General features: G+C 41.9%; 13 protein-coding genes and 1 long non-coding RNA gene across 108 annotated transcripts; 7 read left to right on the forward strand and 7 right to left on the reverse strand.

Moving 5' to 3' along the window:
• Positions 1–792: 792 nt before the first annotated feature.
• On the forward strand, positions 793–11,727 carry RAPSN (receptor associated protein of the synapse). Of its 2 annotated transcripts, none has more exons than XM_068945665.1 (8): positions 793–2,823; positions 5,352–5,690; positions 6,416–6,574; positions 6,928–7,026; positions 7,124–7,246; positions 9,953–10,006; positions 10,666–10,865; positions 11,605–11,727. In XM_068945665.1, exons 1-8 carry the CDS (start codon positions 2,608–2,610, stop codon positions 11,675–11,677), a joined length of 1,263 nt encoding a protein of 420 aa, XP_068801766.1. In that variant the 5' UTR covers positions 793–2,607; the 3' UTR covers positions 11,678–11,727. The 2 variants fall into 2 exon arrangements, with proteins under 2 accessions (XP_068801766.1, XP_068801767.1); XM_068945666.1 differs by lacking the exon at positions 793–2,823 and adding an exon at positions 4,410–4,437.
• Positions 11,728–11,942: 215 nt separating this feature from the next.
• Positions 11,943–20,651, forward strand: PSMC3 (proteasome 26S subunit, ATPase 3). The gene is made up of 12 exons (XM_068945667.1): positions 11,943–12,276; positions 12,397–12,477; positions 16,348–16,473; positions 17,582–17,686; positions 17,818–17,880; positions 18,408–18,545; positions 18,675–18,818; positions 19,009–19,157; positions 19,655–19,751; positions 19,900–20,045; positions 20,224–20,305; positions 20,429–20,651. Exons 1-12 carry the CDS (start codon positions 12,250–12,252, stop codon positions 20,537–20,539), a joined length of 1,269 nt encoding a protein of 422 aa, XP_068801768.1. The 5' UTR covers positions 11,943–12,249; the 3' UTR covers positions 20,540–20,651.
• Positions 20,652–21,106: 455 nt separating this feature from the next.
• Positions 21,107–34,359, reverse strand: LOC104149243 (transmembrane protein 178B). Its single transcript, XM_068945707.1, has 4 exons — positions 33,956–34,359; positions 26,991–27,104; positions 25,600–25,737; positions 21,107–22,786 (listed from the first exon to the last, which is right to left on the reverse strand). The coding sequence occupies exons 1-4, from the start codon at positions 34,344–34,346 to the stop codon at positions 22,542–22,544; spliced, it is 888 nt and encodes a 295-aa protein (XP_068801808.1). The 5' UTR covers positions 34,347–34,359; the 3' UTR covers positions 21,107–22,541.
• Positions 34,360–37,959: 3,600 nt separating this feature from the next.
• SLC39A13 (solute carrier family 39 member 13) lies at positions 37,960–93,287 on the reverse strand. Of its 35 annotated transcripts, none has more exons than XM_068945689.1 (15): positions 58,538–58,639; positions 57,821–57,988; positions 55,669–55,710; positions 55,394–55,478; positions 54,414–54,532; positions 52,934–53,043; positions 51,225–51,524; positions 50,682–50,795; positions 48,851–48,972; positions 47,400–47,552; positions 42,117–42,206; positions 41,692–41,742; positions 41,332–41,464; positions 41,102–41,201; positions 37,960–39,477 (listed from the first exon to the last, which is right to left on the reverse strand). In XM_068945689.1, the coding sequence occupies exons 7-15, from the start codon at positions 51,490–51,492 to the stop codon at positions 39,402–39,404; spliced, it is 1,107 nt and encodes a 368-aa protein (XP_068801790.1). In that variant the 5' UTR covers positions 51,493–51,524; positions 52,934–53,043; positions 54,414–54,532; positions 55,394–55,478; positions 55,669–55,710; positions 57,821–57,988; positions 58,538–58,639; the 3' UTR covers positions 37,960–39,401. The 35 variants fall into 35 exon arrangements, with proteins under 35 accessions (XP_068801790.1, XP_068801791.1, XP_068801781.1 ...); XM_068945690.1 differs by having other exon boundaries at positions 54,414–54,556; positions 55,554–55,710; XM_068945680.1 differs by lacking the exon at positions 57,821–57,988 and having other exon boundaries at positions 58,538–58,648.
• Positions 93,121–113,788, forward strand: SPI1 (Spi-1 proto-oncogene). The gene is made up of 5 exons (XM_009682771.2): positions 93,121–93,584; positions 100,621–100,714; positions 107,528–107,715; positions 112,145–112,301; positions 112,983–113,788. The coding sequence occupies exons 1-5, from the start codon at positions 93,540–93,542 to the stop codon at positions 113,297–113,299; spliced, it is 801 nt and encodes a 266-aa protein (XP_009681066.1). The 5' UTR covers positions 93,121–93,539; the 3' UTR covers positions 113,300–113,788.
• A 9,079-nt stretch (positions 113,789–122,867) lies between these two features.
• Positions 122,868–188,308, forward strand: MYBPC3 (myosin binding protein C3). Its single transcript, XM_068945708.1, has 34 exons — positions 122,868–123,141; positions 132,747–133,013; positions 135,663–135,758; positions 136,017–136,103; positions 136,254–136,402; positions 137,718–137,835; positions 139,219–139,267; positions 140,800–140,844; positions 143,259–143,315; positions 148,289–148,312; positions 149,003–149,169; positions 150,031–150,163; positions 150,413–150,415; positions 150,870–150,994; positions 151,618–151,723; positions 155,753–155,919; positions 156,485–156,650; positions 157,607–157,713; positions 158,067–158,096; positions 158,257–158,393; positions 159,921–159,998; positions 160,952–161,111; positions 162,525–162,629; positions 165,692–165,880; positions 167,960–168,094; positions 169,298–169,465; positions 170,853–170,941; positions 176,264–176,459; positions 180,629–180,768; positions 181,535–181,694; positions 182,278–182,414; positions 184,839–185,025; positions 186,509–186,551; positions 187,091–188,308. The coding sequence occupies exons 1-33, from the start codon at positions 122,997–122,999 to the stop codon at positions 186,517–186,519; spliced, it is 3,933 nt and encodes a 1,310-aa protein (XP_068801809.1). The 5' UTR covers positions 122,868–122,996; the 3' UTR covers positions 186,520–186,551; positions 187,091–188,308.
• Positions 188,309–198,313: 10,005 nt separating this feature from the next.
• MADD (MAP kinase activating death domain) lies at positions 198,314–274,343 on the reverse strand. Of its 27 annotated transcripts, XM_068945715.1 has the most exons (38): positions 274,210–274,334; positions 259,031–259,219; positions 254,748–255,362; positions 251,700–252,003; positions 251,228–251,359; positions 249,863–249,976; positions 249,099–249,179; positions 247,253–247,309; positions 246,303–246,481; positions 245,491–245,726; positions 244,955–245,111; positions 243,895–243,998; positions 242,820–243,013; positions 241,893–242,224; positions 241,146–241,285; positions 239,898–239,999; positions 237,877–237,936; positions 237,327–237,429; positions 236,084–236,270; positions 235,747–235,897; positions 233,009–233,215; positions 227,910–227,963; positions 224,790–224,887; positions 224,346–224,429; positions 223,328–223,486; positions 221,051–221,159; positions 220,454–220,516; positions 219,939–220,059; positions 219,454–219,559; positions 218,519–218,629; positions 216,048–216,155; positions 215,799–215,963; positions 214,404–214,476; positions 212,469–212,575; positions 206,450–206,519; positions 204,080–204,170; positions 201,581–201,627; positions 199,745–199,846 (listed from the first exon to the last, which is right to left on the reverse strand). In XM_068945715.1, the coding sequence occupies exons 2-37, from the start codon at positions 259,090–259,092 to the stop codon at positions 201,621–201,623; spliced, it is 5,043 nt and encodes a 1,680-aa protein (XP_068801816.1). In that variant the 5' UTR covers positions 259,093–259,219; positions 274,210–274,334; the 3' UTR covers positions 199,745–199,846; positions 201,581–201,620. The 27 variants fall into 27 exon arrangements, with proteins under 27 accessions (XP_068801813.1, XP_068801812.1, XP_068801811.1 ...); XM_068945712.1 differs by lacking the exon at positions 204,080–204,170 and having other exon boundaries at positions 198,314–199,846; positions 241,893–242,173; positions 274,253–274,343; XM_068945711.1 differs by lacking the exon at positions 204,080–204,170 and having other exon boundaries at positions 198,314–199,846; positions 241,893–242,173.
• A 2,386-nt stretch (positions 274,344–276,729) lies between these two features.
• Positions 276,730–307,147, reverse strand: NR1H3 (nuclear receptor subfamily 1 group H member 3). Of its 6 annotated transcripts, XM_068945773.1 has the most exons (10): positions 303,022–303,440; positions 301,707–301,811; positions 289,412–289,655; positions 286,494–286,760; positions 283,570–283,778; positions 283,120–283,299; positions 282,598–282,697; positions 279,990–280,103; positions 279,052–279,146; positions 276,730–278,648 (listed from the first exon to the last, which is right to left on the reverse strand). In XM_068945773.1, the coding sequence occupies exons 3-10, from the start codon at positions 289,527–289,529 to the stop codon at positions 278,502–278,504; spliced, it is 1,230 nt and encodes a 409-aa protein (XP_068801874.1). In that variant the 5' UTR covers positions 289,530–289,655; positions 301,707–301,811; positions 303,022–303,440; the 3' UTR covers positions 276,730–278,501. The 6 variants fall into 6 exon arrangements, with proteins under 6 accessions (XP_068801874.1, XP_068801873.1, XP_009681064.1 ...); XM_068945772.1 differs by lacking the exons at positions 301,707–301,811; positions 303,022–303,440 and adding an exon at positions 307,014–307,147; XM_009682769.2 differs by lacking the exons at positions 301,707–301,811; positions 303,022–303,440 and adding an exon at positions 306,653–306,861.
• Positions 307,148–307,239: 92 nt separating this feature from the next.
• On the forward strand, positions 307,240–317,002 carry ACP2 (acid phosphatase 2, lysosomal). Its single transcript, XM_068945770.1, has 11 exons — positions 307,240–307,487; positions 307,600–307,695; positions 307,770–307,856; positions 310,461–310,613; positions 310,972–311,070; positions 311,238–311,327; positions 313,576–313,708; positions 313,785–313,873; positions 314,475–314,581; positions 314,787–314,962; positions 315,045–317,002. The coding sequence occupies exons 1-11, from the start codon at positions 307,377–307,379 to the stop codon at positions 315,179–315,181; spliced, it is 1,278 nt and encodes a 425-aa protein (XP_068801871.1). The 5' UTR covers positions 307,240–307,376; the 3' UTR covers positions 315,182–317,002.
• Positions 317,003–317,278: 276 nt separating this feature from the next.
• DDB2 (damage specific DNA binding protein 2) lies at positions 317,279–335,521 on the reverse strand. Of its 12 annotated transcripts, none has more exons than XM_068945745.1 (12): positions 333,586–333,774; positions 332,194–332,273; positions 331,726–331,912; positions 329,083–329,213; positions 327,785–327,976; positions 326,790–326,935; positions 323,721–323,820; positions 321,706–321,883; positions 320,032–320,177; positions 319,583–319,747; positions 319,220–319,265; positions 317,279–318,499 (listed from the first exon to the last, which is right to left on the reverse strand). In XM_068945745.1, the coding sequence occupies exons 1-12, from the start codon at positions 333,635–333,637 to the stop codon at positions 318,255–318,257; spliced, it is 1,668 nt and encodes a 555-aa protein (XP_068801846.1). In that variant the 5' UTR covers positions 333,638–333,774; the 3' UTR covers positions 317,279–318,254. The 12 variants fall into 12 exon arrangements, with proteins under 12 accessions (XP_068801846.1, XP_068801851.1, XP_068801848.1 ...); XM_068945750.1 differs by having other exon boundaries at positions 332,025–332,273; positions 333,586–333,719; XM_068945747.1 differs by lacking the exon at positions 326,790–326,935 and adding an exon at positions 324,909–325,075 and having other exon boundaries at positions 332,025–332,273; positions 333,586–333,603.
• Positions 335,522–335,608: 87 nt separating this feature from the next.
• Positions 335,609–360,936, forward strand: PACSIN3 (protein kinase C and casein kinase substrate in neurons 3). 18 transcript variants are annotated; one of them, XM_068945762.1, is made up of 14 exons: positions 336,404–336,444; positions 336,987–337,413; positions 348,514–348,592; positions 349,375–349,495; positions 350,115–350,215; positions 350,661–350,817; positions 351,624–351,859; positions 352,255–352,410; positions 352,958–353,133; positions 353,568–353,688; positions 354,175–354,311; positions 354,939–355,004; positions 355,519–355,679; positions 357,344–360,935. In XM_068945762.1, the coding sequence occupies exons 5-14, from the start codon at positions 350,162–350,164 to the stop codon at positions 357,457–357,459; spliced, it is 1,380 nt and encodes a 459-aa protein (XP_068801863.1). In that variant the 5' UTR covers positions 336,404–336,444; positions 336,987–337,413; positions 348,514–348,592; positions 349,375–349,495; positions 350,115–350,161; the 3' UTR covers positions 357,460–360,935. The 18 variants fall into 18 exon arrangements, with proteins under 18 accessions (XP_068801862.1, XP_068801868.1, XP_009681050.1 ...); XM_068945761.1 differs by lacking the exons at positions 336,404–336,444; positions 336,987–337,413 and adding an exon at positions 335,609–335,730; XM_068945760.1 differs by lacking the exons at positions 336,404–336,444; positions 336,987–337,413 and adding an exon at positions 336,126–336,265.
• Positions 355,689–367,639, reverse strand: LOC138067471 (uncharacterized). Its single transcript, XR_011141455.1, has 4 exons — positions 364,329–367,639; positions 363,434–363,546; positions 362,704–362,805; positions 355,689–356,397 (listed from the first exon to the last, which is right to left on the reverse strand). It is a non-coding gene; the product is annotated as an uncharacterized lncRNA (long non-coding RNA).
• Positions 367,640–367,763: 124 nt separating this feature from the next.
• Positions 367,764–378,057, forward strand: ARFGAP2 (ARF GTPase activating protein 2). The gene is made up of 16 exons (XM_068945754.1): positions 367,764–367,911; positions 368,146–368,264; positions 369,240–369,312; positions 369,863–369,994; positions 370,083–370,163; positions 371,029–371,131; positions 371,783–371,839; positions 373,534–373,586; positions 374,034–374,170; positions 374,732–374,863; positions 375,330–375,458; positions 375,539–375,667; positions 376,098–376,224; positions 376,353–376,443; positions 376,582–376,700; positions 377,156–378,057. Exons 1-16 carry the CDS (start codon positions 367,840–367,842, stop codon positions 377,174–377,176), a joined length of 1,575 nt encoding a protein of 524 aa, XP_068801855.1. The 5' UTR covers positions 367,764–367,839; the 3' UTR covers positions 377,177–378,057.
• A 1,663-nt stretch (positions 378,058–379,720) lies between these two features.
• On the reverse strand, positions 379,721–464,899 carry CSTPP1 (centriolar satellite-associated tubulin polyglutamylase complex regulator 1). Its single transcript, XM_068945776.1, has 9 exons — positions 464,766–464,899; positions 452,858–452,960; positions 435,220–435,350; positions 394,472–394,556; positions 388,850–388,935; positions 386,029–386,224; positions 384,332–384,441; positions 380,883–380,946; positions 379,721–380,347 (listed from the first exon to the last, which is right to left on the reverse strand). Exons 1-9 carry the CDS (start codon positions 464,809–464,811, stop codon positions 380,167–380,169), a joined length of 1,002 nt encoding a protein of 333 aa, XP_068801877.1. The 5' UTR covers positions 464,812–464,899; the 3' UTR covers positions 379,721–380,166.
• Positions 464,900–468,064: the final 3,165 nt, after the last annotated feature.

The raw sequence follows: 468,064 nt of genomic DNA on the forward strand, positions 1-468,064 counted from the left end.
TTCTACCCATTTATCCCTCCTTATTTAGGCAGCCTTATACTGGCACGTTCCATATGAGAGTATGTTTCTCTTCTTTGATTTGAGCTTGATGATTCTCCTAATCCTTATTTTACTAGGATAAGTTTTCATCCTGGTAGGTGGGTGAGTGGATTCCTAAGAGACTAAGCACTGTCTCATAGGAGAATGAAGTGCAACTCAAAAGCAAGGACGTGCAGTCCAACCAGCAAATGCATGACAATGAATATTGATGGGAGCAGTGTCTAGGTGAAGTGGCCCAAAACAGTCAGGGTGATTTTGAGTTATTGATGGGTTACTTGCGGACGGTAATTTTGCATAGCAGTCTGCCCCGGCAGGGAATGATGCAATTTTGTTTCCCCTTTCTTGACTCCCGCCTTGGTTCTTTTACATAGCTGACTCCAACAACTGCTGTCTCTGGTCCTCTAACCTCAGTTTCTCCAAATCCAGAAATCTGATCGCCATGCCATTATCACTGCCTTCAGTGAGGATCAGTCTTCTGCTTCTTGTGCCCATCCCACCACCCACTTCCAGAGGGGTGTGTAAGAATCACTCCAGGGAGGAGAGCCATTTCTTGCTCTCAGACAGACTTTTTATGGAAGCCCTAAAATCTAAAATACCTCTGTAACAACGTTAACGGTAAGCTGAAATGATCTTTGTACGTTAACTATCTGTGCCTAAGCTTTACTGTTCTTCACAGTCTTCTATAGGTTTATTGATAGTTTCTATTTCCAAAGTATCAAAAGGGCACAGAGGCTATGCTGAAACATCTTCTAGTGGATTACCTCTCTGAAAAACAATGCTAAATTAAGTAACATAGATATCACAGATGGGGGATATAAGCTCACAAAAGAGAATAAGCCCAATTGTAGCAAGACTTCTGTATCATTTTAAAAACTCTTCTAGGAAAACTTTGGATAAAACTGTGGATGGTGTCTCTCAAGAAAATGAATGCTATGATGTGAAGCCTCTGGGAAGCTTGTGGTTCCTTATTCTTTTGTCTCTTGCAGTCTTCCATTTTTCATAGGTATGCTACCTAAGGAAGATTCCCTTGGATTTGTGTTGCCTTAAGCAGCCATGACCCAGGCATGGATGGTTCAGCTGGTGGCTTGTGAGATGATTCCATCAGCTGTTACCTTTGCTTGGGAAAGAGCTACCACTGAATTCATGTGGAAGTAGGGCTGTGGCTGGAGACATGCCTGCTTCTGCATGTGGGCCTGTTGTTAAATCTGTGAATTGCTGTTTTCCTCTGTTTAGTCTGTAAAAATGAACCCAAAACCTCTGCCCGGGACTTCTATTTCTGAAAAATGTTAGACTTCTGTGAGGCTTTTTTTTTTTTCTTTCCCAAGTACAGTATATCTTCTTGCAAAGGACAGAATAAATGCAGAGACAATCAAGGCAAGGTCCATTAAAAATGCAGCGCATAAGGAAGTATGAAACCTGATTCCTGGAGGAACCAGTCTACCATCTTTCTCTCTCTCTCTTTTAAAGATGCATAGGCAAGTTTTAAAGCTATTTTCTGATTGGGCTAACAAGCCTTTTCTGTAGTCAGAAGATGTAGAAACTTGTTTTGCTTTAGGTCATTATTATAATTTGTCATAAAAGATCAGCAAGTTCCGGGTGCAGAACTTTGGCAGTTCCTTTGGCAACTCCTATTGCAAATTCTCAGAGAACCATCACAGATGTCCAGTGGCAGTGAGCAGCCATCCCTCAGAAGCAAGTTTTCACAGTGATTAGCCTCTCATTGTCCCTGAGAAGTTAAGGAGTCAGTGGCTTATTTGCAGCAAATCTGTGACAGAGCTGAACTTGACCACCAAAACAGTCCATATTGCCTGCCGAGCCCCTCAAAAGGGAGGCTGACTTTTGTGCCTGGCAAGGTAGCCGGCACACTGTCGCAAGTATAATACTGCACGTATGTGTCTGCTGGAGCCTTCAATTCATTCTCTCCTTTTTAAGACGTATGTTGTTCCCAAAGCTGCTATCCTAGCTGGGGCTGCTATGTCCCAGGCTAGCCCACCACTACCAGTGCTCGTTAAAGAGGGTTGATTAGTGAGAAAGAGGAAAAAGAGGCAACTGAGACATCCCTGTGACTGCAGCTGATTGTCTCTCCCTGGAGTATTTATAAGCTGCATACCAGTGGGCCAGGGCAGGCGGTTGGCTCGCTGTGACCTTGGGAGTTGGGAAGCCTGACCAGCATTCCTGGGAGCCACGTAAGCCAGACTGGCAGGCACAGCTGTAGCCAATGCGGGGGAACCCAGCAGTGGCTGCTCAGATTGAGTTTCACTCCTGTCGCTGGTGATTTTTCTCTTTCTCTCCCTGTTATGCTTTTGCTCTTTGTTTATGGGATTGGCAAGGTGAATGCACTGATGGAGTCTTAGCGAGCAAGACGTTTGCCTAGTGGATTTGGGATTCTGTCTTCTGTGCTGAGCAAGCCCTTCTTGTCATTGCCTGCCACAGCTCCAGCACCCTGACATGGCTGGGATTTTATGACTCCAAGCCTTCTGAGCATGCAAACTGCCCTCCGCTATTAGGGCGTTTTATGTTGTGTTCTCTCTCAGGCACTTCTTTTGTGCTGTCCTTAAAGGTTAGTGTATGAGGCTTTTTAATGCAGAGGAGATGGGTCAGGACCAGACAAAGCAGCAGATAGAGAAAGGACTCCATCTCTACCAGTCTAATCATACCGAAAAGGCCCTGCAAGTCTGGATGAGGGTTTTGGAGAAGTCTGCGGATCCTGCTGGCAGGTTTCGGGTTTTGAGTTGTCTCATCACTGCTCATGCAGAGATGGGCAGATACAAAGATATGCTGAAGGTAAGGCAATCGAGATGAATGCATGCCATCGTGTCACACCCGCTGTGGAGAGTGGCTGGAGATTAGAACGGGAGATCAGGGTTTGTATTTTGCATTTAGGAAGATGTACCACCAGCTTGGTACATAGAGTGGGCTGCCTTAATCACTGTGTTGACCAATAGTTCCAGGCTCGAAGATACACAGAATGCTACTTTTCAATGTCTCTTGTCCTTCAGGTTTCACAGGTTAATCAGGGTCTCCGGTTAATCACGGGGACTGTCATTGATTTATTCCCCCACGTACATGCACCATCTGATCTAGCTTCACAGACAGATATGAAAACAGGGCCTCTGCCCCACTGAAAGATGTTTACAGTGAATACAGCACTGCACAAAGAGATTTCCAGGAGTATTCTGTAGAACAAGCAGCAGTGTTGAGAGATGCCTGGTATCTTGTTGTTCAACTGCTGTTTGATATCTAATATAGATCTTATGTTGTTTTTTTATTACAATTATTGCTTTCTATTGGGGTGATTAAAAGGAGAAAGAGGGAAAAGGATGTTTTTGTTTGGGTTTTTTTGAGAGATGTTGCAAGAGGGGCATGACAGATGAGATCAGAGAGGGGTTCCCAATTGTCAGGACAGCACAGAAGAAAGGAAGATATGAGGCTTGATGAGAGAGCGGCAAAAAGAAGCTGAAGCTAAACTTCAAGAGCATGAAGATAAACATATTTGATTAAATAAACAAAAAGAAGCTGACGAATGGATCTGAGAAGTGACAAGTTGAATAGAGAGTAGAGTAGCAGGCGACGTTTGAGATGGTGACTCAAGAATCTGGAAGGCAGGACAAGCAGATGTTGCAACAGTCTTAAGAAACTATTCCAGCCTGAAGTAGGGTATTACTAAAGGGCCTTGATATTCTTGTCCTGTGTTTTTTGGTTGCCTTTTACTAGACTGGTAATTCTTCAGCACAAAAAAGTCTAGAGGGTACCCGCGTCTCGTATTGAAAAGTTGTAGAGACCTCCATTTAGAACTTGGTGGGGGGCATGTCTTACTGGTAAACCCATGTATGTGTCAAAGCCCTATCTTCAAAGCAGATACTTACATGCAAGAAGAAGGAGGAGTATTGATCAATGCACTTGGAAAACATTTGAAGAAAAACAACATTCTGAGAAAAGATGTGGGATTAGGTGATAGCAGAGAAAAACAAACTGATTAGGGAAGAGAGAAGCCAAAAAGGTAAGATGTGACTACCTGAAGGAAAAATCAATGGCTTCATGGGAACATGAAAGGGGCGAAGGAGTGGGCCCAGTAGACCTAAACCGTCATTTGTCACCCGAGAAGAGAACAGAAAACAGGATCAGAGTAGGTGAATTTCAGTTACTCCCAGTGTTGGGAAGGAAAAACGGCTTCAGTGAAACTGAGTGTACAAGCAAACAATAAATCATTGGGAGAGGAAATAAGAGTTGGAGACAGACAGAGAGAGAGAGAGAGAAGGAGTCTGTGAATTAGAGATATGAAATTAACTGTGATTTAAGAAGGGTTAGGATGCTCAATCTCTTTTGGAAAGAAAAAATTGCTTCATACCAAGAAAAAGAGGCTGTGGCAATCGGGAAGTAATGAAGACTTTTAAAAAGGTAAGGGAATGTGGGGAAGCATAAGTTAATGCATATCACTGAGTCCACACAGCAGCTTTCCTAAAGTGCTAAGAAAAGAGTGAACAAATACACCAAAACACAGGCAATTAGTTTTTTAGATTTTGTGGAAAATGTTCTAACAGCTTAAACTATGTGTGGTACCATTGTGCAAAAAAGGAAGCAATTGGCGACCTTGGGAATTGCTATCAGTAAATGAAACTGTTATCTCTAACAGATTAACATACTGAGACAATTGCTAAATATTTACCATCACTACTGGTATTAATTCAACCCAGCACTGAGCTTGGTTCATCACAAAACACAGAAGAGAGTCCCTGCCCAGAAGAGTTTGTAGTCTAAATAAGAAGACTTTGAATCATTTAAGAGAACAAACGGTATGCAGTAAATCCTGGTGGTTGTAGAGCAAAAACTGTCACAACAACTAAAGAGCAATTTGATGGTAAAAAATTGATTAATGAAGTAGCTTACTTGTTATCATTTCCTTATTCATAGAGTACTTCTATGTAATATTTTAAGAATTCCATAGAAAATGAAATAAATTAATTTGAATGTAAGAGAACTGAGCTGGATTGTGCCGAATGTTTGCTGCCTCACGTTCTCTTCAGGGCCATTTAACAGCTTTTTTCCATTAACTGCCAGCCTAGTTCATCTTCCTTGCCCAAGAGGCTCTGTGTAAAGAAAGAGAGAGAGGTTTCTCTAGACTACTCATATGCCTTTTAAACCACCAGATAACTGCTCAGTTTGTACACTGCTTCTTAGTCCCGTGCTGCTGGACTTTGTGCCCTGCTCAGAGATGAGCCACTTCTCCACGACAGGGTGCCCCTCTGTGGATGACTGACCTGTGTTTAGATAAATTATATGCTTTTCATAAACACTTTCTTTTCTACTTAAAGTTTGCAGTGGTACAGATTGACACAGCACGGGAGCTGGAAGACCCAGATTACCTTACGGAGAGCTACCTAAACCTGGCTCGCAGCAATGAGAAGCTCTGTGAATTCCAGAAAACAATCTCGTACTGTAAGACATGCCTGAACATGCAGGGCACCACCGTGAGCCTGCAGCTCAACGGCCAGGTGAGCCTCAGCATGGGCAATGCCTTCTTGGGCCTCAGCATCTTCCAGAAGGCTTTGGAGTGCTTTGAGAAAGCTTTGCGCTATGCACACAACAACGATGACAAGATGCTGGAGTGTCGCGTCTGCTGCAGCCTGGGGAACTTCTACGCCCAGCTAAAGGTACGGTAATTCAAGGGGAGCGAGGATGGGACAGTGATTGTCTCATGGACTCAGGAAAGGTGGAAATTTTAGAGAGTAAAAAAAAAGATGAAGGCTTTTTCAATTTTGCAGTCTCATGAAACTCAAGAAGGGTTTTGGATGTTTTTAACAGTTTTAACGTGCTTATTGTAAAATAAGATTTCTTTCTAGAATAAAACTTCTAATGCAGAAAGATGCTTAAAAATGAAAATGCATTATGCTATTACTTACTGAAGATTTGGTGAAGATTCTTCTTCCGATTTCCTGCCACGACGACTAACCAGCCTCGAGATATCGTGGCTAACCATAGGAAAAACATGAGGGCTCTATGTAGATGCTGAAAGCAGAGATGATGTAAGAGCAGAGAACGTTTCCAGTCTGTGGTTACAGAGCAGGGTATATCATTCCTGCAGTGGAAAGCTTACAACGTAGTGCATAGATGTCAGTCGCTGTGTCATTGCCTCAGTGCCCTGAACCCACTGAATAACATGAATTCAGCATATGGCAGTTCCACCTTCCACAGTTTGATATGCATGTTAATACTGAGACTAGGGCACATAGAAGGAGGAGAGCAGGGGGTTGAGAGGTGTACAGAAAGCTGCTAGCTGTTGCAGTGTTAATAAATCAAAAATATTCAGTGGTCACCCATTTTTTTGAGCTGCTCGCTTTCACTCTAACTACCGTCTGTCTGCTTGTCTGCTTTACAGGACTACGAGAAAGCCTTGTTTTTCCCATGTAAAGCAGCTGAGCTGGTGAATGATTATGGAAAGGGCTGGAGCTTGAAGTACCGTGCAATGAGCCAATACCATATGGCCGTGGCCTATCGGAAGCTGGGACGCTTGGCAGATGCTATGGACTGCTGTGAGGTATAGGGTGCGCACAGATGCAGGGCCGTCAGAGGTCTCTGCAAAGGGATCTTACCTGGAGGATGAGATTGGGAGGAAGAGGGATACCATGGCATGCTCACTTGACTCTAGATGTTCCTGCTGCTCCCCAGTCCAAGAGCTGTGGTTTCAGTAGCCCAAGGCGTCTGAAAAGTTTGGGCCTATAAGTGCCCTCTGGTTGGGAGCATGTGAACAAGACTTCACTTTCATTAAAGAGACCGTAGCATTTCTCTGGAGTTGACCCTTCACTGGATGCAGTGCTTAAAGCCTTCAGGCCCCTCTTTGTTCGGGACCAGGAGCAAGCTCTTTTACTGACCAAAGATGTTTTATTTCAGGAGTCCATGAAGATTGCCCTGCAGCATGGTGACCGGCCTCTGCAGGCGCTTTGTCTGCTCTGCTTTGCTGATATCCATCGCAGTCGCAAAGATGTGCAGGTACAGCCCCTTCCTGCCAGGAAGGGCACAGGGGATGGCAAGGAGGTATAAAAAGCAGGCCCTGGCAAAACGTGTGTTTTCCTCCCTGCTTCTGCAGACAGCCTTTCCTCGGTATGATTCCTCCATAAGCATCATGACAGAGATTGGAAACCGCCTGGGACAGATCCAGGTGCTGCTAGGAGTCGCTAAATGCTGGATGATCCGGAAGGAGCTGGACAAGGTCAGTTACAAGCTGCTTCGACAGGAGTTTGTAGGACAGGACTAGGGCATGCAGTCTCTTTCTGAGCTGCATGCCCATCAAAGTACAGTAGAGACCTGTACCCCTTTGTTCTACCAACGCAGTCTGTTACTTACACAGTGACATTTCTCTGAATGGTCCCTCTCAGCAAGGAATCTGTTACTAACAGGATGAACATCCCGTCCTGGGTCAGCCTGGTAACTTACAGACCTGTGTCATTAGTCAGTCCTGAAGGCTTTAAACACTACACTGAGAAACCAGTAATGAGAGGAAGGAAGTCTCCTCCTGCAGTTGTAGACAATCAGCTTATGCTCTGAAACAGATTCCACTGCCTACCTTTTAGCTAAATAACTAAGCTCATTATCGTGATAATGATGATAAGACAGCTCTACAGCTCCACCACGTGCTTTGCAAAGAGACGTGGCATCAAATTCCTCGAGAAACTTCACAGGCCTATAAACTGTGATGTAAAACAGAAATGAGAACAGAAAATCATTGGGGAATAGGCAACAGGTCGATATAGTACAAAGGGGTGAAGTTACTTATTTTGAAAATGCTTTAGGCAGTGTCTGAGTGTCTTAAAACTCTAGATAGCTCTAGAAGCAGCAGATTGTACTGCAGGGACGTTACTGGGGGCTGCAGAATGAGATGCTCAAAAGTTAGCCTTGAGCCTACCAGTGAGCAGCCTGGAATGATGCCACATCAGGATACCGTTTTGGGCACCGATGCATGGGAGTTTAACTCTTATCACTTACATTAGACACAAAGAATTTTAGTAAAACAAAGCATCTCAGTTAGCAGAAAATCAAGCATGTGCCTGTCAGAAAAGACAAACTCAAAGTGCTGCCAGCATCTGAGTGCCCTACAACAGGGAATCAGTTGGGTGAGATAAAACTTCAGAATCCTAGCAAGTAAACACGAGATTTGCTATGGAAGAAGAAACTGTGGACTTAGACATTTTGCTTAGTGGAATTTCTTCCCAGCCTCGTATCTAATATTCAAAACAATGGGGCAAGACGCAGCAGGTAGATTTCTAAATAAGAGAATATTCGGTACCATCTCGGAGCGCTCACCTACCTCCTAGGTCCACTTATCCCATCTCTGGCCATTGCCAGCCTCAGATATCACAAACAATTGTCATCTGTGAGAGCCTGGTGAGGGCTTTGCAGAGAGTCCTAATCTCACCAAAGCCCATAAAAGAAGGGAATGAGCAGATGAATCTCGGGTTCTGTCCAGGCATCGGAGGGAAGTCCGCCCTGGTGGCCAAGGACTCTTACACTGTTGCAAATGTAACCTCCTCAAATGTCACAGCCCTAAGCAATGCCCAAGCCTGTTCCTCACCTTGCCAGGCCCAATTTCCATTTCTCAAGCTACTCACCCCAATATTAGTTACCGAATAAAGCAGTTTGCTAGCTTTCCACTTGCAGATTCCCCATTCTTGTCCTAGCCTCCTACACCTTCCTAGTCTCCTTGGCCAGCTAGTCCCAATTTCCTTCAGTTCCTTTTAGTTTGTGTAGTCAATACCATCCCAGTTCCTCCCAGTCTCCTCTCACAGCCTCTCTGCGCAGACCCAAACTCTGCGCAGTCCTCACTTTCTTGTCTCAGAAAAACCATGCCCTGGACTTCTCAGCATCTCTCCCCCAACCCCGTTTGCTTCTTGGATCACTTTGATCCTATTCCCAACCTTTAATTTCAAGGTTTCCAGTACACAGTCGCTCTTCCCTGCCACAGCTCTCAGTTCTGTTCTGTCCTCTACCTTTCAGTTCCTGCTTTCTTGTTCTGTAAATTCCTTATCCCAGGCTGTTGCTGCCATCACAGGTCTAATGCCATCTCCTCTGCATTCAAAGCACGTTCTTTCATCTCATCTGGTCCTCCTCTCCCAGTATAGTAGTAATGCCACATTACAGGGTGGAAATTTTATCATGTACCTCCTGAAAAGACTGTGTCACAGGGCAAACAACTTCTTCCCCTCAGACAAACCTGAAGCAGGTCTCAATAGCTCTGGAAAGCAGAGACTGATTATCAAAACAGTAAGAAATACTGTCATGCCTAGGGGAAAGTAGGGACTCATTTGGTGTAACAGCTGCTACACCAAATACTTTTCCTTCAGATTCAAAAAGACTGATAGCAACACAGTCCTACATCACACTGTGCGTAAGTAGGACAAAGTGGGCATATGGATAGTAGCACAAAATAGAAGGACATGGTGTGTTGGTAGTTCTGATCCCTTTCCTTCCCCTCTTGTACAAGTGAAATTGGAACTGAAGTTGCCCGAAGGTTGCTGAGCATGTAGGGTGGGAAGGGAACAATGTTTGCTTTGCTTGTGCTTCATCCCAACCCTGATGACCACGTGCAGTTGAGTTTAAATAAGTCTGTATCCTCCCTGCTTGGAAACACCAGCCTCTGCCAACGTCATACCCTGACTTTGTGTTGTGTGGCTGGAAGAGAAATGTAGGTCTATTTTGTGAAAGATTTGTGATCTTTCAGAAAGCAAGCTTTTCTTATGGATGAGCTTGGGTGGCAGAATATCTGCCAGAGAGCTATCTTAGGTCTCCAGAGCTGCAGGGATGCTTGTTTATCCCAATGCCATTCTGTACCTCTTCCTTCTGAGTCCCATCATGCTATTCATACAAGTTTGTTTTTGATATATCAGACTGAGAATTGATAATGTGTGCTCTCCATTCACAGGCTCTAGAAAGCATTGAAAAGGCGCAGGAGCTGGCAGAGGGACTAGGGAACAAGGTAGGATCCCATAGCTTCTCTTCAGCAGTGTCTGTATCCTTCTCTCGGGCAACTTGAGAAGACAAGTGTTAAGGTATTCAGACTTGTTATTGCTTGTCACCCTGTCCATATTAACCAGTTGGTGCTTGGGACTTGTTTTATTGTGAACTGTTTAGTTGTGAGGAGTTGCACAGGTGATGATCAGTGTGCAAGTCTGAAAAGTGAGGGAGGAGTCAAAGTGGGATAAACAAATGGGAATGGGAGCAGTAGAAACGGGGCATGGAACAACCAGAGAGCTAGAGGATTAGGGGTCTCTTCCTTGAAAAGTATCATTGGCCTGAGCAGCAGTTGAACTGTGTGCTGGTTGGAAGCAGAGGGGAGTGAAGTGCTGTGTTTCTCAGGGGTGGCTGAGGAATACCACCTTGATGAAAAAGCTGCAGAGTGCCTCAAATGTGGAATCCCCTTGTGTGATAGAGAGAAGAGAGGTTAATGACAGGAAGTGCTCAGATACTAAATGTCTTTATGACTGATCTTGTCCCTTGGGCAGCTTTCTATGCTGATGGTTCTCTAGCTGGCTGTTGGGGCTGTAGGAGACTTGTGGTAGCGCTCTCTACTCCTCCCGCAAGGTCCGTCTTCACCTTGTCATTCACTTCTCTTCTGTTTCTGCCCTTTATGCGCAGCTTGGCCTGCTGAAGCTCCACTGCCTGTGTGAAAGGATCTATCGCACAAAGGGGCAGCAGCGAGAGTTGCGCGACCATGTAGTGAAGTTCCACGAATGTGTGGAGGAGATGGAGCTGTACTGTGGCATGTGTGGAGAGTCCATTGGGGAGAAGAACAACCAGCTCCAGGCACTGCCTTGCTCCCACTTCTTCCATTTAAAGTAATGAGCTGGAACTACAGGAGGGGTCCTTGACATGACATTAGTCATAGAAAAGTGAGATATTCGTACCCAGGGCAGGACAGCTCTATGCATGCTGCTCCCTAGGTCTTTGTCCTGCTTACCCATGCCCCACAGGATCCCACTGCAGCGAGTCTTGGATCTCACAGCCTTGAAGTATGAGATTTGGCCAGAATTTCCATCCCACTCCCACTTCTGTTCTCTAAATGATTGTCCACTGATGCCCTTGCCTAATTCACAGATTCTTATCTCCCTTAATTTCTCTTGGGGAATCACTTCTACAGGCCTGTGGGTGGTTTGGATTTTTCTTCCTTGAATACCCCATCATTTCTGTCTCTGAACTGAATATGGTGTTCACTCTGTAATGCTGTCATGAAGAAATAGGTTACCCATGCATCGTTTTAGAGAAAGGACATGAGTATAACAAAAGAATTAACCCTGAAAGTTAAAATACACCCTCAGGCTGACACCAGAATTAGGATTAGGCAGCCACTCGCGTTTCCAGCAGTAAGGGAAAGTAACGCTGTTTCCTCGCCGTAGGTGAACTTGTTGAAACGCTTCTTGGAGAGGGGTGGGGGTGGAAAAGACACGAGGTCGTTGCCCAGGCCTGAGGGTGGCCTTTTCAAATGGGTTTTGTAATCAATACCCTCCCGGGGGGGGCCGGCCGGGGGGAGGTTGTACTCCTCCCTTCCCCCTGCGGAATGACCTCCTTGCTTTGCAGGTGCCTCCAGACCAACGGCACGCGGGGCTGCCCCAACTGCCGCCGCTCGTCGCTGAAGCCCGGCTACGTGTGAGCCGCCGGCGGGGCGGGCCGCGGCCGCCTCCCCCCGCCCCGGAGCCTCCCGGGCTGTGCCCGGCGGCGGCCCCGCCTGGGCCCCGCGCCGGCGGATTGAGGGCCGCGGGGCCCTTCCTCGGGCTCCCCCTCCTTCCCTCCCTCCTTCCCCTCGCGCTCCTCTGTACGGGGACTGACTGTAATAAACGGTCGCGCCGCGATGCCGCCCTGTCCGCCTGCGCTGCGCTGCGGCCCGGCCCGGGCCAACGGCCGGCGGGGGGGGGGGCGGCCCTTGCGGCGGGCTCCGCCCCTGCCCCGCACCAAGATGGCGGCGGGGCCATCACTCAGCAGATTTGGCCGCCGACACGTGACCCGCCGGCGGTTCCCCCTCGTCGGCAGATTCGGCAGGGCCGAGTCCTCGGCCTGGGGGGCGGCGGGGCCGGGGCCGGGCCAGGGGCGCCGGGGAAGAAAAGAGGACGAGGAAGGCCCTAGCCCGCCTCGTCGCTTCGTGGCCTGCGCTCGGCGCCCGGCGCGGGCAGCGCGGAATCTGCCGCCCGACTCGCGGCACCCTGTTGGCTTGCTCGCTCGGGAAAGATGGCGTCGGTGTGGGACGAGTCCGAGGTGAGGGGCCGGGGCCGCGGCGCTGGGTCTGGGGCCGGGTCGGGACGCGAGGTGGGGGCCGGGGCCGGGGCCGTGGCGTGGGCCTGGCCGCGCGTGACGCCGCCTTTGTGCCTCCGGCAGGATGGCGTCGGCGAGGAGGTGCTGAAGATGTCCACGGAGGAGATCGTGCAGCGCACGCGCCTCCTCGACAGCGAGATCAAGGTGAGCGCGGCCAACGGCCGCCCCGCGCGCCGCGGAGGGGGGCGGGGGGGCCCGGTGCTTTTGGCGGAGGGGGGAGCCTTCCCTGGGGGCTTAGCCCGGGTCACAGGGACGAGGATAAAGGTAAAGGAGAGGCGGTTAATTAAGCGGGGAAGAGCGGACCGAGGAACGGTCAGTCGTGAGCGCAGCAGGGGGAAATGCGTGAGCGTGAGAGGAGCTGAGGAAGCCGAGAGGACAGTTGTTCTTCAGGGCCGCAGTAGCTTGGATGCTTCAGAGAAGGGTCTGCGAGTCCCCAGCTCTTGCGGACACAGAGAAGGGGAGAACCTGTCCCATGGCCAGGGACAGGTAGGATCATAGAATAAATCAGGGTGGAAGGGAGCTCAAGTGGGTTCTGGTCCAACTCCTGTTCAGAGCAGGATCTGTCATGAGCCAGGTTGCTCACAGCTTTATCCAGTTGGGTCTTGAAAGCCTTCATGGACAGCGACCGTATAGCTTCTCTGGACAACCTGTTTCACTGCTTTATTCTCCTCATGAGGAAAAAGACTTGCCTTGTATTCAGCCTGAACCTTTCTTGTTTCTATATATATCTATTGTCTCTTATCCTACTCTTGGGAAAAGTCTTCTCGATATCTTCCTGTAGGTACTGGCAGGCTGCTGCCAGGTCCCCCTGAAGCCTTCTCTTCTCCAAGCTGAACAAGTCCAGTTCCCTAAGCCTCTCCTCACCTGGCCTGTGCTCCAGCCCTTTGGCCGTCTTGGTGGCCCTGTGCTGAGCTCACTCCAATTTATCGATCTCTTTCATGCCTTGGGGCAGCCCAAAACTGGACTGCGCTCTAGATACAGTCTAACAGGTATTGAGTAGAGAACTGTAATTGCTTCTCTCTATATACTGGCTGTCCTCCTGTTAGTACAGCCTGGGATGCTGTTGGCCTGCCAGGGCACACTGCTAGCCCATGTTCTCCTGGCTGGCCACCTGGAGCCCCAGGCCCCTTTCAGCAGGGCTGCTCCCCAGCCAGTCTCCGGCCTGTACTATTGCAAGGTGCTTTTCCTTCCCAGGTGCAGACCTTTGCATTTGTCCTTGATGACTTCTGTAAGGTTCCTGTAGGCCTGTAGCTCCACCCCGTCAAGATCCCTCTGAAGGCCGTTCTTGCCCTTGAGCGTACAGGTCGTTCACCCCAATTTGGCGTCATCTGCAAACATGATGAGAGAGCGCTATGTTGCCTCCTCTAGCTCACTGATAAAGGTGGTAAGCAGGACAGACCCCAGGGTAGAATTGTCCCAAGACAGATCCATTCCACATAGAAGAGCGCTTGCAACTTCAGTAGAAGCTTGTCTCTATTGCCCGATGTTATCAATGTTGAGATAAGGGGTTTTATAAATTTTACAGGGTAGCTTTTTCCTACTGTCACAGACTCTACAAGCAATTATAATTTTTAAACATACTTTATTATACTTTGAAGACAGCAAAGTTAAACGTGTCTTATTTTTAAACTGTAGAGTAGAGTAAGGCATATAAGTAGCCTCCGTTTCATAGTAACAGCATTATAATCGAGGTGGCAGAAATATTTATTGACGCCTTCCCTTGTTGTTTAACAGTTGCCTGCAGTTTTCCTTGGAAGTTTCGCAGGCTACTTCAAATCAGATTTCTGGATTTCTGTGTTTTTATGTAATAGATTTTGTATTTGTTCCTTATAACAGTTCTGTCCTATGGATAGTTATGTGTTACAGTACAGTATTATGCTTAAGCACAAAAAGTTTGAAGAAGATAGGTTTTTAGGAAAGGTGCATTTCCCATTGAATTGAGTCATATAAGCTAATTCAGCTGCAGCCAGTTTTTCTGAGACCATTTGGTATTACAGTCACTTCTGTGAGTCTCACAGTGTGTTTTCAAACTGTATGGTATGAACCAAGAAAGGAGGCAAAACGTATGCTGGTGTCAGCCAGATAGCCCTGTGAAACGCCTGTATTAGGTACGTTAGTCTTGTATCTAAATGTACTGCTGGATGGTGATCACAGAACTATTGTTTGTTCTAACTTTTTTTCCTTCTGGTTGTGGCAAAAACATTAGAAAAGTGAAAATTACATAGAGATGTAAGAAATTTGAGTTCTCTGTGATGCTCTCAGTACGCTTTTTCTTTTTTTATATAGTAAAGTTTGATATGCTAGGGAAGGGCAAGGTTAAGTGAAACTACAAATTAACGGTCATAAATTAAAACAAGAGAGGGTTGCAACTGGATATGAGAACAACCTTTTTCACGGTGAAGCAGTGGATGAGGTTGCCCAGAGAGGTTGTGCAGTCTCCATCCTTGGAGGTTTTCAAGATCTGACTGAGTAGAGAGCCCTGAGCAACCTGGGCTGACCTCATAGCTGACCTTGCTTTGGGTGGGAGGTTGGACAAGAGGCCTCCTGAGGTCCCTTCCAACCTGAATTATCCTATGAGCCTATATTCCATTGTTTTCCTTAGGATCTAGCTATCTTCTGTTTGGGTGATAAGTAATGGATGTTATTCCAATGTTGAGTGTTTTGTTTCAAGGAGAACAAAATGTATTTTCCCGTACTGAAGCAGTTGATATGGTTTGCTTCTCTTACGTAAGTCTTGATACATGCGTTCCTGTAGAACGTAACTGCTCTAAAAAACTGTCATCTCAGTTTCTCTCTGTTCAGTTGGAGGCAGTGGTGATATATCTCATTGCAATGGCAAAGGTGCTGGTAGTCCTGCTGCTGTCAGTAGACATAAGCCTTAATTCTGCCGTTCTACCTGTTCGTGCTTTCAGCTTACTTTGCTACCTTACAGTGATAATTTTCTGTTTAAAGCGTTCCTGACTGTTTGTTCCTATGCTATTTGCAAGTCATCTGCTTAGTGTTCCGGCACACAATTGTTTGTTTTTCTATAAACCCAGACAAAAACAACTTTCAAATGCGTGTATGCATATGCATGCATATATATATACACACACACACACACACATACATATACATATTCATATATATATATATATGCATATATATATGCGTGTGTATCTATCTACCTATATAAAACAATCAGTTGCCTTATCTAGGTCACATTGCAACTTCCTAAGCTGATGCATTGTTAGAACTTAGAGCATAGCACGTGGCAGCACAGAGGCGGGAAGGAGCAGCTGGGTAAAGCGATATGGGAATTTTCAACTGGTAGAGTTGGTAATTGCTCAGTTGTGGAAATTGTGGCCTCTTCATCCCAGTGCTGCTGCACTGGGTATCACTCTGAGCTGCAAAGAAGAGGTCTCATGTTAGAGGCAGTGCTGGTGTTGCAAGCAGCTCAGGATTCATTTGTTCCGCAGATGGAAAATGACAGGCATGTGACAAATGAAAAAGGACAAATCAGAAATGGTCCAGCATCATTTTCCTATGCCTAAAAGCTTGTCTGCTGCCTCCAGCTGCTTCGCTTATATTTGTAGGTTATTTTGGCTACAATACTGTTGTTCAAAGGTTTGATTTTCAGGAATTGGGGATTTTGTGACTGCATGATATGAACATACTGAGTAACATCTGATAGTAGTTTTTCATGAAGCATGTCTTAGGCTCCCGCTTCCACACAAAGAATTCAAGTTCCCAAGCAGTCTTAAGATTATCCAGTGACACTGGGAAGAAATTACTTAGGGGTATTCATTAATTGGAGACCAGAATGGTCTGCATAGCCTTGATTCCTAGCCAGGTTGGGGTAATTTGCTGGCTTTTCCTCTTTTTAAATTAGTTTTCCCTTTCTCTCTCCGCTGTCTCCTCAGACTCACTTTTTTTTTTTTTTTTATAATTGTTACACTTTGAGAATAACGTCAGGCTTATGTTGCCTTAATCGCCTGACAGTATTCCTATCTTTCTTATGCATGCTGATTCCAGATCATGAAGAGTGAAGTGCTGAGAGTGACCCATGAGCTTCAGGCCATGAAAGATAAGATCAAAGAGAACAGTGAGAAGATCAAAGTGAACAAAACTCTGCCGTACCTTGTTTCTAATGTTATTGAGGTGAGAGAGGTGTGCGTTTCTGGAGCAATGCTAAAAGTGTGGAAAACTTATATCTGGAGAGGGGAGGGCAGGGGGGTGCATCCGCAGTTTGAAACATGGTGTCTTCTCAAACTGCTGGTGATTCTGGAGTGAGGACTTCTAGATTTTTGAGTTGGTTTTGTTTGTGACCCAGAAGTGCTTGTCACTTGCCATCTTCTTACCTGGGTCATTCCTTAGGCGTGTATTAGCTATTCTACACCTGTACAAAACCCAGCTATCAGAGTCCACTTAGTGCGGACTTAGGCATGTGTAATTTGGCACATACTTTCTGAAACTTGTGACACAGTAAAATGAAAAGTGATGGCTCTGATACTTAAAAAACTGTAAACTATTCCCAGTTTTGCATGAGGAGGACTTCTGCAGTCCAAGTAGCAGTAGCTAAGAGAAACCTCATTAAAAAAGTCTGAGGCATGAACAAGGTAGAAAGAGAAAAATATGGGTTGGAATTTACAACCTGTAGAATGCTTTCCTTTTAATAGGCATTATGGTGCACTCACTACTGACTCAGCTGATGTGCATGTACGTTACTAGCCAAGTTGCATGAATGCAGGAGTTCCTGTCCCTTAGCTACTTACTTACAACATCTTGTACCTGCTTTGTTCGTTATATGAAGCTAGTTAGGATAACTTTGTAAAAGCCTTTAGAAGGGCCAGGCATTACATCACATTCCTTTTGTAATTCAGTACTTTTACTGATCTGCTTAAAAACGCTAACAGTTTTATTTCTAAAAAAAAAGTAGGGGAGAGTTGGTTTGTTCCAGTGTTTTAGAACTTAATGAACTTAGGGCTTAATGTGAACTGCTATAAACAGAAGAGAAGTTGGTGCCTGTAGCTACTGCTTTGTTTTCCGGGACCTTATAGTGTCTTTCTGTGTGCTATTGTGCTGCTGCTTGATGAGGAAAGGAAGAAATTAATTTTTATAGGAGTACTTTGGTGCTCTCAAATTTTTACTGCTGAAGGATGATGGAAAGTTTTATTTTTCCTACTGTATGTAATTTAGAAGTGTTAATCCTAGGATGGCCACGCTTGTCTGGTTATATTATAATGGAATCTCTCACTCTGGTTTTCAGCTACTGGATGTTGACCCCAATGACCAGGAGGAGGATGGAGCAAACATTGACCTGGATTCCCAGAGAAAGGGCAAGTGTGCTGTGATCAAGACCTCTACTCGCCAGGTAAGACTCTTGTGCACAGTTAGGTGTGAGGAGTGCTGAAAAGGGCCCCATCCTAGTACGGCTTTTTACTCGTTTTTTTTTTTTTTTTTTTTTTCCCCTTGGTTTTACTTAATTTGATTCCTTTCTTATAGACATATTTCCTGCCTGTTATCGGACTGGTTGATGCGGAGAAATTGAAGCCTGGAGACCTAGTGGTGAGTGATGCTGTTTTGACTGTTAGATATGATGTGATCATATGTGTCTCTTCCTTTTGAAAGGAGACAGTCTGCGCAGATTTCTCTGAGATCCTTTCTTTATTAAAATTTTGATATATAAAGATTAAGGATTCCATAATATTTTTAGCATTAAAAAAATAGCATTGGGGAGGGGGGAGGGTTAAACAGACAGGTAGGTGACTAAAATTCAGGCATCTGCGTAGTGCGCTCTTTAAAAAGCAATCTTTTGTGTCATAAATAAATCAGGCCCCTTCCTTTTAAAATGTGCTAGATTAGCTGTAGTGTTGACCATTCTGCCAAGCTGTGGTGATTTGATGAACGTCAGTGTTAAAGCTGCTATTAGAGTGCTGGAGCTCCTGGAGGTCTAGTGAATCATCTTTGGTTGCATGTTTGTTAACAAGTGCTGTCTAAAGGGCCTAAAGCTTTTAAGAAGAAAGTTTTTAAGAAGTTCTTTTTAACTTTTTGCTACAGTTTTTTAAGCAAAACTGGTGAACTTATGTTTACAGGGAGTAAACAAAGACTCTTACTTGATCCTGGAGACCCTGCCTACGGAATACGACTCACGGGTGAAAGCCATGGAGGTGGATGAAAGACCCACAGAGCAGTACAGTGACATTGGAGGGCTGGATAAACAAATCCAGGAGGTGATAATTTACATTTAGTTTGCAGTATGACTGCGGGCAGCAGTCTTTGAGCTTCAGCTTGTAATTGAGGCAGCCTGGATTTGTGGTAGTAGGATGGTTTTATGGCTTAATATGTTTCTTTTGCTGTAGCTTGTGGAGGCCATTGTCCTTCCAATGAATCATAAGGAGAAGTTTGAAAATTTGGGTATACAGCCACCCAAAGGAGTGCTTATGTATGGGCCTCCAGGAACAGGGAAGACACTTTTAGCTCGAGCGTGTGCCGCCCAGACTAAGGTAAGAGGAAACGTTGAAAGCATATGTTCCTGTAGAATAGCTGCTGAAAAAGAATGCCTCCAAGGGATAAGGGGTTATACATCTAAACTAAAGCTATGATGATTGTTTGTTTGTTTTATGAGCTTTTTGTAATGTTCAACACTAATAGTAGCGAGAAACTAGGTATAGGATTTTCTCTTCCACTTCCTAGGCTACATTCCTGAAGCTTGCTGGTCCACAGCTTGTGCAGATGTTCATTGGCGATGGAGCTAAGCTGGTACGAGATGCTTTTGCTCTAGCCAAGGAAAAAGCTCCTTCCATCATCTTTATTGACGAGCTGGATGCCATTGGCACTAAAAGGTGAGGTACGGGCCATGTTGTGAAGCTCTTGGGAGCCGCCTAGCAGTCTCCTTTGCCTGGGTTTGTGAGGTAAGCCTAGCTTAATGCATGGCCTGGTCAGAGACACAAGACAAAAACAATGATGACAGCAGTTGCCACACTCCCTGAGCTGTTGAGTGAAACGCAATGCTACTGGGGAGCCATCTGATGGTCCTCTGCAGTACACATCTGGTAACTGCATCAGGCACATGGAGGTATTTACCCTCATATACTATTTGGGCCCGGACAACGTTAGTCCTGTTTAGCACTAAAGACATAATGGGACTTTGATGCTGCTGACAGTTATTCTAGTCTCTCACCAGCGTAAGACTTGCTGTAGCTTCAAGGAGGCATTGGAAGCGCTTAGCCAGGCAGTGTGAATTGCTGTCGTTCTGCCTTTTTAATGTGGTGAAAATATGAGAGCAGGGTGGAGGTCAGGTTGAAGGTGATAGTTTTTTTCCCCCGTGTTTCCTCCTCAGGTTTGATAGTGAGAAGGCTGGTGATCGGGAGGTGCAGAGGACCATGCTGGAGCTGCTTAATCAACTGGATGGTTTCCAGCCCAACACGCAAGTCAAGGTGGAGATCTAGCAGAAAATGCTACTGAGGCCCAGAGGTCTCTGGCAGGGGATGCACAGTAATGTCCAGGGAAGAAACATGGAGGATCCCTGGGAAGCAGAGGCCTGTACTCCAGGTGCCTCGGACTGACGATCCTATTTCTACCTAGGTGATTGCTGCAACCAACCGGGTTGATATCTTGGACCCAGCTCTGCTCCGCTCTGGACGATTAGATCGCAAGATTGAGTTCCCAATGCCTAACGAGGAAGCCAGAGCCAGAATTATGCAGATCCATTCACGCAAAATGAATGTCAGGTATAGAGAAGGCATGGTCTCTTGGGGCTGCGTTTCATGACGCATGGTGCCAGCGCTTCAGGACTGTGGGGTGGGAGGCACTCTGTTTTGTTGGGTATTTATTGAAGGATACTCCATACCTTGTTTTCTATTGGCTACATGTTCTCAAGCTTCTTTTTCCCCTCCCCACTCATATCAGCCCTGATGTGAATTATGAGGAACTGGCTCGCTGCACAGATGATTTCAATGGAGCCCAGTGCAAAGCCGTGTGTGTTGAAGCGGTAAGTTTTCCTCTGTAGCAGCCAACACTGAGAGGAGGGAGATGTGTAAGCTGAAATGGAGTAACTTGCTTTGAACTGATTGGGTGCTCACATGCCTTCTCTAAATATGCTCTCATTGGGCAGGGGATGATTGCCCTCCGCCGTGGAGCTACGGAGCTCACACACGAGGACTACATGGAAGGAATCCTGGAGGTTCAAGCAAAGAAAAAAGCCAATCTGCAATACTATGCCTGATCACTTAACCCAGTTAAGGTTGTGGCCTTGGCAGAGGACAGGACAAGACTGGACTGTACCACTTACTTTCTATCTAGAAAAAATAAAGCTTTTTTTCCCCTCTAAAAACAAATCCTTGATGTGTTGGGGCTATTGCTGTTGCTGAGTGGTTCTCCATCTACAAAGGGAAGGGGAGAACCTCCTGTCCTTCGTGCCCATCCTGCTGCCTTTGGAGCCTCCTCCCGCTAGAACTGGATTAAATCTTGCTGTGCTACTTCTGGATGAGGAGTAACAGGTAACGCTGCAGTAAGCGTGCTTTGGAGTAGACTAGCTGTAGCTCAGCCAGAATCCTCTCTTTCCACCTGTGCAGCCAGCGTACAGACTACAACAAGGGTCTTTCTTACCAACTTCTGAACAGTCGTTTTGCAAGGGAGAGGTGAACAACATTCACACGTGAATGGTGTTTTAACTTTGTTATCTAAGCTTCACTCTGGATGCTTTAACACTATAGTTGATAAATGTATGCGAGCTCTCTGGTGAATTGTTCTGGTAATTAGTGGGCAAGAATTCACATCTCCATCCACTAAGCAAGTCTTTCAGTACTTTTAATGCCAGTTGAGAATTACAACTTCCATTTAAAAATTACACTTCTCATAAATACATTGACTTTATCATTAAGTATCTTACATGCCACTGTATTGTATTTGAAATACAATGTAAACATCTCCAAATGCTGGCCATCTCATCTTTACCTGTGCAGTTTTTGGAAGCTTGGGAGAGGGGTGGGGATGTGAAGGAAGAAAGAATAGATGAATGAAAGAAAAATGCACCCCACAGTACTTTGGCTGATGTTCCTGAGTTAGTGCTAGTACTTACACTGGTTCCAAGGCCCTTACTGGTCATTTTAGAGAGGGGAACTTTGTTCCAGTGGAGCATGTGTGTTCTGGACTTGCTGTGCTCAGGAGGCATTTGACATTATAAATGGGTGAGGGGTGAAGTGAGCAGAAGCCACGCGTTCCTGAGGAAAATACATTGCAGTTCCTTTGGACGTTAATGTTGGGGGGGGGGGGAACTGTACATTTTCTGCTATTCTAGCAGTACTGCAATTTGAGCTCAGGGGGAATTACTCATCTCCTTTCACAGAACAGGAGTCACACCTACAGTTAGCTAGTGTGGTGAAAGTTGATCCCAGCCGCTCAAACTATGACTTACTTTCAGAAATATACCCTGGCCCCTCGTGCAATAGTTATAAGCTGCATGTTGCATACATCTCCCCATTAAAACAAGGGCACGTTAGTCGAATGAGTAACCTTACCTGTGTAAGAAGCTGAGGAAAAACTTTCGCCTTCTTTCCTAAAGCCAGTAAGAGTTCACCAGAGTCTTGCTGCTCAGTTACAGCAGGCTCCTTTCAGAAACAGTTTTAGTAGTGACGACTAAATAGTTGCTACTACAGCACAGAACAGCACAGCTTTCTGCTTTAGATGAAGTAATACTAAGGACGGGCTAATTCTTTGGCCTATACCTCGGCTTAGATCAAGGTTCTTTTGGGAAATGATGGCCTGAGCCAACACTAGACATGTCTGTTGCAAAAGTGTTCAAGCCAACTTCGCATAGCTCCTTGCCCTAATTTGGGTCTGAATTATAACAGACCTGCAGCAATAGAGTTGGTGCGTAAACATCCCTTACAACTGGACAAGAACAAGACCATGGGGTACAGTTCAAAAACCAGCACAAAAAAAGACACAGCCTTGAAATTAATCTCTTGTAAACAGAAGACAAAACAAAGCAAAAGAACTGTCCCCCCGCCCTTAAACCGTCAATGAGCACATCAGCAATAATTCAAACCTGGAGTTACTTGCAGCGTCTATGTCCAAGACTGGAGTCTGTAGCAGCATTCCACAGGCTGGTAGTTCCACAGCTATGGCACCGCTCGCCACACGCTGACATGCCACCTCTTCCTGGTGTTAACCCACAGCTTTGCCCAGGCTGCGCTTTCCAGAGTCTCTCCTCACTCCCTCAGAGGTCACACAGCCCCGTTTTCTTGTCTGGGTTTTTGTACAGGTGCCCGAGAAGTGTTGAGTGAAGGGGCCAACGTGCAGAGGAATCCAGCCAGCAGAGTGAGGCCCAGGCCTCCCCAGGCACAGAACATGGACCAGCCATAGCCATGACTGATGTCCTCTGGCAGCCCATAGACATAGCGAGGATAGCGCGATAACTCAAAATTGATCCCAGCTACGCATGTGCAGAGTGATATGATACAGCATGTACCTGCAGGAGACAAGCAAGAGGCTTCTACGCTGCCCTCAGCAAGGTTAATTATGTGCTTCCCCCCCCCCCCCCAAAACACAAACACCTTTGAAATACCTGGACAGGGTGAAGAAAGTGAAGAATTAAAATATTACACCTTTTTCTCCTGCCAGCCATTCTTATAAGGCCAGGGTGGGAGGGGGGACAAAATATATAGGATTACAGTATACTTCACTTCCCAAATAAGGCAATATTGCCTTAGGGCCCTCTATTGCAATTTAGATCTCAGGTGCTTCTAGTGCATCATGCTTCAGTTCACCTGAGCTGTTATTTATTTCCAAAGACGCGTCTCAACGTTCCAGACGGCAGTTAGGTCATAGCACCTATGGAAGTTAGTTAAATAGCTGAAGCCCAGGTCTGCCAAGTGCACTGCTTGGTTTCTGCTGCGACCCGCTAAACTGCCAGCTGTAGCCTTGGCCATAGAACCTGCCCAGGTTTTTGTCATCTGTCTGTTTTGCTGCTGCTCATTCACTAAACACCTAAATACCACTCAGAGTCATAAAGTAACAGTTCTCCTCCATGGCCCAGTCTTGCTGGTATTTGCAGCCCATAAACCCATGCCTGATCAACCCAAGTAAAAACTGGAGGGAGGTGGGGAATACATAAATAAATAAATCTGCAGCATAAGGCACACCAAGTCTAAGTCACTGAATCAGAGATAAGTATGCAAGTTTTAAATGGCAACAGCTGTCATTATGCACTGTCAAAATATTCTGTAAAATTGAAGTGGACTACTTTCCTCAAGAAAAACTGCGACTGCCATTAAAAAGGAAAAAAAAAAAAGCTATCTTTTTGGGTTCAGGGCTCGCAACTTTCTACATAGATAGATATTAAATTAATTATATAATTTTATGTGTACACTCACACACACGCACGTACGTTTCAAATCAGAGTTGGCAGATTAACATTTTAGGCAGGGCTCATGCCTCTTGATTGGTGTAATCAATTCACACCAAACAGCTGAATGCTTTGGCATGCTCAGGCTGATATTTCTGAAATGAACCAAGTAGGTCTTTTTTTTTTTAATTAATCCTCCCCTCCCCTTGTCCACACAGCCATTCTTGCTTCAACCCTTATATTAAAAAAAAAAAAAAAACAAAAACAAAAAAAACCCACCACCACCACACACACAAACCCTCTTTCATGTTGCTCTGGAAGCCACCACTAAATCTCCCCTCCCCCTTTATTTTATTCTTCTCTAAACAGATGTTTTGCTGCACTGTTAACTGCAGCGCCCGATAGTTCTTTGTGAACCATAACAGAAACCTGCTCTGGCAGAGGCAAAGGTTGGGGAAAATGAGTGATGTGCAGAGCAGTAATTAGCGAGACTTTTGCCTGATCATCTCATTAATGGAAAAAAGGGAAAAAAAAAAAAAACACACACGCATGTGTTAGGTGTGAAACACTAAATCCTGTCTGTTTTCATCCTGCTCTGGCCTAAGTAACGCTTGTCCAAGCTGAAGACAACTTTCTAAAACATCCCTGAAGCCTGTCAAACTGAGAATTCTAATACTGAACTGAAGGTTGAGACGATCATTTTATTCTCTCCAACTCTGGATCTGTGAATAAATGCTAGTAAAACGCTTACTGCTGACAGCATGCCCATCACAGCAAAATCTTAGTGTGGTAGCACCCAGAGGGGGGCCCAGTCTACCCCTTCCACTGACAACACTTCACTCCCTCAGTGCCGTGTGATAAAGAATGAAAGGAAACGGCAACTAAGTGTGCAAGGTGACCAAAGACAGAACAAGCCTGAGTTCCAGTCTTCCCAGCATCACTCCATGTCAGCAGGGTGGTTTTCTTGCAGGTCCCCCAAAACCCTCCTCAAGGAGTTTCGCTTAAGGCTAGGGAGGATTCTCCCCCCTTCTCCCCCACTTCCCCAAAGCGGCACCCAACAATGTTAAAACTACTTCTTCAATTGATACAGCTGCCTTTATAACCCTGAGTTCCTTGCTTGGCTCCGTTATAGACGCTGATAGCTAGCCTCTTAGGTAGCAGCTTTGGCTGGCTTTTAAGTAGAGCCCCTCCCTCTTTTCCTACTTGAAAGTGGCCTACTTACTTACTGCTTACAATATTTTAAAAATTCCTGTCCTCACAGTATCTCAGTACCTCACCCTTTTGGTACATTTGTTCCTACTATGCCCCTTTCAGGTAAGGAAGAAATACTGCCCATTTTTGAGATGGGCAATCAAAGTACAGAAAGACCTTTGGCCATGCAGAAAGTCTGCACGCAGACTGGAGGAACAGAGAAAACAGCAGCTGCGAGCGCTGAGCTCATGCCCTTACCCCTGGGCCAGTCTTCTCCAGACTTGGCTACATGTGTCCTGCAGGACAGGCAGGCTTTGGCTGCTCTTCTTACTCAGAGAAGCGAGCACCACACACTGGGTGGAGCAGCAGACGGGGGCTCTTCATTGATTTTTCTTTGTTGTTAAGATTCTTTAGGGAAAACCACGAGACAAGCTTTCTGTCAGGAGCAGCAGGCCACACATCCATTCAGAGCAGGAAAGAGGGCTGTGTGCCCAGGGGGCCCCCACCTCTGCCCTCCCCATCTCCAGACCAGGAGGCCCCTGTGCACATACAGTAGGGGCTACCCAGGCCCAGGTCCCGCCTCAGGGCTGAAGTGCTCGCCCCTTGCTACGCTGATGGTTTGCAGCACTCCAGAATCACTTTGCGTGTTTGCTGTCAGCTAACTTCACCTCTCAGAGCACCTCCCCAGCCAGTAATGCCAGCCGTGGTGGTTTCAGGAGCAGACTGCAAAAGTGAAAGGCTCTCACCTCCCATTAGGAAGAGCAGCCCAGCCACGTACTGCATGAGCTCCTGCTGCTTGCAGCAGCCCAGCACACCAATAATCCACCCAAAGAGGATGATGGAGACTGCCATGCCAATGAAGCCAGCTGTCATCCTCCGCAGGTCTGCGGAAAGAGAAAGGAGAGAAGCAAGAAGGAAGAAATAGATGGAGGCACCTGGACAGGACAACAGGGGGAGAATCCAGACAGCTTTAGGTTTGCTGTTCTTAATGTTTGTACTCTGCTCATGGGCACCTCCTCCTGTAGCTTCTTTGAAATAAATACTTTGTGCTTTACACTGAAACTTAGGGAATCCAGCCAAATGGACTCCCTTATGCTGGGCACTGTACAATTAGAGAACATACCTGTCCTGACCAAGAGGAATGCTGGCCAGAGCAGCACAGGACAGCAGCAGTGCATTATTATCAGCAGAATGAATTCTGCAATGGCTTGCAAATGGCAGTACTGTCTTTTTTTTTTTTTTTTTTCCTCCATAGTGTGTTTCTCTGGGGTGGAGTTTGTTGGGTGAGTGTTAGCTGAAGATAGAAACAGAAGAAGTGAGAGGGGATGCTGAAGGGAAGTAAAGGACTAGCAAATGAAAGGCAGGTAGTGTGAAGAGAAGATAGGAATACCATGAGGACAAAAGCAGACAGCAGATCAATACGTTATGAACGGAACAACTACAGTAACAAGCTCTAAAGAAACTGCTCAGACACCAGTGATATGAGCAGCACCTTGTTATCCATTATACAGTTGCTGTTCTTTTTCTCCTGCTGGTCGTCAGTCTCTAGTTGGATTTCCTCAGCATTGAGGAACACATCACTGGGCTATGCAGACTTAAGGGAGGCAAAGAACAACAAATATGAGGAGAAGCAGGGGCAGAAGACACTAAGTCATTTTTGGCAACAGACAGACTGTAGTTTTCAGTCAGGTGTCTGGGAAGGACTTGGGCAGGAGGTGGCTTGTGGGCAGGGAACTGGCAACAGGAGGTTGTAAAGACAAACAGAGAGGTTTTCAAAAAGTGCTGCCTGCAGGGGAGCTACAACAAGTCACCAGTGTGCATATGGCGAATGCGACAAGCTCTGTAGAGAACATACAAGACTGCAGCACCTTTGCCGTAATCTGGACAGGAATTACCTACACCTGGCAACACACTACATGCACTCTCATATTCTTGAACTCAGGTATTCTTGAACTCACCCACATGAGCCACTCCAAATCACATGTCCCCTTCCAATTATACTGTCAGCTGCTTTCCCATCCTCTCTACCCAATATGTATTTATGCTTAGACACCTGCAAAGGTAGAGCCCACACCCAGCATTGCGTTAAGGCATTAAATATTCTGAACGTGCTTGTATGCTGTTTCGGGTTACTTACGGAGAGCATGCCACTCATCTTGCCGGATGGTGTTGGTAATGTTAACAGGTAAGTTGCGTGGCAGGGAGCTAGAGGTGTAGTGGTACTTCACAGCAGTGCAGCGCTGAATAACACCTGTAAGAGAGGCATCAGCGTGAAACAGAGCGAAAACCCTGTGCCTTGCACTTTGCTGCTGAATTGGCTGGCCCAGCAGAGCCAGGGAAGTCTTAGTTCAGTAACAACGCAAATATAATCAAAAAGGAACTGCTACTTCAAAGGCTTTAGGGATTAAGAGGGGAAGGAGTCTTGCTACAAAGAAATACTGGCCAAGAAGGAACAGGGTGCTGACCCAGGAAGAAATGGCTGAGAGTAAACAGTAATGGCAGACACCACAACTGCTCTGGAGACTTCCTAAGGAAACTGGTATGACGCTTTTTGGGATGGCTGAGGAGACACAAACGTGTTGGAGTACCAACAGGATTGTTTTGTCTCTAAGGAGACAGGGTCGAATCAATTCAGAAAATTTTGAATGAATACTGGGAAGTAGACTGCCTGGGAGAAAAGTTTGAATTCACTCCACTACTTGTTAGCTCTTTGCTTTGCTTTTCATGAACAACAGTGCCCAGGTAGGCCTAATCCCTCCACAGGTTAAAGAAAAGTGTATCCTAGATGCAAATGTGAACCTACATACGCACTCTTCTTGAAAGGGATTTTTCCATTTATCAGATCAGCAACAGAGAAGATACTAGGGGCAGGGTGTCTTCCCTCCCTTTTATAAACATAGCTGGGGTACAGCAGGGAGAGAGCATGAACACGCACAGTGGGGACAAAGAGAACAGCCAAAAAGATAAAGAGCTAAGTGTTACAAAAAGTCCCTTAAACAATGGCTACAGGGTCATTACCACTATTTGAACACTGGGGCAGAAGAATCGTTCAAAAGCAAACACAGAACTTGGCCAGTGAGTTAATTAAGCTGGTGAACAGTCATTAGCAGAGAGCAGCTAACTTCAGCTTTGCATAAGACAATAGGAAAAAACAGAAGAAGAAATAAGCTTTGCTTTGTTCCCGCAGCAGTGGGAAGCACAACTTTGTTCTCTAAGAACATTTCACCGGGACTGTACGACCTGGTTCCTGCAAGGAGGAATCCTGCAAGGAGGAAGCTCTCTCTTCACAAGATTAGGAGCTGGACACAAGAGGCCCTGCCAATTCTAGTGACCAAGGCAGGGAGGGAAAGGTGATCTGAATTTCCCCACATTATGAAAACACTGACGTTTATTACTGAAGTGGAACAAGATGGGCAAAGATCACGCCCAAAAAGGGGAAAGATTAAAGGTTCAGTTCCACAGCTGCAAAGCCTTTTCAGTGGGCTCCTTTCCTCAGCTGCACTTCCCACTGCCTCCTTGCCCTGTTGCGGTGCCCTCCTCCCTGGCGCCACGGGGCAGCGAGCCGGCTAGCCGAGCTGCTGCCCTTCACCTTCAGCCGTCTGTTCTCACCCCACAGAGCAGCACACCCTCCTTGCTGTTTTTTCAGCCCAACTCTACAGTGCTTCCTGAGCAACCAGATCAGCAAGACAGCCCAGGTAGAGGGGATGCAAGTTCATTTGCAAAAGCTCCATATACATCTGAATTAAGAAGTCAGGCCACATACAGTACGTTACAGGGTCTAATTAAATTTCACCAACCACTGATAATGTAGTAATTTCAACATGACTTACATGTGTTGTAGAGAAACATGTCCACAGTACAAACTAAAGACATTTTAGTTTACAAGGTGCATAGGGTTCATCCAAAGTAAAACCTCTGCAGTTATACATACTGATGATAAAAGAACTGTATTTGAAGCAGTATTTTATATAAGAGCAAGGACTACTACTTTTGTAGCTCATCAGAGAAGAATCAAAGACTAGAGAAGTACACAACAAAATACTCTTATATCCTATAGGATCAGAGCTATGGACTCCTTAGCTGAAACTTCACTGAGAAAAATCCTTGCTCCATTGTATTACACTAGCTCACATGCAGAAGAAAGCAAAATCACTCCAGTGCTGCTTATACAAAATTGGTTGTTTATGTTTTTGAATATCATTTCTTTCTGCCTCTGGTTTAAAACCATTATTCCTAATTCTTTCTTCTCCAGAATTCAAAGCAGTAACTGTAAGCAAGTTGCACATAAAACTATGCTAAAACATCAAATCTGCAAAGCGAAGAGCTTGGCAGTTGGAGAATTTCAAGGTTTATGTTGCCCACCCGATTTCAGCTCTGACTTCTAACTCACGGTCTTGGTGACAGACTTCAATTATGCTATCACAAGCAATTTTTTCCTATAAGATTCCCATTTCACTGAGGGCACAGGATGGACCTGCTCTGGAGTGAGCCACCGCGGGCAAAACAAGGAAGGCCCCTCACTGGAGGTGCCTGTTCCATTTGCTGGAAACACTGGAACGTGTAGGCCAGGGAGGCAGGGGCTCAGCAAAGCAGCGAGGGTGATCTCATAGCTGAATATCACCCACCTTCTCCTGCAAAATTACTACATGCACCCCAATCCTTGGCAGTCAGATTTTTTTTTATCTGCAGCCACTAGTTCATTTTCCTGGTTTTCCGAGTGAAAAGCTCTGGGTCTGACTTGCAGAGACACGATGCACTCAAACGCACAAAGGTACTCCATGGGGCTTCATTTAGAATCGTGCAGCACTTTGTTCTCTAAGTACTCAAGGAAAAAGAAAAAAAAAAAAAAAAAAGGTTTTCAGTCTCAAAGTTATTGCAGAGTCAAAGTATCTCAAAAGTACCCCAAATTAGTGGGGACCTTTGATCCTAAGTCCTTATATACCTTAAATCCCAGGCTATAAAATGGGGACAGCATCATGCCCTCCACTTCAGAAAGCTGCTAGCAAAGTGATTTCACTGTCGTTTATAACACATTCAGACAAGCCCCATAAGAAAGCCTACCCAAATTAAAAGTTTTGCCCTCAGGCAAAGGCTTGAATAGAACAGAGTAACGTGGTGAGTGAGGAGAAAAAATTAAGTGAATATTGTCTTTTTGGCATACAAAGCAGTTGAGAATGCCGGGCAGAGGTGGGGCATGCGTTCATGTGATTAGATTATCATAATGCATATGTACAAGACAAAGGTTACAGTAGACAGCCTGTTCCTAGCAATTCTTAGTGGCATTAACAGAAAATTATGAAAATGGCACCGCACGTGCAATTTTCTTGATTAAAAAATAAGTTTAAGAAGCAATCAATCACATCGTGCAGTGTTGCATTGACACTTTCATGGCTGAGCTACATGGCTGTGCCCTCCTAGAGCCAATACTTCCTCACACCTTGCCCACACATGCTCTTTTTCCCTCAGGGTTGCAGCCAGATTTCCCTCCCATGCCCTCACACTACCCTTGGGGCACCACGCACAGAGAGAGGAGTGTCCCTGGACAAGTCCTTTTCCCTGACTGACAAGTGAAGCTGGGCAGCACCAGAGGACTTTAGCCATGCAGAAATTTCTGGATCTCCAGAGCAAGCCCCTTGTCCCTGAGCTGCCAGACACCTGAAAACTCAGACCCAGGCCAGCTCTACCATATTCAGTTTATAATCCCAGGCTCTGGCCTCCAGATTTTTCTCAGTTTAGTCTTCAGCTCTCTCTAACTTTGAAATGTGAGGTTTTCTCCTCTATGCTGCCTGCAGGTCAGTGTTAAGAGGAGAAAACGGAGGGGCTCTCACTTTCAAGGTTGATACCTGGCTGAGTTCTTATTTTAGAGCAGTTCTGCTCTCACACAGCTGGGAAAGGTCCTCTCCTCACCATGAGCAAGTCTGGGGAACGGCCGTGGGCAGTTAATGCTGAGCTGCCATGTGGTATCCTGCCCTCCCCTCCCTTGTGCCCCAGGAACAAGTGGCCACTGGAGCCCCCGGACTATTCTTACCATGTCTGCTCAAGACTGGAATAGCGTAACAGCAATGGGATCACACTGTCCACATCATTACCCAATAAATGCCACTAGACCTGGTAAATCAACTTTCTTTTATAGAGCCATGATAACTCTTCCCCAACAGATTGTATTTGCCTATAGCTATGACTAAACAGATTGAGTCAACTATCCCACTAGAATACCTGCTCTATAGACCTTGCAGTCATTCCTGTAACTCTTCCAATTTATCATTTGGGAAGGACTGAAAGTGCAGAGACCAGAGCTGAGCAGTTTTCCCCCAATGGCCTCGTAATGTCACAGACCAGAGCCTCCCTCTGCTTAAACATCCAACGGTTCTACTCGCCTTCCCAGCTACATCATGGCACTAAGTGCTCCTGTCTACCAGTAGACAGTAGACCCACGAGTTCCAGCCCAGATTCTTTTCAGAGCAAACTTGAAAAGCAACAAAATACCCAGTTTATGGACAGTGATGAGTCTTTTTTTCACTTCTTGAATTTACTGGTGTGGAAAATGCACATTGCTCAAATCAACCCACCAGGATATCCAAAGAAGCTTGTTTGATCTGATATTTCCCAATTAATCATTTTCCACTGTCACCACTTTGTAAGTGATACTTGTTTTATATTGACAGATAAGAGTATTTAATAGCATTTAATAAATCCCTACAGGACCTCACCAGTTAACAATTCTGCAGGCGCAATTTTTTTGTTGCTGTATCAGTTATGCAGCCCATAACCCACTTAGCACAAGCTCTACTGGTGATGTACAGGGCTAAAGTTCTTATACCTGGGGCTCTTAGAGTGCCTCCCTGCACACAAAGCCTCAGTTTCCCCTTCAAGTATTTCCATTTCTTGACTATCTTGTGCTAATTCATAATCTTGATTTTCCTCATTTAGTTTGTACTTTCTTGCTTCTTTTGCCTTCCTTCTTAATTGTATTTTAAAAGTGAAACTGTCCATTTTTCACAGTTCCAAAACAGTGATGTTGCATGCTAAGAATTCCATACATTATTCCCCTCTTATATTTAAATATTTTCCCCCTCAGTCTTGCCCAACATTTTTTGACTACTGCTTTTTCCTTTTACATATGTGCGCTTGGTACTAACAGCAGTAGATAAATACTGCACTAGAAATCCATGTAATTCTTTAAACGGATGAAGGCACTTGTGGACTTAGAACTCAAGAGGGACTCAGAAAGGAAGAAAAAAAGCCCTTATTCTAGACACACTAGGAAATGGAGAGTATATATCCTACCTTAAACTGCCACTAAACTTTCACAAGAACTAATTACTACTCTGTCACTACAAGTCTAAAAAAACCTCTAGTGTTAGAAATACACGAAGGCATCACACATCACCAAGGAGCTAGCTGAAACATTACTGCAAGCCAAGAAGAGAGGGGGTCTTCCAGAGGTGCACAGCAGTGATCTTAAGCTCACACCAAAAATAATCATTTGCTTCTGTTCAGAAGCCCCAGACCTAGTAGCGTGCTTGAGAGAAGAGCACAGCAACAGCCATGCCTGACCATCCCTGGAAGAGGCTTAATTACAGCTGTCGGAGAAAAGATAGACACAATGGGAACAAGGAAAGGCAGCTAGTGAAGCAGGTCAGGGGGAAGGCTGAGAAGAGAGTCATATCTATTTGAGGATTTGACTCTACAAGAACTATTAATAATAAACCCTCTCTCCATAAGAAGATATCTAAATCTTTACAGTAATTACTGCAGACCTAATAGTCAAACAACGTAAGGGAAGTAAGGTTTGCAGGGAAAGGCAACCTTTTTTATTAGACCAGTTGAAGAAAGAAAGTAGAAGGAAAATCTTTCAAACTCAGAGTTCCTCCAGTTTTACACATCTGACCATATGTAAGATCATTAACCACCCCCATAAAGCCCGTATGCACGCAGTGTGCAGAATCTGGCCTCTCTGTCCGACAGTTGTATTGCTGGAAAAATCCCCGAAACCCAGAAGTATTGAGAACCAACATGGTATTCCTCCTATTCCTTCCTACCAAGCATTTGGCTTGACATGAAGCAGAAAAGTAGATACACGTTTTAAATGACAGAGTCAGTTAACAGAATGAAATTAATGAGCTGCCTTTTAGTGAAGTGAGACCAACGTGGAAATATAAATTAAAAAGCAGAAAATGGATCTAAGGAGATTAAATAGAGAAAGAAGCTAATCACATAGCACTCACGTTTCTAGAAGTAAGAGTCACTGCTGAGCACTGGAAAGAACGGACAAAACGAGTTGAGCTTCACAGTGCCAGTACACCTACCCATCCTCTGCTGTGTAGGATTGGCGTCACAGTTGGAGGCCATGCTGAAGAACTACTCCCACTTTCTTTTGATAGCATTTCCATTTTGAACCCCAATGGAAGCACTTCTCCCAGCCCCTATTCTCCCTATGCTAATATGCACTTGCTGGATCAATAAGTCCTTTTATTCATCGTTAACCGTTCACAGCATTTGTGGTCCACAAGCTCATTTAGTACGTCATTTATTTTGACTTGGTGGGTCAGCCCACTACATTACTGGTGCCATGCAGTCCAGGAACTCTGTTCACGCTCCGTGAACTGCTCAGCTTGGTACTGTGTGCCGCAATAGCAGAAGATCACAGCTTTCTCTCGGCAGACACAGATCTGCCACGGCGAAGGCCCGACAATCCACTGCAGCAACGAGAATCCCCTGTGCTGGAACAGGAACAACAAGTCCCTTTCCCCTTGCCGTGAACATCCCAGAGCTATGAACAATACCGCTCCTTTTCTGGCCCTCGATAACCGAAAAGCTGCCAGGGATTAAGTGAATGCCCACCAAGGTCTTGCCCTCCGAGGACGCGCTCCCACCCTGCGCTGCGGCGTTGTAGGCAGGCGGGAGCCGTACGAGACCGCGGCGGTGGGCCGGGCCGGGCCACGCTCGCTGGGCTCCGCGGGGCCTTCCCGCTGCTCAGGGCCGCCGGGCGGCACCGGCACCGGCGTCGTGCGGGGCCGCCCCCGGCCGCAGCGGCGCCGCGCTCAGCACCACGGACAGCAGCGGCCCCGCCGCCTCCCCGCCGCCCCGGCCCCGGCCCACCTTTGCGGATGAGCTCCTCGCTGTCCGGCTCGTAGCCCGCGCGGTGGCAGCGCCTCCAGAGCCCCGAGACGGTGGAGTTGAAGCGGCGGCCGCAGTGCGAGTCCAGGGCGGCGGCGGCGGCGGCGGCGGCGGCGGCCGGGGCGGGGGCCGGAGGCCGCCCGGGCAGCAGGGCCCGCGGGGGCCGGGCGCGGAGCGGCAGGTGCGAGCTGGGCGCCGACATGGAGCCGGGCGGGTCGCTGCGTTTGTGGCCGAAGCCGCGGCAGCGCTCGCGGTGCCGCCGCGCGTCCGTCTCGTACCAGGAGTCGGTGCCGATGGCCACGGCCAGGAGAGCGAGGGCGGCGGCGGCCAGGAGCAGCCCGGAGCCGCTCAGCGCCTGAGCCGCGGCCGCCATCTTACCGCGCCGGGGGCGGCGGGGGCGGGCGCTTCCCCTGCAGCCCGGCTGGGGGCCTCCGCCCGCCGCCTCGCCCCCGGAAGGGAAACGGGGCCGGCGCCCCCCGCGCCCGGCCGCCCCGGCCCGGGCTCGGTCCCGGCCGCGCGGAGCCCTCGGGGCAGCCCCGGCCACGTTACGCCGCCGCGGAGACGGGCGGCCCCCGGCGCTCGCGCCCCCCCGGCACGCGGCAGGTGCGCGCGTTGGGGGGGGGGGAGGGGCGGCGGGTAACGGTCGCGGCCCGCGCGCAGCGGCTCCGGCCCCGTCGCTCCAGGCCGTTACACGGCGCCGAGCGGCACCCCGGGCCTTCCCGCCGCCGCCTCCCCCGCGCTGCTCGTCCCCGCCACGCCGGAGCTGCCCGCCGGCGGCGCAGCTGGCCTGCTCGGGCGGCGATGGGTACTGGTAGGAGAGAAATGACGGGATCGAGCATTTTTTTAAATGTGAATGAAATATGAGCAGCACCAGCATTTGCTAGCATTTTGATCGTGATTCCTCCTCATCCCTCTGTTATCATCACTTAAGGGAAAACAAGGCCTAACGCACATAAAAGATTGGCGTTTTCAGCTATGAGAAGCAGGCTACATCCAAGCCATCAGCTAAGTAGAGGTGACACAAAATCCCTTTTGAGCCTGTCTGTTCTGTGGCACTTGTTCTTCCAGCTGCAGCTCTATCAGTTCCCAAGGCCGGTTGTTAGGACATCACCTTGTCAAATCTGGCATCCAACTAAAGTGATCCGAGAGTATGATAAGTCTAAATTACAAAATTAACCTTCATTTCTCAAAATCCTTGGCTTTGCTTGATAAAAAATAGTTTGTCCCTGTTCAAGTGTTCCCTTGTCAACTGTTGAAGTGTAGGAGATTTAGGTCCTTTTTTTCCCCTTCTCACTTCCTGCGCGCTCAACTAGTGAGCATAACCTAAACGCCCACAACGCTTCTCCTGCCGAGGACCCTGCTCAGATCAGCCTGCTGCTTCTCTCCCCAAAGCACGATGCCTGGTGGAAACATGCAGCAACCACGGATAAAGCTTGCTTAAACACATTTCAGCATGACTCTCTTCAACAGTTTGTACTGGACAGATGGGATTACCAACCATGCAGCTGCACATTACTGCCTTGAAGGCAGACAAATTGAAAGGAACTGACGGGGCTGCTGCTGAAAGAATTTTCTAACACATACCAGCTAAATTAAGAGTCTCTCACGTCAGGAATGAAAAATATTTTTCAAGTACAATCACTGCTCTAGATACTGCTCCCCAGATACCACAGAAGATCTTTCAATTATAACAGCTCTTTCCTGGAAATATAGGCATATTCATGTTCCCTGAACCTGGCAATCCTATTTTGTCACCGTACTCTCTACAGGCAATAGTTTCAAAAGACTAGAGCTTCCGCAAGACCATCACCTTAAGAAGTTCCCGTGTGCATAAGGTTCTTTCCGCCTGTTCTCCCCTCTGTACGACAGCAACTGTGCAAGTGCCACTCTCTGTGGAGCCTGTGAACCAGACTGTCCACATTACCTTTGAAAGAAGGAAAAAGGGATGGGGGGAAGGGAGGCTTACAACACAGCCCACAAACAGAAGTATCAGCACAACCACAGAGGGCAGCACAGTGAAACCAGGGACAGACGTTCCAAAAGGTACATTCCTGGCAAAGCCCCCATATCACGAAATCATGCCCTCAGTCACCTACCTGCCTTTATCTTCTTCCAGCTTTTAGGTTGTGGCTTGCTTTCTTCTTAAAAAAGATATCATTTACTACCGTTCGGTATTTATAGCCTGAAAAACCTTGCAAATGAAGGGTGGGATAAGACATACTTTAAACCTGTATTTTTGGAGGACAGAGAACATTCCCTTACAAGCTGATCTTCTGGCTCTTTCCACATATGACTTTTGATGAATAAGTGTCTTTATCCCACCCAGCAGGTAAACCAGCGTAGTGTTAAGTGCTGAGGAAGGTAACTATCAGCTAGGCCTAGAAGTTTTTAGATGAAGAATCACTAATCAAAAAAGGCTGCACCTCTCTCTGGGCAGTCAGTTACTGTACAGGCACCCCCCTCAAGGAGGAGTAACTCACCGGATTATCCTTCTCAGCACACAGACCTGCATTCAAGAACTATGATTCCACATACACTACAACACTCCTGACCCGCAATGCCATTGCACCAGGAACAGCAGTCTGGTTTAGCAACTTCTCTTTCAATAGTGAAAACTCAAGGAGTAGAGTAAAAAGCAAGACAGAGCCCACAGACTTGCCTAGACTACTAACTGAGAGATACTGCTCTGTATTCAAAGGCAAAGAAAAGAAGTAGCTTCAGATCAGAAAACACAAACCCTCACTGCAAGCCATTTATTTCATCTCTATTGTCTCCATGCAGAGCAGAGCAATACAGATGAAATGGGAAAAATGCAAAAGAGCAGCTAAAAAAATAGAACTAGAAGATATGATTCTCTCTGCATTTCCAAAAGTGACAAATGGGGTGGAGGGATGCTCCATTTCCTCCAAAAGCCCTCCATCTTCAGCCACAGGGCTGACACTGCACGCAGCAGAAAATTAACTGGCCCCTCCCATAAGCCTTGTGCTGCCTCATACCAGGATACCTTCCCAAGAACTGCAGACTGTCAGGCTTCCAACTCCGAGAATTAATTCTTTGGTGTCATCCACTTCACATTCCTGAATGCTGAGCACAAAATCTTACAGTTTTGGCAAGACTCAGTGCTGATGCAATAACACCAGTTTCTGGGCACTCACCTGGCAACTCCTTGACTTAAATGCCAGCTTCATTTTGAATAAGACGTCTGGGGAAAGAGCAGGCGTATCTTTCTATACAAACCTGCTTCCTTCAGATTGCTACTACAGAGTCTGGTTAGCTTCAGTCTCCAAGGGGAAAAAAAAAAAAATTACCAAGTACTAGAATGAGGGGGTAAGTATACTCCCACAGTCCCTGCTAATCAGATGAATCCTCCTTCCAGGAAAACAGAAAGTGGATGCTAGATTCAGACTTCCTGACAAATGGATAATAGAGGCAGTAGTTGTCAAAGCAGGGCAACTTTGTAATCAAGGAAGAGAAAGAAAATTGTATTAAGCCTACCTCATTGCTACACTGAAGCTAGTTAGTGATGTAAACCCGGGGTGAGGAAAACAGAACAGGTTTTAGACAGCAGTTCCCGGGGCCAAGAGAACTGCAAACGAGTTCTCCAGCTCTCCTGAAAAAGTAGGACAAGAGCTGTCATAAAAAAAGAACAGTGTCAATAAGGAACGCCTCAGAGAAGTAAGTGCCTCCGCTACAGGCAGCATGCCCGCCTTGTTGCTCTGAGCCAAATCACCCTCTCAAGAGACTAGCCCTGTGCAAACTGGAAAGCTATACTGATTTACAAAAACTGTTTCAAGACAGAGCTGAACTGGTGCAAACTCACATTGTAGCACTTGTGTCCAGTAAGGTCAGTTTTTAAAACAGATTTAAGTAGAGCAAGGATAACCTCTGCAGAAGGGATGATCTAGCAGTTGTGCAGATCTCTGTACAAAACATCCCTGTAGAATGGAGGCCTCGTCAGTCCGTCAGTTGGAATGCATGCAAAACACTAGAAACATCATTTATTTTTATTGGTCTCAGATTGTCAACAAATTGAATCCCAAGCAATACACAACAGAAAACTCCTCTTAAAGCATACTCACTGCCACCCTTCCATACCCTGTTCTCTCCTTACTTAGCACACTTAGCTTTTCCAGACTCATTTGTAATCTTTTCACCAGCAGTTTCACCCTTCCCATTTCACCCTTCCTGAGTTCTTTGCTGCTGTGTCCTTTCCTTTAAAGAACTGTCAGTATTATTTCCTACCCATTCATCCCCAACAGACCAACTCCACTGTGAGGTAAAAAGCCCAGTAGACTACTATCCATATTTTTGGTTATAGCATGTTCTTAAATACTCTACGTTGAACAGAGGAAGAGCCAGCCTTGAATTACCTGTGGTGGACGGGGCTGTATTGTGCTCAGCCCCTGCCCAAACCTCAGCCTAGGGCTGCTCTAGCATGCCGAACAGGGCTAACATGCCAACCTCTCCACCTCAAGAGAGCTCTGAAACTTGGCTTGCGGAAGACAGTGGGTGAGTCAGGTCTTGAGAGCAGGCTCAGAGCCATGCTCAGCTAATGTTTACGGGGAGAGGGAGGTGGGGAGGGAGGCCAGTAGCAGCAACTCCATGACTTGCCTTCCAGATATAGGTAAGCTGATAGTCTAGCAATAGAAGAAACATTTGCTGACCGTTTTTCAGATAAACAGCTATGCCGTGCCGGTTACTGGAGTGGTTAGGGCTGAGGCAAGTAATCTTCAAGCTGAGCCATTTAATTGTTGTGAACTGTCCCAAAGTGCCTCAAGTTTCTGGCTTGATTTCAACATAAATGAATACAAAGTAAGCCAAAAGGGTGGACTACCAAGGCTAATACTACCTTTAGAAACAAGTGATCTCATTGAACAGGCAGAGATCAAGTTGGAAAGGGACCTTTCCCCCACTATCTACAATGCAGGTTTTCATAGCACCATAACTCCCGGTGGGTAGAGCTGTGGTTAAAGCTGTTAATTTATTGTTGCTTTGCCATCCCTGTTTTGTCCCCAACCCTTTGAGTGGTAGGACAAGTCCTTCCTCTTCACCAGCTACAGGGATAGCGTCTTTTGTTTCCATGCAAGAGCTTGAGAGGTGCAGTTCCATCATAATGGATGAATGAAACATTGTCCATTCCCTGTGGAGCAGTCATTCAGTTCATTTCTGCTCACTGTATCTTTTGCTCCATTTAAAAAAAAAAAAAAAAAAAAAAGGAAGCCCTGATGTGTGGGATTTTAGCAGAACAGGGATAGGAGAGCCAGGGAATGAAGTCTTGCGCACCCAGACCTCTTTCTCACCTGCTTCTCATACTAGCAGCCAGATCCACATGTGCACACATAGGAAGTAACAATAGTGTTCCTTATTGCTTTGTCAGCTCAGAGTCACTGTGGTGGCTCTGGGAGGCGTCATGAGGTCTGCACAGAGGTCACTCTGTTGTGAGCGAGAGTAGCACCATGACTGTAATGCCTGTACACAGGAGCAGAACTTGCTGTAGGGAGTTCCTGGGAAAGAAACAGTAAAATTAGGAGGGACCACAGACCAATCTCAATAGGCAGCAGCGTAGAGGCTCCTGGCTGGTTTGTTCTTTGCCCTTCCAGATTCATCACAAGGACAACACTGCAGATGGGTGAAGCCATTCATGCAGCTGAGAAGACTCTTCCCCAGCACCCCAAACAAAGAAGTTGTCCATAAACTGACACGCGTTTGTTCCATTCAGCTGCAAGGCCCAACTCAAGTTTTCAAAAATCAACAAAAGCTGATTAAATCACACACCTACCCAGAAGCCTATTCCTGCCCTTTCTCTTACAAGGGCACCAGCGCTTGTGCAGCACGTTCACAGATGGGCTAGGAACCTCGTTCAGCCAACAACTACACTTGCAAAAATAAAAAAAGCTAATGAATGTTACCACTCATTTAGCATCATCTCAAATATTTGCTGGATTAAAGTAGCTATGTACCCACTGCCTCTGCACACTCTGAACAGCTGTGCCCAGACAAGAGGTTACCAATCGAAAAGCTAGCTCCCAGCCGCTCATTAACATTGCTCTACCAGAGGTTCCTGCTTCCTCAGATAAAACTGTGAAGCTGTCTTTTGAGCACATTGTCCATTTTGGTTAAAAGGAAGTAGTTGAGCCAAGAAGTTGAGCCTCTTAGTTAATCTGCTGAAGTTAATCTGCCTCATTGCAACTGAAATAGGTGAGAATATTCATGAGCAGCTCTGCCAGCATGTCTGAGAGGGCCTCTACTGTGGTACAGATGGGTTTGGAATACAACTGGCCACAGTCTCAGTCAGGCTCCAAGAGACTAGAATGCTACATATGAGAGGCGGCCAAATACACCAGCATTCTCAGGGTGGAAAACGGATGACTGAGGTGGGATACAACAAGACTATGAAATGGTGAATGATAGAGAGAAGGAAACTATTTTTCTCTACTCACACAGCAACACAGGGACATCTAATGAAATCAATAAGCAAGAGGCTAAAAAACAAATAATAAGAAGCATAATTTCACACAGTGCAGTCAAACTACGCAAAATTGTTGCCAAAGGGAGATTGCAGAAGCCCAAAGTAACGGACAGGGTCAAAAAGCAATTAGACAAATATGCAAAGGATAGGTCCACGTATGCTTATCAGACACAAAAATTGTGGATAAGGCCCAGGCTCAAGCAGTCCCTAAGCCACTAGTTGCACTGAGCAGGTGATCACCCAGCTAGACACAGTCCTGAGCAACCTCCTCTAGCCGGTCCTGCTGTGAGCAGGGGGGCTGAACTAGAGGACCTCCAGAGGTTCCTTCCAACCTCAGATATTCTACGATCCTCTGATTTTTCACTTGTCTTGTTTCCTGCCATCTTTCCTTAAGTACATGCTATTGGTCACTGTCACAGACAACATACTGGGCCAGCAAAATCTTTAGGACTGACCCAGCTCGAGGTTCTCCTCTTTTACGGGGTCTTTGTAGTCCCATTAATTCAACACCTAGCACAGCAGTAGTCTTTCTACATGGCAGTCTTGCCCATGGGATTTATTTGGAAAGCTGGCATTCATGTGCTCCCAGAACAGGCAGGGCAAAGTGTTACATCCCTGCTCCCCGGTAGGAAGAAGTGCAGCTAACCAGGAGCACTTACCAAGGATTCTTTTCCTCCAGGAGATCAGGCACAACATTTACCAAGGCAATATACAAGAATCCTCCAGAAGTGAAAGGGAGGATCCAGGCTACTGTTTCCCCTGCACAAGTGAAGAAAGCTTTCATTATTACTGAGGCAAAAATCATGAGAGAGAACAGAGAACGTAGAGAAGATCCACACATGGTTACCACAGGCCTCCCCGCTCCTACAGAAGCCCCAGGGAGCCTTACCTGCTCCTTTTGGTGACTGAGCGCATATTGCAAAGCAGGCTCCTAGAATCCCCCCTAGAGCTGTGGAAAGCTGCATCTTGGCTGCACTCCAGCGGTCAAACCCAGCCCGAAGTAGGATTGCAAAGTCCCCTACCTAAGAAAACCAAGAGCCAACAGTTAATGAACATGAACATCCCCAAACACAAAAGCCATCCTTAACAAGACAAGTGCTCCAAGACTTTAACTTCTCACGCTGCCAGTCTCCAAGCAGCAGCAGCTTTTTAAGGAACAAGAAAACGTGAACCAGACTCAGCCCTTCTCTTTTAGCAGATGAAGCACTCCTTCGATCCCTCAGGGCAGCAGGATAAAAAGCCCTCTCACCTCATGTGGTATTTCATGCAGGAGAATTGCCATTGTGGTTAGGAGCCCCACCTATGACAGAAGAGAGAAGTAAGTTAGAAAATGGTCCTCTGGCTCTGAAAGAGCGAGACTTTCATCAGCATGTTAAGGCCCCTTTCTCCAAGTTAAGACTCTTGTTACTCAGGGTTTAGAAGCATTCAGTGAAAGGGCAGATCAGGTAACCCTTCCCCTCAGGTCAGTACAAAGGACAAAGATGTCCCAAGTTTGAAGAAGCTCTGCCTCAGAGGACCAGGATAGGGCTTCTTCTTACTGAAAATGCTTCTCCATTTTCTCAGAAGCTTCCAGAAAACAGGAGGGATTCTTCACATCTTTGTTATTTTTGCATGTTACATCACTTGAGGACAGGCATCTCCAGTTCAGTATACGTCTTGTGACAGAAACCTTACCTTTCTGCTAACCAGGAAGCTGGCTGCTACTGCTAGGCCGTGTGTAAAGTTATCAATGGTGTTGGCCAGCAGATTGAGGTATCCACTAATCTGCAAAGAGAAGGAAGAGCCCCTGATAAAGGAGAAGACATAACAAGATAAAAGAAAGCACCAGACAAGACCTGGACACAGGTTATACAGAACCACGATCAACAGACACAGATCAGGACATGGCACTTCTGGTGAAGATCTTAATGTCAGTGTGCAGATACAACTTAAACGTGTTCAATTTTAGAGTAAACTATGTTTTAGGGTGGACAAGCATTGTCCAAGACTAGCAAATCTATCTTAGTGGAGGAGAGGGAGAAAAGGCAAATGACAAAGAAGCTCCAGATACAGAGAGAGACAGAAAAGGTGAAAGGAAAGAGACAGCCAAAATACAATAATACATTGATAATAAATCAAACCAATTCTAGGCAACACACACTAATTTACACAGGTGACTGGCTTCAAATATGACCCGACCTGGTCTTCTAGTCATGTATTTCAATATATAACTGTTAAATATCTCCTTTTCAAGAGCTAGCAAGCACAACGCAGGCAAACAAATGCTACTGAAATTGCTTTTTATAACTGAACAAATCTTCAAGTATTGTACTAAAAAAGCTTTTGCTTGTGGGTTTGCTTTCCCTTAAGAAAGAATAAAAAGAGAAAAGACAGTGATGACAGTCACCAAAAATCCACCTACTAGAAAGCTGGATAGCATGTATATGCATACACATGCTGAAAAAAATTTTCTGAAAATTACAGGCATATGCCAACATCCTTCCCCACCCGAGCCTATTGCCATGTTAGACTTCCCTACCATGCCAACCACTGCTATAACTATGGGTGTTTCCAGACAAAGTCTAGCTATTTGGGCCAAACTGATACATAAGGGTACCACCCCAGCCCTTTTGCTCACAATTTCTGTTTTTCCAACATATTTAACAAAAACTACTGTGTGCTGGCTCCAGACATACTGCAGTTCACTAGGCAGCACTGCAGTTAAAATTATCACCAATCTGGGAGGTAGCTAATACATCAGTCTGTTTCTGGACTACAAGAACTAAGCTGGCACACATTAGCTCCAGCTGCAAAGCAGCAATCTGTAGGTGGAGAGGCAGTCTAGAAACTGGGGCATTAACCTCTTATTTCACTGTAGTATCAGACACCAAAGTTTAGCTGGAAGAACACAAGGGCTGATGAGTTTCATAGTCAGGCCACCACACATAGTCAGGCCACCAGAACACTTTTTGGTCTTCTGCTCTTCCCTGTTTCTATTGCACTCTGCTTGGGGCATCCTTCTTCTTGCTATGGTGTGTCCATCTGTGGGCTGCAGCTCAGGTGGGGCTTTTTGTCAAGCGTCTCTCTCAAAAGGTATCACCTTTCTGCACAGCATTTTTCTACTGCACGCTCTCAGGACATTTTTAAAGGCTCTAAACTTTTTAAAGCACATCCATGATTAAATATGAAAATGTGGTATTAAGCAAGGCCTAACAAAGAATCGAGTTTAAGTAATAATCTAAATAACTTCTTCACAATGGATGCAGAACAAGTTCCCTGCATGTTTTTCTAAGGACAACATAAAGCAAGGCGTGCAGACTCATGAACACACAGCAGTTTTAGTTCTCATTCTGCATTTTCAGTCTAATGTGACTGTCTAAAATTTCTCCTTTTCATTCTGGGATTTTATATGATTGAGTTTTCCCCACAGGATAGTAATAATTAGTCATATAAGTTTTGCATACACCCCATACCACTGTATATAGGGGGGGGAAAAAAAAAGAAAAACTTTTGATTAAAACATTAGGATTTTTTCTTGTCAGTGGCTTGGGCAAAAGCTGTCACTGTGAGAAGCAAAGCCTTGGAGTGTTCAGATATAAATTGGGTTGATTTGACAGTTACGAGCGTCTGACATTTACATTCTGAGAATACCTAATAGGAGGTTCTCCTCAGTCATAAACAGTGCAGCGAGATGAAGCGTTTATGTTCATGCTGCAGAATTATTGTCACTGTGCAATAAAACATACATCTACAAATCAGCAAGGACGCCTGTGTCACAGGGCAAAAGAAAGAATGAGCAAGTAAGTAGTAGTCTATTCTCTCAACAAGCAAAAGTATTCTAAAGGCTGTAATGCAGGAAAGCACCAAATTATATTTGGGTGCAAAGGACCCTTCTCACCTGCACTGTTTAAGCTAGAACACATTGTTATAGCCCTAGTTCTAATACATATGGCTCACAGACAACCAGTTGCAGCTTACTAATCTTTGAAGCCCTGAAGGGTGACTCCACTTTTTTGTTTGTTCGTTTGAATAGTACCTTTCTTCTCTAGTTTTCTTTAAAAAAAAAAAAAAGGGGGGGGGGGCAGGGGCTGCTGCGTGCATATTGGAACTAAAGAAGCCTGGTTTGCTATGGGTTTCTCTCTTCTTTGCAAGCGCCTACCTTGCTCATTTGTAACAATATTGTTTCCCCTGCATGTCCTTTCCCCCCCTTGCACTGCATGACAGCCCCTTCCCCACCAGATAAGGGCAGCATGACTTACCTTCCTGCTGATTTGCCAACAAGCCAGTGCTGCTAAACAACGTACAACATTTCCCCAAGTACTTCCTTAATAGGACATTAGCTTGCATTTATCCTCTACCCACATGCTGATTTTTATGGAACTTGCAGAAATGTTTGAGAAGTCTATCCTCTCTTGAACTCAGGTAAAATTAATTATGGGTTCAAAAGTTATTGGAAAAGGAAGGGCAGAACAGAGGCGCAGACAGATGGAACGATTGCTTACGTTGTTTCCTAAGGCAAAAATATCTTGGTAGTTTGGTAATTCCCCCTACCCCCCCACCAGAAAGGATATTAAGATCTTCCGATTACATGCTCACAAGGTAGAAAGCAACAGTTAAAACTATGTGTTGGCAACTTATTAGTTCCCAATTTGTGCCTATCCACAATAGCCAGCAAGAGTAAACAGACATTTTAGGGTCTTAAAGCTAAAAGGGCTCTTACTGATCATCTAGACTGACCTTTTACCTAACACAACTGAGAGGACCTCTTCAATTTCTGCATAAAGCCCACTGTTTCTTAAGCTATACCGTATTTTGTAGAGAGCAGCTTAAATCAAGGCTTAAACCTCACAAATGACAAAGAATCTACTATGTCTCAAGGTAAGTTGATCCACGGTTACAGAGTGGATCAAGTGGTAAATTACCCTCAGTTAGAGTTGTGTTTGATTTTTCTAGCCTGCTACTGTTTTTAACTTCAGCTTCCAACTATGCAAATTTAGTCAGGCCTCTCACAAGGGTATTTGTATATTTTAATAGTCACCCCTGAACTGTCGCTTCTATAGACCTAGAGATTAAAGAAAACCACTTTTTACTGTGTTTTCCAAACTTCAAGTAATTATTTCAGTTCTTTCTAATCCTTTTAAAATGTATTGGTAGTTCCTTGGATATTCTGAATAATACTACTGCAAGAAGTGTCATATAACTGTTTCATTACCGCTGTACAGAAAGAACTCTTGCCCCTTGCCTTAATTGATGTTTCCCACTGACCCATCCTCCTGGCTGTAGCATCATAATAGAAGAACATGTTTAAACAGTTTTCTCCTATGATTCTTGCATAATTTTCCAAGGCACTGACTTCCTGGAGACTGTCCCTATGTTGTAAGTGTGATCTGTAGTCTTTGTTTCTTAATCTATTGCTTAATATTTACTTGTATTGAAACATGTTAAAAATTCAGCTCTTTTGATCAAGTTATTCAATTTACCTAGTATCACTGGCATCATGCAGTCATAACGTGCCATTTAAGTAACAGAGTAATAGCTGCAAATGTTAAAATACACTTTTTTAAAACTATTCTTTACATAGACTGTAAACCAGCAGTGAACAGACTTGAGTGGGGCTGTATTCATCCAGTCCCTAGTTATAGGTGGGTTTTGTGCTATCTCTATAATAGATAATAATCAGTTTTAATACAGATAATACTGGCAAAGTTAACTGCATACAGGACTAGTTTTATTAGAATTTGGGAAAAAGTTAGGTTTTATTTATGTTTCCCAGTATCACTACAAATCAACGTTATGATTGAATAAAAGACAGTAAAAGAGTCTGGGAGACAAGAAAAATGTATCTTCAATAAGACCATACCAATTAGCATTAATTACATTATTATTTTTACATTAGGACAACGCCCTGAGCGATTGCGTTCCCCCATCAGTATTTCATTTCTGCTTGAAACTAGTGGTGGACTAACCAGCCTGTAGTTTATACGTCCCTGTATATAGCTTTCTAAAATAATGGCACAGTGTTTCAAATATCAGCTTCACCACCACTACCACCAAGGGGACAACTTGCAATTTGTGTAGTGCTCTGTACGTACAGATTACATGAATGTGAAAGATACCAAAAATACACAATGATCTCAGCACATCTTTCACATTAACGTGTGGTAAGAGCCACAAAGTCACAGCAAAACAGATTTAAAAGAGAAAGACTGAAGAGCCTCTGACTGACTCCATATCCAGGTTTGGATTAGCTCATGAAACCACATTTTCGTGTCGTAGTTACCTCTCCTACGAGCTTGTACATTTTTTATGGGCTCTCAGACTCAAATTGGAAGTCCTCCTTCGCAAAAGTGGTCTTCTACTCTCTGTAATGTTTACACAGACAGGGCTTCCACAATGTAAAGACAATACAGTAAAACCAAAAGTGAAAGCAAAGTCAATCTCAAGGTTAGCCACTGCCTAATGGTTTCTCTGCCTATCTCCAATCCTATGAGCTTGCTGATATCCCGTTAACCCAATGCTACAGGTCACCTGACAACATAGCAAGCTGATTCAGGAAGCTAAATTAGCAGAGAATTAAACCCACAGAAGCAATAAAAAAAAGTTGTCAGCCTGTTTATCTCCTTGAACTGGCTCCCTGCGGAATCAGATGAGCACCAGTGCAAATACTGTGTTTTGGTCTCAGGATTCAGTCAAAACAGACTATTGTGAAGACATAAGTCTGATAATGTGACTTTGCTTTTCTTGCATAAGCTGCAAGGCAGATTTTCTCCAGTAAGACCGCTGTTTCCTGCCGACTAACTGTGATGGACGCTTTGACAGAGCAAAAATAAGCATAACTCGCTCATACACACTGAGTTCCCCACTCTGGAACTGTACTTTACAGAGACAGCTCTTCCTCCAGACTGAATTTTAAAATTTTTGCCCCAGAAAACATAGGATGTAAAGCATTTAGGAAGAGTTTGCTTGTGGATCTCTTACCTTGATCCTATTGTCTGTCAAACGAGACTGGAGAGAGGAGCCATTACACTGAGCTGAAACCATTCCTGCTCTTTGGGGTCTGCCTGCCAGCTTCTGCAGGGGGAAGCCACTTCCATTGGGAATTTTCCCTGCTGGTGCTTTAAAATCAGAGCCCTAAATTAAGGAAAAATAACTTGTCACTACCTTTTTGTCCGCAACAAAGAGCACAAATCAGGGTCAGAAATCCAATCATCAGCCTTAACCCTTTTGTCCCTACAGCTCAAATCAGTGGCTTTGGTACCACGTTCTAATAACTAACTACCAGAAATGATAAAGATTTCAGAGAGCTTTTTGTCACGTTTGTAAAATGGAATTAATGTGTTTAAACTTAGACAACAAGAGCAAAGACTTCCTCAACCATCAGGAGACGGAAAATAGCAAGAGAGACCAAGAATCCGAGCCAGACCTTATGGTTATGAGCTACGTTCCCTTGGAAAGATGGGGACAAGAGAAATTCAACTCCATCTGGGCAGGGGGAGAAAGTGGGGGGAAGAATCTTGTTCTCCCCAGTGCACCAGGATAACTAAATTCACAGAATTATTCTGTGGCTGGGGTTGTCAGCTTCCAAACAACACAAACTGTTCATCTCAGACTTTAATCTCTCCTAACATGAGAGTAAGTTCCTTTCCGAGTTAAAAATTTCGTGTTAAGTCAGAGTACAATCTAGTTATGCAGTGCCTAATCTCCAGTTTCATCTCTCAAAAGGCAAGGACTCAACAGTCAACAGGAGTTGCTGCTACAAGTTGTGCAGATTGCCAAGGACTAGCCACGCCCCTCTCTTTTGGGGTCACCTTCCGTTATTTCTTTGTTAATGCTCCCCCTTGCTGCAGGATGACTCTTGCCTGAAGCATTACATTGTACAACTTGCCAACCAATAAATCCCTTCTCCCACACAACGTACCAGCTCTCACACAATGTACCGGGGACCTGGAGGGCAGTGAGGAATGCCTTCCAGAGAAAAATGGTCTCTCCGTCCTGACTGAGCCCCAAGAAAGAAGTGAAGTGCCTAGTAGTGAGTCACAATCACCAACGATTGGAATACACATCGGCAAGCTGTCATCCTTCAAAGCTCACTTGAGAAAGTCTCATCTGCAGAGTGCTCCAGCTCCCAGGCCACATAAAAGAGGAGTTCTCTTTTACACACATCACACAGAGAATAAAACCAACTCAGAGGTGAGAAATCTCAGCTAAAACCACAAAACCAAAGCTTGAAGATGAAACACCTTCTCCTACAGCCTAGTGTCAAAGCGGCAAAAAGCTCCTAAAGGCCATTGACAACAAGCTACTCACAGCTCCGGGCCCATTTGCTGAACCTGTCAGATAGGGCAGATGAGGTGTTTAGTACAGCGCTTATGTGCCTGACTCATAAACCAAACACAATAGCACTCCCTCCCCCCTGGCTACTCACTTACCACACCTGGGCAATCCTTCTCTTCTTTCTCTAGAAAGATCTTCTCTAGTGCCAGGAAGGTCAGGAAACCAATGATCACCCAGAGACCAAGAAGTTTCTGCTGCTGAAAGCTCTGCCCTTCTCCTGAGGGACAAGAGAGAAATCTTCATGATATTCCATCACGAAGGCGGCAGTGTTTTCCCATATGGGAACCCATCTTGTCCCAGACAGTTTAAACAAGGGTCCCAAGACAACAAGAAAAAAAGGAGGTGTTTCCACTGTCCTTTTGAGGAATAAGGAGCGAATATAACACAGCAAATCAGTTTCATCTGCTCGTTCTTGCTCTAATAGATAACCTCATCTCAGGACACTCGGACTGAGAGCCCCCACCCCTTTGCTTCAGTAGGGCAATCCAGACTATTTTGTGACAATACTGAGAACTTCCCTAAGCTCCAGAAGCAAGGGGAGATTACATGCTGATATCAACAAAAATCCTGCAGCTGTGTCTACTGAGCAGCAAGCCCAGACAACCCTCCCCATTAGTAGAGCTACAGACTCACCTTCCCCTTTCTGCCACACCTGGATAAGTTATTAAGCCCAAAGCTATAGATTTTCTTTTCATTTGCAGCCAAGCCTGTGAGATAATCATCCATTCAGCCTGGCTGCAGAAATGGAGGTGGCATTGCAGTGGAAGAACAAAGAGACCCTGCAGTGGGGCATGTATGGGTCATGGAAACCTTTGTGCTTCAGGACAGTCTGGCAAAAGCAAACAAGCTAAGCAAGAAGGCAGAGTCATTGGGGAACCACTATAAGGAGGGGAAAAAAAGGACAGCAAGTTCTACTGGCAGTGCCAGAGCCGTGAGGAGGGAAAGGACTAAGGGACCCACAGATCTGCGGAGGATCTGAAATCCCAGGATGTAGGTGCAACGGAGTCTGGGAAACCCAGGGCATCCTTTTCCCTCTCCCACATTCTCAGCGGGGAAAGGATTTCATGGTTTTCACCATAGGTGGCATTGAGCAGTACTTGGCTTCTCATGTCATCACTTTACCGAGGCAGGTATATAATCATTACAGGTTTCAACAAGCCTGGCTATCTGAGGGGTGAAGAGGATATACAAATACCACAAGCACTACCTCAACCCAACCAGCGTTTAGCTTGTGGGCCAATTCCGGGCTCCATCACCTACATTTTTTGTTTTCTTCTCCCCACCTCAGCCAATAAGCCCTAGGGATAGTCAATTTTTCATCACTTCTCCTTGAGCAAAGCTTAAGGGGGCAATTTATTTGGGCTTCAACAAATTAAGGACACACCTGAGTACGTTCCAAGAAAGAGGCTCTGTGAGTAGCACTGTGATAGGGACAGAATTACAGGGGAGACATATCTAATGGGGCAGTATTCCCATCTGAAATGGTGCACATGTTCATGTATCAGACCACACAGATTCATAATTTCCTAATCAGTTTTAAAAAGCATCCCCTTTCCTTAGGGAAAACACTAAATAAACCCAACACAGATTTACAAGAGCCCAAGGAAAGATGCGAAAAGTTCATGGATGAAAAATCCACTGCAGGTTGCTAAACACAAAGAAGGTACATCCAACTCAGGAAGCCTCCAATCGTAAAACCCTTAGAGGGCTGCAGAGTACAGAGAAGAAATATTACACGTGCTTTTGCTGTTCTTATACCCTGCCCTAAGCATTCACTTTTAGATACCAAAATAGAATACCAGTCTAGGCCCATTTTGGGGCTGACCACGCCTGGCTGTTGTTATGTTTTCAGCATGGAACAGACTCAAAATTAACGCAGCAGTAGGCATAGTCTGAGCTGCTTCTAGGCAGAGGGGGCTTTCATACCTGCTGTTGCACTGCATGTGTAGGCCCAAGCTTCAGGAAGCAGGTGCAGAAACACATTCCCCAGAAGCCCACCAATTGCAAAGCTCAACAACTGCTTCAAACGATGTGATGCAGCTAAAAAGGAAACAAAAAATGATCGTAATTCAGCCCGGAGCCAAAACATCTCCGGCTAAGATTTTGCACAAAGAAACCTAAACTAGAAGCATCTGCAAGCCAAGCTTTCAAAGAGAGTAGGGGAAAAATAACTAGAGTTCAAGAAGAAGCCCTTGCACCACCTGGCTGAGACAGCAGTGTGTGGGAGGGTCCTGGACCAAGCAACTCTGACTGCGGTACACGTCCCAAATGATGCTCTTCGCACAAGCTCCAGCCAGGACCAACCCTATCAAATTGATGGGTATGGCCTAAAGCAATCAACCCTGTCTATTTCAGAGGGCACTATTCCTATGACACTGGGATGATCCAAGGTCCTCTTCACCACTGTTCCATTCAGTTACAATCCAGGACTTTCAGCTTCAGAAAGGCTAACCCAGGTAGCAGGCTTACCTTCTGACCGCAGAGCAGCTCCTGTTTCAAAAGGGATCACCAGCAAGGGGAAGACCCCGCTCAGCCCCACCATGAACGAGCCAATAAGGGAACAGATCCAGGCATCCAGCCGCTCATTAATGAAAAGGTTTCCCCAGGACTCTGCCTCTTTCTCACAGAGAGGACCAGAACTAGTGGCAACATGACCTTTTGGGAGCTGCTGAGCTTCACAGGTCACAATCAGAAGTAAGGAGAGTGTCCCATCAAACAGAAGCTTTTGCTTTGTCATCTCTAAGTGGTCTCAGCTGGGCTGGCCGATCTCTGAAAAGAACAGGGGAGAGCAGTTCTGAGAGCATGCAGAGACCCCCTCCCACCATCCAGAGGGAAAGGCCTTAGTTGCTCCATCTCCTCCCTCAGCATTTCAGTGCATGTATACATTCTCCTTTTCACCACAAGGAAAAACCTAAGACTCTACCCAATTTCAACATAGCACTCTTTAGAGCTGTGACAAAGACACTGTTTATCATTAGGTACGTGCAACTGCCCATAAGACACTTTGTGAAGAGGTCTCGCTTCCTGCACCTCTGCCCAAGGTGGGTTGGACCGGGACTCTGCAGAGCCTGTACCCTCAGGTACCCTTGCCCTTCAATATCCTGCGGCTCCAGAGAAAGGTCTTGACCAGAGATGCTACCAGAATAAGTTTCCTCTACCTATTTGATGGGCTGCTGGAAAAGAATCCCCTCTGATACTTTTTTATTGTGGAGTTGGTATGATAGAACCACAAAACCCAAGGGACATGTGGCTGTGGGATGACAGGGTAGAAAGGTAAAGACAACCGAAGGCATCCATATAACGAATTAGGATGCAAGACAGACAACTAAGTTGGAGGGGTAACGTAATGGAGGTCTATAAAGTCATGCATTGTATAAAGAGGGTGAACAGTGTTAGACTATTCATTGTCTCTTCCAACATAAGAAAAAGGCCATGACATGGAGCCAGTGGGGGTCAGCTTCAAAACAAACAAACAAAAAAACCCAAATGTAGCTCTTCAGCAGCAGGTAACGTGTAGTAGCGCTTCTCCAAAAACACTGGTTGGATGGAAAAATTTACATGGATTCAACAGGAGACAGGACAAGCACCAGAAAGACAAATGTATTGATTGCTCATAGTTAGACAATTCATATCTCAGGAATTCCCCATATCTAAAAGGAGCTGGAGGCTGGAAGAGTAGTCAGGGAAAGTGTCATATATACTTGCCCTATTTTTATTCTTCCCTGGAAGGGTACTGTGTTAGATAGAGTCTTAGTTTAAATCTTAGTTTAAATCATCAGAGCTGTTACTAACAACCCTTCAGTCACAAAAAAAAAAAAAACTGGAGAGAAAGAAGGCATGTTAGAAGAGGAAAATAAAGATAAACACACTTTAACTGGCAAATGGGAAAGGAAAGTAAACAATGCAAAGGTGGAAGTATAAGTTTCTCCTCCAGTCTCCAGAAGAGAAAGTTAAAAGTGACTATCAAAATTAATTTGGAAATAGGGTAACAGAGCAAGTTAAAAAAGAATGGATTTAAAGAAATAGTTGTAGATTGACAAGGAATGATGGCATTCACCTGAAAGCATTTAAGGAACCAGCCAAAGTAATCTCTGAAGCATTAGTGACTATCTTTGAAAATTTACAAAGATTATACAGGAAGGCCCCAGAAGGCTGAAGAAGTGTCATGCCTCACCTACCTTAATAAACAGGGAAAAAAGGGGGAGAGGGAGACTTAAGGAGTTACAGACCAGTAACTTCAATCCTCAGAAAGATTCTTGATCAAATTAAGTGATCAGTTTGTAGTTACCTAGAAGATAAAGTGATAAAGATAAAGCTTTAAATAATAAACAAACAGAAAAGGGCCTGAAATCATCAAGATGAAATTCAGGGTGCTGGAACCAATCTAAGGGCTCACTGCAACTGCAGCTGAAAGGGGCAGTGTTGCCCCTTGTCCCCCACTGCTTCATTCACTCCCCCTGCAATGCTCTCACCTGACCCCATGGGTTAGCAGGCTCAGAATACACCAAGAGAAAAACAATTTTTTTTTTTAAGGCTCTATTCTCTTCTATTTTCAGTCCCAACTAGATCACTGCAGGAGGAAGGCCCAACTGCAGTGAGCAACTGAAGAGAAGTAAAAAGACAGAGTCCCACAGCTCCCCAAAAGGAGGACACTGAGATCCAGGCACAGTGACCACAGCTATGAGGAGCAGAAAGGATGCAAGAAGGGACTGATGAAGAGGCCTTTTGGCTAGCTGTGAGAGAACCACTAAAACCTTCTCTGGTAAGAAAATATCTGATCAAGTGTAAACTATACTGACCCATATGAAAGCCAGTACTTTTTTTTTTTTTTTTGGACAGACAGACAGACAGAAAAGCCCTACGTAGCAAATTCAAACCAGCTCGAGATTTTGGGGCATTTTATTGTAGTGTATGATCTGGCTGTAGGAACCCTAAACCTAGCTTTAGCACGCCATCAAACCAATCTCAGTAAAGAGAAGTATAAAACAGCATACTGTGGAGTTAAAAAAAAAAAAAAAAAGAAAAAGAAATGCACATGACATAATAATTACTCCGATGTGCCAGGAAAAAAAAGAAAGACATACACGTTTATATTCAATCAAAAATTAAACATGATTCAACAATGTAAGCCTGCTACAAAGAAGAAAAATGACATCTTGGGACATAGTCAAAGCTAGATAGTGTGCATGACGTGGAGGCAGTGATTCCATTCTATTCCACACCAGTTAGACCTGGGCCAACAGACTGCATCCAGCCTTGCACTCTGTACTCTATAAAATAGAGGCAAAAATCAGAGACATTCCAGTGGAAAGAAGTAAAAACGAGAGTTTAGAAAGTATGACCTGGAAGAAAAGACTAAAGGACCTGGCTATGTTTAGCCTAGAAAAGATAAGCTGAAGAGAATGAGATTGAAGAGAATAGAAGAGTCTGCATACAATAGCAGTCACGGGAAAAGGGGAAGTGCACAACTCTTCTTCATTGGGGACATTGGAGAATCAGCTCAATTGGCAAATATGGTTTGGCTTGGCTAAGAAGAAACAAATTTAAATGATGTCAAAGTGGTGACATACCCAAAAAGGTTATTTATGATGCAGAATCTCCTACACTGGATTTTTCTTTTTTTTTTTTTCTTTTTTTCTTAAGAAAAATATTAAACACCTGATCCAGATGCTGTTTCACTGCAAAGACCGGGACTAGATCCTCTCTTGGAGTCCTTCTCAGTCCTATATCTGTGATTCCCTGAAGTTGGTTAGACTCTTGTTCAGCCTGGTGGGACCCTATCAAAGGAGGCAGCTCTTGATCTGTAAAGTATTATTGGTACAACTCTTCCAAAAGAATATAGAAGGCATGGAGGGAGTGACAGCATTTTCCTTTCTCATAGCACTTCATGTACAGTAACCACCAATTCATGTCAGCCACTGAAGTGGACAGGCGCCAGGTTGATGCTTGCAGTGCTAGTAACACAAGTGCCAGGAGAGCCCAAAGTGCCAGGGACAGTACCTCCTCCCAGTTTCAAAAAACGCAAAACTCCTGTTGTCGCTGCAATGTACCTGGGACACTTCAGGGCCATCTGGCTTCCTTCACTGAAGGAAGTGAAGGAAGCCCCTCCCCTCCACGGCTATACAACCAGACCCACAAAGCTGCAGTAAAACCAAGCAACAGTATCAGCCAAATTTCCCCCTGAAAAAACAAAAGGATTGGAAGTTCTGAAAATATTAGCTGTCCCATAACTGAATAGACTCTCTCCTGTTCTGAGTATATACAGACGCCAAAGCTACTCAGCCACAGAGGCTTCTGCACAGAGAGGTTAAAGGACTCTTCAGGCATATTACACTAGCCACAGCCTTTTTTGCTGATGACCTGCTGCATAAGAACCTATGTTTACAGAACTTCCAGCTTCAAAAACCAGACAGGCATCCCTTCCAACCCCAGACTGGCCCTGACAGACATCCTCTTCCTTTATGACAGGATTACACCAAGAAAATGACTTAGAATAGCTTCTCTGTGAGGAGCAAAGCCACCCTGGCAAAAATCAAGACTTATACAACCACCATATGAGCATGAAGAATTGAAGAATACATGTAGGAAAACAACTGCTCTCCGCAGCTTGGCAGTGATGGAAGTTGGCACAAACTAACCCCTTCTCATCCTGATTTTGTCAGTGAGTTGTAATCCAGGATGTGCACGTGGTTGTCACAAAGTTAACAGCTTCTGAGAATCAAGCTGGAAAAGAAAGCACAACAACTAATACAACAGGTCCATTTCTTCCTTCTTATTCTCCCAACTCCCAGCCCATACCTGCCGCAAGGGACACTTGAAAGGCTCTTTGAGACTGAGTAACCAAAATCCTGATCAGAGGCAAAAGCACGCAGGACAAAAGGCACGTCCAGGACTCTGAAAACAGGCTGCATACCTGGCTTTATGTCCTTTCCTCAGCAAGGAGAGGGACCAGGTTCTAAAAAAAAAAAAAAAAAAAAAAAAAAAAAAAAAAAAGATAAGCAAGGGCAGGTAGGCTGTGGAAAACCGATCCCTAACGCACATTCGTGTCAGCCAACAACATTCCGTGGCCCACAGGTCTTTCTTTTCTTGTTAGTCACACAAAGGAAAAAAATTATATTCCTTCACATCTGACCATCATTATTTTGCAGCTCAAGAGCATCTCCATCTCTCATACAGTAAATTCTTGATGGCTATAAAACAGCTGTGAGGATCTTAGTGAACCATCCAGGACACACCTGCACTGATCTTTGTGTCCAGCTAATTATTCAGTGCATATTCCCAGCCTGTGCTTCTTCCCAACATATCATAATCACTTGCTCTAAAAATATGCGCTTTTTGTTCCGATAGCCCCTTTGCTTCTCTATCCCAAAGCTACACCTCATGAGATGTAAAGTTTACTTAATGTCTGTAAAGTCTCTGAATTCAAACTGCCAGCTGCTAAGCCAGGCATTTAAGGGGAAGAAAGGGAACAACCAAAATGTAGTCCTAGGATAAAAACTCAAGAGAGAGAATAATACACTGCCACTACAGTTGCAGAGGGTGGAAGTCTTCCCACCCCTAACTTTAGGCATCAACATCTGTTTTAGGAACCCAGCTAGAGAAAGCCATAAGCACCTGAAGGGTCTCAGAGAAGGGTGGCCACTATGAGGCAGAGGCATAACTAGGTTTACAAGAGATTTATGTTCTTCTCAAGAGGGGTATATGAGCTATGTAAGAATATTTATTTAAGATAAATAGCCAGTGCATCACCTACTCATTGGTTTTGACAAATGACACCCTTTGGTATCACAGCACTTAACTGTGCTGCAATCAGAACCTGTTCACAGTTTCCACCAGTAGCACTGCACCATGCAGCCTGTGAAGGTCTCAAAGCTGAGCAGTCAGGAGCTGGGTCTGCTTAGCTGTTTCTACAGTAGTCTTAGAATTGTAGTAACTAGAAGGTCTTCCTCGCTCAGGAAGAATAACTAAATGAGAATTTGCCATTTACATAATCACGAGTAAGGGGAAGAGAGAGAACGAACACCAAGTCAAGAAAATAGTTCGTGCCCTCCTCCTAGGAGACTCCCTGAGCTGCCCCTGACTCACAGTGCTCACCGAGCACATCTGCAGCAAGTAGCACATGAGAAAATGCAGATAAAACTTGAAGGACCAAGGTAAAAACCTACTGGAAGAAAAAACGTATTTTTTTTTTTAAATATGAGAGAGATTCCTGCAACGGCCTGCCTTCTCCCCTCCCAGACACTTTGCCTTTTCAGACCACACAGCTTCAGCTCTGTCTCAGCACAATCACTCGCTGCCATACAGATGTTCTCGGGGGGGGGGGGGGGGGGGGAAGCTTTTTGCAACTGTTTTTTCTGGAAGCTGGTTGCCTGGTCTTGCAGTTGCAAAAGAGCACTCCATGGAATGGAAAAAGTTATTTTCCAGAGAGGAAGCATAAATTTCAGCCAAAAAAATTTACTACAAGCCACCTCCCTTCATCAGCCCCGCGAAGAGCTCTGAATTCCTGCTGGAAGCCCTGTCCTCTGCGGAGGCACAGAAGGTTTCTGGTCCTCCAAAGCACACACTTCTCTCCCAGTCACAGGCCACCTTTAGGGAATCCATCACTCCAGTGGGACTCTCCCCCTCTCCCCCATACCTCTCATACAGAACTGTTCTGCACTGAGACTCCCACTTCCACAAATCATGCACACCACAGCATGCATGCATAGCTAAAAATTGGGGATGCACAGGTTTAAAGAACAACAGAGTATTCCAGAACGGAACAGATTAGACACCCTGCAACCCCATACGGCCTTTTCCTACAGGGGGCGAAGGGCGTTAAAACACTGATCAAACACTACAGTAGTTCGGGATACAGTGATATCTTCCCATCCTATGCAGCGCAGCAAGCAGCCTGCAAGGAAAGTTTATAGAGGTGGCAGTCATCTTCACCCCCTCAGGGTAGGTGAGGTTTCCCTCCTCCCAGCGCACTCTCCCTCGGAGCCACAGCAGAGGCCGCCGGGCAGATCTCCAGACCCCACCTAGCAGCCGGCCGCGGGGGCCGGGGTCCTGCGGCCCGAGCCCACCTGGTGCTGGGCCGAGCCTCCGCCACAGCCACAGCCCGACCTGGTTCAGGCTACCGCTCTCTTATCCACAGGCGATTAACACGGCGGCCCCGCTCCTAGCATCGTCTCGGATAACGTTGCGGAGGCTTCTGAGAGGACAGACAGCTCTGTTTTTCCATGAGAGGAATGCTGACAAACGCAAAGTGAGACATATTTGCTGGGGGCAGTAGTTAACCCTGTGCGGGCACCCTCCTGGACGAGCACGCTAGCTGGGCTCCCCAGAGAGCAGAGCCTGTGCCCTTTTGCTGAGCGCGGCGCAGACCCCCGACCAACCGAGCGGCAGCAGGACGACAGCGAGCCGGCTCCCCGGAGGGAGAGCGGTGACACCTCCTCTCGTTACAGCTCCCTAGGCGGAGGCGCGGAGCAGGGCACCCCCGGAGCGAGGCTTCCCCTTAGGATCGCCTGCGCCAAGTTGCTTCCAAAACTTTCTCGGCCGTGCCCCGCCGGGGCTGAGCTCCCAGCCTGCGGCGCTGGCAGGCGCCGGCGGCCCCCCGCCGCTTTCCCAAACTTGCCCCGCGCTTGGCCGGGCCCCGCCGGCGTCGGACCCCGCCCGCTGCCTCCCCCGTCCCGCCGCCGCCGCCGCCGCCTGGAGCTGCGCGGCCCGTCGCCAGCCGCCGCCGCCGCCCGGAACAGCGGGGCGGAGCGGGCCGGCGACCCCCGACCGCGAGCCGCCGTTACCGTGCGCCGCCGCCGCCGTGTCCCGGGCCGCCGCTGCCATCCAGCCGCGGCTCGGCTCGGCTCGGCTCGGCTCGGCTCGGTGCGGGCCTGCCCCGCCCCGCCCGGCCCGGCGGCCCCTCGGCCCCGCCTCCCCCGGCCGGCCACGTCGGTCCCGGCCTCCCCGGCACCAGCGCCGCCGCCCCGGCGGGCCCCCGCCGCCGCGCACGCTTCCGGCCGCCGCGGCGCGGGGCCGGCGCTGGGGCGCGCTTCCTGCCGCCTCCCGGGCGGCGGCGGCGGCGGAAGCCGGGGCGCGCGAGCGGCCTGAGCTGCGGCGCCCGAGCGCTCCTTCCCTCGCCGAGCCCGCGGGCGCGCTGCGGGCCGCGGCGGGAGGCAGAGCCCGCGCAAGCAGTCCTCTGCGCTTGTTACCTTGTATCCGTACTGGGGCGGCGGGTTCTTCGGGGCCCGCTGTACCTGTCTGAGGGAAAACGCGCGAGAAGAAATGGTACAGGCGTCTGCCCGGTGGGACGCAGACAAACGCAAGCTGTGGAAGGGCTGCCCTTTGAAAATGTGGTCACTGGGAATTTGGTTTGGAAAAAAAATGTTATACTTAACTGGATTATAAATTCTTTCGGCTGCAGATGTGCAAAGATGAGCAGGATGGGAAACCTATTTTCGAGAGGAATTTCTGGATGCTAGGGTAGAGGAAAGTATGGCAGCCTCCTCCTAGGACGTATCCTCCACAAGTTTTTAAAAGTTACAACATTTAAACTATCTGCCTCCTCCTTATACATTTTGTAAATAGGTGAGTGCATTCCAACCTCCAAGGTGACTTATTTAATACCAGAACTTCACAAGCACTAGCCCCCTGACTGTTACAGGTGAAGAATATCCAGAGATATTACAGATGTTTCCAGAAACTGCATGTGCTCAAGAAATTAGGTCAGAGGAGAACAAAGATTGACTTTCATGCAAGCTGAGCTAGGAGCTAGTTTGAAGCAATACAGGCAGTTTCCAAAATGTTAATCTGTTATCATTTTCTCTGAGAGACAGAATTTGCTTCTCACTCCAATTGCCAGAAAATCCCACGTCACAGCTAATGCTGACGCTCCTTTCTACAGTCCCACCCTAATCTCGTTACATCATACCAATGTCATGCCTGGGAGCGAGAGTAGGAACGACGTCAGCCATCAGTGCCCTGCGCAGTTTAGCTGCTCTCTGTGCATCCATCTCACAGGAGCACAGTCCTACATGAATGCATTGCAAATGCAGTTTAAGAAAAGTTACATCTTTCTCACTGGGAAGCAGAATGGTTATAGGAAATTGAATTCTCTGAAGATGAATTTTCAAAGGAAGTGAATTTTGCATTTTGTTCTGAAGTTGGAAGATTTATGGTTCCTGTGCTCCACAGCTGTTTTCCTATTGCCTGAATAGCCATCATCTGTCTTCCTGAATCTTACCCCGGTGGCTGACAGTCCCCTGTGCTGATGGATCATATCTGTAATTATCACAGTCACAGACAAGCACTTCCTCAGGTAACCTAAGCCACATGTTGAGGATTTTGGACTATTAGGATCAATAGTGATCTCATGGTCTCAGTGAAGTAAATGGGAGTTTGCTTTTGACTTGAGTGGATAAGGATTTCACTCCAAGACAGTTTTAGTTTGTGTTTCACTGCAAGCCAGGGAAGCAGAGCAGAACTCTGGATGAAGCGTGTACTCCTTCACTCATGTCTTCAAGTGGCAGCTGCCGCTACAGCGTGCATCAAAGGGAGCTTTTTCACAGTCGTTAGCTGCATTCTTAACTACAGTGAATTTTCAGTGATAGTCTAGAGATCAGTACAGCTAAATCAAGAGTCCAGCAGGCTGGGTCCAAAAGCTGTTATTCTGTCACCATAGCTCTTGGATGACTGGACCAGGGAGCAGAACTACTTTGTTCTCCTACCTTCCCCAAGCCACTGAGACTCTTGAGCCTGATGTCTCTGAAAGCAACTTTTAGATTTCTGTATTCTTTACTGAACAATTTTCTCAGCTGAGGAGAAAAAAATTAGATCACTTTTAATGGTAAATTAACAAATGCAGTCACCACATACTCAATCCTCCTCCTCTTTGACTTGAAACTAATGTTCTTGCTTCTCTTTTTCTAGCATCTTTACTGGGCTTCCTCTAGCACTTTCTCATATTTATGAGGTTTGTGCTCTACTGTGACTTTTCTGCCTGAATGTCGCAATGCATTGGTAGAACTGAAGCAGCTTTCCAAACAAAGACGTAAAGCCTGCACAGCTCACTGGCACCCAGGAAGACAAAGACATGGGGTACACCTCATGCCGGGCCCCCCTGAAGGCTGGCATGTTGTGTGTCCACAAAAGCTCAGAGGTATCAGTGGAGCTTAGCATATTTTTTGGACAAATAATTTGTTTACTGACAAATTAAGTTACTCAAGAGTATTAGTGAATTAATGATCAATGCTGCAAACAATTTGATTCACAAAGTCTAAACAAAAATGCATTTTGACATTTTGACATTTTTTATACAGGCCAAAAAGAAATACCAGAATTTGTAGTATATGTCGAATCAATTAAAATTTTTCTTCAATCGAAAGGCACATTTATTGCCCAGTCACCCATCTGAAAAATCAGGTTAGAGCATTTAGGCTGAAGAGTTGACAAAATAAATATAAAAGGAAAAAAATGGAAAATCAGTTATTCTCACACGTCTAGCTGGTTCCTGAGATTATTGGATAGCAAAGTTTGGTAGCTCACAGTTGCTCGGGAGCAACTTGATAAAATGTTGGCCAAAGTGGAAATATTGTTAAAGCTGTAATTCTTAAGAAACACCGCATGGAGGTGCTGCCTGCCTTCAAAATGAGCAACTGAACAACTTCCCGTTTCCCTTTCAGGGTTTGAATGAAAACGGCTTTCAGTGGGGAAATTTCACCAGCAATAGGGCAGGGAAGAAGATACAAGCATATATTAGATATGATCTTTCACAGTGCTACCGGACATAAGCAATTAAACCCAAGGGTAATACATGAGTGGCCTTCACACGATCTCCAAATACAGCAGGAACTTACATGGCATTTTACAGTGACTGCTTGATGATAATTTGTTCCTGCCATTCCAGTTTACAAGCCAGAGCATGCAACTCGGGCTTTGTGTGCAATCAGGCTTTGGGAACGAGGCCTGCAAGCTGTACAGCTAGCTGCCTCTCACTCCAGAGATGAGGTGTTATTCCGGCTCTAAGGGAACAACTCGAGCCCTATGTGTTATACCGTCCCTGCTGCCACTCTGAAGCGGTAGCAGAATTTCTTCTAGCTAAGCACAACCTCAGTGGAAGTTACGCTCTGAGTGTCTAATGAAAAACATACAGAGTATCTACTTTTGATTAAGGAGGCAGCCCTCACTCAGGTGGACTCCCGGCTTTCTAATCACCGCTGGGGGGTGTTTTTCTTTTCTTGGAGAACATTTTGGTAGCTGAATTTCCACCATAAAACTTGCTAATCAAGGGAGGGGAGTGGCTTAGTAAATTCATGCTTCCTCACACCTAACAGTACTCTCTCTGCACTCTGTCCCCACAACATTTTTAAATGCATTTTTTTCTTATTCTACAGTCAGAAACTGCCTTTTGAAAGATAAATAGTGCCAAGGATGAAGTAGTGCTAGGCCCTGAGAGTGCACTTACTGCAAAGAGAAGGTACTAAAGCCTCAATGAAATTTCTGGAGAGAGCAAACAAAAAAAAGTGATGGTGGTACATCTGTGAGACTAGCTATTAAGCCTTGAGGGATGGGGCACGGGCAAGCAGAGAAACAGGATCGACCATGAATGGGGTCGGGCAGGAGGACTGTAACAAGTTCTTCCCAGTGAGAGTGGTCAGGCAGTGGAAGAGGTGCCCAGCTGTCCATCTCCACAGAGGCTGTGGAAGGCTGTGAGGTATCTCCATTCTTGCAGACTTTCAAAGTTCAGCTGGACACCACCCTGAGCAATCTGATCTAACTGTGAAGTTAGCCTTGCTTTGAGCAGGAAGCTGGACTAAACACCCTCCAGAGGTCCTTTCCCACTTAAATTTTTGTGATTCTATGATTTGGAAAAACAATATCTAGAGATAACAAGTGAATCAGAGGAGGAGCCCTCCGAGTGTGTGAAAGGAGCTGTGAGGCCCCAGCAGCAGGCATTTTTGCCTGCTCTTTGGTGGGAGCCAAATGCAGTAATGCTACTGCCTGGAAGTCCTGCTCTGACTCATCCCAGGACACATTTCTGCAAGGCACAGCAGAAAAGGAGAAGTGACTGCTGAGCCCTGAATGGGGGGGAGGGGAGCTGGCCCCATGGAAGCTCAGAACAGGGAATTTTAGTCTTACTCATCATATTATTTTTATATTTGGTTTTTCAGATGTAAACCTCAGTGTTTCTGTCAGCATGTTAACTCTGTGTGCACCACAAGTTTGGCCACTAGCCCCAGTGACTCCTTTACATCTGCTTCCACGCACAGATGAACAGCTTCCAGCTGGGAGCTCGGTCTGACCCACTGCAGTTTGCTACTATTTGTAAGGAATAAATGGACTGCCTGATGACTGCTATTTAGGCTGGGCAGACTCCAGTATCTTGCTGGAGAAAGGAGAAAGATGGGCCTGGTCGGGGAAAGATATAACCAGGGAGCAGGTTAGGGCAGATGTGTGAAATGTGGCAGATGAGCCAAAGACGATTCATGGGAAATTCAGTGAGCTTCATCCTGAAAAAGTGCTCTACCTAGTCCTTCTAAGGGAGGAAAGGAGGGGAAGTCACGTATATGGCCATGAACAATGTGTAGCGCTGGAAGGTTGTAAAGCAGAAGACCTGCATGGGTTCTTTCTTTGTTAAGGTTTCAGAGTTGAATAATACAGAGGCCACAATGACCCTGCTGAGCTGGACCTAAGTATGTGTTTGATACACAGCCTTTTTCTTATATATAAAAGTAATTAATGCTGAGTTCTGACCATTAAGGAAGGTTTTCTTATGTGCTTGATGCTCAACAGTTAAAATCACTGTACCCTGTTTTCTGCAGCCTAACAATCTTCTTCGTGTCTACAGGGTACAGCATGATACCTGCCTTTCAGTTCACAGAGAACAGGCTGCAGTTCTGTATGCGTGTTTCAATATCAGTGTTGCAGACATACAAATATTTTATAACCAAGATTCACACTTTCATTCCTGCATAGAAGGAGATCTGTACTCTCCCCAGTGTGTGCATGGTGAGGTCCATATTCTGAACACTAGTGCCAAGATTCACACTCCCAGCTACAGTGAGAACAGTGAGACCTATGCTGTCACTCATCCTGAACGCTGTAGGCTCCACACTGTACAATGCTACATTCCCTTTAAGTGGAGCAGCAATCACACGGCAGGATTATGAGATTGGTGATTACACTCTAAGGCATGATGTGTAAGCAAGGATTAAATACCAGGGCACTACAATGAAATGAGTGACTGAAGCTCATTGAGGGCAAGGATCTCCAAAGCAGTAATGCTGTGATTCAGAATGATCCCCACCTCAAGTCAGCAGAGCCAGAAACTAAACTTTTCAGCTCCTTGAATACTGGAGGATTCATCACTAAGTGTTCACCACCCAAATTCTAAATCCAGGTATTAGAGTCCAGCCTGGTTTTCTATGCATGAAGAGGCCAAATCAGTGGTTTACAGTCTCCTACCAGACTCTTGTGTCTCATTATTCCATGGGTTCATGCTGATTATGAATCAGTGCAGTCTCCATGTGGGTAGATTACAAAACTCCCCAGTAACTTGGTACAAATAGTTCTGTAAGAACACCAAAGGGAACATCCCCTACTATGTTTGAATCTGGCATGCTGTATAATGGAATAAATCCTCAAAGACTGAAGAAGACTCTGAGATTTCAATTTTTCCATTTCTATTTGTTGTTTAAGGTGACAGAAGCTGTGTAAAACTGGAACTAAACGGAGCGCAATTGGAAGAAAAGTTCATCTGAGGTATTTCAAAGTAGATAGTGGAAGTTTTTTGTTTTTTTTTTTTTACTTTCTTTTCTTTTCTAATTGGCAAAAAAGCCCAGGACTGGAGCAACAGTGGAAGTGCCACAGGCAAGACTGAAAGTCAGTGGCAGACATAATCACAGAGCTGGATTCAGAAAAAGAATAGTAAGAGAATTGCCGCTGCAGTTCAAGCAGCATTCATTGTTACACAGTCATCTGAGAAACCTGAAGTTTTGGCTAACTAAACAGAACAATTCACACGCAACAACCAAGATGAGCAATCCAGTACAGACCAGTGTTTTCCTGGTGCTATAATCAGTGATGAAAAGTTGCAGGCAGAAGTAAATTTAGCAGAGACATCAAGAGGAGGGATTGGAAGAAGGAACTAAGCAGCTGGAGGGAAAAAGTCTATGTAGGGACCAACTCAAAGAAAGGCTTAGGAGGAGAAAATGGGGAGTCAGGCATAGGATCTCAAAGACCAGATCCAGAAAACTGATCTTAATGTAGTTTGATATGGAAAGTATCAGATATAATTGTGATAGAGAACAGATAGCTGAAAAAAGTCAAGAGAAATACAGTGCTGCCAAATCTTTTTTCCCCACAACTTCACACTAAGTGTTTTGTATTTTATCTTTGCTTTGTGTTCCCGGAAGCCCTACCTCTTGGCATAATGAGAGTCCCTGTGGAATCTCAGTTTCTCTTTCTTTCAAAAGTTCTTTTATCATCAGTGCTGGGCAGCTTGAAAAGTTTGAAAACCTGAAACCTCCAGAACTGAAAAATCAGAATACAAAAAAGAGAATCCCAAATTAATACTGCAAAGTTCTACAGATGTTTTAACCAACCATGACATTTTTAGGTTCATCCTTTATCTTAGAGCGTCACAAAGGCACTATAGGAAATGGGCTCTGCCCTGAACAGTGCACAGTGCAGCTTTTTTCCGGCACAGGCATTTACTTACACTGAGCAAATGATCCACATATTAATGGCTGGTTGGCAGAGCCAGTGGCCCCACAAGGATCACAGATCCTGAGGTTGAAAGCTTATCTACCACTCCCATTTCTTGCTATTGCCACAGACCTCTTCTCAGCAGTCTCGGGCCTGGCTCCCCTAATGCTGGGCTTGTCCTACACAGCTGCCCACCCCTGATAACACAGCTGAGGAGCCCAGAGGAAGTTGTACAAGATGCTTTTGTCAACACTCCTTCCCACACAGACCTTCTCCCGTCTCCTTTGTTACTGTAAATTGACATCAGAGCTGCTGAATCATGTTACGAGAGTCACAAAAATGTTATTTATGCTGAAGAAATAGGCCCCCTCCCTCCCATTGCTTCCTGCCTATGTCAAAATGGAGCCACTGATTTTTGTCCTAGCTCCTCCTGCTCTGGCACTGTGGGTGAAGCAGGCTGAGTTCTCCTCATTCAGGCATGGATGACATACACATTCAGACACAACCAAGATTTGATGCCATCCTTCACTGGTCTTCTAAAAGGTAACCTTGATAACCAGACAGTGACTGGACAGTTTACCATGAAAAGCCATTTGGTACCAGTTTCTGAGACACTTGTCTGACAAGGTCAGAGCCCCAAGGGAATTCTTCAAATGATACACTGCACATTTGAAAGTTGGCCTCCCACACAGAAGACCTATTTGCACTGCAAAAATTTCTTGTTAGGGTGCTTAGTTACAACATGCTTTATTCCTAAGCTTGTAGATGGAACTGAACTGCAGTTTGGCTTTACAGCATTGTAACTGGATTCCTAACAAACCAGTTTGAGTGTTGAGGAGAGAAAACAGAGTGGAAAGGGATGCATGGCATAGGACTTGGAAAGCATTAGACAACTTAGAAAGATACAAGAAGGGCACAGAAAAGAAGAGAAAAAGGCAGGGGGAGTCATGGATATAGTCAGTGAGACACAGGTGCCCAGAGACAAGAAGTTATGGAGAAATGAAACATATTGAGAATATGCAGGGAAAGAGGGTAAGTTATGTCAAAGAATGGAAGAAGCCTAGGAGGCCTGGCAAAAAAAACAGGGAAAGGCAGAGATTAAACCAAGCCATCCAAAAAATTTCTAATGATAAACCTTTTCTGCATGTAAAGTCATAAGCATTTAACATTTTTATGTGCAGATAAATACTTTTCTGAATCATGTTTTCATAGCCCAATGAGGTATAACTTCCCTACCTTAAACTAACACATAAACCTGCTATAGATTTGCTAAATTATGCAGAGGAAAATCCAGACTTTGACTGTCTAAATGAATTTATCAAGAAAGGGTGCCTATAGATCTTGCGCACAAATTCAATTAAAACCTGATATCAATTAGAAAAATCTAGGAAAATTCACAGATGAAAAGAGCTAAAGTATAATTTCTTTCAGTGGAATTGGGCTCCTCTGCTGTCCTCTTGTAAATTCTTATTTTGCAACCAGCTAACAAACAGACAAAGCCTTAGCCAAAAGGAAAATACGCAATAAAAATCTCATAGTTTCAAACATTCCAAGTCTATTCAGAAAAAATCCTGTTGTACCATCATTATATGAAGATACACAGAACCATGTTATAACTCCATAGGCTGTTGAACTATTCCCCCTTCGAAATCTTTAGCCTATACGTAGCAAAGACAACACTACTTTTATCACCTATTCCCATTAAATGTAAGAAAAGGGCAGATTCATGAATGAGTGGATGATTTATGCCATGGCAACTGATAACGGGTGAGTGACAAGCAGTAAAAGCTGGAGGAATTCTTTCACTGTCTTTTTCCAGACCTGTACGGATTTTAAACTCTTTTGCGCTCTTTCAACTAACTCTTTTCCTTGTGATAGTAGCATTTAGTGCTTTTTTTCATCAACAGATCTCAAAACATTTTACGATTCTTTAGACACAGTCTTTTACTTCAAACAAAGTACGAACACGTCTCCCCCTGTGACTGACAGGGAAAACGAAAGCATGGAGGGGGGCAAGTGACTGGCTAATGAGTCTAGGAGCCAGGACATTAACCCAATATCCTAGATTACAAACCAGACCCTAAACAGAGGATCATACTCTCCTACGTTAGCATTTTCAATTTCTTTTTTTTGTTTTTTAATGAAATCTACCTTTCCGCAAAAGCAACTGGGAGATCAGAGGTAATTAAGATGACACTTTTGCAATTATTTGACGATTGAAAGAGAACAACAAATGTAGTAGGAGGAGACATCAAGAGAGAGGTAGTTGGGAAAAAGAGCGCTACAATGTGGCTTTTGTACAAAGATAGGTGAGGGCAAAGCAAAATGTCCGGGGTTTAGAGGGTGATATTATTGGACGCAGCAGATTAGTCACCTTTCATGTTGGGGAGGACGTATTTATAGCTTTTTGTTTTCCACATAGTTTGCTGTGGGATTTTGACAGAAGACACACGGTTTTCTATCTTTGGCAAGATGGGGAAGAGGATAGACTCAGCTTAAGAGCCAGACAGGACTTCAAATCTCTTATTTTGCCAACAGAATTAGTAATTTTCCAGTTATGGCTCTTCAAAAAAATTTCCATCAAGTATCTTTAATAACTTGTAATAAGATAAAATAACAGTTTTAATTTTTGGATAGAATATTTTTGGACATTGAATGGCCATGAGATTTATCCAGTTCCATGTGGAATATTTATTTTGTATTTTCTCCTTGGAATTAATTTGAAATAGGTTAGCTTACCAGTGGAAACTTGCAATCAAGATGACTCGAGTGCAGACTTGTCACATAGGCTCTAAAATTTGAACCTGTGTTCATCAACCTTGTAATCCACTCCACTCTGAAGGGATTGAGAGGATAAGTATACGGTCTGCAAAGCAAAACTAGAATATTTGAGGCTTGGTAACAGATGTGCCAAGAGACATGTACCGTCTTGCCTGCTATTTATTTCCTGTAAGATCTAAGATACACATATCCATCACTCAGCACATTGGCTGCAAAATGGCTGTTCCTAGTTGTCATATGTCTGTCCTAGGATGGTCTTTGTCATTTAATGGAACACGCTGTAGAACAACAAAGGAAAAATAATTTTTTGGATAATGCAGATCCAAAAAGAAGACAAAGTTCAGATCCTTTTTAGGAACAAAATGGTAGTTTGACAGGTCCTACAAATACAGAGTATAGGCCTACTTCTGTTGCACAACGGACAAAGTTTAAATTAGAAAACGTGGGGAAGAAACTAATCTCTGAAAAGGCTTTTTCCCTGAGATGGTATTTAAAAAGCACAAAATCTTAAAAGCACTCAGATCTGTCATGAAGGAGCTGCTTTTGCAAAGTCTGCTAAAAGGGGGCTGGCCCTGCTAACAGGCGAGGAGATGGTCTCAATGCACTAATGGTTCTTTCCATCCAAATTTCCTGTGTGTGTCACAGCTGTTGGTCTGTGCAGCTGTCTCAGTGTGTTTTTTTTGCCTACCCCATCTCATGTTTATAAATGGCTTATCATTTTGTGTTGCAGATCAACGAGAAGAAGAATAAGAAATACTACTATGATTTCTTTAACATTTTCCCCCTTTTATGAGCACAAAACTCTCAGCAACTGAATATCTCCCTGTCATATTTGATGGTAATTCTGTAAGAAACACCAGCACATTCTTACTCAGACAAACTTTTCCTCTTGGGCTTTAGATTTTCCTTTGTTTTCTGTTTGTTTTCCAGGCACACATGTTCCAGAATTTATCCCCCTGCCAAGGGCTTTAGAAAGCCTTGAACTCCAGTAAGCACTACCCTTCCCCTGCAGGGATGATTTATAGGAAATGCATAAGAGGAAATAATCACAGTTTTCCTACTTTATTCACTCCGTTCAACAACTTTCTAATCAGGAGGGAGTGAGGCGATGTGACCTTTTAGTGATGGAACCTTATGGGAGCTACCACCAACCAAGTACCATGAATATATCCCCCTGGGGCACATGGGGGCATTGGTTTTAGTCATGGGTGCCTTCAGACAGACTAAAGCAGGTGCTATCATCCCCAATTCCTTCAGCTTTCTCTCATTTCGTTCAGCAGGTGTTAGTCAAATTCATTTCTCATCATCTAGAGGTGAAGGTAACAGCCTGACAAAAAAGAAATGACTGATGAAAAGCCTACCTCCACCACTCCAAAGCCCACAAACCCTAGCATGTAGTAGTTTGGCACTGGTTTACAAGAGCATTGCTCCATAATTTTCAGTCCTCACACGGCACACTGATCTTGTGTTCATGTCATCCTCCTTTTCCGTCTTCTTTCTTTGGGCACATAGACCTCAGTTGCTTAGTGTTGCTTCAGTGTAAAATAACACGTGGTGCTTGTGGTGTGGGAAGGAAGCTGGCTGTGAGAGATAAAGGTTGAGGTTAAGAGCAGACCGACTGTTATGCTCCTGGGGCTTTGCTGCTCTTTGTATAACCTTGGTGTGGCTGAGTGATACAAATCAGCACCAACTCTTCTGATAAAATCCATCCACCAGAGGCAACAAGCAGCCACATCTTTTTGGAGTTATTACTGCCCTGACATTCCAAAATGTCCAGACGATCAAAGGTTATTTTTCCATTATAGCAGTAAAAGAGAGCAACAAAGTCTTTGGCTGTGGCTCAGGAAAAGAAAATGGTCCAGTAATTGAATAAAAAAATTTATCAGAGGAGCTGAAGGAAACAAAAGACTTCTGGGAAATTCCAAGATTGCCTCAGAAAAGAAAAGTCACTGAGAATGTTTGTGCAAAACCACCATCTTCTCCTTCCTTCCCACAAGGACTAGTGCAACTCACTTTGAAAGAGAAAGAAAGAATCAGAGAGCAAGAAGCAGTTCACCCAGCTGTCCCACTCTGCAAAGCCCCACTGCCTTACTTCACCCAAACCAGACGGGCAGGCAGAAATGCAAAATCATGCCATTTATGACCTAAAGAAACAAAGCTCAATCTTTGCATGGGTGGGGGAGAGATACAGTCAAGCTTATCACCAAATGGAACAAATGCAGGGTAGAAAAGGTCTAGTTGCTTTATCTTTTTTTTTTTTTCTCCATGCAAGCCTTGATTATTTTTGTTCCTTCTACTTCATCGAAAAGTGAAGAAAATCAGAAGAGCGTTGTGTATATGTGTGTGAAAATAAAGACTTTGTTTATGGACTATTCCATTATCCATTTTTCAGTACTGGAGTGTTATGGATCAGCCCTATGACATTTCTGCCATAGAAGGTGAGATGCAGGAGGAAAGAGACTTTCTAAAATAAGTTCTTTCTTTCACCTGACAAAAACAGTATCCTCTGTGAAACAAAAAGCGGCATTAAGTGGCAGAGAAGTTAACCTTCATTGCTGAGGTTAATGGTGCTGCTCCGGACTGGAATTATGCAGGTTATACCTATACTGTCATGTTAGCTCTCTGATTACCCACACTGCCCACACGCTGGCTCTTGCATGGCTCTACTCTGGAGGAAACCTTCTGGCTTAGAGTGGAGTTCTGCCCCTAATGGAGTTGTGGAGGCACCTAGCTGAAGTCACTTGCTTCTGGGAATGCAAATCCAAAAGGAAGTCCAGCTTTGCTGCATATAGCCCTAGAGACTGAGACTGATGGTTGTGGAAGCTGGAGACAGAGACTAATGGTTCTGGAAGATGCTGCACCGTCTTTAATAGAATGCACTATTAAACCAGAATGCACTAGAATGATGCACTTTTTAATAGAAGAGACAGGAAGCACTGGAAAAACAGAGATCTGAGCTGATCTCATCCTCAGCGTGGTCCTTAACCTCTTTTCAGAAAATCTGCTACCTGATCTTCTGAAGCTTAATGCAGTAAGAAAGGTTCTTAAGTTCCTGAAGGCTATAGAACAAGCAAGTGTGGATTTTCCAGGAAGATGTATGGCAGCTGCAGCTTCTCCCTAAGCAATGTTCAGAGCAGGGTGCTTGCAACCATTGTGTCATCGGATTCAGACTCAAGCTGTCTGCTCAAAGGGAAAAAACACTGTAAGCATCTGCATAATTGAAACATGGAACAAGCATAATATTAAATGAGGCTAAAACTGCTAAAAATTCACAAAGAGAGGAAACAAAACTCTGTTCTTACCCTGAGTTCAGCTCTATCACATAATCCTGACATAAGGAGGTTGTTCCCTGTAAGAAAAGTTGGTGTAACCAGAATGGAGTTGGTATGTGGAAATCCTCTGTCATTCACAAGAAACAATTTGCATATTTTAGGTACTGATTTTGTTGAAGAAAAGGTGAAACATTTGCTTTAAGCAATACATAAAGCTAATGATTCACTTAAGTTATCAAGTTAAGTGATTATTAAGTTATTAAGTTAAGAATCTTAAGTTCTGATTACATCAAGGAAAGTATTTTTCTGCACTGGTTTAGCTGCAAAAGTATTGCTGATTTTATACTTTATAGATCTGATACAGCTTTGAGAATTAGATTATTTATTGGTAAAATATCTAGTAACCTAAATGTTTCAACAACTGCAGTTGAAATCAAGAGAACTCAGGACCTATGAAAATCTAGTCTAAGCGTCTAAGGAGAGAGCAAACTGTTTCCCTTACAGTCAATGTATCAAATTTCCTACTGTCCTACTATCTAAGTCATCGCAGACACATCCATCCTTGCATATCAACTAGGTTTCTTTTCTTTTCTCTTTTCTCTTTTCTCTTTTATTTTCTCTTTGCTCTTTTCTCTTTGCTCTTTTCTCTTCCCTGCCCTTCCCTGCCCTGCCCTGCCCTGCCCTGCCCTTTTTCCTGTTGTTAATCCTACCTCTAAATTGAAGAGAATTATGCTTCAACTAATGTAATAAAATAATACCTTTTGACCTAAGGCTGAATCATGAAATTGATGGACTGGAATATATCTATATTACCGTGTTAGTTTGAAAGTGATGAGACTGCATTTTTATTTTGAACTTTCAGTCTTCATTTCTTTTTTCTCTTTCTCCATAGCCCTAATCCCTTTTTTGTCTGTCAATTAATACAAACACCCAAACAACAAAATAAGCATATAAACATGAACCCTATTTCACAAAATGGGTTCTAAAGAGTTGCAGCTTAGCAAAATGAAGTTATGAGGGGTTAAAAGAAGCTGCTGACTACTAGAAATGCAATATAGGGTAGAGAACAATCAGAACGATTACCTGACCAGTGAATTGGAGAGAACAAATGGAGGTACGGAGTAAAGTCTACAGAGTATTTTCAAATAAAAAAAAATCAAAACAAATAGATTTGAAGCAATCAACGTGTATGATAGAATGGCCACGGGATAAATGATGTTTCCTGTTGTCCTTACTTCTTTGTGAAGGCCTAGAAAGCTGGGCATCTATGATGCTTACCTGAGGCCTTCTATAACCTTGGCAAGAACAGCTGAAAGAAAAGGTAGAGGAGCCAGTTCAGAGACTGGCCAGGTAGAGCCATAGTTAGGAGGGATAATAGCAGCTTTGGCATTTTGAAAAAGTTCTCTGAAAAAAAATAGGAAGAAATAATTGAACAAAATGTAATCAAATGTAACCAACTTAGTCTTCTATAGTACAGATCTGGCTCTTAAAAAAAGACTGGGCAAGTCCACATCCTTAAGATTGCTTTCCATTTTCTAATCTGCCCTCACATGATACAGTTTATTACAAATTATGCCTCTACACACAGAGGGTGATTTTCTAGCCTTAAAGACGGTTTTGTACCTACTTGACATGCAAAGTGCTATACCAAACCAACCAATCAATGCTTTCTCTGCAGAAAGGCACGGAAAAAAACTCTTTTTAACTACAAGATTCACTCAGCTTCCTAAGCACTTAAAAGTCACTAGTCCTGAACACTTTCTGAGTGCATTTGCATAAAATGTACCCCTTCCCTTCTATTTCTTGCCTCATACATTAGATTATTTTCATACTGCATTCTTGGAGACCACTAAAATATATTAAAAATTTCAGAGAGCATGTACAATTCTAACAAGCACAAAAAGATTAAGAGGACTGAAAACTCCTGGTTTCCCTGATCATCTTTACTGGCTTTGTATGTTAGTGTTGTGAAAATGAATGACAATTTGTGATTTGTCCTCTAAGAACTTAAATTTCTGTCTGCAGAAGTTATTAATGCTCACTTTGGATAGGTCACAAGGAGAAAATCATGTTAAGCTAGAAACAGATTGAAAAGAATGATCAGACCTCTGGAAAACATCTGGAAGTTAGTTGTGAGTTGTGGTCAAAGTTGAATGAAGTAAATGAGGAAGAACTGATGGAATAGTTTGTTTCTGAATGTTTGGTTTCCAGGACTGATTTTCACATGAACAGTCATGATAAGGATCACTCCCTTGCTGAGGTCAGGCTATTTTTCACACTTACATGCCATGATATGGAGTCCTAGAAGTCTAATTTTAAGTACTGGTCCCGTATTCCCAGAATTTCATGAAGACCTCAAGTTTTAAGTGAGCTAGTCATTTTTGTGTGTGGATGCAGAGTGGTAAGATAAATTTGGAGTTAAAGGATGTGCTAATTTGTCCACATAAATATAAACACTGAAGACCTCCAAGGAAAATCTGTGACAAATGTGCGAATTGGGAGATTTTACTAGAAACAAACAGGAGGCCAGTAATACTGACTAGGATCAGAATATATTTTATCTAGTCTGCCACCAAGAGGAAAGGGTAACGGCATCCCAGTTTTCAGGAGACAAGACATGGGCTCAGCGCAAAGCTGAGAAAGACCTTTTTTTCACAGGAGATCATATAGGAGCTCAAAGCATAAAGAAGAATGTTCAGATTTTGCAGAGCAGTATTCTGGTCCAGTAAACCTCATGATTTTATTAATGCTTTTAGATCTCTGAAAATAACTAACAGACAGAACAACCAGTAGGATGAGAGAGGTGTTAGATCAAAAAGAAGAGAATATGGATGTGCTAATATTGGAACTAGTCATGTTGCTAATCTCTGTGCACACTTGAAATGAAAATGTATTTCATGGCAGGGAAAAAAAAAGCAGTTATGAGCTTTAGAAAAATTCCGAAGTATGTGCTGTTAAGAGAGTTAACGTAATGAGGGGAGTTACAAGACAAACTGAAGTCGCCTGCTGAATGACTATGCAAAATGGAAACAATCTGTATAAAATGAAATATTATGAAGTTTTTATTTCAGATCAAATATTTACAGAAGTAACCCGTGCTAAAAGTGTCATAAACAGCACTCTAAACATAATCTGGAGAGCAGAAAGCTGGACAGAGGACTCCCCAGATTAACAGAATCAGATAAAATACTCAATTTACTATAGAACTGCATTTCCCTTCACCACAGAATAAGATCAGTTGAAATGGGACAGAGAAAGAAGACACTTAGGAGTGAGAGCTGAGAGACAAAGAGATATGTCATTTATTCATTCTGCTGCATAAGATATTTCTCAGTAATCCACATCCAGGCAAGATCGCGTAAAGATTTTGCATGCATCTTTGCTGCCTGAGGAAAATCAAGCCATTTTCCTAGGGATCTTTCTCCAGTGATCTAGTGACATTGACTTCAAATTTATATTTTCTTTCTGTATAGGACTTTCAGATCTCTTGCAATATAGCTCTTAATATTCTCTGTCTTCCAGTACTGTTGAAGACCACCATTTCTTTGTCACAGAGACTGCAACTCTGAGCTTCGTGTTTGTTTTTTCCCCTTTCCTTTTTCTTGCATCTAAGCTATGTGCATATCCCAACTTTTTTTTTTCCTCCAGGCCATTTCAGGAATCTGACATTCTTTCTCTGTCTGGTTAGAGCTGTATGAATAATTGACTTTTAGTGGCTGAATCTAAAAAATAAATAAATAAAGGAAGTATAGGAAATTTATTTTAACCCTAAACATTTCTATTGTTTTCTTACTAAAATGGAAAACCCCTGATATTTAATTGTGAGTTCGATGAAACACTTATTTCAAACCATAATTACGTACCTTTTCACTTTAAACTTCGTTAAATTTTGAAACAATAAAAAAACTCAGCTTTCAAAAGCTCCAACTCTGGCCAAAACAATTCAGTGAATTTAACAAGAATTTACAAATAGTTTTGATGGGCCCAAATCACCATTTATTGGACAAATGAAACATCTGACAGAAAAATAATGCCCAGGCCTAGTCTCAACAGCTAACACAGTCTTCCATTCTTGATCCTCTCCTGCCTCTTCCATTATTGCATTTCTTTGGCAGTAGCTTCTCCAACTCACAAATCTTGCTCACTTAATTCAAAAGCCCCCATTAAAATTTTATTTGCCCATCACCTAGCATATAAATTTGCATTTATTGCTCTTTGACTATGCAAAACAAATTTTCAAGATCATTTTCAGGATCCAAGTACAAGAAAAAGCCTTCTCAGATTTCAAATCTTTTTGCCTACTGTATCTCTCTTGCCTCTTTTTCTTGTCGCAGATTATCCCATTCATCTCCTTCAGCCATTCCTAGCTCTATTCCATTTTCCACAGCATCCCCACAGAATGGTATTTCCTACTCAGTGCAATTCACTGGGCTCCTGCTTTTATATGCACATGACACCTCTCTTCTCTGAAATCTTATGATACAGTTTTTTCTCTGCAACCATGAGAGTGAGATATATTTTTTTCTCTAATATGAAAAATACCCAAATCACAAGATATACATATATATCTCCACCCTAAAAACACCCGTTTCTCCCATGTTACCAAGGAAATGAGTACATAGTTAATCATTATGAACAAAACACAATCCTCCCCATCTTCTCTATTTCTATCTTTCAGTCTGTCAGTCCTTCAGGCAAGAAGCTGTCTTACTGCATTACTGTACAAATGGTTGGGACGATACAAAATAATCAAGAACAATAGCAGTCTTCAAACGCTGCTAAGACTAACTCCCTCTGTAGGGGATTTGAGCTATAATGACTGAGAAACACAGGACGCTGGCTGTTAATGACTGAGTTAAGTTACAGGCCTGAGAAACTGAAGTCAGGAATTGCACAGGCACCCAAAGGTCAGCAGATTTCTCATCTCTTTCTCTGTGTACCCTGCAGTGTTCTGTTAACATTTTGCAATAGGTTCAGCAGCTAAGTTTTTTGGGGTGGGTGTAAGAACGCACCACTTCCTGTGGTGGCCGTTGTGCTTCCTGTTTTCTCAAGGCTGATGGAGACAAGCTGGCGGGGCTGCTGATTTTGAAACAGAGGCAGCTGCATGATTGTCTTGTGAGAGCTCAGAATGAATCACCATCCCATCCTTACTGAAAAATCCCAAATCTTTCCAAAGCTGGAACGCTAACTCTGGTAGTTCTGGACTACCTGCTTGTGCATTAAAAAAAGGATGGGGAAAGCCTGCCATCTCCAAATAGTAAAAAGTCAAGAGCCAGATGACAAAAGACTGGTTGAAAAATCACACAACTTTTGGAAAAGAGTTAGTCTGGTCATTTTATTTGTCTTCCAGTCTTTGAGACAGAGCCTATTCTCTGCAACAAGAACAAGAAGTCTTTTCTTTGCTTTTTTAATATGCAAAACACCATGTATTGCAAGGCTTTTAATTAAAAAATAAGTTGGTAACAGTGGATAAACAGGCAGGTTGTTATTGAGACACAGAACTGCCTTTCTGTGAACCTTTGACCAATAATCATTCTAACATTGGAGGGTTCAAAGATGCACTAAATGCATTTTGTTAGTAAAAGAACGAAACTTCTTTTTGGTAAAAGACAGAAAAGGAAGGGAAAATAAGTACACAAAAATCCTCTGATGTAGGATAAAAGATGCAGAATAAACCTATCTTGTTGCAACTTTCTCCAGTTATTATTATTAAAAATTTGCTATCAGTATGAGATATTCTCCATACCTATTTAAAAATAACTACGACATAACCAAACACAAACACACACACACACACACACACACACACACACACACACACGGAAAAAAGAAAAGTAGTTAAATTCATACTGGACGTTGAGCTTCAGAATCACATTGGCCCCTAGATTGTCCAGAAATCTTAGGCTAACACCTGTTAGCTAGCATATGCTAATAACTATGCTTGAGAAATCTTGCATAGACAAGGCAGTGTGCATTTTACCATGCACTAAGCTCACCGAATTAAATATCATCCTTCCCTCTATGCTTTAACTTAACCATCATAGCACTAGACTTTTCCAACAAACTAACATGACATATTTTGAACCTGTTTCAGTTCATATCCAAGCTCCCCAGCCTGCTCCAGAGATGCTCACAATTAAAGCCTTGACTCACTACTGTTGTCTTCATGGCCATGCCCAAAGCAGCCCAGGGCTACATTTTGGAGACAAGATCAATAAAACAAAAGGAGAAAGTGAGAAAATAAGAGAGAAGACCTCTTTCTTCTGGGTGGAAGGAGCAGTGGTGAAAGGAAGGATTGGTGGGTCCCTGCTAGGAAGGAATGTGTGGTCACTCCTAGCATTTGGGGTCAGCCTAGAGAGGAACAGAGACTGCTACTTAAACCAAATTGCTCTGTTACTCCTTGATCTTACTTTAAGTCTCATGCCTGAAAGTGACGGTATGTTCAATCCAACTGACTGACAAATTTAAACATTGTGCTGGATACATTTAATGTACAAAAGAGAATGCCTTCTAGATTCCATTTCCTACCCACCTACACCCTTAATTCTAACAATCTATTTGCTGCTGATCACATGCTGCACTGTTATCTTCTAAAATACTCCCAGATACTTACACATGATTGTCCACTTTCTGGACCTTTGCACCCTCCTGCTCTTCCTAAGTCCTCCATATACTTAGACTGCTTTACACAAATAACTAATACGGATGAATGTTCCTTTGCTTTCTGAATTCTTGTCATGGGCCTTGTCATGACTCTTTTCACAGAGAAGTGAATATGAAAGAGCTTTGGTTCCTCTCTCTGCATTGCATTTGTTTCACTTTCTTCTCTTTTCACCCACTGATTTAATCTGAAGCTCTCTGAGCTCAAGTGTAGGGTTCCTCAGTTCCCGGTTCATAGGATGAAGGTACTGGCTCTGCTGGAGAATGCAAGAAATAGGGACACATCATTAGATATCTTCATGATCTCGTGCAGTGACTCAGCCACCAAGCTTCCACTTCTTTATCCACATTCTATTCTGTAATTTTCACCAAGCCTGCTTAGCTGTATATATACTAGATTTCTCATATAAAACACTAGAAGAAGAAAGGGCACATCCCATTTTCCCTGAGCACACCACTGAGCAAAATATTTCTGAGAATCAGTCTATGATAGATTATAAGGCAACTTTTTTATTTTTCCTTCCAAGTCTAAAACCGTAATTATTGCAGTCCTGAATCACACACAGCTTTGACAATCTGGCACACTGCTCAGTTTGTAGCAGTGTGGCGCTACCATGGTTCTTGCAGGGCAATTCCTTATAACTTCAGCTGAGGTGTTCACAAATTTGAGAAACAGTGTAGAGAGATGCAGACTGGTCTTTGGAACTTGGGGGGAAATGCAATGCTAAAACATGGAGGGCGGTAACATGGAAGACACACCAGTTTTGGATGCCATGATCAGTTATGCTAGCTTTCCCAAAATGTACCTCAGCATTTTGTGGAACTGAACATAGAGGATCAAATCACATCCCTTTGCAGTTACTGATGTCCAACAGTGGCTCCAAAACTTCTGCAAGAGGAAGCAGGCCTTCACAGACCTGTGTGATAAGTCTACCCCAGCCCTTTGGAACCACATCCCATGACTGAAAGAGCCCATAACAACCAGAGAAGCAGGTTGCTATCTGGAAACTGGCTACCCAAGACTGCTACAAGTCAGTGGCTAACCATCAAGTCAACTGTCAGACTGCTAAGCGGGGGAGAGGGAGTTGCAGTGTTGTTATGAAAGTTGTTTATCCACTGATCATCAGCAACAAGAGTGTATGTGAAATAACAGCAGGCTTTTACAGAGGGAGCGTCGAACTTGCATTAAGGTTACTGATGATGCACTGTGTCCATAGTTTGTACTCCAGCAGGAGCCAACGAATATGCTAACTGTAAATAATCCTACTTCTCACTTCTTCAAGACTTGATAAATAGAGACGGATGAATATCAGTGTGGACAGCCCTAGAAAACTGCAGGATGTGGGACTTTTAAGAAAAGCAGGCATATACAAAGTTGAACAATCTGGAAGCTTGTTCTTTCACATGGGGATTGTCATAAACAGACTCCACTCCGGACACTGCTAGTCAGCAGTCTTGTCCTTTGACATAATACCAGGATTTTCACTTCAGATTTTCATGTGGTATAGTCATGAAATAAGCTTGAATTTGTAGCTATCAGTTAGATATATCTTAAGTCTGTTAAAGAGGAAAAGTTGTGGTAACAGAATTTCCCAGAATTTAACAAATTCATATCACTGCATAAAAGAACACATTTGTGAGAAGTTGCAGGGCTGAGCTGGATAACAATTCAGAAAGAAGTAGTTAGGAATTCAGGGCCCAATTCTCATTTTCCAAGTATCCTCTTTTCTCTACTCAGGACCAACAGCATAAGTGAGTATCAAACATACAGGTTCCCAAATTTGGCATAAAATGGTAGGGAATGTGGAAGAAGAGCAAGAGTTTCTCTGCTTATGGGAGAGATCCATAAAAAGATAATATTACTTTTAAAAATAGAAATCCCTTTCTGAGTCTTGTTTTCACTCTTGCTCTTCATGTTGCTTTCCTAATCAAACTGGGTTTTGCAGAGAACAAGTAATATGCTCTCAACACTTTAATCAGAAACTAGTAAAAAAAATACCTCCTAGCTTGGGTTAAACATCTTTCACTCCCTTCTACATAGACAGGCATGAGCATAAAGGTAGGCTGGAGACAGGTGCAACCAAGGCCACTGCAATACATGAAAGGAATAGCAAAGCTCAGCAATAAACTGAGTATAAACATTTTCTAACTGTTTTAAAAACAGTTTTATGTATAATTTGAGGAAACTGGACTCAAGGGAAACTTGACTAAAGAAATACTTTCCTGAAATACTTTGCATTTGCAGTCCAGTCCAAAGGAAATAACCATGCTCCCTTGAAACATGTACACACACTCTGGGGATATACCATCTCTGGATTTATCAGTACTCAGAGAAGGAGTGGCTCTGTTTTAAGAAAGAAAGAAAGTTCCTCACCTGTTCAAAGCTGGTAAACATGGAGCCTACCTGTGGCACACGTGCATGTGTGAAAGGGCTTAAACTTTTTGCCAAATAGGATGCACTCTGCTGGATGTGCACCTTATACAGCTGGAAAGAAAAAAGAAAAGTGGAATCTAGTCCTAACAGACACCTAGTTCCACAACAGATCCAACATCTCATTGGTGAAAGCCATATAACAAATGTGAAGGGAGAAAGTGGCTTGAGGATCCATCTGCATAAAAATAGAAGAACCATAAACTGCAGAAGTGCATAGCCACTTTAAAACTGCTTCAAATATTTTGTTCAATCTTCTGTTTCAAATGGATGTAATGACAAGTTAGCAATTTCTGACTGCTAAGAAGATGACCAGAAGAGTCCTTGCTACAGACTGTAGGAGAGTTCTCCCAATCTGCCGTCTGATCTGTCCATGAGGTCACACAGTAACGTAATGCACGCGTACTGAAGTCTGTACCACAGTCCTTCTAAGCCCTTTTAAGATACATCTAAGACAGGCTGGGAAAAGAGTTTCAGCCTCAGTGGAGTGTGTTAAGATGCTAAAAAAAGAGGAAGGCCCTGCTTACTGACTACATTTTACACCGATTTTCAGAGGAAGGTGTTTTCTTTGTGCTATGAACTGTCGTGGAGCATCTCTATCCTGAATAATGTATTACCATGTTGAGATCTTCAAACTGATTCCTAAGGTAGCTGTGTGACAGCCAGTGGTATGCCCAGACCCATGGCTGAGCCTAAGTTTCCGCTTAGTGTCTTGCTAAGTAGGTGTACCAACCTGCATGAACGATCCGGAAGATACTGCTGCACTCTGCAGTGCGGATAGTCCTGCTGTGGCCCTCTAAACTATTTAGTATTATTCTGAGAATAGAAGGCGGCCCTCAGGATGTATAAGGTGTGTGTTTAGTATCACAACACATAGGAATGAAGCTTAGGGAAAAAATCCTTTCCTTTATTATAATGAAGAGATTATAAACTTACTGACATTTAAGTTACCAGCTATTTTATCTTATACAAGGTTTTAATGCCACAAGATCACCCTACAAGGACGATCTGCTAAGAAAGCTTATTTTCAAGCGCCTCTCATTTTCTGATGTGATGGCCACAATAAATAGTTCTTCATGAAAAGGTAGTAAATTAACAGACTATCACAGATTTGACAAAATTTGATTCATCAGATCTTTGGGTTTCCAAAATGGAGGTGATTCTCCATGGGAAAACAAACATGAATCAAACTTAAGAATATAAAGCCTTGTAAACTCGCAAAGGAGGATTACAAGCTAACATATCTAACTTCAAAAGTTAAGTCTTGATTGTTTCAAGAATATAAAGATTAAAGATTTTAGAAGATGAATGTGGGATGGGTCAAGACTTTGCTCAGAAGCTCACAGAAAATGGTTTCCATTTAATTTTGTACAAACAGCAAGTTAATGGCTTCCTGATTTGGGCTATGTTTTATTCTCCAGTCAAGCATCTTTCATCATTTGTGTTCCCAACACCCAATACCCAACTTTCTAGATGTAGTGCTTTGGGGTCAGGTGAAAAATTTGTCCTTGTTTCTGTGAAAGCAGATCTAGACCCTTTGATAATGACTGAATATGAAGGTGTTGAGGATCTGATCAGGAATCATGGTTTTATGACTACTGCTACAATAGCTGCATCAAGTGTTGATCTTTCTAAGGACTGTTTGGACCAGGAAAATAAACAGAAAAATATTTAGGAAACTTTCTTTCCAAGATAGCAAAAAAGCAGCTGGGAGAGATCCCAAGTGTATGCAACATTGCAAAAGAACTTACAGTATTTGTTGTTGGAGGGAAAGGGAGCTACACAGTGTTCCTCCAAGCCTACACACGCTGACCATGAAGAGAGGCCTGGTCTCTTCCTACCTCATGCAAAGTGGGAATGGAAAGAAATGGGGAATGTTCTCTGCTGAAGACTCTGAGGAAGAATAGGTATCCATCACGCCCTCCTTTCCCTATCAAAGAATAAGTTGTGGAAGGGAATAATTTATAGCCTTGCCTCTCTTGAAGGTTTGACGTTATAAAGTTTCAGAAAGGAAAAAAAAGCACTGCACATCCCACTACCAACTAATAGCTATTTCTAAATATAAAAGGCTCTGGTGACAAAGCTGAAGATACCTTAGTATGTACAGATATCTCAGACACTAAGAGCAAATGTGCCAAAAAGTGAAACTCATGGGATTCATGTGTTCTGCGACTTACCTTGTGCCTCCCACTTAACAGATGAGGGTTGGCTAGTGTTGTGATCTACACTGCAACAATACAGGTTTATTGTTATAGCTAGGGCAGATTAAACAGCTCTTCAGGTTATCCTCAAGGATGATGCCCAATTCTTTTAGGGCTCATGGCAGCCCTGTTCCTAGGACCAGCATAGCTACTGAAAAAGATTATGGCATCTTTGTAAGATTGTCATTTTGACAAAAGAATCTTTGTATTCAGATGCAGAGTCACGAACCCCAGACTCAGCCCTTGGTTCTTGAAGGACTCTCTGACATGTTCTTCTTTCAGGGAATTAACCATACAATGTAACACAAAATGCAGTTAATTTGCAGAGTTGCAGAGGTCTTTCCTGCTGCAATGTCTTCTTCTTCCTGAAGCCTTCTTATCAGATCTACAGACAGTTAATCCCATCTCAGCTACAGTGCAAAGGATCAAAGCTGTGATCTCAGAATGACACAAAATAAAGGAGTATCTAACCCAGATAATTTTAACTGTCAGCCTCTTGCACATTACTTCTCTCCCTGCTTTCTGGGTTAACTATCCAGTTACACTATCCCTTTTGCACAGCATATCTTCCATCATCTGCCTTAGCACATGTAATAACATCCAAGATGCACCCAGATAACCTAGTAGGAGGCTTGCCTTCTGGCTAGAGAACCTCTGATCAGCTAGAGTTCTTTCCCCAAGTGAGAAGAGTCAGTCTGTGCCCCTGTTCCCAATCGAGATCTTCAAGAGCAACCTTTCATAATTCCAACCCCCAGTACAAGTTGATTTAGTCAACAGTGCCTCAGGTCATTCCTCCTACTGGTAATTTGAGGAAAAGAAGCAATCTTCCACTTTTCATAGGACAAGAAGGATAATCAGGTGAAATTCACAGACTGAAGTGGATGGTAACACCAGGAAACAAGCTCAGGAAACCAGCTCATCATAACATGCAAAGGAGGAGTAAAATGACAAATGCTGTTCTAGTAAACTTGTGTTTACTGGCATGCTCTTGAGCAATAGCTTTGGTAACATGGTATATATTCATACATACATACATACACAGATTCAAACACATACACATAAACATACACAAAGACATCCCTTAGAGCTGTAAGACAATTTGCAGGTGGTGTTCAGAAAGGCACAAATGTTGTGAGATTCTCAATCTATGAACTTATTGTTGTTCTTCACAGCACTGTCAACAGCAACTTTGAGCCAAATCTATTTAAAAACAGTAAAGGCAGAGAAGTGAAGTTGCCTTTGGCTGTGCTTTTTTTTTCTCTTTCCCGTTGTAGCTTCCTCTTTCTCTTCACCAGCTCAGCACTGCTGGCAGCTTTTTATAAACCACGATTCCTACTGCTGTCAGCTTGTTTGGAAACTACATGGTGAGCTCAGTCCAGCAGCTACTGCTGTGGGTTTGTGTTTAATTGCAGACCGGATTTGCTTTAAATTCTGTCCCACCACCATCATTTTCACTCTAAAACACGCAAAGAGGTCTGCATATTCAAAAATATTCAGTGTGAAGCAGAGTTTTGCACTAAACATACACAGTTAAAGTAGCATAAACTAGAAGTGGAAATACAGTCACACGTCTGTGAATAAGCGGTAAAGAACTTTTGCACAATGCACATAGGAGTGATGGCTTCTGGAAGGTTAAATCATGGCAGGGCAGTCAGTCATGGAGTTATTCTAGGTTGACAGTAATCTGCACTGAGCATGCAAAGACATATTATGACCAGAACATTCATTGTGAATCAAAAAGTAATACTGAGAAGATCTTCATTTGTAGAAGAATCCTCTACATACCTCAGATACCTTTAACACCTGAGACAGAGTAGATGGATGAATACAGTGCTGTCTAGAAAGATTATAGTTACATGAAGGATTCAGAAAAAAAGAGTAAAAAAGCTTAATCTAGCCATAGCATCAAGGGAAGATTACTAGGAAAGTAGGTAGAAGCAACAATGGGGACGAACAGGAGCAGGACTGAGGACACTGTGAGTTGGGATGGTGCGATGAACAACATCTGCGCTCCGGATGTATTTACTCTGTCCTCTGACTGCTGTTCCCAAGGCAAACTTTTCCATAGGTTCAGTGGAGAGAAATTTGGTCACTAATTTGGGACAGACATTTTATATTTCTTTTTACCATAGCAGAAATTCTACAGCCAGTTAGGGATTGGGGGCTGCTGGTAAGATCTTGGTTGGAGGCAAATGGTACTCGGAAAAAAAGCTATACAAAAAAAAGAAAGTCATTTGCTTCCTCTGATCAAAAGTTCAACATTTTTTTTATTTGCAGATCTCCAAAATGTTTCCATGAAGGTGCATGTGGTCCTACACAGTGAATTTATGCCCACTGAGAACAAGTTGTTTTTTTTTTTTTTTTTTTTCCAGATCTCTCAAAAGTACTTCACGGACTTGCAAACACCTACAAACCATGACTTGAAAAGTCACTAAATCATGACTCAAAAATGTTGGTCTAAACATAATATTTGTTCTAGTTAAATTAAGTTTATTTTGTGTATTACTGAACTGCACAAAACCAACATTGGTAACAATGCACTGCAACTGTGAATAGTGTTAATTTAGTCAGTTAGAAGTTTGCACTGTTTTAAATATACAATCCACTATTTGCATAAATTTTAATTAAACAATGAAGGTTTCATATGTAGATGAGGTCCAGGACTGAAAAGACAACAAACTTGAGTAAGCCAAGAGGTACAGGAATGGGAATAAGCTGACTGGAGAACAGATGAAGCTCCATTTAGTAGCAGTGAAGCACATTTAATCAGCAGCTTTATCTATATTTGCCCATATTGTAGGTAACTGCACATAGTATTGCTAATAGAACTGTAACTATCTCAACCCACTGTGTTATCACTCAGTGGTTACTAACTAGACCTCTCTCAGCAGACGAAGCCATTGAGAAAGTCTGTCCACTTCTAAGCTGGTAGGAATCCTGCAGTCTGGGGACAGAGTCAGCTGAGTTATGAATACTCAGTCGTGGCCCTGGTTTGGTGTCTACTCCTCTGTCTCCTACCATCTCCTACTCAGAAAAGAACCATTTCCCTTTTCTTAACGACCACTGAAATCATTTAGGGAATTTCCAGCACACGGTGTGCAGATTCTGATTCACTGTAGCCCCAGAAAATGTTTAACTCCTTCTGGGAATTATTGCAAATTGATCCAGTCCTACACACTAAGATACCCCAAGTTCCTCTTTCCCTTTTTCTCTTTCAACTATATACAAACAGTTAACATCCAAAGCATTCTGTTCCTCTACACTCCCTCATACACATCTGGCACTGGAATGAAATCTTCCTAGTCATGAAATCTTGGGCTCTCTGCACTGTTAACTGGGTCTTATTTATGAAGGTCTCGTCTCCTAGAATGAGAAGATAATTCATCTTCAGAGATATATAAATACCTCTTGGCTTATTCTTCTGTAACTTTCACTACAATGTTTCACTGCTACCACTAATTTAACATGGTCAAAGAAAACTTCTCATTTTCCCTTCCCTTCTACCTCCTTGTTTTAGCATAACTATTCTTGTTATCCTCAGTGTAAGTTGTCTCTGACACCATACCAATCAACATAAGCCGGCTTTAGGATGCGCAGTTTCCTTTTGCAGGACACCTATACGATCAATTTTTTTCACTTTCTTTTCATTGTCAAAACTATCACCCATCAGTGGCCTGAACTACGGCAGTCTCCTTCTCACTGGCCTTGGTGGCTTCAGACAATCGTTTCCCTTTCTCTCCTTCTTCTAACCTAAGGGGGGGATCAAATCGTTGTTCAAATGCTCTCTTTAGTATTTCTCCACCAAATTCCTGTCGGTTACCACATCAAAAACAAGTTTCTTGTTCTTTTAAGACCCTTCACAACATTGGTCCTCCCTAGTACTTGTTTGTTTTATGTATTATTATATAATACTTCTGGCATAACAAGAAGTTTTAGATAAATACTGAACTGTAGTACAGAAGATTGTTTGCATTTAAAAAAAATTACAAGGCTAAAAGGAACCAACATATGAACCCACGGGAGCAATGGAAAGGTGGAAATAAAGTACCAACCTATATATCATTAGCAGCACAACTTTATAGAAAATATAGAGCCAAAATACTGAGCAAAAACAACTGCAACAACAACAAAAAAAAGATAATTACTTTCAATGGGCCTGAAGTCTTTACATGACTGATGTAAAATCTGCCAAAGCAGTAAGCAAATGGTGGTTCTAAAAAACTGAACAGCTTAAGATGGAGCTGCTTAGCTCTAGACTATTTCAATTTTCTACCACAAGCTTAGTGAATTATGTCAGATTTTCAGCAGCCACTGCAGATATCAAGGTACCTGAAATACCTTCAGGCAAGAAAGCAAAAATGGAGACAAAATAATGTAATCACATCCAACTTAATTTTTTTAAGACTGTTTAAGGTTACAAAGGAAGCTAAAGTAAACTAACTCAAATACAATTTTTCTTACCAGTAACTACTTTTGTAAGAAAATATCAATATAGACAATATGCTACAGAGTTTGTCATACACAGGTCATACACACCTCTAAAGCTGTAACGTGGGGCTTGCATGCATATTTCATCTCTTATTCAGCCAAATGTATACTGTGAAATTGTACAAAGAGCCTTGACTTCCAATGCTTTAGTTCTTCTGTTTATGCAAAATTCCAGACACAGAGTCCTTGTGAAAGCAGTGGTAAAGAACAGGAAGTCCAGTTGAACACCCATAGATCACCCAAAGAACTTATTCATGAGTACTGTCTTTTGAGTTCTGGGAGATTACTAACCGCCATAATCCTAGTAAAATGCATGTGTGAAAAGCATTATTTGCATTAGGAGAGCAAATAGATACAGTTGCCCTCTCAAGAAAGAACTGTTGCCAGAACACCCAAATCAAATTCCAGATAGCAGAAATATTTCTGACACAGCCTGCGGAGGCCACTATGGACCCTGAGAATGGTTCCTTTCTAAGGGTGGGTTTAGATCAGCAGTTTAGTTTAAAAATATAAGTGCACTTTTAAAATTAATTTCTTGATCCTCCCTACTTACTGCAACTTGCATCACAGAGTAGTATTAGAGCGCACCAATTGGATTATTTTCAGATGAAACTGAACCAGATGATGCACTTCAGAACTCCAACTTCAAATGGGAATTTAGTCCATGGGATCAGACTGGAGCCAGCCTGAAGTGACCCCCCCCTTCCTCCCAAAAAAGAAAGTGCAGGATGGTTGCTGAGCCTTCAGCATCAACAGGCTTCTCTTTACAAATATGCTCTTATCGGGCTGTATTGCTTGTTAATGTAGACATAGCTTAAGATACATGGACACACAAAGTCTGCAGTTTGTAGTTCATGTTTGAGCTGCCTGAAATGCATCTGAAGAGAAGTTACTATCCCCACCACAGATCCAAGTAAGAGAGAAAACTATTTATTATTTCATATTATTTCATATCAAATCATCTCAAATGCACCTCATCCTTATAGTTTAATTCTGACTATTAAAGCATCTGACTTTGGGGAAGAACTTCAAGTTAATTGACAGATGAATTTAAATAGAAATGAGAGACTAGACTGTAGGTTCAAGGTACAACTATGTGAAGCGCTGTTAGATACTACTGCTTGCATCTTAGTGACGCTACTGACTGGGATGTAGATTTCAAGAGTAGATGGCATAAGAGCATTCTTCTACATTGTCTGCAGAATGCAGAAGACCACTAAAAACTGACACCAAATCATACAGCTATTTGGACATGCCTTAAAGCCAAAACAACTCTTCCCAAATACAGCAAAATAATCAAATATAGCTGTTATACAAGCAGATCTTGAAGCAGTATGAATTGCCCAAACGGAGATTTTCTTCCTTGCTTAATTCTGCTCTACAAACAGTTTAAAACTTAGTAATAAAATGATAAATGAAGTGTTTTTCATTACTGCAAGAGACTGGTTTTGATAATGTGGTTCCTAAAAAATCCATGAAGCTTTCTGAATTAGTACTGTCCCAAGTTATTCCTCTTCCTTCCAAAGAAAATATGAATCTTCATTCTGATATAGATTTAGTCCAGTCTACACTTGAAATCTTTGCCAATACAGTAAAATTAGGTAAGACTGAGATATTTTAATGACATTTTTATGACATTTCCCACTAGTTAAAGTTCTTGTACAGATGCAGTTGCATAAAACTTGGGAACCACACAAAGTGGACTGTCAAAAGCACTTTTTAGCTGCTACAAACTGCATCAACCTTAAGAGGGGATCCCATATATCCAGAAAAAGTCTTTGTTCAAGTGTAGTCACAGTTAAAAACCTGTAGGTCTCACAAAGAAACATCAGTGAGTGATAACCTGTCACATGGAAAAGGGGAGTATATATTAAAGTGGAGACTACATTCAGACTGTTAAAGATCCCAAAGTAAAGCTCCACATGAGAACAATTTGTAATAAATTCTTATCAGCTGGTAGCTTGCAGCAGCTCCTTTCTAGTTCCTACTCTCTCACTATGGAAATATGCAACAAAGATATTTCAACTCATATCTTCCAACTCAGTAGTCGTATATGTAACAAAGTTAAATGCAGAAGACTGCCCCTGACTCCACAGATTCCACAGTGAGAGAGATCCATAGGCTCTTAAGAGAAGAGCGCAAACCCCACATGGCATCTGAGTGGATGTTAAGGTTGAAGGATGACACGTAAGACCCACAAGCCATGCGATCTCTGGGTAAAACAAGTTCAACAGTAACAGTTCTGGGAAGAATATGCAAGATATAAGGGGATCTCTTGTTTAGAGGTCTGATCTTCCTGTTACAAGCAAACTCAGTAGCAGAGTCTGTGTAAACACCTGTTTCTGATTAAGAGGCTTCAGGATGAGTGATGTTTTATGTGGTTTCAGTAGGGAGAAAAAGTACCTTGTGAGCACCAAACAAGGTTTGAGGTAAAGGGACCTCTTTGTGATGTGGCTGTGAGTTGAAAACCTTTTGCTTTGGTAGCTTGTGGTTAGAAATAGTTTGAAGAATAAATGGGTAGAGGTAGGGGAAAAACTGCCTTCAGAAGTATCTGAGGCACACAGTGAGGTGATGTTTAGGGGGAGAATAACTCAGATTAAAATCACAGAATCACAGAATGGTTGAGGTTGGAAGGGACCTCTGGAGATCATGTAGTCCAACCTCTCTACTCAAGCAGGATCGCCTAGAACATATTACCCAGGATTGTGTCCAGACAGCTTTTGAATATCTCCAGGGAAGGAGACTCCACAACCTCTCTAAGCAGCCTGTTCCAGCACTCAGTTACCCTCACAGTAAAGAAATTTTTCCTCATATTCAGATGGAACTTCCTGTGTTTCAGTTTGTGGCTGTTGCCTCTCGTCCTATGAAAGTTAAATGTTTTCAGAAATTTAATCTTTCAGCTGAGCAGGTTTTTCTCCAGTCCCCCAAATTCCCATCATGGAAAAGGATCCCTAGCCTACTTTAAAAGCCTTTTTAAAGGTCAGATTACACTCTGTGAGGAGCACCAACATCATACAGAGTATAGCTTAGAAATTCATGTATCTTGGGTCGAATTACTTTTTCCTCCTGTTTATTCCAAACAATATTGTTAAACTCATCTTCTTCTGCCACCTTCCCTTCCGAGAATTTCTGCTGGCTCCCATTCTGCTTTGGCATCAAGTTCAGACTACTGGTCCTCATCCTCAAGGCTCTACATAGTTCTCATCCCTGCATCTCATTTATTTCTTCCTCTACTTGCTCTGCCAGCATTCATCACCAGTAAATACCTTTATGCTTTTTGCCAGACCTTCTTATTGCCTGAATCAGCATCACTGATACTATTTTCCAGGCAACTTTATTCCGCCTGTTGTAATTAATTAAATCAATATCTGCCTCTCTAATCTGCCCCCGCACTGAAGACATACCAAAATGTTTTAGAATAAAGGTAAGCATTTAGAATTACAACAAACAAATCTGGAAGCATCTCACTACAGTAAGTGATGAATGTATTTGCATAAACACTCTCCTTCATTAACATGTTTGAGTTTTTTCCATTTTTAAAAAAATATTATTTTTAAAGTAAAACCTTACAGCATCTCAGGATAGGAACTGGATTGGTTTGTGAACTGCTAGGTATTGGGTAAATAACAGAGATTATTAACAGAGACCCTGGAATTTCAGACATAAGTTATAAAGAGAGGGGAAAAAAAAAGTGATAAAAATGACTTGAGATAGGCTAAAAAAGACATATATAAAAAGTCTGGTAATTATTTATATGCACTCAGATATTTTTGATGGGCATTTTGATAGACAACAGTGAAACTATTCTTTTAGATTCTGTAGTTCAAGAATGTATTAAAGCTGTATCTGATAAGCACCTCTCTACTAATTTGGTAATTTCATATGTTGTTGTTCTATGTGTAAGTCATCAAATAAAGCACTGCAAGGACCTGGGCCAAAAGTAGGCATTCTTTTAAGGGTGAGAAAATTCTATGATGACAAACAGGGGATAAAAACCCAGTTAAATCTAGGTTGAATTTTAGCAAGATTGTTACTAGTAATGTTCCTATACAGATACAGTACTGTAAACAAGCATTTTATTTAACTATTAGCATTTCCATTTATGGAGATACTCTCCTTCCTAGGAAACTAATTCAACTTCTGGACTTCCTGCTGTTCCTCAAGCTTTATGATGTCTTATTTTCTTCTAATTCATTACATAGAGAATCAATTTGATTATTTATGTTGATAACCTTGGTATGTTTATGATTACTCCTGGTCATTAATGTTGGTCCCTAAGTACAGTAAAGCTGGTGCAAAGTATGTATCCTTATTAGGTAATTTCCTGTGCTAAGAGACAGCATTGAAATATCCTCCAGTGTATTAAATATAGTTATGTTACACTTTAATAAAAGACCCTCTCTGGAACACACTACATTTTTATGCCTTCCAGTAGCTGTTTAAGGTAGATTTCAGTGTATTAAGAGTCAGATGTCTTCTCTGTTCAGAATAGCATTTTTAATATACGTACAATTGCCACAATGACTTTTATCATCTATTATCCAATTATCCATTTTAAGATTTATTTATGTTACTGTTCATTCCTTTCTGCTCTGTTTTTATTGATTTTTATCATCAATACTTTATTTTGCTTCTCTCCTGTTCCGCCAGGTAAACCTGGTATCTGCTAGGCTGGCATCGAAAGAGAGACTTGAGAATTACCTCAGAGACAAAACTGGACTGTTTAGCAGTTTATTCATTTCTAGGTTAACGTGAAGATTTTTGGTATCAGTAAAATAGGACTGAAATGCATATGGATCAACTAATGCTGATGAAATTCAGTCTGGGGCTTCAAGAGTTAATCTCCCATCATGTTCTCAATCTTATCCCATTGCTAATACGGTTTGCTTGTAGGGTTCCTTAGGGTGGGGAATGAGAGGAACTTGTGAGTGGCCTCTGGTTTTACCAGTGTATGAGGGAGGAAGTTTGCAGTGGCTGAAATTCCCCCTCAGACATAGACCCAGGTGAGTGGTGAGCAGGCTACTTTCAAAAGCAGAACCTGTGGCACATGGGCATAGATTGAAGGGGAACAACCCAGACAAAGAAACTTCACTTTTCCAAAATATTAGTAACTAACTGCAAAGCAAGAAAGCATTTTGCAGAGTGAGAGAGTTCTTCCCTTGTTGCAAGGGCCCAGCCCCTCAATCCTGCACTGTGGCCCACTCACTCATGCCTCTGCCAGAACCATTCGTAAGAAAGGCACATGTTCAGTGCAGCCAAATGCAAGCAAAACAGGAGGATAAAGAGATGGGAAAACACCACATAAGAAGAAGAGCAGAAGAAAGAGAAATTTCAGTATCTGACTTTTCAGATACACTTCTACAGCTCTGTTCTCTACTCACTGTTAAAGGCACTCTTCTGGGATAAGTAGAGGCCATGACATAGGACTTGTTGCCCACTTGCTTTCTCCTTGCAGGACCTAGAAAAGAAATCATAAAAAGCAAATAAGAGGACTCAGTGACTTTCACTGAACTATTTCACTTTATAAACAAGTTTGTAAAGAAAGTCGCACTGGCATAGCTTTAATTTTCTGTAGAAACCAAAGACTATGATAGTTGAGACTGTATACTCTTTTTTCCCCTTCTGCTAATTATTTCCCCTTCTGCCACTTCATTCCAGCATAAGACTATCATTAAAGCAAGTCTGTGCCACTGCATTATTCTCACAGCAGTTGTCAGGACTGTAGCTCTATGCTACATCACTAAACCCGAGAGCAGCGACATCATTATGGTTCATCTCCAGTGGGAAGCACATAGTCTTCCACAGTCAGTAAGAACACTGTACCCGTATGCTTGCTTATTGGTAGTAGGCCTGGGCTCTGGGTTGCTGATTATAAGTAAGCACCTGCCCATGGCAGATCTGGCTAAGGGCAGACTTCCTGTTACAGTGCCGCAGCTCCTTGAAATGAGATTTATGCAAACCGGCTAAAAGCTGTGATGTCACAGCGCACTGATAGACCCAAGGGCTATCTCCCTTCTACAGACATTTGATAAAATCAGGAACTTCAGATACAACTCGGGAAGAAGTTCACCTCAGAGCCTATTAGGGCAAACTATGAAAACTTGTTAGGGTCTTTCTCCAATCCTGAGATCCATTACTGCAAGGGGACTTCAGAGAGTCCAAGGATCTCACTTTCGTTGTGTTTTTTTGTTTGTTTCATGTGATTTTTTAAGTCAGTTATTCTGGATGTTTGAAAACTGAATTAAGAAAAATTCACTCAGAAGTTGGCTGAATGTTGCAAGCTTGCAAAATGGAAGGATTTCCCCTCATTCCCCCTGTGAGTATATGGGGTTTATTCCTAATATGGATGATTGGGCTCAGTAGCAAAAGACAAAGTAAACTAGGTTTTATTATTTGAGAATGTCTCTCTTTTGGTCTGTATTTGTACAGCAAGGAAGTTGGCAATATATAAAGCTAGTGACAACGTTGCAATGAATGGGGAATTAACATTTCCTCCCTAAACTTGTATCTGATTTTGATCTCCAGTTATTTTCAAAGATTAAACTCATGGTATTTTTGTAGGGTATACGTATAGCAAGCCAGTAAAATTTTTTCTTCCTTATTGCCTTTGCAGTATAAGGCCAAGTCTTGCTTCAGGTTGTAATTATTAATTAGTTTTGAGACTCTGACATAGTTTATGTATTAAATATCTACCAATCTATGAGAGAAGAGTTGCCGAATGCTGCTTTTACATTTTGCAGACTTCAGGTCTTTGTGCTCTTTGTAATGATAGAATTCTAGTCTCTAGCTTCTCTTGCTCATATTTTACATTGCATATTTTGTGACTTTTATTTAAAATATAAGCCAGGAAATAACCCTGAATCATTTTGAACATATATGGATGCACTTGAAAACTTTCCTATTTCAGGCAAGTAGTGAAGTGGCGAGAGCAAAAATAAAATGGCCCTTAATTGGGTCTTTCGATATTTTCTCCTAGTTACAAATTTTTCTGTATGTTTATACAGTGTTTCTGTTCTTTCTTTAGCTCTGCAGCATTTTTACACTTTTACATTGTGGTCAGTTTGGGGATTATTATTTGTGAAGTATATAATCTCACTAACCAGCTGTTCAGAAACAAACTGTAATGGGACATCTCAAGATAGAACGGGTAAAATAGGCCCTAACAAGATTTGCTAATTCCGTAGTAGCTGAAAAGATGGTCAGAGAAGGTGTTTTACTTGGCCTTTTACGTGGTAGATGACATATGGTATTTGCTATGTGTGTTCGGAAAAGAGAGTAAGAGACAGTGCAACTCCAAGAGTACTCTAATCAAATTTGTATCATGCTTTCTTTTTGTCTTGTCCCATCTAATGAAAGCTAAAGGCACGTTTCTTTATTTTCTATACAGAAAGATGGCCCTTTGAATTCCTTTCATGTTTTGTATCCACATTGAATAAAAAAATACTTATTTGCGTGAAATCCATTACTCTAGCAGTTCATCAGCTCATGGCCACGAAATCCTTTATTCACCCGCAGGGTGAGAAGACCCTAAGAAACTTCTTTTGTTTTCTTAAATACTCAAGTTACCCAGTGGATCTACTGTAAATATGTCAGGATAAGAATTTGAAAAGAAACTGAGAAAATGAAAACATTACATAAAGATTTCTGAATATGTTATTTGTTGGGCTTAAAAAAACAAGAAAAAATCTTGTCCTCCACTAGCATCTCCCATTATTTTTACTAATAATGTTCATTTTCTGTCTACTCATTTCCTCATAGCCACCCTCTGTGTCCCATTTCTTCACTCTTGAAGTTCAGCGCATAGATTGAATAAATGGAGTGAAAATCCAACACAGTCTGGCTCATATTCTAATTTTTGTTGTAGAAAAGTATTCTGGCTGAACTCTGCTCAGGTGAATGAGGTAACAGGCAGTGAAAATGAAATCACATCTTATAGGAATGCTTGACAGGGCAATTTGTTTTGGGTTTTTTTTGTGATTAATATGTTCAAAAATGAAAGCTTTGTGTTTTGTACTTCCAAAATTGTTTTAAATGTACTTGATCTGAGTACTGACAGTTACAGCCCCACATGGCATCATTATAAAAGTCTGTGCCTCCTGGGACTTTCTTCAGAGGGGCGACATTAGCCCGTTTCTAGACACAGGGTTTCTGTGAAGCACTACTTCCCTCCTCTGCCCCTCCCCTTTCAGTTGAGGGTGGATTGGTAACTGCCTTCCTCTTGACTATGCTAGAAGACTCTTAACCTTCGTTTGAAAAGTGCCACTCAAATGGTTTAAGAGTTATTGCATCTTTCTTTGAAGATTAAGAACTTTATATGGAAAAGTCCTGCAAACTGAGCCCATGTCTTTTAATACATAATAGAATCTTGTATCAGTTGTGCTACTGGGCAGAAAACTAATAAAGCAAACACCTTCCTCTAAAGAGGCCCCCAGGTTACCTGTGAATCCCTAAGTAGCCACCTGTAGTACTCAGCTTGGAATGGAGATATATTTGTATGAGAGCGAAAATGTACCTTATAAGCATTCTGTTTCACATAAGTGCACCTCCAAGGTGGTCCTGTGAGGCTGGCCCAATGAGTGCTCATGTTAATATTTATACTCATCTTTTCTAAAATAGTTATACTGTAAATTTTTCCAAGGAAATAGGTTAATCTTGGCCTTCAAACTTGTCTCAGCAGCACATCATTGGAAACTGTGTGGAGTATTTCTGAATCACATGCCAACGAATAGTTATGTCAGGATAACAAAAAAAGATCAGAATTCAATGCATTTGTAATCACCTGGAATCATCTGACAAAGTTTAAGTGAACAATAGGAATTTTCAAGTTGTTATTCAGTTGAATCCTCTGTATCTCTCTCAACCAATGCCAGCTATGCTCTACCCAAATAGTTTTGTGCCTTTTCCCTTGTTGCAACAACTTCGTCTAGATTTTCAGGATAAAGAAGGAAACTGGAGGCAACTCTCCATTTACCAAAGTCAAAAGCAGATAAAGACTTGTTTGCTGACTTCTTGCTTGAGGTTGGAACATGATTTTCAATAATGTACTGCACTTCAGGGCACGTAGGAAAGGCGATAACTGTAGACCCCAGCCATAAGTTCTTAACCAAGGTTGCTCTTTTTCAGGAAAATGATTGCTAGAACAATGGCCATAAACGTCCATTAAGATCAATTAAACAACTAAATTGTAACATAATCTATTTGTTGCCTTTTGTCTGGGGAAACAAAACAGTTCAGTGAGTGTCATGGAAGTGCTATAAGTAAGTATAAGTAAGACGGTGAAACGTATGTGTGGGTGGGGAGGTTCCAGAGAAGGACTGGGCTAGTGGGTAGTGATTGGTGCAAATGGCAACAGCAGCACATGGTGAAACCTCTTCTCTCTAACTAGAGAAAATAATTTTTTAATAAGACTTAAAGGAAGAAAAATCAGAGAGAGATATTACAAAGAGGCTTGGAGACGGTTTCTCTAACGAATGAAGGAAAACATCCCATCCTCTCATAGGATAAGCCTATTCAAGGAAAACATGATACTCAAACCTTTAAACATGTAATATAAGTCTTCCCATACTGGTTGCTGTACCCTTGTAGACCAGATACCAAGATGAAAAGTGGTGCCAGTTCAAGTCCTTTGTGGAGATGCTTATTAGCATGAGCTAATAAGGATAAACATACACGTATTTCATCCAGTGGGTAACTGAATAGAAAATAAATTCAAGAAAGAATATTCCCACGATACATAAGAGATGCTAAGTCCCAGACTTTCAGAATAAGGTATGTAAAAAAGGAGTGATCTATATAAAAGCAGACTGATTTTTAGATGCTGATTATCTGCAACTCTCTCTGCAACCAGCAATATCTGTAAATACTAAGGAAATCACTTTTGTTTAAGAGTCTAACTATTTAACACATCGCCCTTTAGCTCTGATTATTGAGTACACATCTGAACCTTTAATAATAAACTTTGAATGGTAGAAATACTTCATTCTCAGCTCTCAGCATGTGAAAGTATATTGGTTGTTAGTGAATATATTGAACTGAAATGGGGGAATATGGGAAATCTTCAGGAAGAGACAACTAAGGAAAAATAGAACTAGGAAAGTGAGATATTCTTTCATATCTATTTTGGGATTGCTACTTGGCCTGCCTGCCAAGCTACGGTTCTGTAAAGATATAAAAGTGACAGAGCTTTTGTAGATGACCAGGAGCAGGAGTGAAAATTTTATACGTGGCAAATTAAGCCTAAATTGACTGGACAATTTGTTTGGAAATTTGTTTACTTTTGCCTAAATATGTATCAAAGCTGCAAATTTTGATGCATTTAGATATGGAAAATTTAAATGATTTCAGTTAGTTTCTAGTATTTGAGCTGAAAGGAAACAATTATTATTTCAAATGATACACATTTATATGACTTTTTTTACCTCCATTTCTCCCAAATTACATGAGGTGCATTTTCTTTTTGGACGTTGAGGTCTCTCCTTTCACAGAGCAAGAGTGGTTTCCTTTGAGTCATGGCAAGTTAGAATTTCTGAACATGAAGACTCATATCCTTTAAAGGCAGAGATTTCATACATTCTTCAGGTTGACATGATTTTAACAGGAAGCATATATTTATGGAAAGGAAATGGAGGAGTGGGGTGAATTAATTTGCAAATATAATGAAAACTAGAAATTCCATTCAGAACTTCATCTTCCTATTTAGCCTGTGAAGAATGCAAAACATGGCCTCAACACTTTTTATTGTAGAAGATCAAAGTACACCCTAGGTATAATGAATCAGGATAACTGAATGCATATGACCAGTGGTGATTAGAAAGAACACAAAGAAAATATGCAGAGGAAGCACTGGAGAGAAGGTATGCTTGTACTATCATCTCCTGTGATCACCTCTCTAAAATCCGGAAAATGGGCTACACTTTCCATTAAATATCTATGTAGAGGAGGAGTGATTCTACTAGAATAATACTGATATGGAAAGAGAGACTGAACCTTCTCCCTCTAGAGATTCGAAATAAGAGGAGTCTGGTACTGCTGGATACAAGTAAATGATGATTCTCTCCTTTCATTTAGTCTTTCCCTTACATTGTCTTTGGTTGATGTGAGAGAATATCATTTTCTGATATTCTCTACAGAACAATTATCTACTACCAGTTTATATCTGGAGCTTACAGCTAGGCAAAGAGTTTGGTCCTGGAGCTTTGAGGACTCCATGGATCTGACACCTCTTTAATGTTCATTTCAATTCATCTGTATTCTGGAAGTCATGACATTTTAGGTTCTCTTACCAGCACATTCTCACATGATACACTAATAAAGCACACAGCTGCCAGAGGAGTTCCATTAAGGTTCAAAGTACTTTCTAGGAGTATTTTTTATCCTTTTGTGTTCTAATATTTTAATCTTCTGGGAAGAAGTCTTTCCTGTTATTGATCTGTTTTCTTCAATGTCATCATAGATATGACTTCCCTAGAAAATAACAATCTTTAAATCCTACAATTGCAACAGAATGAACTGAAGGAGTTAACTGGAAGAATTAAATAAGAAGAATTAATGAGGAATGGCAACTCTGATCTGGTTTTCACCAAAAAGAAATCTCTTGCTTTTGCCAGCTGCTTATCTTCCACCTGTAGCTGGATTTTAATGGTAGCTGCTGCCTTAGGTTTCACATTCTCAAGGAAACTAAAAGAGCAAGAAAAAGAGACGCTCGTCTGCCTTTCTGGCATGCCATCTCTGTAGCGTAAACTTAGAAAAATCCTGTGTTCTAAAAATGAGCCAGATTCATGAAGGGAGATAAGGATTTGAGATTTTTGTCTTTCCCAGATTTTCTTGGCTCTTTTGGAGTTCATATGATCTTTTTGGTAGTGGCTGTTAGCCCTCTGAATACAGTTTCCTTTGTCTCCAGCATTCTCCTTTGGGTCTCCTTTGCCCACCAATAGCAGTGGTGGGCAAAACAGCCCATCTGCAGAAAACTGGGCAGTTGACCAGGACAGTAAAAAGGGATGCGTTTCTAGAGCTTATTGCACAGTGGCTTCTGAATGGGTGGCACAGTTAACCATGGCATGTATGGGAAGAGACAACAACAACTGTTTTGAAATAGAGCAGGTCCTGACAAACAAATAGCAAAAGGGTGCAAAAAGAGGTCAGAAATCAGTGTCAAGACATTCAACTGGAGTCACCTGAAGTGTATGAAGTATGGTTAGCATGTAATTTATTAAATTGTTTTAAATATTTGTCCTTTTCTTGAAAGTTAGTTATACTAAAGCTATTAACAGAAAAAATATTCCTATTAATATCTCCCAGCAATAATTTCCTTTCAGAATGAACAGTAAGAAGTTATTAGAATCCTAGATTGTTGTTGACATCATAGGAACTTGCTGAAATTGGAAAAAAATCCTTTAATGAACTTAACTGGAGAAAAGTTTAGAAAAGCCTGTGAACAACCACTGTGCTGTTCTAGTTCTTCATTTTGGAAAAACACAAAAACAAACTTTAAATGAAGCAACAAAGTTGTGCACTGCTAATGATAAGCAATCCACCTTTACTAAAACAACATAATAAATTTAAAAATGTTTATATTGAACTGGTAGGCAAAGGGAGGAACAGAAGCAGGACAGTTTTCTTATGTCACCCATTTTAAGAAGTGAGAGAGGACTTTCATTCTACCACTACACATCTAAGGTCACATTTCTATCCCATATCATTTGGACTTTCTAAGTCTTCTCTGTGCATACCTAACAGCCCTGTGCAGTTGATTTGAGCCAGCAAACTTATATAGTTCATCTTGTACAAAAGCTGAGAAATAAAATGTTTTCATGCCCTCTGTCAATATCATTGCCCTCCCTTTATTAGCAATTACAAGCTGCCACCATTTAGTGAGACCACCTACAAACACCAGAATAACACTCGGGCAAGACACATTTCTGCTTGCTCTTCTGTGCACAGGAGGAGGAAGAAGAGTAAATGCCTGTCACAACTAAAGAAAAGGTTTCTCTGCTGTGCTAGTGTGATGGCTTCTTGGCCTGGACCTGATGTCTGAGATAGCACTCTGACATCTGCTGAAGGTTGGAGGGTGGGATGTCAAGAACTTGTGTAATAACACAGGACAAGTTCTGCTACACAAACAGCAGAAAACTCTTCTCACACTGGGTTTAAGGAGATGGAGTTCTCTTTTTTTGCAAACCAGTGCTTGGTATCAAGCTTTTTATTCCTGCTGATTCAATACATCTTTAAGCCTGCCCATTCTTTCCCTCAGCAATAGAAAATGTGTTGGCAATCCCCCTTCCCTAACTGATGGGAATGATTTTGAAGGGATTTATCTAAGCTTACAGTTCTAAAAATTCCTCTTCTCTTTACAGCCCTCTGAAGATATGGTACCCTTTGAGTCAGACCTCTACCGACAGCCCCACGACTATTACCAGTATCTCAACAGTGATGGAGAGAGCCATGGTGGTACGTTTAAAAATATTTCCTTGGAGCATAATGTCTCATGGGATATTGCAGGAAAGAGATTTAGTACATCTAGTAAAAGAACAAACACGTTGTTTTGATCTATAATGCATAAGCACATATTTTCAAATCAGAAACCTATGATAATTCATGGTGTTTAGTGACACCATTCCAAATCAGCAACCATGACACAGTATTCGCTGAAAGAGAATTTCAGAAAGCACTGAATAATGTAAGGAACTTCCAGGACATTCAGCATATTGCCAAGAAGGTGGGATCTCATGATCTCTGTCCTTCATTATCTTTGCTGTGTTTTGATGTTTCTCTACAGATCAAAACGACTCTGCTTATTTCAGAACTCTTTGAGGACATGGATTTGCAATACTGTACTTCTCTTCTTGTGCTGCCATCTCCAATTCTTCTTTGACTTAGGTCCTAAATACTCTGTTTGTTCCTTCATTTTTATTCTGTTTCTTTGGCATTTAGCCTTTCAACTCCATATATTTCTCTTTCTTTTGATCTCTTTCACATGCTGCCACACCTAGTTTAAACTTTCACTCTTCCTGCAACGCACCCAAGTACTTCCTCTGTTTATATCTATGTAAAACTTCCTTGTAACTGTTTGTATGTAAACCTAGCTCAATATAAAAATACCATATGATTATTTAGTGCTATATAATATATATATTATTTATATATGCAATTTAAAATTAATATTGGTACTGAAGTAAGTTTTGGTGTCTTCTATATCTTCAAGTCTTCTGGGCACTGGACTTTGTATCAATGCAGAGGGGAGACCACTGCTTTGTGAATCTACTCTCTCGTGCAAAACAATGTTCCAGCAACACCACCTGGGAAATACTGGAGTCAGTATTGACTCAGGAAGGAAAAGCACCATTCTGCTGTATCACTCATGGCAGTCATGCCAGATCATGGAGTTTCCCTTAGAGACTCCTACAGATACAGTAACTAGACCCATCGCTGCTTAAGACATCTAACAACTTCATAGCATAGCACTGTTTTATCTGTGGCAGCAGAAGCCATATTAAAGGAAAACAAGTTTCAGAATAGGCTGGATATTTAACTGAAAAATTTGTTCTCTACATTGCATTCAAAAAATAGATATGAAATTCTTAAGACCTGGAGACAAAGAACTCGTTTTGTTTTCATAACTTATCTCAAGGCCTCTGGCAAGTCACACGGATCAAACCCAGCAAATTCCACATGCAAATTCAGGGTTTTTATATTATAATCTGTACCTCAGTTTCCACATCCATAAAATAAGGATAACATTTATTATCTCAAAGGGCAATTGTGACAATTAACAATAAACATAGAAGATGCCACACAGGAAAAAGCACTGGAAAAGTACTCTTCTGTCATCAAATCTAGGCTACCACAGGCAACAACACCCCTCTATCCTTCCTAACCTTATGAAGTCCAGTCTGGTTTACTGCCCATTTTTCTACTGGCAGGCTGTTCCTCAAGTACACTGCTCAGATCACTAGCATGTTTTAACTCTCTCTAACGAACACAACAAAACTCAAAGCCACCTATGTGGATTAAGTACTCTGTTCAATGTAAATGCTGAAGACACCTAAACACTTATTTAAGACATAAATTTGTGTTTTCTAAACTCTTGTTTTACTTATTCAAAAGACTCCGAAAATGTTGTTAAAGTTCTCCTACAGCAAGTGGTTATGGAAAGGGCAACTTAATCCCAATCTGCACATTTCAACTGAATCTTTACTTACTGAAGAATTTTACAATTTTTTAAAAGAATATTTATGAATTTTTACTTCTATAATGCTTAGTTGGTTGTGCTCAAACATTTTATAAGCCATAGTCTTTCTTGAATTGCTCAGTCTAATGAGCAATGAACAACCAAGGGGTATGGAGGGGAGTGACTACTTGAGTGTTAAGTGTCTACTTGACTAGACAGTAAAATGCAATTGAGTAGAGAGTAAAGGGTATGCAGCTGAACATCACTAATTTAATACCTAGGAGATCATTGCAAATAGGTGAAACTGTAAATTTAACTAGCAAAAATAAACCATAAAAAATCCATGTGCTAGATCACAACATGCATTGTTTGCATCTATTTTGTATACTGTAGATTAACTATTTTGCAAATACTGTAATAAACACAGAGATACAGGCGTGCAGGGTAGAAGCTACTTCAAGTGTTCATGTATTAGTCTACTGCCTTTCCCTGAGCCTGTATGCTAGTAGGTCTGTAAATGTAACGTAGCATATTTTGTAACACTAATGCAATCTTGGTAATTACAAAATTCCACTGCACTTTTGTCTCCAAATTATTACTAAACATTATTGGTTTAGTAAAATATCACTGTTTGTACGAAGCTAAATGTCGGCCACTTTTCATTTTGTTGCTAGTTTGATGAAACTTATTAGTTTTTGTGGTTTGGGTTTTTATTTTCATCCCACCTCCTGAAGTAACATGACCATTCAAGATCCTTGTTAGGATTGTAGCCCACATAGTAGTAGAGGAAAATCCAAACATGTGAACCTTAGTCTTAAATGCCATACAGCATGCAGAACTCCAAAATCCCCTTATTTTAAAGTCATTCTCATGATTTCTTGGGGCCTGACTCATGGATTTTCTAACATTTGGCATTAAAATCATAAAATATGTTAATTAGTAAAGTGAGAGCTAATGAGATTCTGCTGTCTTTCTAGATAAGACTGGTGTACTGCCTAGAAACTTGGCATTTCACTCAACACGGTGGTTCTGTAGGGAATCAAGACATGGATTTTGCAGTGTCCTTCGGTACTTTTCTCATTTCCTCTATGGGATTTCTCTTGGCTCGTTTTTTCAGATAGGTAAAACACAGTGGGAACATCTAAGCCATGCAATGAGGCACTGTGTAAAAAACCTTCTCGTAGTTCAAAATGATCTGCATGGCACAGAGCACAACCAATCAGAGATACTAGCTCAGATCTCAAAAGTATAGCCATGTTAACACAGTGATCTTAGATGAGGCAGAGTGCTGTGCTGACATAGCTATCACATTTCCGGTTCAAGAGCTGTCTCATGAATTTCTGTATGGTTTTGCACTGCATGATGCAGATTTAGCCAGTTGCTCCACTTTATCACAAATACTTTTCTTAAGCCTACTTCATATTGTAACTGCTTGTCCTGATGTTATTTATCTATTAAAACAAGAGGAAAGAAATATCTCTGGGACAGAGGACGGCCAAGAAAATTTAGATATGTTTTCTCACTTCTAGAGTGAGAATCTATCCCTACGATGAATATTAACACAATGCCTTTAGATCCACTATTGCTTCCCAGCAGGCTAACATCTCTTCTGCTATGGAAGAGAGTTCAGAACTCATGACTGTCCTTCCTCTAACCTTTCGCTACATACAAGACCAAAACAAACATGATCTCCATAAGAGAAAATTTTTTCACATCCTCTTTCACTTCACATGAAATTTCTCATAATGACTCCATTGTGTAGCTATAGGCTGGATTTTAGTGACATTTTCCTTGACTCAAAGAATATACACTTTCCATTTCTAGAATGTTTCTCTCCTTTCTTTTCTCTTCCCTCCACCTTTACATTTTTGTGAAAAGAACAGAACTGCAACGCATTACTGACATCACCCTAGCAAAGAAGGTAGAAGGAAAGAGTTGCAATGCAGCTGATATAACTCCAATACCGGCAGATATTTCTAAATTGTTTATCTTTTGATGTGCACTAAATTAGGCAGGGTGGTACAACTGGAGAGTGGTTTGTGGAGGCAGAATTAGGAATTTCTCTTTTAAAGTCACTAAAGCAACATTTTTTCCTAAGGATCACTCTGAAATTATACATAATTTAGAACAAAATAAGGACTTTTCTCCCGTCACAACTTGAGTATTTGGATGCAAGTTTGCATTGAGGTAATTTCTGACGTTGTAACATATAAGTATTATGCGGTCACTGTAAGTCCCCAAATGCTGTATTATTACTATTATCATATTATAGTAATATTACAGCACTTCAGCAACATAAAATACAACAGAGAAGAAATTCAGTAATGAGTAGGCTAAGTATTACATAGTGATTACCATGAATAAAGTGTGAATACTGCTCTACAGGTTAATTCACTCACCAAGGAAGAATTTAAAAGGACAAATCTAGAGGCAGCAAGAACCTTGTCACAGGTTCTGATAAGTTAAGAGGTACCTTGAAGTACAAAAACATCCCTGCTCATAAAAATATTTAAGGAGATTCAAAAGCAGACTGCTGGAGCATGCACAAATACTCATGGCTATGCGTGTTGGAAATGCACTGCTTTGTCTCTTGACCACCTTAGTTACTACTACAAAGAAACTTCACAGCTGAAGACCTGTTACTGACACTACTCACTCTCCAGCCTCAGAGAGTTTTATTTGGGCTTTGTTATCCTCAAGATTATTTATGGTTCTCCTTTGCTGCAGTAGATCACCAAAGAGAAGTGGTCTTTGGGAAGAAATATTGCCATCTGATAGAGGACTTTCTGCACAAGAAGCACAGCCAGATCTGTCTAAGGAACAGGAGTACAGAGTACTCTTGTGATGCATTCTCAACAATTTATTATATAGGTCTGCTGTTTACTGGCCCAAAGAATAGCTGTATGTTGCCACCATGGGTGGTTCTAAGTAGAGTAATTTGCAGTAATTTAACCTGGCAAAAGCATGAGTTAATGCAGCTCAGCCTTCTAACTAGACAAATATCTTTCAGACTGAATGAGCTCAAAGCCTCCTACCAGAACACTACCTTAGATGACTCTGCCATTCCCTGGGTTGGAGAAGAGTGAATGTAATATGTAAAAGTACTTGTGCACTTTGCACCCTGTAAGAGCCATTCTTCTCCCAGAGAAAACAAAATTTATCTCTAGCACTAACGCATGAAGAAGTGCTACCATGCTTTATAACTTCTGGCCATAAAATCCATATATAGTCCACAGAAAGCACTAGATAACAAAGTAATGAAATTACAAAGTCAAGACAACAACTCCCACTTTTAAAAACAGATTTCCATCCCTTTCACATGCAGTGACTTGGTTTATCCATGATACAAAAAAGTAGGAAAGGCAGAAAAGTAAGCCCTAGTGTCGAAAACGGTCTGATAAAGCCTCCAACAAGTACATTTCTACAGGCTTGAGCCCCAAAGGCAGCAAAAAGAGCCTACAACTTCCCAGGTACAAAAGTATGTATTATGTCATCTCAAGACATCAGATTGACTCTGAAAGAAGACACATTCAAAACCACTCTCCTGGTTTTCAAAATCTCCAATGGGATTAGGCCTAAATATCTGAAAGATAAACGGGAGAAGAATGAGGAGACAGAAGTTGAGAAAAAGAATGAAACCGGTATTTAAAAACAAAAATATTCGCAGTATGCTAGTATCCAGATAATGTCACACACAGTAGAATCGTATTACAGAATGAGACAGTTACTCCTCCTTTTAGGTCTTCAGTACAAGTACACTGGGAACAACCTGTTCAGTACTGTCCATCATATTATCAGAAGGATGTCAACAGATGGAAGGGAGTTTGGACAAGGGCACAAGTATGATTAGGGGGCCGAATGTACTGATTTATATTGAAAGATTAAGAAGCTAAACATGTAGAACTGGATTAAGTGTAGTTTATGCGTGTACATGATAGCAACCTGAAAAATATGTGAAGGGTAAGATAGAAATAATTTAGAATAATGCAAGGGGAGAAAATGAGGCATAATGAGATAAAAATTAGAAATGTTACACTGAATATCATAAAGAGCTTCTGACTATGCATAAAATGATGCATGAAAAGTTAAATTATGAAAAACTAGTTCCAAGCTCTGCCAGAGCAGAGGATATGACGTTGACTTTGATTTTAAAAAAACAGAGTGCTCACAAACATGTGCATAATTATGCATGCAGCTACTGTACGAGACAAATGGTGTTTGCAAAGCTTCAAATTTCCTCTAACATATTTTAAATTGTGAGCAGAAAATATGAAATTCTGAAAACTCAGGAGATGTTTATATAGAACAGAAATCTAAAACTGAGAATTGTATGGAATTTAATTTCAAAGTAAATAAATCAGGAGACAGTATACTGATTATCTGAGTACTTGTTTATGTCTTCGAAAGAATCTAAATTTGCCACACAGTTCTAAGACAATACAGAGATAAAAATGGTAGAGAAAGAGTCTTCATCAGACATTTGCCTCACTGCACAAGAGTGTTCACAAGACTTTCCCAACAGTTTTTATCTTTTTATTCTCTGATACTGGTACTGAAAAATGTGTAACGTAGTAACTCAAGATCAGAGGGAAAATCAAGCAAAGTCCCATGCCTTTTCTGTAGCATTCCTGAACGTTCCTGAAATTTTGGTACCAGAGTAAAACAAAGCATTGATGAAGACAACTGTAGAAAGAGCTATAATTTGCCTCACTTCCATACCATGAGGAAGACTCTAACGACAGTCTGAGAATATATAAAACAGTGGAATTTGTTGCCTCAAGAATGAAAATGTAAGATTGACAGGGTCTCCTGTTGAGAAAGGTGCCAGCACTAAACCCTTTGGCATCTTGTGCTACATTACCACTGAAATCTGTCACGGTTCCATCTAAAAGTATTTTCCTAACGAAAGTTGCCTAAGTATCACTTGTGAGTCACGGGCATTTAGGAGATTAGGAAAAGAAAACTTTATAGGGATATCTACGGATTGTGACAGGGAGATAGGACAGTAACAGGTGTAGGAAGCAATGAAGGACAGATAAATGCAATGTTTCTTACTTTTGTAGTGACATACAAATTGTTTTTATTTTCCTTAGATCATTACTGGGAATATCATCCACACCACATGCACAGTGAGTTTGAGACCTTTGGAGACAACCACTTCACAGAACTGCAGAGCGTGCAGCCTCCCCAGCTGCAGCAGCTCTACAGGCACATGGAGATTGAACAAATGCATGTCCTGGATTCTGCAATCCCAACCACACACATTGGACTCAACCATCAGGTATGGTTACCAGTTCTTGCTCAGAATTTATGATGATAGTCAAGGGCAGGGAACAGGGTGCATCTGGAAATGCATATTGTTATGCCAAAGATATTGATGAAATTAATTATATAGAATTGCTATTGCACAAGTACTTGATAAAAATTCTTCATTCTAAGGACAAGTGTGGTTTAAGCATTCTTTCCATCTGGATGATGGTTCACAGGTTGCCCCTTATTTAATGGGTCATGTTCCTCAAAATATGCATAAAAAGACAATTCCATTTGGTGGAGGGTTTTGAAATTTCAAAATTTTGTTTAATTTGGAATCAAAAATCAGCAGTTTTGAAATTCTACAGAGGAAACGAACTTGAGAAGCTGTACACTGTCATCACAAAGGTACCTGTGACTCTTAGGAAGTATTCTGAGCCCCAAAATAGCAGGAAAGCTTTAAATATTTCCAAGTAGCCCTGACAATTTTACACGCACAAAATCCTACATGAAACACAAATAAAGACAAGTCACAGGTAGTTTTACCACCATGAAACATTTTGAGGACAACCTACTTATGCTTCTACCTGAAAGTAGATGAGATGCAATACACTGCTTTGTCATTACTCAGTTTTTAAATGGAGACAATCATCTCCCAGTAAAAAAATGTACTCCATTGTGCAATAAAGATAGTCATGGAAGTGCCATGTGAGTACACATTAAAGCTGAAATTATAAGGGAGTCCCTAGTATTGCAAATATGCTAGCACAAGGTGGGTGCAGGAATCACTTTTAACCCGTGGACCCACAAAAACATGCCCAAACTCATTTCAGAGAACAATGAGAGAGCAATGTGATCTTGCGCTACTGATAATTTGCTGAATACAAGACATACAGTAGGACCAAAGTCAGAGAAAGAGGTGTTTACTGATTACAGTGCTGCATAAAATGGTGCCATGGCCAAGGTTTTGTCAGAGAAACTGCTTTCATGCAGTTGTTATTTTGGGTTTCTTTGTTCACAGCAAACTGAAATTGTATACAAATACTCAATTAATAAACAACAAATACAGAAAAAAACTGAATGACTAAGTTACACTATCAACAGCAAACTGAATTACTGAAAGCCCTCAAACTTGTCACCTATTGCTCAGTAAAAAATCAGCAATAGAATATAAGATACAGATACAAACAAAAAATTAGGAACAGAAAGTTACAAATATAAAAAATGTTTCATGGAACAGCAGTCTGTGGGAGGCTTCAAGCCATTTCAGTTGCTCAGTGTAACTGCTGGTATGTAATGACCAACTGTTAACATCCAACCCAAGGCCAAGAATAAAACTTGCCCCATTATGGATTTCTTTGGAAGCATCACCAGAAAGCGAGAGAAAGGGTGTTTTTTCTTATCCTACTTCATGCTACTCAGTTATTACCTTTCATTTCAGGATGAAAGACAGAGAATTAATTTTGTTGCAACTCTCAGTAAAGAGCCCTGCACTCTTCCTCCCTTACCCCATGCCAAGCTGCAGATGATATAAGTAGTCAGTTCACTACTAGCCTCCTCTTCCTTACCAGTTGGGGATCTTTGGGTTTTTTACTTTAACTATAGCAGCTCATGCAAACGGTACTCAGCATGCTCTGAGGTTCAGACTCTGGTGTGTCTCAGCCACAACCCTTGGGAACACATACTATTATTCAAGGCATTTTCAGGGAAACAGAAGCAGGAAGCAAGCTTTAATCCTCAGCTGAATTTGCCAGTTACTAACTGTGCCCATGGCTGTCACGCAATATCATAGCTACAGTTTGCAAATAAAGGAAGAACAAGCAAAGATATTTCTCCAGTTTTCTGTTGATATCACTTTATTTTGCAAAATCAAAATTGAGGCTCAAACTATCCCTGGACAAGATTTCTTTAAAAAGTTTTGATAGCCTGTCCACAGGTGCTCTCAGCAAATAATAAATGAAGAAAAGAACAGTCATTCTGACAGGAGAATGAAAGAAGAGGTAGGAAAACTGTGACAAGAATTAGAAAGAGGAAAACCACACATGGATGCCACAGACTCTGAGAGAGCATCGGAATATGGAAAGTAGCTAGCAATTTCTTCAAGTTTTCCCTTTCCAGAATTAATAATAACCTGGCTCTTTTAAACTTGCTAGCAGGTCCTTTGTAACTCTTTATGTAACATTCTCAGGACACTGTATGTATTGACCTACACTGAGTTTCAGATATTAGGAAAGTAAGTGTAACCAAAAATATAGCAGATAAGGAAAGCAGGGACAGTGTGGATGAAGCTCAGTCAGCTCCCCAGGTCAGCTTCACCGTCCTTTGCTCGGGAGTCACCATTCCTCCTCTCACCTCCACAGCGCTCTCCCACCTTCCCCTCCACCCCAGAGGAATCGTTTTCCCCACCGCTGAACGCGCTCTAAGCTTCCACAGCCGCCTTCTTTCCAGAGGCACCAATCTCTGTTCCCCTCCCCTGTAAGACATTGTCCTACCGTCTCATTCCCCTTCCCCCACCAACACTGTCTCTCCCTTCCTTCCTAACTCTGAGGCCACAGCTTTCTTAACTGTAAAATGTTAAAGGTGACTCTGTGGTGAGGGCTGAAGTTTCGCTCTTGGGGATCTGACAGGAAGCTTACACACTCTTACCCAATCCTGGCCTTCCTGCCATGTTCGTCTCCAGCCAATCTGCCAACTCATTAACCGCCAGCTGCTGCACCCCTAAACCAGCCCTTTGCGCACTCCTTATTGGGACATTTTAAACTGGTGCAAAGCTCATCCAAAAAGCACCACCCAGCAGGGTCTAATATTGGGTGGCTGAGTGAGTCATGAGGTGAACACCCACTCCTCGCTTCAGTGCCTAAGCTTGTGTGAAGGGAATCATGCTCAAAGCATCCTTTCTTGATGGAGGAAAGAAGAGCAGTTCAAAAGGAGCTTGCCGCCCAGGACTATTGATCTGGGACATTTCATAAGAACCACATTTTATTTGCTGCTGGTTTTGGGAGTTGTTGGTGTTTTTAATGTAGGAATTGGGTTCCCTATTCTCCTGTCCCACAGGCTGATCTGTTTCTGACTCTTCAATAAGCTGTAGTTAACTCATGGCAACTAGTTGTGATCCCTAACAAAGTAGAAAGAAATTGAGAATTTACAGAGTGGAAGTATATTCCACACTGCTCCTGACATGTCCCCTATAACAGGGTGAGAGAATCTAACATAAAAGATGGCTTGCTAGCTTTCCAGATGAGAAATCCCCATCAATGGGGAATTTTCATACAGCCCCACTTAGGAAAAAAGAATGTGATCCCGTATGATGTGTCCTTTATCTTGGAGGTAAGCCTATTCCCCTCCACAGGGAGGGAATTCAAAACAAGAAGCTGACAGATCTGTGTAACCCCTGCTCCAGAGCTGGATGCAATCCTGTAGGGATTTAGTGCTGTCAGAAGGTACTACATCCTAGAAAGGAAAAGAAGACAATTGAGCCAAAAGTAGTCAAAGTGGCTAGGGTAGGGTAGAGCTGCTCAGCTAGTTCCATAAAGTCCACTTTAGAAAAAAGTTGTTGTCAAAATCAGTTTTACACAGGGAATAGGTAACAGGGATCAGAAAGTCATTAGACAAATGCTGTCTTGGTATATAATCACTACACAGAAGAAATCTTGCAATATTTTGAAAGCAATTACAGTATTTTCAAAGCAATTATTATCAACATAGCATTTTTTCCCCAGAAGGCCTGCCTACAAAATCTCATTTTAGAAGAATGGTCAAAAAAAAGTCTCATCTTTTACCTCGGTATCTAGATTGCTAAGAATATCAAAGCTGTTCTATTTGTTTTTCAAAACTGTTTAAAAAATACAAAACTGTAGACATATTTTTGAAATATGAATCTGTTCTGAAGCTGTGAAGTCAACCAAGTAATCCATATATCCAGGTAAAGACACCTGTTACACCAATACAGAGTCTTTAACCAGGAAAAAAAAGTGGATTCTCAGCCATTAGGAAATCTGGTACTCTGTGTGACCGTTATCACCTTCTTCTAGGGTTCTCCTACATAAGCAACACAGCTATCTCCACCCCCCAGCAAGAGGAAATGCCTTCTAAATTAGAAAGAGAAGGTTACTGTATTGGGGAGGTATGGGGGGAGGGGGACAATATCACTTGCATAGGATGTAACATATGGGAAAGTTCTGACTTTCACAACCTTGTTCCTCCTTCCCTCTTGTAAAGACTTCTTTAAGATGCATCTTTGTATATGTATAAGTGTTAACTGTTAGCTGGATCGCTTTGTTAGCTGCCTAGTATTTATTTTAAATGTCAACAACTAAGTCACTAGCTATTGCCCTAAATAATCCCATATACCTGTTACTTTCTCCCCCTTCCTCTCTGTAACTTCATGACATCTCCTTTTTTCCCTTGATGTCCCACTCTCTGTCACTACTTCCTCTCTCCACTATTCTTCTCTCCCAAAGGTTTCCTATTTGCCCCGGATGTGCCTACAGTACTCCTCTCCACCACAGCCCAGTTCTGATGAGGAGGACATAGAAAGGCAGAGCCCCCCACTGGAGGTATCAGACGGAGAGACCGATGGTGTGGACCCTGGCCCTGGACTTATGCATGGAGAAACAGGTCAGTAAAAACTATGTGATTTGATTGAGCTGCATGTTGAGCAGCTGTTGTATTACTATGATGATAATGAATGAAACTGCAGAACTGCTGTGCTGGTATTTTGCCTCACTCTCAAAGATTTGCGTTCCCTGACTCCTTGCACTTTCCTGTCTTCAGGATCATTGATGGTCATAACTGTGTCTATATCTCAAATTTCATTTCTTCAAGCATTCCCACTTCCTTGTTCTGCTTTGTTTATTCAGGCTTCCTCTTAGCTACTCCCATTTCCATTAACAGATGGGAAAACCAAAGCAAGGAGGTTAAGGAACTGATTTTCTAAAATATTAAAATCTGTTTGTTCAGCACCTAAAAGTCAGGTTCTGTACAACCTGTCCAAATTAGCTTCAGATTAGCTTCAAATTAACAATGTTTTTCAATTGGCTTCAAATTAGTAAATTAGTTTCAAAACAAGATTTAGATCTTCGGAATTCCTTATTCTCATTTTTCTTCTCCGTACGCAAACCCACTTTAGGTCCTCACAGTGTAACACTTTATTGTTATAAATGTTGCAGACTGAAGAAGTTAGGTGAATTCACAAACTAGCTGGAACAGTTATATGAACTACATAAATTCCCCCGTTTCATCAGAGACTACACACTGACACTTGTGTTCCACTGCCTTTCTCCTCTGGCTCTCCTACAGGCAGCAAGAAAAAGATCCGTCTGTATCAGTTCCTTCTGGACCTTCTTCGCAGTGGAGACATGAAGGACAGCATCTGGTGGGTGGACAAGGAAAAGGGTACTTTCCAATTCTCGTCCAAACACAAAGAAGCGTTGGCGCATCGCTGGGGCATCCAGAAAGGCAATCGCAAGAAAATGACCTATCAGAAGATGGCACGAGCTTTGAGAAACTACGGCAAGACAGGGGAGGTCAAGAAGGTCAAGAAGAAGTTGACCTACCAGTTTAGTGGCGAGGTAATGGGAAGGGGGGTCACTGATAGGAAGCATTATCCTCATTGAGGCCATGGGACCCTGAGCAAGAAAAATTTTAAGACCTCCTGGCTGGATACCAGCAGAGGAGACGGACGCATCTTTCTCTTTGCTTCCTGTGCCCTCTTCTCTACCTTTAAAGGGCCTTTACCATCAGATGTTTCTGGTACGAATTCCCTTCTTCAGCATCTGAGAATCCTAAAGGTGACAGAATTCTTTGCTTCCATCCTGCAAGTCGGACTAGAGTTGGGAAATTTAAACAATGTACAAATATATTATTGTCAGGAAATATTTTTTTGATTGTTTTGTAACTAAAGAATACAGCTGATGAAGTTTTGCCTTCAAAGGTGGTGCTGTGTCATTCACAGTGACACTGCATTAGCTTACAGCTTTCAAACTAGCATTAATACAGGCTCTGCCGCAGCTCTCAAAGCTAGAGAGAAGTTTGCAGATCTTGGAATACTTGTTCTTTTAAACAGTAATAACATGTACATATTTAATAAAATTTGATATAATGAAGTCCTGGTGTTCGCATAATAAATGATCACTTCACAAACAAATCTTGCGTGCTTTCATTTCTACAGATACAGTTCACATCTTATCTGGACAGAAAGTAAATTGGGCTACAGGACCTTATCTGTATTTCATCTGTCCCTACTTTTCAATTTCCTTAGAAACATCACCAATGCTACCAGATCAAGTAGCAAAGATAATAGGTGAGATGTATTACTGCAAAAGAGGCTACAGTATTTAATCAATTTTATAATATATATAAATTGTCATTATTTTTGCCTGTGCAAATAAAGACCTACCTAACTGAATAATTTCTATTCACTTACACCAAGGAAGGCATCTACAGCTCTATCCTATTTAGAACACAACAATTAATTTATTTTCTTCTGTGCTTTCACTCATTTTCTTGCTCCTGTTCTTTCCTCTTGCTTGCTACCTCCACAGTAATATCTTGCTTTTAGCTTATGAGCCTTTCTGGGAGATAACTACTCTTTAATCATGTCTTTACAGAATTCCAGTACCAGGGAATTTTAAGTTTCTAACTGTGGATTTTAGGCCCTACTGTAAAGCAATTAATAGTAGCTAATAACAACTGCAGTTTGTAAATTACACCCAGAATGCAAAATAAGAGAGATTTCAACCTAAGAGACAATGGTAAGGTTACCCAGTACAACTGAACACAGAAGAAAAAAAAAAGTCAACTGACACTGACGATATTAACATTTTAACATTTAACATAATTTAACTTTTCTCGACTGTGGCAGAACTTCAGAAATCAGGAAATGTCACTAAGATTGAATGAATTAAGCTTTCTTTTGCCATTTCTACAAGTATATTGCAATAGCGCAGTTACACAGTTACAGACCATCAAAGAAATCAACAAAATATCCACCCTGAACTCCAGTACACATCTGAAGTACCTGACAAATAATTCACAAGCTATTTATATGCATGACACGCAGCACACATTCATAGTTTCTGACCAATACCAATAGAAGAGCAGTATTTTTGGAAGCTGTTAAAAAAATCGGTAGGCTAGCTGGGAGAGATTAAATTCCAAAATACATGAGGCAAAATGAGATAGATAGGTCTGAAATAAAGAGAAGGCTTTTGTTTAACAATATTAAACAGTAACAGAACATGCCAAAAATGATGATGTGAAAGAAATGGATTAAGTAACTGGAGCTTTTCCAAACTTGCTCCTAGGAGTATTCCCCACTGCAACCAGAAAGAGTTGAAAGTGGTGAGCAGAACTGAGTTCTCTACGTTATATCTAAATGTAGCCACTTTTATCTACACTGACCATCTCACTGTGGAATTAAGTCTGGTGACATCACTGGGCTACCGTGACTCCTTGGAGCCAAACAGCAAGAAGCTACTGCTTTAAAAAAAATTCACAATGTGATACTTTCCCAATCTAATTTATGAACATAATACTTACATCAGTCAATGCCAGAAATCAATTGAGAATTAAAACTAGGCAAGGGCTTCAGAAATTTCTCTATCAAAAGCAGCAGTAATAAACAGAAATTTTCTTTCCATCTTATAAAAAATCCCACAACCCCACTGCTCTTTGAGGACCATGTCTAGTCTCTTAGTCAAACATTTTTTATTCAGTTAGGGCTAGGATTTGTCAAAAGCTGTAAAACTACTAAAGAAGATTTTTCAAAATTGTACTGTGACAAACTATTTATATCATAAAATGTAATACTCACTCAACCAGACTCTCATAAACTCCATCTGCATCCATATTGCAATTGTAGGATGGAAGGTGAAGATGCTACCTCTTTTGGTCCTAAGACAGCCCTCAGAAGAGGGAGGACAAGAACAGCACTCAACTCAACCCTGACAGTCGGGGGTTTCTTCAGTGCTGAGCTAGAAACTCAAGATTTTCCTGCTTGGTTGTAAAGACAACTCTAGACCACAGACTTGCTACTAGAAAAAGAGAAAAGATATTTGCCCTGATCAGACTTGCAGACTTGATATTCAAGAAAACTAGAGGATTAACTCCCCTCTTCATAAAAAAAAATCTTTATTGCAAACACAGTTTGAAAAGCAGAACTAATCATTCTCTGGCACTATTAATTCAGAGAAGAAGGATCATTTCCTCTTGCAGGAAAACTATGATGACTGAAAACAGCTAATCGGTGAGCTAATTGTGAAGATGTTTAGGATATCATATGAGGATATCATATCATTTCAAGATTGTCAAAGAGTCTTCTTAGAGACCCGGTCTCCTGCTTTCCCAGGAAGTCTGACAGAGAAAGCAATAAATGCTGGAAAAATAATACAAAAAATAAAGTAAACGCTCAAGCAGAAACATCAAGAACCTTTAAATGAACAATCTGACGTCTGTGCATTATTTTAGAATATTACTTTAGAGTAGCTGCTTGTAGTTTAATTGAAAGCTTTTCATTCTGTACTGGTTTTGGCCTCAAGCAACATGGAAATGGAAGTGGAAGAATCTGAGTAAAAAATTTTCTGGGGACAGCATTATTCGTAATTAAAACATTTTTACCAATCCTATTGAATATACTTTAACAAGTAGGTATAAAATGGTGTTTATTTCCAAAGTTGAAATCTTTTTCTCTTCCTCTTGGTAACTTTGAAACATTGTTTCTAAAAATATTCAATCTCCATCTGTTTCTGGTTAGGTTTTTCATCTGTGGCGTAAAGAGTCTGAATAATCATGTGTCGCAGCTGTGAAGGAGACCAAATGATGATGCCCTTCAGCCACAGTGCCATTTGTATCTCATCCAACTGAACTGTTCTGGAAAGTAAGCTGTCTAATCAAGCTGAATTATGGCAATTCTGTTGCACATGCAAGCAGAAGCTGTTTGGCTATTTTAGAGAAAAATACCAAAATAAATGTGACAAAATCACCAGTTCAGCAAAATTACAGAGTACCAAGAATACCATTTTCTCTGGAAATGGCCCAGTCACAGACAGGCAGAGGTGCTGGAAAAATATAGGTCAAGTCATTATCTGGACAGATGACCCATGATTAATACAAGCTTACTGGAACATTTTATATCCCGCTGATGTTAGAGATCATCAGTCCCTCTCTCAAAGCAAGCTACACCTGTATATTCAACTTACATATGACCTTTGCAACCTGCTTTAAAGAAACCAACCAGCTTTATTAGTTGCTGACTAGATCCTGATCAAACCTTGCAGGAAGATATTATTCAGAAAACTATTATGGAATTAAATCCAAAATTCTGAACCTCCTACAGTATTGTAGACTCCCTCCAGTCAGCTGTCAGAGGCATGGAAGGTAGAAAAATTGCACTTGCTGTACTTCATCTGCTTATAAATAATACACAGAGATACCATATCTTTATTAGTTCTACCTAGCGCAAGAAAGTTTTAGACATCTTCAGTTCTGAGTTGCTACTCATCTGCAGACAATTGCAGTTAAAGCCATTTGTTTTCTGCATAATAGTCTATATTTATCATACCCCACAAAATCCCTCAGAAGCACATATATGCATATTCTAATATAACATTCTACCTTAGTTTACTTTCTCTACTTGTATCCCTTGGTCTTTTTTTTTTTCTTTCTGCCATCTCTGTCTACAGGGGCGTTTTCCCTCATTCAAATCTCTGCACAACAAAAAACACTTCATGATCATCAAGCTTAATTCACATTAACAGCTGCAACTTCGTAACAAGTACTTTTATCACATGACACAAGTCAATTCAGTTTATTTAATATATTCTCCTAATTTGGTTTATAATCAAACTGCACATTGTAAATGCAGAGGAGAGACTTCATCATTCATGACAATACAATAAATTTATATTTTTCTCTGGCAAAGCCCAGAACAGTGTCTTGTCCTTGGGTATCCCACTCTTAAGCATCTAAAATGTACAGAGGACTGGTAAAAGAGACTGTGATATGACACAGACTACAGTAGATAGTCTATGGGCATAGTCTGCATTTTCCAAGAATCTGCATTTATTTCTCACATATTTTGTGTGTTAACTTGCTCCCTCACCTTTCCTTGTTCCAAGCAATACTCAAAACAGATTTACATAATTTCACATATCCATATAGCTAAAACGCTAAACATGAAAAACTTGCAGTAAATAAAGTAACACTAATGAAGCCACTAATCTCATCCTCCAATCCAAGTAAACAAAGTTCTTTGCCCCGGGAGGCTATAGTGACACAGCTAACTTCACTAAGCTGCACCTTTCCTCTCCAGCAAATTTGCATGTTGCAATTCAGTTGGTTCAGTTGTGCCTGTGGTATGAGGGAGGCCTGTGTATAACTCAAGTCTCATCAGAGTCCTGTTTGAAGAGCTGGGGAACGTGAACTGCTTCCAAAGAACATGAAAACAGCAGTGGGTTGCAGACACTCTTCTTTACTCAGCTGTGTCTACTTTAGCCCCATTTATTTCCCTCACAACCCCTCACATCAGAGTCACAGGATAACTTAGGATGGAAGGCTCCTCTGAAGGTCACCTCATTCATCCCCCTACTCAAAGCAGGGCCAATTAGATCAGGTTTCTCAGGGCAACTTCCTTTCAGCTCCGTGTTTCTTTCCATTCTCTCCACTCATACAGCCACATCCCCCCTTCTTTACGCTTTTAGTTCCCCACAGTGTTACTTTTCACTACTGGGGAGCCAAAGGAGTACGTGAGAATGAGCAGAGCAGTCTATGGACAGGAGAAGAATGAGGATGTGGTAGAGCAGATAAGGTTTAGCAGGAGGTGGTGGAGGAGAAGGAAGGGTGGGAGGAGGTGTTGGGGAGACCAAGGTTATGCAAAGGATTGGGGAAGCGGCTTTGTGGTAGGAAGGAATGCAGTTTCTGTGCTTTAAAGGCTCCCTCTGAGCTTTTGTTTCAGCTCCCCAGCAGCAGAGCAGCAGTGCTCTTCTGCGAGAAGCCCTTTGACCACTGATGCCTTTTTGCAGAATGCTTGGATGCCTCTGCTTTATGCAAAGTCAAGAATGTTTGGGTACTGAGCTGGGCATTTGCCTATACAAATCAGTCTGGGTTTCTTTTAGGTTTAACCAACTAATTTCCTGAGTTTTAAGTGCTTGCTTTTGGAAACATAATTATAGAATTCTTCTTTACACATTCTGTCTTCCACTTTTTTCCATCCACCAGCACTTTGTTCCTGTTTCCTTTTTCAGCCAGTCCCAGTTATCCACTCCGAGGTCTTCACTCAGCTTTTCTCTGTCTCTAGACCCAGCCACCAGACATGTCCGTATTAGATCCCAGTTGCCTTATCCTCAAAGTCAGCATTCAATTTTTGTCAGCTAGTCTTATTTCTTCCTCTCATACCAACTTTTCCGACACTTGCCTCTTCCTGGCTTCTCTTTATGTGAATGGTTCTCAGTTCCAGTACATTTATTCAGTCATTTCTAGTTTTCCCATCTCATATCCCCTTACGGTTTCAGTCTCATCAGTTACTAACTCCTAGTTCTCTTCCCTCCCTCTCATTTGTACCCCAGCTTCCTACTCAATATTCTTGTCTTTTGAAGATTGATTTCAAACCCCTCCCACAACCTCTAGTCTCAGTTTTCTTCTTCCCACCCTACCCTTCAATCACATATTGTTATTTTTGCTTGTCCCACTCTATCACGTCTGTCTCCCTGAAGGTCCAATTCTTTGCCCCCTTCATTCAGATCAGACAGCTTTCCCTTCCATTTTATCTGAGACTGAGAGATGTTATTTGGAACACAAGACATGCTTTCTCTCAGTCTGTGTTTTCTCTCAGTATGCTGTTTCTCATTATGCTTTCTCTCAGTATGCTGTTTTCTCTCAGTTCAAGTGCATGGATTTAGCTCAAGCCCCACAACAGCCCAGAGACAAACGCAGGGAAAAACCTGCTGAACCCTGTACTGGACCACAACTGATAACAGTTAAAACTTTCAGAGGATAAAATCTAAGAAGTTCTCACTAAGCATATGTAAACTGCATTTTTTTCTGTAGTTTATAACATGGAACAACTCAGGTTGATTTTCATGTAGCCAGTCAAAAGTACACCCCTGAACTAAAAGCTACTAAAGCATCAAATGTCTAGAAAGATCCAAAATATGAGATGTACAGTGTAGGGATATAAAATGGTTGTGCAGGAGCAAGCTCTGATGAGCAGGATCAGCATTAACACAGGTCTAGTAAGTCCTCAGAGACCCGAGTTCTGCCAATGAGGTCAAGTGCCTTTGCACCACGTGCCCCAGAGCTTTGTGGTCCAAAAGCACAATACTAAGACACCAAGTTCTTCCTGGAAACAGTCTAGCTGGTTTCATGGGGTGCAGCACTTGAGCAAACGAATCCTGCCAGACCTGTGCTCTGCACATAGCCAGCTCAGCTATCTCAGCATTTGTACCAGTAAATCTAAAACCCAGAAAACTGCAAGTTAATTATACTAACCTTGTCCTCAGACCCTGGATTGCTGAGGTGATATTTTCACAAAACAAACCTGAAAGGTAGAAAGATAAAAAGATACAGACAAAAAATCAGATGGTGTGACAGAAACAAAAAGCTAAAAAAGCCCAGAGTAGACAAGCAGTATATATATTTTCTGCCTGAACAGCTAAATTTGGTCTAAGTCGTAACCATCTAAAAACACATTCTTTTAATAGGAAGTTGGGTAGTCTTATTAGAAGGAGGTGCTGCTAACTTTGTCTATAAATAATAAATCCTTGTGTTTCTCTGTATAAGCCAGGCTGTAACTATCCAAAATCAGGAAGATACATCACATAGCCTGTCACTGCAGGTCATCTATTACTGTTGTTTTTTAAACTTGACTCTGAAATACATGACAAAGCCACTGTCTCAGGCACAGAAAAATAGTTTCAGACTTGTAAGATTGTTCCTCTGACAAGAAAGGACACCCTTTTCCCTCCTATTTACTGTTCTCACAAAACTCCAGATATATTTATTACATATTTCTTTACATGTTCGTGCATTAGTTTCACTGCGGTAGAGGATGAATCTTCATATACTTTCTTAAAAACTGTCTAGTGTTGTGGTGCACTGATAAGAAGTTATCACAATCCACTACACACATGGGTCTATTTTTGGGACAGTGAAGCAATCCCTATCATATATTTCATTTGTATTAGCAGTTTTGTTAGTGAAAGTGGCTCTATAAATAAATAAACAAAATAATATAGAAAATGCTAGAAAAAGGTTCATTAACACTACAATGCTGCCACCTGGTAACCAGAAGTGTAATAGCAGGGAAAACATTTGTTTTGCTCTGCCTTGAACAAGCTGACATATTTTAAATAATATATTTAAAATCACATAATGGTAAAGTTATAACCGTGGGATAGGATCATTTCCCTGTGTCAGATGAAATAATTCTTGTTGCTCTGTTTCACTAGGAGAAGAAGTAACTCATACCCTCTCAAAATTAAACATGATTCTAAATCCTGGAAAGTATCTATGGAGAATACCCAGCTAAGGGACTGAGTCAGCACAGTACTTGTATCAAATACGCCTAATTCTGAGCACAAAAGTAATCAAAATGAAGTCCACAGTTAAAGTTATTCAAGCCCTTCAGTAGCTCGCTGAATTAAAACCACATCCACTACATGTTTACAAAGAGAATCAAATTTACAGTGAGAAAGATATGGAATAGATTAAATGAAATCCTAAGCAAAGAGCCAAAGAAAATACGATGGCAGGTGTTTTATGTAGGTGAAAAATCCATTCAGGAAAAGGAAAATGATACACTCACATTGAGTAAGGACTAACTATTTAAAAACATATATATATATATTTATAGGTTGGGAAACATGAAAGGCATTGGGAAAAGGTTCCCAGGCACTCATAGCAGTCCATAACTCTTTAGCCCTAAAAAAGTTTCTAAGTATCTGTCATGAATAAGCAAGAGAGATTATGAACAGACTAAATCTTATTTACAAATTTTCAGAAAGCACCACAGGGACGAACTCCTGTACGCTCCACTCCCAGCATTAATAAAGAACTGCGGAGTATATTGTTTAGCTTTCCATCCTAATACACACTGGGAACACTCCATCATCTGATTTTATATATATCCTTGCTGACCTATTATCCCATTATACTTTATTTTTCAGATTAGTGTAAACTTCTCTCAAATTCCCTAGGAAACAATGGCTTACAGATGGTTACTACCCACAAATAACACATCGTTTGAATTTAATCTAAAGTATGATTGTATCACCTTTCAAAGGAAGCATGGTTTAGAGCATCCAATACATTTCCAAAGGGAAACATTCACACGCAATTCTTCTATCACCCATCGGATGGCAGGATTAATTCCCCATCTGCTTTAGAGCAAGCAGGACCTTTCCATCACTTTGGAAGTGAGGCCGCGATCTCTGTTATAGACACACCATCTTCAGAAGTTAGTGTTTTATGTAAACCTGCACAGCTTTATTTTTTTGTCCTAAAAGAATAGGAGGTGCTGTGATAAAAGTATAGACAACATTCAGACACTGAGTGACAATTTCTGAAATAGCAATACCAGAATAATTTCCTGGTGAGATACCCTAAGATTTTCTACGTAATTCAGCCAAATTAAAACTTCTAGAGGTATCTAATAAAGCCCTGGAACCATTTTTCAAATGGTGCTAAAAAAAATAAAAACATGTCTGGCAGTTTTCACGAGATTTATGCTGCAGAACAAGTGGGTGGATGGGGAGGGATGACTGAAACTATTTAAGTAGTGTCATGCTTTCCAGTTGTGACTGCAAATGTCAGTAATGTACAAGTGTCTCTGAAAAAGTAAGTTCCTTCCCAAAGGCTCACATTTAGTTCTACAGAGTCTTCAGTAGAAGAGAAAAAAAAAAAAAAACAAGAAAAAAGCTTTCTGAGGAGCCATTCAGGTCTGACTCGATTATAACAATAACAGAGCCTGAAACAGCAGCAAGTATGCAAGCAAACACACACAGTTAGTATAGAACCAGCATACAGGACATATAATTGCCAAATCCAGTTTATAAAATGTGCTATAAACACGGGCAGTGTAGGAATTCTTAATGAATTATATATATGTGAGGACAGAAAAAGCATTGTATGCATGTGCAGCATCAGATTGTCCTCCGGTTTGTACCAATAGATCAGTGGTAGCCAGTCTTGAGCAGTGTGAGCTCTCTGGCTCCTGGAACTTGCTATATTTATCCTGGCTGATGTAGTCTGTCAAGTGTGTCCTGGTGTTGATAAGGTGCCGTAGCTGACAACAGTGGGGAATCAAGGGGGAGGAGCAGGATGGGGGCTTCCACTCAGTGTTTCTTTAGGGGGTCCCAAAAGCCTTGCAGTCTCATTCCTATTCAGCTCAGATCCTGCTTTCTAGATACAACTGGGAGCTTCAGCAGAAACAAAGTGAAGATGCCAGAGCCTGTAAAGAAAACAGGTAAGGATCACAACTGACAGAAAAATTTTGGGCTAGTTTTTGTATGCTAGAGAAATGAGATGCCTCAATAACAAAATAATAGAGAGAGAACAGAAACAATATTTTATAAACTTATTAAAACCGAGATGTCGGGTAATCTTGTAGAGAAATCAGTAACTCATTTGGCAACCCTCAGTCACAAAATTATCTCCAGAGACTTTGGATGAGGGGGGAGGATAGAGGTGAAACATATTGAATTCTCCGATTTTTTCCGTTTCTCACCTCCTCTCCCAGTCACCTTCAGGGCTGTGAAAGAAGCCTATAGTCTCTCTCTTGGGCCTTTTGGGCGGTATAAATATCTCCTGGGGTTTTTTTCATGATACCTGCCAGAAAGTATCAGTAGCAACCTTTGATTGTATTTTTTGGTAGTGAAATCTCTACGAAAATTAAAGCTCACGGCAGCTGGTTCAGAACTTACTCTCTTTAAAATTAAGAACTAAGGAGATGCATACACAGGAAAAAAGAGGAGGTCTAGAAAGTATAAGATGGGGTGCAAGGACACTGTGTGTCTGAGAAGGAGGAAGAAGAGACAGTGGGAAGCACAGCTAGGGAGAGTTTACCTGCAGAACATGTGTGTGGATAGAGAAAGATGGCTCCGGAGCGCTCCATGCCCACAATTAAGTTTGAAAAAAAGATATTGAAAGGTAAAGTTATGATTGTTTGAAAAATGCAAATACAGTATACAGTGATGGAGGAAACTGTACTAAATCTGGGATTCTTCACTTTTAGAGCCAGACTTTCATTTCATTGATGCCAGCGTATACTCAGAATCACTAATATCAGAATGTACAGTACGAGATGCACGGTTTTTTTACAGCACACACTTTCCAGGGTTAGTCAGTAATAGCTGTTGATACTTATTAATGTAGGCCTTTTTGTACTTTGCAAAAGACTGAACAGCCATTGATCCCCTGTTATGCTGGTCAAGGGGAAAATCTGCTGTGCCTGCCACAACAAAAGAGCCTGTATTTGTTAGGAAGATCTTTCATTTTGGCCAAATATTTGGAATCAGACGCTGCCAGAGACAGATCACAAATCCAAACCATGTCGCTCATTAAGAACTGCAAAGCATTAAAGCATGGCTCATTTCAACAAGACTCTCTATGTCCTTCTATACTAAAACTCTGAAGCGACAGTGGTGTCATCAGTTCTTCAGTTTCTACACAACTATCACAACATTTGATGTTCTTAGAGCTGCAGTTTCTGGGATCAGATGAAAGTGCAATCTTATGTAAAAAATAAGTATATACCAGACCTCGGGACTGTAGAGAAAACCTTGAAAATATGAGCTGTAAAGGTTCACCAATCACAAAATACAAGATATCCATAAATGTATTATATTTTTAAAATCACATGATGTTTGAGATTTCTTGAAAGATCAAATGTTTGCGATTGCCAATGATGGCAAAAAGATTGAGTAGCTGAAATTTGACAGTGTAATCTCCTAGGCATTGTTACTTCTGATTTTTAATGGTTTAACTGCCTTTGATAAAGCAGTCAGTTTTTGCATTTGTAAATTCCTTTTGTATAGATTAAAAACTTCATATTAACATTTTGCACCTCTCAGGATGGGCTTCTCTGACTGTGAAGTTGCCCACCTTTGCTAGTTAACGATGAAGAAAAATGGACCTTATTATTCCAGCTTACTTCTCCAAAGAGAAGAAATCTGACAGGCATCTAATATCACTAGTCCTACTCAATTCTTGTGAACAAACGAGCCCAAACATTGTGATGATCACAGCAGGGGGAGGAAAAGCTCTTATTACCCACTCTGACTGAGACAGAACCAGTCACATGCCCCATAACTTCTAGAGCGGATCTTTGTATTCTCCCAAGAGATATTAATCCCTTTGGTTTTCTACTTCAAGTTGTTTATATAGTTCAAACCATGTCAAGACAGGATAATGTTGTGTGTGATCTCAGGAGGGCTGAATAAGCATCTAGCAGTTCCTTCTTGGACAAATCGTGATTCCTGGCTTTTGCATATCACATAGTTATAACACTCTATGAGGATCTCTAGGGTGTATTACTGGAATTAGGGCATCCAGTGTATACGTAAGGGAAAATGCTTCAAGCCAGAGAATAATCAGAAATATTCTATCACATCTGCTCTTTTAACAACCTGTTCACTACGTAAAAAAGAAAAAAAAAAGAAAGAAAGAAAAAAAGAAAAAAAAAGTCTGTAAACGTTTAAACTAAAGCCGTGAAATAGATTTCCCAACAGACATTCTTTTATTACAAATTGTCCAACTCAAATACTTCAGGATGAGGCACTGTCCTATTTCTTTACAGCATACCAGAAGAATTGGAGTGGCTTTCCAGAATATCTATACACTCCTCAACAGTAACAGCATTTAGAACATCAGCAGCAATTCAGTTTCAGAACAAACTATCAAACGTTGAAAAACATCACTTTTTGCAGAATTCAGTTGCAGAAACTTTTTGTTCTTTTATCTCTCTCATTTAAACTTTTCATAGTTGGTCTCTGTTCAAAGGCTGATCTGTTTTTTGTTGTGAAAAAGACAAAAAAGGTTAAAAGATCTCAACCATTTCCGTAATAATATTTTGTGACAGTAAGAGGAAACAGCTGACCTTTTAAACATCAAATTTAGTACATAAACACAACTTAATGGAAAATGTGGGCATTACTAAATCTGGAAAAAGCTGAAGCCTGGTATTAGTCATATTCTCTGAAAATCAGTCCATTTTTGTTCATCTTTTTTATACACTGAGAAGTCTATATTTTGCAGTTCAGGTTAGGAAATTTTATCAAAGGTTTATAAATAACCTGGCTGTAAGTGCACAGCCCTACTGGTATTCCATAAGAAGCAATATTGCATAATAATGAAAGGGATGTAGAATTTTAGTTTGAATAGAAGCTCCTCATTTTACATTCGTAAGCATCGAGCACAATAATGTAAAGAACTTCCATGCACTACAGTAATACAAAAATAAATAATAATACATATAGATATATTTTCATTTTCTGTAATTCAAGGTTTAAAACAAGCCAAACATTATCATCCCCATTCTACAGAAAGTATGATGGACAAATAGAGAGTTGGGTGACTCTGGTTAGTGAAGCTATTCCTCGCCTGTTGCTCATGTTACAGGAATTTACAATCTCAGCTGCTGAAGTAGGCAAAGAATGATAAGATTGAGTAGCTCAATAGCTTTTGGATCAAGGAATGATTAAGCTTGTAATTGCAAGAAGCCACTTAGCTCCTGATTAAGGAATGCATAGCATCTTTATATAGTTCCTGAGCAAGGAATTTACAAGCTCCATTACTGATCTGCTTATCCACAGTTTGGCTTTTAACTCAGTGGAAAAGTAAATGGTATAAAAGGAAAACTAGATGCCAAGAATAAGTACTAATGTAAAAATAAATTTTCAACGTGAAGCCTTAACAAATTAAATAAGTTCAAAAGCTAACAGCTCTTTTTTTAATATTAACTCAATATGTTGGCCATGTACACATTTCACTACCAAATACACTGAATGTGCAGTAAGCCAACTCAGCTCTGTAGGAGAAAACATTAACTTTCTGTGTTTTTCAAATTATACTCATTGCAAATTCTGCTGCAGTTTCTAGCCTGAGCATCCAACCAAATACACGACGTTCTCATAAAAAAATTACATCTTTAGCATTTTTTATTTCAGAAAAGCAGAAGCATCATCTCAAAGCCTTATTCTAACACGCATTCTATAAAAGTGCATATATCCCTCTCCTCCAGTCACAATAAGCCAAGTAATGATGAAGCGCTGAAGTCGGAGCCACCGCTCTGAAAAGCAACATGAAATCAAAAAAAAAACCAACAGAATGGTTCTCCTCTATCACTCTAATGAAAATCACTCCTGTGGAATCCACACTTCTTCCTCACTTTGTTTTCAGATACATCACATATACTTTGAAATTCAGTGATTGTAGGGTAAAGTTTCCATCTCATGCTTGTGATTCTTAACAAGCCAATTTATTTAGAGAAAATGGCTAGCAATTAAAATTATTCCAGTTATTTAAACATTATTTCATATAGATTTTTTTCCTTTTTTTTTTCCTAAACAATCATCAAATAGGAATGTGTCTTCTAGCTTTTAAAACTAACTTTTATTCTTATTAGGGACACAACAGTACTTAGTAGCTACTTAGGAGCTATTTGATACTCCTAAGACACACAAAGACAACAAAAAGACAGTGCCTGCCTCAAAACACACATACCATAGAGCCCAGTAAATCGATACAGCCAGCTCAATGAGAGAGCAAAGAAAACAATGATCCCTACAACGGCTAGTGCCTGGGGAGTAGCTTAGCCCTTTTCCACATCTCTGCACAGGAAAGCATGAGGAAGTTTTGGAGGAGAATAATAAATTAGATTGGTGGATATTAGAAGGCGGTTGCTTCAGAGCAGGTCACAAAATAAGGGAGAAAGCATGGAAATGAATATGAAAAAGCATGAAAGCATGAAAATTTAGTAGGGAAATTTAACAGATGGCAGTGGTAGGAATGCAGAATACTAATTTCATGATTTTGCTTAGGAGAAAAGTTAGGAAAACTGTTTTTGGAACCTAATTGGTTTAATTCTAGTTTGATATGGCCAAAAGCATATGTATTTTGTATTTCTTCAGCCTCATGATTGAAAGTCCTATTAATGAATTGTTATTAAAAGGCAATCTGCCCACAGAGCTCCAACTAGTGAGGGCATTTTTTGATAATTAATGAAGCTGTAACTTATGTAACAAACATAACAGGATGTGCACAGAACCATCTCCAGTTATTACAATGCTCTTGAAAGGATGGCGGCATACAAGTACTGGTAGCAGCAGCAGCATGAGGCACAGACACATTTTCTGCAAGACTATTTCAGACCACATGCTTTCAGCTTCCTGTTCTGCCTGGGGTAGAAATGTGGTGTTTTGCATTTTTCAGAGATTATATGAAGTTCTTTTTACGATGGAAGCCAGAAGTGATTAGGGTAGCCTGGGATATGACAAGTGAGTGCTGAAAAATGAGCAGCTAAAGCCACCCCCAAAGCGGCTTTAGCCCCATTTACTTTCACTACCTCTATGTCCCTCCTCTCTTCCCATACGAACTCCCCACAGCAGTTCCAAGTCTCCCCAGCTCTTATCACTCCCATCCTTTGCAATAATTCCTGTCATCAACAGCACTGGTAGCTCATATGTGCCTTTGCTACAGTATATTAGTAATAATGTCACCTCTTTCTCCCCTTGGGCAGCATGGCTTAGGACTGAAGGGAAAGTAGAACATTAACGAAAAGGGGACAGAGGACATGGGCCACTTGGTCATCTGGTGCCTCAACGCAGTGGCTCCTAAAAGCACATTTGCCCAGAGTTCAGCTGTACATGTGATACTGCCCAAGATCTGTCAGCGCCTAAGAGGTATAAGACACTCTATAACATCACATGAGAGGCATAACAGTTGGGTTTTCCACACTGACGGTGGCAGTAGAGTCCAACAGTATTTTGAATATAGGATGGATATCTGGAACTCTGAGGGTTATATCTGGGTGGAAAACAAATGTTGACATGAGAGAGACTTCCAAATGGGGAATGTGTTTCTGACAGAAGCAGGCAAAAGTAAGGCTCTCAGGATGGACAAGAAGTTTTGAGTGGTGGTGTTTAGGGACATTCCCGATGGGGAAATAGCTGCATTAGACTGGTGTGACTGAGTGCATGAAAATAAAAATCAGTTGGTGAATCTGGATATACTTAAAGTAGCAGCTACACTGAAGGAGAAGAGACTGGGAACAGAGAGTTATGTATTTTCTCTCACTTCTCTTTCTCCTGTTAATGAGCCTATTGTTTCACCCCGAAGGAAGAATGATGGGATTCTCTTCACTCAGCAACCTCTCTTCTGCAACAAAGTAATTTCTGCTTAAGTCTCCTGTTACACATCCCTGATTTTTTCTTTGTAAATATGAACAGTGGAGGATGAAAGGGAATACAGATGGATATACAGAGAGCCACAGCTTTGGACATTGTCCTCCACTGACTCTGAACAACAAGCGCAGGAAAATGATTCTTAAAATCTCCTTCACCTGTGAGAAAGTGGGTTCTCAGGAACTGTTCTTGCAGGCCTTATTTGCTATGGAAGCTTTTGGACTTGTCCAATTTTATGCTTTAGTTGAAGTATTCACAATCATTTCAAGTGGGAGCTGAAAGGAGTCTCTTCGCCAGGAAAGAGAGAGAGAGAAGAAAAAAAAAAAAAAAAGATGGAGAGACTTACTTTTAAACTCCCGCATATGAATCTGTATTTCCCAAAAGCCAGAAATATGATGCGGTGGTGGAGATTTCTCACTGTGAATTTAGTTCTGGCCAACAATCTGTTTTTGTTGAGTCATCTAAAGTAAATGAAAGAAACCTAATCGCTTTGCAGGGTGTGCAGCAGATCACAGAGTTACTTCCAAGTATGCATGTCTTGAAACAGTGCCATTTGTAGGCTGGAACATTCACAGGCCACATTGCTGTTAAGTAATTAATTTATTTATGGATTCTCTTGTGATTAAATAGAAGAGTGATGATGATAACACTCAAGAGACAAAAATATGCCTGTTTGCTGCTTTATCTCTACAGCTAAAGGGAGAGGAGCCAGCTGGTAGATAATTCAGGAGTGGGCTGCAAAATGACCTGGCTCCCCACTGTGTGACAGTCTAGCCACCTTTAAATGTTTTTTGAATTCTAGCCACGAAAGTTCCTGTCTACAATAACTCTTGTGCAATTATTCATGATACCCTGCATCAAAGTATCAAGCTGTGGTATTAACTGTGGTACAGTACTGCATCAGAGGATGTGCAACTGATAATAGGCATCTGAGAAGAAAATACTCTGTTCAGAAACAATTATACCACTTTGGATATCAGGCGTGAGGGTAGAAGAAACTCAAACAAAAGCATGCAGGGACATTTCACTCCCAGAGGAGAATTCAGACACTTATATCCAAATATGGAAGAAAAGCTTGCAGAAGACTACAAAATGAGCTCAGTTAAGCCTATTATAGGCCGAGGTGCAAACCAGCTTTCTTCTCTCATCAAATATATAAAATGGTGTGGGGAGAGAAAACCTGTCTTAGGCTTTTTTGTACAACAAAGTGTGGCAAAATACAATATATACTAAATTCTAAAAATATTTGTAAGTCATTTCTAACTCATTGCTGTTTAAGCAGCTTTGAATCCTCTGCAAAATAATGCAGACAACATGTACTGTATTATCATTACTGTCCAAAGGACATTAGGCAAAATATTTGCAGGTATAACTCCACTGATGTCATTTAAGTTAGGCAATCTGAGGAGATGGTGCAGGAATACAGATTTTGTGCAATGGACAGATGGCATTATTAGTCATATAACATTCATACTAAATTCATACTAAATTTATACTAAAGCACCTGTCTGAACATTAATATAAAACACTTCTTTTAGAATATTTCCGTATCATATTCTCCTCATTTTTAAAAAGCAGCATCCAAAGTGTACAGCTAATTACAACCATTGTTCTTGTGTTTAGAGGAGCTACTGTTGCTGCCCAAGTAGAAGAGACACAGATAATTTGCAAATGATGTGACAGAAATAATTAACTGTGATGGGATTATTGTTATTTTATAAAAGTATGGTTATGAAGAGGAAAGTTAACAAAAAGATGTCATAATGATTCACAAAAAATATTCAGTGTATGAATCAGAATGTTAATAATAAACATGAACATCATTTCTGGCAATTAGCAAAAATATAACAAATGTCATTAAGGCCAAAATATGAACACAAAATGGAAAAATTACTTCAAAATATGGTTTAAAAATCTAAATAAAGATAGAGTAAAGAACTTGGTAAAATAAGTTATCTCAGTAAAACTTGATCCTGAGAAAGAGTAGGATACCAGTGGGCCAAAATCAGGATACATGGCTTGCTTTCCGCATTCCCATCTATTGTGCTACTTTGATTATATATGAGTCAAAACAGAAGCTTTACACTTCTTCATCCTGTACCTTAATCATTTAATTAATTCTCATCAGTAGCCCAAGTGCTTCTTAACACATAGGGGAAATATTTTGATCCATCTTGTAACTAATTAGAAAACTAGTTGTTGTAGAATACTATGTAGGCAAGTACATATAGCTTTTAATACCGAACTGAACATTTGAATGCAAACAACACTGGATATTATTTTAGCTGGAATAAAATTAAAAGGGCCATCATAAAAACATGCTTCTCTTTCCGCAAAAGCCTTGACCAGCCAAAACAGAAGGGCTACAGATGAACCACTAATTTATTGTAGCATATTAGGACTCAGGCTACTGCACTAACTGCAGTCTTATTGGAGAAACAGATCCTGAACAGATCAGAGGCCACTGATTTATTGCATTATGGAAATTCTTCCATTTCCTACCAAAAAAAAAAAAAAAACCTTCCTCTAAGTAAGCAGAGAAAAAACCTTCCCCTAAGTAAGCAGAGAATAATCTCCAAAGAGACTTCAAGTTAGTGTCATCACATATTAAACCAAATATTCAACATAGAAAATGCTACTTTGAGATTTTTTTCCTTCAAAACTCAAACATCAAAAATTAACCAGGAAATCATATATAATCCAAAATTTCTAGGTGTTTTGACAGAAAACTTTGAATTCCAAGCTTAAGTACTTTTGGAACTATTAAATTAGCAACACTTTTTTTTTTTTTAATTTAAACCAAATAACCAAGATTGTATTCTCTGAGATCAAAGAAAAGTCTCATTGAGCTTCTCTTTTCATTAAACAGTAGTTTAGGTGATGCTTGAGTATGAGTATGAGTTAAGTATGGATGCTTGATTTCTTCTCAAAACAGACCACCATAATGACTTCCACCATAGTGAATGATGTAGAGCTTAGGTTCAGGCCTTCAAAGGTATCTAAGTGCCATATCACTATCTAGGCTCCTCACTGATTCCCACTGGTATCAGTAAATGGTACCTAAACATCTTTGCCGATGCAGGTCTTAATCAATAATGACATGTATATGTACAGTCTTTCACTCCCAAAGGATTATGTAATTCAAGACTAAATACAAGTACACAGACATCCACACATGCAAGGACACTTCATTGCCTTATTAAACTAAGTTACCTTGCAATGCAATGTTGTATCTGTTTAATAGTGGTATTATGCAACTGTTAGGACAGAATTAAGAGACTCCTCTTTCCAAATAGAAATGAACGCAAAGAGCTTTATATATAACAATACATATCATATCATCTTGTCATAGATCACTACGTTCACTCAGAAAAAATCAGAGCTCATTGGGGGAAAGAAAGGGGAAGATGGAAAGTGCAATCTGTTTTCAATACATTCCATTTTATTTCATGAAAATATGGAGAACATATGACATCTCAATTAGAGGCAGAACTCAGCAAGTACAAAGACAATTCCACAACTTCTCTGTGGAAAGTGTTGTAATTTGTATCTTGCATGAGCAGGTGGGAGAAAAAAGAGACAGCTGTTGCAGCCACAACCACTGACTACGACAGATATGCCACAATTGCAAAACAGATTTTAGAGCACTCTCTCTTTTTTTTTTTTTTAGTTTCTGCATTTACCAAGAAGCCAAAGACAACAGAGCTGACAGCCGGAAGCACAGCTGTGTTTGAAGCGGAGACAGAAAAGGCTGGCATCAAGGTGAAGTGGCAGCGAGCTGGCACGGAAATTACTCAAAGTGAGAAATATGTCATCAAGGCAGAAGGAAATAAGCATTCACTGACCATCAATAATGTTGGAAAAGAAGATGATGTGACATATGCTGTAATAGCTGGAAGTTCCAAAGTCAAATTTGAACTCAAGGTCAAAGAACCAGGTACAGTGTTTCCTAAACAATTTTAATTTCCTCAGTATTTCCAATCCTAGTTGCTCTAAATTCATGAGTAAGGCCCATGGATATTAGCCTAACTTAAAATTGTAGGATTTCTCCACCAGCAATATGACTGTTTTGCCAAATGTTTTGAAGTTGTAGTAAGGTTTCTGAAAGATCCTCACAAATATTAAGCTGGTGAATGCATTTACTGTGGATAAGACTTTCTGTTCCAGATGACAGAAGTCCATACAGTGAAGATCACAGAGGAAATCTCAGCTCATGTCTCCAGCTTTCCTCTGTAACCATAGGAGGAGTTGAAAAGCAAAGCAAACCAAAGCAAACCAAATCTAACCTAACCTGAATTAACCTAAGATTATTTTCTTTAAATATAAAATTGAAAAAAATGACAATATTATCCAAGTTACACTGTAACGGTGTTTAAGGAGTTCCTATGTTCCCACAAAGTGTCTCAAAATTACCTGCTAATAAAAGCTCATACTTAAGAAGGTCTCGAGCACAAAGAGTAACCTTTGCACTGTTTGTTTATCAGCTACTATTTTTACTTCTGTATGCACTAAAAAACCAGTGAGGTAGAAAGGGAAAAAACTTCCTCAGGTTTCTCCTGGGAAGAACATAAAGAGTCAAACTCTCTATGTAATTGCTACTCCTGCAATAATATTTTATGGAAAATGTCTGCAGGCACTGAAGACAGATGAAATCACTGATTTTTGAAACAGTTTGACTTTCCCAATCCCTCTTTTTTCTCCAAAATTTTTAGTCCCCATTAAGTTCCTTTGGTATTTAATTTTTGATATTTTCCCTTTATATTGTGGTCACAGGCCTTAACCTCAGACTGTTTATATCACCTCCTCTCCATTGCCATCACTGCATGTTTTGGCAACTGTAGCATGACTTCAGCGAGATCTTCTGGTCAGTTGAAAAGATATTCATGAATATGTAATAGGAATAAATTCTCAGGAGACAAGATATCCTGCTCTAGATGAAAAAACAGTGCATAGCAAATTACTAACTAAAGGGCAATCCTAATATGGCTGTCTTTGGACTACAGAAGGCTTTGCCATTAGCACTTCAAATTTCCACTTCAATTGTGATAGTTTCCAGAGCATATAAAGTATGTTTTTACTGGCTTTCTCATCCAGAAAATAAACAGGTCCATATTATCCTAGTTATATCGTCCTCATTGTCTTTCAGGTTAGTTCCAAGTATAGCTCGTCACATGTAGCCAGCCTACAAATAGCAGAGTTATTGAATATGGAAGTGTGATCATTGCCTCAAAGCAATACACTTCTGAAAACGACGCTTTGATCATAGCGGTATCAGTATGCCAAAGTATAGATAATTCTCCTGTATACATTATATATTGATGCTTCAGAATAAGCTTTTCCAAACAGCTATGCACCCAAGTTATGTGAGCACTTATGCTAGCTCCACAGTTAGAATAACGTTTAATTCTTTCAAACAAAAATTGAGTTGAAATTTGTTTGGATAAGATCCAAAGGGATACCTTCTAATTTGATACTTAAGTATTAAAACAAAAAAAAACCTTAAATGACGTTTCCTCTTAAGACATAGATACAATTTGTTAAAAAAGTTAGACATAAACTTTCTGAGAATGAGGGAACCACTTATTTGTACAGATACTGTCATGTTTTTCAGACCCCACTACATTGTTAAGAGTGACTGAATTATCCAATATTTTTTTCAAAAATGATAACCATTTCAGCTCTTTATCATCACAAAAATGGTCTCCTCACCTGCTCAGACACGGCCACCTCTCTTTGTTACAAAGGAACGACTCAAATAAATGATCCAGGATATGGCATAATAAGGCCAGAAATCTCTGGTGGAAAGATATGACAAATAGCTGAGGAATAGCTGGAAGCTGTGCGTGCGACTTGTCGGGGCAGGGGGGGAGGGAGCTCAGACAAGGCTCTTTTGAAGTGGCTCTGCTACCTGTGGAAAAAAAACCCAAACTTTCTTTCAGCAACTGATATGTTTCCAGAGATTCTCCCTCCATCTGCCCCAGTTGCTCACTCTGACTCCCTTTTCATACATTTCTACCCTCTCTTTTGTGACTAATAAATTTGTCTGTGTGGCCATGATTTAACTGAAGGCATAAACCTCCAGGAGCTGGAGGAGGAAATAACAGAGGGATTTTAAAAATGTTTTTTCTACACTGATTACTAATTGTGTTTACAACTTTTCCCAAACTGCACACAGCAATAGCACTTGAAAGAATATCTTCCAACAGTAGAGTTAAACAAACTCTCATGAATAAGCAAACTGTTTAGAAAAATCATAAATGCATCTTTTTTATTTGCTTTTTCTATTTAGACCACTGAGGTCAACAGCTAATAAGCGTTACTTAGCAGCCTACAAGTTTCTACATATCAAGACTACAGTATTTAAAAAAACAGGCATCAGTTCTTTCCAAGCTCAGCCAAAGGAAGAGCCTTGTCATCCAGCTGTCAGTAGGCCTCTTCTTCCAGGCCATCTTCTAAGTTCTAGGAAACCATAACATAATTCCTGTGCATTTCACAATATTTATAAGAGGGTGTTTCTTTGCATAATTTCTTCAGAGAGAAACTGGAAACACAGATTTCTCTAACCTTCATTTACATTCATTCACAGAAAAGACTGAGATAGTCCCTCCTGCTGAAGCTGCTCCTGCTCCAGCTGCCTCAGAGTCGCCTGCTCCATCGGTAGAAAGTAGCCAAAATATAGAAGGTAATAAAGAACTAATGCTGTGATAAGGTCTGGTTCGTTAATAAAAAGGAAGAGTAGGAACAGGGAATCCTTACATTAAATGAGGGGGAAACGGTAGCTGAAAGAAGACCACTAGTGAATCACAGAAGAATAAGAAATCTCAGAAACAAAAGAAACACACTGAGAGATCTTTTGCAATGACTTAACATGCTTACAATACAGGCTATAACAGAAGGTGATGCAGAAAGTTGTAACTAATAATTCTAATGTTTATTCCAGTTCAGTCTGCTGGGCCTCAACCAGAAGAGCCTCTGGACCCTATAGGGCTCTTTGTGACACGACCCCAGGATGGAGAAGTTACTGTCGGTGAGTGCACATCCTGATTCAAGAGATGTTTGTAAACTTCACCTGTTACTTGGCTCTATGTTCAGCTTTCCAGGTACAGAATGACAATAAGTGATCTAACAGATACATTAAACACTATTCAGTCTCATTTTAACCTACTTCCCTTTCAAGGTGGAAATATCACATTCACTGCCAAAGTGGCAGGTGAGAGCCTACTGAAGAAACCTTCAGTGAAATGGTTCAAAGGAAAGTGGATGGACCTGGCAAGCAAAGTGGGGAAACACCTCCAACTGCATGACAATTACGACCGAAACAACAAGGTATAATTGGCAAAGGAAGGTTTTCAGTCTTCTAGATACTAACTTTTAATCTGGGGAAAATACAAAATAACATAGGAATGTTTTAATATAAAAGTACCCAAAGCTATACACAATGCTATATTCATGGATAAAACTCTCTGTTTTGAAGATACAGACAAGAGACAAGCGCTCCATACATTGTTGCACACCTTATCTATGATGAAATGAGAAAGGGTTTGGAGGACTGGGAAGGGGGGAGGTTACATGTACTTAATCTGGAAAAGAGAACAAAGAAAAATTTGATAGCTGTACTGAGTGACATACCAGAAAGATAGGTTTTCATTTCTAATGAAAACAGAACAGAAATTCAGCCAGGGAGAACCAAATAAACATATAGAAAAACCCTCCAGATTTATAAAGCAAAAAGTGATCTACTAAATATATTGATTGATCGTAGCCCAGAAAAATAGGAACAATTTAAAAGCTAGAAGAATATAGACTTCTGTACTTCAGTGTATAAGCCAAATTCTAATCTCGTCTAAAAAGTATAAGGAGTAAACATACCTTTTTTTGCAGTTTAATCCATTATTATCTACCGCAGGATTCCCTCTACCTTTCTCTCTACCTTACTGGTCATATTTAAGAGAAAACAATCAATCTGACGACATCTAAGTAGGATCTATCTTCTTTTTACATGGATCAAACATCCAGCTATCAATGTTGGAATTTACTGTTTTCTTCCATTGGCTATACTACTTCTAATTAGCTCAATAAAATCCATTTCTGCCAGAAATGTGTTCAAGGATACACACGACAGGAACACAAATAGAGTCTGTGCCATGACGTCCCATCATGTGTGGTGTACGAAGCACTACTACCCTCTGCTGGATGGAATACAACAGACCTGCTCATCTGCAAATAAGCCACTCTTTTTTGCTTAATTTTTGAATTTCCTGCATTTACTTTGGGCAGCAACCGTATGTTTAACAAAAACTTTCTTCCTGTTTGCAATGTACATGCAGTTACTATATGTGACAGCTGTGGCAATGTGTGCGTGATCCCAGAGCCCAGCACCCCAGCCCCGTTTGCTCATGTGACATTTTATCCTCTGGAAGACCTGTACTGATAATGCTCCTTAGCTGTTCCCACTGAATGGGGCACACGTAATCTTCATGAAAATAATGGTGTCAAACATTCAGGAGGTTCTTACAGAGGTATATTTCACCCCTTCTCTAGTTCTCTTTATGCCTTAATAGGCAGTATTGTCTCTCTGTATCTATTTTACCATTTCATTTTCTAACTTACAAAGTGTATTTTTCACTGGTCTCTGTTCTAGGTGTACATCTTTGAAATGGAAATCATAGAAGCAAAAATGACTTTTGCAGGAGGGTACAGATGTGAGGTATCTACCAAGGACAAGTTTGATAGTTCTAATTTCAACCTGACAGTCAATGGTAAGATGAATTCTTTCCACCTTGATTTTTATTTTTTTCTTCCTGTATGCCTAGCAACAATTCTTTCTGATAAAGAGTAGCTTCTAGACAAGATGTAGATCTGAGGTACTGGAAGAGCTGTACGTACACTTACAGGGACCTAAAGGTGATGGATGATCTGGATGGGCTGGCAGAGATGCAGAGCATTAGAAAGAACACCTGGATGTCACTCAAGTAAGAACTGTGATGCACTTAAAGAAAGCAGACGGCAAGATGCAGCCCAAATGATCTCTGGCTTTTTCCTGATCTCAGCCCCATTCTCTCATGTTATTTAAAGTCAACAGAATGAAAAAGAGGTTCATTTTTACTTCAGCAAAAGCTTAGTACTGAAAATGAATACTTGAAAAGAAAAAAAAGGAAACAAATTTGGAAAGTTTTAGCCAAGTGACACTATTATCACTTCCTTTCTTCCTGATGAATTCAAGTCCCACAAAAGCTTCTGGTGGTATAAAATTGCTTTAAGATTAGCTGACTTATTTTATATAGCACTGCCCTGACAATAGCTGGACTGATAAATTGATCGGTGACTAAAAGGGAAGTACATTTAACCATGCACTTCTCACCAGTGGAGAAGAGTTTAGGTAAAACAGTGTAAGCATGGGCCACCTAAAAGAGTTGAGGGTTGGGGTCATTTTGTGCTTGGGTGGTTCTGTTAAAGGGACTACAACATTGACTTGTGTCCAGCAACCAATGAGCCTAATAGGCAAAAACAAAAATGTATTGAAGGTAAGCAATGTTCATTTTTAAAGTTTCACTAGCTGGCTGTAGAATTCATTAAGGCTTAGGAGCTGTGATTGAGAATAGCCTTTCTTCCAGGAGTAGCATGCCACCTAGTCATACCAGCAGAAACTTTGAACAGAGTAACCAAGTTCTTTCTATGCAACATCCCAGATGGAGTTTCTGTACCTCTCTATTTCAAGGAATTTACCTTTGCTCTAAGAGGATGGATTACAATTTAGTATTAATACTAAAATTCAGTTGTACCCAGTGTTTTTTTCATGAGAGTTTAAATACCCTGTGAAGCCAGTACTGAAACTAAATTTTACCAGCAGAATAATTGAGAAACAAGAGATAAGACAGTTTGTCATGCTGCAAACTATTATGAAGCATGAGACAGAATTCAGTTACATATTAAACACTGGATATTGAAAGCGGGTTAGTGAAGGCTACATGTTTAAAGAGGCTGCTTCAATCTTAGTGTATGTGATTAATCACCATTTAAAATAAAAGAACTTTGGAACAAAAATGGCTGTAAAGGAAAAGCTTTAGGAACAGCACTGTTTTGATTTCTACATTATTTTTACTTGCCCTCCCATTCTTATTCATCACCCTTTGTCACATCAGAAGCACCAATAACAGGAGACTTGGATATTCGCTCTGCCTTCCGACGCACGTGAGTATATACAGCAGAAATTTATGTAGATCAGATGTGAAATTCATTATTTTCCTAGACAAGACTAACTAAAAGGAAAGTTATCATACAAAGATAGTTATCATACAAGCACAAAGATAGGGATGTCTAGTAAGAAAACATTTCTAAGATTGAAATGCTATACAATTTCTAGAAATCATCTAAGACAGTTAAGATTTTGTACTATTATAATAACTGTGCTTGTCTCCAGTTATACAATTGATAATGTTTATAATCTTACCAACAACTTCAGCAGTCTTTTTTCCCAGTGCTGTAAAGAGCACTCCAGAGGTGACCAACAGAGAAGAAAAAGATTCTGTGTTGTGCCTAGCCTTGATTTCGTCTGGCTCGAAGAACTACATATATCTTAATGCAAACATCTGCTAAACAAAGATCTGGAGTTTGATGTGAGCCCTTTAAGTAACATATCACTGACAACATTAATAGAAGCATTTTGATTTTATTTGTTTTCTCGTTATATAATTATAGTAACTGAATGCAGACAATGATACTGTTAAGTGTCTGTAAAAACTCAGATATACACAGATCCTAGATATTAAGGACTGCAAAGTATTGCATCAGTATTGGAAAGAATTCTCCCCATATCTGTAATATGGTCTGAGTTGATACATGACTTTATGGAATAACTTTCACCTCTACTAGTAAAATGTGCAAAATTGTTACAAATTTTGGTTAAAAGTTAGACAATAACAGCATTTTGCTTCTCATTGAGTATTCCTTCCCCCTTTGTATAAATCAGTTTCTGTTTTAGCTTTTATATACATTTGCAAAGTTATTAGAACAAGCTTATTACAATTACTTATTAACAGTTTCTTTAACACAGGAGACAATCTGGCTGAGGTAACTGCTAGTGTTTTTCCATATAAGCACTATTTTTATATAAGATCTGATTTTATATTCTATTCTATCACACAGAACTAAAAAAGGCTTGCAGAATTTGTCTACGTTCAAATCCATCTATAAGAGCTGACTTATAGATGAGAGGACATTCAGAGCACAGCCACATCGTGTTATTTCACCGCAGTGGAATTAGGCTTCAAGAGTTCTTCTTCTCACTAACATAATTAAAAGAATTATTTTAGAATCTGTTCAAAGTGAGCACAGTGTGAGCAGCTTCAAGATTCTTGTGGACAGTTTAAAGGAAGTTTGATCAAAGCTCTCTTTTCAAACCACATTTCTGCTTAATGACTTTACTGTCTGGCAACATGCAAGCTCCAGGCAAACACTCTTGTAAACAGGGCCAGTCCCTGTGACAAGCTAGGAAGGACCAAGAGGGCTGGAATGCCTGTGCTATCATTCCACTTTGTGGAATAAAGCACAATAACTTCATTTAAAACAAGATGAGTTATTTTGGAGCTGCAGAACTATTAAAACTCTACCGTGCTGATAGTGGAGATTAGAGGATGGATTTTCAGGTTGTTCTTTAAGAAGGAAGCCAAATATTGAACTGAAATATTTACATCTGAAGCTCTATGTTTGATACCCTCACTCAGGAGCCTGGCAGGAGGGGGGAGACGGAGGACTTCAGCCTTCCTCAGGTAGCCTCTGTCTGTGTCAGCAGACAAATTCAAGTCGTAACAATGAACTGTCTCTCTCTGACCAGGAAAAGAAAAAAAACCCACAGAACTAGCTCCAATTTTGATTAAGAACATTTAAATTCTAAGTAGATCATGAATTACAGTACTTAGCATTTATATGAGGTTAGAAAATTAAGTGGTAACGGAAGATGAGCATAAGATAATGGAAAGAATAGCTCAGTGAGAGGCAGGTTCATTTAAAGGAAAGGCATGTGTTTGGCAAGCGGCATCTTCTCACAATTGTTAAAAGGAGAAAAGTAATCTCAAATTATGCATGTCTGCCCCTCTCTTTTACACATTACCTTTCTGTACTGAACATATCCTGACTAAAATTGCCTCTGCTCACAGAAATGTATCATTACCCCTGCATATGAAAATCTATCCTTTCCTGCAACACTCCTAAACCTAGTTTCATTAAAATTTCCCCTCTCACCCTTTTTGGTCCCAATGTCTTCAACCATAACTAAAATAGGAACTCTGAGATTAGACTTAACACTGTGCATGTTCCAAAATGCAATTATTAAGGTCTTACTTTTCAGAAAAGCTGAACATACTGATCTTTGAGCTTTCTTCAAAATCTGATTATAAGTATCATCTGGGAAGCAATAAGGTGTCTAGTTCTTCTCCCAGTTTTAGATTCTGATTTCCTGAAAATTTGATCACAAGAAGCCCTTTTCAAACCTGGAATTACACTAGTGATTTTTATGTATAGCTAATGCCAGGTGCCATTGAAAATCTTCTGAAAGCAGAGAACAAAGTGGCCAAAAATATAGTTGGCTGTAGGGGAATCCATATCCAGAAAATCATCCTTTGCAGCAGTGTACTATCTTGAAAGCAATCACAGAAGTAAAAATGGTACTTTCTTAAAAAAAAGCTCTTCCCACAACATATTTAAATTACACTGATTCAAATAAAAAAATTTTTAAATTGTTGTTTATTCTAACTAACCCTGCATTGGCAAGCAGCACAAAAAGAATGGCACTTTATTCTCTTCCACCTTTATTAACAGTATAGTTAAAATGCCAATCAGTTACTTGTTGAGGATTTTTTCTTATATATTTTTGTATTTGTTCCTGCCATATTGAGTTTTTCTGGCATTCCAGTTTGTGCTTCTGCAGATGGATTCATTCCTCAGAAGCAACTAAAACTGTGCTGCCAGAGACAGCTTTATGGGCTACCTGAACCACTAGTTCAATTGAAGAGGGTAATTTCTGTTTATCAAACAATAGCTCAATATAAGGTGTCACTGATGGAAGAACCCGAATGCTGTGAGATGGCATCACCCAGTTCCTACTCTCATGACGACAGAGATGTCAAAGAGCAGCTGAACCTTGACAACAGAAGACTGACTTAGATGAAGAAAATCCATTTTGACTTTCTAGGCCCCTCCTGAATGCAAAAGAAAATTACTTTTTTTTTCTAAATTGAATATGCCTTTTCAGAAAATAACAGATACAATAACCAAGGAAATTAGTGTAATTTCCAATACTTTCACATAAAATTCCTGAAGTGCTTTTTTAGAGACTAAACCTACTTGAAGTGTCTTAGTGACTTTACACTAAGTTTTCAGAGTAGGTCTGTACTTCAAATGCTCAGAAGCACAGCTAAAACACATCTTATTCGGAACACCAAAAATACTGTTGTGCATTTCACCTGAGTTCACCATGTACCTCACACTGTATTACATATCAAAAAATGTCTGCTTTTAATGAGACTGCTTCTTATTCTCATGAATCAGTTCCTCACAACACTGCTTGCGGTGCTGCTTGCTGAGCTTTTGCTGGTTGAACCTCACCTCAGAATCAGTCAGATCACAAAATTCCTCCTTTAACTCTCCCAAGCATCAATGATGTGACACTTTTTTCAGGCTAATGAACTCTGGGATCACAAAGACCTTTAAGAAAGAATTACAGCGGGCTAATACTAGAAAGAAACTGTGACTCTGGATTTTAAAAATCCCAACCAAAAGGTTGTTTTAGTACTGGCCCATACTATAAAAAATATCCACATCCCTGAAGTTTCAGCTTTCCACAAGTACTAATGATTCTAAAGGAAAATTTATGCAACATTTTTATGATAATCACTATATTTTAGATCAATATGACCACCAAATTAGTACCCCGTACAATTTCCTCCATAGTCATGACATAAGAAATACAAGTTCAATGAATACATTTCTTAAAGCTATATGAATACCAATATGGAGAAAGATGGCCTAATTAAGTGTTCACCTTCCACATCAAGGCATATTTTAAGTCACTGTAAACTCACCTACTACTCCCCTCCAAAAATACATCATCTTCCTAATGATATAGTCACATAAGCCATTCCTATTTCCTTCTGAAACTAATTATGTTTTTTCTGTTACTGTACAGTACCGAGGGACATGAAGAAACTGGGGAGTTGAATTTTAGTGCCTTACTGAAAAAGAGGTGAGTAAAAATCTGTAGTCTTTGAGAAATAAAATAACGATCTTCTGTAGAATAACTCTGAAAACACTACAACTATCCTAAGTGATAGTTTCATCAATTCAGAATCCTTGTAGTTTTCCTAAAGCAACTCTAGCTGGAAAACAGATGACAGGAAATTATAGGAACTTCCCAGTGCTCAGATTCCCAGATACTCAGCATTTACTGCGTTCTTGCTGGGTTTTTACTGGAGAGAAAAAAAAAAAATTATTTTTTCTCAAGATAGCAAGGCTAGGACTAGAGTAATTACATGCTTCCACCAGCAGTTTAATTAAAAAAGAGAAAGGAAAAACAACCTACAATGCCTGTCTATAATGGTGCCTTATTAAGAACTTTCTAAGTTTTCACAATGCTTGGCATTAGAAGGCCGGGAAGATGAAGTCTTTTTATTAGACATCTAAATATTACTATTATGATTACAGTATACTATTATACATATTACACATTACATGCCTATTTATTATAGAGATATATAGCTATTGTTTACTCTTCCAATTCTAATTCTTATTTCCAGCTTTTATTTTTTCTTATTTGCGTGGGATTTTCTCTTCCCATTGTCATCCTTTCTTGCCACCTCTGTTTTCATAACCTCTCTGCTTATGTTTTCTCTTTTTATCACCATCTTAATCTGGATGTTTTGGATTCCACTGTTGGCAACAGAGAGTAAGATTTCTATTTCATCTTACCATAAAATGCATGGGTCAAACTGAATATAAGAGCCACGTGGTTTGAAATAATGCATGCATTTTATCTTGCATATTGAGCATGACAAAAATTAGATAGTGTAGAAGAAAATTAACAACTGCCAATTTATGAGGCAGAAATGCTTTTTAAAAGTTAGTAGAGGTTAGGGTGGACCATTCAGTCCAAATCACTGTATTTTTCTGAAAGTTCTTTCGTTTTGATTATCATTTTCCTTTAGAAGCAGTTTTAAATTGTGCTCAGATTTCCAGATTTTCTCAGTAATATTTGGGTTTAAATTCCCATTGCCCTACAAATTAGAAACAGATAAGACTTATTTAGTCAGAACTAGATCCTTCATATAATTTACATGCTGGTCCTAATCAAATATGCTCTAATGTTTTGTTCCATCCATCCTCAAACGTTTCACATGAAGATACTACCAAAGTAGTATTTCTTTTTATTCTGGGGAAAGCCTTCATTGCTCATTATCACTCTGGGCACGCTTCTTTGTGTTTGCTTACCATTGCCACTCCCTCAGTCTTTCTAGCTCCTCAAGTTATTATAAACACTTGCCACTAGACTGATGCTTTGCAAACCTAAATATACTCAATTTAAGTTTTCACAACCAACTATTTAGGTGGATTTTGTTCTGGATCCGTGTCTAGTCTCTGCTCAGGTATTGATATCACTGTTTATAAAAAATATACAGGATAGAGCCACGTAAACATCTGAAGTAGCCTGGTTATGGAAGGCAATAAAGCCACAATAGCCTCATGTATCCCTCTGCTTAACTTAGCCAAATTTCACCACAAAAACAGACCACATAGCTATACAAAGCCCTGTATTATGCAATATGCAACATATCCAACTAGAAGTGAACTCTGGCTTTGCAGTGACTGTACAACCAGACCAGGGGACACCTAGAAGAAGCAGAAACTGCAACTCCCAAGCTTCCCACAGCTGGCATTGATACTAGTTTCTTGTTTCATCACAAACCTCAGAGAAGTCTGAGACAAACAATGCATTAGAATATTTTTATAGTTCTAAATTAAGGAAAATAAGCTTTCTGGAAAAGTGCAGTGATCAAATCTGTACAGGTTTGAGGGCTCGAATAGAGTAGTTGTACATACATTGTAATTTCTGTAGAAAACGTAAGGCAAGGAAGGATTGCTTAAAAATTTCAAATAAATGGAGGCCAACATGAAAAGATTTGCATAATTTCATACAGTGACTCCATCTGGAAGAGATGTGTTAAGAACTATGAACCCTTCTCACACTGCCTTTCCCTTTTGCTTTCGTAATTAGTTTTGAGCAGACAGAACTCTAAAAAGTAATAAAAATCTCCAGTATTTCCAGAAATGTTCAACTTGTTGATTTAACTATTCATTTTTTGTTAGTCTAAAAATATAATTCATTAGAAGAAGCTTAAATATTTCACTACATTTTGTTTTATCAGTGTTTTTGACCTTTCTTTATTTACAAATCCCTCTTTCGTGAATTTAAGCATACTAAGTTCACTGCTCCTACTTGCTTTTCCCAGCTGCTTTAGAAGTAATCTGTGGATCCTTAGGACTTTGCACACCACAGGTTGAAAACCACTGTTATATATAAATGAGACCCAAAAGGACTAAAAACTCATTGTGTAATAAAAGTATTCTTCATTAGAATACAGAAGGGGACATCATGCTGAAGAACTCTCAAGATCTATGCAGATTCAAGTAGAATTGAAGATTATTCCTTTTTAACATTTTCTGGTTTTTCCCATTTAATTTACAAGTGCACTCTCACTATAATAGAGAAAGCTTCATTTAATGTTTTATCTTCTATCCAGTGTAATTTAATTAACTGGTGTTGACATACAGATGTCATGGGCCAAGGAGAGGTCGCTGGGAGAGGAAGGGAACAGCTGTCACAAAACTATTAAATGGGATAGCGAGCAGAGACCTTGAAGGGAGGTGACAGCTGACAGGGTCCAATCAGTTGACAGTAACAGGATAGGAAGGAACCATCTCTGGGATGTACAAAACTATTTTTAAGCCTCCCACATATGTTTAAAACATATCAGCTGCATATTCCACTTACAACAGGTTCGCTGAGTGTTATCTTAATGTCCCCGAGTGCATAGTTAACCTATGAGGTGATCACTCTGGATAAGGATCACCAACGTCAGGGAGAGTAACTTCAGGGTGGGAGAAACTTTAGGAGTCCAAATTCTCTATTATTTTTCCAACACTGCCTAGTCCCTGTTGGTAGCGGAAGAGTATAGTCTAACCATGGAAAATCTGTATCTTTACTGGATCTAAGACAATGTTTTTTAAAATATAAAATGATGGGATGGGAAAACTCTTGCTCAGAGGCAGAGAGGCATTTTTTTTTCTTTTTCAGAACTTAGTTCAACATAGTATAAATGATAACCCTCTAGCTACATACATGCAACTTACAAGCCTTTTCCTGCAAGTAGAAAATATTAGTATTTACAAGGAAGACTCTACATTCTCTTTTATGCTGAAATTTCTTGTATTTCAGTTTGTCTGCACCAAAATAATATTGCTAGACATAAAAATGTGATTACACTGAGTAATGGAAAAGTTACAGCAATAATTAAGGAAGTTTTCTCAATAGTGAGATATATTAGGCTGTGCTTAGAATTGCTTCCAAACTGGAAAATTTATTTCATGATGTATTCAAAAATAGCTCACAGAAAATATTTTAGAAAAAAACATGAATAATCCTACCTGCACATTTTCGGGTAAAAGGGTATTTACAGATTGGGTAGATAAGTCGGTAGCTAGACAGAGAGACCATCAATATTTATATAATGCCCAAGGGAAGATAAGAACACTTAAATCTAATAAGTCTTTCCTGCCCTCTATGATTTTATATTTGATTTTTAAATACAGCTCACACCATAGAACATTTAATAGTGCTAGTGCAGAGAACTCTCTATGTAGTAAAAATATTTTATAATCCTATTTTTAGGTATTTAAATATTTATTCCTATTCATATACATTTAGAAATATTTTAAGGTTGCTTATTGACAAGATCAGGGCAACCAGCCCAAGTAGTGCACATGCTAAAAAATCTCGGTCTATTTGGCAAATCAGTTTAACTGTCCTGCCTTCAGCTAGGCAAAACTACAAACCATTTCTAGCTGCTCCAAGTAAGTGACAGATAGACAAAAAAGAGGAATTCTGATTAAATTTTGGTTGATGTTGATGCACTGTTATGGATAAGCAAATAATCAGCAGGCTGCACTTGTTGCAAGGAATCCAAACTTCAAACACATCCATCAGTCTAGTGAGCGCTAGTGAGTGCCAACTCACTCCAGAGACATAAGAAGACTTTGTACACCATATTTCAGCTCAAACACACTGAGCTGAAATCCTCTTCTCTTGTCTCCCTGCTCCTTTTCAAGAGGTACATGGATGCTAGAAATCCCAAGCCTTGATTGCAATACTGTAATAATCACAGTCCTCCTGTTAGAAGCAAGCCCTTTTTGGGCAAATACAAGAATGCTAGAAATGTTTGGTTATACCTGCTGTCCAGAATGAGTCCAGTCATGATTTGTTGAAGTAGTAATATTTCTCACAGACTAATGGTATTATTCTTTTCCTGAAAAATGAGAATACAGCCCATAACTCTCCAATTTTCTTGTGCTACCCGCTGCATAGCTTGCCTGCTTTTTGGGGTTTACCACTGAACATGGCTTCGTTACATGGGTGTTTTCTGTTGCACTGGAATCTGCTTGGTCATGGTGATGTCAGGAACAATACGCACTGGGAGTTCCTTTACCTAAGGAAAGTTTTAGGAAAACTTTATATCCTTCAGAGTTGCCAGACCCTCTATGTCACACTGAAGAATTTGCTACATCCTTTCTCTTTTTACCAAAATGCAAACTATGACAGGCAGCAGCTGCATGAAGATATGGTAAAGTAGGGCTACTTATTCCCTGTACAGCCATCACCCATAATTTGGAACAAGCTGAAGTGCTTATCTTTATCATATAAATTGCATAGTGGAACTCTACAAAGTGTGGGAGTGAGTTTGATTTTACCAGGAAACAGCATTTTCCTTAAGCATATTTCAGTGCAAGAGCTCCTTCATCTCCCTGCTACTGAAGCACAGGCTTGTTCCACTAAAGGTGAAGATGACATTGATGGCTTTTTTGTATTAATACGTGATGCTCTCTTTCTTGTCCACTGGGATACTGCATGTTTTTCCAAATGTTTCTCTGCATCTTTCTGGAGTCCAGCAGCTTCTTGCGCTCAGTAAATCGGTAAGGCTTCAACAATTTCTATTTTCTATTTGTAAATTTCTAAATAAAAAAGTATGATGACAAGAAAAGAATGTCTCCTTAAGCCATACAGCCTAATTTTCACTTGGTTTTGCTAAGCTAAAGATTAATTCTGCTATAATCACTAGTCCTTTGCTTAATCTATGAATTAAATAGTTCATTGTAAATATCGTCATTTGCCAGTACCCACCAATCTAAGTGTCTTTATGTTTTACAGCTGACTACAGCCCACATTGGCCTTTATGATAGCCCAGATATTTTTAATAACTTGTGATTCATTTGAGTGTACAAATAAAACGCCCAGAGTAGAAAAGGACTTCCTTCTTATTGAAACAAGCTACCTACTTTGTTTTTAAGGCATTCTCAGGATATTGGTTCAGTTCCTTGCTTTGCCATGTTTCGTGTATGATCATCCAGGAAAACCAGTTTCCTTGCGTTTCCATTACCCACGTGCTTAGGCTATTAGATGGTAAACTCCTCAAGACATTTAAGAAAAATTAGTCCCCAGTTTTATTTCATTATTTTATAGGTATTAATACAATAAGAAGTTAGACTGCTGAAATCTTAACTAAGAAACAGCTTCATCAAGCCAATATGTAGTTTGTCAAGCCTATCGCTGTTTTGAACTCCTCTCAATAGTGGCAATCAGACATTCTAATCCCTTTCTGCCAGAGGTGAAGCAAAAACTGAATCCCAGCCTGATGTTGATGTTTGGGAAATCCTAAGGAAAGCTCCTCCTTCTGAATATGAGAAAATTGCTTTTCAGTATGGTATCACAGATTTGCGTGGGATGCTGAAACGCCTCAAACGCATAAAGAAGGAAGAGAAAAAAAGTACAGGTTGGCAAGCTATACTTCTTCCAAATAAATGTATTCGTATCTTGTTTTTTGTGGGTTCTTCACATATTAACCTCAGTTAGACAGCAGCGAGATACAAGCACATGATAAATGTGAGAGTGATACAGTTTACTTTTCCAGTTGTTAATGGTCTTTACATGTGAAATGCTGATTGCCAAAGATCAAAGCTATGCTCAGTGCTCCGGGCTATCTTAGTCCTAAACTCTGGAAATTCTGAACCTGACCATTTTACTGGTTCCTTCTGCTCTTCCTCTTATCCTTCCCTGAACTTAAAAAACCAAAAAAAACAAACACAAATCTGTTCAGCATGTCAGGCATCAATGACACATTTAAACACTTGTATTTCCATTGGGAAGTTTTCTCAGAAACACTTGAAGCATGACACATTTGGGATTCTTCAGCCTTTTCTAGTCTTGTCAAGTATTAACTACCTCATTTTAACTTTTTTTTTTTTTTTTTTAAAGTTGGAAGCATACTGCCTTTTAGTAGAACTAAGAAGATTGGTATCATTTCCTTATGGGCGCACTTAACTATAACCCTGTTTAGGAAGCGTTGAAGGCCATAGTCATGTCTGTGCTAGATTTAGAATATTTTACTCGGCTTATTTTAGCTAACATCACATGCCTTTCCTCCTATGCTACAGTATCACAAAACACAGAATAAGATGAAGATGATAGAAAGAAATGGTAAAAATGCAAACAGGAATACAGGAAGAGGGGAAGATTTAAGAAGACAGTAAGCAGCAGGAAAGGGAATTTCCTTCCCTGACAAAGGATGTAAAATTAAAAAAAAATGTTAAGAATAAAAACAATCAACATTTTTTTTAACCTTTCTTCATCATAGCATTTCTCAAGAAACTGGATCCAGCTTACCAAGTGGACAAAGGACAAAAGATTAAATTAATAGTTGAAGTTGCCAATCCAGATGCTGATGTGAAATGGCTGAAGAACGGACAGGAAATCCAAGTGAGCGGCAGGTAAACTAGAAATCTGGGATATCCAACAAGCAATGTGCTACAGCTTGGATGAAGTGGAAAAACTATCTATCCTTAGAAAGAATGGAATAAAACAGGGAGAAATAGGAGCTGAGGAAGAATTTACATAGTGCTTTGGTTTTGGGTTATTAAAACGAGAAAATATTCAGTTTACTGTTCTCATCACTGTTTCTTTTTCTTCCCTGTGCTCGACACGGACACGGAACTAAATGCTCACATCTACCTCCTTAGCAAGTAAGTCTCAGATTATCCCTTGCTGTTTCTGTATGTGTTTCAGGGTCAAGGTGACTTTCTTTCTCATGATGTGGGATATATTTCAGTGTAGCTCATTTGTAAAACCAAATTTCAGTGATTCTGTGCTGAAGCCATGACATGGCATTTTTAATGGCATTCAGGTTTGTTATGTGGCTGTGCGTTAGAAGAGCATCCAGAGTAACCAGCATTCCAACACCATTCCTAGGTGTCTCTCTTTTGTATGAAGATTTCTCCATAATTTCCTGAGCTAGTTTTTCAAACGCTGCTGCTATCCACTGTGCCACAATAGCAATACAGGCCTAGAGTCTTAACCAACCTATTTACTGATGTTAGAAAAAAAGTGGCAACCTTTCTTCTTCTCTGCCAGGCAGGGGAGGCAGTGGATGGGTCCAAAAGAGATACTCTGATAATTACATCTAGTTTCTCTTTTCAGATACATTTTTGAGGCTGTTGGGAATAAGAGAATATTGACCATAAACCACTGCTCTCTGGCTGATGATGCAGCATACGAATGTGTGGTAGGTGAGGAGAAGAGCTTCACAGAATTATTTGTAAAAGGTGAGCAATGGCAGCAAAAGTTAGGGAAGAGATCTTCCCTAACATTTAGCATCAAATTACTGTCACCTCCTTCTTCTCTATTTTCTGATTAGTTAATCTCATAGGAAAGGAAATTCTCGAACATATAAACAGATTCTACTATCTATTGCAGCAGGTATTTTTCTTAAAAGATTTTCCCTACAGCTGCAACTGAAAAAGCACACAAAAACAGCACAGTTGTAATTATCATTAGTTTGGAAAGTGATTCTTGTTTTCTCAAAAATAGGGCTAGAAACTAACTTTAAAAATTAGATTCTGCTTGAGATAAACAAGTGCCTCAAGCTTTATAAGCAGATCAAGTGGTACAGAAGATGAATGCCTCTGGTTTAGAATTTCAAAGAATATAAATGAAAACTGATTAATCCTCTGTTTGTATTCTGTCTCATGAAGCAAAATGCAAAAGGTCAGCTGATAACATTGACAACATGATCTGGCATAGTAAATTTTAAATTCCAGCTTGGAGGGTATCAGCATGTATTCTGCCAGTAGTTCTTCCTGCGGAATGCAGATAAAGTGAGCGAGGTCTACGTTTGTAGTTCCGTCTTTCAGAGTACTGCGTTTAATGACAGCCTCTTCATTTCCAGAACCTCCAATCCTGATCACTCACCCACTGGAGGACCAGCTGGTGATGGTTGGAGAGAGAGTAGAGTTTGAGTGTGAAGTATCTGAGGAAGGAGCAACTGTGAAATGGTAAGGAAATAGTAAAAGAAAAAAAAAAAAAAAAAACAGACTATGCCCCTCCATGGGACATTCTCCAAAGTTTGTGGAGAAGATTAGAATTAAAAAGGATGACGACATCCCACATCACCTACTTTCAGAAAAAGATTGAATCTCCTCCTGTATGTCAAAGACTGAGGAGGAACCGAGAGGCCAGAACGTTGCAGAAAACAAATCAGTAAGTGCAGATATTTTATAGTGCCTCCAGAACTTCTTGTTCTGTGGTTAGAGGATGCCACTGATTCTACTGAGCTGCTGGCTTCAAAGTTTTCTAAGTGCTTTACAGCAGTGCCTAACTACTGCGCAAATTAATGAGATCTGTATTGCAATGACATTGTTGTATTTCATGGAATCTTCTGGTCTTCTCCACTGCAGGGAGATTTTTTAAAAGTATTTTTTCTCGGGTAAAAAGGTAGTGTCTCTTGAGATGGAGAGGAAAGGTCATTGACTTATGTTAACATACCTGTTATGTTGATCCTGCAAAGCCAGTCATTATGCATATGCAGCAAGTGGGATTAAAATGACAAATACTGAGTCCACTGAGTCCATTTTGTTCAGCATTCCAGTGGAGGGGAAGCTGGAATGCTCACACTGCTTGGGCAGGCACAGCAGGCAGCGCTCACATACCAGTCCTTACGCACACTGTTCTCACTTCATTTCTCTAACAGATGAAATTCTCTTGTGCTTGTTAACAGCTTCAGCCACACGGTTATCAACTATTTCCAAAATGCCCATTACATTCCTGGAAAGTGCTGTCTCTCATCTGCTCTCTCAAAGGAAGGAACTCAGAATTTAAATAGAGCCCAATGGCTAATACAGAGTGTGCATTATGCTATTAAAACCACATCCACAGGCACACACATGCTATTGTGCAGGAACTGCTTACAGATGCCTGGTCACAAGAGATGGGGACAACCATATCTGTCCCTCTCAGAACACAGTGCAGCTGCCACACTTTGATCCTATGCCTTTGAACCCCTCCAATACATCTCACAGAACTGGTATCTGTGGGATGGGCATTTGGCCTGACAAGGGCAAAACAGCACCTGTTTTCTGCCTGAAATGCAGCAGAGAAAGTCTTCAATGCATAGCAACAGAAAATCAAGTAGCTAGACATACACTGCATTTCATTGCTTTTATTATGGGAGACTCAATCACTGTTCTTTGGCAACAAGGACAAAGGGGAAAAATGTAAACATCCAGGGAAAACATGAAATATGGTATGGAGAAAGAGTTCCAGTTTTATGTCTCATTAGGGAAATACTCAGCAGCTCAAGCCAAGTAACAAGCACTAACTCAAGGCACCTATTACAGCTCTTGGGCCCTTTAAATCTGGGAGATGAACTCACAAGCACATGAATAGGAGCAAACATGTGACTTGCAGAAAACAAATATAAGGCTTCCTGCCTCCTAGACAGGACATCAGACTAGGGATTGGAGACTTCATCATGTGGGTCTCTTATAGTAATCGGGAAAGAATGTTCTCTTGATCACCCAGAAAGATCTTGCATGATTATTACGCAGTGCTATGTAACAGTTATTTCTAAACTTGAGATGTCTTGGAAATAACGCAATTCTTGAAAAAAGAGGTGTAATAAAATATGTAGTCTGGACTTGACTTTTCCATTTCTGGATGCTGGATGTACCATCTGATCAGCTCCAAATGAAAACAAACTATAACAACATAGTACTAATAAACCTGTGTGTTCCTGCTGTTACACAGTACCTACGTCAGTGGTACCTCAGAAGACGTTAATCATTTTATCCTTGCGATATATACAGGAAATAGGAAATTGCAGATAAGAGAAGAGTGGTAGAGTGGCAAAGTTGAGAATAGATCTTTGATCTTGCAAATGTTCAGGACTTGGATAGACAAACCATGGCTGACCTAGCACTGGTCTAATTCTGCTTCAAGCCTGAGGTTGGACTAGATGATCTACGGAAGTCCCTTTCAGCCAATGTTTCTATGGTTCTATAAAATCCTCCTTTTATACCTTATTCACAGTTGTTCTTTTCTGCTTCATTGCTCCAGTTACCCAGGGCTATATTACTTTACATGATGCTTTTCACTTTTCACTGCAGCAATGTATTATTTTACGACAGGCAACAATCTAGGAGTTCTCTCTTGAGTTTTACAGTTTTATCATTCCACGATCTGTCAGTAAACCTCTCTACACACACTCTACTTATTATACACAGTATCAGCAATGTACTAGTTGCTAAAACAAACACAAGGAAGATATTTTATTCCCCTTCGGGGTATTTAAGACACTAGTCACTGCAAATCTATTTTCATTGCTTAGACAAGATTTCAATAAATCTCTTTCTCATCAATGGCTGAATAAAACATTCAAATATCTTTGATGAGTCACATGTCAAAACATATCACCAAAAGATAAATAAAGAATTTCATTTCTGGAACACTAGCCACCACACACTTGCCTGCTTTTGTCTCACCAGCATGTTGAACTTTTGGATTACTGTCCATTCTCAGCAGTTCAGCAAAGGTTTATGCATTGAAGCACTTGTTTCAGAACTAATCTGCATCTACAAGAATATCAGCCTAGAGGAACATCTTGCACATGGCCTCAGACTCTTGCCACTTAGCAATCAGAGGAAATATTATCCTGGCATAACACTAAGTACTCTGTTTCATGTAGCTGTTATAAGCATTCTCTGTTTCCTCCCTAACTAGTGTTGCAGTCCTGTGATCTGGAAGGCAGGCCAGTGTTTCTTTAAATCAGCTGTAAACTCCAATAAGCTGTGCTTTGAGGAACAGCTAGAGTGCATAAACTGCAGGTATTTTGAAATAAAGTTGCAGAACGTATATCCAAATCACAATTTGTAGGTTTCCCGTCTTCTGTTTAAAGCTTTGAGCTTGTGTTTTAATTCAGCAGACTTCTACATAGGCAAACGGTTTCCTTGCATACATCTACTTGGAGATTAGAGCTATAGCGTTTTAACGAGTGCCTAAGTAGCGCTCCAGTTTGCTACCCTGTGAACACATTTGTTAACCTGAGCAGTCATATTGCAATACTGGTAACAAATAAGCAAAACAACACAAGGGAGAAAGAAATTTCTTATTCTAGTAAAAGCATTTTTTACTACTTCTTCTTCCATATGAATAAGTATCAAAGAGAAAGATGTCTTAAGTTACAAATCTCAATGGTATTATTCAAATTATAATGAAAAATATAAATGCTAAAAATGAGTAGTTGAAGAAATTTCAAGTAATTTTCTTGTAATTTATGTTATTTGCAGATTACAGAGGGGAGAGCTTTAAAAAGTCATATATATTTCTGTGTGACCTTGACTAAACAGCTTGAATCCTCTCTGCTTGTTTCCCCTCCATAATGATTGGAAATTGCAATAATTAAATTTCCTCCCAGGCTGGGTGGTGAAGCTTAATTAAGTAATGTCTTTAAAATGCTCTGACATCCTTGAATGGAAAGGGCTACAAAAATCCAAAATGAATCTTCATTTAAATCCATTCTAAAATCTTTCTTTTTTCCTGATGCTCACAAACCATGAATTTATAGTAACTACAATTCACATCAGGAAAAACAAAACTTTTAATCATTTGCCAGCAAGCCCTGTTTTCCTTATGGCACCTTCTAAGCGAATACATTTATTGCCAGCCAGTTTTCTCTTCAGCACTATATCTTGCACAGCATTTAACCTACTGTATATCTACAGCATATAAATAATAACAATGAAATAATTCTTCCTTGTAAGTGAACTCTTTTGAACTAGAAGTCAAATATCTAGTGGAAAATTAATTGTCAAGCTAGTAGGATTCTGGTGCCTAGTAGTTCTGGTTCCACTGACATTTGTGAAATGGTCTCTTTTCCGCTAACTTGAAATACAACAATCAGAGACTGGATTTATCTTGTGTCTTCCCATCTCTAGCAACACTGAGCTGACTCTTAATCATCTTCTTCCACCTAGAAGAGAGAGCCTGAAGTTTCCAGAAAAATGACTCAACCTTTTTTGACATTGCAGGGAAAAGGATGGAATTGAGCTGACACGGGAAGAAACATTCAAATATCGATTTAAGAAAGATGGAAAAAAGCAGTATCTAATCATTAATGAGTCAACCAAGGAAGACAGTGGACACTACACTGTGAAGACCAATGGTGGGCAATCAGTTGCTGAACTAATTGTACAAGGTAGGCACAGGTAATATCACAGAACCAGGGAAGCTAAGTAATGAAAGCAGGCTAAAGGTAACCTTGTCTACGCTAGTGCATAGAGGCAGGATAATCCTTATGCCAGGGAAAAAGATGATTTAACAAATGACATAAGGGTTCATCATACACGCCTCAAGGAGAACTCAGACCTGTGCGCTAGACGTAACAGATACTCCAACAGTAACAGGTGCTTAGCCTTAACCAGGCCTGTTAAAGCCTTGCAGGCTGTGGATTTCCCTTCATATTTTACCTTTCCACAAACAGCTCTAGCTGTTTCTGCTCAGCCCCAGGTTTTTCTGCTCAGCAAAGTCATACCAGCTGTCTACTTTACAGATCTATTCTAGTTTGTTGATTATGTATCAATTATTCCCACAATAGAGGTAGTGGAGTCTCCTTTGCTGGAGATATTCAAAACCAGTCTGGATGTGATCCTGGGAAATATGCTCTAGAGGTCCCTGCTTGAGCAGGGAGGTTGGACTAGATGATCTCCAGAGGTCCCTTCCAACCTCAACCATTCTGTGATTCTGTGATTCTGTAATATCAGAGAAAAAGCTGGAAGTTTACCAGAGCATTGCAGACCTGACAGTGAAGGCACGTGACCAGGCAGTCTTCAAGTGTGAAGTTTCTGATGAAAACGTGAAAGGAATCTGGCTGAAAAATGGAAAGGAGGTGGTCCCAGATGAAAGGATAAAAATCTCTCATATTGGCAGGTCAGTCATGTTTCAGAAGGCATGCACAGGTTTGGGTGTTCATTATAAACTACAAGAATTTTTATCTCAGGGGGATAGGAATATAGAACTAGATTTTGTCTTGGCTCCAGTTAGAAGGAAAAAGTTAAAACCTTTTCATGCACAATCAACATACAGTCACAACTTTGCGCTGGTACGCGTGCATTCTTCCTGTGTTGGTACATTTTGCATGTATGACATCAGTGGTACACTAGCAGAATTCATCCTCAGTTTTCACTGGGATTTCATATTTTCTTGGTATTGAAATCATATAGAAAATATATTGCTGGTAACTGTAAAATTAGCAGGAGTAGTTAGACAGATTAAGACAGCACTTACATGTAAGCTCCTTTACAAAAACTAGGGGTCTTTTTATAATAAACATTAATACATGTACAGTTGTACAATTTGCCGTTCCAGTTCCTTAGAAGCCTAGGTATTACTGTAAATCGAGACCAAGAAGATCCATAAGGTACACAGGTATTATATCTATTAGATAAACTCTGTATTCCATTTTAAATGTACAATAATAGAGGGATAGAGTATCATTTTTTGGCATGTTTTCCATAAAGTTTCCTTTATTCATAATCCGATTAAATGAAAACAGTAAGCAATGTTACAATGACCTTTCTAAGGGTAAAGGACTGGGCTAAAGCAGAGAAACTGCTTCCTGTATTCAAGCTAGCTCAGCTTTGAAGTATAATGCATCTACCTTGACAAGAAAAATAAACTCAGAGACATCACGCTGAGATGAACTTACCTGAATATTGAAAGTAACACTGTCCACAGCCCTAGTGATTGTTGACTGGATGTTAGGGAAAGGGGAGAGCAAACAGTAATCTCTTTCAATAAACTATAGGCTGCACACTATCTCTTGATATAATCCTGTTTCTCCTGGAAAGGTAATGGAGTTGAACATATTTATTCATGTTTTCCAGAATCCATAAGCTAACTATTGAGGATGTAACACCAGGTGATGAGGCTGACTATTCCTTCATCCCTGAGGGATTTGCTTACAACCTTTCTGCCAAGCTTCAGTTTTTGGGTGAGTTATCTTATAATATGTAATGGGAATTCCATAGGGGTAAAAAGATGGAACTAACCATGGTTATACCAGGAAAGGGTATGGAGAATCCCTTTCCTGATACCAGAAGATAGGCACATTACATTGCTTTGTCTGATATTTTGTATTGTCATTATTATGTTATTTTACAAAGTCTGTCTCCCAGTTCATTGCATTCATCTGTTGATTTTGATCCGTTATGGGATTCATTTATATCCATTATCCATTATATATAATGACTGATCAATTTTAAAATTACTTTTTGGGTGCAGAAGAAACACAAATTCTCAGTTTTCAGATCTATATCTCTCCCCCTACCTTTTTTTTTTCCCCAGAGGTCAAGATTGATTTTGTACCAAGAGAAGGTAAGAACAACTATCATTATTTTATATGCAAATAAACATGTTTACAATAGCAAAGCATATAGAATATTTTCATTTTTAATTTAATGCATGAGTATTCACCTCTTCTCATACAAAACACTCAAACCATATTTAAACCTTATTTTATTTGCCTTTGCTATAGAACCTCCCAAAATCCACCTTGACTGTCTGGGCCAGTCCCCTGACACCATTGTCGTGGTGGCTGGGAACAAATTGAGATTGGATGTTCCCATATCAGGAGATCCAACACCTACCGTCATCTGGCAGAAAGTAAACAAGGTAATGTGTAGTCTGGCACAATAGATGAGGCAGGGAAGTCACAACAGGAAATTCATTTTCTTTCTCAAACCTGACTTAGATTTGCAATTCTTACCTATCAATATTTTCATCTTCCTTTTAAAAATAGTTTTTAAACTCAATAAAAAAAATTTTTAAGCTGTAATGCAGCTGTGAAATCTTTGAGATTTAACTGTTTCTGCGGGAGCCATTGTGAACTGTTCTTTTTCTGAATTGTTCCCTTTTTTGTCCATTCCAAAAGTAGGGGCTGAATAGTAGATACATGTACATTCAGACAAAAGGATACCATACAGGTTTATTCTATTCCTACTACAGAGGAGGGAAAAGAAAAAAAAAGGAAAAAAGGTCTTCTCCTGACAGGATGGACATACGCTGGAGATGGTGTTTCTTTCCCAAAGGCTCTTCTACAGTTTATGAAGAAGCTATATCCTTAACAGACCACTGGGGCTGAAGGGTAAAACTCTACTTGGGATACTGAAAATTTAGAGTTTGAGAATTTAGAGGACACTATTTGCCTTATCAGAGCAATTGCAAGACATAAAAGAATTAGCAGCTAAACATGACATGCTAGGAGAGCTCCCTTTCTGGCTATCTCAAAGCACCCCCACCCCTCATAAACAGTGTGCTCTTGAGCTGTAACTAGCATAAAACACAGAAACACCTTGCACAAGATTCTACACCATGATTACACTTTCCATAGAGAGCATGAAAAAAATGAACAGATACAGACAAAATAATATGGCCAATCATATTTATTTCCCCAACTTAATTTCCTCATGATTCTCAAGCATTCGTTGTTCAGGTGAACATATTTAGTAAAATTTAGGACTTCCTTTTGCAATACATAATTGGTATAGAAACAACTAGAAAACACTTGCCTGACTGTTAAAAAACACTTTTTTGACTGTCATGCAAAAGTCTCTCTGAAAAATGAGGATTAGTTTTCAGGCAAATCTTACACCGTATTATTCTAAGAGATGAGATCCGAAAGATGAGGGAAAGAAACCAGGCTGGATTTGAAGGAAGGATAGGCTATACTAATGCAATATTTTGTTTGATGTGTGTTACAGACATGACTGTATTTCTGAGCATTAAAACTTCTTCGTAGACTTAATTCAATTATTACAGAAAGAAATAATCTTTGTTTTTGTAGTTGCACAAGGTCAGTAACTATTACCACAGGACACAGAGATTCACAGCCAGTTACAATTCTGCAGGGAAGTCATGCATCTTTGTTTATGAAGCTGTAAATTTGTTTTTACTGATTTATGCTTCCTTCAGTTCACTGCAGTCTGATAACTCTATTTCTATTTCTGCTTTTTGCTTTCATTTCAGTTGATTTCCTTCCCAGCTCTGCTCGCTCTCATTTGCTCTTCACTTTTGGCAAACCTCTGTATTCGAGCCCCTACAACATACCTATGGATTTTTCTCCTTTGTCTTGCAGAAACTACTTTACTGCTCTGCTCAGTAAGATTTAGCTGACTTTCTGTGGTTTCTTTGCTTATATAGAAAAGCGACCTTGTCCTAAGCAATGATGATTCCATGATTCCCTCAGAAAACAGCAGTGACTTAAATGCTGATAGTAAGGTAAGCTCCTTATTATTTATGCAGACACACAAATATGCTTAGTTTTTTCCAGTTAAATGGTCCTATTCAGAAGAAAGTAAAATTAAAGCTGGTGGATGTTAAAACTGATCAAACAAATATCACATCAAGCCCCACATCCAGGATCACAATGAGTATTATCAAGCACTTTGACATCAAGCACAAGAAACCTGGTGAGTAATCTTAGAATCTAAGATACTCATTGAGGAAGTTTCGTTCTAATCACTGTCCTTTGGTGGATGGATTACAAAGATTCAAAGTAGTTTTGTTTCCTTATTTTTTTTTTTTTAATGTATTGCTGAATGTCCAGCCCGAGATATATCTTGGACAAAATCATAGAGGACACAGGGAAAGATGCTAGGTCATGAGAGTGGGTTATGTACGTAGGAAAAGATGAATGATTTTCCTACATAGCTCCTTTTATCATACATATGGGTTTTTTTTGGCAGAGTCAAAAGTAGATTACAATTTATTATGCAGCAATACACAGGCACGTTTATCAGAATTAGCATTCTGCTGTACTCATCACACATATGTTTTGAGTGATTCTTGTTCCAAGTCTAAAAATACAAAGGGCAGATAAAGAAGAAAGGAAGGCATTATAAACACACAGCAGAAGTTATCCCATGTAGGAATTCAGAGACGTACACAGTAACAACTTTGAAATGTAACTGAGAATGCATAACAATGAGTTAAGGGCCAGCAGATTTGCAAAACCGATTTTTCCAGAAGTTGTTTACTTTATCTGAGCCTTGTGTTTAATATATTATATCTTTTAGATGTAAATAGAACCTGAACTACTGTATTTGTAGCTTTTGAATAATTTCAATAATATTTAATGCTATGAAGATTATTTCACTAGTTACATGCAGGTTCATCAGGTTGTCCCTGGCACAGCTTAAAATGACTTTATCTGTTACTTTCACTGCCCACAGCTTCTGTTCGAATCTGAAGGCAGAGTTCGTGTGGAGATGCATGAAGACCACTGTGTCTTCATCATTGAAGGAGCAGAAAAGGAGGATGAGGGAGTATACAGAGTTATAGTTAAGAATCCAGTGGGAGAAGATAAGGCTGATATCACAGTCAAAGTTATTGGTAAGTGAAGGAAGGAAATAAATAGGCCATGAAAATCTCTCGAGTTCAGTGATATTCACTCATCTCTAAAACTGAAGCAAGGTGCCTGCTGTATGAAAAGGAAAGAGAACTTCCAGTATAAATCCAATCCTTTCTATATTTTTCCAGTTTCACGTGATCCTATCATTTATGTATGATATTCCTTTCTGAAGAGTATTGTTCATGCTACTCTGAGAAGAGAAATAACTTCTTGTCATTTTGTTGTTGTGCTTTATTTTTAAATAAAGATTACTTCATTTATAAGTAGTAAATGGTTAACAGCATGAGGAGATATATAATGTATCTGACACAAGATAAATGTATTGCAGCTGTGAGTCACAGAGGAGCTGGAGGGGAATGTGATTCTGAGTCAGTAATTTTTATAATATTTTCATAGGATTTAACATCTCTATATCCTGCTACACAAACAACAAAAGATCTGGTTATGAACAAACTTAGAAATGATAAAAGAAAATCCTTTTCACCTATAGTATTATAATTTGGAATTCACTGCTTCTTGAAGTCATTAAGATGAATATTAAGTCTGTTTTCATCTTTTGTAAATCTTAAGTCAGGATATATTTATTACAAGTATCTCTATCAGTAACAAAATATGTGAGACGTGCAGCCATTATACTATATAAAAAGTTTGTTCTAGGCAAAGTAGGAGGCCCTGGAGTGAGCTTCTTGTTACAGAATTGAGAACAAATTACTAACAACTATGAATTGCTACTTCTCATTTGGCTAGAGGACTGCTGGAGCTGTTTTCTAAAATACAGCTCAACAGTTCCATCCCATGGGTTTAGGTAAAAGATCTAGTAAATGAGCGTGATGTCAAATGTTATTTCCTGTTAGCTACAATTCAGGTAAGGGCCATCTGTTGTATGCAAAAGATCTCTCCACATGCCAAAGAAGGAAATACCAGTGTATCTCACTAATGTTGGTTCTGGGTTTGTTTTTTTTTTTGGTGGCATAAATACATTTCAGTTAGGAATTACTGGATGCCAATTATCCCTATTACTGTACAGCTGATTATCTTACATTTTACAAAGAGGTGACTATGCCTGGGAAGAACAAGAGATAATAAATAATCAGAGAGATAAATAATCAAATATTATTTAAAGGAAAACCAACCTAATATGGAAGCATCAAAGAGCAGCATTCACTCTGGAATACATAATGAATTTTATATTATATCTACTGTTTCAATCTGACAAATCTGCATGATCACTGTAGAAGCACCACAGTGATGAAAAGTCCTATGTCTTTAATACTGCTGACTAGGAAATTCCTCAGGATGTCTGATTTCTTTTTAAAGAGACCATTTATATAGTCAAGATGGAAAAATGTTAAATGAAAAATGTTTCATTGCATTCATTCTCACACATTCTTCAGATGTTCCTGACCCTCCAGAAGCCCCTAAGATCAGCAACATTGGAGAAGATTACTGTACTGTGCAGTGGCAACCCCCTAAATATGATGGTGGGCAACCAGTACTTGGTAAGAAGTACTAAAATACAACGTCCCCAGCAGTCTCACCTGTATTTTTGCTGCTCCTTTAAAATGATTCAAAATGACTTTAGAAGTTTATTCACTTCAGGAAGGGTGACCTCCAGAAACTAACTGCTCTAGGATATAAATCTTTCAAACCTATTTAGATTATTGCCCTTCAATTTTAGGGAGAGAGTGCCCTCTACCTGTCCCATTGAAATCAGAGAAATATTTCAGCCACTACGTTAATTTTCCCCTTAGATAAAGGTACCAAAATAAATAGGCAGTATCAAAGCAGGAGATGATGTCAAAAGTAACTGAGGTTAAGCATTCCCTTTCAAGACTGAAATTTTAGGTCTGTATACAGGCCTTTGAAACTTGCTTGGAAACACCGAAACAGAGGAATAGCTGCTTCAGTCATCAACTCCAGTCCTCCGCAGTCTCAAGCAATCATGCAATGCACATTCCCTTTAGAAGACTACTTTATAATCCTACTTCATCCCAAACCAACCACATACCATAGGTCACAAACCCCTTCAATCTCTGTAATTACCTTAAAATCTGTACTAGAGGCTAAAATTATAATCTGTTACAGAAATTAAACAGAGAAGATCAAGAATATCATCAATACCATCATAAATGTCTACCGAGCATGATATTTTTTACATAAAACTCCCTGCGATCCTAGGAAGGAAAAAAAAATAAGGTAGGGTCTTGGCCAATTTCAAGGAAAAAATCCTCTAGACTCCAAATCCAGCAGTTTGTTTAATAAGGACAACTGGAGTTTGAGTTTCTTATTTTAAGTACACTGAGACCTATACACAGTCCAGGCTAGGAATGCTCTAAAATTCTTTTAATTTCCTGCATAGTACCTAGAAGAGAACAATTTGTATTTGCTTTTGGATATTTAGACTTCATTTACTTCCACAAGAATGGAATAACCTTATTTAATTCAATAGAAGTTATCTGTGCAGGAATAAACAGGATACTACTGGGCCACACCTTTGCGGTTTCACCTGTTTTGAGAGGAAGCAAGCAAGAAGTTAGAGACTTAAACTGTTATGTTCAAAGCTATATATCAGTAGCTGTTGTGTTACCCCAGTCAAAACCTCCCAGTGTACTTCGACTAGGCAAAGCCCATGATTTGGTTTCGTTTAGTTGTTAGGGCACATATATTTTGGAAAGCAAACACACATTTGGAAAACACACACAGTTTGGAAACTATAAAAGGCATGATTTTGTTAATGTCAATAAAATAAAATAGAATAAATTAATAGAATAAAATAGAAGGAAATATCCAAACAAGAGCCAAGATGTTGTACCGTCCATTCAAACCAAGATATAAAAGCATGCTAAAAAGTTAGTGGAAAAAAGGAGACAACTGCACGCCAGGAGGAACTTTCTGCACTAGAAGCAATGATGCAACCTGTCAGCCTAAAGGAACTTTTGCCATTCACTTCCCAAAACATTCTTTAGACACCCATGCTCTTGCTGAAATTCAATATAGACAGGAAAGGCTGATGCAGGATATCTGTACCTATAGCATGTCAGCAACTCTGCCTATTGTTCTCCACTTCCTTTTAGACCCTATAAGGGTGAACCATACTGCTCAGGTATAACAAAGGGATACCTGCAATTTGATAGAGATAACCTTTGTCAAAAGCAGGAATTAAATTGCCGACCTACAGAGCTCAATTCACCATCTTTTACAATTTGTTTGCTATAGACCTATACTGCCCTAGCAAATCACTGCAACCGACTTATATCCTCTGTGGACTAGGTGCAGAGATAAGCATATCATACATATAAATATACTGAATAGCGATTTACACATACCATGCACTTCCTGATGATTCTGATGTTTTAAAACAAATCTGTTTAAAAGAAGTCTACAAGCATCACACGCAAGCATATCATCTGTAGCAGGTCACTGGAAAAGAATTTGCTACAAACTTTTCCAATTTGATTCCAAACTTTTCCTCCAAATTAAAGATCGAGAATCACAGACAATGTTCCCAGTTTGGGGAGAAAAGCAATTTATGTTGAAAACTGATCATCCAGTCTGGCTTCATCATTCTGAAAAATAACATAGTGCTGTGGAAAAGGCTGCACATGATGAGGGAGTAGGGGGACTACTGTATGGTGTGTTTTGGGGGGGGGGGGGGGGGGGGGGCGGAACTAGTACTATGTGCTAAAGACCTGGACTCTAGGCATACAGACTATATTAAGCTATACTACAGATGCGTGCGTTCTGCCTTGCATCCCACTAGCCTGGGTCTCTGTAATCATGAGGTTCACTTTCCTTCCCAAGGAAACCAGAGCAAGGAAAATGGTGCATGTCCAGGAATCACTCCACTACAGGCCTGAAGAATAGCTCGGGTCTGGGCCCAGTCTGGGGGAGCACTCTCTGATTCCAGCACTTAGGCATGGACAGAGATATTTAGCACAAATTCTGTGATAACTACTTTTAAAAACATGAAGGGAAGTGTCAAACTGCTCTTCCTGCTAATTTTTTGCATTAGGATTGATGATATTAGTCAATAATAAGAATAGTGAATTGCAGCTGAATACAAGAAAGATTTTTTTTTAACTCTATGTCTTATCTTACACAATTTAAGGCAATTTCTCCTTCACTAAAAGGGCCCTCAGAGGAACTGCTGGGTATCATGCATTTCCCTGCCATTAGGAGTGAACGATAGCACTAATGCCAGAAAAGATTTATCATTTATACCAGTTCTACTAGTATGTCTATTTTGCATGCATCTAAGTAGAGTAATACTATTGTATAACATGCAAAATATACTTAAAGCCTAATAACAGACACAGAAAGACTATTTCAAATGGGTTCCACTCTGAAAAGCATAATTGTTCATGCAAGAATGTCAGAGAGCAAGAAAGAAACACAAGAAGAAACTGGAGGAAAATACCAAAGCTTCACACAGTTCAGTTATGTGCAATAATTCTGGATCATATTTGGCTCTTTCATACCATGAAACAAAGGTGATTTTCTCTTCTCCTGTGTGTGAAATAACGTTGCAATTCCTTTACATCATAAGAGATATCCTTTCCAGGCTATATTTTAGAGAGGAAGAAGAAGAAGAGCTATCGATGGATGAGACTGAACTTCGACCTTTTAAAAGAGCTATCCTATGAAGCCAAGCGAATGATTGAAGGAGTAGTTTATGAGATGCGGATTTATGCTGTGAATTCTATTGGCATGTCCCGGCCAAGCCCTGCCTCACAACCCTTCATGCCAATTGGTGAGTTTTACCACATTGTACGTTATTGCTAGGACAAAACCACGACAGGATAACTTTCACTTCTTCACTTCAACTGTCCTCATACCCAAAAAGACTATGTTAAAAAAAAAAAAAAAGATGCTGTTGGCCATCTCTATATTCTGTTTTAATCAAGCTTTTCATTTCTCATCTTCCTCTTCTCCCATCTCTCATTCCCCTTCCTGAGAAGCACAGAGGTTCCAGTTTCATGAAATTGCTGATGAATTTCTAGTTGTTATAATTAGAAGTGTGAGAGTCAAGCTGGGTCTGGAAAGGAGGGGAACTAATTGACAGATTTAGTCACTCTCAGCTTCCCCCATTCCGTTATGGGTGCAAATATCACAGTATCCTACCCAGTATTCCCTTAATCCTGGCCTCCTCCACAGCTAAAAGGATAGCTGGTAAAGAAAATATTTGAGGAATTATTTTCTATAAATAATTCTTCCCATCTCAGCAGTCAGTGTCTCCTGCAGTTCATGAGCTGGGAGCAAACAGAAAGAGTCCTCTGGAAGCCTGCCTGCTACGAGCTTTAAAAAGAAGAGCCACAAAAATACAAATAGCTGGAGATTAAAATGACTAGAGTTGCCAAATTTACAAATATCAGTGAAGGGGGACAGCCTGCTGAAGGAGATTATGTAAAAGGAGATGATGCAGTGAATGGGTCAGAAGGAAAGGATGAACTGCAAGAAGGGTCTGCTAATTCTGGGTTTCAAACACCCAACAACAGCTGGTCTGCAACAAAAGAGGGCAAACAGGAACCTTCCAGAGGAGCTACCGAACCAAAAGGTCCAAAGTTTTCACGGGATAGGCAGAGAATTACTTGATTAAGGATTAAGTTCACACTTATTGCTTCAGAGAAGAGGTTTGGGGTTTCGAATGTGTACTGTGTGGTTGTGTATGCACGCAACGGCTTTTGCCTCCTGTACTTGGTTCACACTCCTTGCTCCAATTTCAATATGAAAAATTTTGACACAGCTACAAAAAGAAAACTGGGTGATATGTTTTTTGTAATAAGTTCAGGAACTAGGATCAATCTCCATGAGTGGCACAGTTTATAAAACTGTATTTAACTTACTTTATATATGAAATATTTCTAATATGTAAAATTTGTTAAGTGTATTCAAAAATGTTCAGTTTATAATCTTTATTTATACTCATACAGTATGTCCAACTTATTTCTTTAACATTATTGCTTTTACATCATGTATACTAAATGTTATGTTCCAGTCATTCCAAATGTTATTTTGAACAAGTCATCCTTCTGTTTGCTTTTTGGAATCAGTGATTTGACAGTAGCATTTATGTGTATTCAGGCTTTGGGATTCTCCAGTAAGAGCTTTTCTTGTTTATTTTTTTTTAATTAGTAAGCAAGAGTTATGTATAAGAAGACAGAATTTAGCTCGTGGTCCCTCTGAACTATGGAATTTAAAAAGAGCAAGGAGACTCCTGGTCTCAGGAGATGTGAAATAGCTATATGTAACAGAAGTGAAATTTTTTCAGCTCCAAAACATTTTTCCCCCCGATTTGTCTCTATTACAAATGCACAAAATGGATCTGATGTTTTTGTAAATATGTAGTCATAACTTTTGGGCATTTTCACCATTATTAGAGGAAAATGAGGTATATCAAATTTAGCCACTGATGAATTTGGTCCTCTGATTATGTTCATTTTTTCACCCCTCATTATGTTCAGGCTCGAGGTACGGCATACAAATTGTATGCATTTTTATTTTGAAACTTTTCTGCTAACTTCTGCTGATAATTTGACTCACTTGTCCATAACTCTTCCTTTTTCAACCAGCTTTTATTCATAAGGGAGCATATGTGAAGACCTACTACTATCTGGACTTCTCATTCCTTTCCTATTATAGGAATCTTGTGTTGCACTTCTGTTAAATGAAGTATTAGGTGTTACAATTTACAACTGTGCTTCAATTAAATGTATTTTATTAAAAACAGATAGTGGTATGTAATTCAGATGCTAATCACTACTTCTAGTCTTTGAATGCTCACAGTTATATTGCTATGTCTCAGAAATTACTTCTATATATTTCCTTACAGCTCCTCCAAGTGAACCAACCCACTTTACAGTGGAAGATGTTTCTGACAGCACTGTTGCTTTGAAGTGGAGACCCCCTGAACGGATTGGAGCAGGGGGATTAGATGGCTATATTGTGGAATACTGCAAAGATGGATGTAAGTAAGCACTAGCACTGGGCAGCAGCAACTAAACATTATTAAAATACTACAATTGCAATAGTTTCACTGCAATATCACAACAAATAACCATATCCAGTATCATTAAAGTTTAACTCTAAGCTACTGCTAACATCCTTGCCAACCATCACCAGACCTACCATGACATGACTGTTAACACCAAGACAGTCACATCAACCTTAATATCTTCACAATCATCATCTTAAATTTTGATACAGAAAAGTACAAAAAGGCCAGCGTAGTTCTGTAGTCACTATTACCATACTTCTGTAGCATTCATAAATTGTATATTCCCTAAAACCATACAATAACACAGCTGTAAGTCAAACACTGCAGTTATTTTCCAGTAACTGTCACCTAGTCTCATTTAATACTTGTAGTCTGATAACAGAAAGTATAATTGCACTGTATCTACAACTTTCAACTTACTGTGATGTTACAACGTGTATGTCATAAAAAAATCAAACAAATGTATAAGCACTTCAATCATGGTATTTTCTCTATCACTAAGCAAAACTGCCAATAACCTAAACTATAGGGTATAATTTATCCAGAAGTAATTTCTAGTCTTTAATGAGATATTAAGATGGAATTATTAGAATCCCTATGACCTCATCCTAGGATGATTTTATCAATAGCACTTCTGTGTTGTTATAATAACTAAGAAAACCCCAGGAACTCTGTTCTATAGCGTCAGAATGAAAAAGTGATAACAAATTGCAACAGTTATGTGCTCTGTTATTGTTTTCAGTACATGTCTCCCACCATTCCATTTGGACATCCACAAGAGATCCACTTATTCCATGAAGAAATGAAAATAAGGCTTCACTTGCTTGCTAAAGATGCCTTCAAAATATTCCCCTCCCCTTCTTGCTAATGAAAACAAATGTAGAGAAAACTCTACCGCTCTAAGCTCCCTGAAGACTTAAAATAGAATGACAAAGAAACCATCCTTACCCTAAGCCATTCGGAATAAAGTAAAGTTCACATGTTCCTGAACTCCATGTGTAAACATACCTTCTGAAACCAGAGTTCTTTTTCCAGCTTAGTTTATTTTATTCTAAGTGTGGTTTTGCATGTTAAATTCATTTTCCTCTAATACAAATTTACTTTCAATAATAGACAAGGCATCAGTTTGGAAGGTAAACAAATTATTATACTATGCATACCCTGTACTTGCAGCTATGGAATGGATTCCAGCTCTTCCTGGCCTAACCGAGCGTACATCTGCACTGATTAAAGACCTGGTCACAGGAGACAAACTTTATTTTCGTATAAAGGCTATAAACCTGGCTGGCGAGAGTGGAGCAGCAATAATCAAAGAGCCTGTTACCGTTCAAGAGATTCTGCGTGAGTATCTAGGGTAAATCTCACTCATCTTTCTCCTTCGGTCAAAACCCTCATCATATACACAATGCAGACAAAATTCTGGGGTTGACAAGCCTACATCTTCTTCTGAGTATAACATATAAACAGTACTTTCAGTTTGATTGTGAGCAAAAAAATCTTCTGATGTTGAGAATATTATTATACTGTCCAGGTCTTATATTTCTGAAGAGTAGCTTTTAAAATAAAATCTTACTTCATACTTTCAAAAACATGTACATTTCACCTCCTGAAATACTGCTCTCAGCATTTAAGAGACATCTTTTTTCAGATTTACTTTTCTGTTGAAATAGCTGTTATAATAACGTAAAATGATCACGCTGCATGGGACAAGAGATGAGGGACTCTTCAAATAAAGCAGTTATTTGTATTTGATTGTCCTAGGTTGTTAATTAACAGCCTATGTATCACCCAACAGCAGGAGATTATAATTCATTTGACTGGAGTCCAAAAGATATCAGGAGCTGCTGACAGTGAATTCGTCAGCCTTGACTAACATGAAGCGTCTACCAGACTGTCACTGACAGTAAGAGGACCCAGTGTAAATGAAACAGAACTGTAATGCATTTCAAAACCAAGTGGGCATAAAGACAGACACTCCAACTATAGTTTAAGAAATTATTTCTATAAAAGCCTGAGGAAAAAACATGGGACACATAGAGAACACAAAAAGCCTCCCAGAGAGGTGAAGGAAAGCAGAGACTGGAAGAAGGAGCATAGCGCTAAGAGCTGCTATGAGAGCAGGTGCCAAGATCTACTTTTGCTAGTGAAAAGTGAGCAGATGCTCTGCTACTCCACTCCTCCCACCCCAACGAAAATCTGTAATTGAGTGACTGAGGAAAAGAATGATTGAGGGCAAGAAAATCCATTGATCGTACCACTTTCTGAACAAGTCCGTAAACATCTCCAAATGGCAATTTACAAGGAGCTATAGTATTAATACAGCAATAGATTAATCATAATCCATAACCATTCTTTTACTTCAGTATACCCTTTGTCCTGTCCCTTCTACTGCAGTGACAAGGTTCTGCAAATAAATGAAGCCCATACAGAAGACTCACATTCAGTGGAAGTCACCTGAATCTTGCATTTTGGATGCAATAAAATTTCACAAGTCCTGCTGTCAATGAAACCTAAGATGTAACTGAGATTTGCTGCTTAATTTGTATCCAGTAGCCATTTGAATATACTTAGAGAACTGACTGATCCCCTACCCTGCATAAACAGTCTTTGCTCAATTTTCTTACGCTTGCAAGAGTTCAAGCCTCTCCTCTTTTGTCTTATTTCTTCTGTAAGTAATATTTCAAACAACAAAAAGCTTTGTGTTTAACTTAATAATCCTTAACTGCAGAGCGTCCCAAAATCTGGCTGCCACGCCACCTCAGACAGACTCTGGTGAAGAAAGTGGGTGAGACAATCAATATTGTCATCCCTTTTCAGGTATGTATTGGTTTCTGGTTTTTTATAGTTATTTATCACTGCTTATCTAAAATATTATTTCCCTTATGCAAGCTCTAATTGCTTCACTGCTTAAGCAGTACTTAAATAAAATACGGCGGATGATATATAACTTTATCTCTCTCTGATTCTTTTTTTTTTTGACAAGTAATATTCTTGTAATAATTCTTACCATTTGTATAGATATAAAGACAATTAGCCACAAGACCAAGCCTTCAGCCTTGGCCCTGCATCCATACTGTAATACCTGTGCCATCCCAGGGGAATCATCAACAAGGAATTGTGACTTTTACAGTTACAGTTTTATCCATGATCCCTCCTTCTGGGGAAAAAGTAACTGTAAAAAGAGAAAGTAACTGTACTCTAGAGCCCTCTTATTAACCATAGAACGCATCTTAAAAAGAGAAATTCACAAAAATGTAAGAATTCAACCAACTACTCTTTTGGAGCCAAGGTACATGATGTTACTAGGACACTAATTAGCTAAAAGTGTTTATGTGCATTTCTGTAAGATGGACTATGAAAACTAGAGTTTGTATATAAACAAACTATCACAATTGGCCCTGTACAGAATCTGTAGGTATGAAAAGAATAGGATGGATACAACTATACATGAGTTTAAGGTGTAAAAAGGTGAACCATGGCAAAGTTCTTCAACAGGGCATGTATGTAACTATAACTGCACTCAGCGCATGCAAAAAATTGCTAACATATACATACACACTGGTTGAATACAAAGCTTAACAGTTACCCTGTCTTTCATTTGCTACAGGTATATATACAACTACAACTATATAAACAATTATAATGACTAATCTTAAAACACCACATGCATATTTTCAAGATACAGTGCTATAATCTCAATATAGTGCAAGAATGGGTATATGAAAGGAAAAAGGTCTTCTGAGTGAGACACATGAATGCAAATTAGGAGCTGCAGATTCTGGTTCTGATGGAGACATCCTGGGTAATCATAGATAAATCGTTTCATCTGTTCCTCATTTATAATTTGAGGAAACTAAAATTTCTCTGCTGTCCACAGTTGATGTTTATGAAAATGTAATCAATGCTATTAGTAAACAGTTTTGAAACTCTCAGGTGAAAGATGCTGGAGATACTCAAACCATTTTTAAGTAAAGGAGACATAGTAGCTTTTTTGTTTGTTTGTTTGGGCATTATCAGTACCAAATATATCAGTATAAGAGCAAAAACTATGGAAAAAAAATATATATACACGTCTTCTGCCTAGTTACGTGAAGAGCTGCTTTTGCACAGAGATATATCTAATCAGTAAACAGCTGCAAACCGGTACATGGAGTAACTGTCCTGAATTGCACGCTTGCATTTCTTTAACATAATCACATGCTTATTTTTTCCTGTCATGTTTCTTATCTCCAAAATTGTTGAAATGGCCCCTTCACTGAGGTCTAATCACACGCAAAATTGAACATTCTACATATGATATTTCTGAGCTGGTGTAAGCCTTTAAAAACATTTTAAAATTAAATAAACAGATATTTTTGCTGTTTTGATGTCTGAAGAAAATTTGCGCAGATATTGACAAGTTGCTCCATAAACAAAGGAACTGATAAAGTTGGAGGTTTATAGATTTGTGTCCCGCATCCCCTGTATTAGCATCTTCCCCGCACAATAACCCACCTCTTTTGCTTAGGACAGCCTCATTGCAACATTCCCCAAGAACTGCCAGTTCTCAATTCCCTGGGCCAGAGAAAGCACACAGGGCATCTAATTCAGAGCCTCGCTTGCCCTGTCTGATCCACCAGCTGTTTCCAAATAAAATGGGTAAAGATTTCGTCTTCCCTGACTTTACTTAATGGGGACACTAATTGAAGTTTGTGTGTTCCACGCTGTCACAAATTTTCACAAAACTATACTAAGCTAGTCTTAGAGATTCCTAGTCCACTGTTGAATTTAGCTGAAATGAACCAACGGATTCAAAAGCTGAGTGGACTGACTGACTGACAAACAAATTATGCAACTGTATAAACTCGATCTCCTTAAAGGTAAGTCTAAGAAAAAATGATAAAATCTATCCATCAACAACAAATTTTACCCTGAGACCAAAACCAGATGAATTTTAATTCAAGAGATTTTTTTTAGATTAGTAAAATAAATTTGTAACTAGTATTGAATTGCAGCTTTATTTTAATATAATAAAAGCTACTTAGAGTACCCAATACTGAGTGATTTTTTTAAAAGCAAGGCAAAAGAACATTTCACTATTTATATTTTGAAAAAGATTAAGTCACTTTTGAAGGAAAAGGCCTCTAAGTAGATATGCCTGCAATCTTCAAATTACAAAAGTATATAGGAGAAAATACATAAATACTAGAATTTCTATGAAATCCTAAGCCACGTAACACAAGCAGAAAGTAAAGAATATTATCTAATAAAAGCGTCAGTGTCTTCTATTATTTATAGTTTCTGTGCAACCCCGTCAAAATCACCTGTCCTCTGTTGTCTCTGCTTTGTCATGCAACATTGAAATTCTATTAAATACCTTGCCAAGGTAACCAAATCCCATTTGCAAATATATTCAGATTTTTAGATGAACATGTACTGACAAAAGCAAATAAGAAGAGTATTATTAGTCCATGTCTTTTTCTCTTGAGTGCCTATAAGTACATGGGACATGCTGAAAGGAGGGGATTCAACACATTCTTACTTCAAAATTAACTACAAGGGGCACTTGATTGAAGGGATTTTATGTGTTACCAGTGGAATAGATTCACGATATTACTGAGCTGTTCCTTGCCCATCATATATGCGTGAATATAAAAATTAAAAACAGCATTTAAATTTGTTCTTTCCTTGCAGTAAAAGTCCCTGAGATTTCGCTGCTGTGCTATTTACTAATTCTGCCACTCGCTGTTTACTCTGGAATTACCTATTACACATTACAGAAATCCAGTCCCCTGGAATATGTATTAGGAACATGCTTTCTATATGTTTGCATTTTTCAGAGTATAAAAGTATATGAACGTATATGAAAACCAATACTTGCAATCTTTCACTAGTTACTCTCAGCACCTCAAATAAGGAGGTATAATGAAAATATGTGATCAATCACACTAAAACACTAGCAGTTGCAAGGCTTAACCTATAGCAAAGTCACTTCTTGTGATGAAGTATAGAAAAAAAGAGACTTTATAATGCTTTGATTTCTGCTGCCAATTTTTACCAAGAAATTTAGGGCCAGATCTGCTATCTACTTTACATTATTTCATCTTGCAAGCATTCTGATAAACTAGTCAAGTATCTAGCTGTAAATGCCTAGACAACTTAGAAATGTAAACCAAAAATCTCTCTTCCATGTAGTTATAACATTGTAAGTGGGTTGTTTCTATTTTGAAACACCACATCATTGGAGATGTTTCTTCTAGCCACAATTATCAAACAGAATCTTCATACCATGTTAAAATATAAAAGTATGTGGAAAGTAGAGTAAATGATTTTGTCAAGATTGATAGTCTGCCATGGATTGCGATAAACCCATTTTCTTGTTCAAGAACTTCTACTATAGCTTCCAGCTGGAGGAGGGAAGCCAATCCTTCCTCCAACTGGTTTTCGTAAGAGTGTTCCATGAAATAAGTTCAAAGTACACTTGAACTGGACAAAAAAAAAACCTTGTAGCTAGTATTCCAGAGTTACTGGCCTGAGGTGATTCTACTCCTTGCAGGAAGCAGTAAGAAGATCAGTGACCAAATGGGGAAGACGAAAGATCCATGAAAATTTCTCATCCGAAGTTCATTATCAGCCTTGACGTAGTATCAGTTTGGTACAACATGTGATGTTTCAAAAGACAGAGACTGAGCATCTACTACAGAACAGCAATTTTTAGGTGGCTTAGAAGCCCCTTAAGTATAATTTTGGCCACGTGTCTGTCAGACTCCTCCTATTTAAGACATTTTTCTAATATCACAGAAAATTTAAATGATGCCGTATAGACTTTCAGAGCAAATAGCAGACAAACCTGAAATAAAGTAGCAGCAAAGCACAAAGGCTTATTTTTATTCCACCTACCCTTAGACACCTAAGCTAAGAGCTGAGTGTCCCAACCTCCCTATGTAGCCTAAAGAAAAAGATACCGACTTAACAGAGTATTTTCCAGATATGCGGTGAATTGAAGAGCTTTCTGGAGATGCTTTCTTTTACTGTTTACTAGAGATGGACAGCAATATGTGTCCCAACTTCAGTGCCTCAGATTACAGTTCCTAAGCTGATCTAGCTGTTGGCTTGGATGATCTCACTTTCGCCTCTCACCCACTTGTATTACTTGTGGCATTCATCTAACCTTGTACTGCACTGTTTCATCATGCTAATCTGACAGGAAATTAAAAAACAACTAAGTGAATTATTTTCTCCTAGATTAACTATAAACAATATGATCTGGTTAATTAATATGATCTGGCCCACACCTGGTTCCTTGGGATTCTTCTTTTGGAGATGTACTGTGGAAGCAGTACTCAAAGTACTTCTGAAGAACTAAATATTATCTACCAGTTTTCCTGCAAATGACTGACTTTGATGGTGATGTAAGCCACAGATATCTTACTGATTCCAAATTGTCATCTTTCACAGGTGTGGTGACACTTCATCTGTTTAGATCGACAGTAATCAAAACAATTTTTGCAATGCAGAAAGAATTATGCAGAAAGTATTACATCCTGAGACTTCAAGATTATGACAAGAATTTTTTGTAAGACTTTGAAAAAGCCTGAGGATAGCGAATCAAATGTTTTAAGGAAGGCAGGAGAAAGGGAAAAAAATTAATAAACTCTTCACATATTAAAGGTTTCTGTTATATAAGATTTATAACATAGATTCAGATCAACCATCCATCTAATGCAGATTCACAGATGCCTGGGAAAAAGTACAAGAGCAGTGCAAATATATTGTGATACTTACTTTCAGCTTTTGGTTGTCCATTTCTTTACCCTCTTTTAAAATTAATGACATTAAGTTACTTAATTTCCTTAATGAATCCCAAATAGCAGGTAATATCTCTTATTTTTCCAGTATCTGTTCTCAATATGATTTCAGTCTTCTCTCTAACTAAATGGTGTCCTCAGGACCTGATGCCACCAAACTACACAGATGAGAGCAGATACTTGTCTGCAAAAAAAAAACAGAAACAGGAAAGCACCCAGAGAGGCTACTCTTGCAGCGCCATGTATTAAACTATGCCTCCTACATTTATAGAACACACACACAGAAAAAGAAAAGTAAGAAAAAAAATCTATTATAATCTAAAAAAAAAAAAACCTCTTTTTTTCTCCCCAGGGTAAACCTAGACCCAAAGTCATTTGGACGAAAGACGGTCAAACACTAGACTCTAAAGATGTGGGAATTCGGAACAGCAACGCAGACACAATCCTCTTTATCAGAAAGGCAGAGCTTCATCACTCAGGAGCATACGAAGTCACTCTTCAAGTAGAAAACATGACTGATAAAGTTGTAATAACAATGCAAATCATAGGTAAGAACCTAACAACATAAGCATATCGTACCAGTTTCCATACTGACTCTATCCAATGATCCATCTCCCCCGGAATCCTTCGACAACACTAGATAACAGATGACTAAGATGAAGGTAAAAGAAGGGCTAACATGTTGTGTTAGCTAGTGTATTTCCCCAGCTTGAAATAATCTGTGTCCTAGAGACATCCTAAAGGAGAGGGATTATCTGTGTTGTCAAATAGCTCTTAATGGATCTTGTTCTTCCATGAATTTGTCCAGTCAATTTTTGAATCTGGGTCCAGTTTCAGAATCCAAACATCCTTTCAAAAGGAATTTCACTGTTTAAGTGTATATACAACTGACTATTTGGTTTATTTTGAGTATCTCTCCTGATAACACCGCTTGATAGCCATACAAGTATTGTATCAGAAAGTATCGTTTCATGTCTTTGACCATCTTTACTACCCTTCTTTCTATCACTGCTGCTTTGACCACAGCTCTGCATAGATCATTTAAGAGAGTTCTGATATTCTTGAGAATAGCCATATTGTCCCCAAAGCAGGAAACGGGAATCCTGGAATAGAGGTACTCTTACTGAGCTTCTTCAGCACTGTGAAGATAAAATTCACTACACTAACATACCTCTACTCTTCTGAGAGCTACAAGTAACAACAATCCTGTGAATTTGCCAAACTCACATTTAATGCATCCACAGAAGTCGGGCAAAGAAAATATTTTTCGTAAGTATCTAGTTAGCTTGAGGCTTAGCGCAGGCTTCTTCTCTATTACACAATTTCTAGTCTATTTTCTAGTATCATTTTATATGGATGGACTGCCAAAGTTTCAATAACATCCTTAGGGATTTTGTGAGATTCACTCTGGAATCTTGACTAATAAGATTTCATTAATTTTCAGCCAGCATTCAATTTCTTTTCACAACAGCTCTATGCAACACTCTAGACAACTTTTATTTAACTTTCCCTGCTGTTTCACACTGCTAGCCCAAATTTCCTCCAACGTACCAGTACCTTTTTGGAAGGAGTATTTTTATACAAGTACAGTTTTTAACATAACTCCTAAAGCTTTGGAATAAAAAATATAAAGCTGACTGTATTTTGCTTAAAGTTTTATAAGATAAAGTTGGCAGAACGAGTACGCAGTGATGCCAAGAACGAACAAGACAGACATAACAAATTGGAGCAAATACATTTTAATTCCACCAGCTGCTTCTGCACAAGAGCAGGGCTATAGTTCTGCCACAGCAGATGGCAACTGAGACAAAATAATCCCAAGGGACAGGGATAAAGGGGAGTAGTGCATCTTAGACACCAAAATACCTTTCTAAAACTGGATAGTGATTCTAGATACACAGGACATTGCTATTACAGCACAGTGCCAAATATCTTCCATTCACTGTTTAGTACTGCAGAAAGGCATATAGACATATACATGTACCAGAGGTCAAAGAGCTATTTCATAAAGAAAATACATGGCTGAAAAAAAAGCAAGTAATCTTACCACACAGACTGTTATGCGTCACACTTTGAGGACGGGTATTCAACTTGTAACTGCTTGGGCAACCTGCTTAATCAAAAGAGAATAACTAAACTCCATTTAATTTCTGACTGAGAACAGAAAGGGCTTGAAACATGCACAAATACTTCTGCAACAGGGGCATCTATTCTGATTTTTGATGCTGTCACTCTTTCATCAGAGCCACGTCCTTTCACTTCTATCAACAGCACTTTTTTCCTCTCCAGATTTTGTATTCTCTTGGCAGGAGAGAAAAATGGGTGATTCGGGCACTTTTTTTATATTAATGACAATGCTTTATTTAGTTGCTGTAGAGAGGCATGCATAGGTCAGCTGGATGGCTGAAAAGCCAAGCCAGCTTTCACAGATACAGTAAGTCAATCACTGACTCTGAGGATTCTATTAATCAGCTAACTTTCCTTAACAGATGTGTACTTGATGAGGAAATAACGCTTGTAGCTTCATGCCATTATCCTTTTTGGAGTAGGGTAAGAATGCAGGTAACCAAGAGCTCTGCTGCTATGGGGGTCAGTACCTGTCAGTTCAACACAGAAGGGAACACTTCTACTAATACCACCTTGCCCTTACTGCCAAAACAATTGCTACAATTCACTCCAGAGATCTACAAAGTATGGACTTTTACTACTGAAATGCAGGAAATTTCAAGGACTTAAAGAAAGATCTTAGGTAATAAAACTCTCTCCAATCTCCGAAAAATATGGTTCCCCTCAACTTCCCCCCCAGTGAATCAATAAATTATGTCTATCACTATGACCAAAGTAAACCTCAGTTCTATATCTCTCATAATTTTTTACTGTTCTGATTTATTGTTCTGATTATTATTTGAAATAAATTACAGTAAATTTCAGTTTCTTTTTGAAAGATGGTAGTTCACCTTTTATCTTTTCCTGCCATTCAGTACAAGTCAGTATTATACAAAATTGCTCAGAAAAGCTCGTGCTGAGGGCAACAGAATATTCCAAAGTCCCTGCTCAAACACAGCGTCCTACAGAGGAAAACATTCTGCTACACACTTCACTAGGGCTAGCTTTTCCCATCCTCCTCTCAGATTGCTAGCTAGAGATGCACTGGTCAGTAATGAGAAAAGAACATTCTACTGTTCTACAAAGAAATTTTGAGTAAATGTTCTTGCAGATTGCATTATCTCATAAAACCACAAAGACCAAGAATAGAAATATCCTTTTAGATAACTTATCCCTCTCCACCTTTTGTAAGATTGTCCTTTACCATACTGTGTCCATACATACCCCCTTTTTCTTTATTCTTTCTTTATTATCTTGGATAGATCTGTCCTTTTTTTTTTTTTTTTTTTTAAGCTGTCAGAGAAATTTCACCAGTTGGCAAGCTAACAAGCACTGAGGGAAAGTGAAAAAGAGTCAGGTATAGAAGTCTAAATACTGCTTGAATCAAAAAGATGTATTTTTCAGAACAATTACACATACATACTAGAAGGCTGGGACAGAGAATCAATTAGTCCAAATGATTTTTCAAATAGAGAAGCAGATTCTCATACTCACTAATAGTGTTCATCTTGAAAGGATGATTTGGAAACATTTCCAGCACTCTATAGCTGATCTGAGTCATATCTCTAAGGCAGCACAGGCATAATCAGCAGTATCAAGTAACACAGATTCAAACATCCCAACGTAAAGTCCTTGTTGCTGTGGAAAACTTGATCAGCCTTCAATGCCACCAATATTGCTTTGGTCCTATTATGTGGAATGAAACCTAAGTAGAAAAGCTCCATAGCATAGCTGATGGATAGCTATGCTTGGTGGCAACACATATCTAGATTTTTGACCACCTTCTAAAAAAATCAACGTTTAAAAGACAAGGAGCACTTGTGGTAAAGTGCACGGACACAACACAGTTTTTGTAAGCATCTTACAGAGAGGTTAGCAGATTTCCCTCTTCAAAATAATACAGAGGCTGTTGTTGTAAGATTCTCTTCCTCCCCCCCCATTTTTTTTAATAAGCACATGATAGCACCAGGCTAATCAGCTTGTGAGTCAGATTTCTTCCAACAGTCCTAGAGTTTCTTATTTCAAGACTGAGTTATATTCCACAAAGAAGAAATACTATTTCCAATTTAGTTTCAGTTCAGAACTGTTGTCTGAAAGGTTTCATCCTATCTGCAAACCAAAACTCTGACATCAAGGGGAAAACTAAATGATTTTGAAGTATCAATAGCATTGGCCAGACTATTGTCTCAACACATTCTATAAACTTAACCAGAAGGTGGTCAAATTTTGTCTTAGGTACAAGCAATAGTCATGGCCTTCCTACTAGTTTCAAGTCCCTGCAAACTCTATTCTTGAGAAAGCTTCATTTTGCAGAATAAAACCTCTTTCCTTGCTAATTTTAAAATATGTATGACAATGATCTAGCGTATGGATGTCAAAAAGGTATAGATAACCACAGTGAGAAGAGTATTTTTTTTAAGTATTTTCTAAAGAAAATGTGAAAGTTTCCCAACTTTCCTGTTTACAGTTTCAACTTCATATAAATGAAATGTATCACTATGGAACAATTATAGATTGATATCAAGGTCTATTATTTCCCTGCATGGGAAGAAATGACAAAGATCACAGATATTGAACCAGAAGCTAAGTTTTTTTTGTGTCTCCTCTGCAGACAAGCCTGGCCCACCTCAGACTATAAAGCTCATGGATGTGTGGGGATTTAATGCTGCCCTGGAGTGGAAACCTCCACAAGATGATGGCAATGCACAGATTTTGGGCTACACAGTCCAGAAAGCTGACAAAAAGACAATGGTGAGAAGCTGTGCTGTGTCAGTGATTCCGTATGCAGTTGAAACGACTACCTGCTCTGGGAACAGAAAGACTTAAGGAAAAAAGTTAGATTCCTGACCCTCAGTTATGTGCCCAAGGTGTTCTATGGCATAGGAGACAGTTAAATATTTAAGAATCGGACCTAAAAAGAACCAAAAGGCTGAGTGTAGTGCTGTAAAAAATGCCCAGTAGGAAATGTAGAAAGAGAGCCTGTCCCATCTTTCTTGGTGACTGGATAACTAACTCTACTCAGAAGGTGGAACCATTTTTTGGCATTATGATACTTTTGGCAAGTGCAGGGAGAAACTGAAGGGGAGAGAGGAGGTGTTGTTAGACCTGAACTCAGCTGCTGGAAACCCTAAGGTGTATACTGGGAAGGCAAATAATGGGAGTGATACGTATGTCAGTCAGACTGCAAAACATCTCTTTCATCTCTTTCATAAAAGTCCCCATCAAGCAGTCATGTCCTGAGACTATGCCTTGGATCAGGCTCCCCAGATATGAGTAGGGCTAAAATGCAAGTAGTTTTTTTTCAAAATGCAAATATTCATACAACTATCATGCTAGCCAGAGAATAAAAGTAAGAAAATAGATTAGCTGATCTTTACAGGAGGCAAAATAATGTTCATTTCTCAAGTTATTGTTAAACACCTGCCTTTTCTTTGTAGCAAGAAGGGTCTCCACACTAAAACTAGCACCATGTCTGACCTTCCATAGCATCTTTCTAAACAGAACTGTCTTTTTACAGGAATGGTATACTGTTTTTGATCACTATCGTCGCACAAACTGTGTAGTGTCAGACCTGATTATGGGAAATGAGTATTTTTTTCGAGTCTTCAGTGCAAATTTGTGTGGATTGAGCGAAACTGCTGCAACCACCAAAAATCCTGCCTATATTCAAAAAACAGGTAACATATATTCTTCAAAACAAAGGTCACAAAAGCCAGTAAGTACTACAGGTATTATATTAGTAAAGGGAAAATACAGTATGGCTAGATGAACCAGTAGACACATTTTAATTACTTAGTAACTAGCACTTATAAAGTATTTTAGCATGAAGACACTTTATCTAGGCAGACCTGCTGTACTAACAACCACGTTGTTTTCAAAAACTGTGAATCATACAGTCCTTCTAAACTGTACTATTTTAAGAAAATAATACAACTGTATTGTATTACTGTAAGTATAACTGCAGTTATACTTACACTCTGGAGTTAAAATTTTAAGATCTGTGAGGTCGAGGCTTCCTCTGCAGGCATATGATTTTCATATTTAATATAAGCTGAAATCTCATGATTCCCAGGACCTTTTACTTTAGCTAAAGCATTAAACATGAAACATGTTTTAAAGAAAGAGATTTGTTATATCACTAATGTCATAGCTTTCAGGCTTCCCTAAATCACACAGGCCAATTAAAATGAAAAGTAGGTTGTACACAACTGAGCAGAATTTAAAACACAATTCTTACCGTCTTGTTTCTTTGAATTGCAGGCACTACTTACAAGCCTCCTAGTTACAAAGAACATGACTTCTCTGAAGCTCCTAAATTCACTCACCCTTTAGTAAACCGTTCTGTGATTGCAGGATACAATACCACACTCAGCTGTGCTGTACGAGGAATCCCTAAGGTACTCGATTACTGTTGTAACAAGCCAAGACGCTACCTTAGAATTCATGCCAGTTCAGTGTAATTACAGTGTAACATGACTGTATTAAGAAAAAGTACATCTCCCCCAATCATTCCCTACCTCTGTCATAATTAATGCTTAACCATAGTACATGGTACATGTTTGTGCGGCTGTGCACAGAACCAGAACAGCGGAACGATCCATAGGACTATCTTTTCTTCTTTTTCCCGGGTTATTTTTCAGCTGTTTTTCAGCTGACAGTGTCACAATGTACACTGTGACAGTGTCACAGTGTATCTGCAAAAGAGCAGATAATGTCATATACCGTTCAGCTAACGATATAATGCATAGGAACAACAATTTTTCTCTTACGTCAGTACTGCCACTTAACTTTTTGAGAGTCTAAGTTATATAGCAAAATTAGCTAGCATATGACCTGCTATTATGTGTGAGGTTTCGGGCGGGGCAGGGGGGAGGAGAGGGGTTGACTCTCACAGGGATATTTTCTTACTCTAAATATATTTTTGAACTTTCTTCAGAGAGTACAGAAAGATGTACTTTTGTAAGAGTCAGGAACAAGCAGCAAAAACTGTAACAGACAGGAGCTAAATTCAGATTTCTCAAAAAAGGGAAATAGAAAGGCTCTTTGCAGTGAAGGAATTTACCATGTTATGACATAATCTTGTCATAAATTTAAATTAGTACCACCTCAAAAATTGCAGCACCCCTTTTCCTTCCCCTTCTGGCTACTTATTTCCACCTTCTATCCCTTGTTCATGCCAGCACAACCCTTTGATAGCTAGACAGCAAAACACGTAAGGTAACTGGTCCAAGTTCAAATTAACTTAGGTAAAAAAAAGATAGTCTTAATGCAATCATTTGCTGCCGTTCACTGGATGAAGAAGGAGCTCCAGACAAAACTCAGATATAAAAAGGAAGCAAGCGCACATAAACAGCTGCAAAAGAACAAGAACCGGAACAGCATAGAAACACCAGCCAAGCGTGGGCAAAATCCATCTTCTAGTAGCCGCCCCAGCTTAAATTCATCATGAAATGGTAGTATTAGTAATGATGTTCCTTCTCGGTTAACTGACCTTTTCGTGCATCTCTACCTATATATTGCATTCAGCTGCCATAGTTTTAAATAAGATTCAAAAAAAAAAACTTTGCATTTTACAGCTGTTAAATACAATAGTCGCAGACCTTTGAATGCCAGCTCTTCCTTCCATATTAACCCAAAAGATATAAATAGTCCTCACTCTTCAGCACACCAAATACTCTTGAAGCAGCTTTTCCAAACATATTTCTGTAGTTGCATTGCCCAAACTAGCGTTGGCCAAAAATAATTCTGTACCTACTGCAAAACTCTGCGATAGGTTTTCTTTTTTTCCCCACAAATAGTAGCTGCTGTTTGATAGAGTATTCCAATTCTGAAATACTGTAGACTATCAAGTATATCTCAAATATGATCTGAATAGTAGGAACAAGCCACTGTTCCAGCAGAGCCTATATTCATGCCCTGATAGCAGTGTTGAAATAAAACACATACACCCAGAACAAGAAAGAAGCTATAGAAGAAGATGTAAAAATTTCTGAGGCAGGAAAAAACCCAGCTGGTATCTTTAAAAAAATTAAGCATGACAATTGGGATGCACTGAATTGTGTATCACAATGCCAAAGACAAAAGTGATTCAATAGATTTGAATGCACTTAAAAAGGTGCAGCAGTTGTATTCCTTCTTTATAGGTGGAGAAACAGGAGAAGCTGTTAAATCTGAAAGTAGATCTGTTTTTATATTTTCAAAATTTTGGTTATAGAAATAAAATAAAAGGTTTCAGAAGTTTAACCGAAGTAAGACACATTGGCTTGAACTGCTATAAAGCCTATTGCTCAACTGATGGCAACAGGAACTTTATTTTGAACACTAGAATTGCAGAAGAGGTACCAAATCATTTGGAAAACTCTTTCCCAGCCCAAACCTAGGCTTCCCAAATTGACCATCCAACATTCATTGCGCTTTCGGACAATTTCACTGTACTAATATGTGAAGTTTAATTCCTCTTCTATAAAATGGTACTTGAAACACTTAAATGTATTTTAATAAGCACAATGAAATAACCCCCAAAAGAAATAAGTGTGTAGCTAGTGCAGGGTTTAAAACATTTGCAATAAAAATAAGGTACAGAGCTACATGTGCTACATGCTATTTGAAAGTTAAAGAAAATATTGAACGCTTGAATTACTAGTTTCATGAGCTTGTTCTTTGAATGAGGAAAGGTTCCTTGAGAAATTATTAACATTGCTATGTAATATATACTCCTCATAATGCATTCACCTTTGCTGGCTAAATTAAAACTGTAAGATTAGCCATAAGTCTTTCATTTTCTAACTTGTGTTTTAAAATTCTTTTTTTGTGTTCTTCAGCCAAAGATATTCTGGTATAAAAACAAAGTGGATCTGTCTGGAGATGCCAAATATCGCATGTTCAGTAAACAGGGTGTGCTGACCCTGGAGATCCGGAAACCAACTCCATTTGATGGTGGTTTTTACACCTGTAAAGCTGTTAATGAGTGTGGTGAAGCTGAAATAGAGTGCAGACTGGATGTTAGAGGTAAATAGATGAATCTTACAGATAACATTAATTATGTAATGAAGAAACAGTAATGGATTTCTCAAAAAGTAACAGCTTCCCTTTATCTAACACCAACTTATTTGGTATATACAAAGTTTGCTAATTACAAGCCCAAGCAAGATTGTGTTTTCCATACTAAACTGTTATGACAGAATTGGGTTACTCGCCAGGAAAAGCAGGACTGAAGACTGACAACTATTACATGCCGAGTTAATAATTCTAGAGAAGAAATTTAGCACTGGAATGGAGGCCTGTCTACAAACCGTGCGCTGTGGATTATGAAATTATCCTTTAAGCTATACTCTGTAATTGAAAGTTTAAGATTCCTAGAAATATCTCCAGAGCCATTAGCTGCAACAGGTGCTAGAAATATGTAAAAGGGAGTACATACTACGTTACATGTAATTTTTAGGTGGACTTCAATAATTTATCTTGCTTGCCAAAAAGGCCAAGAAAAGAAGCTGTACGTTTACAACACAACAATAAATATTTTGACTAAACATTTTTGTGAAAGCCAGTACTAACGTATCGATTTGACAGCAAAAACATGCATAGCATCACTTTAAATGCAGGTCAAAACCAGAAAAATCTATGAAAGTGACCTGTGCAACAGCCACTGGCAGAAACCTGGCTTCGGAGACTGAAGGTATTTGTACATAGCACAGAGTTTGAGGTATTCTGCTCAGAGCTCACTCAGGGATGTGTACACAGCATACAGCGCGCACAGCAGTGCTGGCCATCGAGATCCCTGGTCGGGTCCTGGAAGCAAGTGCTATGGCTGCATTCCTGCTGTGATGAACTCAGGCTAACAACTCTGAAATGCCCAGCTAATGCATGCAGCACCTTACTAAGGCAGCTGTGCAACCTGCAGTTCAACAGTTAGCTCAAGTATTTCTGTTCAGTGCTGTACTGTGCAGTTTGAACATTGCTCAAAAGTTTTCCCCAGAAAGATCTGTTCACTTAAACAGTTAACCTAACTATCACACTGCCTAGCTAAAATGAACCAAAAATCTGAAGGAAAGGTACCATTCATTCTGTAAATGAATACAGATCACGATAGGACACAATCTGGTAATCTGAACAATAAACACAACTGCATTTGTTATAATTTCAAAGAAGACAATAAGTGTTTTCTTCTAAGAGATAGCTAAGACCACCACAGGAGTAGAAAGCTTCCTAGTGACTTCTCATGAGAAACTCTCAGCTCAACTAAAATTATGGTAGGCACATAAGTTTTCACTATTAAATGTGAGAAACTTGCACTTTAGCAACTGCAAGTTAGTATCATCATCTTCTGAGGCTTGCCATAGGAACATTAAATCTCCCTAGAACTGTTACAGAGAAAAAACACATGCTACAAAGCTTCTGTATTTCACCTTCAGCACCAGGTCTTGATTTTTTTTTTTTTTAAATTAGCTTCCTTAAACATCTGATTGTATCTTAATTTTTTTTCATCCCCCAGCACCTCAGTAAAACTCTGAATGTCAGTTCCTCTGCAAGTCAAGGTATGAATCAAAATGATTCAGCTGGATAAATTAACTCTGGGTGTTTGATTAGACATAAGATTAAACAATGTTAGTTACTTATTGTAGAGAGTTTATGGAATTTTGGTAATCATGGATGGGTGCTTGTTTTGTTTTGTTTTTGTTTTGAATAATTATACTAAGATCACATTCCTGCAAGGTACCTTTATTTGGTTTATACTGAAGTCAAGATTTGATATTTTCAGGCTTTAATAGGCTGTGCTCTGTGTGGAAATCTGTGAGAATAATGTAATAGTTTGTTGTCTCTTTTCCTTAACTCACTACAAGCACTCCCTCTAGGGTGCTGTTTGCTGTTTATTAACACAGAGCTAACTGGTATCATTAATCTGTGTGCATTATTTTAACCAAACAAACATACTTTAAATTTTGCATCTATGCATCTTTAAATGATGCAGCTAGAAGTGTAATGTACCTTTAGACTTTTTAAAAATTGAACTGCTATAATAAACAAGCAGTTAATATGTTTGGCAATAAACTTTTCTCCCCATTCTCTATCTCAGCATTGGGAATGGAACTTGAAAAGAAGAAAAATGAACAGACGAATAAAGGATAATTTCAGTTACATTTAGAATCCCGCTCATCTTAAAAGTCATTGAATACTTGCGTACTAGGAGGACAGGGAATAGTGTAGTATCCTACTCAGTCAGCATTTTTTTGAAGACAATATTTCCCTCTTTTCATAGTTTCTTCTAGTTACATTGCCCTAGTCTCCAGGTGAAGCAATTCAGAGAAATCAAGAAAAAAATTTCTCCCCATTACACACATAAGACATGTCTGAAAAAACAAACATTACAATTATGTATGAAATCAATCCGTTCTTCACATCTGAAATGAACATGAGTCCTCAATTCTGCAGTTCTCTCCATTTTCTCTTCTCAGAATTCTGAGATTCTTCATAAAAGTTGCCCAGCGGTAGTGAAATACTAACAAATTATTTGTAATACTCTTTCAAGTTTCATTATACTGATCTCTGCACAATAGAAAAGTAACTTTCATTCCTACTGCTCTTATTGCTAATGGTTCAAATACCCACTTCCACCCACTTCTACGCTCTTGAGCGGATCTTTGTACACCCATGTCTGAAACACACTATTCAACAATCTCTGGCTTAAGCTATTGTTTTGCCTTATATAGAAAATAGTTTCTTTGGTAATTACTCACTATAGTTTTTCTAGTTTTTTTTTTTTAAGACACCAGCATAGATATCTAGTTATTAGATATTTCTGCTACTGATCATAGATATCACATAATAACTTACAGAGATAGTTCTGTACATCAAATGAAACACTGCAAGATATAGCGAGGAAGATCATTTGCACATAAATAAAATAATTTCAAAATGAAAAATTTGTGATGAATGCAATAAGCTTACTGTAACCTAATATCATGAAAGGCTTTTGGAAAAAAAAAAAAAATCTTTGAATGGTTACATATTTTTCCAGGTAACTAAGTCAAGGGAAAATACAGAGTTTCTGGCTTCTCGCCTAATAGTTTGAATAGGGATTTGTTTGTTTTTTTGACCTGCAGTAGTAGTTATTAGTTTCTGGCTGGAAATTGCTTTTTCATGAAACCACAGTACAATGGAAGGTGAGAAGACAAAATTAATCCAGGAAGTGTTGCTTTTTGGAAGAATCAACACTAATGAATTGAAGTAATACTCCAGACTTCAACTATTCTATTGCCTCCAATATGCTAGTTGAGATGGGAAAGCGTGTCTGACACAGCATGTTAATTGTATTAAACAAGTAATTGAACCTTCACAATAAAAACACTTATGCAATGAGATGTGTATTTTTGTTATTTTATTATGGTATCAGAACACAGACGGATACTCCTCGTACATCATATTCAACTTAAGCATGGTGAACAGGTCTGCTATACATTGTGATTATTCCAAGCATGAATAAAAGAAGGAATGAAAATATGCAAACAAGTTTATTTCCTTCTTCTTTTTTTCACAGCAACACTATTATTTTAAAAACAAGGCATATACCACACACAAAAGTCAGAGACATGTTCTACATCATAAGGAACCTATTACCACAATGTTAAGTGGAGAGGATCATCCCAGCATTTATATAACAGTGTCGACAGAAAAGCAGAGATTGAATTGCAAGAGTCTAGATTACAAAGGACAGTTTATCCTGAGAAGTGCAGTAGTGTGAAAATGACTTTTACTTTTGATGCTACCACAATTCCAACGTAAAATTTATTCAGCCTGCCTGCTGCTTGGTTCAGGGTATGTGCCCTTCCTTATAACTATATATCTAAGTATCTCCATTCCTGGTAATTAGGATTAATGTAAGTAAGACTCAGATGAGGCACTGGGGCACTGCAGAGCATTTTTAAAGACATAGTATCAATGCAGCACAGAAATACTGAAGCTAGCCCAGTACTTCACTCGAGCTAAAAAGCCACTTACAAAAACACCAACTAACCCAAACATTTTAAGACAACAACAACAACAACGCTTCTCATGAGCGGTACTCATGCTAGCTCACTTATCTCTACATGGCATTGCCTGCTATCCACATAAAACTTCAGATGACACTTTGGCCCAGGATATTGGGATAATGGGGTTGAACTAGATGATCTCTAGAGTTCCCTTCCAACCTCAACCATTCTGTGATAACGCACATTTTACACCTCTTCATAGAGCATCAGTTCTTTTGCATTTTTATCCTATATTTCAGCATTGTCATCTAAATGGTATAAGGAAACAGAGTCTATTCACACCTGACAAAGGTAAGTTCCACTTAATAACCTTGATTAAAAAACATAAGAGGCAATAAAACTGACAAATGCAAGCAAACCTTACCAGAACTTCCTTTGCTTTCCTTAGTTACTTGCTTTATTGCCCAAATCCTGACCATCGCTCTACAAGAGAAAAAGAACAGCAAACGGAGTTAGTGGTTGACCAACACTTCATCACAGTACAATAAAAAGGTGCATGAAATCTAGAAGAAAAACTCAAAAGCCTAAGTGTAACTAACGTTAAAAAAGCCCAATACGCCCTTCCACTGTAGTTCTACAAACAAGTAAACTTCCAGAGATATAGGATCAGCTCTTCCAAGGCTCCATGAGCTATTTTCCTACAAACCAACCTGCTTTCTTTTAAAGCAGTACCCGAGCCTTATTTAAGAGGTACAAAACCCAGGCCACTCACAGGCTCTACTTCAGGGCAGCGACCTTCTTGTTTTTGTTTTCTTTTGTGGGTTTTTTTTTTTTTTTGCCTTAACTGCCCGCATCTGAACGTAGGGTAGCGGCACGAGCAGGACCGGAGGAGGATTTCAGCCCGCCGAGACCGAAGCAGCGCTGAGGTGACGGTCTGCCGGCGAGGGCTGCCCGGCAGCCCCTCAGCACCAACGGCCGCAGGGCACGAGCTGCCCCCTCCCTCCCTGCCCCAGGGGCGGCCCGGCCCCGGCCCCGGCCCCGGCCCCGAGCAGGACCCAGGGACACGCGCGGGGCGAGGCCCGGCGCAGCAGGCACCCGGCGCCGAGGGCGAGGGACGCCGGAGCTGCGTACCCGGCTCGGGGCCGGCGCGCGATGGCGGCGCGGCCGTTGGGGCGCGTCCAACGGCTGTCGCGCGCCGCGGGGCCCTGCCCGTTAGCGCGGCCGGAGCTCGCTCGCCCGGCCGTGCGGCGGCGGCGGCGCATGTCGGTGCGCCGGGCTGGGCCGGCGGGCAGGAGCGGTGCTGTTTAAAGCCGCACAGAAATGCTGGCAGCAGCGGGCGGCTTCGGAGCAGGTGGGGCAGAGAGACGGGCTGCTGCTCTCTTCGTGCTCTAGTGGCAGTATTAAAGTCTGGTCTGGTTTTTGCGAATGAGAGCATTCTAAATTACTTAGTGCATGGCTAATTAAAACAGTTATGTCGCTTGTCTGTAATGCAGTGCTTACTCGCAGAGCACACTTGACGATGTAAATGCTGGACAGGACGGGAATAAAAGGAATTAACACACCAGTGACCTCACACCAGTGGGGTCAGAAGACTGGTGGGTGGATTTTTCGGCTTAAAATTCGGCCAGTCTTTTCATGGGAATGGGGAATACTGTTTCGATGTTTGTTTTTCACAGAAGACTCGGTCCAGTTTTTGTCCCGTGTCTGGCTTGGGGAGCGCAGTCAGGGTGGGTGACTGCACTTGTTCTGTTAGAAACCGCTGCTCGTGATTCGTGTCAAATTTCACACTTTTCTTTCCCAAAATCTTTTACATGAACGCAAAAGTAAGTTACCAGAAGGCTGCTCTTGGTTTGACAGACTGTTGCCCAGGTTTGTAAAGCCTGAAAAAATTTATTTCAGATTGTGCGAACACGGTAGAGGGGTAAGGTAGAGCTTGCTGGATTTCATCCCCTTCCCGTTTCAGTTTAGCTCAGCTTGTTTGCGTAGGAGTAGTAGCCAAAGGTTGTGTGTGAATTTACAGATGGTGCCCCTGAAAATATTCTATGACAACTCAGTGCAGCATGTATAAATCATACGGGAATGTTTTGACTTGCCTTCAGATTCAAAGGAGGCTAGTAATTAATTCTTTTCACAAATGAGAACTGGATCAGCTAGAGCTAAAGCTGGGAACAACGCGTATGTCTATACTGAAATCCCGACAGTGGCTGTGTTCTGTGGAGCTTTTCAGGCAGCGGCCCATTTTCTAATCTGTGCTCTCGTAAATGCCTAAGTATTAGTTTAAAACTAGCAAACACATATCTTTGGTAATGGTTGCACCTTAAACATGCTCTTTGTTTCTTTCCTGAACTCCCCCCCTTTTTTATTTTGTTCCCCATCTAAAGTAGCAAAATTATAAACCTCTAATCGAGCTATATGCATAGGAATGCCTCATTTGGCTCTTGGAAAACAGTGGCTCTTTAACTGTGCAGAAAACTATACAACTTCTGTAATACGGAAACAAGTTTAGCATATCGTACAAACGAGAGTAGGCAGAGGATGAATTTGACCATCATGAAAATGCATTAAACTTCTGACTGGCTAGTGTGAATGCATTTAATATGTCATCCCTAAAATCACTGCATATGCTCTAGCCTTGGATTAGACCTACCCTTGTAGACAGGGTGTCAACTACTAAATACATTTTCCATGCACGTGGCTCATTGTACGACCTGGATGAATGGTAACCTGTGTAATAAGAAATGCTGTTTCTATCCATGTAGGTATGTTGTTGCAGATTAGGTACTGATGCATTTTATTTAGAGATTCAAATTAGGATAAACTACACCAATGAATACTGGTAACAGAAGGTGCAGTAGTTTAGTTATGCTGCTATAAATACTGTGGAAAGGAAAAGTCCTCAATTTTCACACATTCATATATTTGCTGATAAATCATTTTGCTTGGAAGATCATTTTATTGTAAGGCAGAAATCAGGGTAACACAAGGAAAACTACTCACATTGAGTAGTATCTTTAAAACATTTGGCTTTCCTTAGTAGCTTGTAAGCTCTAAGTCTCCTTGAATTGTTTGAGTTTGCATGAGGACTTCAGTCAATGCTTGACCTCTTGATTGTAGCGCAAATTGATGATCTGTGCCCCTGCTTTCCTACCTTCAGTAACAATACTGAAGTGATACAGTGGGGTGAAATGCAAATTAAGCTGATGATTGAGCTCAAAATATCCCAACAGAATCTTTAAAATGTACCCTACTTGTCATGAGTTTATCCTCCTGTTCCCCCTGCAAGACTTCTTCATCGACTTTTTCAAACTTGTCCATGCTTATTATAAAAATTATTTATATAAATTAAATTCTAGTTGTTGAAAATTACAGTGAGAGGTCAAGAGGTTCCCAGGTATATTATTGTAGCAAAGCTTTTCTAGGCAAGGCTAGTCAGATATTTAAATTAGCTTTAGCACATCTTATCTGCAGGTCTCATTCTGAGAAAGGATTATTGTGCTAACCATTCCAAGGGATTAATTTGGCAGAATTAATAAAAACAGAAGAACATATTAGATTTATAATATTTCTTAATTTAATCATACAACAGCCATTCAAATGACAGCAGTAGGGGAAAAGATGTTTCTGGAATTTAACAAGTCAATCTATATGCCTTTATCGCAGAATTTCTTAGAAATAAAATCCTTATGTGTGTTTAGGAGGGAAGTTTGTCAGTTAAATATTGTCTTGGAGCAGGTTTAGAAAAAAGAGCCGTTCTTGTCTCCTCTGAAAATGACATAGTCACAAATGAATTTCGTAAGAAGAGTCTGGCTTAGGTTAAAAATAGCCTCACTGATACCTTTCAAGTGCCTCCCAACCACAGAACTCTATTTTAGGGAAACAAAAGCTGTTAGTGAGATATCCTTTACTTGTCTTTGGGCAGGATCCATACAGCAGTTTGCATAAGTAACATATCTTAAAACAGGTTGAACTGATGAAAGTTTAAAAGAAACAGATAAGAACAGCTTCATTCATTAGGTCCCAATTTGGAAAAAATATTGTCTAGCACCTGCTTTTCTTGCCAGGCAGAAATGTTGACAATAAGCAGTCCTAAAACCAAAGATAACTATCCAACTAGCTATGAACGTATTTCTACACTGGGATAGCTTTACAGAGGATCAGTAATCCAAACAAGAGAGACTAATCCCATACATATAAAATATCGGTGGATAGCGAAATGTATGGAAATTCAAACACAGCAGAAAAAGTAAGTGGTTAAGTTTGCCCCCCTTTTTTCACCATGGAAAATCATTTGACCTTGATTTTATATTTGTTATGGTTTATATAATAAACATTAAAGTATAGTTTTCATTGTTTGCTTGGAAGTATAAGTTGTGGGACCCAAACATACGAACTCAGGATGTGGATGAAAGTAATTTAACCTTCAGTAAAGTCGCATTTGCTCAGTATCTGTCATAGGCTAATAATTCCTGAAGTATCCAGATCTATTCCAGGAAAGTATGATCACTAAAATATGAATTACTAATATAACTCAAATACAGTTTTGTTGTTGTTTTTAATACACCCAAACCAGCAAAAAAAAAAAATACCCACAAAAAGTCCAGGGTTTTCTTCTGAAAAAGAAGAAAACAAGTAAGGTAGATTTTAATCATAGGAAAATCTTTAAAACTTCTATCCAGAAACAGGACTTGTTCTTCCTCACTGTTGTAAGGAGGGCTAACGGTACTACATGTTTGGATTGCACATTTCCTTCTACTTTTTTTTGCTTCCTACAAACCTTCAGAATTTTTACAATTTGTGCACTTTGCTAGACTACAAAGTCTGTTTCAAACAAAATTAATTTTTTTTCATATCAGATGAAATGATTCAGTTATTTCCAACAAGAAGCACAGGAAAGAATATGTACATAAAAAGCATTGCAAAAGCTTTCCTTTGAAGTTTCTTGCATCCTGACTTAATCTGGATGCACGAGGGATGTACTACTTTGTTACCCTGCTGAAAATAAAATTAAAAAAAAAAACACTCAAAAGCTGAAGGAAAATGATTTTGTACTGGTTCAGTAGAGATTTGATTATTTTCTCCTATTCAACTTGAGCAGATATTTTAACTAATGTAACATGCATAAGCTGCTTATACCTCCTTGTGCTAACAGGTCCCACAAGCTGAACAGACTATGAGACTATCCAGAAAGTGCTCTTTTAACTGCTGCTGGGAGCTATCACTGAATAGCAGAACTAAGACTGGAGAGCCCATCTTTTCTATTCCCTCAATAACACTTGTTAGCACTCCACAAAAAAAAAAATTTAAGTGCAAAGGGGGTAAGAGTGGAAGGGGCCTGAGGGATGAAAGAATATGAAAAAAGATGACAGAGTGCCTGGCAAGAACTGGAGATGAGGAAAAGGCTATGACTGGAAACTGGAAGGGGTGGAGACTGGTTGAGAAACAGATTGGGAAGGAGGAGAGGCCTGGACTGTTTGGGCTGGAAAGTGATTAGTTCAGAGAGAACGTATAATAATGCTCAGCAAGGTAAGAAGAACGTATGAAAAAAAACTAAGGAGAACAAAGAGGGAAACAAAGAGAGACCTCTGAGGAGAAATTGATGTGCAGAACTGAGTTTGACTGACTAAAGAGAGTTGGGGACAAGAAATCAAGAATGTGAGGAAATATTGAAGAATCAAAATAGGGAGACCGGAAGAAATGGGAAGAGGCAGCCACTCTGATATCCAGAATGCTGTGGATGAAGACTGGTACTGGCTGGAGTTAATGAGATACACTGAAAAGAAAAAAAAAAAAAAGGAGTAGGGAGAAAAAAAAAAAAAAAAGGAATGGAAATACAGAACCAGAATTTTCATGTACTTGGAGGAAGCAACTGTTTAGAGTTTTACTGATGTTTTTCCTGCCACTGTTTGTTCCTTTTTATGTATAGCTATTTTGGGAGAAGGGGATTTCTATTTCTATGTAGGTTCCTAAACCACATTTATTACTATAGTAACTGTTGTAAATAGCAAAAACACTACTTGCCCTTGGCTTTTGTGTATATAATTACTTCTTTGTTGGATAGATGTTTTAAAACAAAAATAGTCAATGCTATAACTAGTATTGAAGCTTCAAAGGGTTGTACCCATGCAAACATAGATTATACTAAGCTCAGTGTAACGATTGAGCTGATTTTATCATGCCTGAGCACAAACTTCTGAAAGAGGTCTCTTCAAGTTATACAAAAGGCTGAAAGAGGTCCTCTCTGTACTCTACTGCACTCAAACCTCATTCATGATCGACATGAAGCTTTCAAACCTTCAGCTACTATCCTGGAAAGAGGGGTCATATACCATTATACCATATACCGTACAAGCATCGTCACATTTCTACTGTCTTAATGAAACCACCACACTGTGAATGGCATTAGCAGCTCAGAAGCTGTTGCTCACGTTGAACAGTTTACAGGAGTGTTACAGGATGGGATTGTACAAGAAGCCATTGCTGCTGGCAGAAGCAATGATTGGAAATGTCTTGCCCTGGAGAGAAGCAGGGACCTCTAGCTGAATTCTGAACTCTGGGAGAGCTGGAGGCTCTTCGCCATTGCAGAGGACCTTGCTCCACAAGAGGCACAAAGCTGCTGCTACTTGCTCTTGATTTCCACTTCTTCAGGAGTTTGGAGATGATGTCTTTAACTGAGACTTGGCTTGCCTAAGGGCAGCGACTTGGTTCCTAAACAACACTGAAGGCAGTTGAGCAAAGCCTTTTTTCTCACAGAAGCAGAATCTCACCTCAGAGTCAACATCATCCGACTTGCAGCCATTTGGCAACCAAGGGGAATTGATCCAAGTATTGCGCTTAGTGAGAGGCTTGGCTCTGTTTAGTTCTGAATTCAGCAGCAACAGGAGCCAAAGCCCAGCCTGGGGGCAAGGTGCTGTTTTTTTCCTGTTCTAGGCAGCTGCTTCCTTACTAGCATAAACTTAGTGGGAACCAAAAGCCTACGTGTGGCATGAGCAGCATGACTCTAGAATTACTATCTACAATATCTTTGTAAGAGGAAGCCTCCTGAGAAGGCCTAGAATCATAACTATAACTTTTCCATCCACTTTGATCAACAAGACAGCATTTTAGTTGGAATGGGAATTCTGGATGATCGACTAGCAGCTTAGCTTTTGAATACCCAGGTGAACATATTTATCATGTGTGCCCTTCTACCCTGAAAGCATCAAAGCTGGAGGTTGGGGTTTACCTGAAGCTAGGAATTGGAATGTAGGAAAAAGTTTTTACAATGGTTTTCTTATTGAAATGAACCCTTTCCTTCAGCAGTTTACATCAAAGTCTTCCCAGAGGTATCTTTAATAAACACCATTGGTCTGCGGCGCTCCCTTAGGTAAAATTCTTAAAGTTTAAAACGTGGAATCACTTACATGAGAAACCAACACTGCATTAACAAACAAAACGCAGATAGCTTTCTGGAACAACACGATGAAGATTTGTGATGCAGAACAGTTACGAACCCCACTCTCCACACTGAACCGTCTGGAAAATTAGTCACAAGCCCCAGTGTTTCCAGGGAACATTTTAGTGGTCATTTTGGAAGTCCAACTTCCACAAACAAGGACTTCTACCAGAAAAAGAAACTTGTTCAGGATAAGCAAGTACCAGACATTTGGGGGCAAGGTCATGAATATTTGTCACATAATTACTGCATTCACTATTTGTGTAAGTGCCTTAGAAAGATCACAGGTATTAAAATAAAATGGTTATCATCTTCAAATACTTGAACACTATGACACAGGCTCCTCCTAGTGGTAAAAACAGTATCTATTTTGTTGTATGAATATTCAAGCACTATTTATTATTTTAAAGGGAAGTTCTGGAAGGTTTAAAAGTATCTACATTCTTACCACGGCTGAGGAATTCTTACCTAAAGATCAAAATACGGGGAAAATGAAAAAAACCACATGCAAACTACTGTAATTATTTTTTCTCCAAAGAAAAATTTACATACCTTTTGTGATCTAGGAGTGATACAGTGAAGGTGGAAAGGATGGAAGACGGCACTCTGAAAAATTTACGCTCCGATGTCAGTTTTAAATCCGTATTTGATATCCAGATAACAGCACTGTGTATTTGGTAATGGAAATACTGCAGAGCATGCCTTTGTGTCAGATTAATATGCTACATTCCCATAGTTACAGAACACCTGCTAAGTCATCAAGTACAAGAATGATTTTGTACATTTCAATAATTTCTTCAGTTTTTAAACCTTTCCAGTTGCTCTCATCTGAAAAGCAGAATCTCAGTGTCAGTCTAATTGCTGGGTTTTTTTTTTTTTTTTTTTTTTTTTTTTACTGATTCTTAGTGTGTGCATGTCCACGTGTTTGGTGATGTTAAAGAAATGTCACTCTGCAAGTATTTAGCCACACCTGTTTTTTTTTTTTTTTAATGTCAAAAGGGATGGAGAGCCATTTTTATTATAAGGCACTTTAAAGTCTTACTCTAGACGGCAGTTTCTCAGCAGTCTCAAGTGTACTTCACTACAAGTTTGTACTTTATTATTTTAAGTCACAAAAATACACTTTGAGAAATACAGCGGAAAAAAAAGGGGAAAAAAAGCTGTAGACAGGAAGTGATACTATGCATCAAATTGTTATTTTAAACTCTAATCCTCTCCCTATAATTTTAACTAGGTTGAATATGCTAATAGGTCTGCTACCATAATATTTGCAATTTAAAAATTAATATTCCTTACCTAAATGGGATCCAGTAAGTGGAACACCTATTCTAGAACAAAGTGATTTCAGTCATAACTGAAGGATTTTACTTGTAATATAGTAACATCCAGAAGAATATTAGAATTACCAAAATTCAGATTTGTTATAAGAAAATGTATAGATAGTCTTAGAAGACAAAAGAAAGCAAATAAAATAAATACAAAACAGTCAAGGTAACTTCAGGGCTTTTTAAGTTCCCACTTTGTTTTCAAATTAGGCAAGAATGAAGAATCCTTTACTCATTGCTTTTTACTTCGGGGAGGGGGGGGGGAATCCTTTTCCATCACAAAAAACAGGGAAAACAGGATTTCAGATGTGTCTGTTTTCCCTATTAATGTTTTTCAGACTCCTTCTTTTAAAGAAGTAATATTGATGTTATGATAGAAGAAAACAACAACAAAGAAATCTTTCACAATAGTTACAACTGTTTGTGTGGAAAAAAATGCAGACTTTGTATTTAGAATTTGTTCTTTTTCATTATTTCATATAAGTGTATGATATGTTTTGTATATAATTTCATTAATTTCAGAATAAGCAGCATCAATAGAAAAGCTAAAGCACAGGAGGATGAAAACCCCATCACTGGTTGAATGATATTTTATTTTCACATTCCGACAGCTGTACAGTTTCTATAAATAGATGTGGTACTACAATATTTACATCACGTCCTCACCCATTACTAGTATATTCCATTCAAAATGGTAGACACCCTGACCAATCCAGACCAGGGTTATTTCTGGGTGCATTTACTCAGAATCCTATGTCAAAACATACATCAGTTTGCATCAGAGCATTTTTTTTCAGTTATTTTACATGTAACATTATTTTTCCTAGACAGTCTCTCTTCCCAGCATCCAAAGAACTTTCTAGACAAGTGCAGTACAGTTCAAGAAAAAAAAAAAACAGGGTGCAAAAAACATTCATATTCAGCCTATTTAAAATAAGGAATGTGATGGATACTTCTAACTGAGTGATTTCATTACACATCAACACAGTATTTGCAAGATTCCTTGATACATAGGTACAAACTGACAAAAGCAATAGCTTTAAAAAATTTGAACCAATATAATCCTGCAGGCTTCTGAACATTTTCTGCAGATTGCCATAGAAGTATCCCTGAAGGTATAGTCACAGTCTCAGAACTGCATGTGCTTGCCATGTGCTTCTGCCAATAACAGGTTTACAAGTTTTACCTATCCTTGCTTTCTACTCCCTTTGATTAACTGCTTTAGGTACTGCTATATGCATATGTTAACTCTACTGTTGAGATGCCTGCAAATGTTATCTAAACTAAATTTGAAAATCCACACAACCCAGAAGGTGTCAGAGGGTTTCACAGTATGCTGCCTTCAAAGTTTCTCTGTCTGCACTCCTTTTCCAACTTGAGAAGCAGTCATTTCCACAGATGGACTAATTTAATTGCCAAACTTCAGTTGCCCCATGCGATATTTTGAGACTACGGTAACTAAATTGTTCATCTGTACCAAAAGGATATGATGAATTATGTGATGAGAACTTCATGATGGTGAGTGAAAATGAACAACCTAAAAGGAAAACAATAAAGCCACTACATTTAAACAACATGCAGCACCGGACTGCCTCCACTGTTCACAAACCAGAGAATCTGAAAACAGAAGTCTGCAGTTGTAAAGTGATAAATCTGCAACAAGTATCACTAGAAACAAAAAAACAACTGAATTCAAGTTATGTTAGTCATCTTAAAAAATGAGATTCCAAGGAATGGTCAGAGTAAGTCACCCATAGCTGGATGCTGATGCTCAAAAGTGTCTAATTAACAGCTCACATAAAAACTCCATAAAAGATGAATTCAGAAGGAGACTGAGCAGCGACGTCTTAGATTTTCCTACGAGGCAAGACTTGCAGGATCATACATAGATAATCAAGTTCTCAGAGAAGACAGTAGATTGAGCTCTAGCAACAGCAATAAAAATGGGAGTACTGCACGCCACCGTGCCAAAGGGTAGATATTATCCAATATTGTGATCAACTGGAAACCGGCCGAGGTGGTTTGCTTTTGTTTTCTGCCTCTTTCCCACGTATGGCAGCCACATAAGAGAAGAGACACAACACGGAGTAGCAGATCTCATGAGCCTACAGAATTTAAAAAAGGAGACAAATTCTAGATGATTTAGTGTTTACAAAATCCACTGCACAGTTTATATTTTGCTGCATGTCTTTATCCATGAGACAACTACTTTCGTTACAAAGGCTTGAAAAAGTGCCCCATGCTATCTGCTTACTGAGATGAAAAGAGACCACAAGTCTCTTAACAAATAAAAGACCAGTAGAATACAAGCATTAATGCCTTGATAGCATGATTGCGAGTTGTCTTTAAGAACAATACACTAAGCTATAAAATTGGCCAGTTAACAATTAGAAAAAGCAACCTACATATTTGCTCTTGGTTTGTTGTTCAAAGCTATAAGTAATTTTCTGGTAGTGGTGGAAATAGCTAACTAAAAAAGCTGCAAACTAAACATCCAGTACTGTACCTTGGCTCAGGAGACAGTGAAATTCTTCTTTATTCACAGCTGTAACCTCTTTACACCCAATAGTACAAGGACTGGTAATCCTTGTAATTTTTAACCAAAGCTAGTGAATCAATGGATAATAAAAGCTTTTCTTTTTTAATTAAAAAAAAAAAAGAAAAACAACTGCCCCACATTGCAGGTTTTATATAAAGAATACCAATTCATTTTGTCACTATCTGATAGCAGTGAGTTTCACTGTCTAATGGTACATAGAATTAGCAAGATTTACAATTCCTACTTTTAAATGATTAAGTCTGCTATTACTTAACAGAGAATCATCTTATAGTATAGTGATCGGCAGCACAGTTCAGTGAAGGTATGACTGAGACTTGGTTTCCTTAGACTTGGTATTCTGATGATCTTAGAAGTTCTTGCTTTAAAAAGTGAGGTTTATATTTAGCATCTTTCTAATACACAAAACATGTTTTCTTGTATTACAGGGCAAGCTACAACAGCTGGTGTAAAATACCATTCATTTTCATTAAACTAAATGTTTCATTAAATGGTATAGATTCAGCTATCTGCTTCTTAAATCACTCGCATGTATTCTAGGAATTTTGATTCTAACACATTTCTAGCTTGAAGTAATTTATTTCTGTCTCCTTCCCTTAAAGGATGGTGAGCTTCCATACAATCACCACATGAACACACCGCACTTCAGAAGCTAAATAAATGGAGAAATTCAAGTTCTGATGATAATTATTGGCCTCTATTTCTCCCTCATAAGTATACATATGCCTATTAAAATATTATGTGTAGAAGTGTTAAGTATCATCATCAACCGTTGGTGTTCAAAAGTTTTATAAAAATTGAACACTAGAGCACAGCAATAACCCACCTGCATGGCAGGAATCACTGCTTACACCATTCTCTTGCATCTCACTGCTCACTTTCACATGAAGAGGCAGGAATTGTTCATAAACTCAGTGATCATTTTATGTCTCCTTTTCCATCTATTCTGTGGATAAGGGATTGTGGTCTGCTCTGTCATCATTTTAACAGTTTCATCAGCATTTAATGTGTTAAAATTCAAACCAAACCAGCTATCTTGCATCTTTATCTATCTTAATGAATAGCACCACCTTTTCTGCACTACCCATGAGCTCCTCTAGTTTCATGAAAGCAAGAATCACCAAGTTTTGGAGTCTTCCCTTAATTAAGAGCTAACATACAAAGCAGTTTGTCTTACTGCAGTGCTAGCATCGCACACTCTGCAATCTCAATGCAAGTCTCTTCACCACGTGAAAATGTATATATCCTAAAGAACTACTAGAAGGCAACACAGGTGACTCACCATTGGCGTCTTGTACTTGTGGCTCACCACTTCTTTAGTTTCAGGAACTAAAACCGGACGGGCAAGAGACAAAACAAAAAGTTCAAAAAACGAGAGGAAAAAGGGAAAGTAATAGCACAATGTTCCCATAGGAAAGGGAAAGGATGCACACAGACAGCAGCTGCAGGAGCAGGGCACCTCACTATCCCTCACTTCTGGGTATTTTTTTTTCTCTTCATTTAAAATACATGTGTCCTTGAAGATACTGGTAATGACATAATAGATAACTCAGGCTGACAAAAATATTTCGTTGCCTCTCTTTGGAAAACCACAGTAGACATGTGATGGTTCTTACAGACTCTGGCTTTTCTGATACTGCTTATTCCTGTTAGACAGCAGAATTAATGACAAAATACACTTGATGGTAAAATATGCTTAATGCCTGCTACTATAAAACATAAACCGACAACTCCTTAGAAATTTGTCAGTACTCAGTTCCTAAAGATCTTGCCTTCTAGATGTTTGAATCCTTCTCTATAGCATAACAGATCTCAAAAGAACCGTTGGACACTCTGGTAGGAAGTTAGTGAAATACAGAAAAACAAACAAAAAAAAATTAGGGAGAAAAATTTCTACACTGGAAGACTGTCTCCCAGCTATATCTTGAGAGTTTCTGAAGACATTCTTTCTCCTGTCTAGAATGTGTGCGCGCTGGTATTTACTTTAACATCTCAAAAGATTTTCATTGCTTTTGAACAAATTGGCTTAAAACAAAATATTGATTTCAGTTACATGTGTTCTCAAAAAAATCAGGCTTTATTTGATTTCTAGAAGGCTTTATATATAAAGAGCACTAGGGGACGGATGAAAAATCTATTATAGAGAAAATTTCATCCTGCTCCCTTCACTGCCTCCAATTAACAGAAGGGAAGCAGCCATAATACAGCTAAAGAAAATTTGCCTTTTGCTCTCATTCTGGACTGCATAAAAAAGCAAGCTGTAACCCTCCCATTACTGTGCCTTAGACCCACACTTGGTCTATAAATATTGTTGTGAACAGATCCCATGGGAAATCAATAGAAGAGAACAAAGACCACACTAAGAACATACAAAGGGTAAATTTAAAATGTTAAGATCAGTGGAATAAAAAGACCAACTTTGAATACTTTCCTTCCAGAGTAGCTGCAATTTGCCATGGACTTTGTGTCACAACAAAAAAATTTAGAAGCAGCAATATAAAAGTTATGCAAAACCAGATCATACCAGGCTCACAGAGAAAGAGTAAATGTTTTATTACACATAGTAGTAGTGACAGAAAAAGAAACAGAGGCAAATGAGTTCAGCATGAATAACTAGAAAAAGTCCACAACAAAACCTATCCATGCAGATGTCATCTTTTCAACTATGACATGACACAGCTAAACGTTGGGGAGGGAGGGAGAAAGATCACACTCTAGGGGGCCAAAAGTAGGCAGTGCAGACTGGGTTTGAGAAAGTACTCAAAGTATAAATCAGTGCCTATCAGTTCCAGGATGCCATGATATTGTCATTTCTTAAAAGATAAAGTAAAAAGTACAGTTTATGATCATGCAAGTAATATAACTTTTTTTTTTCTTTAATTTTAAACTCTCCCTTTTCTTTGAGAGGGGGCAGTTACATTAAGGACTGAAAAACAGTGCAAGTGCACACCCAGGCTGCGCTGCTCCAGTGATACCAGTGACTAGAGTTGGGAAGATAACAAGGTGCACATCCAAGCTACCTTACCCATTGGTACCAGACGTTCCAAATTAACTCCACGTCATGAGGGGATAAAGATGGGAGTGAGACTGATGCACAGCCAAATAGGGTAGGATATTAACAGCTGTGTAAGTCTCACTGCCCACTGGATAACATAAAATTGCTCATATACTCTTTAGAAAGCAGGAAGGGGAAGCTGTAATGACCTTGTGCCATGAGGGACGGAGAGAAGGGAAGTTGTAAAGTCCTGTACCGTAATTGAGAATAGGAGGAGAAAGAAGAGGAGACTATCTAGGCAAGGTACTCTCTCCCCACTTCACAGTTGCCTTGTCTTTAAGTGAAATACTCCTTCATAGCTCTTCCAATTGGGAAAACTGTCCCGAGAGGATTGAATTAGGAAGAACAGAAAAAGTTGGTTTGGATTTACGCTCATAGAAGTCAAAGCACTACCACTGCAGAATACAAAAGAAAAAAAAAAACCCCAAACAAGCCTAAAATTAAGAAATTACCAGAAGCACTTTTTTCTAACATTAAAACTTATTCCTGATGTTATTGAACTAAGTGGATGAAGGGAGTAAGTTACAAAGCACCATCCTGCAGCCTTTAGTCCTGTGAATGAAAACACGGCACTAGCAGAGAACGAGATCAGGGGACATCACTTTACCTGCTGGAGAATGAAGGTTTTCATAGCAGCGGCAGTGAAGGGGCCACAAGAAAGTAAAGCACAAGTACACAGCAGTAACTCAAATTCCAGAGGGAAGAGCCTTACGTTTCCTCACTTACTTTAAATCTCCAATTCCATTTGTGGGCAACAACTGCTGACTTCTGCTTTCATTCTGCTCTAAAATCACAGGTTCAACCTCCATGCTGCCATCTAAACCCAATGTTAACACAAGCAGGCCTTTAATTTCCTGCTAACTTGGATAACACTACAGTCAGAGCACTTACGCCTGGCAAAAATCAACTGAAAGAATCTTGCACTGAAGTACCTCCCATCAGATTAGAGTACACATGCTTACCACCCTCTACCTCTCTTAGAGGAAATACTACTTCAGTTACCTTTCACTCTGTATATAGAATCTAATGCAAGGTTCAGTAAAGTGTAACACAGCTCAGTAACTTCATTGTTAAGATCTCTATGAAACTTGGTGAATGCTATTATTTTACTCTTAGCAATTTAAAACGTTAATTTCTCTTGAACAGAACAGACTGACATGCCTTCTCATCTTTACAGCACTTAAGAGCAGCTCTGAGATAGTTGCCCATCTCCGACCAAGAAGAAAAGTTAGCCCCTCTGCAACATCCTTCTCCTTTCTTCTTTCTCTTTATTAAGTGGATGGGCAAATTGTAAATCTCATCTGATACGTATAAATTGGTTCTTGTATGTGACCTCTGTTTTAGCAGGTGGGAGGGAACGGTATTTTTAATTCATAAATGATTTAATTTCTTAGCTTGTATTTGCAGTGTCAAACTCCCAATTTATCTTTTTCTTAGTTCCAGAAGTTTCAAATCACAATGCTAGTTTTGGCAATAGTTCCTTCATTACAAAATTTTATTTAAAAAAATAATTTCTTTCGTATAGTTATTATTTAGGAAGCTACATTCCAGAGTTGTCAACTGCAGCTGATCAGGAATAACTAAGTCAAACATTGTCTTTCTTCTTGTGCATTCTAAACAATTAAAAGAACTTTAAGTTATAACTACCTCTCCTGAAATGATCCAAAAAGTGACTTCCTGTAAGTTAAACATCTCAACAGCTGAAGTCATATTTTTAGCTAATTGTATGGCTTCTCAACTCTTATCTTTGTAAAACTCGTCATTACTCTTTTACAGCCTTAAGCATTTTCTACCAGAAGTGAATCATGCCTGTCAGTTTGAAAATACAGTCTCAAAAGAATTCACAACTGCACAGTGTGGAAAATTTTTGCATGTCTAAACTATCATAAATTTCTCTAGGTGTTACATACACTGATTTGGTATTTTGAATAATTAACAGCATTATCTGAAAAGGGAAGAAAAAATTGTTCATCAATTCAAATCCCAAACTTCTAGAAGACCAGGTTAATTTGTGACAAACAACAAAACAAACTGCAATGACTGAAAAGCCTTTTCAAATACAAATAACTTTGTATCACCAGAAGGAGACAACATATTATTAAGGACAAAGACCTTAAGTTAGCAGCTTCATATTACATTTCTTTTATATTGTAAGAGAGAATCCATCAATCAGGACCTTTTACCCACAGCACCAAAGATCAATCTTGGCAGAGAGCACTGCTAATTTAGATTTTGATTCGCGACCAAAGCGTAGATGCTGATCTACTACAGAAATGATATTGTAAATTTTATCTTCTTTGTAAATGTTTTATTCATGCACCTAAGACTAGACAAATGTCTCATGGATGGGTGGAAGAATAAATCAATACATAGTTGGGGACTGTTCAAGAGAAGTATATCGTTCACTATTCTGGAGAGCTGCATCTGAAGATGCCCTTTTTTCAGACACTAGTTCAGTATAGCCTGAATGATACTAGCACTCAACAGTAGCCCAGGACTTTCCCAAAGTAGACTGTAGGATGACTATATGTAATAGCAATTACTGACTAAACAGCACAAATTCTCCACTCTCCTTAATCTTTACTTTTCCATTCTCCACCAGTCATGCTCTGAAACCAAAAATCACAGACTACAGTGCAACCTGACCAAATGTCCTCTGCCCCATAAAACAAAAATGAAACTCCACATAAGAGCAAAGAGGAAATTTTGCAATTAGCACTAATACTCAGTAATGAAAGAATAGTGTGCTGAGAAGGATCAACTATAAGTCAGGCTTAAAACGTGGTTTCTGAGGAGAAAAAGTAACATACCAAAGAAAATTCCTACACACAAGTCTTTCGTGATTAATTGCTGTTTTGTTTAGTTTGCAAAACTCAGAACACCTTCTTTGCCTGCTAACAAAAAGCATCTAGGCCACAAATCTTAATATGATGAAAATGAAAGTGTAAATGTTTACATTTAAGTCACCCATCTCCCAGTTAGGCAACTTCTTTCATGCAATCATCTACCAACTGCAGTGCAACTCTGAATCTGAAGACTGGAAATTTGAGTTACTGCCATGTAAGTACAGACCTAATATCAAAATAATGTAATTACCAAATTCCTCCAGGACAAAGACTCCTCGCACAGTATTGCACTTTTTAATGTGATTCAGCTCTATGAAAACCTATTAAAAAAAAAAGGAGGGAAAATAACACAAAATTAGTCAGAGGGTTGTTTTTAATTAAAATTAAAAATAAACAAAAATATCACCACAGCAGATATAATCTGGTGTTGTAGCATACAGTACCAGTTTACTTACAGTTTAATATATAAATAAAGGGTGAAATAAACATTCAAAAGACAAACTTGCCACAATGCTAGAAATCAACATATAACTTAAAAGTGCTAAGAAGCGAAGACAGCAGAAGATGAAGTACCTTCCGCTCCTTGCAGGAGGAGAAAGCATGGAAGAGAAACGAAGGAGTTAGTAACTCTGACATATCCAACATTGCTACCCCTTCAGGCACTCAAATGAGTAATTGCAAAAAGAATACCAACACACTGAAGTACAACAGAAGAGGGGGACAAGATAAAAAAAGCAGGCTCCCAAATTTTGGCATGATTTGTAGCCTCCGATTCATCCCAGTTAAGTTTCTGCCCCTCCATGCATCCTCCTCCAGCACAGAGGGCAGGTAAGGGGCACTGTGCTTCCCACCCTGATCCTCCTAAACCATCAAGGAGTCAGATTTAATCCAGTAAGAAACCACTAGTCTTCCTCTTTGCTGACAGAATTGCCATTTAAGATTTAGCTACAGTTTTAGGATACAATGTGTGTGCTTACTCTTGAAACTGACTCCTGAAGAGTCAGTACCAGTTTTCTGCTTCAAACAGCATGGGAGTGTTCAGATCCTTCTCTATTGTTTGCTCGCTTCACACAGTGCCGCTGTCAGGTAAGAAGTCACTTAGAAAACAGAACTGGTTCTAATTCACGTTTTACAAATACAAATCCAAAGAGACAAAACAATTGAACTACATCACTAGGTTTTTCAGTCTAGAACCTAGATGCCACGTTGGCATGAACAAACAAGTTCTCAGAGCATAAGGAGCTTTTCAATATCCAATATAATTCAAGCTATTAAAAAGTCCCTTCTCATATGCATGTACACCCTGGATAGGTTAGATCTCCAAAAGGAGAAGACAGAGCACATGGGTATAAGAAGCTGCTGTACAAAGCATCATAAGGATCAATTCCATATTCCAGATTCTGATATACTTGTTTTTTCAGGTAAGAGAAACACCAAGAATAACATTCAACACCTTAAAGACCCTAACAGGACTATGTTACAGTAGCCTGGACTGATACTTTCAGTTCCTACACACTTACAAAGCCATGATCTTACGACCTTATTTTAAAAAATAATAATTATTGGGGAAATTACATTGACTGGGAGAGAAGGGAAAGGAAATCTCTGCAGTTCTTTTCAATCCAACACTAGTAGCACCCTTTTAGCCCTAGATGATAAGTTACCTAAGAAAGGCAAAGGAAGCCAACACCACAAATCACATCAACTGAGTGTGAGCGTTAAAGAAACAGTCTTATCAGTATCACAGAATCGTTGAGGTTAGAAGGGACCTGTGGAGATCAACCAGTCCAACCCTCCTGCTCTAGCAGGGTCACCTAGAGCATATTACCCAGGACTGCGTCCAGATAGCTTTTGAATATCTCCAGGGAAGGAGACTCCACAACCTCTCTGGGCAACCTGTTCCCAGTGATCAGTCACCCTCACAGGAAAGAAGTTTTTCCTCACGTTCAGACGGAACTTCCTATGTTTCAATTTGTGCTCATTGCCTCTTATCCTATTGCTGGGCACCACTGAGAAGAGTCTGGCCCCATCCTCTTGACACCCTCCCTTCGGATACTTACACACATTGACCAGATCCCCCAGCCTCAGTATTCTCTTCTCCAGGCTGAACAGGCCCAGCTCTCTCAGCCTTTCCTCATATGAGAAATGCTCCAGTCCCCTGATCAACAGGGGTCAGTAAATGGGATCACCATATGTTTTGGACAAGTTGCACTGATTTTCAATCAGAAGGGTTTTTACTATTATTTTTAATCAACAAAGAACTGAAATAACCCCAGGATACTTTTTGCACAGCATGAAAAACTACACTTTCAGTTACTTCATCAGAGAACCTGTAACTTCTCTTGCTTACATTCAAGCACTCAGAGATCTAAGGACAAATAATCAACCTATTTTTTGTCTATTTGTCTACTTTCACGGGTGTTCTATGTCAGTTTATTTGTTAAAAGCTTTTTTTTTTTCTTTTGAGGGAGAGTGACAAGATACAAGACAACAACAGAAAACTTAATTTTTTGTTGCACTCAAATAGCTTTCGTTTTCTGTAATATTTTTCTATGAAGAGTTTCTGCTAGAAGTCTAACACACAAAATTCAGAAACTCAATAGAAATGCTCAGGTGAAGCACTGGTTGTTTTTACCTGATAATAGTAAAGCTGCCTGAAAAAAGATACGATTCCCCGGATGGTCCTGATCTAGTCGAGTGTAATATTAAGGAAAGCTGTATTTCCACAAAAGATGGGAATTTATAGAGTTTGTCACAATTATACTAAGTTATCAATTTTAAGACGACAGTTATACTTATGGGTTGATGGGCAATTTCTCGCTATACATTTTATAATGCTGCACTGCTCAAGGGACAGAGATGGTCTCCTCTCAGTCAGAAAACAAGCAAGTGCGTAAAGGAAATAACAGTTACTTACCCTACAGAAACTGTGGTTCTTCAAGACAGAGCAGTCAGTGTGGATCCTACTGTAGGTGGGCATGTGCCTGCTGCATTATATTATATTTCCATCTGTTTTTACCCCAGCTGAATTCATAACAGGGACAGAGTCGCTGAGACCCAATAGTATAACATACTTTATAGATGTAAGCTCAGAATTTTGTGAATAGTATGCCAACGCCATAGGTACACTTGATTCCTCCTTATTACAAAGGACTTCCTCTGACCTGCCAAGCACAGACAGACTTGAACATTCTTTTTAAACTTATGAGTACTACCAGCATGGTGAGACAATTTGTGAACACCGTTAGTGCTACTGATGGGCCAAAAGAGAACTATCATATGACGGTAACAGGCTGGCCCACCACACACCTAAGACATTTCCTGGGGAATTGACATGAGGCAGTGAGAAAGTACATAAGTTGCAAATCAAGAGCCTTCAGAAATAGTTTGATGAAAGCAAGCACCATTTTAACACTGAAGCATATAGTATAGAACAGATTCCTCCCCGCCTTTTTTTTTTTTTTCCCCTTTTTGAATGAAAAGGAGTAGAAACCCATATTCATATATTCTAAATGAATTATTTCTACGACTTCCAAGCAGAGCAACAAAATCTCTCTTTGTAAGAGGCCTTCTTGAAGAGAGTTGGAAAGAATACCAAGAAGGGAGCTTGGATATGGCGCAAGCAAAGGAAGATGAAGAGGCAGCTATGGCTGATCAGGTCTTGTAGGCATTTGTTGGTCAGTAGCTCCACCCAAACTCAACAGAATTAGGCAATTTTCTACACAGGGAACTGGCTGCAGGATTTTGTTTTTAATTATGCTCATAAATATGTTCCCAAATCAACTGCCTTCGGGAGCTTGATATATAATAAATGAAAAGGACAATTTATCTAGAACAATAGATCTTTTATTAAGGCGGCAGTCTGGTTGGTAAGCATTAGAATGAGAAAGCAAATATCCTTCACCTCCACAGATAATGGAACTGGAGGGGAATTTTTTATGTGGTGCAACTAGTAGTAGTGCTTTACACAACTGCTACAGTTCTCCATTCTGTGCAGACCTTCAAATGGCAGACTTTTGATGTCTGCCTAGACCCTTTCTTTTGAGACTGAAGAAAACCAGGACATACATTAGGTCCACTAAAAGGTACTGAATACCCTTGACAATTGGCAATGTAAATCCAATGGACCCAAGAGTTAAACATATCGAATAAAGAAATTGTATTCTCCAGAACCGTATTGTTTCAATACCCATTTTAAGCAATGGAAACTCATCTGGCAACAGCCTCATTGAAAAATGGATGAAGAGGAGGAAGAATCTTTCAGGTAAGGAAGATAGGTGGCATAACTCCTGGGCCTCACCCGACAACTTGCACATACTGTCTTCTGGAAAAGATGTGGTAATTTTCATCACTGACAGCAAATTAGAATATTCTATTCTATAAGGAAGGATTTGACAAGGCTACTGCTCTAGAAGTGCCGATTGTAACATAGGACCTGTGTGTCTGTGGTGTCAAATTGAACCAGCAGCAGTCCTGTCAGTCTGATAGCAATAATCGGTACTAGATATCTCTACTTTCTTTCAGAATGTCATTCCAGTCTTTCAGAAAAGAGAGCCTTTGAACTTGAGGACAAAGGAACGTTCTAGGATTTAGAGTCTTTCTTCTGGACAGACAATATGCTTGTGCTCAGCATATACTCAACGTGAAGCGTTATCTGTCCTGTGAAGATGCCTCTTCCACTCAAGATACCACACCATTAATGATGTCGCTACCTTCCTATATCTGATCTCCCTGCAACTGCAAATATGCCAGACTGCTCATTCAAGAAATCAAGTCATCTCCACAGACTCCTCAGAGATGAGCAGTTTGAGCTGAGTATCTTTCTCGACTTAGCAGCAGAAGAAAGAGAAGGAGCAAACCAAACATTTCTTGGGGTGCGTCTGTACCCGAGGCAAGAGTAACTTCTGTTATGCCCATCTGTAAATGGCATCAAACTGTTGCTTGAAGAGCCAGTTTTAATCTTCAAGGCTTTAGGCCCGCCATTTCCAATACCTATGAAAATTCATTCTGTAATGCTAATGAGTCTCTCTTGCTGTTACTATTTTGGCATATCCAATAAAAGTTAAACTCCGAGTCATACCGGTAGACACTGTTTCATCAGAAAGTAGAAATACTTTTGAAATACTACAGCAGGTTAGCTGTAAGGCCAGGTTCCACTTTGGTAACAGAAAGGAAGAAAACTGAAGAACGTTCACAACCACTTCATCCTTTATACTAGCACATAACAGCCTGAAGAGGCACATTGTGTTGCTGTGACTTTGGGAAAAGTATTAAATAAAGATTCTGAGAATTTGTGTTTGAGATGCATATACACTTCCAGTGGGATCTACACTGATACACAGTTAAAGAGGAGCAAAAGTTTGAGGGGAGGAGAAAGGGGGGAGGAGGGGGAGAGAAAAAAAAAAAAACTCCACAGAACACTGGCTAACAGAAGCTTTTCTTTCACACACGCACACACTCCTAAAAATGGACTCTACTGTCTAGCACAGCACGCCTTTAATAACATATGCAAAACAAACAAACACAAAGCAAAAGAAAAAACAAGGATCAAAGGAAGCAACAGAAACCACATCCAGAAAGGAAGAAATGACAGTTCTAGTTGTGTTTCCTCTATGCCCACAGCATCTGCTATTTGGAAGGAAAAAAGAATAAGTAATTTATTCTTAATCTTTGTGAATTACAGCAAGGGCCACTTCCATATTTTATTTTCATACTAGATTCTACAGATGTGCCCTCATTTTTAAAAACAAAATGGATTAAATATGATGCAAATGATTGCCATCTATACCCACAAAAGTCAAACACTATCTGTAAGGTTGACTGCTTGTGCCACCAAGGTATGTTCATGATGTGATGAGTTACAGCAGGTCTAGATTATTACTGATCACTTTTTCCTCCTGTAATATGATGTCTACCATTTGGTTTTTGCCTAGACAATTCTGACTCTCAGAAGTTTGCACCTGTATCCATTTTTTTTTTTTCCTTCAATTGATTATAGTTCTCCTAGGACTATCTCATGTCAGAGAACATGCATGTGTGTGTGTGTATACATACATAATTTTTTAAACACAAACACGTGTGTGTATATATATGTATGTACGTACGTACGTACACAGAGTGAGTGTACGATCACAGATCACATGCACACACACACACAGAGTTACACTGCCCCTTGTCCTTGCTGATACACTGGGAAGAGGAAACACAGATGCAGGCGTGCTGCGAAAAGCTTCATGCTCACACAGTCTTGCTATAGATTTCCCTCCTACCTGACTGTGCATAAATTTCAGGTTAATTCCTTCCAGTGTGACCTGGAGAAGACCTCCTTCACCAGTTTTCATATCCTGCACAGGGAACTCACCACCCAACTCAGGGCCTGTAATATGTTAGCGAAAAAAATAAAAAATTCACAAAAAGCAGTCAGCCAAATATATGTGCAAGGCAAAAATATACAACAATAAAAACAATTTTTTCATTTGATGCATATAGAAACAGGGCACTAAGAACAGTAAGGAGCATTTCAGTAGAGTCCATTCATGACAGCCTTCCGAGAACACTGGAGCTTTAATTTCCATAACAAATTTAATCCTGGTTATGTGCAAGGGATCACATCTAGATCAGCTCAGGCTGTATTTATTGTAGCTTATAGTAAGCGAATTTTTCAGATGCCAGCTTTCTTTTCTGCATGGTAAAGCACTGCAATCACACAGTACCCTAGACAGCATACTATTCAGTACAAACACCAAAGCAAGCAAAAGCCAGGGCTAAAGTTTTGAGTTTGGTGATTTTATATGGCGATATCTTATGGTTACAAGAATGAAAATGTCATTATGCTTACAACAACGACAACAATTTAACAGAAGAGATTAAAAGATGAAAATCTAGGCATTTTCATCTAGTTTCTTTTCCATCATTCATTTTTAGCAAGAAAATACTTTTCAATAATATTTTTTTCAATTATTTTTTGTGCAGAAAAACTAGAGGAATTGCTTTCAAACACATCTTCAATACTATATTATTGCCAAATTCTTAAAATAGTTTCCAGAGACATTTTTGCCTCCTCTGCCCCCAGTGAAAGTGTCATCCTCCCCCATTCCTCAACTAAAACGAGACTAACATCAGGATGAAGAAAATGGTTGCTCTTCCAAGCTCCAACAGCTAGCTGAGGGCTGAATACTTAGGATGCTAAATTAAAACACAAGTCATTTTCTCAATCATGCTGATTCCAGACATAAATATACTGTAGATCCCTTAGATTTGGCATCATTTAAGGCACAACTAAAATAGGCTTGTATCTCAAAGCATGGCTCCGAGGGTCCTGGCATCCACTTAAAGAAACAGCTGCAAAAACAACAACAAACCACACCTGAGAACACAAACAAACATTGATGTTACCCTGAATCCGCAAGACCGCAGCAAGTGAGAAGCAACCATCATTAAGAACCAGGTAAAAAATGAGCCAGCTTCACGTTTAATCTCCAAGTATGGGTAGATATAGCACCCGCTGCTCTCTGGGGACTAATAGAAATGGAAAACTACCTGCCCAAGAGCTCAGACAGTGTTAGTCTCTCACAACTGCAAATCTACTTTTCTGAGTAAGGGGTGTTTGCCAAGGAAAGTTTTATCAGTATAATTATACTATCCTGTCCCAAATGATGATGCTAAACCAAAAAGACAGTCTACATGGGAGGAGTCATAATGATAAAAGGATATTGGCTTAAGTGCATTGCTTGGCTTATACCAGTTTGAGACTTTCCAATATAAAAAAGGCTTACACACTGAAAGTCCGCAGAAAGCTACAAATCCATAACTGTAGATTCATTAATACAAACGGACATATATATTAGACTACATTCTCAAAAGAAAGTAAGTGGACATAAGGAGTAGCTTGCCAGCCATGAAGAGAAAGTCAAACTGAAGTATCATAAGGGAGTATTTTCAAGTTACTATTTTACTGGTAGCTAGTCCTCCTTACATACAACTCTTGTTTATACAGGTGCTTGGCTTTTGCTTGGATTTGGAGTGAGGTATACGGGGGAAAACTAATGACAAGAGTTAAGTCTGCTGCATACGCACAGGCAGATGACAAAGCTACCCTTAGATTTCTAAATAAAAGGACATTATGTTCAAATAAATTATTAATAGAAAAGTTGGTTGATCACACATTAAACAAGAAAAATTCCCAACATGCAAAAATCTTTTACCTGGTTTAATGCTTTGCTGCCTTGCTGCGGCTCGCTCCATGCTGTCTTTTACACAGTAGTATAATTCTCGACACTAACATATAAAAGAAGAGTAACACAATGTTATTTTCCAAAATTACTAAGGGAAGAGAACAGCAATATTCCACAAAAAGAACAAGTCCATGGGACTTAACCCAAAAAGTATATAAAAAGCTCAATCACAGCTAATTTATATTTATTCACAGTATTTATATTTATTTTTCAAGCTGTCAAGAGAAGCTATTTCATGTCTAAACAGCACAAGCTAGTGAAGAGTTCATGCCTTAGCACATGTTCATGAGCAATCTAACCAAGCATACTCAGTTTCTCAGTGCAGAAAAAGCCTCAGAACAATATTACAACCCCTCCCTTTTTCTCTGCCTCCAGCAGCCAAGCTCATATAACTGTTATTCACATCAATTTCCTTATGCCATACTCTTCAATTCCTCTTCTTCCAACTCCCCACTGTAATATCAATTAATATTTATAAATTTTACTCTGAGATTATGATTTAAAAAAAATTCTACCTAACACCCATGAAATGCAAAATTAGATTTCCAAGTAACTTCTGTAACATATTGTTTTTGTCCTCCTTCCGTTTGTACTCCACACCTGCATTATGATGACCTCTTGATCTCAGTCTATATAGAGTGAACTTTTTGGAGCAGAAATCTAATCCTTCATATATCTCAAAGATGCTCTAACAACAATAACCCTTCAACATCTTATTTGTAGTTCCAAATCTTTACCTTTTGTTTGTTGTTCATTGTGTGAGAGTTACTAGAATTCTCCTAAGAGGTTTAATCGATTTTATTAAGCTTACAGTTAACCATAAGAAAGGGGCTTTCAAGTTAGTACAGAATATAGATTACATTAAATCTGCAAGACTAAACGTGGGCCCATAGAGAAAAAATTTCCTATAGTCTGTCAGTTTAGCCTTGCCATTAAAAGTGGCACAATCAACTCAATTCCTAAAATATAGTTTTATTTAACTTTTCCCTCCCATAAATATACCACAGGATTTTTACTATCTTTCTAAGCCTGCATGCAGTCAGTTAGTAAAAGTGAGGCTTTCTTTAGCTGAGCAGAGGTCAATTAAATATTAGACTCCCTCTCCATTCTTCAAACAAATTAAAAAAAAAAGTAAAAAAACACTCATAACTTCTTAAAATTACAGTCTGCTGTAGTACTGCCTCAAAGTAAACAATAAGACACAACACCAGCTTCAGATGTCCGTACTGTTAAATGGCCATTGGAGTTCCACAAACACTACCAGAGATATAATGCAATTTTTTGACTAGGACATGAAAAATGACATACCAAGGATTTGATTTTGGTTTTCCCTCAGTATTGGCGTGTGTTAAACAAGACATGTACCTTCTTGGTGTAGAACTTGTTCAGTTGTGTCTCCTGGCCATTTCTTCTCCAGAGGCACAGCACTTTTGTTTTGGGGCAATAAGTCATGTTGATGAGTTTCTCATACCACCAACGCTCATACACAGTTCCAATGTTACTTCTCAGCACAATGCAATCATCACACACCTGGGAGTACAAAATCAAAGATGAGATCTCTGATACTATTTGCTGAATGCTACTGGTTTAATTAACATTTATTCTTGTTGCTACCTCCATGAAGAATATGTCTCCTGTTGTGTCTGTCCCAGCATGGACTACAAAAGTCTGCTTCTTGATGTGGCGGCTGCCACTGGGCTTGATAGAGAGCTCCCGGCCATTCTAGAGCAGAAAATATGCAATCGTTAATGAACTTTCATAATCAATTTCTCCTGATCTACTAAAAAAAAAAAAAAACAGTAGGTGACACTGGAAGCATTTTTCAACGCAGAAAGAAAAAGAACATATATTCTAACATAGCTGATTGGAGATAACTTTAGACAAAGCCTTATGCAAAGAAGTCCAGTAAGTTTAGTTTCAACAAGAGTGATTATGAGAGTTATCATAGCATACAACAACACTCAAGCTGGTATCACACGCAGTGTATGACCATGAGGCATACGTTTCGATAACTGTTAACACTGCAGTAAACTGGTGTGTTTTCTTCCCAAAGAATAAAGAGTATTTCCTATTATTTCTGGGCACAAAACTAAGTTCCAGTTGTAAAAGTGCTCTGGAAAACTAGCTTTCAAAGGACATAATCTGCATCTGCTCTAGCAATGGTTGTGTTAATAGCTGGATAGTTTGATTAACCTATATGTTAGCCTATATTCTGAATGGGCAACACCGGAGGTAAGGTTTATTCTGCGTGGCAACTGATAGCAGGAATAATCGCATATAGAAACTCTCCCCCACAAGTCTTATTCTGACCTGGTAACTCACGAAAAACTAAACATTTGTTACAGTTTTAGTCAGAACAAAGCTTTTTCTTTTCCTCCCCATTCATGTATTTTCTTGGTGAAGTTAAGGCCATCTAATCTGTGCCTCTTTCTTAGCTGTTTAATCAATTTGGGTTTTCCAGTGTTCATCTCGTCTAGTTTTAAGTACCTCAAGCAATAGCATTACTCTTATCAGGGTTTAATAAATCTGACTATGTGTTTTGGGACCCAGAGAAGGGATTGTGAGAAAGCTTGTTTTCATCTATAATTGTTAGGCTAATAAAAGAGATTACCATTAACAGCAAACAATGATTTCAAGACACAGATAAAACATCTTGGCTAAGTTAGCACTAAAAGTTTGTCAAGCCTCTTAATTTTTTCCTTTTTGGATTCCATCTAAACAATAAACAACATAATCACTAAGGATGTCACAGTACTATCACTCTTACAAAAATTATCATCTGTCAGATTGCCCTAAATCAGAAGTTCCCAAAATGTGTTCCGCGCAGTGCGGCACGGTTAGGCAGCTATATGACCCAGTTGGGTCTACCTCACTATGCACAACTCTAGGATAAATACTTGAAAATATAAGCATACCCAAACTTAGTAGCTGACAGATACAAGAAAAAAAAAAAAAGTGCCAACAAAATCAGAATCTTTACGACATAATGTCTTAAAGCTACTGATGAAGGAAACAATGAGATTGCTGTAATTGTTTCAGAGAGAAAGTTACCAGAAGGCCATCTAAGACGACAACTGCAGGATGCTGTAATACCAGATCGATCCTGCACTGATACTAGAACACCAGCTCAGAAACGTGAGCTGCTTGATTCATCAACTTTAAGACCTTGGACTGCACAGTTCTGCAGCATCGAACATTTAAAACAAACAAACAAAACACTAGGAATGGGAAATAGGAGGGCAAAACTTGATTTGTGAATAGGAACAGTGATAGAACATGGGAAATTTGAGAATTTGTTTATTTGTATGGTAGATTCAGAAATTGGGAAAAAAAAAACCATTTATGGATTTTTTTGAACATTGGGAATTCAAACCTACTGGGAGCAAGGGATGTAGAACCAGTTGTCTGTATACACAAAACGCAAAAGTTACCACTACTTAGTAAACTATCAGGTATCAGTTGATTTACAGAAGCTGTCAAGTGGAAGGTATTCAGACTTGATTTAACCATTGTTGTCTAAACGTTTGAGATTGCATTTACTGAAGGACAAGAGCGTCCAGATGGATGTGAGGCTCAGCTTACCTGACTAAATTCCTAGGTCACAATACTTTTTTTTTTTTTTTTTTTTAAATATATCTGAGCCGTTAAACTTTACGCTGAGGTAAATCCCCTCCCATTCCAACCACTTCTCTCCTCTTGTGAGTTCTCATCTGATTTGTTCATACAAGAAAAATTTAAGTTATTATTACTCTTTCATTAAATTGTTATTAGCCTACAACAATAACATATCTGATATAAAAATGATAATAAAGGAATATTAGGGTTGCACAGAACGCTGATACTGAAGTGTCATGTTTGTACATATTTATGTGGAAGCTCTAATCGATAATTGCGTAACATTTTATGAACAGCATCATACAATCACAGTCTTTATACCTTACATATAAAAGCAGTATTTAATAACTTCAATTTAATTATTTTTAATATTTTTAGTGTTGCACAGCCTTTACAGAAGAATTTTCAGGTAACTTTTTTTCTTCTGCTACAGCTCCTAAAGATAAATCATTCATTGATGTTTTACTTACCAGATTGGCAAGCTTATCTAGAATATCATTTATTTGCTGGCTGTGCACCAATCCAATATGTGATTTTCCCATTAGACGACGCACCTTTTTCCTAATATCATTTTTGTTCACCTAAAAAGCAAATAAAAGACAGTTATCTACTTTTCTTTAAGCATGGGCAACTCCTCCTCCCTCCCCATATCAACATATCTTGGTTCCACTGAAAAGACAATAAAACAGCAAATCTCCCACTCAGTTATGTTAGGTCCAGCTGCTGCATTTGATAGCATACTGCATCATAATCTTTTACAGCACTGGTACAGTAGAAATATGCACTACAGGTGTTTCCAGACATGACAAAATTTTAGATTGATTCTTCAGTGACTTTTGAGGGAGGATTTGGATTCCCTAAGAAACTATTCAGATTAAAGGAAAGGTATTGCTAGGAGTCACCTACAGCACTAAAGTGCATCCTGATAGTTTACTGAATGGGGACTGGGAAAGAGGCTGCTTAGCAGTAACTGCAAATTTCTTGTTGAGTTATTCATAGGCATGTTCACACTCTGCCCACGCTCTCCTTTTACTTCTAACTACCATAAGAAGATTTGGAATTTGCAGTTGAAAGGAAATGAGGTTAGGAGATGCTCTATGCCAAATTTATAACCCATGCCCTTAACAATTAAGGATGTACTCAAAAGGGCTAAAAAGTTTCTATTTCAAATGGCAATATATATGCATACTCATGGCATAGAACTGCATAAACTCAGACAACATATCTCAAAGAATCTCCAGGCACTGAAACTTTTTTTTTTCCCCCCCCTCATTATGGTCAGGAAGCATTATATAGAATTCTGTCATCCTACACTGTTCTGAGCTTTTTGAACAGAGGTGCATGGTTTCAAAACAACGTTCGTAAAATATACTACTTAGATTTATCAAAAAGAAAAAAAGATCACCTTTATCATAAGCATATAAGCAATCATATTATGCAGCAGCGTAGCCAACAAGCGGTCCTCATCATCCTCCAAACGCTTTCGATCATGTTCTCCCAGGGAAAGATACCTGCAAGAAGAGCTGGATTTGAAGTAGACTCACAGGCATTCTTCATCCAATTCACTAAAGCACTGACAGAGGACAGAGCACTATTTATAGAAGGTAAGGTAAAGAAAACCTCCAAAAACATTAAGTCAAATGGGTATTTCCCAATAAGATGTTCTGATTGCTAATTAAATATGCCCGTTAACAATTAAGTAGTTAAAGTAAATAATATATGCTCAGTTGGAAACTTCTTAGTAGTCCACTGGGTCTGTTTCCTCTTTTCCACAGCTGCAGGTTCACGACAATTACAACTGCTTCAAGAGTGCCACAGAACTAAAATAACTTGGCTGTTTTAGCCCAGGTGAAATAACGAGTAGGAAAAAGGTCTACCAAAGAACTTCACCTGTCAATCATCTCCTGGGGTCCTTGGTCCATCCCCATTCCTTCTCTCTCTAACATCACAGCATCCAAAAAGGCATCTTCCCAGAACTGCATTTGGTCCCACAAAGTCGAGCGCTCTTTGCCTGCGCAGTGAATATAGGAAGTGAGCATTTATTCCAGTTAAACACTCGAAGATTAATTCCCCTTCCTTCCCACTCCTTGAAAATACCATAAGCCAACACACAAATAATCCATATTCAAAAACACAAAAAATACTTTTTTTAAAATCACAAGCCATATCACAACAGGAAAAAAAAAAAAAAAGAGAGAGAGAGAGAGAGAAGAGAGGACATATCTCCTATTCTAATGCATAGCATAATCTTTTCAAAACCTCCCACAGAGAGACCTCTCATCCCTATTCTTTAAGGGCATAACTTCTTCCATCTCCCGTTAACATTGCCCCAAAGAGATAGGAATATCGCACACAAACACAGATCATGGTAAACACACAGAGAAGTGGAAAGAAGGGATTATTACTCATAGAGAAGGTTTCCATTGCAGCATCCTCTAACTGGTCCCAGACAGATCCTTTATCCCTACCTGCACCATTCCAAACAGGTAGAAATGAGAAAGAGAAAGGATGAAAAATAGGGGAAGAAAGCAAGCTCTGGATTAATGACAAGTCCAGATGAAATACATTAAAAACAAAAAAAACAACAATATACTCCTAAACCAAGGAAACATTCAAAGGGCCATTAGCCTTCTGAGTTTAGTATCCCTTTTTAATGGCTTAAGCTGAAGGATCTGTTTGCAAAGAACATCAATACACTTCAGCCTTCCACACATGGTGAGCTAAGCTGCTTGTCACCCCTTTTTTCCCCCAACAGTCTACAGCATGAATTCAAGTTCAAGAAAAGCATGGAACTTGGACAAAGTACATTTTATGCAAGTTACACCTCTCAGCCATCTTCTCTTACTCTTATTCAATCTCTCCAGCAAATCTCTCCTAGTCTGCTAGTATGGAAAACAATAAACGGTTAAAAACAAAGTATTTGGGAATGTATATATTCCAGCCTGCCACAGACATGACTTCATCTTAACGTCAGTCTATTTCCCCATCAAAAATAAGTTTACCCAAAAGCCCTTCATAGAGATAGACACGCTGGTTCCCATCTTCTGGACCTCTCCCTGGAGTACTGCCTTTGTTATCCTTCACACTCTGCTTCAGGTTATGAGACTTTGCCTGAAAATAATACAAACAGGGTCAGAAAAACTAATTTGGCAGCCTGCAGGATTGTTCTTGCAATCCCCTGCTGTAATTAACAGATGCAGCTTCCAAGCTATCTTTCATACGCACTTTTCCCACAAATGTTCCCAGAAGGAGGTTGCTCTGTTCACAGATCAAGGTAAAGCTATTAAAAGTCCACAGCCATATGAAGAAAAACAAAAAGAGACACGCACAAAGAAATCAGAACACAGAGGAAGCAAAACGTTTCCCTTAGGATAAACTGACGCAAAGCATAACAAGTGCAAATGGACAATCCCAGGCTAAGAGTAAAAAGGACTTCATACGCTACACAAGCAAGACATAAGGCCAAAGTGGTACCAGGGCTAGAGGAGGAGGTAGAAAGAGGGAAACAAAATTATTCAGAAGCCAATGAAAACTAATGAAAGAGAACACTTCCCAATAGAACCCCAACATAAATGAGTCATTAGTCAAATTATTCAGGATTGACCATGACGGTGCTAGACTGCTCTGTACAGCTGAGAAGCCGCACAGTAGCTTTCACCACGGAAGCGTATACAACTTGCACAGGAAGATGCAACAGAAACCTAACCATAACAGATAACACAACCAGAAATAACAAGAGTTCAAACTGTCACCAAGACCCAGGATGGAGAACACCATGTACATAAGCAACAACAGATTTCCAGAGTCAGAACATGTAGAACAGAAATACCGGACAGAATAAAGGATAGTATCAAGGTTTGGAGTTCAGTGATGGATGAGCTATTTGAATTCCCACACTTTGAAATAAAGCTGAATATCACTGTCATTTTACAGACAGGGAGGAAAGGAGGAACAAATATGTGACCTTCTCAGGACTACACAGAATGTGCATTTTCAAAAGCAGAATAAGAATACCCGAGTTCTGTCTCAAATTCATCACACTTTATATATTTATCTTTCAGTTATCATTCATAAAGGTTCAGCCACACAGTCAACTTACTGACATTTAACAAGTTACTACACATCAGCTGGTCTAAAGTACTGTAGGCAGGGACTACCAGCCAGCAACTAATGCAAGACAAAACAAGTGAGCCTTTCCATCTCTCTACCACCAGATAAATTACGTTGTAATACCTGACATTCATCTCACATCACGTACACTAGCTTCTTTGTTCTAAATCCCTGTTGCAGATGTTTTTAAAATTTCACTTAGCTTCAGTAATTGGGTTTTAAATTCCAGAAAACTGAAAAGTGTTTTAAAAAAGTCCAACTATAGAAATTGAGAAGACACCATCTTGCAACTAAACAGGCTGACATAGTTAACGTCACATTCATGCTCTCTGAAGAAACCTGCAGTGAAGCGTAATGTTTTTGTTCGCTGCTTAAAATTAGATGTAAATGACCGTGCAAAGGTTTTTAAGAATCTAATCAGGATTATAAAATAATGAACATAGACCAATCTTTAGGCATTGCAAGTTCATTTCATATTCGGCTGACAGCTCAGCTTAACCAAATCAGGCATATAACTGTTTTCTTGGTAAGAATATGTATATTAGAGGTTACAATAGTCAAAGGCTTTAAAATCAAAAAAAAAAAAATCAAATGCCCTCAGACCACTTCAGTTTTAGTTCACACAGATTCACCAACTTGAAACAGATATTTAAACTTCAGACAGTATTAAAGTAATGCTTTAAAAGCAACAGAACAGCTGCTAAACCTATGATGGGTCATCATTTTCCTACAGCAAACAGCTTTTCCTACAGAACGGTATCAGTTCCTCTTAGTTAAGGTCAAAAAATGTCCATCAATGTTGTTATGTATCTGAAAGGGAATTAAATGTACACTTGGTTGAGAGTAACACTGAATGAGGGAGAATTAAATATTGTTAGAATCTATAACGTTGGTTGAGATGTGAATTTACTATTCTCAAAGGACCACATATTGCACAGGAAATAAAAATGGTTCATGGATCCATAAAAAATTTAGTTCTTTAATATTTTCATATTGTATAGTATATATTTGATAGTGCATATTGTAAGTCAGTGCTGATTAACCCTTACAATAAAAATCAGAGATCCTCTTCCATGCATGCACACACATTGAAATAATTACAGTATGAGATTTAATTTAAAGAGAAAAGAAAAATTAAAAAAAAAAAGGAAAGTCTGGAGTGTCCTTACAAAGATAGAGCTAGTAGCAGAGTTTGTCTCAATTTCGCTGTCTGACACGGTACCCCTTGACCCTGTCAGATTGCCACCATTTTCCACACCCAGGCCATCACCAGCATTGCTACTTAAGTCACTGTCTGCTCCTAATGTCTCTCCAGAGCTGTTACTAACCTGTGGAGAAAAATAAAGCAGTTACCTTCAATAGACAAGACACTGTGGAAAGAAAAGGCATAAAAGAATAAGCAGTACAACTGAAGGCCACCTTTGGCTTCTCTTTTTTTAGTGATATGATCCTCTCATCAAATCCTGCTATGCAGAACAAAATGAAGAGACACTCAAAAAGCCTCTCAGGAAATATAAAGCCTCTCAGGTCATGGCAAGCTAGCTATTAACAAGTACACAGCAGTTTAAAGACGGAAAAAAAGCAAACACCTCCCCCCCAAAAAAGGAAAGTACCTTGGGCTTTATCCCTGAATATGCCACATCAGACAACGTGTGGGAAGGAGTAAGCTCATTCCCTATCTCTGAATGCATTCCTGCCACTTTTTCCCCTCTAGGCCCTACAGTTAATCATATTTTGATATGATTCAAGTGCTTTATGTTAATACACCAGAAACTCTGCACTTGCTCTTAAGGCATTGAACCATCTGCTTTTTTACTCTCAGGTTACACTTTTAAACTTTTATCGTTCACACACAGTACTACATAGGACTAAGTCATATTTATAAAGTGATGCAATCTACTAGTCCCATGGATATACATATATGCCACCAATCCATAGGAACACACAACAGCAAAGAACATCATATATGAAGGATGCAATCTGCTAATAAAAGAGTATGCATACTCTGTCAGGCACACTTGCTTGCCATCCACTCAGAGATTCCAAGAGAGAACTCATCATAGACACGCTATTATGTATACATGGCAGTGTGCAGCCATGCTATACACAGAATGTATATACAAAATGCCCTCCCCCACTTTACCAACCAGTGAATCACGTCAAGCTTTCTCTTTAGGCATATCCTACCACTGTGCTAACTTCAGAATCCTGGCTTGTACTTCGGACCATAACTGCCAGTCCTCCACTGGGAACAGAGTCCAAATCACCCTTCTGCAATTAAACATATAGAGGGGACAGAAACAAAAGACACATTAGTTCAATTTTTTTCCATGAGGGAAGAAAAACCACTTCCCAGTCCTTTGGGTCTTAAAATATAGGCCTTACGTTTCCTTGCTGCATGAAGCCAGCTAAAGAGTCGCTACTGTCTACGTGTCAAATAGACCACGGGGTCATACAATTGATGAGTTAACAAAGATCAGTTCCCTAAAGGAAGGGGGGAAGAAGTGTTACTAAATAAGCCTTTCAGGAATTCTCTGACTCTAGAAGTCTTCCCACAATTCAGTAATAACTAGAAGAATCCTTTTACCTTATCATGTAAGTAAAACAAGCATAGGAGAGAGGAGGACTGACCTGAGAACCTGAGGCCAAACTGAGACCACTGTCGGCACTGATTTGTGATTTTTTCTCATCTGTTTCTCCCAAATCAAAGTGTTTCACACCTTCTGGCCCTGAGCAAAGGAAAAAGTAGATTATTGTATCAAGGAAAACCAGTATGGCAGAAAACATGATAGACTGGAAGCAGGGACAATACCACAAAAACAAATTTGCTTTCTTATTCTTCTGATTTCTTATTCCTTGGTACTGCAAAGAATAAAGCCAGCAGGAAACATCTGCCATTCTTCAAATTTTAGTCTGGATTTCAAATACTCCAAAGTCACAGCCCAACAGTGACTATCACTAAACAGTACCTTTACTAGCTTTTCAAAAGAGAGAAGAGGACAGACAAAGGTCAAATAACTTCCAGTTATAACACCACATGCAGAGCAGTTGCCATTCAACTCTGGGAAGCCACTTAAGTATCCTTTATTTTTATCAGGAATAAATTAAGTATTTAAAGTCAGAACAGTTTTCTGAGCAGCTAATTTGCTCAGTTTCTTGGCTGAGTTTGTTAGGTTGCCCACCACAATTTTCTAGGCAAAACATGGCATGAACACACAAAGCAGACTGATAACTGGTGTCACACTAATAAGAATTTCAAGGAAGAGGCTTGTATGATGTACTTCACAACATTTGCCAATTATATAGCAAATGGCTCTCCAGAGTTTGCAATCACATAGGCCAGTAGTGAGAGAGGGATTCAGCAAGCCTTAAGTCATGCATTCATTAACCTATCCAGTCTGAGAACAAAAAAGGGGGGGAAAAAAAAAAAACGAGGTAACTTTATGATCAATTCTCCATGCAGTTCTCAAATTGCATTATCTATTGTCCTCTGATGGGATGGCAGAAGGAAAAGAAGAGAAAGAAGGAGAGGTAGAGCCTGAAAAAAGTCTGGAAAGCACTGTAAGATGTAAGTAACAAGGCAGGAAAAGAATGCGCTATAGACTGTACACAGAAAACCACTAAGCTCAGAAAGGGGAAAAGACTGCACGCAATACTTCTGCCATATCCATATCTGCCAACTATTCAGTAACAGGAGGTCATGACCAGCAGCTGGAGTATCTGTATTATATACCCATGACTATATCCAGTATCTCTCAGCAAACAATGTCACAGTATCTTATAACCAATAATCACAACGACCTGGGAATTATGAATACGTTTATATTATATGTAATATTAGAGAGGGGGAGATAGTGAAAAGGAAAGAGAGAGGGAAGGGAGGAGAGAGAGAGAAGGATAATATACAAAGATTTGTGGGAGTGAGTTTGAGATGGTATGTAACTCATGAATAGCAAAGCCATAAGCGGGCTGTGCAGATTGTACTAGCTTTCTACTCAACCAAGAATTCTCCATGTGAAATGTTTTACAGAAAGTCTTTCATTTATTATAGTCTCCTGCATATAAATCCACATGCCTTAGTTACTGTAAGTCAAACTGTCAAAGTTTCTAATGTAAAAGAAAAAATATAAACAAAATTTAGCAAACATAAGACTAAAAATATCCTAAGAACTTAGGATTTTTATTTTCCACTGAAACGTGTCACATGACAAGTCTCTTATTTCCAGTCGTTCAAATTGCTACCATTTCTAGTGCTGAATTAATGATGCAACGTAAAGTTTTATATGTCATCACTACAGCAAGAACACTAAACTTCAGTCTTGTGTTTTTACTAATTTAAAAGTTCCCCATCCCACCAACATATTGACTTTCTGTCAGTCTGACTTTTGAAGTAAGTGAAGCTGACTAAATCAGTTCAGGAATTTGACAGGAGTGGGCAATACCGGTAACACAGTTTAAGGAGTGTATTAACCACAATCACATTGCTGTTACTATCACTCTACAGGGCCTTCCATCCCTCCACTTAGCTTGTTAGAGGAGCTGGATAACTATTACACATGAAACATCAAAACCCCAATATATCCCTTCTAATGTAGGCACCTAACTGAAGGGCCCATTTTGGGAGTAGGCATATGCATATGCTACGTGTCTGTCTCACACACACTCCTACCTTGGCAGACATCAGTTCAGATCTTAAATGCAGTAAGCTGTACTTCAGAGGTGGCCCGTTCTGAATTGGCTCCAGAGGCTCCCTTGCACTTAACTGAAGTATCTAACTGAGGAGCCCAAAATTAATATAACAAATCCAGGCCTAATCAGAACGCCAGTTATCTTTACCTGCTCCCCTTACTATTAATTCTCTCCCCCCTCCACTCTGTAAAAGGGGCATCAGCTCTGCAAAGCAGGAATTATGCTCTCTCTTACAGTTGGAAAACACCTACCATATCACAGTTGTTACAAGATATCTCTTGTCTGTATATCATATGTCTCTGTTTATAATAGCGATAACCAAAACAATAAAACGTTGTACTGCATCTGCAGATAACATATATATGTACTTCAATGGATTTTAAGATTCCTGTAGATTTAGAGACTACTATTTAGAGACTCTGCAAACAACCTCAGACTATCTAACTCACTCCTCTCTCTCAAATATGTGATATAGGAGCAAAATCAGGTTGATTCCTCATTATGAATCTATTCTCTAACAACCATCACTAAATACAATTCTTCACATACACCTTCTCTCTCCTCCTCAAAAGCAATTTCCTGTTTGCAGATTGACTGCAGTCAGAAACTAGCTATTCATAGTTGATGCCAGGTAACAAAATTTGCCATACCAGGGCTTGAAAGAACAGAGAATTCTTCACTCCACTAACATTCAATCAAACTACATATTCATGTTACGTACTTGTTGGGCAAAACTAGTCTCTTATTTTTAAGAAAAGACATGGAATGCCTTTTAAAATCATTCCATATATAGCTCATATTGTAAGGAGGCAGGAAGTCCACTTCTTCTTTGAAGAGGGTAACATACGGGGAGTAGGAGGGGAAGACATTTGAATAAAATTTCCCCAGGGCAAACTGATCTATTTGGCCTCCTCTGTGATGCAGGCTTTCCCCTGGCTGATAACTCTTTGCTCTTGCGGGTATAAAACATGTGCCATAGATGCAAGCTCACCCTGCACCTGGGGAGTTGGCAGTTATGGGGAGGCTGGGGGAGTCAGTTTCTGAGTTTTATCATTTCCTTACTCGTTTTTTCCAAAGCTTTTTGCTTTTTCACTTCCTGGTGCTTGTTCCACAATTCTACCCAAGATGCATTGCAAGCAAGAGAGAAAGAGAAAGAGTCAGCGGCTGGTCAGACAGGTGAAAATGGGGAAAAAAAAATCTGAAGCAAAAACCCACCCCTTCGTCTCCAAAAAAAAAAAAAAAAAAAAAAAGCAGAAATTTATGACAACTACTGAGTGAAGGGTTAATTAACACCACTTTGCAAGATTTCAGTGTTAGGAATAGCGCGCTGCATCATTTCTCATTTACAAAATTCAAATGTTAGAAATTACTTCATGCAGTGAACCAACTAAGCAGAAACAGCTATTATGAACACAACATTGCGATTCATCTCCTTTCCCAAGACAGGACTTTAAGATTGTCAGATATTTACTCCTCAAAACGTAGGCACCACAGAAGCTCTAATTGACAGAAATGTTTTCATATCTCTAGTCTGTAACTAGAAAAGAAAACGGCTGAAAAGCAGCAGCAGCAATTCCAAGAAAGTTAAAATTGCAGGTTAATACAATATTTATCTAACATTATATTTTTTAAATTAACACAGAGAAAAGTTTACAAGCAAAACAAATTATTTTCAGCTTGGCATTATTCTCAAAACATGCTTGACACTGCCTATCAACCAGTCCTTCACATAAAAAGCTGAACTCCTCAACATCCATTTGTTCCTATCAGGGTATGAAGAATGGCAAAATAGGAAAGAAGAAAAATGAGCGAGATAGTCTGCTTAATGCAACCTTCCAAAATTTGAATTAGGCCACAGCTCTCCAGCGAAGTCAAGGGATTCTGTAAGAGCATACAACACAGGAAAAAGGAAAAAATCTGGAGTTTGCATGCACTCTCTTCATCTGAAGCTTAGCCCTGAGACGAATTAATGATGGGGCACTTGCACTTTTCTATCATCCACATTCCTCAACCCTCTGAAATGCAATTATCTTTTGCGCTCAGAAACATTCAGTCATTCCAGGTGATGGCCTGCTGGCCCAGAGGCACTATTACAAGCTGGCATGCTTTACTGAGTCTGAATGCTGGGCACTGTCCTCTCTCACTAGCATGGTTGAAGCTGGGAATGCTACAGGGGCACAGACACTCTTGGAAAAGCAGCAAAGGGAAAGGAAAGGAAAGGAAACGAAAAAAAAGCACAATGTTCTATTGGTCTTCTAGGAAACTTGTTGCACAATTAGAAGGCTACTGAAAGTGTCAGGAACCCATTCCACCCTGCAAATGACAGAAATTAAGGCAAGAGGGACTCTAAAAATAATTCTATTTGGAAAAAAGGCCTGCTAAAAACAAAAGGAGAGTTACAATTACGGACAAAGGCTCCAGAATATTACCACTGGAAGTATCATGAGCAAGGAAAATATAAAAAGGGAGAAGGACTAGAAAGATGGCTGCTAGCCAACTGATTTCTATTTCTGCTTTGTGATTGATGGACATTCCTTAAACTTTGATAAGCACATAGACGGATAACATCGCAAATCACTTAGGGATCTAAACAGCATCCGTTAGGCTTATCTAGTTTAGCATACACTGACAAACACCAACAATCCCTTTAAAAGATGTGTTCAATTTGTTTATTACAAAGACTTTGAAAACATCCAGCCTCTTCAATTCTCAGTCTATATGGTTTTACTTTAAAAATCACCAGTCGGAAAGCTACAATACCTGCTATTAATCTGTTTTCATCTGAGTTGTCTGTTAACTCAGTATTTCTTAGAATTATTCTGCCTTAAAGTTTAATCTATGTCAAAGGAGGCATTGAGAGTCCAGAGTGTTTCCTGGCACATTAGAAAGAGCCTACGTTTTATTCTCAACTATCTTATAAAGGAGGAAAAGAAAAACCTCCAATAAACTCTAAAGGCAGAAAACATTATGCCTATGTTCTATGAGCCTGACCTGAACAGGATAGCAGGTCCAGAAAGGATCTCATATAGACAACTTAAAATAGGTAGCACAATCTTTCCTGTTTGAAAAAACTGTAGGATATCTATTGAGCTGCAAGCACTAAACAACTATTTAAAAAAAAAAAAAAAAAAAAAGCAATGCAGACTTCAGAAAATACTGAAATTATCATTGACAGCTACTGTAAGCATGCAATAAAACTAAACCAGCCACTAGCACAAAGGGGGAAACTATCAGCTATCAACTTCAAGGCCATCAGTGCCCTGATGAAAGGTCAGCGATATAGGTAAAGATCATGGTAATTAGAAAAATACAAGAACCCTGGAAGCAAGTAAACAACTGGTGGTCTTTTAGGAAAGGAAGGACCAGATACCATCATCCTCACAATCAATTTCCTAGCTAAGCAATTTGGGCATTAAAGCAAAGCAAAGACCAATCCTCGACTGATAAAAAATTTTTTACTCTTCACCTTACAAGTAAGAACGATGACTACCAACAACTTTCCCCGTTATCAGTACCACATACTGAAGAGATAAATAGGCAGCCAGCTGCCTTCTGAAAAAGAACAAAAGGGCTTAAGCAAGAACACATCCACCTTGAACTTTTGAGAACTCTGCTAACCTCCTGGCTGCGGTTCCTGTAGTGCAAGAAAAACATACAGTTACGATATCTCTCGATCTCAGAGATTCAGTTTGATTGCCATATACACACAGTGCATGTACAGCAGTTTTTGGGAACAAGGGGTTGTACATGATTTTACTTGATCATGCTGATGACCTACTTTCACTCCGGCATTTCCTCTTTTAGATTAGGGCAAATGGTGTCTCTATTTACATTTTGTCTACACAACACCAACTGATTTATTGAGAATTTTATTTACATATCTGTAACTTGAGGCTGAAAGTACCATTCAAACTTCATACAATCACAGAATTGCTGAGGAACCTCTGGAGATCATCTAGTCCAACCCTCCCTCAACGGAAGCAGGGACAACGAGAGCAAGTTGCTCAGGACCATGTCTATTTGGGTTCTGAATATCTCCAAAGATGGAGACTCTACAATCTATCTGGACAACCTGCTCCAGTGGTTTTTTTTTTTTTTTAATGTTTAAACAGAATTACTTGCACATATTTTGTTAATTTAGTAACATTTAAATTTTTACCTAATGCTGCTTCCCTAAAGAAGGAGTTGGTTTAAATAAGAGGAGAATCTGCATTTCACTCCAGACAAGATTTCAGCTTAGTCATGACTTTGACTCTGACCTTGTATATACAAGGTATTGTCATTTATGGGAGATTCTGTAAATGACCAAAAAGAAATAACAACACCAAGCAGCTTTAAATGATAATCCTGCAACACAGGAGAAACTTCTCTTTACTTACAGATCCCAAGAGTCAGACAAACACGGATACTACACTGTTTTTACAGTAATTTCTTGAAGATTGATTTGCACAGCAGTTCATGGCAGGAGATAAAAGCAGTTAAAGAGATAGATAAAAAGGTTTCAGAAAAAATATGGAAGTTTTTCAGACTGGTCTTGTCCAGATTTGGTGAAATCATATCCTTCTTGTAACTTATTTCCATAAAGACAAGTGCTCAAATTATTAGAGCATCAGAACCACCAATAAAAACTTTCCTGTTGCCTGTCCTTGAACACTATGAAATTGTTTAAGACTAATATAACAGTTTTAATAGAGTATATTAAATAGTACTTCTTTTGCAAAGCACTTACGATGCTTCACACTCACAAACTGTCTGGGGTCCCTATGATTTCCCCTTTCATGAAGTAATAATTTCATCCGAGGGAAAGGAGCTGACTGAGCAGTCTAATCCAAAGTAGCTCTTCATTCTTCACAAGGATTCTGACCCAGAGTTTGTTTTATTCTTAGTTATGTCAGAAACGTACCTGCCTTTTCCACTTTTCTATACAAAAGCGATTAAATAGCCCAGAGCCAACCAAACCACTAAGTTGAAATGCTGGAAATCTGAACCTCTTTTAGTTCCCTGGGAGATTTCCAGAGTGAAAGCCTCTTGTTTCTGTGCAATTGCCTCCATGGATAACCTCTTGAATCAAGAAAGCAAATCAAGTCAGAAGGACTCAGCATCAGTTCGGAAGGCCTCAACCTGCAGCTATTGTTACCTGGATACAGGAAAGAACATCTGAAACGTCTGTGCATAAGCACACCGTACACACATTCCCTTGTCTTATACAACATACTGGATGTATAGCCCCACTGTAGCCCACTGCTTTTAGAAGAAATCTTTCATACAACGATATCATTAGAAAGCTTTTTTAAACAGAATATAATAAGCAATGGCTAAAACTTAGTATGACATATTTTTGGAGCTGATACAGGGTTTTCCTCATCTGCTGACAGTAGATTTCTCTTGCAAGCAGGTCGGATCCAACCTAAATCTTATTTTTTCCCCCTTACATCTACAAAGCCCCTCCCTGCCTTTTTTTTTTTTTTTTTTTTTTTTTTTAAGTAAAACAGAATTTTAAGTTCACTTCTAAGCTTTTCCCCAGTTGTTTTCTTTGTTTTCCAGCTATGGAATATGAGTGGAAAATTTTCTAGTAGCAAGCCTAGCAGATGCTGTTTAGAAGGGCGAGCATTCTATTTGCCGCTGCATAGAAGGAAGATCCATCAGTCCTAATCCCTGATACTATAAAGCTAAAATTCATACATATAAGGAATGAAATCTTTGCTAAGGTATTTTTATTATTAACAACTAGTAGATCCTGAGTCACATTTCTATCAGGATTCACCCTCGATAATCTAGATGTAGTCAGGAATGAAGATTTTTGTTTGTTTGTTTCACATTGTCACTTCCATACTTGCCCTTTCCAAAGTCCTATTGGCTCCATATCCCTTTGGCCATTTTCTGTTACTTGAAAACATCAGCCATAGAGGAAAAAACAAAGTTGTCTGAGGAGTAATGATATTCAGAAACAATTAAAACTAGAAAGCTTTGGGGAGAAAGCTGCCCTGGAAAATATTTTTCCAAGAGCAAGAGAAAACACACATGATTATTCCTTGTGATCCAAGGTGTAAATGAAGCATGTTACAGTAGCAATGTAGTGTATTAAAATGAAGAAAATGCAAATAGAACCTAACGCCAAGACAGAAGCCCCTCCTGCACTTCACATACACCTCAGTACACACCAATGGAAGCAATAAAGTTTTCTTCCTTCAGACTCCTCGTGTCAAACTCCCTTGGCCCCTTCCCTGCAGGGCTTGGTGCCTTTGGCATGAGCTGAGGTACTGGGAGTTGCATCACAGGTTTTGGCTCTGCTCTCGGGGTTGATGCAGGATCCTTGCCAACTGGAGTGACAGCGCCATCCGTCGGACTTCTTTTCCTTTTTTCTGGTTCTTTAAAGGCAAAGAACAAAGCATTGCAAAAAAACGTTAAGGGAGAAGGAAAAGATTAAGGGAGGACAGTCAGGAAGGAAAAGACAGAGGGAGAGGATGAGACAAATGGTCTCACCTACATCATTAAAGCTGGCACTGAAATAGCTCAGTCCCACATTTGATCCCATTGGTCAGCATGGCTTGCAGGTAGTCTGACAGTGATGGAAACAGTAGAGGAGAAAGCCCGAATGCTGGTTTTGGGATACCCAAATAGCGCTCTCTCCTGTATATTGGAAACCTGCAAATCTTCTTTGGCACAGTAAGCGTGGTATTTCTTCTGCCGAGTTGTGCAAAATTATAGAACAGCCTAATCTACAGAAAACATTGCTTCCAGAATATAAGCATGTTCCTCTTACAGTGAAAAGAGGACAATCATCTACGCTGGGTAACACTGAATGAAACTTCAGTTAAAAAAACAACAACAAATCCCACACATCAGCTATAGTATTTCCATCATTCTCCCAGACTTCCTATAATCATATGTTCCCAAATACAATTTGGACCATTTCTCTGTTAATAACCTACAATTTGGATTACAGTAAAACTTTCAGAATAGAATATTTAAGTTAGAATTGATTCTCCGTAAAGAAACTCCTGCAATTCCGCACAAATATTCTTCAGCTATTCTTCCAATAGCTGATTATGCTTACAGTGAAAATTTCACACCCTGATGCTTAAGTTTGTCTAGCTACTAGACCTTGTGAAACCTTTATCCACTAGATTAAAGATTTTGCTATCAGTGCCACCTTTCCATAGAGATAATTATAGAAAGAGATCAATGCCTAAGGCTCAGCAGATTGAACACTACCATCTTTCAGAGTAGAAATGTTCTCCCAATTCCTTGCAGCTCTTTTCAGAAACCTTCTCAGCTTGTCAGCACCTTTGCGAGGTGCAACAGTCAGAACTGGAAACACTACACCAGCTATGGTCTTGCTGGTGACATATCCAAAGACAATATAACCTCTGCATCCTAAACCTGTATTCCCAAGTTTACATAAGAAACAACAAAAACAACAAGCCTCCCCTGACACACGTTGGTTTTCAGAGAGATAATGTAACATTGGGAAGTTCACACTTCACTGCCACTTTCCGAGACACTGCTTCTTAGGATACAGTTCCCCATTCTGCTGTCACTGCCAACTTTCCTTGTTCCTCAACATGTAACTTCAGTTTGACCATATTAAAATAAATTCATCACAACCATGTTTTACTAAGGATCTAGAGTCCCCTAGACAAATAACCTATATCCATCACACCCTGTTCCAACAGGATTCATCACATGCAAACGCTGAACAATTTTATGATTACTAGATCACTACTTAATATTGAATAGCATTAAGATGAATGCCAACCTACAGATCATTTCTAGAAACGTATCTAGATTAACACATTGAAATCAGACTGGAGATACTATGTAGTTAAAATTTGACTATAAATCAAGATGTCATGCAATAATGAGAGAAGTGCTTTAAAGATGCATCAATACTTTAAAAGTTTCTATCCATGAATTGTTGTGTGTGACAACAATTAATTCACTTTAAGCTTTATTTACTATCAAACTATGGTGTTTGGCACTGTATTAGTATGACTTCACTTTAAAACCATTGAGCTTTGCACCAGCCATTCAATAATTTTGCTTAGGAACAGTGTCAGCCTAAAAAGGCTTGTAATTACTAAAGTCATCCTCTATCCCACTTTTGGGATTGCTACACCAGCACAGTCCTCCTGACCTACCTCAGCGTTCTAACACGATGGGAAACGAATACCAGTAGCCCACAGAGCATGTGAGCTCATCAACTCATAAGATCCCTGATGTAAGCCATCCAGATTGCCAACTATTATAAGGTGTTTGATAGACGCCACTCCTCTGCTACTGTGAAATAAATAGCTTTTCATCATATGAAATTACAACTGAGTCAAATATCTAAATATAGAGGTGGCATTTTATTATCTTTTGCCCTTTCCCCTTATGCATCCATTTTATTTTGTCTTAAAAATCAGATTTTAAGAAAAAGTAGAAGAACAAAGAGGTACTACCTAAACCAGACGTTCCTCTATAAGAGCTCTTAGCGATATAAGAATTACTGTGTCATGCAAGGTGGTTGGTACAATCTGAAAGTCTGGTATGGTTTCACATTAGAAATGGCTCCCTCCCTATTCAGACTGTCTGGAACGGCTTCCCAAGACTGTGGATGGGACAGTGTCAGCTGAAGGTCCCCACTCGGAATTTCTACCATCATCTGTAAAAGTCCCAGGTTTTTTAATCATGCTGCATAGTTTACATTTTCAACCAAAAAGTCAGTATGGCCATTATTTTGCTTTGGTCAGCTGCATGCGTGTAAGAATTGTTTCAAGCTCTGTTAGATTTCAGTAACAATGGTACAGTTCTTACCCTTTTTCAAAGTAAATACCAGAAGCCACAAAACAGCTAACTTTACGATAAGGAACTTGTTTGCCTCAGTGCCCTATATTCTCATAAACACATTTCTTACCTTTATTGTAATAGTGAGTGTGTGCTATCTCTAGCAGGCCAAAAACACTGGCCATGCCTCCCAGGCCAGCATTTGCATATGACTGCTCCAGGCTCAACACAGTGCACTTCAGCAAGTCCAACATGCCTTTGTAAACCTTGCGGCTGATCTCCTACAATGAAAATCCCAGTAGCGTCACTATTTCAGAAGTGAGAAAGTCATTCAAGAACATAAATTCCAAAACAGTTCTGTAATGTCAGCTTGTAGGGGTTAATTTAACACATTGTCTTTAAAACCTTCTATGAATTGAATCTAGGCATACACCAGGTATGAGGACCCTGCTGAGTTCAGCACTGACCACATCCTGTATGATGTCCTGTCGAGCATCTTCTTCTGACTGGATGGTGCGATTTAGCTTGCTTAGTACAAAGACACGGAGTTGCTCGCTCTCCAGCAGACGCCGGACTCTCTTCATGTTCAGCCAGCCAACACCCTGCCCATCGAGAACATTGTGTACCACCTCCTTCAGGAATTGCTGGTTCTCACTGATGGATATATAGAGAAAAACACAACCAGGCAGAAGTTAGCCCTCTGCTTCACTAGGCTTGCATGGGAAGAGATATATGGCGAGGACACATATGTAAAAAACGCACTTTGAATCAAAGCTAAGTTTACAAGAAAATAACCTCAGCTTAGCTAGGCATGCTGCTAACTGCACACAGCCCAAGCTCTGTTCTGTAGCTGTGGTATCAAACGTTTTACGTTGCCCCTTATTTCCTGTAACAAGCTGTAATCAGCTTTTCCCCAGCCCCCTCTGTCTACTACTCTACTCCCCACCTCCACAGCAATCCTCAGAATCCACAGGAATCTCTTATACCACAACCTTTGCCTTGTCCTACCTGTAGGTTTTCCGTGAAAGGTGAAGGGCAACCCTACTAACAGTACTAGTGCAGCAGCCTTGTTGGGTGTACTGCTTCAGCTTTCTTTGCCACAGGGGAGGGAAGAGTAGGAAGGAGGAACTCCTGTGCAGCCTGCTGTGTCCCCCCCCATACAAACTGCAATTTTTGTCCTTGTTTGCCTCCCATCCCTATTAGCTTACAGTAAATTTCACTCCATGCATGGCTGTTAGGGAAGAAAGGGAGGAGAATGCAGAGGCACAGGTCAGGTAATGTTTACTTGCACCATGCCGAGTCCCTTCCCAAGGCTGAGAAAAGTACTTCTCATGAACTCAGACCGCTCCTTGTGACTCAACTGATCCCCTGCATGGTCCGCTAAACCACTACTGGCTAGACTACCTCGTTTAGAATAGATTCAATTACAAAGATGAAATACTGAGTTAAAGCAGGGTCTTTCAGGACCTAGAATCTTTTTGAAACTCAGACTGAAAGAGGATACCCTGGAGCAGAGAAAAAAGCACATATGTACTATTAACTGAAAGGCCATGCACACCAAATCTTTTCAGACAACCATGTGTGCAAGCTTAGGGCCACAGAAGAGTACAACGTACTTTTTAACAGTTACTTGGCCGCCGTTTCCTTAGGAAGTTGGAGACCTTGGTAACAACAGTTTATACTAAAAAAAAAAAAAAAAAAAAAAATCACCTGGAATTGCTAGTTCGTCCCTGAGGTGATGGAGATTCTCTCTTCACTGTTGGGCTGTGCTTAATGACTGAAGACTTTTGATCCACAAGGGCTCGCCTGTTCCCTAAACAGGGGAGAAAACAGGATAAGAGGAAAAGGGGTGGGGAAGAAAACAATCTGTTCCCAGAACAGTAACAAGCAATGCTAAGGTTGGCTAACACACCTATTAGGATTACAGATAACAGACTTCAAACAAAATGGAAACTCCAAGAAAGCAGCAGCATATATCGTATTCTAGCATCACACATCGGCAGAAAACAGTAATGGGAGTAATGCAGAGAGTAATGGGAGCAGGAGGTGAAAGGCAGGAAAAGTTTGGCTGCTCTGCATGCAGTTCCACAACAAGAATCATCTTCAAATTAGTCACTATATGTAAAAGCATAATGCATTGGGGGTGACTAGTATAGACCATGTGATACTGGTTACCCAATGAGAAAGGTAGCCCAAAGTCAGGCATAAGGAATGCTGGAAATTGGTATATCATGCACAGCTCATGCTGTAGGGAACCCACCTTCATTGCTTACTGGGCCAGCTTCAGTAATAATCTCCATTATAGTATTTAACCCAAATACTGGGACACAAAATATATAATTAGTAGTGTACTACAGTATCTATACTCCCCACCATCAGCATCAAAAAAGGAAAAAAAAAAGAAAAGAAAAGAAAAGAAAAAAAAACACACACTACCAGCTTCTTCCCAGCCCTCCCTCAAAACAAAACCCAATGACACTAGAGCAGGAAGGACGCTTGAAAGCCCAAGACAACAAGGGCCAGCATAATTAATCTAATAGATAGTGCTTGACTTGAAATTTGGCATCATGAAACCAATGTATTGCACCTCCAAGGGCACTATTGCACACACTGCATTTCAAGGGCACTATCAAAAACATCTGCATCACTGAGGAAAAAACAATATCAATGGATGTGCATGAAATAAAAATTACAAAGGAAGATGGAAAGTCAAACAGCAGCAATGAGATGGAGTCCCAGCATCATTTCCCATTACAGAGTTACAAACACAGGAAACCAAACACGCTTGATAAGAAAAAAAGTTACTCAGCAATTTTGTACCCTTACAACAGAGGCCAAAAGACACATTCAAAAACCCGAAGTGCCCAGTGGGAACCCCAAAGAGCCAGCATGCACACATAAGTGAACACAAACACATACACACCCTTGCACATGCACAAAATAGACCAAACTACTCCACAGAAATCTCATCCCCGTAGCTGCATAGTAATATTAAAAGGCCCTACAGCATTACAGTCATTAAGAAAAGAACACCAAACTGCAGAAGATGAGGCACAAAGCACGAACATGGAATGGCAAAACCCATCACTGTTTTCTTCCAATGCATGGAATCAGTCATTAAGAAGTTTACCCATGAAAGTAACCCTGACTTGAAGCATGCTTCTTATCCTGCACAATTGGACATGAAAACGTAACCAACTGGTAGAATGCTGTCAAAAAACAGCTGTGCAGAGTCTCTGCTAGTGTTTTCACCATACCAGTCCTGTTCCTCCTCATTTTACACATAGGGAATGATTACTTGTTCTCAAAACAAAGACCAAAGCAGAAACACAAAACCCAGCCTTTGGCCTTTGTTTCTACAAGGTCAAAGGTCAGCAAAACATCATACCAACCTTCATCCACATCCCTTCCCACTTCCAGATTAAAGTAATCTTTACCGATGAAAATGATGAGGAGGAAAAAAAATAAATAAATAAACCAACATATTAAAACAAAAGCAGTAAGTTCTAATCAGATAGAATAACTCAAAAGGCAAAATAAAACCTTCCCCCAGTTCACCAACTGAAAGGGTCTCAACACCAAAACACTACCACGTCCGCAGTTGCCCTTCTACTATCACACTCAGTGCAAGGATGACCAGGCTAACACTAATTCCCTAGTGTAAGAAGGTAATTTCTCTAGTCTCTGTTCAGTCACGTTATCTAATGATACTGCAGACAAAGAGAAGACGTTCCAGCGTAAAGGTTGTGCCCATAAGTTAGGGACCGATCTTCATTCTGAATGAGCCAAAGTATAGCTACACTTTAACTTTGATCAGGTAATTTTCCATTTGGTGAACTGAAAAGACTATTAACATTTTTGAAACCTACGTAGACCTCAGTCTCCACAGGAGGTAGGCAAGCCTTATCTCCACTTAGGAACGGGGCATCACTGAAACAAGTGGCCTAAAGCTAATCATGAACATAGTGTCAGTGCAAAAGTAGAACCCAGACCTTGGTTCCCATTCTTTATGCCAAGTATTTAAAAGTAAAACAAAACAAAGTACAACAAAACTCAACACTCACTCTGTATCCATTAAGATGGAAACTTGCTAACCTACCCTCATTCCGACACAGCCTAATTGTTGGGAAGAAGTCCATCTGAGAAACAGACCCAGCAAAAGAACTAAACCAAATGACCAAAAATGCCTTCACCCCTAAAACACCTTTTAGGAGTAAGTCCTCAGACTGCTCAGTCACAAGAATTGTAAAGGCTGTAGGAAACAAAGGGAAAAATGGTTACCTTTCAGGCTGGGAAAGGGAGTATTCTTGTCTCTCCCAACTTTGGTTGGTAGGGCTAAGTTGGACAGACTGAAACTTGTGCTGTGGTTTCTGTACAGGCTGCCTATGGCAGAAGAAGAAAACAATTAAATGCTTAATGCTCATTGCACACACTCAAACTTTTAAGATTTCCTGCAATTCACCTTTTTATTCAAGGTCTGTAATGATGGAATACTTCTTTATTCTCTAGAATTTTAGAAGCATGTCATTTCATTTTTGATGCAACCACATCTGTAATTAGACTATTCTGAACTGTATAAAAATCTAATTCATAGCTTTTATGTTGCAATTATTGCCATTGTATCTTTGAGTCTTGTATCAACAATGTACTAACAACATCCACCTGCCTTCCTGCACTTATGCAGGTTATTTCACATCAACTGTGTCTTCTAATTTGATTCTCTTCCTAGGAGCAAAGGAATGGTAGGGTCCACATGAGAAAACAGGATGACAGAAAATCTCCAAAGTATGTAAGCCTGAAGTGAGGACTGTGCATAGAGCCTTGTGAAACCATCAATCTGCCACAGAAGTTTGCTTTAAAATAGAAGCTCTCCATTTATAGTAAGAAAACACAATAAAAGTTTTTCCTAGCACTGATGGGTTTTAGAGATCTTAATTAACATCACAATGCACAGTCATCCGGTTAAGTCTGCAGACAGCCTGAAAGCATCTCACGTGGACCAACAAGCTGATTAACTCTAACACCTCAAGATGTTCATTTAAAACATCAGCATAAGTACTTAGCCTGCTTAGGTTATCTTTTCCAGTCTTATTTTAATAATAGTCATTTCACCAGAAACATCCGATACGCTTTCCCCACTGCCACAAACTCCTTCCCATGCCCCCCACGGTAGCACAAGACTCGACTGGTCATATTTTCTTTCATTCATCAAAAAACTCTGTATTAACAGTTTTCCATATCAGAAGACTATTAAAACATAATTGAAAATTTCTGATCTGCACCTTAAAGTGCCATACAACTCAATAGCCTAACCATATAATGAGTGCTCTAGGTATTTTTCAATAGGAAGTTCTTTGGTTAGCAGCAGCAGAAGTTAAATAGGTTCTGTGGCTCCTAACATGATTTCCGGAGACCTGGTGATGATCAAATAATCAAATCATCCTCTTGACTAGCCACCTCTCTATTGCAACTCTCTGTAATCTCTAACATGAAAGATAAAAACAGCTTAATCAATGTATTAGTACATACTAGCAAAAGACATGATGCCCCCAAAACCTTCACTGCTGTTGTTGGAGACGGTAGAGTTTGGGGAACTGGCCCTGGAGTCTGAATCTGCATCAGAATCATTGGCTAGTTTCAAGCTGTTTGGGCGTAGCAGCTTCTGAGACCTTTAAAGAAATAAGTACAACAGTTATCAGCGTTTTTTTCCCAACCAACAGCATCATCTCCCACAGTCATACAAGGTGGTCTCCTTCCTCATCTGTTTTCACCACACTACCCTTAATGTGGCAGCAGGGGTGGGGTGGGGGGTGGTGGATGAAAAATATTTGTATTTAGGCTTTTATTACCTTTCAGGGCATACTGAAAGTTTGTCTGCTTTGGGGGCTCTGCTTTGAGAGTAGTAACAAGAAAACCCAACGTTATCAGTCACTATAGTGTCAAAGTCCCTCATATCTTACCCCCAAGAGACGAGGCTTCACAACCAAAATTCCTCAGAGATTTCCAAGAATCAGCAGATTATACCCTAGAACATTTCTAGGAAACATTGGTAATTCTGTTAGCCCCTACTGATTAAATAAAAGCAAGGAACCGAGGGAACTGAGCAACTGCCTGCAGTCAAACCAGAAGGGTTTCCAGAATTTCAGCATTAAATGGCAGCGACCAACAATACACTTCGGATGCAAAGGCCATTTGAGTGAATGAATGTTAAATCACATGAAGCAAATGGAAACCCCAACACTGTTGTAGAGAAGGGCAGGAGATAGGGAGACTTGCCTGCTTCCGTTGAGATTCTGGTTAAATCTTGGGGTGTAACTCTCTTCCTGCTCATCATCCTCATCCTCTGTAGGAAATCCATACTGTGGTTCAAAATATGGATTGTCATACTCTCGCTTCCTCACCACCCCTTCTGTGGAGCTCATGCTGCCAGCTGGGCTGTCGCTCTCACGACGGTCCAAGCTCATCTTGGGAAAGCTTGATTGCAGTGGCAAGGAAGGGAGATGGTTTGAAAACCCAGCAACTATCTTCTCTTCCATCTCTGCTGAATCTGCTGACTCCTGTGGGCCAGTCAAATCATTGATCTGTTTGCTAATTTGTACTACATACAACTGAATGGCAGGAAAAAAACAATTATTTCAAACTGGGCAGTCCATAGAGTCCTTGCAAATGACTTGCAACCCCATCCCAATGCCACTATTAGCGGTTCTAACCTGGGGTTTCATAAACACGGCAGTATTTGTGTAAGGGCTTACTCCTCTATAAAATACATCTGCTAAGCGTTAGCTCATTAGATAACTGCTATTCATTATACTGCTTTGTGGCTACGGAAGCTACTCCCATTCTTCTTAAATGACCACAGATTCATGACAGTTCCCTCACACACTCCTCATTCCTCTAACACATCAGATCTTTCCAGGCTGTTTAAAATCAATTCTTGCAGTCACATCACAGACCTCTCTGTTAATACAAGCTCCCACGCACTGAAAAACGCGTTATGTACAGAAATGCTCTGTCCCAGCACAGGAAGCTACCATGAACTCAACTTTGCTCAGAAAGTCCAGAAAGAGTATGCAAGCTATTCTGCACACAGTTTTGCATTCCTATTAGCTTTTGCCCTCCTCAAAAAGAGCCACCTGCATTCTCCCCTTCTGCACATCCCAATACCATGTCTGATCTCTGGGCTGAACTCATCCCAGTACACACATGATTCACTCCATGGATGACAGTGCTGGGGCTGCTACTGGCTGTAGTGCTGGAACTTGAACGAGGCTGGTTGTTCTCTTGGGAGTTCTCACTGTCCATGGCCTGTTCATCCAGATCCCCTGAATATTCTTGAAAATCATCAAATTCCACTTCACTGGCATCACCAAGGGCTGCGTGAGTCAGGGGATCAACATCTGCAAACATATCATTTTGCATTACAGTACTGCCTTCTGTCAGTGATCTTTAGATGAACAAGAGGCTGAAGATAGGAACTCCTCAGTAGAATATAGAATCACAAAAATTTAGGTTAGAAAAGCCCTTTGGAGGTCATCTACTCCAATCCCTGCTCAAAGCAGAGCTAGCTTCAAAGTTAAAGCAGGTTGACTGGAGCTTTGTCCCACTGAGTTTTGAAAGTCTCCAAGCTGGAGATTCCACTGTTTCTCTAGGCACCTATCACAGTGTTTAACCAGGCTCACTGCAAACAGCTTTTCCTCATTTCCAAGCAGAATTCCCCTTGCTGCAACCTGTGATTACCTATTGTTCTTGGGGCATGGGAAATGCGTTGTGGTTTCCATATTTAGTTTCTTAAAGTGATAGTTTCTCACTATCGCAAGAGAAGCTATTGCTGCAGCCTCCATACAAACCACACAGAACTAATTTTCCTGTCCTCTTCTGGATGAGCGATTCATTAAAGTTAGCGCTTAGGACCAATACGTAGGGACAGGAGAAAGCTGGTACTCTGCTGCTTGCATTGCACCACATCTGCTGGCAGCAGCAGGTTGTTCCCAGACCTAGCAAGTCAGTTTTGTTCAGCAGCACCCAATTCTGCTCCTCTTTCTCCCAGAATCCTTTGGAAGATGTTGTTTATAAGCAGAAGTGTCTTTCTTTTGCTCTTCCTTTTGCTTTCTTTTTGATGTAGAAGGGCAAGTATAAGGTCTCTTCTATCTCGGAGCAAGACTATGATAGAGCTTGCTCTCATTCAGAGACTTAGAGGGAGCATTTTTGCCACCGCACAGGGGAACGGGGAGGAAGAACCTACGTAGGCTTAGTGAAAGCAAAACCCAGAGTTACTTACTTGGGGTATCACCATTAATGTCACATTTCATCATCTCACTGACAAAGTCACCAAGGGAGGAGTAGGAGGAACTTGAGTCATCATAGTCGACGCTGTCACTGCCACTGCCACGACAGGTGAGAGAGAGATGAGAGGCAGCACAGCAACAGCAGGGCCAAATGTTTCAAAGGTGTGAATCAGCACTGATTAAAATCTCATATTACAGTCGCTATGATCAAACTTTTAGCAGGAGTTGGGGCTGGCTTTGTGAAAGGTCAGAGAAAACAAAATAACTTTGAGATAGGTGAAGAGACAACACAGGAGGAGATTTAAAGGTTTTCAGCAAAATTAATGAAGTCAAGCATAGGGGGGCAGTGTACGAACTCTCAGTGAAACTGGGGCAGCGAAACTTCAAAGGAACCGGAATCACAAGAGAAAGCACTTCCTTTTTAAACAAATGATAAAACCAACTCTGTCAGCATCACTAGTGCTGTGCAGAACACAAAAGGCAAACAATTCCCAGCCTGAAAAATCTCCGAGGTTAACAGAAAATGAAGGATAATAATATTAGATGCAAAACTCTGAGGAATATAGTCAAAATCACTATAACAAAAAAGCTATTTTCATTTTACTGAACATAAAAAAAAAGTCTCAGGTAGTGGGTAATACTAACAAGCTTTGCATAACTATGTGCTTTGAGTAGAGATTTGAAAGAACGGTAGGACGGGCAGGAATGCATGTAGTACTGAAGTAGGAAAAAAAAAAAAGCTGAGAAGGAGCAGCATGGAGGAACAAAACATTATGGTGGGAGGAAGCACACAGGTAGCAAAAGAAAGCAGGAAAACGCAAATGAAGAATTGTGTTAAATGAAGGCTTGAGAAGACACTAGCAAAGGGATCAGAGGTTGCTGTGCCAGAGCAGAAAGAGACAATCCACTCTGGCATCAGCATTCTGCCCAGATGGAAGAAAAGAAACAGTAACCTAGGAGGCTAGAGAAAAAGGCTGCAAGTGAAAAGTAGCAGAAGGGGGCCAGAATATCTGAAGTGACTATCATATGACTAGGGTTATGCTTCCCACTAACCTGTCATCAGTGGGATCAGAGTCTGTTTCCTTCTCTACTGGGACATTCAGTGCTTCAGCCAGCTGGGAATTACTGTCATAGACACGATAGTGGATGGGCTGCAGCTGGTGAGCATACCATTTAGGTTTGTCTCCAATCAATGCTGGGTCAAACATGTCTGCACAGAAAACAAGGACAGAGTTAATTGAACTCATTCATTTGTGTCAGAGGCCTCATTCACAGAGAGGCTACCCCTGGTAAGTCTTGCACAAAGGAGGAGACAATCTCTGCTCTGAGAAGCCTAAAAAACTTCTTCTCTGCAAGCAAACAAGACACAAGAGGTGAAAATAACTGGAAGAATGGGGGGCTAATAGCAGGGGTAACAGAGTAGAAACCCATCAGGACATAACACAAAAATAGAATAAAGTTCCTTGAACTGGAAATCCCTCCCCAGCAGGAATAATATGGTGTTAGGCCAAATTCTTTCCTAGACTCTCTCTACGGTTTAACTTCCGGCAATACACCAACTGTGTAGGAAAGTTAACACCAAGACTTACTGTTATGAATTCTCTGAAAAGCATAGTTAGTAGGGTTGAGCGACCATTCTCCAAAGTATTCTACTGCTTGGGTCCTGGAAAGCTTATCTGCAAAAGGTGTTTGCTTTGGCCTAGAGGCAAGAAAGGAATTGGCCTGAAAGGCCACCACTGGTCGTGGGAAAAGACGAAGAGTGCGAGTATGCATCTGGAAACCTTGCAAAACATTTGGCGAGTTGAAGAATCTCACCATAGCAACCCTAAAAAGAAACAGAGGGCAATATATCAAATGAAAAACAGAACAGAAAATAGAGAGCCTTTAAAAGTTATGCAGTGGGCAACATTTCAAACCTCTGAAAGAGAGTAACCCAGTGCCAAAATTTCATCCTCCCAGGAAACTTCTTAAAAACAGACCAAGAAATCACTTTGCTTTAATTCACCACCTCAGCACAAAGACCCACCCAAGGAGAGACATCTTTCTCATATCAGCTAGCTGAGGCAACAACCAAGTCTCCAGCTTTCTCGTAGTTGAAGGCCTGTGATTTAAGCTGAGGAGACAACATTAGACTGACAAGTCCAGGGTAACGTGGCTGAACTACAGGAAGATGCAAGACAAAAAAAAACCAACACCCTCTCAAGATATATAATTATATATTCATGCATTTAACAGACCTGACATACACACTGTAATTGCTGCTCTTTTTGCCCCCCACCCATGACGTGAAGTGGAATCTTCAGTAGAATCAAGATGCTGCTTCCATCACAGGACCACAGAAGCGTCTGTGCTGCCTTCAAGTGCAACCTTTATAAAGACTTAATGCTACCTCTCTATTCACCTGGTAGCCACGTCCACAGAGTCCACATCATTGCCATAGATCAGAGGGTTGAATTCTGTGGAGGGAGTGGACTGCAAGTCATTCTGTGGTCTTCCCAGCAGCAGTGGCACCTCCTGCCCCTCATGGAACTTTTCTAGATTAAGAATGGGCTGAGTATTCAGACTCATGCTGGCCAGTGCCTGACAAAGGACAACATTACATACACACTCAGTAAGAAAAAGTTACTTAAGGAACAAGAGCAAGAGTGGAGCTGCCCTGCCATCCAGGCAATCACACCAACTGAGCATGCTCCCTTCATGTGTTTTAAACCATCTCTTTTGCACTGAGTCAAGAAATATGTCCCTGTCCTTGTTTATGCGGACTATCCAAACAATCACCTCAATGACGAAACAGTCCTGGAGCCAGCCAAAGGGTAGCACATAGCTCTGCACTGCTACATTATTCCTGAAGTGAAAGCAGATAGTACAAATCTGACCACTAGCTGTATGGCATTCTGAATAATTTACTGGAGAGTTATTCCGCATGTGTAGGTTGAATGTACCTTGGGATACAGAGGCCTTGCAACCTGCCTTGCAACCTGCCTTGCAACTTAGAAGTTAGACTGGTGAGTTTGATATCCCAGGACAGCGTGCAGTTATCTCCACACAGACATCTGTCTGTATCCCTGCAATATTCCACTTCCGGTATGAATGAGGTCTTCATCTCTCCATAAAGCTACCATCTTTCTCAGCCCTCATAACATCCTCAGGGAAAGGCAGCATGGAGCAGCAGGATTGGAAAGTTCATCCTGGAGAGCCAGAACAATCCTAAAGCTCCCTAATTTCTCCCCTTTGCCCGCTGAGTCCTCATGTGTTTATTTTACAAATAAATAAAGAAAACAAAGCAAAACTAAAACACTAAAGGAAAAGGGTAAAATGTAAAATTGAGGGAAAAAGAGTAAAATAAAGAACCTTGTTGTCAGGAGTGAGCAGCTGTTGCTGAGTGATTGCAGTCATGCTAACCAGACACTGGAGGCAAGATGGAAGATCATGTGATAACAGCAGCAGCCCATCAGAGACAAGACGAACACATGACCACAGAGAAACAGATGGAGGGGAAAAAAAAAAAAAAAAATCTATTACTACCAAGTATCACAAATGAGAGGAAATAAAAGGGACCACAAAATAGGCGCATTTTGATAGAGAGATCAGACTGCCCCACCCCCAAAATCCATACCTGGCTACAATTTCTTTGGAAAGTGGAAAGGCTCCTGTCCTTTTTGATACAGCTAAGAACTTTCCATTGCAGTTTAAAAGCAGATATCCTGCATTTTTTTCTCATTGACACTAAGACCCAAAGGCACACCAGGGTGTTAACCTTAGTGACATGGGCCTCAATTTAGTCTTCTCTACTTTGTACACCAACCAGCAGCCCTTCTTCTCCTTCCGCAATGGCCAAATCTTAATGATAAAGGATATAGGAATGTAGTCTGTGTTCAGGTGAACACCCTGAGAATTTTAAAAAGAGGTATTCAAGGAAATCACATTTTATTCTTCTGATATTCAGCTTTGCCCTAGTGAGAGAGTTTAGGTGAATAGTGCCTGAAATTGCAGCGGCGTGAGGCAGAAGTAGGGGGAAGATGGAACTAACAGAACTCCAAGCAATGCATTATTTCCGTATGTGCTGACAGCAGGTACTGGGGCATCACAAAGGTTACACACTTTGCTCTCCTGATCTATGAGAAGAGAGAAAAAGACAACCTCTCTTACCAGGTCAGTAACACACTTTACCTTTAGATACTGCATGCAGCGTGCATAAGGAAAACAGAAATAAGAGATAAAACCTGCTTGACACGATCAGCCAGGATGACCCAGGCTGATAATGGTTTAGCAGGACTTGAGAGGAGGGACTGAGACCTCACACACAGATCTGTGAATGTACGGGAAACAAAGACGATCACAGATACACAGATCGAGTCAGAGTTTAAAGCCCACACGGCATATGTAAAGGAAGAATCTGGAACTTTCCACACCAACTGAAAACAAGTTAGCCCCAAACAGAGTAAGAAACAGAGACTACCTGCTGTGTCCAAGAGCATTTCAGATTATCCCTCTCCTGGCCAAGAAATTAATTGCAATTATACACCTCTGTGGTCACTCACTTTTCCAAATCAACTCTCTGCTTTTAGAGAGAAAAGCAGCAACTGGACATCTACCGCTTAGCACCTGCACCAGTTGATACTGCTCCCCAAGCTCAAAATGCTGCTAACTTCTAACATGGCCACTCATATGGAACAGGCATCTTAAGCAGCCTGACAGAAAGTTCTTAGTCCTGTGCTTATGCAACAAATGAGGGAAGTGGAAGAAGCAGAGACAGCAAAAGATGAAATAGGTAACAAAGATGACAATGGAATCCTTTGGAGAAGATACAGAGACATCCAAAACGGGATGAAAGTCTCAGGCTAGTCAGGAGACGGTGAGGTTAGAGAATAATCATATGGTTTATGGCCCTGAAAAGAGGGGGTCCCTGTAACTTTTTTTGAATTGACCACTCTACTGACTAGCCCAACTACACATTCAGAAGTGGAGACCTCTCCAGGACCGGCTGACTGAGGGGCACCTGTTTGAACAAGCGTATTCTACTTCTCTGGTACCCTACCAATGTTCATCTGATGTGCTAGAGTACACACCTGCTTTTAACACGTTTTGCTTTACATTTGGTGACTTGCGTTCTTGTCTGGTATAGCAGAACAACCGTGCAAGACTACATCTGCAGAGTTCTACTGAATCTAAGTCCTATTTCCAAAGTGCCTCTTACCTGTTTCAGATGCTTTTTCAGCTCCGAAGCTTCTGGCTCTGGCAGTACTGGCAAAGATTCTGCATTTGTGGGAACAATCACCTGAAATTAATCACAGACAGCAACAAACAAAATTCTCTAGCTGTAGCCATTTCCAAACCAGAATCTCCTACATCTCCAACACACCAGAGACTAAGGAATAAAGGCCAGAAAAGAAGAAGAAAAAAAGAAAACAAAAAACATCCCTGCATCAATACTTTTATTTGCACTTCTTTGTGGTTATTATTTACAATATCACAAAAAAAGGAGGAGTTACTTTATTTCTCAACACAGAAAAGAGAAGTTTTGAATGAACCCACTCTCACCCTTCAGAATTTCCAGCAATAGTTTTGCTCGTGCCACAGTAGAAAGTGGGATACGTGGTCCCATTTGAATCATGGCAACCAATGCTGCTGGAAGGCTCTTACCAGTTCTGATTTCTTACATAGGGCTATAAGAGACAGGGTTACAGTTACCCAAGAAGTCAGCTTCATCATTTTTTTAAAGGATTTATCTTCCTATGAAGTAGTAAGATAGATTAACTGAAAAAGAATGCCTTTTTATCTCAAAGTTCCTGTTTCTTTTGTTACAAGAAGGAATGGAATTCTAAAATTTATGAAAGAAATGGCAAAGGAGACTGAGGCTGGCCTATAAGCACAGGCATTCTTAAATTCTCCATGGGCGCATTGACGAAAGGGCACAGTCCACTGGAAACAAAGCCTCAAGTCCTGGTGGGCATCACTTACCTTATTGGTATCCAGGTCAATAAGCCATACATCATCAGGCATTTTAAAATCCAGTTTATAAAGGAAGAAACTTGCTGGAACACCAATGATATAAGGTGTAGGGGCCAGAAGCAACTGAGAGAAACAGATACATTAATAAGGACAAGATCTGCATTTAATATCACACCCTTCATCCCAAATTTTTAACTACAATCTGTTTACAGCAGAGGAGGCAACACACAAGGCAATGATAAAAGTCAGCAACTCCATACAATAGAAACGTTAAAAAAAAAAAAAAAAAAAAAGAGTAAGTCCTGCTTCTAAGAGCTTCATTTTTAATTTAGAAGAATTTTTTTTTCCTTCTCTCCTCCATACTTCTCCAAAGTATGAACTTTCATATGGCTGAATGGCTCTGTGGAAAAAAGTATAGCTAAACTAACAGCTTGCAAATGTCCATCACAGACCAAGAAAAAAAAAAGATGCTCAGAGAAGAGTCCAACTGGAGAAGCTGCAAGTCACACATGAATATGCCCTCAGCTCAAGTTAAGTCTGTGCTGTTGTGAGATAAAAGCCAAATTTACAAAAGGCTAACTTGGTTTCAAAATGGTAACAACTCTAGGAAGCACAAGAAACAGCAAATGTTTTCAGATACATGTGGAAAACTAGTGGGGAGGTTCTTATTGTTTCTGATAAGGAGAGCTGCAGAAGAAAAAGATGTAAATCAATAAGCCGTGCAGCAGCTTGAGACCAGCAGATTGGAAGATTAATTCATTCTGTAAATCTAGAACACTTGGTTACCTCCAAAGGGCAGAAGAAAAATGCAGTAGCAGTTGTAAGACAGCACTGAAGTACTAAGATGGCCTGAATTCTGTCTTTCCAAACAAAATGATGAGTTCCTACAGAGACCTGACTATCAGCAAAATCCAAGCTTCCAGTCAAAAAGACTCAACACCTCATATTTCTAAGGAGAATAAATTGTAGGCAATAGTTTCCAAACTCTCTGAATCAACAACCCTCAAGATTTCTTAAACATTGTTTTGGACCCTCCCTACCAAATCTGAATACTCAGTTTGGGGAAAAAATAAAATAAATTTAAAAATACTTGTCATATTATTGTGGATCTACGACCTTCCAGTCCACTGTGTGGAAACTACTGCTTTGAACCACACTATTCACTGAGCATGCTTTGAGAACACCTTAAATAAAAGGTGTTACCTCTAATTTAAATAGTTACAAGTACTCAGAAAACAGTCTCTGCAAGGCGGTCTTTGCTACAACCCTTGAGATGACAGTGGGGAAAGAAACAAGAACTACGCCTGTACACAGTCAATTTCAGACATCATAGAAACATCCTTTGCAAAAGGCTAGTGAAGGAAAAATACACACCTGTTCTGCAGAGGCCATGCAGGTAGGAAGGAGTGGGATCACTGGAAACATGTACTCTAACGGGTAGATCATAGCCACAAAGGCCATCACAGACATCGATAGCGCATTATAATCTCGGGACTGCAGTACAACCTGCAACCACAAAAACTCACAACAGCACGAAAGTAACCATTTCCTTCTGATATTCCCCCAGGGGGATCCAAAGATCACACCCTGAAGGCCTCCAATTTGACTGCTGTGAGACTGGATGACCCTCCATTAGTCTGTCTGAAAACAAACTTTAGATGCTTTTTAGAGTGAGAATAAAATCTTTCCAAATGGGAACTTCAGACAGAGCTAATCCTTGCTCCCCAGACAAAATGATTCCAGAGACTGCAGGAGACGGCTGTTCTACACATCCAGCCTACCTGGTTTTGGGCAGAGGAGAACTTCCCACATACCTATCAGCTAAGATCAACTCTTGCCTTCCTACCTTGTGCTCCAGGAGGATGCAGGTCAGCACCTGCAGACAGGCATCCACTCCCAACAACTCCAAAGGCAGATGTAATGGGAAATCCACTAAGGTGAAGCGGGATGGATCAGGAAGAGCAAAGGTCAAAGCTGGTTGCAACTCGTGCGGCAAGACTTCCACATCCACCCGCTTCTGACCAGCCACAGGCATTGGTGAACGGAGCAGACGGTATATCCAGGCCTCTATCTCCCGCAAGTCATGTAGTAATGCACTGGACTTTTCTTCCACCAGCAGCGATCCTGTGAAAATCCGCCACATGGTATCCCTGAAAAGGGAGAACAATAGGATTAATACCCTGACAGCTCCATTTGACAGCCAGTCTTCAAGGCTCTTCCAGGAAAAGGGCAGATTCCCCAAGTATTAAAAGATGCAGCTAACAAACGTTTGGCCACAAAACAGAAGGGAAGGCTGGGATTTAGTAAACTAATCAGTTTACTAATTTAATCAGTAAACTGAAACAACCACTATGGAGAAATGTAAATCTTTCTGTAGCAGAAATAAATGGGTATGTCATCTTGGTCTGAAAGTTCATTCATTCATTCAAGTGGTTCAATAAGGTCAGAATCTCTGAAGACACTTGCCTTTCATTGCCCTGGTGCTTGAAATTCAGCATGCGGCTTGGATAGTCTCCTATCTATCTAGTCCAGGACTACAGAAGCCCGATTGTGTTGCTTCCAGGCAGTTCTTCAGACTTTTACAAAGATAGGAAATAATAACCTGATATAATTAAAAAACACTTCACCAAGTCCTCTCAGATGTTTTGGCATGATAAAATACTCTTTCACATCCTGTCCTAAATTGTACTGCATCATTCCTCTGAACTGTTAAGTAGCTGAATAACGTACGGCAGAAGTGGCTGCATTTCAGCAAGACTATTAATTTCTGAAAGCTGTCTGGAGAGCACTTAGGTATCTTAGGGAAATAAGTAGTAATTTTTTCATGCCCAAAGCCAGCAATCTGCAAATTTGTAGCTCACAGAAAGGCTGGCCATAACACAAGTACAGCATTGCTCAGGGCCTCAGGGGATTCAAACCTTGAAACTGAGATCGACAGAAGAACAAAGTGGATTGTCCATTTCAGCCTTTAGTGTTGCAGCACAGTGTGAGAGACTGCTAGGAATCTGCGCTAACCACTCTGCAAAAACTTCAGCCTCGTGAACTCCTTCAGTTACTGTAAATGATCCCTTAGGATGGTATGGCTCAAATTAGAAGTTCAAGGGACAGAGGGACAAAACAGAAGAGGGTGACACTGGAGGCCTCAGAGAGAAAAAGCAATTAGAAAAATTTGGAGGGGGTCAAAATGCAAACAACTTGAGGTTGTTACGTGACATTCCTCTTAGGAACTGCAACGTTTCTCATCTTCCACTCACTTGTAACGCATAGGACATTAGGCTGCCAACAGAAACACTCAACCTTTTGCAACAGGTAAGAATTCAGTTTCACCTTTATTCTGCCACCATTACAAAAACATTCTACTTTTCCAGGCAACGGCTTGCAAGCCACATGGTAACTCAAACCTGCTGCCCTAATCATCCCAGTGTGGTATGCTCAGCGTTCTCCCGTTGCCCTCCCCACCTGTCACTCAGTTCTTCTCTTAACTCTAAGAATAATTTCCAACAGCAGCAAATTCTTCAAATACCACATGCCATTCAAACAACATCGGACTATATTAGCACCCCTTTCTAAACTCAGATCTAAGATCAGAGAGTTGAAGAAAATTATGAAATTTAGCTTTGTTCTGTCTCAATACAATCAGATTAAACTAAGTGACAAAATAAGTTCCCTTAATAAATATTTTCATTAAAAATATATTAGTTTTGTTCTGACAGAATCATTCTTTCTCAACAGCCTGACAGAATCTTTCCCAAGATTCAGGTGATAAATCTGTTGATGCAAGAGTCAGGCATAAGCCCAGAACACTCTCCTAAAACTATTCCAGGGCAGCAACCTGACTTGTCGGCTACTGCTCTGCAGACGAGGACAGCCTTCCCCTTTCACCCAAGGCGTAATGAGCTTCTAGAGACAAAAACAGCAGACGTTCTGTCACTACTTAGCCTTTGACAAGTTTAATCTGAAGTGTACCAAGCTACAGGATTCACATTATGAGCTCACCTCATCATTGCTCTCTGAGCTCACCTCATCATTGCTCTCACCGTTAAGGTATTCTCCTCCTTCCCCCAACAATTCATTTTGTATTTTCTCTTTTCAGTTAACATACTGGAAAGGAAGAATATCTTCCTGTAATGCAGGCGCCAGGCACACTAATACAGAGATATGTCCGTGACAGATATACAGAAAGACATTGTACCCTGCATACCCTACAGGGCAACAGCTTTTGTTCCATACCCAATATCATAATAGCAGGTACATAAGACTACCATGTTACATACAAAGACATCACAAGTTCTTGTTTAATTTGCTGTTTTTGATCTCCAGTCCCATAGGCTTCCTAGACAGCTCCTTAGTTTTCTACTTCTCCTCCCTCTCCCCTCCAAATATTGTACTTTGATCTCTTTCAGTCATTCCTGCTTCACTAGTCTTTTTTCTCCCACGCTGAAGTTCAGATTGTTTTTCATAAGCTCATGAAGCGCGCTTTCATCATTTCCCTCTTGCCCCAAGTAGAAATTCTCCCTGTTATTTCTTGACTGTTTCTAATTTGCCAGAGGATCAGTCTTGACGTGCACTGCCACGGAGCTCACATGGCAAAGCAGCAATCACAGTATCAGTGCTTAGCTTCAGAAAAGATCACGTTCAGTCAGCTGCTACCAGGATAGTGCCTCCACAGGCATATCAACAACTAAAATCATACCAAATTACAGAACCAGAGAGAGAAGTCCTACAAAAATCACCACCAAAGTTTCCCTTTTTTACTGTATACATTTCTGGGTTAAAACAGAAATGTATGTCAGCGGTCAACCACCAACCTCTTCTGCAACTAAACAATTAGCTGTACAACTGCAGCCGTGGAGACAAACAGTGCAGGTGAAAGTTTGCTTCCCTCTTAACATACCTCTGCACTCCACGAGGAATCCCCAGCTTCTTGCCCAACAGCCTCTCACTGCAGCAGTCCACAAGTCTCTTGAGAGTGTACAGACACTCACGGAAAGTGGAAAAGAAGGGATAATGACTGAGGATACACAGAGAAGTCAGGGTACTGTTCCGAGAGCGATGGCTGCCTTTGGCCAGATGTTTACTGCGTGGCGATCGATTCACATCGGGGGTACACTCTGTACTTGGAGCCTGCAGTGAGGAACCACTCTCCGAACTCTCGGTGCCCGCTTGCTCTTGGGGGACAAAGGTGTCCCCTGGTTTGGGGATTTTCTGTCCCTCCCGAGCCCTATGTCCTGCTGTGCCTTCTCCCTTGTCCTTGGGTACTCGCTTCTGGAAAGAGCGGTAGAAGTTGACACAGATTCCATAGCGAATGACACCCGTATCCTTGTCTGTGAGCGTGAAGACAAAGGAAGTGTCATCACGGAAACTCATACGCTTCTGCCGCACACTCAGGCATCCTTCTGGCTGGCAAAAGAACACAACATCAGGCGGCAGAGGAAAGTCCACATGGTCTTCTAGAGGGTAACGCCGCAGTAGCTCAGGCGTTTGAGCAACACTATCACTACTTGGCTGCCTACAAAAAGCAAACAAATAATAAAAAAAAAAATACACAGATGATTAATGCCAAGAAAAATCTTTGGTGTCTCCCTATTAACATGTTAGAGGTCTGTGGACTCAGTTTCATCTTTGGTTCTCCTCACTCCTAACTTCCAGAGAAAGTGCAGCCTTTCAGGTGTTAGCCACACTGCTAAAGACAAAAAGGCAGGCAAGTACAGGGCCACAATTATTGCAGAAAGGTGAAATAGTGGAATAAAAGATCTACATCGTTGTCAAGGCCCAACAAGGAGCTACTCTGTTCAAATTTGACCAAGAAAAGGAATTTCAGGAGCACCACGTTCTCAGGGGCACATCCTCTTGTGATATTTCCCTGAATTTAATTTCCAAAATCAACTCAATTGCACAGGTCTCTGGGTAATACCTGGGTAGGAAAGACATCCCCCTCCGAACATGACCTGCAGAAACATACACAGCCAGAAAAAAAAAAAAGCAACAACAACTATTTCAGACACTTAAGGACAAGATGAAAATAAATGACAAAATCCTACATCAGTTCCTAATTGAGAAAAAATAAGAATTTACCATGAAGGACTCAAGTAAGTGGTGGAATGGGAGATAACACTCTAGACCTTACCATAGCCCCACAGAACATTATTTCAATGCTCTTATGATACGAAGGACTAGTCACTACCAACAACACGCAAACTTATGCCCTCCTGTTCCATCTATCTCACATGACCTGTCAGTTATGCTAACCTGTAAAGAGGGTGTATTGGAGAAGTTTAGAAACAATAATCAATAATTATTGAAACAATAATCAAAAATTTATTGTTTAGAAACAATAAAACAATAATTTATCATAATATCCTGCCCAGGCAAATAAAGAGGGCCCCAGCTGGAGATGAGAACTCCAGGATAGCCAAGCAAGCAACGCAACAATTTTTCCTGGGTTACACAAAAGGAAGCAGCTGTGATAGAAGTGTAATGAGAACAACATAATATTCTTAACTGATGTATGACATAGAATAAGCTTTAATAATTCCAGCAGAAATACACTATAACCATAAGCTAAAGAGCACCGAGAAATTAAGAAGGCTAATACTTTTTCAGTAAGAAAGGGGAGGGGAAGGAGAGAGAAAGCAAGCACAAAGAAAATCAGCAAAAATGAAAATAAAGTTGCCTTTAGTCAGATAAAAAGTTAACTGTAAGCAAAAAAAGTAAGCAAACCCAGCATTCAGAAAAAAAACACTTTCATTTATTTGATGAAACACATTACAACCTTTCCGGGTTTGGTAACCCTAAAGAGCAATGACAAAATTCTGGCATCCATTAAGTTAGAAACAGTTACTAACAAATTTGGTGGATCTAAAACCGTACCTTGTAAAATTTTCTTTAAAAAGTTCTAGGAACTGTAGATATGTGTGTTTCTGTGTTTGTTTTTTAAGCTGGATTTGAAAGATAAGTTATACTACAAAAACTGAGTAGTAACATGTAGCCCTATGTATTAAAGCAGCACCCCAACCTTTGTCCCACAAATCACTAATGGAACACAAAGACAGAAAGGCAATATTGCTTATTCCTAATTTCCACTGAAAGAACAGAGTTTAGTTTCTTTCAAGGTATTAACTGTTTTCCTACTATCCCGTTTCCATGGAAGTTAGTGAATAATTGCCTGAGGGGCATTATGAGAGCCACACAGTAAAGGAAGAGAAATATGCCCCCAACACGACCTCTCTCCGGTTTGATCCGTTTGCCATAAAGTGTGAACTCACAACATTTTTTAAAAGTAATTAAAATCTAGTAAACATGACACTAAATGGGATGTAGGAGACCTGGCTCTACCATCACTCTCCTACAAAATGTCATACAATACATTTTCTCACCTTGATACTTTAGATTTGCCCATTTCAAAAATATAAGTGACGCTTATCCTTCTTTTGTTAACTGAAAAGTGCTGGATAACAAAACACTACAAAAAATAACCCAAGCAGGAAGAGAATAATCTCTGTTGTAAACAGTTCTGTTGATTGTAAACTTCCTAAACAAATACAGCTCTTTAATAAACAGAAAGAAAACATGCTATAGTAAAAAAATTTTTACATATAAATTAGTAACAAACGTTATACTGCCTGAATAGTTAAATAATGAAATACTACAAGAAAAAAAAAAAAGGAAAAAAAGAGCCTTAAAAAGCTTTTGTACACTTTATTAATGAATGTAACTAATGCATCATCTGCTGAAGAAGTATCAAAGAATGCTGGTATTGTTTAGAGAGTCTACTTGGCAGTAAAGCGTTTAAAGAAATTACATCAATGAAGTACCAGTGAAAATATGGTAAGTCCATCTCTTTGGAGTAACATTAACTACAAGCAGAAAAACAGTCTTCACAGACACTTAGAAATGTTGCATCTGATAAAAGGGAAAACTTGCAAAAGACATTGCTGCTTGTGGGCAGCGCATAACAAGACGTAATGCTAAAGGCCACATGGAGTTCCTAAGGAATTCTCAGTAGCAGCTAGTTCAGTCAACTCCATCTCCCATCAAAGACATTTGTGGAATTATCTCATGAGACAACGGACCTCTGAGCAGTAACCATCTAGCTACTATTGCCCAGTAAAAAGCAAGAGTGTTGTACTGCAGCAGTCCAGAACCGATGCTAGTAAATCTGTGAGAAGATCAGATACTCTAAGCATCACTGGAGGAGGTAGTTAAAATTTCTCCTCCTCCTTTTCCTAGTCAGGGACCTACATGGGGAAAACTGTCATTTTTCCACATACAATAGGAAATAATCAAACTATTGAATTATTCTGCCCATAAAATAAATACACACAGTTTTACTTAGGATTTTGTAATTTCCTCCATTTAGCCTATATGTGAACACTGCACTCTAGGTATTTTGAGAAGAAAGTAGGAAATAAAGCAACAGGCTGATGCACATAAACCACTGATATTCACAAATGAAAGTATAATACACCTGGGAACACTTCCATTAATTAGATTGGCAGGAGGTCACTGCACAAACTTTGAACAGAGAAAAGTAACATTTACTAAGTGTTCATGCATATGACAAATAGCACACATATCAACTCCACATTTCATATACGCTTTGAGTAAATAAGCCTTCAAAAAGATTGAATCAAATAAATTCATAAACATCTGTTGATGATTAATAAGACTTTTTTTAAAAAGCATTCATGTCATTCCATATTAGGATAAATGAGTATTAGAAGGAGAACCAATGAAAGCAAGTCTCAGATTTCTAAATGGATTTACAGACTACATTTCAAAAGTTAGAAAAGTAGCCTAAACTCGTATTTTACTTGCAAGTAATTTTCACTATTTTCATTTTGTGGATCAGCCTGTCCTGATGTCAGTAGAAGCAGACTCTTAAGAGGTTCAGATACACAGGCTGCCACAGAGCCATATATAAACTGACTATCCTTAGTCACCTTTTGCAGACTACCAAAACGAGTTCTGAAGATCATGAGTTAGAAACCTTTGCCTTCACTAAAATCTTTCAAAACGTGCCTTATGCCAAGAACAACCCCCCATTACGGTGGCATTCCGTATACATCCCAGACGGCACTTCCTCAGCGCCAGGCAAGACCTCATCAACAGATGCTAGGCTATTTGTCCCTGCTCCACTGCCCAAGTAAAAACATAGCTGAGAATCTTTTACATTACCTGGCTCCAATGATCACAAGGTAGTCAAGTAACCGAGGGCAGATTTTCTTTTTCTGCACCATTGTCCTTGTCCCTCCTCCCTATGTCATCTCAGTGAATTCCTGTTCATTGATCCAGCAGTCAGTTATTCAGTCATGATCAGCTGCTGTGGGGAATAAAATCTGCTTGGAAACGGCTGGGAAGTTCAACCTACGTTCAAGAAAAGCAAGAGCATCAACACAATGATCAGGAATACCAAATACATACAAATATAACTTCAGGATCTCAATTACATCCCCCAAAAGCCTCAGGAATCTGTGCAGTCATGGCCATCCACAGATTGCTCTTTCCCTTCATGAGTTAAAAAACAAACAAACAAACAGAAGCTGATATTTACTTCTGCTTTGCCTTTTTTGAATTGCTCATACTAATACACATGCTCAACCACGCCTAACTCCACACTGGTGCATTCTCACCCAGCACAGATATCAGAATGAGTATCTCTCATGAACATACTTGGGGAAACAAATCTACAGAGGCCTGGCTCTAAGCATAGCTATGAAATTCAGTTTATTTATGGTCACAAGCTGCATTAGGTATGAGGTGCTAATGGAAAGACAAGAAATAAACAGCACATGTCAAGCTACCCTCAGTACTGGCTGATACTTCACTTAAGGTGGAAGTAGCCGCTGCTCTCCAGAGGATATGCACGTAACAAAAAGCAAAACCATACTTAAAGCAAAAAGGTTAGAGACATCTAACTCAAAACATGGACCATATACAAAGACAGAGGAAGAATAAGGCATTTCCTCTCAGGTGTGACTGTGAACACAAAACAAAAAGGAACTTAGTGTGGTTTTGTTGAACTGTTTGTGAATACAGACAACAGCAAAGAGACCTGAAAAAACACAGGAAAAGTGCAAGAGGATGACAAGAAATATCTGGAGACAAGGCAAGAAGCATACCACTGGCAAGAAGTTACTCCTGAGATGGTTTGAGGCAGAAGTACTGTCTAGGCAAATCTCTAAGGTTCCTACAGTGCTCGGGAAAGCAGGCTTAACAGGCCATTCTTTACAATTAAAGAGGATTGAAGAAAAACACGCAACCCATCTTTCTGAATTTTAGCTGTCTGATAAACGGAATATCTCAAGAAAAGGTAATATTAAGAGAGGTCCAATTGGATATAATGCACTTCACCTTCCCAACCCTGCATGGGACCTAGGGCAAGAATGATCTCTGCAGTCCAGTCCCAAATGATGGTGATCCCCATCACCTTTTCTGTGGGGATATAAAACACCATACTGCAGTTTGCAATAGCAAAAGTGCTTTTTGTAGTTGATATCAAGTTTCCTTGACTTACTCTGTTCTATTTCATTTATCTTGTCTATCTTCTCTTCCTTCCCATTTCTTATCTGATGCCCATGCCCCTCTACTGCAGCTATTTTCTCAGCTCATTTTATCAAATAAAATATTAGCACAACTCATATTTTATTGCAGCATTACTATTTGTCAATAACTATGCTTAATAGACATCCAGAGTTCAGTTGGCACTGTAAAATTGTCCTGTCCAATGCCACCTTTCATACTTTATTGAACTCATGAAATTGAGACAATATTTTCATCTGAAAAAGTAAGGTTACCTACTACAATATTCTTCGTGTACATTTGAATACAATCTAAAAGCCTAGCTCAGGGACACACGAACTGAACCAGAAATCAATTGAGCAGCCCACTGAAAACATTATCAAAATATATTTTACATTTAAAAAAAATGAACTGACTGGGTTTTGGGCCATATTATTAATGAGGTTTTTATTGCATTTCATGTTTACCTCCCAAGGCTATCACAGATTTATGAGAATTACTACGGTACTAAAAATCTTTCAGTTCTGCAACACAAAGTTCAAAGTTTTTATTTGTATAATGGATTTACTAACAACCTACAAGTCTCAGCAAAATTAGGTAGTCTTCTCGATATTTCTCTCATAACTTCACAACCAAAAGCTAGTTAAGGTACTGTAACTACCAGTATCTCTCAACCATGCTCAAAGCCTACCACTATACTTGCTTTTTCCCAGCCCTCTGATATATATATTTACTTCTTATTCCGAGCACAGCATTGGGGAAGTTCATTCATCAGCCCTCCAAAAAGCAGTAAGAACTCCTCAGAAGTGTATGTATAAAATTATTCATCAAAATTAAAAATTGTACTAGTCAGTAAATATTATAGAATAACAAACTCAGAAGAAAGCTTAACTGTTTCCCTCCCTCCCCCCTCCACCCAAACATTTTGTAAGTATCTTCTAGAACTGTGCCATGATGCCTTAATTATAATAGGTGCAAGTCCCTAATTAACAGCAATATTTTTATGAATCGCCTTCTCTGAGCAAGAGAAAATACAGACACAGGAGGCAAAGCTCCTGTTTGTTCATTTCAAAGCCACCATTGAAAGCAATGTAGAATTAGTCCTGCAATAGCTCTTGATCCAACATATATATTCTGCAAATGTATTGGTGTAGATGGAGTTGAGAAGAACAAGGTGAAATTGGAAGGATCAAGTGGATCTTTCTTCAGTTTAAAGTACTACTTATCTGCTTTCTTTCCAAATAACTTCACTGAGAATACTTTCAAAGGACTCACTGTTCAGTTAAAGATAGGTGCATAGGAACAAGGTACCATGAGGTAACCTAGAAGTATGAATTTCAGAACCTTCTGCTACTCAGTGGCAAAGAAGGTATGTTCTTACTCTACAAGAGAGACTAGTTTACTCCTTGATGCAGGTGGAATAAACTAAACTTCATTTACCATGAAGTAAAGACATATGCAATGGCTACAGAGTACCCAAGAGGCTACAAAAGCACAACCTTAGCTTATCCCTCAGCAACTTGTACATACCCTGTGATCCTTCTTTTTGTTCTTTGGCCTGCAAAACTTCTCTTATAACAGCAGTTCTTCTCTACAGTTCTGCAAAGGAATTAAAGGGGTATGCAATATGAAGGCCTCCACCAAAAATATAAAACTTTCAAAAGAGAATCCAAGCAGAACAGTTCAAGGAACATATACAGGGCTTCTGAAGTCTCTGGAATGGTTGGAGCTATGTCTTAGTGATGCCAAAGACCAAATCAAGTTTGTCAGTTTCTTAAAACAGCTGAGCACTTTCCAGGAAAGATCTCCAATTTATGTTTGAACACAGAGACCAGACTAAGGTAGATGTTCTGCACTGGCCTTCACGGTCTCCTTTGCTTGGTTACTCATACTCTTAATGAAGCTATCGCTATAATCAGACAGAAGAGGACAGAGGCTCCCTTTCGAAAGATGAAGTTTTGTCAGATTGGAGTAAGGGGTATAAGTATTAGAACCAAGTTTGGGTTTCTTGCCTTCTCCAATCTCTTGCTTTTTCAGAAACCTAATATTTAAAAGTGATGATAACACTTAAGATCAATATTTACTGGAACTCACCTTCCTACTTCTGCTTGGAATCAGACACCATGGTTTCATTATCTGTATGGGCCAACACAGACAGACATTACAGTCCTGCCTCTCTCTCCTCATCTGTCAAAAACTTGCTTTTAGGCCACTGCCATTCCCTCCTTTGTGCTGGTAGAAGTGCTTGTGTAGTTACACAGTGAACTTGACTGAGGAACTGATATGGATTAAAACTAACACCCTTCTTTATCCTCCCCTGCCCACCCCGTTTTTGTTTTTACCAGGTAATTTCTCAAACTTGGTTCATCAAGTGGCCACACAAATGCTTACGCAGGCACAAAGCAGAGGTAGGAACTAGCAAGTAGGGGTATCTGGAATATTTGTTTTGACTTAATACAGTCACAGAATTATTGCTTCTCTGCAGGCAGTGATGAAGGAAAGTAGTTTCTTTCTCAAAGAGCTTTGGCATTCTTCCTCTAATTCCTAGATTTTACAAACTAACTACAATGGAATGGAAAGAAAACAGTAAAAGAAAAGATCAGGCTCCTGAGAGATGTGTCTGAATCTTTCTCTCATTTTTCCTCTTTTGTGTTGCCATTTAGATCTGAACTGAGGGAGAATCTTGGCCCTAAGAGGATACAAGTTTTTACACTGATGACCTGTTCTTTCTCTCAAGCTGCTATAACTCTAGGTTGCTTTTTCTGAAATAGTCTTCTGGAGTTGTTTGCTCTGTGCAAACATCTGGGATCCAGCCCTTCGAAAGCTGATTGTCACATAGTGCTCGAGAAGAAACTTCCTGTAACTTCAACACAAGGAATGGAGAATAGTAAAGCAGTTGAAGGCCACCACAAACTTAGTCATACAGCACAAAGGAAGGGGTCTCCTATCAGAGATCACCACATCTCATTGAAGCACTCCTACTGGTGGAGAACAGGATGGCGAGAACTGGTACTACCCATCTACTGGAGCAGCTATCAGCAGCACTTCAGCGCTAGTGGAAACTGGCACAGCAGTATTGCCACAACAGCAAAGCACAGACCCGTGGCAGACCAGCAACTCCAGTTAGAAAGTGTCCAAAACACAACACTTAAACTACTGGCACAACTCTACATTTCAAATTTCCTAAAATATCCAGGCTCTAGGTTGCAGAACAAATTCCTAAAATTGCAGAATATCATGCAGATTGTCCTTTAAGCTATTTCTAGATATGAGAGTTTATATAAACACACAAGTACAGCAATAAAAGCACATACTCCATAGAACAGAGAGGGGAGCATGAAGGAACTGCAGAAAGCTCTTCATCAGTTCAGAGCTGTGGTGAAAACACCTGCAGAAGATCTGGTGAGGAGTCAGTGAATGGCAGAGTATGTGGTAGCAGGCCCAGTACGTGAAACTACACATTGATCAAATTCCCATCAGGGCCATGCATGAATATCCCATTCTGTCAACAATGTCTAGCTGCTTCCTGGACAGTAGCTACTCAAGGTTAGTACAGCTGAGATAAGGGAACAGTTCCAGTAGGTTTAAGGGGCCCTTAGGATACAATGAGTCGAGTCCTGCCTGGGTGTCCAACCCATGCACCTAACCTGGGCTGCCAGCAGCCTCCCATCGGTGACCCCGCTGCACGGGGTGCTTTCCCAAGGCTCCCCGTGCAGTCTGGAGTGCAAGCCCTTTATTAAATCTATCCTGTTTAACCCCTTACGAACCTTGAGTGTCTCTCTTCACCAGTATCCGACCCTCTCTTGCCCGCCTCATGGTCACAAGAGCCATCTGTGGCAGACCGATACCCCAGCGTTTATGCTCCAAGAGACATTAATAGTGCAGCATCCCTATCTCATCCACCCTATGGAGTCTTCAGCCTTTTTAATAGTGTCTTTGTTTCCTGGCCATGAAGCTAGAGAAACAAAGCCATTCAGTCAAAGAATAATTTGAACATAAGCTGTTAACCCAATTTAGCTCACTTAAGAGTTACCTTCCTCACACAGAAGCCTCCAACTGTGACAGAGCAGTCTTGCACTCAACTGCATGGTAGTCAGTAGGTAAATAACTCATCCATTTGAAAGAACGAGATGAAGACCTCAAAAGATTATTTTCCAACACGTAGATACAACCCGCCTTCCTAGTACTTGTTCCCTAGATTAGGTTGATAACCAAAACGAGCTCTCTCCTTCCATTACCTCCAGCTTTTATCTGATATAAGGATTGTATTGCACGTTCACCAGTGTACGGACACCTTCAAATTATAAACTGGAGTCAGTCAATTCAATTTAGTAACTGAATGAGTGAAGAGCATACAGTGGGACCTTAATCTCTCCTAAGAGAAACGGAGGAAACTGTGAAGGAGACATCAAGAATTACTGGATAAAACTCATACGAATTCTAGTTCACTGAAATCTTGTCTTGCAAAGACCAGATTTTCAACCATGACTAACAAGAACTAAATTTTCAGTTTTAAAACAATGCTGGAACATCTTCAGTTTCTATTTATACAAGCCAAGAAGATAGCTTGTACTCAGTTCAGACCTACAGTAATATGCCTGTCCTCAGCACCTTGTTTACTATGAACTCAAGATACTCCATCCCATTCGGACTACACTGAAAGCTGAAACAAACACAAACAGGGTCAGGAGTGTCAATGCTCACTTTTCTGTTCACTTAGGCTTCCTTTTCTCACATTACATACCTTGAGTACACCAAGCCATAGCTGCAAGTATCTCAGGACCAGCCAAACTCACCTGTATGAGTCCCACTTAACTCACTGTGGAACTGGCATCAACAGTGTTTGAAGCACATGAACTATTCATGATAATTTTGACCTGTCTTTAGACATTTCAATAATCTATAAGGGAACTTTATTGCTAAAGTTTTGGTTAGTTCTACTTCTGAGCCCGTTTCAAGTGATTCCGTGCACGTCCAGCAATTATCTCTACCACTGGTTTAGCACATACTATTTTTGTTTGTACTAAGCTTTTTTAAAGAAGCAGACACGCAACTCCCATCTCACAGGAGCAATTTGTACTTTCTCTGCTTAACAGCTGTGTTAACATCAGACACTGTCAGCAGTTTTAAACTCAGAAGCATGCAACATCCTAGGAACCTCACTGTGCTGTTTCTTCCTTATCTAGACTATACTGTACTATGGTTCTTATACTATACTGTAGTAGTTCTGCTAATGCAAGAAATACTCTTGACAGCACAGATGAGTTGAGAATTCCCCCCCCCCCACAAGAGCCTGATAGAAGGGCTTGACAGATCATGGAAGAATTTCTAAAGTCAGAGCTGGACAGACTTGCTATACTGGTGCAGCTGCATCTACCTTGGCAAGACGGTGGTGCATGCCAATGCTGTGACTGCTAAAAATATACTAGCACTTTGGCACAGGTGGGAAAGAGAGAGATTTTCAAAGCATTGCAAGCATGCCCAAGAAAGACAATGGTATATTTATTTAGCATGGTTAGTCTATAATATAGGTGTGGTTCTGTGAGATGCCTTAGGCATAGTTCCAAGCATCAGAAACAGTAAAGCAGAGAACAGCATTGCAGACAGATTCTAAAAGCATCCTTCTTAGAGCATAGGCATCACTAAGTCAGGAAGAGTTCCTCATAGGTAAGGTAGCAGATGCATCCCAACTATTTGCACCTTCCATAGATCCATAAAGCTTGAGAGAAATGATAGACTAATTTAGATTAAAGAAAATTAGAGAATGAAGCGTGAAACTGTTCTTGGTAACACAAGAAGCAGTCCTTGGAAATCCTTCTGAAGAATATACAAAAGTCCCAAAGATTTCTTCTTTTCCTAATACAGAAAGAAATGATCTCTTTGCCTTCTGCAAATAGTACTGTCACAATCAAACATCTTTGACAACTACATCAGTTTACCAGAGCAAAATGGAGGTACCTTGCACAGGGATGCTAATGTACAGACTTAACATGACCAGAATTAGCTCACAAACAAAAAGGATCATGCAACCCAGACAGGAACCTTCTCGCAGCATCACAGGACTGAAGCTAGACTGATTCAGGTTCTCAGTTGCTATAGAAACAGATTTCACTGTCCTTGTCACGTACTGGTCCTACAGTTGCTTCCTTCTCTTCCCCTCCTTCAGTCAAATGCTTGTGCAAAGCAGCCCCAGTACATGCAAGACCACACAGTCACCACATATGCAGAAGCTGTAAAAACAGAGCCACAGGTAATCTGATTCAGATCAATCTCCATAGCAACGTGATCTTTCCTCCCTAGACCTAAGCCTGTGGGAGCTATTTATAGAGCAGCCGCAGCGCTCCACCCCCTCCACTCACTCCACCACCAAAGCACCTAGCACTGCCCGCACTACAAACAAGCTTCACCCAGGCACAGGAACAGCCTGGAGGCAGCACTGAAACATAGCCCTCCTGGCACCTGCATGCTCCCGGCCTACATGACGGCTCCGCAACATATATTAAAAGCGTCTCAGTCAGTAATGTTTTCCATATCCATGAATGCTATAAATATCAGAAGTTATTGGTCACTAAAAGCTGAGTACCAACTGCAGCTGACAAAATCCAGTTCTCCAGGTACACGCAGCATGCTTTCATAGGCTTCTACTACAGCTGATCCTTTATTCTTGTGTGAAGCGGATATGCAAAGTGTACTAACACAAACACGCAATCTTCACAGGAACTTTCGGACAGAAGAAAATGCAAAGGAATGGTCCGAAGAATACCTGTCCCACAGAAACACAGCTGTATCCATGGGTAGATATTTGAAAAACATGTAGCTGAGATCTTCACCCACTAATCATTTCCAAAAAGATTTAGCCTCAGCATCATCTTCATTTTAAACAATTAAGTTCAGGTTAAAGGCCTTATTCTCCTCTCCTACTTTTTTGCCTCAAAATAACTCTCAAAATCCTCTCTGCAGCTGCTCATAGCGCAGGACATGCAGAACATGACTAGCCATCTTCTCATAGATAAATTCCATCACACAAACCCTCTATCAACTCTGCCAGTTCTTTTGCACTGCATGATCCAAATTTAAATTCATCTTCTATTTAAAATAATCTCCAGAGATTTGCAAACAAGAACAACACCACAGGAGCTTTGGCTCCCTGCCTTTCACTTTTTTTCAAGCCTGTCCTTCCCCTGCCACACTTTGTATGCTATCACCATCACAAATACAAGAGCCTTCTCCTCTCTCTCTACATCATCAGCTTCTCATCGATCCTCAAATCCCCAGTAGCATCTGCTCATACTCTTTGCAAGGAAAATAATAAATATAACAGAACATCCCAGAACTGAATTAGTTTGACCTTCCACAACCACTATGGCATTAAACTCTCAATTACAACAGCACCATTCTTTTCCAAAATGGAATTGCTTTCAACTTGAGTTTTGAGCTGAGAAATTTCATCACTGCTTTTGAAAGCAGTCTATACACTAGCACCCAAGAGATGCTTTCCCTTTTCAGTCCTTTATCTAGTTCTCCTTTTGACAAGTAGGGTAGAGTTACCATAATATGAGCACCAGTGGGTTTCTCCAAAGGCCAAACACTGTAAATGTACAGCCATTAAAAATGTATGTGAAAATAACAAAGCATATGACATTTAAATTGAGAGAACTGCTGCATGCAACTGCTAAATTATTCAGAGTCTCTCTGTTGCCACAGTGCCTCCCCCAGATACGGCAAACAGCTCTAAGCCAGAAACTAAGAGCTTACAGAAGAGAGCTCTCCTTTTAAAAAGAGGACAACAGGTAGAATAGACACAATCTAGCCAAACAGTAAGGAACACTCCAATGATTAATGACTTATTCCCTCACATAGGTTTCAAGCTGTTCAACTTGTGTTGAGATGTGTTATTCACTTAGTAGGTGGCATCTCTTATGACAACATCACCACCAAATACAGGAATTTGATTCTCTTCCCTAGAGATGGGCCACACTGGTACAAGAGACATCCTGTCTGGAATGCTGACAATAAATTCAAGCTGTTTACGAGACAGAAAAGGACAAACTTACAACCAGCATGGAAACCCTGAAACATTGCGCAGAATAATGACAATTAGAGAATAAAAGTATTTGGAGTAATTTGGTTATTCCAGAATCTCAAGTCTTTTCTGCCTCATCTCAGAAATATATAATCAGTCTCTCCAGATGTGTTACCTGCCTGACTATTCCTTCCATCTTCATGCTTTCCCCTTCTTTTCATAAAGATTGTGGAAGATCAGAACTCCTAATCTCAAACTGATCCTACTATTAATTCTCCTGACAAATCATAGCACCAGCTAGTCAAAACTGAAAGGAAAGCAGAGAGAAAAGACCATTCTTTCCTTACTAGAACTATGATATGTGGGAAGCTCATGTTTGATAGACTCACCCACAGAGTGCAGAGGGGATAGGAATCACCTCAAGCAACTCTTACAGCCAGTAAGGGGTAGAACAAGCAGTTCTGAGAGGTCCTTCTAGACAAAAATAGTTGCCATGACAGAGGAAGACGACAAAATACAACACCTGCTAGATATGACTCTTAAGAGAAAGAAGGGAGAAATGAGATGGTGTAGAAGAAAGAACAACAATTTATGCACAGTTTAGTTTAACCACTATCAGGAGGAAACAGATATAGATATTACAGCAGAGTGGCTCAATGTTCTTGTGTGAAGCAATTTCAGTGAATATCGGTCTAGATTCTTAATTGCTTTTAGCATAAAAGGCACTCCTCTCCTCCTGCTATCTGATGAGATGCAAACAGGCAAAGGATTTCCCACCTCATCCCCCAAGAGCCTTTTTAGATAGAGCACGTTAAAAATACACCCTGGCAAGCAGAGATCCAGGGAAGCTGGCATCAAAGCTACTATACATGCAAGAAGAGAATCAAACATCTGATACTGAAAGTAGGAAATTCAGTTAAAATGAAAAGGGCAGCAGGATGTCACCATGCTGCTGAACTTGCAGACATGACAAAGAAAAGAAACAGTTTAAGAGAAAAGGCTACTCTTGTCATAGAACACATAGTTTCTGAAGATCACTAGATAAATTACAGTCAAACAAGAAATCATTGTCCCAATTTCCCAATTCTCACAAATACCATTTAGAACAAATGTTCAGCAATTAAGTCGTAAACAAACAAAACTGAGGGATCATGACAAACATTATGGTATATGTCAAAGGCAACATGACCACCAGCCCTTCTTTTAGGGCTGCCCAGCTGTGAAATATTAAAGAAATACGTATGTAATGGCAAACTAAGTCATTCAAAGTAACTGTAGGCATTGCATAACTTTTTCTTGGTAATAGATTGTGTGAAGAGAAATACAGCAGCTATGAGAGGGAGGCAGGAAGCAAACCCAGCACATTCTAATAGCAAAAAGCTGGGGCAGTTCACAAGCTTCATGGGATGAGCCATGGTCATTCTTTTTACCTGCCACAGACAAGCTGACAATGCTTCAGCCCTCCAGGCCACTGATGGCCTTTTATGAACGTACTGCCCTAGGATGCCACTCACTGCACTGTCAAACTGTAATGGTCAGATTCTCATGATGTAGGATCAAAACTGTAGGGGATTGAACATGGTTTTTTTTTTTCTTCTGTAGAAGAAATGTAAAACCAAGAAGCTTTGTTCCTTGTAGCTACACTGATGTTGTATTTCTCATACCTACCTGAAAACACAACAGACTCTCTTTTAACTGCAATTGCTGAGAACAGAGCAAGAGAACTAACTCAGAATGGGTAATTTAAGCATATATAGGCAGTGCTTCTCACTTTTAAATCACCACAAGATTAACACTAGCAGACTGGGAAAGGCAGCAGTCATTAGAAGTAAACATGACATCTCATGATTCAGTGGTTGCTGGACACCAAAAGGTACAGCTACCCAACTTAGGAGTTCTCAGGTGTAAAGAAATTTTAGAGCTTCTAGCAGTATTTGGTCATTGCCTTAGAGTTTTGTTGGGTGTGGGGTTTTAGTTATTTATTCTAGTCACAAGAGACAAATCAGGAGCATGTTTCTTAATTACAAACAATAATCTTCATGTGGTCATGACAGGTTTAAAGGCCTCCTGTGACAGAGAATCTAATCTCTCTAGAAGTTATTTTCTAGCTCAGACAACAGAGCAAAGATTAGCTGAATTATATGGGTTCAGTTATAGAGAGCAAATAGTATATCATCATACCAATTTTTCATAGCTCTTAAGGCAGAGAAGGAAAGGCAGCAAACTCGTTCAGGAACAAAAAATATAATTATTCCGCAGATCAGCAGATTATCCCATTAAAAATATTCTCCATGAATGGGTACCTTATGCTGCTCATTTTTATTTCCTTGGGTCACCAACAATGCTTTTCCTTCATTAGTATTTATACCTCGAAATAGATGGAGATTGTTTAAACTGGGGAAGTGATACTAATCTTATAAATCAAGTTCTTTCATTCCCGTATCTAAATCCTTTCCTCACTCCTGCAAATCCCCAAACAGTAGCTGCATTCTGTATCTTCTACTAGCGCGGGAATAACAATGTCAAAACCTTTCTGCTAAGGGTCTACTCAGAAGTTAATGCAGTGCATCTTAAGTGCAGTCACAAAAGAGCCAAAGGACATAGGTAGGAATTAACCTAGGTTGTAACATATCTGCATTCCTATCTCCAACTCTATCCTAACGGAAAGGAAACGTAACATTCAACTCAGTACCTCAGTACCTCGCTTTGACAAAAAAGGTATCAGTTTCCATCTGGAGGGTACGACAGCCCCACCTACTTAGTTTAAAAAAAAAAAAAACTGCAATGTGAAATGGTAGCCTAATCACTAAACTTTGTCATTTGTTATCCATTCTCATGCATGAGCTCTCTATCAGTGTCCCTCCCTCCCTCCCTCCTGCAAAAACGTCATTCCTCTAGCAAGCAGGTTTTCTCCAATACTTCTCCCCAGGTACATTAACTGAAGCGCTGTAAATTACAACAGCAAAGAGAGTTATCTCAGACATTTAGCAGCGTTCATGACTTGCTAAACGAATACCTGCAATTTTCATAAATATTTGTTTTTTCAACTGTCTGCTTGCAAAAGATATTAAATAGACCAGACTGAACATCTTTCCAGAGGTATGTTGTAGCATATCTCAGCTATCGGTAACTTGATTAATTACCTGGTATGGCCTGGGGTGAGAGGGAGAAGTGACAAACAATGAACCTCTGCACCCCTCTCCCCAAGCCAGATCAAATCAAAGCCAACTTTAATTCAATTTAGGAAGATTATCTGAACAAGCATTTTAGTAAAACTTGGGCTCCGTGGATGCTTCTACCATCTTTATTGAACCATCAATCCTGAAATTCTAAATAAAAAATTACTTTGGCTATATCAGCAGGGTTTATTGTTAAAAATTCTTCAGATCTTTATTTGTCCATCACCAAAGTGAAGGACAAATCACTTGATTCCTTTTGAAGTAGACTGAAGTTGGACTTCATTACATATCTACACTGTCTCCCTTGAAAAGGGCCACAGAATGGCATCAAGGTTGAAGAAGAGTTCTGCCCTGTAGAATCTGTACTCTTTGTTAGTTTCCATAAAAACTTTGAACTAGAAGACCTATTTCTGCTGTCTGCTACACAGCCTTTGGTTCTCCACCATTCATAACTTTGCCACATAACATACACATCATCAAAACATATCTTGCCATATTATGCACTCCTATACTTGAAAATATTCTTTCAGTGGAGATAATATTTTTCTTTTCCTCTTTGTGCATCCAGTAAAACTACAACTGTTTAAAAGCAACAACGGTGTAGACACTAACGTAGTAGGACTCTGAAACTTACAACTTGAAAGAGTAACCTGTAAATTTGGAAGAAATACACAAGCCCAAACCTTCAGTACAACTGCTGCATCACTGGATAAGTATGCACAAGGCCTTTTAGTGCAGACAAGACTATCTTATTTTCCATATAAAAACGTTCTGGAGACTTGCCGATGATTTTACATTTTATTAAACACATGATAAGATAGTTAACGAGTACATGACTAATTGCAGGGTATATTAAATTAGGTTCAAAAGCTATAGGTTTTCTAACTATATGACAGTAAATCAAAAGAATAACTTCATAGCTGGAATCATTGATCTATTTAGTGTAACATAACATCCTATTAAACGACAGCAAAATCAAACCTAGCAAAACTGCATTTTAGCTACGTTAGTTTCATCGGATGCTGACTCTGATACGTTAGGGTTGCAGGTTTTCACCACAGTGCTGAGAACAGCAAGTACTTCTTGTCCCCATTCAAAATAGTTCCCAAAGTTCAAACACTATAAAGGCCAAAAACAGAGACAACTGCCAAATAACTGTACTTGAATTATTTCAGTTCCTCCCTTACAGGACTCTCAGGATACCACAATACATTTTCCCTCCTCGACCTTCTGCCTACCAGTAACAGGCTTTTGCAGACAAGAAGTGATGCTGCAACGAGCACAGCAAGGACACTTGAGAGCATGTGAACACAAACGCTGACCTGGACTTGCACTGAACATAGAGAAAATGGCTGGCTCGTACAGGGAAAGCATAACATATCGTTAGATTCACAGTTCTGTGCCATCTCTGTGGGCAAAGAATTTATAGGTAACGTATGTTATTCTATATATGTCTGAAAACAGTGTGTTACATGGGTGAGGCCTACACCATATCTAAGTCCAGAAAAAAAAGAGGGAGGGGGACAGAAAAAAGTCAAATGACAAATCAGTTTCCTCCAACGCTTTTCATTACTCAAAGCACCACTTTACCATGACTCCACATAAATAGTGGTCATGGACCAAGCTTCCCCACCCCCCATCTGAAAATAAAAGTGGGCAACACAGAAAGATAGTGATTTTCTTTTCTCAGGTACAATGCGTTTGATTTACAGGTTATTTTACAATAAATTACCTAATATAAAGTGGATTTCCTATTCTATCGTTTTGGTGAATAGGATGACCTACTGTTTACAAAGCAAAGTGTCAAAAACACCTTCCCAGTTACGTTATACGGATATCTCTTTATAAGGCATGCGCACCTACCCGCTTCAAAGGAAATCAGCCCTTTCTCCGTCTCCCTCGTACCTGGCCTAACTGTCCTGCCCGCTTCCTCCCGACGGGAAAGGAGGAAAAGCCGCAGCCGCCCGGAGGCCCAGGCACGGCGCTGCCCGGCGGGCGGCGCGTAACGCTCCCGGGCGGCTCGCGACGCCTCACGCCGCCAACGGCCGCGCCGCCGCCAACGGCTGGCCGCGCCGCCGGGCCCCGGCTGCCGCGGTGCGGAGCCCCCCCTCCCCCCCCGCCCCTTCCCGGCTGGCGAAACCACCACCGCCATTTCCCGGGCCAGCCAGCCCTGACACGCCGCGGTCTCTCGCTCCGCTTGAAACCCGCAAGCGACCCTCCGCCCCCCGCCGGGAGCCGCGCCCGCTTCCCGCCCACGGAGCGTACCGGGACCACCGGCAGCTCACGCAGGCACCGGGTAGAGCCCCGCGCCGCCAGCCCAGGCAGGCCCCCGAGGCTAACCTGAAGCACCCTGAGGTGCACAGCCCCTGCCCTCCTCCTGCAGTGACCTTGCCGAAGCACTCGCCTTCGCCCAAGCATCGCCGCAGCGCCGAGCCGGCAGCTGCGGCGGAGCCGGAGGAGGGTGGAGGGCAGCCAAGGCGCAGCAGGGGGGGGGGATGGAGATGCTCCTGCAGCCAGCTGCGCGGTGAGCCAGGGGGAGAAGTCACCTGGGCACACAGCCCGCCCTGCCCGAGCCCACGCGCGGCGGCGGCGGAGGCACCCCGCCTTTGATATGTGCATGCATGGACACGTACCCTGCCGTGCACCCGCCGCCGCCGCCTGGCTGCCCGCGCCCACCTGCCGGCCGGCCGCCTCCTGACGCCCCCTGGCTGCTCTGCGCCGCCCCGCCAGTTCCGCATCGACAGCCAGGAGCGGAGCGCACCACCGCCACCCGCGGGGGGGGAGGGGGGAGGGTGGAGCGAACCACTCGCATCGACGGCGGGGAGGGGGGAGCCCGAGAACCGCCTCATGAGCCTTCCGCAGGGGGCGCTGCAGCTCGCTCGCGCCGCCGCTTCCCCCCACCCCGGGGTGGGGGGAGGGGAGGGCGCGCGGAGGTAAGGGCGGGGGCCGCGCGCAGGCGGGCTGCGGCGGCTCGCGCCCGACGCGGCGGGGGCGGGGCTTCCTGCCGGTGTGACCGCGCGCGCGCGCGCGCGCCCGGGGCGGGGCGGGGAGGGGGCGGTGCCGCCTCCTGAGGTAACGGCCGCCGCGCGCGCACCTCTGAGGGCAGTTACGCGCCTCTGGCCGGCCGAAGGCAAGATGGCAGGCGCAATAAAACCCCTCGGGCACGGCTACCCAGAGCAGATCGCACCCAGCACGGCTTCAGTGAAGATAACCTTGAATATTTTTCGCCAAATGAGGGGTCAAATTACCGTTTTCAAAGGTAGTGCGGGCGACCAGAAGGGAAAGCCGTCACCGCGAAGGCTGGCTGCAGGCAAGCCAGGCAAAGGCCAGTGACATGGATAAGGAAGCAGTATGTTGCAACGAGGAGACACAATCCTGTGGACTTTCAGGATCTCTGTATACCTTGAGCTACTTATTTGCTGCTTTGCTACTGGCTTCTTAAGGTCATAAGAGAATTTAATTATTAAAAGCTTGAGATGTAGCTTCTTGAATTTTTACAAGCTCTCATAAACTAGTACACTGCACAACCAAATCCATTTATCAACAAAACCAAAATTACTAAAATAAGCCAAAATGCAATCAAAACTACCACAAGTATCCCAGCGGTAAAAAAGCATGCAATAAAGCGCAGAATGGTAAGACATTGGATTTGACATTCAAAGTCTCTATTCTCCCCTTACAGTGGAACTGGGATTTCATAAATACTTCCATCTTTTCCTCCTCTTCCCCCATCTATTTGATTAGGCTGTGGGCAAGCACAGTCATTGCATAAGGGTAGATTCAACAGCAATCACACAGAGTAGACTAGTTCACATACCCCTGGATTTTTACAGTGACCAAATTAGCAAAATTAACTTGAAACAGGGTATAGACTTACAGTGTCAGGACTGAGTCTCATTCAAGCCTAAGTGGGATTTTGCAAATATGCATATTAAGACATCAAGGGCCACTGATCTCAAGGAGAAGTTTTTCCCACCGCTTGAGCTTCTTGGACGGACCTGGGAAGCTGCTGTAAAACTAGAAACTAATTCTATGCTGATTTACACTTTAAAGAATGTGAATACCTTCATGAAGGACACATCTTTGATTATATGACAGTGGAAAGGGATGGAGAAGTCAGAAGAGGCAAGAGAAGTCACTGTTTTCATCACTGCCCTCTACAGCAATGTCACTGGTTGTGACTTAGAAATCCCTCATGTTTACATGCAGTTTTTCTCCTCAAATTAAGGATAGAGCACACAGCTGCTTACTGGGCTGCAGCTTCAATGCCACTGCCTCTTACTTGACAGCAGCTTCATTGCTACTGCCTCTTCTGCTTGACAGCCTCATTTGCTAGCAGATCCTTGGACTACAGCCCAACTGCCCTCTAATCCACCCAGGGCAGGCTTGAGCTCTCAAGCTCTGCTCATTACTCTCCACTCATACCCTACTGCCATCTCTTATAGTGCTATTCCTATTCCTTCTTATCTGGTTCAGTAATTACAAAGGTATCTGTGGAGCTCAAAAATTTATACTCTAGTAATGCAGAGGTTTTAGCAGAATATCTTTTGGAGACTTGCTGAAATGGCAATTTCCCCCTCCCCTCCCCTGGCAGGGGATCTTCAAACACTTCCAAAGAGCTGGACAGCTCTTTGCCTTCCCTTTTTCTACTATTCTATTTGAGATAGTTCATATGAACTGCTATTCCTGTTGCTTCTCCTAAGCTAATTGTTTCTGTTGTATGTGCACTAGACATCAGCTAGGATTCTGCATAATTTGCTCAACAACCAGAAGCACAATAAGCTGATGTTTCAATTTGGTGGAGCCAGGCTATGCAGCAAATGGAGTGGACCACATGGGACAAGAGAGTTAATTTCGGAAAGTAGCTGTACAAATCAAGAGGGACTATGCAAGCATAATGCATGGTCTTCATGATGTATACTTAATCCATTTCGCCCATTTGCCAACTATGGCACACAGCAAGGTGCACAGCAAGCTAAGATCTAGTACTAGAGGTTGAAAGAAACTGCCTAGAGTTGCATTGTTGTTCTTCTCTCTCTGCTTCCTGCCTCTTCCCAACTGATATCCTCACTTTCTTATTAGCTTGGAGTTTGTTAAATCAAGAACTTACTCCACCTTCCCCCAGCCTAATGACGGCACAGAGAACGTCAAAATCCTGTATTAGGCTTTATTCTTTTATATAAACATTAACATTTCTCAAACAGATTAGTTAAAAATACAGATTTAAACAAGAAATTTTGCAATTGCAATGAGTTATAAAAAACAACAGATTATTTTACAGATTGTTACAAGTGCTTTACAAAGGTGCAGAGTGAAGGCCAGTGGCAGGGGACCAACCTCAAGTGCAAAATGGACACAATACCCTCACCACGGGCATAGCGCTCAGATACACAGCCCAAAAAAAAAAAAAAAAAAAAAAAGAGCCATGTGAACCTAGACTCTTGGGATGCTCACCGGGCAAGCAAACATAGACCCCTATGAGAGAGAAGACTCTTGAGACCAAGCTACCAGGATACTTAAGGTTACATCTCTGAGATCAGCCACAAGATGTTGTTTCTTGGAAAATAAGGAACATATTTTTGCAACAATATATTTCTCTTCCATCAGATAAAATATCGCCGTAAATCCTACAATACTTATGGATGTGAATACTTAAGGACTTAGGGCATAAACCCAGTGTGGATTCTCAGCATGCCCAAAGTGGGGAACAAAGGATACAGGACTCAAGTGTCCTTCTAGAGCAATCGGCACTCCTCATACAGCAAGGACGTCCATATTCCAATCGCCAAGTACCTTGGAAAGACTTTGGCATAAGGAAGAAAGGCAAGTAGATCTGGTTACGCTCAGCATTTCTGCAGCACATGATCTGAGAGCTGTGTAGCCCATAGTTTAGGCAATGCCCATACCTCACTAAATGCAGCGTGTCCTCTCTCCTTGGCTGATACATCTTCATGCTCTCCTTGGAACACATGCAAACATGCTCCAAATTCTTGGAAGTTTTTGAGACCCTTCCACCACACCTGCCTTGCCTAGGTACCAGTCCTTCCCAAATTCCTTTCTTCTCTTCCACCCCCAAATATAAAAATCTATATCCCGACTTGTTTTGAAGTGCAGTTTTCCAGCTGTTAGCAAATCAAAGTAAAGTGAACTGGCTGAGAATCAGCATAAGATAAAGTGGTGATGCATTATATAAAAATCCACTACTTTATGCCTGACACCTTTCTGGTATATAAATGTCCCTTTCCCATACCCAAGGACCTCCCTTGCTAGATAAAGGGCACTACACATTCCAGGAATCCTCTTCCCAAAGGAAGGCCAGAGCAAAAGGGCAACTCTAGAGATGAAGTCTCACAATAAAGAAATAACAACAGCTACTTCTCTGGGAATCTTTGCAAAGGGCAGCACATACAAGAGATGTTACTTATAGGAAACCCAGTGAAACCCCTAGAACATCCACATTGACTTCCCTGAGCTCCTCAGATCCAGGTACACTGGGGACCCTGCAAAAGCCTTTTGAGCTGGATTACTCTCAATAGAGAGGGTTTGGCAAGTTCCTGCAAATTCACTTTCATAATCAACAGGAGAGGAAAGGATCAGTGGGCAAATCCCCAGGACATACTTAGAAAAGAGAAAGAGACTCTGAAGAGAGGTGTATGTGTATATGGGGAGGGTCTTCATTTCTACCGTTTTCAGATGTTCACGTTATCCATTTGGGGTGTGGGCATTACATCGAAACCAACTCCCCGTCCAATCAACCCCAGCTGCCTCCTACATAGCCTCATGACATCATTGAAATCCCAGACCCATCACTCCCTGCACTGCCTAGCCTAGAGTGCAGTGCCTTGGAGAGGGGAGGCTGGCTTCTCGTTAGCAAAGGCTGGGAGATGGCATTATGCCAACACATCAGTGCCCTGGGAGCATGCGGTCACTCATGCACATCCCAGATTTCTGAGAGCAGGGGAGGGAGTTTCTTGTCCTGCAGCCGAAGAGCAAACACCTGTTCAGAGTGGACGCTACTTAGCGTCCGAAGACTGACCAGCTTCATTAACATCCGTGGAAACATCAGGTGGTCCTGCAGGGTCACACAAAAAGACAGCTCTTAGTAAATCCACACTAAAACAAACAAAAAACTCATATAAACACTGGATGATGCATCGTAAACAGAATCCTAACTTCGTTTAAAACCAGCCGGAGATGGAAGTGTGAAGGAAGGAACAGAACACTATACCATGCCCCAAAACTCCAGATTCAAGACCTTCCAAGACGGCTAAACTATGGAACATTATACAGGACAGCAGATTGTGACATCTCACAGATTCTCCATTTATAGCTGCTACCACACAGTCACAAAAGGATACAGCATGAGCATACAGATGGCAAGAGAACCGCTACAGGCGGTACTGCAGGAACTGTGGCTGCACAAGCACAAAAATCAGTCTGCATCACTCCCGGGGATGTTCAAGTCAAGCACTTACATTTGGTCTGTTGATACAAATGTAAGAATGAAGGGCTTCGACATAGGTGTGCTGCAGCCTCTCCACCAGGGACTGGTCCTGCACATTCGGTCGGTCTGCCAAAAAGCAGGTTAGAAGTGAGCATGTTGCCACAGACAGCCTCACTTGAGGCTAACCCCAGTCCCTCAGTATGCTCCTTCCCCAAAACCTCATCTAGCATTCACCCAGCACAGCCAGGAGAGTCATCCAGGACTGCAGCAGTTTTCTGTCATGTCATTTTTCTGTAACTGTTGTTTCTCAGCCATGTTCACAGAATATGGTGAGTCTGATCTGAATTATATAGAGGTAGGAGGTTACAGAGACCAAATAGCACTGTCTAAATGTATTTGGTCTCATGTTCCTGTCCCAGGGAAGGTGAGAAGCTGCAGTTATTCTGAAAGGGATAGGACAGTTTCTCCAGAAGCTAAGCCAGTGGGAAAACAGTAACGACAAGACAAAAAAAAAAAAAAAAAAGTTGATCTTTTGGGTTACAAGACACAGAAAACAGAAGCAAAGTAGAGAGGCAGCTTCTTTGCAAAGCCCTTTCCTGGCTCAGAGTTATACTGCTCTCACATCCAAAATATTTTTACTTGACCACTAGATGTCACTCATGTCACATGACTTGCATTACATCACAGGCATGGCAAGCACAGGAAAGGGACAGTAAAATAGCAATTTCTAAATGAGGAAGATTAATATTGTCCCATTTGGTATACATTTTTTTCCATCGGCAGGGTATCTGACTTCCTGTGGAGGTGGCACTAGAAGATTCAGAGTATAATGAGCAGAAGTAGTAATACGCTACTTATCCCCAGGTCCTATACCCTCTAACTCCTCTTTAGCCTGTGACCTTTCTTAACTCTTATTTTCTTTACCCCCAACTCAGTGCTGCAGCTCTTCAGTCCTTCCTGGCTTTTTACCTGCAGAGAAAATGTTGATGGCGATTAAAAGTGCATATTCAGCATCGTTGAGCTGTAGCTCATTCATTCCCTTTGAGAACTCAAAGATGGGGTTAATGAACTCAAATTGCAGACCTGCAACAAATAGAGGAGAAGAGGGTAAGGCTCAGCAATGGCATTTGTCTCTTGCTTCTCTCACTCACAGAATAAGCTTTCAGAAACCCACTGCAATAGATCAGGGAGTGCAGAGGAAACACCTCTATGTTGTGTCCCAAGTGCAGCTGAAACCTCCCTTCACAACAAACCACTACCAGAGAGCAACAGTAACAGTGGGTGAAGAGCCAGGCCCTAAACATAAAATGATACTATTTATAGGTCTTCTGAGAGCCTCAGATGTCCCACAGGACATTAACAGGTAATACCTAAAAGAAAATGACATCAATTCTATGATGTCTGTCAAAAAGTCAGAAGCCCACAAGTAGGGAATCCAAACTTTTGACTCACACCATTATCTCCTTCAAATCTGTGAGCCCTCATGCTTTCAAAAAAAGTTTTAATCCCATGCTCCAGATTCAGCTGAAGCCTGTCTGAGCTGAAAAATATAGTTCCAGGAGGCCTGAAATATCCCACTTCTTTTAGCTCCAAAAGCTGGGGGAGCTGAGGCAGAGTGTGACTTAGGCCTTTGATCACCTTTTGGATAAACGCAGTCTGGCAAAAACGTATTGGCATTCATTCTGTCATAGCATACAGCAGCAACTGCCACATTAGGTTTCTTTGTGCTGTATGCTGTACAAACATGCTGCAAGTTTTAAATCCTTCCCCCAAAACAAGGCCTCGAGTTTCTCATTTCCTGCAGTACAACTGCATCAGAGAAGAAAGAACAAGACAGAGGGAATCTCTCTGGCTGTCTGCTTTTTGCCTCCCTAAAAACCTGAGGAAAAAAAAAAAAAAGGAGGAGAAAAAGTACTTATTAAAACCTGAAAAAAAGAAACCAAGTTCAGACCCCTATAGTTTTGATCCCACATCAGAAGAATCTGACTATTACAGTTTGACAGTGCAGTGAGTGCAGGCATCCTAGGGCAGTAGGTTCACAGAAGGCCATCAGTGGCCTGGAGCATTGTCAGCTTGTCTGTGGCAGGTAAAAAGAATGACCATGGCTCATCCCATGAAGCTTGTGAACTGCCCCAGCTTTTTGCTATTAGAGTGTGCTGGGTTTGGTTCATCCCTCCCTTGCATAGCTACAGGGTCCCTAAGCAACAGAACTCCTACTCGCTCCCCTTCACTTATCCTAGTACTTCAATTGTTTCCTCCCCCCCCCCCCCCCCCCCAAATCTCTTTCCACAGCTCTTATTTATTCCCAGGATTTGTAATGAGAACCTTTGAGTCAGGTGAGGGATGTATCAGCTGCTGGGGGGGAAAAAAAAAAACAAAGAGAAGCAGAGAAGAAAAGGAGGTATAGCCAGTAACTTAGAAGTAGCAGCCCTCCAAATCAATTCCCAGTGGGCAAGCCTGCAGACTGTCTTAAACAGAAACCTTGACAATAAGACCTACAGGGCTGAAACCTAATTCTTCCAGCTTAGTCATTATGTACAGTGAGACTGGAAGAAACAAACTCGCATAAGCTGCCACTCCTCTCTTATTTCATATGGGCTCTCAGTCAACCATGTAAACACTAAAGCTTGGCAAGCCCTGACAGACAAGCAGAGTCATAGTGCTGCTGGGCCAGATCAAAATGCTGAGAAGTGCCAGTGTCAGGAATTCCTGGGCATACTTGGATGGGAAATCTTAAGTAAAGGCCATCCCAAGTATAAACAGTTAAATAGCTACCCAAGGAATCGAAAAAATCACGTGAAGGACAGCCAAAGTCTCGTTTTCAGAAATGCCGAAGACACATACTTCCTGTTACTTCATCTGAAATTATGGATACTCATTGCTCCTGGAAAAAAAGGCTTCAGAAATCATCATATCATCATTGATCATCATATACTGAGCTAATGACAGGTCCACAGCATTCTGCAGGGATCTTCAGTACACAGTACAGACTTCATATCAACTGAAATACAATCATGATAAAGTCATCACTCAGAGCATGCATCTACATTACCAAGTGATACAGTGCAAAGAGAAGATTGGGGTTTGATTTGCTGTGATCTGATGCGGCTCTAAGACCACATACCCGCATCAGATCTTTACCAGCAGGAAGTTTACACCAGCTGCTACCCCTGGGTGCACATCCTGCATGCAGAGACAGCTAACGGCTGGAGCACCCACATCACAGGCAGGGCACCCCAGAGAGTGACCCAGTGCATGACTTCAGCCTTACTTCTACCAGCAACCAGAAGTGCACTCAAGTGCATACTGTAAGACTCCAGTCTTCCGTACAGAAAGATTTCCATGCTGTAAGAATCCAAATTTTCCAAAGCAAGTTCACACCTAGAAAGATGTGAACTGAGCCAATATCCTATGTTAAAAGCAAACAAGGTACGCGGGGAACACCTGTCTGGTCTTGTTCTAAACCTCTCACCTAATTTCCACTCCAAAGCCCCATATACTATTTCAGCAGCCCACAAGGAAAGGATGAAGAAACACGAGATACAGGGAAGGAAGAAACACCTGTCTAAAGCACCACCTGCTTTGGCGAAGTCATCCCGATTATAGCTCAGGTCCTTAAGAAACGTGATGCTCTCTATCTCTGGATTGTAGCGTCGAGACGTCTCCAACAGCATCACCTGAAACCAGAGGTCAGGGATACACTTGACTTAAATACAGCAAAAAACATTACAACATTGATAGTTTGTTGAGGGCTAAAGCATTCATTGGAAAAAAACAAGCCAAACCAAGCCAATCAAACAACAAAATCCAAACACGCTTCTCTCGCTCAGAATGCTTCAAAATTCCAAGGTAAATCCTGCTGTATTCTTTGCACTGTCTGCTCCTGGGAAGGGGAATACCTGCTCACCGCTACCAAGGCTCTTCCCCCATTCTCCTCGGGGGCCCTTTACCAGAATAGTCTGGCACTGGAGTAATGGTCCCATAGGTGAGGTTCTTTCAGTGTGTCACCCAGAAAAATGGATGGAGTTAGTTCTCCAGGTGGGTTCTCCAAATGTTTTCCTCTCTGCTATTATGTACTGTGGTGGAGCCAAACTCTCACCTCTATTGTAGATGTCTTCAACAAAGCAATCTGATCTTCCCTGGTGAGCTCCAGAAAGCCGGGCAGTTGCTTAGCAAAGTCCACAATCTCTTGCACAGAGATAATTGCAAGCTCCGTAAAGTGAGCAAAACGCTGCTGCCTCGCTTCACGGTTATTAGGATCAGGAACTTGGGGCCACGGCTGTGGGGATGGGAAGAGACACAGAGTGGAGACAGTGTATATATGTGAAAGATGGAGAGAGGGAAGAAAGATGGGGATGCAAAAGATGAAGTGAACAGAGAAAGAAAATGACTGAGACACATTGGAAACTCATCCTTTGCTATTCTTTACAGAACTTCAGCCTACAGATCCAATTCTTCAAGTATCTCCCTTCTCCCATATGCTTTTCTCACAACCCCGAGTTCCCAAACTTCACTTTTCTGATTTTGGGTCCACCGGTAGAGGTTTTACCGTCACTTTGAGCCTGTCTGTGAACGAGCGCTGGTTGCACTGCTGCTGAGCGGCCACAAGCTTCTCTATCATGCTCAACTGTTCAGGCGTCAGTTTGTGGGATGGGCTTGGCGGATGCGGAGGGTTTGGACGCACCACAACTGTCCGAGCCTGGTCATCCTCCTGCTTCTTCAGTTTCTTCAGCCGGATCTGCTCTTCAGACAGAACATCTAAAAGGAGGAATAGTCAGAGAGAAGCATGACATCAGAGTACAGTGGAAACCAAACTAAACATGGGGGAGCATGCTGTGGACAGAGAGGCAGGGTTTATAGCTGCCTGTATCTGGCACATCAGAGTATATATGACATAGACAGCAGGCAGCGATACTTTTGTTTGCTTCTCCCTCTTTTTCCCCACTTTAAGTTGTTTCGTTGCCTTTTTTGAAATGGTACTGTCCGGCAAAACGATCACAAAGGACAGAAGCTCCCTTCATGCTGCCCTGCAGACGTCAGAAAGGCAACAGTGGCTCCTCCCATTAGGCAAGTCCCCAAAAGGTAATGTTATAACAGATTCCAAGTGGTGCCCTCTCCGCATGTCACAGTCGTGCAATACATTTTATACCGTCCTAGTGTGTTGTCTTTTTCTGATATCGCTATATTAACAGCTTGCATCATTTCGTGTTCCTCTTAAGAGGTCAGAGTCAGTATTAGATGGAGTTGGAGCTTGAAAGGACAATCCTCTACGCAGCCGAGCTGCAGCAGAGCGTAAAGAACTAACATAAAGCAAGACGGATAATAAAATAATAGGTCTGTATAAATCTTTCTAAGGAGGAATGCAAGTCCTTCGGGAGTAGAGCTGGAAGTCTTCTTCAGTCATGAAGTAAAAGGGTCGTGACCACTTAGATGCAACTTTGTAAGGAGTAAAACAACTCAGAGAGGGGTATGTGTTGTGAAAAATCTTATTGGACCAGTTGCTCACGAGTTAATTTAAATACAAAAACCTGTTGAAGGCCTGTAACTAAGTGAACTGGACTGAAAAGTTCAATGATGTGAATGTTGAGGAGTTTGTTATTAAGTCAAATCTGTAAGAACTATCTGCAATCTGCATCAAAAAAAAGGAAAGAGAAACTATAAAACCTACCTGGATTATAACATTATCTTCAAGAAAATCATCCTACCAGTCAGTGATGAATGAACAAAAAGCAGAAAAGGGATTGACTGGCAAAGAAAACTGTATCTTCAAGAGAAAGAGATCACAAAATAAAGTTTGACCTTGCAAACAAGATTAAAAAGACACTAGAAGAGTCTTTGGACATTTTTTATACAAAGGTAACAAGGAAACATGGCTGCTACACAGGAAAGCAGGCCCCAAAATTGAACAAATATATTCTTGCACTTCTCAGAAGAATCACATTAGACATGAAGGCAAGAACTGGACGGCTACTGTGAAAGTGTGTTTGCAATGGAAATTAAAATACACAGCATTGGTGGGAAAGCCAAAGAACGTAACATATTCAGGCTGAGAGTAATCTTAATCCCAGACTTCCAACGGGGAGAGCGCACGTGGACGCACGCACGCATTCACACATACACACACAATCACAATTCAAACAGCAAAGGCATTCAATACAATTACTAAATTAGAGGGAAATCTGTAAGACTGGAGAATGCCAGTATTTGTCACAGTATTAGTCTACGTAGGGAAGGAAGCAACCCATGCAATTACAGTCCCTCATCTTATAGCTCAGACACACCAAGAATTTACAGCTGAGTAACAAGCTACCAAGTGTCAATGTGTCTTGGGAACTGCCTATGTGCAAGCTCCAATGACATGGTAAATGCAAAGTAATCTGAGTTCACTCAGTTTTCCACAAAGGAATTTTTAACCTCATGGTGCACACTGGCTCAAGAACATATATAAACTGGCCACGAATAACTTCAGTCTGGGAATTAGAAGAATGTTTCCAACAATTAGCAAAAGGAAGCTCTGGAACGTCCTTCCAAGTGAAACAGCTGGGGAGAAAAGTCCTCAATTCCTGTCAAGATTAACAAGGCAAATTTACAGTGGGGACTACAGTGTCTGCAAGAATTGCCAAGCAGTTGATAATAATGATACAAAGACTCTTTCTGGCCTAATTTTCCTGAGTTGAAGTGCACCCTCTACCTTCACCACAAGATGATGAGTAAACATGAAATACATTGAAGCTCTCTGGAAACTACTTGCAACAGAAAAGCAGCAAGGTGGATAGGTAGCCTTGCTATGTAGCTTTTCAAATAAATCTGTTCTGTAGCTCTCTGGAGCAGGGAGCATGGAAATGGAGCAAAGGCAGCATCTGCAATGCTGCTCCAGACCAGTGTGATACTGATTACATACGTTAAGCGCAACATGTTTCACAAAAAAATGGAATGGCATGTTTCCTTGATGAAGCTCAGTGGGGCATCATTCATTTTACAGAAGTATATTAATAAAGATGTTTTTGAAATACACTGTGTTCATCATTGCTCTGAATATTGAATGCCAGGAAGGAGACATCACACAGTTTTTACATTAGCTGAGCATCTACTTGGTCAGTTTGGCCAGCAAAGGGCTGAAACCTGGCAGGGTAGGGCTGTCCCTGATATATGAGCAGAAGCATTGTGGGAAATCCAGAAACAGCAGCTTCATGGTTCATGCAAGAAAAATAACTAGGATTATTCCTAGGAATACAGCAGGGCTGCAGCTCTCAGCAGATCAGTGTTGTTCCACCAACAGCCTCACCTCTCCACTTAATCCCTACTGAGCCCTCAGTGACTTGCCACCTACATTCCAGCATGCACAGCTCGCACGTGACCCTCACAAGCATGCACGCTGCCTCCTTCCTTACGCCCACTGGCCACCAGCCCAGTCCCACATGCCTCCTGTCCCAGCACCATGGTGCTCCTGCCAGCACCGTTTCCTGCACTCACACTGCTCCCGCATGCCTGCCTCCTGGCATTTGCGCAGCCGGCACTCCTGACACTTGCGTCGCATGTACATGTCCATCTCGCACTTGCCACCGTTCTTGCAGACATACTGCGCACCCTTGATGACACTGCGGCGAAAGAAGCCCTTGCAGCCTTCACAGCTCAGCACATTGTAGTGGAAGCCTGAGGCCTTGTCCCCACACACGCTGCACACTTCATTTCCCAGCATCTTAGGTGCTGGACCCTTCTTCCGCTTCAGGGGAGGATTTTCTACAGAGAGGAACAATAACAACAACAAAAAAAAAACACACACACACACGAGGGAAGTATGGTGTTTGCAGCTGACTGCCACATTTCTTAGAATGACTGATATCCTCCCTCAAACCCACTACCTCCCAAACACACAGATAAACAGATCCATCCTCCCATTTCAGACTCCTCTTCTGGGCAAGGATATCTGCTGTGACAAACAACTATAGCCACTGTTGAAACAACTTCATTTCAAACATATAAGCAGATATAGCTTTAGATTTTTTTCAGTCCTAAATAGGCTGAAAGAGCTGAAACATGTTCGGGTCAGATGTTCTTCTGTACTTTCCCTCAGTAGGAGGGACAGTCAGCAACACGAGAAAGGGCTGCAAGAAAGTCGAGCTCAGACTGCCCAAAAAAATCAATTTATTTAAAATTCATCTCAGGGCTCTTACTTTTATTCTCTGCCATACTCTTATACACAAAGATAAAGAAATATGGTTCAGCAGCCCAAGTGTCACAGAAAAACAGCACTGAAAATTGTGATACTACAGAAAGCAGACTGAATAGGCAGTCTCCATAAATGGAAAAATGGGAGAAATTGTCAAGCTAGGAAATAGCGACCTTGTGGGGTTAGGGCCAAAAAGCAGGTGAGCAGCACATGGCAAAAGCTCTATGAATCTGTGGAACCTTGAAGCAATCCTGTCTTCTTCAAGAACAGCGCTCCTCACTCCTAAGACTAAAGTGCTCTCACATTGACAGTTCATTAAACCTTTTTATGCCATTTGAAACATAAGACCTTCACTACTGTCACATTTTAGAAGGTCTTGTGCAGCAGGTCCCACTTCTTCCTGGGTCATTCTGATGGATCTTAATCCAGTCATCTGCTGTATGTTTTGAAAACATCTTTGGTCTGCTCTGACGTGTCTCACCTGAAGAATTCCAGTGAAATGCTTGCCTACGTTATCGTGTATTCCCTCCCCTGAATGCGCCAGCCATCTCTCGTTTCATTCCATTAGTTCTAGCCATGTTGACATCTGACATGTCCTTCAGCACAGCTCATCATGCATGTTTTTTTTCTTTTCTGTAAGATGTTACAGATTTTTCTGTGGTAGCTGTTCATAAAGAATACAAACAGCATGATCTTGACAAGTCTCTAGATTATGTTTAGATATGCCTGGAGAGTCTTTATACCGGAGTTAATTTACAGGGTTTGGTTTGGAGGACAAGGCTGCTGTGTTTCCTGAGCGGCAACAGGGTTACAATGGCACGTCTGATTTTCATGCTTCTGGTTTTAATATTTTATCATTTCTCTCAGCTTTGCTTCCTATTCTGCTAACATACATGAAATGGTAAACAGTCAGAAAGGTTTAGGTCAGTCTCAAAAATTACTAGGAGTATTCTTCACTGCATATTCATTTTCACAGTCTTAAGTATCTTGGTGTTGATTTCCAATCCCATTGACTTTACAGAGGTCTGGAGGTCATTCACTTTGGCCTGCACATCTCACTGCAGATTGGACAGCAGGAAAGGTTAAGTCTCTGATATTCCTCTCTCTTGGTCTACCGTATTTCTCTTCACACAATCTATTACCAAGAAAAAATTATGCAATACCTACAGTTACTTTGAATGACTTAGTTTGCCATTACATACGTATTAACTGGCATCATAACTTTGCAGAAGCCCTAAATGATGTTCACATGTTTCTGAAAGACAGCAGGGTAACTTGATGACTTCCACACAATGGATCTGTCCATTGCAAAACAGATTTTTTACGCTGTCTTAAAAAGTTATAAAGAAGCGTGATTAGCATTCCCATGACTGTTTTTATGGAGACAGAGAAGCTTATCCTTTGATTTATGCAAACTGAATTGTTAGGGTTCAGAGATGGAAAACAAGTTATATAGCTTGTTACTGTCATTTTCTGAGGTTAGACAAAGATAAGACAGAAATAATTTGAGATGCATCAAGCCTGAGTGCCATTTCTATACCTTTGGATCTCATTAGGGTCTTTCACCTTTAGTAGATCCACTATTCAACCATTTTTTTCCCACATTTTGGCCTTTTTTTCCCTTGTGCCTTCAATAAGGCATTTACTATTTTTTCTTCTTTTATTGTCCTCAAATCTGCCTTAAGGCCTTTAATTGGGAGTTTGTCTGAACTGATACCTCTTCACCTTTGAATCACTCTTTCCATTTCTACCGTATTGACGGGTCCTAGTTCAATGTTCAGATCACCTCTTCTTCCGATATCAAGGACTGGCAACCGTATAACTGTTTAACAGCTGGCTAAATTTATTTCTAATATCTTCATTAAGTTGCTGATACTCTGCCAGATGCATTACTTGGGCTTTGTTTTTCTTCCTGTTACCTGTCCAGTGGTGATATATTGCGTCTTCTTACAGTTTGAGTGTACAACAGGATTCTGTGTGTCAGCTGCAATTATGACCATAAAAATCTCAATTCTCTTTCCTGATACTCTTTTAACCTCAGCTCTTTGTGGCAGACTACTCTTGAAGTATGATTCTGGTGTCTGTTGTCTTCTTTTATGCCTGAGTGACTCAAGCGTAGCAGAACTCACTCTACAATTCTGCTAAATATCGGTTCTGTTTGCAGCTGAAAGAAAACATAATGCCTTTAGCTTGTGTGGATTTAGTAAGACTTTTTCCATACCTGCATGCTCAGGAGGGTTGTCTGAGCCAGGGAAGAGCGAAAGCCCTTCCTCCTCCATCTCAAACACACTTGCCACCCGCTTCCCATGATCCTGTGTGGTGAGTTGAGTGGGACCCATGGAGGCCACACAGGAAGGGCTCACTGTAACCTCATCGCTGGAGCATTGTTACTGATGAGCAAGGGGCTGTAGGCGTCTTCAAGGTCTTTAGTTTCTCTCTGCTACCGAAAGTCAAAAAGGAAATACCTGCGGAAAAAAACATATGCATATGAGACAAGATCTCAACTACTGAAGCTATTCACTCCCAAAGTCGCATTACAAGCAAGCCTCAAGATTTTGTTTCCTTATTTATAAAGAGGGACAATTAGCTTTATTTTGTCAAAGTTATTGACTGGAAACAAAATATTTTAACAAACTATGGTACAAGATTAGCACACCCAGATATAAAATTGTCTCTTTATTGCCAGAATATTTATCACAGCAGGATAAGTTTTCATTACTGCTTACCAGTTCCCACTGGGGAACTTCAGCCCTAACCTCTCCACGTGCGCAAGAGGGAAATTCCAGACTTCACAATCAGCAGCCTTTGTTGAAGCTTCCAGTAACATACTGCTTGCTGCTGCCAGTTGCGATAGGTCTTGTGGCATATACTGCAGAGCCCACAGACCAACTTAAAGGACAATTTTGATACAGTGAAAACATGGCATTCCCCCATTACTGGCAGCTGCCAGAAGCTGTGACAAAGAGTAAGGATGTATCAAAGAGGAGGATGACAAATCTTCCCTTGATGTATAGCAAGAAATTTAAAGCCAACATCATACCTACAGGCAATGACCATTATGCCACCTTCAGAAAATAGATTTACCACCAATCACCTGAGGATCCCCTTCTCTGGGACCAGAAACTCATACTAAAATGCATCTCTATTATGTAGCAGCTCTAACTCCACTGCAGAACCTGAATATGGAAAGTGAATCCAATCACCTTTTTCCAAAAAGTCCTACCTGCACAAAAAAAAATGCTTACTGGTTTGTCTGTATGGACTGTAGTTAAACTGACGCAAACTGCTAATGTAAACGCACCTAATCTGATTGGACATGCATTTAAATCAGTTGATCTTAATTCAGTGATTTACCAATGCAAGCTAAAGGGATTAACTGATTTAAAAAGCATCTCTGTTAAAGGCCTGTACCAGTTTAACTTGACCGGTTGAGCTCAGGACTGGAAGCCTGCCACTCTCTGAAAGAGAGAGGGGGACAAAAGGCTGTGCAGCAGCCCAGCTATAAAAGCATCAGGTGCCCAGGGGTGTGCATCACACTCCACAGCGCTGACTGGCAAGAGGCAGAGGACCACAGCCCCAAGCCCCTTCTTCCTTTCGGGGCACCTGGACTAGACTGTAACTTGTCTTAAAATGCCAAAGGCAAAGGAAAAAGCAATACTTCTACAGGCCATCCCCTCATAGAACTCCGAGGGCAACAGTCATCAAGTACAAATACAGTCATACTGTCAAGCCTGCTGGGCTCCTGCCATATCCCGTTATACTGTGGCAGGTAATAGATGCAGGTGTTAAAATCATAGGGCATACTAATTCACATGACCTCGGTAAACACAGACTCAGACTGGAACATGGACAGTGTGAGGAATTCAGAGCTCCCTTTCCTTTGGTGCCTATAGTCACTGAAGAAACAGACTGTCCAGGATAAACACAACAGCAACAAACGTGAAATCAAACTGGCAGAAAGTAAGAAAACCTAATGTGAAAGACTGCAACCTAACAGATCTGAATTGCAACAAATTCAAAGAGACTCCAGCTCTCAAAGGAATAGCGTGGCTATCACAACCAACATAAAAAAAAAAAAATTCCTCATAGTAAATCCTGCAGCAATTGAAGACCTTACGGAGAGGTATAGAGCGTCAGCTAGAGATGAATGAAACAAACTTAAACCTGCTGTTTTTTCTTAATCCCACGTAGGCCCCTCACTGATGCAGATATCAGATGTCTCTGGGCACGTTTGAGCACGAAACACAAAGCTGCGTGTACTGAGTGCATCTCCACATTCCTTTAAACCATGCAAAAGATTCATTCAAACATTAATTACTGCGAAGAATGAAACACTACCAGCAGCACTGCAGTGCTTCTTCAAAGGACAAGTTTGAACCTTCAACTGAGGGACTGAACGATGGTGCGCTCAGGCCCTGCTGCCTCCAGGTCGGTCAGTGACCCAATCTCGTCTCAGCCCAGCCACGAGCTGCGATGTATTCCAGAAAGTTAAGAGGAAGGTACAGGCTGACGGGATTTCAAAACTGTCATCCACACACAACCACAACTGACATTGCAAGAGTGAAACCTGCTGTCAGAAGGACATCTGGACCCCAAAGGGGAGTTTCTAAGGAAGAGACTACAGACTTCCTGGCTATGTCTGACTTGTCTGCAGTTACCAGTAGAGGGGGGAGTATAAACGTGTGCACGCACTGAGGACATGGCAAAGAGTAAGGCGTATCAGCCACTATCCTCGTGCTGTGAAACCATCCATGTGTTCATACTTCATGCACTAGCCTCCAACCTTCCCAAAACAGAAAGGGCCAGCTCAGAGCAGAGAAGACTCGAGGCCTTTCCCAAGACACAGCACTTCTTAGTTTAGTTAGCGGATCTGTAGATCCGCTAACAGTTTCAGGTTGTAGACAACTGACCTAACTGTAAACAGCAGCAGTCTAGCGCTAAGTGAGAAAACTGAACTAGCATTTTCCCCAGAGACACACAGATGAGAGGCTGTATGACTAGACATGGGCTCCGTTTGCATAGAAATTTAGGAGAGATGACCTTGAGCGGACAAAAATACTGAGTTTTGTATTAATAATCATGTTAGAGGTTTACATGTCCCTGTTTGCATCACCTTTTCAATTGAAGATGGAGAAGGGCGATGCAAGCTGTACCTGCAAGAAGGAATGCTGTCTTTTTGATACAATCTGCTGTGCTGCCTCCACTGTCTGTCTCAACTTTCACTGTAAGTTTTAGAAACCAGGGCTGGCCAAATGACAAAACATGGGGTAATCTCTTCTCTCGAATGCAGCATCTAAAACAGAGGAACCTGGCGAGTAGATAGACTGTAATGAGGAAGCAAGTATAGATGAAAGGCTGAGGGAAGCAGTTCTCTGTCAGCCTCTGTCACTCACATTTCAAATGAGACACTGAGCACTTCTGAAAAGTGCTGCCACAAGCTTCTTCCCACTCCTTTTCTTCCCCCTCTTCCTTTTCTGAAACTGAACAACCTAGAGACCGATGGTCTCAAGATCGGCTCTCTTAAAACAGAAAATACTGTAACAGAGACTAGAGGTGGCAGCCTTAGCTCTTGCAGCTCATGCTAGCTGCCCAGAAACCTTCACAACCTCCTCCAGCAATGGCCTTGTTTCATCCTGTACCCTCAGTTCAGAGTCCTATTCCAGCCCCAGCTGAAGCACTTTGCAGCATGCCTGCATCAGAAGAGACCTTGCATGTGTGTACATGCGTTAATATGACTGTGCTCATGTGTCAACATCTGCGTCAATGGGACTGTGCCTTTGTGTATGGGCCTAACAAACTCACTGTCAATGAACAAATGCATCTGACAGGAAAGACTGTCTTTCAGAGGTACTTAAAGCAGGGAAATAATTTTGCATTATGGCATCTAGATATGCTCTGACATGCAATACACACACCAGCATCCAATCTGAACCTACCTCTGAAAGCTGAGGTCAAAATTGTATGAGGGTCTCCACCAATCTAAATGCACAAAGTGCACACAGGTGATGCTGCTTCAGGTAAAAAAAAAAGCTGGCCGCAGACCTAAACGGCTGAGAAAAAAAATTGGGTCGAAGGACTGACATTCCACAGGACCCTATGGCACTAGCATAGAATAAAGCACTCTTAGGATACAGCACCGTTCCAATTCTTTCGTAAGGACTGACTGGTATTTTGTGACCTAGTGCTCTTCCCTACACCTTCTGTGGCATAGCAATTAGAGTACTTTCACAAACTTTCCCAAAGAACTCAGCACTACTATGTTAGACTTGTCTCAGAGGAACAAAAGGCTAGTCCCAGCTCATTTTGGTTCATTCCTTCCTCTTGCTCTCTGCATCATCACATTTCTCCTGAAACGCTGAAGATGCTAGTGTTAGAGGGTAAAAGTATGTAAATGACAGGTTTAAATTAGGCTAAGGTCAAAAAAAGCCACTTGTATCTTTCAGGGCAGGAAAATAAGCCTAGGTAAATACGTCACTTAGAAAATAAAGTGAGACTGCATGTGAAAACAGTTAAAACTTACGAGGAAAAATAATCAACTCCAGACTGTCAATGGGAGGGACAAAACATAAAAACATAAAAATGCAAGGTGTGCAAGGCAGTGTATAAGCCTGGCATAAACAATAATTTTGGACTGTATGTTTACTAAGAAGGGAAAAAACTGTTCTGTAACTCTCAGGGAAAAGAGACTAGCTGTTTCCCAGCCACAAATCCCTCTGGACACAGAAGTGCAGAGATCCTGTTTGGAATCCCATAATCCATTTTGATCCCTCAGAAGCATGAAGACATCCACAAAGTGGAAGGAGTTTTCAAACCACCATCAATCTCGAGCAGACAAAAAAAGCTGCAGCCTCCTGATTGCTTTCATTCTCTACTACCAAACTAAGCTTCAACTGACCACAACCTGTTGCCTAAGCACACAGTGTTGGCCTGTGAGCCTCACAAGCTGTTGCCACCTCCACCAGCTATGCAGAAGAGTCCTACCAGTCACTTCTGGCTCTGCAGCCTGCTCCTCAGGGATAGGCAGCTGCATTTTGGTCTCTTGCCTCCAAGTTAAGGTTCTTATTCCCACCTCTGCCTCTCTAGCTGCGAGTTTCAGAGCTACCCTCCCCCTACCCTGGCCCTTACTCCTGCTGCTGGCCATCTCCCTTATTACAGGGCTTTGGCATGGCCTTTGCCCATGCTTTCGCCTCTTCCTTTGGACTGCTGCCTCCCTGGGCTTGCCTCGGTTCTCACTGCAGCACTCAACTTTCCTTGTGAAGATTTCCTTTGAGCTGTGCCTCCACCTTTGACTTCAGCTTGGCCCCAACATACAGTGTGACATCTCCTACCCGGCTCAGGTATGGATGCCATGGCAGCGGTCAGAGAACAGCAGCAAAAGTGACCAGTTGAACAGATTAAAATAAACAAGTGCATATGACTTGGTTGTGAGAGTACAGGGAAGAGAAGCAGGGAGGCATAACAATGATGTACAAAGAGGGGGAAGGTGTTATTCTGAAAGACAGTAAAACTAAGAGAAAGAAAGAAACTGAGGAGGGGAAAGTCAGGCCATCACAGAAAAACACCCTAATGGTGAGCTCTGGGAGAGCGAGGAGTGGCCTCTGTAATTTTCCTTCCAAAACCAGACTTACACTACACCAACGGTGCAAAGAGGTCAGCACACATTTATGAATCTGAAGTTGACATGACTGAGATGCTCTTGACACATGGAGAATATGCTGTTATAAATGAGCAACGACAACAACAGAAATTCCGAGTCAGTTCCACTCTGCCCCAGGCAAGAAGGAATAAAGGATTGAAGCAAAAGAGAAGTTTCTCTCTGCTGTAGATTAGTTAGCAAAGCAAGTTAGGGTCATAAGGCACAACTGTATTACATGAAACAGAACATAACAACTCAGGGCAGAATCAGCCAAAGGACATTTGCTTTGCTCCACATCAGAAAAACAGACTCATTCCTTGTCTATGATCATCAGAGCACAGGATTTGTTCCCTTCCTACAAGCCTGTGGATATCCATCTGTTTTGGAAACAGTCCTTTCCAAATTGCCCATCAGATGAAGACAGAACGTGCTGACTCCAATCCCACCCAAGAACCTATAAGCTCTGCAAAGGAACTCCTCACCTCAGTAGTAATTGTTTTGCAAAAAGAAATTGGTTCGTCCATTCACATGCCTCATCCAGCAGTAAATTCTCCCTCCTCTCTCACCTGCCTCTCCCATTCTTTCTCTGTCAAAGGCTCAGGTTTTGCCTTTGCCTTCACCCACTTGGTTTCTGCCTGATCAAAGGGTGCTACGGCAATTTAAGGAGCAAGGGGAAAAGAGTATGCATGTGACTGCTTTCAGGGCACATAAGATCCTTAACCGGGCTGCCTCTTTCTGTTTCCTCCCTCTCTCTGGACTGCCAGATGCCCTTGGTCCTGCAACTGAAAGGAGGAGAAAGGAGAAGAGGTTACTAGAGTTCATATACACTGTGCACAGGGCTCTCTCTGCCTCTTTTCCTGTTTGCATAGAAGTATCAGTCCCTTTGACAAAGGGCCATCAACACAAGGTCCCCTGGACTTTGGAGGACAGCACAAGCCAGGCCTGGGTAACAGGGCTATTGCCCCTTCTACTCTTCCTTGGCTTTCTACTGCCACCTCAGGTTTCAAGCCTCTGGCTAACCTAGAGCATAACTACATGAGGAATTGAAAAAAACTAGGACATGCTTTGGGATACAGCAAGGAAGATGTTATAGCAATATACTGTTATAGTAACAGTAATAGCATCCCCCGCCCAAGAAGTCTTCCTTCATCATCTCTGTCCAGCAAGCTGAGCTGAGAAGCCAGAGCCCTGACATGGGGAGCAACCCGAGTCCAACCACTTTAGAGCAACACCGACTCCTGCAGCACCTGCGGGAAGAGCATGAGCAGAACTTGCCGTTTGTAGCTGAACCGCAGTAATCCCTAACGTTTAGCTCTGAATCCAGCTCATCGCCAGCTTGACACTGCTATCAGCACCGACCTTTGGACTGCAGGAAGCACAGTTGGGGCTTTGACAGGGGCTTCGAACAGGAAAAATCCTGTCTGTGCTCCTCCCAGGAAGAGGAAACGCACAGACCAGAGCAGCTGCTCCTTCCTCCTAGCAGAGAGGCAAAGGGCAGCTCTGCGCAGCTCCATGGGAAGAAGGTGAGAGAAGGGGAACCAGTCTGGAGCCTTGTCTATATAAGAATATGTTTGTCAGCATCAGCTATAATAGCAGACTCTCCCTATAGGAATGCACTGCACAATGGCAACAGCATTCTTTCACCTGTACCACTCACAGTTTCCCCAAATGAAGCTATCAACCAGCAAGACTTCTTTATTTTTTTATTTGCATGTCTAACTGTATCTATGCAAAGGTGGTTTTGGTTTGTGTTCGTTTTTTCGTAGGGCACCTCTGTTGGCCAATGGTGCAATGCTTCCATGCTCCTAACCACACCATCAGACCAAAACAAACAAAAACACACACACCCCATATGAAAAATGTTCAAGTAAGCTAGAAAAATCTCTAATGTGAAATAATCTGCTGACCAGCAAGCCCACCTTCTCTTTTGAGCTGGTCTTCTCCATCTTCTAGCATCCATGAAATAAAAGAGCTTGAAGAACAGGAGGCAAAAGAAGAAAGAGTAGAACAAAGGAAAGGACAGGGCTGTCTACTGTACAGCTGTTTGTTCGTTTTTCTGATCCTCCTTTCCTCCCACCCAAGAGTACTTTCATCAGCATGCTGCATATCACCATAACTGAAACAGGATTGTTTCTGGGAAACAGCCTTTTTATAATGTATCTATATAGCACTTAGTATCCTAGCACCATCCCACCTAAAAGCATCAATCAAAACAAATACTATTGCTCACAGGCAAGAGAGAAATTCAGTACTGGATTGCAAAACAGGCAGGAAACTCATTAAGATTCCCTTAAGGGCAGTAGGGGAAAAGTAACAATTCCCATTCATAGAAATGTCATCCCTAGATGTAGCACAGAGGTTACAAAGAAGTGACAGTACTGCAGAAATACCTATATAAAGAATAAATCAGATAGATGCTGGAACTGGGTTTTAAATTGCTTCAAAGAAAATAAGCTCAACATTTTAGTCTACTCCCTGCACATCCACTACCTGGAATTTATTTTGGCAGGTTTTGCTAATACTACTAGAAGAATGGGAGAAGAGAAGCAAGGATTCTCACCCTGCAGCAGTAGAACTATTTATCCGAAACTAGAAGAGCAAGAAGATTGCAAGAGAGCAAGAAGAGAGATTAGAAGAACTGCCAGGAAATACAAAGACTAGTGTAGTATTAGGGGTACAGGTCAGAAGAAAAGACTCTTAAGAGCTCTGTGCAAGGTATAAGTTGCCCTGCCTTTGACTTTACTATTCTGGATTCTGGCCTGCATGGTCTGTTCATTTCTGCTCTGAGGGTCATTTCAACTAAACATTTACAAGGTGCAATAGCAGAAGAATAAGGAGGAGGGATTTTTTTGTTTTGTGTAAACCCACACAATCAAAGTTAGGAGGGGAGGGTTAAAGGTCTGAGAATGAAAGAAAGAGGATCTGTGTGACAGGAAGGGAGCATGTGAGAGGGCGTGTGACAGTGTGTAGCAGAATGTGTGTGTGTGTAGATCTCGTTCCCTCTGAGGCCCCGGTCCAAATGTGGAGCTGAACTTTCTGCAGACTTTGTCCTGCCAAGTCATGTTCCCTTCTCACACTGCCTGACATCACCACAAATGCTCAGCTGGAAAACAGTCCGGAGCCGGACAGAGTCCGCTGCTCAAACGCCAGCCAGTGAAATGGCTGCACTCACGGCACACCCACCAGAGGGGAACCAGCAGAGCTACTGACTCCCACAGGTTATCTCCAAACACCCAGGACACCTCATTCTCATCCATCCAGATGCCCTCACAAGGCACAAAGAGACCAAGGCGTTAACAGACAAATGCTTTTTTATGGCCCAAACAGTATAGTCGAGAACAGATTAGGAAAGCCTGCACAAAAGCTCTAACAAAAATCCCCCAAAGGCGGCAGTTATGAGATTACCAATGTTTGCCATAAGCAACATACTGCCAGGAGGCCAGTCCCCTCTGAACCCCTGCGCAATCTTGCCACAAGGAGAAAGAAACCTATAGCAGAGTTCACACATGATCCATGGAAGAATTAGGAGTCAGTGGTTCTGCAAAGATTAATGCTCTGGCAGGGTCTGTATGAAGCAAGTAGGACCTGTAATACATTAAACTGTTAGAGAGCTTGGCACCTGACTTCTCAGAATTCACTACAAACCCACGATCAGTGCTGGAAAACGTTAGCACGTGTATGACTGCGTGGGCAGGCAACGGGGTTAAGCCAACAGGTATCTGGATTTCCTGTTCTGATCCTTGTATCAAGAGAAGGGTGGGGAGGGCTTGCTGTTTCTGGGACACTGCAAAAGGCACCACCCAGAGCAAATATCAGGGAGTAGCAGTTGGAGATGATACTAAAACAAGGGAGGACAAAGTCTTCAGTGTCGCTTACTGTATTCTGCTGAGCCTTCATCCCCAACCTACTGCAGGAAGCAGTCTGAAAGTGTCCTCAAAGCGCAGGTAATAGGGGGAGCAATTCATGTTTTCCTCAAGCAACCGTTTCTCTTTTCTCCACTCCTGTTCTATTTCTAGAAGAACAAATAGCAACTTGGCAGGTTTCTGGAGCCCAAGAGAAATTTTTCTTCAGTCCCACATAACCCAGGAAGTTAACTCCTTTTCTCAGACACAGTTAGATAACAGGAGCTACATTATATGATCTAAGCTCATCAGTATTTCGTATTCTAAAACACTCTTCACAACAGAAGTCCACTCTTCCTTTGCTGAGGAAGGGACTCTGGCATCTTCCTTAAAGATCTAGCAGTGCAACTTTGCCCATCAGTGTGCCAATGGGCCAATTCCTAAATCACAGCCTTAGGACTCCCTATCCAGGCCCTGCAGATGCCCAAATCTGCATCCCTCACCAGTTACAAAGACAGAAGCTATCTGCTGGACTTCCTCCCAGCCCTTTCACAGGGACCAAAATATTATTCCTCCCCTACAGACAATGGCCAAGGGTGGGAAGCGGTCAATCAGCAGAAGACTGAAATCACAAAGCTCTCCAAGCACACAGCCACACAACCTGCCCGGCCTCGGTGGCAGTACTCATGCAAGCTGAGACACGCTGGTGAGAAGGGCCAGCCACAGGACAGTGTGAACGCGTGTGCATGCGTGTGCACACGTGCATGTCAAGGCAAGCGCAATAACAGCAAATCTCCAGGACTGTTCCAGTACAACTTCACGTGCCCACAAACACTGATGCATGCGTTCCTGCTGGTAGGTGCTCAAGAAGCTACTGCGTGTACACATCTGTCAGCCTGCCTACGTAAAACAGGGAAACTCACTGGCAGAGTAGGCGGGTTCCTATGGGGGCTGGCACATTTCTGCATGTATGTCCCCGGCAACACAGATACAACAGGCTATTTCAGAAGCCTCCCTCTTTGCCCTCGATTCATAGTAACCTTAAGTAGACTATTTATATTCTAAAAATTTTTATTTAAATAGGGGTTTACACACTTCAAAATTACACTCATTAAATGATTATTTTAGACTTTACCATAAATTGTCATTATCTTAGAAAATAAATTTAAACAAACAAACAAAACACAATCCAAGTAGCACATGGTTGCTTGGGAATGTTTAAAGAATGTAACTGCTAAACTCGAAGAAGTCATGAAGTTCATGGAACCAGAATTCATTGAAATATTAATCACATCTTTCTGAAAAGGGCAGAAAGACTAGTTTCTTCAGTTCAATCATTTAGTTTGGTTTGCTTATTTAGTTTAGTTGAGGAAAAAAAAAAAGACTAAAAGTTAGGGAGGGGATTTGTTTCTCTTTTCCAATCCATGAATGAAAACAAGACAAGGGAGGATGAGTTATTTTCCTTCAAAGATCTGGAAGGACATGATGACCAAAACCAACCAGTTCATTTTGCTAAGTACAGATAACACTGCCTGGTTAAAATAAATCAATTGGTTTTAATGGCACACACCCCAGTATGCATATTTTCTTACATATCCAGTGCTTTATTACAGTTGAACTATAAAAAGATATTTTTGCATATTTTTAATTTGACCTTTTTATTTAAATGCAGCTTTGCACTAAAGAAAAAATTGTTCATCTCGTAAATATAAATGACCATTTTCTAATGTATACATTTATTGTGACATAATAGCATAAATAAACATATGTAGATATACTGTATCATCCTGTTCAGCAAGAATTAGTAATGAATTAACCTAACCAATTAGAGTAAGTCTAGTGTTCAGGAAAATATCAAATGCAAAACAAGGCTTAAATGAATTATTTAAATCACCAACTTCAATCATGATTTAAATCAGCAAGTGGGAAGCCTTGATTTAAACCAATTAATTTTGTTTCATAGTCATGCTAGGATCTGCCAATCAACACTGTCCCTCTTTCTCGAGGCAGAGAGAGCATAAGCTCTATGTCCAGATCTTTTCAAGAAGTTTTACAAGTAGGTTTCCCATTATTTTTTTAAAACCTTAAAAAAAAACTAGAAAACCTCATGTGCTGGGAGACACCTCCTCTCTTTTCAATCATCTGCTTCAGCAATCAGTCTGCTACTTGTCTAACGTCTTTTATTTACATCCCAGAGAGGTTCCTACATGTATATAACACAACTTGTCTCTGCGGCACAGCTTTGAAATCCCTTCAATCCTCTCATCCTATGAGATAGCTCTCCTACTTAATCCTGTATACACTAGTTATGGTCTGTTCAAAATGAGAATTAGATTTCTAATTCTCTGACACTGTTCTCTTCATCTCTCAATCAGCTTCTCACTAAAACAAGTTTTTTTTCCCCTTCCTTAAACAGGCAGGAAGGTTTTGGCCCTGCCCATCTCTGTACACTGTCTTAGTTAGCCTAGCCTTTGCCCTCCCCAAATAAGACACTTAAAGCTTGACAGTGTTTACATTTCAACTCACTTTATAAAACGATATGGAAATCAAGCCCATCACCTTAAGGTTTTCTTTGTGACGTTCAATAAAGCAAGCAATTTTGTCTTACCGGAAATCTGGTTTTGAGATCTCTAGATCTAAAAATGCAAGCTACACTGGCTGCAGGGGTGTCTCCTTGTTAGTGAGGGCACAAGAAAGGAATTTTTCTGTGCTCCACAAATGAAGAAAAAAAAAAAAAAAAAAAAAGGTGTTTTGTCCCAAGCAGAAAGTCACAGAACAAAAACTGCAAAAGCAGTGCGAAAGCAACCCATCATACCACTTTTAACAGAGAAATTCATAAGATTTGCCAGAACATGGATGGCCTCTTCTAATTTAACAATATTATTCCTATCTATCAAATCAACATTTACTGCAAATACAGCTTCTAGTTGCAGTAACCACAATGAACACGTTAGGTCAAATATTATACTTACATATTAGCAGAAGTATGATCTAATAACCAAGCTTAACCTGTTTGCAGCCTACATGCAGAACTGTACCTGAGAGCAGGAAGCATTCCCATGAATTCCCTCCTAAAATGAAGTTCCTTCCAGTTGAGACAATTTCCACAGCAAAGAGAATGTCATGCTGCATTCCAAATTATACTGCGAGGAAAACAAAGTAACATATTCTACTGCAGACCAGCAGAACAATTTCTCCCAAGGAAACAAAATAATCTTTAGATGTTCAGGTTTCATCTCAATTCTGAAACACTCATTTATCTTCAAGATAGTCATATCTGTGAACTTTATTACTTGGAGGGGAAAAAAGAATTACATAAAATCAGATAAGCTTGCCTATCAACATGCAAAGACCTACAGACCTGTGACAAAGAGACTTTCACAGCAGCTGCTTCCAGAGAAGAAAGTAAGATCGTTCTTCAACATGTTCAGGACAAAGCACATTATAATCTACATTCTTCCCTGAGCAAATGGGAAGATGCTTTGTGAAAAATAGCAACAGTTAAAGACCTCAAATGCAGTATTTAAAAATTTTGAAAAATGTTAGTCTTGATAGGCATACAATCACAGACCAGATCTAATTACAAGAGACATGACTTTTGTGGTCCAAGATGATCGCTATTTCTAAAGATTGGATCTAATATTTAATAACCAAAAAAAAAAAAAACTTCATTCTGTTTACCAGAGAACGAGCACTCTAACAATTACGAGGACTATTCCCAGAGAAAACAGCTTGCTTTAAAAAGTCATCTGAACAGAGATAATAGCAATCAAATGCATTCTAGTGCACTGGAAACATGATTCTTCCTACAATATCAGTATAAGACAGCAAACTCACTTTCCTTACTTCTGCAGCTGCATGCCAGTTCATCTGCATACCATCTGCCTCCTTGCTGCACAGCCAGCCGGTAAGGGGAACATGCTGACAAGGCCCACAGAGCTGCAGCAGCAGTAACTGGAATGGCAGTAACCTAAGGCACACAGCCAGGACGTGGCAATTCAGTGATAAAGTTTCCTGCCTCCCCCTTTTTTTTTTTTTTTTAAAAAGGTTAGGGAATATACATATAGTTCCCTGCTACAGTACTTTTCCTCGCATCGTTTCAAAGTATAAATAGTTGTAGGTTGCCTCAGGCAGCTACAGAGCTCCTGAGTAGTCCCAGAACATCCCATATTCTGCCTTACTAGAGACTGCTTTGGGTTTATTGCCCTTTTTCTGGGAGTGGGGCGGGGTGGTGTTTTATCCCCTACTTTTCTTCTCCAACAGCCTTCTTCTGTGAAGAAGGATGCATGTGTTTAAGCAGATATGGGAAAGAAGTACTACTGAACTCAATACTATACTTCAAAAATGGATTACCTCAGAAGTCACACAGTCTGCTCCGCAAGTCTTCCAGTAGCAGGAGCCTTGTGGTAGATGTGCTATCAGTGCCGTAGCACAGAAGGGCAGCAAGGCCTAGTTCCAGCTGGTACTGGCACAATCTGTGCTGTGTCCAATGCCTTCTTTCCACAACCCAAAGGAAACAAGGGTTGAGGCTCAGTGAAACTTAACTGAAATTTTCAAGGCAGAACTCCTTCCCTCATGGGAAGGGAAGGCAATTTTTCTGTTCCTACTTCAACAGAGGGTTTATGTCTTCAGATGCCTTTATTCCATAGGCCCATAAGCTCACCAATCACTACATGAGGAAAGATGGAAGAAAAAGGAAAGAGCTGTTTTCTACTTCAAGTATAGACTTCTCCCTGACACCTGCGAAACATCAGATACTCCACACACCTCCGAATGAGCAGCAGAGTCCCTACAGACAATCATAACCTGCAGTCGTAGCCAGAAAGTGTCTGACACACACTAGTGAGCAAAACAGTTAGTCAGCAATGTGACTCAGGACTGGAGACTCCCTCAAAAAAGGCTTGGGGAGGGGGGGAGGGAAAACTGTGCCCTTAGAAAGAAAGAAAAAAAAAAAAAAGAGGAAATGTCAGGGGACAAAGTATTTCTCTCTTGCCCATGATCCCAGGTTTGCTTCTGCCCATAATGAAATACCTGTTGTAGCAGATCTGTGGACCTTAGCACAATGAATGGTAAGTCAAATATGAAAAGTCATCACCTTCCAGCACCAATGTAAGCAAAAGTTATCTTTTCACAACACCAGGTAAACTGACAGTAGTGCAGATAAGCTTGTGCCCCAGAAAGCTCACCATCTAGGCTGAGAGGATGTAACAGGTGAGCGAGACAGAGAAAGGTAGAGCTGAGAGAAGGAGACAAGGAGGAAAGTTAACAAGTTGCTACACACCAAGAACATCTCTCCGTTCTGTACCCAGCAGCACCTCAGGTCACAGCAAGCAGAGCTCTTGGCTCTTTCAGCTTGCAGTAAGAGACATGAGGAACTGATATCCCCTTCCTAAACCCCTGCTTTGACTTGCTTGGTTCATCCACCTGCCGTTTCTCTGATCTCTTTAGCGCAGGGACCCCTTTCAACTGTACGACTGTGTAACACCTATCATCTTGAAAGAGCAGGCCTTTACTGTCGCCTACGGGGAAAACAAAACAAAACCAAAACAGCAAAACCCACAAGCACTCAACTTCTTTTTCAAAGCAAGAGAGAGACTCCCTATTGCCACTGGCTCACGGCAGGACGAGCGGCGGGTCTCACGGGGGCGAGGGCAACCGCAGGCGGCCGCGCAGGGCTCTGCGGCAGAAACGCGCGCGGCCGCACCCGGCACCTTCCAGGCCACCCTGCAACGGGCCAAGCGCGGCCCTCGGTGCACCCCGGGGCAGGGCGCCCCGCCGCCGGCCCGGCCCGCCGTGCGCTGCCGCGGCTCCGCCACCGGCGCAGGGCCAGAGGGCGGCGGGTGAAAACCGGCAGGAAAAGCGCTTCCTCCCCCGCCCGCCCGGCCGCGGTGAATCACAGCCACGTGAAGCGGCGGGCCCGGCCCGGCCCGGCCCTGCCGCCGCCGCCACCGGGCCCCGCCGCCCGGCCCGGCCCGGCCCGGCCGACAGGGAGAGCGCGAAGAGAAAGAAGTTACCAGCGCGGCCCGCAGCTCCTCGGCGGCGCCGGCGACGTGCGGCCGCCGCCCCCCGGCGCGCAGCGCTGCCCGAGCCGGCGGCAGGGGCGGCCCGGCCCGGCGCGGTGCGGCGCGGCGCTGTTTACTCCGGGGCGGCGCGGCGCGGCGGAGTCGCAGTGATGTAATGCGCGGAGCGGCCCCAGTCACATGCCGGCGCCGCCCGCTCGCTCCGCCCCGGCTCCCGCCGGCCGGCCCGGCCCCCCGGGAGCCCTCGGCGCGCAGCCCCCCGGCCCCGGCCTGCCCGGAGGGGAGGAAGCGGCGGCGGCGCCGCCTCCCGCCCCTGCCCCGGCAGCGCAAGGAGACGCGGCCGCCCCCGGCCCCTCCTCCGAGGAAGGCCCCCGCTGGTGCACGCTCAGCCTGGGCCACGTCCCGTCACAACGAAGGATGAATTGTTCCCCTAGCATATTAAAAAGAAGCATGAGATGACCCATAATTAAGGTTATGGCCAATCCTTTTCTTTATGCATCAGTTTTAGCTTGGAAAGCTGGTCTGACATGAAAATTACCAGTTATACTCTCAAGTCATAGCAAATTTAAACAAAAGTTTCTTTTAAATTATAGGTCACTAAAACCTACTACATGCAGTTCAGATTTGGACTTTTGTCCGAAGCTTGTTTGTGCCCCAGTGGTGCTCAAAGTGTTATTTTACCGTAAATTTAGTATTGTTTTTCCACAAGTGATCTCAAATCGGAAAAGTGAACCAAAACTAATAGAAGAAAAAGAAAGCAGAAGTTTACAGCAACAACACGTTGTCTGCAAATAACTTTTTCTTTCCACCTCACAAGTACCCCGATGGTACCAGATCAGGACTAGCAATACTAATATTAGGAAAAAATAATACAATGTAATACTTTTCAAAAGATCCAAAATAGCACTAGTTTTAATTCATTAAGCATTCAAGCACAAGCAAATCAAACAAATTATTCCATCCAGCTAAACTTTTTATGTTACATCAAGTCTTCATTGCTATAATCCCTCTATTTCATAAATGATTGAGCACTCTATAAAATGTTAGAGACTTAGCTTCCTAATGCTGCAATCCACATAAGGTTTTAAGCAAATAAACACATATGGACAAAGAAGCTTCCTGATTTTTGAGCCATTAGGCTTCATGTTTCCAAGATGTCTTTGCAACCACCAGAACTGTAAATTTCCTTCTTTTTAAGAAAATGAAGGCTGAGGCTCTCATGTCATTGCACGTCTCTCTGCACTAGCACTAAACATCACAAGATGAATTTAACCACCTGTGACTTTTTTCCCTCCGTTCTTTAAACGGCACCTCCTAGACTCTTGGCCAACAGTTCAGCAGATGCGTATTTAATAACAAAAGCTCGATTTTGTCACATGCTCATGTAACTCCTTGAGGTTCATAAAGAACTAATAAGTCTGAGCAAAACTGGCAAGTAACAAGATCTTCGTCAACATAGTCACCAGGAGCAAAAGACTTCTATTTTCACAGAGCCACGCAGTCATCCTTAGCTGATACTCTGGGATGAAAAGCTAGGGCAGCTGGCCTATACATGCCAACACATTTTCACTGTTACTAAGACTCTACCTAACAGAGATTATGCCAGAATATTTTGAAACCTTTTCTGTGTTAAAAAGAACATGCCTCAAGTACAGATTTAAGATAACATTGGTTTCTTTGAGAAAAGCAGCAACATATCACACACTGTAACTCAAATACGGCAAATAAAGGCTTACATCCTGACTAAACCACAGATGTTTTGGTAGTGACATCATCAACACTACCTACATCCTCAAAGTACATGATTATTTGCAGCATTGCTGAGCACAGGCCAACAGATGAAAAAAGCTACGGTTATCCGAGCAACCTTCAGCCGGGCACGCTCGGGCTTTTCAGCGCGGCTAGTGACTATTACAGCAAAGCAGAGGGAGGGCACTAAACGTGCTCTGCTTGCAATGCTTTACCTGCGCACCAGCAGACGCAGGCCGGGAGGCAGCCGGGCAGCTGCGCCTCCCGGGCTCCTCCCTAGAGCAGCTCCTCTCTGCGCCGCCGCGCCGGCCTCAGTGGGGCTGCCCCACCACGCCGCGTCCCCCTCGGCCCAGGGGCCGAGCCGCTCATTGCCTCCCCGGCGCCCGGCAGGACGGGCAGCAGAGCCCCGCTCCCCGGCTCCGCCGCCGCCTTCCCGCCCGCTCTCCCACCTCGGCGGTTACCCGCCTGCGCTCGCACCGACCTCAGGCCGCACCCCAAAAACCGGCCTCCCTCCCCTCTCCCCCCCCCCGGAAACGACCCCCTACGGGGGGGAGGGGAGCGGAAGGGGGCACACACTGTTTAAGTCACGGCCAGTTTCTCTCCTCTGCTCGCGCCGCCCCGGTGAGCCCGGTTCGTCCCCGGCACCCCCCGGCCCGCACCGAGGCTCCGCCCGCCCTGAACCGCGCCGGCCCGGCCCCGCCGCGAGGCGCGTGCGCAGTGCGCAGTGCGCAGTGCGCGCGGAGCGCTCCCTCCCCCCCCTCCGCCCGCGCGCGGACGAGGCCGGGGGCGGGGCTTCCGCCCCGCCGCCGAGAGCCGCCAGCCGGGCCCGGCCGGCAGCCGCGACGCTTCCGGTGTGCAGAGAAAAACGGTGCCCGGGTGGAGCCGCGGGCAGAGGCGGTTCAGTTCCGGGCGGGGGCCGGAGCGTAGCTAGGCAGCGCGATGGCGGGCGGGCAGGCGGGCCGGGGCGCGGGCGGTGCCGTCGTGCTCCTCCTGGCTGTGTGCCTGCAGCCGCCGCTCGCTCGGGCCCGCAACCTCCGTTTCGTAACGCTGGTGAGGAGGGGAGGCGCGAGCGGGCCGCACCGGACCGGACCGGGCCGCACCGGCCGCCGTGGGGCCGGGCCGGGCCGGGCCGGTGTGACAGACGCGCGCTCCCGCCCCGCAGGTGTATCGCCATGGCGACCGCTCGCCCATCAAGGCCTACCCGCGGGACCCCTACCAGGAGGCCGCCTGGCCGCAGGGCTTCGGGCAGCTCACGCAGGTGCGGGGCGGCGGGGCGGGGCGGGGGCCGCCCGGTGCCCGCCCGGTGCCGCGGGTGACGCCGTGCCGTTGCAGGTGGGGATGCGGCAGCAGTGGGAGCTGGGCCAGGCCCTGCGGGGGCGCTACCGCGGCTTCCTCAACGCCACGTACCGGCGGCAGGAGGTCAGTGACGGGGCGGGCCGGGGGGCGCCGGGCGGCGGCGGGAGGGTCCCCGGCGGCGGCGGCGCCCTCGCAGGGCGGCGGCTCAGGGCCGGGGTGTGGGAAGCGGCTTCTCCGGATGTGGTTTCTCGTTGGGGGGTGGGGGGGGGGATATCGGTGCCGACCGTCTGAAAATACTCATGTTTTCTAGTCTGGCTCCGCTACTGCTCGCTGAGCTGGAGAAGAGAGAGCTAAGAGCGGGCGTTTGTTCTTGACCTGGCTGCAAGTGGCTTTAAAGGCTAGTAAGACTTGGGGTGGGGGGGAAGGCTGTGCAGGATCTGACCGCTGTCCTTTTTGTAGATGTTAAGACAATTCAGCCAAAGTTTGCATGGCAGCAGCGCCATTACAAGCCAGCTGAAGCCAACTGCTCTGAAGTCAACTTATAAAGCAAAACACAATTGCTGCGTTATATCTGGAACTTGGTTTCTTACCTGAGGTTGTGAGATTGTTTTGTCATAACAGCTGATCTTGATTAAAAACAAGAATGCAGCCTTACATGCCTTACCTTCTCCAGTATACTTCGGGTGCAATCTCCTGGGAGTCTGTACACATAAACACTGCTACAAGTGATTCTGTCATTTTTTTTTCCCACCTGTAAAGTATCGAAGGCCTCAGTCCCCCAAAGCTATTAATTTTCCTGTTTGTCTCTGTGATGTTGCCACACTTTGCGCTAGTTCTTGAGAAACCGACAGTCACATGTAGTTTGCCTTTATAAAAAAATACGGAGCCCTTTGGGGACCATGTACTATGCACAGGGTGAAATCGGAAAGATCAAAAAAAGTTAAGGAAATAAAAAAGCTCTCGAAATACCCATGGTGGTTGATCAGATAGGTGTGAGTCAACTGGAACATGAGCAAATGTCACGATGAGAGGCATGCCATCATGTAGATTGAATGGAAGGCTGGCCCCTAGTCCCACTGCTGGCTCTTCGTCTGTTCACTTATTTTATCTGTGCTTACGTTGTGTGACTGACCAAACGAGGCAAGCTGAGAATCCTCATAAGATTTTCTTTGTTTCCCTCCCTTTTTTTAGGCTCCCCTGTAAATACACAGCTTGACATGGTTCAGTTCACATCCCCTCTTTGACGTGTTTCATCAACAAAACTTCCAGCGTCGGCTCAAACACAGATCCTTTAACCTTCCTGACTAGTTTCTCTCCAAACATTCTTCGTTCTTATAAAGCTTTGCCATCTGAAACTGTTTTTCTTCCCCCACTTGAGAAGGAAAAACAAACCAAGGCACATGCAAACAGAAACCATTCTGCTAACCAAGCCTGAATCCTTGCTCAAGTTGAGCAAGCTCCCGCTTATAAGAAGTATTGCCTCTGGATGACACCATATGACCATCTGTCACCTGACTCAGCGACAAGCTGGAGCCCTGGAAAAAAGTGCTGAAGAAAGCATATATGCTCAGGGCTTAATTGCTTGTTATGACACTTCTAGAATTAGATCCTTATCTTTTAAAATATTTCCTTTCTATTTCTTTAGGGCTTACCTAGGGTGAAAGCAATCCTGTGTAATGAGTACAGGCTCTGTTGCTTTTAAGCCACGTTTAAGAGGTAAAAGCAGGCAGAAATTGTCAGAGAAAAGACAATGTCTTTTTTTTTTTCCCCTTTCCTGGCTGTTAATTTAAATTTTCAGATACAGAATAAGCATACATATTTTTCTGTATGTTTCTCTCTCCTTGGTTAACATCACCAAAAAAAAAAAAAATCCCAATTTTGACATTGTATTTCATTCTTCTAGTTTTTTGTTCTTGTTGTTTCATATCCAATATGCTGTCTTTTAGGGCATTTTTTCACAATTTCATACATGTTCCTCTTTATTACTGTTTCCTCCCTGCTCTCCCCTAAGTGTTTTCAGTACACAGATACTAGCATGCCAGAGCTTTGCTATTTTGACCCTTCTAAATATTCCCTTTTACTCTCTTCTGTATGTTCTCCTTTCTCTCCTTTCTGCTTCAAATATATTTTTCTGAGCTCTGGAATGATAAACCATCTTGGCCCATTAATCCCAAGAGCTCCCAGCAATCAAACACAATCTCAGTCCCCATTCCTCTTCCTCTCCTGTTAGTTAGGTCATTGTTGTCTTCATTTTTCAGATGGAAAAGTTGCAGCTTGAAAGGGCACGTTCTTGAGTGAGTGCAACAGCTCATCCCTAGAGCCGAGAACTGCATCCAGGAGTTTGCCCCGGTCCTGCTCTGTAAAGACAGTGTAATTCCTATCTGTGCCCATCATTACCTGCATCTTTTTCTTGCTCTTCTCTGACTCTTACTCATATGCAGACTCATTTCTTTATGTATAATCTCTGCACAGTGCATCTCACTGTCCTAGTTATCCAGGACAGACTGCCCAGGTATTACACACAAATTGCCTTGGTGTCCATCCTTACACTTTTCACCAAGTGACACCAGGAGGCTCAGTCCTCGAGGAGTTCCTGTTACACTGTTGTCCACTTCACGAGCAGCTTCAGGGCACTCAGCAGAGTTCCTCAGCAAGTACATTGTCCTGTGTCCGAGCATCACCACTTACAGTAGTGTTACTAACAGTGCACTGTCCCTGTCCTGGCAGATCTTCATCCGCAGCACAGATTGTGATCGGACGCTGATGAGTGCGGAGGCCAATCTGGCAGGCCTGTATCCCCCAGACAGACAAGAGATGTTCAGCCCTAACATTTCCTGGCAGCCTATCCCTGTGCATACGGTGCCCGAGTCTGGGGAAAGGGTAAGTTAATCTCGAGGATGGCTGGGTGGCTACTCAAGCAGAGTGTTTTGCTGACTTCCCCAAAAGTCCTTCCTTCAGCCTTGGTTCAGATTGTCTTTGGTTTCCCTTTGGACCTGCCTTGCAAAGATGCTTCTGTTCTCTGAACAAGACGAGAATTCAGGGTCGATGTTCACTCAGTCCATTAACTGCAGCGCCTCACCAGACCATACGCAGTCTGAAGTATCGTAGAAGGAGGTACTTGAAGCTGTTTATAGATGCACCCAGCTAGTTGGGGTTTCATTACAGTTGCGGGTGTTGTCTTCGGTTTCTGCACTTCCATGTTCCCAGTGACCTAGCTGCTCTTGTTGTCTCTGCCCAGCTACTGAAGTTTCCATTGGCCCCCTGTCCACGGTATGAACAGCTACAGAATGAAACCCGGCACTCAGCAGAGTACACAAATAAGACCAGAGAGAATTTGGTAAGTGATTATTCGCATGAGATAAGGTGGTCTGAGGATTGTAGCTAAAGTAATCACCTCCAGGTAATTGGAGCTCTGAGAAAAGAGTAAGACCACCTCCATCGTGTGCATGTAATACAGCATGAGATTGGAAAATTGAAGGCTTCTTTCTCTGCTCTTACCTACAGCAATTCCTGCAGATGGTGGCAAATGAAACTGGGATCCGGGATGTCTCCCTCGAGTCTGTTTGGAGCGTGTATGACACACTGTTTTGTGAAGTAAGTTTAGTCATCGTCTTACAGCTACAGGAATCTGATCTCTTGGCCTCACCAGATTTGGTGGAAAATTAATTTGCCAAAGCCCATAAAACAACCTTTCGTCATTGCCACCCTGCAGTTAGAAGTAATGGTCTAATTTCAGAGTAATAATGGTTCTTGCTCACTAAAGGTATTTGTCAATAATTATCTTTCTATTTTTGTACCATACAACCTCCCACTTTGTAGCTTAGATATCATTCTAGAGTTGGAAAAAAATGTCACAGGCACAGTCATCTCTTTCGAAAGTAACTGGAAAGTGACTGCAATCTGAAATCTTTAGATCTCTGTGTACAAGTCTGAGTTAAGTAAGGCAGCCTTAACTTTATGATTGAAGTTGGGAGCTTAAATTAGAACTATTCCTGGTTCTACCTTTACCCCTCTGTTACTTTGGACTGATTGTTTTTATTTCTGTGCCTCTGCTAATGCTATCTGTAAAAGCAAATAATGCTCTCCTAAGGTTAAGTGTGGTTTACCAACATCTGTAAAATAGTTGGAGGGCCTTTGACAGAGAAAGACTCTAGAGACAGATGTTACCATTTTACTGTCTCGAAGGGGAGGGAAACTAACCTCTATATTCATGTTGAATTTTGTTGAAAGCACATCTCATGAAGGCTTAAAAAATAAAAGTCAAAATCTTGTTAGCTTGTTGTGATAACACCGCAGATAGTTAGTTATTTGCCTATAACTATACAGCATGATGAAGCATATTGCAGAACTCTTTAGTACCAAACTAGTTAATTCGGGAAGAAGCAGTAAACCCAGATAACTCTGCCCATGCTAATTAGTTCTGTGGAGGTACCAGGCTAGTTAGCTTCCTGGTAGTGGTACATTAATGCAGCTATATACTTTTTTTTTTTTTTTTTGTGGGGGGGGGAAAGAGGAAGAAATAAATCCACATAGAATTGCACTTTGCCATGTTAAGCAGCAGCTTGAGTTGCTACAAGCTCAGAAAATTCCAGTCCAGAGCTGCATTGCACTGTGTAAATTTGTCTTTTGTATCACAAACCCAGTCTCCTGTCTTATAACAATCACAGTGAAGCAGCTTTTGTCAGTGACCAAATCTCCTTTGGTCAGAAATATCAAGATTTTCAAATCTTTTTCCCTTTCAAGACTCGCTTAAAGATTTTGTACATAGGGCCTTGAGGCCTTTTCTCATTGACAACCACTGAAGCCCTGAGAACTCAGAAAACAGCTCGCTGTCTGAAAACAAGATCAGAAAGTTGTGAAGCTCTCAAAACTATACTTGAGACATATTAATCTCTTCATTCACTTTGGGCTTCCTCTTTTGTTCTCATTCTTACAAACAGTGCCCTAAATGAAGGATGTTTCTCTCACCTGAATTAGTAGATTCACTCTACCAGCTGCGGGAAGAGAAAAAAAAAAGTCCAAGAAATATAGGAACTTCCCAGCTATTCTCTTTGTAAATTAATGCAAAACTAACCAAATACTTAGGTTGCTGATGGGAATCTGTGCGGAACTCAGACAGAATGGACCCTTAAGGATACTTGGCCTCATCTTCTGACAGTTTAATGGGAGGTAGCACAGAAAATTGCTCCATCTGAGCAATGCCAGGCAACCGCAAACTGCTGTTTGTTTGCCAGTGTAACTAATCCTTTCTTGTAATGCGTTGGCTGCAAAGCAAATTCCTTCCTTGGTTCCCTGCTTGGTGTGTTCTGGGTTTGACTACTGAACTGTCAGTGGTGCCTCGCAGTATTATGTCTGCAGAGTGCTAACTTTCTCTGCTCTCCTTCAGTGGCCTCTGTGTCCACTCTCACAGCTTCCCAGGGAATTGTGTGCCAGGTACACCAGAAACTGAGTCACTTTTTTTTTTTTTTTTTTTAATTTCTGACTGCATGCCATCTGTGGGGCAGAATCAGCCATGCAAGTGCCGGGCTTGGCTTGGCTTTTTGTATTGGTGTTGCAAAATAACCCTGCATTCCAGTTGTACTTTCACAGAAATGGCAGCTCCCAGATTTTAATCTTTATGCTTCTCATGCTTACTTTAAAAAGTAAGGATGTTAACCACATATATTCTTTGTATGCAGCGTGGCAGGATAAGGACAGAAGCATAAACAGAAAAGTGACATATTTGAAATGCTAGAGGAAATGAGTAGCAGTTTGGCCAAGACTCAGAAGCCCTGACTCCCAGGCCTCTGATTGATCTGTGGTCCACGCTACCTGCAGATGAGTATTCTCTGTCTCTTCCTAGCAAGCACACAAGATGAAGCTGCCGTTATGGGTGACCCCAGATGTCATGACTCGATTGAAGCAATTAAAAGACTTCAGTTTTGAATTTCTGTTTGGGATTCACCATCGGAGAGAGAAAGCTCGTTTGCAAGGCGGTGAGTGGACCGGGGAGGGAGCTTCATGCTGCTCTATCTAGCTTTTGAATCTTAATCATGTGTACTCTTTCCTCAGGGGTCTTGCTGGGTCACATTAGGAAAAACCTAACCAAAGCAGCAAATGTCTCTGCCCACCAGCACCTGAAACTACTTGCCTATTCTGCAGTAAGTCAGACCATGGGTGCTAGCTTCAATCCACCTCCTCTTCTTCCTCCTCATAGGGTGGTTTGAGCCTTGCTAATGGTTTTAACCTTCTCTAGCTTCTCTGCAGCCCTGCAGTGATCAGGAGATGCACCTTTGCCTCTGGCTGGGTGGGTTGTCCAGTATCTGGCATCATTCCATTTTATTCCTGTTAGCTCAGTCCCATGGTTGAGACTGGCAGACTTCGGGGAGCCATTGCTATATTTGGTAGATGGGTTGATGCTACTCAGATATGATGTTTCAGCAGTGTAGATAAGGAGAGTCACCCCCCCTTTCCAGCAGCCTGCTGACTGGAAAGTCAAGCATCTCTCCCAGATTGCTCCCCAGAGGCCAGTTCTTAAAGAATGATGCATGATATATACAGCTTTGTTTCACTCCCTTCCATTCTCTGGCACCATCACAGATCACCTTTCTAATAGTACTGCTCCTTTCCCTTCTTCCAGATGGAAGTTACAAAGGTGACTTCCCTTCAGCACAGTCCTGTCCCTGCTGTGGTCTGAGCTGCCCTGCCCCATTCATAAGCGTGATTGATTTGGGGTTTTTTTTTTTTCTCTCTCTTTCTCAGCATGACACCACACTTGTGGCACTGCAGATGGCTCTGGATGTCTACAACAAGATTCAAGCCCCATACGCCTCATGTCATATATTTGAGCTGTACCAAGAGGATGATGGGTGAGGGCTGCAGTAAAGATGTCTGCTGCAAGGATTAGATACCTAGGCTAAGCTCCATCCTAGGGGAAGCAGTCTTGCTCCTAGCAGCAGGCTCCTGGGAAAATTACCCTCAGAATAAGGGAAAAGGTGTACACACTAAGGGGTGTCTGGAAAGAGATGATTTTAGCTGGAGCAAGAAGCCAATCTAGCTGTGTTTCACTTTCAGTAACTTCTCTGTGGAGATGTTTTTCCGGAATGAGAGTGGGAAGGAACCTTTCCCACTGACACTCCCTGGCTGTCAGCAAAAATGTCCCCTGCAGAGATTTTTGCAACTCACTGATCCTGTCATTCCCCAGAACTGGGAACAAGAATGCCAGGTAGCAAGCACTGTGCATGACACAGGTGAGCCTGGGCTGGACTGGCGTGTGGCAGAAGCAGAAAGCTTGGATGACACCATGCTGACCACTTGTTTTCTCCCTTGCAGAACTGTTTGTGGCTCTGGCTGTGTGTGGATCCATTCTCTTTCTCCTTATCATCCTCCTGCTGACTGTACTCTTTCGCATACAGTCTCAGCCCCCTGGCTACCGGCATGTTTCCAATGAGGGAGAAGAGCAGGCATGACAATTGCTCCAACTCCTTCCCAGGCAGTAGGAGGGAGCAGTGCTGCCCGTGATGATTGGGCACCTCAGTTACTAAGCGTTCTTCTGCTTTGGTCATTGTGTCCCAGAATGAAGCTGGACTGTGATTTTTGGATAAGATGTTTTCTAAAGGTGATGTCACAGGGAGAGGACTGAGCTACTCATCTGAATTATAATTCTGAAGCCAGTATGCTGTGTGGTGCCCCCAGCCCTTGAACAGCTTAACTAGTCTGGGACTCCCACCATGGCTGGTTGGAGCTGCTGCTCCCCATGAAGAATTTCTCCCCGTTCAGTGACTGCTAACGTTATCACTCGCCATAACTGTGGCAGAGGGGCCCGGGCCTCCAGCAGGTGTCATGTCCAGTGTAGTCAGGAGTCACATCTTTCTTTAAGGTCAACCTGCTTTGTATACTTTTCTCTCAAGCCACTGGGCTGAGGATGGTGGGAAGGCTGGGCTTAGAGTACAGGGCCCAGCTCATCAACAATGCACAGAGACTCATCTGCTCTCCATGCAGAGGGAGCTGCTGGGGATGATGGCAGATAGCAAAGAACATTTCTGAGGTTGCTGCTAAGTAATTGCTGCTGGCAACTAATCTTTTTCCCCCCTCAACTTGTGTTTCAAGAAAGAAGAACTGTCCTTGGATCAGGACAGGATTGGAAACCTAGCAGTAGTTTCTCAGATTCAGCAGAATAGGCTACATACGATCCAGAGCTTTATCCTGTAAATGAATTCATGTGATTATCCATAGCAAACCTGCACACAATCTTTTTGTGTAATGTTGGCTATAGAAAGGAGAGTGCCTGTAGAGAGGAAACTTGGGCCCTTTTTAAAGATTCAGTTTTTGAATTTGACCTCCTCATCTATGAACTTACCTATTACTACAGCCTTTGCATAAGGAGCCAGGAAGGATCCTGTACTGTACATGGTCCAGGCATCAGCTATGAGCCCAAGAAATATGCTTTACTGGCAGAAAGTTTTTATAGTGTCATCAAAGATACGTAACAGAGCTGTTTACCTAAGACTAAATGCCAACTTCTGTGGTCTTTCTTCCCATCTTCCCCACTGGATAGACTCCTCTCCCCCCCCGCCCCCCCCCCCCCAAAAAAAAATCAGTATTTGCAGGTAACTGTAGAGCCCTTCACCTGCTATTGTCCAACGTATGATTCTTTTTGTCACGACCAGATGGATGGAAGCTGCAGGCCTCTCTCTGCACACTGCAGCTGCTCTAGGAAACTTTATGCCAAGTGTTCACCATCTGCCTTGTAGCTTCTGGCAGAGGATGAGAGCACAGCAGGCACCAGAGGCACTGGCTCTTCACATGGTGATGCTGCACATTCACTTCCCACTTTTAGTTCCCTTTCTGGTGCAGTTCCCTTCCCCTCTTGGCAGCAGAAGCTAGTTCTTAGGTTACAGACACTTCCTTTTCTTCCCCTATGGAGCATCATGGGAACTTTTCCCTACACCATACTAGGCATCTGCCAGCATGGGAACTCTAAATCAGCAGAAGCAGCTTGCTGTTCTCAGCATCTTCCTCACCTTTTTGTCCCCGGAAGATACAATCTAGGTCTCCTGCACAGCAAGACAGTCACAAAGAACAAGCAACTGCCTGTGAGAACAGGCAAAAGGAAGAGGTAATAGAAAGTGCATTCAAGGGAACCGGACCTGTTATTTTTAAAGGCAGCAGATTTTGCACACACACACAAAAGGTTTCTATGATGATTTAGACTTTTTGACTGTGAATGACTTTCTGTAATTGTTCCAATGCATTTCCTTTTTTGTCATTAAAATCAATTCCACACGGAACTCTACTCTTCTTCCCTAAGAGTTCATAGGGCTACTCTTATGTGCTCAGTGTTGAAAAACAGGCAGAACTTCTTGCAGCAGGCTCCCTCTCAAGGTAGGAGCAGGGAATTTCATCCCCTCTTTACAATCCCCTGTACAGCAGAATGAGAAGTGAAATAAACTGGATTTTGGCTGCAGCAGCCATCTGTAGCTATCAGCTTATATTGCAACTTGTCTAACTCAGAAGGGTCCTTTGTAGACACAGTGCAAGCAGCCACTCTCTATATCACAGAAGAATTTCAGTTTAGTACAAAACTTTATTAATATCAATACTGCAAAACTAAAAAAGTGAACATAGAATCTGAGCAGGTTTGGAGCCTGGTCCCATCCATCAACCTCTGGGACAGCAACAAAGCCCCAGACAGCTTTGTAAACAAACTAGAAAAAGCAAAACTTTTAAGTTTAACGGCAGTCTTGAGATTTGGCTCTGAGAAAGGATGTTTGGAAGAAACTCATGTTTGTTTTAAAAACACTCCTATACAACGTTCTGAAGCACATAGGCATAGATGAAAACATTACCTAAGGTGCGCCAAGAAAGAGTAGAGCTCTGAAAGTAAAAACTACAGAATCAGTAGGATCCCAGCTCAACACTGCCCTTGCATCCCATGAGGCAGATCAAGAGCTCTGGCATCATATTGGTCTTCATGGTCTAGTTAAATAGCTGCAAGCACAGAATAGGCTAAGTCTGAGGTTTTGACAGATGCACAGTCTGCAAAGAGCTTGCACATGGAAGAGGTTGGTGTTCCCTAGGTCACCCAAGCTACACATCACCTCCCCCCTGTGAACGTTCTGCCTTTTCAGGACATGGCCCCGGTTAGCAAAGGCTTTCTCAGCTCCGCTTGACTAAAATGGGCTGGGGATCCTGCTGTGAGCTGCTCCACAGCACACTGCTGGAGATGGTAACCTCCGACAGAGTGATGACAAGCAGATGTGGTAGGCTGGAAGCATTAACCTCAGCAGGGTCTGATAACATCTCTCCATGGCCTAAAGTTTCCCTAGTGCCTCCTAAATGGGTGGTAACCCTGCCTGGAGGAGGAACTGAGTGCCAACATAACTCACTGGAAGGGGAAGCAAAGGGAATCAAGGAAGCAAGATCAGATCCACAGAGGAAGGACAAAGTAGAAGGTTAATGCCCTGCAGGGCTTATGCTGCCCTTTGGTAGGGCTGAATTTGTCCTCTGTGATCCAGAAAGGATCAAAATACTAAATCAGTTCTATAGATCCTTCCCTTTTTGCTTCCTTCCCTGTGATTTGGAGTCTTTGTTCTTTGTTTTTGCCTCCTCAACTTCCCAAGACAGTAACTTAGTTTTGACTTTGCTTGTCCCAGGGTTTGCCTGCCTTTGCCCTCCACGTCTGGACAAACTCCGGTTTCCAATCCCCTGTTCTGTCATGGCTTTCAAAAGATGTTCTTGCTTCTTGGCCACCATCTCCTCCCGGCTCCAGATCAGAATATTAAAGCCTGAGAGGAAAAATTAAACACCCTGCTTCAGAAATTCCATGTCAAGTATAATACCATAGATATAATGTAGAATTGCTGTCTATGTCAGTTAAGTGCCAGAAATTCAGAATGCTTAGTCTATTCTAAGCTATTTCCTAGGCACAGAGAAAGGGAAGTTATTTAGTGCAGACACCATCTCCACATGGCCATAGAAATTTGACATAATTAAGAAACATAATTGAGTAATTCCTGATCTCATATCTGTCATAGGTATGAGGCCCAAATCTAAAGCCAGCTCCCTTAGTCCCAGACAGCCTAGGAAAGCTTGAGTAATCTTGGCTGTGAAGCCTGGGAAATGAGGCAAGTAAACAGAAGGGAGAGGGCTGCAGTCTAGCCGGAAAAAGTCTTTTTTTCTGTCCTGTTTCTCCCACTGTTACGTGGCCAGCAGATGGCAGCAGCTACCTGCTCAGAGGAGGCTGATTTTTCTCTCTGGACTTCATGCTCTCAAGGATGTTTCAAAGGACGTGACTAGCAACCTGTCTTGTAACTGCAAAGGTGGGAGATTGAAAAGGTCTTGATCTCTTTTACAGATGCATGAAGCTAGAGACTGCCACTGGCAGAACCATTAGTGGGATTTGGGAACCCCTCACTCACAGCTTGCTTTAGTCTGGAGGAACAGGCCCGCCCTTTTCTGGGACTGGAACACACTAGTACTTAGTACCTCAGGTTCTCTTTACTTACCCATGCCAGAAGCCAGTGTGTCTCCCATAGGGTTGAATTTATTGAGCTGCAAATGGAAACATAATGACAGTCTGTAAGGGCATCACTGGTTATATAACAGAGTCATAAGAGCATCACTGCTGATATAACAGCAACAAACAATCTGGAAACCAGAACGTTCCCTAAAGAATACCACAAAAAACCCACAGATGACCAGGGAACAGCCCTGCTCAAGTCAGCAGCTTTAGCTGGCAGCCACAGCCCCATGAGAGCGTGAGCCTGTCACAAGTAAGGAGGACATTTCTATTATTTCAGTCCCTAAAACATCTCTCTCAGCTGCAGGTCAATACACAACAGTCCCTTTAGCTGCAGCGCCCAACTCACCGAGATTATACCAGATGCATTCGGGTCATGGAGCTGACACACCATCTCTCCGGTGTTTCCATCAAATATATCCACAGTCCGCAGTTCATTCACTGTATACCCTGGGAACTTAGGGTCTGGGTAGCGACCTGCTACAATGAGGTCATAGCGAGGGTGCCACGTAGCCTAGTCGTAGAGCAGAGTGATGGAAAGTTAGAGACAGGGACAGAGCTCACGCTGATGCACGCCAGAAACTAAGAGCTGGCAGCATGAACTGCAGTAGTTTCTATATTCCACTCAGAGCCTGAGTAACGTGAGCGTCATCAGACTAGTGCTCTGCTGGGAATGCAGCAGTGTTAACATCGACCCACCGCCAACCTATCCTGACTGGAAATCAGACCATTTCTTCTACAACTTGCTGCTAGCACCAAGTTTGATACCTCTTCTCAGGCTGTACTAGCTTAACTTACCTTGATAGGTGTGAGGTGCTGGAACTGCCGATGCGGATGTGGGATCAGATGCTGTGGCTTGGTCCAGTCTGAAGATGAGTAAACCCTGATTTCACTGCGCTGGTCTGTGGTCAGGAGCTTGGCACCATCTGTTGGGCTAAAGTAAGCTAGGAAAGGGGGACAATAAAGCAAACAAAAGATCACAGTGCTGTGATTAACAAGAAACATAAAAGCCTGGCTGGTTACCCATTAATACATCTTTGATAGGGCTCTGAATACGGCCATGTGTGCCAACAGACAAGTCTTTACCCCTCTCATCCAATAACTCAAACCTCTTGTGAAGAGTAAATTGAAACCTACAGCGCTCCAGTAGATAGAAAGAATCATTCTCATTTTAAAGTTATAGAAACAGATATTGCAAAGAAAGGAACTTGCTCAGTCGAACGGAAAGCTAGTGGAAAAGCCTGAAACAGGCCCTTGCAATTTGGACTTTCACAAACAGGTACAACCATACACCGAAAGAACAGAGCCAAAGTAATTTTGAGTCCTGTGCCCTGTTTTTGCCAAAGGAACTGCTCCAATAAATCCAGTTTTCTAATCGCTGCCGCTGCTGATGCTTCCAGCCAAACCCCTCAAGGCACAGTTCCAGTTTGCTATGGCCAGTCTAAAACTGTGCTGCTGCTGCCCTATCCCCTCTCCTGCCTCTGGCCACACATCCCACTGACTTCTTCGTTTGGTATTAGCAAGTGCGCAACTTCAAATCTGACTGAAAGCTAACATTGCAACAACAACAAAAGCTGACCTGAGCAGACTCTCCGAAAAGGCTCTTCATCTTCAGTACCAACACAAAGAAAAGGGCAGGCATGCAGGACTATCATTTCAGCAAAAAGGCAGTCAGAAATCGGTTGACAGTGACAGTGAAATGCCATCTGTAGGGTGCAGTTCCACAGCAACTTAAGCCAACCTAAATGAGGGCTACTGGTATTTCATTCTCTTCTCTATTCCAGGCCACACATATCTGACCCCCATCCTTTGTACTGGCAGTCCAGCTGCTGTTATTTTCAGTTTTTAGCTGACTCAAGTGCCTGAACTGGCTTGCCACACAGCCTCTGAGCACGAGGGCCAGCACAAGAGAGGAGACTGCAGTGTGCGGCTGAGGGCGGAGGGACACCTTTTTGGCAGCCCCACTTTAGATCTGCTTAAGCTGCCATGAAACCACACTCTCTGGGAAACCCGCAAGGTGGTACTGCAGAGAACAAAGAGCACTGAGCTACCTAGGATAAGTCTGTCATAAACCACAAAGACAATACGTTTAAGTGTCTTTCCATCATCCACCGCAGTTCAGAATCATGTACTCATAAGGTAAAAGACAGGTGTTAGCAAGTTCTATCAACGTTCTCCAGAAGGACTCTTAGGTAAAGTTCATATTCAATGCTCGCATTTAAAAATGACATGACACTTGAATGGTTTGTAATTGATTGTATTGAGGCTTGCTCCAAAATAGTCTGGTCTTTCACGAAACACAGAGCGACAACTGAAAGAAACAAAACCAACTCACACTTTCAGGAAGAGGAGCAAGACAGAACCCAAAAATCAGTGGATATAGACTCCAGACAAAAAGGAGAGTAAGGGAAATACACGAATGGGCAGTCTGGCAGACATCCATACTGAGAAATCCCTATCTCATGAACTTACCTGCATTGACAGGTTTGTCATGAGGAAGCACATGGAGAAAATTTGTTTTGTCCTTGATATTCCTCAGGTCCCAGATTTTGACTGTCTGGTCCACAGAGGCTGTGGCCAACAACCACTCACATCGAGAGTTAAGCTCCACATGAGTCACTTTCTTCTTGTGTAATTTCAGCTTCCAAATCTGCAGCAGAGGAAACAGAAAATCACACAGAAAAGAAACATCAAAGACCAGAGTAAAGAAAGGGAGTAATAATAGGTCCGTGCAAAGTGAAGAGGTCATGCATTTACAAACTAAGAAAAATGTCTATGATACAACAAGAGTTTATCTGCTGGAAACAAGAAAGGAGAAGAATGACCTTGTGAACCATTTACTTATAGGAGGACTCTGATCCACCATTTTATTATAGCTACGAGAAAGGAAAATATGATCCCTGGTTCATGGGGGGAAGCGTTAGCACCACTGCACAATGCAAGACCCGAGCTGGAATGCTGTACACTGTGCCACTCTTCCACCTGCAGAAAGATTAAAATAAACTGGAACAGTTACAGAAATGGTCTGCAAAGATAAGATGAAGAATGAATGGCCTGCTTCATTGAAGAAGACCAAAAGAGATTTGTAAAATAAAAAGGAAAGCTGAGAGGGGATATAATTTCCTTCTAGAAATACAACAGAAAAGAAACATGAGGGAAGGAGAAATACTTCCATTAACAACTAGGTATAAACTGGCCATGAATAAATTTATGCTGGAAGTCACAAGATTGTTTCTAATCCAAGAGGTGAAGCTGGCCCATCCTCCCTGAAATAGCAGGCAGAACAAAATCAAAACAAACCCTAAATGTCTTTAGGATGGACTGTAATAAATTTATTAAGTGGCTAGAGGACTTGACATCCCAGAAGGCCTCCTTCTTGTCCTGTGTCCCTACTTTCATCTAAATGAGGCAGCATTTGAGATTTCTGACATACTTTAACGATCACTTCATCTTAGAGAGAGTTCCCATCATGAAGATGGATGTCCCTTGCCAGTACAGAGCATAAGGGTTCATTTGCCAGAAATATATTAACCCCCTATTAAGGCAATCAATGCTGAGGCAATAAATACACCTTGGTTATGATCCCTGCAGCCTTTAACAGGGCAAGCTGTCGTTTCAGGGCACTTCAGAAGCAAATATGAGAACTATGAGCGCTGAAGTATAGTTTTTTTTGTCTCTTAGCAGCAGTGAGAAACAGGAGAAACTCAGAGATAAAGAAAACCATGAAGTGATTTTTCCACTGTCGCCAGGAAAGGGGAAAGCATGGATCTCCCAAGTACAGAAAAGACCATCACATTCTTTCAGGAGAAAAGAAAAGAGAAAGGAAGCAACTAACCTTGAACGAGCATGATTTATTTGGAGTACTCATGACTCTGCCCACTAATTTAGACAATTTCTCTACCCCGCAGCTTTTGGGGTGGCAAAGTCTCACAGATGTTACCATTACAGAGCAGAGAAATGATGACTCCATTCTCTTGTACAGCAGGCTTTTGGAAGCAAGGCCCACGGCAAGTCTGCCCTCTAAGTAGGCTTCTGTACTACTCTGGATTAGCAGGAACAGCCTGCCCTCTCGTGTCTAATGGTAGCAGTGCAATTTCTATCCCAGTATTTACTAAATTACTGTTGGGTACTTACCCCGAGATCACAGAAGGGTGCCGGGCAAAGCAGTATCTCCCAAATGACTCCCATTAGCGCATAAAGTTTTTGGAAGCATGAAGGTTGCTGGCAGAGGGTGCTTACATCTTCAGGTTACCCTAATAACTACTTTTCCCAATAGTCAAATGCTCCTAAGAAAGGGGCAGCTCATCACACAGTCCCTAACCATGAATTGTTAGCAGGGCGCTCACCAGTGTGAACGTTTCTTGTGAATGGGAGACATGGAGGAAGTCCAACCACCTAGATACTCAGTGGACTCATCATGTATGAAGAGAGAGCACGTGAGCCATCAGAATTCCCGTAGAGGAGACACTGCAGGGAGCCATACCAACCTCTTCACCAGAAGTGCTGAGCAGGACCACGTGTCCTACATTATCGCCCGTCACCACAGCACGGCAGCTTGCAGACACATCAACGCTGCAGTACCAGCAACTAGAGGGAAAGATATAAAATCAGTGCTGCCTCCTACAGGCTTTGGGAAGCAGGGGAGTTCTGGTTCACATCCTTTCCATCTCTGACTAGCGAGACTGCAACTGACTGCAACTGCCATCTCCTGCCTGATGGCATGGGCCTGAACTTCAGGCAGAGGGCCAAGCTTATCGGGAGAGCTTTCTGTTGGAATAATTTCCAAGTCATTTGCCAAATGCTCTTTAGATGGAGCGTGACATGTTGGGACAGTGGAACACAACTGCGGCTGAAAAGCTGCATGACGCTTGCACATAGACACACCTTGGGAAAGATCAGAACACCCTTGTGATGTTGACAAACGTACAGGAACAGCTTTACAATGAGGTTTTCCACAAAACGCTGAAGCAGCAGTAAAGAAAAGACAAAAGCTTTGGACTGGAAAATCGCACCTCTAAACCTGCTCTAGGAAACAAAACCATAGACTTATCTGAGATAGACATATGTTTTAACCCCAGCTTTACTGGGAGGATGGGGGAAGTGAGAGTGAATTCTGGATCCTTTGGGAACTTGTTGGGAAGCCTCACTTTTGCAGGGATGACTTATACTAGAATTCATGGCCATAGACATCAGCATGGCAAACCTGACCCCTCCAGAAGGGCAGCCAGGTTAACTCTGTAAGCTCACACTCAGGATTTTTGTTTTTTTGGCTTTCCTATGCTGCCTGAGCTGCTAACCTGCACAAAAAACACAGATCGCTGACCACAATGAAGAGAAGGAAGTTATTCTGCTCTTCTCACCTCATGCTTTCTAAAGTGAAGCGCTGTCAGCATCTGCAAGACACCAGAGGGAGTCACCAGAAAGCGACACCAGATGGTGCACGCGGTATGTTTGGCTGCTGCAGAAGCCTAAGTGCCCTGTGGCTGCCTAGCTCGTTGCCCACCCTGCAGGTTCCAGGTCGGGACCAAGAGCTGATCTCCAAGCTCCCTTATGGAACCAATCCATACCAAGAGCCTCCTGATCCTGGCAAAGGAGCAGATGTCAGAGAGCAGAAGAAGAACCACAGCGGTAAAAGCAAGGAGCAGACATTCAACCTTGCCCTGCTCCCTTCTCACCAAACATCATGGTACTCATGGCCACAGTCTGGGGCACGGGAGATCACCTGCACCGCTCTGCCCTCAAGGTCCTGCAGACTTAGGGTGCCATCCCCTGATGCCACATAAAGCTTCACTGTCTCATAGGGACTGAACTTGATGTCTCCGAGAGAATCTCCTGGCCCTTTCTGGAACACACACAAAGCCAAGAGACACCAAGGTTACACTGGAAGACAGAATCTTAATACAACACTCATCCCCTGGAACATGCTGCTGATTTCCCTCAGTACTATACACTGAACTACTGCAGTATGTTTCCCGACAGGAGAAATATATGTGAACTGTGTTTTTTCTAAGCTGTTTTCAACCTGAGCACATGTATTCTGAGCCTGCAGGTTCAACCTCACCATTTTGGGCTGCAAATCTCATTAGCAGCACTGTTTCCTCTGCTACAGAGAGTAGCATGAACCTGCAGCAAACCGCCTGGCGCAGCCCAGGCTTAGGAGATCACAAGCAAAACCAGCACCATTCCAGACTGAAACCACATGAAATCTCATGGCAGCCCTGCCCCAAGCTCTTCTTATAGACTTCACTCACCAGTTCCCCAGAGGTCGCTTCCAGTACCATATCTGATCTTTCCCAAGGTATCAGCAGGAGGGATGAGAGCTGTGCAAGAAGAAATCTGACTAACTGCATGGCACAGAGACCTTATCCCAAGACTGGCTACCCCCAGTCGGTCTACTGACCCAACATGTGGAAGCCTTACGCAAACAGAGACAGAAAAGAAGGGCACTAACTGAGAGTCCCAAAGCCCTTTGATGCTCAAGTGCATTCCATCTGCTGCTGACAGAGCAACTACTTAACAAAGTCTCACTCTAAATACTAGCTTTCAAGAAGCCAGGGAAGATGAAAAAAGCTCTTCCAGAGAGCTTGCCTGTCCTCATAGCAGTGGCAGGAGGATGGCGTGCTGTTTCAGATCCAGGCATCACTACTGTCATCAGTAACAGGCATTACACTGGGATGTAAGACCCTCCTCCCCAAGGGTCTCGTCTGTCCTTCCTTGCTCATCTGGCCAGTCACCTGAGCACTGGTTGGGTTCACCTTCTGCTCTACGACAAGGTTGCAGCCGGAGCAGCCAATCTGGAAACCAACCAGGACACCTGCTACTAGAAAGACACAGCTGGGGAAAACTGAAAGGCTAAAGAGGAGGCTAGTCCAGATTTCTCTAACTCACCTTTAAGCACTGAATTGAAGCAACTAAGTTAGAAGCTCAGGTTTACTCATGAGTCCACAGAAAGAGCAGCACTCTGAGAGGGTGATTCTGAGCAGGTGGCCAGAATTGCCTAGAGAGATTCATTTCCTTTTCCTTTCATTACTGAGGGAGTCCAGATTCTTAACTTTGATCAAGTGCTAAAAGTTAGCTGGGATGAATCGAGGTGACACCTTGGACCAGGAGCACTGAGGGGACTCGATAAATTGCCCTGTAAAAACCATCTGGCAGCAAGCAGCATTGCTAACAGGCGTAGAGCTTAGACAGTTCCCAGGACACAGAGCTATGGGGAGTGTAAGAATCTGCAGCTGAGGAAATCTACTGGCACCCCTCACCTCCCCATGTATAACAGGAAAAAGTAAGCATCAAAGAGTCCCTCCCCTTAATGAAGCAAAGGTCTCTCCTACCCACCACCCTTTTTCAGGAAAAAATCAGAAGGGAGAGCAAGCCTCCCTGGAAGACAGAGGATCCCTGAAATTTAGAGGATAAAGGAGATGTACGTGGAGAAGAGGAAGCCCAACTCTCACATGTTAGAAACAAACACATCTCTCTCTCTCTCTCTCTCTCTCTCTCTCTTTGTAGTGCTCCTGCCAGCAGGACACAGAGGCCCAAAAAACTGTGGTATTTCTTACTCCCAGTCCTCGGTGCTGGTGAAGACCCGGAGAGTATTGCCATTAAAATCCTGCAGAGTGGTAGTGCCGGCAACTGACGATGTGTACAGCTGACTAGGGTTAAAAGGGTTAAACTTCATTCCTGTGATGGCCCCTCCAGCTCCCATCTACAAGGAAGGGGATGAACAAAAGAAAAAGCCACTGAGTGATGGAGAAGGAGGAAAGTGCCTTCTGTAACTCTGCATTCACTGCTATGTCCTTAACATCAACAGTGAAAACACACCACAGCCCTTCGGGGGGCAAAGACAACCAGGCCTTCCCACATGACAGCTGTCTGGGCAACTGCCCTCCCGAGAGAAGAAAACTTCAACTCTTCCAGTCCCCAGGCAGTATACTCCTTGGCTGGCAGGCACCACACTATCTACAAAAAGAAATAAAGATGACTCTGGAATTTTTGGAGGATAAACCTCCCAGTGTATATCTATGTTACTTTAGAAAGGGGGCAAAAGTTGCATAATAGGAACGGGGAGAGCTGAATATAGCAATGAGGCGGCATGCCAGCTACAGAAATCGTTCACTCTACTTTAGTTTCTTGCTTCAGATGAAGGGACTTCATTTCTCCCCGCTCAGACAGATATTTCTTCATCTGTTACAGAATAAGAGGTGAGCAGAGAAAGATCAAGACCTAAACCAGACAGATCCTCTCTGCCTACTTGTTTCTGGATTCCCTTTAAGATAACTGTTTCATCAGTTGCTGAATTATCCTCCCACTGAAAACACACCGTGGACTGCTTCATTATGAATTCACTCAACGCACCTCAGTTCTCCCCATGCTAAAACAGTCTGGGCCTGAGGAACAGACGTGCTGTTGCACCTCGATTCTGCCCCACAATGCTGGCTGCTCTGCAACCCAACACCCTTATGTGCTTCTCACAATAGATTTCAGTTTTGATCGGCAGTATTTGGTGGTACTCCAGTTTTCTCCTCCTACCCATTCCACACACCCAGGGACTTACCCCTTTAATGAAGCAAGTTTTATTAAGTACTTCATAGTCCCAAAGGATGATGTCTCCACCTTTGGAACCAACAGCTACAGTACTGGGGTGTGTCGGATGCCATTCCAGGCAAGTCACTCTCCTGTCGAAGGGACTTGCTGTTCGAAAAAGGCGGTACGAGGCAAGAGAACGCAGAAAGGGCAGCTGCAGACACTGTTAAGAAGATGAAGAGAATTAGTACTTGTGCAGGGATCCCTGAATATCTCTGAATAACGAGCGCCGCCAACAATTTCCAATTGCCACTAGCGTTAGTACATTCACATAAAATGCTAAGCTTCTCTGCGGAATGAAAAGAACATGCCGCCCCAAGGGAAACGGCCTGGGACCCAAAAAATCCCCATCAGCCATAGCAGTCAGAGAGCAACAAAGAATTGAGAAAAATCACCCTTTAAACAATGTACAGGGAACTAAGCCTCTTGGGCTGAGCTACACAGGCAGGATAATTAATATTAACAAGGGAGGAGAACATGCCTCCTCCCTCCAGAAAAAGGCTCGGGTGACTATCTATGAATTTACTGAGTATCCAAAAGTGTTATCATCCAAAGATATAATATTACGGTCCTCCATCCAAACTGCTTGCAGCTCAACAATACAGCATAAGAAAGATGGAATTAAACACACTTGAAATAGGGAATGAGAAAGCATGCTAAGATTGTATTGCTATTCAGCTGAGGCGCGGGTATTGCTGGATGGGCGTGGGGGTTTCACTCTCGTTTGGAAACTTAAAATAGATAAATCACCCAGACGATAAAATTAGCCCAGGTGCTTCCCACCTATGGATGTTACAGAAAAAGTTTTTTTTTTAAATGAAAGAAGAAATATGACAGTGAAAACAGTAAAACACTAGGGGCTGGGTGAAATGTGGCTGGGAAGAGGACAAATGAACACCAATACTAGCACCATGAGCAAAGTAGAGCAGGTCCAAAAACAATCAGATAGAGCACTCTGATTAACGTGTGAAAGCAGCGCTGGGCAGTATCTCCAACAAGAGAGCAGTATCTTTAAATACGACTCAGGGAAGCGCAGAATTAACAGAGGATAAAACGTAGGGTGACAAGGCCACGTCAATGGAAAGAGAAAGCCATCTCAGCACTTGCATTTTACAGGATTAGGAAACACGAGGGCGTGTCAGACTCTGAGCCACAGATCGTGTCGGTGAGGAACTTTAAGCCCGTTTCAGGTTTCCCTGCTTGTGTTCCAAGATATCTTTTGTAGAAAATTGGGATGTCCAACAGGTCACGAAGGAGAAACTTGCTTACCTGCCTGAGCTGTGCCCGGATAGAGCCTCCCAGCATGTTCTGGTAGACATAATGGACAATGCTGCACTGCCTCTCCAGCTGATGCAAAAGGACTCTGGTGTTTCTGATCATGGACCCACCTCTACTCCAACCTGCCAGAAAGCCAAAGAATAAAACTTACCGACAGCTGATGCCTGTCACATGCATTCAGTAAGCAACATGGGAACGTGCCCGCATTTGCTGCTAAACCCAGGGCAGACTCCAGGCACAAGAGAAAAGACTCCAAATGTCTCTTACGCGTCTAAGGCACAGCAGCCCCTGCAACTATGGAGCCCAACGCTTCCCAGAGCCTGCCAGGGCTTTGCATATGCTTCCTCTTGTTAAACCTTTCTGCTCCTCGCCAGTGATTTATCACCAAGAGAATAGGAGGGGACTAAGGACATGCCACAGGTGGTACTTCTCTCGGATAGTTTACAACCTACCCAAATACAACAAAGCTACCTAACCCCCGCCAATGACTTGGAAACGTGCAGTGGGAGGGGGTGAGCTTATAGCAGAGGGAAGGTCAGACTTGTGACCAGCAGAACACCACCACCTGAAAATTCCCCAAGCGTAGTAACACAGGAGTTCCCATGCAGTTCCTGAAACGCCTGCTCGTGAATCAGAACATTCGATCTGCTTGTGCTGTAGCCCATACAGCCTGCCTACAGCACTGCGAGTTTGGTTTTTGATAATAGACTTGCTGACGCCTCATCGCCTGAAAACCTTTCTGTTCAGCGTGAGTTTTGCTGAGAGCACAGACTGCTTCGACATTTTGTTCGTGTTCCAAGTTTTATCTTCAGGGACCTTTGCATGAAAACAGGATCCGTTCAGTCCCATGTCTGTGATCTAATCGTTCCCACAGCAATGGTCCATAACACCCCAGGGGATCTAGATGTCAAATGGCAAGGAAGCATTTCTTAAGAAACAAAAATCCTATTTTCATGTCAGGATATTAATAATAAAATAGGACCAAAACACAGACATCATCCTTCATGACGAGACAGTAAAGGAAATCTTTCTTTAATGCAACACTGTAGCCTAGAGATGCAGTGGTGTGACACTAAACTTCTTTATTCACATGCCAGCATAGCAGGCATGTGTCACACCTGCTGAAATAGATATAAAAACATCTCCATTCAAATTCCTCGTTTTCACAGAAGAGTTAGCATCTTCAGTACTTTCTTCAAAGGTGATACTAGAGGGGTATTTTTTCAGATTCAGTTTTGTTAGGAAGGATAATTTGTTAAGAAGAGAAACTTTCGGACTTTTCTGAATCCAGGGGAAGAAATGTTTTTGATTGCAAGAAACTGAATCTCTCTTATGTTACTTGGGGAAAAAAATCATGTTTTCCAAAGTACATAAAAATCAAAATTGGGACACAGAACGGAAAAGCTCAAATGCAAAAGTTTTTGTCTTCTTGTTTTTAAGAAAGGTGTAAGGGAAAAATAAGCTTGGCCTCGTTTTCCCAAAGTACTAGCCACTTCCAATTCCCTCTGAATCTTATGGGAACTGCAAAACTCACCAAATCTGAAAATCAGGCCGTGAAGTTACAGTAAAAATCTTGTAGCTAAATTAACTAAAAAAGTGTTAATTATCCACCATCATAAGCAGAACTCCTTTTAAACAGAATATTTTATCTTCATTCACTATTCACACTGTCAACTGATCTGAAGGTTGGAGTTACACATCAGAGAATGTGAATGTACAAAATGGCAGAACTCCTGTATCTCCAAATATTAAAAAAAAAAACCCTACAGTAATTTCTGGATCTTAAAAACAAAACAAAAAAAAAGGCACAGAAAGTGTATACTATTTCCACACCAGGCAATAACTCTACTGGTCTCCTAAGCAAAACGTGGAATCAAAAAAATAATGCCCGTAGAAACATGAAAACAATCGTTAGTCTAACCGAAGTCTATACAACTCTCCTGACAATGCAAAGCATGAATCTTTCCAATATCTACGAACTCAACCAGCTCCGTCTCATCATAGCAAAAACGTTTAAGAGACGTTTTCCTAAATTACATACAAGAGAAAAAAAAAAAAAAGCAGATGTGGAGAAGTGATTAGTGGAATTCTGTCCAGTCTAATATAAATACCTAAATATAGAGGTAGAAAGGATGTAGCCTTCCTGCCTACTGTAGGTAAAGTCAGAATATGCAAAGAATATGCCAGTTTAGACTGTATGCTAAACTGTAGGATACCAAGCTTACGATTATGAAACTGCATTAAGAACTACATGACAAAAACAATACATTACAGGGATCGGTCTGTCCTACAATAAAGCAGACATCTGGTAAATCAGGAATTCCACAGAACTTAATCACCCTCCCGTGAGCTGCGACAGAGACTTCAGTGAGCAGGCGTCCAGCAAGGGTAGCAACTTTCAAAAATGAAACATGCATACACATGCACGCTCATTAGACAGATAACTGGAGACTGTAATACCCCACCACGCATCTGTGTATCACTTAATCCTTAATCCTTAATATAATCCAATCCAAACGCTCGTGTTTGAACAGGCTGCAGGCTTGCTGGCATCTTCCCTCTTCAGCTAGTCGATGCCTGTCATTTAGGGTAAATCTGCCTGGCAAAACCAGCAAGAACCTGAGGAAACGTTACCTATTTTCTCTGGGGGTTTGGACGTTTTTCTCACAAACAACCTCTTTGCTTGTGGCTCGTTCTCTATTTCTTCATAGTCTTGTTTCCTTTTCCCAGCTGATTTTGCCAGTTCTGCTAGCTGATGCTCATGTGTCCTCACATGCTTCTTGTCCTTGGGCTGGTTCTCCAGAGCCATTCTGTCTGACCACTGAAAGCGAACAAAGCGTGGAAGGTAAGGCTGCCATACGCTTTTTAGCCGGAAGACAGAGGAGAAAAGGGGACTGAAACACGTCCCAGCGGTCTGGACGCAGTGACTGTACCTGCGCCCTCCTCCATCCGCCTGGCGCTGCCCTCGCGTTGCGCTCTACCGGAGCAGGTTCAATAACCTCTTCCTTGCTCGCACGTGAAAACGAACGCACCCCAGGGCACCCGAGTTGTGTTCGGGCCACAAACGCCTCCGCGGAGCTTTTAAGCTTAAAACCCACAGACCTGCGTAAAGTACCGCTGGGACACCACGTAACGCCGTAGCTGGTTTCTCCGGGAGCTCACTGAGACCTCTTGGGGGGCAGCTAAGGGGAGAGACCGGAGCTTTTACGAAGACGACGCGGCCTGCAGCGCACCGCCCGCAGCAGCGCCCAGGCCGCCGCCCCCGCCGCCCGCCGCCCGCTCCTGCACCCACCCGCCGGCGCCAGGCCTCGCCCGGCCGCTGCCTCTCACCTGGGCTCCGGCGGCCTCGGCTCCCCCGGCCGGCGGCAGCGGGCACCTCCCCGGCCGTTTCATAAGCGGGGCGGGGAAGCGGGCTAGCGGCTCTTCCGCCTCCGCGGCGGCGGTAAGCCCGCAGGCCGCCGGCGCCCCCGCCATGGCGGCCCGGCCCGGCCCCTGGCGGCGGGCCCCGGCGCACAGCCGCCGCCCGGCTCCGCGCTCGGCCGCGCCGGGGCCAAAGGTGCTGTTACGTCTGCGGCGGCCGCCTGGCAGCTTATTATTATTTTGGGGGGCACAGGTCTTCTAGCCTTACATGCTTTTTTTTTCTTTTTAATTGTTATTTTTTTAAACAGAGCGCCGCTTTGGCCTATTGCAGCAGCCTGGCAGGGGCCTGTAGCAACCCCCCCCCCCAAAAAAAAAAAAAAAAAAGATACTGCTTCAAAATACAGCTTTCTCAAGAAGACATATCTGAGGGCTGAGTTGTGTTGGGACTCAACTGCAGAAAAAAAAAAAAGGTAGGCTCTTTAAAGGTAGGTAGAGAAGTCCCAGCAGCGTGGGTTACGCAGTAATTTCTAATGCGCGGCAAGGTGACTCGGGCACTGCTGGCTCTTGTGCAACGAAGCGCGCCAGGAAGGCGAACGGCGAGCCGCGAGGCGGCGGGAGCCCCGAGCGCCACCAGCGACGGCCGCCCCGGGGCCTCGGTGGGCGCCCCCGCCGCCGGGAGCGGGGGCACCCCCTGCTTCAGGTCCACCAGCAGCTATGCCGAGTGATTAAGGTCCGGTCATCCACACAGCTGCCGTTGAACCCAGGTCCTAAAATAGCTGTCACCACTCCTTGGGTTGTTGTTGGGTGGTTGTTTTTTTTTTTTTTGCTATCTTAGAAAATGCATAGAAAAATTACCAAAAGAAACAACAGGGACCCAAACCACACGCTGGACTTTTTTTGCTGAACTATAACAACACTGTATTAGTTCCTGGCACCCTAGGACTAAGTATCAGAATAACATAGAAAAAGTCATAACCCCTGACAGACAGCACTTAATGTCTTTGAGAACATATTAACACATTTGCTAATTAGGTTGACATGTTTTATCAAGCATTTTTATAATACATAACATTGTTCTGAGAACTTACCCATTAACAAGAAATACTGTTAGTAATAATTCAAAGTAGTACTTGCCTTCAGCCCTCAGAAGCCTTGAAGGCTTGATTTCTAAGAAGGGAAATAACATGGGAAAATATCCTTCTTCTCGTAACAGTGATTAGCAGTTTCGTCCACAGGTTTGCGGAAGTCATCGGAGGAGGAGGCACAATCTGTGGAGTTCATCAGGAATCACCAATAAATTTCAAATTAAACTATGTAATTCTTAACATCTGCTTTTCAGATACTTTAAAAGGGTACGTAGCTATGTTTGTAACTGGAAAAAACAGGCCTCGATCCCAGTCGTCTTCAAGTGGATTGAAAGACATCTACTGATTTCCATGATCTATGTACTGCTCCCAAAGTAAACGCTGATCCTGTTATCCAAGTTATTTCCAGCAAAGATGTGCACTTCCTATCCCCCTTCCATTCCTCTGCCTCCAGGGTGAGCTTCCTCGGGCAGAGAACATGCATAGTAACCTAGGGATTTCCCGCTTTGAGCTGTCAATCAGGGCTGTCCTTTTTTTAATCAATTACACCAAGTTTGCTTTCCCTCTAGAGAGTCGCCAGATAGTTTTGTAATTACTATTTACTACGGACAAGAAGAGCAGATAACATATGCAGATAAAAGAAACCCCACTGACCCAGGGTTCCAGAGATAAGTATCGCTGTGCTGGTACGGTACGAAGGACACGCTGCATGCTGAGCAGTCCAGAGAAAGAGTAATTGGAAAAATGTTCTTAAATGTATTTACAGTCTCACACTCTTCAGACCCGATAGTAGTAATGTATGCAGCAAAGTCAGGCAAGTATAATTACGGGTGGGCAGGATATGAGTCTTATTTTTACGATGCCTTTTGTCTGACCTATGATTTTAGTAAAGTTCTGCCTTGGTTATGCATGGCTCTCCAACAGAGAATACAGCAGTGTCGTTACCAGGTCTGGTAAAGCTATACTGCCATTAAGACCATCAACTTGATGGTGTATGTAATAGTATTAGGTATTTTGCCTCCTTGTTGCCAGGATCTTTTTCCAAAGCATGAATGGTTTTGGCTGCTTTAGCGTGACTACTCATGTAAAGAGTACCATCACAGCAACTTGAATTTGGCCTGCATGTGGAAGCGAGCCTGTGTTCTACTAAAAAGTAGGAAAAAACCTATAATCCTCAAGAGATACAAGAGAGAGTAAGTATCATGCTCTCCGACCTCCTTCTAGCCCATGACCTTAACTAAGCTGCCAGGTAATGGGAAAACAGACAAAAAAGTCACTGTTTTAATCACCTCATTTACCTGAGCAATCCATTTTCCCAAAGCTATTCCAGCCTTAGAGGAAAGGCGTGAAGCTGCCACGTCATGCAGGACCCATGCCATTTAATCAGTGTTGGTGAAAGGGTGCAGAGGGCCAGATCCCCAAATGGAAAGCATCTATTTTAGATGCTCTGTGCATGGCTATCAATATCAAAACCAGTATGAAAATCAGCATATGAAAACACAGGATAAATGCTGGATGTAGCATATTAATCTATGACAGATTTTTTTCCTTTTTCTGCTCTTCATTAATGTACATAAAATTGATGATGGAAAGGAAATCTCGAATTAGGGAGCATCTATGCCAAACACCGTTTTTTTTTTTCAGTCGAATATGAAGTTGGTGCTTATATTTTCAGCTATGATTAACTTTTAGGATAAGTTAAAGATCTCGCGTCACTTTTTGAAAGGATACTCATTGTAACACCAACTCAGGGACTTCTTGCGGGTGCCCATCTCCCCGGGAACTCCACGCGCATTAAAAGCGAGCAAAGGATCGGGGCCAAAGCAAATTAAGCAGAATGGTTTCTAACATCTGCTTTCCAACACAGGACTTCCTCGCACGGTAGCACTCCGAAGAAGCAGGAGCACGGATGTGTGGCACGCTCTTCCTTCTGTGAGGCGCTCCGTCTTCCCTTTCTCCACCGATTGAATAAACGTCATTGTGAACTCGCTCCTTGGCGCTGTGTCCCAAGTCGCTTGGAAGCAAAGTAGGGGCAAGGGGCCAGCCAGGCCTCGCAGCTCGCCTGGCGTAAGCCCTGCCCTAGCGTCATGGCAAATCACGCCCAAGGCCGGGGTTGGAAATGGAAACTCTGGCGCGCGAGCTCCCGGCGCTCGGAAGGAGCTGGTGTCACCCGAGGGGCTGCGGGGACTTAGAGGTGAGCTGTGGATGAGGCAGAAAATGTTTTTCAGAGGAAAAGAGAGCGAGCGACCGAGCCGGGCCGGCGCGGCGGAGGCTGGCCGGGAGGGCCGGGAGCAGGGCACCGGGCGAGAGCGGCGGCGGCGGCGGGCGCGCGGGGCCAGGCCCGACGCGCCAGGGGCTGCCAGCGAGGGGCTGCTGCGCGCCCCGCGGGTCGCCGCCCGGCTGCTGTCGCCCAGTCCCTAACAGCGGCACCAAAAAGCAGAAACGCCAACCTAGAAAACCCGGAGAAGAAGCCCCCCTGCGGCGGGGGCCCCGCTCCCCCGGCCCACAGCCCCTTAATTGGATCGGGAGCTCCGGGCGGGGGCGCCGCGCCGCGTCCCGAGTGCCCGGGCCGGGCCGGGCCCGCCCCGCCGGCAGCCGCTGGCGGCGGGAGGCGGGCCGGGAGCCCCCGTGTCCCGCGGCTGAAATAGGGGGAGGGCCCGGCCCGCTCCCAGCCCAGGTGGCCGCCCGCCCGCCGCCCTGCTCCGCTCCGCGCCGTGCCGCGCCGCGAGGTAGGTGTGAGGGTCGCCCCCGCCGCCGCTTCCCGACCTGCTCGCCGCGGGGGGCCGGGGCGGGGGCAGAGCCCGGTCCGGTCCCCGCCGCCGCCTCCTCCCGGTGGGAGGCGGTGGGGCAGCTCGGCGCGGCAAACCAGCTGGCGGCTTCAAGGGAAAAGTTTCCTCACGGAAAGGGGGCGGGTGGGGGAGGCGCTGCCCGGCCGGTCGTTGCCCGCGGGGAGCGGGGCGGCGGCGGCGGCGCGGACAGCGGCTGGTAGGAGCGGCGGGGCCGGGGCCGGGCCGGGAGGGCTCCGCGGTTCGCGGCAGGTCGCGGCGGCGGGCGCCGGGTCCCCCCGCAAGCCGCCGGCAGCCGGCCCGGACTGCTCGGCCGGGCTCCCGCGGCGGGGACACAGGAGCCCCTTTGTGCCGGCTCCATGTTGAGCCGCCTCCGGCTCCGCAACCGGAGCCAGCGGCCTGGGCTGGGGTGCCAGGGAGGGGAGAGCGAGGCGTGGGGCAGGCCCCAGGGGTTATGCCGTCCTCTCTGGCCCACGGGAGGGGGGGGGGGGGAAAGCTGATAAACACGCCGGGTATTAGCGGGCCTGAAGGTCTCGCGCTTCAGAAAACGGTCTATGATTTGTCGCTGCGCACAGGAAGGGATCCGTGGTCTCTACAAAACTATCAATAAGTGAACCTGGGGTGGCCCGAATGTGTTAACCAGTTCTGCTGCTTTCTGTGCCAGCTATGTGTTCTTTGCTCGCTTCAATTCTTCAAGCCCTGAGTCTTCTGCAAGCGCAGGGGTGAGGGGAAGGTTGGCCGACCACCGCCAGGCGCGCGCTCCTGGCCCTGGGAAGTATTCTGGCCTTTTCCTTCGCCCTGCAAACCTCCGTACCCAGCTGGTGCTTCCCGCTGTCCGAAGCGGGAGATGAGCCTCTCTTCCCCTGAATTCCACTGCCAACCTAATTCATGCGGAGGCATTTCTGATACGACGGTAATGGATTGCAATACAAAACCCCAGCAGAGCCTCCCACTCCACCCTGGAATTCAAATGTCGCTGAGGCGTCGCTGAGCTTTCCGAGGGCTCAAATACCTCTCTGCGTCATGGGAGCAGAACGCACCACCGCGGCGTGTGGGCTGAAATGACGGGGTCCTGATACTCCTCGCTCCAGGTGTGAGCTGGTCTCTGGGTGGAGTCGCAGTGGAGCTTCTCCCTGCGCGTTGCATAACTGGGCACATTCTTTCGGGGGAAGGAATCACCTTCACGTGAGGTGTGCAACGTACTCGGTGTGAAGTGGAGGCTGCTTTGCTCCGAAAGGGTTTTATGTCGTTCATAAGTATCTCACTAGAAGTTCCCTGAAATGTTTATTATGCTTTCTTTCAAGTGGCGGCTTGGAGCAGAATGAATGTGTGAGCTGGGTTAGCCACTTGCTGCCTTCCCTGTTCTCCGCCTGTTGTATTGTATTGCTTTACTTGCTCTTTCGTTTCTTCCGACCTATGAGTTTGAGCTCCCCTGGCTTGCCTGCACTTGTTCTAGTGAAGGCTGTCTTCCCAGGCTGTAAAAAGGGGTAACATGACTGTGTCAGCTAGGTATAGGCCTGCGAACTCCTGCCCACCTGGAATGCTATTATCAAACCCCAGTGAACGAATGAGGATTGGCACTGGATTGTGCTAAAATGTCACCTCTACCCAGGTCCTTGGCAGACTGGAGTTGGCATAACTGCACCATAAAAGCCTGAAAATCCTGTGGACCCAAAAGTTCTTCACTGGACAGTAACTGAGGTTTTTAGTCACTTATTGCAGACTGTACAAGAACTAGTCTGAATCTTCTAGACTTTCCCTGGACAAACATTGCAGTCAGGTATATTTGTAGTGTGACAGCTTTTTTTTTTTAGAGGATAGTTTGTTCTCAGTTTTGTAGTCAGGCACAGCACTAGGGGCAAGATCTGTTTCTGTTAAGAGCTCATACGGTATTTCCGAGGGTAGAAAATACTGTATATTCTTTATTCTGGCCCTCTTGAGGGCTAGAGATCATTCAGTTGTTGCTTGAACAGTTTGGTTTGTGTGATGGCTGATGTCCAGGGATTGAACTGGGGACCTCAAAAGCTAAAAGTATCTGCCCATAGCCTGAGTGGAAAAAGCCATGCTCTTGATTGGAGAGCACTAATAAACTGCCTCTATTTTCACCATCAGCTGATCAGTGAATTTAGGCTGCCCAGGAGAGTTAATGGGGAAATGCTCAAACAGTAAGAGAGCTGTTCAACCCTGTGAGGGACTCTTATCTTTTCAAAACAGACTTTCTGATCGGGCAAGCTACTTTATCACTACTCACTTAGCATGATGGGTGTAGATGGTGCTGTACGACAGCGAATCGTCTCAGATAAGCAAAGCAAAACCTCCCCCTAGAATCTTAATGTAAAGGCCTTAGTGGGTGGGATAGAAAATGGTGACTATTGCCTCTGGAAGTTTTCATGGGCAATTTGGGATTCTGCTCTTTGAAGAATAAGGAAAAAAGCCTTGCATCCTTTGAGCAGTTCGGAAGCGGTTCAAGTTGTAGCTTTTTACTGCTACCATGTGGCATGGTGACTATTGTAATTTAACACCCAAATTCCCTCTGACTGTCTGGGAACAAGGAGTTTCCAGCACAAAGCGTAACATCAATGCAAAGAGTGTGGTGCATCCTCTGCTGTAATCATCCAGCTCTGTGTCAGTGACTGCTACAATAGTTTCATCAAGTTCCTCCAAGCTGAAAAGTGGGCTGAAGCTGGGCACTGCTGTGAAGCAATATGTGTGACTGGCATCCTAATCGTATTTCAGCCTGCAGTAGTTTCTCCTTTCTGTGAACTGCACGATGGGAAGGAGCCTTTCTGACTCCGACGGTCAGAATTTGTGCGCGCTAAATCTAGCGGCTGTCACTGGGCATTGTAGTTAGCTGAACAGGCATATGAGGCATCCCCAGGGTATCGGGGGCCTGGATCCAGAGGCATTAGGCTTGTGCAGGATTTCATGTTCTCCTAGTAGATGACTCGGGTAGGACTCTGTTTATCGTGACTTGGCATTCAGTTTTTCCAGGCTAGGGGAGTTAGAATTGCTGCAGGCAGCCCATGGCTGACAGTGCTTTTAAGTCTCCAGTCTCATCTGTTCATGCTATGAGCTTGCCCAAACCATATCTCTCCTGTCCGTAGGAAGATACGGTACATGCCTTATGGGCTGTTGGGAACATGGTCAATCTTTTCAGGCACCTACAGATGATTAGCTACTGGTGGCAACTTCCCCCCGCCTCCCTCTGTGTCCTTGCCAAGCCTCTGCTGTTCCCATGCGTGCTGAGCTGTGCAGGCTGCAGCTCTGCTGGATAGAGCTCTGAAGTGGATTTGCTCCCTGTCTCCGACAAGGGCGAGAGGCCTTCATTGAGGATTGGGAGAAGTTGCAGTCTATGTATTTCACTTCTTGAATGGTTCTAGGTATTTATTATTGCTTCTTGGTGCTTTCAGTCTGCCCTTTCTTGTACTAGGAGTGCTTGCCCCACTGCCTGGAAACCTGGGCACAAACCTGGTGTTGATTCCAGCAGAGCTAGAGAGTGCTCTGCAAATGGCCGTGAATCTCTGAAGGCAGGCACTCGGAGCTGGTCTTGCACAGCTGTGCTGTGCTGTCATCTTCTAAATGGAGATGGCTGGGCTTGTGAACCAGGACAGTGACCAAAACAGGAAGCCCTTCCTGAGAGAAGGCAGCTATTGCTGTGTCTGCTGAGACAGAGGGAGAGCCTGTAGGCTTCTACCCCTATGCCAACTTTTTAAAAAAAAGTCTCTTGAATTGTGGTATAGAAGCTGGTTCAGGAAGCCCTGAAGGGGAAAATAAAACCCACTGGTTTGATCTGTTTGTACTTTCTTGTTTTAAAAAGCTTCCTGGTGTTCTCTCCTTGCATGTCAGGTCCCTGAAGATCACGAGCAGAGATCTGTGCTCTGGGCAATGGAGTGAGAAAGTAAATGACATTCCAGCAATGCCAAACAGTTGACATTTCTTCTGTAGTGTGTGCCCTTTGGGCTGACTATCCCTTTCTCTTGTCTCCTCTCAGAGTCTAGTTGATAACACCTGGAATATGAGATGTATTTATATCGATAGTTCTGTTCCTCAGCTTAAGATCCAAAAATTGATCTGAAGAGGGCTGAAGGTACAGTACTGATACTGAAGTGCAGATTCTGTGCAGACAGGATGAAAGTAGACAAAAGTTTTTGTGTGACATACAGTATAATTACCTTCAGAAAGAACGTGTGAAGTATGAATAGTCACAGTGCGGGCCAGTTCCTAATGGCTGCCTTACTTCAACCTTGTTATCTCTGTGTATCTCTGGGAAACATGTCAAAAAGGCATGGGGTACATTTAGGAACGTAATACCGTCAAAATGACTGAAACTGCCCAACTTCTCTCAGACCAGGAGATGCTATGAAGGTAATCTAAGTTACTGGATGTTCTCCCCACTCCAAAGAGCAAATGTTGCTTTCTTTTCACATGCCTGGTCCCAGAAAAGACTGCAACCATCCAAAATGGCTCTGTTTTGCAGTCTGTCTATAGTGCTGCCAGTTCATATGGCTCTGAACTCTGCCTTACCCTTGCAGATGTTCTTTATGTTGTTTAGATTTTCCTGTGAGGAAGCAATTGAGTAAACCTAGCTCCGGTGACAAAAAGTGAACAAAGAGCCTTACCATCATCAAAGGGGAGGAACTGGCCACAGCACGAAACAGAAGCAGTGAGTGTGATGCTTCTCACCTCTTTCTTCTTCTTCCCCATATTAACGTAAGAGATGTCCCAGGGCTCCATCCTATCTTATTCAGCTCTCCTCTTACAAAGTTGCTTGTGCTCCCTCCCACAGCCTGTTTGGGGCGTGGGCAGGGCACTTGATGAACTTCACAGATGCCTTGATGCACAGTCTTCTTTCAGGCTCTTGTTTGCATTATATGAATATTTGGAAGAAAAGTATTCACATAATAAACATTGTTAGGAAACTATCAGCTTTTACTAAGCCAAACCAAAATCCTGTTTGATACAACCAGAGGTAAGGAAATGCACTACTTAGAACTGACTGGTTCCATGATTGCCGCGCACTAGGTCTGAATGACAAAATACTTGCCGATTCCATCCTTCTCTCCCATTTTTCCTCCCTCAAAAAGCAACTATCGTAATGGAAACGGAGTATTGGTAAAATGAAGCTGAAAGCCCTCTTTGGTATAGAGGGATACAGAACTGCAGCTGGGTTACAATACACTGACTTCCAAATGGGAGGATGAGACAGAAAAGGTTGGAGACACTGAAGCAAGGCACTACCAGAAGCTCAGTGCTGGAATGGAACTAAGCGGGCTGTGGCTCTTCTGAAGGTTGTTCGATTGCAGTCTGCTTCCTTAAGACTTCTTAATGTATTCAAGTGAACTCGGTCCCTGCTCCGGGGGTTACGAGGTGACTCAATCACAGAAGGAGAATGTTCTATTGGCATGGGCTACCAGCAGCTTCCTGTGGTTTGAGAGAGAGGAGAGGGGGGGGAAAAGAAAAAGGAGCAAAAACCTGCGCACATTATTCCTCTCTCCTTGGCTCTGGGTAGGCTGAGGCGCGGGCGTTCTGTCCTGTTAGGATCACTGCTGTTCATGTAAAGATGTGAACAAACCAAACTTCCTTACTCAAAGCTGGAAGTAGGTGGACTGGCTCAGCCTGCTATTGTGATCTCTCTACAAAGTTACAGGCAACTGTGTTACAGGATGGACTATTGGTCTTGTCTTGTAAGCTTCTGAGCGCAGAAAAGCTTGTGACAAGGTGAAATGGAGGTTAAATACCAGGAAAACGGTCCACACACCGTGCAGACTGTGACTGCTCAGGAGGGTTATAATGGCTTTGACTGAAGTTTTAAACACCCATTTATCAGTGATGCTTTAGGAAAGAAATAGCTTCTTCATAACATAGCTTGCTTGGGGTCTTTTCTGGTTAAGAGGTGAGCTGATTGCATGAATTAGCTGGCAAGCTTGATGCTTATTAGCTGGCCCTGATATGGCAGGGTAGGAAGTATGCAGCATGGACACAAGCAGCTGAGGAGGCTCAGGAGAGTGGGGCAGTAGTGGCAGGTTCTCTGCACCTGCAGGAGTTAAAGCCTTGCCCTGAGGGAGGGGGTAAGCCAGTGGGTGTGAGAAGGGGGAAGCAGGCACACTGGCTGATGTGTGGAGCGAGAGTTGGGCTATGCACACAGCTAAGCAGGCTAGGACAGTGCTGTTTCTGGTAGCTTGGCTCTATCTCTCTTTATCGTGCTATCCTCTGCTCTTAATTATAGCTGCTGGCTAAATACACAGGCACAGCACATCTGTGAAGGTTATTCCCGCAACCATGTTGAACATCCCAAGTGAACATGGTTTGTTGCCCTGTTAGAGTACGGTACACCATTGTCCAGCTGCTGACAGCACTGATTCCCTCTGCACTTCACTCTGGGGGAATTTGAGCTTACAATCAACTTCTTCACAGGAAGAACAATTGAGAAGAACAAAAGAAGAAAAAAAACTAACAAACCTTGATAGCCCAACACATTCCTTCATTTATGTTGTCTGAAAACTGCTGTGTTGACCAGGAGAGTTCTGCATTCCTGTAACACTGAAGATCTCCTGAATCATATTGGAAAAGACAGTTTTCTCTTGTTCTGGCACAACATTGCCTATACAAGGCTTTTTGCCTGGCACAGCTATTTTGGTCAGGAATCTTAACCCTTAGGTCAGCAACAGTGTGTTGGTAGAAGCCTGTTCTATAGTCTTGGTCTTTACTTCCCTGTCCAGTTGTCATCCTGAAGCTAATAAATGTGAAAAGTGTTTCATTCTGTCTGAACACTTAAAAACAACTTGGGGTACAGCAAAGGGGGGGGGTGGGGGGTGGCTGTCCTCAGGCTATTAGCCCAGTCTGAACTCTGGACATCACCAATATAAAGAAGGTATGGTGTGAAACGGGGGAGAGCGGTGGAGTAGCCCATAGGCTCAAGAGGCCAGCCCCTTAAATGAAGGAGGATCTTGTCTATACTTCAGTATAACCATGGGGAAGCTTGCTAGCGGACAGCCATGCGATCTCTGGAGAATCACCGTCTTGGAGACGGGCTCCTGTTACAGGCTTGCACATAGCTGAAGTGACCTTTGTGTTTAGTTACTGTTTTGCCTAATGTCTCTGTCTTCTCCCCAGCTGGGGAGCCCAGCTGAAGTCTTTCTCGAAACTGCACTAGGCAGCCCTGGCAGGCTTCAATCCCTAGGGAGTGGCTGGGAAACATTGGCTATTAGTCCCCTTCCTGGTTGGGTGACTCTGCTGAGGGTGTGACTACAGCAATGGGATAAATATCTCTAAGGGATGTTTTTGCTGGATAGAAGTCACTTCATGTACACAAGCTTCTTGGAGGATCTGTGTGCTACCTGGCACACTCTCCAGCTGCAGAGAAGACCTGGACTGCCTTTTTGAAAAGGTGAGTATGCCAGTAAATGTTAGTGCTCCTAGGTAATAGCAGTGGAGAGCATGTTATTGGGGCATCATTACAGTCACTGGTTCAGAGCTACTGAATGCCTATCTGCAGAGATAGGGCGGCTGGAAGGGAAAGCTCATCCTTTGCCCCGTTTCATTCTCTGCATCAGGAACCTTCCTAGCGCTGCTGCACCACCAGCAATCCTGTTTACTGCGCTGCTAGTGTCATGTGGGGCCTCCTGGCTCCAGCCTTCCAGTTTCTTTCTGACAACAAAAGAGCAGAAAAAACAAAGGGTTTTCAGGTCTCCTGTCCTGAGTAAGGGAAAAGGGGAGACATGGCTGTTGTCCCTCTGTATGTTTGGATTGCTCAGATTGAAACGTTTATCTGCAACCTAAACCGGAAGTGCCCTGGGGTGAAAACAGTACCTTCACCGCTGCCTACCCTACAGGAAAAGGGACTCTTTGGGAACCAAACAAATTGGTCACAGAGGTCTCACACTGTTCCTTTGTCTTGAGGTGGAAATGAGCTAGTAGCAGCCCATTCCTGATGAAAACTCTGCTTAGCTTGGCTTTAATGCCTAGATAGAAATTGCTCCATAATAAAAATGCCTGTCCACCAAAGCCTGTTCCTGGATAAACGTAATTCATCTTGTTCCTAGCTCTGTCTGTACCACTGCTTGCCATAGCCCTCAGGAAAGGGGAAAGGAATTGGGTAGAAGGACTTGTCTGGCACAGTGTATGAGCTCTGTTTCTATGGAGGAATTCCCGCAAGGCTGTATGCAGCAGTCCTTTGAGCATTTGCACAGTTCAGAGGCTTGTTCTTGGCAAAATTACTAAAATAATTGCTCACAAGGAGCCTCAGGAGGCAGTCGAGCAATGTACAGAAGCGATGCCCTGGGCATTTGGAGGGTGGAAGTATCGGAGAGTAGTATAGAGGGAAGAAAATCTCTGTGGCTTACCTGCCTTAGGGAAAGATTTCTGAACTAGAGAAGAGAGATTATTACTGTAGTGTTTAGAAGCTTTAATTGTGGATCAGGACTGTGCTAGTGTTGTGCAAACAACAAAAAGACAAACTTTTCACGTTGCCACATCCACACGTCTGAAAGAAGATTTTTAGCTTGTTGCATTGGTCAGAAGGGGGGAAAAGTGCAGTCTGGGATGTGTGACTGACAGGAGCAGGGTGAGATCAACAACATGCTTAAGAGTCTAAAGAAGACAATGGAGCTTTAAGAAGGCCTGGTGTGTTGCTAAGTCACAAATTAGTGCAGCTCTTTGCCCTGTGGAAAAGGGAGATATACTTTGCCAATTAGCCTCCACATCTTTCTCTTCCCTCACCGTCCTTGGGGGGCCCTCTGCACCTCACCTAGCTTGAGTGCTCCAGCATCAGCCACTGCCATAAGCCCTGTGGAGCTGCAGGATTCAGGGGATGAAACTGTCTCATGGCCTGAAAATTAAAATTAAAAGGCTACAACAGCCCTACAGAGATGAGACCTTCTCCATCTGTACAAACTTCTCACTGCCACGTGAGTGACAGTGACCCAGTATCACTTGTTTTCTGCTGTGGCTGTGTTTCTGTTGTTTGTCTGGATTTTTGAACCTAATTAAAGGTGGAAACGGCTCTGGCATGGAGTTCAGGACCAGTGAAGCAGTCATGGGCCATTCAACACCTTTTTGTAACTAACGACCAAGAGCCGGTTTTGCATAACTTAATAGGGAGCTGATAGCAGATGTAGTCCAAAAAACTGTGTTGGTCCTGAGTGAAAGAAGGTAGTTGTAGGAAGGAGGGAAGTAGCGTGTGGTGTGGTTTGTTTGTTTGTTTGTTTGGTTTAACACCACTAGTAAGAGGGGGTGTAGCTCTGCAGAAATCTCATTTGCATGGTTCAGCTTGTCCAGCCAACGTTGCTGGTTGCAGTGATGTCTGTGATGCCGTTGTCTGTTATGCCGTTGTTTGTAATCTGGTGGAGGTGAGAAGTAGGTAGAGATGTGGTTGCTCTCTGCCAGCTTCTTCAGAGAGCTTGCCTTCGCAAGAACTGCAGCAAGGTCTCAAGTAGCTCTTAACTGCTAGAGCTGAAGGTGGAAGCAAGAGAGAATAAATATTCCTCTGCCCTGCAAATCTGATTTGCTGAATATCCTGCTCTTCACAGAGGTAGCAGTAATATCGGAGAGAGACCTAGTTTTGACCCACATACTTCCAACGACTCTAGTTATATTGCTTGTCCTGTACAGGCTGTACCAGCCCTCCTGAATTACATGGTGGTTCCTGCTATGTTAAGCTGTCTGCAAGGTATCCCTGGCATCTCTTTACCTTGCTGTAAAAGAGCCTCCAGACTTCAGCATGTATAATAATCATCTATTCACTTTTCCTGGCAAACTTAACATTTTCCCTGGTCTCAAGCTCTTGGCAGCTCACAATACATACGATGTTTCAGGAATAACTAGGCATGAGGAGGTGGAGGGGCAATCTATTTGCTCTTCTTGGGCTTAGGGTGACAGCAGCAGCTGTTCTTCAGCCCCTGTGTGCAGTACTAAGTACCTTCCATAAGTCTGTGTGCAGATTCAATTTGATCTGCTGACTGACATGGGCTCATGGAACGTATGAAGTCCAGAAAAAGCTCAGCTGAAAAGGGTCCTCCTCATTCTTTGACCTTTTTCCTTCTACCAGGACAGATTTTTCTGGACTTCTGTAAAGTCTGTACAACTGCTATGGTAATATGTATTTTACTGCGTGCTACTCAGGTCATGGAGTTTAACCTGTAGAAACTGTATACTTTTTTAATTCTCCCACACTGCTACTATGTTGATGATTCCCACCTAGCCTTAAGCTGTAGGATGCTTTGACACATAATGTTGTGGATGATGAAAACTCATGTGGGTTCAAAGGGAGACTGGAGAAGTTAATGGAAGAGAAATCTATTGAGTGTTACTAAATTCATAGATGCCACATCAGCTCGGGAAGTCCCTGTCAACAAATAGTTAGAGGCTTGGAGAGTGTGCAAGGAGGCACCGTGTATGCTTACTCTGTTCTCAAAGCTAGGGAAGATGCTGCTTTGGGGCACTGTCTGCAAAGGATACTGGGCTATAAGGACCCTTGGTCTAATTCAGCACAGCTGTAAAGTTTCAGAGCCCACAGACCTTGATGGTAAATCTAGTTATTTGGATTTGTAATTCCTGAGAAAATAAGTATATTTCCTGGCTCAAATTTAATGTGGAAACTGCAGAAAGAACAGATTTGGGTTCTGTCTCTCTCTTTTTTTTTTTTTTTTTTAATTGACTGTCCCTCAAAGGAACAACTACGCTCTGACACACAAGTCTTCTGTGTTTACCCCCAAACTTTAGTACTACGTAGTCAGCCTGAATTGGAAACCAGAGACAGAAGGCATGTTTGTGATTCATTGCTTCCTGATAAAGAACTGTATGGGGGGAGGGGGAGAAAGTGATACAGGCTTCATGGGTCATATCTTATTGATCTGTATCTTCATGAGGAGAGAGGGAAAAAAAAGGCCTGGCATGCAGATTTTAACTATATTTTTAAGTAACTTTTTGGGGTGGGGAAGGAGGTGTTAATCTCAGTAATTTCAGGAATGTATAGTATGGTTTTACTGGGGGACCACTGTTAAGTTGTGAAGGTTTATGATGAGCTGTAACTTTTTAACCAAGTGACCTGAATCTCATAAAAGTTTGCAATTCTTCCCCCTGGCAAAGGTCACTAGACTGTCTGCAATAACCCACTCCCCATTCCTTTCCTTCCTCCTCTTTTCCCACCTCAGCTCCAGAACAGTCTTAATATCTGACTAAAAATCCCTTTTCCTCCTGGGTTTTACAGTTTCTGTTCTCTCAGTTGCCCTAACCTTCCAGCCTCAGCCAGGTGGATATATCTGCCTGAGCACTGAGCAGAAGGGCTTTTGGGGAGTTGGGGGGAGAGGTGATTTTTAAATACACTTTTGACAGTTGAAGTAAATCTTCAGGGAAGTGAATGTAAGGTAAACATACCTCTTTCCACCTTCGCTTCCCTTAGCCCCTCCAAGCCTTTTACTTCCTTTTCCCCTGCGGAGAGTTGGTGACAGCTACCAATGACATAATGGCAAAATAAAGATTTCTGACCAAGTATCTCTGACAAGGTGATGGATGTGGCTCACGGACCCAAGGGACAAAAAAGTTCCAGGGAGTCACAACCCACCAAGCGGTGCTGGGTGTGCTGGTGCTAAAAGGACTCCACAGAGTCCTTGGCTACAACAAGACCATGCATGTCTCTTGTTTTTAATGCAGTTACCTAATCATTTGCCTGATATATAAATCCTTGTCACCTTTAACAAAAAGGGACCAGAGAAAGTATGTCTTTCCCATCTTCCCCCAAAGTCAGCTAGGTCTGAAAGTGAGGGCAGCAGTGCATGGAGGCAGTGGGGTCTGCTAGACGAGACCCTGTTCAGTGAGGGGGGACCAGGCCCCATGTACTGTGCCTGGGGAACGTGCCTAATTTAGACCTTTCTGACTGTGAGCTGTTCCCTCTGCTCAGCTGTTGTGACGCTACCTTTCCCGCACAGTGCCGTCATGCCGCCCCAGTGTTTCTATTTTAACTCTCTCTGGGGCTAGATCTTGTGACACAAGGATTTGGCATCTCTCCTGCGTGCTGGAACGTGGCATCTCGGGAGGCACACTGGCTGCAGCTGCTATATCAGAGGGTGCCCCTCCTAGTAGCTGGCAGATGGGGACACCCTTATTCCTTCCCTGGCACTGCGACGTGCCAGAACGGGCAGCATCCCTGCAGAGAAGTGGCAGTGTCTAACTGTGCTTGTCTGTTTCTCCTCCAGTCCATTCTGAAGTGTCTGAAGAGCTCAGAAATAGGGGAGCAGCGGGCAGCTGGCAAGCGTGTTCTCCTTCAGCTTTCAGGTATGTAGTTACTGGGGACAAGAGTTAAGTTGCTTGCCTTGGAGGCACATAAAGTAACTTTGCAGCCTGCTGATGGATGGGGGCTGGAAATGAGGACGGCTGGTGGAATGGGTGGAGGTGTTCTTCAGGTTTTAAGGTTTGTGCACCGGTGTGTCACATCTCATTTAACAACTCACTTCTATGCTTGTGGAATTCAGCACTTACAGCCCTCTGGAGAAACCCAGAGGAACAGCATTAATGTACTTACACTCTCCATGTGGAGACTGGGCAAGTGGAGCCAAGCAGTCTCCAGAAGAAACAGAGGAAACTCCTGCAGTCTGTTGGGCACCCCTGCAGCGTTGGGGCACTTTGTGCTGTGGCTCATGCTATAGCAGACATGCTGAGAAGGATTTGCAGGAGGTGGGAGATATGGCCTCTTGGAATTGATCTTCATCCCTCTGCTGTGTGTGCTCTGGGGGCTGGCAGAATGAGCAGATACCTTTCTAGGGTGTGAGGGAAGCTTTTTATAACCAGGAATGTGCAAGGGGAGAAGTAGCAGTGAAGGACATCTATGCTGCATTAACCCAGGCTTGCCTAGGATGGAGTGAGTCTGTGTGTAACACTGGGCTTTTCTCTTATTCCCTCTCTGCTTCCTGCACAATCACAGAAACATCCTTGAACCTCTCCCAAGGGAATTCCTAGTGTCGCACCATGCTGGGAGCAAAACGGCAGCCCAAACTTGTATAAGGGAACAGGCAGAAATTCTGAGACAGTGGCAGGTCACCTCTCACCTTCTCGCCTAGATCTTGAGCCTAATGCTGTGATAGACTTGAGTGTAATGGAAACACCAGCTCTACAAAGATGTTCCTAAGGAAGTGGTGCTGCTGTGAAACCGGCATGCATGCTGCAGGGCCATTTGGCTGGGTATGTCTCAGCGTGTTTTCTGTAGTTCCTGTTCAAGCCCAGCTCAGCTGGTGGGCAGTTTATAGGGCTCCTCCCTATTCAGGACATGCCTGCCTGTTGACTGCTCAGCCTTGTTTTCTCCAATCAGTTAGTGTAATCCCTTAATCCTGACTCATATTGGAAAGCTGGAGTTGTCTCTGTTGACAGAAGACTTATTTTTAAGTGTTTCAAGGCACATTTCAAGTAGCTTTTGCTACTTCAGTTTTTGTTGTAGCTTTTACTACTCTCCTTGGTTAAGAAAGGAATCTCTGCAGAGGTGTGTGGTGCTGCTGAACAGTGTTGGATTCACCAACATCTCTAAGATCTGTACAGCTGAGGCTTGGCAAGGTTGTCTTCTACAATGTCCTTGCCAAAAGTGCTTTAGGTCTGCCAAGGAGGCCATCCTTCTGCAGGGACGGAGGAGGGAGGTTCAGTCCTGAGCATCTCTGCTGGATCTAGCCATTTAGTGCTGGAGGCGCAGTGATGCGAATACTTGCCTGTGGGACAGTAAGTTGGGCTTCTCCAGCTGTAAAACCAGTGGAGGACTGTCCTTTCTGTAAAGGCTCAGCCAGTGCTAAAAACCGCTTTTCTCTCTTCTCAGCTTAACTGAAATCTGCAAAAATTCTCTGCTGCAAGAAAAGAGGGGCAATGTCATCAGAAGATGATGCTGGCGGGGAGGCTCCTGGGGGCAGTTTCTGGGAGGTAAGGAAAGATGATTAGGGTTTGAGGGAGGTAAGAATGTCTTCCCTCCTCCCACCCACAGAATTAGGGGGTTGAGTTTCAAGTTCCTGGGTGACGTGTTGCCCTTGGAGTGTAAGGGAGGGAGGAACTGTGAGGAGGTTCAGTAACAAGTCCTATGTTGCTGCAAGGAGGAGGGTTACCCTTTCCTCCCCAGACACTGTGGAACAAGAGTTCCTTGTTCAGCTGATACTGATCTGAGCTGTGAGAGGCAACCAGAACATCTCGGCTCCCTCCTTCCACTGCTCTGCCCCCAGTAAGAGCGCACCAGAAGGGGGATCTGAGCCCAGCTGCTGGTTTCAGGAGGGCCTGTGCTCCCTCACTGCACAATGACTGACCTGCTGCTGCCTGTTCTGAAGGGATGTGAAAGTCAGTACAGTAGGAGTGATGGAATTGTGTCACATTTCAGGCTGGAAACTACAGGCGGACAGTGAAGCGTGTGGATGATGGGTACCGGCTCTGCAACGACTTAATCTCCTGCTTCCAGGAGCGAGCCAAGATCGAGAAGAACTATGCCCAGCAGCTAACAGAGTGGTCCCGCAAATGGAGGACCAACGTGGAGAAGGGTAAGGTGTGCAGGCTGAAGTGGGAAGAGGCTGCAGTAGTGGCACTCTGTTTCTTGAGTGCTGTGTCTCACTGTGGGGGAGGCTGTCTCTTTGGGAGACAAGCTTCTCTTCTCCAAGGAAATGACTTTCTTGTGCATCTCCCCTTTCTTTGCTCAAGCTGTTCTGGCTGCTTTCTTTTTCTAGCAGCCAGTCTTCTGCTTCCCTTTGAGAGGTGTTCCTTCTCTGCATTGACAGTGTTTGGTTACAAAAAATACCCCCTATTCATTTAGTTTGGCAAGACCTTGGGCCAGTCGAAGTCTTGAATCAAACTGCAGCTCTCCCCTTTTAAGGATGGCTTGGCTGTTTCCCCTCCCTCTCCTCCAATCAAAGAATAACTACTTATGTTGTGATTCAGTGGCACTGGGCTCATAAACTGACGGTGTCTCACAAAATAATGGGGAAAAATGGGTCAAATGCTCTGAAGAGCCCACTAGTCTGTGAAGCCGAAACTCATGTCGTGAGCTGGTATTGATGCCTGAGCTCAGGCCACATCTGTAAGGAGAATTTTCTGCAGAAATTTTCTGCTGCTGGGTACTGCCTGGGGCAGCTAAGGCTGCCCGAAAGGAGTGCCTGTCTCAGCCAGCTGTAACAGCCAGTCTAGATGGTGCCTGCTGGGACTGTGTGGAGGACACTCAATGCTGACTTGTGTGATGGAGGAGAGTTGGAAAAGTGACTCCAAACTGACAGATATTTGTAGGAGGAAAAGAACTGATGTTCTTCTCTGTGGGCAGGAGGTAAAATAGCCCCCGTGATGCCTGTTCCTGCAGGTCCGCAGTATGGCACTCTGGAGAAGGCCTGGCATGCCTTCCTGACAGCTGCAGACAAGCTGAGCGAAATTCACTTACATGTCCGGAACCACCTGGCTGGTGAAGACTCTGAGAAGATCAAGGCCTGGCAGAAGGAGGCCTATCACAAGCAGATGATTGGGGGCTTCAAGGAGACTAAGGAGGCAGAGGATGGGTTCCGCAAGGCCCAGAAACCCTGGGTGAAGAAGCTGAAAGATGTAAGCAAAATGTGAATGGGGAAGGAGGGATGAATAAGGGTAGCCCAGCTGGCTACCTGAGAGTGAGTGCTATTAGGCACACTGAGTGTAGCCAGCATGGCAGAGGATGCCAGAGAAGGAGAGATGTCTTGCTGGTCTCTTGTTCTTGGTGGTCTTGTAGCTACCCTCCCATGTGGGAAGACTTTGGTAACAGGCTCAGTGTTTGTGTGGCAGGTTAACACTGAATGAGTTCACTGTGGTGGGGTGTCTCTACCTTTTGGAGTATGCCTGGTTAAATATCAAATTGGCCTTTCCTATTGAGTTGTCCTTAAAGAACTTTAATACGCCCACTCTGAAGGATGGAGGATCTCTATGGCCAGGATTATGGCTTTGTCTCTGCATCGCTCCTGCCACAGGTGGAGACTTCTAAGAAAAACTATCACGCAGCCCGGAAGGAGGAAAAGACAGCCCATACAAGAGAGAACCATGCCAAGGCAGACTCCTCTGTCTCACAGGAACAGCTGCGCAAACTGCAGGAGCGTGTGGAGAAGTGCAGTCAGGAGGTTGAGAAGGTGAGTGTGTTTTGTACAGATGCAGGTCATGAGGATACCCCTCTCTCAAGGAAAGTGCTGCTTGTAATATCAGTGCAATTGCTCATGCTGAAACCTGTAAGGAGGTATGGGATCTCATTGTCTGAGGTTTTAGCAAGTTAGAATGAGGCTTCAGCAAGTAAGACTATCTTTGGTTCTGCATAGGATCTCATTTATCAGTAAATGAAAGGAGAAAAAAAGTGAGGGATTTCGTGCAGGGGGTGGGAGCTGCAGAGCTGAAGGATGGCTACTGAAAGTGGCTGGCTTGCCTGCCCACCTGAAAAGCTGTGGAAGGGCCTACTGTAGAAGGAATAGTAAGGAGGGGCGAGGAACTTCAAGACCACTAGGAGAGCAACGGGCTGGGATTCCAGTTCTGGGGAAAAAGATGTTTTCTGCTACTTCCTATGCTGTGTGTGGTCAGCAGTGCAGGGAAAAACTCCTCCAGTCCCGAGCTGGAGTGGGGGGAGGGTCACTGGTTTGACATCAGGGCTACATATCTCACCACTGCTTTCCTTCTGGATTGAACCAGTGCAAGGATCAATATGAGAAGATGCTGGAAGAGCTGAACCGCTACAATCCCCGCTACATGGAGGATATGGAGCAAGTGTTTGAGGGCTGCCAGGAAGCAGAGAACAAGCGACTGTGCTTCTTTAAGGAGATGTTCCTGAATCTGCACCAGCATCTGAACCTGTCTACCAGTGAAAGGTACCAGCTCTGACACAGGAGGTCTGTCTGCCCAGGGTGCCCTGGACTCTGGCGAGGGGTGCTAGTTCTGGAGTCTGTGAAGGGGAGTGCCTGTTCGTATCAGGCAAGTCTCATTCCTGTCCCTTCCAAGTGTGTCTGAGAACTGGCATCCTTGGTCTGACCACTGCTGGTGTCTCTGGTTTTGAACAGTGCTGATCTCCCCAGAAAGGACTCTGTCTTTCCTCTGGACCCTTAGGCTTCCAGAACTGTCTAGCACTATCTTGTGGATGTGTTTCTAACTTATTCTATGCAATGCCTCCACGCGGCTATGTCTAATCCCAGTCTGAGGACTGTGTAATTGTGCATGAAGTTATGTTCTTCCTTCGCACTTGGGTTTTGGGGATTTGCTGAGGGACTTGCTTATTTATGTTGGTTTTATCTGTTTCTGCTCATAGCTTCCATGCCTTGTATCGAGATCTCTACCAAGTCATCGTGGCTGCAGACAACCAGGAGGACCTGAAGTGGTGGCGCAACACACATGGGCCAGGCATGGCGATGAATTGGCCTCAGTTTGAGGTGATGATCACTCTAAACTGTATAACTACCATCCCTGCCACTGAGCCGCTTTATTAAAATGCGTAAGAATTGCTAGTCTTATGTTTGGAAAAAAATATATCTCTGCCCAGTGGGCTTGGTATGTTTGTCTCTTCTGAATCTTTCTTATGTTGAAAGATCCCTTGGTGTGCAAAGGGATGGGTGTAAGCCTTCCAAACTGCACCTATTCCAGCCAGCTGCAAGAGCATGGAACAGGAGTCAGTATTTAGGGCTTTGGCACAACCTCTGATCCTAAACTTTCCCACAGCCCTTCTTGTTGCACTGTGGGATTCCAGAGGAGTGAGCCTGCTCTGTCTGCAAGGCCGTCCGGCTGGTTGATTTATCAGCCACAAGTGAAGTATGACCTAGGTGTTCTTGCACTCTTCCTTCTCTATTGGTCAGGAAAAAAACTATCTAGTACTCTTGGCTCTTCATGGCTTGATTGGTGTTATTGCTTTTCCCAAGCAGGAATGGTCCCTCGAAACACAGCGGCCAATCACCAAGAAGGAGAAGAGTGGTAAGATGGCCGACGATGTGACGCTGACCAGCATTTTGCCTACGCGGGATGGTGTTGTCTCACAGACCCCTTTGCAGACAAGGCGAGGGTAAGGGCTGAAGTCTGGGATACGTTAGCTTAGGAAGAGTATAGTCCTGCCCAGACTTACAAATTAGGTAGGACTGGTAGGAGTGACCTCTTCCTTAACCTCTTCTATTTCCAGCCCTGTGGCCCTGTCCACGCCGCTCAAAAAGACGGGGTAGAAAAAGGGGATTAGGGTAGCTTTTGACTAGTAGGTACAGTCTCACAAGGTGCTTTGTTGTAAAGTTCCCTCTAGTGATGAAATCTGGCCTGGTTCAGTCTAATGCTGTGTGAGATCCTGGCAGGTGTTTTCCCAACTCCTTTCTTCATAGACTGGGGGAGGAGAGTTGGGAACTGCTAGTCCTGCCAGTGAACTCTACTGTTTACTAAATACAGGCATTACTCTTCCCTGGCATGGTGCTGAGTGCTACCTGACAAACCTGGGTATAGCTGCTTCCCTTGCCAGGGAACAAACTGGAGAATAGGGAGAGGTTGGAGAGGCTCATGTCCTACTGTGTCAGCTGCCTTCCTGCCTTAAAAGGTCAGCTCTAGCGTAAGCAAACTGGGCAGGAAAGAATGGGGTTGCAGAGATGTCTCAAGGCCACTACAGTATCCTGGTCTATTGGATTCAGGGGCCCTATTTGCCAATCTACAGGTTTTCCTATCAAGAGGAGCAGAACAGCCTCTTCTATGACAGCCTGAGGGCATCAGCCCACGTGAAGTTAGTATGGAACATCTCTTCAGGGTTTTTTGGGCTCCAGGTGCCTGTCCTTTGCTGCACTTCCCTTCTGTTCTTGCTCCTGACTTGGAAAATGGCACTCCAGCCACATCTGTTTGGGATGGGAGTTGTGGCCTTTGCTATCTTTCTTATTCTTGGCTGCAATAAGTCTTGGATGCACCTGGGCTCTCCAGTTAGAACTGGCCTGCCCTGAGTGAGATGATCTGGTGGAGTAGGATGATGCCATGAAGAGAGTGCGGATGTGTGCAAATGCTGTGAGAATGAATGGCCCTCCTAGCCTTCAGGGCTCTGACTCTGGGATGCTTTCAAATCTAGTATCTCCTGGTATCTCTCCTCCCTGTCCACTCTCACCTGGCTGTTGGCCTCTTGTACCTTGTTCTGTGGCATAGCAGTCTCTGAGGGTCAGGGTGGTGCATGATTCAGGAGAAGGTGAGTGAGAGGTGAGTCTGCTTTTTCTAACCATCATCCTATCCCCTTCCTCCTCCCATGTATACAGCGGAGGGAAGGAAGACATTTCGGAGTGGTCAGACGAGGACACTCCCAAGAAGTGCCTGGATACCAATGGGCATGAGGAGGACATAAAGGTACCAGGTGTACGGGTACGAGCGCTGTATGATTACACAGGACAGGAGGCTGATGAGCTGAGCTTTAAAGCAGGTACAGAAGCACTAATCTCTTACTAACCTCTTGCTGTCCCCACTTGAGCTGACTGAATGACTGAAACACTCCAAGATCTGGATATCCTCTTGAAAACTGAAATCTATTCTTCCCCTGGCTTGGCCCATCCCCTGTCTAGTCTGAGATGAATGATGCCCTGGGCAGTCCAATTTGCTGCAGACTGAGACAGTGACACCACATTAAAAGTGGCCACAGTGTAGAGGAAGGAGCAGGCCTAGATGGTGAAACACATCCTGCCTGCAAGGCACTTATTGGCACTGCATCGTATCTTGAGACTTTATCATCAGATGCTTCTCCCTTGTGCCACAGGGAGAAAACTATACCCCTCTTCTCTAAAGTACAAGAAAGGTGGTCTCGCTATCTCTAATGACAACCCAGAAGGTGGCCATCTTGGGGAAAAACTCCAACTGACTGGCATGCGCTACTGAAGGCAGAGTTCGACTGGCAAAGAAGTTGTGCAAACTGTTTAAAATTGGTATCTTGAAAGTGGAGATCCCAACTTCCATTTGAAGATTGAGTGAGGGAGAATGCTGAAGCAAATGTTGACTCCCCTCCTTTTTCTTTCCTCACTTAAATTCAGCTTGCATGTGCCTACCTCTCCAATGCCAAGAGGACGTCTGGATCTTGAGAGGGTCTCCAATCTTGCTTGTTTTGTCTTATGTGGTGTCTCTGTGCTATACATCTCCAATATGCTTCTCTTTTTAAAAAAAAAAAAAAAAAGAAACTGAAGTCCTTTAGTAGGAGCGAGCGTGACGCCAGCATCTATGCTGCTGTGTTACCATACTAGTAAACTTCCTATCTCTAACTTGTTGCTCTAAAATATCTTACAAAATGGTTGCTCTATAACTTGACTCCTTGCTCTTTTGCCACCCAGCAGCTCTAATAGTTAAATAGAGGCATGACTGATTAGCTCTAGCCATCGCCTCTGAATCTGCTCTGACCAGCATGCACGGATAGGGCTTAAGCTAGACAGCAAACGACTTTGTCACTCAGCTGCTACCAGTGTGCGTCTGACCTGCTGATGCAGCCAGATCTCCCTCTCTGGCAGATGTATGACTTTGCACTGATGGGAAGGGGACCTTCCTGCCTTTTCTCAAAATAGAACTGGGGAGGTTGAGAGCCTTTCCTGGTCACTGTCTGAGAAATGAGCTGATTCCATGCCTTTCTGGCCAAGCCAGAGAGTCCATCATGGAATAGTCATCTTGGATCCTAACAGCTAGAGCTTAGCAACCTCTTACAAGTCCTTCCCACTTGCTGCAGAAGACATAGGTAGAACTAGATACTACTGAGAAAGAGAAATGTCCAAGAGCCTTCTGATCCCTCTGGCTTAAAAACATTTTCCTCTCTGGGGAGGAAAGCAGGGAGAAATATCGGGAGCAAAGCTTTCTGATGTTGAGCAGCAGCAGTGAAGGTCTCCAAGTTCCCTGATCTAGTGGATGGTACTGAGCATAGATACCGAAGAGGTAACTCGGGCTTTAATTAAACTGTACGGTATGATAGTTAGGGTGCTACAGGGAAAAGTGTAGCTATTCAGACATGAACTGTCTATTTATCTCTATGGTTTTTGGTTTTGAGCCCTTCTGACAAAGAAGGCCACACTACCTTTTCCAAGGCTGCTTCCTAATAACTGTTTTTACTCTTAGGTGAAGAACTAATGAAGATCAGTGAGGAAGATGAGCAGGGCTGGTGCAAGGGCCGACTACTCACTGGCCAGGTTGGACTCTATCCTGCTAACTATGTTGAAAAGGTTGGATCATGATTGCTACTGCCCTGTTAGTGTCTCACACCCATACCAGCATCTCCTGCTGAGGTCACTGGGTCACTGCTGGCCCCAATCCACCTTTGCAGTACGTGCAGCAACTTCTGGACTCTGACTGAGGGCACCTGTTCCATGTAATCAATGCTTCATTTTAAATGCCTAGACCTGTAGGGCTTTTCTAATAAATAAGCAAGGATGAGTAAAGACTTCTCTGCCTGTGAGCACTATAGGAGTGTAAGGGTGCAGAAGGAAACGGATCCTCTTGGCCCACGCTCAGTGAAAGGAGGTATGTGGCACATAAGACTTTAAAACAAACCAAGGAAATTTTCTTGGCTTCAGTGCCCGTTCATCCATAGGGTGGTGGGGTCTGCCCTGCCCCCAGCCTTCCTGTTCAAGGAACTTTGCATGTGCAGGGCAATGGGGAACCTCTAGTATTGCTGCTTCTCCCCCACTTCAATCAAGTTAACTGACAGAAATCTGTGTGGATTTGCCCAGATTTTTCAGATGTCTTCAGTGTCTTTCACCTACAGGCTTGTTGGCCCCCCTGTAATGAGTCAGCTGAGATAGTGGATTGGATTTCCCTTCCCACTACTCACAAAGTAATTTGGAAGACACCACGGAATGAAGGGTAGCATGGTTTGGGGACAGAAGAAAGATTTCCATCTTGGGTACTATGGCTACTTAAGCTAATGAGTTGCGAACAGAACTGTCTGTTAGCAGATCAGGAGTTGACACAACCTTCCCTGAGCTAGAAGAGGGCTTGATGCACAGTAAAGGCTAGTATTCACAGTGGCAGCCACATTCCAGTGTTGTTCTGCTTGGGACCCCTGAATGCATCATTAGGTGTTGGGTTTTCTGATGCTTCTAGCTAGTTAGTAGCTCTTTCTTGTCCATGTAAGGGAAACTGAACAGTCTGCACCCAGCAAAGACACTCCTCTTCCTTCTCCCCCAGGTTCCTGACTTACTCACAATAGAAGCATACTTCCTGCTTTGCAGAGCAGTGACGGGTAATGGAGCGTGGAAGGTACCTGCTGGCTGTGCAGCACTAGCTGTAGAGGGTCACCTTTCTTCTGGCCCTGAATCTCTTCAGGTGTACTCATGCCCAGTTGCTCCTAAGTGCCTTTCAAGCAGGGAAGACCTATAAAACATCAATCTGGCCCCTCATTCTGCCCTTGAAAGCCTCTGAGGCTGCTGAGACAAGGTGGGGTCCTGATCTTAGAGCTCTGAGTACTCAAACATGAGGATATGTCAAAGGTCTGAGTGATGGGCATGTTCATACAGGATGAGCTCAGGAGCTTGAAAAAATGAAAAGGAAAATACAGTATGTATGGTATAAAAACTCAGTAGGTTAAAAACTGGCTACTTACTATATCTGGTTGAAACTATTGTGTTGAGATGCACTGAGTTTGTAGTAGCTTTCTCTAGTGAAATTCTTATACTGGGTTAGCATGTGTGAGGAACTTCAGTCAGACTCAGAAAACTCAGTCAAGCCTCAGACAATGGCACCGGAGCTAACTGCTTCAGACCTTTTTTTGTATCACCCTTTTTCCAAACAGGAGTCTAAAGCCATACATGAGTATTTGAGATTAGAATGGTTGCAGACTGCAACAGCAGCTAATGAACCAAAATGGATGTTTAACAGGGGAAGACTGAAAAGGAGGGAGGGATGTGCAGATTTGAATGCTGTTTCCTTTTAGGAGATTAAAATGTACCACAAACATCTTGTTACATACCTGCCAGAGAGGGCAGGAGTTAACCTTTTACAGCACATTGGATGCATTGAAATGCAGTCTTCCATGGAAAAGATTTGAGACTGATGCTATTTAGCTGTCTTGTGAGAGTGCAGAAATGCATCAGCCACTGAAATGTCTTGCTCAAAAGCATCCCTAACAGTGCGCTCCACAAATATGTAGAGGAGTGAAAACCGCAAGAACACAGCTGAAGCATTTTGTTCTGAATCAGTAATGTCGCTCCTCAGAGAAGGAGGAAGTGTTCCCAAAAGGCAGTTAATGCCAAGATCTAAGTGAAAGTTAAATATTTGGACAGATTAAAAATACCTGGAATCACTTTTGAATTTACCTATCATGCCAGGCCCAATATTTGAAGTAACATTTAAGCTTATACTATGCAATTAAAGAGATGTCAGTGTATGAGCACTTGGGGATTCATTTAAAGGTCTAGTCGCTACTTTCAGTACTATAGCCAGGCAAAGTATCAGCAGCGTTGCACCGTAATAACATGTGTTCCACTTGCTGACCCACAACTGGATGATTTGTTGCTGCTTTGTTCTAATACACATGAATGGGAAGCCAGTGTGTCTGCCAGGCTTGTGAGATAACAGGGGTAAAAACAGTCAAGGATAAAATGACCTGAGATGCATGTTGTAATGATCAGAGAAATTTACTTTTCTAGACTGGATATTTCAAACTTTAATATTAGCCTTTCATGTATAGTCAACAAAAAAAACTAGAAGGGAGATATGGAGGGCAACATGGAGGCTTGGCTTCAATTTGTCTTCTCAGAAGCACCGAGTTCTGGTTAGGCTATAATTAGGGATGAAGTTAGGTGAAGCCAGAACTTGCTATGAGGACTGAAATGCCCAGCAGATGAGACCTCTGATTCCAGTACAAACAACCTAGAATTCTAGAGGACAAAGTCTGAGCAGACTTGTTTGTCCTAGGAAAACATGACCACCTGGTCATAATGGGCTGCTTGAAGGTTTCCAGAAACAGTGACATTTAAAACATACTGCAGCTTGTGAGCAAGTCCCCTAAATGAATGTTTGCACATCAGAAATTCCATACTGCAGCTTGTGAGCAAGTCCCCTAAATGAATGTTTGCACATCAGAATTCATCTAAGGTGTCAACAGCTGAAGTAACAGACAGGATACAACGTATCAAGAATGAAAAATTGCTCAATGGGACCGTACCTCATGGATTTTGGCATGACACAGTCCTGGCTACCCAAAAACAAATGGATAAGTAAAAGAGCCTGTATAGTGAAGAACCTGCTGGGGGGGGGGGGGGGAGGGGGGTGGAGAACACATCTAACACTCTTATATTAGAGAAACAGCTCTGCCTGGAGGCTTAGGTTTTCACAGAAGCCGTGCCATGCTAAAAGTCTTGTTTTGCATATGAACAGAGACAGATACACACACGTGAACTAATTGCTGTTCCTGAATTCCAAAAGGCCTGCAAAGCCTCTTCTTCCCCCATTGCTTCTGTAAAAACATAAGTGTGTCTAGGCCTGATGGGGAAACAGTAAAAACATTATCTAGTCATCTTCTATTTTTTAATAAATAAAGCCACTCCTTGCAGAACAGCTGTAAATCTGTGGCTGGCAGATAATTAATTTGGTTCTGACATCTTCCTGGAAAAGAGTTCCTAAAGTATTACCCAAAGTGTGGACTTCCTGTTGACTATGAATTTTCTAGGAGAAGGAAGTTGAAGATTCTCTATGGCAGATCACTCCCACTTCCCCAAAGCAGAAGCTGAGCTTGCTCAACCCATTAATATCATTTCTGCCCCACAGGCAGAATCTGCACCTTAGAGCCTGCAGAGCCCACAAGCCAGCTGTGCTGGGATGGCAGCTGAGATCTGTGGTTGGCATATAACTGTTGGGGTGCTCCCACAGCCTTGCGTGCAGCTTGTGGCCATTGGTGCTTCAGTTTACCTTCCATCCTACTTCCCCGCCCCCTGCATCCTTGTTGTGGCTGGTTTGCTTGGCAGGAAGAGCTGAGGCAGGTGCAAGTATGTAGCAATCCTGTGCAGGCCCCGTTACAAGCTGTCCTGGACGTTCTTTGCTCCTGCCCTGTTTGCAGATCTAACGCAAGGCCACAGCTGTGGGGCACTCAGCTCTGCTACTTTGGGCATGTTCTCCCTGACTGAAGTGCAGGCTGTGCCTCACCGGAAGCTGCTTCGTTTACGTTTCTAGAGCTTCTGCAGTATGCTCATGTGCAGACTTCCCCTCTGTTTGTGAGCAAAGCTGGAAAATAGGCTTAAATGCTCCATGCGGCCAGGTGGGTGATTGCTCTTGGGTAGCTGCATAGAGCCTGGCTGCAGGGCTGCTCCACAGTGGTCCTGGTGCTGAACCTGAGCCAAAAGGCACTGTCACAAATTCCAGCGTGGCCCATGGAAGTGTGGTTGGAAAATACCTGCTAGAGCATGGCAGAGTACACTGTGTAAAACAAGCAGGAATCGGAAGGCTACGTGGCACAAAGAGTGTCTTCAGAGGGACCTTTCACATAGTGGAGAAAAAAAAATAAAGCTTTGCAACTGAGTGTTGTACCACAGTGCCACCCAGTTCCAGGCCAGAAAGGAACTGGAAAATTTGGGGGAGTAAAACTGTTTACCAAGCTACCTATGTTCTTAGAAGATCCAAAAAAAACAATATGAACATGGGAGCGTGTTTCTGGACAAGGTGAACAAATTCTTGTCGGGGGGAGAGCAAGGGGCAAGAGGGTAGACTTTACAGCTAGAAGCGATCATCTGGTTTTCTGTTGTAACGTCTTGGCTAAACAGCATGGTTCCGGTGAACCTTTTCAAACCAGATTTCAGGCCCATTCACCCCTTCAGCTGCTTTCAGCTTTTTCTGCATCACTTTTCCTGGCTCTGTCCTTCTGTTTTTCCTGCTCTAGCAAAACTGCTTGCAAAGGTTCCTGGTTCCTCAGTCTCTCAAAGCGGTTTACAGCTGAGCTTGAGACTTTATTTCTCCACTAGCGGTGCAGTGGCTGGCACCTCTTACGCCTTACCATGGGGGCCCATAGCCCTTCCTCTTCAGTCTCGGCACCTTCACTAGGTCCAGCTACTTATAGTTTCTGCCATCCCCTCCTCCTCCATTTGGTGTTTCCTTTGTATTCCACTAGCTTGGAATTCTTCTTGCAGGTCCTGAACTTGCACTTCCCTTCCCAAGTCCCTATTGTTCCTGCTTTCAGCAGCAAGCTGGCACCAAAATAATCACTGCCTCCAGCTGCGATCACACTGGCCCTTTCTCTCAACTTTTTCTCCAGGCTCCCCCGCACAAGTTCTGTCCAACCAGCTCCTAAAGAATCCACAGTCCTATCTATGTTCATCTCACTAGTGGCCCTGCACTGCCAGTACCCATTGTGGCCACCTGCAGAGCTGAAGCACTACTACCTATTCACTCTACTCTCGAATCCTTCATGTGGTGCCTGCACTCTATGATAAATGTACATTTTCAAGAGTTTCACTCAGTCAATGGATTTCTCATCTTTCCTTGCTTACCTTGTCCTTCCTTTAGCGCTGTCTGTCCTGCTTTCAAGGGTCACTGTCTTCTGCTTTAGGCATGTTTCTTACTCTTCTTGGGGGAGCTGCAGCAACTAGTCCCTAGAATAGAGGGGTTCAGTTCAGAAAACTCCTGACAGTGAGGATCTGCAGGAAACATAAAAATTACATGTCCACTGGAAAACTTGGAGGAGCCTTATTTGATAGGAGGAGATCCCTGCTGGCTCTGACCTCAAGCAAGTTAGTGCCTGTGCCTGGGAAGGAGGCAGTGCCCAGGGACTCAAGAAGCTCCAGAACAGCCCTATGGATCTGGTCTGGAAAAGGAGATATTTCCCTCACTATAGTATCGCCATCTTCCTCTTTTCCACTTCTCCTTTTTCCCCACACAGGTCACTTGATTTTTAGCTTATTTAATTCCAAATTTAAAATGCTTCAGTAAAGAGAAGTTCAAAACCACAGAAAGCACCAAATCTCTATATACTCCCACGTGGTCTGTCCCAGGCAGGCTGGCAGCTGAGCCAACCCTGACACCCAAGACCAACATGAACTATAATTCTCAAAAGTAGTACCTTTTCTTCAGGGAGTTTGACCTCCTCCTTGACAACATTTGTGAAGAAAACAAGCTCCTTTGCTGGCTGCTGGTTTGGCCTCTTGAGCTATCTGAGAGGATGGTGTCCTCCGGACCTTTGGTGGGAGAGTCAGCACTGCTGCCATTTCCATTTCTACCTACCGTGTTAGCTAGGATGGCAGTGATGCCTGCTGGTGAATTAGCCTTGCTGGCCTCAGCTGCTGCTGTCCACAGCTTTCAAGGAGCTAAGGGGGTTCTTCCTCCCTGGATGACTTCTGTGTGGGAGAAAACTAGGTCATTCCCAGTACAGTAAGTCCAGGATGAATAAATACATGATCATACATGGAACGGTGCATCTTTGGGTGAGCAGGTAGGTACAGAAGCAACCCCTCCTGTGGCAGCCAAAATAATTGGCTGAGGCAGGAGGAGAGCCCCAGCTCTGTCGGCCTTCCTGCTCTTCTCCCCTGAGCCTAGAGCTACCCTTGCCATCCCAGCCCAGCTGAGCTGGCTGCACTCAGGGGACGAGGCAGCTCCAAGCCATGAGACCTGTCAGAGGAGCAAGGCTGCAGCTCAGCCACCATGACAGAGCAGCATGGGAGACGAGCAGCGCTTTCGTTCTGCTTTCCCAGCTTCCTTCAGCACTGCCCCTCACTGGTGGAAAAAGGATTTTGTTCATGCTGAGACAGCTCAGTGCCTGCTCACCGCCCAGTCTCTCCACCTTGCTTCCGTGTGGTATGATGACTACTACTTGAAGGCCATTTCACATCTTTCTTGTTACTCGTAGTGACTGTCACCTGCTGAAACAGCCTGCTTCCAGCAGGGACACCTGTAACACCACCCATCTCCAAGCTGACCATTACAGCAGGGTATAAAACTTGCTGCCAGCTCACCCTGGGGGATGAGGTGCCCCCAAAGCTTCCTGAGTCCCCAGCACCTGCTAGGCCTGAGGTGACGTTACCAGACAATGTTTGAAGATAAACATTTGATTATAATATTGGAAGCTATTACAAAAGAAAAGCATAAAGACATATATGTATACACAAGCACGTACACTCACCTAAGAATTAGATTCTTTCTCAGCTGCTTTAGCAGCTCAGTGAACACAGTCCCACCAACTCCTGAGCTGTTTTTCCCCTCTCTAGCGCTCAAGAAAATTGCAAGGACTCAGCAGGCAGGGAATGGCTTTATGTCTTGTCCTGGTCTCCCTCGGGATTGGAGATGCTGCAGGCAGTGAGGAGCAGCACGCTCATTCCCTGGCCCCACTCTCGAGTAACCCAGCAGGCTTTGCCTGGCAGCCCAGCAACATTGGCTGAGACAACTGAAAGGGACAGTCCTCTCTTCTCCTCACCACACTTTTCTGCCCCTTCCCTTGCTTGCGTTAGTGACTGCACAGGCAGGGGGAGATGGCCTCAGCGATCAGTGACAGCATTACAGTGGGGCTAAGGACGTGACAGCCTGCAGCTGCCCGGTTGCCAGAGCAGGTGCAAGGGACAGCATGTGCAGCTGGGGACGACAGGACCTGCCTTTTGGCTACCGCACAACCTTTAATTGGCTCAAGTCAACCAGGACCGCTCCTCAGTATCTCTCGAATTACCCATCCGTTGTGTTCCTTAATTTGTGCGTTCCTTCTACCTTTGCTGGCCTTTCTCCAAGTCACATTTATAAGACTGCAGTAAAATTGCGTACATTGTAAACCTTATCAAAATAGTCACTGGCCACACAGTGTATTAGCTGTTTATCTTAGACCTTGCTGGAAGCATTGCGTGGAGTCTGAGCGTGGCATGACTGCCTTGGTGTTACACTTCTTCCTTGGGGTGCAGCTACCCATTACACAAGATCTGACACACCAGCAGGCTGGTCCCCCGCAACCCTCAGCCAGCTACTTCCCTTGCCCGAAACCTAGTGAATATACGGCCTTACAGGAATGCAGAGCAGCTTGTTGAGCTGACAAAAAAAAACTAATGCAGTTAGAGGAAAACAGTTTTCTCTATGATACCTGAAATCATAGGAAATCTGCAACATTTTCTTATACACTTCTTATACATAGACAGTGAAAGCAGCCTGCCTGCTGAGAGCCCATCCCTTGCTCTACTGAGGGGGAAGAACATTTTCTAACTGATTCTCCTCCCCTCTGTCTGTGGCCATTCCTGCTCCTTCCACGTCTGGAAACAGCCAGGCTGTCCCACAGTCCTGGGCAAACTCTCCCAGCGTTACTGACTATGCCCAGGGGATAACATGGGGGGAGGGTTAGCTAATGTCTGTAAACTGCACCTTCTCTCCCCCTCAGCTCAGATACACAAATGCAGGGCAGGTTTTACCCTCACCACAGCACTGCACTCCTGAGGCTCTCCAGCTGTTGTCTGGCTGCTCCCCTCCCCTGCTTCCTGCACAAGGCCCTCAGGTTTCCTCTTTGCCAATTGTCCTTCCACAGTAACCTCACACCCTCAGACAACGCAACTTCTATACTGAAAAAGTGTCCCCAGTGGTATAGCAGATGCCCAGAACAAGCCTGGTCACCTTCACTGGCCTTCCTTCATGTCCTGGATGATGTTGGGGACTATCACATCCTGACAGAGGTGGGTAACAAACAACAAGGAGATCTCTGTTTAGGAGGCTTGAGCTGGCTCAGGATCTGCTGTCTCAGCAGTCAGGAGGAAGGAGGCAGCTGTCAGATGTGAGGCAGATTGACATGGAGGCCAGGGGCCAAAGAGCAGGCTACCAGCTTGGAGCTCAGAAACTCAGCAGCAAAGCACATGAGATGCAAAAGAAACAGATGCAGGAAATGGCAAGAACTGTACAGCGACAGCACTGGCTCGCAGGGAACAGTCAGCAGCAGGAGGTCTTTCCTGTACTGACAAAGGCAACAAAAAGAGGCTGACTGTTCCTCATACCAGCAGCATGCTCTTCCTGCTGCTTTTATTGAATACTGAAGGACAGGATCAGCAGCTTTGCCAGGACTTGGAGCAAACAGCATGGGCTAGAAAGCCTGCAAAGGATCCAGCTGAGGTAGAGAGGCTTGAGTAACCCTGCTGTATGCAAGCACTTCTTCCTAGGACACCGCGAGGTGAGCATCAACTGTTTGCCCCCACAGAGGACAGGAGCCTGCACTAACACCTCCTGGTGTCTTCTGGCACAGATACACAGAGACAAAGCATGGCACTGAACTCAGTGATCTCTGAGGCTGCCTTGGCTCCTTCTGGGCATGCATCGTTTCCTTCTCACAAGCTGTTTGGCAGCAATGTCAGCACAGAGCCTGGTTGCTCCTAATCACTGTGCAGCATCTCCATCACACACTCGGCATGGACCTGGTCAGAATAAATCCAGCAGAGCACAGGGCCACCACCAGGCCACAGCACAACAGATAGTGCCAAGGCAGGAGCAAGCAATTTAGGGTGAGACTGCTTAAGCCAGCATGAGCAGTACCACTCCCAATGCACATTCACCACCAGAACCAGCTCCTCTCCATTGCAAGAGGCAGCTTAGGCAGCCTCCACCCTGCTGCTACGCACTCCCTCTCTGTCCCTCCATCTGGCTTTGGCTCCGCTGGTGGGACTGCTAGGACAGCTGTCCCATGGATGGGATCAGGGAACTTGGTTAAAAATAGCCAGGAGAAAAAGCTAACAGTAACTACTACCTGAGCTGATTCCCCAAAACAGTTTCTGTATAGTCCCAGGGACAGGCCTACAGGAACAACTGTGGAGGCAGCGTAAGAGCAACAGACACCAGGGTCTACTTAAGGCCGGTCTGCTGCCAAGAATGCCCCCTGCTAGACTGGATCAGACCCAGAACTTCATTGCCCAGTTCAGAAACTTGTCTCCGAGTAGCTGCAACCAGATGCGTTAGCCAGAAGGCTCTCATCTTCCTACTGCAGGGCAATCTGCCTCCCACATCAAGTCTTAGAGCTTCACTGATTCCCAGAATACACCATGTAATACCCCTGCTCAACCAGCTTTTGGGGGGTTTCTTTTTGTCCAACAACTCCCATTGTGCCTGACCGCATCTACACATCCCAAGACTTCATGACTCTTGCTGTGATCACGGGTCCTGCGTTCCCCGGGCAGTGAACGCCCAGGGTGTGCCTTACGCATCTGTGGAAAAGCCTTTTCCTTTGCTAGTTTCCACTTTCCAGCTCACTGAAAGCTGTCTCGCCCAGGCATTAGAGCATTTCGCTGCTTCTTTCTGCGAACAGCTGGTGCTACGGAGTTGCCTCCTTCGGGCTCTGCCCTCCGCACCCCCGGGGCGCCTGGGGAGGCCGGGCCGGCCCGGGCCGGACCCCGATCCCCGATCCGCGATCCCCGGCCCCCGGCCCGCCGGGCAGCCCCGGCCCGGTGCCGCGGTCGGGGTGGTGAGCAGCGGAGCGGTCCTCGGGCGCCGCCGCGACCCCTCCCGAGGCCGCTGGGCCCCAGCTGTCACGGCGGCGAGGTAGGTGCGGGCTGACCCTAGCGGGGACCCGTCCGCGGGCAGATTTGGCCTCAGCCGGAACCCGTACTCAGCTCCGCCCCCGCCGCCGGCGCTGATTGGGCCTGGCCGGGACCCGTCGCCGCAGTGGCCTCTGGGAAGGAGAGATCATGGCGGCGGAGCCCAGCAAAACGGAGATCCAGACTCTCTTCAAGCGTCTCCGCGCTGCGCCGGCGAACAAGGTAGCGGGGCGGCGCCAGGCGGCCTCGCTTCCCGGCGGCGCGGGCTGGGCCCGACCCGGCGGGCGGCGCGGCAGCAGAGGCTCCTTCAGCGCGGCGGGGGCCGGAAAGCGGCAGAGGGAGGCGGCCGGGGAGGGGGGCGCCGAGGGGCGGCAGGTTTGAGCCCTGGGCCCGAGCGGGCGGAGGAGCGGCAGAGCCGCCGCCTCAACGCCGGGTGTCGTTCTGTTTTGACTGTAGTCTTGCTTCGACTGCGGCGCCAAGAACCCGAGCTGGGCCAGCATCACCTACGGGGTCTTCCTCTGCATCGACTGCTCGGGAGCCCACAGGTCTTTGGGCGTGCACCTCAGCTTCATCAGGTGCGTACGGCCCGGGAGGAGAGCGGGCGGGCAGCGGCGGGGGAACAGGCTGCGGCCTGTGGTCAGCGCCGGGTAGGCCCGGGGCAACTGTGCCGGCGTGGTGGGAGCACACGGGGATTCAGCTAAAGGGAAGGCGCATCACCGATGCAATCGCTTTGGGTTTTGCTTGGCTTGCTCAAAACAAGTTTTAGATGACTCAGCCTTTTCAAGGCGGAGTTTCCAAAGCACCCAGTGGAATAGCCAGTAGAACATCAAAGTGTTACTTTCACAGATCCTGCAGAAGTGTTATTTGGGTTCCCGTTTGTGGAAGGTGGAAGGAGAGTGTGTGGTGCATGAATCTCTGTGGTAAAGCAATGGGAAAGTTTTTTCTTGTAATGCTAAACAAAGGAAGCTTTTTCTGTATCAGTCTACTGGGTAAGGTAGTCTTGGATTTTGAGCTTATGTTTTCTTAGTTGGAGTACTTGTAAGTGTTTGTATCTTAGGTAGGAGGACTTTGGTCTTTACTTGCTCAGAGATAAGTTGAGTAACTGGTGTGAGGCATGTTTTGTCATATGACTTTATGTTATCATTTTCTCGGTTGTTTTATACTGTGTTCTGCTGCCGTTACTGGGATAGGCTAAATATGAGTTTTTCATGTTGTGGTGAGAGCACCCGTGGAATGAAAGCTGCTGGTTTTGCTTTCCTAGCTCAAGCCTCATTCTCTTAAGAAGCAATGCCAGTGAGAGACCCTTTTAATTTTGACATTATGTTTTGACATTATGTTCTGGTATGAAGCTCAAGCTGATTTTTGATAACTTAAAAAGTTCAACTTAATTAATTACGGGAAAAAGAAACAAAGGAATTACTGAGATGTTAACTTTACCTCTTCTACTCTGATGGAAGAGCAGTGGCATGCTTTGCCATACTAGCCGAGAGCATGCTTTTGCATTTGGGATGTCTGCATGTTATTAATGGAAATAATTTGTTCTTGCACAGGTCTACAGAGCTGGATTCTAATTGGAACTGGTTCCAGCTGAGATGTATGCAAGTGGGCAGCAATGCCAATGCGGTGAGGAGCCTCTGTAGGCATTTTGCTCGCTTTACTCCTTGCTAAGTGGCATCCTCTGGTTCTTGGCCCTGTCCTTTGTGAGGCTTTCCTGGTCCCAAAGGGTATTGACTGCCCCTTCTTTTTTTGGAGATGCGTAATGAGGAGAGACATCTGTCAGCTGTACTTAGAAGTCAGCCTGTGACCTTTATGAATGTACTTCTGATATGCAGAGCTGTCACTTCCTTATATCTCATTTAAATGAGAAACATAGTCCTCTTAAATGAAAGGAGTTAGTAATATTAATCAGTTTGAAAGTTCATGCTCAGCCCTGTGACTCAGAAGCATCTCCCTGTGATGGACAGGGATTGTTTTCTCAGCCCTTTGAGGCCCATAAAGTGAGTTCCTGGTGAAAGCTGAGCTGATCAATGAATGGGTCATGCCCCACGCTTAGTGTTATATCCTCTGTCTCTGGGAAGTTTCCTTTTTCTGTTGAGTTCAGGTTGTTTTATGTTTGATGCTTGCTTGAGTTTGATACAGCAGGCAGGAGACTGAATATTTTTCTCTTTTTCAGACTGCTTTCTTCCGTCAGCATGGCTGCACTACCACAGACGCCAATGCGAAGTATAATAGTCGAGCTGCCCAGATGTACAGGGAGAAGATCCAGCAGCTGGCAAGTGCTGCTATGGCCAAGTATGGCACCGATGTAAGTCTGGGCAACTCTGTACTGTTACAGACGTGTAGTGCTGGGTGCTGAGTCTTGCAGGATATCTCCTTTCCTCTTTTCTTTTCAGCTGCTAATAGATGGACTGAGTGGAGCCCCTGGGCATTCCCCTGACAAGAGCGATGCTGACTTCTTCACGGAGCACACACAGGTGAGAACAGCTGTTTAAACCAGGCAGCCTTAATAGCTCTCAAATAGACAGCAGTCCATCCAGGAGCCTGGAGAGATGAGAGGTGCAGTCCCACTTGATTTGGAAGGATAGTAAATTGCGTGTCCTTTCACTAGCAATAGGGAAGAACTAAGATTCGGTCACTAGCCTGAGATATAGGCACATACTTAAGTGCTCCCGCGTGGAGCCAGTAATACGCATATAATGATTCTCTGTCTTTGAGATCGTTTTTATCTTCAAGGGATAGTGATGCCAACCAGCTATTCCCTGGAAAATGCTCTGCCTGCTCCTTAAATACTTGGTCTCTTTGGACAGTTAAAACGAGGACTGGCTGTTACTTCAAACTTTTGGTTTAGTCAGCTTTTCAGTGCATGGACCCTGGTAAAGTGGATTTGGGCAACTGCTTATACAATGGTAGAGGTACTCTCACAAGTGAACAGAGTAACACGAGAACTGGCTGGTAGTAAAGACAACAGAAGCCAAGGTTATATTTTTCAAAGGAAACTCATTCAGGCTTTTTCTCCCAGAGTTAAGCTCATCGCTTTAACATGGGAAGTCCCCACAGTAGCCAACTCTGATAGCACAGCTCTTTGAGTGATGCTGTCTTTTCTCCTAGCCTTCCATTTAGCTTAGATTCCATTTTCCTTTAATTTTTGTTCCTTTGTAGTTTTTGTCTGAGGGAACGTGAATAAGTTGTCTCTGCCTTCAAAGAAGGTGTAATCTGGAATTTGGATCATGTTCTCTTTGGCGTAAAACTGAATACAGATCACTAAACTTGAAGTAAGTGTAGGACTACTCTAGTTCATTCATCCCCCTGCAAGTCATTGGAATGAGTGTCTCCTTACAGTCTTCCAGGACCTGGGATGTAGCAGATTCCAGTCAGAATCTTGCACAGTCTTCCCTGGAGATGGAAAAAACAGCAAGATCATCAGAAGGCAATGAAGTGTCAAGTGAGTTTCCTGCTGAATGATTTTTCCAAGAACCTGACTTCATTTCCAGCAGAATACTCTTCTGCACCAGCGTTGGAAGGGATGAACGTTTCCCATGCTTCAGGCTTGGATCAGGAGTGGAAGCCCTATGCACTGTAATGAGGCTGTTGAATTCAATTAGTGGGGACTTCTGAGAACACTGCTCTATTGAGGATTAAGAAGTCATTTCTCTGCTTTTCCTGAAATGTGCATGAAACAGTCTTTGTTTTGGGGGTTAGCTGCCCTGCTTCTCTATTGCAGACTTAATATAATTCTTCGTTTAAACACTCTTCTGTGCTATCCCTTGTAATAGGTAGGTCCAGAAATAATAATGTATAAAGAAGATGAATGTAGAACAGAATACTGTTTCTAGATATGAATTACAAAGATTCCAAGAGTATAGGAGCTTGAAACAGCTTTATGCGTTCCTCTGCTAAGCGTTAACTTTCTTTAACACGTTTAGGACGCTGCAGTGGGAATAACTTGCTTTGTGGAGACAGAGAATAGTTATGTTTCAGAAGTTGCAGCTTGCCTTTTTGGGGGACAGAGGTTGTTGAAGAGGTGTAGAGCAACTGGGGAATGCAGGTGAGAATCTTTCTCTGCTGAATTTCTCTCCTGTCTTTGTGCCCACAGATTCTAGTCAAGGCCCGTCAACTGACCTGTTGAGCACATCTCCTAAAGCTCCTCTAGGTAAGTGAGACTCTTTGATAACTCTTAGATCAGTCTTGCTCTTATACTCACTGTTCAGTAAGCTCAGTGGAGCTGGGACTGATGAGCCTATCTTCAGAATATCTAAAGGAGCTTAGCTTCCTGTGGTGTCAGTATTGAGAATCTTCTAGACCCAAAAACCCAACCGCACATTTGGTTCAGTTCATTGGAGGTTTCCAGCTCCTTTGGATGATCAAGTTCAAAGCCGTCTCATTTCCATTACCTTGTTTTCATTTTGCGGCTTGGACAGAACTTGGTATTTAAATATCTAGAACTTGGCTACTCAGGGCCATGTGGCTGACTTCGTAGGAAGCTTGGAGGCAAAGGAATTTTTAGCTTGCTCATTAATAGGGATTGTTCCCCACCATTACCATCTAGGCATGGAGCATCTAGATGGAGTTTCTCTGTTTAGCTAGAGCGTGCTCCTGGCCCACAGTGTGTTCATCCTGGGTGGAAAGCCTGCATCCTCAAGCATCTATTCCATGCCCGATGTTTTATGTCTCTTCTTTAGACCTGTCCATGTGTCTGTCAACACAAGGGCCTGCTCCTGCCAGAGGTAACTGGCTATCAGCTGGCCTGCGCTGGCTGTTTGTGACAACTCTGTCTGCCCCTTTTGTGACTCTGCCTTCAACTCTAACATTAGCTTCCTGTGCTTGGAAGGAGAGAATGAGCTGAAGTTAACATATATCACATTGGGTTCTAAACCACCTATTGCTTCTCTAGAAAGAGAGCTTATTGTTGTAATTCCTATTAAAAACATCTCTTGAGTGATCAAAAAAGCAAGTGCTAGGAATGGTGAGCTGAAAACACTGCCTGTGTTTTGAATAGTGTGAAGATTTTGCGCTCCCTATTTCAAAAGTAGATGGTAAAACTAGAAAAGACATAGAAAAGGCTGTTGAAGATGACCTAAAGTATGGGTTGCTGAAATCTACATGGGCGCAGAAAGTAATTCTCCACTTTAGTCACCCTTGTTGGACTTTTTGTCCACAAAAGAAGCTCAGAGCTATATAACATTGGAAGCTGGAAACGTGACCTGGGCAATGCCACTTTATGCTTGCTTTGTTTTTACAGTTTTGCCTAGACATCTGCTACTTGGGTGGACTTGGCTGTTTTTACCAGCATGGTGTGCTTTATGCCCTCAGAGGGACAGGTTCCTGGTGGAAGGTGGCAGGGGAACCTGTTGTGTCTGGCTCGCTGGACTTTATGTCCATCTTGCAGTTCTTCTGAGCGTGTAAACCTGATTTTACAGTTCTTCTTTGTCCCTAAGGCACTGATAAGGAACACTGACCTTCATATACCCTGACATGACATTTTCCTGGATTTATGTATGGAACAAATCAAGTCTTTTGCTAGTTTTCATAACCTTTACTGGATAGGGACACTAGCAGTGTGACATTTGGAGGAACTGTTAGAAGCACTTAGTTTATTTACAAGTTTCTCCAGGGATGGACTTGCTTCTCTAGGCCACCAGCTTGCAACTGTGGAGCTTCTCACTCCTCTCAGTGCTGCTTTCTTGGCTTGGTCAAGTCACCTAGGCTGGTGTTGTGAAGCTGCATGGTGTGCCCTTGACTCTGTATCATCTGGGCTGTGGTGGCTGTTTGTGTGGGTTGCTAACTTATGTTGCCTTCTTGAAATTAATTCGCTCCTGCTTACATGCTGCTGCTTTCCTCTCACAGAACTTAAATCCTCCCTCATTGGAAAGAAGAAGCCAGGAGCTGCCAAGAAAGGGGTATGTCTGAGCTCTTGTTTTGCAGAGAGGAGGCAGATCATATTTCATATATTTGTGCTTGCCTTTCCCTGGCCCCTTGCTTTTTCCCATTAATCAAGTTGCCTATGAGATGACCAGAGCTCTCTCCCTTCCCCAAATGGTATCTCATTGCTTCTTTTGAAAGATAGCTTGTACGTTAAGGGACAAAAATAATTAGGCTTTGGATCATTATGCTTATGATCAAGAGTCCATGTGGCTAATCTCTTAGAACTGGTCACTGGCTGGTTAAGTCCTGTATGTTCTTCCATCCTCTGCTGCAGGCCCTACTGGGCCTGTAGCTTATAACTAAACAGGCTGACTGAAGAAGGGCTGATCAGTGCAGCGAGGCACAGGATTCAGACTGCTGGTCTTATTTTACTCTAAACAGTGGGATGAAGAACTCACACTTGTTTGTTTGTTTTTTTTAAGTTGGGTGCAAAAAAGGGTCTTGGAGCCCAGAAAGTGAGCAGCCAGAGCTTCAGTGAGATTGAGCGGCAAGCCCAGGTAGCAGAGCAGCTGAGGGAGCAGCAGGCAGCAGAGTCCAGGAAACAAGCGGAGGAGTCCATGTAAGTGCCTTGTTTGGGCTGAATACCTTGCCTACATAAGGTAGAAGTAACAAGAGGTTGGTGCTATTCACTGTGAGACCAGCTAATCTGAGCACAGAAGATCCTGCATGATAGGATGAGTGGTAACCTGAAGCAGAAATGGTCCTTACAGCTAGGCACAAGTTACATTGCCACGTTTTATTCAAATTAACATCTTTGGAAGAGTCTTAGAAGAGCAGATATAGAAGTATCTTGCTTTTCTGTTGACCTTGAGGCAGGACTGAAAATGCTAAAGGCTGATCTGGGTGGGGACCTGTTTATTCCTCTGTCCCTGGCTGGGGGGAATGCTGGCAGTAAGGAAATCATGGTCTGCACAAAAAGAGCAGAATCCCAGTGGAGGTATGAGGTGAGATGGGAAGACGAGTAGTAGCTTTTATGCAAGGATTTTTTGCTTGGCTATTGGGAAAACTAGTGCTTGATGGTGGTCAGGGTTATTTTCCTCCTTGAACCTCCACAGGATGAGAACGGGGGAGGGGGGGCAGAGGGATACGAGCCAATACCTACTGCAGTTCTTTCCATTAGTGTCACCTCAATGCGAATGGCTTATCAGGAACTACAGCTTGATCGGAAGAAGGAGGAGAAGAAACTTCAGAACCTCGAAGGGAAGAAACGTGAACAAGCCGAGAGGCTAGGCATGGGCTTGGTGTCTAGAAGGTACTTGGCTCTGGATGGTGTAGCATAGACAGAGGTGCCCTGAAAGCACTCTGCTCTGGATTAGGTTCCTGAAGGCATTGTAACAAATAAACATCTGATTTCGGGTGTTTGTATGTTGGACTATGTCTAAAAACGTTTCAGGCCCTGGAAGGAATGGGTGCTTTGTTCAGAGGTTCTAGTCTGCATTTGAGCCTTTCTGAAGATGCATGTGACCTGTCCGGCTCCAGCCCTAGAGCCCTGCTGCTGACAGCTGTCCCCCTGCAAAATACCTGCCTTAAGAAAGTAGCTCAAGACTTCTGAGGGAATCAGATTAGGCTAGACATGCAGTGAAGGGGGCTTGTGTCCCATGACTCTCCCTAGAGACTTGTGGCACCTGCGCTGTCTGTGAAAGCCAGATTCAGTTTTGAGGCAGGCTGGTTTTAGCGGCTGGACGCTGTCAGCCCTGATTGCCTGTTTGTTGTGCTAGTTCCGTCTCACACTCAGTGATGTCGGAGATGCAAGTAATTGAGCAGGAGACACCGCTGGCTGCAAAATCTTCCCGCTCCCAATTGGATTTGTTTGAAGACGCTGGAGGCTTCACATCTGGACCCCCCAAGTAAGACTAAGCTTCAGTGTAGCCTTTGGCTTATTTCTGAATTTAATGTCTGGCCTGAGTTACCTCTCTTTGGTACCTAGGTATAAAGATAATCCCTTCTCATTGGGAGATGCCTTTGGGTCACGATGGGAAACGGACTCCTCGTGGGGTATTGACAAAGAGGAGGAACCTGAAGTGACCATTTCCAGTATTCGACCAGTTTCAGAGAGGTAAAGTGCCTTCCAGTGTCACTGTACCTTGGGTGTGGGACAAAGGGGTAGGTCTGGGAGCTATAGGAAAAGATGTTACTGAGATGTTACTGTATTATGACTGGATCCGAGTCTTGTGCTACAGAAGATTACTTGCATGTGCAAGTCAAGTTGACAGCAGGACTATGTACTGATGGGAGTAATTTTCTAGCCCAAGGAAAGGGGCCTTCAGTAAAAAGGGCTTGGGTACTTCTTTCCCTGTTGTGTCTCAAAGTCTGATTAAAGCCTTCGCAGTCATCAAGTGCTGGTTGTTCTGATGGAGGGGGGGGGAACAGGGAACCATGACAGTGGCTAGCACTTGAGGCTTTGTAGCTTTCCTTTAATCAAATGGGATCTGAGAGAGAGAAGCCTGTTTCTTTACTGTGACATGTCTCCTGTCTTGTTACCTCAGACCCACCAATAGGCGGGAGACAGAGAGCAGGGCATCAGTTGTGGAATCAAATGAAGCACGGCAGAAGTTTGCAGGGGCCAAGGCCATCTCTTCAGATATGTTCTTTGGACGAGAGGCAGATGCTGAGGTAGGCATGTCCTGCAGTGCTTAAGTTGGTACAGCTCTGTCCTCATCCCTTCCGGTTTGCTCGGGTCCTGCTTTGTTCCCTTCCTTTGTAACTTTTTTTTTTCTTGTTCTGCTTTCCTTCCACTGCAGTATGAAGCCAGATCTCGACTGCAGCAGCTCTCAGGTAGCAGTGCCATCAGTTCTGCAGACTTGTTTGGGGACACTGAGAATATGCACTCAGGTAGGTTAGTGCTCAGAGCAGGGAGGGAGCGGGTCAGTGGAGAGTCATGGGGCAGCTTTAGAGCCCTTAGCCTGGAGGGGGCCAGGGTGCTCTCTGGAACTGCAGAAGCTCCAAACTCGTTCCTGCTGGCTCTTGTAGGTGGTGTGTCAATTGGGAACGTCCTGCCTGCAGCCGACATCGCACAGTTCAAGCAAGGAGTGAAATCAGTTGCTGGCAAGATGGCTGTCCTAGCCAACGGGGTGATGAACTCGCTCCAGGTGAGGTGACACTGTGGCACCTTCAGAGAGGCTACGGTCACACTTAGGGACTCTCACCACATCCTGGCTTCCGTCAGGATTATCACTGTCTTCCCAATAGGCACAGAAAGCCAGTTCCCGTGTAAGGACCTGCCTTTTGTAGCTGATAGCTACACTATAGCAGCAGAGCAGTTCCAGGTGGTCAGTGAACTCCTTGGCCAACCTTACTCTCCTGGTGGACAGAACACCTGGTTACTTCAGATAATGCCTTTTCCCACAGCAAATCTTGGGCAAAACTCACTAAGCTGGGACTGTTTTACCTCCTGCCTTTGCATGGTGTCTGTCTTTAGGTAGCCTTGTGCTGGCTACTTCCCTTTTAGTTGTCTTCCAGTCCCAAACACCCCAAGACCTTGTCCGTGTCTGTGGAGTTTGCATGAAGTGTTGTAGCATAGTGTCTTGGTGTGTTTCCTCCCCAGGATCGTTATGGCTCATATTGATGATCCAGGGACTGCAGCTCACAGGGAAGCCAGCAAGAGGCGCTGATGCCACCTTTGATTGCCTGGAGTAAACTGCAGGATTGTCCTAGTTTGTCTGGGGTGGGTGGGAAGGGGGGAAGGTAAGCAGAAAGGGTCAGGAGATGGCTGTGCCCAGACTGCTTTCCAAATATCTCTGGATTCCACTCTGTATTAAAATTCAGTGTGCCCTCAAACCCACTGCTATCTGTTAGCCAGTGGAGACAGGCCTTCTTACAGGATTAATGTCATTGCTATGAACAGTAGGACAGGAATTCCTGTGGCTGCCCTCCTTGGTGCTTCTGCCCTTCTTGGTCCATACTTGAGCTCACCAAGTGACAGAGGGGAACAGGAATGGCATTTTTTTTTTCTGGACACTGTGTTACCTGGTCTCCATGGATATGACTGTGGCCTTGTGTTCTGCTCAGTGCTCATACTGCCTGTTTTCATGCGGGCTGCTGTAGCAGTTAACATTATTGGTAAGAAGCTGTCTTCAACTGGAGCAATTCCAGTGAGCATGGCAAAAGAGGGATTTCCTTGTATTTGTGGGGTTGGCCTTGTACCATGGAATAATCCTTTTTACTGTCTTGTAAACCAGCAAAGAGAGATGCTGGAGAACAAACGAAACAAAGCTTCCCCCCCCCAGCTTCTGATCATATCATGGCCAGAAAAGACCAAGACTTAGGCCTGGGCTTTAGGTAGAGAAGCACCGTAAAGTTATGGGGCCTCTGGTTCTTTTATTGCTCAGCCATCTTATACATACACTTTTTTTCACCTCAGACTGTGATGAAACAACCTCCAACTTGGCTCTGAGGTGGGGGAGGGTTGTTCCTGTGAGAACTGTATCTTTAAATCTTGTTCATGTTGGTTCTCCTGCTCCTGTTCTGTTTTAAGGGGGCCCCTTTTGATCTCTTCTGAGCCCAGGCTGTTGATGGGACAGTAAGCTGTTATCAAAGGAGAAAGGGCTGAGCCCTCTACAGATGCAAAACAGCTGTAGTAGTGAAACCAGAGGCTGGGACTATTTGTTGTGCATGCTGTCTGTGGTCAGAGCCGTGTAGCCAGCAACCTTCGTTCCAGGGTCAGGTTCCCGCCTCGCACCTGGCTCGCACAGAGTCGGCGCCAGGCTCGTACCCTGCCCCCAGCTCAGGCCGTGCCGGGGCTGCCTCTCGGGGCTGGTTTGTGCTGTGGGGGCCTTTAGCCTCACCGCAGTTGAGTCTTGGGGGGGGGGGGGGGGGTTAGAGGCTGCTCTCTCGTGTCTGGCAGCCGCGGCGCCGCCCCGCTGCCGCCGGGGGGCGCCGTGCCAAGAGCTGCGCGGGCGGGGGGCAGGCGCCACTGCGCCCGCCGCGACGCGCGCTTGCGCGGGAGCCGCAGCCGCGCAGCGCGGCGGGGGGCGGTGCGAGCGCGGCGGGGGGCGGAGCCTCCGGCGCCGCCTCCGCGGGGAGCGGCTGCGGGAGAGGCGGGCCGGCGGCGCCCTTAGCCGGCCCCGGCCCCGGCCCCGGCCCCGAGGGGCCACGGCGGCGCGAAAGAGCCCGGACTCGGCAGGAGCCTTGCGCGGCGTGCTTTATTGCTGGTCCTTACAGTCGCTCGCAGATTTTTGGGGGGGGGGGGGGGAAGAGGGCAGTGAAAGGACACGTTAATAAATAAAGTAAATTATAATAAATAACACCTCCCACTATTTCTGTGATTGGGGCAGCGGTGCAGATTCAGCAGTAGTTATGGGATTATCTTAAAATAGTTTCACGGGGCTAAATCCACTCTGGTTTAGGACAGCTCTAAGCTGTTGGTGAGCAGTGGCCAGGAGCCCACACTGTGCAGCGATTTATGAAAGGGAAGAGCGAGGAGGCTCCCGAAGAAAAATGAATTCTCCCTGGGAATAATTAGCCTGTAGAAGCTGTGCCCCTGTGTCGCAGCTTCTCTAGCCAAAGTGTTCAGGACGTCGGAGGCCAGGCTGCAGAGTCGATACCAGGAGACGGTACTTCATCTGGCAGCTGTAAGGGCTACACTGTGATGGTATAGCAATGCCAGCATTGACAAAAAAAAAAAATACCTGGGATTCTTTTGATAGCTGCTTCCTTCTCCCCTTGCGCCCACTAAACTGCCCCAGATGCACTCTGTTTGCAGGTTACGCTACCTGGGGCGAAGCAATTTAAACACTGGTTTTCTCTCCTCCAACTCCCCAGGCACAGCTCCGAAGCCTGCTTTCACCATGCAAGCTTTTGTTTGTTTGCTTGTTTTGCCTAATTATGCTGTTTGAGGCAGTCGGGGTCCAAGGAAGGCCTACAGAAGGGAACTCAGTACAGTGGAGGAGCCAGAAACCATCATGTACTACCTAAGATAGGCTTCAGTTATTTGCTCTCTTTCCTTTAGCAATACTTGGACACACTGAGGAGGAAGTAGAGACAGGTGGCAGGGCACTACCTAAGCCCTTCTTTTCTAGGAACTTCAGGAATTTTTCTAGCTTTCATCATATGCAGGTGCAGCTTTATAGAGAATAATTGTAATAGAGCATGAGCGCAGAGCAGCCGCTGGTGATTTAACCACTCTATTGTCTAGGCTAAGCCTGAACACAGCTACACAACAAAACACTGGCAACCAGCCTGCACTAGCATTCCCACTGCTCCAGCACCTGCTGAACCGTGTGAGAGAGTGCCCTGGTGAGAGAATCCTCTACCATTTTCCACGTAGAGGCAGACCTAGCATCTCCTGGTTTGTCTTACTTGCCAGCAGAGGGTAGCATAACTCTGCAGCTGTAAATGGCTTCTGCAGAGGAGCTATTCACGAATTTGGAGCTAGGAGGATGGCAGCGTTCTTCCTGGGAAGAGACTGGTGGACCAAGCAGCAGGGACTGGCACAGCCACGCGTGCACTAGAGATGTGGACGAAACCTGTCAGACCAGATGCTCCGGGAGAAGGTGCTGTTCCTGCAGAGAGGTCTGGAGAAAGCCGGGATGGGAATGGTGCTGACCTTCACAACCTTCAGTTTTCAGAGGAGTCTGTCTCTTCATTGGAGCCTTCGCTCTCAGCATCCATTTTTCGACGATGGTGGAGAGGCTTCCAGGGAGAGCTAATCCTGGGCAAGTTACGGGCAGACAAATTAGCTGCATCTCCACAGGCACTGGCGGGAGCAGAGATGGAAAGCCCTGAAACCTGAGCTACCCTGAAAGATAAAAGAGAAATGCTGGGCAGCCTGGCTTGCCATCTCCAGCTTTCACCACAGCAGTGCTGGAGTGAAGCAAGGATAAAGATTCTTTCACAACTGCCAGAGATGGATGGTCATGCAAAGAAGGAGAACTTGGCAGACCTGGCAGACTCTGAATCTTTCTTCCCATTACAACACATCTTTCTTCTGGGCTGAGCCTGTGTCCTCCAACACTTCTAGTTTTCACTCATCCAAACAGAATCTCCCTGTTCGTTAGAGGCTCTCCTGCTGCCTGAAGATCCCTCTTTGAGGCGGATTCCCTCTTTGAGTCTGATTCTTTGTCCCTCTGCTTCTGAATCGGAAGCCTTTGGCAAGGATTTGTTAGCTGCACCAAGGCACTCCAAAGAGGTCCTATGCCTACACTGCTCTGCTTGCTCCTCTATTGTCTTATGGTTGAACAGAGGAACATAACAGAGGGACAATAACTAAGACTCTCCTAACAAGCTACCTGCAATCTGTCACTTTACTTCCTACTCTAGGCAACTCCACTTACAATTTCTCAAGTTCCTGATCCATGGCAGGGTCCAGAAACAAGTCTCCTTTATCTGGCAGAGCCCCTGGAAAAAACAGAAAGGAAAGTATTATCAGAGCAGCATTAGGCTTTTCAGGGTCAGTCCGCATAAAGATAAGTGCCTCCAAAATCTGACCTGCAAGACGGAGAAGACCCTTGTTCACACCTGTTAGTGAACTGGACACTGAATATTGAGGGCCATGGACAGACAAAGAATGATGGACCAGATTCTGTGTTCTTCATACAGGTTCTTCCCTGACATAGCTGAGCTCAGATGAAATGGGAGGTGCTCTCAGTAGACTCACCTCTTGGAGAACTTAAAGAGACCAAAAGGCTGAGAGTTTCCTTTCACTGTACAAAACAACTGAGTACACAGGTAAGTAGAAAGTACACAGTAGCTGTGTCACAGGGAGATGGTGTGTCAACCTCAGGCCCCAGCTAATTGCCCTATGTGGCCAGCACTCCCAGATCCTATCATCAAGGCTGTAGATACATTGTGCGTGCCACCGCCTGCAGCACACAGTCTGCTTACCTACAAATAAATGTCAAATTTGTCTAGCAGAGGTCTGGGAAAATGGGAGCAGTCACCCTGGGAGACATATTTCTGTGCCACCTGCCTTTCTACTGCACTGAACTTGGGAATCAAAACGCTCCGTGGACATAAAACTACTGGAATTCAGGAGGGTGAGGCCTGACCCTGCTGCACATCAGGTCAACAGGAGTAAGTGTAGGTGGGCTACGCTCCAGTGTTGCCTGCTGTCAGGGCAAGAGAAAGGCTGGGTCAGTAATCATGTACCTTTTCTCTCAGCATAAGGCCAGCATGCTCCTTTTCATGTTTACCAGGGCTGATACCCTATGCAGGATGGAGGACAGGGGTGTACTTTAGGCCTGGGACAGCTGGTTGATCATTGCTGCCATTCTCTGACAATGGCAGTGGCACCTCAGGAAGAGCCCAGAAAGAAAGATGGGGCTCTTGGGAAACTCCTCCTTCCTGATCCTGTAACAAATGCCAGCTTGTGCAGGGGTCATGGGAGGGTTTCCTCAGTCAGCACAGAGATGACAGCACTTGCCTACCACAGCCTGGAGAGTGCCACTGCACAACACTGGGAAAAATATACTTGGGAATCTGTACCAACATCATCGTGGAGAATGCTTTTGGTTTTTCAGGAGACCTAGGTGCCAGACTCAGTATGGTTGGGAAAGTGCTTTATACTGCCATGCGGGGACACAAATCTGGTTTGTGGCCCTGGTATCTTGCTCCTGAAGGAGGGGCTGGGGAGCCACCTCCCTCACATCATCACAGTGGTAATCCAAAACCACCATCCATAAGTACCTAATAAACTAGAACCACTGCAGCAAACTGACTCCCTCACCTCTTCCAGTTCTGGTCTTCCCCTCCAGCAAATGAACAGCAAAGCCTGGCACTACAGGGGGTCCAGTGAAGTGTGCTAGCCTGCTTCCTCTCATGGGCTCAATTAAAACAGTATACAGCTAAAGCTTAACTTGTTTCTGCATTTGCAGAATGGAAAGTGAGGTCTCTGGGGCATGTGCATTGATTAGGAGAGTCAGTAAATAACACTTAAAGAATTCATGAATCAACAGTGACAGAGGAGCTAGGCTGCAGATTCCAATTTGCCTGACAAACTCATAACTGCTGCCCCAGCCAGAATGAGCTGCTCTTATCCCCATCCCTGTTCCTCTATGGGGACTCCTGGCTTTGTGAGGCTCCACAGAGAGTAGGCAGGCACCCTAACTGAGTGCTCCTTTGCCTCAGGCTGCTCTTGCGGAAGGGCTTTGGGAGCCTGTGATCCTCTATAGACCACAGACTATTGACATCACCCTTCAGAATCAATTAAAAGACACCAGGACAAAAATCTTCCTCTCCTTGCCAAGATGCTAGCACCTGTCAGACTTGTGGCTGCTGTCCCTCCTCTGTGAGAGGCCTCAGCAGGAGGTTGGCAGAGGGCCAGGGGACAGCCATGGTAGTGGAAAGGAAAACCTGCACACTTTGTAGATGGCACAATGAAAACTGTGGGCAGTTTTTTTTTTTTTTTTCTGCCTATCATCTGTTTTCTTTGCACTTGATTGGAAGTGGATTTTGTATGGGGAAGGAAAAAAAGACTTTGCTTGCTGCAAGCAAGCAGGGCATCACCTTCCCCAGTGAATACACTGCTTCTTAAGGGTGTTTGCAGAGGGAGCTTGCAGGGTTGTATTCATGCACCTTTGATATATAATCTCTGTGTTGTTGGGTAAGCAGCCCTGCCCCAGAGGAGCATTATCAACTTAAATGGTTTGCTGAAAGAAGGGGCTCAGCCAGGGAGAGGACACTTTTACTCTACTATGACACACATATGTGCCAAGGAACAAGTCCTCAGGCAAGGAACACCTTCTTTTCATTGTGGCTTGTCTTTGGGGCTGGCAGATACTCAGGCCTGAAGTAGAAGGGAGACAGAGCGATACAGAAAGGACCCAAAGAGACAGAAAGCCTACCCATATGGGCCAGGTGACTTGCTGGGTAGAGATGAGTGAAGCTGAGTATTGGGCCTCCATGCATTAAACATTCCTCCTGGATACAACCTTGTCAAATGCAGAGAGCCATCTCTGTTCGTCTTTGCAAGAAGAGGAGGAGGAGCACAAGCAAGGCATATGGGGGCAACATGGAATTACGAATCTGAAATACGTATGGATTCCATACTGTCCCTTGCCAATGCAATGCTTCACTCCCCTGCTCTAGAACAATATTGGCTGGCATGACATGGAAACGAGCAGTGAGATGCTGCTTGGTAATCTATCTGGTTTCCATAGCAGTTTGGTACAAAATTTGGTAGCAGTTTGTGTTTTATGGTACCATCAGATTTTCAGTTAGGCCATAGTTTAATATACTGGCAAAATCAAACTGCCTTGGGGGATGATGAGGAACAGCTGGGAAAAACTGGGCTCAGTCTGATTCTTTGAGCCAAGGAGGCAGCAGAGATTTTGGTCATAGGTGCACATTTCCCCTTCCTTTTCCTTGCAATGAGAGCGGTCACAAATTTGTGGGAGAACGAAGGAGTAAAACACAGGATGAGACTTCAATTCAGTTACTTTCTAGAGAACTTTCTGAAAGCAGTCAGCCACCTTATTTATTGCCTGACCACCTCTGTCCAACTTTAATAGCCAAACATATTAAAAAGATATTTTCTGCCATCAGCTATTAAAGAGGTAGAATATTGCTACCTTAGGGCAGCATTTCATATCTCAATTGTATTGTTCAAGAAGCTCCACAAATTCAAGCAGACACTAAGGTGCAACATTATGTCTTTGAAGTTTCATCCATCACCAAAAAGATGAAAAAAATGTTTCCTCACTCTCTTCCTGACAATGTAAAATCCAAGGCAAAGAAACATAAAATGACTGAAAATCTAGAGCCATACCACTCACAGGAGACTTACCTAGGGCTCTGTTGATCCCCTGATGCTTTGCAAGTGCCATAAGGAATCCATAGAAGGTCAGCCTTTGTGCACTACTGAGCATTTCCTTCACAAGAGCAGAAGGTGGACAGCTTGGAAAAGAGGGACAAAGAGGTCATCTGGTCTTTAAAATTATAAACTTTTTTCCAAGACCCAGCCCAAACCTGAGAAATAAGCCCATTTACCTCTTTTAAGGCTGCCAGGCTGCCCCTATTCAGTTTAAGACAGCCACCAGCGTGCATATTTAGCTTTGTATCTGCTCTCAGTTTGCTAAACAAGACTTTAGCACTGGGGTGTGTCCCTAAGAGCAGTCTTACCTTCCTCTGTTCCAAGGCCAGGGAGAAAAGCCTGGATCCATACAGAGGCATATGCACCCCAACTATTAGCAGGTTCTTCCAAAAACCAAGTGAAAAGTCCTTTCTTTAGAGGACAACAAAACTTAATGAGAGTACTGTTGTTGTTATCACCCTTTTATCAGTGATGGTTATCCAAGGGGCAAGAAACCTTCTCCAATGACAGACTAAGTACATCACAAAACATAGTTAAGCGGGGACTATAATTCACATGTCCCCTTCTTCTATGCTCACCCTTATCTTTTGCCCTGACTTCTGGGCAATATCATCATACTAATTCTTCCTCTTGTCAAATACTCTTTAAAGGATTTCATGCAAAATGGAAATGCCTCATTAAGAGGACGTGAAAGCGCTGAATAGTCCATGGCCTACTGGCTGGAGCACTCCTAGGAGACGTGGGTGTGGGCTGGTGATCCCTGAGGCAAAGGTGGTTACCAAAGCCTGGCTGAGCATCGAGCTACCGGATGAAGGACTGGGAACGGATGAAGGACTGGGAACGGCTCTCCTCACAGTGCCGTATAGACCCTCACCTACCAGAAGTGCTCAAACTATTCTTTCCTGCAGAAACTTTTGTTTTCCAGGGATGCGGAGCTTTTGTTATTTAGAACAACCAAAAAACCTGGCATCTCTAGGCTTAGATGCTTACAGCAGTTCAACAATGGTTCTGTGGATCACAAACTTGGATTCAGGCACCTAAAGCAGGAATCAGGTGGGACTTGTGTCTTGAATCTTTTTGTGGATCTAGCCCATGACCTAGCAGGGCATCTGCTTGCTACCTGCAAGAATCTATGACGAACATATCTGTCAAAATTATTACAATAAGGTCTGGTGTTGCTTGCCCTTGCTGAACTAAGGCTAGTCTTGTGGCTGGGCTCTATGACCGAAAACCAGCTCCATTTGAGGCTCAAGTACAGACTAGTAGTGTGATCTTATACAGGTGCATAGGCTGCAAACTCCATCCACCCTAGCGTGCCTTTCCTAAACTTCAATGTCCAGGTACACAGTTGCATTTATCTCCTCTAGTTAACTCATGATGGTTGATGAACATCTCCTTGCTGAAGGTGCCAATGCAGAAGTGAGAAGGCAAACAGATCCTCAAATCAACCTTTTACCTCAAGAATCAGCCCATTTTTCATAAGTCCATGAAATTGGTTTTTTTCTTCCAGTTACAGCTGTTTGGCTATGATCTCTCCCTTCATATTTCTCCAATGAGATCTACATGGGAGTCACAGCTTGTTCAAAGTTGTGTACCTTTTCATAGCTCCAACCTGATAAGAGTCTCCAAAGGCACAGGCTTCAAAACTGTGTTTTGGGGCCCATTCGTACCTGTATTTTGATCTGTCACACAAGGACTCTAGGCATTGGTAGAAGAGAGATGCCTCTACCCCGTCGAGTGGGCTGCAGTCATTCGGAGGCTGCCGCTGCCGATGTTGCCCAGAGGATGATGTTGGCACAATCACAGTGTTTGGACTCTTACCAGCCAATAGATCTTGATAAATGGCAGCCACACTTTCCAGGAACTCTGAAAAAACAGAACGTGACTTACAACATAAGGCTGTAATACCAGAAAAGCATGCTCCTGACCTACCAGACCCGGGATTAAATTGTCATTCCCTGCTCTGTGTTGTATATAAGGTTAATAGGAAATGAATGAAGCACATCACTAAGGTGTCCTACAAACTCAGATCAGATATTATGCGAGCACATGTGCTACAAACAGACATTTCCATGTATGTTGCTGGCTTTTCTACCAGGATGATTATGAGAAACCACTGACTCTGGTGAACTTCCTCTAAAGCGAACAGAAGCTAGAACATGGATAAAAGAGTGGAGTGTGAAAGCTAATGTCAGACACTAAACTAGTGTGCAAAAACTCACAAGTCTTCCTTCTCCATCTATTGCCACTGAGTGAGACTCATCCAAGTCAGGAACAAAATGCATGGAACTGCAAGGGGAGCAAAGGGACCAAGCTAGTCAGGGCTCCAGGCTGTACCCCAGCTTGTTTCCATGCTGCTCCAAAGTAAATATAACATGGGATCTAAAGGAAGGGCCAGGGCAGGTCAGGGCTAGAATTGGCAGAAAGCCTCTCCCCAGGCTCCTCATACTACCCACTGTTTACTGCAAGAGTCTAATTTTAAACAAGTTTGTTTATGGATGTGGTCAGCAGTTTACAAATCTAGACTCCACTTGGAGTGGTTTGCATGTGTGTGGGTTGGTGGGAGAGCGTATGACAGGCTGTGTGTGTATGCTGTGCCTGGGGAGTAGGGCTGGGTTGGGATGTTTGAGCGTGTGTACACAAGGGTGGATTTGTGTGGACTCCAGTGGCATAGAAGTCCCAGGTGAATGGAAGTGTGATGATGTTTGTGAGGTGGGTGGAGAGGAAAGGAGGGATGTGTCTGTGGGCCCTGAGGCTGAGGTTCTGTAGCTCAGTGGAAATATGTGTTGTATCAGAGAAAAACTTTCCAAACACATCTTCTGTCCCCAGCTTAGGGTGCTGCAAGTCTGGTTCTGCCCAACCCAAACCCACTATTATGAACTGTTTTTCTTTGATGGCTTGTTATGGATAATGTTAGGATATGTACAGGGGAGTTACAGGGGAAGTATATGCAGGGAAGAACTGAGAAAAAGAGATGTTTATATTAGGGATAGTGGCTGACTGACTGCTAGAAAGATGGGAATTGACAGGTTGGATCAGATCAGCAGGCCACCCAAGTCTACCTTCTAACCACAGACTATGCTCCAACACAGCTTCTACCCAGTGTCTCTCAGTATTATAGATCTGGCCCCTGGTGCCTGATTGAAGCCAAGATATGTCCATCAGAGGGAGCTATCAGTGTGATCGGACAGAAATCCGTGAGCCTATGTTGCCTTTGGGAAGTGCGCTGTGCACTGAGACTAGTTAAGTGAGACCCCAGCAGTTCCGGATGCTGGGGATCGTATCTATCTCTAATAGGACTTAAACAGCCATTACTGTTGGGGGAGGGGGCCCAGCTCTGCTCATTCAACTTTCCAGGGGAAACGCTTCCCTCTTCTTCCCCACTTAAGCTGTTGCCTGAATCAGGCAGTGCCTTTCCTCAGCCAGATCCTCAGGGAGCTATGACAAACAGGCCAGCTTCTTTTAAAGCAATCTCCATATACAGAACAAGCACCTTAATATTTATCTTTCTCTCCTTCTCTTCTGCCCTTTAGTTTAAAAATACCGGGGACTTTTACAGATGTATATGTGTGTGTGTGTGTGTACATATACACCCACAAGCTAACATTATTTGATTTGTACTTTTCTTGTCAAGAATTTTTTAAAAAGTACTCCATCTAGTTAAAATTCAAACAACTGGGAGGGGTAGAATATAATAAAAGACAAATGATGTGAAGAGGGTAGATAGGGATTAACTGTTCATTTTCTCTTCCAACTAGGGGCCATCAAATCGAACAAGAGAAGCAGTTTGTTGTGGGACAGGTGGCAAAGCTGTGCAACTCCTTGCCAAAAAGTGCTGTGGAGGTTAAAAGTTTATTTGATTTCAAGGGGAGGCTGGACAAGTTCACAGTGGAGAAATCCACTATAGGTTCCTAAATCCATAGGAGCTATCCCCAGTTCAAAAAATCTTTGAGCTGGAAACAGCTGCTGGTTGGGAGAGCTTTAGGGGGAAGTATTGTGTACATTTGCCCAGTTCCTCCTCTTCTCTCGGTACCAGCTCCTGGTCCGTGTTGGGGACAGAACAGTGGGCTAGGTTTGTGTTGGGCTATTTTTATCCTATCTCTTGCAGGGGCCAATACTTCAAAGACAGACGCTCTGTATTAAGGAGATATGGAAAAAGTTGTTCCTAGTAAAAGTAATTGTTAGGTGCACTAGATAAAGCTGGAGATTTAAGTATCAAGGCACTCTAAAATATATACATGCACAATCCATAACAATTACGGACATCTTGTCACTCATACCGGTCTGGAACCTCCTTATGAAGCCTGCTAAGCTCTTGACTTCAGCGATATCTTGTGTCAGTGGGTTCCATTATCTACATATATTCATGTAGATATGTGAAAAAACATCTCCTTATCAGTTTCAAAAAAGTACAGGGATATGGAAGCCTTGAGGCTGTAACATGGGACAAGTTATGGCAAGGGGAGAAGTCAGCAGCTTCCCAGCATTTACCTGAGTAGTAGAATTGGATCTGGAAGGCAAAGAGGAAGTCAGAAAAAGACATCAGGCAATCCATAGCGTCATCCATCAGCACAATCCTAGGAATAAGATGAGAGAAACGGTTTAGCAGCTGCACAAGAACTGCAACCAAACTGGTCTACAACCAGAAATTCCATCTCTAGAGAAAGTGCAGCTAGGGAGCTATGTGCTCCTGAGGACTACTAGATATTGGGCCCAGTGGAAGAGATTAGCACAGAGGAGTGGGAACAGGAGCATCAGGGTGGATATGGACATGCTGATATCAGATGAAAGCAGCTTGAGAACTTGCAGTCAGGAGAAGATCCTGAATGGCAGTGCTGTCGCACACTTCAGCTATGGTGTGAATGCAGCAAGAGGTATGTCAAATATTCAAAGCCCAGTGGACATAATGGAATGGACACGGGCAAACACAAAGGTTTGAAACACTGCAAGGCTGATTCAACTGGCAATATAAAGAGGAACTGTCCTAAAAACAAGAGAGTTAAAATAGCAGGAAAGTGGTGTAAGCAGAAGGAGAATTATGCCATTCCTCTATATAATACAGTTCAGTAAAGTGGACTACTTTGAAATTCATGGGAATGACAATAGTTATTAACTCCCAATCTAAGGTCAAACAAACTTCACTTGATTAAAGAGGAAATAATGTGAGTTATCTTTTGCACTAACAATCACCTTCCTAACTACACACTGCGCACATGAATGTGCTATCCTCTATTCCTGATGAAAAAATTAGTCTCTTTGTAGATATTATCAGCTCAAATCAAATTTCATGGAGATTGAAAACTTCTTGGACCAGAGGCAATGTCTTCATTCTCTCTGTTAAGCCCTAGGTAGATCCATAGGCACCCCTATTTCGAAGTACACTTCATGAATACATATCATATCAACTAAAGGCCATAAAGATGAAGCAGAAGTGATAGCAAAGTCCAGCCCCTCCTTTCAGGAGAAAACCCTGGATTTCAGAACTAAGTTAGGGCAAAAGTTTTCATTAAAGTGACAACAATCACAGTGACTCTGGTCATTGCTACTACATAAGGATGAAAAGGTCAGACTCTGAAGTGGGGAACTTCAGCTCATCAAGGAGATCTCAGACAGGAAACCAAAAGGAAACACTCAGCTTTGACAGGAAAGAAGAAAATCTTCAGAGGATGCTAAAGGACTCACAATTTGGTACCACCTCTCAACTCTGTGTTTTTTATAGACCATCAAGCAATTTTAAGCAGGAGCAGGCCTCCTGACCCTATACAGTCAATATATGGCATATCTGGTCATATGAGAAGGATTACCTATTCATTATAGCCAAAGTATGGGTCATCTAGCAGGGCACCTTTGAACACGGGGCCCATTGCAATCCATGAACCAATTCCTGCAGCATCAATGGTCAAGAGACACTGGTGGGGAAACACTGCTCTGTCTCATGGAAAAGGCTCCAGGAAGCTGTGTGGGAGGCTGACCTAGAAGAGCTATAGGATCTTTCAAGAGGCTTCCTTCCCTGCCACTCAGACCAGTTCTGTTCACTGTGGCAAAATCAAGCATGCAGAGCAGCTTGAATTAATTATCTCAAAGAAGAAAGACTGGGGCTAAGAGGGTACCCAGGAGAAAAGCTAGTATTTAAAACAAAACCCTTTGAAGATGTCAAGTGCTTCTGATTTATTTATTATGTTCCAGAAGCCTCCTCCTCCTCCTGTCTAAAGAAGCAGTAGCTTCAGTTCTTAATTCTCACTAATAAGCATGTTACTGAGATTGTTAGTGGCCACATCAAGGAAACGGCTTTGAAGCTGGCAGGCAGAGCATCTTCATCTCTCAGGCAATATTGCTCAGCCACTGGCATTTCCAACTGCTTTTTAAGCACTGGAAATGCTATGGGCCACATCACTGAGAAGCAGCACTCTCTCCTTTGAAATAATGGTCTGTCCCCCAGATACCCTCAAAGCACAAGCTCCAAAGCTTTTGCCAGTGGATTTCTCCATCCTGGAGAAGCAGGAGAACAGCAGTGGGGGAGTTTTTCATGCGTTTGCTTGGTGGAGAGTCAATATTACATCACCTACATGGCAATCAACTCATTTCACTTGTTAAATCTGCAGCTATGGTCAATGCCTGCGCTCTGCAACATCAAGTCCCACTTTCCTCCTTACAGAAGGGCAGCAGAGAGCCTGTAAAGAGGATCGTACAGCCTGTGTGTGACAGGAAAGTGTCTAACTAGAAGCAGGTGCACTCCGGTGCTGGGTTACTGACTCCACTTGGCCCAGGAGTCTGCACTCCGGAGATGTTGAGAAATCTTTAAATCCAGCACAATCATTTAGGAGGAGACTGGCTGCAGCTGGCTATTTCCTCATGTAGCCACCTAACCGCACAGCCAGGGAAGCTGGGAGAGCATCATATGCAACATATCTGCACCTTTTCCCTGAAATGTCTGTCAAGGGGAGAGTCTTAGCCATGAGCTGTCTGTAACCCAGGCAACAAGACCCAAACTGAGGACCAACTCTGACAGTCTTAAGCTGGGACTCAAAGTGAGTTCACCAGGTAGCTGATATTTCAAGAGATCCTTTATTCATTCTTTCTTGTCAGAATTAAGCTTTAAGCCCTCAGGGGCACAGACTTATTTACAAGGTTAGTACCCAGCATGCAGTGAATAATGAAAATCAAGGAGAAACTATGGAAAGGGTTGAAGAAAGATGCCTACACTTGAGGGACTCTGGTAAGGGTGTAGTGGTCTTTCAGGGTTCAAGTGGGTTTGGCTGGCAGGAAAGCCTCGCTACTGTGCCAGTGGGGACATTTTATGATCTGCTGACTGAGGCTAAAATCGCAGAAACCCAGACTAGAGAGGAAGTCCCTAGGACAAACTCTAGACCAGGCAAGTTGAAAGGACTTTTACTGTTCTCTGCTACCGTTAAGGGCTAACAGACACAATGTGCCTTAAGGCCAGGATGGCTCAAATGGTTCTCCAAGGACTTGGTTTGTTTACTGATATACAGAGGCAAAAATGAATGGGATATACAAAAAGAGCAGCATCTGAACTCTCAGGCACAGATTTAACAAGAGAGGTACAGAGACTTTCAAGCCCCACTTCCATTAGCACAGATCAGTGCAACATGAGCTCCCATATCATGTAAAGCAGCATGGGAACTGTTAACTACTCAGCTCCTCCGAGTCAAATGCAGGCAGTGAGTTGTGTTTCTGTTACAAGAGGGAAGTTAGCACTTAGCTACAGAGCCTGATGGCATCAAACCAGAAAAATCCCTTCTTTCTCTGTCCTTCTGCAATTTCAAGATTCAGAAAGCCAGAAGGTATCTCTGAAGATTAAAGGTCACTCTGAAGATTAAAATCTTCAATCTGCTAGTGGCTAAGGCCTCCTGAGGGAAAAAAAAAAGTCCAAGGAAACTCACAGAGACATATAGCCTGGTTCTTTTTTGGGTATGACCTGTGCATTCACATGGCATCTGAAACAGAAAAATGGAGCTTTCAGTTGTAATACTAATAAAAACTATACTGCTGTTGCCTCTGCTCTTCTGCCCTGACATTTCCTGGTCTTATTCCCTTCCAGTGTTTGTTATCAGTGCATAGCAACAGCTCCTGGGCGAGCGGAGTGCACTGTGCTGTGAGATCATCTCAGTCAAGCAGCACTGAGACTACAACTGAGGCAGTTCTCGTCCTACGAGTGCCAATAATTCCACAGGTCCTGGCTATACCAGTGAAGGCTGTGGCTGATCCTGCCACTACTTTATTCCCTTCCTTTCCCACAGCAAATTAACAACAAAATTGTCTGGGGTGTGCAGAATGAAGGAGGAGCAATGTCCTCAGGTCTGCATGTGACACTCATGCTCTGCAAAGAATCAGCCAACCAGTGCTAGAAAACAGCCTACAGAGTTCACCTTTCTAGCTGGCAGGAACCAAGGAGGACAATAGGAAGTGGGAACTAGAGTAAGTACCAGTATGGGACAAGAAAGAGGAAAAGAGAGAGAGCAAGAAATGGAAGGAAAGAGGAGGATGTTTTAGAAGTATGACAACTTTTATTAAAATTGCTCAACCGGATTAGTTTGTAACAGAATAATAGCAATGTGTAAGTATATCTCTAGCCAGCCAAAAGTAGGAATGAGGTCATCCCCACCTGAGCTTGGGTGCCTCAGACAGAGATCTCATTTCTATCTAACACCTGCTCCCAAAGCCTGCTTGTCTGTCTCTAAGGCACACACACAACAGTGCAGCAGGCCCCTGAATGGGGCCTCTAGTTTACAACAGCTTTGTGGATTAAATTCCTTGACACAAACATCATAACATGCGTAGATATGCTGAAGTCTCCTTTCCCGCTCCATCACAAATTCCTGCTCAGCTCAGCTGGAACCCTATGAAATGCACACCAGCGCACGGGACTTGTGCTTTTGTACCTCCATGAAAGGAAGCAGCAGATATATTCCTGCTACAAGGTTAGCATTCTTTCTTAGTCTGGCATTGGAGGCCAAGGAACTGAGCTCTGTGGAGACCAAAAAGCCCGCTGAAGAGCAAGAGGGAAAAGCAGCACTCAGCTTTTCATTTTACTTGAACCTACACAGCCGTAACTGCAGTTCAGTTGGGACAGCAGCATATAGGGGCAAGAGAGAAATTCAAAGAATCAACTGAGTGGAAGTACTTGTGGATGGTAGCACTTTTGTTTTACACTCTCCTTTTGAAATATAATTTTCATGGGACCCTGATACTGAAGAAACATGACAATGATAAACAAAAAATGAGGACCTCTTCATGTTCAGGCCATGAACAACACAGGCAGCAGCTAATATCCTGATCGTGCACCTAGACCCCGCTTCCAAAGATCATATCTAGGTTTATGAAAAAGTTTAGTTTCTATGCCCCCACTGCTGAGACGGCTGGGAATGAGATTATTTATTCAGTAATCTTACTGTGATTATACATATGTGAATGTGAACCAACCACCCCCCCCCACAAACAGATGCATATATACCTTATTACATTTTCACTATCAGATGGTTAATAATCAACTATCTTGGCTGGACTGGAATCAGCAAGCGCTATCAGTAAAAAAGTTCTATATCACATTATCAGTGCCCTGAGCCATCTATCTGCTTTAGACCTTGTCTAGATTAAAATAAAATTTGAAACAGATTAGCTACCATGTGCAGCCTGTGACACAATGTTCTTAGCTAACATACTTTAAAACACTGTGGCAATGCTTCAGCGGTTAGCACCTTTAAAATGTGATCAACCATAGGAAGCTAGAGTGGGAGGGAACACATAAAGATGGTAAACATTATTTTAAAAAGAGTTTAAAATCACATCAGTTGAAAACATGTTGGCTAACATTCTTTTATTTGCAACTCATCTTCTGAGCCTAGACAAAGCCAGCAGTATCATTCTTCATATATTTAACACTGCACTGATATTTCAGTCCCTGTATACCTTAAATATACACTCTTTCTCATTGCTAGAAAAACACCCTGTTTCTAACCTCAATTTATGTTATCTTTTTCCCCAAAATCTTTATAGCTGAATGTCCCTGTCCATATGTTTGCCCGCAGATGTAGTTTCTAAGCCCATGGGTGTAGGAGTGATCTTGCCTTAAAAGAGTAGATGAGGACTCACCTTGCTGCCTTCTGAGTGAGTTCCATGGGGAAGTCAGGGCAGAGCAGCTGCAGCAAGCAGTGGTATTCCTGTGCTGTTAGCAAATCTGCAGGAAAAAACAGGTGAGAATATCACCATCCTTTTACAGGTTGTTCCCTCCCCTTGCTTGCTCTCTAGGGAAAGAGCTCCTATTCTCTTCATGAGTCAGGGATACAAATCAAGTAAACTGGGTACTAACTGGGTACTAACAACAATAAAACTGCTATCCTACTGCCTAGGCCCTCAGAGCTGGGCTGTTCCCATGGAGTTTCCAGCAAAGCAGAGCATCAGAAAGAGGCCTGATAAATTGAAAAAGCTTTTGAAGAGAATCCCACAGAGAAACTGGTAACAGGTAGTGTGATTCAGTGTGAAAAAGATGTAACCAGAATAGTTCAAGTGACAACACAGTTTCGTTCAACTTGCATATAACCATCTAGAAAAAGGAATCATTTCAAAGCTGCTTAAATTTGCTGAAATTCACTGGCATGGTGACATTCACCACAATACGCCTGAAATCCATCCCCAGGACATCTGGCAACAGTAACAAAGGCAAACAAGGTTTTGGGTTGTATATGGAAGACAACAGAGTATAAACCACAGACGTTATTACTTTGGCATTCAGTAAGGCAGCTGGATGGTCTCTTTTGGAATAATGTGTACAAATCTGGTCACTGTATTATAGGAAGCACAGAACCAAGATCCAAAAAACACAAGAAAGGCAATCAAATGACTCATGTTTTAGAGAGCTGCTTTGTGAAAGACTGGTCAAGAATGGCCTCTGTGGTTCAGCAGAAGAAGACTGAGAGGTGAATCTTAGGGAAGTTTATGGGATCCTCAGGGAATGGATACATACTGATGTCAAAAAGCACTACATGATTGTATGTTCATAGTCCAAATGGCTGTGGACTACAGTTAAGGAGAGGACTCGCCAAACAGCAGCAATTTTGCAGAACTTCTATATACAGAAGAATGCAAAGTATGGAAGAAAGAGCCAACTTTGGAAGAGGAGCCAAGCAGCAGTCAGGGAGGGAATCCAAAGGGCACAAGCACTAGGGCTGAGGTACACTACAGACCCTCCGTAGCCTTCTTTAGCCCATAAACTCCCATCCAAGTAATCAACCTTGACCCGGGTGATAGCCACAACTTCTTCATATCTCCCCAACTCCTCAAAGCCTGGCAGTCCCAAAAAAGTGAGAGAAAGGGAAAATACTGCATATTTCCCAGAAGATTTAAAGGGCAGATATGCAGCATCAAAGGAACATTTCACCCCAATACTCCACCCAGTCAAATTAATATTTTCAGCGCTGACTAAAGAAACGTTGCAGGAACACTGTCACCAAAATTAGGTTATAGACTTTACCTACATTATTAGCAAGGGAAGTGGAGGGAAGAGGGGAGAGAGCTTCTATTTTTCTCTTCAGTTCAGAAAACTCAATAGCTGAAAAACACTGTCATCAGACTCTTTTACATCATTATAGACAATCTTTAGAGTCCTTGTGCTGCTCTCAGGGGGTATTTCTATCTCCTCATGAAGCACCAGGGAATGAGGTTTAGTATCATACTACAAACAGGTTATTTTGGAATGTTCATTAGAAAGATTTTGCTTGGTCTGAAGAAGCCAACTCCACAATTAGAAATCTGCTATAACATAAGGAAGGGCCAGTCTACGCAGAAATACAATACCATTGCATGGGTTTGTGCAAACTGTTCTACTGCAGGGATAAATACATTGGAATGTCTTTTTATCCAAAATGTGAATGCTGAGCTAATTTCATTTCTATGACTACACTGAAATTCCAAATGTGAGTAGTCTTGAAGAATATGGAGGGCACTGTGACTTTTTTTGTATTGTCACTTCTTACCATAACACGATTCAGAGGCTGCTCTCCATTGCAGAGACTACTTTGAGTATCTGAGCTCAGGTTAATGATGGTATTCAGTAGAATGGTGGGATTTTCTCCTGCAGCATCAGCTAATCAGTTCCGTGAACGTCATCAAGGAAAGTATCACTGAGTTTTATGTATAATCACAAAAGGAGGTTATTGGAAGAGTCCCAGTTATCGTGAGCTGGAAGATGCCTATTGTTTTACTCATTTCCCAGCCTAATACCGGCTCACTACTTGTCTTTCATGAATCAACATGGAGGAAGGAGAATTATCTTCTTCTGTGCTATTTTATTTGATCAATGTTCATTTATAGCCACAGAGACTTTGGCCCAAAGTTCCCAAAGAAGATATTTTATCCTATAACATACGTGCAGTCTTCATAAAATCATTCTCAACAGACTCAGCATAGGAAGCAGGGTACAGGAAGCCAGAGGTGTTAGGCATAAAAAGGCTCTTTGGAAACGTACCCTTTCTCCTTAAGGAAGAGGATAGTGTGAGCCTCTAATAGTTACTCTTAAAAGCTTCCTAAATCAAGGTTTGAATAATGCTAGTCATTAAACTCATAGTCTTTGTCTAAAAATACTACACCTTGGTCTGAAGGAATGGCATGATTTGGAAGCCAATATTCAACTTAAATTTCTGCTTTGCTTAATTTCAAATTCCTATTTATGCTTCCTTATACCTCTTGCTCGCCATTATTTTTGCCTTTCATTTGTCAGCAGGTCACTATAATAACCCTTTCTTCGTGCTCTATCTTAGTCAATCTATTTAACTGTTAAATCTATTTATTTAAAGTTAAATCCGTTTATCTTACCCTCTAAATCCCTCCCTACATAGCTCAGTCATTTCTGTTGCTCTGCTTTGAACACCTTTAGATTTTCCTGTGAGGTAGTTTTCCTGTAGTGTGGTGTCCAGCACCAGTGTACAAAGCATCCCTCAGGCATTCAGAACAGAAATGTATCTAGGAGGATAATTTGTGCACTTTCAGTAGCAAAACCCCTTTTCATGAATTCTGAATGTTAGCCTCCTCTTATCTTCCCCTGAAGTTGAAGGAGCAAGGGTAGGAGGAGGTTTCCTGAGAAACTTGGGCTTTGCTCACAAGCCTCTGTCAGTGTTCTGGACGAAAGCAGCTTAAGGGGTAACTGGGCCCTAATTAAGCATCACTTCTGAGGCATAAATAGAGATCTCTCACTTGCTGGAATGAAGACATTTAAAAAAACTTAATAATTCTTTATGTTGTCTTCTTCTCCTTCCTCTTTCTACCAAGTGACAGCATTGTCCTTACTTCTCCATTGCAAATCCATGAGGCAACATACAGCAAAAGCAGGAGTCGCTCAAAAGGACTCTGAGAAATGCTGGCAGAGATCCTCTCCAGCTAGCACATCAGAGGGTCAGCAAGAATGAAGAATTAATTACAGTCAGAATTTCAGAATTTCAGTCTTTGAGCAAATGGCCTACTTAGACAGGAAGTGCACACACAGATGAAGTGCAAAGAAGTTCCTTCTGTAAATAAAGCTCTTTGCTTCTTATATCTGGAGAAAGGGCACCCTCAAATGAGTCATCAAAGACTCTCTTAGACCATAACACAACTCAGCCTGTAGACACCCCAGGCATCTGACCAATAAATCCTAACAATTTCTCAGGCTACGGACGGGTACCTATTACACAGGAAGGGGATCGCCGCAGACCTTAGGAGGTGTCTACAGCTTGCTGTGATGACTGTTTTCCTATTCCCTACAGCAGGGTCAGTGAAGACCATGCAGAAAATTACATTTGCCCATGCACCATATTGTCTGCCAAGAGCTGCTTGGAATAAACAAGGGCAGTTTTGGTGCATGACCACATTGCTCCTTCCTGTCTCCAGGCCACAGCTGAGTAAATAGTGTTCAATGCTGCATGATGAAGAAAGAAAGAAAAGAAGAAAGGTACGAGTCAGAATGAGTGAAAACTGGAATCCACAACTGCTACTTTGGTTGCTACCACAAATTACTGTATCTCAAGTTCCAGTAACAAATGAAGCAAATCACAGAGTTTAAACCTGACCCCATAGCACAGGGCAGTGAGCTATAAGCACTCTACCGTACTCTCACAGCAGAACAAACTTGGCCATACCGTGCGCTCAAGGGTGGAGAGAGACAGATTGCAATCTGCATGTTAACCATGTTCACATACAGCTGAACATAACACTTTGTCCTTCTTCGGCAAAATGGCTAATCTATAAATTCCAAAGTGATTTTAAAACAGCAGCCCACTGAAAAGGAGCTGGGAGGCTTAACAGAGTAAGTACAGAAAACATAGATGGTACGGCCACAGTTGCAGAGGAAGCACTTCAACTGTTCAGTCACAGTTTTTGCTGTTCTGGCCTTCAGTCTCCTGCTCAGCCTATATTCCTGCTGCTGCTGTGCTACTAGCAAAATCCAGACTGCTCTCCTCCAGGTCTCACTGCCTATGACTGTTTTATTGTCATTCAGTGAGTGCCCAAGGCAGACTCTTCCTCACACTTCAGAGACATAGTGGAGTATAACGTTTGTCCAGGTGGTACATTCTTAGAAAATAAATGCTGCTTTCTAGATAAAAATGGCCTATGTTTGAGAAATACGAAGACAGCAGCTTCATATTTCCCTAGCTTTTAAAGCACAGCTTCTTTTTACCACCTTCCTTTCCTGTTTGCATGTAACTGACAGGTGGCACCTGATGCAAACTGATGCAAACGCCAGGAACACTACAGGATGAGTTTATACCACTGTCTGTGTTGTGAATGAGGTGTGGTGTAGACATACCTGGGCTATCTGTAAAGTAGTTAACTTGGATACTGACAGCAGCCTGGTCACAGAAGTCTGGAGTTCAATGAAGGCTGTAAAATCCACCCAGGAAGCCAATAAATATTTAGGGCTTAGCCTGAATTGCAGTCATTGCTGCTGTAACTAGGCTGCTTTCAGCACAAGAGGTAGCTGTCACAGCGCTATGGCAGGTATAGATATGCCCAAAGCAGTAGGAGGATACTTACTGCAGTTGGTGTATGAAATCTGACCCCAAAAGTCACATTAGTAACTTCCTAGACATGCAAGGATTGCCTTGATGAATATGAATTAAAGTTCCCCATTCCCGTCATCATCCTCTTTAATATATATGCCCTGGGCAATGCAGCCTTTCCCTTTAGATTAGGTTAAGGCACAAAATTTCCAACAGTTGCTTTTCTGCCACACTTACGAAGTCATACAGGAGTCTTAGAGTCATAAATCAGTCTCCTGGTAAAGTAACAGAACCCTAAAAATAATCAAATATTTTTTTAAATGCTAGGAGAGTCTTTCTTAGCCTTTAGATTTTTAAGGTTTCTGGTGGTAAGTAGTATCACATCCTTAGGATTCTGTCCATATCCATGCAGGCTTGTAACATTTTAGGAAAAAAGAGAAACAAACAAATAACAACTCCCTAAAAATAAAAGTAAAGGTGTTCTTGTGTTGTCTGTAGGAGCTGCTGTTTTACAAAAAACAACTATAAACACGAGTCTTGACAATGCTGTGCCTTCACAAATCACATTTGGCTAGTGGGCCGTGCTCTGCGCATGCCTGGGTCACAAGCTACATACAGTCTAGCTTCCTCACCTCTGTACATCTAATATGAATAACAGTTTGAAAACCAAAAATATCAGGAAAAAATCCATGTATTGGATCTAAACAGTGATACACGGCCGCATAAAACCCCTTTTCTTCCTCATAAAACTCCCTTCTCTAAGACAAAAAGTTAATTTTTCCTTTTCACTTAATCATTTATAAAATTTTGCATTGAAAGGTTTTATGGGCTATCCGAAAAAGAGATGTGTTTCTGTTACTTGGGGAGGGTTGTTTAAACAAGAGATTGAAAGAAAATAAAAACATTCAAGTGTTGTTTCTTTGACTAATTTGCTTTTTCCACTGACAAAGAACAGATATAAAATAAACAGAAACCAGATCCAGAATGTGCATTTGTCTTCTTTTAAATATTGCTTTTTCTTGTTTTCCAAACAAGTAGAAACAGAAACAGCAGCTCATATAATTATCCCCACCATCTGAGATGGAAGGTTACATAAAGAAAAACTAAACAATAAAGAATAAGCACTCACACACTTTGCTCTTAAGTTGTATAAGCATGTGCACGTAAGATATGAATGCAGCAAGATGCATGCTGCTCTTGAAGTGTGCACAGAGCTCCCACAATGGTTAGAAAATAGTCATAAGAGCCTAGGAAAATCAGAAGAAAAGAGAGCGACACCCAACTGTTACTTCTGAATGACAGGAAAATACACTAGAAGCCAAAGACTGATTTCTGCCAGGTTAGCTCAAAAAACAACTTTTTTTTTTAAGGAAGGTTTTTTAGAAAATACTTAATAGTGGGTAATGGTCAAATCCATGCCGTGTATCAATATAAGATCCTGCGTGTCACATGGAGTCTTGGACAGAGGAAGAGACTATGTGCCTTTGTACCAGTGTCTGGCTCAATCTCACTAGACATTAATTTAAAAATTTGATTTTCTTAGTGTCAATAACTGGAGGCATTATCTCTGCCTCCCTAAAGGTACAGTTCAATAAGCAGTTGAGCTGATCTAAAACCTCACTCTCCATTGCAAGGAGGAGGTCTCACCTCTCCTTCTTCCCTCTCCCCCTGCCTTGCTGCTGGCCCCGTGGTTCTGAACCCTCCCTTGTACCAGCTCTGGCACTCAGCAGACCCCTTGCTGAGAAAATTCAACTTTTTTCCCGGGCAAGTGAATTGAAGTGGCTCACAGAAATGTCTGATGAGCGCTAGTGCAAACTAGGCTGTGTGAGAGCATGGCCATGTGCAGGGAAGAGAGAGGAAGATGGAGAGGGAGAGCAGAAATCCCCCTTTCAACAGAGGTGAGCTCAGGTAACTCCTTGCTCAAGATGTTTTAATGCTGAAAGCCCAATATGTATATAAGGCATGTCATAGGATTAATGACCCTTTTAACTAAAAGTAGGTTCAGCTCAGCTGGCTGCATCTGCACCATACCTGCTAAGACAGTTTGTGAGCACTTTGCCATCAGATAATTCTTCAGACTCAGCTTCTGCCATCCTTACTATCCAAAGCAGGCAGCCGAGTTCAAGTTACTCACAAATCCCATCTGCTCTTTCCACTGGTATCGTTCAAGCCCTTCCAAAAAGGATCTCAGGGCCCCAGGATTTTCAGGGAAGGGCCCCAGAAGACTTTTTTTCTGACACAACAGAATAACTGAAGAATGCATAGAATCCCTCACATTTGTCTCTCTGTAGGTAAATTCTTCCAGGAGGGCACTTTAAGCACTGGCTGCATCCTGGATTTCCTTTACTGACCTACGAGAATACTAGCAAAATCGTGCCAGAATCAGATCTAAGGGTGGTGTTGCAGGCAAGTAGTCTGGACAAGTAAGATGTTTTGGCCTTAAACCACTCTACAAAGGAGCATGGATGCAAACATCATACTTAATTAGGTGATTCCTGCTGATAAGTGGTAGAAAGAATCATCTTACAACATGAAAAAGAAGAAGAAAAAGAGTGACAAAGATTCAGTGAGATTGGCCCAGAACGCCCTGTGCAAGTCTCAGGACAAATATAGTGGAGAGCTAAAGCAGACTGACCTGAAAAGATCTGTTGGGGGAGTGCTGAAAGAGAGAACAGTTAGGAGGATTAGCCTGTGGTTCAGCAGAAAGCTAGTTTTGAAGCACTCAGATAAAGAGGAAAAGATACAGCTGCATTTGAAGTGAAGAATGAAATGATTAGTTCCGGAGCAAAGCTCGACAACTTATGTGAACAGAAAATTCACTGAAAAATAGGCTTACTACAGGCAAAGCTCTAATAGCACCACATTTTGAGTGAGCTGAAGATTTTTTAAAAAGTAAAATCCTCTAGATGGTGTGATTATTCTTTTGCCCTTTGATCTTCAGCCCTTCTATCAATAAACCGCTTGTCAGATTAACAAAAACTAAAAATGAATCTACAGAACTGCTCCAATTCTATCTCCAAAATCCAGGATCTTGATGTTTATGGAAACTTTAAATCATCCTCTAGTCCCTTTAAAATTCCCCATAATTATCCTTCAGTATAAAACATTTTCATGTGGTAATATTACTTCAGCTTAGAGCAAATGTTACTCAGGGTAATATTTGTTACCCTGACGAGTTGTGCCAAAGGTACAGTCCAAGGCTATCATGTGGCATACTTATGTGGCTAGAATACATCCAGAAACTGAAGAATTGAAACTGCCATTAGAAACATAAAATAAGTTCTTAACTCTCGGTTGTAAGGAAAACATTCCAGTGGTGGAAGAGTTCAACTGATGCAGTGTGGTATTCCTGAACCCACAGACAGCCTGAAACATAACTCAAGTATGAACTTTCCACCTACTTTGGGAACCTTAGCACTAAAACTTAATGACACATTAAAAACAATGTTAACTCTTTAATTTCTTGTTTTAGCTATAGGATGGGTCTTTGAATGAAGTTGGAGTTTAAAGAATTGAGTGTTCCTGAAGTGCAAGAACAGCAAAAAATGAAAAAGGAGAAGCAACCACACCTTCTGACAGTAATGCCAGAAGCAGAAAAAGAAGACAGAAGAAGACAAACAAAAGGGCCTGGTTTCAATTTCTCAGTACATGTTACTGACTACATCCACTAAGCAGGGAACAAATAATTGCTAAAAGTTTATTTACTACACAGAGATCCAATTTTATCCATGCAGCCTTTTTTACTTTTAGCAAAGATAATTCTGTGCATTTCCAGGAGCAAATATAATCCTAAAGATACGTTCAGCTCACAGAGTATGATCCAAAAGGACATTTAGCCTCTCCAAAGGACACAGGCCTGAAGCAAATGGAGAGGCTGCTGTTGTGGATTACAGATGAAGATGCATGACTTCCCGTCTGTTCCAGAGGCTTTAACAACTCCAGTGAGAAATGCTGCAAGAACTTCGTAAGATGGGAAGTTATGCCGGATTATGAACACGCTGTATGTTCTTGGGCAACTGTAAGCCTGTGGCCCAGCAGAAATCACTCCTGCTAATCATCAGTGTGAAGGTACAGGTGAAATGATATCAGATAGTAAGAGGCACTTTAATCTTCCAAATATAGGCACTGCAAAATAAAATGCCTGGTCTTAAGACAGATAAACTAGAAATAAGGTAAAATTTCAGAGTGAGAGTAATTTACAACTGGAACGGATCATGAAGCAGTGTGGTAGATTCACTTTAAGTCTTCAAAGCATGATTACATGTATTCCTAATTTCACCACAAGTCTTTGGACTTGAAGAAAGCACTGAATGAAATTCTATAGCCTGTGTTCAGGTTATAGAAGTCAGATTTTATCAATATTCTTGCTCCCTTGTGACTTGAAATCTCTAGCTCTACATGAAGCCTTGTAAATATTTGAAAAAGAGGTCTGGAACTGAATCTGGTGCCGACGGTAACATTTGACATTCTTTGTATGTGTCGACTATGAGACTATTTTTTTACTTTCCCTTTAAAGTCACTAAAGACTTCACTAGCAGATCTTCCAAGTGATAGGTGAACTAACACATTCTGACTGCCTCTGTCTGGTTAGAGAGTTGATTTTTCCCCTTTGAGGAGTTTTCACAGTCTCATTGAGAAGATAATCAATCCAATTCCAGAGCTAAGTGGCCATGTAAACAATAAGGAGCAAGCATTCCTGCTGGAGTTCTGGCCATCTGCGGGGCAGACTGCTCAACCACTTGAAAGGGAACCCACAGAGAGTGAAGTACAGGAACGGCTGCAACGCTTCACCGAAGGGGACCATCACCATTTCCCCAAGTTCTCAAACAGCATCAGCAATCTTTAGACAAGATGTGGTTCAGCTTCTAGTCAAGAAAACAACTTGTCATTAAGCTTAAGATCTTCAAAACAACTAAAGAATTCGTAGCCACACATCACGAGATGGGCAGAGTAAATGGGCAGGTGGTACGCAGCTGCCCCTCATGCGATACAGGAGCTTACATACAATCCTCCCCACAAACAGATATGTACTAGGTCTAGTGACAATAACGGGACTACAGCCAGGGAGAGGCACATGCTCTTCAGTTGCTGTCTGCTGTTTCCTTTCTGCTTTGGGAGCCCTAAGAAGTACATTTAGCTGGCAGATAGCTCAGCTGCCTCAGGCACATGAGGTCAAGGAGCAGGAGAGAAGCTATGACATTGTCTTAGAAAGAACATGAGGCAGAAGTTAAAGAAGAAAGAAAGGACATACAATGCACTATGGAAATGCTGCAGACTGTTGTAGCAATCTCAAGCCAAAGAGCTCATTGACTTCCAGCTTCTTTCTAGACTGACCTTTCCAGGAAACACCAATAAAAGGTTCTGGTGAACCAAATCCAGTATTATCAGGTATCTTCAGATATTTCCAAATTTCCCAAGCGTTCCAGACTTCAACACGGCACATAAAAGCGTGAAGTGCAACGGTCAACAGTCTTCTCTGAACAATGAATGAAGCTGAAATGTTTTGGGCTTTTCTCTTTTAACTATTGGCTCTGGAGAGGCTTTTAATGGAACAATGCAGTTGCTACAAACAGCCCATGCAAGAGCAACTAAAACACTTTAGCATAATTTAGAGCAACACCAAGGTAGGCCTTACGTGACTGTTCGTATTCCCCCCCTACAGACTCTTAAATAGCACACTGCCAAATTTTGAACAATTAAGTGCACCTTTACTGAGAGCTGTCCTCACAGCAGGCGTTCTGATACCGCTTCTCTGAAACACATTCATCATGGGCCCAATCTGAAAGAGACTCAGGCTCAGGCTTGTGAAGAATGGGGAATCCCACATGTCATCAAGAGTGTGTGACACCAGTGTGCAATTATGCACAAGTAGCCAGCTCACTGTGGTGGAAACTCAGGATGCCCCGAACAGTCCAGGTTCCTGATACATTAAAGACAGCACATCTTCCTCTGTGTGCTCGTGTTTGCCTGGAACAATTCAACTACCTGAGTTAAACAGGAATCTTCCAAGAACTGAAGGTCATTCATAGTCGTGGCTATTCTTGGACTGTAATGCAAGGTATTTTTATATAGCTTTTGCACAAGCTACGGAGTATAATCCCAAGCACCCAGGCTGTTGGCTCCTCTTCTCCAACTTACTTTCACAAATTATAATGCTGAAGAAAATAGCATGATGGGAAGGGAGAATGTTGTTTATGAACCTCTGAATTGATAGTTAAAGCCTTTATTCATAAAAATAAGTTTTGCAGAATTTGGCTCTATGCTTGGGCAGTGTTTTTCACTCTGACATAAAATGTTCTCAAACAGTCTGGTACTGAGTCTGTTTTACGAGCGTAAAAACCTAAGAAGAAAATGAACCTCAAACGAAACAGACCAATAACAGAACTGGCTGGAGGAAGGTAATACGGTTACTTGACAAGACTGAAGAAGTCGTCATTAGTTATTTAGGAGGGAATGCAGTGGAGCATTCCCACAGAGAAGGTTTGAGCCCATTACAATATCAATGAGCTAGATTAATGATTACAAATGACTACTACTACAAAATTGGTCTGAATGCAGAGGAGAATGAATGCACTAAGAGAAACTTGAAACAACAAGTGATCCAAGAAAACTGCCCCTTTTAAGGGCATGTTTTTTGGCTATGGCTCTGTAACCTCACTCTTGATTTTAACTCTTACAATACTCCAGTGAGTAGTGTGTCCCAAAAAAAGAAAGAGAGTGAGAGAGAAGGAAATACGTTAGTTTTCTCTGTATTTCCCATGAAGAAATACATTTTAAATAAGAACTTAACACAGACCTTCATTCAAAAGAATGAAACAATTGTTTGGTGTTCTTTAAACGTCAGCCCAGCAGGTTTTAAACTCTTCAGATGTTCATTAATCCTCAAAATTTCTCATGGAGATCATGCACCGTTGTCAAAGTTTAACTTAAACGCCACATATTTTACAGGTTAATACAGTTCCATGGACTGTCTACCATGAACCATAAGCTAAGAATAGTTTGCTGGACCAAGTTTAAGGCAAATGCCCTAAATCCTCCAGCATTATGCCCTAACACTGACGGCATGCATATATTATGGTAATCGGGGAAGCGTAAGAAACTAGACAAAAGAGCGCCTCTTGCTGTAGAAAGAAAAAGGACACTTTCTTGTTGCTGCAGAGGGCTTTCTAGAGAAAACAGAGGCCATCTACTGAAGTACAACTGTGGAGATGAATCCATACTGCAATCCTTGCTTGTAGAAACTGAAAAAAGATATTTATGGTGTTGAGTTGTTTCATCTTTTTCAACCTCTCAACCTTACTAACCTCAGGTTAGTGTCTTCAGCTGACAGTGTGAGGAACTTTATAGGAGAAGGGATAAAAAGGAACATCCCTTAACTGATTAGCGGTGGGATGATAGCTTAGCAACGCAAGCAAATGACTCTCATCAGATATGATATCAGTGATTTATCTTAAAGACAGCATGATCCATATTCTGTGGAAACTTCTGTATGGAAGGATGGTGTTATGCAGACTCCTGAGAAAAGAATGCAAAGAAGAAACAGAACAAAACCTCTAAGAGATGCACGACTGTCCTTAGTTGGAATAAAAGACAGCAGGAAACTCAACACCCCAAAGAGAGTTACTGCTATCTGACTAACAACCCATTTAATGACAACAGTGTGATGGGCCATCCACAGTGAGTAACTGCTGTCTTAATCTTTACTAGCAATGGGGGACTCTCTTACATTGTTCTAACGCAACTGTTAGAACCCTTTGTGGTTTCACTCTTGCACGTTTTCTTCTCCTGTGCAACAATATCCTGACAGCTCAGCAGAAAACATCATGGAAATGTAAGTATGATAAATCCTCAGAGTAGAAGTCAAGATACAAGCTACTCTTTAGGCATCTCCAGCCATTAAAGACTTACAAAACACATGTTCTTTTATTTGCTGCAACATTTGCCCTTCTTTTCCCATCTGATGGTAAGACTTATAGCGCAAGTCTGAAAGTCAGATGGTGCAAATCATACAGCAATATAGTTATAAGAAGTACTTATATGTAATGTATTTCAGCATATGTTCTTCTTGACGCAGAGGAAATGTGCTGAATCTTTCAAAGGAGAGCTTAAAAGCTGAGGTCTTACTTGCTCGATGCAATTTATAAATATGTTCCTTATTGCTGCCCTTTTGGGAAAAATGGTTTTCTAGTGTTCCTGGCAAAAAAAGTGTATCTAAACACACACTCCATCAGATGTAGCTGCATTTTAGTAGTACTCTACATGCAGTGGATGGTAAAACAAGATGCTATATAAATATATTAATTCATATTGCTCTCACTTTCATGCCACATTTAAAGGTAGCATCCATTCTTCCAATTGTCTTTCATAAGAGTTATCTATTATCTGGCTTGCAATCGTCTTTCATAAGAGTTATCTACTGTCTGGATCTGTTTCCCACTTCACTGTTGCAGGTCCCCACCCATAGGCCAGTACCGAGGGCTCTGAAACTAGTAGTGCTGACTCCAAGAGATTCAAGATCAAATACAATTATTAACACATAGTGGATCCTAAAGGAAAGGAGAAAATACTCCACCTCCAAAAAAGCTCTGAGATGTGCAGCAGACAAATATAAGTGAAGAGAAACAGCTCCTCAATTGTTAGAAAAAGACAGCGGTGACTAGCTGGACTTGAGAACCTGGGTTCATGTGCAAGAACAAGACTTTACTTTCTAGGTCCTGGAATCAGAAGCTCTGTTAGGAGGAACGAGAGCCGTGAGGATCTGTTTGTGGGCAAGAAACAAAATGCTGAAGTTCAAGGTTTCTAAATTATCTGCAGTATATGGGATACGTTTGGAAAGTCACTTTACATGACATGTTTATCAAGGGGAAAAACAAATCTCATTATTTACTTTTCCTCTTCCCTTTAGGAGGATGTTTTCTGGGGTTTGGTAATGAACAAACAGATGAGAGCTGCAAAGGGAAACAGACCGAAATCCTTTATGTGTACATCCCATTTTCACTTATAGCTCTGTATACACAGCTGTGACCAGAACAGCCTTTTGCTGAGTGAAGGACACACAGTTCTGCACCCACTGCCACAGCACATGGAAGATCATCATTACTTGCTTGGCAGTTAAGGTCTGAAATAACAAACCAGTGAATTATTTGGGAATTTAATGAGCTTTTCTTGTGTTTTCCTTTTCTTTTTGAACTGCTGTCTGCATCACTCTAAAGTCTTTCTGTGAATACACTGTAAATTTGAAAGCTTTCTGATGCTAGACAGATTAGATTCCAATTTCAATGTCTGACTGAAAATGTTAACTACTCTAGATGTTAAAAGGAAGCAAGGAAAAATTTTTTTTTACTTTACCTATTGGGAAGCAATAAGAAAAGTATATAACTACTAAAAACTTCTGGTGTAGCAGGAATGAGTGGAGATGTGTGGTTTGCGGCCACAATAAACTGCCTTCAGATACTAAAGACGAATAGGGACAGAAAAGTTTCAATTAGATAAAACTCATTCTCTGTAAAACAAGTAGGTATAATTTAATTTTGGCTTTCCAGTATAAAGTTTCTTATCTATGAAATCAATCCTTTAACCTTTGTAAGTATGAATACTGCTGGTCAGTAACACAGACAATATTAGTATTTAATGACAATGATATATTAGTGTATGACCATATCTGACTCAGTGTGCCCAAAAGGTACAGTAGAAAAAAAGGACTGAATAAAGGGCTGAAATTAATGCAAGTGAAGTATTAATTAAGCAGGAAAATAAAAATATTTATGACTTTCTCAAAAAAGTGACAATGTTCAGCTGAGTCACATATCCGTCACAGAGCAAACAAGATGTAGCTGCGCTATAGGAAATCTGGGATTCAGTCACAATTCCTCCCCTGCTTGAGGATACAGGAGAAGGATACAGTAATCTATTTAATCATGTTCAGTGCGCTTTTTAACAGCTGCAAAGTAGAGATATAACATTACAAAGAGAGAAATATAGTTATTTTATGAACTTAGCTAACTTGGCCTGCAAGTGTAATGGGGACAGAAAACACAGATATGAACTATCTAGATAACTGCAGTGGTACAAAACGAAAGTTTATACAATACCCAGAAAATCTGAGACAGCAGGTACAAGACACTAGTACATTTCCAGGTCACAGGTAGAAAAGATATCACCACTCGCCTAGGGAGAGACTGAAAAGAAAACAGCAACAACAGAAAAGTAAAGCACCAACACTCCCTTTTCCCCAAAAGGAGTTCAGAGTCCTTGGAGAAAGATGATGGTTACTTGTCAGGGAAAACCCAACTACCTGTGATCTGTGATATACAGGCAAGGTGACAGAGAGAAGGGAAATAAGGAAGTGTCTGGAGGAATTCTGCATAATCCTCAGGTGGAAGCTGACAGTATACTTTATAAGCAAGCCTATAGGTAAAATTTTATTTAAACACTTTTATCTAGGAAGACTTGGAGAACGTACTCCTAGCACTAGCATCTCAGAGAGAATGGAAGAACAGGAACTAAACTTCTAGCTAACCCAACAAAATGGTTCTAACTAGGAGAAAGTGACTGTAAAAATCAGTTACAGGCAGGCAGTGAGAAAATCAGATTATTCCACCCTGCATCAGGTCTCAGACTGAAGAAGAAAGATGCACACTGTTACACGAGGGAAGTTCAATGGTTCAGCCAGTCTGATAACCATGACGTTGTTCACTCTGCGCTGTGCACCAGGCAGCTTTGTGCATGGAACAAGAGGCAGAGGTCTTTCCATTTCTTAAGACAATGGATTGCAGGGCTGGATGCACAGTTTTGCCTCTCTCCCTCTGAACTCTAGCTAGAGCTGAAGTAGATCCCACAAGGCAAAATAAGTAATTTTCTCTTATTTATTTACATAGGACAGGCACAATCTTGTCCTCTTCTCTTAAATTAACCCCCCAACCCTACCCGAACTTTTCATTCTCAAAGCAGAAGGCCTTGGGGCAAGAGAAACTCTTCTGTTACAATATGCCAAAGGAGTTAGACAATCTAATGTAATCAGAGACCAGAGGTCTCTGAATGGACTATTGCCCATTCAGTAGAGAACAGTACAGAACATTTGTAGGATACAATCATGCATTTAGTCTGCTACCCAACACTAGCTAGGTCCTTCAGTTATGGGTCCGGTCGCAAAATAATGTTGAATATTTTCCTCATTAATTTGGCTGGAAGGATTATCACTGAAAGGCTAATTGTGCATTATTGCTAAGTGAATGGATGAGAAAGTATACAATAAATGAACAGAATCCCAATGAGGAGTTCTGAGAGCGCTGTGAAGCAGTTACTAGAGTTCTAAACAAAACCTCCCTTTATTAAACTGGTGAATATTTAAATTTTTTAAATATAAGAACATATGTGTTTCTATTTCTAGGGTTTCCCTTTTCTGTTCCAAAGCAGATCATTAAAGCATCTAGTGACACTGGAGCCCAAAATCAGCTGTATAGGAGGAAAATCTTTAAGTGACAGTATATGATATTGCATTTAACAGCGCTCCTGTGCCAGTCTGCATAATGAGTGGGGGATGAAAAGCAACCATTTTTCTTCATGTACAGCTCAGTAAGGACAGTTCCAAGCCTGCCACACAAAACTTCTTTAATAATGCAATTCAGTGCCTTTGATTTGAGGAACATGCAAAAGAATAAACAACCTATTAATCTAAATTTTCTAGTTTGCCTGAAAGTACAAAGCGGTAATGAACAAACCTCTTGGCTACATTAAGGGTACTGAAATGCAAAACTGCTTCTTTTCTCACCCTACAGTTACTAAGGAAAAAGGAAAGAGGAGAAGAGGGAAGTGAGAGAACAGGCAAGGGAAGCAGAAACAGTTTTAATATAAATCACTCAGTCAAAACATAGGGTATAAAGAATTCTGAACAAGGCTTTCAAGTATTGCCACACGAAGGCACTTTAATACAAGTGGATACGCTCAGAAGATGAGTGTAAGAGATAGCATTAGTTACTAAAGAGTAAGAATCCTCAGGCTAACCAGCTCTCAATTGGGCTAGTACTGTCAAGACTGAAGGAACCAGTGGTAGAAGTTTGATTAATGCTTTCAGTGGTTTTGTTTGTTTTGGGAAGCTTCGATACAAAATACAGGTGAACACCTAGATTAATGGTAGTCTCCTGACTGTCTGCAGTGGTGTGCTTTGCTCTGTTATTCTAATGTACCTGTACTCAGCAGAGGTGCTTTCATTATCCATCCACAGATTTTAACATCTGAAACTGCATTGTTCTAGAAGCAATGTTGGTCTGACTCAGACCAAGTCCGTTGGACCCGAGCCCCAAGAGTTTGGTTGGAGGATATGATTAGGCATTTGGGTAAACAGTTTGGCAAACATTCTTGGTTCCCCTTATAGCTTTTTTCACAGGTGGAGAAGGGCAAAGAGATATTAAAGCAGCTTCATTTGGCCTATGCTTTAGAACTTGTGTAAAATATATATAGTTTCAGTCAAACACTTCTCTGTATCTATAGCAAATTCTAATGCACATAGGAAGGCTGGATGCAGAGTTTTGCAGCAGATAAAAGAGCTTAGTTCATTGGCTGTAATGTAAGTGGGCTTTTGGGAAAAGCAGAAAAATGTTCTGAACATTTGGGTATGAGCAGAAGAACCAAAAAAAAAGAGGGGGGGGAGGGGTACGACTGATAGCACAGAGGATTTCACAAATATCTGCAGCTTAAACATCTATAATATATTATACTTTATGAAAGTCTCTGAATACCTGCAACCAGGGTGTTTGTGAGAAAATGTAGAAAATGTTGTTTGAGCCAGTATACTAGTTACCTTTCTGCTTTGGCTCCCATTCTTCAGCATGCAGTAAAAAAACAGACAGGATAAATTTAGCAAGTTGTTGGCAGCTCACGCTACAGTTGTAAACAAGAGATCTGAGGTTATATATTGTTTTCCAAGGAACAGAGGTTTTATGGTGGTAAGAGAAAGTTTGGCCTGCTGGACACATTTTATCACAACCAATCAAAGCTGCAGTACAAACATAGATTTCAGACCGGGTCGTCTACTGAAAGACATAGTCCTACGCTCCTCCCTGCCTTTCATTCCTATCCTCTCCACTACGCCAGCACAGCTGTTTACACAGCCCCATTGTGAATGGGACAGGAAGCAGATTCAACTGAAAAATAACCTCTTTTTTTCAGATTATTTTTCATCTGGATCAACTCTGAGCTGTCTTCATCACACAGCCAGCTGTGCCAGCACAAAGGAAGGGAAAGGAATTACTAGCAGAGAAGAGGCCAGGAGTACGCCTTCTCTCAGCAGTGCCAACCTAGAGGTGCTTATCTAACCACACGCTCAGCTGTCTTCCTTGGAAAGAGGCAGTTTCTGTGCAAGCCACCCTGGAGAGAAGCTGAGCCCAGGATTCACAGTAAAAATCTCCTCTTATTTCTCAAAAGGTCTGAAAGCAATGCATCCTCCTCCTCAGAACGTAATTCACACAACATCCCCAGCTCCACAGCAAACAGGTCAGAGCAACAGACAATATTTCAAGGCCCCAGATGACTGTAACTGTCATTACAAAAGGCGATTGAAATCCAAAATATTCTGGGTAAAAAAAAGTAATCACTAGTGAAAAAGCAGGAAATTAATCTCTTAGAGAGTACATTTAACTATCTCCTGCATCATGCAATTCTAAATCATTAAGGAAATAGCTTATGGTTATTATAGCTAGAGAATTACAGGGATAAATCATTCTGAATTTATCTACTAAAGAATCTCTTACAAAAGTAAAATCTCATACTAACGTTAGTGGGCATGTGCCAGATGCCTCCAATTATATCCTCCAGCAGCCGCCATCTGAAGGAATTTAGGGTCATCTTAATTAAGGACAAATGAATCTTTAGCCAGTCACTTTAGAACTCAGCAATGCTCTATAAGCCTCTGTTTTGTAGCATTCAGAGGTTGATTTTTAAACAGTTTTTTTAAAGACAGGAACATCCCTTGCTCTGGGCTAAAAAGTCATTAGATGCAGCTAGTTCCACCCTGTCTCTCTTGCGCGTCTGTGTTCAACTTGGAAAGGTGCGTCTCCTTCAAAAGTGCCATGTCTGCCTTAAGGTTTTCCAAGTGAGTCAATTTTCTTTCCTGGTAATGGCACTGCTTGTCCTTTTGAAGTTTTGTTTGTTTTTTCTTTTTTTAAGAGTTACTCATGATTATCAGGTGGTTGAAAGTGTAGTAATTAATTTTAAAATTACAGATTAGACTTCTCTGTATGGAACAGAGTATTAATAGCTGAAGAGTTACAAAATTCTGAAAATCCACCCACACTAGGCTAGACATGCCAACACAAGGCATATTTTGCCTTTACTGTCAGTTTCTGTTGCTATTTAGAAGATTTACTATTCGACTTTAGAGCAGTTTGTTGTAATGCTGTTTGCTGTTCATAATTTGAGTAAATGGAAAGACCTGCTCTTGGAGCTCCACACTGTAAACACATTTACTTTTCCACCCAATAGAATAAAGTAAGGATGGGTAGGGATGAATCTGTTCATAGGTGAGAACCCTTCAAAAACTTTTCTTTGAGTACAGTGATACAAAGCAGTGCCTAAACAATGTAATTCTATTCTTATATTACAATTTCACATTTCAAACTGAAAATTCTCCTTGTTTATGACTTCATATGTTTTGGAAATAACACAAAGAACATAACAAGGTTTTGTCCAAGCTGTTACCTAATTCTATGCACAGTTCATAAAATGAACAAAGAAGAATTCCCTGTTTTGGAATTAGTTCAGCACATGGGATAGGATGGCAGTTAGTATTAATCAACTACTTCAGTTATGTGAGATCTTCTTTATCTCAAAAAACACGAAAAGGTCATTTAAAAACATGGCAATAATACGGTATTACATTTGTACAGCTAAGCACTGAAAATGTCAAAAAATGCTGAAATTAGGATGTGCAGACAACCTTGTCTACATCAAGTCTGTATAAGTTATATCACCACATCCCTCATTATATGCAAACAGTATTCTTAAGCATTATAAAATCATACCGTTCCTACAGTTTCTTGATAACTTTTATCATTCTTGCATAATTCATACAAATTTCATTGTCAAAGCAGTCCCAAACATCTTTATTGATAGGTTTTTTTTGTTTTTTGTTTTTTGTTTTTTTTTTACACAACACTCTATTTGGATGGAATGTCTATTTTCCTATCTGGAAGGTGCACAGAGTACCCAAGATGAAATTCAGAGAATAGGAGAGAGGAGTACAACACATCTAAGTTCTCTGTCAAAACACCGACAGTATTTTAACTACCTCTCTGGTATAGTTCAACTGGAAGATATCAAGTAAAACTGATGTACGATGTAGATGATGTACACGTCCTTCATGGACTCGCCAGCAGTATAAAAATAAATAATACAATGGAAAAAAGGGTCTGCTGACAGCAGTAAATATAAGCTGGAAGCCAGGATTTTGCAGAAAATGGGAAAGAGATACAGAACGAAACAGGGAAAAATTAGAGGACAAAAAAAGTCAAGGATAACAACAGGTACCTCAAGAGAAAACCCTAGAAACGATAGACCTCTTTCGACACTTTGCTCTACAGAGTGAAAACAAAAGCGGTATTTGGAAAAAGTGCGCAATGCAATACATATCATCCTTGTTTTTCTACATGATGGAAAATATGTTCCATTTCAGTGATAATCTAGGAAGATGTCAGCAGCGGTATTTAAAAAATTAAAAACTCAAAAACAGCTTTTCATAATTTCTGTCAGACTTTTGAAGAAAGTTGGCTGAGAAGCTCTCAGCACTACTAAGAATTGATTTTCAAAGTCTGAAATATCTGGAAAATTTTGTAGCACTAGAAGAAAGCTAAAGTTGTGTTAACGCTTCGAAAAGATCATCAGGGCCTTACTCTGACTGCACGGGCTATCCAACAGGAGCAGGCAGTTATACCAACTAGTGCTAGCATGGTGTAGAAATAGGGGCTACTGTTGCTCCCGCCACCAGTTGAGATGACCTAGATATTTGTACCATGGCCAGCTTGACAGTAGTCTCCAGCAAAATATTCAAACAGACAATATTGGACCTCAGTTAATTACTAGTAACCATGAAAAAAATGTTCTTGTTGAATTAAGCTGTCTTTTCAAATGAGAACAAAGGTCTAGATGTTAAGAAGTGTCAGCAATTAGGCTTTGAAAGATACTACGCTTTATACTCAACCATATTTTGATTATAAAATTAGAAAGCTACAAAACAACCACCGAACACTTCAGCAGAATAACTGTTATGTCTCAGAACGAGGATGTGTAATCACCACTTAGAAGGCGCGTTACTTCTGGGATACCCAGGAATACGCTTATAGTTCTACATTCTGAAACTTTTTTTTAATTAACGGCCTGGAATAGAACAAAAATTAACAGCAGCATTCGTGAATCATACAGGAACTAAGGAAACATTAAAAGGATTAAAAGATTAGCAATAAAGAAAAACCCCATTCACTTAGTTTCCTTACATCCAGCTTATAGTATCATCGTATATGAAGCAATACATCTAGAAACGAAGAACACAGGGCCTCCACCTAGGCAAACAGTTTCTAAGACGACAACTGGAGAGTAAGCTGAACACAAATGCTCAGAACACGTGATCAAGAGGATAACGTGGTCCTCAGATGAATAAACACAGCAATGTCAAGTAAAGAGGCTGTATCACCAGTGTTTAACTGGTTTGAAATACCCACAACTCAGGAATGAGAATTGGAAAGGAGGCAGAAGAGCCTGCAAAAATGATCTCATGCTTGCAAAATATGCACTATAGAGCGACTCAAGGCGATATTTTACTTGGCTTATCAAAAAGAATGATAATAAACTGACTTCAACATACTATTCAAATATTTAAATGAACATAATTTTCACAAACTTTTAAAAAATACATATCTTTAAGGTGAAGGTAATCAGTCATTGTTAAAGACTGACACAAGTTGAGATTGTAATAGAGGGTTCAGAATTCTGATTTTACTAGCCCCTAATGATACATTGCAGTTCAAAATCAAGTAAATCTTAGTAAATTATGACTTCTTGCAAAGCCAAAGTTATCAATTAAATCACTGCCAACCTTGCTCCTCTGTTAGGACACAGTTTTTTCCTTATCTGGACCTTCTCTTACCACAGTCAGTCTTTACAAGCAATTGTTATCTGGGCAGCAGCTCTGTGGAACACATGCAGCCTCCACGCCTACTGCACGTGTACAGACCGCTACACGCTGGTCTGGCTTCCTGCCCATGTGTTAAAGTGTGTACAAGCACAGCAGGAAGAAGGTGTTTGGGAACAGGCTATTTCCAGCAGGCTGCCTTCTCATGAAAACGTGGTACTTCATGGGGACTGGGCTGCAGGCCAGCCTAATTGCTCTGGCAGCACCAACGGCTGACCGCTTCCTGCTGCTATTTTTCCCAGGGGCCCTTCGGCCCCTTCAGCATCACATGACTTGATCAAAACTGAATACCCTACTGGAAGATATGCAAATTATTTTTCAGTCAGACAAGTGTTTTGGCTCGATACTGGTGTTACTAAGTGAAGTTTAATGATGTGCTATGCAGGTCAGACTACATGGCCTAATGACACTTTCTGGCTATAAACTCTACAAGCGTATTACTCTCTAAAGGAAGTTTTAAAACAAAATATTAATATCTTGCATGATATTATCTAATTACACTAGGCCAAGTATCAGTACAAACCAATATAGTGCAAAACCTGCACTTTAAGGCCAGATTTGTCAACACTGGAATTTTTGCATCTATAAACTGCTAGCCAGTTCGAGTTTGGCCACAGTCCCACACTACGGCTAGCTGCCACGGTACCACATACTGCATCCCACCTCTTGTCTGACCTTGCACTGATGCATTTCAGCGTGCTATGCTGGCAGAAAACTAACTCCAACAACAAAAGTACTGAACAGTTTTCTGCCAGTTTAGCATGCTGAAACAGATCAGCACGAGATCAGACAAGTATTGGAGCTGGCATAAGGAGGACGTGAGAAGGCGGTCTCTCACTCGCCAGTGATTAGATCAGGTAATGCTGACATGGAACGGGCAGCTTTACTTTAGGCATTAATAAACTCTCAGATACATTCAGAGTAGACAACAGTTTCAGTTTATGATTTACCCTGGGCATCTGTACAGAATAGGTTTCTTCTCCCTCTTTTTACCTCTTACCACAAGAAGCTGTATCACTATGATACCTTTCTCTTCAGCATCAAGCTTAAGTTTTTTCTCTGCAAATTGGAATAAACAGACTATGAACGTTGCCTAGCTAACTGAAAACACTGTAGTCTGATTGCCCCTTTAAAACCATTGTAAAACTGTTTTCCTGTGGATAAAAAAGAGGAATTATGTTGTTTTTAAGGTAATGGAGGTGCAAGCTCTAAAAGAACAGGTTTCAACTTGCAGTGTTCCATCTTTGTTTGGGCAACCCATTCCCCCGGCACAGTGGAACACCCACCAGCCTTGTATGTTCTGTTTATTTACATTAAAGATACAATGAGAGATCACAAATGCATCAGAAATGACAGCACTTAATCTGGATACTGGACAATCTAAAGGACATGCACACACGCTTTTTTGGTTCTCTTTCACCTGTTAAAATCAACCCAGCAAACCAAGGACTCCAGAGGTAATACTAAGACCAAAACAGAATCAGTCATTCTATTCACAATAAGGCTTCTGGAATAAGGTGACAAGCATTTCACTGGACCCAGGGTTCTTTCTAAACAGTAGTGGCATCTCTACCTTACCCAGCCAGCTGCATGTCCTTGTATACGTTACTAGAATTAATGCTACACAACTCCACATAATTTGATGTTTACTTACAACCATTGCTCTCACATGCTAATGAGTGACACCAGCTCTTCAAAGAGAGGGAGAATTCGCTTTTCTTGCCAACATATCCTTGGCAGACTCTGCCCTTGGAACAGAAGATTTCAGGGAGGGACTGAAGCCAATGAGAGGGAACGCAAGGGAGGATAGCATGATGTGAAAAGAATGACTGCAATTTTACAGGGAGAAGCTGCCAGTTATTCAGATGTTTCAACTCACACACAGATATTAAGCTGTCCCATCAATAAAAGGTGTACAATTTGACACCTAACTGCCAGAAAATGCCAGGGAAAATGCCAGGGGAGTGCAGAAAATGCACTCCCCTCTGCTCCAGCCTGCTCATGCATTTATAATTGGAGGTGGCTGCATCAAAAAATAATGCGATATACCATGCTTACCCCCCACCCCAAAACAAGGAAAATCTCTACTGCAACACTTTCCTCTGCATGCTAGATAAAGTCTACATAGATAATATTCTTCAAATTGACCTGTTGCTCAGGTAGAACATGCTGGGGCTGGGACTTTGCTTCTCAACAAGCGAAAACTTAAAAACTTTCAGAATTTTAAAACTCCTTCAAAAAACAATGAAGGAGTTGGCCTCCCATTTGTTGTCTTCCAAGTTCCTATCAGTCCTGGATGCTGCTTTTGGCCCTTTCCAAATCACCTGCCACTACCTGGAAGCAAGGGGATCGTACACTGTTTCTCTATCAGAATATATCTGTTCAGCATGTGCACAGATAACCTTTGTGGGCAACAAAGCGCAGACAAAGTGGAGTTTACAAACAATTAAATTGTCCTTAAGTCCTAACTGTCCCTAGGCTTTTTAAATCATTCAAATACAAAAAAAAAAAAAAATCACATCCTAAAACAGTTAAAGAGGAGAATCAAGGGATTTTTTGGAGAAGTAATTTCCATACTAGGCTAAAACTGCAGAATACAGCATCCCTGCAGGACCTATCCTGTTCACTAGCATGCCTGGAAAAAAGTAACTTCGTTACACATGCACAGACAAGAGAACAAACTAGGCAACAAATATGAAAGTTGCGGAGTGTTTAAAGATATTATCACTGGTGGAATCTGAGGTAGTTCAGTTAAAGCTCAAATTGAATTTTGTAAAAAAAAAAAAAAAATCATCCAGTTGATCTCCAAGTCATCAAACTCATCCAGTTGAGTCTGATCCACTTTCAAGACTCAAGAGAAGTAGAAGCATGCACCGTTCATCTTCTGGTGTTTTCAGTAGAAAGAATCTAAAAAAGTGATAGCTCATTCATATCGACAGGCCACCCAAAGCTGAGCCTGTGAAACACTACACAGGCTTCCCCCTCCACCAAGTTATTGGTTTTTATTTCAGAATTGTAAGTCAGACAGTAACGTTTACTGCCACTTATGCCCAAACTTCCTCACTTTCTGCTATTCTCACCATTAAAACGAACAAGCTAATTATAGTTTAGATGTCCATCAAAAGCTATTTATCCTAGGCCGGGGAGGTGAATTGTAAGCCAGAATTAGTTCTAATTAACAACTATCATGGCACGGAGAGGCAGAATATGTCAATTAAAATAACTGGATAATATTTATAAAGTTATCCATTAGAATCACATTTGTATTTTGTTGCTTGCTTTCATATTAACGTACACAGATGGATATCAGGACCACAGGAAAACATAAAATTTAATACAAATAGTTTGTTGTTATTGTTTAAAAACGTTTAGCAGAGAATTGTGAGTGACCATATTTATAATTCTAATAAGAATAAGCTCAAACATATATAGTATTCATTAGAACATAAGTGTGCCCATTTCATCAGGTAGATTTCAATTTATACACTGAGGATAGACTACCAGGATATATCTCTTTGGTAGCAAACTCAACAATTTCTCACCTCCACCTGCTCCCCTCTCACAGTTCTCTGCTTTTGCAGTTTGTCAATTCAATTTTTTGAGGGGCTGTGTTCCAAATCTGATCACTAAAGTGATCCAAGTTAAAAATAACTTTAAAAGAATTTCACTAGAGAAGCAGTGAAAGGATAGGCGGGGAACACCTCACTGAGTATATATGGCTAATCCCCAGTTAGCAAAGGAGAATAAACACTTGTGCAGAAAAATCAAGCAGTTTGCACACTGCTCCAGTTGTATCAAAGTCCCAAGGAGTTAAGTGTTGCAACTTCAATTACGAGAGATGTGAGCCAATCAAAGACGTTAAGTATAAGGTATTTTCTGTTTGTTTTCACTTACAATTATTACTCAATTTTGTTTGTTGCTTTTGCTTGGTTTTTTTTTCCCTCAAAACCACCACAGAAGGCAACTTCAAAAATAATTTTTCTTCAGGCCTCAAGGAGAATAATATCCAAACTTACCTTGAAGCCATTTAAAGTCCAAAGTTATCTGAGCAAGGTTTCATGAGAGTATAACTAAAGTTGCTCCTGGATACTTCAGTAACTTAAGAACTCAATGCTTTCAAGAAATTTCCCTGATAATTATTTTAAATAATCTCTTCTGCAGAGATATAAGCCATTTCATCCAAGATTTACTTGTTTTTGCTTGTATAGCCTCAGAAAGCTACTACAGCCTGAAAACAATGTTTTAGAACAACTTCTGGGTATGACTGGAGAGATGATGCTCCACACCAACAAGGTTGTAAGGAGCATGTTAGATGACTCAGTGAACTCCCTGATGATTCAGACTTCTCTGCAGGTAATTACTACTACACTGGTTTCAAAACGATCATTGTTGTGTAACTTTAGGATTTATGTAAATTCCTTTGCTATGTTGCCTGCAGATGAACTCACAAGTCAAACAACTGATTTTCTGAGGTGAGTTAACTTAGTAGTAAGCAAGTAACCAGTATTTTGAGGCTGTTTAAAATACAAGATTAATTTAACACTTACCTAAGCCTCTTCTCAAAATACCTTACAGCCATTCCTTAGAGGTGATTGAATACTGAGGTCTGTGCCCTGCAGAGTAGTCATAAGTGAGTAAAAAGTATAGATTGTCTTATCTATATGCACATTACATAAAAATTGCTCAGAAAAGAAAGAAGGGCAATTAAGAAGACAAATTTGCTTTTACAATCTCACTTTCACAATCTTGAGTTTTAAGTGTTCCACTTGTACCAATGAGAAATAGAATCATAAAAATATGCACAAATTAAGTATCAGATGTATTTGACCAAGGCCTATTTTCTTCATAAACATTTATCAAAGGCTCAAATACAAAGCGAGTAAGAAAGGTGTAAAGGCAAGGCAACAAATTTCAACTGTCTAGCTAAAAACAATGGTCCACCTCAGCACTGCCAAAAGTATGTTGGGTCTGAAAAAGTTCAAGATAATTGTGTATATTGTGCGTGACAATTTTCAGCAACCAAACCACAACAAAAAGAGCCTCCACTTTTATATTTCCTCTCTGCAGGTTTGGTCAGTCTTCACATCAATAGACATAGCTCTTGAAATCCAGCTCTGACTATCATAAATCTTTCTTTCCCTCTTCAAGAACTGGTTTTAATATCACTCAAAGAACTGTTAAAAGGTAGAAATATTCCCACAGGAAAAGACTTCTGAGTCTGAATTAGGGGTGGTGGGAAAGAAGTGAAGGAAAAGTAATATTAAAGTTTTTACATTTCAAATGCTTAAACTGTTCTCCTTTTTGTGTATGTAAAGAAGAGTTAAATTATTCTATTGGAAGGAAGCTGGATTAAAGTTTACATGTGTCTCTGTCTAAAATCAACTGTTTAACAAAAAAGTGAGAGTTTAGTAAAACCTTAATTCTATCAAAGATATCCATATAGATATTAAAATGTTCTCAGTTTTACCTACCCAGCCAAAACTTTCATATCCAAAGACTATCTAATTCAATCCAACAGGTGGAACTCCAGGTTATAAATAGGAAAACCAAGGTACCTTGTGATTAAGTGATTTGCCCAAGATAGAGATTAACAGGATTAGAAACTGGCAACTCCTGAATCCTATTTCTTAGCTTGTCCCACATTTGTTCCATCCGATTAAGTACAATGAAGAAAGGGGGGAGGGAGGAAATTGCTTGCATCTTCCACTTTGTGTCAACAAAAAACTCCTGACACACCATTCAGTATCAGCTATTTGCCTATGGATTCATTTTATAGGCACCTAAACCATACCTCTTATCAAAAATAATACTTGGAGTACACAAGAACCATTCTAATTTATTTGACAACAGCACAAGAACTTAGAAACAGAATCTGTGCGTGTGTGTACACGCGTGTGTAGGCATGGAGGTGATGTTGCAGATACATTCTTCTGACAGGGGAAGCCAAAGTAAACAAAATGAACAATTTTTTAGTACCTAAATTACATCCTAAATAAAGATGCTTCCCTTTTTAGAAACCGTGTTTAATTGCTGCATCTGCTAAAGCTGGCAGTGTTCACTGTCTGAGAAGCAGATAAATAACATCGTAGTAGATTTTTTTCCTATAACAGCAGATTTGCAAGATCTCTTAGCTAGAATTCCAAAGGAAATACTTCAAGAGATTATAAGTTTGATTTTTTTTTAATTTTTATTTCTCAAGTAGTTTGATACAATTTATTTAATAGAGTATTCACTGTCTTTCCTTTGCTTAGGGGATACTTTAGATACAAAAGTTGTGGAAGATTTGTAAGGGGAAGTAAAGCACCAGAGTCAACAAACTCTTTCCTAAGAGGCTTATTCATGAGCAATACAGATTAGGAAATATGAAACTAAAATGAAATAACATAGCAGAATGTGTCTTTTCGGTTTAGTGCATTCCTCTAGAAAAGGGCACACATATGAAATGCAGGGTAGAAGGGTAATGTTTATATTGCCTGACTTCAGGGATCAAACTCGTGAAAAGGCCACTCTACCTAAACTTCTGATACAGAGAAAGAGTCCCAGAAAGTCATTCATCTGATGGCAGGATGGGCAGAACTGGACTGGGGACATCCCCGGGCAACCTGGGCTGGCTGGGCTTATGCAGAGGAGGGGGCCGACTAGGTGACCTCCAAGGTCCCTTCCAACCTAAATTTCTCTCTATATCCTGTGCATAAAGTCCAACTTTTCAAAGGTGTTCCCTTTTTTCTTCCAGGTGACCTTCATGCAAATCTTCCTCATACAGCTTATGCCAGGGCTATTACACTAAGAGCCCTGTTCACCAAGTTATGTCCTTTTTTTATTATCCATGCTCTTGCTTTAGTTCAAAAAGGCAGTTCCAGCAGCTATTCTGTAGCTTTGACTCTATCTACTTCGGTGCATACACTCCAGTTCCCAGTATAGCAGCCTCTTTAGAGCAAATGTCAAAAATCCCGCTTCACTGGGTTTGAGATCCAAAGCTCAGCTTAAAGCCTGTATTTTCAGATAAGCAGTGAGGCATCATATGGCCAGATCAGATCCTAGGCTTCTGCATTCTGATTTAAACTGTAGAACTCAGAAGATGGCCCTCCACAGAACTAATGTGCTTAGGAAACTTTCACTAGACATTATTTCCAACACAGCAAACTGGACCCAATGGGAAAGAACAGTACAGTATTTTATAAGGTGGTCCCTTGAAGAACAACATACTTGAACAAGACTGTACTTGTTGGTACTTTGAAGCTAGGGAGAAACAACAGAAGGTAGCAACCTTTGTATAAAAGGAAAATACTTTGAATTTACAATGAGGGAAGATGAATAAAGAAGATATTCAAGCATATAAAGTAGTTTCTATTTTGAGCTCCTTCAAAAGGGAAAAATCTCTTGCCAGTTTTGTGTTAGAAGCTAACTATTATAATAGGGGAATTTACTTTTTAAAGTGCTAAAGCTAATCATCAGAATGCATGTGAGCCAAGGTACTTTCAGAGACAGTGTATATTACTAATATACACATGTGTAATTGCTATTTTTTTTCTAAAGAGGGAAGGATTATTACAAGAGTGGTACTAACAATGTGGTTCTACAATTGAGATGATGAACTTGCTGACATACGTTAGCTAAGCTGACTACTATCTTGTTCTAAAGACTTTGTCTAAAAAAACAAATAGTCCAGGGGTTATAACATCAAACAAAGTACTAAAAATACATCACTTCACCCTACGTAGGTCATGCACAATGATCTACTGTTCTGAATGAGGCAATGATCACTTTCACTTTTTTAGAAAGGAAAAAAGTAAAGACAGTTTCTTAAAAGCAATTTATCTAACCAATATTAAAAGCAATATCTAACCAATATTACAGTAACATATTTTTCCTCCTTGTCTCACAGTAAAAGTCTATATCTATAAGGAAAACATAATCTTAGTATGCAAAATATAATTAGTAACCTCAGGAGGCCAGAGATCTCAGTTTTACCTCTGACTGTGAACTTCAGCTTGTCACTTCATTTCCCTGTTTCGCTTTCTGTAGACGTAAAGTGAAAATGGTATTAACGAGAGTTTTGGGAAGCTTCATTCCTTGACGTCTGTAAAAGGCTTAGAGATCCTCAGACAGCAGGTGTAGAAAAGTGTCATCATTAATTATCATTTTGAAATTAACACATCACATTTGAGGTTCTGTCTGACACAAAAGAAAACCATGAAACACTTCTCACTGCCCTTAGGACAATTACGCTAGCTCAGTCATTTTAAGGGTTTGGAAAACAAAACTTCCAATCAGAGTAGACAGAAAAATTAAAATTATTTCAGGAAGAAACTGCAGTATTAACTGTTCATTATCCTAATCATGTTGGCTACTACATGCTTTGTGTTGCAATTTTGCACAGCATAGTGATCCCTCTGTCACTGCTGGCAAAAATGAAGAAACATCTATTGACAGCATGGAGAGTGGGGATGAGAAAGAAGAAAAGCTATGAGTCTGGTATACGTTAGTGGTGCACAGACAGCATCACACCAGAAGCACTGTGTGCTTGACTTCCTTTCAGATAACATAGGTTATTCTGGGAATAATGCAAGGGAGATTTGACTGGAGAAAATGAGAACTTGGAATGTGCAATAGGGTAATTCTGTCTGGAAGGGTAGGGAGAAAATAAAAGTAGAAATAGACAAGCAGATACTGAGCTGGAAGGAAACACATATTTGAGAAACACATGAACAGAATAAACTCAGATAATCGCAGAAGAAGGATGGTAAGATTATACCAAATAATAAAAGAATGGGTATGTAAAGAGCTGAAGAGGAGGGGGTGAGCATAGGTCAGAACGAAAGTTTATCCTATGGGGCAATGGAACAAAGGGCACTGAAATTCCACTCAGAAAAACATCACCTTTCCTGACTTCTCTCCTCCCTTTGTGAAAACAAACACTTTAAAACTTTTGGAATGCCACATACCTGTGCTTTCCAAAAGGAAAAAAAAAAAACATTTCTTTTCAGTTGTTTGGTTTCCCTTAGGTTTACTATCTACTCAGCTCCTTATACTCTAGCTCCAGCCACTCCTGATGCTTTTGTTTCTTAACAAATACCAGGCTATTTTCTCCATAGCAAATATTACACAAGTTCTACAGAGAAATCTATAGCAGCTTTTTAAATCAGCTGATGTAAATTTTGACTGTATCTGGGGCTAGACTTGAATCCAGGTAAACCCCAGAGAAGACAAGATTTAACAAGTAGTTCTGTAAGCACTAGAACTAACACAGAACATCCTTCTCTAGAAGGTACTTAAAACAGACTAAAAATTCAGCAAAAGGGTTTCCAACAGAACAAATACGCTGCCAAATATCCTTAGCAGCAGTGAGAAACGAAGCAGAAGACTGTTCTGGAAACGTCAGCTACAGACTGGTGTCCTTAGGGTGTCCTTCCACTCTGTTGCTAGACTGCATGTGAGAAAGACACAAAGCAGAGCTATTATTTATTTTTGGGGGCTCTATTTTTGTAATTTATATAAAGAAATCAGTTTCTCTTTTCTTTAATCATGAAATAAAAGTGACCAGTTAAAGGAAGACCAAAGAAGCCCTCATTTATTTATAGGCAGAGCTAGTATTCTCACCTTTTATTAAAGTGGCGAATACTTCACCTTATAAAACTGTCACTGAATTAGCTAATCTTAAATAATATTTTACAGCTGAAAATAAAGTTCTTTAGGTTAAAAAGGTTATTAGTTTAGGTTTAGGTTAAGGTTTAGGTTAAAAAGTGTTATTAGTCTAACAAAGATTACACAAGAAGCTGACAGCAATTTCTCCCCTACTTCTTTGACTAGCCAGGCCAGTTCTTTTACAGTGATCAACAGCACTAGGGAAAACCTACAATGTATCTTTCCCACTGCCAGCAAAAATCTAGGTAGTTCTAAGTATTTTTCAGCTACCTATAAGAAGAAAACCTACTTCACTGAACTAAGCAATATTCCATACAATTCAATTTCCCCAAGAAATGAAGGCTTAAAAGGGGAATTTTAGTTAGGTAAAAGTGTAACGCAGAACAAGTCATTTAACTTTTCCACATTTATTTTGCAATCTATAAAATGGGGTGATTGTGCTCAGAAGGGATGAGGATCTTGCTTAGTAAGAGCATGGAAGGCAAATCACTCTCAGCTCAGCTTATTAAGGATATAAGGATATAAGTGTGCATTATCCGAATCTTGTCTTTGTGATACAAATTCAAAATGGATCAAACTTAGTCTACACACGTTACCAAAGATATTTCATAACTCATTTGTTGATTACAGGATTTCCACAGTACTACCTTATCCCCACTTTACAAAGTAGTAGTAGCATATCAAAGTACTAATCATGCAGATCATTTCTGCTGATACTCATCTAGGATTCTTGAAGGAAGCATAACAGAGCATAATACAATAATCTTTTAAATCATAGACAACTTTATTCATAATAATACTGATTTAAACCAAACATACAGAAGTTTACTGAGGTAAGACAACCTTAAACTTGCATAAGAATGTCTACAATTAAGCATAGCTGCAACTGGTTGGCTAAACTAATTGAACATCACACCTTTAGTCAAACAGAGGCATCTTGCAAGCAGGCAAAGACCTCAAAAACAAAATGCTGAGTAGGAACTTCCAGAGAGATTATGAGGCGGTAAGCATCAGTCACCTTGAGAGTTTGGCGATACAATTATAGAGGCAGAGATTCAGCTCGTGTCAATAAAGAGTCCTTCTAGTACCATAGTGAAAAATCAGTTCCCCAAAAGAAATAAATGGCACTAGTAAACTTATTTTACCAGAATAACTGCATTTAAAGTTTTTGTGAAAATAATTGGTTGATGGAGGGGAAGAGCAGGGAGGAAAGAGATTGTCCATTTTCATAATCAAACAAGCACAATTTTTAAACGTAGATCAGGTCTGCTTGACCCAAGAGATAGGAGACTACAGAATCTACAGTCAGCAGCACATTATGGAAATCAGTGTGGTTAACTTGAGAAAGGAGGGAGGTAAGTTGATGGTGACACAAACTACAGCTAACAAGAAAACCAGAGCAAGAACCTGTAAAAGGCAGCTGGGACTATGAGGACACAAAGAAGGCTGGTTCAGAGATTTTCCATGCAAGTGGAGAGAATCTTAGTTCACAGGGACACTAATCAAAAAAAAAAAAAAAAAAAAAGGTACAGGGTAGATATGCCCTTCACTTAGATATTTGTGTGAAGATGGTTCCTTATTCTTCTATTTACACTGAACTCGAAGACACGTTCTCTCTTCATACTGCTCTTTTTCAGACTGTAGCTGCACTGCTCACCACAGCACAATACAGAGATGCCAGAGTTTATTCCAGAGCAAAGAGCTACAGAGATATGTAACGACAACACTCCTATGTCAACTGACCTTCTGAGACAGATCAATTCATCTCAGACAGCTGCCACAAAAATATAGCTGTGCAACTTCCAGATCCCAAGCTACTATCTTGAGATAGTACTGAATTGTGCCATATGGAAATATCAACTCAGAGCCTAGCTTGAGATAGCTATATAAACATTGGATTATACAGCAGAGATACGCTAGAAACCAACAGCATCAGGAGAAATATGTTTTAAGGTTCAATGAGAAGGGATGACGGTAATTCTTTCCTCATTTCAGATATTTTCAAATCTCAGAACAGGTTAAGAGCCAAAAGGTAGTTTGAAAGCAGATTGGGGCTTCACAGAGGCTCTTACCCTCAGACAGAGATTCTCTTATAACCTCTTTGCAGAAAGTCACAGAATAAGGAATCAAGAGAAAACAAAATTTTAATCTTCCTCGCTACCTCTTTTTCCTGTAGAATCTCCGCTGCTGAAGAGCAGACTAGAAACATCATAAAACATACCAGTTAATGAAACTAACGCTTCAAAGACCTTCTACTGGCTGATTGCCTATGCATAAGTAGTGGGCAGATCACCTCGCAAGACTCCATGCAAGTGAGTGAACAGCTAGGCCAAGTCCACTTAATGTAAGGAATGTGGAGCTTTCAGAATTCTAGGCCTATCACACAACTAAGAACTAATTTTATTCCAAGGAATTTGCCTGCATTTTGGATTATTAACTCTCCAGGCCTGTACTGGAATCTAAAAGGGAGTCTTAAGCAACCTAATTGGAAAAAAAAAAATCTATTTCAGTTGATTTGAATAAGAATGCTGTCATACAGATGAGAAACTTATCAACAGACTGCAAAACAAATGGCAATAATAATTACCAGTTGAATTTTGGATAATTACTTAGTAGAGTACAACAGTGATCACTGTTTGTATAAGATCATTTAAATGTTTTACTCTAACTGGGACAAAATGTAAAGAGCATATACATCAAATTTGCCAAGGACACAACCAGTGAAGAATTGTCAGAAAGAGACAAAATAGCCATAAAACACTCAAAAACAAACAAAAAAGCTTACTGTTTCTCCCAAAATAGTGTATTTAGGAAGATACACTTCTAGAATACAAAGTTATGAAGTTGAAAAAATGCTTGGAAATCAAGATGGGCTGGTGCATTTTCAGAGATATAGCTTAAAAAAAAGCAATACTGGGAACAAACGAAAAATGGATTAGATAAGGATGACTTCTAGTATACAACATGTAATTTCCCAAGCTGCATAGACAGAAATGTATAACCTAAATTCAGGGAGAGGCTAGGTAAAGACCTGATCAGTGATCCATGCACATAGTATTTCTATACGTGATTACTGCAACACATTCTTCACCTGTGTAATGCAGATGTTTTAGCTTACTCACAATGCTTGTAGATACACCTTCCCATCCCTGTAGTGTAATGCCCTACCCACTTCTCAACTTTAGAAACCCTTTGTCCTGATTTTCCGGTCATCAGTGCTTCCAGATGCAGTTATATCAATGAATCATAAATAGTAACAGTTATAATTGTCTGCAAGGCAACTATGAAGTGCACAGTCTGGAGATCAAGCCTTTAAATGAGTTTCCAGAGAATGCTGTATTAAAATCTACAGCTTAATAATCTTTAGGACATACCATGAGACCTTATTGAGTAATAAAAACTTGCCTACTATAACATTACATGAAGATCTGATTAGGTTTTAATAAGAAAAAGGGAGAGGGCAGAAGGTTCTGACATTTGCTCTAATCCTCACTGTGTTGTTATATGTATCTCACTAAAACAGATTGGCTAAGCTACAAATGCAGATAGTGTAATGACTTCCATTATGAGTGAGAGAAAAAGACAGATGGGGGGAAAAAAGAAAAAAAAGACAGGAAAAAGGAAAAGAAAATAAAAAGATAGGAAGGATAAGGAGTTATATATGGAAGTGCTCAAATTACAAAAGCAATGGAAGGGCTTTTGCAATCTTAAGAAAGCAATTTTGTCAGTGAAACAATTAAAATAACATTGTTGGAAGAAAAGCTGGGAGAACAATGGTCCTTCTAGCTCTTCTGAATCTCCAGGTTACACAAACCATACAGATAGGACATTTCCTTAGTTTTTGTAAACACTGTACCCTTCCCGGCTAACCAAGAAGAGCTAGCCAGAGACCATATGCTATCTTCTCAGTCCCTGGCAGAGACAATGTGCTTGGTTACAGCATGTCTTCCTTCCAGAAGCTCAAAAGGTAGCTAGACTTCTGATTTCCTAATTCAAGTGCAAAGGGAAAGAGGCAGCCATTACACGAACTGACAAATGTGAAAGGAACAATATAAGTTTATGAGAAGATTTTATTTCAATAGGAGAAGTAACAGTACTTTTTGTCTGAAGGGCTGGTAGGAGAGCCTGCAAAAAGGATCCCCAATAAACACATTCCCACATACTTCCTGCAGCAGTTTTGTGCGTCAGTGCTGCGTATTTGAAATAAACAGTTACCTCTGACTGGAAGGATGAGACTCTGTACCTGGTGTTGAACCTTTCCAGGACTACATCCAAGGAATCAGACACTAACTATTTTTGCCAGAGGCAATTTTAAATTGAGGCAAAAAAAGAGAGTTGCTGAAACACTGAAGAAAGCTGACACTCTAGAATAAAAGTGCCAGTGGTCCTTATTGAGCTTTCTGTTCACTTCTCAATACATTAGGCCTGGAACAAGTTTCTCAGTGCAAAATTTCTCTAATTGGCTGGAAAGCATTTAAGGAAAAAAAATCTTTTTAATTAAAAACAGAGAACCAACAAGACATGAAAGCCATGGGGGTTGGGAGAGGCATGTGTTGACCTTATGAAGCTTCGCAGCAGAACTCTGCAGGGACTGTTTAAACTGAGAGAGCACAATTTTAATTAAAGAGTCCTGAGGAACAGACAACTCAAAAGAGCAGGTCAGCTACATTCCAAGAGGTCAATTTAAGCATAAGCAGAGGGCAGACAAGACTTGTGGTCATTTTGCCTTCCTCCGCGAGAAATCAGTTGACAGCAGAGCATTCTTATGCTCTGCGTTTCTTAGCATACAAGCTAGCCGTCCCCTATGCATGTTGCACGTCACTGATAATTGTTTAAAGGAGAGAAAAAAATCCTGTGAAGTCCCCCTCAGTTTCTTGACATTGAATCACATTCTAAAATAAACCCAATGGTATTTTTTTTCCCAATGTGTGGAATCCTAGATATGCTTATGTATACTTGTACATAGAACTCTGCATCTTGCTAAGTTTTAAAAACAGTGGGAAATCCTGTACAAAAACATATCCAGTATATCACCAAACAGAAATCCTCTTTGACTTTTTTCTGTTTACTTTACTTTGCTTTTTGAGGAATTGTGTAATGTTACTATCACATCATTGCTGCTAGCCTTTTCTACTTGCTACTTGAAGAGAAAAGGGGAAAAAAAATCTAGTCTTCAAACAAAAGGAGATATGAAGGGCAATGTAACCAGAAGCCATCAGGTATAACAGGGCTAACACAGAAAAACATAATATAAAAGCTGCTGCACTTCCCATGAACAAATTACATTCCAATAATTCAAGAGGACAAGGATTTAAGTAGGAAAGTGATAGCTACAGCAATCTCCCAAGAGAAACAGTAAATTTAGTGCACTTAAATTAGTGTATATACAGGTCTGCACAGGCACTGATCATTACATATGATTATTACTTCTAATCAGAAAGAGATTTCTATCTTACTGGAGCTTTAAGATGGTTAGATGGTTAGATGCATCTGGTTGAATAAGGTGCAACTTCCAAGTCAAGGCATGTTTATCTGAAGACCGATAGACAAAGCAGTACATACCACAAGGAGAATTCCTCTCTATTGAGCAGGAAAAACTAGCAGCCAGAATAAGCAATCAGTTCAATCATTTGTGAGCTACTGCAGATAAAGGTTACTTTTCTAAAACCCCAATTAAATACTCAAAAGGGGAAAGGATTATTTCTGAGTTTGCGTAAGCTTGGAAATTGCACTGTCTTACATCTTTAATCTTACTCTCCCTTGCTTCCCCAGCCAGGGTGCAAGCTTTGATGCAAGTATTCATTTATTATGCTGATCTATATCCTCACAGAGCTGGCATGTGTACAGTTTGTTAGGGATACCCTCCACATATGGAGGGAGCTAAGAAACAGTTAGCACTCATTTCTAAGATAAAAATTCAAAATCTGGAATGAAACAGAGGAAATGAGAGGGATAACTGGCAACAAACACTTTTCTGGTAAAGCAGTTAAAAACAAAAAAGCACAGATAACAACATGGGAGACATAGAAGAAGTCAGTGAATAATAATACTTTTGATGAAGGAAGATGAAAAATGGCTTGACAGTTCTATGCAGACACAAGTCAAAGACAGAATACCCAAGCACAGAGCAATCCCTGCCCAGAGAGAAATCTAGAGAGAAAACTGGACCATAAGAGCAGAATCTTGGTATAGAATGCAAACTGGGCATATTTTCCTCCTTTTCTGCACACAGAAATTCTGTTGAAATAAAATGCGAGTTTCATGAACAATTCTCCGTTTATATGACATAGTGCACCAAACGCAGAGAGCTGAGATCTCAGAAGCAATGCATCAATGTTAACTGGAGCTAAACTGCTTCTAATTCCTGAACCAGCAGGTTCTTTGTTGTAGGATCTACTGCAAGGTACAGGATAACCATAAATATAATTTTCTACAGGACTCTAACACGTCTCTTGCATGCAATATCATGCTTAAATTGCCAAAATTGTATTGTCCTAAAATGAGACGCTAATTTCTGGAATAATCCCAATTAGAAGATGCACCACCAGCCACTCTTCTGAAGAATACTCCAAGTCAGAAGTCTCACTTGCTTTGAGCATCATTTAGTTTAATTTTTTCCTATCATCAGGAGACTCATTTTGTAACTCAGATCACTAATAATCTTGCTTCTGGTTGCTGCCATTTGTTGTAAAGCTTGAGTCCTTCCCATGTTCATCCAAAAGCAATACGTTTCAAGGAAAGCAACATAGATTCAGCCTGCGCCCAAGAGTGGTAAACGACCATCTTTCACCCACTGTGTTGCACAGGTAGGGTGGCAGATTCTTCTTGGTAAATTGAGTTTAGTGCTTGACAGATCACTGAATGTTCTGAATTCTCCTATGCACAAGCGTAACAGAATTATTTTAATTCCAGACATATAGAGAGGAACTTCCAGCAGGAATGTAATGCTCGTTAGGTGATGTATCAGTGACAAGAATTCCATAGCAAATACAACTGAAATGGATAAAACAAGGTTCTAGCATGTAATTTTCCTCTTGAACTTTCCACCTGAAAACAAGAAAACGCTTCTTTACTGTGAGGGTGGCTGAACATTGAAACAGGTTGCCCAGAAAGACTGTGGAGTTTCCATCCTTGGAGATATTCAAAACCCAACTGGACATGGTCCTGGGCAACCTGCTCTAGCTGATCCTGCTTGAGCAGAGGCATTGGATCAGATGATCTCCAAGGGTCCCTTCCGACCTCAAATATTCTGTGATTCTGCCACAGAACAAGAGAAATAGGACTGATTGGCTGAAAATGTTGACAGCAAGTTCTCTGAAGTGATGGGTTTCCATCTCTACTTAATGTAAAAGGAAATCACATATAAATAACTTATAAATACACAGGTAAACAGCCAAATTTGCTCAGACTAGGAAGTGTATAGACAGGGACTTTAAGGTCAGAAAAATGTATCTTGAATTCTTTTAAGGCCACAACCAGAGTATAGCAACATCCACCTGAGCTTTTGTCCCTATGCTCCCCCCTTGCCCTTCAAAATACCTTGGTGATTACATTTTCTTCCATGACCTTTTCCATGCTCATATAAAACCACTAAAAGTGAAAGAGAAAGGAGTTATAGTGTGGCCAAAACTTCTTGGCTCTTTGCAACAAATTCTGGGGCTCCATCATCTGTCTGAAGTGAGATGCTAGATAAGAGATGGCAAAGTCGGATGAGAATTTACATTGAAAGTGCAGCAGTGAGTACTTTCCATGAAATAGCTTCTTCTCAATTTGTCAACACTGTTCCACCAGTGACAGCTGCAGTTTTGGTGGACAACTTCTTCAGTGTTGTTTCTGAACTGTCACGCAGAAATGTGTTCTGGGAAGCCACATGATCTTTCCTGTGATCTGACCTCAGATCATGTCTTCACTACATGCTGGTTAGACTAGTACAATACAGTTTACCTGAGACTTCAAAAATATTAGCCCTGAACCAATATAACTGATTTAGAACATAACAATGCACCTCTTGCTGACAAGATTTTGCAGAGAGCACATCCAGTCACTTCAGTAGCTAATTACAGATTTTGTCATGCTTAACTAGGATACTCTAATTTCCAAGGATCCAAAATGGTAGTGCCAAGGCAGAAAGTGTCAAAAAAGTCATTTCCCTATTTATAGTCTTGGAAATTCTGTTCATCATGAGTAGAAGTCTTGCAAAGCTTGGCCAGAAGGCCAGGATTTATCTGTATTTAGACAAAGGTTATAGTTTTCCCTGCAACAAGAAGTGAGTCTGAATAGCCTGAAACAATGAGGCTCACAGTCATATAAAAAAACACTTTAAAACTCACATTTGTACAGCAACATCCAGTATATTTACTTAGAATATTAATTAAAAACTAAAACGAAACATAATTTTAGTTGCATGTAGTTACATGAGTTCATTTTGAGTTCTGGACGGTTACCTAATACAAAACATAAGAACGCAGCATAAGAAGTGCTAGACAAAATAGTACTATGCTAAATAGGTTTTTTTTTTTCTTGGCATTAGAGCCTTTTTCTTATGAGTGGGGTTGGGGAAGAGGCCGCACAGTTGTCAGTGTTCCCCCTTTCATGGCCATCAGGGTCCTGCAGTGTCATCTAGGAGTTATGCCAGGACTAGCTTCGGCACAGCTATGTTCTCACAACCTGTTCCCAACATACTTCATGCCCCATATTCTAACCCTCTCCAGGTCTGCTACACACAATCTCATCTGCTGATCCCTCCAGCACACTTTTTTCCTTTTCACCCCCGTGCACGGGCCCACGAACATCCTCCCTTTGAACTGTTGCTGCCTGACGTGCTGTTCTGTACTGGAAGTAGCGCTGACACTGAGGTGCTCCTATGCCAGGTTATGCTGTGAGCATTTTTAGGCATTCCATAAGCTACTATGATGGTGTCTCTCTATTAATAACAACAGAATATTAGAACGCCGTGTGCAGTGTCAGTATTTGTACTGCATTTATAGGCTAGCCAACAATTTTGCTGTCCAAGGTAACAGGACAGCAACAGACGCTCGAAAACTCACCTCCGTTTTTCCCCACTGTTCGGAAACATCTCCAAAAGGTCCGAAGAAAAGATGCCCTGTTATGAGGGGTAGCTTGGACAAAGCTGAATTCACGGAACAAAACGTGTGTTCCTTGACGAACACTGTTAAAACTGTGGAGATAAAGTCAAAAGAAGAAAAAGTTAGACAGCTGAACCAATGTGAATGTTTGAGGGCCAGCTGGAATGGTCACAAGAAAAACCACTGGCAGTTACATTTTGTGAAACCAAATCTCTAAACTTTATTACAGCTTTTATCTGTCTGTTCTCTAGAGAGAAGCCTATTTGCAAAAACCACACATTGGAACTTAATTGTAGGAATCAGGGGTTTGCAAAAATCCAATTCATTCTGAAGGATCCCAGCAAGGGGTGTCCAAAAGCCACTTAAAGTTTTGAGACCAATTCATTGGCAAATGGCTGGGCAGGAGTTAACTGCAGTTTAGCTGACCAGAAGATGCCCTTCTTTTTAGTGCGTTTTGGATTTCATTGCTATTCTCACCACTGTTTTCCCTGAAGCCACAACAACGACAAAAAATCCTCCTTAGCAGAAGTTGCAAGATTTTCATTTCTAGGTTACTGAAATGGTTGACTGTTTCGGATGTATAAAATCTTTTCCTGTTTGCATGAAAAGTAGATTGATCCTTCACTAAACGACAGTTGTACTAGTGCTGAAAAGGGAACATTTCTACATTTCATTTTGACAATAAAAGCTGGCCATTACGATGGATAGCCCACTTGATTTTCCCATTCTTGTATTTTAGTGCAAATTTCTCATATTTGCATTCTAAGCACTTCGGACTAATGCTCATTGTTCTAGTAAACATTTATTTACACTTAAAAACTAAAGGTTTCTCTGAAGTGTAAGAGGCTCTCCTTTGGGCATGGTGAAGCTCAACATGCAAGAACAATAGAAATGCAAATACAAACATTATATACCAAAGGTACAATGACAGGACTGCCTCAAAGCTGGATTTTGTGCGTTTCACTCTGCATCTTGCAAGTGGGACAAAGCTTTTAAAGACTCCAGAGAGATCATTAAAAAAATTCACTTGGGACAGCAGCTTAACTCTCTCCCTTAGCAGACAGTTAATGAAAAGATTCAAGTTTATCTTTCATCACAGCAGAACCTCTCCATAGGTAGCCTCTCCACAACAGACAAATCTAGTGGCATTGGGAGCCCTCTCAGTATGCAATTTTAAAATCATCTCCTGTTTTATAACTAGTTTAAATCACTTTTTTATCCTTCACAGTATAGAAAAGGGTCTCATTTGAGAGGATCACACCAGAGTTAAACAAGATTAAAAAGTCATGCAGCACTTGCAAAAAAAAAAAAAAAAAAGTTCAAATTTTCAGATAAATCTCACAATATTTTTCTGTTTTTTTTTTTTTCTTAATGTTCTGGCTCTCAACAACACGCAAATAAATGGATTTTTTTTTCCATGTGTTGAGATTTAAAACACAGAACACCATTTCTTGCCCTCCTACTCAGAAGGAAATGCAACTCAACTAACAGAAGTACAAACAGTCACATTAATATGAAGTCATACTTGTGATTTTTGAGTTCTGGAATTAGGAATACTCTTTCTGTGAACATTATGGACAAACATATTATTTCATATTTTTGAAGCCTTATTCATGCACCCACCCTGTACAAACCAGAGGAAGGCGCAGCCATTGTCCGAAGAGATTAAAAAGAAAAAAATCATGTGCCTGATCAAAATATGCCAAAATTAGAGGAAAGGGCTCCATGACTATGGTTGTAAATGAAGACACTTCATCATAAAGTGCTGCAGCTCACTGCTTTAGAGTGAACGGGGTACAGGATGAGGGAAAGCGGCTTGCTTAAAGACCCACTAGACCAACTAGATGACTGTGACAACGCTAGAAATGAGATTTCAGATCGTCTCATCCCCAACTATAGCCTGCAAGACATTTTTCTTTTCCCGCTTGCATTGCTTTGCTGATAACTTAAACAGACTGATGGAGAAAAGAGAGAGATGAATGAAAAAGAAAAAAATGAGTACAATAAGAGAAGAAGGCTTTCAGAAAAATGACACATATAAAGGGAGATGTTTAGGAAGAGAAACAAGATAAACAAGCAAGGGCACAGTTGTACACAGTCCAGAGGGAATGAGAAAGAATAACCATAGAAGTTTTAATCTGAGAAAAAAAATGGGGAAACTAGCTGAAAAATGATACAACTAAATGCATCAAATTAAACCGTTCAGAACTATAGGACATGCAAAGTCTGGAAGCAGATCCTGGCACAACTATAATGGAAAGGTCCAGGCGTGAAGCTAACACACTATTAATTCAGCAGACGGCCAAACTATATTACTTCTTAGTCCTAATAAGTAAGTGAGAACTCAAGCCACTTGCATTTTCAGCATGGGATGGCTCTAAACCCAGCAGGCAGAAAGGTATGATATCATTTGTTGTTGCTTACTCAGTTAAAAGAGTGGGTGGATACACTGGAACATCAGCACACCTGGTTGTGCTGACAGCCAAGAGCTGTCAGCTAGTTGAATAAAAGAGGTACAATATTTCTTTCATTCCCAATCCTTGCAGTAAGATTTTTTTTTTTTTTACTATACAATGAGAGAATTTTGCTCCAAAATCCCAAGTCTGCAACCATAGCTGTTAAAATTTTGTATCCCCGTTAAGATGCCACTTTTCAGCAATCCTGCTTTACAATTTTTTTTTTTCCTGTTGCAAATGCACAGCTCAAAAGAAACAGCCATTTCCTGCAGTGCAGGATGGAGCTATCCAGCAGCCTACCAACAATCAACAGATCTATCCTCTCTCTATCCTCAAGATCACTACTAAAGACAAGAACAGTTATATCCCACTATATGTTTGGAAACTTTCTTATAATGGGTAGATAGCAGTGCAAAAATCTTGTCTGCTTTTTCCTTAAAAACAGGCCAGATACGAAAAATTATCGTTGATGTGGCAAGTAGTAACAAGTGCCTGCAGGTAAACCCTTTGGAAAGAAAAAGGAGCTGTGACAACCAAAAGCTGTTATTCCAACACAACCAACACGTTAGTTATGATTCTTGTGAATAGATATTTTTTCCAGTTTCTCTTGAACACAGAAATAAAACAAGCTGCAGTCCCAGAGGACTGGCTTAAGTAACCAAGATATCAACAGCAAGGCAACAAACTTAGCTCAGTAAGTTTAACAGCTGCTAAAACACTTCCCTTAGGACTGCTCAGAGAGAAGAGGGCACATGGAAGGAAGGCTGAACAACTCATACCCTTTGGAAAGTTAGGCGGCTAGAGCTCATTAGCACATTTTCGAGAGGAAACAGACTCATGAACAACCTAGGGTATCTCAACAAGCTCTGATTTTGTCCTCAAGCCCTTTGAAGGGGGGTTGTGAACCCAGAAGCAGAACTTGGGAAAATAATGACTTTTTACTTATTTGTTTTACTCCTCCCCTTCTAGGTACTTAGTGAAGCTATCTGCAGAGATTCCTTCTGCAAGAAGGCTTATAATACCTTTACAGGTTTCAAAGCCTCCAATTGCAGACCTAACAACAACTAAAGGTTATCTTGGCCCTCTACACTACCAGTGAGTAGAGTAGGCAAATTAGCACATTAACAAAAGTTACTGGTGATGTGATTTTATTTGTCTTGCTGAAATTGAGATTAGAAATTGAACTGAATGTTCATTAGTTCACTGCAAACACATTTCACACAAGAATTGTTACACAGCTGGATACCGCATTAGTAAAATAGCCTTTCCCACTAGAGAAAGGAGAGAAAAAAATAAATTAAGGCTCCTGCTCAACTAGAAGTTCTAGAGAGACCTTTGCAGTAGGGACTTCCAAGATGTATACTTTTTCACTCCTTGAGTACCCTACAGCAGCCAAACCACAGAAAAAATTTTCTTAAGGTGCCACTGCTGAGAAAGATGCATCTTGCAGTACACCCTACATCTGTGGGATGGCACATGCACACTGGAGGAAGAAACAAGGTTGGGGAGGAGACTGTGATAAAACAGCCCCAGCTCTCAGAACTGGCTGTGCTGGGAAATCTAGCACTCAGGTGCTGCTTCTCTGAACAGAGCTGCTTTCAGTAAGGCTTTGTCTTTCGTGTAATTACATTTTGGCAACTTGCCAGAGTTCAGAAACTTTCAGGCACTCTTTTCAAACCTTTGGACTTCTAAATAGATTGTAAAAGTCCCTGGATGCTATGGTAACATCCCGATAGAAACCCACTACAGTAGTTAGCCTCTGCCTGCTGAACTCAGGCAAAGCCAAATATGCACAGTGCAGAGAGAACCCCATGTCCCCGAGAAGGATAGAGGAGCCTGCCAGGACCCTGCTGGCCCCCTAGCAGGTGCCACCTTTGGTTACCAATGCAAAGAGCTGAATGAGTTCACAGGACCCCTCCTCTACTAAAAGGAAAGTAAGGAACAAGGACTGTTATTCCTTAACTTACAGCATACTGCATTCATTTTCACTGAGAGCATGATGAAGAAAAACTCACTTCTCTGAAAGTTTATGCTGCTCCCTACTTTTACTCTCAGTTACACAGGAGTCTAAGTCATTCAAACAAAACTGAGTGTCTTAAGTGAAAATAAGGTAGTCTCAAGCACAAAGTTGCTATCGGAAGCTATGTCTAGACTGACTGAAACATCTGTAGAGAGAAACAGCACGGAGGACCTGATGTTCACAGTACAGGTATTCCGTTTTTTCCTGAAACACACTTGGGACTTGCTCTAGTCTCGTCCCATGGACTGAATGCTCATTTGCAGTTGGAACACATCTTCCAGTTTAGTTTCATCTGAAAGGGACCCAAGCCCCAAGCTCCAAGACTGCTTCCTGATGTGAACCAAAGCACAGTAAGTGGGGATATTAGGATTAGTGAGTATAGCACAATGGGCAAAGAACTTGCTCTAGCAATAGAAAATACTGGAATTCAAAAGGCTTTAAAACTCAGGCAATTCCTGTTGTTAAGTAACTCATCCACACACAAAGCATTCTCAAGAGAACAATCATACTTACCCTAAGGCTAGGTATACTCTAAAACAGCACAGTGAGGTTTACCTTGCTTGCAACAGCAGGATAAGACCTGAGAGGGAATACTGCTAAAACTGTATGCCCTGCTGAGGAAAAAAAAAAAAAAATTGCAGTTTCATTTCTTTCTGTGATGGATAAATCACTGCCACAAGAGCGTAGTTTAATTTTAGGTCACTATTCTTCACCTATTTGTGAAAGTGTACCAGACTACCTGCAATATTCACACCAATTGTTTTCTTTGTTATCATTCTTGAAAGGTAGTTGTGGGAACATTAGCACTCCTCCATACAAGTGCTTTTTAAAATTCCACTACTATTACCATTTGGGATAACAAAGTCAGCCTCAGGAAAGACATCATCTTCTAATGAAATTAGCAGCGCTTTTTAGGTGCTTCCACTGAAATGTGTTAGCAGTGTTAAGATGAAACAGATGCTGAAAGTAATTCCTGATGATTAGCTTTAAGGAGAAATCCTTTCTTAACAAACTGGGCAGATAGGAAATCATTAACACTCTTAACATTTTAGCAAGGCTGGATGATAGAACAGTGCAAAGACAGAGACTGGATTTTTAAGAGATCCTTTCTGCCTCACCCACTCAAGATTATTTCAGCAGATGGGTGTGGGAAAGAGGAAAAAGAATGACACAAATGCTCATGATTTATTTTCAGGCTTCTTGGTATAGGCTCAGGAACCTCTTTATTCATGGTAGAGTTAATACAGGTGGTGGAGAGATTATTCCAAGCAGTGTCTGAAAGGAAATGAACCACAGCACCTGTGACACAGCTCAGAGTAGGCACTGAACCAGCTCCCTTATGTTGCTTTGTAGCAAATCAAACCCTCTGAGGCCAGGCTACGGGTTCTGGAGAAGGAAAGGATTAAAGGGGTTGCTGTGCTTGCTCTTTATTACCCTGAATCCCTTTATCTTTCTGAGAGTCCCCCTCCCTTGATTTTTCCTATGCTAGGTCAGTAATTTAACACCTTGAGCTTTCAAATCAAAGGCTAAAATGACCTTACTGTGTTGAATTATTAGCCTAGGATTAAAAAAAAAAAGGGGGGGGCCTCTAAAAACAGAGGTCTTTTGATCAGAACAGCATACTGCAGTTTGCTGTAACTCAAGCTGGCCATTCTTATATAGCAGGAATTAAGGACTCCCCCTGCCAGGCAGAGCCCTATTAAAACACAATAGCTGTTTGAAAAGAGTAAGCAAGCTGATATGGATATAATAGGCCACATATTGGGGCCCCTTTCTACTCTGAAATAAAGCAGCTTCTTAGAGTTATGAGCTGGGAAATCTAGTATTCAGGAAGATGGGAAGGGTGTACAATAGAAGACGGTAAATAGCCGTGCAGAAACCCTCAAAGGTGCTTAAGGGAAAAGTAAAGAGGCCTTCAGAGATAAGCATCAATCACCAAGGACTAGCTCTTTCAGTCTGGTCAGGTGCTACTTCAGACCACATGGTGTTTCATTGAGTCTAGAAAGGTCTTGCTGATATTAACAGAGATTTAGGTTTTAGTTTAATAAATAAATAAAAACAGTGAGTTTCCCACCACAGAGTTGTTCGCAGGAATACTATTTTAATTGCTTTTATGGGCATCACTGCAAGTTGCTACTCAGCTTCCCTCAAAAACTCTTTTTTTTTCCAAACCTAATAAAAATCTATCATTATGCTACACATACAGGAAGCTGCTAATACTTCAGTAAGGTATATAGTATTTGTTCAAACTATTGGACCAATTGGACATCTGGGGAGAAGAAGGAAACTTCCTTATTGTGCTGCTCTATAGCCTTCAGTACACTCAGGGCATGGGAGATTCAAGTTCTCAATAAGCATCATTAACACACCGCCATGGTCTCCATTCTTTGCCTTCCCTTATTAACAAACAGAGATATTCTTTACTCTCCCTGTCACACTGTGGAATTCACTCACTAGCTGCAAGATGCTAAAGAAACCATGGAGGGGCAATTGGAGAACGCAGAGAAATATACTATTAAAAATACAAACGACAAAGTAGCATTTGGATGTCCTCTAGTCTTCTCCAACAGCTCTGGAAGTAGCTATGGAATTGCACTGCCTGAGTTGGATTTTGACACTAAAATGTCAAATGGACATTGGCCCATTGAAAGAGGAGCCTGAATCTGAAAATTACTGAATAACTGCACCCATCCACCTTTTGCTATTGGAATCAAAGCATAATGCTGAGTAGAGGCAAACTGGCTTCTCAGAAAGGTGAGGCCAGAGTATAACCGTGAGTAAGGGCCTGCATGCTCCATCCTGAACGTAGTCTCCAATATCTCTCATTGCAAGACAGTCCCATGGTTTATAAATTAGCCACTTTTTATTTAGTTTGAATGGTAGCAGTACAATCATATCATGACTGTGATGATCCAGGCACTATTGAAAAATAATTTAATGACTGCTCCAAAGGACTTCAATACTGAATGGTTCTGCCATGCATCTAGGTCCCATATTTGTTCTGCTTGGTCTTTGCTTAGAGAGGAGAATTTCACAAGGGGAAAAAAAAAAAAAAAAAAAAAGGACAGCTTATATTCTCTCACCTGTTCAGTTGCCCTGGCAAGAACTATAGCACAAAGACTGAGCAGCTTCCAGTATTTCCATCACGGCAACGAATGAACATTGCCAAAATTCCTTAATGTAGATGAAGCTTCATTATTTGAGGTTAGTGCTACCTCTGCATTTAGAGACTACTTAGCTAAACCACTTTACGTCCACTACAACTGCTTGGCGATACTATTGTTGGCCAGCTACAATTTGTCCTATTTATTTGAATATATGCAGAAGGATTAATTTTGCAGGACATGAGATTACTGCAGGACTCTGAAGCCAATATATTCTGAAATCGGTATGGTTTCAAGACTATATAGCATAGGTTCTTTGGAGGCTATGTAGTTCCCAGAAATTTGGGTGTGGGAGGGGGAGCCAAAGCCAAGGAAGCTAAGTTAAAAGATCTAATTTTTCAAGCAAGTCAGAACTACAGGACCTTTCAGTTGTTTGCTATCCATGGAGATGCAGAGACAGTTATGGGATCTTATCCTGTAAAGGATAAGAGAACCCACATGGGATCTTATCACATCCCATTGCTGCAGGTATTTGCTGATTTTTAGAGCTTTGCATATCCAAGTTTAGGAGAAATTCTACATTTTTTGGCCCTGTCCACATTGGAAAGCATATATTCTTAGTGAGGTAATTAGAAACGGTCCTCAAGATTTGCTGTGACACCACAATATTTTACAGTCTAAGAATGAATACAAAACTCTTTCCAACACCACAAAACCAAGAAAACCTCAATTCTATTCCATCTTCTCTTAAAGATCATTCTGGGAAAAGTGAACTGTTCCTCAAACATACACTATTTTATTCCGATCTAATATAGAGTCTTATAAGTTTAGATAAATAGGAAAAAAAAGCCAAGTACTCTTCTAAAATTGATCTGCTGCATGCATACAATAGATCAGACTCAGGTCTCTACAGCACCCCAAATACTTCACTAAAACCAGCAATAAACCAAAGGAGTTAGTAATACAGAGAAAGGTGTAGCTAAATGCTGAAGCTATCATGTATTCAACAGCAGTTCTCTTACAGCTGGAGACACTGAAAACTGTTAGAGAGGAAACAGTATATTCCAAAAACTTTTCTTCTAGAAAAGGGTAAAACTATGCTTTTCAATTCTTTAAAAATATACAAGAAAAGAATACCAGCGCCTACCAAGTTTCCTACATTACTATGTTTTTCCAAAGTTGTTATTTGCTAGTGCATTTTTACCGAATTCAAGGTGCTTCTGTCACATTATTAAAACAGTTGTCTCCAGAAAATATACAGAAACTGCAGGAAATCAAATCCTTATGGTATGTGACGAAACATGAAAAGAGATTTCTGTTTTATATACACTTTGCAGACTGTATACAAAAGACTAAATAGACCTACTACACCTGTTATGGGCATTTCACTGTTTACTTTTTTGATTTTTACCTATGTATTCCAACATAGAGTGACTCAGCAAGATAAGTGGTTTTCCAGAATGATGGGGAAGGATGCTTGTCAGACAGTGAGGTCACTGTCAAATAACCTCCGTTTTGCATTATGGCAGCCTCTACCTCAGACCTCAGACCTAAGTGAAAGACAGACAATGTAAAATAGCTGCAGTGCATTCTGACTTGAGGCCCTTTCACTTCTGCAATAAGACAAACTAAAGCACAGTAGAGATTTGTGATCAGGGAAAGGGAAGTTACTGCCAAATACCAAAGATATTAAAAGCCAGGAAGACAGTTGGAGAGAATAAAAGGAAACGAAAGACCCAGATGATGATCACCTATGAAATACCCAACTGATGAAATAAGTTATGGCAAAATAACCACAAAAAGCATACATATAAGAGGCTCCTTAAAGGAAAGGCAATGACTTGCATATCTGTTCTGTTGTCCTGCCAAAGGCAGACAATGGGGGTGGACTTGGGAGTAGGAAAACGCATACCGAGAAAAATTACTTCTCTAACACCTTCTAATCTAGAACAAAGTGATCAATATTCAGCAAGCCATAAGATTTTGTCATTTTTTCCCTCTCCCTAAATTATTCAGTGTAAAACGTGTAAATTTATTCTTGAAACAAGAACGTCACAAAAGTCTGATTTTAACTCCCAGCTGGGATCACGTATACATATCCAAGTTTCTACCAGTAACACTTTAACAACTGTGATGGAAAGCAATAAAAAACTGGAAACATATATGGAGTTACACTAGAGTTATGAAGTAAAGCTAGTTAGCGGATAGTACATTGAACCGCAGCCCACAGAAGCAGCACAAATACACTTAACAGAGACACATATAGTCAAAACACTTATACCATTTGCCACTTATACCATTTGTTTCTAGCTCTCAGAACATTTCAAACATCTGTTTTGCAGTTTTATTAGCTATCAACACTCTCTACATGCAATTGACTTTAATGATCATTAAGGGAAGCGCAACTTCAGGGCAAACGTGTTGCCTTTCAACATTCAGTGTTGTATGTGGTTAGATATATCTGCATTCTTGCTTACAAGATTTCCTGTAAGGTAGTTGGTCTATTTCTGTTTTGCACCTCTTCTGATACAGACCACAAATATTTAATTTCTGTGATGTAAAGGAACAGAAGAGAAGCAGGCAAAGACTGCACTTGTACACCAGCAAATACATACTAGAAACATCAGTCTGACCACACTGCACACAACAGTTGTGACCCCGTCTTCAAATAGCAAGAAGATAGTGCAGCTCAAGTCAGTGCACCTGCAAACAAAGGGCTACCTGCAGAGAACTGTCCTCGTAAGGTGCTGCTATCAAGTGCAAACATTCATGTGTCATAGCAAGTTCTCTAGATTTTTCTCTCACCAAAACACTATTATAAGGTTTCTGAGTGGAGTATATTAGAGCATGCAGCACCAATGGTAAATGTTTTCTTCCATGTTAAATTCTGTTGCAAATGCCCTGCTTTAGCTACAGACCTGATGAGTTTCTCCCGCTTATCAAAAGGACTCTTTACTATTTTTTCCCCCCCTATATTTCATTCTGAGGGTTTGGATTCATGCGAGGGTGCACTCACCTGCAAGATTCTTGAATATGTAGGAAAGAAACATTATATTTTCCAATACATTGGCAACATGTACAATCTACAGTGGGAATCACTGTGTTATTTCCATTAATATATGCATTTTTTCCAGCTGTTTACTCAACAGCAGTCAGCCTGATCAGCATATTTGTCAGGCTAGGACTTGTCGCAATATTTGTTATGAAGAAACAACTCTGGGAAAATCAGGAATTCTGTCTGTCAGATTAAGATATCAATGCTATTTCTTCTGTCTAGCAATTCTGTAACAAAAGCATCTCAGTTCAGACAGCAGATCTATAGGCTCTGGACAAAATTCACATAGTTTTAATCAAAGTGAACCAAATTATCCAGGTCCCCAAATCTTCCATGGATCTTCATACCAAATATACACCCTACGTACAGTAGACAGGGTTTATTGAAATCCCATTTCCAGTATGTGTTAGAGTTATAGTTACAAGGAAAAGGGATTTTCCCTATTCTGAAAAATCTCTGCAGAGGCAAGACTGGAAGGTAATAAACAGACTTTAACAGAAAGGCTTTGCCTTCACTAGCCACACATTTGTCGTGTAGGAATATGCAACTATAGGTTCTCTAGAAAGATTTCTCACCAAATTCATTACTGAAAAACCCATCTGTTCTGTGGAAACAGACTTTGGAAATCTCTCTCACACGTTAGCTGCAAAATCTTCTACTCCTCAGAGGTCTTGGCATGATTGCTGTTTCTCAGACTGCACGTATTCATTCTCTTTCCGTCGATAACTGAAGAGTGAAGGGGAAGCAGACGGCACTCTTATGCAGTGCCCGAGGGACAAGGGAATCCCAAGTAAGAGCCTGTCAAGAATCAGCAGCACATTATCCCAGCTGAGATTTTCAGCCAAAAGGGCTTTTTCACAGCTAAGTCATTGACAGCAGCAACTTCACACCTGTCACATGGCTCACTGCAGCCTTGCATCGAGTGTGATAACTTTGTCATTTCTTCACCAGAGCAGAAGAGACGCAGGAGCCTTGGGAGTTTTTGACGAACACAGGGAATACTGGTTTTGCAATTACTCCGAAAATTATATTAGAGAGAATATGAACATTTGCTGTAAGAATCTGAATGATTTTTTTCCTTCACAGAGGTTATTGCATTTCTCAAAAAAAAAAACAACAACAACTTTTTTTTCCTTTTTTTTTTCTTTTTTAATCCAGTCTTATTGAGAAATTCTGATGAAGCCACCAGTCAGGTTTCATCTCTCAGAAAGAGAATCTGGTAGAGCCAATTGAAGCCCTAATGACCCTCTCACTACTATTTTTGCTGTTTATATTGCAAATGTACCAAGCATGGATACAATATTCTACAATGCTAGATGCTGTAAAGCACAGGCAGAACAGTTTAATCTGCCTTAAAGACCTTGCATTATCCTTGTAAACAAGATAGAACAAGTAACTGAAAAGGGGAAGATGCAGTGCAGATGACAGTAAGATGATGATGATAAGGTCTACATACACAGAAAGATAAAAAAAAAAAAAAAGGGGGGGGGGGAGGAAGAGGGTCTTAAAGGCAGTCTTAAAGAGGAGGGCGTTGTTTCCTCTACAGATTTATTTACCTAACGTCATGTAGAAGTACAGGACTGCACAAGCTGAAAGTTTTTCTGGTAACATAGCTGATGTCACTGCTATTGCCAGAGGAAACCAAGAGAACAGCAGAAGAAAGCATCAGAAAGGTAGAGCAAGGCAGAACTGTGAGGAATTTAGAAGAGAAGATACGTTTCAGTTTGACATGAGAAGAAGGAAAACAGTGAAAGACCTAAAGAAAGTGTAAAAGATCAAAAAGACAGAACATTAATTAGGCAACTCAGATGACGCAGCTCTACCCTTGTAACAAACCTTTAGGAAACTCTCCTGTAATGCATATCTTTACTCCTGTTTGCAGGTCATTTGATTCATATGTGCTTTTCCCTTTCAAATATCATAGTGCATCTAGGATGTTGGGATATCACTTTTTTCCCTAAGGGCTGAGTTGAACAAATTGTTCCAGCTAATCCAGGGAGCAGAAGAAAATGAGGGACTTCCATATACTACAGGTTAATACTTCTCACCATGATAGCCTCTATATAGCACTGGCAGTCCTGTTACTTTGAACAAAGAAAATATTCCTTCGTGTAAAACAGTGCTCTACAGCAGGGCAGACTTGGAATTTCCAAGTCCTGCCCTGTGCTCCTAAAAGCCTGTGCCAATCACACAATACACCTAAAAGCAGCATCCAGCCTCCCACCCCAAAACACACGCACACACACACATACACATATATATCACAGGCACCTTCTCACATAAGTATTATCAACACTGTCACCAGAAAACATATTAGTGCACACAAGATCCAGCAGAAGCACTTCCATTTAAACCCAGCTGAAACACCCTTTACAGAAAAGTGGAATCAAACATTAAATTACAGAGCCCTGCGGAAGCAGCAGTGCTTCTGCAAGCTAACAGCAGGATGCAAGCCTTTCTCAATCATGCTCCAGCTGGCAGGTGGACAGGGAGACGTTTAAGCAGAAATGAAGAAAAATAGTGTCTTGAGAGAAGACCATACAAGAAAATCCTTTTTCCTGTGTCTCCAATTCACTTGTATTTGCTTTATCAAACAGACTTTAAAAGTGATAGAAAGAAGCGTTCCCTATCAAAGGTAAGTCATCACTGGTTAATATTTCTGAGCCTTTCAAAGGCTCTTGAACGGAGTAGGGTATCTACCTGCTGGCTGGGAGAGAAAGTTTCAAGCAAACGGTTTACACAGGAGAAAAGCAAAAATTACTAATAAGATGTGTCTTGATCAAAAAAAGTTTTTGCTGCTTCTTCCAGCTGAAGTGAAATAAACGCACAGCCTCCCTTTAAGATCCCAGAAAATACAAAGTAAGTTACTATGCACTTTCCCTCTGAGTGATCAAATGCATTAGCATGGGGGCCTGGTTTTTCTCCAGTACAGGAAAGATCAAGAAAACAGGATGATAAATAATACATAGGAGGAATAAGTCCCTTTAAGACGTGTTGGCTGGAAGAAGTCAGGCTAGAAGAAGTGAAGCAGCACTAGTCTGGTAATTATATGGAGGCTTTCAAGAAAGAGTCTGCATTTCATGGAGACTCCAATGCAAAGCAGAGGTTTCTGGGATAGATAATGAACAAATACCAGTAGCATTTCAGCAAACCTATAAAATCAAGACTAGTCCTAAGAGAGGCATAATTTTACTCTTTTAGCTAACAGATACGGATCAATTGGCAGAAAGGTGAACTGAGCCCTATTCCTGTAAGAGTCAGGAGTGAGTCAGATGAGGGGAGCCTCAAGGAACTCCCAAGATTGAAAGCAGATGTCTACATGATTGGGAAAAATTAACAATGGAATAAAGAGGGAGAAAAAATATTCTCAAAGACTAAGAACTATTCTGGAAATAGAGCTGTAAAGGTGAAGCTTAGCCTTCTGTAATCAGCAATTCCAGTGCTAGGCTGTGGATAGCAGTGGCATACATACCCAATTTAATTTGCCAAACTAGAAACCACTCACTGCCTGGAAAACACTTACTGCTTGAGCCACACACAACCACATGATCATGTAGTTTCCAACTCCGAAATCTTACTCAAATAAAGATAAAACCCAACAAAAACTGCATAATTTCTTAATAATAATTATCCATAAAATAGGTGCATCCTAATGTATAACTGGCATTAGGATGTGAAGTGACTTATGGTAAGGTGGGGCATTGTGTTTTGTTGATGGAAAGAACATGACTGCTCTTCACTGATGAATTTAGGACAGGTCCATGGAATACCACTCTACTGAAAAGTGTACCTGAAAAGAGTTTGGAGAATATCTAACATTCCTCCTCGACACACTAACTTGATTCTTTTCTGCAAAAGAACAGAAATCGATGTCTTATCCCATATACATTTTAAAAAAATTACTTGTTTGGGCCTACTTGATAGCTTTTTAAATCCTGAGCTTGGTCTCCAATTCTCTAAGTGAACATAAGCAGAGAAAGCACAATGTGAAAAATGGGACACCCTAATACCCAGTCCCTTCATCTTAAATCATTCCAGCATACTTCAAAATGAGCACATGACAATCCTCTCACCTGGAATAACCTACAACAAGGAAAACACTGGGAGAGTACACACAATCCTTTTGAAAACTCACAAATTATCTTTGAGTTCTAAGATATTGAGATTAAAACTCAAAATCAAGATCAAGCTGATTTGCTTAGCAGAGCAACGCAACACAAGTGTAGCCTCCAAAGCATAGCCTGAGCAAATGCTGACAGTTGGGTGGAGGAATAGAATTCTACGGGGCAGTGAGAGCTCACGGCTAAGTCCGGGAGCCAGAACGGATGGCATTTTCGTAACAGGAAACTTCCTGTGTTGATTATGTCTACATCCAAATTTCTGTTGATTTATTCTCCACTTTAGACTCCCACATTTCATATGTTAAGAGTTTCACAGCTCTCAAAATTACTAAGCCTGTTTGTGCTTTGGTACTGGACCACCATTTGATCTGCTAAACTCCCGCCATACCATAACAAAAGCTGACAGTGACAAGTTCTGCATTGTTCACAGAGCAGACAAGCCCCGAGTATTTTCCTCTCTTTCAAGACATCAGAAGCTCCATGGAAAAGTCAGTGTGAATGCAATGCTATTATGGAAATTCACATCTTCATTTGAAAGTAACTAGGAAAAACAAGATCTCCAGTGTCTATGTCAATCGGAGGGGCGTTCTATGGTGACTTCAAATTTATAACAATAAATATTGACAGTTTTGTTTGTTAGAATGATCAGAAATTATTATTTATTCTTTCAAAGGTAGGAGAGAAAGAGAAGGAACAAAGAGGGTGGTCCTCAGGTCGTGATGAAGAAATACTGTAGAGAAGTATTGTGAGCAGTTTCAAAAAGTGTGGAAGACTTATTTGTTCACCATTTAATTTTTAAAGTATGTATGATCAAAAGTTCAGAAAACGCCTTGAGATGTAGCTTGAAAGCAGGTGCAAACCAAATCTGATCTGGAGAGATGCCTGAATGACAATTTCAACTGGGTATTTCAGAGCTACCTTGCTTTCAACTCTGGCAAGCAAACCTGCTTGGTGGGTGGAAGTCATTATAGTCACACTCTTTATCTTTCTTGAGCTCTTGTTTACTGAGGATTTTTCAGTTGATTAATCTCAGCATTACTTGCCTTGGAAAGCCACCTATATCTGATGGAGCATCATTATTCCCAATCACGTTAAGTGCACAGGCTGTACCTTCATTTGAGCCCAGTACCTACTGTCAGTGATTAATTCCCCACAACTCTCATTTAGCAGTGACTACCACCACTGCAGCTGGCACCGAACATGGAAGTATACTGCTCATTCATTTGTATGATCAATGTTTCATTCCTGATACAATGCATTTTTTTTTTTTTTTTTTTTTACTTTGGGTGTCTATAGAGAGGGGATGCACTTTGAAAGTTTGAACTACCTTACAAAAGAAAAGAAATTCAATCCTTTTATAAAATCCATGCAGTATTGCTGCATTCTAAAATAGAGCTATGAGATCTTTTAAAGTGAGTATTCATTCTAGTTACACTGAGCTACAGAAAAGGGTTAACAGTAAAACAAAACAACCTTGATACGCTGTTCGATTCTTCTTGTAAAATTGTCTTTATGCACTGAGCCACTGTCTGAGTCTTCCAGACTTTCTAATGTGGATGATTCACTCCAAGGGGAAGTTAAAAGGACTTCGTTGAGAGCAAAAAAGAGGTACTACTGAGAAACCATCTTTTCCTGTTACAATGCCATCTACTTAAAGGTCTGTTATACAAATAAGTGTAAAAAGATTGCCCATATCTTAACTCCTCCGCCCAGCATGGTCAAAATCACACTGGTCTTGACTAGCTTGTTATCCTGTCTCAACAAATTTGCTTTAAGAATCCCCACTCAGTCTTGCTATAGTATTTACTTTAGCTACACATTTACCAGTGAAAATCTCAGTTGTTTACTAGTTTAAAATGTGTGTGGGGCGGGAAAATATAATGCAAATTGTCCAGTCAGCTGTAACTCAAATTAACAAGTGAGATCTCATTTGGAGATTAGATAGACAGCTAAAAAGAGAAAGGAAAAAAAACAAATAAAAACAAAAACCCCTCTTCTCAAGTCAGCTGAGGAAGAAAGGGAATCCCATGCCTCAAGATCCTCTTCGCCTGCTGCAGTACAGAGATTATTGTGAAATTCTCTGCACGCTGATTTGCCTCAGGAGAAGTTAATAGGAAAGAAAGCAAGAAAGTAAAGATTTTCAGAAGGGCATCAAAAAATATGCTGAAACATATACCCACTGCAAGTACACCCATTACCGAGTTTTAACGTAGTTGCCTGGAAGAGTTTTAAACTTCATGCAAGATAATAAGTTAGCAAAACGTGCAGCAACCAGCTGAGTCAACATCAACAACACTTAAGACCAGTACACAGTTCTTCTCCCAAATATCTTTCTAAATCAGTAGGAAGTTATCTGTGCTAGCCATTGTTAAGTACATTATCTAAGAACACATGCAGGCTATAAGGGAGAAAGAGGGGTCCTATTAAAGCATTCAACAGGATAACAAGCATAGAAGGAAACAAAACATACATACTGAGACAAAACAAATTCATACTGAGAATAAGGAAAAACGAGTGCTGCTGAAGCCAAACACAGTTCCTGCTTTTGACACTGGCTAACAGCCTAATTAAACTAAGCAGAATTTGGTCTTCCCTATGCCTTCTGAAAGCTCTGTTGCCCAAAATGACTGCTTCACATGGGTGTTTGTAACAGGAGAGGAATTGAACTGCAGGAAACCCATGCACCTTTCTGAAACATACTCAGGCAGCCCCTTGGCTAACCTAGTCAAATCCAGCATTCACAACATAATCAGCATGTGTCCAGCTCCATTCGCCATGTACCCTGCCTGTTTCCAAAAACTTCCCTCAGGCTGGCCCTATTGGCAGTGTCCTGATGTACTTACTATTCAGTGAAGAACCTGGCAATGCCATACTGACTAATATCTTCTCTGTTCTCCAGCAGCTGGCTCACTGCATCCTCCATGTACGTGAGGACATGTCTTTGAGCTGCAAATAAAAGACAGCAAGAGACAGAAATTAGAATACAAGGGACCTGCAAAGCCCAGACCCAGGCCCAGCTATTTGAGCATGCCTTTATACAACAAGCCAACCAGCATTTGCTCTTTCCGTCAAAGAGCAGAGGTTTCATTCTCCCAGATAAGGATAATAAAACTCCTGAGCTAAATCTTGCTTTTTATCCTGGCTACAAAGAGTTAGTCATTAACAGTGCTAACCCTTTTTTCAAATCTCCTGAGATTCTGGAAGCAAAGGAAGAAGAGAAGGGCTTGTGAGACTGCCTTTCTGGAAACGTGTGTTTAAGAGAAGTTCCTGCCCTCTGTTCTGAATTGCAGTCACCTTTCCTATACAGCTTGACAACGCTGTATCTGCGGGGTTGCTGCAAAGTTTTAGGTGTTCCCTACCCTTCCCTCCTTACTGAAGTCAAGTAGCTCTAAGGTTATTCTGTGAAGCTTTTTTCTAAAGGTCAAAATAAAAGTACATCTGTTTCCATACAAGCATCAGTGAAGGTTCTTGGAGTGGCAGATGGGGAGCAGGTTTCAATGCCAAAAGATATTCATATTGCTCAACAGTCAGTCTCAGATAACAGCCTAAACGGGACATAAGGAAGTTTCAGAAACAGTAGATCTGCCAGTATTTAACCAAAGAATGCCACTCACCTATAAGAAGACTTCTGAGTAAAGACAGTTTGGTACAATACTTAAACCATCTCACTGCTTCCATAGGGGCAGGCTCTATACAAGTCAAGCATTTACCAGAGAGGAAACGGTGCAGCTTTGCCACTGAGCCCCTTTGATGTTTTTGGCTAGAAACCAACTCAGAGCAACAGAGAGCAGAGTGTGGGGTGATGCGCCAACTAGCAAGCAGTAGACTTTCCAAATCTACAAGTTCAACAATCAGAAGACAAGTTACAACGAACCCAGGAAAATTGTTCCTAACCTGGAAAGCACACAAACCCTGTTCCCAAAGCACACACCTCCATCCTAAACACGTATGCTTCTGTACCTCTGCAAGTAGTGTCGTGTCCTAAAAAGAGCAGGAGAAAACCCTCAGGGGATATAGGAAAGGCAAAAGCTGTTCTTGCTCCTTGCCAATCCGTTCCAGACTTGGCACCATCATCCCCCCATCAGCAACTGGCCAACCTCAGACCCACACCAACATTCATCAAACCATTTTAATTTGTGCTTAATATCCCGGTAAGTGTTAGGCCTGTGCCACTTGATACACAGCACGGAAGTCCCTTTCATCTTAGTGTGGGGCAGGTGGACTTCAAGAGAGCCCCGGAAATGATTATTCCCAGTGGATACAATGATTAAAAGTTCATATGAACATTGATTGCTATCAGGGGATTTCTCTGCCTAGAATACTTTTCAGGACCATGGTAAAATTGGTTAAGCACACCCTGGAAAATACCTTGCAGCTGATAGCAAAATGGTGAGCCAAAGGTTCAAAGATATTATCTAGCAATAAAAGATACAGGGTGTAGCTTTATTTAATTATTTTAATGCAAAAGAATAAATTAAATTTATGTGAGTGATTAAAGAAAAATAGCTCTGCGCACCTGTGTCCCCTGAGGGAGGAATGAGTCGTGCAGCTCAGTCACAGTCTTAAGATAACTTCATTTCAGCCCATCTTTCCTCCCTCTTCATTATGCAGCCCATCTTGCACTCAGAAACCATCTTCCCAGGCCCCTCTTGAGCTGTCAGTGGTACCACATTAAGCCTGTACTAGCAAACAGGCCTCCAGTCATCTCGATGTGCAAGAAGTGTAGTCTCAACAGTAAAGCCATTCTCTAAACTTTGTAGGCAGGTATACATTACTCCTTTGTAGAATGGCCCTTATCAACGAAACAAATATTTTTGCTGCATCTCACCTCTTATAGAGTCATTAACCTCTCCTCTAAAAACCTAGGGGAACGGGCAACAGTCCCACAGTGCTCCACAGCACAGTAAGACTGGCCACTATAATACCTCCGAGTCTACTCCTGGAGATGAAATCAACTGTTGACACAGAATTACAGGGACATCTCTGCCACAGTTAAAAGCATATACAAATATATATGGGTCACAGTTGAATACAGTCATTGTTATAAAAATTCAGTAATTTCCTAGAGGGATATTTCTGTTAAGCTTTTTATTGCCTGGTCCAAGGATCCTGGCAATGGACCTCTCTCCATATTTCCCAGAAAAGTAGGTGAGGAGTGGGGGAGGGAAGGAGCTGGTGAGCAGAGAAGCTGAAAGAAAAATAGAAAGAAGCTGAAAGAAAATCTACTTTAGAAGCCTCTCTCTTTGGCTCTTCTACTACTTTGCTGTTTTCCAGGTAGCACAGTTCACACTGCCAAACCAAATTCCAGCTCTGGCTTCCTGTTCGCTTGCTGCCTAGCTCCATGGAACAGTACAAGTGGTATGTTTTATAACTGAACCAACTCTATCCTACACAGAAAAGTCACAGAATAAAACGTAATTTGCAGGCAGGTTCTAACAGGCTGAAGAGGCATAATGAAATGCCAGGAGTCTGGCTAGAGCAAAATGGTAGTTGGTAGTTCCATTACTTACACAAATAGTACTTTCCAGAACAAACACCGGAACCATATTGGAACATTCCCTATTTATGCAAGCACAGAGTTATAAAGCCCTATGCAAAATAAATGAGGTAGTTCATAGGTTTCTAAGACTGTTTCTGCCTCTTGAAAAGCTCTAGTAGGTACTATTGCAGGGGTATACCCATTGCTCATATCTTGAAGGCTCACTTCACAACTGTAAGGCAACAAATCCAAATCAGAACACAAAGCCCAAATGCTCATGCAACTACACTATAACAGTACACTGCAACTTTGCCACAGAATGTGTTACAACAGGTTATCTTCAGCATTTATTGGTTTATTGCATGAAAAACTTCACATAATTTGAGAAAAATAGTTCTGAATTTTATGCCTCAAAACCCACAGGAGATTGTTCTCTCTTTTTTTTCCCTAAAGGACTTACTGCTGCAATCTTTCCTTTCAGTCAAGGACAGCCAAATGAGGATCTCAAATGGCACACTGGATGTCTGTGAGGTGCATCCAACTGGCGTATGGGCAATAGCAATATGCTTGAGAAGCAGGAGTTAAACCAGTCTCACTGAGCTAATAATCTATCCCTGGGGGCTTTCATTAGTACAAGATGGCACTAGCCTTCCCCTGCCTCCTTAGCCTATAAGGTTTTGTCTACCGCCATCCTCCACTGTACAGCCTCCTTTCACCCAAACCTTTTCTAGGACCCACAGAGCTACTCTGTTCTGCTCCAGTATTTTGACTGGGGAGAGAAAGGGGGAGAGACAAGAAGGAACAGTGCTAGCCTGGACAAAGAAAACAAGAACAGGCTGCTAATTCCAGCCCTTGCCTTCATGGAGTGAGGAGAATGTGCAGGTAGCAGTGGTCGACCTCTGAGAGCACAGATACAGTAAGACTAGATGGCACAAATTGGAATTAGGCTGGAACATACATTACTGTTCCTTACATCCCTGGTCAGAGTCTCTGTTTGCTTTGTCTTTGCAGCATGCCCGATCCAGGACAACACAAGAGAAAAATCAAACCTTCCATCAAATCAAATCACATACTGCACCAGGTAATAACAGATACCAAAACACCGATATGACCTCACTGGTGGATATAATACTTTTTTCAGCGAGAACACTGAGTAATAGGCAATCTCATGGCTCAACATCCCATCACATCGTTAAGTAAAATCTACATCTTTCTCTTTACAGAGCATAGAAGAGCTGGATGCCCACTTTTTTGGCATCTCTCTGTTTCAATATAGTCCATAAACAGCGTGCCTCTCTCAACAAAAATAAGTGTCAAATTAAGAATTAATTGCATAGCAGTTTGACAGAGCAGCAAAGAGTAAGAAAGAGAGGAAGTACAGTAATCTCCAAACATACCAGACCAAGAGTAGTCTACTCAAAGCCACGGAACAAAGACTCTCCACCCCACTCAAAGGAAACCTTCCATGGTAACGGTTCACGCAACCCGTATTTGCTAAATTCCTCCCTGAAATCCCATGCAACTACCCCAAACAGTCATTAAATGTCCCTGCCGTACTCATTTGGCAGGTGCTACCATTCAGCGTCAGATTTTAAAACTACCAGGCAGCTTTCGTAGAGAGATGTGGCAGTATAAGCTTATAGAGGAGTCTTCTGACAGCCTAAGACCTGATGCTAAGTGGATATCTTTGCACAGTATATCTAACTCTTATCACTAAACCACCAACAATGATGTTACACTTATAGTCTCTGCTCAGGCAGTAACAATATGAACAACAGTGCTTCTCCGATCAGCTACTGCAGCACTTTCCTTAGGAGAACAGACTCTGATGGTATTACCACCACGTTCACATGCTCACCCCTTTCCCCCTGTCAATCGCATGCCCCAGGCTCAAAGTGAATTTTGGAATTAATGCATTTTTGGCTCAGAAATAAGTTCTAGACTGAACAGTGGCTGTTTAATTCAAACATGGACAGACCAAGCAATATTATAGTTTCCCCCAGCCTACAAGTAAAAGGCAAAAAAAAAAAAAAAAAAAAAAAAGGATTACATCCACAGTCAAGCCACAGTCTCTATGTGTTTCACTACAACAGATTAGACTTAATCACAGCTTGTATTTAGCTATAACTGTACCCAATCATTTTTGCGTTTTTATTTAAAATAGTAAAAACAGTCCTAGAAGGGCTGGAAGACTTATTTCAGTTCTTCTTATAAGAACAAACAGTCCTGCTAATTTATGGGTTTGGGTTTGGTTACAAATATTTTAAGAACAAGCGTTGACACTTGAAAAACCTTGAAGGAAAAAGGGGAATTTAAAGCAAATAGCATGAAATAGAATATTCTAAAATTCTCAAAGTCAGAAATTCAGGAGGAGGGAGGGAAATGTGTATCACCTTTAAACAATGATGTTGCATATATGCAGTGTTTTTATTACCAGCAGTGCTCAGGAACCAGTAGGATTAAGACCATATAAGTACTGTTTGTATTAGTTTTATTTACTGCTCGTATTAGTTACACGACACTTACTTCAGCACATATTGGCAACCAGCTCAAGTTAACCACATGAATCTTTTGCATGTTAGTTTCCCAGTTTTATCATTTAGCTACACCTCACTCATGCTAAATGAATAGGAAGCTTCTCTATCCAACAAGTTTGCCTTTTATAAAAGATAGAGAGGAAAAACTGAAGATCACTATACCAACACATTTCCCAAGAAGTGATACTGCATGTCATACTAGAAATAGTAAACATGGGATGGCCAGAAGACGCAACAAAACTAGCAGCAGGTGCTGCAAAAGAAAGATGAAGTGTGCTGAACCAGCAGAACAAAGAGTATAATTGGAATAAACTGGTATAGGATGGCAAAACACATACCAGTGCAGGCCACCAACAACATCTTGTTCAAAGAAGCACCCTAGAGCAGTGCCAAGTCTTAATTTTCAAGTGGATCAGCTAGCTATGATATTGCTCAGCTCTTCATAAGAGATACCTTCCTCTGGGATATGAGCTTTCTTCCAGAACAATTTGTACTGTATGTACGTAAAAGAGCTTTTTTGGTGGCTGGTTCATTCCTGGCATAGCAGGAGGTGTTGAAACACTAGGAGTGAGAATCCCTGAATAATGAGACCTTTTTTATTATTTACCTCCTCCTAAACTGAAGTGCTGAAAACATATAACACTTGATGCAATTAACTTTATAACTCATTTAAATTATCAGAAGTTCAAGAGCATTGCAAGCTCTAATGCATTTTGGATATTTGTTGGTTTAAAATCTCAAAGAGCACATAGAAAGTAATGGCTAAATACACGTTCAGAGTTTATTTGAAACTGAAGCTTAGCTAAAGACACTACTGTATTATCACACATTGGAAACACACATGTATAGTAACAGAAGCCACATTTCATGCAAACATTACCAAAAATACAATGATGCGAGAGGGAATGGGCAAGGATATAAATCGCAACAACAGAATCATGTCTACTCTGGAATTCTTTCCAGCATTAATGGAATTTCAAGATGATCTTTCTAATCACTTCAGATATCACTAGGGAATAGGCTGAACAAGAAATGTAAACAAAACAATCAACCCAAAAGTTAAATCGCTGTACAGCTGTAGTTCCTTCTAACTTTGCAATACTTGACAGTATGATTTTCTATTAACCCTACCAATATTGATTTTTTTTTTTTTTGAGGGACAGAACATGTAACAAAACACAAGTAGACCTGGTCATACCAGAGATAACATTGCAATGTGCGGCATGTGCATACTCGGAGACTCATGCTAAGTGGCCACACAACCCAACGGTAAAGTATTTTGTATGCTCACAATTTCCAAAACACTTTCAAGAAAAAATTTAGGAAATGTTTCAGTTTATAATTTACTCTTGAGCATCACTGAAGAGTCATGCTTCAAACAATTAATCAGCATACTAATCACAGACCATGACACTTTACTCTGTTTCAGTTTGTATACACAATATCCTGAGACTGCACACAGTCCGATTTCATTGTCCAAGCCTCCCCAACAGGCCACCTCCTACAGCATGTACTATAGCTGCTAGAAATCACAAGTTCTCCACTACCAGCTGCTTCAAAATATCCTTAGTGTTGCCCTGTTCTCTTTAGAAGCAGGTAGTAGCACCAAAACCACGTACTTCTAAGCCTGCCAGAGGAATAAAGGGGAAGAGAGAGAGATGTAATTCACATAACTTGAAATTTTTCTCTCAGGAGTTGGATCATTGACCACATCGCAAAGAAACCCTGCTAAGATTGGTGGGTTTTGCTCAAAAGCGTACAAAATGTAGGGGCATATAGGTTAGTGCTGTATGACACGTCAGCAGAATCCTAGAAGGAGGTCTTAAAACTCGCAGAAAACATGCTTACAGGAGGGTATCGGCTTTGATTGTAGCTATCAGCTTTCACAAGCACTAATAATGCAGCTATACATCAACATACTTTATATTTGGCAGCTTAAGTGTCTGAATAGTATTAACAACACTCACCCCAAAGTGAAGCAGCAAGTGGAACTTTCTCCCCCGCCTTCTACTACGTAGCAAAGTGGTATGGTTTGGATGTAAAGAGGCAGATATTAAATACTAACATGACTGGTACATCAGAAAAAAAAAATCTAAGTAGTAATCTAATAAAGCAAACGTAGAAGTAAAAAGGTTTTAATATGGAATTTTTCGAGATCCTAGCCATAGTGCAGAAGGCCAAAAAGACAGCCTTATCACAGTGCCCCTTGAGCATATGAGTAATTACCTAGTCTTACTTTTCCAGGGGATGCTTTTTATTTTAACACAAAACAGAACAACCGCACATATTGTTATTAACATTGGATTTACTCCACACTACTATGACAGTAAAATTACATCCATCTGCTCTAAAGTGCAAACACCTGTTATTTTGGACCATGGATATTGCAAAATTGTTGAGCTATCTTCTTATCTGAATTTATGTTGTGCGTTGTGAAAGTAATTCTCATTCCAGCTTGTTATAAGGGCGTTAAGTAGTCTAATAGGCTCTCTACATTTGTATTCAAATACAGGTCTCCAGTTCTGTAATTCTACCTAAATTAGGATCAGATTTCACCTGATATCTTTTCAGCTGAGATAGTAAGTCCTGCGTTTGGGGATGAAACTGCGAGCTTTTGGTGAAAGTGCTAGACTGATTCTAAGAAGATTCAAAATTAGTATTTCTGCAAGTAAACTCTTGCATACCACTGGGGAAGTTATTTATGCTCCACATACATACCCATGTCTGAGTACTAATGTAGCACATATATTGATTGTTTTAGTTACAGAAAACAACTGCACTTGAACTTCCCAACTCAGTTTTTTCTTAAGGCTGTTCAGAAGAAAAGTAAAGAAAAGTAAACCTTAGTTGGCCGTGAAGTCTCTACACTACTAAATTTTCCTGCTTAGAGCCATTTTTCATTTTGTAAGAGTTGCCACTACCGCAAATATTCTTTCTACTTATTACTTTTGGGACCTCTTAGGAGGGAGATGAGGAAACAGGACCTTGTTTCTGGCACTTAATAGCCCCATGCTTTACAGATAAGGCGCCTTCCTAATAGAATATTTGTGTTCTTACATGTCTTAAATTGGCACAGGAAAAAAAGAAAGCACATCCTGGAGTTAGGGGTGGAGAGGGGGAGGATCCAGAGAAAAATAAAAGCTTAGAAACTTGCAGCAAACTACTACATTTTCTATGTAACAGAAAAGGGAAAAAATCTACAATCTGAAGTTTCACAAGACAGTCGCATGAGTGGAACAATAAACTAGGCACTTCATTGCCCGCTATAAATAACTGAGCAATCACCAGTTATTAAACCATAATGAGAAAGGCATGGATAAGAATGACTCAAATGGGCCTCATTTTGCCTACTGTAGTTCCAGTCTCATCCATCAAATATAAAACACATTTTCATCACTATCCCCAACTTCAAACGCTAGATGTTGTCTCTTCAGTGAAAATGCTATTTAAAATGTGCTAGCTGTTACAACAACTTCTTCAGAGTGGCCTTTCTGCCTCTCCTCCAGACCCCATCGCCTTTCCTGTCACTGAGTATCAGTCATCTCTGTTCTTCTACCTACTGTTTCACAATCACTGTGGCATTAGATGTGTCACCCTGTTTTTTCTTTTCTAGGAGCACGGCTGTACCAAAAATTTGCAGTTATTTTTCATCTCCGGTGAATGCTTGATTTATTTCTCCTTGTTCCTTTCTATTTTAACTCACAACTGCTTTTACTTGCCTTAGAATACGTTTTAAACATCTATTGCTCTTAGCATCCAAATTGGACAGGGAAGAAAGATCTCAAATAGAAAAACAAACAAATAAAAAAAAAGTAACTCAGGAAGTGGCACATAAAGTTATTTTGGCCACTCATTTTATTAGTCAGTCCATTTTTGGTTTTCAGAAAGGAAAGGGGGGAAAAAGAGATTAAGTGAAGTTTGCCTATCCCACATGAAGAAAGGGAGTGCCATTTCATTTTGGAGACGCTCAAAGACTACATTATGCAGCAGCCTGGGGCAACACAACTTCAGAGTGAAATTGCAGAAAGTGAAACTTGTTTATCCCAATTGCTTACAATTCCACATCAGATAATGGTGATTGTTGACAAATGGTCATTGACATTGAGCCACACCATAGGACAAATGGAGAGGGCATCTCACCTCATCGAAAGAATGGTGATTTCAGAAAGCCAAGTCAATGGAGAAAACATTAAAAGATTTTATGAAAACAGCTTTTTTTTAAACCTTTTTTCTGCTTGTAAGACAAAGTTCAGACAACAGATTCTGTGAGCAGTTTGGAAAGTTACCAAGCCTCATAAAGACAAAAAATATATATATTTTTGCTAACGTTTACAGCTAAGGAAAACATCATGTAGTGGACGTTTTTCCTCTGCTAAACAGAATCACAGAATGGTTTAGGTTGGAAGGGACCTCTGGAGATCATCTAGTCCAACCTCCCTGCTCAAGCAGGGTCACCTAGAGCATATTGCCCAGGATCACATCCAGATGGCTTTTGAATATCTCCAGGGAAGGAGACTCCACCACCTCTCTGGGCAACCTGTTCCAATGCTCTCTCACCCTCACAGTGAAGAAGTTTTTCCTCAGGTTCAGATGGAACTTCCTGTGGTTCAGTTTCTGCCCATTGCCTCTTGTCCTGTTGCTGGGCACCATGGAGAAGAGGCTGGCCTCATCCTCTTGACACTCCCCCTTCAGATACTTGTACACATTTATCAGATCACCTCTCAGTCTTCTCTTCTCCAGACTGAACAGGCCGAGCTCTCGCAGCCTTTCTTCGTAGGAGAGATGCTCCAGTCCCCTCACCCTCTTTGTAGCCCTCCGCTGGACTCTCTCCAGGAGTGCCATGTCTCTCTTGTACTGGGGAGCCCAGAACTGGACACAGTACTCCAGGTGAGGCTGTGGATACTGCAACTTAACAATGGATACTGCAACTTAAACAGAAGGGCATACTAAGTGATCAACAGAACATGCTCTTACACAAGTTCCTGCTCAACCTGACATGCACATACACCTTTTTCTGATCCCAATGCCAGAATAATTTAGAAGGTTTTAGAAAATGAAAAGGGAACGGTAGAGCAGTATGTAGAACAGAGATAAAAGGATACTCACTTTAAGGTACTACAGCTGCCTGTACCTAGCAACTTTGCACATCTCTTAGAAATCCCATTTCTCAAATTCAGATTTAGGTAAAACAGAAAACTGGTTATTCATTCTTCTACTTTAAGAATTTTTGGTCTATGCTTCCTAGATTGTGTTGAGTGATTCAATCCTTACTGACAAGTTTCACACAAGTAAAGTTAAGTGACTTATTTCATTAAAAACAATTAAAAGAAAGTAAAACCAAGTTGGCTCATTAAAAAGAGAAATTTTGCAAGTTGCTGCCTAGAGCAACTCTGTGGAATAGTTATGAGTCTCTCCATTAAAGCGTAGGTTGAAAATGCTGACATGGTGTGATAGAGTAGCACAAAGCTATCTTCGTAGCACACTGTGATGTTCTTCTCAAATATCTGAACTAGCTTCATGCCTAGAATTGAAATCAGTAAAAAGAACTTCAGCAAAGTGAGTCTCCTGAGATAATCACCCTGGACAGAGCACCAAACAAACTCTTCTTTCTACCTGGAGTTTCCTTAACACAGAATAGCATTGAAGCTATGCGGGCATGCACAAAGTATCATAAAAGCAGTCTAGAAGGAAAAGTACAGAGAGATTACACTCCAAGAGGAATTATCTAACTCTTTTGCTTAAATATGTCTTCTTCCACCATCACTATGTATTACCATAACGCACTTCAAAAGAGCAGTTGCATCCCTACTCATTCATAGTTTTGCTAGGCTAAACAAATCAAGGTCTTTAGCCTCCCCCTTGCAAGACAGGTTTTCCATTTCCTGGAAGCTAGCAATATTTCTCTACACTTGTTCCGTTTTGACTTACCGGAGATGGCAAAATGATGTTGGAACAAGCAGCACAAACAAATCCCTACCAATTCTTTGAATGAAAAAGCCACAGTGGATTATGTATACATTTATAAAATCTATTTCCACGCAGCCTGCTGTTCCTAGAAGGTAATGGCTGAAGAGTTTCACTTTAAAAATGCTGACTTGAACATGTTCAAAATGCTTATTACTTACAATCCGTCTTCTCTTTAGCAATCAAATTAAATAATATTGACTTTATTGCATCATAACTGTTTTCAGTTAACACACCAACACCAGAACACTTTTCCTTATTTCACTAGAGCACCTAGCAGTAACACAAACTGTGTGAGAGCCCGTCTAAAAAGAAACAGTCCATTAGGCAGCCGTTGCTTCAGAAGTTAAAAAAAAAAAAAAAACAAAACTCCACGTTAGGCAACACAAGGAGATCTGTAGGAAGCATTACCAATACTACTTTATTTCAGGAGAAAAGCTGCCATTCAAACCATCTCACAACGTAAGACCAGCTGCCATCTACTCCGATGTAGAGAAAGGAGCGTAAAAATAAGGTTGGATCTGCGAGCACGGCAGAAGATGAAACCTAATGGGCTAAACGAGGTTACAGCCTGCCTTCCTGCCCCACAGCAGCAGGACACCGCTGACCACTGCTCACGCAGGGCTAACAGAGCGCGGGGGAGACCCCAGCGCACGCCCCGAGGCCGGCTCCGCCTTCCCGGCCCCGCAGCTCGCCGCCCCGCAGCCCTCCCGGCGGACACGGAGCCACCCCCAGCCCCTCCGAGCTGCCCGGCCGCGGCCCGCTCCTCACCCAGGTACTCGGGCCCCGGCAGCGACAGCCGCTCGGCGCTCAGCATCCTCCCGCCGCCGCCCTCCCGGCTTCCGTCCGTTTCCAAGGCGCCCGACGCTCTCGCCGCGCGCAGGGCCGGGTGTTGCTCGACCGCTCGCCCCGGCTGGGAACACGCGCCCGCGCCACGAAGGTTCCGGGCCGCCAGCCGCTCAGGCGGGGTGACGAGCCCGGCCCGGCCCGGCCTTTCCCCTGGCCCCCCCAACCCCCGGACTGAGCCTAGGGCCTCGGCAGCCTTCTGCAGCCCGGAGGTCAGCACAGGTCAGGGGCTGCGAGCAAGTCTGGGAAGTCACGCGTGACCTCGTGGGGAAGTTGTCCCGAGAAGCGTGCCGACATGGCGGCCTGGCCAGGGGCAGGGGCCGTGAGGCGACACGGCGGCCTGGCCGCAGGGCAGGGGCCGTGAGGGGACATGGCGATACAGGGACAAGGGACACGCAGGGGAAACAGAGTTGGTGAAGCTGAAGAGCCACAGTGGCACGAGGAAAAACATGTAAATACCCTTTCAGGTTAAATTTAAGTTGAAAATCAGAAGGCGCCTAACACCAGAGAGGTGCTGGAAACTTTGGAACAGCAACTGTGAGGGAAAGAGCCGTATTTGAAGGTGAATGATAAGTTGATGAAGGACTTTGTGTAGCAACCTTACCCCAGAGAGCAGGGACTGACCAGGGCCCCCAGTCCAGTCCTTCTGTCTGTGTGGTTGCTCTGCAGCCGGGCCGCTGTTTCCCAGCCCTAGTGCTCCAGAGAGCTGTGGGGCTATGGGGAGCACCAGGAATTGCTTGTTGGTCACAGGAAAGTAGAAAAGAGGAGGGGAGTGCTGAACTACAGGCTCTTTCTGCTCAGTGGGAATGGCCTGGGTTCCTGGGGATCGGAGAAGGCAGAGCTCTTCTTGAGGCTGGAAGCAGCCCTGCTGGGCTCGCCGCCTTTAGAAGCTGAAGAGGCCCAAGTTCCCAAAGGAATGCAGTTTCCTGCATCACCATTAGAAAAAGCTCAGGCCAGGATGCCTTCCAAAAAAAGGAAGGACTGAGGAAAGGTTGTCTATGTTTTTACTGACAAAAGCCAAAGAACAGAAATGAAATAAACTGCTTATGCATGGATATAACCTGCCATTGTTGCAGTAGTGGAAAGAGCAGACTGTCACTGTTGGCAACCCAACTTTAACTTCTACTCAAAGGACAGTCACAGTTAAAATGAGCAAGCAAGTTGTTATAACCGCCCTGTTTTTATCCTTAAAAGTCTTGCTTGGACTACTCTGCTGTCTTTGGGTTGTGCTGTCTTTCAAAGGATATGGCTTAAGTAGAAATATTCTAAAGATGGGTAGCGATAATAATTTGGGAAACAATTAGACAATGAGACACTCCAATGTGAGGCATGATCAGAAAAAAGATAAAATTGCTTTAAAGAAGATAGGTATAACATAGAAAATTATAATGTTATATAAGTGATATGTCCTATAGTAAAGCTAGTTTAGAACAGCATATTTGTTCAGTCTTGTAATGCAGAAAATTCTTTGTGTTTAAAGGCTATACATTTAAAAGGAAGGCAAATTTTTGATACCACATACAATTAGAGTGTGGAAGGAATTGACTGAAGATATTTTTGAGGCCAGGAATTCAGCAGACTTTAGAAAGGAAGTAGAGACTTTCATAAAGAGTTAAAAAAAATACAGGATTGTGTTATTACAAGTTGAAGCATATGGGGAAAAAAAAGAGCACAGAGTCTGGAGGAATATGAGCTATCATACTTCACAGAGAAGCCAATTATCTGACTGATGGGGATTTGGAAAACATTTTTCCTTACATGAAGTTTATTCCATAACTGTTCACTTTAGGGTTTCTGGCACTTTAGGATGAAGTATCTGGTACTAGCTGCTGTTGGAGAGGAGACACTGAATTTGATAGACCCTCTGCGATCGTTAGATTTCAGAGCACAATTCTGGGGCTGTTAAAACTAACATCAAGATCTCTGTTTGCACAAGCAGTAAACACAGTTCTTTACCATCAGGCAGGCAGTTTTGCTGCTGTTGAAAAGCCAAATGTAAAAGCTTTTCCTCTCCTAAAAGGCTGGTAAGCAGAGCTACTAGTAGCCTTCCACAGGTTGTACACTGTTCATTTTGTTGTGCAGTCTCTGTAAAACACTTCTCCTTGATCAGCATCTGCAGCACTCATTTAGAGGAGTCCAATTTTAAATAGTACACTCTAATATTTCTATTTCTCATTCTTTCTGGGATTTTTCTCTTGTTACTTTTTGTTCTCTATGGATTAGACTTTTTTGTTTTCTTAAACCAGCTGAGGGAATCCTTTTGGACTCTAAGCCCGTTTGTGGTTGTAGAAATGATAAATTTCAGCAGTAGTGGCGCCTGACTGTTAATGATTCAAAGACAACTATATGAAAACAAGATGTCATTTCTGGAGCCAGTCATTGACTTTCCCTGTTTACTGTCATTTCTTTCTGGGCTTGCCAGAGCCAGGATTAGGTGAAAGAGCAGATGAACTGGAAGACTCACCTGTTCTCTCAAGCTTGTGATCTGCAAAGGGAGAGATTCTGCCAGTCTGGCCATGGTTATAATCTTTGTTTTCCCGTATTAATCTTAGGGCCCTAGACTACTGCATTTTAATAAAAGTTTTTTTATATTGACAAGGCTCTTCTGGGTCACTGAAAAACATCCATGGGTTTAAAAGGTTCCCCAAGAGACGCAACTCTCACACAGGGACTTAATGTTCTTTTGGACCTAGCCGAAAGAATGACAGTGAAAAACAGTAGTTGTCTTTGTCAACAGCCCCTTAGTAGAGCATCAGAGGTATAAGCCTCACTTTAGGACTTAACCCTATGGAGTAGGTTCCCAAGGTCATTGCCTACCGAGAGAATCCTGGTGGTGCTTATATTCCTTAGCTAAAATCACCGGGTTTTGTCCCAGGGACATTTAGGAATCCAAATCAGCCTTTCAAGAGGATTAGCTGGACTACATTGATTTATTTTGTGGGCACGCTCAATCAGAATTGGAGTGACATTGATCTGATTTAGCTTAATTCACTTTCAAAGAATGGTTTAAGTAGCCTTTCAGAATTCATACCGTTAGGTAAATTGGACCAATTTATATCCTGTGCCCACAAGTTTTGAAAATACTCAGTGGTATAATTTGAAGTATTTTATGAGAGATAATTTCATTATGATGTTATAATGCATGGACTGGGAAACTCCATGCTGTATCAGTTTTGTATGTGTTCTCAGCAATTTTGCTTAGATCAGATTGTTGTTCTCCTTCG

Source organism: Struthio camelus, chromosome 5 (assembly GCF_040807025.1).
Source record: "Struthio camelus isolate bStrCam1 chromosome 5, bStrCam1.hap1, whole genome shotgun sequence".
Lineage (NCBI taxonomy): Eukaryota > Metazoa > Chordata > Aves > Struthioniformes > Struthionidae > Struthio > Struthio camelus.

Coding starts and splice junctions, on each gene's coding strand:
- RAPSN (XM_068945665.1), top strand. CDS start 2,608: ATGAGGCTTTTTAATGCAGAGGAGATGGGTCAGGACCAGACAAAGCAG. Junction 6,575..6,927: donor ATGCTATGGACTGCTGTGAG/GTATAGGGTGCG, acceptor GTTTTATTTCAG/GAGTCCATGAAGATTGCCCT. Junction 10,866..11,604: donor TCCCACTTCTTCCATTTAAA/GTAATGAGCTGG, acceptor CTTGCTTTGCAG/GTGCCTCCAGACCAACGGCA.
- PSMC3 (XM_068945667.1), top strand. CDS start 12,250: ATGGCGTCGGTGTGGGACGAGTCCGAG. Junction 12,277..12,396: donor CGGTGTGGGACGAGTCCGAG/GTGAGGGGCCGG, acceptor TGCCTCCGGCAG/GATGGCGTCGGCGAGGAGGT. Junction 18,819..19,008: donor CGTGTGCCGCCCAGACTAAG/GTAAGAGGAAAC, acceptor TCCACTTCCTAG/GCTACATTCCTGAAGCTTGC.
- LOC104149243 (XM_068945707.1), bottom strand. CDS start 34,346: ATGGCGGCCGCGGCTCAGGCGCTGAGCGGCTCCGGGCTGCTCCTGGCC. Junction 27,105..33,955: donor CGAGGAGCTCATCCGCAAAG/GTGGGCCGGGGC, acceptor CCTCTCTTACAG/GTGTTATTCAGCGCTGCACT. Junction 25,738..26,990: donor AGATGAGTGGCATGCTCTCC/GTAAGTAACCCG, acceptor CTCTTTCCGCAG/ACCTGCGGAGGATGACAGCT.
- SLC39A13 (XM_068945673.1), bottom strand. CDS start 51,492: ATGACAAAGCAAAAGCTTCTGTTTGATGGGACACTCTCCTTACTTCTG. Junction 47,553..48,850: donor AGAAGGATTGCCCAGGTGTG/GTAAGTGAGTAG, acceptor TCCTTAATTTAG/GGCTCTGATTTTAAAGCACC. Junction 42,207..47,399: donor TGACAGACAATAGGATCAAG/GTAAGAGATCCA, acceptor TTCTCTTTGCAG/ATTAGTGGATACCTCAATCT.
- SPI1 (XM_009682771.2), top strand. CDS start 93,540: ATGTTGCAAGCTTGCAAAATGGAAGGATTTCCCCTCATTCCCCCT. Junction 100,715..107,527: donor TGATGGAGAGAGCCATGGTG/GTACGTTTAAAA, acceptor TATTTTCCTTAG/ATCATTACTGGGAATATCAT. Junction 112,302..112,982: donor ACTTATGCATGGAGAAACAG/GTCAGTAAAAAC, acceptor GCTCTCCTACAG/GCAGCAAGAAAAAGATCCGT.
- MYBPC3 (XM_068945708.1), top strand. CDS start 122,997: ATGGGGGCTTCCACTCAGTGTTTCTTTAGGGGGTCCCAAAAGCCTTGC. Junction 140,845..143,258: donor AGGACTTCAGCCTTCCTCAG/GTAGCCTCTGTC, acceptor GTTACTGTACAG/TACCGAGGGACATGAAGAAA. Junction 157,714..158,066: donor TGCCAAGCTTCAGTTTTTGG/GTGAGTTATCTT, acceptor TTTTTTCCCCAG/AGGTCAAGATTGATTTTGTA.
- MADD (XM_068945710.1), bottom strand. CDS start 259,092: ATGGTGCAGAAAAAGAAAATCTGCCCTCGGTTACTTGACTACCTTGTG. Junction 242,225..242,819: donor TCATCCATGGAGTGAATCAT/GTGTGTACTGGG, acceptor CCTGCCATTCAG/TTGTATGTAGTACAAATTAG. Junction 240,000..241,145: donor GGGCATCATGTCTTTTGCTA/GTATGTACTAAT, acceptor CTTCTGCCATAG/GCAGCCTGTACAGAAACCAC.
- NR1H3 (XM_068945772.1), bottom strand. CDS start 289,529: ATGGGTCCCACTCAACTCACCACACAGGATCATGGGAAGCGGGTGGCA. Junction 286,761..289,411: donor CAACCCTCCTGAGCATGCAG/GTATGGAAAAAG, acceptor TCCTCTCTGTAG/AAAATCCTCCCCTGAAGCGG. Junction 278,649..279,051: donor TTTGTATCAACAGACCAAAT/GTAAGTGCTTGA, acceptor GTGACCCTGCAG/GACCACCTGATGTTTCCACG.
- ACP2 (XM_068945770.1), top strand. CDS start 307,377: ATGGCGGGCGGGCAGGCGGGCCGGGGCGCGGGCGGTGCCGTCGTGCTC. Junction 310,614..310,971: donor TGCCCGAGTCTGGGGAAAGG/GTAAGTTAATCT, acceptor GTCTCTGCCCAG/CTACTGAAGTTTCCATTGGC. Junction 314,582..314,786: donor CTGTACCAAGAGGATGATGG/GTGAGGGCTGCA, acceptor TTTCACTTTCAG/TAACTTCTCTGTGGAGATGT.
- DDB2 (XM_068945743.1), bottom strand. CDS start 332,565: ATGGCGGGGGCGCCGGCGGCCTGCGGGCTTACCGCCGCCGCGGAGGCG. Junction 320,178..321,705: donor TGACAAACCTGTCAATGCAG/GTAAGTTCATGA, acceptor CCCCTTTCCTAG/CTTACTTTAGCCCAACAGAT. Junction 319,266..319,582: donor ATGCATCTGGTATAATCTCG/GTGAGTTGGGCG, acceptor TTCCATTTGCAG/CTCAATAAATTCAACCCTAT.
- PACSIN3 (XM_068945761.1), top strand. CDS start 350,162: ATGTCATCAGAAGATGATGCTGGCGGGGAGGCTCCTGGGGGCAGTTTC. Junction 350,216..350,660: donor CTGGGGGCAGTTTCTGGGAG/GTAAGGAAAGAT, acceptor GTCACATTTCAG/GCTGGAAACTACAGGCGGAC. Junction 354,312..354,938: donor CCTTTGCAGACAAGGCGAGG/GTAAGGGCTGAA, acceptor GCCAATCTACAG/GTTTTCCTATCAAGAGGAGC.
- ARFGAP2 (XM_068945754.1), top strand. CDS start 367,840: ATGGCGGCGGAGCCCAGCAAAACGGAGATCCAGACTCTCTTCAAGCGT. Junction 368,265..369,239: donor GTGCACCTCAGCTTCATCAG/GTGCGTACGGCC, acceptor GTTCTTGCACAG/GTCTACAGAGCTGGATTCTA. Junction 376,225..376,352: donor GACGAGAGGCAGATGCTGAG/GTAGGCATGTCC, acceptor CTTCCACTGCAG/TATGAAGCCAGATCTCGACT.
- CSTPP1 (XM_068945776.1), bottom strand. CDS start 464,811: ATGCTGAGCGCCGAGCGGCTGTCGCTGCCGGGGCCCGAGTACCTGG. Junction 435,351..452,857: donor GCCAGGTTCTTCACTGAATA/GTAAGTACATCA, acceptor TTATCTCCACAG/TTTTAACAGTGTTCGTCAAG. Junction 380,348..380,882: donor GATCAGGAACTTGAGAAATT/GTAAGTGGAGTT, acceptor TTTATCTTTCAG/GGTAGCTCAGGTTTCAGGGC.